The sequence below is a fragment of the Chiloscyllium plagiosum genome, unplaced genomic scaffold, assembly GCF_037043375.1.
Source record: "Chiloscyllium plagiosum isolate Xiang-an unplaced genomic scaffold, Cpla_swu_hap1 HiC_scaffold_53Y, whole genome shotgun sequence".
In the NCBI taxonomy this organism is placed as follows: domain Eukaryota; kingdom Metazoa; phylum Chordata; class Chondrichthyes; order Orectolobiformes; family Hemiscylliidae; genus Chiloscyllium; species Chiloscyllium plagiosum.
Genome location: NW_028270192.1, coordinates 3,446,084 through 4,022,799, shown reverse-complemented (window position 1 = coordinate 4,022,799; position 576,716 = coordinate 3,446,084).

The window sequence follows — 576,716 nt, the reverse complement described above, 5'->3', positions numbered from 1 at the left end:
CGCACACTGCACAAACTCCGCACACTGCACAAACTCTGCACTACGCACACTGCACACTGCACAAACTACGCACTACGCACACTTTGCACACTGCACCAACTCCGCACACTGCACAAACTCCGCAAACTGCACAAACTCAGCACACTGCACACTGCACAAACTCCGCACTACGCACACTGCACAAACTCTGCACACTGCTCACTGCACAAACTCTGCTCACTGCACAATGCACAAACTCTGCACACTGTACACTGCACAAACTCCGCACTATGCATTCTGCCCAATCTCTGCACACTGTAAACTGCACAAACTCTGCTCACTGCACACTGCACAAACTCCATACACTATACACTGCACAAATTCTGCACACTGCAAAACCTCGCACTACGCACAACGCACATTGCACCAAATCCGCACAATGCACACTGCAAAAACTCAGCACGCTGCACACTGCACAAACTCTGCACGCTGCACACTGCATGAACTCCGCACACTGCACAAACTCCGCACTAAGCACAACGCACACTGCACAAACTCCGCACACTGCACACTGCAATAACACCAACGCTGCACAAACTCCGCACAACGCACACTGCACAAACTCCGCACAATGCACACTGGACAAACTCCACACACTGCACAAACTCTGCACTTTGCACACTGCACATCTCCGCACTACGCACACTGCACACTGCACAAAATCCACACAACGCACACTGCATATTGCACCAACTCCGCACACTGCACACTGCACAATCTCCGCATTACGCACACTGCACAAAATCCACACTTCGCACACTGCAAAAACTCCGCACACAGCACACTGCACAAACTCCTCACTACGCACCATTCACACTGCACAATCACCGCACACTGCACAAACTCCGCACACTGCACACTGCAGAAAATCCTCACTACGCACCATGCACACTCCACAAATTCTTCACACTGCACAAACTCCGCACACTGCACACTGCACAATCTCCACACGCTGCACACTGCACAAACTCTGCGCAGTGCCCACTGCACAAACTACGCACATTGCACAAACTCCGGACTACGCACAACGCACACTGCACAAACTCCGCACACTGCACACTGCAAAAACACCACACGCTGCACGCTGCACAAACTCCTCACTACGCTCACTGCACAAACTCCGCACTATGCACACTGCACACTGCAGCAACTCCGCACACTGCACAAACTCCGCAAACTGCACAAACTCCGTACACTGCACAAACACCGCACTACGCACACTGCACAAACTCTGCACACTGCACACTGCACAAACTCCGCACACTACACACTGCACAAACTCAGCACAATGCACACTGGACAAACTCCACACACTGCACAAACTCTGCACTTTGCACACTGCACATCTCCGCACTACGCACACTGCACACTGCACAAAATCCACACAACGCACACTGCATATTGCACCAACTCTGCACACTGCACACTGCACAATCTCCGCATTACGCACACTGCACAAAATCCACACTTCGCACACTGCAAAAACTCCGCACACAGCACACTGCACAAACTCCTCACTACGCACCATTCACACTGCACAATCACCGCACACTGCACAAACTCCGCACACTGCACACTGCAGAAAATCCTCACTACGCACCATGCACACTCCACAAATTCTTCACACTGCACAAACTCCGCACACTGCACACTGCACAATCTCCACACGCTGCACACTGCACAAACTCTGCGCAGTGCCCACTGCACAAACTACGCACATTGCACAAACTCCGCACTACGCACAACGCACACTGCACAAACTCCGCACACTGCACACTGCAAAAACACCACACGCTGCACGCTGCACAAACTCCTCACTACGCTCACTGCACAAACTCCGCACTATGCACACTGCACACTGCACAAACTCCGCACACTGCACAAACTCCGCAAACTGCACAAACTCCATACACTGCACAAACACCGCACTACGCACACTGCACAAACTCTGCACACTGCACACTGCACAAACTCCGCACACTACACACTGCACAAACTCAGCACACTGCACAAACTTCACAATACACACAACGCATATTGCACAAACTCCGCTCAATGCTCACTGCACAAACACTGCATGCTGCACACTGCACAAACTCCGCACTACGCACCATGCACACTGCACAAACTCCTCACACTGCACAAACTCCGCACACTGCACACTGCACAAACTCTGCACACTACACACAGCACAAACTCTGCACACTGCACAAACTTTGCACTACGCACAATGGACATTTCACAAACTCCGCACAGTGCACACTGCACAAACACCGCACTACGCACCATGCACACTGCACAAACTCCTCACACTGCACAAACTCCGCACACTGCACACTACACAAACTCTGCACACTACACACTGCACAAACTCTGCACACTGCACAAACTTTGCACTACGCACAATGGACATTTCACAAACTCCGCACAATGCACACTGCACAAACTCCGCACACTGCACACTGCACAAACTCCGCACACTACACACTGCACAAACTCTGCACACTGCACATACTTCGCACTACGCACAATGCACATTGCACAAACTCCGCACAATGCACACTGCACTAACTCCGACAACGCACACTGGACAAACTCCGCACAATGCACACTGGACAATTTCTGCACAACCCACACTCCACAAACTCTGCACGCTGCACAAACTCTGCACACTGCACAAACTCTGCACACTGCACACTGCACAAACTCCGCAGACTGCACAAACTCCTCACACAGCACAAACTCTGCACACTGCACAAACTCAGCATGCTGCACACTTCACAAACTCTGCACGCTGCACACTGCATGAACTCCGCACACTGCACATTGCACAAACTCCGCACACTGCACAAACTCCGCACACTGCACAAACTCCACACTAAGCACAACGCACACTGCACAAACTCCGCACGCTGCACACTGCATGAACTTCGCACAATGCACACTGCACAAACTCCACACAATGCACACTGCACTAACTCTGACAACGCACACTGCACAAACTCCTCACACTGCACAAACTCGGCAAACTGCACAAACTCCGCACACTGCACACTGCTCAAACTCTGCACTACGCACACTGCCCGAAATCTGCACACTGCACACTGCACAAATTCCGCACACTACACACTGCACAAACTCTGCACACTGCACAAACTTTGCACTATGCACAACGCACATTGCACAAACTCCTCACAATGCACACTGCACATACTACACACATGGCACACTGCACAAACTCCGCACTACGCACACTGCACAAACTCTGCACACTGCACACTGCACAAACTCGGCACACTGTACACTGCACAAACTCTGCACTATGCACGCTGCCCAATCTCTGCACACTGTAAACTGCACAAACTCTGCTAACTGCACACTGCACAAACTCCGTACACTACACACTGCACAAATTCTGCACACTGCAAAACTTCGCACTAAGCACAACGCACCTTGCACAAAATCCGCACAATGCACACTGCACAAACTCAGCACGCTGCACACTGCACAAACTCTGCACGCTGCACACTGCACGAACTCCGCACACTGCACACTGCACAAACTCCGCACACTGCACAAACTCCGCACTAAGCACAACGCACACTGCACAAACTCCGCACACTGCACACTGCAATAACACCAACGCTGCACAAACTCCGCACAACGCACACTGCACAAACTCCGCACAATGCACACTGGACAAACTCCACACACTGCACAAATTCTGCACTTTTCACACTGCACAAACTCCACACTACACACTGCACACTGCACAAACACCACACAACGCACACTGCACCAACTCCGCACACTGCACACTGCACAATCTCCGCATTACGCACACTGCACAAACTCCACACTACGCACACTGCAAAAACTCCGCACACAGCACACTGCACAAACTCCTCACTACGCACCATGCACACTGCACAATCACCGCACACTGCACAAACTCCGCACACTGCACACTGCACACTGCACAAACTCCGCTCACTGCACACTGCTCTAACTCCGCACAAAGCACACTGATCTAACTCCGCACAACTCACACTGCAAACACTCCGCACACTGCACACTGCAAAAACACCACACTCTGCACGCTGCACAAACTCCTCACTACGCACACTGCACAAACTCTGCACACTGCACAAACTCTGCACTACGCACACTGCACAAACTCCGCACTACGCACACTGCACACTGCACAAACTTCGCACACCGCACAAACTCCGCAAACTGCACAAACTCCGCACACTGCACACTGCACAAACTCCGCACTAGGCACACTGCACCAGCTCTGCTGATTGCACACTGCACAATCTCCACACACTATACACTGCACAAACTCTGCACACTGCACAAACTCCGCGCTACGCACAATGCACAAACTCCGCACACTGCACAAACACTGCACTACGCACACTGCACAAAGCACAAACTACACACTATGCACACTGCACACTGCACCAACTCCGCACACTGCACAAACACCGCAAACTGCACAAACTCCGCACACTGCACACTGCACAAACTCCGCACTACGCACACTGCACAAACTCTGCACACTGCACACTGCACAATCTCTGCTCACTGCACACTGCACAAAGTCCGCACACTGTACACTGCACAAACTCCGCACTATGCATGCTGCCCAATCTCTGCACACTGTAAACTGCACAAACTCGGCTCACTGCACACTGCACAAACTCCGTACACTACACACTGCACAAATTCTGCACACTGCAAAACTTCGCACTACGCACAACGCACATTGCACAAAATCCGCACAATGCGCACTGCACACACTCCGCACGCTGCACACTGCACAAACTCTGCACGCTGCACACTGCACGAACTCCGCACACTGCACACTGCACAAACTCCGCACACTGAACAAACTCCGCACTAAGCACAACGCACACTGCACAAACTCCGCACACTGCACACTGCAATAACACCAACGCTGCACAAACTCTGCACAACGCACACTGCACAAACTCCTCACAATGCACACTGGACAAACTCCACACACTGCACAAACTCTGCACTTTGCACACTGCACAAACTCCACACTACGCACACTGCACACTGCACAAAATCCACACAACGCACACTGCATATTGCACCAACTCCGCACACTGCACAATCTCCGCATTACGCACACTGCACAAACTCCACACTACGCACACTGCAAAAACTCCGCACACAGCACACTGCACAAACTCCTCACTACGCACCATTCACACTGCACAATCACTTCACACTGCACAAACTCCGCACACTGCACACTGCAGAAAATCCTCACTACGCACCATGCACACTCCACAAATTCTTCCCACTGCACAAACTCCGCACATTGCACAAACTCCGCACTACGCACAACGCACACTGCACAAACTCCGCACACTGCACACTGCAAAAACACCACACGCTGCACGCTGCACAAACACCTCACTACGCTCACTGCACAAACTCTGCACTACGCGCACTGAACACTGCAGCAACTCCGCACACGGCACAAACTCCGCAAACTGCACAAACTCCGCACACTGCACAAACTCTGCACACTGCACACTGCACAAACTCCGCACACTACACACTGCACAAACTCTGCACACTGCACAAACTTCACAATACACACAACGCATATTGCACAAACTCCGCACAATGCTCACTGCACAAATACTGCATGCTGCACACTGCACAAACTCCGCACACTGCACGAATTCCGCACACTGCACACTGCAAAAACTCGGCACTACGCACCATTCACACTGCACAAACTCCTCACACTGCACAAACTCTGCACACTGCACACTGCAAAAAATCCGCACTACGCACCATGCACACTGCACAAACTCCTCACACTGCACAAACTCTGCACACTGCACACTGCACAAACTCTGCACACTACACACTGCACAAACTCTGCACACTGCACAAACTTTGCAGTACGCACAATGGACAATTCACAAACTCCGCACAATGCACACTGCACAAACTCCGCACACTGCACACTGCCCAAACTCCGCACACTACACACTGCACAAACTCTGCACACTGCACATACTTCGCACTACGCACAACGCACATTGCACAAACTCCGCACAATGCACACTGCACAAACTCCGCACAATGCACACTGCACTAACTCCGACAACGCACACTGGACAAACTCCGCACAATGCACACTGGACAATTTCTGCACAACCCACACTGCACAAACTCCGCACTACGCACCATACACACTGCACAATCTCCGCACACTGCACAAACTCCGCACACTACACACTGCACAAATTCTGCACATTGGACAAACGCCGCACAACGCACACTGGCCAAATGCTGCACAATGCTCACTGCACAATCTCTGCACAACCCACACTGCACAAACTCCGCACACTGCACAAACTCTGCACACTGCACAAACTCTGCACACTGCACACTGCACAAACTCCGGAGACTGCACAAACTCCTCACAAAGCACAAACTCTGCACACTGCACAAACTCAGCATGCTGCACACTGCACAAACTCTGCACGCTGCACACTGCATGAACTCCGCACACTGCACATTGCACAAACTCCGCATTACGCACACTGCACAAACTCCACACTACGCACACTGCAAAAACTCCGCACACAGCACACTGCACAAACTCCTCACTACGCACCATTCACACTGCACAATCACTGCACACTGCACAAACTCCGCACACTGCACACTGCAGAAAATCCTCACTACGCACCATGCACACTCCATAAATTCTTCCCACTGCACAAACTCCGCACATTGCACAAACTCCGCACTACGCATAACGCACACTGCACAAACTCCACACTACGCACACTGCACACTGCACAAAATCCACACAACCCACACTGCATATTGCACCAACTCCGCACACTGCACACTGCACAATCTCCGCATTACGCACACTGCACAAACTCCACACTACGCACACTGCACAAACTCTGCACACAGCACACTGCACAAACTCCTCACTACGCACCATTCACACTGCACAATCACTGCACACTGCACAAACTCCGCACACTGCACACTGCAGAAAATCCTCACTACGCACCATGCACACTCCACAAATTCTTCCCACTGCACAAACTCCGCACATTGCACAAACTCCGCACTACGCACAACGCACTCTGCACAAACTCCGCACACTGCACACTGCAAAAACACCACACGCTGCACGCTGCACAAACACCTCACTATGCTCACTGCACAAACTCTGCACTACGCGCACTGCACACTGCAGCAACTCCGCACACGGCACAAACTCCGCAAACTGCACAAACTCCGCACACTGCACAAACTCTGCACACTGCACACTGCACAAACTCCGCACACTACACACTGCACAAACTCTGCACACTGCACAAACTTCACAATACACACAACGCATATTGCACAAACTCCGCACAATGCTCACTGCACAAATACTGCATGCTGCACACTGCACAAACTCCGCACACTGCACGAATTCCGCACACTGCACACTGCAAAAACTCGGCACTACGCACCATGCACACTGCACAAACTCCTCACACTGCACAAACTCTGCACACTGCACACTGCACAAACTCTGCACACTACACACTGCACAAACTCTGCACACTGCACAAACTTTGCAGTACGCACAATGGACATTTCACAAACTCCGCACAATGCACACTGCACAAACTCCGCACACTGCACACTGCCCAAACTCCGCACACTACACACTGCACAAACTCTGCACACTGCACATACTTCGCACTACGCACAACGCACATTGCACAAACTCCGCACAATGCACACTGCACAAACTCCGCACAATGCACACTGCACTAACTCCGACAACGCACACTGGACAAACTCCGCACAATGCACACTGGACAATTTCTGCACAACCCACACTGCACAAACTCCGCACTACGCACCATACACACTGCACAATCTCCGCACACTGCACAAACTCCGCACACTACACACTGCACAAATTCTGCACATTGGACAAACGCCGCACAACGCACACTGGCCAAATGCTGCACAATGCTCACTGCACAATCTCTGCACAACCCACACTGCACAAACTCCGCACACTGCACAAACTCTGCACACTGCACAAACTCTGCACACTGCACACTGCACAAACTCCGGAGACTGCACAAACTCCTCACAAAGCACAAACTCTGCACACTGCACAAACTCAGCATGCTGCACACTGCACAAATTCTGCACGCTGCACACTGCATGAACTCCGCACACTGCACATTGCACAAACTCCGCACACTGCACAAACTCCGCACTCTGCACAAACTCCACACTAAGCACAACGCACACTGCACAAACTCCGCACGACGCACACTGCATGAACTCCGCACAATGCACACTGCACAAACTCCGCACAATGCACACTGCACTAACTCCGACAACGCACACTGCACAAACTCCGCACACTGCACATACTCGGCAAACTGCACAAACTCCGCACACTGCACACTGCTCAAACTCTGCACTACGCACACTGCACGAAGTCTGCACACTGCACACTGCACAAATTCCGCACACTACACACTGCACAAACTCTGCACACTGCACAAACTTTGCACTACGCACAACGCACATTGCACAAACTCCTCACAATGCACACTGCACAAACTACACACACGGCACACTGCACAAACTCCGCACTACGCACACTGCACAAACTCTGCACACTGCACAAACTCTGCTCACTGCACACTGCACAAACTCCGCACACTGTACACTGCACAAACTCTGCACTATGCATGCTGCCCAATCTCTGCCAGCTGTAAACTGCACAAACTCTGCTCACTGCACACTGCACAAACTCCGTACACTACACACTGCACAAATTCTGCACACTGCAAAACTTCGCACTACGCACAACGCACCTTGCACAAAATCCGCACAATGCACACTGCCCAAACTCAGCACGCTGCACACTGCACAAACTCTGCACGCTGCACACTGCACGAACTCCACACACTGCACACTGCACAAACTCCGCACACTGCACAAAATCCGCACTAAGCACAACGCACACTGCACAAACTCCGCACACTGCACACTGCAAAAACACCAACGCTGCACAAACTCCGCACAACGCACACTGCACAAACTCTGCACAATGCACACTGGACAAACTCCACACACTGCACAAATTCTGCACTTTGCACACTGCACAAACTCCGCACTACGCACACTGAACACTGCACAAACACCACACAGTGCACACTGCACACTGCACCAACTCTGCACACTGCACACTGCACAATCTCTGCAATATGCACACTGCACAAACTCCACACTACGCACACTGCAAAAACTCCGCACACAGCACACTGCACAAACTCCTCACTACGCACCATGCACACTGCACAATCACCGCACACTGCACAAACTCCGCACACTGCACACTGCACACCGCACAAACTCCGCTCACTGCACACTGCACTAACTCCGCACAACGCACACTGAACTAACTCCGCACAATGCACACTGCAAACACTCCGCACACTGCACACTGCAAAAACACCACACTCTGTACGCTGCACAAACTCCTCACTACGCACACTGCACAAACTCTGCACACTGCACAAACTCTGCACTACGCACACTGCACAAACTCCGCACTACGCACACTGCACACTGCACAAACTCCGCACACCGCACAAACTCCGCAAACTGCACAAACTCCGCACACTGCACACTGCACAAACTCCGCACTAGGCACACTGCACCAACTCTGCACACTGCACACTGCACAAACTCCACACACTACACACTGCACAAACTCTGCACACTGCACAAACTTCGGACCACGCATAACACACATTGCACAAACACCGCGCTACGCACAATGCACAAACTCCGCACACTGCACAAACTCTGCACTACGCACACTGCACACTGCACAAACAACGCACTACGCACACTGCACACTGCACCAACTCCGCACACTGCACAAACTCCGCAAACTGCACACTGCACAATCTCCACATGCTGCACACTGCACAAACTCCTCACACTGCACAAACTCGGCAAACTGCACAAACTCCGCACACTGCACACTGCTCAAACTCTGCACTACGCACACTGCCCGAAATCTGCACACTGCACACTGCACAAAGTCCGCACACTACACACTGCACAAACTCTGCACACTGCACAAACTTTGCACTACGCACAACGCACATTGCACAAACTCCTCACAATGCACACTGCACAAACTACACACATGGCACACTACACAAACTCCGCACTACGCACACTGCACAAACTCTGCACACTGCACACTGCACAAACTCGGCACACTGTACACTGCACAAACTCTGCACTATGCACGCTGCCCAATCTCTGCGCACTGTAAACTGCACAAACTCTGCTCACTGCACACTGCACAAACTCTGTACACTACACACTGCACAAATTCTGCACACTGCAAAACTTCGCACTAAGCACAACGCACCTTGCACAAAATCCACACAATGCACACTGCACAAACTCAGCACGCTGCACACTGCACAAACTCTGCATGCTGCACACTGCACGAACTCCGCACACTGCACACTGCACAAACTCCGCACACTGCACAAACTCCGCACTAAGCACAACGCACATTGCACAAACTCCGCACACTGCACACTGCAATAACACCAACGCTGCACAAACTCCGCACAACGCACACTGCACAAACTCCGCACAATGCACACTGGACAAACTCCACACACTGCACAAATTCTGCACTTTTCACACTGCACAAACTCCGCACTACACACACTGAACACTGCACAAACACCACACAACGCACACTGCACCAACTCCGCACACTGCACAGTGCACAATCTCCGCATTACGCACACTGCACAAACTCCACACTACGCACACTGCAAAAACTCCGCACACAGCACACTGCACAAACTCCTCACTACGCACCATGCACACTGCACAATCACCGCACACTGCACAAACTCCGCACACTGCACACTGCACACTGCACAAACTCCGCTCACTGCACACTGCTCTAACTCCGCACAACGCACACTGATCTAACTCCGCAAAACGCACACTGCAAACACTCCGCACACTGCACACTGCAAAAACACCACACTCTGCACGCTGCACAAACTTCTCACTACGCACACTGCACAAACTCTGCACACTGCACAAACTCTGCACTACGCACACTGCACAAACTCCGCACACCGCACAAACTCCGCAAACTGCACAAACTCCGCACACTGCACACTGCACAAACTCCGCACTAGGCACACTGCACCAGCTCTGCTGACTGCACACTGCACAATCTCCACACACTACACACTGCACAAACTCTGCACACTGCACAAACTCCGCGCTACGCACAATGCACAAACTCTGCACACTGCACAAACTCTGCACTACGCACACTGCACACTGCACAAACTACACACTATGCACACTGCACACTGCACCAACTCCGCAAACTGCACAAACACCGCAAACTGCACAAACTCCTCACAATGCACACTGCACAAACTACACACACGGCACACTGCACAAACTCCGCACTACGCACACTGCACAAACTCTGCACACTGCACACTGCACAAACTCTGCTCACTGCACACTGCACAAACTCCGCACACTGTACACTGCACAAACTCTGCACTATGCACGCTGCCCAATCTCTGCCCACTGTAAACTGCACAAACTCTGCTCACTGCACACTGCACAAACTCCGTACACTACACAGTGCACAAATTCTGCACACTGCAAAACTTCGCACTACGCACAACGCACCTTGCACAAAATCCGCACAATGCACACTGCACAAACTCAGCACGCTGCACACTGCACAAACTCTGCACGCTGCACACTGCACGAACTCCACACACTGCACACTGCACAAACTCCGCACACTACACAAACTCCGCACTAAGCACAACGCACACTGCACAAACTCCGCACACTGCACACTGCAAAAACACCAACGCTGCACAAACTCCGCACAACGCACACTGCACAAACTCTGCACAATGCACACTGGACAACTCCACACACTGCACAAATTCTGCACTTTGCACACTGCACAAACTCCGCACTACGCACACTGAACACTGCACAAACACCACACAGCGCACACTGAACACTGAACCAACTCTGCACACTGCACACTGCACAATCTCTGCAATATGCACACTGCACAAACTCCACACTACGCACACTGCAAAAACTCCGCACACAGCACACTGCACAAACTCCTCACTACGCACCATGCACACTGCACAATCACCGCACACTGCACAAACTCCGCACACTGCACACTGCACACCGCACAAACTCCGCTCACTGCACACTGCACTAACTCCGCACAACGCACACTGAACTAACTCCGCACAATGCACACTGCAAACACTCCGCACACTGCACACTGCAAAAACACCACACACTGTATGCTGCACAAACTCCTCACTACGCACACTGCACAAACTCTGCACACTGCACAAACTCTGCACTACGCACACTGCTAAAACTCCACACTACGCACACTGCACACTGCACAAACTCCGCACACTGCACACTGCACAAACTCCGCACTAGGCACACTGCACCAACTCTGCACACTGCACACTGCACAAACTCCACACACTACACACTGCACAAACTCTGCACACTGCACAAACTTCGGACCACGCATACCACACATTGCACAAACACCGCGCTACGCACAATGCACAAACTCCGCACACTGCACAAACTCTGCACTACGCACACTGCACACTGCACAAACAACGCACTACGCACACTGCACACTGCACCAACTCCACACACTGCACAAACTCCGCAAACTGCACTCTGCACAATCTCCACACGCTGCACACTGCACAAACTCGGCGCAGTGCCCACTGCACAAACTCTGCACATTGCACAAACTCCGCACTACGCACAACGCACACTGCACAAACTCCGCACACTGCACACTGCAAAAACACCACACGCTGCACGCTGCAAAAACTCCTCACTACGCTCACTGCACAAACTCCGCACTAGGTACACTGCACACTGCAGCAACTCCGCACACTGCACAAACTCCGCAAACTGCACAAACTCCGTACACTGCACAAACTCCGCACTATGCACACTGCACAAACTCTGCACACTGCACACTGCACAAACTCCGCACACTACACACTGCACAAACTCTGCACACTGCACAAACTTCACAATACACACAACGCATATTGCACAAACTCCGCACAATGCTCACTGCACAAACACTGCATGCTGCACACTGCACAAACTCCGCACACTGAACGAATTCCGCACTAAGCACAACGCACACTGCACAAACTCTGCACACTGCACACTGCAATAACACCAACGCTGCACAAACTCCGCACAACGCACACTGCACAAACTCCGCACAATGCACACTGGACAATCTCCATTCACTGCACAAATTCTGCACTTTGCACACTGCACAAACTCCGCACTACGCACACTGAACACTGCACAAACACTACACAACGCACACTGCACACTTCACCAACTCCGCACACTGCACACTGCACAATCTCCGCATTACGCACACTGCACAAACTCCACACTACGCACACTGCAAATACTCCGCACACAGCACACTGCACAAACTCCTCACTATGCACCATGCACACTGCACAATCACCGCACACTGCACAAACTCCGCACACTGCACACTGCAGAACATCCTCAATACGCACCATGCACACTGCACAAACTCCGCACTACGCACACTGCACAAACTCTGCACACTGCACACTGCACAAACTCTGCACACTACACACTGCACAAACTCTGCTCACTGCACAAATTTCACAATACACACAACGCACATTGCACAAACACTGCACAATGCTCACTGCACAAACACTGCATGCTGCACACGGCACAAACTCCGCACACTGCACGAATTCCGCACACTGCACACTGCAAAAACTCCCCACTACGCACCATGCACACTGCACAAACTCCTCACACTGCACAAACTCTGCACACTGCAAAAAATCCGCACTATGCACCGTGCACACTGCACAAACTCCTCACACTGCACAAACTCCACACTCTGTATGCTGCACAACCTCGCACACTACACACTGCACAAACTCCGCACACTGCACACTGCACAAACTCCGCACACTGCACAAACTCCGCACACTACACACTGCACAGACTCTGCACACTGCACATACTTCGCACTACGCACAAGGCACTTTGCACAAACTCCGCACACTGCACAAACTCTGCACACTGCACAAACTCTGCACACTGCACGAATTCCCACATTGCACAAACTCCTCACACAGCACAAACTCTGCACTCCGCACATTGCACAAACTCTGCACTCTGCACACTGCACAAACTCCGCACTATGCAAACTGCACACTGCACAAACTCCGCACTACGCACACTGCACACTGCACAAACTCCGCACACTGCACAAACTCCGCAAACTGCATAAACTCCACACACTGCACACTGCACAATCACCACACTATGCACACTGCACAAACTCTGCACAGTGCACACTGCACAAACTCCGCACACTACACAAACCCTGCGCACTGCACAAACTCTGCACACTGCACACTGCACAAACTCCACTCACTGCACACTGCACAAACTCCGCACACTGCACAAACTCTGCACACTGCACAAACTCTGCACCATGCACACTGCACAAACTCCGCACACTGCACAAACTCTACACACTGCACAAACTACACACACGGCACACTGCACAAACTCCGCACTACGCACACTGCACAAACTCTGCACACTGCACAAACTCTGCTCACTGCACACTGCACAAACTCCGCACACTGTACACTGCACAAACTCTGCACTATGCACGCTGCCCAATCTCTGCACACTGTAAACTGCACAAACTCTGCTCACTGCACACTGCACAAACTCCATACACTACACACTGCACAAATTCTGCACACTGCAAAACTTCGCACTACGCACAACGCACCTTGCACAAAATCCGCACAATGCACACTGCACAAACTCAGCACGCTGCACACTGCACAAACTCTGCACGCTGCACACTGCACGAACTCCACACACTGCACACTGCACAAACTCCGCACACTGCCCAAACTCCGCACTAAGCACAACGCACACTACACAAACTCCGCACACTGCACACTGCAAAAACACCAACGCTGCACAAACTCCGCACAACGCACACTGCACAAACTCTGCACAATGCACACTGGACAAACTCCACACACTGCACAAATTCTGCACTTTGCACACTGCACAAACTCCGCACTACGCACACTGAACACTGCACAAACACCACACAGCGCACACAGCACACTGCACCAACTCTGCACACTGCACACTGCACAATCTCTGCAATATGCACACTGCACAAACTCCACACTACGCACACTGCAAAAACTCCGCACACAGCACACTGCACAAACTCCTCACTACGCACCATGCACACTGCACAATCACCGCACACTGCACAAACTCCGCACACTGCACACTGCACATCGCACAAACTCCGCTCACTGCACACTGCACTAACTCCGCACAACGCACACTGAACTAACTCCGCACAATGCACACTGCAAACACTCCGCACACTGCACACTGCAAAAACACCACACTCTGTACGCTGCACAAACTCCTCACTACGCACACTGCACAAACTCTGCACACTGCACAAACTCTGCACTACGCACACTGCACAAACTCCGCACTACGCACACTGCACACTGCACAAACTCCGCACACCGCACAAACTCCGCAAACTGCACAAACCTCGCACACTGCACACTGCACAAACTCCGCACTAGGCACACTGCACCAACTCTGCACACTGCACACTGCACAAACTCCACACACTACACACTGCACAAACTCTGCACACTGCACAAACTTCGGACCACGCATAACACACATTGCACAAACACCGCGCTACGCACAATGCACAAACTCCGCACACTGCACAAACTCTGCACTACGCACACTGCACACTGCACAAACAACGCACTACGCACACTGCACACTGCACCAACTCCGCACACTGCACAAACTCCGCAAACTGCACACTGCACAATCTCCACACGCTGCACACTGCACAAACTCTGCGCAGTGCCCACTGCACAAACTCTGCACATTGCACAAACTCCGCACTATGCACAACGCACACTGCACAAACTCCGCACACTGCACACTGCAAAAACACCAGACGCTGCACGCTGCAAAAACTCCTCACTACGCTCACTGCACAAACTCCGCACCACGTACACTGCACACTGCAGCAACTCCGCACACTGCACAAACTCCGCAAACTGCACAAACTCGGCAAACTGCACAAACTCCGCACACTGCACACTGCTCAAACTCTGCACTACGCACACTGCACAAACTCTGCACACTGCACACTGCACAAATTCTGCACACTACACACTGCACAAACTCGCATACTGCACAAACTTTGCACTACGCACAACGCACATTGCACAAACTCCTCACAATGCACACTGCACAAACTACACACACGGCACACTGCACAAACTCCGCACTACGCACACTGCACAAACTCTGCACACTGCACAAACTCTGCTCACTGCACACTGCACAAACTCCGCACACTGAACACTGCATAAACTCTGCACTATGCACGCTGCCCAATCTCTGCCCACTGTAAACTGCACAAACTCTGCTCACTGCACACTGCACAAACTCTGTACACTACACACTGCACAAACTCTGCACACTGCAAAACTTCGCACTAAGCACAACGCACCTTGCACAAAATCCGCACAATGCACACTGCACAAACTCAGCACGCTGCACACTGCACAAACTCTGCACGCTGCACACTGCATGAACTCCACACACTGCACACTGCACAAACTCTGCACACTGCACAAACTCCGCACTAAGCACAACGCACACTGCACAAACTCTGCACACTGCACACTGCAATAACACCAACGCTGCACAAACTCCGCACAACGCACACTGCACAAACTCCGCACAATGCACACTGGACAATCTCCATTCACTGCACAAATTCTGCACTTTGCACACTGCACAAACTCCGCACTACGCACACTGAACACTGCACAAACACTACACAACGCACACTGCACACTTCATCAACTCCGCACACTGCACACTGCACAATCTCCGCATTACGCACACTGCACAAACTCCACACTACGCACACTGCAAATACTCCGCACACAGCACACTGCACAAACTCCTCACTATGCACCATGCACACTGCACAATCACCGCACACTGCACAAACTCCGCACACTGCACACTGCATAACATCCTCAATACGCACCATGCCCACTGCACAAACTCCGCACTACGCACACTGCACAAACTCTGCACACTGCACACTGCACAAACTCTGCACACTACACACTGCACAAACTCTGCTCACTGCACAAATTTCACAATACACACAACGCACATTGCACAAACACTGCACAATGCTCACTGCACAAACACTGCATGCTGCACACGGCACAAACTCCGCACACTGCACGAATTCCGCACACTGCACACTGCAAAAACTCCCCACTACGCACCATGCACACTGCACAAACTCCTCACACTGCACAAACTCCGCACACTGCACACTGCAAAAAATCCGCACTATGCACCGTGCACACTGCACAAACTCCTCACACTGCACAAACTCCACACTCTGTATGCTGCACAACCTCGCACACTACACACTGCACAAACTCCGCACACTGCACACTGCACAAACTCCGCACACTGCACAAACTCCGCACACTACACACTGCACAGACTCTGCACACTGCACATACTTCGCACTACGCACAAGGCACTTTGCACAAACTCCGCACACTGCACAAACTCTGCACACTGCACAAACTCTGCACACTGCACGTATTCCCACATTGCACAAACTCCTCACACAGCACAAACTCTGCACTCCGCACATTGCACAAACTCTGCACTCTGCACACTGCACAAACTCCGCACTATGCAAACTGCACACTGCACAAACTCCGCACTACGCACACTGCACACTGCACAAACTCCGCACACTGCACAAACTCCGCAAACTGCATAAACTACACACACTGCACACTGCACAATCTCCACACTATGCACACTGCACAAACTCTGCACAGTGCACACTGCACAAACTCCGCACACTGCACAAACTCTGCACACTGCACAAACTCTGCACACTGCACACTGCACAAACTCCGCTCACTGCACACTGCACAAACTCCGCACACTACACAATGCACAAACTCTGCACACTGCACAAACTTCACACTACACACAAAACACATTGGACAAATTCCGCACAATGCTCACTGCACAAACACTGCATGCTGCACACAGCACAAACTCTGCACGCGGCACACTGCACGAAGTCCGCACACTGCACACTGCACAATCTCCGCACATTGCACAAACTCCGCACTACGCCCACTGCACATTGCACAAACTCTGCACACTATACACTGTTCTAACTCCGCACAACGCACACTGAACTAACTCCGCACAACGCACACTGCAAACACTCCGCACACTGCACACTGCAAAAACACCACACTCTGCACGCTGCACAAACTCCTCACTACGCACACTGCGCAAACTCTGCACACTGCACATACTCTGCACTCCGCACACTGCACAAACTCCGCACACTGCACAAACTCTGCACTCCGCACCCTGCACAAACTCCGCACTACGCACACTGCACAAACTCCGCGCTACGCACACTGCACAAACTCCGCACACTGCACAAACTCTGAACTCCACACCCTGCACAAACTCCGCACTATGCACTCTGCAAACTGCACAAACTATGTACTACGCACACTGCACACTGCACCAACTCCGCACACTGCACAAACTCCGCAAACTGCACAAACTCCGCACACTGCACACTGCACAAACTCCGCACTACGCACACTGCACAAACTCTGCACACTGCTCACTGCACAAACTCTGCTCACTGCACACTGCACAAACTCCGCACACTGTACACTGCACAAACTCCGCACTATGCACGCTGCCCAATCTCTGCACACTGTAAACTGCACAAACTCTGCTCACTGCACACTGCACAAACTCCGTACACTACACACTGCACAAATTCTGCACACTGCAAAACTTCGCATTACGCACAACGCACATTGCACAAAATCCGCACAATGCACACTGCACAAACTCTGCACACTGCACACTGCACAAACTCCGCACACTGTACACTGCACAAACTCCGCACTATGCACGCTGCCCAATCTCTGCACACTGTAAACTGCACTATCTCTGCTCACTGCACACTGCACAAATTCCGTACACTACACACTGCACAAATTCTGCACACTGCAAAACTTCGCACTACGCACAACGCACATTGCACAAAATCCGCACAATGCACACTGCACAAACTCAACACGCTGCACACTGCACAAACTCTGCACGCTGCACACTGCACGAACCCCGCACACTGCATACTGCACAAACTCCGCACACTGCACAAACTCCGCACTAAGCACAACGCACACTGCACAAACTCCGCACACTGCAAACTGCAATAACACCAACGCTGCACAAACTCCGCACAACGCACACTGCACAAACTCCGCACAATGCACACTGGACAAACTCCATACACTGCACAAACCCTGCACTTTGCACACTGCACAAACTCCGCACTACACACACTGCACACTGCACAACACACACTGCATATTGCACCAACTCTGCACACTGCACACTGCACAATCTCCGCATTACGCACACTGCACAAACTCCACACTACGCACACTGCAAAAACTCCGCGCACAGCACACTGCACAAACTCCTCACTACGCACCATTCACACTGCACATCACCGCACACTGCACAAACTCCGCACACTGCACACTGCAGAAAATCCTCACTACGCACCATGCACACTCCACAAATTCTTCACACTGCACAAACTCCGCACACTGCACACTGCACAATCTCCACACGAGGCACACTGCACGAACTCTGCGCAGTGCCCAATGCACAAACTCCGCACATTGCACAAACTCCGCACTACGCACAACGCACACTGCACAAACTCCGCACACTGCACACTGCAAAAACACCACACGCTGCACGCTGCACAAACTCCTCACTACGCTCACTGCACAAACTCTGCACTACGCACACTGCACACTGCAGCAACTCCGCACACTGCACAAACTCCGCAAACTGCTCAAACTCCGCACACTGCACAAACTCCGCACTATGCACACTGCACAAACTCTGCACACTGCACACTGCACAAACTCCGCACATTACACACTGCACAAACTCTGCACACTGCACAAACTTCACAATACACACAATGCATATTGCACAAACTCCGCACAATGCTCACTGCACAAACACTGCATGCTGCACACTGCACAAACTCCGCACACTGCACGAATTCCGCACACTGCACACTGCAAAAACTCCGCACTACGCACCATGCACACTGCACAAACTCCTCACACTGCACAACCTCTGCACACTGCAAACTGCAAAAAATCCGCACTACGCACCATGCACACTGCACAAACTCCTCACACTGCACAAACTCCGCACACTGCACACTGCGCAAACTCCGCACACTACACACTGCACAAACTCTGCACACTGCACAAACTTTGCACTATGCACAATGCACATTTCACAAACTCCGCACAATGCGCACTGCACAAACTCCGCACACTGCACACTGCACAAACTTCGCACTATGCACAACACACATTGCACAAACTCCGCACTACGCACCATGCACACTGCACAATCACCGCACACTGCACAATGCAGAAAATCCTCAATACGCACCATGCACACTGCACAAACTCCTCACCCTGCACTAACTCCGCACACTGCACACTGCACAATCTCCACACGCTGCACACTGCATGAACTCTGCGCAGTTCCCACTACACAAACTCCGCACTATGCACAAACTCCGCACTACGCACAACGCACACTGCTCAAACTCCGCACACTGCACACTGAAAAAACCCCACATGCTGCACGCTGCACAAACTCCTCACTACGCACACTGCACAAACTCCGCACTACGCACACTGCACACTGCAGCAACTCCGCACACTGCACAAACTCCGCAAACTGCACAAACTCCGCACACTGCACACTGCACAAACTCCGCACTATGCACACTGCACAAACTCTGCGCACTGCACACTGCATGAACTCCGCACACTAATCTGCACAAACTCTGCACAAACTTCACAATACACACAACGCACATTTCACATGCTCCGCATAATACTCACTGCACAAACACTGCATGCTGCACACTGCACAAAATCTGCACGCGGCACACTGCACAAACTTCGCACACTACACACTGCACAAACTCTGCACACTGCACAAACTTCGCACTACGCACAACGCACATTGCACAAACTCTTCACTACGCACAATGCACAAACTCTGCACAATTCACACTGCACTAACTCCACACAACGCTCACTGCACTAACTCCGCACTAAGCACACTGGACAAACTCGGCACAACCCACACTGCACAAACTCCGCCCACTGCACAAACTCTGTACACTGGACAAACTCTGCACACAGCATCTGCACAAACTCTGCACTCCGCACACTGCACAAACTCCTCACTATGCAAACTGCACACTGCACAAACTCCGAACTACGCACACTGCACCAACTCCGCACACTGCACAAACTCCACAAACTGCACAAAGTCCGCACACTGCACACTGCACAAACTCTGCACTACGCACACTGCACAAACTCTGCACACTGCACACTGCACAAACCCTGCGCACTACACAGTGCACAAACTCTGCACACTTCACAAACTTTGCACTACGCAAAATGCACATTGCACAAACTCCGCACACTGAACACTGCACAAACTCTGCATGCTGCACACTGCACAAACTCTGCATGCTGCACACTGCACGAACCCCGCACACTGCACACTGCACAAACTCCGCACACTGCACAAACTCCGCACTACGCACACTGCACAAACTCAACACTGAGCACACTGCACACACTCCACACTATGCACACTGCACACTGCACAAACTCCGCACTATGCACGCTGCCCAATCTCTGCACACTGTAAACTGCACAAACTCTGCTCACTGCACACTGCACAAACTCCGTACACTATACACTGCACAAATTCTGCACACTGCAAAACTTCGCACTACGCACAACGCACATTGCACAAAATCCGCACCATGCACACTGCACAAACTCCGTACACTGCACAATCTCCGCACTACGCACACTGCACAAACTCTGCACACTGCACACTGCACAAACTCTGCACACTACACACTGCACAAACTCTGCACACTGCACAAACTTCACAATGCACACAATGCACATTTCTCAAGCTCCGCACAATGCTCACTGCACAAACACTACATGCTGAACACTGCACAAACTCTGCACTTGGCTCACTGCACAAACTTCGCACACTACACACTGCACAAACTCTGCACACTGCACAAACTTCGCACTACGCACAACGCTCACTGCACTAACTCCGCACTACGCACACTGGACAAACTCGGCACAACCCACACTGCACAAACTCCGCACACTGCACAAACTCTGTACACTGCACAAACTCTGCACACGGCACACTGCACAAACTCTGCACTCCGCACACTGCACAAACTCCTCACTATGCACACTGCACACTGCAGAAAATCCTCACTACGCACCATGCACACTCCACAAATTCTTCACATTGCAAAAACTCCGCAAACTGCACAAAATCCGCACACTGCACAATGCACAAACTCCGCACTACACACACTGCACAAACTCTGCACACTGCACACTGAACATACTCCGCGCACTACACAGTGCACAAACTCTGCACACTACACAAACTTTGCACTATGCACAATGCACATTGCACAAACTCCGCACACTGAACACTGTACAAACTCTGCATGCTGCACACTGCACAAACTCTGCATGCTGAACACTGCACGAACTCCGCACACTGCACACTGCACAATCACCGCACACTGCACAATGCAGAAAATCCTCAATACGCACCATGCACACTGCACAAACTCCTCACCCTGCACTAACTCCGCACACTGCACACTGCACAATCTCCACACGCTGCACACTGCATGAACTCTGCGCAGTTCCCACTACACAAACTCCGCACTATGCACAAACTCCGCACTACGCACAACGCACACTGCTCAAACTCCGCACACTGCACACTGAAAAAACCCCACATGCTGCACGCTGCACAAACTCCTCACTACGCACACTGCACAAACTCCGCACTACGCACACTGCACACTGCAGCAACTCCGCACACTGCACAAACTCCGCAAACTGCACAAACTCCGCACACTGCACACTGCACAAACTCCGCACTATGCACACTGCACAAACTCTGCGCACTGCACACTGCATGAACTCCGCACACTAATCTGCACAAACTCTGCACAAACTTCACAATACACACAACGCACATTTCACATGCTCCGCATAATACTCACTGCACAAACACTGCATGCTGCACACTGCACAAAATCTGCACGCGGCACACTGCACAAACTTCGCACACTACACACTGCACAAACTCTGCACACTGCACAAACTTCGCACTACGCACAACGCACATTGCACAAACTCTTCACTACGCACAATGCACAAACTCTGCACAATTCACACTGCACTAACTCCACACAACGCTCACTGCACTAACTCCGCACTAAGCACACTGGACAAACTCGGCACAACCCACACTGCACAAACTCCGCCCACTGCACAAACTCTGTACACTGGACAAACTCTGCACACAGCATCTGCACAAACTCTGCACTCCGCACACTGCACAAACTCCTCACTATGCAAACTGCACACTGCACAAACTCCGAACTACGCACACTGCACCAACTCCGCACACTGCACAAACTCCACAAACTGCACAAAGTCCGCACACTGCACACTGCACAAACTCTGCACTACGCACACTGCACAAACTCTGCACACTGCACACTGCACAAACCCTGCGCACTACACAGTGCACAAACTCTGCACACTTCACAAACTTTGCACTACGCAAAATGCACATTGCACAAACTCCGCACACTGAACACTGCACAAACTCTGCATGCTGCACACTGCACAAACTCTGCATGCTGCACACTGCACGAACCCCGCACACTGCACACTGCACAAACTCCGCACACTGCACAAACTCCGCACTACGCACACTGCACAAACTCAACACTGAGCACACTGCACACACTCCACACTATGCACACTGCACACTGCACAAACTCCGCACTATGCACGCTGCCCAATCTCTGCACACTGTAAACTGCACAAACTCTGCTCACTGCACACTGCACAAACTCCGTACACTATACACTGCACAAATTCTGCACACTGCAAAACTTCGCACTACGCACAACGCACATTGCACAAAATCCGCACCATGCACACTGCACAAACTCCGTACACTGCACAATCTCCGCACTACGCACACTGCACAAACTCTGCACACTGCACACTGCACAAACTCTGCACACTACACACTGCACAAACTCTGCACACTGCACAAACTTCACAATGCACACAATGCACATTTCTCAAGCTCCGCACAATGCTCACTGCACAAACACTACATGCTGAACACTGCACAAACTCTGCACTTGGCTCACTGCACAAACTTCGCACACTACACACTGCACAAACTCTGCACACTGCACAAACTTCGCACTACGCACAACGCTCACTGCACTAACTCCGCACTACGCACACTGCATGAACTCTGCGCAGTTCCCACTACACAAACTCCGCACTACGCACAAACTCCGCACTACGCACAACGCACACTGCTCAAACTCCGCACACTGCACACTGAAAAAACCCCACATGCTGCACGCTGCACAAACTCCTCACTACGCACACTGCACAAACTCCGCACTACGCACACTGCACACTGCAGCAACTCCGCACACTGCACAAACTCCGCAAACTGCACAAACTCCGCACACTGCACACTGCACAAACTCCGCACTATGCACACTGCACAAACTCTGCGCACTGCACACTGCATGAACTCCGCACACTAATCTGCACAAACTCTGCACAAACTTCACAATACACACAACGCACATTTCACATGCTCCGCATAATACTCACTGCACAAACACTGCATGCTGCACACTGCACAAAATCTGCACGCGGCACACTGCACAAACTTCGCACACTACACACTGCACAAACTCTGCACACTGCACAAACTTCGCACTACGCACAACGCACATTGCACAAACTCTTCACTACGCACAATGCACAAACTCTGCACAATTCACACTGCACTAACTCCACACAACGCTCACTGCACTAACTCCGCACTAAGCACACTGGACAAACTCGGCACAACCCACACTGCACAAACTCCGCCCACTGCACAAACTCTGTACACTGGACAAACTCTGCACACAGCATCTGCACAAACTCTGCACTCCGCACACTGCACAAACTCCTCACTATGCAAACTGCACACTGCACAAACTCCGAACTACGCACACTGCACCAACTCCGCACACTGCACAAACTCCACAAACTGCACAAAGTCCGCACACTGCACACTGCACAAACTCTGCACTACGCACACTGCACAAACTCTGCACACTGCACACTGCACAAACCCTGCGCACTACACAGTGCACAAACTCTGCACACTTCACAAACTTTGCACTACGCAAAATGCACATTGCACAAACTCCGCACACTGAACACTGCACAAACTCTGCATGCTGCACACTGCACAAACTCTGCATGCTGCACACTGCACGAACCCCGCACACTGCACACTGCACAAACTCCGCACACTGCACAAACTCCGCACTACGCACACTGCACAAACTCAACACTGAGCACACTGCACACACTCCACACTATGCACACTGCACACTGCACAAACTCCGCACTATGCACGCTGCCCAATCTCTGCACACTGTAAACTGCACAAACTCTGCTCACTGCACACTGCACAAACTCCGTACACTATACACTGCACAAATTCTGCACACTGCAAAACTTCGCACTACGCACAACGCACATTGCACAAAATCCGCACCATGCACACTGCACAAACTCCGTACACTGCACAATCTCCGCACTACGCACACTGCACAAACTCTGCACACTGCACACTGCACAAACTCTGCACACTACACACTGCACAAACTCTGCACACTGCACAAACTTCACAATGCACACAATGCACATTTCTCAAGCTCCGCACAATGCTCACTGCACAAACACTACATGCTGAACACTGCACAAACTCTGCACTTGGCTCACTGCACAAACTTCGCACACTACACACTGCACAAACTCTGCACACTGCACAAACTTCGCACTACGCACAACGCTCACTGCACTAACTCCGCACTACGCACACTGGACAAACTCGGCACAACCCACACTGCACAAACTCCGCACACTGCACAAACTCTGTACACTGCACAAACTCTGCACACGGCACACTGCACAAACTCTGCACTCCGCACACTGCACAAACTCCTCACTATGCACACTGCACACTGCAGAAAATCCTCACTACGCACCATGCACACTCCACAAATTCTTCACATTGCAAAAACTCCGCAAACTGCACAAAATCCGCACACTGCACAATGCACAAACTCCGCACTACACACACTGCACAAACTCTGCACACTGCACACTGAACATACTCCGCGCACTACACAGTGCACAAACTCTGCACACTACACAAACTTTGCACTATGCACAATGCACATTGCACAAACTCCGCACACTGAACACTGCACAAACTCTGCATGCTGCACACTGCACAAACTCTGCATGCTGAACACTGCACGAACTCCGCACACTGCACACTGCACAAACTCCGCACACTGCACAAACTCCGCACTACGCACACTGCACAAACTCCACACTGAGCACACTGCACACACTCCACACTATGCACACTGCACACTGCACAAACTCCGCACTATGCACGCTGCCCAATCTCTGCACACTGTAAACTGCACAAACTCTGCTCACTGCACACTGCACAAACTCCGTACACTATACACTGCACAAATTCTGCACACTGCAAAACTTCGCACTACGCACAACGCACATTGCACAAAATCCGCACCATGCACACTGCACAAACTCCGTACACTGCACAATCTCCGCACTACGCACACTGCACAAACTCTGCACACTGCACACTGCACAAACTCTGCACACTACACACTGCACAAACTCTGCACACTGCACAAACTTCACAATGCACACAATGCACATTTCTCAAGCTCCGCACACTGCACAAACTCTGCACTCCGCACACTGCACAAACTCCTCACTATGCACACTGCACACTGCAGAAAATCCTCACTACACACCATGCACACTCCACAAATTCTTCACTCTGCAAAAACTCCGCAAACTGCACAAAATCCGCACACTGCACAATGCACAAACTCCGCACTACACACACTGCACAAACTCTGCACACTGCACACTGCACATACTCCGCGCACTACACAGTGCACAAACTCTGCACACTACACAAACTTTGCACTATGCACAATGCACATTGCACAAACTCCGCACACTGAACACTGCACAAACTCTGCATGCTGCACACTGCACAAACTCTGCATGCTGCACACTGCACGAACTCCGCACACTGCACACTGCACAAACTCCGCACTACGCACACTGCACAAACTCCACACTGAGCACACGGCACACACTCCACACAATGCACACTGCACACTGCACACTGCACAAACTCTGCACTATGCACGCTGCCCAATCTCTGCACACTGTAAACTGCAAAAACTCTGCTCACTGCACACTGCACAAACTCCGTACACTACACACTGCACAAATTCTGCACACTGCAAAACTTCACACTACGCACAACGCACATTGCACAAAATCCGCACAATGCACACTGCACAAACTCAGCACAGTGCACACTGCACAAACTCTGCACGCTGCACACTGCACAAACTCTGCATGCTGCACACTGCACGAACTCCGCACACTGCACACTGCACCTTGCACAAACTCCGCACACTGCACAAACTCCGCACTACGCACACTGCACAAACTCCACACTGAGCACACTGCACACACTCCACACTATGCACACTGCACACTGCACAAACTCCGCACTATGCACGCTGCCCAATCTCTGCACACTGTAAACTGCACAAGCTCTGCTCACTTCACACTGCACAAACTCCGTACACTATACACTGCACAAATTCTGCACACTGCGAAACGTCGCACTACGCACAACGCACATTGCACAAAATCCGCACCATGCACACTGCACAAACTCCGTACACTGCACAATCTCCGCACTACGCACACTGCACAAACTCTGCACACTGCACACTGCACAAACTCTGCACACTACACACTGCACAAACTCTGCATTCTGCACAAACTTCACAATGCACACAATGCACATTTCTCAAGCTCCGCACAATGCTCACTGCACAAACACTACATGCTGAACACTGCACAAACTCTGCACTTGGCACACTGCACAAACTTCGCACACTACACACTGCACAAACTCTGCACACTGCACAAACTCTGCATGCTGCACACTGCACGAACTCCGCACACTGCACACTGCACAAACTCCGCACTACGCACACTGCACAAACTCCACACTGAGCACACGGCACACACTCCACACAATGCACACTGCACACTGCACACTGCACAAACTCTGCACTATGCACGCTGCCCAATCTCTGCACACTGTAAACTGCAAAAACTCTGCTCACTGCACACTGCACAAACTCCGTACACTACACACTGCACAAATTCTGCACACTGCAAAACTTCACACTACGCACAACGCACATTGCACAAAATCCGCACAATGCACACTGCACAAACTCAGCACAGTGCACACTGCACAAACTCTGCACGCTGCACACTGCACAAACTCTGCATGCTGCACACTGCACGAACTCCGCACACTGCACACTGCACCTTGCACAAACTCCGCACACTGCACAAACTCCGCACTACGCACACTGCACAAACTCCACACTGAGCACACTGCACACACTCCACACTATGCACACTGCACACTGCACAAACTCCGCACTATGCACGCTGCCCAATCTCTGCACACTGTAAACTGCACAAGCTCTGCTCACTTCACACTGCACAAACTCCGTACACTATACACTGCACAAATTCTGCACACTGCAAAACTTCGCACTACGCACAACGCACATTGCACAAAATCCGCACCATGCACACTGCACAAACTCCGTACACTGCACAATCTCCGCACTACGCACACTGCACAAACTCTGCACACTGCACACTGCACAAACTCTGCACACTACACACTGCACAAACTCTGCATTCTGCACAAACTTCACAATGCACACAATGCACATTTCTCAAGCTCCGCACAATGCTCACTGCACAAACACTACATGCTGAACACTGCACAAACTCTGCACTTGGCACACTGCACAAACTTCGCACACTACACACTGCACAAACTCTGCACACTGCACAAACTTCGCACTACGCACAACGCTCACTGCACTAACTCCGCACTACGCACACTGGACAAACTCGGCACAACCCACACTGCACAAACTCCGCACACTGCACAAACTCTGTACACTGCACAAACTCTGCACACGGCACACTGCACAAACTCTGCACTCCGCACACTGCACAAACTCCTCACTATGCACACTGCACACTGCAGAAAATCCTCACTACGCACCATGCACACTCCACAAATTCTTCACACTGCAAAAACTCCGCAAACTGCACAAAATCCGCACACTGCACAATGCACAAACTCCGCACTACACACACTGCACAAACTCTGCACACTGCACACTGCACATACTCCGCGCACTACACAGTGCACAAACTCTGCACACTACACAAACTTTGCACTATGCACAATGCACATTGCACAAACTCGGCACACTGAACACTGCACAAACTCTGCATGCTGCACACTGCACAAACTCTGCATGCTGCACACTGCACGAACTCCGCACACTGCACACTGCACAAACTCTGCATGCTGCACACTGCACAAACTCTGCATGCTGCACACTGCACGAACTCCGCACACTGCACACTGCACAAACTCTGCATGCTGCACACTGCACAAACTCTGCATGCTGCACACTGCACGAACTCCGCACACTGCACACTGCACAAACTCCGCACTCTGCACAAACTCCGCACTACGCACATTGCACAAACTCCACACTGAGCACACGGCACACACTCCACACAATGCACACTGCACACTGCACACTGCACAAACTCTGCACTATGCACGCTGCCCAATCTCTGCACACTGTAAACTGCAAAAACTCTGCTCACTGCACACTGCACAAACTCCGTACACTACACACTGCACAAATTCTGCACACTGCAAAACTTCGCACTACGCACAACGCACATTGCACAAAATCCGCACAATGCACACTGCACAAACTCAGCACAGTGCACACTGCACAAACTCTGCACGCTGCACACTGCACAAACTCTGCATGCTGCACACTGCACGAACTCCGCACACTGCACACTGCACAAACTCCGCACACTGCACAAACTCCGCACTAAGCACACTGCACAAACTCCACACTGAGCACACTGCACACACTCCACACTATGCACACTGCACACTGCACAAACTCCGCACTATGCACTCTGCCCAATCTCTGCACACTGTAAACTGCACAAACTCTGCTCACTTCACACTGCACAAACTCCGTACACTATACACTGCACAAATTCTGCACACTGCAAAACTTCGCACTACGCACAACGCACATTGCACAAAATCCGCACCATGCACACTGCACAAACTCCGTACACTGCACAATCTCCGCACTACGCACACTGCACAAACTCTGCACACTGCACACTGCACAAACTCTGCACACTACACACTGCACAAACTCTGCACACTGCACAAACTTCACAATGCACACAATGCACATTTCTCAAGCTCCGCACAATGCTCACTGCACAAACACTACATGCTGAACACTGCACAAACTCTGCACTTGGCACACTGCACAAACTTCGCACACTACACACTGCACAAACTCTGCACACTGCACAAACTTCGCACTACGCACAACGCTCACTGCACTAACTCCGCACTACGCACACTGGACAAACTCGGCACAACCCACACTGCACAAACTCCGCACACTGCACAAACTCTGTACACTGCACAAACTCTGCACACGGCACACTGCACAAACTCTGCACTCCGCACACTGCACAAACTCCTCACTATGCACACTGCACACTGCAGAAAATCCTCACTACACACCATGCACACTCCACAAATTCTTCACTCTGCAAAAACTCCGCAAACTGCACAAAATCCGCACACTGCACAATGCACAAACTCCGCACTACACACACTGCACAAACTCTGCACACTGCACACTGCACATACTCCGCGCACTACACAGTGCACAAACTCTGCACACTACACAAACTTTGCACTATGCACAATGCACATTGCACAAACTCCGCACACTGAACACTGCACAAACTCTGCATGCTGCACACTGCACAAACTCTGCATGCTGCACACTGCACGAACTCCGCACACTGCACACTGCACAAACTCCGCACACTGCACAAACTCCGCACTACGCACACTGCACAAACTCCACACTGAGCACACGGCACACACTCCACACAATGCACACTGCACACTGCACACTGCACAAACTCTGCACTATGCACGCTGCCCAATCTCTGCACACTGTAAACTGCAAAAACTCTGCTCACTGCACACTGCACAAACTCCGTACACTACACACTGCACAAATTCTGCACACTGCAAAACTTCGCACTACGCACAACGCACATTGCACAAAATCCGCACAATGCACACTGCACAAACTCAGCACAGTGCACACTGCACAAACTCTGCACGCTGCACACTGCACGAACTCCGCACACTGCACACTGCACAAACACCACACTCTGAATGTGGCACAAACACCACACTCTGCACACTGCACAAACTCCTCACTACGCACACTGCACAAATTCCGCACACTGCACACTGCACAAACACCACGCTCTGCACGCTGCACAAACACCACACTCTGCACGCTGCAAAAACTCCTCACTGCGCACACTGCACAAACTCGGCTCACTGCACACTGCACAAACTCCGCACACAACACACTGCACAAACTCTGCACACTGCACAAACTTCGGACCACGCACAACACACATTGCACAAACTCCGCACTACGCACACTACACAAACTCCGCACACTGCACAAACTCTGCACTCCGCACCCTGCACAAACTCCGCACTACGCACACTGCACACTGCACAAACTACGCACTACGCACACTGCACCAACTCCACACACTGCACAAACTCCACAAAGTGCACAAACTCCGCACACTGCACACTGCACAAACTCCGCTCTACGCACACTGCACAAACTCTGCACACTGCACACTGCACAAACTCTGCTCACTGCACACTGCACAAACTCCGCACACTGTACACTGCACAAACTCCCTGCTATGCACGCTGCCCAATCTCTGCACACTGTAAACTGCACAAACTCTGCTCACTGCACACTGCACAAACTCCGTACACTACACACTGCACAAAATCTGCACACTGCAAAACTTCGCACTACGCGCAACGCACATTGCACAAAATCCGCACAATGCACACTCCACAAACTCGGCACGCTGCACACAGCACAAACTCTGCACGCTGCACACTGCACGAACTCAGCTCACTGCACACTGCACAAACTCCGCACACTGCACAAACTCCGCACTAAGTACAACGCACACTGCACACTGCAATAACACCAACGCTGCACAAACTCCATACAACGCACACTGCACACTGCAATAACACCAACGCTGCACAAACTCCATACAACGCACACTGCACAACTGCACAAACTCCGCACAATGCACACTGGACAAACTCCACACACTGCACAAACCCTGCACTTTGCACACTGCACAAACTCCGCACTACGCACAATGCACACTGCACAAACTCCACAGAACGCACACTGCACACTGCACCAACTCCGCACACTGCACACTGCACAATCTCCGCATTACGCACACTGCACAAACTCCACACTATGCACACTGCACAAACTCCGCACACTGCACACTGCAGAAAATCCTCAATACGCACCATGCACACTGCACAAACTCCTCACACTGCACAAACTCCGCACACTGCTCACTGCACAATCTCCACACGCTGCACACTGCACGAACACTGCGCAGTGCCCAATGCACAAACTCCGCACATTGCACTAACTCCGCACTACGCACAACGCACACTGCACAAACTCCGCACACTACACACTGCAAAACCCCCACACGCTGCACGCTGCACAAACTCCTCACTACGCACACTGCACAAACTCCGCACTATGCACACTGCACACTGCTCCAACTCCACACACTGCACAAACTCCGCAAACTGCACAAACTCCGCACACTGCACACTGCTCCAACTCCACACACTGCACAAACTCCGCAAACTGCACAAACTCCGCACACTACACACTGCACAAACTCAGCACACTGCACAAACTTCACAATACACACAACGCTCATTACACAAACTCCACACAATGCTCACTGCACAAACACTGCATGCTGCACACTGCACAAACTCTGCACGCGGCACACTGCACAAACTTCGCACCACGTACAACACACATTGCACAAACTCCGCACTACGCACACTGCACAAACTCTGAACATTGCACAAACTCTGTACTCCGCACCCTGCACAAACTCTGCACTACGCACACTGTACACTGCACAAACTCCGCACTATGCACACTGCACACTGCACCAACTCGGCACACTGCACAAACTCGGCAAACTGCACAAACTCCGCACACTGCACACTGCACAAACTCTGGACTACGCACACTGCACAAAATCTGCACATTGCACACTGCACAAATTCCGCACACTACACACTGCACAAACTCTGCACAATGCACAAACTTTGCACTACACACAACGCACATTGCAAAACCTCCGCACAATGCACACTGCACAAACTCCACACACTGCACACTGCACATACTCCGCACAACGCACACTGCACGAACTCTGCACACTGCACACTGCAATTACTCTGCTCACTGCACACTGCACAATCTACGCACACTGCACACTGCACAAATGCCGCACATTACACAAACTATGCGCACTGCACAAACTTCGTACTCCGCACAACGCACATTGCACAAACTCGGCACAACAGACACTGCAAAAACTCCGCACAACGCACACTGCACTAACTCTGCACAATGCATACTGGACAAATGCCGCACAACGCACACTGGACAAATGCCGCACAATGCACACTGGACAAACTCTGCACAACCCACACTGCACAATCTCTGCACTACGTACACTGCACACTGTAAAAACTCCACACTACGCACACTACACAAACTCCGCACACTGCAATCATTCTGCACTACGCACACTGCACAAACTCCGCACTGAGCACACTGCACACACTCCACACTATGCGCACTGCACACTGCACAAACTCCGCACACTACACACTGCACAAATTCCGCACTACGCACCATGCACACAGCACAAACTCTGAACACTGCACAAACTCCGCACATGGCACACTGCAAAAAATCTGCACTACGCACCATGCACACTGCACAAACTCCTCACACTGCACAAACTCTGCACACTGCACACTGCACAAACTCCGAACACCGCACACTGCACAAACTCCGAACGCTGCACACTGCACGAACTCTGCACACTGTACAAACTCCGCACACTGCACACTGCAAAAACACTACAATCTGCACGCTGCACAAACTCCTCACTATGCAAACTGCACAAACTCCGAACACTGCACAAACTCAGCACTCCGCACACTGCACAAACTCCGCACTATGCACACTGCACACTACAAAATCTCCACACTACGCACACTGCGCACTGTACCAACTCTGCACACTGCACAAACTCCACAAACTGCACAAACTCCGCACATGGCACACTGCACAAACTCCACACTAGGCACACTGAACAAACTCTGCACACTGCACACTGCACAAACTCCGCTCACTGCACACTGTACAAACTCTGCACACTGCACAAACTTCGCACTACGCACAACGCACATTGCACAAACTCCGCACAACGCACACTGCACAAACTCCACACACTGCACACTGCACAAACTCTGCACTAGGCACACTGCACAAACTCTGCACACTGCACACTGCACAAACTGCGCTCACTGCCCACTGCACAAACTCCGCACACTACACACTGCACAAACTCTGCACACTGCACAAACTTCGCACTATGCACAAAGCACATTGCACAAACTCCGCACAACGCACACTGCATAATCTCCTCACTACGCACACTGCAAAAACTCCGCACAACGCAAATTCCACAAACTCCGCAAAACGCACACTGGACAAACGCCGCACAATGCACACTGGATTATCTCTGCACAACCCACACTGCACAAACTCCGCACTACGCACCATGCACACTGCACAAACTCCTCTCACTGCACAAGCTCCGCACATTGCACACTGCACAAACTCCGCACACTGCACACTGCACACACTCCGCACGCTGCACACTGCACGAATGACGCACACTGCATACTGCACAAACTCCGCACGCTGCACAACCTCCGCACTACGCACAACGCACACTGCACAAACTCTGCACACTGCACACTGCAAAAACAACAACTCCGCACACTGCACAAACTCCTCACTACACTCACTGCACACACTCCGCACACTGCACAAACTCCGCACTACGCATCATGCACACTGCACAAGCTCCGCAAACTGCACAAACTCCGCACACTGCACACTGCACAAACTCCACACATTGCCCAAACTCCGCACTATGCACAACGCACACTGCACAACTCTGCACACAGAACCCTGCAAAACACCACACTTTGCACGCTGCACAAACTCCTCACTACGCACACTGCACAAACTCTGCACACTGCACAAATTCTGCACTCCGCACACAGCACAAACTCCGCACTATGCACACTGCACACTGCACAAACTCCATGCCACGCACACTGCGCACTGCACCAACTCCGCACACTGCACATACTTCACAAACTGCACAAACTCCGCACATGGCACACTGCACAAACTCCGCACTAGGCACACTGTTCAAACTCTGCACACTGCACACTGCACAAACTCCGCTCACTGCACACTGCACAAACTCCGCACACTACACACTGCACAAACTCTGCACACTGCACAAACTTCACACTACGCACAATGCACATTGCACAAACTCCACACAACGCACACTGCACAATCTCCTCACTATGCACATTGCACAAACTCCGCACACTGCACAAACTCCGCACTACGCACACTGCACACTGCACAAACTCAACACTATGCACACTGCACGCTGCACAATATCCGCACACCGCACAAACTCATCAAACTGCACAAACTCCGCACAAACTCTGCACACTGCACAAACTCTGCACACTCCACACTGCACACACTCCGCACTGAGCACACTGCACACACTCCACACTATGCACACTGCACACTGCACAAACTCCGCACACAGCACACTGCAAAAAATCCGCATGACGCGCCATGCACACTGCACAAACTCCGCACACTGCACACTGCACAAACTCCGGATACCGCACACTGCACAAACTCCGCACACAGCACCGTGCACAAACTCCGCACTCTGCACACTGCATGAATTCTGCACACTGCACACTGCACAAACTCAACACTATGCACACTGCACGCTGCACAATATCCACACACCGCACAAACTCATCAAACTGCACAAACTCCGCACAAACTCTGCACACTGCACAAACTCTGCACACTCCACACTGCACACACTCCGCACTGAGCACACTGCACACACTCCACACTATGCACACTGCACACTGCACAAACTCCGCACACAGCACACTGCAAAAAATCCGCATGACGCGCCATGCACACTGCACAAACTCCGCACACTGCACACTGCACAAACTCCGGATACCGCACACTGCACAAACTCCGCACACAGCACCGTGCACAAACTCCGCACTCTGCACACTGCATGAATTCTGCACACTGCACTCTGCACAAACCCCGCACATTGCACAAACTCCACACTACGCAACTGCACGCTGCACAAACTCCTCACTATGCACACTGTACAAACTCTGCACACTGCACAAACTCCGCAAACTGCACAAACTCCGCACACCGCACACTGTACAAACTCCGCACACTGCACACTGCACGAACTCTGCACACTGCACACTACACAAACTCTGCTCACTGCACACTGCACAAATACCGCACACTACACACTGCACAAACTCTGCATACTGCACAAACTTCGCACTACGCACAACGCACATTGCACAAACTCAGCACACCGCACACTGCACAAACACCTCACTACGCACACTGCACAAACTCCACACACTGCACAAACTCCACACTACACACACTGCACACTGCACAAACTCCGCACTACGCACACTGCACAAACTCCGCTCACTGCACAAACTCAGCAAACTGCACAAACTCCGCACTACACACACTGCACAAACTCTGCACACTTCACACTGCACAAACTCCGCTCACTGCACACTACAAAACCTCCGCACACTACACACAGCACAAACTCTGCACACTGCACAAAGTTCACACTCCGCACAACGCACACTGCACAAACTCCTCACTACGCTCACTGCACAAACTCCACACACTGCACAAACTCCGCACTGCGCACACTGCACACTGCACATACTCCACACTACGCACAATGCACATTGCACAAACTCCACACAACGCACACTGCACAAACTTCTCGCTACGCACATTGCACAAACTCCGCACACTGCACAAACTCCGCACTACGCACACTGCACACTGCACAAACTCCACACTATGCACACTGCACACTGCACAATATCCGCACACCGCACAAACTCATCAAACTGCACAAACTCCGCACAAACTCTGCACACTGCACAAACTCCGCACTACGCACACTGCACACTGCACAAACTCCGCACACGGCACACTGCAAAAAATCCGCATGACGCGCCATGCACACTGCACAAACTCCGCACACTGCACACTGCACAAACTCCGGATACCACACACTGCACTAACTCCGCACACACCACCGTGCACAAACTCCGCACTCTGCACACTGCATGAATTCTGCACACTGCACACTACACAAACTCCGCACTTTGCACAAACTCCACACTATGCATCTGCACGCTGCACAAACTCCTCACTACGCACACTGTACAAACTCTGCACACTGCACAAACTCTGCACTCCGCACACTGCACAAACTCCGCACTACACACACTGCACAAACTCCACACCACGCACACTGCGCACTGCGCAAACTCTTCACACTGCACAAACTCCGCAAACTGCACAAACTCCACACACCGCCCACTGTACAAACTCCGCACACCGCACACTGCACAAACACTGCACACTGCACACTGCACAAACTCTGCTCACGGCACACTGCACAAATTCCGCACACTACACACTGCACAAATTCTGCATACTGCACAAACTTCGCACTACGCACAACGCACATTGCACAAACTCAGCACACCGCACACTGCACAAACTCCACACACTGCACAAACTCCACACTACACACACTGCACACTGCACAAACTCCGCACTACGCACACTGCACAAACTCCGCTCACTGCACAAACTCAGCAAACTGCACAAACTCCGCACTGCGCACACTGCACAAACTCTGCACACTGCACACTGCACAAACTCCGCTCACTGCACACTACAAAACCTCCGCACACTACACACAGCACAAACTCTGCACACTGCACAAACTTCGCACTGCGCACAACGCACATTGCACAAACTCCGCACAACGCACACTGCACAAACTCCTCACTACGCTCACTGCACAAACTCCACACTACGCACACTGCACACTACACAATCTCCGCACACTGCACAAACTCATCAAACTGCACAAACTCCGCACACTGCACACTGCACAATCTCTGCACACTGCACACTGCACAAACTCCGCTCACTGCACACTGCACAAACTCCGCACACTGCATACTGCACAAACTCCGCACACTGCACAAACTCTGCACTACGCACAACGCACATTGCACAAACTCTGCACACTGCACACTGCAAAAACAACAACTCCGCACACTGCACAAACTCCTCTCTACGCACACTGCACAATCTCTGCACACTGCACAAACTCTGCACTACGCATCATGCACACTGCACAAACTCCGGAAACTGCACAAACTCCGCACACTAAACACTGCACAAACTCCGCACTATTAACACTGCACAAACTCTATGCATTGCGCACTGCACAAACACCGCACTCTAAACAATGCACAAACTCTGCACACTGCATAAACTTCGCACTACGCACACTGCACTAACTCCGCACAACGCACACTGGACAAACTCCGTACAATGCACACTGGACAAACGCTGCCCAATGCACAACTGGACAATCTCTGCACAACCCACACTGCACAAATTCTGCACTACGCACACTGCACACTGTAAAAACTCCACAGTACGCACACTGCACACATTCTGCACTACGCACACTGCACAAACTCCGCACTGAGCACACTGCACACACTCCACACTAGGCACACTACACACTGCACAAACACCGCACACGGCACACTGCAAAAAATCCGCACGACGCACCATGCACACTGCACAAACTCCTCACACTGCACAAACTCCGCACACTGCACACAGCACAAACTCCGCACACCGCACACTGCACAAAGACTGCACACCGCACACTGCAAAAACTCTGCACACTGCACACTGCACAAACACCGCTCACTGCACACTGCACAAACTACGCACACTACACACTGCACAAACTCTGCACACTGCACAAACTTTGCACTACACACAACGCACATTGCACAAACTCCGCACAACGCACACTGCACAAACTCATCACTACGCACACTGCGCAGACTCCGCACACTGCACAAACTCCACACCACGCACACTGCGCACTGCACAAACTCTGCACACTGCACAAACTCCGCAAACTGCACAAACTCCGCACACCGCACACTGTACAAACTCCGCACACCACACACTGCACAAACTCTGCACACTGAACACTGCACAAACTCTGCTCACTGCACACTGCACAAATACCGCACACTACACACTGCACAAACTCTGCATACTGCACAAACTTCGCACTACGCACAACGCACATTGCACAAACTCCTCACAACGCACACTGCACAAACTCCACACACTGCACACTGTACAAACTCTGCACACTGCACACTGCACAAACACCGCTCACTGCACACTGCACAAACTCCGCACACTACACACTGCACAAACTCTGCACACTGCACAAACTTCGCACTACACACAACGCACATTGCACAACCTCCGCACAACGCACACTGCACAAACTCATCACTACGCACACTGCGCAGACTCCGCACACTGCACAAACTCAGCACTACGCACACTGCACAAACTCCGCACACTGCACAAACTCCGCAAACTGTACAAACTCCGCACACCGCACACTGCACAAACTGCGCTCACTGCACACTACACAAACTCTGCTCACTGCACACTGCACAAATACCGCACACTACACACTGCACAAACTCTGCATACTGCACAAACTTCGCACTACGCACAACGCACATTGCACAAACTCAGCACACCGCACACTGCACAAACACCTCACTACGCACACTGCACAAACTCCGCACACTGCACAAACTCCACACTACACACACTGCACACTGCACAAACTCCGCACTACGCACACTGCACAAACTCCGCTCACTGCACAAACTCAGCAAACTGCACAAACTCCGCACTACACACACTGCACAAACTCTGCACACTTCACACTGCACAAACTCCGCTCACTGCACACTACAAAACCTCCACACACTACACACAGCACAAACTCTGCACACTGCACAAAGTTCACACTCCGCACAACGCACACTGCACAAACTCCTCACTACGCTCACTGCACAAACTCCACACACTGCACAAACTCCGCACTGCGCACACTGCACACTGCACAAACTCCACACTACGCACAATGCACATTGCACAAACTCCACACAACGCACACTGCACAAACTTCTCACTACGCACATTGCACAAACTCCGCACACTGCACAAACTCCGCACTACGCACACTGCACACTGCACAAACTCCACACTATGCACACTGCACACTGCACAATATCCGCACACCGCACAAACTCATCAAACTGCACAAACTCCGCACAAACTCTGCACACTGCACAAACTCCGCACTACGCACACTGCACACTGCACAAACTCCGCACACGGCACACTGCAAAAAATCCGCATGACGCGCCATGCACACTGCACAAACTCCGCACACTGCACACTGCACAAACTCCGGATACCGCACACTGCACTAACTCCGCACACACCACCGTGCACAAACTCCGCACTCTGCACACTGCATGAATTCTGCACACTGCACACTACACAAACTCCGCACTTTGCACAAACTCCACACTATGCATCTGCACGCTGCACAAACTCCTCACTACGCACACTGTACAAACTCTGCACACTGCACAAACTCTGCACTCCGCACACTGCACAAACTCCGCACTACACACACTGCACAAACTCCACACCACGCACACTGCGCACTGCGCAAACTCTTCACACTGCACAAACTCCGCAAACTGCACAAACTCCACACACCGCCCACTGTACAAACTCCGCACACCGCACACTGCACAAACACTGCACACTGCACAAACTCTGCTCACGGCACACTGCACAAATTCCGCACACTACACACTGCACAAATTCTGCATACTGCACAAACTTCGCACTACGCACAATGCACATTGCACAAACTCAGCACACCGCACACTGCACAAACTCCGCACACTGCACAAACTCCACACTACGCACACTGCACACTGCACAAACTCCGCACTACGCACACTGCACAAACTCCGCTCACTGCACAAACTCAGCAAACTGCACAAACTCCGCACTGCGCACACTGCACAAACTCTGCACACTGCACACTGCACAAACTCCGCTCACTGCACACTACAAAACCTCCGCACACTACACACAGCACAAACTCTGCACACTGCACAAACTTCGCACTGCGCACAACGCACATTGCACAAACTCCGCACAACGCACACTGCACAAACTCCTCACTACGCTCACTGCACAAACTCCACACTACGCACACTGCACACTACACAATCTCCGCACACTGCACAAACTCATCAAACTGCACAAACTCCGCACACTGCACACTGCACAATCTCTGCACACTGCACACTGCACAAACTCCGCTCACTGCACACTGCACAAACTCCGCACACTGCATACTGCACAAACTCCGCACACTGCACAAACTCTGCACTACGCACAACGCACATTGCACAAACTCTGCACACTGCACACTGCAAAAACAACAACTCCGCACACTGCACAAACTCCTCTCTACGCACACTGCACAATCTCTGCACACTGCACAAACTCTGCACTACGCATCATGCACACTGCACAAACTCCGGAAACTGCACAAACTCCGCACACTAAACACTGCACAAACTCCGCACTATTAACACTGCACAAACTCTATGCATTGCGCACTGCACAAACACCGCACTCTAAACAATGCACAAACTCTGCACACTGCATAAACTTCGCACTACGCACACTGCACTAACTCCGCACAACGCACACTGGACAAACTCCGTACAATGCACACTGGACAAACGCTGCCCAATGCACAACTGGACAATCTCTGCACAACCCACACTGCACAAATTCTGCACTACGCACACTGCACACTGTAAAAACTCCACAGTACGCACACTGCACACATTCTGCACTACGCACACTGCACAAACTCCGCACTGAGCACACTGCACACACTCCACACTAGGCACACTACACACTGCACAAACTCCGCACACGGCACACTGCAAAAAATCCGCACAACGCACCATGCACACTGCACAAACTCCTCACACTGCACAAACTCCGCACACTGCACACAGCACAAACTCCGCACACCGCACACTGCACAAAGACTGCACACCGCACACTGCAAAAACTCTGCACACTGCACACTGCACAAACACCGCTCACTGCACACTGCACAAACTACGCACACTACACACTGCACAAACTCTGCACACTGCACAAACTTCGCACTACACACAACGCACATTGCACAAACTCCGCACAGCGCACACTGCACAAACTCATCACTACGCACACTGCGCAGACTCCGCACACTGCACAAACTCCACACCACGCACACTGCGCACTGCACAAACTCTGCACACTGCACAAACTCCGCAAACTGCACAAACTCCGCACACCGCACACTGTACAAACTCCGCACACCACACTGCACAAACTCTGCACACTGCACACTGCACAAACTCTGCTCACTGCACACTGCACAAATACCGCACACTACACACTGCACAAACTCTGCATACTGCACAAACTTCGCACTACGCACAACGCACATTGCACAAACTCCTCACAACGCACACTGCACAAACTCCACACACTGCACACTGTACAAACTCTGCACACTGCACACTGCACAAACACCGCTCACTGCACACTGCACAAACTCCGCACACTACACACTGCACAAACTCTGCACACTGCACAAACTTCGCACTACACACAACGCACATTGCACAACCTCCGCACAACGCACACTGCACAAACTCATCACTACGCACACTGCGCAGACTCCGCACACTGCACAAACTCTGCACTACGCACATTGCACACTGCACAAACTCCGCACTACGCACACTGCACAAACTCCGCACACTGCACAAACTCCGCAAACTGCACAAACACCGCTCAATGCACACTGCACAAACTCTGCACTAGGCACACTGCAAAAACTCTGCACACTGCACACTGCACAAAGTCCACACACTACACATTGCACAAACTCTGCATACTGCACAAACTTCGCACTACGCACAACGCATATTGCACAAACTCCGCACAACGCACACTGCACAAACTCCTCACTACGCACACTGCACAAACTCTGCACACTGCACAAACACCACACTACGCACACTGCACACTGCACAAACTCCGCACACTGCACAAACTCCGCAAACTGCACAAACTCCGCTCATTGCACACTGCACAATCTCTGCACTACGCACACTGCACAAACTCTGCACACTGCACACTGCACAAACTCCGCACACTACACACTGCACAATCTCTGCACACTGCACAAACCTCGCACTACGCACAACGCACATTGCACAAACTCCACACAACGCACACTGCACAAACTCCACACACTGCACACTGCACACTGCACAAACTCTGCATACCGCACACTGCACAAACGCTGCACACTGCACACTGCACAAACTGCGCTCACTGCACACTGCACAAACTCCGCACACTACACACTGCACAAACTCTGCACACTGCACAAACTTCGCACTACGCACAATGCACATTGCACAAACTCCGCAAAACGCGCACTGCACTAACTCCGCACAACGCACACTGGACAAACGCCGCACAATGCACACTGGACAATCTCTGCACAACCCACACTGCAGAAACTCCACACTATGCACCATGCACACTGCGCAAACTCCTCTCACTGCACAAGTTCCGCGCATTGCACACTGCACAAACTACGCACACTACACACTGCACAAACTCTGCACACTGCACAAACTTCGCACTACACACAACGCACATTGCACAAACTCCGCACAACGCACACTGCACAAACTCATCACTACGCACACTGCGCAGACTCCGCACACTGCACAAACCCCACACCACGCACACTGCGCACTGCACAAACTCTGCACACTGCACAAACTCCGCAAACTGCACAAACTCCGCACACCGCACACTGTACAAACTCCGCACACCACACTGCACAAACTCTGCACACTGCACACTGCACAAACTCTGCTCACTGCACACTGCACAAATACCGCACACTACACACTGCACAAACTCTGCATACTGCACAAACTTCGCACTACGCACAACGCACATTGCACAAACTCCTCACAACGCACACTGCACAAACTCCACACACTGCACACTGTACAAACTCTGCACACTGCACACTGCACAAACACCGCTCACTGCACACTGCACAAACTCCGCACACTACACACTGCACAAACTCTGCACACTGCACAAACTTCGCACTACACACAACGCACATTGCACAACCTCCGCACAACGCACACTGCACAAACTCATCACTACGCACACTGCGCAGACTCCGCACACTGCACAAACTCTGCACTAGGCACATTGCACACTGCACAAACTCCGCACTACGCACACTGCACAAACTCCGCACACTGCACAAACTCCGCAAACTGCACAAACACCGCTCAATGCACACTGCACAAACTCTGCACTAGGCACACTGCAAAAACTCTGCACACTGCACACTGCACAAAGTCCACACACTACACATTGCACAAACTCTGCATACTGCACAAACTTCGCACTACGCACAACGCATATTGCACAAACTCCGCACAACGCACACTGCACAAACTCCTCACTACGCACACTGCACAAACTCTGCACACTGCACAAACACCACACTACGCACACTGCACACTGCACAAACTCCGCACACTGCACAAACTCCGCAAACTGCACAAACTCCGCTCATTGCACACTGCACAATCTCTGCACTACGCACACTGCACAAACTCTGCACACTGCACACTGCACAAACTCCGCACACTACACACTGCACAATCTCTGCACACTGCACAAACCTCACACTACGCACAACGCACATTGCACAAACTCCACACAACGCACACTGCACAAACTCCACACACTGCACACTGCACACTGCACAAACTCTGCATACCGCACACTGCACAAACGCTGCACACTGCACACTGCACAAACTGCGCTCACTGCACACTGCACAAACTCCGCACACTACACACTGCACAAACTCTGCACACTGCACAAACTTCGCACTACGCACAATGCACATTGCACAAACTCCGCAAAACGCGCACTGCACTAACTCCGCACAACGCACACTGGACAAACGCCGCACAATGCACACTGGACAATCTCTGCACAACCCACACTGCAGAAACTCCACACTATGCACCATGCACACTGCACAAACTCCTCTCACTGCACAAGTTCCGCGCATTGCACACTGCACAAACTCCGCACACTACACACTGCACAAACTCTGCACACTGCACGAACTCTGAACTAGGCACACTGCACAAACTCGGCACACTGCACACTGCACAAATTCCGCACACTACACACTGCACAAACTCTGCACACTGCACAAACTCCACACACTAGACATTGCACAAACTCTGCACACTGCACAAACTTCGCACTACACACAACGCACATTGCACAAACTCCTCACAACGCACACTGCACAAACTCCACACACTGCACACTGTACAAACTCTGCACACTGCACACTGCACAAACTGCGCTCACTGCACACTGCACAAACTCCGCACACTACACACTGCACAAACTCTGCACACTGCACAAACTTCGCACTACGCACAACGCACATTGCACAAACTCCGCAAAACGCGCACTGCACTAACTCCGCACAACGCACACTGGACAAAAGCCGCAGAATGCACACTGGACAATCTCTGCACAACCCACACTGCGGAAACTCCGCACTACGCACCATGCACACTGCACAAACTCCTCTCACTGCACAAGCTCCGCGCATTGCACACTGCACAAACTCCGCACACCGCACCATGCACACTGCACAAACTCCTCACACTGCACAAACTCCGCACACGGCACACTGCAAAAAATCCGCATGACGCGCCATGCACACTGCACAAACTCCGCACACTGCACACTGCACAAACTCCGGATACCGCACACTGCACAAACTCCGCACACACCACCGTGCACAAACTCCGCACTCTGCACACTGCATGAATTCTGCACACTGCACACTACACAAACTCCGCACTTTGCACAAACTCCACACTATGCATCTGCACGCTGCACAAACTCCTCACTACGCACACTGTACAAACTCTGCACACTGCACAAACTCTGCACTCCGCACACTGCACAAACTCCGCACTACACACACTGCACAAACTCCACACCACGCACACTGCGCACTGCGCAAACTCTTCACACTGCACAAACTCCGCAAACTGCACAAACTCCACACACCGCCCACTGTACAAACTCCGCACACCGCACACTGCACAAACACTGCACACTGCACAAACTCTGCTCACGGCACACTGCACAAATTCCGCACACTACACACTGCACAAATTCTGCATACTGCACAAACTTCGCACTACGCACAACGCACATTGCACAAACTCAGCACACCGCACACTGCACAAACTCCGCACACTGCACAAACTCCACACTACGCACACTGCACACTGCACAAACTCCGCACTACGCACACTGCACAAACTCCGCTCACTGCACACTACAAAACCTCCGCACACTACACACAGCACAAACTCTGCACACTGCACAAACTTCGCACTGTGCACAACGCACATTGCACAAACTCCGCACAACGAACACTGCACAAACTCCTCACTACGCTCACTGCACAAACTCCACACTACGCACACTGCACACTACACAATCTCCGCACACTGCACAAACTCATCAAACTGCACAAACTCCGCACACTGCACACTGCACAATCTCTGCACACTGCACACTGCACAAACTCCGCTCACTGCACACTGCACAAACTCCGCACACTGCATACTGCACAAACTCCGCACACTGCACAAACTCTGCACTACGCACAACGCACATTGCACAAACTCTGCACACTGCACACTGCAAAAACAACAACTCCGCACACTGCACAAACTCCTCTCTACGCACACTGCACAATCTCTGCACACTGCACAAACTCTGCACTACGCATCATGCACACTGCACAAACTCCGGAAACTGCACAAACTCCGCACACTAAACACTGCACAAACTCCGCACTATTAACACTGCACAAACTCTATGCATTGCGCACTGCACAAACACCGCACTCTAAACAATGCACAAACTCTGCACACTGCATAAACTTCGCACTACGCACACTGCACTAACTCCGCACAACGCACACTGGACAAACTCCGTACAATGCACACTGGACAAACGCTGCCCAATGCACAACTGGACAATCTCTGCACAACCCACACTGCACAAATTCTGCACTACGCACACTGCACACTGTAAAAACTCCACAGTACGCACACTGCACACATTCTGCACTACGCACACTGCACAAACTCCGCACTGAGCACACTGCACACACTCCACACTAGGCACACTACACACTGCACAAACTCCGCACACGGCACACTGCAAAAAATCCGCACAACGCACCATGCACACTGCACAAACTCCTCACACTGCACAAACTCCGCACACTGCACACAGCACAAAGACTGCACACCGCACACTGCAAAATCTCTGCACACTGCACACTGCACAAACACCGCTCACTGCACACTGCACAAACTACGCACACTACACACTGCACAAACTCTGCACACTGCACAAACTTCGCACTACACACAACGCACATTGCACAAACTCCGCACAACGCACACTGCACAAACTCATCACTACGCACACTGCGCAGACTCCGCACACTGCACAAACTCCACACCACGCACACTGCGCACTGCACAAACTCTGCACACTGCACAAACTCCGCAAACTGCACAAACTCCGCACACCGCACACTGTACAAACTCCGCACACCACACACTGCACAAACTCTGCACACTGCACACTGCACAAACTCTGCGCACTGCACACTGCACAAATACCGCACACTACACACTGCACAAACTCTGCATACTGCACAAACTTCGCACTACGCACAACGCACATTGCACAAACTCCTCACAACGCACACTGCACAAACTCCACACACTGCACACTGTACAAACTCTGCACACTGCACACTGCACAAACACCGCTCACTGCACACTGCACAAACTCCGCACACTACACACTGCACAAACTCTGCACACTGCACAAACTTCGCACTACACACAACGCACATTGCACAACCTCCGCACAACGCACACTGCACAAACTCATCACTACGCACACTGCGCAGACTCCGCACACTGCACAAACTCTGCACTACGCACATTGCACACTGCACAAACTCCGCACTACGCACACTGCACAAACTCCGCACACTGCACAAACTCCGCAAACTGCACAAACACCGCTCAATGCACACTGCACAAACTCTGCACTAGGCACACTGCAAAAACTCTGCACACTGCACACTGCACAAAGTCCACACACTACACATTGCACAAACTCTGCATACTGCACAAACTTCGCACTACGCACAACGCATATTGCACAAACTCCGCACAACGCACACTGCACAAACTCCTCACTACGCACACTGCACAAACTCTGCACACTGCACAAACACCACACTACGCACACTGCACACTGCACAAACTCCGCACACTGCACAAACTCCGCAAACTGCACAAACTCCGCTCATTGCACACTGCACAATCTCTGCACTACGCACACTGCACAAACTCTGCACACTGCACACTGCACAAACTCCGCACACTACACACTGCACAATCTCTGCACACTGCACAAACCTCACACTACGCACAACGCACATTGCACAAACTCCACACAACGCACACTGCACAAACTCCACACACTGCACACTGCACACTGCACAAACTCTGCATACCGCACACTGCACAAACGCTGCACACTGCACACTGCACAAACTGCGCTCACTGCACACTGCACAAACTCCGCACACTACACACTGCACAAACTCTGCACACTGCACAAACTTCGCACTACGCACAATGCACATTGCACAAACTCCGCAAAACGCGCACTGCACTAACTCCGCACAACGCACACTGGACAAACGCCGCACAATGCACACTGGACAATCTCTGCACAACCCACACTGCAGAAACTCCACACTATGCACCATGCACACTGCACAAACTCCTCTCACTGCACAAGTTCCGCGCATTGCACACTGCACAAACTCCGCACACTACACACTGCACAAACTCTGCACACTGCACGAACTCTGAACTAGGCACACTGCACAAACTCGGCACACTGCACACTGCACAAATTCCGCACACTACACACTGCACAAACTCTGCACACTGCACAAACTCCACACACTAGACATTGCACAAACTCTGCACACTGCACAAACTTCGCACTACACACAACGCACATTGCACAAACTCCTCACAACGCACACTGCACAAACTCCACACACTGCACACTGTACAAACTCTGCACACTGCACACTGCACAAACTGCGCTCACTGCACACTGCACAAACTCCGCACACTACACACTGCACAAACTCTGCACACTGCACAAACTTCGCACTACGCACAACGCACATTGCACAAACTCCGCAAAACGCGCACTGCACTAACTCCGCACAACGCACACTGGACAAAAGCCGCAGAATGCACACTGGACAATCTCTGCACAACCCACACTGCGGAAACTCCGCACTACGCACCATGCACACTGCACAAACTCCTCTCACTGCACAAGCTCCGCGCATTGCACACAGCACAAACTCCGCACACTACACACTGCACAAACTCTGCACACTGCACAAACTCTGCACTAGGCACACTGCACAAACTCTGCACACTGCACACTGCACAAACTCCACACACTACACATTGCACAAACTCTGCACACTGCACAAACTTCGCACTACGCACAACGCACATTGCACAAACTCCGCACAACGCACACTGCATAAACTCCACACACTGCACACTGCACAAACTCTGCACTAGGCACACTGTACAAACTCTGCACTCTGCACACTGCACAAACTCCGCACACTACACACTGCACAAACTCCGCACACTGCACAAACTTCGCACTACGCACAACGCACACTGCACAAACTCCTCACTACGCACACTGCACAAACTCCGCACAATGCACAAACTCCGCACTACGCACACTGCACACTGCACAAACGCCGCACACTGCACAAACTCCGCAAACTGCACAAACTCCACTCACTGCACACTGCACAAACTCTGCACTACGCACACTGCACAAACTGCACTCACTGCACACTGCACAAACTCCGCACTCTACACACTGCACAAACTCCGCACACTACACACTGCACAAACTCTGCACACTGCACAAACTTCACACTACGCACAACACACATTGCACAAACTCCGCAAAACGCGCACTGCACTAACTCCGCACAACGCACACTGGACCATCGCCGCACAATGCACACTGGACAATCTCTGCACAACCCACACCGCAGAAACTTCGCACTACGCACCATGCACACTGCACAAACTCCTCTCACTGCACAAGCTCCGCGCATTGCACACTGCACAAACTCCGCACACTACACACTGCACAAACTCTGCACACTGCACGAATTCTGCACTAGGCACACTGCACAAACTCTGCACACTGCACACTGCACAAACCCAGCACACTACACACTGCACAAACTCTGAACACTGCACACTGCACAAACTCCACACACTAGACATTGCACAAACTCTGCACACTGCACAAACTTCGCACTACGCACAACGCACATTGCACAAACTCCACACAACGCACACTGCACAAATTCCACACACTGCACACTGCACAAACTCTGCACTAGGTACACTGCACAAACTCTGCACACTGCACACTGCACAAACTCCGCACACTACACACTGCACAAACTCTGCACACTGCACAAACTTCGCACTACGCACAACGCACATTGCACAAACTCCGCACAACGCACACTGCACAAACTCCACACACTGCACCATGCACAAACTCTGCACTAGGCACACTGCACAAACTCTGCACACTGCACACTGCACAAACTGCACTCACTGCACACTGCACAAACTCCGCACACTACACACTGCACTAACTCCGCACACTGCACAAACTTCGCACTACGCACAACGCACATTGCACAAACTCCACACAACGCACACTGCACTAACTCCGCACAACGCACACTGGACAAACGCCGCACACTGCACTACGCATCATGCACACTGCACAAACTCCGCAAACTGCAGAAAATCCGCAAACTACACACTGCACATACTCTGCACATGGCACACTGCACAAACTCCGCACAACGCACACTGCTCAAACTCTGCACACTGCACAAACTCTGCACACTGCACACTGCACAAACTCCGCTCACTGCACACTGCACAAACTCTGCACACTGCACACTGCACAAACTCCGCTCACTGCACACTGCACAAACTTCGCACTACACACAACGCACATTGCACAAACTCCGCACAACGCACACTGCGCAAACTCCACACACTGCACAAACTCCGCACTACGCACACTGCACACTGCACAATCTCCGCACACTGCACAAACTCCCCAAACTGCACAAACACCGCTCACTGCACACTGCACAAACTCTGCACTACGCACACTGCAAAAACTCTGCACACTGCACACTGCACACTGCACAAACTCCGCACACTACACATTGCACAAACTCTGCACACTGCGCAAACTTTGCACTACGCACAACGCACATTGCACAAACTCCGCACAACGCACACTGCACAAACTCCACACACTGCACACTGCACAAACTCTGCACTAGGCACACTGCACAAACTCTGCACACTGCACACTGCACAAACTCCGCACACTACACACTGCACAAACTCTGCACACTGCACAAACTTCGCACTACGCACAACGCACATTGCACAAACTCCACACAACGCACACTGGACAAACTCCTCACTACGCGCACTGCACAAACTCCGCACACTGCACAAACTCCGCACTATGCACACTGCACACTGCACAAACTCCGCACACTGCACAAACTCCGCAAACTTCACAAACTCCGCTCACTGGACACTGCACAAACTCTGCACTATGCACACTGCACAAACTCTGCACACTTCACACTGCACAAACTCTGCACACTGCACAAATTCCGCACTACGCACAATGCACATTGCACAAACTCCACACAATGCACACTGCACAAACTCCACACTATGCACACTGCACACTGCACAATATCCGCACACCGCACAAACTCATCAAACTGCACAAACTCCGCACAAACTCTGCACACTGCACAAACTCCGCACTACGCACACTGCACACTGCACAAACTCCGCACACGGCACACTGCAAAAAATCCGCATGACGCGCCATGCACACTGCACAAACTCCGCACACTGCACACTGCACAAACTCCGGATACCGCACACTGCACAAACTCCGCACACACCACCGTGCACAAACTCCGCACTCTGCACACTGCATGAATTCTGCACACTGCACACTACACAAACTCCGCACTTTGCACAAACTCCACACTATGCATCTGCACGCTGCACAAACTCCTCACTACGCACACTGTACAAACTCTGCACACTGCACAAACTCTGCACTCCGCACACTGCACAAACTCCGCACTACACACACTGCACAAACTCCACACCACGCACACTGCGCACTGCGCAAACTCTTCACACTGCACAAACTCCGCAAACTGCACAAACTCCACACACCGCCCACTGTACAAACTCCGCACACCGCACACTGCACAAACACTGCACACTGTACAAACTCTGCTCACGGCACACTGCACAAATTCCGCACACTACACACTGCACAAATTCTGCATACTGCACAAACGTCGCACTACGCACAACGCACATTGCACAAACTCAGCACACCGCACACTACACAAACTCCGCACACTGCACAAACTCCACACTACGCACACTGCACACTGCACAAACTCCGCACTACGCACACTGCACAAACTCCGCTCACTGCACAAACTCAGCAAACTGCACAAACTCCGCACTGCGCACACTGCACAAACTCTGCACACTGCACACTGCACAAACTCCGCTCACTGCACACTACAAAACCTCCGCACACTACACACAGCACAAACTCTGCACACTGCACAAACTTCGCACTGTGCATAACGCACATTGCACAAACTCCGCACAACGCACACTGCACAAACTCCTCACCATGCTCACTGCACAAACTCCACACTACGCACACTGCACACTACACAATCTCCGCACACTGCACAAACTCATCAAACTGCACAAACTCCGCACACTGCACACTGCACAATCTCTGCACACTGCACACTGCACAAACTCCGCTCACTGCACACTGCACAAACTCCGCACACTGCATACTGCACAAACTCCGCACTCTGCACAAACTCTGCACTACGCACAACGCACATTGCACAAACTCTGCACACTGCACACTGCAAAAACAACAACTCCGCACACTGCACAAACTCCTCTCTACGCACACTGCACAATCTCTGCACACTGCACAAACTCTGCACTACGCATCATGCACACTGCACAAACTCCGGAAACTGCACAAACTCCGCACACTAAACACTGCACAAACTCCGCACTATTAACACTGCACAAACTCTATGCATTGCGCACTGCACAAACACCGCACTCTAAACAATGCACAAACTCTGCACACTGCATAAACTTCGCACTACGCACACTGCACTAACTCCGCACAACGCACACTGGACAAACTCCGTACAATGCACACTGGACAAACGCTGCCCAATGCACAACTGGACAATCTCTGCACAACCCACACTGCACAAATTCTGCTCTACGCACACTGCACACTGTAAAAACTCCACAGTACGCACACTGCACACATTCTGCACTACGCACACTGCACAAACTCCGCACTGAGCACACTGCACACACTCCACACTAGGCACACTACACACTGCACAAACTCCGCACACGGCACACTGCAAAAAATCCGCACAACGCACCATGCACACTGCACAAACTCCTCACACTGCACAAACTCCGCACACTGCACACAGCACAAACTCCGCACACCGCACACTGCACAAAGACTGCACACCGCACACTGCAAAAACTCTGCACACTGCACACTGCACAAACACCGCTCACTGCACACTGCACAAACTACGCACACTACACACTGCACAAACTCTGCACACTGCACAAACTTCGCACTACACACAACGCACATTGCACAAACTCCGCACAACGCACACTGCACAAACTCATCACTACGCACACTGCGCAGACTCCGCACACTGCACAAACTCCACACCACGCACACTGCGCACTGCACAAACTCTGCACACTGCACAAACTCCGCAAACTGCACAAACTCCGCACACCGCACACTGTACAAACTCCGCACACCACACTGCACAAACTCTGCACACTGCACACTGCACAAACTCTGCTCACTGCACACTGCACAAATACCGCACACTACACACTGCACAAACTCTGCATACTGCACAAACTTCGCACTACGCACAACGCACATTGCACAAACTCCTCACAACGCACACTGCACAAACTCCACACACTGCACACTGTACAAACTCTGCACACTGCACACTGCACAAACACCGCTCACTGCACACTGCACAAACTCCGCACACTACACACTGCACAAACTCTGCACACTGCACAAACTTCGCACTACACACAACGCACATTGCACAACCTCCGCACAACGCACACTGCACAAACTCATCACTACGCACACTGCGCAGACTCCGCACACTGCACAAACTCTGCACTACGCACATTGCACACTGCACAAACTCCGCACTACGCACACTGCACAAACTCCGCACACTGCACAAACTCCGCAAACTGCACAAACACCGCTCAATGCACACTGCACAAACTCTGCACTAGGCACACTGCAAAAACTCTGCACACTGCACACTGCACAAAGTCCACACACTACACATTGCACAAACTCTGCATACTGCACAAACTTCGCACTACGCACAACGCACATTGCACAAACTCCGCACAACGCACACTGCACAAACTCCTCACTACGCACACTGCACAAACTCTGCACACTGCACAAACACCACACTACGCACACTGCACACTGCAAAAACTCCGCACACTGCACAAACTCCGCAAACTGCACAAACTCCGCTCATTGCACACTGCACAACGCACAACGCACATTGCACAAACTCCACACAACGCACACTGCACAAACTCCACACACTGCACACTGCACACTGCACAAACTCTGCATACCGCACACTGCACAAACGCTGCACACTGCACACTGCACAAACTGCGCTCACTGCACACTGCACAAACTCCGCACACTACACACTGCACAAACTCTGCACACTGCACAAACTTCGCACTATGCACAACGCACATTGCACAAACTCCACAAAACGCGCACTGCACTAACTCCGCACAACGCACACTGGACAAACGCCACACAATGCACACTGGACAATCTCTGCACAACCCACACTGCAGAAACTCCACACTATGCACCATGCACACTGCACAAACTCCTCTCACTGCACATGTTCCGCGCATTGCACACTGCACAAACTCCGCACACTACACACTGCACAAACTCTGCACACTGCACGAACTCTGAACTAGGCACACTGCACAAACTCGGCACACTGCACACTGCACAAATTCCGCACACTACACACTGCACAAACTCTGCACACTGCACAAACTCCACACACTAGACATTGCACAAACTCTGCACACTGCACAAACTTCGCACTACGCACAACGCACATTGCACAAACTCCTCACAACGCACACTGCACAAACTCCACACACTGCACACTGTACAAACTCTGCACACTGCACACTGCACAAACTGCGCTCACTGCACACTGCACAAACTCCGCACACTACACACTGCACAAACTCTGCACACTGCACAAACTTCGCACTACGCACAACGCACATTGCACAAACTCCGCAAAACGCGCACTGCACTAACTCCGCACAACGCACACTGGACAAAAGCCGCAGAATGCACACTGGACAATCTCTGCACAACCCACACTGCGGAAACTCCGCACTACGCACCATGCACACTGCACAAACTCCTCTCACTGCACAAGCTCCGCGCATTGCACACTGCACAAACTCCGCACACTACACACTGCACAAACTCTGCACACTGCACAAACTCTGCACTAGGCACACTGCACAAACTCTGCACACTGCACACTGCACAAACTCCACACACTACACATTGCACAAACTCTGCACACTGCACAAACTTCGCACTACGCACAACGCACATTGCACAAACTCCGCACAACGCACACTGCATAAACTCCACACACTGCACACTGCACAAACTCTGCACTAGGCACACTGTACAAACTCTGCACTCTGCACACTGCACAAACTCCGCACACTACACACTGCACAAACTCCGCACACTGCACAAACTTCGCACTACGCACAACGCACACTGCACAAACTCCTCACTACGCACACTGCACAAACTCCGCACAATGCACAAACTCCGCACTACGCACACTGCACACTGCACAAACGCCGCACACTGCACAAACTCCGCAAACTGCACAAACTCCACTCACTGCACACTGCACAAACTCTGCACTACGCACACTGCACAAACTGCACTCACTGCACACTGCACAAACTCCGCACTCTACACACTGCACAAACTCCGCACACTACACACTGCACAAACTCTGCACACTGCACAAACTTCACACTACGCACAACACACATTGCACAAACTCCGCAAAACGCGCACTGCACTAACTCCGCACAACGCACACTGGACCATCGCCGCACAATGCACACTGGACAATCTCTGCACAACCCACACTGCAGAAACTTCGCACTACGCACCATGCACACTGCACAAACTCCTCTCACTGCACAAGCTCCGCGCATTGCACACTGCACAAACTCCGCACACTACACACTGCACAAACTCTGCACACTGCACGAACTCTGCACTAGGCACACTGCACAAACTCTGCACACTGCACACTGCACAAACTCAGCACACTACACACTGCACAAACTCTGAACACTGCACACTGCACAAACTCCACACACTAGACATTGCACAAACTCTGCACACTGCACAAACTTCGCACTACGCACAACGCACATTGCACAAACTCCACACAACGCACACTGCACAAACTCCACACACTGCACACTGCACAAACTCTGCACTAGGTACACTGCACAAACTCTGCACACTGCACACTGCACACTGCACAAACTCCGCACACTACACACTGCACAAACTCTGCACACTGCACAAACTTCGCACTACGCACAACGCACATTGCACAAACTCCGCACAACGCACACTGCACAAACTCCACACACTGCACCATGCACAAACTCTGCACTAGGCACACTGCACAAACTCTGCACACTGCACACTGCACAAACTGCACTCACTGCACACTGCACAAACTCCGCACACTACACACTGCACTAACTCCGCACACTGCACAAACTTCGCACTACGCACAACGCACATTGCACAAACTCCACACAACGCACACTGCACTAACTCCGCACAACGCACACTGGACAAACGCCGCACACTGCACTACGCATCATGCACACTGCACAAACTCCGCAAACTGCAGAAAATCCGCAAACTACACACTGCACATACTCTGCACATGGCACACTGCACAAACTCCGCACAACGCACACTGCTCAAACTCTGCACACTGCACAAACTCTGCACACTGCACACTGCACAAACTCCGCTCACTGCACATTGCACAAACTCTGCACACTGCACACTGCACAAACTCCGCTCACTGCACACTGCACAAACTTCGCACTACACACAACGCACATTGCACAAACTCCGCACAACGCACACTGCGCAAACTCCACACACTGCACAAACTCCGCACTACGCACACTGCACACTGCACAATCTCCGCACACTGCACAAACTCCCCAAACTGCACAAACACCGCTCACTGCACACTGCACAAACTCTGCACTACGCACACTGCAAAAACTCTGCACACTGCACACTGCACACTGCACAAACTCCGCACACTACACATTGCACAAACTCTGCACACTGCGCAAACTTTGCACTACGCACAACGCACATTGCACAAACTCCGCACAACGCACACTGCACAAACTCCACACACTGCACACTGCACAAACTCTGCACTAGGCACACTGCACAAACTCTGCACACTGCACACTGCACAAACTCCGCACACTACACACTGCACAAACTCTGCACACTGCACAAACTTCGCACTACGCACAACGCACATTGCACAAACTCCACACAACGCACACTGGACAAACTCCTCACTACGCGCACTGCACAAACTCCGCACACTGCACAAACTCCGCACTACGCACACTGCACACTGCACAAACTCCGCACACTGCACAAACTCCGCAAACTTCACAAACTCCGCTCACTGGACACTGCACAAACTCTGCACTATGCACACTGCACAAACTCTGCACACTTCACACTGCACAAACTCTGCACACTGCACAAATTCCGCACTACGCACAATGCACATTGCACAAACTCCACACAATGCACACTGCACAAACTCCACACACTGCACACTGCACAAACTCTGCACACCGCACACTGCACAAACTCTGCACACTGCACACTGCACAAACTCCGCACACTACACACTGCACAAACTCTGCACACTGCACAAACTTCGCACTACACACAACGCACATTGCACAAACTCCGCACAACGCTCACTGCACAAACTCATCACTACGCACACTGCGCAGACTCCGCACACTGCACAAACTCTGCACTACGCACATTGCACACTGCACAAACTCTGCACTACGCACACTGCACACTGCACAAACTCCGCACACTGCACAAACTCTGCACTAGGCACACTGCACAAACTCTGCACACTGCACACTGCACAAACTCCACACACTACACATTGCACAAACTCTGCACACTGCACAAACTTCGCACTACGCACAACGCACATTGCACAAACTCCGCACAACGCACACTGCACAAACTCCACACACTGCACACTGCACAAACTCTGCACTAGGCACACTGCACAAACTCTGCACACTGCACACTGCACACTGCACAAACTCCGCACACTACACACTGCACAAACTCTGCACACTGCACAAACTTCGTACTACGCACAACGCACATTGCACAAACTCCGCACAACGCACACTGCACAAACTCCTCACTACGCACACTGCACAAACTCTGCACACTGCACAAACACTGCACTACGCACACTGCACACAGCACAAACTCCGCACACTGCACAAACTCCGCAAACTGGACAAACTCTGCTCACTGCACGCTGCACAAACTCTGCACACTACACACTGCACAAACTCCGCACGGTGGCACAGTGGTTAGCACTGCTGCCTCACAGCGCCAGAGACCCGGGTTCAATTCCCGCCTCAGGCGACTGACTGGGTGGAGTTTGCACGTTCTCCCCGTGTCTGCGTGGGTTTCCTCCGGGTGCTCCGGTTTCCTCCCACAGTCCAAAAATGTACAGGGGTCTGGTGAATTGGCCATGCTAAATTGCCCGTAGTGTTAGGTAAGGGGTAAATGTATTGGTGGGTTGCGCTTCGGCGGGGCGGTGTGGACTTGTTGGGCCGAAGGGCCTGTTTCCACACTGTAAGTAATCTAATCTAATCTAATCTAATCTAATCTACGCACACTGCACAAACTCTGCACACTGCACACTGCACAAACTCCGCACACTACACACTGCACAAACTCTGCACACTGCACAAACTTCGCACTATGCACAACGCACATTGCACAAACTCCACACAACGCACACTGCACAAACTCCACACTACGCACACTGCACAAACTCCGCACAATGCACAAACTCCGCACTACGCACACTGCACACTGCACAAACTCCGCACACCGCACAAACTCCACAAACTGCACAAACTCCGCTCATTGCACACTGCACAAACTCTGCACTACGCACACTGCACAAATCCGCACACTGCACACTGCACAAACTCCGCACCCTACACACTGCACAAACTCTGCACACTGCACAATCTTCGCACTACGCACAACGCACATTGCACAAACTCCGCACAACGCACACTGCACAAACTCCACACACTGCACCATGCACAACTCTGCACTAGGCACACTGCACAAACTCTGCACACTGCACACTGCACAAACTGCACTCACTGCACACTGCACAAACTCCGCACACTACACACTGCACTAACTCCGCACAACGCACACTGGACAAACGCCGCACACTGCACTACGCATCATGCACACTGCACAAACTCCGCAAACTGCAGAAAATCCGCAAACTACACACTGCACATACTCTGCACATGGCACACTGCACAAAATTCGCACAACGCACACTGCTCAAACTCTGCACACTGCACAAACTCTGCACACTGCACACTGCACAAACTCCGCTCACTGCACACTGCACAAACTCTGCACACTGCACACTGCACAAACTCCGCTCACTGCACACTGCACAAACTTCGCACTACACACAACACACATTGCACAAACTCCGCACAACGCACACTGCGCAAACTCCACACACTGCACAAACTCCGCACTACGCACACTGCACACTGCACAATCTCCGCACACTGCACAAACTCCGCAAACTGCACAAACACCGCTCACTGCACACTGCACAAACTCTGCACTATGCACACTGCAAAAACTCTGCACACTGCACATTGCACACTGCACAAACTCTTCACACTACACATTGCACAAACTCTGCACACTGCGCAAACTTCGCACTACGCACAACGCACATTGCACAAACTCCGCACAACGCACACTGCACAAACTCCACACACTGCACACTGCACACACTCTGCACTAGGCACACTGCACAAACTGCACTCACTGCACACTGCACAAACTCCGCACACTACACACTGCACAAACTCTGCACACTGCACAAACTTCGCACTACGCACAACGCACATTGCACAGACTCCACACAATGCACACTGGACAAACTCCTCACTACGCGCACTGCACAAACTCTGCACACTGCACAAACTCCGCACTACGCACACTGCACACTGCACAAACTCCGCACACTGCACAAACTCCGCAAACTTCATAAACTCCGCTCACTGGACACTGCACAAACTCCGCTCACTGCACACTGCACAAACTCTGCACACTGCACACTGCACAAACTCCGCTCACTGCACACTGCACAAACTTCGCACTACACACAACACACATTGCACAAACTCCGCACAACGCACACTGCGCAAACTCCACACACTGCACAAACTCCGCACTACGCACACTGCACACTGCACAATCTCCGCACACTGCACAAACTCCGCAAACTGCACAAACACCGCTCACTGCACACTGCACAAACTCTGCACTATGCACACTGCAAAAACTCTGCACACTGCACATTGCACACTGCACAAACTCTTCACACTACACATTGCACAAACTCTGCACACTGCGCAAACTTCGCACTACGCACAACGCACATTGCACAAACTCCGCACAACGCACACTGCACAAACTCCACACACTGCACACTGCACACACTCTGCACTAGGCACACTGCACAAACTGCACTCACTGCACACTGCACAAACTCCGCACACTACACACTGCACAAACTCTGCACACTGCACAAACTTCGCACTACGCACAACGCACATTGCACAGACTCCACACAATGCACACTGGACAAACTCCTCACTACGCGCACTGCACAAACTCCGCACACTGCACAAACTCCGCACTACGCACACTGCACACTGCACAAACTCCGCACACTGCACAAACTCCGCAAACTTCACAAACTCCGCTCACTGGACACTGCACAAACTCTGCACTATGCACACTGCACAAACTCTGCACACTTCACACTGCACAAACTCTGCACACTGCACAAATTCCGCACTACGCACAATGCACATTGCACAAACTCCGCACAACGCACACTGCACAAACTCCACACACTGCACACTGCACAAACTCTGCACTAGGCACACTGCACAAACTCTGCACACTGCACAAACTCCGCACACTACACACTGCACAAACTCTGCACACTGCACAAACTTCGCACTACACACAACGCACATTGCACAAACTCCGCACAACGCTCACTGCACAAACTCCACACTACGCACACTGCACAAACTCTGCACACTGCACAAACACTGCACTACGCACATTGCACACTGCACAAACTCCGCACTACGCACACTGCACACTGCACAAACTCCGCACACTGCACAAACTCTGCAAACTGCACAAACACCGCTCACTGCACACTGCACAAACTCTGCACTAGGCACACTGCAAAAACTATGCACACTGCACACTGCACAAAGTCCACACACTACACATTGCACAAACTCTGCACACTGCACAAACTTCGCACTACGCACAACGCACATTGCACAAACTCCTCACTACGCACACTGCACAAAATATGCACACTGCACAAACACCGCACTACGCACACTCCACACTGCACAAACTCCGCACACTGCACAAACTCCGCAAACTGCACAAACTCCGCTCACTGCACACTGCACACACTCTGCACTATGCACACTGCACAAACTCTGCACACTGCACACTGCACAAACTCCGCACACTACACACTGCACAATCTCTGCACACTGCACAAACTTCGCACTACGCACAATGCACATTGCACAAACTCCGCACAACGCACACTGCACAAACTCCACACACTGCACACTGCACAAACTCTGCACACCGCACACTGCACAAACTCTGCACACTGCACAAACTGCGCTCACTGCACACTGCACAAACTCCGCACACTACACACTGCACAAACTCTGCACACTGCACAAACTTCGCACTACGCACAACGCACATTGCACAAACTCCGAAAAACGCGCACTGCACTAACTCCGCACAACGCACACTGGACAAACGCCGCACAATGCACACTGGACAATCTCTGCACAACCCACACTGCAGAAACTCCGCACTACGCACCATGCACACTGCACAAACTCCTCTCACTGCACAAGTTCCGCGCATTGCACACTGCATAAACTCCGCACACTACACACTGCACAAACTCTGCACACTGCACGACCTCTGAACTAGGCACACTGCACAAACTCTGCACACTGCACACTGCACAAACACCGCATACTACACATTGCACAAACTCTGCACACTGCACACTGCACAAACTCCACACACTAGTATTGCACAAACTCTGCACACTGCACAAACTTCGCACTACGCACAACGCACATTGCACAAACTCCGAACAACGCACACTGCACAAACTCCACACACTGCACACTGTACAAACTCTGCACTAGGCACACTGTACAAACTCTGCACACTGCACACTGCACAAACTCGGCACACTACACACTGCACAAACTCTGCACACTGCACAAACTTCGCACTACGCACAACGCACATTGCACAAACTCCGCACAACGCACACTGCACAAACTCCTCACTACGCACACTGCACAAACTCTGCACACTGCACAAACACCACACTACGCACACTGCACAAACTCCGCACACTGCACAAACTCCGCAAACTGCACAAACACCACTCACTGCACACTGCAGAAACTCTGCACTACGCACACTGCACAAACTCTGCACACTGCACACTGCACATACTCTGCACACTACACACTGCACAAACTCTGCACACTGCACAAACGTCACACTACGCACAACGCACATTGCACAAACTCCGCACAATGCACACTGCACAAACTCTGCACAACGCACACTGCACAAACTCTGCACACCGCACACTGCACAAACCCTGCACACTGCACACTGCACAAACAACGCTCACTGCACACTGCACAAACTCCGCACAATGCACACTGGACAAACGCCGCACAATGCACACTGGACAATCTCTGTACAACCCACACTGCGGAAACTCCGCACTACGCACAATGCACACTGCATAAACTCCTCTCACTGCACAAGCTCCGCGCATTGCACACTGCACAAACTCCGCACACTACACACTGCACAAACGCTGCACACTGCACGTACTCTGCACTAGGCACACTGCACAAAATCTGCACACTGCACACTGCACAAACTCCACACACTACACATTGCACAAACTCTGCACACTGCACAAACTTCGCACTACGCACAACGCACATTGCACAAACTCCACACACTGCACACTGCACAAACTCTGCACTAGCCACACTGTACAAACTCTGCACACTGCACACTGCACAAACTCCGCACACTACACACTGCACAAACTCCGCACACTGCACAAACTTCGCACTACGCTCAACGCACTACGCACAAACACCGCACAATGCACACTGCACAAACTCCTCACTTCGCACACTGCACAAACTCCGCACAATGCACAAACTCCGCACTACGCACACTGCACACTGCACAAACGCTGCACACTGCACAAACTACGCAAACTGCACAAACTCCGCTCACTGCACACTGCACAAACTCTGCACTACGCACACTGCACAAACTGCACTCACTGCACACTGCACAAACTCTGCACACTACACACTGCACAAACTCCGCACACTACACACTGCACAAACTCTGCACACTGCACAAACTTCGCACTACGCACAACGCACATTGCACAAACTCCGCAAAACGCGCACTGCACTAACTCCGCACAACGCACATTGGACAAACGCCGCACAATGCACACTGGAAAATCTCTGCACAACCCACACTGCAGAAACTCCGCACTACGCACCATGCACACTGCACAAACTCCTCTCACTGCACAAGCTCCGCGCATTGCACACTGCACAAACTCCGCACACTACACACTGCACAAACTCTGCACACTGCACGAACTCTGCACTAGGCACACTGCACAAACTCTGCACACTGCACACTGCACAAACTCCACACACTACACACTGGACAAACTCTGAACACTGCACACTGCACAAACTCCACACACTAGACATTGCACAAACTCTGCACACTGCACAAACTTCGCACTACGCACAACGCACATTGCACAAACTCCGCACAACGCACACTGCACAAACTCCACACACTGCACACTGCACAAACTCTGCACTAGGCACACTGCACTAACTCTGCACACTGCACACTGCACACTGCACAAACTCCGCACACTACACACTGCACAAACTCTGCACACTGCACAAACTTCGCACTATGCACAACGCACATTGCACAAACTCCGCACAACGCACACTGCACAAACTCCACACTACGCACACTGCACAAACTCTGCACACTGCACAAACACTGCACTACGCACACTGCACACTGCACAAACTCCGCACACTGCACAAACTCCGCAAACTGGACAAACTCCGCTCACTGCACACTGCACAAACTCTGCACTACGCACACTGCACAAACTCTGCACACGGCACACTGCACAAACTCCGCACACTACACCCTGCACAAACTCTGCACACTGCACAAACTTCGCACTATGCAAAACGCACATTGCACAAACTCCACACAACGCACACTGCACAAACTCCTCACTACGCACACTGCACAAACTCCGCACAATGCACAAACTCCGCACTACGCACACTGCACACTGCACAAACTCCGCACACTGCACAAATTCCGCAACCTGCACAAACTCCGCTCACTGCACACTGCACAAACTCTGCACTACGCACACTGCACAAATCCGCACACTGCACACTGCACAAACTCCGCACACTACACACTGCACAAACTTTGCACACTGCACAAACTTCGCACTACACACAACGCACATTGCACAAACTCCGCACAACGCACACTGCGCAAACTCCGCACACTGCACAAACTCCGGACTACGCACACTGCACACTGCACATACTGCGCTCACTGCACACTACACAAACTCCGCACACTACACACTGCACTAACTCCGCACACTGCACAAACTCCACACTACGCACACTGCACAAACTCTGCACACTGCACAAACACTGCACTACGCACACTGCACACTGCACAAACTCCGCACACTGCACAATCTCCGCAAACTGGACAAACTCCGCTCACTGCACACTGCACAAACTCTGCACTACGCACACTGCACAAACTCTGCACACGGCACACTGCACAAACTCCGCACACTACACACTGCACAAACTCTGCACACTGCACAAACTTCGCACTATGCAAAACGCACATTGCACAAACTCCACACAACGCACACTGCACAAACTCCTCACGACGCACACTGCACAAACTCCGCACAATGCACAAACTCCGCACTACGCACACTGCACACTGCACAAACTCCGCACACTGCACAAACTCCGCAAACTGCACAAACTCCGCACTATGCACACTGCACAAACTCTGCACTACGCACACTGCACAAATCCGCACACTGCACACTGCACAAACTCCGCACACTACACACTGCACAAACTCTGCACACTGCACAAACTTCGCACTACACACAACGCACATTGCACAAACTCCGCACAACGCACACTGCGCAAACTCCGCACACTGCACAAACTCCGCACTACGCACACTGCACACTGCACAAACTCCGCACTACGCACACTGCACACTGCACATACTGCGCTCACTGCACACTACACAAACTCCGCACACTACACACTGCACTAACTCCGCACACTGCACAAACTTCGCACTACGCACAACGCACATTGCACAAACTCCGCACAATGCACACTGCACTAACTCCGCACAACGCACACTGGACAAACGCCGCACACTGCACTACGCATCATGCACTCTGCACAAACTCCGCAAACTGCAGAAAATCCGCAAACTGCACACTGCACAAACTCTGCACATGGCACACTGCACAAACTCCGCACTAGGCACACTGCTCAAACTCTGCACACTGCACAAACTCTGCACACTGCACACTGCACAAACTCCGCTCACTGCACACTGCACAAACTCCGCACACTACACACTGCACAAACTCTGCACACTGCACAAACTTCGCACTACACACAACGCACATTGCACAAACTCCGCACAACACACACTGAGCAAACTCCGCACACTGCACAAACTCCACACTACGCACACTGCACACTGCACAAACTCCGCACTATGCACACTGCACAATCTCCGCACACTGCACAAACTCCGCAAACTGCACAAACATCGCTCACTGCACACTGCACAAACTCTGCACTACGCACACTGCAAAAACTCTGCACACTGCACACTGCACACTGCACAAACTCTGCACACTACACATTGCACAAACTCTGCACACTGTGCAAACTTCACACTACGCACAATGCACATTGCACAAACTCCGCACAACGCACACTGCACAAACTCCACACACTGCACACTGCACAAACTCTGCACTAGGAAAAATGCACAAACTCTGCACACTGCACACTGCACAAACTCCGCACACTACACACTGCACAAACTCTGCACACTGCACAAACTTCGCACTACGCACAACACACATTGCACAAACTCCACACAACGCACACTGGACAAACTCCTCACTACGCGCACTACACAAACTCTGCACACTGCACAAACTTCGCACTACGCACAACGCACATTGCACAAACTCCGCACAACGCTCACTGCACAAACTCCGCACACTGCACACTGCACAAACTCTGCACTAGGCACACTGCACAAACCCTGCACACTGCACACTGTGCACTGCACAAACTCCGCACACTACACACTGCACAAACTCTGCACACTGCACAAACTTCGCACTATGCACAACGCACATTGCACAAACTCCGCACAACGCAAACTGCACAAACTCCACACTACGCACACTGCACAAACTCTGCACACTGCACAAACACTGCACTACGCACACTGCACACAGAACAAACTCCGCACACTGCACAAACTCCGCAAACTGGACAAACTCCGCTCACTGCACACTGCACAAACTCTGCACTACGCACACTGCACAAACTCTGCACACTGCACACTGCACAAACTCCGCACACTAGACACTGCACAAACTCTGCACACTGCACAAGCTTCGCACTATGAAAAACGCACATTGCACAATCTCCACACAACGTACACTGCACAAACTCCTCACTACGCACACTGCACAAACTCCGCACAATGCACAAACTCCGCACTACGCACACTGCACACTGCACAAACTCCGCACACTGCACAAACTCCGCAAACTGCACAAACTCCGCTCACTGCACACTGCACAAACTCTGCACTACGCACACTGCACAAATCCGCACACTGCACACTGCACAAACTCCGCACTCTACACACTGCACAAACTCTGCACACTGCACAAACTTCGCACTACACACAACGCACATTGCACAAACTCTGCACAACGCACACTGCGCAAACTCCGCACACTGCACAAACTCCGCACTACGCACACTGCACACTGCACAAACTCCGCACTACGCACACTACACAATCTCCGCACACTGCACAAACTCCGCAAACTGCACAAACATCGCTCACTGCACACTGCACAAACTCTGCACTACGCACACTGCAAAAACTCTGCACACTGCACACTGCACAAACTCCGCACACTACACATTGCACAAACTCTGCACACTGTGCAAACGTCACACTACGCACAACGCACATTGCACAAACTCCGCACAACGCACACTGCACAAACTCCACACACTGCACACTGCACAAACTCTGCACTAGGAAAAATGCACAAACTCTGCACACTGCACACTGCACAAACTCCGCACACTACACACTGCACAAACTCTGCACACTGCACAAACTTCGCACTACGCACAACACACATTGCACAAACTCCACACAACGCACACTGGACAAACTCCTCACTACGCACACTACACAAACTCTGCACACTGCACAAACTTCGCACTACGCACAACGCACATTGCACAAACTCCGCACAACGCACACTGCACAAACTCCACACACTGCAAACTGCACAAACTCTGCACTAGGCACACTGCACAAACTCTGCACACTGCACACTGCACACTGCACAAACTCCGCACACTACACACTGCACACATTCTGCACACTGCAAAAACTTCGCACTATGCACAACGCACATTGCACAAACACTGCACTACTCACACTGCACAAACTCCGCACACTGCACAATCTCCGCAAACTGGACAAACTCCGCTCACTGCACACTGCACAAACTCTGCACTACGCACACTGCACAAACTCTGCACACGGCACACTGCACAAACTCCGCACACTACACACTGCACAAACTCTGCACACTGCACAAACTTCGCACTATGCAAAACGCACATTGCACAAACTCCACACAACGCACACTGCACATACTCCTCACTACGCACACTGCACAAACTCCGCACAATGCACAAACTCCGCACTACGCACACTGCACACTGCACAAACTCCGCTCACTGCACACTGCACAAACTCCGCACTACGCACACTGCACAAATCCGCACACTGCACACTGCACAAACTCCGCACACTACACACTGCACAAACTTTGCACACTGCACAAACTTCGCACTACACACAATGCACATTGCACAAACTCCGCACAACGCACACTGCGCAAACTCCGCACACTGCACAAACTCCGGACTACGCACACTGCACACTGCACATACTGCGCTCACTGCACACTACACAAACTCCGCACACTACACACTGCACTAACTCCGCACACTGCACAAACTCCACACTACGCACACTGCACAAACTCTGCACACTGCACAAACACTGCACTACGCACACTGCACACTGCACAAACTCCGCACACTGCACAATCTCCGAAAACTGGACAAACTCCGCTCACTGCACACTGCACAAACTCTGCACTACGCACACTGCACAAACTCTGCACACGGCACACTGCACAAACTCCGCACACTGCACAAACTCCGGACTACGCACACTGCACACTGCACATACTGCGCTCACTGCACACTACACAAACTCCGCACACTACACACTGCACTAACTCCGCACACTGCACAAACTCCACACTACGCACACTGCACAAACTCTGCACACTGCACAAACACTGCACTACGCACACTGCACACTGCACAAACTCCGCACACTGCACAATCTCCGAAAACTGGACAAACTCCACACAACGCACACTGCACAAACTCCTCACTACGCACACTGCACAAACTCCGCACAATGCACAAACTCCGCACTACGCACACTGCACACTGCACAAACTCCGCACACTGCACAAACTCCGCAAACTGCACAAACTCCGCTCACTGCACACTGCACAAACTCAGCACTACGCACACTGCACAAATCCGCACACTGCACACTGCACAAACTCCGCACACTACACACTGCACAAACTCTGCACACTGCACAAACTTCGCACTACGCACAACACACATTGCACAAACTCCGCACAACGCACACTGCACAAACTCCACACACTGCAAACTGCACAAACTCTGCACTAGGCACACTGCACAAACTCTGCACACTGCACACTGCACACTGCACAAACTCCGCACACTACACACTGCACACACTCTGCACACTGCACAAACTTCGCACTATGCACAACGCACATTGCACAAACTCTGCACTACGCACACTGCACAAATCCGCACACTGCACACTGCACAAACTCCGCACACTACACACTGCACAAACTCTGCACACTGCACAAACTTCGCACTACACACAACGCACATTGCACAAACTCCGCACAACGCACACTGCGCAAACTCCGCACACTGCACAAACTCCGCACTACGCACACTGCACACTGCACAAACTCCGCACTACGCACACTGCACACTGCACATACTGCGCTCACTGCACACTACACAAACTCCGCACACTACACACTGCACTAATTCCGCACACTGCACAAACTTCGCACTACGCACAACGCACATTGCACAAACTCCGCACAATGCACACTGCACTAACTCCGCACAACGCACACTGGACAAACGCCGCACACTGCACTACGCATCATGCACTCTGCACAAACTCCGCAAACTGCAGAAAATCCGCAAACTGCACACTGCACAAACTCTGCACATGGCACACTGCACAAACTCCGCACTAGGCACACTGCTCAATATCTGCACACTGCACAAACTCTGCACACTGCACACTGCACAAACTCCGCTCACTGCACACTGCACAAACTCCGCACACTACACACTGCACAAACTCTGCACACTGCACAAACTTCGCACTACGCACAATGCACATTGCACAAACTCCGCACAACGCACACTGCACAAACTCCACACACTGCAAACTGCACAAACTCTGCACTAGGCACACTGCACAAACTCTGCACACTGCACACTGCACACTGCACAAACTCCGCACACTACACACTGCACACATTCTGCACACTGCACAAACTTCGCACTATGCACAACGCACATTGCACAAACACTGCACTACTCACACTGCACAAACTCCGCACACTGCACAATCTCCGCAAACTGGACAAACTCCGCTCACTGCACACTGCACAAACTCTGCACTACGCACACTGCACAAACTCTGCACACGGCACACTGCACAAACTCCGCACACTACACACTGCACAAACTCTGCACACTGCACAAACTTCGCACTATGCAAAACGCACATTGCACAAACTCCACACAACGCACACTGCACATACTCCTCACTACGCACACTGCACAAACTCCGCACAATGCACAAACTCCGCACAACGCACACTGCACACTGCACAAACTCCGCTCACTGCACACTGCACAAACTCCGCACTACGCACACTGCACAAATCCGCACACTGCACACTGCACAAACTCCGCACACTACACACTGCACAAACTTTGCACACTGCACAAACTTCGCACTACACACAATGCACATTGCACAAACTCCGCACAACGCACACTGCGCAAACTCCGCACACTGCACAAGCTCCGGACTACGCACACTGCACACTGCACATACTGCGCTCACTGCACACTACACAAACTCCGCACACTACACACGCACTAACTCCGCACACTGCACAAACTCCACACTACGCACACTGCACAAACTCTGCACACTGCACAAACACTGCACTACGCACACTGCACACTGCACAAACTCCGCACACTGCACAATCTCCGAAAACTGGACAAACTCCGCTCACTGCACACTGCACAAACTCTGCACTACGCACACTGCACAAACTCTGCACACGGCACACTGCACAAACTCCGCACACTACACACTGCACAAACTCTGCACACTGCACAAACTTCGCACTATGCAAAACGCACATTGCACAAACTCCACACAACGCACACTGCACAAACTCCTCACTACGCACACTGCACAAACTCCGCACAATGCACAAACTCCGCACTACGCACACTGCACACTGCACAAACTCCGCACACTGCACAAACTCCGCAAACTGCACAAACTCCGCTCACTGCACACTGCACAAACTCAGCACTACGCACACTGCACAAATCCGCACACTGCACACTGCACAAACTCCGCACACTACACACTGCACAAACTCTGCACACTGCACAACCTTCGCACTACGCACAACACACATTGCACAAACTCCGCACAACGCACACTGCACAAACTCCACACACTGCAAACTGCACAAACTCTGCACTAGGCACACTGCACAAACTCTGCACACTGCACACTGCACACTGCACAAACTCCGCACACTACACACTGCACACACTCTGCACACTGCACAAACTTCGCACTATGCACAACGCACATTGCACAAACTCTGCACTACGCACACTGCACAAATCCGCACACTGCACACTGCACAAACTCCGCACACTACACACTGCACAAACTCTGCACACTGCACAAACTTCGCACTACACACAACGCACATTGCACAAACTCCGCACAACGCACACTGCGCAAACTCCGCACACTGCACAAACTCCGCACTACGCACACTGCACACTGCACAAACTCCGCACTACGCACACTGCACACTGCACATACTGCGCTCACTGCACACTACACAAACTCCGCACACTACACACTGCACTAACTCCGCACACTGCACAAACTTCGCACTACGCACAACGCACATTGCACAAACTCCGCACAATGCACACTGCACTAACTCCGCACAACGCACACTGGACAAACGCCGCACACTGCACTACGCATCATGCACTCTGCACAAACTCCGCAAACTGCAGAAAATCCGCAAACTGCACACTGCACAAACTCTGCACATGGCACACTGCACAAACTCCGCACTAGGCACACTGCTCAAACTCTGCACACTGCACAAACTCTGCACACTGCACACTGCACAAACTCCGCTCACTGCACACTGCACAAACTCCGCACACTACACACTGCACAAACTCTGCACACTGCACAAACTTCGCACTACACAGAACGCACATTGCACAAACTCCGCACAACGCACACTGCGCAAACTCCGCACACTGCACAAACTCCGCACTACGCACACTGCACACTGCACAAACTCCGCACTACGCACACTGCACAATCTCCGCACACTGCACAAACTCCGCAAACTGCACAAACATCGCTCACTGCACACTGCACAAACTCTGCACTACGCACACTGCAAAAACTCTGCACACTGCACACTGCACACTGCACAAACTCCGCACACTACACATTGCACAAACTCTGCACACTGTGCAAACTTCACACTACGCACAATGCACATTGCACAAACTCCGCACAACGCACACTGCACAAACTCCACACACTGCACACTGCACAAACTCTGCACTAGGAAAAATGCACAAACTCTGCACACTGCACACTGCACAAACTCCGCACACTACACACTGCACAAACTCTGCACACTGCACAAACTTAGCACTACGCACAACACACATTGCACAAACTCCACACAACGCACACTGGGCAAACTCCTCACTACGCGCACTACACAAACTCTGCACACTGCACAAACTTCGCACTACGCACAACGCACATTGCACAAACTCCGCACAACGCTCACTGCACAAACTCCGCACACTGCACACTGCACAAACTCTGCACTAGGCACACTGCACAAACTCTGCACACTGCACACTGCGCACTGCACAAACTCCGCACAGTACACACTGCACACACTCTGCACACTGCACAAACTTCGCACTATGCACAACGCACATTGCACAAACTCCGCACAACGCAAACTGCACAAACTCCACACTACGCACACTGCACAAACTCTGCACACTGCACAAACACTGCACTACGCACACTGCACACAGCACAAACTCCGCACACTGCACAAACTCCGCAAACTGGACAAACTCCGCTCACTGCACACTGCACAAACTCTGCACCATGCACACTGCACAAACTCTGCACACTGCACACTGCACAAACTCCGCACACTAGACACTGCACAAACTCTGCACACTGCACAAGCTTCGCACTATGAAAAACGCACATTGCACAATCTCCACACAACGTACACTGCACAAACTCCTCACTACGCACACTGCACAAACTCCGCACAATGCACAAACTCCGCACTACGCACACTGCACAAACTCCGCACACTGCACAAACTCCGCAAACTGCACAAACTCCGCTCACTGCACACTGCACAAACTCTGCACTACGCACACTGCACAAATCCGCACACTGCACACTGCACAAACTCCGCACTCTACACACTGCACAAACTCTGCACACTGCACAAACTTCGCACTACACACAACGCACATTGCACAAACTCCGCACAACGCACACTGCGCAAACTCCGCACACTGCACAAACTCCGCACTACGCACACTGCACACTGCACAAACTCCGCACTACGCACACTGCACAATCTCCGCACACTGCACAAACTCCGCAAAATGCACAAACATCGCTCACTGCACACTGCACAAACTCTGCACTACGCACACTGCAAAAACTCTGCACACTGCACACTGCACACTGCATAAACTCCGCACACTACACATTGCACAAACTCTGCACACTGTGCAAATGTCACACTAGGCACAACGCACATTGCACAAACTCCGCACAACACACACTGCACAAGCTCCACACACTGCACACTGCACAAACTCTGCACTAGGAAAAATGCACAAACTCTGCACACTGCACACTGCACAAACTCCGCACTCTACACACTGCACAAACTCTGCACACTGCACAAACTTCGCACTACACACAACGCACATTGCACAAACTCCGCACAACGCACACTGCGCAAACTCCGCACACTGCACAAACTCCGCACTACGCACACTGCACACTGCACAAACTCCGCACTACGCACACTGCACAATCTCCGCACACTGCACAAACTCCGCAAAATGCACAAACATCGCTCACTGCACACTGCACAAACTCTGCACTACGCACACTGCAAAAACTCTGCACACTGCACACTGCACACTGCATAAACTCCGCACACTACACATTGCACAAACTCTGCACACTGTGCAAATGTCACACTAGGCACAACGCACATTGCACAAACTCCGCACAACGCACACTGCACAAACTCCACACACTGCACACTGCACAAACTCTGCACTAGGAAAAATGCACAAACTCTGCACACTGCACACTGCACAAACTCCGCACACTACACACTGCACAAACTCTGCACACTGCACAAACTTCGCACTACGCACAACACACATTGCACAAACTCCACACAACGCACACTGGACAAACTCCTCACTACGCACACTACACAAACTCTGCACACTGCACAAACTTCGCACTACGCACAACGCACATTGCACAAACTCCGCACAACGCACACTGCACAAACTCCACACACTGCAAACTGCACAAACTCTGCACTAGGCACACTGCACAAACTCTGCACACTGCACACTGCACAGTGCACAAACTCCGCACACTACACACTGCACACACTCTGCACACTGCACAAACTTCGCACTATGCACAACGCACATTGCACAAACTCTGCACAACGCAAACTGCACAAACTCCACACTACGCACACTGCACAAACTCTGCACACTGCACAAACACTGCACTACGCACACTGCACACTGCACAAACTCCGCACACTGCAAAAACTCCGCAAACTGGACAAACTCCTCTCACTGCACACTGCACAAACTCTGCACTACGCACACTGCACAAACTCTGCACACTGCACACTGCACAAACTCCGCACACTAGACACTGCACAAACTCTGCACACTGCACAAACTTCGCACTATGCAAAACGCACATTGCACAATCTCCACACAACGTACACTGCACAAACTCCTCACTACGCACACTGCAAAAACTCCGCACAATGCACAAACTCCGCACTACGCACACTGCACACTGCACAAACTCCGCACACTGCACAAACTCCGCAAACTGCACAAACTCCGCTCACTGCACACTGCACAAACTCTGCACTACGCACACTGCACAAATCCGCACACTGCACACTGCACAAACTCCGCACACTACACACTGCACAAACTCTGCACACTGCACAAACTTCGCACTACACACAACGCACATTGCACAAACTCCGCACAACGCACACTGCGCAAACTCCGCACACTGCACAAACTCCGCACTACGCACATTGCACACTGCACAAACTCTGCAATACGCACACTGCACACTGCACATACTGCGCTCACTGCACACTACACAAAGTCCGCACACTACACACTGCACTAACTCCGCACACTGCACAAACTTCGCACTACGCACAACGCACATTGCACAAACTCCGCACAATGCACACTGCACTAACTCCGCACAACGCACACTGGACAAACGCCGCACACTGCACTACGCATCATGCACACTGCACAAACTCCGCAAACTGCAGAAAATCCGCAAACTGCACACTGCACAAACTCTGCACATGGCACACTGCACAAACTCCGCACTAGGCACACTGCTCAAACTCTGCACACTGCACAAACTCTGCACACTGCACACTGCACAAACTCCGCTCACTGCACACTGCACAAACTCCGCACACTACACACTGCACAAACTCTGCACACTGCACAAACTTCGCACTACACACAACGCACATTGCACAAACTCCGCACAACGCACACTGCGCAAACTCCGCACACTGCACAAACTCCGCACTACGCACACTGCACACTGCACAAACTCTGCACTACGCACACTGCACAATCTCCGCACACTGCACAAACTCCGCAAACTGCACAAACATCGCTCACTGCACACTGCACAAACTCTGCACTACGCACACTGCAAAAACTCTGCACACTGCACACTGCACACTGCACAAACTCCGCACACTACACATTGCACAAACTCTGCACACTGTGCAAACGTCACACTACGCACAACGCACATTGCACAAACTCCGCACAACGCACACTGCACAAACTCCACACACTGCACACTGCACAAACTCTGCACTAGGAAAAATGCACAAACTCTGCACACTGCACACTGCACAAACTCCGCACACTACACACTGCACAAACTCTGCACACTGCACAAACTTCGCACTACGCACAACACACATTGCACAAACTCCACACAACGCACACTGGACAAACTCCTCACTACGCGCACTACACAAACTCTGCACACTGCACAAACTTCGCACTACGCACAACGCACATTGCACAAACTCCGCACAACGCACACTGCACAAACTCCACACACTGCAAACTGCACAAACTCTGCACTAGGCACACTGCACAAACTCTGCACACTGCACACTGCACACTGCACAAACTCCGCACACTACACACTGCACACACTCTGCACACTGCACAAACTTCGCACTATGCACAACGCACATTGCACAAACACTGCACTACGCACACTGCACACTGCACAAACTCCGCACACTGCACAATCTCCGCAAACTGGACAAACTCCGCTCACTGCACACTGCACAAACTCTGCACTACGCACACTGCACAAACTCCGCACACTACACACTGCACAAACTCCGCACAACGCACACTGCACAAACTCCACACACTGCAAACTGCACAAACTCTGCACTAGGCACACTGCACAAACTCTGCACACTGCACACTGCACAAACTCCGCACACTACACACTGCACAAACTCTGCACACTGCACAAACTTCGCACTATGCAAAACGCACATTGCACAAACTCCACACAACGCACACTGCACAAACTCCTCACTACGCACACTGCACAAACTCCGCACAATGCACAAACTCCGCACTACGCACACTGCACACTGCACAAACTCCGCACACTGCACAAACTCCGCAAACTGCACAAACTCCGCTCACTGCACACTGCACAAACTCAGCACTACGCACACTGCACAAATCCGCACACTGCACACTGCACAAACTCCGCACACTACACACTGCACAAACTCTGCACACTGCACAACCTTCGCACTACGCACAACACACATTGCACAAACTCCGCACAACGCACACTGCACAAACTCCACACACTGCAAACTGCACAAACTCTGCACTAGGCACACTGCACAAACTCTGCACACTGCACACTGCACACTGCACAAACTCCGCACACTACACACTGCACACACTCTGCACACTGCACAAACTTCGCACTATGCACAACGCACATTGCACAAACTCTGCACTACGCACACTGCACAAATCCGCACACTGCACACTGCACAAACTCCGCACACTACACACTGCACAAACTCTGCACACTGCACAAACTTCGCACTACACACAACGCACATTGCACAAACTCCGCACAACGCACACTGCGCAAACTCCGCACACTGCACAAACTCCGCACTACGCACACTGCACACTGCACAAACTCCGCACTACGCACACTGCACACTGCACATACTGCGCTCACTGCACACTACACAAACTCCGCACACTACACACTGCACTAACTCCGCACACTGCACAAACTTCGCACTACGCACAACGCACATTGCACAAACTCCGCACAATGCACACTGCACTAACTCCGCACAACGCACACTGGACAAACGCCGCACACTGCACTACGCATCATGCACTCTGCACAAACTCCGCAAACTGCAGAAAATCCGCAAACTGCACACTGCACAAACTCTGCACATGGCACACTGCACAAACTCCGCACTAGGCACACTGCTCAAACTCTGCACACTGCACAAACTCTGCACACTGCACACTGCACAAACTCCGCTCACTGCACACTGCACAAACTCCGCACACTACACACTGCACAAACTCTGCACACTGCACAAACTTCGCACTACACAGAACGCACATTGCACAAACTCCGCACAACGCACACTGCGCAAACTCCGCACACTGCACAAACTCCGCACTACGCACACTGCACACTGCACAAACTCCGCACTACGCACACTGCACAATCTCCGCACACTGCACAAACTCCGCAAACTGCACAAACATCGCTCACTGCACACTGCACAAACTCTGCACTACGCACACTGCAAAAACTCTGCACACTGCACACTGCACACTGCACAAACTCCGCACACTACACATTGCACAAACTCTGCACACTGTGCAAACTTCACACTACGCACAATGCACATTGCACAAACTCCGCACAACGCACACTGCACAAACTCCACACACTGCACACTGCACAAACTCTGCACTAGGAAAAATGCACAAACTCTGCACACTGCACACTGCACAAACTCCGCACACTACACACTGCACAAACTCTGCACACTGCACAAACTTAGCACTACGCACAACACACATTGCACAAACTCCACACAACGCACACTGGGCAAACTCCTCACTACGCGCACTACACAAACTCTGCACACTGCACAAACTTCGCACTACGCACAACGCACATTGCACAAACTCCGCACAACGCTCACTGCACAAACTCCGCACACTGCACACTGCACAAACTCTGCACTAGGCACACTGCACAAACTCTGCACACTGCACACTGCGCACTGCACAAACTCCGCACAGTACACACTGCACACACTCTGCACACTGCACAAACTTCGCACTATGCACAACGCACATTGCACAAACTCCGCACAACGCAAACTGCACAAACTCCACACTACGCACACTGCACAAACTCTGCACACTGCACAAACACTGCACTACGCACACTGCACACAGCACAAACTCCGCACACTGCACAAACTCCGCAAACTGGACAAACTCCGCTCACTGCACACTGCACAAACTCTGCACCATGCACACTGCACAAACTCTGCACACTGCACACTGCACAAACTCCGCACACTAGACACTGCACAAACTCTGCACACTGCACAAGCTTCGCACTATGAAAAACGCACATTGCACAATCTCCACACAACGTACACTGCACAAACTCCTCACTACGCACACTGCACAAACTCCGCACAATGCACAAACTCCGCACTACGCACACTGCACAAACTCCGCACACTGCACAAACTCCGCAAACTGCACAAACTCCGCTCACTGCACACTGCACAAACTCTGCACTACGCACACTGCACAAATCCGCACACTGCACACTGCACAAACTCCGCACTCTACACACTGCACAAACTCTGCACACTGCACAAACTTCGCACTACACACAACGCACATTGCACAAACTCCGCACAACGCACACTGCGCAAACTCCGCACACTGCACAAACTCCGCACTACGCACACTGCACACTGCACAAACTCCGCACTACGCACACTGCACAATCTCCGCACACTGCACAAACTCCGCAAAATGCACAAACATCGCTCACTGCACACTGCACAAACTCTGCACTACGCACACTGCAAAAACTCTGCACACTGCACACTGCACACTGCATAAACTCCGCACACTACACATTGCACAAACTCTGCACACTGTGCAAATGTCACACTAGGCACAACGCACATTGCACAAACTCCGCACAACGCACACTGCACAAACTCCACACACTGCACACTGCACAAACTCTGCACTAGGAAAAATGCACAAACTCTGCACACTGCACACTGCACAAACTCCGCACTCTACACACTGCACAAACTCTGCACACTGCACAAACTTCGCACTACACACAACGCACATTGCACAAACTCCGCACAACGCACACTGCGCAAACTCCGCACACTGCACAAACTCCGCACTACGCACACTGCACACTGCACAAACTCCGCACTACGCACACTGCACAATCTCCGCACACTGCACAAACTCCGCAAAATGCACAAACATCGCTCACTGCACACTGCACAAACTCTGCACTACGCACACTGCAAAAACTCTGCACACTGCACACTGCACACTGCATAAACTCCGCACACTACACATTGCACAAACTCTGCACACTGTGCAAATGTCACACTAGGCACAACGCACATTGCACAAACTCCGCACAACGCACACTGCACAAACTCCACACACTGCACACTGCACAAACTCTGCACTAGGAAAAATGCACAAACTCTGCACACTGCACACTGCACAAACTCCGCACACTACACACTGCACAAACTCTGCACACTGCACAAACTTCGCACTACGCACAACACACATTGCACAAACTCCACACAACGCACACTGGACAAACTCCTCACTACGCACACTACACAAACTCTGCACACTGCACAAACTTCGCACTACGCACAACGCACATTGCACAAACTCCGCACAACGCACACTGCACAAACTCCACACACTGCAAACTGCACAAACTCTGCACTAGGCACACTGCACAAACTCTGCACACTGCACACTGCACACTGCACAAACTCCGCACACTACACACTGCACACACTCTGCACACTGCACAAACTTCGCACTATGCACAACGCACATTGCACAAACTCTGCACAACGCAAACTGCACAAACTCCACACTACGCACACTGCACAAACTCTGCACACTGCACAAACACTGCACTACGCACACTGCACACTGCACAAACTCCGCACACTGCAAAAACTCCGCAAACTGGACAAACTCCTCTCACTGCACACTGCACAAACTCTGCACTACGCACACTGCACAAACTCTGCACACTGCACACTGCACAAACTCCGCACACTAGACACTGCACAAACTCTGCACACTGCACAAACTTCGCACTATGCAAAACGCACATTGCACAATCTCCACACAACGTACACTGCACAAACTCCTCACTACGCACACTGCAAAAACTCCGCACAATGCACAAACTCCGCACTACGCACACTGCACACTGCACAAACTCCGCACACTGCACAAACTCCGCAAACTGCACAAACTCCGCTCACTGCACACTGCACAAACTCTGCACTACGCACACTGCACAAATCCGCACACTGCACACTGCACAAACTCCGCACACTACACACTGCACAAACTCTGCACACTGCACAAACTTCGCACTACACACAACGCACATTGCACAAACTCCGCACAACGCACACTGCGCAAACTCCGCACACTGCACAAACTCCGCACTACGCACATTGCACACTGCACAAACTCTGCAATACGCACACTGCACACTGCACATACTGCGCTCACTGCACACTACACAAAGTCCGCACACTACACACTGCACTAACTCCGCACACTGCACAAACTTCGCACTACGCACAACGCACATTGCACAAACTCCGCACAATGCACACTGCACTAACTCCGCACAACGCACACTGGACAAACGCCGCACACTGCACTACGCATCATGCACACTGCACAAACTCCGCAAACTGCAGAAAATCCGCAAACTGCACACTGCACAAACTCTGCACATGGCACACTGCACAAACTCCGCACTAGGCACACTGCTCAAACTCTGCACACTGCACAAACTCTGCACACTGCACACTGCACAAACTCCGCTCACTGCACACTGCACAAACTCCGCACACTACACACTGCACAAACTCTGCACACTGCACAAACTTCGCACTACACACAACGCACATTGCACAAACTCCGCACAACGCACACTGCGCAAACTCCGCACACTGCACAAACTCCGCACTACGCACACTGCACACTGCACAAACTCTGCACTACGCACACTGCACAATCTCCGCACACTGCACAAACTCCGCAAACTGCACAAACATCGCTCACTGCACACTGCACAAACTCTGCACTACGCACACTGCAAAAACTCTGCACACTGCACACTGCACACTGCACAAACTCCGCACACTACACATTGCACAAACTCTGCACACTGTGCAAACGTCACACTACGCACAACGCACATTGCACAAACTCCGCACAACGCACACTGCACAAACTCCACACACTGCACACTGCACAAACTCTGCACTAGGAAAAATGCACAAACTCTGCACACTGCACACTGCACAAACTCCGCACACTACACACTGCACAAACTCTGCACACTGCACAAACTTCGCACTACGCACAACACACATTGCACAAACTCCACACAACGCACACTGGACAAACTCCTCACTACGCGCACTACACAAACTCTGCACACTGCACAAACTTCGCACTACGCACAACGCACATTGCACAAACTCCGCACAACGCACACTGCACAAACTCCACACACTGCAAACTGCACAAACTCTGCACTAGGCACACTGCACAAACTCTACACACTGCACACTGCACACTGCACAAACTCCGCACACTACACACTGCACACACTCTGCACACTGCAAAAACTTCGCACTATGCACAACGCACATTGCACAAACACTGCACTACGCACACTGCACACTGCACAAACTCCGCACACTGCACAATCTCCGCAAACTGGACAAACTCCGCTCACTGCACACTGCACAAACTCTGCACTACGCACACTGCACAAACTCCGCACACTACACACTGCACAAACTCCGCACAACGCACACTGCACAAACTCCACACACTGCAAACTGCACAAACTCTGCACTAGGCACACTGCACAAACTCTGCACACTGCACACTGCACAAACTCCGCACACTACACACTGCACACACTCTGCACACTGCACAAACTTCGCACTATGCACAACGCACATTGCACAAACTCTGCACAACGCAAACTGCACAAACTCCACACTACGCACACTGCACAAACTCTGCACACTGCACAAACACTGCACTACGCACACTGCACACTGCACAAACTCCGCACACTGCACAAACTCCGCAAACTGGACAAACTCCGCTCACTGCACACTGCACAAACTCTGCACTACGCACACTGCACAAACTCTGCACACTGCACACTGCACAAACTCCGCACACTAGACACTGCACAAACTCTGCACACTGCACAAACTTCGCACTATGCAAAACGCACATTGCACAATCTCCACACAACGTACACTGCACAAACTCCTCACTACGCACACTGCACAAACTCCGCACAATGCACAAACTCCGCACTACGCACACTGCACACTGCACAAACTCCGCACACTGCACAAACTCCGCAAACTGCACAAACTCCGCTCACTGCACACTGCACAAACTCTGCACTACGCACACTGCACAAATCCGCACACTGCACACTGCACAAACTCCGCACACTACACACTGCACAAACTCTGCACACTGCACAAACTTCGCACTACACACAACGCACATTGCACAAACTCCGCACAACGCACACTGCGCAAACTCCGCAGACTGCACAAACTCCGCACTACGCACATTGCACACTGCACAAACTCTGCAATACGCACACTGCACACTGCACATACTGCGCTCACTGCACACTACACAAAGTCCGCACACTGCATACTGCACAAACTCCGCACACTGCACAAACTCTGCACTACGCACAACGCACATTGCACAAACTCTGCACACTGCACACTGCAAAAACAACAACTCCGCACACTGCACAAACTCCTCTCTACGCACACTGCACAATCTCTGCACACTGCACAAACTCCGGAAACTGCACAAACTCCGCACACTAAACACTGCACAAACTCCGCACTATTAACACTGCACAAACTCTATGCATTGCGCACTGCACAAACACCGCACTCTAAACAATGCACAAACTCTGCACACTGCATAAACTTCGCACTACGCACACTGCACTAACTCCGCACAACGCACACTGGACAAACTCCGTACAATGCACACTGGACAAACGCTGCCCAATGCACAACTGGACAATCTCTGCACAACCCACACTGTACAAATTCTGCACTACGCACACTGCACACTGTAAAAACTCCACAGTACGCACACTGCACACATTCTGCACTACGCACACTGCACAAACTCCGCACTGAGCACACTGCACACACTCCACACTAGGCACACTACACACTGCACAAACTCCGCACACGGCACACTGCAAAAAATCCGCACGACGCACCATGCACACTGCACAAACTCCTCACACTGCACAAACTCCGCACACTGCACACAGCACAAACTCCGCACACCGCACACTGCACAAAGACTGCACACCGCACACTGCAAAAACTCTGCACACTGCACACTGCACAAACACCGCTCACTGCACACTGCACAAACTACGCACACTACACACTGCACAAACTCTGCACACTGCACAAACTTCTCACTACACACAACGCACATTGCACAAACTCCGCACAACGCACACTGCACAAACTCATCACTACGCACACTGCGCAGACTCCGCACACTGCACAAACTCCACACCACGCACACTGCGCACTGCACAAACTCTGCACACTGCACAAACTCCGCAAACTGCACAAACTCCGCACACCGCACACTGTACAAACTCCGCACACCACACACTGCACAAACTCTGCACACTGCACACTGCACAAACTCTGCTCACTGCACACTGCACAAATACCGCACACTACACACTGCACAAACTCTGCATACTGCACAAACTTCGCACTACGCACAACGCACATTGCACAAACTCCTCACAACGCACACTGCACAAACTCCACACACTGCACACTGTACAAACTCTGCACACTGCACACTGCACACTGCACAAACACCGCTCACTGCACACTGCACAAACTCCGCACACTACACACTGCACAAACTATGCACACTGCACAAACTTCGCACTACACACAACACACATTGCACAACCTCCGCACAACGCACACTGCACAAACTCATCACTACGCACACTGCGCAGACTCCGCACACTGCACAAACTCTGCACTACGCACATTGCACACTGCACAAACTCCGCACTACGCACACTGCACAAACTCCGCACACTGCACAAACTCCGCAAACTGCACAAACACCGCTCAATGCACACTGCACAAACTCTGCACTAGGCACACTGCAAAAACTCTGCACACTGCACACTGCACAAAGTCCACACACTACACATTGCACAAACTCTGCATACTGCACAAACTTCGCACTATGAACAACGCACATTGCACAAACTCCGCACAACGCACACTGCACAAACTCCTCACTACGCACACTGCACAAACTCTGCACACTGCACAAACACCACACTACGCACACTGCACACTGCACAAACTCCGCACACTGCACAAACTCCGCAAACTGCACAAACTCCGCTCATTGCACACTGCACAAACTCTGCACTACGCACACTGCACAAACTCTGCACACTGCACACTGCACAAACTCCGCACACTACACACTGCACAATCTCTGCACACCGCACAAACCTCGCACTACGCACAACGCACATTGCACAAACTCCACACACTGCACACTGCACACTGCACAAACTCTGCATACCGCACACTGCACAAACGCTGCACACTGCACACTGCACAAACTGCGCTCACTGCACACTGCACAAACTCCGCACACTACACACTGCACAAACTCTGCACACTGCACAAACTTCGCACTACGCACAATGCACATTGCACAAACTCCGCAAAACGCGCACTGCACTAACTCCGCACAACGCACACTGGACAAACGCCGCACAATGCACACTGGACAATCTCTGCACAACCCACACTGCAGAAACTCCACACTATGCACCATGCACACTGCACAAACTCCTCTCACTGCACAAGTTCCGCGCATTGCACACTGCACAAACTCCGCACACTACACACTGCACAAACTCTGCACACTGCACGAACTCTGAACTAGGCACACTGCACAAACTCGGCACACTGCACACTGCACAAATTCCGCACACTACACACTGCACAAACTCTGCACACTGCACAAACTCCACACACTAGACATTGCACAAACTCTGCACACTGCACAAACTTCGCACTACGCACAACGCACATTGCACAAACTCCTCACAACGCACACTGCACAAACTCCACACACTGCACACTGTACAAACTCTGCACACTGCACACTGCACAAACTGCGCTCACTGCACACTGCACAAACTCCGCACACTACACACTGCACAAACTCTGCACACTGCACAAACTTCGCACTACGCACAACGCACATTGCACAAACTCCACAAAACGCGCACTGCACTAACTCCGCACAACGCACACTGGACAAAAGCCGCAGAATGCACACTGGACAATCTCTGCACAACCCACACTGCGGAAACTCCGCACTACGCACCATGCACACTGCACAAACTCCTCTCACTGCACAAGCTCCGCGCATTGCACACTGCACAAACTCCGCACACTACACACTGCACAAACTCTGCACACTGCACAAACTCTGCACTAGGCACACTGCACAAACTCTGCACACTGCACACTGCACAAACTCCACACACTACACATTGCACAAACTCTGCACACTGCACAAACTTCGCACTACGCACAACGCACATTGCACAAACTCCGCACAACGCACACTGCATAAACTCCACACACTGCACACTGCACAAACTCTGCACTAGGCACACTGTACAAACTCTGCACTCTGCACACTGCACAAACTCCGCACACTACACACTGCACAAACTCCGCACACTGCACAAACTTCGCACTACGCACAACGCACACTGCACAAACTCCTCACTACGCACACTGCACAAACTCCGCACAATGCACAAACTCCGCACTACGCACACTGCACACTGCACAAACGCCGCACACTGCACAAACTCCGCAAACTGCACAAACTCCACTCACTGCACACTGCACAAACTCTGCACTACGCACACTGCACAAACTGCACTCACTGCACACTGCACAAACTCCGCACTCTACACACTGCACAAACTCCGCACACTACACACTGCACAAACTCTGCACACTGCACAAACTTCACACTACGCACAACACACATTGCACAAACTCCGCAAAACGCGCACTGCACTAACTCCGCACAACGCACACTGGACCATCGCCGCACAATGCACACTGGACAATCTCTGCACAACCCACACTGCAGAAACTTCGCACTACGCACCATGCACACTGCACAAACTCCTCTCACTGCACAAGCTCCGCGCATTGCACACTGCACAAACTCCGCACACTACACACTGCACAAACTCTGCACACTGCACGAACTCTGCACTAGGCACACTGCACAAACTCTGCACACTGCACACTGCACAAACTCAGCACACTACACACTGCACAAACTCTGAACACTGCACACTGCACAAACTCCACACACTAGACATTGCACAAACTCTGCACACTGCACAAACTTCGCACTACGCACAACGCACATTGCACAAACTCCACACAACGCACACTGCACAAACTCCACACACTGCACACTGCACAAACTCTGCACTAGGTACACTGCACAAACTCTGCACACTGCACACTGCACACTGCACAAACTCCGCACACTACACACTGCACAAACTTCACACTACGCACAACGCACATTGCACAAACTCCGCACAACGCACACTGCACAAACTCCACACACTGCACCATGCACAAACTCTGCACTAGGCACACTGCACAAACTCTGCACACTGCACACTGCACAAACTGCACTCACTGCACACTGCACAAACTCCGCACACTACACACTGCACTAACTCCGCACACTGCACAAACTTCGCACTACGCACAACGCACATTGCACAAACTCCACACAACGCACACTGCACTAACTCCGCACAACGCACACTGGACAAACGCCGCACACTGCACTACGCATCATGCACACTGCACAAACTCCGCAAACTGCAGAAAATCCGCAAACTACACACTGCACATACTCTGCACATGGCACACTGCACAAACTCCGCACAACGCACACTGCTCAAACTCTGCACACTGCACAAACTCTGCACACTGCACACTGCACAAACTCCGCTCACTGCACACTGCACAAACTCTGCACACTGCACACTGCACAAACACCGCTCACTGCACACTGCACAAACTTCGCACTACACACAACGCACATTGCACAAACTTCGCACAACGCACACTGCGCAAACTCCACACACTGCACAAACTCCGCACTACGCACACTGCACACTGCACAATCTCCGCACACTGCACAAACTCCCCAAACTGCACAAACACCGCTCACTGCACACTGCACAAACTCTGCACTACGCACACTGCAAAAACTCTGCACACTGCACACTGCACAAACTCTGCACACTACACATTGCACAAACTCTGCACACTGCGCAAACTTTGCACTACGCACAACGCACATTGCACAAACTCCGCACAACGCACACTGCACAAACTCCACACACTGCACACTGCACAAACTCTGCACTAGGCACACTGCACAAACTCTGCACACTGCACACTGCACAAACTCCGCACACTACACACTGCACAAACTCTGCACACTGCACAAACTTCGCACTACGCACAACGCACATTGCACAAACTCCACACAACGCACACTGCACAAACTCCTCACTACGCGCACTGCACAAACTCCGCACACTGCACAAACTCCGCACTACGCACACTGCACACTGCACAAACTCCGCACACTGCACAAACACCGCAAACTTCACAAACTCCGCTCACTGGACACTGCACAAACTCTGTACTATGCACACTGCACAAACTCTGCACACTTCACACTGCACAAACTCTGCACACTGCACAAATTCCGCACTACGCACAATGCACATTGCACAAACTCCACACAATGCACACTGCACAAACTCCACACACTGCACACTGCACAAACTCTGCACACCGCACACTGCACAAACTCTGCACACTGCACACTGCACAAACTCCGCACACTACACACTGCACAAACTCTGCACACTGCACAAACTTCGCACTACACACAACGCACATTGCACAAACTCCGCACAACGCTCACTGCACAAACTCATCACTACGCACACTGCGCAGACTCCGCACACTGCACAAACTCTGCACTACGCAGATTGCACACTGCACAAACTCCGCACTACGCACACTGCACACTGCACAAACTCCGCACACTGCACAAACTCTGCACTAGGCACACTGCACAAACTCTGCACACTGCACACTGCACAAACTCCACACACTACACATTGCACAAACTCTGCACACTGCACAAACTTCGCACTACGCACAACGCACATTGCACAAACTCCGCACAACGCACACTGCACAAACTCCACACACTGCACACTGCACAAACTCTGCACTAGGCACACTGCACAAACTCTGCACACTGCACACTGCACACTGCACAAACTCCGCACACTACACACTGCACAAACTCTGCACACTGCACAAACTTCGTACTACGCACAACGCACATTGCACAAACTCCGCACAACGCACACTGCACAAACTCCTCACTACGCACACTGCACAAACTCTGCACACTGCACAAACACTGCACTACGCACACTGCACACAGCACAAACTCCGCACACTGCACAAACTCCGCAAACTGGACAAACTCTGCTCACTGCACGCTGCACAAACTCTGCACACTACACACTGCACAAACTCCGCACGGTGGCACAGTGGTTAGCACTGCTGCCTCACAGCGCCAGAGACCCGGGTTCAATTCCCGCCTCAGGCGACTGACTGTGTGGAGTTTGCACGTTCTCCCCGTGTCTGCGTGGGTTTCCTCCGGGTGCTCCGGTTTCCTCCCACAGTCCAAAAATGTACAGGGGTCTGGTGAATTGGCCATGCTAAATTGCCCGTAGTGTTAGGTAAGGGGTAAATGTATGGGTGGGTTGCGCTTCGGTGGGGCGGTGTGGACTTGTTGGGCCGAAGGGCCTGTTTCCACACTGTAAGTAATCTAATCTAATCTAATCTAATCTAATCTAATCTAATCTACGCACACTGCACAAACTCTGCACACTGCACACTGCACAAACTCCGCACACTACACACTGCACAAACTCTGCACACTGCACAAACTTCGCACTATGCACAACGCACATTGCACAAACTCCACACAACGCACACTGCACAAACTCCACACTACGCACACTGCACAAACTCCGCACAATGCACAAACTCCGCACTACGCACACTGCACACTGCACAAACTCCGCACACCGCACAAACTCCACAAACTGCACAAACTCCGCTCATTGCACACTGCACAAACTCTGCACTACGCACACTGCACAAATCCGCACACTGCACACTGCACAAACTCCGCACCCTACACACTGCACAAACTCTGCACACTGCACAAACTTCGCACTACGCACAACGCACATTGCACAAACTCCGCACAACGCACACTGCACAAACTCCACACACTGCACCATGCACAACTCTGCACTAGGCACACTGCACAAACTCTGCACACTGCACACTGCACAAACTGCACTCACTGCACACTGCACAAACTCCGCACACTACACACTGCACTAACTCCGCACAACGCACACTGGACAAACGCCGCACACTGCACTACGCATCATGCGCACTGCACAAACTCCGCAAACTGCAGAAAATCCGCAAACTACACACTGCACATACTCTGCACATGGCACACTGCACAAAATCCGCACAACGCACACTGCTCAAACTCTGCACACTGCACAAACTCTGCACACTGCACACTGCACAAACTCCGCTCACTGCACACTGCACAAACTCTGCACACTGCACACTGCACAAACTCCGCTCACTGCACACTGCACAAACTTCGCACTACACACAACGCACATTGCACAAACTCCGCACAACGCACACTGCGCAAACTCCACACACTGCACAAACTCCGCACTACGCACACTGCACACTGCACAATCTCCGCACACTGCACAAACTCCGCAAACTGCACAAACACCGCTCACTGCACACTGCACAAACTCTGCACTATGCACACTGCAAAAAACTCTGCAGACTGCACATTGCACACTGCACAAACTCTGCACACTACACATTGCACAAACTCTGCACACTGCGCAAACTTCGCACTACGCACAACGCACATTGCACAAACTCCGCACAACGCACACTGCACAAACTCCACACACTGCACACTGCACACACTCTGCACTAGGCACACTGCACAAACTGCACTCACTGCACACTGCACAAACTCCGCACACTACACACTGCACAAACTCTGCACACTGCACAAACTTCGCACTACGCACAACGCACATTGCACAGACTCCACACAATGCACACTGGACAAACTCCTCACTACGCGCACTGCACAAACTCTGCACACTGCACAAACTCCGCACTACGCACACTGCACACTGCACAAACTCCGCACACTGCACAAACTCCGCAAACTTCACAAACTCCGCTCACTGGACACTGCACAAACTGTGCACTATGCACACTGCACAAACTCTGCACACTTCACACTGCACAAACTCTGCACACTGCACATATTCCGCACTACGCACAATGCACATTGCACAAACTCCACACAATGCACACTGCACAAACTCCACACACTGCACACTGCACAAACTCTGCACACCGCACACTGCACAAACTCTGCACACTGCACATTGCACAAACTCCGCACACTACACACTGCACAAACTCTGCACACTGCACAAACTTCGCACTACACACAACGCACATTGCACAAACTCCGCACTACGCACACTGCACACTGCACAAACTCCGCACACTGCACAAACTCCGCAAACTGCACAAACACCGCTCACTGCACACTGCACAAACTCTGCACTAGGCACACTGCAAAAACTATGCACACTGCACACTGCACAAAGTCCACACACTACACATTGCACAAACTCTGCACACTGCACAAACTTCGCACTACGCACAACGCACGTTGCACAAACTCCTCACTACGCACACTGCAAAAAATCTGCACACTGCACAAACACCGCACTACGCAATCTCCACACTGCACAAACTCCGCACACTGCACAAACTCCGCAAACTGCACAAACTCCGCTCACTGCACACTGCACACACTCTGCACTATGCACACTGCACAAACTCTGCACACTGCACACTGCACACTGCACAAACTCCGCACACTACACACTGCACAATGTCTGCACACTGCACAAACTTCGCACTACGCACAATGCACATTGCACAAACTCCGCACAACGCACACTGCACAAACTCCACACACTGCACACTGCACAAACCCTGCACACCGCACACTGCACAAACTCTGCACACTGCACAAACTGCGCTCACTGCACACTGCACAAACTCCACACACTACACACTGCACAAACTCTGCACACTGCACAAACTTCGCACTACGCACAACGCACATTGCACAAACTCCGCAAAACGTGCACTGCACTAACTCCGCACAACGCACACTGGACAAACGCCGCACAATGCACACTGGACAATCTCTGCACAACCCACACTGCAGAAACTCCGCACTACGCACCATGCACACTGCACAAACTCCTCTCACTGCACAAGTTCCGCGCATTGCACACTGCATAAACTCCGCACACTACACACTGCACAAACTCTGCACACTGCACGACCTCTGAACTAGGCACACTGCACAAACTCTGCACACTGCACACTGCACAAACTCCGCACACTACACATTGCACAAACTCTGCACACTGCACACTGCACAAACTCCACACACTAGTATTGCACAAACTCTGCACACTGCACAAACTCCGAACAACGCACACTGCACAAACTCCACACACTGCACACTGTACAAACTCTGCACTAGGCACACTGTACAAACTCTGCACACTGCACACTGCACAAACTCGGCACACTACACACTGCACAAACTCTGCACACTGCACAAACTTCGCACTACGCACAACGCACATTGCACAAACTCCGCACAACGCACACTGCACAAACTCCTCACTACGCACACTGCACAAACTCTGCACACTGCACAAACACCACACTACGCACACTGCACAAACTCCGCACACTGCACAAACTCCGCAAACTGCACAAACACCACTCACTGCACACTGCACAAACTCTGCACTACGCACACTGCACAAACTCTGCACACTGCACACTGCACATACTCTGCACACTACACACTGCACAAACTCTGCACACTGCACAAACGTCACACTACGCACAACGCACATTGCACAAACTCCGCACAACGCACACTACACAAACTCTGCACTACGCACACTGCACAAACTCTGCACACCGCACACTGCACAAACCCTGCACACTGCACACTGCACAAACAACGCTCACTGCACACTGCACAAACTCCGCACAATGCACACTGGACAAACGCCGCACAATGCACACTGGACAATCTCTGCACAACCCACACTGCGGAAACTCCGCACTACGCACCATGCACACTGCACAAACTCCTCTCACTGCACAAGCTCCGCGCATTGCACACAGCACAAACTCCGCACACTACACACTGCACAAACTCTGCACACTGCACGTACTCTGCACTAGGCACACTGCACAAACTCTGCACACTGCACACTGCACAAACTCCACACACTACACATTGCACAAACTCTGCACACTGCACAAACTTCGCACTACGCACAACGCACATTGCACAAACTCCACACACTGCACACTGCACAAACTCTGCACTAGCCACACTGTACAAACTCTGCACACTGCACACTGCACAAACTCCGCACACTACACACTGCACAAACTCCGCACACTGCACAAACTTCGCACTACGCACAACGCACTACGCACAAACTCCGCACAACGCACACTGCACAAACTCCTCACTTCGCACACTGCACAAACTCCGCACAATGCACAAACTCCGCACTACGCACACTGCACACTGCACAAACGCCGCACACTGCACAAACTACGCAAACTGCACAAACTCCGCTCACTGCACACTGCACAAACTCTGCACTACGCACACTGCACAAACTGCACTCACTGCACACTGCACAAACTCTGCACACTACACACTGCACAAACTCCGCACACTACACACTGCACAAACTCTGCACAATGCACAAACTTCGCACTACGCACAACGCACATTGCACAAACTCCGCAAAACGCGCACTGCACTAACTCCGCACAACGCACACTGGACAAACGCCGCACAATGCACACTGGAAAATCTCTGCACAACCCACACTGCAGAAACTCCGCACTACGCACCATGCACACTGCACAAACTCCTCTCACTGCACAAGCTCCGCGCATTGCACACTGCACAAACTCCGCACACTACACACTGCACAAACTCTGCACACTGCACGAACTCTGCACTAGGCACACTGCACAAACTCTGCACACTGCACACTGCACAAACTCCGCACACTACACACTGGACAAACTCTGAACACTGCACACTGCACAAACTCCACACAGTAGACATTGCACAAACTCTGCACACTGCACAAACTTCGCACTACGCACAACGCACATTGCACAAACTCCGCACAACGCACACTGCACAAACTCCACACACTGCACACTGCACAAACTCTGCACTAGGCACACTGCACAAACTCTGCACACTGCACACTGCACACTGCACAAACTCCGCACACTACACACTGCACAAACTCTGCACACTGCACAAACTTCGCACTATGCACAACGCACATTGCACAAACTCCGCACAACGCACACTGCACAAACTCCACACTACGCACACTGCACAAACTCTGCACACTGCACAAACACTGCACTACGCACACTGCACACTGCACAAACTCCGCACACTGCACAAACTCCGCAAACTGGACAAACTCCGCTCACTGCACACTGCACAAACTCTGCACTACGCACACTGCACAAACTCTGCACACGGCACACTGCACAAACTCCGCACACTACACACTGCACAAACTCTGCACACTGCACAAACTTCGCACTATGCAAAACGCACATTGCACAAACTCCACACAACGCACACTGCACAAACTCCTCACTACACACACTGCACAAACTCCGCACAATGCACAAACTCCGCACTACGCACACTGCCGACTGCACAAACTCCGCACACTGCACAATCTCCGCAAACTGGACAAACTCCGCTCACTGCACACTGCACAAACTCTGCACTACGCACACTGCACAAACTCTGCCCACGGCACACTGCACAAACTCCGCACACTACACACTGCACAAACTCTGCACACTGCACAAACTTCGCACTATGCAAAACGCACATTGCACAAACTCCACACAACGCACACTGCACAAACTCCTCACTACACACACTGCACAAACTCCGCACAATGCACAAACTCCGCACTACGCACACTGCCGACTGCACAAACTCCGCACACTGCACAAACTCCGCAACCTGCACAAACTCCGCTCACTGCACACTGCACAAACTCTGCACTACGCACACTGCACAAATCCGCACACTGCACACTGCACAAACACCGCGCACTACACACTGCACAAACTTTGCACACTGCACAAACTTCGCACTACACACAACGCACATTGCACAAACTCCGCACAACGCACACTGCGCAAACTCCGCACACTGCACAAACTCCGGACTACGCACACTGCACACTGCACATACTGCGCTCACTGCACACTACACAAACTCCGCACACTACACACTGCACTAACTCCGCACACTGCACAAACTCCACACTACGCACACTGCACAAACTCTGCACACTGCACAAACACTGCACTACGCACACTGCACATGCACAAACTCCGCACACTGCACAATCTCCGCAAACTGGACAAACTCCGCTCACTGCACACTGCACAAACTCTGCACTACGCACACTGCACAAACTCTGCACACGGCACACTGCACAAACTCCGCACACTACACACTGCACAAACTCTGCACACTGCACAAACTTCGCACTATGCAAAACGCACATTGCACAAACTCCACACAACGCACACTGCACAAACTCCTCACGACGCACACTGCACAAACTCCGCACAATGCACAAACTCCGCACTACGCACACTGCACACTGCACAAACTCCACACACTGCACAAACTCCGCAAACTGCACAAACTCCGCACTATGCACACTGCACAAACTCTGCACTACGCACACTGCACAAATCCGCACACTGCACACTGCACAAACTCCGCACACTACACACTGCACAAACTCTGCACACTGCACAAACTTCGCACTACACACAACGCACATTGCACAAACTCCGCACAACGCACACTGCGCAAACTCCGCACACTGCACAAACTCCGCACTACGCACACTGCACACTGCACAAACTCCGCACTACGCACACTGCACACTGCACATACTGCGCTCACTGCACACTACACAAACTCCGCACACTACACACTGCACTAACTCCGCACACTGCACAAACTTCGCACTACGCACAACGCACATTGCACAAACTCCGCACAATGCACACTGCACTAACTCCGCACAACGCACACTGGACAAACGCCGCACACTGCACTACGCATCATGCACTCTGCACAAACTCCGCAAACTGCAGAAAATCCGCAAACTGCACACTGCACTAACTCCGCACACTGCACAAACTCCACACTACGCACACTGCACAAACTCTGCACACTGCACAAACACTGCACTACGCACACTGCACATGCACAAACTCCGCACACTGCACAATCTCCGCAAACTGGACAAACTCCGCTCACTGCACACTGCACAAACTCTGCACTACGCACACTGCACAAACTCTGCACACGGCACACTGCACAAACTCCGCACACTACACACTGCACAAACTCTGCACACTGCACAAACTTCGCACTATGCAAAACGCACATTGCACAAACTCCACACAACGCACACTGCACAAACTCCTCACGACGCACACTGCACAAACTCCGCACAATGCACAAACTCCGCACTACGCACACTGCACACTGCACAAACTCCACACACTGCACAAACTCCGCAAACTGCACAAACTCCGCACTTTGCACACTGCACAAACTCTGCACTACGCACACTGCACAAATCCGCACACTGCACACTGCACAAACTCCGCACACTACACACTGCACAAACTCTGCACACTGCACAAACTTCGCACTACACACAACGCACATTGCACAAACTCCGCACAACGCACACTGCGCAAACTCCGCACACTGCACAAACTCCGCACTACGCACACTGCACACTGCACAAACTCCGCACTACGCACACTGCACACTGCACATACTGCGCTCACTGCACACTACACAAACTCCGCACACTACACACTGCACTAACTCCGCACACTGCACAAACTTCGCACTACGCACAACGCACATTGCACAAACTCCGCACAATGCACACTGCACTAACTCCGCACAACGCACACTGGACAAACGCCGCACACTGCACTACGCATCATGCACTCTGCACAAACTCCGCAAACTGCAGAAAATCCGCAAACTGCACACTGCACAAACTCTGCACATGGCACACTGCACAAACTCCGCACTAGGCACACTGCTCAAACTCTGCACACTGCACAAACTCTGCACACTGCACACTGCACAAACTCCGCTCACTGCACACTGCACAAACTCCGCACACTACACACTGCACAAACTCTGCACACTGCACAAACTTCGCACTACACAGAACGCACATTGCACAAACTCCGCACAACGCACACTGCGCAAACTCCGCACACTGCACAAACTCCACACTACGCACACTGCACACTGCACAAACTCCGCACTACGCACACTGCACAATCTCCGCACACTGCACAAACTCCGCAAACTGCACAAACATCGCTCACTGCACACTGCACAAACTCTGCACTACGCACACTGCAAAAACTCTGCACACTGCACACTGCACACTGCACAAACTCCGCACACTACACATTGCACAAACTCTGCACACTGTGCAAACTTCACACTACGCACAATGCACATTGCACAAACTCCGCACAACGCACACTGCACAAACTCCACACACTGCACACTGCACAAACTCTGCACTAGGAAAAATGCACAAACTCTGCACACTGCACACTGTACAAACTCCGCACACTACACACTGCACAAACTCTGCACACTGCACAAACTTCGCACTACGCACAACACACATTGCACAAACTCCACACAACGCACACTGGACAAACTCCTCACTACGCGCACTACACAAACTCTGCACACTGCACAAACTTCGCACTACGCACAACGCACATTGCACAAACTCCGCACAACGCTCACTGCACAAACTCCGCACACTGCACACTGCACAAACTCTGCACTAGGCACACTGCACAAACTCTGCACACTGCACACTGCGCACTGCACAAACTCCGCACACTACACACTGCACAAACTCTGCACACTGCACAAACTTCGCACTATGCACAACGCACATTGCACAAACTCCGCACAACGCAAACTGCACAAACTCCACACTACGCACACTGCACAAACTCTGCACACTGCACAAACACTGCACTACGCACACTGCACACAGCACAAACTCCGCACACTGCACAAACTCCGCAAACTGGACAAACTCCGCTCACTGCACACTGCACAAACTCTGCACTACGCACACTGCACAAACTCTGCACACTGCACACTGCACAAACTCCGCACACTAGACACTGCACAAACTCTGCACACTGCACAAGCTTCGCACTATGAAAAACGCACATTGCACAATCTCCACACAACGTACACTGCACAAACTCCTCACTACGCACACTGCACAAACTCCGCACAATGCACAAACTCCGCACTACGCACACTGCACACTGCACAAACTCCGCACACTGCACAAACTCCGCAAACTGCACAAACTCCGCTCACTGCACACTGCACAAACTCTGCACTACGCACACTGCACAAATCCGCACACTGCACACTGCACAAACTCCGCACTCTACACACTGCACAAACTCTGCCCACTGCACAAACTTCGCACTACACACAACGCACATTGCACAAACTCCGCACAACGCACACTGCGCAAACTCCGCACACTGCACAAACTCCGCACTACGCACACTGCACACTGCACAAACTCCGCACTACGCACACTGCACAATCTCCGCACACTGCACAAACTCCGCAAACTACACAAACATCGCTCACTGCACACTGCATAAACTCTGCACTACGCACACTGCAAAAACTCTGCACACTGCACACTGCACACTGCACAAACTCCGCACACTACACATTGCACAAACTCTGCACACTGTGCAAACGTCACACTACGCACAACGCACATTGCACAAACTCCGCACAACGCACACTGCACAAACTCTGCACTAGGAAAAATGCACAAACTCTGCACACTGCACACTGCACAAACTCCGCAAGCTACACACTGCACAAACTCTGCACACTGCACAAACTTCGCACTACGCACAACACACATTGCACAAACTCCACACAATGCACACTGGACAAACTCCTCACTACGCACACTACACAAACTCTGCACATTGCACAAACTTCGCACTACGCACAACGCACATTGCACAAACTCCGCACAACGCACATTGCACAAACTCCACACACTGCAAACTGCACAAACTCTGCACTAGGCACACTGCATAAACTCTGCACACTGCACACTGCACAAACTCCGCACACTACACACTGCACACACTCTGCACACTGCACAAACTTCGCACTATGCACAACGCACATTGCACAAACACTGCACTACGCACACTGCACAAACTCCGCACACTGCACAATCTCCGCAAACTGGACAAACTCCGCTCACTGCACACTGCACAAACTCTGCACTACGCACACTGCACAAACTCTGCACACGGCACACTGCAAAAACTCCGCACACTACACACTGCACAAACTCTGCACACTGCACAAACTTCGCACTATGCAAAACGCACATTGCACAAACTCCACACAACGCACACTGCACATACTCCTCACTACGCACACTGCACAAACTCCGCACAATGCACAAACTCCGCACTACGCACACTGCACACTGCACAAACTCCGCACACTGCACAAACTCGGCAACCTGCACAAACTCCGCTCACTGCACACTGCACAAACTCTGCACTACGCACACTGCACAAATCCGCACACTGCACACTGCACAAACTCCGCACACTACACACTGCACAAACTTTGCACACTGCACAAACTTCGCACTACACACAACGCACATTGCACAAACTCCGCACAACGCACACTGTACAAACTCCGCACACTGCACAAACTCCGGACTACGCACAACGCACACTGCACATACTGCGCTCACTGCACACTACACAAACTCCGCACACTACACACTGCACTAACTCCGCACACTGCACAAACTCCACACTACGCACACTGCACAAACTCTGCACACTGCACAAACACTGCACTACGCACACTGCACACTGCACAAACTCCGCACACTGCACAATCTCCGCAAACTGGACAAACTCCGCTCACTGCACACTGCACAAACTCTGCACTACGCACACTGCACAAACTCTGCACACGGCACACTGCACAAACTCCGCACACTACACACTGCACAAACTCTGCACACTGCACAAACTTCGCACTATGCAAAACGCACATTGCACAAACTCCACACAACGCACACTGCACAAACTCCTCACGACGCACACTGCACAAACTCCGCACAATGCACAAACTCCGCACTACGCACACTGCACACTGCACAAACTCCGCACACTGCACAAACTCCGCAAACTGCACAAACTCCGCTCACTGCACACTGCACAAACTCAGCACTACGCACACTGCACAAATCCGCACACTGCACACTGCACAAACTCCGCACACTACACACTGCACAAACTCTGCACACTGCACAAACTTCGCACTACGCACAACACACATTGCACAAACTCCACACAACGCACACTGGACAAACTCCTCACTACGCGCACTACACAAACTCTGCACACTGCACAAACTTCGCACTAAGCACAACGCACATTGCACAAACTCCGCACAACGCACACTGCACAAACTCCACACACTGCAAACTGCACAAACTCTGCACTAGGCACACTGCACAAACTCTGCACACTGCACACTGCACACTGCACAAACTCCGCACACTACACACTGCACACACTCTGCACACTGCACAAACTTCGCACTATGCACAACGCACATTGCACAAACTCTGCACTACGCACACTGCACAAATCCGCACACTGCACACTGCACAAACTCCGCACACTACACACTGCACAAACTCTGCACACTGCACAAACTTCGCACTACACACAACGCACATTGCACAAACTCCGCACAACGCACACTGCGCAAACTCCGCACACTGCACAAACTCCGCACTACGCACACTGCACACTGCACAAACTCCGCACTACGCACACCGCACACTGCACATACTGCGCTCACTGCACACTACACAAACTCCGCACACTACACACTGCACTAACTCCGCACACTGCACAAACTTCGCACTACGCACAACGCACATTGCACAAACTCCGCACAATGCACACTGCACTAACTCCGCACAACGCACACTGGACAAACGCCGCACACTGCACTACGCATCATGCACTCTGCACAAACTCCGCAAACTGCAGAAAATCCGCAAACTGCACACTGCACAAACTCTGCACATGGCACACTGCACAAACTCCGCACTAGGCACACTGCTCAAACTCTGCACACTGCAAAAACTCTGCACACTGCACACTGCACAAACTCCGCTCACTGCACACTGCACAAACTCCGCACACTACACACTGCACAAACTCTGCACACTGCACAAACTTCGCACTACACACAACGCACATTGCACAAACTCCGCACAACGCACACTGCGCAAACTCCGCACACTGCACAAACTCCGCACTACACACACTGCACACTGCACAAACTCTGCACTACGCACACTGCACAATCTCCGCACACTGCACAAACTCCGCAAACTGCACAAACATCGCTCACTGCACACTGCACAAACTCTGCACTACGCACACTGCAAAAACTCTGCACACTGCACACTGCACACTGCACAAACTCCGCACACTACACATTGCACAAACTCTGCACACTGTGCAAACTTCACACTACGCACAATGCACATTGCACAAACTCCGCACAACGCACACTGCACAAACTCCACACACTGCACACTGCACAAACTCTGCACTAGGAAAAATGCACAAACTCTGCACACTGCACACTGCACAAACTCCGCACACTACACACTGCACAAACTCTGCACACTGCACAAACTTCGCACTACGCACAACACACATTGCACAAACTCCACACAACGCACACTGGACAAACTCCTCACTACGCGCACTACACAAACTCTGCACACTGCACAAACTTCGCACTACGCACAACGCACATTGCACAAACTCCGCACAACGCTCACTGCACAAACTCCGCACACTGCACACTGCACAAACTCTGCACTAGGCACACTGCACAAACTCTGCACACTGCACACTGCACACTGCACAAACTCCGCACACTACACACTGCACACACTCTGCACACTGCACAAACTTCGCACTATGCACAACGCACATTGCACAAACTCCGCACAACGCAAACTGCACAAACTCCACACTACGCACACTGCACAAACTCTGCACACTGCACAAACACTGCACTACGCACACTGCACACAGCACAAACTCCGCACACTGCACAAACTCCGCAAACTGGACAAACTCCGCTCACTGCACACTGCACAAACTCTGCACTACGCACACTGCACAAACTCTGCACACTGCACACTGCACAAACTCCGCACACTAGACACTGCACAAACTCTGCACACTGCACAAGCTTCGCACTATGAAAAACGCACATTGCACAATCTCCACACAACGTACACTGCACAAACTCCTCACTACGCACACTGCACAAACTCCGCACAATGCACAAACTCCGCACTACGCACACTGCACACTGCACAAACTCCGCACACTGCACAAACTCCGCAAACTGCACATACTCCGCTCACTGCACACTGCACAAACTCTGCACTACGCACACTGCACAAATCCGCACACTGCACACTGCACAAACTCTGCACTCTACACACTGCACAAACTCTGCACACTGCACAAACTTCGCACTACACACAACGCACATTGCACAAACTCCGCACAACGCACACTGCGCAAACCCCGCACACTGCACAAACTCCGCACTACGCACACTGCACACTGCACAAACTCCGCACTACGCACACTGCACAATCTCCGCACACTGCACAAACTCCGCAAAATGCACAAACATCGCTCACTGCACACTGCACAAACTCTGCACTACGCACACTGCAAAAACTCTGCACACTGCACACTGCACAAACTCCGCACACTACACATTGCACAAACTCTGCACACTGTGCAAACGTCACACTACGCACAACGCACATTGCACAAACTCCGCACAATGCACACTGCACAAACTCCACACACTGCACACTGCACAAACTCTGCACTAGGAAAAATGCACAAACTCTGCACACTGCACACTGCACAAACTCCGCACACTACACACTGCACAAACTCTGCACACTGCACAAACTTCGCACTACGCACAACACACATTGCACAAACTCCACACAACGCACACTGGACAAACTCCTCACTACGCACACTACACAAACTCTGCACACTGCACAAACTTCGCACTACGCACAACGCACATTGCACAAACTCCGCACAACGCACACTGCACAAACTCCACACACTGCAAACTGCACAAACTCTGCACTAGGCACACTGCACAAACTCTGCACACTGCACACTGCACACTGCACAAACTCCGCACACTACACACTGCACACACTCTGCACACTGCACAAACTTCGCACTATGCACAACGCACATTGCACAAACTCTGCACAACGCAAACTGCACAAACTCCACACTACGCACACTGCACAAACTCTGCACACTGCACAAACACTGCACTACGCACACTGCACACTGCACAAACTCCGCACACTGCACAAACTCCGCAAACTGGACAAACTCCGCTCACTGCACACTGCACAAACTCTGCACTACGCACACTGCACAAACTCTGCACACTGCACACTGCACAAACTCCGCACACTAGACACTGCACAAACTCTGCACACTGCACAAACTTCGCACTATGCAAAACGCACATTGCACAATCTCCACACAACGTACACTGCACAAACTCCTCACTACGCACACTGCACAAACTCCGCACAATGCACAAACTCCGCACTACGCACACTGCACACTGCACAAACTCCGCACACTGCACAAACTCCGCAAACTGCACAAACTCCGCTCACTGCACACTGCACAAACTCTGCACTACGCACACTGCACAAACTCTGCACACTGCACACTGCACAAACTCCGCACACTAGACACTGCACAAACTCTGCACACTGCACAAGCTTCGCACTATGAAAAACGCACATTGCACAATCTCCACACAACGTACACTGCACAAACTCCTCACTACGCACACTGCACAAACTCCGCACAATGCACAAACTCCGCACTACGCACACTGCACACTGCACAAACTCCGCACACTGCACAAACTCCGCAAACTGCACAAACTCCGCTCACTGCACACTGCACAAACTCTGCACTACGCACACTGCACAAATCCGCACACTGCACACTGCACAAACTCCGCACTCTACACACTGCACAAACTCTGCACACTGCACAAACTTCGCACTACACACAACGCACATTGCACAAACTCCGCACAACGCACACTGCGCAAACTCCGCACACTGCACAAACTCCGCACTACGCACACTGCACACTGCACATACTGCGCTCACTGCACACTACACAAAGTCCGCACACTACACACTGCACTAACTCCGCACACTGCACAAACTTCGCACTACGCACAACGCACATTGCACAAACTCCGCACAATGCACACTGCACTAACTCCGCACAACGCACACTGGACAAACGCCGCACACTGCACTAAGCATCATGCACACTGCACAAACTCCGCAAACTGCAGAAAATCCGCAAACTGCACACTGCACAAACTCTGCACATGGCACACTGCACAAACTCCGCACTAGGCACACTGCTCAAACTCTGCACACTGCACAAACTCTGCACACTGCACACTGCACAAACTCCGCTCACTGCACACTGCACAAACTCCGCACACTACACACTGCACAAACTCTGCACACTGCACAAACTTCGCACTACACACAACGCACATTGCACAAACTCCGCACAACGCACACTGCGCAAACTCCGCACACTGCACAAACTCCGCACTACACACACTGCACACTGCACAAACTCTGCACTACGCACACTGCACAATCTCCGCACACTGCACAAACTCCGCAAACTGCACAAACATCGCTCACTGCACACTGCACAAACTCTGCACTACGCACACTGCAAAAACTCTGCACACTGCACACTGCACACTGCACAAACTCCGCACACTACACATTGCACAAACTCTGCACACTGTGCAAACGTCACACTACGCACAACGCACATTGCACAAACTCCGCACAACGCACACTGCACAAACTCCACACACTGCACACTGCACAAACTCTGCACTAGGAAAAATGCACAAACTCTGCACACTGCACACTGCACAAACTCCGCACACTACACACTGCACAAACTCTGCACACTGCACAAACTTCGCACTATGCACAACACACATTGCACAAACTCCACACAACGCACACTGGACAAACTCCTCACTACGCGCACTACACAAACTCTGCACACTGCACAAACTTCGCACTACGCACAACGCACATTGCACAAACTCCGCACAACGCACACTGCTCAAACTCCACACACTGCAAACTGCACAAACTCTGCACTAGGCACACTGCACAAACTCTGCACACTGCACACTGCACACTGCACAAACTCCGCACACTACACACTGCACACACTCTGCACACTGCACAAACTTCGCACTATGCACAACGCACATTGCACAAACACTGCACTACGCACACTGCACACTGCACAAACTCCGCACACTGCACAATCTCCGCAAACTGGACAAACTCCGCTCACTGCACACTGCACAAACTCTGCACTACGCACACTGCACAAACTCCGCACACTACACACTGCACAAACTCCGCACAACGCACACTGCACAAACTCCACACACTGCAAACTGCACAAACTCTGCACTAGGCACACTGCACAAACTCTGCACACTGCACACTGCACACTGCACAAACTCCGCACACTACACACTGCACACACTGTGCACACTGCACAAACTTCGCACTATGCACAACGCACATTGCACAAACTCTGCACAACGCAAACTGCACAAACTCCACACTACGCACACTGCACAAACTCTGCACACTGCACAAACACTGCACTACGCACACTGCACACTGCACAAACTCCGCACACTGCACAAACTCCGCAAACTGGACAAACTCCGCTCACTGCACACTGCACAAACTCTGCACTACGCACACTGCACAAACTCTGCACACTGCACACTGCACAAACTCCGCACACTAGACACTGCACAAACTCTGCACACTGCACAAACTTCGCACTATGCAAAACGCACATTGCACAATCTCCACACAACGTACACTGCACAAACTCCTCACTACGCACACTGCACAAACTCCGCACAATGCACAAACTCCGCACTACGCACACTGCACACTGCACAAACTCCGCACACTGCACAAACTCCGCAAACTGCACAAACTCCGCTCACTGCACACTGCACAAGCTCTGCACTATGCACACTGCACAAATCCGCACAATGCACACTGCACAAACTCCGCACACTACACACTGCACAAACTCTGCACACTGCACAAACTTCGCACTACACACAACGCACATTGCACAAACTCCGCACAACGCACACTGCGCAAACTCCGCACACTGCACAAACTCCGCACTACGCACATTGCACACTGCACAAACTCCGCAATACGCACACTGCACACTGCACATACTGCGCTCACTGCACACTACACAAAGTCCGCACACTACACACTGCACTAACTCCGCACACTGCACAAACTTCGCACTACGCACAACGCACATTGCACAAACTCCGCACAATGCACACTGCACTAACTCCGCACAACGCACACTGGACAAACGCCGCACACTGCACTACGCATCATGCACACTGCACAAACTCCGCAAACTGCAGAAAATCCGCAAACTGCACACTGCACAAACTCTGCACATGGCACACTGCACAAACTCCGCACTAGGCACACTGCTCAAACTCTGCACACTGCACAAACTCTGCACACTGCACACTGCACAAACTCCGCTCACTGCACACTGCACAAACTCCGCACACTACACACTGCACAAACTCTGCACACTGCACAAACTTCGCACTACACACAACGCACATTGCACAAACTCCGCACAACGCACACTGCGCAAACTCCGCACACTGCACAAACTCCGCACTACGCACACTGCACACTGCACAAACTCTGCACTACGCACACTGCACAATCTCCGCACACTGCACAAACTCCGCAAACTGCACAAACATCGCTCACTGCACACTGCACAAACTCTGCACTACGCACACTGCAAAAACTCTGCACACTGCACACTGCACACTGCACAAACTCCGCACACTACACATTGCACAAACTCTGCACACTGTGCAAACGTCACACTACGCACAACGCACATTGCACAAACTCCGCACAATGCACACTGCACAAACTCCACACACTGCACACTGCACAAACTCTGCACTAGGAAAAATGCACAAACTCTGCACACTGCACACTGCACAAACTCCGCACACTACACACTGCACAAACTCTGCACACTGCACAAACTTCGCACTACGCACAACACACATTGCACAAACTCCACACAACGCACACTGGACAAACTCCTCACTACGCGCACTACACAAACTCTGCACACTGCACAAACTTCGCACTACGCACAACGCACATTGCACAAACTCCGCACAACGCACACTGCACAAACTCCACACACTGCAAACTGCACAAACTCTGCACTAGGCACACTGCACAAACTCTGCACACTGCACACTGCACACTGCACAAACTCCGCACACTACACACTGCACACACTCTGCACACTGCACAAACTTCGCACTATGCACAACGCACATTGCACAAACACTGCACTACACACACTGCACACTGCACAAACTCCGCACACTGCACAATCTCCGCAAACTGGACAAACTCCGCTCACTGCACACTGCACAAACTCTGCACTACGCACACTGCACAAACTCTGCACACGGCACACTGCACAAACTCCGCACACTACACACTGCACAAACTCTGCACACTGCACAAACTTCGCACTATGCAAAACGCACATTGCACAAACTCCACGCAACGCACACTGCACAAACTCCTCACTACGCACACTGCACAAACTCCGCACAATGCACAAACTCCGCACTACGCACACTGCACACTGCACAAACTCCGCACACTGCACAACTCCGCAACCTGCACAAACTCCGCTCACTGCACACTGCACAAACTCTGCACTACGCACACTGCACAAATCCGCACACTGCACACTGCACAAACTCCGCACACTACACACTGCACAAACTTTGCACACTGCACAAACTTCGCACTACACACAACGCACATTGCACAAACTCCGCACAACGCACACTGCGCAAACTCCGCACACTGCACAAACTCCAGACTACGCACAACGCACACTGCACATACTGCGCTCACTGCACACTACACAAACTCCGCACACTACACACTGCACTAACTCCGCACACTGCACAAACTCCACACTACGCACACTGCACAAACTCTGCACACTGCACAAACACTGCACTACGCACACTGCACACTGCACAAACTCCGCACACTGCACAATCTCCGCAAACCGGACAAACTCCGCTCACTGCACACTGCACAAACTCTGCACTACGCACACTGCACAAACTCTGCACACGGCACACTGCACAAACTCCGCACACTACACACTGCACAAACTCTGCACACTGCACAAACTTCGCACTATGCAAAACGCACATTGCACAAACTCCGCACTACGCACACTGCACACTGCACAAACTCCGCACACTGCACAAACTCCGCAAACTGCACAAACTCCGCTCACTGCACACTGCACAAACTCTGCACAACGCACACTGCACAAATCCGCACACTGCACACTGCACAAACTCCGCACACTGCGCAAACTCCGCACACTGCACAAACTCCGCACTACGCACACTGCACACTGCACAAACTCCGCACTACGCACACTGCACACTGCACATACTGCGCTCACTGCACACTACACAAACTCCGCACACTACACACTGCACTAACTCCGCACACTGCACAAACTTCGCACTACGCACAACGCACATTGCACAAACTCCGCACAATGCACACTGCACTAACTCCGCACAACGCACACTGGACAAACGCCGCACACTGCACTATGCATCATGCACTCTGCACAAACTCCGCAAACTGCAGAAAATCCGCAAACTGCACACTGCACAAACTCTGCACATGGCACACTGCACAAACTCCGCACTAGGCACACTGCTCAAACTCTGCACACTGCACAAACTCTGCACACTGCACACTGCACAAACTCCGCTCACTGCACACTGCACAAACTCCGCACACTACACACTGCACAAACTCTGCACACTGCACAAACTTCGCACTACACAGAACGCACATTGCACAAACTCCGCACAACGCACACTGCGCAAACTCCGCACACTGCACAAACTCCGCACTACGCACACTGCACACTGCACAAACTCCGCACTACGCACACTGCACAATCTCCGCAAACTGCACAAACTCCGCAAAATGCACAAACATCGCTCACTGCACACTGCACAAACTCTGCACTACGCACACTGCAAAAACTCTGCACACTGCACACTGCACACTGCACAAACTCCGCACACTACACATTGCACAAACTCTGCACACTGTGCAAACTTCACACTACGCACAATGCACATTGCACAAACTCCGCACAACGCACACTGCACAAACTCCACACACTGCACACTGCACAAACTCTGCACTAGGAAAAATGCACAAACTCTGCACACTGCACACTGCACAAACTCCGCACACTACACACTGCACAAACTCTGCACACTGCACAAACTTCGCACTACGCACAACACACATTGCACAAACTCCACACAACGCACACTGGACAAACTCCTCACTACGCGCACTACACAAACTCTGCACACTGCACAAACTTCGCACTACGCACAACGCACATTGCACAAACTCCGCACAACGCTCACTGCACAAACTCCGCACACTGCACACTGCACAAACTCTGCACTAGGCACACTGCACAAACTCTGCACACTGCACACTGCGCACTGCACAAACTCCACACACTACACACTGCACAAACTCTGCACACTGCACAAACTCCGCACAACGCAAACTGCACAAACTCCACACTACGCACACTGCACAAACTCTGCACACTGCACAAACACTGCACTACGCACACTGCACACAGCACAAACTCCGCACACTGCACAAACTCCGCAAACTGGACAAACTCCGCTCACTGCACACTGCACAAACTCTGCACTACGCACACTGCACAAACTCTGCACACTGCACACTGCACAAACTCCGCACACTAGACACTGCACAAACTCTGCACACTGCACAAGCTTCGCACTATGAAAAACGCACATTGCACAATCTCCACACAACGTACACTGCACAAACTCCTCACTACGCACACTGCACAAACTCCGCACAATGCACAAACTCCGCACTACGCACACTGCACACCGCACAAACTCCGCACACTGCACAAACTCCGCAAACTGCACAAACTCCGCTCACTGCACACTGCACAAACTCTGCACTACGCACACTGCACAAATCCGCACACTGCACACTGCACAAACTCCGCACTCTACACACTGCACAAACTCTGCACACTGCACAAACTTCGCACTACACACAACGCACATTGCACAAACTCCGCACAACGCACACTGCACAAACTCCACACACTGCAAACTGCACAAACTCTGCACTACGCACACTGCAAAAACTCTGCACACTGCACACTGCACACTGCACAAACTCCGCACACTACACATTGCACAAACTCTGCACACTGTGCAAACTTCACACTACGCACAATGCACATTGCACAAACTCCGCACAACGCACACTGCACAAACTCCACACACTGCACACTGCACAAACTCTGCACTAGGAAAAATGCACAAACTCTGCACACTGCACACTGCACAAACTCCGCACACTACACACTGCACAAACTCTGCACACTGCACAAACTTCGCACTACGCACAACACACATTGCACAAACTCCACACAACGCACACTGGACAAACTCCTCACTACGCGCACTACACAAACTCTGCACACTGCACAAACTTCGCACTACGCACAACGCACATTGCACAAACTCCGCACAACGCTCACTGCACAAACTCCGCACACTGCACACTGCACAAACTCTGCACTAGGCACACTGCACAAACTCTGCACACTGCACACTGCGCACTGCACAAACTCCACACACTACACACTGCACAAACTCTGCACACTGCACAAACTCCGCACAACGCAAACTGCACAAACTCCACACTACGCACACTGCACAAACTCTGCACACTGCACAAACACTGCACTATGCACACTGCACACAGCACAAACTCCGCACACTGCACAAACTCCGCAAACTGGACAAACTCCGCTCACTGCACACTGCACAAACTCTGCACTACGCACACTGCACAAACTCTGCACACTGCACACTGCACAAACTCCGCACACTAGACACTGCACAAACTCTGCACACTGCACAAGCTTCGCACTATGAAAAACGCACATTGCACAATCTCCACACAACGTACACTGCACAAACTCCTCACTACGCACACTGCACAAACTCCGCACAATGCACAAACTCCGCACTACGCACACTGCACACCGCACAAACTCCGCACACTGCACAAACTCCGCAAACTGCACAAACTCCGCTCACTGCACACTGCACAAACTCTGCACTACGCACACTGCACAAATCCGCACACTGCACACTGCACAAACTCCGCACTCTACACACTGCACAAACTCTGCACACTGCACAAACTTCGCACTACACACAACGCACATTGCACAAACTCCGCACAACGCACACTGCGCAAACTCCGCACACTGCACAAATTCCGCACTACGCACACTGCACACTGCACAAACTCCGCACTACGCACACTGCACAATCTCCGCACACTGCACAAACTCCGCAAACTGCACAAACATCGCTCACTGCACACTGCACAAACTCTGCACTACGCACACTGCAAAAACTCTGCACACTGCACACTGCACACTGCACAAACTCCGCACACTACACATTGCACAAACTCTGCACACTGTGCAAACGTCACACTACGCACAACGCACATTGCACAAACTCCGCACAACGCACACTGCACAAACTCCACACACTGCACACTGCACAAACTCTGCACTAGGAAAAATGCACAAACTCTGCACACTGCACACTGCACAAACTCCGCACACTACACACTGCACAAACTCTGCACACTGCACAAACTTCGCACTACGCACAACACACATTGCACAAACTCCACACAACGCACACTGGACAAACTCCTCACTACGCACACTACACAAACTCTGCACACTGCACAAACTTCGCACTACGCACAACGCACATTGCACAAACTCCGCACAACGCACACTGCACAAACTCCACACACTGCAAACTGCACAAACTCTGCACTAGGAACACTGCACAAACTCTGCACACTGCACACTGCACACTGCACAAACTCCGCACACTACACACTGCACACACTCTGCACACTGCACAAACTTTGCACTATGCACAACGCACATTGCACAAACTCTGCACAACGCAAACTGCACAAACTCCACACTACGCACACTGCACAAACTCTGCACACTGCACAAACACTGCACTACGCACACTGCACACTGCACAAACTCCGCACACTGCACAAACTCCGCAAACTGGACAAACTCCGCTCACTGCACACTGCACAAACTCTGCACTACGCACACTGCACAAACTCTGCACACTGCACACTGCACAAACTCCGCACACTAGACACTGCACAAACTCTGCACACTGCACAAACTTCGCACTATGCAAAACGCACATTGCACAATCTCCACACAACGTACACTGCACAAACTCCTCACTACGCACACTGCACAAACTCCGCACAATGCACAAACTCCGCACTACGCACACTGCACACTGCACAAACTCCGCACACTGCACAAACTCCGCAAACTGCACAAACTCCGCTCACTGCACACTGCACAAACTCTGCACTACGCACACTGCACAAATCCGCACACTGCACACTGCACAAACTCCGCACACTACACACTGCACAAACTCTGCACACTGCACAAACTTCGCACTACACACAACGCACATTGCACAAACTCCGCACAACGCACACTGCGCAAACTCCGCACACTGCACAAACTCCGCACTACGCACATTGCACACTGCACAAACTCTGCAATACGCACACTGCACACTGCACATACTGCGCTCACTGCACACTACACAAAGTCCGCACAATACACACTGCACTAACTCCGCACACTGCACAAACTTCGCACTACGCACAACGCACATTGCACAAACTCCGCACAATGCACACTGCACTAACTCCGCACAACGCACACTGGACAAACGCCGCACACTGCACACTGCACAAACTCCGCTCACTAGACACTGCACAAACTCTGCACACTGCACAAACTTCGCACTATGCAAAACGCACATTGCACAATCTCCACACAACGTACACTGCACAAACTCCTCACTACGCACACTGCACAAACTCCGCACAATGCACAAACTCCGCACTACGCACACTGCACACTGCACAAACTCCGCACACTGCACAAACTCCGCAAACTGCACAAACTCCGCTCACTGCACACTGCACAAACTCTGCACTACGCACACTGCACAAATCCGCACACTGCACACTGCACAAACTCCGCACACTACACACTGCACAAACTCTGCACACTGCACAAACTTCGCACTACACACAACGCACATTGCACAAACTCCGCACAACGCACACTGCGCAAACTCCGCACACTGCACAAACTCCGCACTACGCACATTGCACACTGCACAAACTCTGCAATACGCACACTGCACACTGCACATACTGCGCTCACTGCACACTACACAAAGTCCGCACACTACACACTGCACTAACTCCGCACACTGCACAAACTTCGCACTACGCACAACGCACATTGCACAAACTCCGCACAATGCACACTGCACTAACTCCGCACAACGCACACTGGACAAACGCCGCACACTGCACTACGCATCATGCACACTGCACAAACTCCGCAAACTGCAGAAAATCCGCAAACTGCACACTGCACAAACTCTGCACATGGCACACTGCACAAACTCCGCACTAGGCACACTGCTCAAACTCTGCACACTGCACAAACTCTGCACACTGCACACTGCACAAACTCCGCTCACTGCACACTGCACAAACTCCGCACACTACACACTGCACAAACTCTGCACACTGCACAAACTTCGCACTACACACAACGCACATTGCACAAACTCCGCACAACGCACACTGCGCAAACTCCGCACACTGCACAAACTCCGCACTACGCACACTGCACACTGCACAGACTCTGCACTACGCACACTGCACAATCTCCGCACACTGCACAAACTCCGCAAACTGCACAAACATCGCTCACTGCACACTGCACAAACTCTGCACTACGCACACTGCAAAAACTCTGCACACTGCACAAACTCCGCACACTACACATTGCACAAACGCTGCACACTGTGCAAACTTCACACTACGCACAATGCACATTGCACAAACTCTGCACAACGCACACTGCACAAACTCCACACACTGCACACTGCACAAACTCTGCACTAGGCACACTGCACAAACTCTGCACACTGCACACTGCACAAACTTCGCACACTACACACTGCACAAACTCTGCACACTGCACAAACTTCGCACTACGCACAACACACATTGCACAAACTCCACACAACGCACACTGGACAAACTCCTCACTACGCGCACTACACAAACTCTGCACACTGCACAAACTTCGCACTACGCACAACACACATTGCACAAACTCCACACAACGCACACTGGACAAACTCCTCACTACGCGCACTACACAAACTCCGCACACTGCACAAACTCCGCACTACGCACACTGCACACTGCACAAATCTGCACACTGCACAAACTCCGCAAACAGCACAAACTCTGCTCACTGCACACTGCACAATCTCTGCACTATGCACACTGCACAAACTCTGCACACTTCACACTGCACAAACTCCATACACTACACACTGCACAAACTCTGCACACTGCACAAACTTCGCACTACGCACAATGCACATTGCACAAACTCCACACAACGCACACTGCACAAACTCCACACACTGCACACTGCACAAACTCTGCACACCGCACACTGCACAAACTCTGCACACTGCACACTGCACAAACTCCGCACACTACACACTGCACAAACTCTGCACACTGCACAAACTTCGCACTACGCACAACGCACACTGCACAAACTCCGCACAACGCACAGTGCACTAACTCCGCACAACGCACACTGGACAAACGCCGCAGACTGCACAAACTCCGCACTATGCATCATGCACACTGCACAAAATCCGCACACTGCACAAACTCCGCACACTGCACACTGCACAAACTCCGCACTGAGCACACTGCGCAAACTCCACACATTGCACAAACTCTGCACTATGCACAAGCACACTGCACAACTCTGCACACTGCACACTGCAAAAACACCACACTCTGCATGCTGCACAAACTCCTCACTACGCACACTGCACAAACTCCGCACACTGCACAAACGCTGCACTCCGCACACTGCACAAACTCCGCACTACGCACACAGGACACTGCACAAACTCCGCACTGAGCACACTGCGCAAACTCCACACATTGCACAAACTCTGCACTATGCACAAGCACACTGCACAACTCTGCACACTGCACACTGCAAAAACACCACACTCTGCATGCTGCACAAACTCCTCACTACGCACACTGCACAAACTCCGCACACTGCACAAACTCTGCACTCCGCACACTGCACAAACTCCGCACTACGCACACTGCACACTGCACAAACTCCACGCCATGCACACTGTGCACTGCACCAACTCCACACACTGCACAAACTCCACAAACTGCACAAACTCCGCACATGGCACACTGCACAAACTCCGCACTAGGCACACTGCTTAAACTTTGCACACTGCACAAACACCGCTTACTGCACACTGCACAAACTCCGCACACTACACACTGCACAAACTCTGCACACTGCACAAACTTCGCACTAAGCACAATGTACATTGCACAAACTCCACACAATGCACACTGCACAAACTCCTCACTACGCACACTGCACAAACACCGCACACTGCACAAACTCCGCACTACGCACACTGCACACTGCACAAACTCCACACTATGCACACTGCACACTGCCCAATATCCGCACACTGCACAAACTCATCAAACTGCATAACTCCGCACACTGCACACTGCACAAACTCCGCACACTGCACACTGCACAAACTCCGCTCACTGCACAAACTCCACACTATGCACACTGCACACTGCACAAACTCTGCACACGGCACACTGCAAAAAATCTGCATGACGCACCATGCAAACTGCACAAACTCCGCATACCGCACACTGCACAAACTCCACACTCTGCACACTGCACGAATTGTGCACACTGCACACCGCACAAACTCCACACATTGCACAAACTCCACACTACGCACACTGCACGCTGCTCAAACTCATCACTACGCACACTGTACAAACTCCGCACACTGCACAAACTCTGCACTCCGCACACTGCACACTGCACAAACTCCACGCGACGCACACTGCGCAATGTACAAACTCTGCACACTGCACAAACTCCGCAAACTGCATAAACTCTGCACACCGCACACTGCACAAACTCCGCACACCGCACACTGCACAAACTCTGCACACTGCACACTGCACAAACTCGACTCACTGCACACTGCACAAACTCCACACACTACACACTGCACAAACTCTGCACACTGCACAAACTTTGCACTACGCACAACGCACATTGCACAAACTCCGCACAATGCACACTGCACTAACTCCGCACAACGCTCACTGCACTAACTCCGCACTACGCACACTGGACAAACTCCTCACTACGCACACTCCACAAACTCCGCACACTGCAAAAACTCCGCACTACGCACACTGCACAAACTCCGCACTACGCACACTGCACACTGCACAAACTCCGCTCACTGCACAAACTCAGAAAACTACACAAACTCTGCACTAGGCACACTGCACAAACTCTGCACACTGCACACTGCACAAACTCCACTCACTGCACACTGCAAAATCTCTGCACACTACACACTGCACAAACTCTGCACACTTAACAAACTTCGCACTACGCATATTGCACAACCTCCACACAACGCACATTGCACCATCTCCTCACTACGCACACTGCACAAACTCCGCACACTGCACAAACTCCGCACTACGCACACTGCACACTGCAAAAGCTCCACACTACGCACACTGCACAAACTCATCAAACTGCACAAACTCCGAACACTGCACACTGCACAAACTATGCACACTGCACACTGCACAAACTCCGCTCACTGCACACTGCACAAACTCCGCACACTGCATACTGCACAAACTCCGCACACTGCACAAACTCTGCACTACGCACAATGCACACTGCACAATCTCCGCACACTGCACACTGCAAAAACAACAACTCCGCACACTACACAAACTCCTCATATGCACACTGCAAAAACTCCGCACTACGCACACTGCACACTGCACAAACTCCGCTCACTGCACAAACTCAGCAAACTACACAAACTCTGCACTAGGCACACTGCACAAAATCTGCACACTGCACACTGCACAAACTCCGCTCACTGCACAATGCAAAAACTCCGCACAATACACACTGCACAAACTCTGCACACAGCACGAACTTCGCACTACGCACAACGCACATTGCACAAACTCCACACAACGCACACTGCACAAACTCCTCACTACGCACACTGCACAAACTCCGCACACTGCACACTGCACAAACTCTGCACTACGTACACTGCACACTGCAAAACCTCCGCACAACGCACACTGCACAAACTCCACACACTGCACACTGCACAAACTCTGCACTAGGCACACTGCACAAACTCTGCACTCTGCACACTGCACAAACTGTGCTCACTGCACACTGCACAAACTCCGCACACTACACACTGCACAAACTCTGCACATTGCACAAACTCCGCACAACGCACACTGCAGTAACTCCGCACAACGCACACTGGACAAACGCCGCACACTGCACAAACTCTGCACTACGCATTTTGCACACTGCACAAACTCCGCAAACTGCACAAACTCCGCACACTGCACACTGCACAAACTCCGCACTGAGCACACTGCACAAACTCTGCACACTGCACACTGCGCACTGCACAAACTCCGCACACTACACACTGCACAAACTCTGCACACTGCACAAACTTCGCACAATGCACAACGCACATTGCACAAACTCCGCACAACGCAAACTGCACAAACTCCACACTACGCACACTGCACAAACTCTGCACACTGCACAAACACTGCACTACGCACACTGCACACAGCACAAACTCCGCACACTGCACAAACTCCGCAAACTGGACAAACTCCGCTCACTGCACACTGCACAAACTCTGCACTACGCACACTGCACAAACTCTGCACACTGCACACTGCACAAACTCCGCACACTAGACACTGCACAAACTCTGCACACTGCACAAGCTTCGCACTATGAAAAACGCACATTGCACAATCTCCACACAACGTACACTGCGCAAACTCCTCACTACGCACACTGCACAAACTCCGCACAATGCACAAACTCCGCACTACGCACACTGCACACTGCACAAACTCCGCACACTGCACAAACTCCGCAAACTGCACAAACTCCGCTCACTGCACACTGCACAAACTCTGCACTATGCACACTGCACAAATCCGCACACTGCACACTGCACAAACTCCGCACTCTACACACTGCACAATCTCTGCACACTGCACAAACTTCGCATACACACAACGCACATTGCACAAACTCTGCACAACGCACACTGCGCAAACTCCGCACACTGCACAAACTCCACACTACGCACACTGCACAATCTCCGCACACTGCACAAACTCCACAAACTGCACAAACATCGCTCACTGCACACTGCACAAACTCTGCACTACGCACACTGCAAAAACTCTGCACACTGCACACTGCACACTGCACAAACTCTGCACAATACACACTGCACAAACTCTGCACACTGTGCAAACTTCACACTACGCACAACGCACATTGCACAAACTCCGCACAACGCACACTGCACAAACTCCACACACTGCACACTGCACAAACTCTGCACTAGGAAAAATGCACAAACTCTGCACACTGCACACTGCACAAACTCCGCACACTACACACTGCACAAACTCTGCACACTGCACAAACTTCGCACTATGCACAACACACATTGCACAATCTCCACACAACGTACACTGCACAAACTCCTCACTACGCACACTGCACAAACTCCGCACAATGCACAAACTCCGCACTACGCACACTGCACACTGCACAAACTCCGCACACTGCACAAACTCTGCAAACTGCACAAACTCCGCTCACTGCACACTGCACAAACTCTGCACTACGCACACTGCACAAATCCGCACACTGCACACTGCACAAACTCCGCACACTACACACTGCACAAACTCTGCACACTGCACAAACTTCGCACTACACACAACGCACATTGCACAAACTCCGCACAACGCACACTGCGCAAACTCCGCACACTGCACAAACTCCGCACTACGCACATTGCACACTGCACAAACTCTGCAATACGCACACTGCACACTGCACATACTGCGCTCACTGCACACTACACAAAGACCGCACACTACACACTGCACTAGCTCCGCACACTGCACAAACTTCGCACTACGCACAACGCACATTGCACAAACTCCGCACAATGCACACTGCACTAACTCCGCACAACGCACATTGGACAAACGCCGCACACTCTACTACGCATCATGCACACTGCACAAACTCCGCAAACTGCAGAAAATCCGCAAACTGCACACTGCACAAACTCTGCACATGGCACACTGCACAAACTCCGCACTAGGCACACTGCTCAAAATCTGCACACTGCACAAACTCTGCACACTGCACACTGCACAAACTCCGCTCACTGCACACTGCACAAACTCCGCACACTACACACTGCACAAACTCTGCACACTGCACAAACTTCGCAATACACACAACGCACATTGCACAAACTCCGCAAAACGCACACTGCGCAAACTCCGCACACTGCACAAACTCCGCACTACGCACACTGCACACTGCACAGACTCTGCACTACGCACACTGCACAATCTCCGCACACTGCACAAACTCCGCAAACTGCACAAACATCGCTCACTGCACACTGCACAAACTCTGCACTACGCACACTGCAAAAACTCTGCACACTGCACACTGCACACTGCACAAACTCCGCACACTACACATTGCACAAACGCTGCACACTGTGCAAACTTCGCACTACGCACAATGCACATTGCACAAACTCTGCACAACGCACACTGCACAAACTCCACACACTGCACACTGCACAAACTCTGCACTAGGCACACTGCACAAACTCTGCACACTGCACACTGCACAAACTTCGCACACTACACACTGCACAAACTCTGCACACTGCACAAACTTCGCACTACGCACAACACACATTGCACAAACTCCACACAACGCACACTGGACAAACTCCTCACTACGCGCACTACACAAACTCCGCACACTGCACAAACTCCGCACTACGCACACTGCACACTGCACAAACTCCGCACACTGCACAAACTCCGCAAACAGCACAAACTCTGCTCACTGCACACTGCACAAACTCTGCACTATGCACACTGCACAAACTCTGCACACTTCACACTGCACAAACTCCATACACTACACACTGCACAAACTCTGCACACTGCACAAACTTCGCACTACGCACAACGCACATTGCACAAACTCCACACAACGCACACTGCACAAACTCCACACACTGCACACTGCACAAACTCTGCACACCGCACACTGCACAAACTCTGCACACTGCACACTGCACAAACTCCGCACACTACACACTGCACAAACTCTGCACACTGCACAAACTTCGCACTACGCACAACGCACACTGCACAAACTCCGCACAACGCACAGTGCCCTAACTCCGCACAACGCACACTGGACAAACGCCGCAGACTGCACAAACTCCGCACTATGCATCATGCACACTGCACAATATCCGCACACTGCACAAACTCCGCACACTGCACACTGCACAAACTCCGCACTGAGCACACTGCGCAAACTCCACACATTGCACAAACTCTGCACTATGCACAAGCACACTGCACAACTCTGCACACTGCACACTGCAAAAACACCACACTCTGCATGCTGCACAAACTCCTCACTACGCACACTGCACAAACTCCGCACACTGCACAAACTCTGCACTCCGCACACTGCACAAACTCCGCACTACGCACACTGGACACTGCACAAACTCCGCACTGAGCACACTGCGCAAACTCCACACATTGCACAAACTCTGCACTATGCACAAGCACACTGCACAACTCTGCACACTGCACACTGCAAAAACACCACACTCTGCATGCTGCACAAACTCCTCACTACGCACACTGCACAAACTCCGCACACTGCACAAACTCTGCACTCCGCACACTGCACAAACTCCGCACTACGCACACTGCACACTGCACAAACTCCACGCCATGCACACTGTGCACTGCACCAACTCCACACACTGCACAAACTCCACAAACTGCACAAACTCCGCACATGGCACACTGCACAAACTCCGCACTAGGCACACTGCTTAAACTCTGCACACTGCACAAACACCGCTCACTGCACACTGCACAAACTCCGCACACTACACACTGCACAAACTCTGCACACTGCACAAACTTCGCACTCCGCACAATGTACATTGCACAAACTCCACACAATGCACACTGCACAAACTCCTCACTACGCACACTGCACAAACACCGCACACTGCACAAACTCCGCACTACGCACACTGCACACTGCACAAACTCCACACTATGCACACTGCACACTGCCCAATATCCGCACACTGCACAAACTCATCAAACTGCACAACTCCGCACACTGCACACTGCACAAACTCCGCACACTGCACACTGCACAAACTCCGCTCACTGCACAAACTCCACACTATGCACACTGCACACTGCACAAACTCTGCACACGGCACACTGCAAAAAATCTGCATGACGCACCATGCAAACTGCACAAACTCCGCATACCGCACACTGCACAAACTCCGCACTCTGCACACTGCACGAATTGTGCACACTGCACACCGCACAAACTCCACACATTGCACAAACTCCACACTACGCACACTGCACGCTGCTCAAACTCCTCACTACGCACACTGTACAAACTCCGCACACTGCACAAACTCTGCACTCCGCACACTGCACAAACTCCGCACTATGCACACTGCACAAACTCCACGCGACGCACACTGCGCACTGTACAAACTCTGCACACTGCACAAACTCCGCAAACTGCATAAACTCTGCACACCGCACACTGCACAAACTCCGCACACCGCACACTGCACAAACTCTGCACACTGCACACTGCACAAACTCGACTCACTGCACACTGCACAAACTCCACACACTACACACTGCACAAACTCTGCACACTGCACAAACTTTGCACTACGCACAACGCACATTGCACAAACTCCGCACAACGCACACTGCACTAACTCCGCACAACGCTCACTGCACTAACTCCGCACTACGCACACTGGACAAACTCCTCACTACGCACACTCCACAAACTCCGCACACTGCAAAAACTCCGCACTACGCACACTGCACAAACTCCGCACTACGCACACTGCACACTGCACAAACTCCGCTCACTGCACAAACTCAGCAAACTACACAAACTCTGCACTAGGCACACTGCACAAACTCTGCACACTGCACACTGCACAAACTCCACTCACTGCACACTGCATTATCTCTGCACACTACACACTGCACAAACTCTGCACACTTAACAAACTTCGCACTACGCATATTGCACAAACTCCACACAACGCACATTGCACAAACTCCTCACTACGCACACTGCACAAACTCCGCACACTGCACAAACTCCGCACTACGCACACTGCACACTGCAAAAGCTCCACACTACGCACACTGCACAAACTCATCAAACTGCACAAACTCCGCACACTGCACACTGCACAAACTATGCACACTGCACACTGCACAAATCCGCTCACTGCACACTGCACAAACTCCGCACACTGCATACTGCACAAACTCCGCACACTGCACAAACTCTGCACTATGCACAATGCACACTGCACAATCTCCACACACTGCACACTGCAAAAACAACAACTCCGCACACTACACAAACTCCTCATATGCACAGTGCAAAAACTCCGCACTACGCACACTGAACACTGCACAAACTCCGCTCACTGCACAAACTCAGCAAACTACACAAACTCTGCACTAGGCACACTGCACAAAATCTGCACACTGCACACTGCACAAACTCCGCTCACTGCACAATGCAAAAACTCCGCACAATACACACTGCACAAACTCTGCACACTGCACGAACTTCGCACTACGCACAACGCACATTGCACAAACTCCACACAACGCACACTGCACAAACTCCTCACTACGCACACTGCACAAACTCCGCACACTGCACAAACTCTGCACTACGTACACTGCACGCTGCAAAAACTCCGCACAACGCACACTGCACAAACTCCACACACTGCACACTGCACAAACTCTGCACTAGGCACACTGCACAAACTCTGCACCCTGCACACTGCACAAACTGCGCTCACTGCACACTGCACAAACTCCGCACACTACACACTGCACAAACTCTGCACATTGCACAAACTCCGCACAACGCACACTGCAGTAACTCCGCACAACGCACACTGGACAAACGCCGCACACTGCACAAACTCTGCACTACGCATCTTGCACACTGCACAAACTCCGCAAACTGCACAAACTCCGCACACTGCACACTGCACAAACTCCGCACTGAGCACAATGCACAAACTCTGCACACTGCACACTGCGCACTGCACAAACTCCGCACACTACACACTGCACAAACACTGCACACTGCACAAACTTCGCACTATGCACAACGCACATTGCACAAACTCCGCACAACGCAAACTGCACAAACTCCACACTACGCACACTGCACAAACTCTGCACACTGCACAAACACTGCACTACGCACACTGCACACAGCACAAACTCCGCACACTACACACTGCACAAACTCTGCACACTGCACAAACTTCGCACTAAGTACAATGTACATTGCACAAACTCCACACAATGCACACTGCACAAACTCCTCACTACGCACACTGCACAAACACCGCACACTGCACAAACTCCGCACTACGCACACTGCACACTGCACAAACTCCACACTATGCACACTGCACACTGCTCAATATCCGCACACTGCACAAACTCATCAAACTGCACAACTCCGCACACTGCACACTGCACAAACTCCGCACACTGCACACTGCACAAACTCCGCTCACTGCACAAACTCCACACTATGCACACTGCACACTGCACAAACTCTGCACACGGCACACTGCATAAAATCTGCATGACGCACCATGCAAACTGCACAAACTCCGCATACCGCACACTGCACAAACTCCGCACTCTGCACACTGCACGAATTGTGCACACTGCACACCGCACAAACTCCACACATTGCACAAACTCCACACTACGCACACTGCACGCTGCTCAAACTCCTCACTACGCACACTGTACAAACTCCGCACACTGCACAAACTCTGCACTCCGCACACTGCACACTGCACAAACTCCACGCGACGCACACTGCGCACTGTACAAACTCTGCACACTGCACAAACTCCGCAAACTGCATAAACTCTGCACACCGCACACTGCACAAACTCCGCACACCGCACACTGCACAAACTCTGCACACTGCACACTGCACAAACTCGACTCACTGCACACTGCACAAACTCCACACACTACACACTGCACAAACTCTGCACACTGCACAAACTTTGCACTACGCACAACGCACATTGCACAAACTCCACACAATGCACACTGCACAAACTCCTCACTACGCACACTGCACAAACACCGCACACTGCACAAACTCCGCACTACGCACACTGCACACTGCACAAACTCCACACTATGCACACTGCACACTGCCCAATATCCGCACACTGCACAAACTCATCAAACTGCACAACTCCGCACACTGCACACTGCACAAACTCCGCACACTGCACACTGCACAAACTCCGCTCACTGCACAAACTCCACACTATGCACACTGCACACTGCACAAACTCTGCACACGGCACACTGCAAAAAATCTGCATGACGCACCATGCAAACTGCACAAACTCCGCATACCGCACACTGCACAAACTCCGCACTCTGCACACTGCACGAATTGTGCACACTGCACACCGCACAAACTCCACACATTGCACAAACTCCACACTACGCACACTGCACGCTGCTCAAACTCCTCACTACGCACACTGTACAAACTCCGCACACTGCACAAACTCTGCACTCCGCACACTGCACACTGCACAAACTCCACGCGACGCACACTGCGCACTGTACAAACTCTGCACACTGCACAAACTCCGCAAACTGCATAAACTCTGCACACCGCACACTGCACAAACTCCGCACACCGCACACTGCACAAACTCTGCACACTGCACACTGCACAAACTCGACACACTGCACACTGCACAAACTCCACACACTACACACTGCACAAACTCTGCACACTGCACAAACTTTGCACTACGCACAACGCACATTGCACAAACTCCGCACAACGCACACTGCACTAACTCCGCACAACGCTCACTGCACTAACTCCGCACTACGCACACTGGACAAACTCCTCACTACGCACACTCCACAAACTCCGCACACTGCAAAAACTCCGCACTACGCACACTGCACAAACTCCGCACTACGCACACTGCACACTGCACAAACTCCGCTCACTGCACAAACTCAGCAAACTACACAAACTCTGCACTAGGCACACTGCACAAACTCTGCACACTGCACACTGCACAAACTCCACTCACTGCACACTGCAAAATCTCTGCACACTACACACTGCACAAACTCTGCACACTTAACAAACTTCGCACTACGCATATTGCACAACCTCCACACAACGCACATTGCACAAACTCCTCACTACGCACACTGCACAAACTCCGCACACTGCACAAACTCCACACTACACACACTGCACACTGCAAAAGCTCCACACTACGCACACTGCACAAACTCATCAAACTGCACAAACTCCGAACACTGCACACTGCACAAACTATGCACACTGCACACTGCACAAACTCCGCTCACTGCACACTGCACAAACTCCGCACACTGCATACTGCACAAACTCCGCACACTGCACAAACTCTGCACTACGCACAATGCACACTGCACAATCTCCGCACACTGCACACTGCAAAAACAACAACTCCGCACACTACACAAACTCCTCATATGCACACTGCAAAAACTCTGCACTACGCACATTGCACACTGCACAAACTCCGCTCACTGCACAAACTCAGCAAACTACACAAACTCTGCACTAGGCACACTGCACAAAATCTGCACACTGCACACTGCACAAACTCCGCTCACTGCACAATGCAAAAACTCCGCACAATACACACTGCACAAACTCTGCACACTGCACGAACTTCGCACTACGCACAACGCACATTGCACAAACTCCACACAACGCACACTGCACAAACTCCTCACTACGCACACTGCACAAACTCCGCACACTGCACAAACTCTGCACTACGTACACTGCACACTGCAAAAACTCCGCACAACGCACACTGCACAAACTCCACACACTGCACACTGCACAAACTCTGCACTAGGCACACTGCACAAACTCTGCACTCTGCACACTGCACAAACTGCGCTCACTGCACACTGCACAAACTCCGCACACTACACACTGCACAAACTCTGCACATTGCACAAACTCCGCACAACGCACACTGCAGTAACTCCGCACAACGCACACTGGACAAACGCCGCACACTGCACAAACTCTGCACTACGCATTTTGCACACTGCACAAACTCCGCAAACTGCACAAACTCCGCACACTGCACACTGCACAAACTCCGCACTGAGCACACTGCACAAACTCTGCACACTGCACACTGCGCACTGCACAAACTCCGCACACTACACACTGCACAAACTCTGCACACTGCACAAACTTCGCACTATGCACAACGCACATTGCACAAACTCCGCACAACGCAAACTGCACAAACTCCACACTACGCACACTGCACAAACTCTGCACACTGCACAAACACTGCACTACGCACACTGCACACAGCACAAACTCCGCACACTGCACAAACTCCGCAAACTGGACAAACTCCGCTCACTGCACACTGCACAAACTCTGCACTACGCACACTGCACAAACTCTGCACACTGCACACTGCACAAACTCCGCACACTAGACACTGCACAAACTCTGCACACTGCACAAGCTTCGCACTATGAAAAACGCACATTGCACAATCTCCACACAACGTACACTGCGCAAACTCCTCACTACGCACACTGCACAAACTCCGCACAATGCACAAACTCCGCACTACGCACACTGCACACTGCACAAACTCCGCACACTGCACAAACTCCGCAAACTGCACAAACTCCGCTCACTGCACACTGCACAAACTCTGCACTATGCACACTGCACAAATCCGCACACTGCACACTGCACAAACTCCGCACTCTACACACTGCACAATCTCTGCACACTGCACAAACTTCGCATACACACAACGCACATTGCACAAACTCTGCACAACGCACACTGCGCAAACTCCGCACACTGCACAAACTCCACACTACGCACACTGCACAATCTCCGCACACTGCACAAACTCCACAAACTGCACAAACATCGCTCACTGCACACTGCACAAACTCTGCACTACGCACACTGCAAAAACTCTGCACACTGCACACTGCACACTGCACAAACTCTGCACACTACACACTGCACAAACTCTGCACACTGTGCAAACTTCACACTACGCACAACGCACATTGCACAAACTCCACACAACGCACACTGCACAAACTCCACACACTGCACACTGCACAAACTCTGCACTAGGAAAAATGCACAAACTCTGCACACTGCACACTGCACAAACTCCGCACACTACACACTGCACAAACTCTGCACACTGCACAAACTTCGCACTATGCACAACACACATTGCACAATCTCCACACAACGTACACTGCACAAACTCCTCACTACGCACACTGCACAAACTCCGCACAATGCACAAACTCTGCACTACGCACACTGCACACTGCACAAACTCCGCACACTGCACAAACTCTGCAAACTGCACAAACTCCGCTCACTGCACACTGCACAAACTCTGCACTACGCACACTGCACAAATCCGCACACTGCACACTGCACAAACTCCGCACACTACACACTGCACAAACTCTGCACACTGCACAAACTTCGCACTACACACAACGCACATTGCACAAACTCCGCACAACGCACACTGCGCAAACTCCGCACACTGCACAAACTCCGCACTACGCACATTGCACACTGCACAAACTCTGCAATACGCACACTGCACACTGCACATACTGCGCTCACTGCACACTACACAAAGTCCGCACACTACACACTGCACTAGCTCCGCACACTGCACAAACTTCGCACTACGCTCAACGCACATTGCACAAACTCCGCACAATGCACACTGCACTAACTCCGCACAACGCACATTGGACAAACGCCGCACACTCTACTACGCATCATGCACACTGCACAAACTCCGCAAACTGCAGAAAATCCGCAAACTGCACACTGCACAAACTCTGCACATGGCACACTGCACAAACTCCGCACTAGGCACACTGCTCAAACTCTGCACACTGCACAAACTCTGCACACTGCACACTGCACAAACTCCGCTCACTGCACACTGCACAAACTCCGCACACTACACACTGCACAAACTCTGCACACTGCACAAACTTCGCAATACACACAACGCACATTGCACAAACTCCGCACAACGCACACTGCGCAAACTCCGCACACTGCACAAACTCCGCACTACGCACACTGCACACTGCACAGACTCTGCACTACGCACACTGCACAATCTCCGCACACTGCACAAACTCCGCAAACTGCACAAACATCGCTCACTGCACACTGCACAAACTCTGCACTACGCACACTGCAAAAACTCTGCACACTGCACACTGCACACTGCACAAACTCCGCACACTACACATTGCACAAACGCTGCACACTGTGCAAACTTCGCACTACGCACAATGCACATTGCACAAACTCTGCACAACGCACACTGCACAAACTCCACACACTGCACACTGCACAAACTCTGCACTAGGCACACTGCACAAACTCTGCACACTGCACACTGCACAAACTTCGCACACTACACACTGCACAAACTCTGCACACTGCACAAACTTCGCACTACGCACAACACACATTGCACAAACTCCACACAACGCACACTGGACAAACTCCTCACTACGCGCACTACACAAACTCCGCACACTGCACAAACTCCGCACTACGCACACTGCACACTGCACAAACTCCGCACACTGCACAAACTCCGCAAACAGCACAAACTCTGCTCACTGCACACTGCACAAACTCTGCACTATGCACACTGCACAAACTCTGCACACTTCACACTGCACAAACTCCATACACTACACACTGCACAAACTCTGCACACTGCACAAACTTCGCACTACGCACAACGCACATTGCACAAACTCCACACAACGCACACTGCACAAACTCCACACACTGCACACTGCACAAACTCTGCACACCGCACACTGCACAAACTCTGCACACTGCACACTGCACAAACTCCGCACACTACACACTGCACAAACTCTGCACACTGCACAAACTTCGCACTACGCACAACGCACACTGCACAAACTCCGCACAACGCACAGTGCACTAACTCCGCACAACGCACACTGGACAAACGCCGCAGACTGCACAAACTCCGCACTATGCATCATGCACACTGCACAATATCCGCACACTGCACAAACTCCGCACAAGCACACTGCACAACTCTGCACACTGCACACTGCAAAAACACCACACTCTGCATGCTGCACAAACTCCTCACTACGCACACTGCACAAACTCCGTACACTGCACAAACTCTGCACTCCGCACACTGCACAAACTCCGCACTACGCACACTGGACACTGCACAAACTCCGCACTGAGCACACTGCGCAAACTCCACACATTGCACAAACTCTGCACTATGCACAAGCACACTGCACAACTCTGCACACTGCACACTGCAAAAACACCACACTCTGCATGCTGCACAAACTCCTCACTACGCACACTGCACAAACTCCGCACACTGCACAAACTCTGCACTCCGCACACTGCACAAACTCCGCACTACGCACACTGCACACTGCACAAACTCCACGCCATGCACACTGTGCACTGCACCAACTCCACACACTGCACAAACTCCACAAACTGCACAAACTCCGCACATGGCACACTGCACAAACTCCGCACTAGGGACACTGCTTAAACTCTGCACACTGCACAAACACCGCTCACTGCACACTGCACAAACTCCGCACACTACACACAGCACAAACTCTGCACACTGTGCAAACTTCACACTACGCACAACGCACATTGCACAAACTCCACACAACGCACACTGCACAAACTCCACACACTGCACACTGCACAAACTCTGAACTAGGAAAAATGCACAAACTCTGCACACTGCACACTGCACAAACTCCGCACACTACACACTGCACAAACTCTGCACACTGCACAAACTTCGCACTATGCACAACACACATTGCACAATCTCCACACAACGTACACTGCACAAACTCCTCACTACGCACACTGCACAAACTCCGCACAATGCACAAACTCTGCACTACGCACACTGCACACTGCACAAACTCCGCACACTGCACAAACTCTGCAAACTGCACAAACTCCGCTCACTGCACACTGCACAAACTCTGCACTACGCACACTGCACAAATCCGCACACTGCACACTGCACAAACTCCGCACACTACACACTGCACAAACTCTGCACACTGCACAAACTTCGCACTACACACAACGCACATTGCACAAACTCCGCACAACGCACACTGCGCAAACTCCGCACACTGCACAAACTCCGCACTACGCACATTGCACACTGCACAAACTCTGCAATACGCACACTGCACACTGCACATACTGCGCTCACTGCACACTACACAAAGTCCGCACACTACACACTGCACTAGCTCCGCACACTGCACAAACTTCGCACTACGCTCAACGCACATTGCACAAACTCCGCACAATGCACACTGCACTAACTCCGCACAACGCACATTGGACAAACGCCGCACACTCTACTACGCATCATGCACACTGCACAAACTCCGCAAACTGCAGAAAATCCGCAAACTGCACACTGCACAAACTCTGCACATGGCACACTGCACAAACTCCGCACTAGGCACACTGCTCAAACTCTGCACACTGCACAAACTCTGCACACTGCACACTGCACAAACTCCGCTCACTGCACACTGCACAAACTCCGCACACTACACACTGCACAAACTCTGCACACTGCACAAACTTCGCAATACACACAACGCACATTGCACAAACTCCGCACAACGCACACTGCGCAAACTCCGCACACTGCACAAACTCCGCACTACGCACACTGCACACTGCACAGACTCTGCACTACGCACACTGCACAATCTCCGCACACTGCACAAACTCCGCAAACTGCACAAACATCGCTCACTGCACACTGCACAAACTCTGCACTACGCACACTGCAAAAACTCTGCACACTGCACACTGCACACTGCACAAACTCCGCACACTACACATTGCACAAACGCTGCACACTGTGCAAACTTCGCACTACGCACAATGCACATTGCACAAACTCTGCACAACGCACACTGCACAAACTCCACACACTGCACACTGCACAAACTCTGCACTAGGCACACTGCACAAACTCTGCACACTGCACACTGCACAAACTTCGCACACTACACACTGCACAATCTCTGCACACTGCACAAACTTCGCACTACGCACAACACACATTGCACAAACTCCACACAACGCACACTGGACAAACTCCTCACTACGCGCACTACACAAACTCCGCACACTGCACAAACTCCGCACTACGCACACTGCACACTGCACAAACTCCGCACACTGCACAAACTCCGCAAACAGCACAAACTCTGCTCACTGCACACTGCACACACTCTGCACTATGCACACTGCACAAACTCTGCACACTTCACACTGCACAAACTCCATACACTACACACTGCACAAACTCTGCACACTGCACAAACTTCGCACTACGCACAACGCACATTGCACAAACTCCACACAACGCACACTGCACAAACTCCACACACTGCACACTGCACAAACTCTGAACACCGCACACTGCACAAACTCTGCACACTGCACACTGCACAAACTCCGCACACTACACACTGCACAAACTCTGCACACTGCACAAACTTCGCACTACGCACAACGCACACTGCACAAACTCCGCACAACGCACAGTGCACTAACTCCGCACAACGCACACTGGACAAACGCCGCAGACTGCACAAACTCCGCACTATGCATCATGCACACTGCACAATATCCGCACTCTGCACAAACTCCGCACAAGCACACTGCACAACTCTGCACACTGCACACTGCAAAAACACCACACTCTGCATGCTGCACAAACTCCTCACTACGCACACTGCACAAACTCCGTACACTGCACAAACTCTGCACTCCGCACACTGCACAAACTCCGCACTACGCACACTGGACACTGCACAAACTCCGCACTGAGCACACTGCGCAAACTCCACACATTGCACAAACTCTGCACTATGCACAAGCACACTGCACAACTCTGCACACTGCACACTGCAAAAACACCACACTCTGCATGCTGCACAAACTCCTCACTACGCACACTGCACAAACTCCGCACACTGCACAAACTCTGCACTCCGCACACTGCACAAACTCCGCACTACGCACACTGCACACTGCACAAACTCCACGCCATGCACACTGTGCACTGCACCAACTCCACACACTGCACAAACTCCACAAACTGCACAAACTCCGCACATGGCACACTGCACAAACTCCGCACTAGGCACACTGCTTAAACTCTGCACACTGCACAAACACCGCTCACTGCACACTGCACAAACTCCGCACACTACACACTGCACAAACTCTGCACACTGCACAAACTTCGCACTACGCACAATGTACATTGCACAAACTCCACACAATGCACACTGCACAAACTCCTCACTACGCACACTGCACAAACACCGCACACTGCACAAACTCCGCACTACGCACACTGCACACTGCACAAACTCCACACTATGCACACTGCACACTGCCCAATATCCGCACACTGCACAAACTCATCAAACTGCACAACTCCGCACACTGCACACTGCACAAACTCCGCACACTGCACACTGCACAAACTCCGCTCACTGCACAAACTCCACACTATGCACACTGCACACTGCACAAACTCTGCACACGGCACACTGCAAAAAATCTGCATGACGCACCATGCAAACTGCACAAACTCCGCATACCGCACACTGCCCAACTCCGCACTCTGCACACTGCACGAATTGTGCACACTGCACACCGCACAAACTCCACACATTGCACAAACTCCACACTACGCACACTGCACGCTGCTCAAACTCCTCACTACGCACACTGTACAAACTCCGCACACTGCACAAACTCTGCACTCCGCACACTGCACAAACTCCGCACTATGCACACTGCACAAACTCCACGCGACGCACACTGCGCACTGTACAAACTCTGCACACTGCACAAACTCCGCAAACTGCATAAACTCTGCACACCGCACACTGCACAAACTCCGCACACCGCACACTGCACAAACTCTGCACACTGCACACTGCACAAACTCGACTCACTGCACACTGCACAAACTCCACACACTACACACTGCACAAACTCTGCACACTGCACAAACTTTGCACTACGCACAACGCACATTGCACAAACTCCGCACAACGCACACTGCACTAACTCCGCATAACGCTCACTGCACTAACTCCGCACTACGCACACTGGACAAACTCCTCACTACGCACACTCCACAAACTCCGCACACTGCAAAAACTCCGCACTATGCACACTGCACACTGCACAAACTCCGCTCACTGCACAAACTCAGCAAACTACTCAAACTCTGCACTAGGCACACTGCACAAACTCTGCACACTGCACACTGCACAAACTCCACTCACTGCACACTGCAAAATCTCTGCACACTACACACTGCACAAACTCTGCACACTTAACAAACTTCGCACTACGCATATTGCACAAACTCCACACAACGCACATTGCACAAACTCCTCACTACGCACACTGCACAAACTCCGCACACTGCACAAACTCCGCACTACGCACACTGCACACTGCAAAAGCTCCACACTACGCACACTGCACAAACTCATCAAACTGCACAAACTCCGCACACTGCACACTGCACAAACTATGCACACTGCACACTGCACAAATCCGCTCACTGCACACTGCACAAACTCCGCACACTGCATACTGCACAAACTCCGCACACTGCACAAACTCTGCACTACGCACAATGCACACTGCACAATCTCCACACACTGCACACTGCAAAAACAACAACTCCGCACACTACACAAACTCCTCATATGCACAGTGCAAAAACTCCGCACTACGCACACTGCACACTGCACAAACTCCGCTCACTGCACAAACTCAGCAAACTACACAAACTCTGCACTAGGCACACTGCACAAAATCTGCACACTGCACACTGCACAAACTCCGTTCACTGCACAATGCAAAAACTCCGCACAATACACACTGCACAAACTCTGCACACTGCACGAACTTCGCACTACGCACAACGCACATTGCACAAACTCCACACAACGCACACTGCACAAACTCCTCACTACGCACACTGCACAAACTCCGCACACTGCACAAACTCTGCACTACGTACACTGCACGCTGCAAAAACTCCGCACAACGCACACTGCACAAACTCCACACACTGCACACTGCACAAACTCTGCACTAGGCACACTGCACAAACTCTGCACCCTGCACACTGCACAAACTGCGCTCACTGCACACTGCACAAACTCCGCACACTACACACTGCACAAACTCTGCACATTGCACAAACTCCGCACAACGCACACTGCAGTAACTCCGCACAACGCACACTGGACAAACGCCGCACACTGCACAAACTCTGCACTACGCATCTTGCACACTGCACAAACTCCGCAAACTGCACAAACTCCGCACACTGCACACTGCACAAACTCCGCACTGAGCACACTGCACAAACTCTGCACACTGCACACTGCGCACTGCACAAACTCCGCACACTACACACTGCACAAACTCTGCACACTGCACAAACTTCGCACTATGCACAACGCACATTGCACAAACTCCGCACAACGCAAACTGCACAAACTCCACACTACGCACACTGCACAAACTCTGCACACTGCACAAACACTGCACTACGCACACTGCACACAGCACAAACTCCGCACACTGCACAAACGCCACAAACTGGACAAACTCCGCTCACTGCACACTGCACAAACTCTGCACACTGCACACTGCACAAACTCTGCACACTGCACACTGCACAAACTCCGCACACTAGACACTGCACAAACTCTGCACACTGCACAAGCTTCGCACTATGAAAAACGCACATTGCACAATCTCCACACAACGTACACTGCACAAACTCCTCACTACGCACACTGCACAAACTCCGCACAATGCACAAACTCCGCACTACGCACACTGCACACTGCACAAACTCCGTACACTGCACAAACTCCGCAAACTGCACAAACTCCGCTCACTGCACACTGCACAAACTCTGCACTACGCACACTGCACAAATCCGCACACTGCACACTGCACAAACTCCGCACTCTACACACTGCACAATCTCTGCACACTGCACAAACTTCGCATACACACAACGCACATTGCACAAACTCTGCACAACGCACACTGCGCAAACTCCGCACACTGCACAAACTCCACACTACGCACACTGCACAATCTCCGCACACTGCACAAACTCCACAAACTGCACAAACATCGCTCACTGCACACTGCACAAACTCTGCACTACGCACACTGCAAAAACTCTGCACACTGCACACTGCACACTGCACAAACTCCGCACACTACACACAGCACAAACTCTGCACACTGTGCAAACGTCACACTACGCACAACGCACATTGCACAAACTCCGCACAACGCACACTGCACAAACTCCACACACTGCACACTGCACAAACTCTGCACTAGGAAAAATGCACAAACTCTGCACACTGCACACTGCACAAACTCCGCACACTACACACTGCACAAACTCTGCACACTGCACAAACTTCGCACTACGCACAACACACATTGCACAAACTCCACACAACGCACACTGGACAAAATCCTCACTACGCGCACTACACAAACTCTGCACACTGCACAAACTTCGCACTACGCACAACGCACATTGCACAAACTCCGCACAACGCACACTGCACAAACTCCACACACTGCACACTGCACAAACTCCGCACACTAGACACTGCACAAACTCTGCACTCTGCACAAACTTCGCACTATGCAAAACGCACATTGCACAATCTCCACACAACGTACACTGCACAAACTCCTCACTACGCACACTGCACAAACTCCGCACAATGCACAAACTCCGCACTACGCACACTGCACACTGCACAAACTCCGCACACTGCACAAACTCCGCAAACTGCACAAACTCCGCTCACTGCACACTGCACAAACTCTGCACTATGCGCACTGCACAAATCCGCACACTGCACACTGCACAAACTCCGCACACTACACACTGCACAAACTCTGCACACTGCACAAACTTCGCACTACACACAACGCACATTGCACAAACTCCGCACATTGCACACTGCACAAACTCCGCAATACGCACACTGCACACTGCACATACTGCGCTCACTGCACACTACACAAAGTCCGCACACTACACACTGCACTAACTCCGCACACTGCACAAACTTCGCACTACGCACAACGCACATTGCACAAACTCCGCACAATGCACACTGCACTAACTCCGCACAACGCACACTGGACAAACGCCGCACACTGCACTACGCATCATGCGCACTGCACAAACTCCGCAAACTGCAGAAAATCCGCAAACTGCACACTGCACAAACTCTGCACATGGCACACTGCACAAACTCCGCACTAGGCACACTGCTCAAACTCTGCACACTGCACAAACTCTGCACACTGCACACTGCACAAACTCCGCTCACTGCACACTGCACAAACTCCGCACACTAAACACTGCACAAACTCTGCACACTGCACAAACTTCGCACTACACACAACGCACATTGCACAAACTCCGCACAACGCACACTGCGCAAACTCCGCACACTGCACAAACTCCGCACTACGCACACTGCACACTGCACAAACTCTGCACTACGCACACTGCACAATCTCCGCACACTGCACAAACTCCGCAAACTGCACAAACATCGCTCACTGCACACTGCACAAACTCTGCACTACGCACACTGCAAAAACTCTGCACACTGCACACTGCACACTGCACAAACTCCGCACACTACACATTGCACAAACGCTGCACACTGTGCAAACTTCGCACTACGCACAATGCACATTGCACAAACTCTGCACAACGCACACTGCACAAACTCCACACACTGCACACTGCACAAACTCTGCACTAGGCACACTGCACAAACTCTGCACACTGCACACTGCACAAACTTCGCACACTACACATTGCACAAACTCTGCACACTGCACAAACTTCGCACTACGCACAACACACATTGCACAAACTCCACACAACGCACACTGGACAAACTCCTCACTACGCGCACTACACAAACTCCGCACACTGCACAAACTCCGCACTACGCACACTGCACACTGCACAAACTCCGCACACTGCACAAACTCCGCAAACAGCACAAACTCTGCTCACTGCACACTGCACAAACTCTGCACTATGCACACTGCACAAACTCTGCACACTTCACACTGCACAAACTCCATACACTACACACTGCACAAACTCTGCACACTGCACAAACATCGCACTACGCACAACGCACATTGCACAAACTCCACACAACGCACACTGCACAAACTCCACACACTGCACACTGCACAAACTCTGCACACCGCACACTGCACAAACTCTGCACACTGCACACTGCACAAACTCCGCACACTACACACTGCACAAACTCTGCACACTGCACAAACTTCGCACTACGCACAACGCACACTGCACAAACTCCGCACAACGCACACTGCACTAACTCCGCACAACGCACACTGGACAAACGCCGCAGACTGCACAAACTCCGCACTATGCATCATGCACACTGCACAAAATCCGCACACTGCACAAACTCCGCACACTGCACACTGCACAAACTCCGCACTGAGCACACTGCGCAAACTCCACACATTGCACAAACTCTGCACTATGCACAAGCACACTGCACAACTCTGCACACTGCACACTGCAAAAACACCACACTCTGCATGCTGCACAAACTCCTCACTACGCACACTGCACAAACTCCGCACACTGCACAAACTCTGCACTCCGCACACTGCACAAACTCCGCACTACGCACACTGCACACTGCACAAACTCCACGCCATGCACACTGTGCACTGCACCAACACCACACACTGCACAAACTCCACAAACTGCACAAACTCCGCACATGGCACACTGCACAAACTCCGCACTAGGCACACTGCTTAAACTCTGCACACTGCACAAACACCGCTCACTGCACACTGCACAAACTCCGCACACTACACACTGCACAAACTCTGCACACTGCACAAACTTCGCACTACGCACAATGTACATTGCACAAACTCCACACAATGCACACTGCACAAACTCCTCACTACGCACACTGCACAAACACCGCACACTGCACAAACTCCGCACTACGCACACTGCACACTGCACAAACTCCACACTATGCACACTGCACACTGCCCAATATCCGCACACTGCACAAACTCATCAAACTGCACAACTCCGCACACTGCACACTGCACAAACTCCGCACACTGCACACTGCACAAACTCCGCTCACTGCACAAACTCCACACTATGCACACTGCACACTGCACAAACTCTGCACACGGCACACTGCAAAAAATCTGCATGACGCACCATGCAAACTGCACAAACTCCGCATACCGCACACTGCACAAACTCCGCACTCTGCACACTGCACGAATTGTGCACACTGCACACTGCACAAACTCCACACATTGCACAAACTCCACACTACGCACACTGCACGCTGCTCAAACTCCTCACTACGCACACTGTACAAACTCCGCACACTGCACAAACTCTGCACTCCGCACACTGCACAAACTCCGCACTATGCACACTGCACAAACTCCACGCGACGCACACTGCGCACTGTACAAACTCTGCACACTGCACAAACTCCGCAAACTGCATAAACTCTGCACACCGCACACTGCACAAACTCCGCACACCGCACACTGCACAAACTCTGCACACTGCACACTGCACAAACTCGACTCACTGCACACTGCACAAACTCCACACACTACACACTGCACAAACTCTGCACACTGCACAAACTTTGCACTACGCACAACGCACATTGCACAAACTCCGCACAACGCACACTGCACTAACTCCGCACAACGCTCACTGCACTAACTCCGCACTACGCAAACTGGACAAACTCCTCACTACGCACACTCCACAAACTCCGCACACTGCAAAAACTCCGCACTACGCACACTGCACAAACTCCGCACTACGCACACTGCACACTGCACAAACTCCGCTCACTGCACAAACTCAGCAAACTACACAAACTCTGCACTAGGCACACTGCACAAACTCTGCACACTGCACACTGCACAAACTCCACTCACTGCACACTGCAAAATCTCTGCACACTACACACTGCACAAACTCTGCACACTTAACAAACTTCGCACTACGCATATTGCACAAACTCCACACAACGCACATTGCACAAACTCCTCACTACGCACACTGCACAAACTCCGCACACTGCACAAACTCCGCACTACGCACACTGCACACTGCAAAAACTCCACACTACGCACACTGCACAAACTCATCAAACTGCACAAACTCCGCACACTGCACACTGCACAAACTATGCACACTGCACACTGCACAAACTCCGCTCACTGCACACTGCACAAACTCCGCACACTGCATACTGCACAAACTCCGCACACTGCACAAACTCTGCACTACGCACAATGCACACTGCACAATCTCCGCACACTGCAAACTGCAAAAACAACAACTCCGCACACTACACAAACTCCTCATACGCACACTGCAAAAACTCCGCACTACGCACACTGCACACTGCACAAACTCCGCTCAATGCACAAACTCAGCAAACTACACAAACTCTGCACTAGGCACACTGCACAAACTCTGCACACTGCACACTGCACAAACTCCGCTCACTGCACACTGCACAAACTCCACACACTACACACTGCACAAACTCTGCACACTGCACAAACTTTGCACTACGCACAACGCACATTGCACAAACTCCGCACAACGCACACTGCACTAACTCCGCACAACGCTCACTGCACTAACTCCGCACTACGCACACTGGACAAACTCCTCACTACGCACACTCCACAAACTCCGCACACTGCAAAAACTCCGCACTACGCACACTGCACAAACTCCGCACTACGCACACTGCACACTGCACAAACTCAGCAAACTACACAAACTCTGCACTAGGCACACTGCACAAACTCTGCACACTGCACACTGCACAAACTCCACTCACTGCACACTGCAAAATCTCTGCACACTACACACTGCACAAACTCTGCACACTTAACAAACTTCGCACTACGCATATTGCACAAACTCCACACAACGCACATTGCACAAACTCCTCACTACGCACACTGCACAAACTCCGCACACTGCACAAACTCCGCACTACGCACACTGCACACTGCACAAACTCATCAAACTGCACAAACTCCGCACACTGCACACTGCACAAACTATGCACACTGCACACTGCACAAACTCCGCTCACTGCACACTGCACAAACTCCGCACACTGCATACTGCACAAACTCCGCACACTGCACAAACTCTGCACTACGCACAATGCACACTGCACAATCTCCGCACACTGCACACTGCAAAAACAACAACTCCGCACACTACACAAACTCCTCATACGCACACTGCAAAAACTCCGCACTACGCACACTGCACACTGCAAAAACTCCGCTCACTGCACAAACTCAGCAAACTACACAAACTCTGCACTAGGCACACTGCACAAACTCTGCACACTGCACACTGCACAAACTCCGCTCACTGCACAATGCAAAAACTCCGCACAATACACACTGCACAAACTCTGCACACTGCACGAACTTCGCACTACGCACAACGCACATTGCACAAACTCCACACAACGCACACTGCACAAACTCCTCACTATGCACACTGCACAAACTCCGCACACTGCACAAACTCTGCACTACGTTCACTGCACACTGCAAAAACTCCGCACAACGCACACTGCACAAACTCCACACACTGCACACTGCACAAACTCTGCACTAGGCACACTGCACAAACTCTGCACCCTGCACACTGCACAAACTGCGCTCACTGCACACTGCACAAACTCCGCACACTACACACTGCACAAACTCTGCACATTGTACAAACTCCGCACAACGCACACTGCAGTAACTCTGCACAACGCACACTGGACAAACGCCGCACACTGCACAAACTCTGCAATACGCATCTTGCACACTGCACAAACTCCGCAAACTGCACAAACTCCGCACACTGCACACTGCACAAACTCCGCACTGAGCACACTGCACAAACTCCGCACATTGCACAAACTCCACACTATGCACAACGCACACTGCACAACTCTGCACACTGCACACTGAAAAAACACCACACTCTGCACGCTGCACAAATTCCTCACTACGCACACTGCACAAACTCTGCACACTGCACAAACTCTGCACTCCGCACACTGCACAAACTCTGCACTACGCACACTGCACACTGCACAAACTCCACGCCACGCACACTGCGCACTGCACCTACTCTACACACTGCACAAACTCCACAAACTGCACAAACACCGCACATGGCACACTGCACAAACTCCGCACTAGGCACACTGCTCAAACTCTGCACACTGCATAACCTCCGCTCACTGCACCCTGCACAAACTCCGCACACTACACACTGCACAAACTCTGCACACTGCACAAACTTCGCACTACGCACAATGCACATTGCACAAACTCCACACAATGCACACTGCACAAACTCCTCACTATGCACACTGCACAAACTCCGCACACTGCACAAAGTCCGCACTACGCATCATGCACACTGCATAAACTCCACACTACGCACACTGCACACTGCACAAACTCCGCACACTGCACACTGCACAAACTCCGCTCACTGCACAAACTCCACACTATGCACACTGCACACTGCACAACCTCTGCACACGGCACACTGCAAAAAATCCGCATGACGCACCATGCAAACTGCACAAACTCCGCATTCCGCACACTGCACAAACTCCGCACCGCGCACACTGCACAAACTCCGCACTCTGCACACTGCACGAATTGTGCACACTGCACACTGTACAAACTCCGCACATTGCACAAACTCCACACTACGCACACTGCACGCTGCTCAAACTCCTCACTACGCACACTGTACAAACTCCGCACACTGCACTAACTCTGCACTCCGCACACTGCACAAACTCCGCACTACGCACACTGCACACTGCACAAACTCCACGCCACGCACACTGTGCACTGTACAAACTCTGCACACTGCACAAACTCCGCAAACTGCACAAACTCCGCACACAGCACACTGCACAAACTCTGCACACTGCACACTGCACAAACTCGGCTCACTGCACACTGCACAAACTCCGCACACTACACACTGCACAAACTCTGCACACTGCAGAAACTTCGCACTACGCACAACGCACATTGCACAAACTCCGCACAACGCACACTGCACTAACTCCACACAACGCTCACTGCACTAACTCCGCACTACGCACACTGGACAACCTCCTCACTACGCACACTGCACAAACTCCGCACACTGCACAAACTCCGCACTACGCACACTGCACACTGCACAAACTCCGCACTACGCACACTGCACACTGCACAAACTCTGCACACTGCACAAACTCCGCTCCCTGCACACTGCAAAAACTCCGCACACTACACACTGTGCAAACTCTGCACACTGCTCAAACTTCGCACTACGCACAAAGCAGACTGCAAAAACTCCGCACAACGCACACTGCTCAAACTCCACACACTGCAAACTGCACAAAATCTGCACTAGGCACACTGCACAAACTCTGCACACTGCACACTGCACAAACTGCGCTCACTGCACACGGCGAAACGCCGCACACTACACACTGCACAAACTCTGCACACTGCACAAACTTTGCACTATGCACAACGCACATTGCACAAACTCCGCACAACGCACACTGCACTAACTCCGCACAACGCACACTGCACAAACTCTGCACACTGCACACTGCACAAACTCGGCTCACTGCACACTGCACAAACTCCGCACACTACACACTGCACAAACTCTGCACACTGCAGAAACTTCGCACTACGCACAACGCACATTGCACAAACTCCACGCAACGCACACTGCACTAACTCCACACAACGCTCACTGCACTAACTCCGCACTACGCACACTGGACAACCTCCTCACTACGCACACTGCACAAACTTCGCACACTGCACAAACTCCGCACTACGCACACTGCACACTGCACAAACTCCGCACTACGCACACTGCACACTGCACAAACTCTGCACACTGCACAAACTCCGCTCCCTGCACACTGCAAAAACTCCGCACACTACACACTGCGCAAACTCTGCACACTGCTCAAACTTCGCACTACGCACAAAGCAGACTGCAAAAACTCCGCACAACGCACACTGCTCAAACTCCACACACTGCAAACTGCACAAAATCTGCACTAGGCACACTGCACAAACTCTGCACACTGCACACTGCACAAACTGCGCTCACTGCACACGGCGAAACGCCGCACACTACACACTGCACAAACTCTGCACACTGCACAAACTTTGCACTATGCACAACGCATATTGCACAAACTCCGCACAACGCACACTGCACTAACTCTGCACAACGCACACTGGACAATCGCCGCACACTGCACAAACTACGCACTATGCATCATGCACACTGCACAAACTCTGCAAACTGCACAAACTCCGCACACTGCACACTGCACAAACTCCGCACTGAGCACACTGCACAAACTCCGCACACTGCACTAACTCTGCACTCCGCACACTGCACAAACTCCGCACTACGCACACTGCACACTGCACAAACTCCACGCCACGCACACTGTGCACTGTACAAACTTTGCACACTGCACAAACTCCGCAAACTGCACAAACTCCGCACACCGCACACTGCACAAACTCTGCACACTGCACACTGCACAAACTCGGCTCACTGCACACTGCACAAACTCCGCACACTACACACTGCACAAACTCTGCACACTGCACAAACTTTGCACTACGCACAACGCACATTGCACAAACTCCGCACAACGCACACTGCACTAACTCCGCACAACGCTCACTGCACTAACTCCGCACTACGCACACTGGACAACCTCCTCACTACGCACACTGCACAAACTCCGCACACTGCACAAACCCCGCACTACGCACACTCCACACAGCATAAACTCCGCACTACGCACACTGCACACTGCACAAACTCTGCACACTGCACAAACTCCGCTCACTGCACACTGCAAAAACTCCGCACACTACACACTGCACAAACTCTGCACACTGCACAAACTTTGCACTACGCACTAAGCAAACTGCAAAAACTCCGCACAACGAACACTGCTCAAACTCCACACACTGCACACTGCACAAAATCTGCACTAGGCACACTGCACAAACTCTGCACACTGCACACTGCACAAACTGCGCTCACTGCACACTGCACAAACTCCGCACACTACACACTGCACAAACTCTGCACACTGCACAAACTTTGCACTATGCACAACGCACATTGCACAAACTCCGCACAACGCACACTGCACAAACTCCGCACTATGCATCATGCACACTGCACAAACTCCGCAAACTGCACAAACTCCGCACACTGCACACTACACAAACTCCGCACTGAGCACACTGCACAAACTCCGCACATTGCACAAACTCTGTACTATGCACAACGCACACTGCACAACTCTGCACACTGCACACTGCAAAAACACCACACTCTGCACGCTGCACAAACTCCTCACTACGCACACTGCACAAACTCCGCACACTGCACAAACTCTGCACTCCGCACACTGCACAAACTCCGCACTACGCACACTGCACACTGCACAAACACCACGCCATGCACACTGCGCACTGCACCAGCTCCACACACTGCACAAACTCCACAAACTGCACAAACTCCGCTCACTGCACCCTGCACAAACTCCGCACACTACATACTGCACAAACTCTGCACACTGCACAAACTTCGCACTACGCACAATGCACATTGCACAAACTCCACACAATGCACACTGCACAAACTCCTCACTACGCACACTGCACAAACTCCGCACACTGCACAAACTCCGCACTACGCACACTGCACACTGCACAAACTCCACACTATGCACGCTGCACACTGCACAATATCCGCACACTGCACAAACTCATCCAACTGCACAAACTCCGCACACTGCACACTGCACAAACTCCGCACACTGCACACTGCACAAACTCCGCTCACTGCACAAACTCCACACTATGCACACTGCACACTGCACAAACTCTGCACACGGCACACTGCAAAAAATCCGCATGACGCACCATGCAAACTGCTCAAACTCCGCATACCGCACACTGCACAAACTCCGCACACCGCACACTGCACAAACTCCGCACTCTGCACACTGCAAGAATTGTGCACACTGCACACTGCACAAACACCGCACATTGCACAAACTCCACAATACGCACACTGCACGCTGCTCAAACTCCTCACTATGCACACTGTACAAACTCCGCACACTGCACAAACTCTGCACTCCGCACACTGCACAAACTCCGCACTATGCACACTGCACACTGCACAAACTCCACGCCACGCACACTGCGCACTGTGCAAACTCTGCACACTGCACAAACTCCGTAAACTGCACAAACTCCGCACACCGCTCACTGCACAAACTCCGCACACCGCACACTGCACAAACTCTGCACACTGCACACTGCACAAACTCGACTCACTGCACACTGCAGAAACTCCGCACACTACACACTGCACAAACTCTGCACACTGCACAAACTTCGCACTACGCACAACGCACATTGCACAAACTCCGCACAACGCACACTGCACTAACTCCGCACAACGCTCACTGCACTAACTCCGCACTACGCACACTGGACACACTCCTCACTACGCACACTGCACAAACTCTGCACACTGCACAAACTCCGCACTACGCACACTGCACACTGCACAAACTCCGCACTACGCACACTGCACACTGCACAAACTCCGCTCACTGCACAAACTCAGCAAACTACACAAACTCTGCACTAGGCACACTGCACAAACTCTGCACACTGCACACTGCACAAACTCCACTCACTGCACACTGCAAAATCTCTGCACACTACTCACTGCACAAACTCTGTACACTTAACAAACTTCGCACTACGCATATTGCACAAACTCCACACAACGCACATTGCACAAACTCCTCACTACGCACACTGCACAAACTCCGCACACTGCACAAACTCCGCACTACGCACACTGCACACTGCAAAAACTCCACACTACGCACACTGCACAAACTCATCAAACTGCACAAACTCCGCACACTGCACACTGCACAAACTATGCACACTGCACACTGCACAAACTCCGCTCACTGCACACTGCACAAATTCCGCACACTGCATACTGCACAAACTCCGCACACTGCACAAACTCTGCACTACGCACAATGCACTCTGCACAATCTCCGCATACTGCACACTGCAAAAACAACAACTCCGCACTCTACACAAACTCCTCATACGCACACTGCAAAAACTCCGCACTACGCACACTGCACACTGCACAAACTCCGCTCACTGCACAAACTCAGCAAACTACACAAACTCTGCACTAGGCACACTGCACAAACTCTGCACACTGCACACTGCACAAACTCCGTTCACTGCACAATGCAAAAACTCCGCACAATACACACTGCACAAACTCTGCACACTGCACAAACTTCGCACTACGCACAACGCACATTGCACAAACTCCACACAGCGCACACTGCACAAACTCCTCACTACGCACACTGCACAAACTCCGCACACTGCACAAACTCCGCACTACGTACACTGCACACTGCAAAAACTCTGCACACTGCACAAACTCCACACACTGCACACTGCACAAACTCTGCACTAGGCACACTGTACAAACTCTGCACCCTGCACACTGCACAAACTGCGCTCACTGCACACTGCACAAACTCCGCACACTACACACTGCACAAACTCTGCACATTGCACAAACTCCGCACAAAGCACACTGCAGTAACTCCGCACAATGCACACTGGACAAACGCCGCACACTGCACAAACTCTGCACTACGCATCATGCACACTGCACAAACTCCGCAAACTGCACAAACTCCGCACACTGCACACTGCACAAACTCCGCACTGAGCACACTGCACAAACTCCGCACATTGCACAAACTCCGCACTATGCACAACGCACACTGCACAACTCTGCACACTGCACACTGAAAAAACACCACACTCTGCACGCTGCACAAATTCCTCACTACGCACACTGCACAAACTCTGCACACTGCACAAACTCTGCACTCCGCACACTGCACAAACTCCGCACTACGCACACTGCACACTGCACAAACTCCACGCCACGCCCACTGCGCACTGCACCTACTCCACACACTGCACAAACTCCACAAACTGCACAAACACCGCACATGGCACACTGCACAAACTCCGCACTAGGCACACTGCTCAAACTCTGCACACTGCACAACCTCCGCTCACTGCACCCTGCACAAACTCCGCACACTACACACTGCACAAACTCTGCACACTGCACAAACTTCGCACTACGCACAATGCACATTGCACAAACTCCACACAATGCACACTGCACAAACTCCTCACTACGCACACTGCACAAACTCCGCACACTGCACAAACCCCGCACTACGCATCATGCACACTGCATAAACTCCACACTACGCACACTGCACACTGCACAAACTCTGCACACGGCACACTGCAAAAAATCCGCATGACGCACCATGCACACTGCACAAACTCTGCATACCGCACACTGCACAAACTCCGCATACTGCACACTGCACAAACTCCACACTCTGCACACTGCACGAATTGTGCACACTGCACACTGTACAAACTCCGCACATTGCACAAACTCCACACTACGCACACTGCACGCTGCTCAAACTCCTCACTACGCACACTGTACAAACTCCGCACACTGCACTAACTCTGCACTCCGCACACTGCACAAACTCCGCACTACGCACACTGCACACTGCACAAACTCCACGCCACGCACACTGTGCACTGTACAAACTCTGCACACTGCACAAACTCCGCAAACTGCACAAACTCCGCACACCGCACACTGCACAAACTCTGCACACTGCACACTGCACAAACTCGGCTCACTGCACACTGCACAAACTCCGCACACTACACACTGCACAAACTCTGCACACTGCAGAAACTTCGCACTACGCACAACGCACATTGCACAAACTCCGCACAACGCACACTGCACTAACTCCACACAACGCTCACTGCACTAACTCCGCACTACGCACACTGGACAACCTCCTCACTACGCACACTGCACAATCTCCGCACACTGCACAAACTCCGCACTACGCACACTGCACACTGCACAAACTCCGCACTACGCACACTGCACACTGCACAAACTCTGCACACTGCACAAACTCCGCTCACTGCACACTGCAAAAACTCCGCACACTACACACTGCGCAAACTCTGCACACTGCTCAAACTTCGCACTACGCACAAAGCAGACTGCAAAAACTCCGCACAACGCACACTGCTCAAACTCCACACACTGCACACTGCACAAAATCTGCACTAGGCACACTGCACAAACTCTGCACACTGCACACTGCACAAACTGCGCTCACTGCACACTGCGAAACTCCGCACACTACACACTGCACAAACTCTGCACACTGCACAAACTTTGCACTATGCACAACGCACATTGCACAAACTCCGCACAACGCACACTGCACTAACTCCGCACAACGCACACTGGACAATCGCCGCGCACTGCACAAACTACGCACTATGCATCATGCACACTGCACAAACTCCGCAAACTGCACAAACTCCGCACACTGCACACTGCACAAACTCCGCACTGAGCACACTGCACAAACTCCGCACACTGCACTAACTCTGCACTCCGCACACTGCACAAACTCCGCACTACGCACACTGCACACTGCACAAACTCCACGCCACGCACACTGTGCACTGTTCAAACTTTGCACACTGCACAAACTCCGCAAACTGCACAAACTCCGCACACCGCACACTGCACAAACTCTGCACACTGCACAAACTCGGCTCACTGCACACTGCACAAACTCCGCACACTACACACTGCACAAACTCTGCACACTGCAGAAATTTCGCACTACGCACAACGCACATTGCACAAACTCCGCACAACGCACACTGCACTAACTCCGCACAACGCTCACTGCACTAACTCCGCACTACGCACACTGGACAACCTCCTCACTACGCACACTGCACAAACTCCGCACACTGCACAAACCCCGCACTACGCACACTCCACACAGCATAAACTCCGCACTACGCACACTGCACACTGCACAAACTCTGCACACTGCACAAACTCCGCTCACTGCACACTGCAAAAACTCTGCACACTGCACAAACTTCGCACTACGAACAACGCACACTGCAAAAACTCCACACTACGCACACTGCACAAACTCATCAAACTGCACAAACTCCGCACACTGCACACTGCACAAACTATGCACACTGCACACTGCACAAACTCCGCTCACTGCACACTGCACAAACTCCGCACACTGCATACTGCACAAACTCCGCACACTGCACAAACTCTGCACTACGCACAATGCACTCTGCACAATCTCCGCACACTGCACACTGCAAAAACAACATCTCCGCACTCTACACAAACTCCTCATACGCACACTGCAAAAACTCCGCACAACGCACACTGCACTAACTCCGCACAACGCTCACTGCACTAACTCCGCACTACGCACACTGGACACACTCCTCACTATGCACACTGCACAAACTCTGCACACTGCACAAACTCCGCACTACGCACACTGCACACTGCACAAACTCCGCACTACGCACACTGCACACTGCACAAACTCCGCTCACTGCACAAACTCAGCAAACTACACAAACTCTGCACTAGGCACACTGCACAAACTCTGCACAATGCACACTGCACAAACTCCACTCACTGCACACTGCAAAATCTCTGCACACTACTCACTGCACAAACTCTGCACACTTAACAAACTTCGCACTACGCATATTGCACAAACTCCACACAACGCACATTGCACAAACTCCTCACTACGCAAACTGCACAAACTCCGCACACTGCACAAACTCCGCACTACGCACACTGCACACTGCAAAAACTCCACACTACGCACACTGCACAAACTCATCAAACTGCACAAACTCCGCACACTGCACACTGCACAAACTATGCACACTGCACACTGCACAAACTCCGCTCACTGCACACTGCACAAACTCCGCACACTGCATACTGCACAAACTCCGCACACTGCACAAACTCTGCACTACGCACAATGCACTCTGCACAATCTCCGCACACTGCACACTGCAAAAACAACAACTCCGCACTCTACACAAACTCCTCATACGCACACTGCAAAAACTCCGCACTACGCACACTGCACACTGCACAAACTCCGCTCACTGCACAAACTCAGCAAACTACACAAACTCTGCACTAGGCACACTGCACAAACTCTGCACACTGCACACTGCACAAACTCCGCTCACTGCACAATGCAAAAACTCCGCACAATACACACTGCACAAACTCTGCACACTGCACAAACTTCGCACTACGCACAACACACATTGCACAAACTCCACACAGCGCACACTGCACAAACTCCTCACTACGCACACTGCACAAACTCCGCACACTGCACAAACTCCGCACTACGTACACAGCACACTGCAAAAACTCCGCACAACGCACACTGCACAAACTCCACACACTGCACACTGCACAAACTCTGCACTAGGCACACTGCACAAACTCTGCACCCTGCACACTGCACAAACTGCGCTCACTGCACACTGCACAAACTCCGCACACTACACACTGCACAAACTCTGCACATTGCACAAACTCCGCACAAAGCACACTGCAGTAACTCCGCACAACGCACACTGGACAAACTCTGCACACTGCACACTGCACAAACTCGGCTCACTGCACACTGCACAAACTCTGCACACTGCAGAAACTTCGCACTACGCACAACGCACATTGCACAAACTCCGCACAACGCACACTGCACTAACTCCGCACAACGCTCACTGCACTAACTCCGCACTACGCACACTGGACAACCTCCTCACTACGCACACTGCACAAACTCCGCACACTGCACAAACCCCGCACTACGCACACTCCACACAGCATAAACTCCGCACTACGCACACTGCACAAACTCTGCACACTGCACAAACTCCGCTCACTGCACACTGCAAAAACTCCGCACACTACACACTGCACAAACTCTGCACACTGCACAAACTTTACACTACGCACTAAGCAGACTGCAAAAACTCCGCACAACGCACACTGCTCAAACTCCACACACTGCACACTGCACAAAATCTGCACTAGGCACACTGCACAAACTCTGCACACTGCACACTGCACAAACTGCGCTCACTGCACACTGCACAAACTCCGCACACTACACACTGCACAAACTCTGCACACTGCACAAACTTTGCACTATGCACAACGCACATTGCACAAACTCCGCACAACGCACACTGCACTAACTCCGCACAACGCACACTGGACAAACTCTGCACACTGCACACTGCACAAACTCGGCTCACTGCACACTGCACAAACTCTGCACACTGCAGAAACTTCGCACTACGCACAACGCACATTGCACAAACTCCGCACAACGCACACTGCACTAACTCCGCACAACGCTCACTGCACTAACTCCGCACTACGCACACTGGACAACCTCCTCACTACGCACACTGCACAAACTCCGCACACTGCACAAACCCCGCACTACGCACACTGCACAAACTCTGCACACTGCACAAACTCCGCTCACTGCACACTGCAAAAACTCCGCACACTACACACTGCACAAACTCTGCACACTGCACAAACTTTACACTACGCACTAAGCAGACTGCAAAAACTCCGCACAACGCACACTGCTCAAACTCCACACACTGCACACTGCACAAAATCTGCACTAGGCACACTGCACAAACTCTGCACACTGCACACTGCACAAACTGCGCTCACTGCACACTGCACAAACTCCGCACACTACACACTGCACAAACTCTGCACACTGCACAAACTTTGCACTATGCACAACGCACATTGCACAAACTCCGCACAACGCACACTGCACTAACTCCGCACAACGCACACTGGACAAACGCCGCACACTGCACAAACTCCGCACTATGCATCATGCACACTGCACAAACTCCGCAAACTGCACAAACTCCGCACACTGCACACTGCACAAACTCCGCACTGAGCACACTGCACAAACTCCGCACATTGCACAAACTCTGTACTATGCACAACGCACACTGCACAACTCTGCACACTGCACACTGCAAAAACACCACACTCTGCACGCTGCACAAACTCCTCACTACGCACACTGCACAAACTCCGCACACTGCACAAACTCTGCACTCCGCACACTGCACAAACTCCGCACTACGCACACTGCACACTGCACAAACTCCACGCCATGCACACTGCGCACTGCACCAACTCCACACACTGCACAAACTCCACAAACTGCACAAACTCCGCTCACTGCACCCTGCACAAACTCCGCACACTACATACTGCACAAACTCTGCACACTGCACAAACTTCGCACTACGCACAATGCACATTGCACAAACTCCACACATTGCACACTGCACAAACTCCTCACTACGCACACTGCACAAACTCCGCACACTGCACAAACTCCGGACTACGCACACTGCACACTGCACAAACTCCGCACTATGCACACTGCACACTGCACAATATCCGCACACTGCACAAACTCATCCAACTGCACAAACACCGCACACTGCACACTGCACAAACTCCGCACACTGCACACTGCACAAACTCCGCTCACTGCACAAACTCCACACTATGCACACTGCACACTGCACAAACTCTGCACACGGCACACTGCAAAAAATCCGCATGACGCACCATGCAAACTGCTCAAACTCCGCATACCGCACACTGCACAAACTCCGCACACCGCACACTGCACAAACTCCGCACTCTGCACACTGCAAGAATTGTGCACACTGCACACTGCACAAACACCGCACATTGCACAAACTCCACAATACGCACACTGCACGCTGCTCAAACTCCTCACTATGCACACTGTACAAACTCCGCACACTGCACAAACTCTGCACTCCGCACACTGCACAAACTCCGCACTATGCACACTGCACACTGCACAAACTCCACGCCACGCACACTGCGCACTGTGCAAACTCTGCACACTGCACAAACTCCGTAAACTGCACAAACTCCGCACACCGCTCACTGCACAAACTCTGCACACCGCACACTGCACAAACTCTGCACACTGCACACTGCACAAACTCGACTCACTGCACACTGCAGAAACTCCGCACACTACACACTGCACAAACTCTGCACACTGCACAAACTTCGCACTACGCACAACGCACATTGCACAAACTCCGCACAACGCACACTGCACTAACTCCGCACAACGCTCACTGCACTAACTCCGCACTACGCACACTGGACACACTCCTCACTACGCACACTGCACAAACTCTGCACACTGCACAAACTCCGCACTACGCACACTGCACACTGCACAAACTCCGCACTACGCACACTGCACACTGCACAAACTCCGCTCACTTCACAAACTCAGCAAACTACACAAACTCTGCACTAGGCACACTGCACAAACTCTGCACACTGCACACTGCACAAACTCCACTCACTGCACACTGCAAAATCTCTGCACACTACTCACTGCACAAACTCTGCACACTTAACAAACTTCGCACTACGCATATTGCACAAACTCCACACAACGCACATTGCACAAACTCCTCACTACGCACACTGCACAAACTCCGCACACTGCACAAACTCCGCACTACGCACACTGCACACTGCAAAAACTCCACACTACGCACACTGCACAAACTCATCAAACTGCACAAACTCCGCACACTGCACACTGCACAAACTATGCACACTGCACACTGCACAAACTCCGCTCACTGCACACTGCACAAACTCCGCACACTGCATACTGCACAAACTCCGCACACTGCACAAACTCTGCACTACGCACAATACACTCTGCACAATCTCCGCACACTGCACACTGCAAAAACAACAACTCCGCACTTTACACAAACTCCTCATACGCACACTGCAAAAACTCCGCACTACGCACACTGCACACTGCACAAACTCCGCTCACTGCACAAACTCAGCAAACTACACAAACTCTGCACTAGGCACACTGCACAAACTCTGCACACTGCACACTGCACAAACTCCGCTCACTGCACAATGCAAAAACTCCGCACAATACACACTGCACAAACTCTGCACACTGCACAAACTTCGCACTACGCACAACACACATTGCACAAACTCCACACAGCGCACACTGCACAAACTCCTCACTACGCACACTGCACAAACTCCGCACACTGCACAAACTCCGCACTACGTACACAGCACACTGCAAAAACTCCGCACAACGCACACTGCACAAACTCCACACACTGCACACTGCACAAACTCTGCACTAGGCACACTGCACAAACTCTGCACCCTGCACACTGCACAAACTGCGCTCACTGCACACTGCACAAACTCCGCACACTACACACTGCACAAACTCTGCACATTGCACAAACTCCGCACAAAGCACACTGCAGTAACTCCGCACAACGCACACTGGACAAACGCCGCACACTGCACAAACTCTGCACTACGCACAATGCACATTGCACAAACTCCACACAATGCACACTGCACAAACTCCACACTACGCACACTGCACACTGCACAATTTCCGCACACTGCACAAACTCATCAAACTGCACAAACACCGCACACTGCACACTGCACAAACTCCGCACACTGCACAAACTCCACACTATGCACACTGCACACTGCACAAACTCTGCACACAGCGCACACTGCAAAAAATCCGCATGACGCACCATGCAAACTGCACAAACTCCGCATAACGCACACTGCACAAACTCCGCACTCTGCACACTGCACGAATTGTGCACACTGCACACTGTACAATCTCCGCACATTGCACAAACTCCACACTACGCACACTGCACGCTGCTCAAACTCCTCACTACGCACACTGTACAAACTCCGCACACTGCACTAACTCCGCACTACGCACACTGCACACTGCACAAACTCCACGCCACGCACACTGTGCACTGTACAAACTCTGCACACTGCACAAACTCCGCAAACTGCACAAACTCCGCACACCGCACACTGCACAAACTCTGCACACTGCACACTGCACAAACTCGGCTCACTGCACACTGCACAAACTCCGCACACTACATACTGCACAAACTCTGCACACTGCAGAAACTTCGCACTACGCACAACGCACATTGCACAAACTCCGCACAACGCACACTGCACTAACTCCGCACAACGCACACTGGACAAACGCCGCACACTGCACAAACTCCGCACACTACACACTGCACAAACTCTGCACACTGCTCAAACTTTGCACTACGCACAAAGCAGACTGCAAAAACTCCGCACAACGCACACTGCTCAAACTCCACACACTGCACACTGTACAAAATCTGCACTAGGCACACTGCACAAACTCTGCACATTGCACACTGCACAAACTGCGTTCACTGCACACTGCACTAACTCCGCTCACTACACACTGCACAAACTCTGCACACTGCACAAACTTTGCACTATGCACAACGCACATTGCACAAACTCCGCACAACGCACACTGCACTAACTCCGCACAACGCACACTGGACAAACGCCGCACACTGCACAAACTCCGCACTATGCATCATGCACACTGCACAAACTCCGCAAACTGCAGAAACTCCGCACACTGCACACTGCACAGACTCCGCACTGAGCACACTGCACAAACACCGCACACTGCACTAACTCTGCACTCCGCACACTGCACAAACTCCGCACTACGCACACTGCACACTGCACAAACTCCACGCCACGCACACTGTGCACTGTACAAACTTTGCACACTGCACAAACTCCGCAAATTGCACAAACTCCGCACACCGCACACTGCACAAACTCTGCACACTGCACACTGCACAAACTCGGCTCACTGCACACTGCACAAACTCCGCACACTACACACTGCACAAACTCTGCACACTGCAGAAACTTCGCACTACGCACAACGCACATTGCACAAACTCCGCACTACGCACACTGCACACTGCACAAACTCTGCACACTGCTCAAACTTCGCACAACGCACAAAGCAGACTGCAAAAACTCCGCACAACGCACACTGCTCAAACTCCACACACTGCACACTGTACAAAATCTGCACTAGGCACACTGCACAAACTCTGCACATTGCACACTGCACAAAGTGCGCTCACTGCACACTGCACAAACTCCGCACACTACACACTGTGCACATTGCACACTGAAAAAACACCACACTCTGCACGCTGCACAAATTCCTCACTACGCACACTGCACAAACTCTGCACACTGCACAAACTCTGCACTCCGCACACTGCACAAACTCCGCACTACGCACACTGCACACTGCACAAACACCACGCCACGCACACTGCGCACTGCACCAACTCCACACACTGCACAAACTCCACAAACTGCACAAACTCCGCACATGGCACACTGCACAAACTCTGCACACTGCACAACCTCCGCTCACTGCACCCTGCACAAACTCCGCACACTACACACTGCACAAACTCTGCACACTACACAAACTTCGCACTACGCACAATGCACATTGCACAAACTCCACACAATGCACACTGCACAAACTCCTCACTACGCACACTGCACAAACTCCGCACACTGCACAAACTCCGCACTTCGCATCATGCACACTGCACAAACTCCACACTACGCACACTGCACACTGCACAATATCCGCACACTGCACAAACTCATCAAACTGCACAAACACCGCACACTGCACACTGCACAAACTCCGCACACTGCACAAACTCCACACTATGCACACTGCACACTGCACAAACTCTGCACACGGCACACTGCAAAAAATCCGCATGACGCACCATGCAAACTGCACAAACTCCGCATACCGCACACTGCACAAACTCCGCATTCTGCACACTGCACGAATTGTGCACACTGCACACTGTACAAACACCGCACATTGCACAAACTCCACACTACGCACACTGCACGCTGCTCAAACTCCTCACTAACACGCTGTACAAATTCCGCACACTGCACTAACTCTGTACTCCGCACACTGCACAAACTCCGCACTACGCACACTGCACACTGCACAAACTCCACACCACGCACACTGTGCACTGTACAAACTCTGCACACTGCACAAACTCCGCAAACTGCACAAACTCCGCACACCGCACACTGCACAAACTCTGCACACTGCACACTGCACAAACTCGGCTCACTGCACACTGCACAAACTCCGCACACTACACACTGCACAAACTCTGCACACTGCAGAAACTTCGCACTACGCACAATGCACATTGCACAAACTCCACACAACGCACACTGCACTAACTCCGCACAACGCTCACTGCACTAACTCCGCACTACGCACACTGGACAACCTCCTCACTACGCACACTGCACAAACTCCGCACACTGCACAAACTCCGCACTACGCACACTGCACACAGCACAAACTCCGCACTACGCACACTGCACACTGCACAAACTCTGCACTCTGCACAAACTCCGCTCACTGCACACTGCAAAAACTCCGCACACTACACACTGCACAAACTTCGCACTACGCACAAAGCAGACTGCAAAAACTCCGCACAACGCACACTGCTCAAACTCCACACACTGCACACTGCACAAAATCTGCACTAGGCACACTGCACAAACTCTGCACACTGCACACTGCACAAACTGCGCTCACTGCACACTGCACAAACTCCGCACACTACACACTGCACAAACTCTGCACACTGCACAAACTTTGCACTATGCACAACGCACATTGCACAAACTCCGCACAACGCACACTGCACTAACTCCGCACAACGCACACTGGACAAACGCCGCACACTGCACAAACTCCGCATTATGCATCATGCACACTGCAAAAACTCCGCAAACTGCACAAACTCCGCACACTGCACACTGCACAAACTCCGCACTGAGCACACTGCACAAACTCCGCACATTGCACAAACTCTGCACTATGCACAATGCACAATGCACAACTCTGCACACTGCACACTGCAAAAACACCACATTCTGCACGCTGCACAAACTCCTCACTACGCACACTGCACAAACTCCGCACACTGCACAAACTCTGCACTCCGCACACTGCACAAACTCCGCACTACGCACACTGCACACTGCACAAACTCCACACCATGCACACTGCGCACTGCACCAACTCCACACACTGCACAAACTCCACAAACTGCACAAACTCCGCACATGGCACACTGCACAAACTCCACACTAGGCACACTGCTCAAACCCTGCACACTGCACAAACTCCGCTCACTGCACACTGCACAAACTCCGCACACTACACACTGCACAAACTCTGCACACTGCACAAACTTCGCACTACGCACAATGCACATTGCACAAACTCCACACAATGCACACTGCACAAACTCCTAACTACGCACACTGCACAAACTCCGCACACTGCACAAACTCCGCACTACGCACACTGCACACTGCACAAACTCCACACTATGCATCATGCACACTGTACAAACTCCGCACACTGCAGAAACTCATCACACTGCACAAACTCCGCACACTGCACACTGCACAAACTCCGCACACTGCACACTGCACAAACTCCGCTCACTGCACAAACTCCACACTATGCACACTGCACACTGCACAAACTCTGCACACGGCACACTGCAAAAAATCCGCATGACGCACCATGCAAACTGCACAAACTCCGCATACCGCACACTGCACAAACTCCGCACACCGCACACTGCACAAACTCCGCACTCTGCACACTGCAAGAATTGTGCACACTGCACACTGCACAAACACCGCACATCGCACAAACTCCACACTACGCACACTGCACGCTCCTCAAACACCTCACTACGCACGCTGCACAAACTCTGCACACTGCACAAACTCTGCACTCCGCACACTGCACAAACTCCGAACTACGCACACTGCACACTGCACAAACTCCACGCCACGCACACTGCGCACTGCACCAACTCCACACACTGCACAAACTCCACAAACTGCACAAACTCCGCACATGGCACACTGCACAAACTCCGCACTAGGCACACTGCACAAACTCTGCACTACGCACAACGCACACTGCACAATCTCCGCACACTGCACACTGCAAAAACAACAACTCCGCACACTACACAAACTCCTCATACGCACACTGCAAAAACTCCGAACTAGGCACACTGCACACTGCACAAACTCCGCTCACTGCACAAACTCAGCAAACTACACAAACTCTGCACTAGGCACACTGCACAAACTCTGCACACTGCACACTGCACAAACTCCGCTCACTGCACAATGCAAAAACTCCGCACAATACACACTGCACAAACTCTGCACACTGCACAAACTTCGCACTATGCACAACGCACATTGCACAAACTCCACACAACGCACACTGCACAAACTCCTCGCTACGCACACTGCACAAAATCCGCACACTGCACAAACTCCGCACTACGCACACTGCACACTGCAAAAACTCCGCACAACACACACTGCACAAACTCCACACACTGCACACTGCACAAACTCTGCACTAGGCACACTGCACAAACTCTGCACCCTGCACACTGCACAAACTGCGCTCACTGCACACTGCACAAACTCCGCACACTACACACCGCACAAACTCTGCACATTGCACAAACTCCGCACAACGCACACTGCAGTAACTCCGCACAACGCACACTGGACAAACGCCGCACACTGCACAAACTCTGCACTACGCATCATGCACACTGCACAAACTCCGCAAACTGCACAAACTCCGCACACTGCACACTGCACAAACTCCGCACTGAGCACACTGCACAAACTCCGCACATTGCACAAACTCCGCACTATGCACAACGCACACTGCACAACTCTGCACACTGCACACTGAAAAAACACCACACTCTGCACGCTGCACAAATTCCTCACTACGCACACTGCACAAACTCTGCACACTGCACAAACTCTGCACTCCGCACACTGCATAAACTCCGCACTACGCACCCTGCACACTGCACAAACACCACGCCACGCACACTGCACACTGCACCAACTCCACACACTGCACAAACTCCACAAACTGCACAAACTCCGCACATGGCACACTGCACAAACTCCGCACTAGGCACACTGCTCAAACTCTGCACACTGGACAACCTCCGCTCACTGCACCCTGCACAAACTCCGCACACTACACACTGCACAAACTCTGCACACTGCAGAAACTTCGCACTTCGCATCATGCACACTGCACAAACTCCACACTACGCACACTGCACACTGCACAATATCCGCACACTGCACAAACTCATCAAACTGCACAAACACCGCACACTGCACACTGCACTAACTCCGCACACTGCACAAACTCCACACTATGCACACTGCACACTGCACAAACTCTGCACACGGCACACTGCAAAAAATCCGCATGACGCACCATGCAAACTGCACAAACTCCGCATACCGCACACTGCACAAACTCCGCATTCTGCACACTGCACGAATTGTGCACACTGCACATTGTACAAACACCGCACATTGCAAAATCTCCACACTACGCACACTGCACGCTGCTCAAACTCCTCACTAACACACTGTACAAATTCCGCACACTGCACTAACTCTGCACTCCGCACACTGCAAAAACTCCGCACTACGCACACTGCACACTGCACAAACTCCACGCCACGCACACTGTGCACTGTAGAAACTCTGCACACTGCACAAACTCCGCAAACTGCACAAACTCCGCACACCGCACACTGCACAAACTCTGCACACTGCACACTGCACAAACTCGGCTCACTGCACACTGCACAAACTCCGCACACTACACACTGCACAAACTCTGCACACTGCAGAAACTTCGCACTACGCACAATGCACATTGCACAAACTCCACACAACGCACACTGCACTAACTCCGCACAACGCTCACTGCACTAACTCCGCACTACGCACACTGGACAAACTCCTCACTACGCACACTGCACAAAATCCGCACACTGCACAAACTCCGCACTACGCACACTGCACACTGCAAAAACTCCGCACAACACACACTGCACAAACTCCACACACTGCACTCTGCACAAACTCTGCACTAGGCACACTGCACAAACTCTGCACCCTGCACACTGCACAAACTGCGCTCACTGCACACTGCACAAACTCCGCACACTACACACTGCACAAACTCTGCACATTGCACAAACTCCGCACAACGCAAACTGCAGTAACTCCGCACAACGCACACTGGACAAACGCCGCACACTGCACAAACTCTGCACTACGCATCATGCACACTGCACAAACTCCGCAAACTGCACAAACTCCGCACACTGCACACTGCACAAACTCCGCACTGAGCACACTGCACAAACTCCGCACATTGCACAAACTCCGCACTATGCACAACGCACACTGCACAACTCTGCACACTGCACAATGAAAAAACACCACACTCTGCACGCTGCACAAATTCCTCACTACGCACACTGCACAAACTCTGCACACTGCACAAACTCTGCACTCCGCACACTGCATAAACTCCGCAGTACGCACCCTGCACACTGCACAAACTCCACGCCACGCACACTGCGCACTGCACCAACTCCACACACTGCACAAACTCCACAAACTGCACAAACTCCGCACATGGCACACTGCACAAACTCCGCACTAGGCACACTGCTCAAACTCTGCACACTGCACAACCTCCGCTCACTGCACCCTGCACAAACTCCGCACACTACACACTGCACAAACTCTGCACACTGCACAAACTTCGCACTACGCACAATGCACATTGCACAAACTCCACACAATGCACACTGCACAAACTCCTCACTACGCACACTGCACAAACTCCGCACACTGCACAAACTCCGCACTTCGCATCATGCACACTGCACAAACTCCACACTACGCACACTGCACACTGCACAATATCCGCACACTGCACAAACTCATCAAACTGCACAAACACCGCACACTGCACACTGCACAAACTCCGCACACTGCACAAACTCCACACTATGCACACTGCACACTGCACAAACTCTGCACACGGCACACTGCAAAAAATCCGCATGACGCACCATGCAAACTGCACAAACTCCGCATACCGCACACTGCACAAACTCCGCATTCTGCACACTGCACGAATTGTGCACACTGCGCACTGTACAAACACCGCACATTGCACAAACTCCACACTACGCACACTGCACACTGCTCAAACTCCGCACACTGCATAAACTCCACACTATGCACACTGCACACTGCACAAACTCTGCACACGGCACACTGCAAAAAATCCGCATGACGCACCATGCAAACTGCACAAACTCCGCATACTGCACACTGCACAAACTCCGCATTCTGCACACTGCACGAATTGTGCACACTGCACACTGTACAAACACCGCACATTGCACAAACTCCACACTACGCACACTGCACGCTGCTCAAACTCCTCACTAACACACTGTACAAATTCCGCACACTGCACTAACTCTGCAACCGCGCACACTGCACAAACTCCGCACTACGCACACTGCACACTGCACAAACTCCACACCACGCACACTGTGCACTGTACAAACTCTGCACACTGCACAAACTCCGCAAACTGCACAAACTCCGCACACCGCACACTGCACAAACTCTGCACACTGCACACTGCACAAACTCGGCTCACTGCACACTGCACAAACTCCGCACACTACACACTGCACAAACTCTGCACACTGCAGAAACTTCGCACTACGCACAATGCACATTGCACAAACTCCACACAACGCACACTGCACTAACTCCGCACAACGCTCACTGCACTAACTCCGCACTACGCACACTGGACAACCTCCTCACTACGCACACTGCACAAACTCCGCACACTGCACAAACTCCGCACTACGCACACTGCATACAGCACAAACTCCGCACTACGCACACTGCACACTGCACAAACTCTGCACTCTGCACAAACTCCGCTCACTGCACACTGCAAAAACTCCGCACACTACACACTGCACAAACTTCGCACTACGCACAAAGCAGACTGCAAAAACTCCACACAACGCACACTGCTCAAACTCCACACACTGCACACTGCACAAAATCTGCAATAGGCACACTGCACAAACTCTGCACACTGCACACTGCACAAACTGCGCTCACTCAACACTGCACAAACTCCGCACACTACACACTGCACAAACTCTGCACACTGCACAAACTTTGCACTATGCAGAACGCACATTGCACAAACTCCGCACAACGCACACTGCACTAACTCCGCACAACGCACACTGGACAAACGCCGCACACTGCACAAACTCCGCATTATGCATCATGCACACTGCAGAAACTCCGCAAACTGCAGAAACTCCGCACACTGCACACTGCACACTGCACAAACTCCGCACTGAGCACACTGCACAAACTCCGCACATTGCACAAACTCTGCACTATGCACAATGCACACTGCACAACTCTGCACACTGCACACTGCAAAAATACCACATTCTGCACGCTGCACAAACTCCTCACTACGTACACTGCACAAACTCCGCACACTGCACAAACTCTGCACTCCGCACACTGCACAAACTCCGCACTACGCACACTGCACACTGCACAAACTCCACACTATGCACACTGCACACTGCACAATATCCGCACACTGCAGAAACTCATCACACTGCACAAACTCCGCACACTGCACACTGCACAAACTCCGCACACTGCACACTGCACAAACTCCGCTCACTGCACAAACTCCACACTATGCACACTGCACACTGCACAAACTCTGCACACGGCACACTGCAAAAAATCCGCATGACGCACCATGCAAACTGCACAAACTCCGCATACCGCACACTGCACAAACTCCGCACACCGCACACTGCACAAACTCCGCACTCTGCACACTGCAAGAATTGTGCACACTGCACACTGCACAAACACCGCACATCGCACAAACTCCACACTACGCACACTGCACGCTCCTCAAACACCTCACTACGCACGCTGCACAAACTCTGCACACTGCACAAACTCTGCACTCCGCACACTGCACAAACTCCGAACTACGCACACTGCACACTGCACAAACTCCACGCCACGCACACTGCGCACTGCACCAACTCCACACACTGCACAAACTCCACAAACTGCACAAACTCCGCACATGGCACACTGCACAAACTCCGCACTAGGCACACTGCACAAACTCTGCACTACGCACAACGCACACTGCACAATCTCCGCACACTGCACACTGCAAAAACAACAACTCCGCACACTACACAAACTCCTCATACGCACACTGCAAAAACTCCGAACTAGGCACACTGCACACTGCACAAACTCCGCTCACTGCACAAACTCAGCAAACTACACAAACTCTGCACTAGGCACACTGCACAAACTCTGCACACTGCACACTGCACAAACTCCGCTCACTGCACAATGCAAAAACTCCGCACAATACACACTGCACAAACTCTGCACACTGCACAAACTTCGCACTACGCACAACGCACATTGCACAAACTCCACACAACGCACACTGCACAAACTCCTCACTACGCACACTGCACAAAATCCGCACACTGCACAAACTCCGCACTACGCACACTGCACACTGCAAAAACTCCGCACAACACACACTGCACAAACTCCACACACTGCACACTGCACAAACTCTGCACTAGGCACACTGCACAAACTCTGCACCCTGCACACTGCACAAACTGCGCTCACTGCACACTGCACAAACTCCGCACACTACACACTGCACAAACTCTGCACATTGCACAAACTCCGCACAACGCACACTGCAGTAACTCCGCACAACGCACACTGGACAAACGCCGCACACTGCACAAACTCTGCACTACGCATCATGCACACTGCACAAACTCCGCAAACTGCACAAACTCCGCACACTGCACACTGCACAAACTCCGCACTGAGCACACTGCACAAACTCCGCACATTGCACAAACTCCGCACTATGCACAACGCACACTGCACAACTCTGCACACTGCACACTGAAAAAACACCACACTCTGCACGCTGCACAAATTCCTCACTACGCACACTGCACAAACTCTGCACACTGCACAAACTCTGCACTCCGCACACTGCACAAACTCCGCACTTCGCATCATGCACACTGCACAAACTCCACACTACGCACACTGCACACTGCACAATATCCGCACACTGCACAAACTCATCAAACTGCACAAACACCGCACACTGCACACTGCACTAACTCCGCACACTGCACAAACTCCACACTATGCACACTGCACACTGCACAAACTCTGCACACGGCACACTGCAAAAAATCCGCATGACGCACCATGCAAACTGCACAAACTCCGCATTCTGCACACTGCACGAATTGTGCACACTGCACATTGTACAAACACCGCACATTGCACAAACTCCACACTACGCACACTGCACGCTGCTCAAACTCCTCACTAACACACTGTACAAATTCCGCACACTGCACTAACTCTGCACTCCGCACACTGCACAAACTCCGCACTACGCACACTGCACACTGCACAAACTCCACGCCACGCACACTGTGCACTGTAGAAACTCTGCACACTGCACAAACTCCGCAAACTGCACAAACTCCGCACACCGCACACTGCACAAACTCTGCACACTGCACACTGCACAAACTCGGCTCACTGCACACTGCACAAACTCCGCACACTACACACTGCACAAACTCTGCACACTGCAGAAACTTCGCACTACGCACAATGCACATTGCACAAACTCAACACAACGCACACTGCACTAACTCCGCACAACGCTCACTGCACTAACTCCGCACTACGCACACTGGACAAACTCCTCACTACGCACACTGCACAAAATCCGCACACTGCACAAACTCCACACTACGCACACTGCACACTGCAAAAACTCCGCACAACACACACAGCACAAACTCCACACACTGCACACTGCACAAACTCTGCACTAGGCACACTGCACAAACTCTGCACCCTGCACACTGCACAAACTGCGCTCACTGCACACTGCACAAACTCCGCACACTACACACTGCACAAACTCTGCACATTGCACAAACTCCGCACAACGCACACTGCAGTAACTCCGCACAACGCACACTGGACAAACGCCGCACACTGCACAAACTCTGCACTACGCATCATGCACACTGCACAAACTCCGCAAACTGCACAAACTCCGCACACTGCACACTGCACAAACTCCGCACTGAGCACACTGCACAAACTCCGCACATTGCACAAACTCCACACTATGCACAACGCACACTGCACAATTCTGCACACTGCACACTGAAAAAACACCACACTCTGCACGCTGCACAAATTCCTCACTACGCACACTGCACAAACTATGCACACTGCACAAACTCTGCACTCCGCACACTGCACAAACTCCGCAGTACGCACCCTGCACACTGCACAAACACCACGCCACGCACACTGCGCACTGCACCAACTCCACACACAGCACAAACTCCACAAACTGCACAAACTCCGCACTAGGCACACTGCTCAAACTCTGCACACTGCACAACCTCCACTCACTGCACCCTGCACAAACTCCGCACACTACACACTGCACAAACTCTGCACACTGCACAAACTTCGCACTACGCACAATGCACATTGCACAAACTCCACACAATGCACACTGCACAAACTCCTCACTACGCACACTGCACAAACTCCGCACACTGCACAAACTCCGCACTTCGCATCATGCACACTGCACAAACTCCACACTATGCACACTGCACACTGCACAATATCCGCACACTGCACAAACTCATCAAACTGCACAAACACCGCACACTGCACACTGCACAAACTCCGCACACTGCACAAACTCCACACTATGCACACTGCACACTGCACAAACTCTGCACACGGCACACTGCAAAAAATCCGCATGACGCACCATGCAAACTGCACAAACTCCGCATACCGCACACTGCACAAACTCCGCACACTGCACACTGCACAAACTCCGCATACCGCACACTGCACAAACTCCGCATTCTGCACACTGCACGAATTGTGCACACTGCACACTGTACAAACACCACACATTGCACAAACTCCACACTACGCACACTGCACGCTGCTCAAACTCCGCACACTGCACAAACTCCACACTATGCACACTGCACACTGCACAAACTCTGCACACGGCACACTGCAAAAAATCCGCATGACGCACCATGCAAACTGCACAAACTCCGCATACTGCACACTGCACAAACTCTGCATTCTGCACACTGCACGAATTGTGCACACTGCACACTGTACAAACACCGCACATTGCACAAACTCCACTCTACGCACACTGCACGCTGCTCAAACTCCTCACTAACACACTGTACAAATTCCGCACACTGCACTAACTCTGCACTCCGCACACTGCACAAACTCCGCACTACGCACACTGCACACTGCACAAACTCCACACCACGCACACTGTGCACTGTACAAACTCTGCACACTGCACAAACTCCGCAAACTGCACAAACTCCGCACACCGCACACTGCACAAACTCTGCACACTGCACACTGCACAAACTCGGCTCACTGCACACTGCACAAACTCCGCACACTACACACTGCACAAACTCTGCACACTGCAGAAACTTCGCACTACGCACAATGCACATTGCACAAACTCCACACAACGCACACTGCACTAACTCCGCACAACGCTCACTGCACTAACTCCGCACTACGCACACTGGACAACCTCCTCACTACGCACACTGCACAAACTCCGCACACTGCACAAACTCCGCACTACGCACACTGCACACAGCACAAACTCCGCACTACGCACACTGCACAAACTCTGCACTCTGCACAAACTCCACTCACTGCACACTGCAAAAACTCCGCACACTACACACTGCACAAACTTCGCACTACGCACAAAGCAGACTGCACAAAATCCGCACAACGCACACTGCTCAAACTCCACACACTGCACACTGCACAAAATCTGCACTAGGCACACTGCACAAACTCTGCACACTGCACACTGCACAAACTGCGCTCACTCAACACTGCACAAACTCCGCACACTACACACTGCACAAACTCTGCACACTGCACAAACTTTGCACTATGCACAACGCACATTGCACAAACTCCGCACAACGCACACTGCACTAACTCTGCACAACGCACACTGGACAAACGCCGCACACTGCACAAACTCCGCATTATGCATCATGCACACTGCAAAAACTCCGCAAACTGCACAAACTCCGCACACTGCACACTGCACAAACTCCGCACTGAGCACACTGCACAAACTCCGCACATTGCACAAACTCTGCACTATGCACAATGCACACTGCACAACTCTGCACACTGCACACTGCAAAAACACCACATTCTGCACGCTGCACAAACTCCTCACTACGCACACTGCACAAACTCCGCACACTGCACAAACTCTGCACTCCGCACACTGCACAAACTCCGCACTACGCACACTGCACACTGCACAAACTCCACACCATGCACACTGCGCACTGCACCAACTCCACACACTGCACAAACTCCACAAACTGCACAAACTCCGCACATGGCACACTGCACAAACTCCACACTAGGCACACTGCTCAAACTCTGCACACTGCACAAACTCCGCTCACTGCACACTGCACAAACTCCGCACACTACACACTGCACAAACTCTGCACACTGCACAAACTTCGCACTACGCACAATGCACATTGCACAAACTCCACACAATGCACACTGCACAAACTCCTAACTACGCACACTGCACAAACTCCGCACACTGCACAAACTCTGCACTTCGCATCATGCACACTGCACAAACTCCACACTATGCACACTGCACACTGCACAATATCCGCACACTGCAGAAACTCATCACACTGCACAAACTCCGCACACTGCACACTGCACAAACTCCGCACACTGCACAAACTCCGCTCACTGCACAAACTCCACACTATGCACACTGCAAACTGCACAAACTCTGCACACGGCACACTGCAAAAAATCCGCATGACGCACCATGCAAACTGCACAAACTCCGCACACTGCACACTGCACAAACTCCGCACTGAGCACACTGCACAAACTCCGCACATTGCACAAACTCTGCACTATGCACAATGCACACTGCACAACTCTGCACACTGCACACTGCAAAAACACCACATTCTGCACGCTGCACAAACTCCTCACTACGCACACTGCACAAACTCCGCACACTGCACAAACTCTGCTCTCCGCACACTGCACAAACTCCGCACTACGCACACTGCACACTGCACAAACTCCACACCATGCACACTGCGCACTGCACCAACTCCACACACTGCACAAACTCCACAAACTGCACAAACTCCGCACATGGCACACTGCACAAACTCCACACTAGGCACACTGCTCAAACTCTGCACACTGCACAAACTCCGCTCACTGCACACTGCACAAACTCCGCACACTACACACTGCACAAACTCTGCACACTGCACAAACTTCGCACTACGCACAATGCACATTGCACAAACTCCACACAATGCACACTGCACAAACTCCTAACTACGCACACTGCACAAACTCCGCACACTGCACAAACTCCGCACTTCGCATCATGCACACTGCACAAACTCCACACTATGCACACTGCACACTGCACAATATCCGCACACTGCAGAAACTCATCACACTGCACAAACTCCGCACACTGCACACTGCACAAACTCCGCACACTGCACAAACTCCGCTCACTGCACAAACTCCACACTATGCACACTGCAAACTGCACAAACTCTGCACACGGCACACTGCAAAAAATCCGCATGACGCACCATGCAAACTGCACAAACTCCGCATACCGCACACTGCACAAACTCCGCATTCTGCACACTGCACGAATTGTGCACTCTGCACACTGCAAGAATTGTGCACACTGCACACTGCACAAACACCGCACATCGCACAAACTCCACACTACGCACACTGCACGCTCCTCAAACACCTCACTACGCACGCTGCACAACCTCTGCACACTGCACAAACTCTGCACTCCGCACACTGCACAAACTCCGAACTACGCACACTGCACACTGCACAAACTCCACGCCACGCACACTGCGCACTGCACCAACTCCACACACTGCACAAACTCCACAAACTGCACAAACTCCGCACATGGCACACTGCACAAACTCCGCACTAGGCACACTGCACAAACTCTGCACTACGCACAACGCACACTGCACAATCTCCGCACACTGCACACTGCAAAAATAACAACTCCGCACACTACACAAACTCCTCATACGCACACTGCAAAAACTCCGAACTAGGCACACTGCGCACTGCACAAACTCCGCTCACTGCACAAACTAAGCAAACTACACAAACTCTGCACTAGGCACACTGCACAAACTCTGCACACTGCACCCTGCACAAACTCCACTCACTGCACAATGCAAAAACTCCGCACAATACACACTGCACAAACTCTGCACACTGCACAAACTTCGCACTACGCACAACGCACATTGCACAAACTCCACACAACGCACACTGCACAAACTCCTCACTACGCACACTGCACAAAATCCGCACACTGCACAAACTCCACACTACGCACACTGCACACTGCAAAAACTCCGCACAACACACACTGCACAAACTCCACACACTGCACACTGCACAAACTCTGCACTAGGCACACTGCACAAACTCTGCACCCTGCACAAACTGCGCTCACTGCACACTGCACAAACTCCGCACACTACACACTGCACAAACTCTGCACATTGCACAAACTCTGCACAACGCACACTGCAGTAACTCCGCTCAACGCACACTGGACAAACGCCGCACACTGCACAAACTCTGCACTACGCATCATGCACACTGCACAAACTCCGCAAACTGCACAAACTCCGCACACTGCACACTGCACAAACTCCGCACTGAGCACACTGCACAAACTCCGCACATTGCACAAACTCCGCACTATGCACAACGCACACTGCACAACTCTGCACACTGCACACTGAAAAAACACCACACTCTGCACGCTGCACAAATTCCTCACTACGCACACTACACAAACTCTGCACACTGCACAAACTCTGCACTCCGCACACTGCATAAACTCCGCACTACGCACACTGCACACTGCACAAACACCACGCCACGCACACTGCACACTGCACAAACTCCACAAACTGCACAAACTCCGCACATGGCACACTGCACAAACTCCGCACTAGGCACACTGCTCAAACTCTGCAAACTGCACAACCTCCGCTCACTGCACCCTGCACAAACTCCGCACACTACACACTGCACAAACTCTGCACACTGCACAAACTTCGCACTACGCACAATGCACATTGCACAAACTCCACACAATGCACACTGCACAAACTCCTCACTACGCACACTGCACAAACTCCGCACACTGCACAAACTCCGCACTTCGCATCATGCACACTGCACAAACTCCACACTACGCACACTGCACACTGCACAATATCCGCACACTGCATAAACTCATCAAACTGCACAAACACCGCACACTGCACACTGCACAAACTCCGCACACTGCACAAACTCCACACTATGCACACTGCACACTGCACAAACTCTGCACACGGCACTCTGCAAAAAATCCGCATGACGCACCATGCAAACTGCACAAACTCCGCATACCGCACACTGCACAAACTCCGCACACCGCACACTGCACAAACTCCGCATACCGCACACTGCACAAACTCCGCATTCTGCACACTGCACGAATTGTGCACATTGCACACTGTACAAACACCACACATTGCACAAACTCCACACTACGCACACTGCACGCTGCTCAAACTCCGCACACTGCACAAACTCCACACTATGCACACTGCACACTGCACAAACTCTGCACACGGCACACTGCAAAAAATCCGCATGACGCACCATGCAAACTGCACAAACTCCGCATACTGCACACTGCACAAACTCCGCATTCTGCACACTGCACGAATTGTGCACACTGCACACTGTACAAACACCGCACATTGCACAAACTCCACACTACGCACACTGCACGCTGCTCAAACTCCTCACTAACACACTGTACAAATTCCACACACTGCACTAACTCTGCACTCCGCACACTGCACAAACTCCGCACTACGCACACTGCACACTGCACAAACTCCACACCACGCACACTGTGCACTGTACAAACTCTGCACACTGCACAAACTCCGCAAACTGCACAAACTCCGCACACCGCATACTGCACAAACTCTGCACACTGCACACTGCACAAACTCGGCTCACTGCACACTGCACAAACTCCGCACACTACACACTGCACAAACTCTGCACACTGCAGAAACTTCGCACTACGCACAATGCACATTGCACAAACTCCACACAACGCACACTGCACTAACTCCGCACAACGCTCACTGCACTAACTCCGCACTACGCACACTGGACAACCTCCTCACTACGCACACTGCACAAACTCCGCACACTGCACAAACTCCGCACTACGCACACTGCACACAGCACAAACTCCGCACTACGCACACTGCACACTGCACAAACTCTGCACTCTGCACAAACTCCGCTCACTGCACACTGCAAAAACTCCGCACACTACACACTGCACAAACTTCGCACTACGCACAAAGCAGACTGCACAAAATCCGCACAACGCACACTGCTCAAACTCCACACACTGCACACTGCACAAAATCTGCACTAGGCACACTGCACAAACTCTGCACACTGCTCACTGCACAAATTGCGCTCACTCAACACTGCACAAACTCCGCACACTACACACTGCACAAACTCTGCACACTGCACAAACTTTGCACTATGCACAATGCACATTGCACAAACTCCGCACAACGCACACTGCACTAACTCCGCACAACGCACACTGGACAAACGCCGCACACTGCACAAACTCCGCACTATGCATCATGCACACTGCACAAACACCGCAAACTGCACAAACTCCGCACACTGCACACTGCACAAACTCCGCACTGAGCACACTGCACAAACTCCGCACATTGCACAAACTCTGCACTATGCACAATGCACACTGCACAACTCTGCACACTGCACACTGCAAAAACACCACACTCTGCACGCTGCACAAACTCCTCACTACGCACACTGCACAAACTCCGCACACTGCACAAACTCTGCACTCCACACACTGCACAAATTCTGCACTACGCATACTGCACACTGCACAAACTCCACGCCATGCACACTGCGCACTGCACCAACTCCACACACTGCACAAACTCCACAAACTGTAGAAACTCCGCACATGGCACACTGCACAAACTCCACACTAGGCACACTGCTCAAACTCTGCACACTGCACAAACTCCGCTCACTGCACACTGCACAAACACCGCACACTACACACTGCACAAACTCTGCACACTGCACAAACTTCGCACTACGCACAATGCACATTGCACAAACTCCACACAATGCACACTGCACAAACTCCTCACTACGCACACTGCACAAACTCCGCACACAGCACAAACTCCGCACTGCTCACACTGCACACTGCACAAACACCACACTATGCACACTGCACACTGCACAATATCCGCACACTGCACAAACTCATCAAACTGCACAAACTCCGCACACTGCACACTGCACAAACTCCGCACACTGCACACTGCACAAACTCCGCTCACTGCACAAACTCCACACTATGCATACTGCACACTGCACAAACTCTGCACATGGCACCCTGCAAAAAATCCGCATGACGCACCATGCAAACTGCACAAACTCCGCATACCGCACACTGGACAAACGCCGCACACTGCACAAACTCTGCACTACGCATCATGCACACTGCACAAACTCCGCAAACTGCACAAACTCCGCACACTGCACACTGCACAAACTCCGCACTGAGCACACTGCACAAACTCCGCACATTTGACAAACTCCGCACTATGCACATCGCACACTGCACAACTCTGCACACTGCACACTGAAAAAACACCACACTCTGCACGCTGCACAAATTCCTCACTACGCACACTGCACAAACTCTGCACACTGCACAAACTCTGCATTCCGCACACTGCACAAACTCCGCACTACGCACACTGCACACTGCACAAACTCCACACCACGCACACTGCGCACTGCACCAACTCCACACACTGCACAAACTCCACAAACTGCACCAACTCCGCACATGGCACACTGCACAAACTCCGCACTAGGCACACTGCTCAAACTCTGCACACTGCACAACCTCCGCTCACTGCACCCTGCACAAACTCCGCACACTACACACTGCACAAACTCTGCACACTGCACAAACTTCACACTACGCACAATGCACATTGCACAAACTCCACACAATGCACACTGCACAAACTCCTCACTACGCACACTGCACAGACTCCGCACTTCGCATCATGCACACTGCACAAACTCCACACTACGCACACTGCACACTGCACAATATCCGCACACTGCACAAACTCATCAAACTGCACAAACACCGCACACTGCACACTGCACAAACTCCGCACACTGCACAAACTCCACACTATGCACACTGCACACTGCACAAACTCTGCACACGGCACACTGCAAAAAATCCGCATGACGCACCATGCAAACTGCACAAACTCCGCATACCGCACACTGCACAAACTCCGCATTCTGCACACTGCACGAATTGTGCACACTGCACACTGTAAAAACACCGCACATTGCACAAACTCCACACTAAACATCATGCACACTGCACAAACTCCACACTACGCACACTGCACACTGCATAATATCCGCACACTGCACAAACTCATCAAACTGCACAAACACCGCACACTGCACACTGCACAAACTCCGCACACTGCACAAACTCCACACTATGCACACTGCACACTGCACAAACTCTGCACATGGCACACTGCAAAAAATCCGCATGACGCACCATGCAAACTGCACAAACTCCTCATACCACACACTGCACAAACTCCGCACACCGCACACTGCACAAACTCCGCACTCTGCACACTGCAAGAATTGTGCACACTGCACACTGCACAAACACCGCACATTGCACAAACTCCACACTACGCACACTGCACACTGCTCAAACTCCTCACTACGCACACTGTACAAACTCCGCACTTTGCACAAACTCTGCACTCCGCACACTGCACAAACTCCGCACTATGCACACTGCACACTGCACAAACTCCACGCCACGCACACGGCGCACTGTGCAAACTCTGCACACTGCACAAACTCCGCAAACTGCACAAACTCCGCACACCGCACACTGCACAACTCTGCACACTGCACAACCTGCGCTCACTGCACACTGCACAAACTCCGCACACTACACACTGCACAAACTCAGCACACTGCACAAACTTCGCACTACATACAATGCACATTGCACAAACTCCACACAATGAACACTGCACACACTCCTCACAACGCACATTGCACAAACTCCGCACACTGCACAAACTCCGCACTACGCATCATGCACACTGCACAAACTCCACACTACGCACACTGCACACTGCACAATATCCGCACACTGCACAAACTCATCAAACTGCACAAACACCGCACACTGCACATTGCACAAAGTCCGCACACTGCACACTGCACAAACTCCGCACACTGCACAAACTCCACACTATGCACACTGCACACTGCACAAACGCTGCACATGGCACACTGCAAAAAATCCGCATGACGCACCATGCAAACTGCACAAACTCCGCATACCGCACACTGCACAAACTCCGCACACCGCACACTGCACAAACTCCACACTCTGCACACTGCACGAATTGTGCACACTGCACACTGCACAAACTCCGCACATTGCACAAACTCCACACTACGCACACTGCACGCTGCTCAAACTCCTCACTACGCACACTGTACAAACTCCGCACACTGCTCTAACTCTGCTCTCCGCACACTGCAAAAACTCCGCACTACGCACACTGCAAACTGCACAAACTCCGCATACCGCACACTGCACACTGCACAATATCCGCACACTGCACAAACTCATCAAACTGCACAAACACCGCACACTGCACATTGGACAAACTCCGCACACTGCACACTGCACAAACTCCGCACACTGCACAAACTCCACACTATGCACACTGCACACTGCACAAACTCTGCACACGGCACACTGCAAAAAATCCGCATGACGCACCATGCAAACTGCACAAACTCCGCATACCGCACACTGCACAAACTCCGCACACCGCACACTGCACAAACTCCACACTCTGCACACTGCACGAATTGTGCACACTGCACACTGCACAAACTCCGCACATTGCACAAACTCCACACTACGCACACTGCACGCTGCTCAAACTCCTCACTACGCACACTGTACAAACTCCGCACACTGCTCTAACTCTGCTCTCCGCACACTGCAAAAACTCCGCACTACGCACACTGCACACTGCACAAACTCCACGCCACGCACACTGTGCACTGTACAAACTCTGCACACTGCACAAACTCCGCAAACTGCACAAACTCCGCACACCGCACACTGCACAAACTCTGCACACTGCACACTGCACAAACTCGGCTCCCTGCACACTGCACAAACTCCGCACACTACACACTGCACAAACTCTGCACACTGCACAAACTTTGCACTACGCACAACGCACATTGCACAAACTCGGCACAACGCACACTGCACTAACTCCGCACAACGCTCACTGCACTAATCCACACTACGCACACTGGACAACCTCCTCACTACGCACACTGCGCAAACTCCGCACACTGCATAAACTCCGCACTACGCACACTGCACACTGCACAAACTCCGCACTACGCACACTGCACACTGCACAAACTCATCAAACTGCACAAACTCCGCACACTGCACACTGCACAAACTATGCACACTGCACATTGCACAAACTCCGCTCACTGCACACTGCACAAACTCCACACACTGCATACTGCACTAACTCCGCACACTGCACAAACTCTACACTACGCACAACGCACACTGCACAATCTCCGCACACTGCACACTGCAAAAACAACAACTCCGCACACTACACAAACTCCTCATACGCACACTGCAAAAACTCCGCACTACGCACACTGCACACTGCACAAACTCCGCTCACTGCAAAAACTCAGCAAACTACACAAACTCTGCACTAGGCACACTGCACAAACTATGCACACTGCACACTGCACAAACTCCGCTCACTGCACAATGCAAAAACTCTGCACAATACACACTGCACAAACTCTGCACACTGCACAAATTTCGCACTACGCACAACGCACACTGCACAAACTCCTCACTACGCACACTGCACAAACTCTGCACCCTGCACACTGCACAAACTGCGCTCACTGCACACTGCACAAACTCCGCACACTACACACTGCACAAACTCTGCACATTGCACAAACTCCGCACAACGCACACTGCAGTAACTCCGCACAACGCACACTGGACAAACGCCGCACACTGCACAAACTCTGCACTACGCATCATGCACACTGCACAAACTCCGCAAACTGCACAAACTCCGCACACTGCACACTGCACAAACTCCGCACTGAGCACACTGCACAAACTCCGCACATTGCACAAACTCCGCACTATGCACAACGCACACTGCACAACTCTGCACACTGCACACTGAAAAAACACCACACTCTGCACGCTTCACAAATTCCTCACTACGCACACTGCACAAACTCTGCACACTGCACAATCTCTGCACTCCGCACACTGCACAAACTCCGCACTACGCACACTGCACACTGCACAAACTCCACGCCACGCACACTGCGCACTGCACCAACTCCACACACTGCACAAACTCCACAAACTGCACAAACTCCGCACATGGCACACTGCACAAACTCCGCACTAGGCACACTGCTCAAACTCTGCACACTGCACAACCTCCGCTCACTGCACCCTGCACAAATTCCGCACACTACACACTGCACAAACTCTGCACACTGCACAAACTCCTCACTACGCACACTGCACAAACTCCGCACACTGCACAAACTCCGCACTTCGCATCATGCACACTGCACAAACTCCACACTACGCACACTGCACACTGCACAATATCCGCACACTGCACAAACTCATCAAACTGCACAAACACCGCACACTGCACAAACTCCGCACACTGCACAAACTCCACACTATGCACACTGCACACTGCACAAACTCTGCACACGGCACACTGCAAAAAATCCGCATGACGCACCATGCAAACTGTACAAACTCCGCATACCGCACACTGCACAAACTCCGCATTCTGCACACTGCACGAATTGTGCACACTGCACACTGTACAAACACCGCACATTGCACAAACTCCACACTACGCACACTGCACGCTGCTCAAACTCCTCACTACGCACACTGTACAAATTCCGCACACTGCACTAACTCTGCACTCCGCACACTGCACAAACTCTGCACTACGCACACTGCACACTGCACAAACTCCACGCCACGCACACTGTGTACTTTACAAACTCTGCAAACTGCACAAACTCCGCACACCGCACACTGCACAAACTCTGCACACTGCACACTGCACAAACTCGGCTCACTGCACACTGCACAAACTCCGCACACTACACACTGCACAAACTCTGCACACTGCAGAAACTTCGCACTACGCACAACGCACATTGCACAAACTCCACACAACGCACACTGCACTAACTCCGCACAACGCTCACTGCACTAACTCCGCACTACGCACACTGGACACACTCCTCACTATGCACACTGCACAAACTCCGCACACTGCACAAACTCCGCACTACGCACACTGCACACAGCACAAACTCCGCACGACGCACACTGCACACTGCACAAACTCTGCACACTGCACAAACTCCGCTCACTGCACACTGCAAAAACTCCGCACACTACACACTGCACAAACTCTGCACACTGCACAAACTTTGCACTACGCACAAAGCAGACTGCAAAAACTCCGCACAACGCACACTGCTCAAACTCCACACACTGCACACTGCACAAAATCTGCACTAGGCACACTGCACAAACTCTGCACACTGCACACTGCACAAACTGCGCTCACTGCACACTGCGAAACTCCGCACACTACACACTGCACAAACTCTGCACACTGCACAAACTTTGCACTATGCACAACGCACATTGCACAAACTCCGCACAACGCACACTGCACTAACTCCGCACAACGCACACTGGACAAACGCTGCACACTGCACAAACTCCGCACTATGCATCATGCACACTGCACAAACTCCGCAAACTGCACAAACTCCGCACACTGCACACTGCACAAACTCCGCACTGAGCACACTGCAATAACTCCGCACATTGCACAAACTCTGCACTATGCACAACGCACACTGCACAACTCTGCACACTGCAAACTGCAAAAACACCACACTCTGCACGCTGCACAAACTCCTCACTACGCACACTGCACAAACTCCGCACACTGCACAAACTCTGCACTCTGCACACTGCACAAACTCCGCACTACGCACACTGCACACTGCACAAACTCCACGCCACGCACACTGCGCACTGCACCAACTCCACACACTGCACAAACTCCACAAATTGCACAAACTCCGCACATGGCACACTGCACAAACTCCACACTAGGCACACTGCTCAAACTCTGCACACTGCACAAACTCCGCTCACTGCACACTGCACAAACTCCGCACACTACACACTGCACAAACTCTGCACACTGCACAAACTTCACACTACGCACAATGCACATTGCACAAACTCCACACAATGCACACTGCACAAACTCCTGACTACGCACACTTCACAAACTCCGCACACTGCACAAACTCCGCACTACGCACACTGCACACTGCACAAACTCCACACTATGCACACTGCACAATGCACAATATCCGCACACTGCACAAACTCATCAAACTGCACAAACTCCGCACACTGCACACTGCACAAACTCCGCACACTGCATACTGCACAAACTCCGCTCACTGCACACTGCAAAAAATCCGCATGATGCACCATGCAAACTGCACAAACTCCGCATACCGCACACTGCACAAACTCCGCACACCGCACACTGCACAAACTCCGCACTCTGCACACTGCAAGAATTGTGCACACTGCACACTGCACAAACACCGCACATTGCACAAACTCCACACTACGCACACTGCACGCTGCTCAAACTCCTCACTACGCACACTGTACAAACTCCGCACACTGCACAAACTCTGCACTCCGCACACTGCACAAACAACGCACTATGCACACTGCACACTGCACAAACTCCACGCCACGCACACTGCGCACTGTGCAAACTCTGCACACTGCACAAACTCCGCAAACTGCACAAACCCCGCAAACCGCACACTGCACAAACTCCGCACACCGCACACTGCACAAACTCTGCACAATGCACACTGCACAAACTCGACTCACTGCACATTGCACAAACTCCGCACACTACACACTGCACAAACTCTGCACACTGCACAAACTTCGCACTACGCACAACGCACATTGCACAAACTCCACACAACGCACACTGCACTAACTCCGCACAACGCTCACTGCACTAACTCCGTACTACGCACACTGGACACACTCCTCACTACGCACACTGCACAAACTCTGCACACTGCACAAACTCCGCACTACGCACACTGCACACTGCACAAACTCCACACTACGCACACTGCACACTGCACAAGCTCCGCTCACTGCACAAACTCAGCAAACTACACAAACTCTGCACTAGGCACACTGCACAAACTCTGAACACTGCACACTGCACAAACTCCGCACACTGCACACTGCAAAAACTCCGCACACTACACACTGCACAAACTCTGCACACTGCACAAACTTCGCAGTACGCACAACGCACATTGCACGAACTCCACACAACGAACACTGCACAAACTCCTCACTACGCACACTGCACAAACTCCGCACACTGCACAAACTCCGCACTACGCACACTGCACACTGCAAAAACTACACACTACGCACACTGCACAATCTCCGCACACTGCACAAACTCATCAAACTGCACAAACTCCGCACACTGCACACTGCACAAACTCCGCTCACTGCACGCTGCAATAACTCCGCACACTACACACTGCACAAACTCTGCACACTGCACAAACTTCACACTACGCACAAAACACATTGCACAAACTCCACACAATGCACACTGCACTAACTCCTCACTACGCACACTGCACAAACTCCGCACACTGCACAAACTCTGCACTCTGCACACTGCACAAACTCCGCACTACGCACACTGCACACTGCACAAACTCCACGCCATTCACACTGCGCACTGCACCAACTCCACACACTGCACAAACTCCACAAATTGCACAAACTCCGCACATGGCACACTGCACAAACTCCACACTAAGCACACTGCTCAAACTCTGCACACTGCACAAACTCCGCTCACTGCACACTGCACAAACTCCGCACACTGCACAAACTTCACACTACGCACAATGCACATTGCACAAACTCCACACAATGCACACTGCACAAACTCCACACTACGCACACTTCACAAACTCCGCCCATTGCACAAACTCCGCACACTGCACACTGCACATTGCACAAACTCCACACTATGCACACTGCACACTGCACAATATCCGCACACTGCACAAACTCATCAAACTGCACAAACTCTGCACTAGGCACACTGCACAAACTCTGCACCTTGCACACTGCACAAACTCCGCTCACTGCACACTGCAAAAAATCCGCATGACGCACCATGCAAACTGCACAAACTCCGCCTACCGCACACTGCACAAACTACGCACACCGCACACTGCACAAACTCCGCACTCTGCACACTGCAAGAATTGTGCACACTGCACACTGCACAAACACCGCACATTGCACAAACTCCACACTACGCACACTGCACGCTGCTCAAACTCCTCACTACGCACACTGTACAAACTCCGCACACTGCACAAACTCTGCACTCCGCACACTGCACAAACAACGCACTATGCACACTGCACACTGCACAAACTCCACGCCACGCTCACTGCGCACTGTGCAAACTCTGCACACTGCACAAACTCCGCAAACTGCACAAACCCCGCACACCGCACACTGCACAAACTCCGCACACCGCACACTGCACAAACTCTGCACAATGCACACTGCACAAACTCGACTCACTGCACATTGCACAAACTCCGCACACTACACACTGCACAAACTCTGCACACTGCACAAACTTCGCACTACGCACAACGCACATTGCACAAACTCCACACAACGCACACTGCACTAACTCCGCACAACGCTCACTGCACTAACTCCGCACTACGCACACTGGACACACTCCTCACTACGCACACTGCACAAACTCTGCACACTGCACAAACTCCGCACTACGCACACTGCACACTGCACAAACTCCACACTACGCACACTGCACACTGCACAAGCTCCGCTCACTGCACAAACTCAGCAAACTACACAAACTCTGCACTAGGCACACTGCACAAACTCTGAACACTGCACACTGCACAAACTCCGCTCACTGCACACTGCAAAAACTCCGCACACTACACACTGAACAAACTCTGCACACTGCACAAACTTCGCAGTACGCACAACGCACATTGCACGAACTCCACACAACGAACACTGCACAAACTCCTCACTACGCACACTGCACAAACTCTGCACACTGCACAAACTCCGCACTACGCACACTGCACACTGCAAAAACTACACACTACGCACACTGCACAATCTCCGCACACTGCACAAACTCATCAAACTGCACAAACTCCTCACACTGCACACTGCACAAACTCCGCTCACTGCACGCTGCAATAACTCCGCACACTACACACTGCACAAACTCTGCACACTGCACAAACTTCACACTACGCACAAAGCACATTGCACAAACTCCACACAATGCACACTGCACTAACTCCTCACTACGCACACTGCACAAACTCCGCACACTGCACAAACTCTGCACTCCGCACACTGCACAAACTCCGCACTACGCACACTGCACACTGCACAAACTCCACGCCATTCACACTGCGCACTGCACCAACTCCACACACTGCACAAACTCCACAAATTGCACAAACTCCGCACATGGCACACTGCACAAACTCCACACTAGGCACACTGCTCAAACTCTGCACACTGCACAAACCCCGCTCACTGCACACTGCACAAACTCCGCACACTACACACTGCACAAACTCTGCACACTGCACAAACTTCACACTACACACAATGCACATTGCACAAACTCCACACAATGCACACTGCACAAACTCCACACTACGCACACTTCACAAACTCCGCACACTGCACAAACTCCGCACTACGCACACTGCACACTGCACAAACTCCACACTATGCACACTGCACACTGCACAATATCCGCACACTGCACAAACTCATCAAACTGCACAAACTCCGCACACTGCACACTGCACAAACTCCGCACACTGCACACTGCACAAACTCCGCTCACTGCACACTGCAAAAAATCCGCATGACGCACCATGCAAACTGCACAAACTCCGCACACCGCACACTGCACAAACTCCGCACTCTGCACACTGCAAGAATTGTGCACACTGCACACTGCACAAACACCGCACATTGCACAAACTCCACACTACGCACACTGCACGCTGCTCAAACTCCTCACTACGCACACTGTACAAACTCCGCACACTGCACAAACTCTGCACTCCGCACACTGCACAAACTCCGCACTATGCACACTGCACACTGCACAAACTCCACACCACGCACACTGCGCACTGTGCAAACTCTGCACACTGCACAAACTCCGCAAACTGCACAAACCCCACACACCGCACACTGCACAAACTCCGCACACCGCACACTGCACAAACTCTGCACAATGCACACTGCACAAACTCGACTCACTGCACACTGCACAAACTCCGCACACTACACACTGCACAAACTCTGCACACTGCACAAACTTCGCACTACGCACAACGCACATTGCACAAACTCCACACAACGCACACTGCACTAACTCCGCACAACGCTCACTGCACTAACTCCGCACTACGCACACTGGACACACTCCTCACTACGCACACTGCACAAACTCTGCACACTGCACAAACTCCGCACTACGCACACTGCACACTGCACAAACTCCACACTACGCACACTGCACACTGCACAAACTCCGCTCACTGCACAAACTCAGCAAACTACACAAACTCTGCACTAGGCACACTGCACAAACTCTGAACACTGCACACTGCACAAACTCCGCTCACTGCACACTGCAAAAACTCCGCACACTACACACTGCACAAACTCTGCACACTGCACAAACTTCGCAGTACGCACAACGCACATTGCACGAACTCCACACAACGCACACTGCACAAACTCCTCACTACGCACACTGCACAAACTCCGCACACTGCACAAACTCCGCACTACACACACTGCATACTGCAAAAACTACACACTACGCACACTGCACAATCTCCGCACATAGCACAAACTCATCAAACTGCACAAACTCCGCACACTGCACACTGCACAAACTCCGCTCACTGCACGCTGCAATAACTCCGCACACTACACACTGCACAAACTCTGCACATTGCACAAACTTCGCACTACGCACAAAGCACATTGCACAAACTCCACACAATGCACACTGCACTAACTCCTCACTACGCACACTGCACAAACTCCACACACAGCACAAACACCGCACTACGCACACTGCACACTGCAAAAACTCCGCACAACGCGCACTGCACAAACTCCACACACTGCACACTGCACAAACTCTGCACACTGCACACTGCACAAACTGTGCTCACTGCACACTGCACAAACTCTGCACACTGCACAAACTTCGCACTACGCACAACGCACATTGCACAAACTCCGCACAACGCACAGTGCACTAACTACGCACAACGCACACTGGACAAACGCCGCACACTGCACAAACTCTGCACTACGCATCATGCACACTGCACAAACTCCGCAAACTGCACAAACTCCGCACACTGCACACTGCACAAACTCCGCACATTGCACATACTCTGCACTATGCACAACGCACACTGCACAACTCTGCACACTGCACACTGCAAAAACACCACATTCTGCACAAACTCCTCACTACGCACACTGCACAAACTCCGCACACTGCACAAACTCTGCACTCCGCACACTGCACAAACTCTGCACTACGCACACTGCACACTGCACAAACTCCACGCCATGCACACTGCACACTGCACCAAATCCACACACTGCACAAACTCCACAAACTGCACAAACTCCGCACATGGCACACTGCACAAACACCGCACTAGGCACACTGCTCAAACTCTGCACACTGCTCAAACTCCGCTCACTGCACACTGCACAAACTCCGCACACTACACACTGCACAAACTCTGCACACTGCACAAACTTCGTACTACGCACAATGCACATTGCACAAACTCCACACAATGCACACTGCACAAACTCCTCACTACGCACACTGCACAAACTCCGCACACTGCACAAACTCCGCACTACGCAAACTGCACACTGCACAAACTCCACACTATGCACACTGCACACTGCACAATATCCGCACAGTGCACAAACTCACCAAACTGCACAAACACCACACACTGCACACTGCACAAACTCCGCACACTGCCCACTGCACAAACTCCGCTCACTGCACAAACTCCACACTATGCACAATGCACACTGCACAAACTCTGCACACGGCACACTACAAAAAATCCGCATGACGCACCATGCAAACTGCACAAACTCCGCATACTACACAGTGCACAAACTCCGCACACCGCACACTGCACAAACTCCACACTCTGCACACTGCACGAATTGTGCACACTGCACACTGCACAAACACCGCACATTGCACAAACTCCACACTACGCACACTGCACGCTGCTCAAACTCCTCACTACGCACACTGTACAAACTCCGCACACTGCACAAACTCTGCACTCCGCACACTGCACAAACTCCGCACTATGCACACTGCACACTGCACAAACTCCACGCCACGCACACTGCGCACTGTGCAAACTCTGCACACTGCACAAACTCCACAAACTGCACAAACCCCGCACACCAAACACTGCACAAACTCCGCACACCGCACACTGCACAAACTCTGCACACTGCACACTGCACAAACTCGACTCACTGCACACTGCACAAACTCCGCACACTACGCACTGCACAAACTCTGCACACTGCACAAACTTCGCACTACGCACAACGCACATTGCACAAACTCCGCACAACGCACACTGCACTAACTCCGCACAACGCTCACTGCACTAACTCCGCACTACGCACACTGCACTAACTCCGCATAACGCACATTGCACAAACTCTGCACACTGCACAAACTCCGCACTACGCACACTGCACACTGCACAAACTCCGCACTACGCACACTGCACACTGCACAAACTCCGCTCACTGCACAAACTCAGCAAACTACACAAACTCTGCACTAGGCACACTGCACAAACTCTGCACACTGCACACTGCACAAACTCCGCTCACTGCACACTGCAAAAACTCCGCACACTACACACTGCACAAACTCTGCACACTGCACAAACTTCGCACTACGCACAACGCACATTGCACGAACTCCACACAACGCACAATGCACAAACTCCTCACTACGCACACTGCACAAACTCCGCACACTGCACACTGCACAAACTCCGCACACTACACACTGCACAAATTCCGCACACTGCACAAACTCCGCACTACGCACACTGCACACTGCAAAATCTCCACACTACGCACACTGCACAATCTCCGCACACTGCACAAACTCATCAAACTGCACAAACTCCGCGCACTGCACACTGCACAATCTATGCACACTGCACACTGCACAAACTCCGCTCACTGCACACTGCACAAACTCCGCACACTGCATACTGCACAAACTCCGCACACTGCACAAACTCTGCACTACGCACAACGCACACTGCACAATCTCCGCACACTGCACACTGCAAAAACAACAACTCCGCACACTACACAAACTCCTCATACGCTCACTGCAAAAACTCCTCACTATGCACACTGCACAAACTCCGCACACTGCACAAAAACTGCACTACGCATCATGCGCACTGCACAGACTCCGCAAACTGCACAATCTCCGCACACTAAAAACTGCACAAACTCCGCACTATGCACACTGCACAAACTCTGCGCACTGCACACTGCACAAACACCGCATACTACACAATGCACAAACTCTGCACACTGCATAACATTCGCACTATGCACACTGCACTAACTCTCCACAACGCACACGGGACAAACTCCGCACAATGCACACTGGACAAATGCCGCCCAATGCACAACTGGAAATTCTCTGCACAACCCAAACTGCACAAACTCTGCACTACGCACACTGCACACTGTGAAAACTCCACAGTACGCACATTGCACAAACTCTGCACACTGCACACATTCTGCACTACGCACACTGCACAAACTCCGCACTGAGCACACTGCACAAACTCCACACAATGCACACTGCACACTGCACAAACTCCGCACACGGCACACTGCAAAAAATCCGCACGTCACACCATACACACTGCACAAACTCCTCACACTGCACAAACTCCGTACACTGCACTTTGCACAAACTCCGCACACCGCACACTGCACAAACTCCTCACTACGCACACTGTACAAACTCCGCACACTGCACAAACTCTGCACTCCGCACACTGCACAAACTCCGCACTACGCACACTGCACACTGCACAAACTCCTCACTACGCACACTGTACAAACTCTGCACACTGCACAAACTCTACACTCCGCACACTGCACAAACTCCGCACTACGCACACTGCACACTACACAAACTCCACGCCACGCACACTACACACTGCACAAACTCTGCACACTGCACAAACTCCGCAAACTGCACAAACTACGCACACCGCACACTGCACAAACTCCGCAAAGCGCACACTGCACAAACTCTGCACACTGCACACTGCACAAACTCGGCTCACTGCACACTGCACAAACTCTGCACACTACACACTTCACAAACTCCGCACACTGCACAAACTCCGCACTACGCACACTGCACACTGCACAAACTCCACACTATGCACACTGCACACTGCACAATATCCGCACACTGCACAAACTCACCAAACTGCACAAACTCCGCACACTGCACACTGCAAAAACTCCGCACACTGCACACTGCACAAACTCTGCACACTGCACAAACTTCGCACTACGCACAACGCACATTGCACAAACTCCACACAACGCACACTGCACAAACTCCTCACTACGCACACTGCACAAACTCCGCACACTGCACACTGCACAAACTCCGCACACTACACACTGCACAAATTCCGCACACTGCACAAACTCCGCACTACGCACACTGCACACTGCAAAATCTCCACACTACGCACACTGCACAATCTCCGCACACTGCACAAACTCATCAAACTGCACAAACTCCGCGCACTGCACACTGCACAATCTATGCACACTGCACACTGCACAAGCTCCGCTCACTGCACACTGCACAAACTCCGCACACTGCATACTGCACAAACTCCGCACACTGCACAAACTCTGCACTACGCACAACGCACACTGCACAATCTCCTCACACTGCACACTGCAAAAACAACAACTCCGCACACTACACAAACTCCTCATACGCTCACTGCAAAAACTCCTCACTATGCACACTGCACAAACTCCGCACACTGCACAAAAACTGCACTACGCATCATGCGCACTGCACAGACTCCGCAAACTGCACAATCTCCGCACACTAAAAACTGCACAAACTCCGCACTATGCACACTGCACAAACTCTGCGCACTGCACACTGCACAAACACCGCATACTACACAATGCACAAACTCTGCACACTGCATAACATTCGCACTACGCACACTGCACTAACTCTCCACAACGCACACGGGACAAACTCCGCACAATGCACACTGGACAAATGCCGCCCAATGCACAACTGGAAATTCTCTGCACAACCCAAACTGCACAAACTCTGCACTACGCACACTGCACACTGTGAAAACTCCACAGTACGCACATTGCACAAACTCTGCACACTGCACACATTCTGCACTACGCACACTGCACAAACTCCGCACTGAGCACACTGCACAAACTCCACACTATGCACACTGCACACTGCACAAACTCCGCACACGGCACCCTGCAAGAAATCCGCACGTCGCACCATGCACACTGCACAAACTCCTCACACTGCACAAACTCCGTACACTGCACACTGGACAAACTCAGCACAATGCACACTGGACAAACGCCGCCCAATGCACAACTGGAAATTCTCTGCACAACCCACACTGCACAAACTCTGCACTACGCACACTGCACACTGTACAAACTCCACAGTACGCACACTGCACAAACTCTGCACACTGCACACATTCTGCACTACGCACACTGCACAAACTCCGCACTGAGCACACTGCACAAACTCCACACAATGCACACTGCACACTGCACAAACTCCGCACACGGCACACTGCAAAAAATCCGCACGTCACACCATGCACACTGCACAAACTCCTCACACTGCACAAACTCCGTACACTGCACTTTGCACAAACTCCGCACACCGCACACTGCACAAACTCCTCACTACGCACACTGTACAAACTCCGCACACTGCACAAACTCTGCACTCCGCACACTGCACAAACTCCGCACTACGCACACTGCACACTGCACAAACACCGCACATTGCACAAACTCCACACTACGCACACTGCACGCTGCTCAAACTCCTCACTACGCACACTGTACAAACTCCGCACACTGCACAAACTCTGCACTCCGCACACTGCACAAACTCCGCACTATGCACACTGCACACTGCACAAACTCCACGCCACGCACACTGCGCACTGTGCAAACTCTGCACACTGCACAAACTCCGCAAACTGCACAAACCCCGCACACCGCACACTGCACAAACTCCGCACACCGCACACTGCACAAACTCTGCACAATGCACACTGCACAAACTCGACTCACTGCACACTGCACAAACTCCGCACACTACACACTGCACAAACGCTGCACACTGCACAAACTTCGCACTACGCACAACGCACATTGCACAAACTCCACACAACGCACACTGCACTAACTCCGCACAACGCTCACTGCACTAACTCCGCACTACGCACACTGGACACACTCCTCACTACGCACACTGCACAAACTCTGCACACTGCACAAACTCCGCACTACGCACACTGCACACTGCACAAACTCCACACTACGCACACTGCACACTGCACAAACTCCGCTCACTGCACAAACTCAGCAAACTACACAAACTCTGCACTAGGCACACTGCACAAACTCTGAACACTGCACACTGCACAAACTCCGCTCACTGCACACTGCAAAAACTCCGCACACTACACACTGCACAAACTCTGCACACTGCACAAACTTCGCAGTACGCACAACGCACATTGCACGAACTCCACACAACGCACACTGCACAAACTCCTCACTACGCACACTGCACAAACTCTGCACACTGCACAAACTCCGCACTACGCACACTGCACACTGCAAAAACTACACACTACGCACACTGCACAATCTCCGCACACTGCACAAACTCATCAAACTGCACAAACTCCGCACACTGCACACTGCACAAACTCCGCTCACTGCACGCTGCAATAACTCCGCACACTACACACTGCACAAACTCTGCACACTGCACAAACTTCACATTACGCATAACGCACACTGCACAATTTCCGCACACTGCACACTGCACAAACTCCACACAACGCACACTGCACAAATTCCTCACTACGCACACTGCACAAACTCCACACACAGCACAAACTCCGCACTACGCACACTGCACACTGCAAAAACTCCGCACAACGCGCACTGCACAAACTCCACACACTGCACACTGCACAATGCACAAACTGTGCTCACTGCACACTGCACAAACTCTGCACACTGCACAAACTTCGCACTACGCACAACGCACATTGCACAAACTCCGCACAACGCACAGTGCACTAACTACGCACAACGCACACTGGACAAACGCCGCACACTGCACAAACTCCGCACTAGGCATCATGCACACTGCACAAACTCCGCAAACTGCACAAACTCCGCACACTGCACACTGCACAAACTCCGCACATTGCACAAACTCTGCACTATGCACAACGCACACTGCACAACTCTGCACACTGCACACTGCAAAAACACCACACTCTGCACAAACTCCTCACTACGCACACTGCACAAACTCCGCACACTGCACAAACTCTGCAGTCCGCACACTGCACAAACTCTGCACTACGCACACTGCACACTGCACAAACTCCACGCCATGCACACTGCACACTGCACCAACTCCACACACTGCACAAACTCCACAAACTGCACAAACTCCGCACATGGCACACTGCACAAACTCCGCACTAGGCACACTGTCAAACTCTGCACACTGCTCAAACTCCGCTCACTGCACACTGCACAAACTCCGCACGCTACACACTGCACAAACTCTGCACACTGCACAAACTTCGTACTACGCACAATGCACATTGCACAAACTCCACACAATGCACACTGCACAAACTCCTCACTACGCACACTGCACAAACTCCGCACACTGCACAAACTCCGCACTACGCAAACTGCACACTGCACAAACTTCACACTTTGCACACTGCACACTGCACAATATCCGCACAGTGCACAAACTCACCAAACTGCACAAACTCCACACACTGCACACTGCACAAACTCCGCACACTGCCCACTGCACAAACTCCGCTCACTGCACAAACTCCACACTATGCACACTGCACACTGCACAAACTCTGCACACGGCACACTGCAAAAAATCCGCATGACGCACCATGCAAACTGCACAAACTCCGCATACTACACAGTGCACAAACTCCGCACACCGCACACTGCACAAACTCCACACTCTGCACACTGCACGAATTGTGCACACTGCACACTGCACAAACACCGCACATTGCACAAACTCCACACTACGCACACTGCACGCTGCTCAAACTCCTCACCACGCACACTGTACAAACTCCGCACACTGCACAAACTCTGCACTCCGCACACTGCACAAACTCCGCACTATGCACACTGCACACTGCACAAACTCCACGCCACGCACACTGCGCACTGTGCAAACTCTGCACACTGCACAAACTCCACAAACTGCACAAACCCCGCACACCAAACACTGCACAAACTCCGCACACCGCACACTGCACAAACTCTGCACACTGCACACTGCACAAACTCGACTCACTGCACACTGCACAAACTCCGCACACTACACACTGCACAAACTCTGCACACTGCACAAACTTCGCACTACGCACAACGCACATTGCACAAACTCCGCACAACGCACACTGCACTAACTCCGCACAACGCTCACTGCACTAACTCCGCACTACGCACACTGGGCAAACTCCTCACTACGCACACTGCACAAACTCCGCACACTGCACAAACTCCGCACTACGCACACTGCACACTGCACAAACTCCGCACTACGCACACTGCACACTGCACAAACTCCGCTCACTGCACAAACTCAGCAAACTACACAAACTCTGCACTAGGCACACTGCACAAACTCTGCACACTGCACACTGCACAAACTCCGCTCACTGCACACTGCAAAAACTCCGCACACTACACACTGCACAAACTCTGCACACTGCACAAACTCCGCACTACGCACACTGCACACTACACAAACTCCACGCCACGCACACTACACACTGCACAAACTCTGCACACTGCACAAACTCCGCAAACTGCACAAACTACGCACACCGCACACTGCACAAACTCCGCAAAGCGCACACTGCACAAACTCTGCACACTGCACACTGCACAAACTCGGCTCACTGCACACTGCACAAACTCTGCACACTACACACTTCACAAACTCCGCACACTGCACAAACTCCGCACTACGCACACTGCACACTGCACAAACTCCACACTATGCACACTGCACACTGCACAATATCCGCACACTGCACAAACTCATCAAACTGCACAAACTCCGCACACTGCACACTGCACAAACTCCGCACACTGCACACTGCACAAACTCCGCTCACTGCACACTGCAGAAAATCCGCATGACGCACCATGCAAACTGCACAAACTCCGCATACCGCACACTGCACAAACTCCGCACACTGCACACTGCACAAACTCCGCACTCTGCACACTGCAAGAATTGTGCACACTGCACACTGCACAAACACCGCACATTGCACAAACTCCACACTACGCACACTGCACGCTGCTCAAACTCCTCACTACGCACACTGTACAAACTCCGCACACTGCACAAACTCTGCACTCCGCACACTGCACAAACTCCGCACTATGCACACTGCACACTGCACAAACTCCACGCCACGCACACTGCGCACTGTGCAAACTCTGCACACTGCACAAACTCCGCAAACTGCACAAACCCCGCACACCGCACACTGCACAAACTCCGCACACCGCACACTGCACAAACTCTGCACAATGCACACTGCACAAACTCGACTCACTGCACACTGCACAAACTCCGCACACTACACACTGCACAAACTCTGCACACTGCACAAACTTCGCACTACGCACAACGCACATTGCACAAACTCCACACAACGCACACTGCACTAACTCCGCACAACGCTCACTGCACTAACTCCGCACTACGCACACTGGACACACTCCTCACTACGCACACTGCACAAACTCTGCACACTGCACAAACTCCGCACTACGCACACTGCACACTGCACAAACTCCACACTACGCACACTGCACACTGCACAAACTCCGCTCACTGCACAAACTCAGCAAACTACACAAACTCTGCACTAGGCACACTGCACAAACTCTGAACACTGCACACTGCACAAACTCCGCTCACTGCACACTGCAAAAACTCCGCACACTACACACTGCACAAACTCTGCACACTGCACAAACTTCGCAGTACGCACAACGCACATTGCACGAACTCCACACAACGCACACTGCACAAACTCCTCACTACGCACACTGCACAAACTCTGCACACTGCACAAACTCCGCACTACGCACACTGCACACTGCAAAAACTACACACTACGCACACTGCACAATCTCCGCACACTGCACAAACTCATCAAACTGCACAAACTCCGCACACTGCACACTGCACAAACTCCGCTCACTGCACGCTGCAATAACTCCGCACACTACACACTGCACAAACTCTGCACACTGCACAAACTTCACATTACGCATAACGCACACTGCACAATTTCCGCACACTGCACACTGCACAAACTCCACACAACGCACACTGCACAAATTCCTCACTACGCACACTGCACAAACTCCACACACAGCACAAACTCCGCACTACGCACATTGCACACTGCAAAAACTCCGCACAACGCGCACTGCACAAACTCCACACACTGCACACTGCACAATGCACAAACTGTGCTCACTGCACACTGCACAAACTCTGCACACTGCACAAACTTCGCACTACGCACAACGCACATTGCACAAACTCCGCACAACGCACAGTGCACTAACTACGCACAACGCACACTGGACAAACGCCGCACACTGCACAAACTCCGCACTAGGCATCATGCACACTGCACAAACTCCGCAAACTGCACAAACTCCGCACACTGCACACTGCACAAACTCCGCACATTGCACAAACTCTGCACTATGCACAACGCACACTGCACAACTCTGCACACTGCACACTGCAAAAACACCACACTCTGCACAAACTCCTCACTACGCACACTGCACAAACTCCGCACACTGCACAAACTCTGCAGTCCGCACACTGCACAAACTCTGCACTACGCACACTGCACACTGCACAAACTCCACGCCATGCACACTGCACACTGCACCAACTCCACACACTGCACAAACTCCACAAACTGCACAAACTCCGCACATGGCACACTGCACAAACTCCGCACTAGGCACACTGCACAAACTCTGCACACTGCTCAAACTCCGCTCACTGCACACTGCACAAACTCCGCACGCTACACACTGCACAAACTCTGCACACTGCACAAACTTCGTACTACGCACAATGCACATTGCACAAACTCCACACAATGCACACTGCACAAACTCCTCACTACGCACACTGCACAAACTCCGCACACTGCACAAACTCTGCACTACGCAAACTGCACACTGCACAAACTTCACACTTTGCACACTGCACACTGCACAATATCCGCACAGTGCACAAACTCACCAAACTGCACAAACTCCACACACTGCACACTGCACAAACTCCGCACACTGCCCACTGCACAAACTCCGCTCACTGCACAAACTCCACACTATGCACACTGCACACTGCACAAACTCTGCACACGGCACACTGCAAAAAATCCGCATGACGCACCATGCAAACTGCACAAACTCCGCATACTACACAGTGCACAAACTCCGCACACCGCACACTGCACAAACTCCACACTCTGCACACTGCACGAATTGTGCACACTGCACACTGCACAAACACTGCACATTGCACAAACTCCACACTACGCACACTGCACACTGCTCAAACTCCTCACTACGCACACTGTACAAACTCCGCACACTGCACAAACTCTGCACTCCGCACACTGCACAAACTCCGCACTATGCACACTGCACACTGCACAAACTCCACGCCACGCACACTGCGCACTGTGCAAACTCTGCACACTGCACAAACTCCACAAACTGCACAAACCCCGCACACCAAACACTGCACAAACTCCGCACACCGCACACTGCACAAACTCTGCACACTGCACACTGCACAAACTCGACTCACTGCACACTGCACAAACTCCGCACACTACACACTGCACAAACTCTGCACACTGCACAAACTTCGCACTACGCACAACGCACATTGCACAAACTCCGCACAACGCACACTGCACTAACTCCGCACAACGCTCACTGCACTAACTCCGCACTACGCACACTGGGCAAACTCCTCACTACGCACACTGCACAAACTCCGCACACTGCACAAACTCCGCACTACGCACACTGCACACTGCACAAACTCCGCACTACGCACACTGCACACTGCACAAACTCCGCTCACTGCACAAACTCAGCAAACTACACAAACTCTGCACTAGGCACACTGCACAAACTCTGCACACTGCACACTGCACAAACTCCGCTCACTGCACACTGCAAAAACTCCGCACACTACACACTGCACAAACTCTGCACACTGCACAAACTTCGCACTACGCACAACGCACATTGCACAAACTCCACACAACGCACACTGCACAAACTCCTCACTACGCACACTGCACAAACTCCGCACACTGCACACTGCACAAACTCCGCACACTGCACACTGCACAAATTCCGCACACTGCACAAACTCTGCACTACGCACACTGCACACTGCAAAATCTCCACACTACGCACACTGCACAATCTCCGCACACTGCACAAACTCATCAAACTGCACAAACTCCGCGCACTGCACACTGCACAATCTATGCACACTGCACACTGCACAAACTCCGCTCACTGCACACTGCACAAACTCCGCACACTGCATACTGCACAAACTCCGCACACTGCACAAACTCTGCACTACGCACAACGCACACTGCACAATCTCCGCACACTGCACACTGCAAAAACAACAACTCCGCACACTACACAAACTCCTCATACGCTCACTGCAAAAACTCCTCACTATGCACACTGCACAAACTCCGCACACTGCACAAACTCTGCACTACGCATCATGCGCACTGCACAAATTCCGCAAACTGCACAATCTCCGCACACTAAAAACTGCACAAACTCCGCACTATGCACACTGCACAAACTCTGCGCACTGCACACTGCACAAACACCGCATACTACACAATGCACAAACTCTGCACACTGCATAACATTCGCACTACGCACACTGCACTAACTCTCCACAACGCACACTGGACAAACTCCGCACAATGCACACTGGACAAACGCCGCCCAATGCACAACTGGAAATTCTCTGCACAACCCAAACTGCACAAACTCTGCACTACGCACACTGCACACTGTGAAAACTCCACAGTACGCACATTGCACAAACTCTGCACACTGCACACATTCTGCACTACGCACACTGCACAAACTCCGCACTGAGCACACTGCACAAACTCCACACTATGCACACTGCACACTGCACAAACTCCGCATACGGCACCCTGCAAGAAATCCGCACGTCGCACCATGCACACTGCACAAACTCCTCACACTGCACAAACTCCGTACACTGCACACTGGACAAACTCAGCACAATGCACACTGGACAAACGCCGCCCAATGCACAACTGGAAATTCTCTGCACAACCCACACTGCACAAACTCTGCACAACGCATACTGCACACTGTACAAACTCCACAGTACGCACACTGCACAAACTCTGCACACTGCACACATTCTGCACTACGCACACTGCACAAACTCCGCACTGAGCACACTGCACAAACTCCACACAATGCACACTGCACACTGCACAAACTCCGCACACGGCACACTGCAAAAAATCCGCACGTCACACCATGCACACTGCACAAACTCCTCACACTGCACAAACTCCGTACACTGCACTTTGCACAAACTCCGCACACCGCACACTGCACAAACTCCTCACTACGCACACTGTACAAACTCCGCACACTGCACAAACTCTGCACTCCGCACACTGCACAAACTCCGCACTACGCACACTGCACACTGTGCAAACTCCTCACTACGCACACTGTACAAACTCTGCACACTGCACAAACTCTACACTCCGAACACTGCACAAACTCCGCACTACGCACACTGCACACTACACAAACTCCACGCCACGCACACTACACACTGCACAAACTCTGCACACTGCACAAACTCCGCAAACTGCACAAACTACGCACACCGCACACTGCACAAACTCCGCAAACCGCACACTGCACAAACTCTGCACACTGCACACTGCACAAACACGGCTCACTGCACACTGCACAAACTCTGCACACTACACACTGCACAAACTCTGCACACTGCACAAACTTCGCACTACACACAACGCACATTGCACAAACTCCGCACAACGCACACTGCACTAACTCCGCACAACGCTCACTGCACTAACTCCGCACTACGCACACTGGACAAACTCCTCACTACACACACTGCACAAACTCCGCACACTGCACAAACTCCGCACTACGCACACTGCACACTGCACAAACTCCGCACTACGCACACTGCACACTGCACAAACTCCGCTCACTGCACAAACTCAGCAAACTACACAAACTCTGCAGTAGGCACACTGCACTAACTCTGCACACTGCACACCGCACAAACTCCGCTCAATGCACACTGCAAAAACTCCGCACACTACACACTGCACAAACTCTGTACACTGCACAAACTTCGCACTACGCATAACGCACACTGCACAATCTCCGCACACTGCACACTGCACAAACTCCACACAACGCACACTGCACAAACTCCTCACTACGCACACTGCACAAACTCCGCACACTGCACAAACTCTGCACTACGCACACTGCACACTGCACAAACTCCACACTACGCACACTGCACAATCTCCGCACACTGCACAAACTCATCAAACTGCACAAACTCTGCACACTGCACACGGCACAAACTCTGCACACTGCACACTGCACAAACTCCGCTCACTGCACACTGCACAAACTCCGCACACTGCGTACTGCACAAACTCTGCACTATGCACAACGCACACTGCACAATCTCCGCACACTGCACGCTGCAAAAACAACAACTCCGCACACTACACAAACTCCTCATACGCACACTGCACAAACTCCTCACTATGCACATTGCACAAACTCCGCACACTGCACAAACTCTGCACTCCGCACACTGCACAAACTCTGCACTACGCATCATGCACACTGCACCAACTCTGCAAACTGCACAATCTCCGCACACTACACACTGCACAAACTCCGCACTACGCACTCTGCACAAACTCTGCGCACTGCACATTGCACAAACACCGCATACTACACAATGCACAAACTCTGCACACTGCATAAACTTCGCACTACGCACACTGCACTAGCTCTCCACAACGCACACTGGACAAACTCCGCACAATGCACACTGGACAAAGGCCGCCCAATGCACAACTGTAAATTCTCTGCACAACCCACACTGCACAAACTCTGCACTACGCACACAGCACAAACTCCACACTATGCACACTGCACACTGCACAAACTCCGTACACTGCACACTGCACAAACTCCGCACACCGCACACTGCAAAAACTCCGCACACCGCACACTGCACAAACTCCGCACTCTGCACACTGCAGGAATTCTGCACACTGCACACTGCACAAACTCCACACATTGCAGAAACTCCGCACTACGCACACTGCACACTGCACAAACTCCACGCCACGCACACTGCGCATTGCACAATCTCTGCACACTGCACAAAATCCGCAAACTGCACAAACTCCGCACTCCGCACACTGCATAAAGTCCGCACACTGCACAAACTCCTCACACTACACACTGCACAAACTCTGCACACTGCACAAACTTAGCACTACACACAACGCACATTGCAAAAACTCCGCACAACGCACACTGCACTAACTCCACACAACGCTCACTGCACAAACTCCGCACTACGCACACTGGACAAACTCCTCGCTACGCACACTGCACAAAATCCGCACACTGCACAAACTCCGCACTACGCACACTGCACACTGCACAAACTCCGCACTATGCACACTGCACACTGCACACTGCACAAACTCGGCTCACTGCACAAACTCAGCAAACTACACAAACTCTGCACTAGGCACACTGCACAAACTCTGCACATTGTACACTGCACAAACTCCGCTCACTGCACACTGCAAAAACTCCGCACACTACACACTGCACAAACTCTGCACACTGCACAAACTTCGCACTACGCACAACGCACATTGCACAAACTCCACACAATGCACACTGCACAAACTCCTCACGACGCACACTGCACAAACTCCGCACACTGCACAAACTCCGCTCTACGCACAACGCAAACTGCACAAACTCCACACACTGCACACTGCACAAACTCTGCACTAGGCACACTGCACAATCTCTGCACACTGCACACTGCACAAACTGCGCTCACTGCACACTGCACAAACTCCGCACACTACACACTGCACAAACTCTGCACACTGCACAAACTCCGCACAACGCACAGTGCACTAACTCCGCACAACGCACACTGGACAAACGCCGCACACTGCACAAACTCCGCACTACGCATCATGCACACTGCACAAACTCCGCAAACTGCACAAACTCCGCACACTGCACACTGCACAAACTCCGCACTGAGCACACTGCACAAACTCCGCACATTGCACAAACTCTGCACTATGCACAACGCACACTGCACAACTCTGCACACTGCACACTGCAAAAACACCACACTCTGCACGCTGCACAAACTCCTCGCTACGCACACTGCACAAACTCCGCACACTGCACAAACTCTGCACTCCGCACACTGCACAAACTCCACACTACGCACACTGCACACTGCACAAACACCACGCCACGCACACTGCGCACTGCACCAACTCCACACACTGCACAAACTCCACAAACTCCGCACATGGCACACTGCACAAACTCCGCACTAGGCACACTGCTCAAACTCTGCACACTGCACAAACTCCGCACACTACACACTGCACAAACTCTGCACACTGCACAAACTTCACACTACGCACAATGCACATTGCACAAACTCCACACAATGCACACTGCACAAACTCCTCACTACGCACACTGCACAAACTCTGCAAACTGCACACATTCTGCACTACGCACACTGCACAAACTCCGCACTGAGCACACTGCACAAACTCCACACAATGCACACTGCACACTGCACAAACTCCACACACAGCACACTGCAAAAAATCCGCACGTCACACCATGCACACTGCACAAACTCCTCACACTGCACAAACTCCGTACACTGCACACTGCACAAACTCCGCACACCGCACACTGCACAAACTCCTCACTACGCACACTGTACAAACTCCGCACACTGCACAAACTCTGCACTCCGCACACTGCACAAACTCCGCACTACGCACACTGCACACTGCGCAAACTCCTCACTACGCACACTGTACAAACACTGCACACTGCACAAACCCTACACTCCGCACACTGCACAAACTCCGCACTACGCACACTGCACACTACACAAACTCCACGCCACGCACACTACACACTGCACACACTCTGCACACTGCACAAACTCCGCAAACTGCACAAACTACGCACACCGCACACTGCACAAACTCCGCAAACCGCACACTGCACAAACTATGCACACTGCACACTGCACAAACTCGGCTCACTGCACACTGCACAAACTCTGCATACTACACACTGCACAAACTCTGCACACTGCACAAACTTCGCACTACACACAACGCACATTGCACAAACTCCGCACAACGAACACTGCACTAACTCCGCACAACGCTCACTGCACTAACTCCGCACTACGCACACTGGACAAACTCCTCACTACACACACTGCACAAACTCCGCACACTGCACAAACTCCGCACTACGCACACTGCACACTGCACAAACTCCGCACTACGCACACTGCACACTGCACAAACTCCGCTCACTGCACAAACTCAGCAAACTACACAAACTCTGCAGTAGGCACACTGCACAAACTCTGCACACTGCACACCGCACAAACTCCGCTCACTGCACACTGCAAAAACTCCGCACACTACACACTGCACAAACTCTGTACACTGCACAAACTTCGCACTACGCATAACGCACACTGCACAATCTCCGCACACTGCACAAACTCCACACAACGCACAAACTCTGCACTACGCACACTGCACACTGCACAAACTCCACACTACGCACACTGCAAAATCTCCGCACACTGCACAAACTCATCAAACTGCACAAACTCCGCACACTGCACACGGCACAAACTCTGCACACTGCACACTGCACAAACTCCGCTCACTGCACACTGCACAAACTCCGCTCACTGCACAAACTCAGCAAACTACACAAACTCTGCACTAGGCACACTGCACAAACTCTGCACACTGTACACTGCACAAACTCCGCTCACTGCACACTGCCAAAACTCCGCACACTACACACTGCACAAACTCTGCACACTGCACAAACTTCGCACTACGCACAACGCACATTGCACAAACTCCACACAATGCACACTGCACAAACACCTCACTACGCACACTGCACAAACTCCGCACACTGCACAAACTCTGCTCTACGCACAACGCACACTGCACAAACTACACACACTGCACACTGCACAAACTCTGCACTAGGCACACTGCACAAACTCTGCACACTGCACACTGCACAAACTGCACTCACTGCACACTGCACAAACTCCGCACACTACACACTGCACAAACTCTGCACACTGCACAAACTCCGCACAACGCACAGTGCACTAACTCCGCACAACGCACACTGGACAAACGCCGCACACTGCACAAACTCCGCACTACGCATCATGCACACTGCACAAACTCCGCAAATTGCACAAACTCCGCACACTGCACACTGCACAAACTCCGCACTGAGTACACTGCACCAACTCCACACACTGCACAAACTCCACAAACTCCGCACATGGCACACTGCACAAACTCCGCACTAGGCACACTGCTCAAACTCTGCACACTGCACAAACTCCGCTCACTGCACACTGCACAAACTCCGCACACTACACACTGCACAAACTCTGCACACTGCACAAACTTTGCACTACGCACAATGCACATTGCACAAACTCCACACAATGCACACTGCACAAACTCCTCACTACGCACACTGCACAAACTCCGCACACTGCACAAACTCCGCTCTACGCACACTGCACACTGCACAAACTCCACACTACGCACACTGCACAATATCCGCACACTGCACAAACTCATCAAACTGCACAAACTCTGCACACTGCACACTGCACAAACTCCGCTCACTGCACAAACTCCACACTATGCTCACTGCACACAGCACAAACTCTGCACACAGCACACTGCAAAAAATCCGCATGACGCACCATGCAAACTGCACAAACTCCGCACACCGCACACTGCACAAACTCCGCACTCTGCACACTGCACGAATTGTGCACACTGCACACTGCACAAACGCCGCACATTGCACAAACTCCACACTACGCACACTGCACACTACTCAAACTCTGCACTCCGCACACTGCACAAACTCCGTACTACGCACATTGCACACTGCACAAACTCCACGCCACGCACACTGCGCACTGTACAATCTCTGCACACTGCACAAACTCCGCAAACTGCACAAACTCCGCACACCGCACACTGCACAAACTCCGCACACCGCACACTGCACAAACTCTGCAAACTGCACACTGCACAAACTCGGCACACTGCACACTGCACAAACTCCGCACACTAAACACTGCACAAACTCTGCACACTGCACAAAATTCGCACTACGCACAACGCACATTGCAGAAAATCCGCACAACGCACACTGCACTAACTCCACACAACGCTCACTGAACTAACTCCGCACTACACACACTGCACACTGCACACTGCACAAACTCCGCACTACGCACACTGCACACTGCACAAACTCCGCTCACTGCACAAACTCAGCAAACTACACAAACTCTGCACTAGGCACACTGCACAAACTCTGCACACTGCACACTGCACAAACTCCGCTCACTGCACACTGCAAAAACTCCGCACACTACGCACTGCACAAACTCTGCACACTGCACAAACTTCGCACTACGCACAACGCACATTGCACAAACTCCACACAATGCACACTGCACAAACTCCTCACTATGCACACTGCACAAACTCCACACACTGCACAAACTCTGCACTACGCACACTGCACACTGCACAAACTCCACACTACGCACACTGCACAATCTCCGCACACTGCACAAACTCCACTCACTGCACACTGCACAAACTCTGCACACTGCATACTGCTCAAACTCCGCAAACTGCACAAACTCTGCACTACGCACAAGGCACACTGCACAATCTCCGCACACTGCACACTGCAAAAACAACAACTCCGCACACTACACAAACTCCTAATACGCTCACTGCAAAAACTCCTCACTATGCACACTGCACAAACTCTGCACACTGCACAAACTCTGCACTACGCATCATACGCACTGCCCAAACTCCGCAAACTGCACAATCTCCGCACACTAAACAATGCACAAACTCCGCACTATGCACACTGCACAAACTCTGCGCACTGCACACTGCAAAACCTCTGCACACTGCACAAACTTCGCACTACGCATAACTCCGCACACTGCACAATCTCCGCACACTGCACACTGCACAAACTCCACACAACGCACACTGCACAAACTCCTCACTACGCACACTACACAAACTCCGCAAACTGCACAAACTCTGCACTACGCACAAGGCACACTGCACAATCTCCGCACACTGCACACTGCAAAAACAACAACTCCGCACACTACACAAACTCCTAACACGCTCACTGCAAAAACTCCTCACTATGCACACTGTACAAACTCTGCACACTGCACAAACTCTGCACTACGCATCATACGCAGTGGCCAAACTCCGCAAACTGCACAATCTCCGCACACTAAACAATGCACAAACTCCGCACTATGCACACTGCACAAACTCTGCGCACTGCACACTGCAAAAACTCTGCACACTGCAACAACTTCGCACTACGCATAACGCACACTGCACAATCTCCGCACACTGCACACTGCACAAACTCCACACAACGCACACTGCACTAACTCCTCACTACGCACACTGCACAAACTCCGCACACTGCACAAACTCTGCACTACGCACACTGCACACTGCACAAACTCCACACTACGCACACTGCACAATCTCCGCACACTGCACAAACTCATCAAACTGCACAAACTCCGCACACTGCACACGGCACAAACTCTGCACACTGCACACTGCACAAACTCCGCTCACTGCACACTGCACAAACTCCGCACACTGCATACTGCACAAACTCCGCACACTGCACAAACTCTGCACTACGCACAACGCACACTGCACAATCTCCGCACACTGCACGCTGCAAAAACAACAACTCCGCACACTACACAAACTCCTCATACGCACACTGCACAAACTCCTCACTATGCACACTGCACAAACTCCGCACACTGCACAAACTCTGCACTCCGCACACTGCACAAACTCTGCACTACGCATCATGCACACTGCACCAACTCCGCAAACTGCACAATCTCCGCACACTACACACTGCACAAACTCCGCACTACGCACTCTGCACAAACTCTGCGCACTGCACATTGCACAAACACCGCATACTACACAATGCACAAACTCTGCACACTGCATAAACTTCGCACTATGCACACTGCACTAGCTCTCCACAACACACACTGGACAAACTCCGCACAATGCACACTGGACAAAGGCCGCCCAATGCACAACTGTAAATTCTCTGCACAACCCACACTGCACAAACTCTGCACTACGCACACTGCACAAACTCCACACTATGCACACTGCACACTGCACAAACTCTGTACACTGCACACTGCACAAACTCCGCACATCGCACACTGCACAAACTCCGCACACCGCACACTGCACAAACTCCACACTCTGCACACTGCACACTGCACAAACTCCACACATTGCAGAAACTCCGCACTACGCACACTGCACAAACTCCACGCCACGCACACTGCGCATTGCACAATCTCTGCATACTGCACAAAATCCGCAAACTGCACAAACTCCGCACTCCGCACACTGCATAAACTCCGCACACTGCACAAACTCCACACACCGCATACTGCACAAACTCTGCATACTGCACACTGCACAAACTCGGCTCACTGCACACTGCACAAACTCCGCACACTACACACTGCACAAACTCTGCACACTGCACAAAATTCGCACCACGCACAACGCACATTGCAGAAAATCCGCACAACGCACACTGCACTAACTCCACACAACGCTCACTGAACTAACTCCGCACTACGCACAGTGCACACTGCACACTGCACAAACTCCGCACTACGCACACTGCACAAACTCCGCTCACTGCACAAACTCAGCAAACTACACAAACTCTGCACTAGGCACACTGCACAAACTCTGCACACTGCACACTGCACAAACTCCGCTCACTGCACACTGCAAAAACTCCGCACACTACACACTGCACAAACTCTGCACACTGCACAAACTTCGCACTACGCACAACGCACATTGCACAAACTCCACACAACGCACACTGCACAAACTCCTCACTACGCACACTGCACAAACTCCGCACACTGCACAAACTCTGCACTACGCACACTGCACACTGCACAAACTCCACACTACGCACACTGCACAATCTCCGCACGCTGCACAAACTATGCACAATACACACTGCACAAACTCCACTCACTGCACACTGCACAAACTCCGCACACTGCATACTGCACAAACTCCGCAAACTGCACAAACTCTGCACTACGCACAAGGCACACTGCACAATCTCCGCACACTGCACACTGCAAAAACAACAACTCCGCACACTACACAAACTCCTAACACGCTCACTGCAAAAACTCCTCAGTATGCACACTGCACAAACTCTGCACACTGCACAAACTCTGCACTACGCATCATACGCACTGCACAAACTCCGCAAACTGCACAATCTCCGCACACTAAACAATGCACAAACTCCGCACTATGCACACTGCACAAACTCTGCGCACTGCACACTGCAAAAACTCTGCACACTGCACAAACTTCGCACTACGCATAACGCACACTGCACAATCTCCGCACACTGCACACTGCACAAACTCCACACAACGCACACTGCACAAACTCCTCACTACGCACACTGCACAAACTCCGCACACTGCACAAACTCTGCACTACGCACACTGCACACTGCACAAACTCCACACTACGCACACTGCACAATCTCCGCACACTGCACAAACTCATCAAACTGCACAAACTCCGCACACTGCACACGGCACAAACTCTGCACACTGCACACTGCACAAACTCCGCTCACTACACACTGCACAAACTCCGCACACTGCATACTGCACAAACTCCGCACACTGCACAAACTCTGCACTACGCACAACGCACACTGCACAATCTCTGCACACTGCACACTGCAAAAACAACAACTCCGCACACTACACAAACTCCTCATACGCACACTGCACAAACTCCTCACTATGCACACTGCACAAACTCCGCACACTGCACAATCTCTGCACTACGCATCATGCACACTGCACCAACTCCACAAACTGCACAATCTCCGCACACTACACACTGCACAAACTCCGCACTACGCACTCTGCACAAACTCTGCGCACTGCACATTGCACAAACACCGCATACTACACAATGCACAAACTCTGCACACTGCATAAACTTCGCACTACGCACACTGCACTAGCTCTCCACAACGCACACTGGACAAACTCCGCACAATGCACACTGGACAAAGGCCGCCCAATGCACAACTGTAAATTCTCTGCACAACCCACACTGCACAAACTCTGCACTACGCACACTGCACAAACTCCACACTATGCACACTGCACACTGCACAAACTCCGTACACTGCACACTGCACAAACTCCGCACACCGCACACTGCACAAACTCCGCACACCGCACACTGCACAAACTCCACACTCTGCACACTGCAGGAATTCTGCACACTGCACACTGCACAAACTCCACACATTGCAGAAACTCCGCACTACGCACACTGCACACTGCACAAACTCCACGCCACGCACACTGCGCATTGCACAATCTCTGCATACTGCACAAAATCCGCAAACTGCACAAACTCCGCACTCCGCACACTGCATAAACTCCGCACACTGCACAAACTCTGCACACCGCATACTGCACAAACTCTGCATACTGCACACTGCACAAACTCGGCTCACTGCACACTGCACAAACTCCGCACACTACACACTGCACAAACTCTGCACACTGCACAAACTTCGCACTATGCACAACGCACATTGCACAAACTCCGCACAACGCACACTGCACTAACTCCACACAACGCTCACTGCACTAACTCCGCACTACGCACACTGGACAAACTCCTCACTACGCACACTGCACAAACTCCGCACATGCACAAACTCCGCACTACGCACACTGCACACTGCACAAACTCCGCACTACGCACACTGCACACTGCACACTGCACAAACTCCGCTCACTGCACAAACTCAGCAAACTACACAAACTCTGCACTAGGCACACTGCACAAACTCTGCACACTGTACACTGCACAAACTCCGCTCATTGCACACTGCAAAAACTCCCCACACTACACACTGCACAAACTCTGCACACTGCACAAACTTCGCACTACGCACAACGCACATTGCACAAACTCCACACAACGCACACTGCACAAACTCCTCACTACGCACACTGCACAAACTCCGCACACTGCACAAACTCCGCACTATGCACACTGCACACTGCAAAAACACCACACTCTGCACGCTGCACAAACTCCTCGCTACGCACACTGCACAAACTCCGCACACTGCACAAACTCTGCACTCCGCACACTGCACAAACTCCACACTACGCACACTGCACACTGCACAAACACCACGCCACGCACACTGCGCACTGCACCAACTCCACACACTGCACAAACTCCACAAACTCCGCACATGGTACACTGCACAAACTCCGCACTAGGCACACTGCTCAAACTCTGCACACTGCACAAACTCCGCTCACTGCACACTGCACAAACTCCGCACACTACACACTGCAAAAACTCTGCACACTGCACAAACTTCGCACTACGCACAATGCACATTGCACAAACTCCACACAATGCACACTGCACAAACTCCTCACTACGCACACTGCACAAACTCCGCACACTGCACAAACTCCGCACTACACACACTGCACACTGCACACACTATGCACACTGCACACTGCACAATATCTGCACACTGCACAAACTCATCAAACTGCACAAACTCTGCACACTGCCCACTGCACAAACTCCGCTCACTGCACAAACTCCACACTATGCTCACTGCACACAGCACAAACTCTGCACACGGCACACTGCAAAAAATCCGCATGACGCACCATGCAAACTGCACAAACAACGGATACCGCACACTGCACAAACTCCGCACACCCCACACTGCACAAACTCTGCACTCTGCACACTGCACGAATTGTGCACACTGCACACTGCACAAACTCCGCACATTGCACAAACTCCACACTACGCACACTGCACACTACTCAAACTCTGCACTCCGCACACTGCACAAACTCCGCACTACGCACATTGCACACTGCACAAACTCCACACCACGCACACAGCGCACTGTACAATCTCTGCACACTGCACAAACTCCGCAAACTGCACAAACTCCGCACACCGCACACTGCACAAACTCCGCACACCGCACACTGCACAAACTCTGCACTCTGCACACTGCACAAACTCGGCTCACTGCACTCTGCACAAACTCCGCACACTACACACTGCACAAACTCTGCACACTGCACAAACTTCGCACTACGCACAACGCACATTGCACAAAATCCGCACAACGCACACTGCACTAACTCCACACAATGCTCACTGCAATAACTCCGCACTCCGCACACTGCACAAACTCCGCACTACGCACACTGCACACTGCACAAACTCCGCACTACGCACACTGCACACTGCACAAACTCCGCTCACTGCACAAACTCAGCAAACTACACAAACTCTGCACTAGGCACACTGCACAAACTCTGCACACTGCACACTGCACAAACTCCGCTCACTGCACACTGCAAAAACTCCGCACACTACGCACTGCACAAACTCTGCACACTGCACAAACTTCGCACTACGCACAACGCACATTGCACAAACTCCACACAATGCACACTGCACAAACTCCTCACTACGCACACTGCACAAACTCCACACACTGCACAAACTCTGCACTACGCACACTGCACACTGCACAAACTCCACACTACGCACACTGCACAATCTCCGCACACTGCACAAACTCCACTCACTGCACACTGCACAAACTCTGCACACTGCATACTGCTCAAACTCCGCAAACTGCACAAACTCTGCACTACGCACAAGGCACACTGCACAATCTCCGCACACTGCACGCTGCAAAAACAACAACTCCGCACACTACACAAACTCCTCATACGCACACTGCACAAACTCCTCACTATGCACACTGCACAAACTCCGCACACTGCACAAACTCTGCACTCCGCACACTGCACAAACTCTGCACTACGCATCATGCACACTGCACCAACTCCGCAAACTGCACAATCTCCGCACACTACACACTGCACAAACTCCGCACTACGCACTCTGCACAAACTCTGCGCACTGCACATTGCACAAACACCGCATACTACACAATGCACAAACTCTGCACACTGCATAAACTTCGCACTATGCACACTGCACTAGCTCTCCACAACGCACACTGGACAAACTCCGCACAATGCACACTGGACAAAGGCCGCCCAATACACAACTGTAAATTCTCTGCACAACCCACACTGCACAAACTCTGCACTACGCACACTGCACAAACTCCACACTATGCACACTGCACACTGCACAAACTCTGTACACTGCACACTGCACAAACTCCGCACACCGCACACTGCACAAACTCCGCACACCGCACACTGCACAAACTCCACACTCTGCACACTGCAGGAATTCTGCACACTGCACACTGCACAAACTCCACACATTGCAGAAACTCCGCACTACGCACACTGCACAAACTCCACGCCACGCACACTGCGCACTGAACTAACTCCGCACTACGCACAGTGCACACTGCACACTGCACAAACTCCGCACTACGCACACTGCACAAACTCCGCTCACTGCACAAACTCAGCAAACTACACAAACTCTGCACTAGGCACACTGCACAAACTCTGCACACTGCACACTGCACAAACTCCGCTCACTGCACACTGCAAAAACTCCGCACACTACACACTGCACAAACTCTGCACACTGCACAAACTTCGCACTACGCACAACGCACATTGCACAAACTCCACACAACGCACACTGCACAAACTCCTCACTACGCACACTGCACAAACTCCGCACACTGCACAAACTCTGCACTACGCACACTGCACACTGCACAAACTCCACACTACGCACACTGCACAATCTCCGCACACTGCACAAACTATGCACAATACACACTGCACAAACTCCACTCACTGCACACTGCACAAACTCCTCACACTGCATACTGCACAAACTCCGCAAACTGCACAAACTCTGCACTACGCACAAGGCACACTGCACAATCTCCGCACACTGCACACTGCAAAAACAACAACTCCGCACACTACACAAACTCCTAACACGCTCACTGCAAAAACTCCTCAGTATGCACACTGCACAAACTCTGCACACTGCACAAACTCTGCACTACGCATCATACGCACTGCACAAACTCCGCAAACTGCACAATCTCCGCACACTAAACAATGCACAAACTCCGCACTATGCACACTGCACAATCTCTGCGCACTGCACACTGTAAAAACTCTGCACACTGCACAAACTTCGCACTACGCATAACGCACACTGCACAATCTCCGCACACTGCACACTGCACAAACTCCACACAACGCACACTGCACAAACTCCTCACTACGCACACTGCACAAACTCCACACACTGCACAAACTCTGCACTACGCACACTGCACACTGCACAAACTCCACACTACGCACACTGCACAATCTCCGCACACTGCACAAACTCATCAAACTGCACAAACTCCGCACACTGCACACGGCACAAACTCTGCACACTGCACACTGCACAAACTCCGCTCACTGCACACTGCACAAACTCCGCACACTGCATACTGCACAAACTCCACACACTGCACAAACTCTGCACTACGCACAACGCACACTGCACAATCTCCGCACACTGCACACTGCAAAAACAACAACTCCGCACACTACACAAACTCCTCATACGCACACTGCACAAACTCCTCACTATGCACACTGCACAAACTCTGCACACTGCACAAACTCTGCACTCCGCACACTGCACAATCTCTGCACTACGCATCATGCACACTGCACCAACTCCACAAACTGCACAATCTCCGCACACTACACACTGCACAAACTCCGCACTACGCACTCTGCACAAACTCTGCGCACTGCACATTGCACAAACACCGCATACTACACAATGCACAAACTCTGCACACTGCATAAACTTCGCACTACGCACACTGCACTAGCTCTCCACAACGCACACTGGACAAACTCCGCACAATGCACACTGGACAAAGGCCGCCCAATGCACAACTGTAAATTCTCTGCACAACCCACACTGCACAAACTCTGCACTATGCACACTGCACAAACTCCACACTATGCACACTGCACACTGCACAAACTCCGTACACTGCACACTGCACAAACTCCGCACACCGCACACTGCACAAACTCCGCACACCGCACACTGCACAAACTCCACACTCTGCACACTGCAGGAATTCTGCACACTGCACACTGCACAAACTCCACACATTGCAGAAACTCCGCACTACGCACACTGCACACTGCACAAACTCCACGCCACGCACACTGCGCATTGCACAATCTCTGCATACTGCACAAAATCCGCAAACTGCACAAACTCCGCACTCCGCACACTGCATAAACTCCGCACACTGCAGAAACTCCGCACACCGCATACTGCACAAACTCTGCATACTGCACACTGCACAAACTCGGCTCACTGCACACTGCACAAACTCCGCACACTACACACTGCACAAACTCTGCACACTGCACAAACTTCGCACTATGCACAACGCACATTGCACAAACTCCGCACAACGCACACTGCACTAACTCCACACAACGCTCACTGCACTAACTCCGCACTACGCACACTGGACAAACTCCTCACTACGCACACTGCACAAACTCCGCACTATGCACACTGCACACTGCACAAACTCCGTACACTGCACACTGCACAAACTCCGCACACCGCACACTGCACAAACTCCGCACACCGCACACTGCACAAACTCCACACTCTGCACACTGCAGGAATTCTGCACACTGCACACTGCACAAACTCCACACATTGCAGAAACTCCGCACTACGCACACTGCACACTGCACAAACTCCACGCCACGCACACTGCGCATTGCACAATCTCTGCATACTGCACAAAATCCGCAAACTGCACAAACTCCGCACTCCGCACACTGCATAAACTCCGCACACTGCAGAAACTCCGCACACCGCATACTGCACAAACTCTGCATACTGCACACTGCACAAACTCGGCTCACTGCACACTGCACAAACTCCGCACACTACACACTGCACAAACTCTGCACACTGCACAAACTTCGCACTATGCACAACGCACATTGCACAAACTCCGCACAACGCACACTGCACTAACTCCACATAACGCTCACTGCACTAACTCCGCACTACGCACACTGGACAAACTCCTCACTACGCACACTGCACAAACTCCGCACATGCACAAACTCCGCACTACGCACACTGCACACTGCACAAACTCCGCACTACGCACACTGCACACTGCACAAACTCCGCTCACTGCACAAACTCAGCAAACTACACAAACTCTGCACTAGGCACACTGCACAAACTCTGCACACTGTACACTGCACAAACTCTGCTCACTGCACACTTGAAAAACTCCCCACACTACACACTGCACAAACTCTGCACACTGCACAAACTTCGCACTACGCACAACGCACATTGCACAAACTCCACACAACGCACACTGCACAAACTCCTCACTACGCACACTGCACAAACTCCGCACACTGCACAAACTCCGCACTATGCACACTGCACACTGCAAAAACACCACACTCTGCACGCTGCACAAACTCCTCGCTACGCACACTGCACAAACTCCGCACACTGCACAAACTCTGCACTCCGCACACTGCACAAACTCCACACTACGCACACTACACACTGCACAAACTCCACAAACTCCGCACATGGTACACTGCACAAACTCCGCACTAGGCACACTGCTCAAACTCTGCACACTGCACAAACTCCGCTCACTGCACACTGCACAAACTCCGCACACTACACACTGCAAAAACTCAGCACACTGCACAAACTTCGCACTAAGCACAATGCACATTGCACAAACTCCACACAATGCACACTGCACAAACCCCTCACTACGCACACTGCACAAACTCCGCACACTGCACAAACTCCGCACTACACACACTGCACACTGCACAAACTCCACACTATGCACACTGCACACTGCACAATATCTGCACACTGCACAAACTCATCAAACTGCACAAACTCTGCACACTGCCCACTGCACAAACTCCGCTCACTGCACAAACTCCACACTATGCTCACTGCACACAGCACAAACTCTGCACACGGCACACTGCAAAAAATCCGCATGACGCACCATGCAAACTGCACAAACAACGGATACCGCACACTGCACAAACTCCGCACACCGCACACTGCACAAACTCCGCACTCTGCACACTGCACGAATTGTGCACACTGCACACTGCACAAACTCCGCACATTGCACAAACTCCACACTACGCACACTGCACACTACTCAATCTCTGCACTCCGCACACTGCACAAACTCCGCACTACGCACATTGCACACTGCACAAACTCCACGCCACGCACACAGCGCACTGTACAATCTCTGCACACTGCACAAACTCCGCAAACTGCACAAACTCCGCACACCGCACACTGCACAAACTCCGCACACCGCACACTGCACAAACTCTGCACTCTGCACACTGCACAAACTCGGCTCACTGCACACTGCACAAACTCCGCACACTACACACTGCACAAACTCTGCACACTGCACAAACTTCGCACTACGCACAACGCACATTGCACAAAATCCGCACAACGCACACTGCACTAACTCCACACAATGCTCACTGCAATAACTCCGCACTCCACACACTGCACAAACTCCGCACTACGCACACTGCACACTGCACAAACTCCGCACTACGCACACTGCACACTGCACAAACTCCGCTCACTGCACAAACTCAGCAAACTACACAAACTCTGCACTAGGCACACTGCACAAACTCTGCACACTGCACACTGCACAAACTCCGCTCACTGCACACTGCAAAAACTCCGCACACTACGCACTGCACAAACTCTGCACACTGCACAAACTTCGCACTACGCACAACGCACATTGCACAAACTCCACACAATGCACACTGCACAAACTCCTCACTACGCACACTGCACAAACTCCACACACTGCACAAACTCTGCACTACGCACACTGCACACTGCACAAACTCCACACTACGCACACTGCACAATCTCCGCACACTGCACAAACTCATCAAACTGCACAAACTCCGCGCACTGCACACTGCACAAACTATGCACACTGCACACTGCACAAACTCCGCTCACTGCACACTGCACAAACTCCGCACACTGCATACTGCACAAACTCCGCACACTGCACAAACTCTGCACTACGCACAACGCACACTGCACAATCTCCGCATACTGCACACTGCAAAAACAACAACTCCGCACACTACACAAACTCCTCATACGCACACTGCAAAAACTCCTCACTATGCACTCTGCACAAACTCTGCACACTGCACAAACTCTGCACTACGCATCATGCGCACTGCACAAACTCCGCAAACTGCACAATCTCCGCACACTAAACACTGCACAAACTCCGCACTATGCACACTGCACAAACTCTGCGCACTGCACACTGCACAAACACCGCATACTACACAATGCACAAACTCTGCACACTGCATAAACTTCGCACTACGCACACTGCACTAACTCTCCACAACGCACACTGGACAAACTCCGCACAATGCACACTGGACAAATGCCGCCCAATGCACAACTGGAAATTCTCTGCACAACCCAAACTGCACAAACTCTGCACTATGCACACTGCACACTGCAAAAACACCACACTCTGCACGCTGCACAAACTCCTCGCTACGCACACTGCACAAACTCCGCACACTGCACAACTCTGCACTCCGCACACTGCACAAACTCCACACTACGCACACTGCACAAACACCACGCCACGCACACTGCGCACTGCACCAACTCCACACACTGCACAAACTCCACAAACTCCGCACATGGTACACTGCACAAACTCCGCACTAGGCACACTGCTCAAACTCTGCACACTGCAAAAACTCCGCACACTACACACTGCAAAAACTCTGCACACTGCACAAACTTCGCACTACGCACAATGCACATTGCACAAACTCCACACAATGCACACTGCACAAACTCCTCACTACGCACACTGCACAAACTCCGCACACTGCACAAACTCCGCACTACACACACTGCACACTGCACAAACTCCACACTATGCACACTGCACACTGCACAATATCTGCACACTGCACAAACTCATCAAACTGCACAAACTCTGCACACTGCCCACTGCACAAACTCCGCTCACTGCACAAACTCCACACTATGCTCACTGCACACAGCACAAACTCTGCACACGGCACACTGCAAAAAATCCGCATGACGCACCATGCAAACTGCACAAACAACGGATACCGCACACTGCACAAACTCCGCACACCGCACACTGCACAAACTCCGCACTCTGCACACTGCACGAATTGTGCACACTGCACACTGCACAAACTCCGCACATTGCACAAACTCTGCACTACGCATCATGCGCACTGCACAAACCCCGCAAACTGCACAATCTCCGCACACTAAACACTGCACAAACTCCGCACTATGCACACTGCACAAACTCTGCGCACTGCACACTGCACAAACACCGCATACTACACAATGCACAAACTCTGCACACTGCATAAACTTCGCACTACGCACACTGCACTAACTCTCCACAACGCACACTGGACAAACTCCGCACAATGCACACTGGACAAATGCCGCCCAATGCACAACTGGAAATTCTCTGCACAACCCAAACTGCACAAACTCTGCACTATGCACACTGCACACTGCAAAAACACCACACTCTGCACGCTGCACAAACTCCTCGCTACGCACACTGCACAAACTCCGCACACTGCACAAACTCTGCACTCCGCACACTGCACAAACTCCACACTACGCACACTGCACACTGCACATACACCACGCCACGCACACTGCGCACTGCACCAACTCCACACACTGCACAAACTCCACAAACTCCGCACATGGTACACTGCACAAACTCCGCACTAGGCACACTGCTCAAACTCTGCACACTGCACAAACTCCGCTCACTGCACACTGCACAAACTCCGCACACTACACACTGCAAAAACTCTGCACACTGCACAAACTTCGCACTACGCACAATGCACATTGCACAAACTCCACACAATGCACACTGCACAAACTCCTCACTACGCACACTGCACAAACTCCGCACACTGCACAAACTCCGCACTACACACACTGCACACTGCACAAACTCCACACTATGCACACTGCACACTGCACAATATCTGCACACTGCACAAACTCATCAAACTGCACAAACTCTGCACACTGCCCACTGCACAAACTCCGCTCACTGCACAAACTCCACACTATGCTCACTGCACACAGCACAAACTCTGCACACGGCACACTGCAAAAAATCCGCATGACGCACCATGCAAACTGCACAAACAACGGATACCGCACACTGCACAAACTCCGCACACCGCACACTGCACAAACTCCACACTCTGCACACTGCACGAATTGTGCACACTGCACACTGCACAAACTCCGCACATTGCACAAACTCCACACTACGCACACTGCACACTACTCAAACTCTGCACTCCGCACACTGCACAAACTCCGCACTACGCACATTGCACACTGCACAAACTCCACGCCACGCACACAGCGCACTGTACAATCTCTGCACACTGCACAAACTCCGCAAACTGCACAAACTCCGCACACCGCACACTGCACAAACTCCGCACACCGCACACTGCACAAACTCTGCACTCTGCACACTGCACAAACTCGGCTCACTGCACACTGCACAAACTCCGCACACTACACACTGCACAAACTCTGCACACTGCACAAACTTCGCACTACGCACAACGCACATTGCACAAAATCCGCACAACGCACACTGCACTAACTCCACACAATGCTCACTGCACAAACTCCGCACTACGCACACTGCACACTGCACAAACTCCGCACTACGCACACTGCACACTGCACAAACTCCGCTCACTGCACAAACTCAGCAAACTACACAAACTCTGCACTAGGCACACTGCACAAACTCTGCACACTGCACACTGCACAAACTCCGCTCACTGCACACTGCAAAAACTCCGCACACTACGCACTGCACAAACTCTGCACACTGCACAAACTTCGCACTACGCACAACGCACATTGCACAAACTCCACACAATGCACACTGCACAAACTCCTCACTACGCACACTGCACAAACTCCACACACTGCACAAACTCTGCACTACGCACACTGCACACTGCACAAACTCCACACTACGCACACTGCACAATCTCCGCACACTGCACAAACTCATCAAACTGCACAAACTCCGCGCACTGCACACTGCACAAACTATGCACACTGCACACTGCACAAACTCCGCTCACTGCACACTGCACAAAATCCGCACACTGCATACTGCACAAACTCCGCACACTGCACAAACTCTGCACTACGCACAACGCACACTGCACAATCTCCGCACACTGCACACTGCAAAAACAACAACTCCGCACACTACACAAACTCCTCATACGCACACTGCAAAAACTCCTCACTATGCACTCTGCACAAACTCTGCACACTGCACAAACTCTGCACTACGCATCATGCGCACTGCACAAACTCCGCAAACTGCACAATCTCCGCACACTAAACACTGCACAAACTCCGCACTATGCACACTGCACAAACTCTGCGCACTGCACACTGCACAAACACCGCATACTACACAATGCACAAACTCTGCACACTGCATAAACTTCGCACTACGCACACTGCACTAACTCTCCACAACGCACACTGGACAAACTCCGCACAATGCACACTGGACAAATGCCGCCCAATGCACAACTGGAAATTCTCTGCACAACCCAAACTGCACAAACTCTGCACTATGCACACTGCACACTGTAAAAACTCCACAGTACGCACATTGCACAAACTCTGCACACTGCACACATTCTGCACTACGCACACTGCACAAACTCCGCACTGAGCACACTGCACAAACTCCACACTATGCACACTGCACACTGCACAAACTCCGCACATGGCACACTGCAAGAAATCCGCACGTCGCACCATGCGCACTGCACAAACTCCTCACACTGCACAAACTCCGTACACTGCACACTGGACAAACTCAGCACAATGCACACTGGACAAATGCCGCCCAATGCACAGCTGGAAATTCTCTGCGCAACCCACACTGCACAAACTCCGTACACTGCACACTGCACAAAATCCGCACACCGCACACTGGTCAAACTCCTCACTACGCACACTGTACAAACTCCGCACACTGCACAAACTCTGCACTCCGCACACTGCACAAACTCCGCACTACGCACACTGCACACTGCACAAACTCCTCACTACGCACACTGTACAAACTCCGCACACTGCACAAACTCTACACTCCACGCCACGCACACTACACACTGCACAAACTCTGCACACTGCACAAACTCCGCAAACTGCACAAACTACTCACACCGCACACTGCACAAACTCCGCACACCGCACACTGCACAAACTCTGAACACTGCACACTGCACAAACTCGGCTCACTGCACAAACTCCGCAAACTGCTCAAACTACGCACACCGCACACTGCACAAACTCCGCACAACGCACACTGCACTAACTCCGCACAACGCTCACTGCACTAAATCCGCACTACGCACAGTGGACAAACTCCTCACTACGCACACTGCACAAACTCCGCACACTGCACAAACTCTGCACTACGCACACTGCACACTGCACAAACTCCGCACTACGCACACTGCACACTGCACAAACTCCACTCACTGCACAAACTCAGCAAACTACACAAACTCTGCACTAGGCACACTGCACAAACTCCGCACACTGCACACCGCACAAACTCCGCTCACTGCACACTGCAAAATCTCCGCACACTACACACTGCACAAACTCTGCACACTGCACAAACTTCGCACTACGCATAACGCACACTGCACAATTTCCGCACACTGCACACTGCACAATCTCCGCACACTACACACTGCAGAAACTCCGCACTACGCACACTGCACAAACTCTGCGCACTGCACATTGCACAAACACCGCATACTACACAATGCACAAACTCTGCACACTGCACAAACTTCGCACTACGCACACTGCACTAGCTCTCCACAACACACACTGGACAAACTCCGCACAATGCACACTGGACAAAGGCCGCTCAATGCACAACTGTAAATTCTCTGCACAACCCACACTGCACAAACTCTGCACTACGCACACTGCACAAACTCCACACTAATCACACTGCACACTGCACAAACTCCGTACACTGCATACTGCACAAACTCCGCACACCGCACACTGCACAAACTCCGCACTCTGCACACTGCAGGAATTCTGCACACTGCACACTGCACAAACTCCACACATTGCAGAAACTCCGCACTACGCACACTGCACACTGCACAAACTCCACGCCACGCACACTGCGCATTGCACAATCTCTGCACACTGCACAAAATCCGCAAACTGCACAAACTCCGCACTCCGCACACTGCATAAACTCCGCACAACGCACAAACTCCGCACACCGCACACTGCACAAACTCTGCATACTGCACACTGCACAAACTCGGCTCACTGCACAAACTCCGCACACTACACACTGCACAAACTCTGCACACTGCACAAGCTTCGCACTACGCACAATACACATTGCACAAACTCCGCACAACGCACACTGCACTAACTCCACACAACGCTCACTGCACTAACTCCGCACTACGCACACTGGACAAACTCCTCACTACGCACACTGCACAAACTCCGCACACTGCACAAACTCCGCACTACGCACACTGCACAATCTCCGCACTACGCACACTGCACACTGCACACTGCACAAACTCCGCTCACTGCACAAACTCAGCAAACTACACAAACTCTGCACTAGGCACACTGCACAAACTCTGCACACTGTACACTGCACAAACTCCGCTCACTGCACACTGCAAAAACTCCGCACACTACACACTGCACAAACTCTGCACACTGCACAAACTTCGCACTACGCACAATGCACATTGCACAAACTCCACACAACGCACACTGCACAAACTCCTCACTACGCACACTGCACAATCTCCGCACACTGCACAAACTCCACACTGTGCACACTGCACACTGCAAAGACTCCGCACAACGCACACTGCACAAACTCCACACACTGCACACTGCACAAATTCTGCACTAGGCACACTGCACAAACTCTGCACTCTGCACACTGCCCAAACGGCACTCACTGCACACTGCACAAACTCCACACACTGCACACTGCACAAATTCTGCACTAGGCACACTGCACAAACTCTGCACACTGCACACTGCACAAACGGCGCTCACTGCACACTGCACAAACTCCGCACACTACACACTGCACAAACTCTGCACCACACCGACCCGCCAAAGTGCAATCCACCCATACCCCTACATTTACCCCTTACCTCACACTACAGGCAATTTAGCATGGCCAATTCACCTGACCTGCACATCTTTGGACTGTGAGAGAAAACCGGAGCACCCGGAGGAAACCCACACAGACACTAGGAGAACGTGCAAACTCCACACAGTCAGTCGCCTGAGTCAGGAATTGAACCCGGGTCTCAGGCGCTGTGAGGCAGCAGTGCCTGTTAAAGATGAAACCAGTGCCAGGGATCACGGAATATCCAGGGGCATCCGGGCGATGATGAGGACCTATAGCCACGATCGGTCTGAGAAGCAGCCTGACATTCAACAAAAAGGCACCGTGGCGTGCGGTAGGTGGTTAATCAGGTGTGTTCGATAAGATAGCACCAGGAAACTAATTCGGCCTTGTGCAGATGATACCTCTGTCTCTCTCAATGAAAATATCACTGAGCCAAATTATTGTGCGATTCACATCAATGTGGCGAACACCCTGCTGACACGATTCATAGTTACAAAGCTGCAGGTGCTTAGCCAATACTCTCCATCACAGAGAAGGAGCTAAACGTGAGCTATCCTTGGGAAATAAGGCAGGGCAGGTGACTGAGGTATCGCTGGGGAAGACATTTGCGGTTAGTAGTCATAATTTCATTACTTTTAAAACAGAGATGGAAAAGGATGAACTGGGTGTAAAAGTTAACGTTCTAATTTGTAGGAAGGCCAATTTTGATGTTATTAGGCAAGAACTTCCAAAGTGGATTAGGACAGATATTCGCAGATACAAGGCCAGCAAAAAATGAGATGTGAAGTAGACAGAGACACTACGTGAAGCGTAAGGCTGGTAGGTGTAAGGAATGCTGGAGGACTAGATAAAATGCGACCCTGGACACGGATAAGAGGGAAGCGTATGTCAGTGAAAGATAGCAGGAATCGAGATTTTTTTCAGTATTCATTCACGGGATGAGTGTATCACTGGTTGGACCTACATGTGTTGCTGATTGCTAATTGCCCAGAGGGTAGTTAAGTCACACACATTGCTGTTGGTCTGGAGTCACAACGACCCAGACCAGGTAGGTATGGCAGTTTGCTTCCATCAAGGACATCAGTGAATCCACCAATCAAAAATGGATTCATCATCGCCATCAGCCTTGTAATTCCAGATTTAAAGTGAATCTCTACAAGAGTCTAAAGCCAGTAGGGGTACACTTAAGAGGGAGATCAGGAGGCCATAAAGGGGACATGAAATAGATTTGGTAATTAGGGTTAAGGAGAATACAAAGGGACTCTACAAGTACATTAAAGACAAAAGAGTAACTCAGGAGATCTTCGGGCTAATTAATGATCAGCAAGTCTGCCGATATGCAGAACCACAGGAGATTGAGTCAGTACTAAACAAGCATTTTGCATTAGCATTTATGTGCAGAAGGATATGGAAGCTAGGGGACGTCGGAAATAAACAGTGACATCTTGAAATTGTCTGCATTACAGAGGAGGAGATTCTTGAGTTTGTAAAGCATGTAAAGATTGAAAAATGCCCCAGGTCCTGATCAGGTGTACTCAGGAACTATATGGGAGGCGACGGAAGTGATTGCTGGGCCTATTACTGAGGTATTTGCATCATGACTGCTGAAAGATAGGAGGTTGCTAACCTTTTCCATTATTTCAAAAATTAAAGAAGGATGGTAAAGAAAAGCCGGTGAGCCTGACGTCAGTGGTGGGAAAATTGGTAGAGGATTATGAGGCACAAAGTTTGCATACACTTTGAAACGCTAGGATTGATAAGGGATGGTTGACATCGCTTTAAGCATTTGAAATTGTGTCTCACTAAATTTACTGAGTCTTTTTTTGAAGAAGTGACCATGAGGATTCATTGAGGTAGAGAGGTGTATGTTGCCGATATGGACTTCAGTCAGGCATTTGACAACTTTCCGCGTGTTAGACAGGTTAACAAGATTAGTTCACATGGAATAATGGGAGAACTAGCCATGTGGATACAAAATTGGCTCGAATGTAGGAGACAGAGGGTGGTGGTGGAGGACTGCAGTTTGAACTGGAGGCCTTTAACCAGTGGTTGCTACAAGAATCGGTGCTGGGTCCACTGCTTTTCATTATTTATATAAAACATTTGGATGTGAACACAGCAGCAAGAGAACATAAAACAAAGACATAGAATATAGAACAGTACAGCACATAACAGGCCCTTCAGCTCACGATGTTGTGCCGACCATTGATCCTCGTGTAAGGTAAACCTAATGTAAAAACCCTCAAATTTCTGTGACCATATGCATAGTAGTTCCTTAAATATCCCCAATGACAACGCTTCCACAACTGTTGCTGGCAACGCATTCCATGCTGTCACAAGTCTCTGCAGAAAGAACCTGCCTCTGATATCCTCGCTATACTTTCTGCAAAAAAAATTAAAACTATGACCCCTCGTGTTAACAATTTCTGCCCTGTAAAAAAGTATCTGGCTATCAAATCTATCTATGCCTCACATTATCTTGCACGACTCAATTTATTCCCGTCTCTTCCTTCTTTTTTCCAAATGTCCGAGCTCAGTCAACCTCTCTTCGTAAGATAAGGCCTCCATTCCAGGCAGCATCCTGGTAAACATCCTCTGAACCCTCTCCAAAGCATCCACATCTTTTCTATAATAGGGCGACCAGAACTGGACACAGTATTCCAAGTGCTGTCTAACCAAAGTTTTATAGACCGGCAACAAGATCTCATGACTCTTAAACTCAATACCCCTATTAATGAAAGCCAAAACACCATATACTTTCTTAACAACCCTGTCAACTTGGGTGGCAATTTTAAGGGATCTGTGCACTTGCATACCAATATCCCGCTGTTACTCCAAACTACCAAGAATCCTGTCTTTAATCATATACTCAACTTTCAAGTTCGACCTTCCAAAATGCTTCACTTCGCATTTATCCAGGTTGAACTCCACCTGCCACCTCTCCACCCATCCCTGCATCCTGTCAATGTCACGCTGCAGCCTACAACAGTCCTCTATACTGTCAACGACACCTCTAACCCTTGTACCGTCTGCAAACTTGCTGACCCATCCTTCAATCTCCTCATCCATGTCATTAATAAAAATTAGTAAGACTTCCAGGCAGAATACTTTCCTTCCACTACCACTCGCTGTCTTCTGTCGACCAGCCAATTTTGTATCCAGACAGCTAAATCTCCCTTTATCCCATTCCTCCTGACTATCTGAAAGAGCCTACGATGGGGAAACTTATCAAACGCCATGTTAAAGGCCACATACTCAACATCCACCACTCGACCCTCATCAACTTGTAGTTGGTAAGTTTGCAAATGATACCAAAATTGATGGTGTAGTGGACAACAAGGAAGGTTTATGTCTCAGTACAATGGGATCATGATCAGATGGGCTGTTGGGCAGAGTAGTGGCAAATAGTGCTTAATCTAGAAATATGTGAGGTGCTGAATTTTGGAAATGCAAATCAGAGCACTTAATGGAAAGGTCCTGGGGAGTGTTGCAGAACAAAGAGACCTCGGATTGCAGGTTCATAGTTCCTTGAAAATTGAATTACAGTTAGACAGAATAGTGTAGAAGGCATTTGGTATGCTTGCCTTTGTTGGTCAGTGCTTTGGCTAAATGAATTGGAAGGTCATGTTGCTGCTGTACAGCACATTGATTCGCCACTTTTGGAGTACCGCATTCAATTCTGCTCTCCCATATATCGGAAAGATATTGTGAATCCTGAAGGGAGTCAGAAAAGTTTTATAAGGATGTTGCTAGGAGTTGAGCTACAGGGAGAGGGTGAGTAGGTTGGGTGATTTTACTTGGAACATGAGGGGCATATAAAGGGTGAATAACCAAAATCTTTTCACCAAAATGAGAGAGCATGAATTTCAGGTGAGAGGTGATAGATTTTTTTTAAAATAACCGCAGGAGCCGCTTTTTCACACAGAGGCGCGTGCCTATATGGAATGAACTGCCACAGGAGATTGTGAATGCTGTTTTAAATGCAACATTTAAAAGGCATTTGGATGGGTACATGAAGAGGAAGGGTTTGGAGCAATATGGGACAAATGCTGGCAAATGGGGCTAGTTTAATTGAGGCTATCTCATCGGCGTGGACGAGTTAGACAGAAGGATCTGTTTCCATGCTGTGCATGCCCGAGACTCTATGACTCGGTCTGACACACCAATATCCCATTAATTCATCAATCCCAGAAATACCAGCTTATGTTACTAGATACGATCGAAATGTCTTCATTTCAGCATTCTGAAACCTGCAATTACATCCTTCCATAACTCTGTCTCTGAGTCTCTCTCCCTCTGTCTTTTTCCCAAATCCCTCCCTTTTTTCGTATTTATACAGTATCCCCACCACCCAGTTTTAATTGTCCAGTTTTAATGTGAATAATTGTCCTAAATCTTTCCCTGGCATTGAATGTTGCTCATCCAAGAGCATCAGCTTCCGACATTAAGAAGTTTTGAAACAATGTTCAAAAGGCATAACTTGCGTTTTCTTTGACTTCCCGGTGTCATACCCTGTGCTCCATGTTCGATAGTGAGGTTTCAACAGTTTTGAAGCACATCTTTGTAATTTTTTCTGTGTCTATCCACGAATGCCTGTATTAGTCACTCTCTGCTGATTATGTGCTCAGTAACATGAGGAATCCCCACCACTGTTATAGATTATGACCAGGCTTCTCACTTCCATTTGAGTGATATTTGACTTAATTCTAGTTTTGGAACATTAGTGAAGGCTGCGTTTTAAGCTGCTGTGGACATTCATGAAAGCCAAAGGCTTTAGTGACCACCCAGGATGAGTCAAGTGGATTGTATTTACGGCATCTGAGTTTACGACATGACCAACAAATGAAGCAGAGGCTGCAGGAAGAAGAATCTCTATAAAATGAATGAAGAAGTCACAATCAGATCAGTGACGTTCTCAGAGAATGTTGGAGGAGGTTTGAATGGGTTATTCATGCAAATGTTTCAAATTTCTGTTAGTAACAAGCCAATTTCCCTTTTCTCGAGTGTCTCATAGTGGTAAGGAGTGAGTCACTTCCTCAAAAGGTTACAGGATCCAGGGGACTCACTAGCCTCCAGGTTTTCCTGTATCCCAGGCTCGAGCAGTTGAATGACTGCCTCCAGTTCCTGTGTCCCGCTCTCGGGCTCTGAGTGACTGCTTCCTCTTCCTGTGCCCACTCTCGAGCAGTTGAATGACTGCCTACTATCGCTGGGTGCAAATCTCGAGCAATTGAGTGACTTCCGAATGTCACTGGGTACCAGTCTCGAGCAGTTGAATAACACCCTCCTGCATCCGAGTCATGCTCATGAGTAACATCCCAGTCTCGAGCAGTAGAGTGACAGACTCCTGTTCCTTTGCCCAGGGTTTGCGAAAATAGATATCCTCCTCCAGCTCCTGATTAAAAAACTCCAATAACAGTGTGCTGCCCTTCTGCTCCTGAGTAACAGGCTCCAAGAGCTGTATCCTCTCTTCCACTGCCCCTGACTAACAGGGTCCAATAAATATGTGCTCTCCTTCTGCTGCCCTGAGTAACAGGCTCCAATAGCTGTATGCACTACTCCTGATTCCCCCTGATTAACAAGCTCCAATAGCTGTGAGCTCTCCTGCTGCTCATGAGTATCAGGTTCCCATAGCTGTGCTTTCTCCTCCTGTTTCCCAGCAGTAAAATGCTCCAATAGTGTGCTCTCCTCATGCTGCCCCTTAGTAACAGGCTCCAATATCTGTGTAATCTCCTCCTCCTGCTCCTGAGTAACAGGCTCCAATAGCTGTGTGATCTCCTACTGCTGCCCTGCGTACCAGGCTCCAATATCTGTGTACTTTCCTCCTGTAGTTCCCAAAAAATAGGCAAAATAGCTGTGTGCTATCCTGCTGCCGCTAAGTCACAGGCTCCAATACCTATACGCACTGCTCCTGCTGCCACTGAGTAGCAGGTTGCAATAGCTGTGTGCTCTCCTGCTGCTGCCGCTCAGTAACATGCACCAAGAGCTGAGTACTTTCCTCCTGCTGCCTCTGAGTAACAGGCTCCAATAGCTGTGTACTCTCCGCCTGCCCCTGAGTCGCAGGTTCCAATAGCTGTGTGTTCCCCTTCTCTTTTTCCTCACTAACAAGGCCCAACCGCTGTGTACTCAATGTCTGCTGCTCCTGAGTAATAGGTTCCAATAGCTGTATGATCTCCTCCTGTTGCTCGTGATTACCAGGCTCCAACAGCTGTGCACTTTCCTCCTGCTGGTCCTGTGACACAGGCTACAAAAGCTGTGTGCTCTCCTGCTGCGCCGAGTAAAAGGCTCCAATAGCTGTGTGCTCTCCAATATGCCACTGAGTAATAGGTTCCAATAGCTGTGTACTCTCCTCCTGCCCCTGAGTACTAGGCTCCAATACATGTGTACACTCCTACTGCTGCCCTTGAGTAGGAGGTTCTAATAGCTGTGTGCTGTCCTGCTGCCACTGAGTAACAGGGTCCAATAACTGTGTGATCTCACCCTGCTCCGGAGAAACAGGCTACTATACCCGTCCGTTCCAATAAGGGTGTGCTCTCCTGCTGTCCACGAGTAACAGGATCCAATAGCTGTGTGCTCACCTTCTGCTGCCCCTGAGTAACAGGCTCCAATACCTGGGTGCTCGCCGCCTCCTGCTCCTGAGGATCAGGCTGCAATAGCTGTGTGCTCTCCTCCTGCTGTTCCTGAGGAACAGCCTCCAATAAATGTAAGCTCTCGTCCTGTTGTCCCTGAGTAACAGGCTCCAATAATTGTGTGCTCTTCTGCTGCCCTTGAGTAACAGGCTCCAATAGCTGTGTTGTTTTAGCCTGCTCATGAGCAACAGACTCCCATAGCTGCATGCTCTTCTGCTGATCGTCAATACCAGGCTCCAACAGCAGTGTGCTGTCCTCCTTCATGCACGTGAGTAACAGGCTCCAGTAGCTGTGTGCTCTCCTGTTGCAGCCCCTGGGTAACAGGCTCCAATAGCTGCATGCTCTTTTGCTGCCTCTCTGTAACAGGCTCCATTAACCATGTGCTCTCCTAATGCTGCCTCTCAGTAACAGTCTCCCATAGCGGTATGCTCTCCTGTTGCTACTGAGCCAAAGGCTCCAACAGCTGTGTGTTGCCCCCAGAGGGCAGTGGGGGCCCAGTCTCTGGATTCATTTAAGAAAGAGTTGGATAGAGCTCTCAAGGATAGTGGAATCAAGGGTTATGGAGATAAGGCAGGAAGAGGATACTGATTAGGAATGATCAGCCATGATCATATTGAATGGCGGTGCAGGTTCGAAGGGCTGAATGGCCTATTCCTGCACCTATTGTCTATTGTCTGTCCTCGTCCTGCCATCCCTCAGAAAAAGTCTCCCATAGCGGTGTGCTCTCCTGCTGCTTCTGAGCAAAAGACTCCAACAGCTGTGTGCTGTTCTCCTCCTTCTGCTGAGTTACAGGCTCAAATACCTGTGGGCTCTCCTCCTCCTGCCCCTATGTACCATACTCCAATAGCTTTGTGCACTGTTGCTGCTGCCATGGAGTAACAATCTCCAACAGCCGTTTACATGACTCTTACTGCACCTGAGTAACAGGCTCCAACAGCTGTCTGCTCTCCTGCTGCCACTGAGTAACAGGCTCCAATAATTGTGTGCTCTTCTGCTGCCCTTGAGTAACAGGCTTCAATAGTTGTGTGCTCTCCTGCAGCCCTGATTAACATGCTACAATAGCTGTGTACTCTCCTCCTTCTGCTCCTGAGTAACAGGCTCCAATAGCTGTTTGCTTTATTCCTGTTGTCCCTCAGTACCAAGCTCCAATAGCTATGCACTCTACTCCTCCTGCCCCTATGTACCACTCTCCAATAGTTTTGTGCGCTGTTGCTGATGCCATGGAGTAACGATCTCAAACAGCCATATACATGACTCCTGCTGCCCCTGAATCACAGGCTCCGGTAGCTGTGTAATCTCCTCCTGCTGACCCTGAGTACCAGTCTCCTATGCCTGTGTGCTCTCCTGCTGCCCCTGTGTATCAGGCTCCTATGCCTGTGTGCTCTCCTGCTGCCCCTGAGTAATATGCTGCAATAGCTGTGTACTCTTCTCCTGCTGCCCCTGAGTAACAGATTCCAGTAGCTGCTTCCTTTACTCCTGTTGCCCCTCAGTGCCAGGCTCCAATAGCTATGCACTTTACTCCTGCTACCTCTATGTACCACGCTCCAATAGCTTTGTGCGCTGTTGCTGCTGTCACGGAGTAACAATCTCCAACAGCCATCTACATGAATCCTGCTGCCACTGAGTAACAGGCTCCAATTGTTGTGTGCTCTCTTGCTGCTGCTCTCGAGTCACAGGTTCCAATAGCTGTGTACTTTCTTACTGTTGTCCCTGAGTAACAGGCACTAATACCTGTGTACTCTCTTACTTCTGCCCCTGAGTAACAGGCTCTAATAGCTGTGCAGTCTCCTGCTGCTCCTGAGTAAGAATCAACAATAGTTGTGTGCACTCCTGCTGCTGCACCTAAGAAACAGGCTCCAATAGCTTAATGCACTCCTCCTGCTCCTGAGTATCAAACTCAAATAGCTGGTTTCACTCCTCCGGTTGTTGCTGAATAACAGGCTCCAATAGCTGTGTGGTCTTCTGCTGATTCTGAGTAGCATGGTCCAATAGCTCTGTGCATGCCTCCTGTTGCTCCTGATTAACAGGAAACAGTATCTGTGTCCTCAACTTCTGCTGCCAAGGAGTAACAATCTTAAATAACTGTGTGCCCTCCTGCTACCACCGAGTACCAGGCTTCAATATCTGTTTACTCTCTTACTGTTGTCCATGAGTAACAGGCTCTAATAGCTATGTGCTCTCCAACTGCTCCTGAGTACCAGGCACCAATAGGTGTGTGCTCTTCTCCTGCTGCCCCTGAGAGTAGTAGGCTCCAATAGCTGTGTGCTGTCCTGCTGCCTCTGAGTAACAGGCTCCAAAACCTGTGTACTCTCCTCCTGTTGTCCCTGAGTAACAGGCTCTAATAGCTGTGTGCTCTCCAGCTGTCCCTGAGTACCAGTCTCAAATGGCTGTGTGCTGTCCTGCTGCTGTCCCTGAGTAACAGGCTCCAATACCTGTGTGCTCTCCTGCTGCCTCTGAGTAAGAGGCTCATACAGCTATGTACTCTCCTCTTGTCCCTGAGTAATAAATGTGTACTCTCCAGCTGCTTCTGAGTAACAGATTCCAATAGCTGTGTACTTTACTCCTGCTGCTACTGTGTAACAAGTTCCAATATCTGCGTGCTCTCCAGCTGCTCCTGAATAACAGGCAACAATACATGTGTGCTCACGTCCTGTTGACCCTGGGTGTGTGCACCCCTGCTGTGCCTCAGTAACAGGCTCCAATAGCCATGTGTTCTTCTCCTGCTGCTCCTGAGTAAAAAATGCAATAGCTGTATATTCTCCTTCTGTTCTTGAGGAACAGTCTCTAATAGCTGTGTGCTGTCCGCCCGTTGCGCCTGAGTAACAGGCTCTAAAAGCTGCCTTCTCTCTTGCTGCCCCCGAGTAACAGGTTCCAATAGCTGTGTGCTCAACTTCAGCTGCCTCTGAGAAACATGCTCCAATATCTGGGTCCTCTCCTTCTGCTGCTCCTGAGTAGCATGGTCCAATAGCTCTGTGCATGCTCCTGCTGTTCCTGATTAACAGGAACCAATATCTGTCTCCTTTCCTCTGTTGCCCAGGAGTAGCATGCTTCAATAGCTCTGTGCCTTCCTGCTGCCACCGAGTACTAGGCTCCAATAGCTGAGTACTCTGCTCCATTTGTCCCTGAGTACCAGGCTCTAATAGCTGTGTGCTCTCCTACTGCTCCTGAGTACCAGGCACCAATTATTGTCTGCCACCTCCTGCTGCTCCTGAGAGTGACAGGCTCCAATAACGTGTGCTCTCCTTCTGCTCCTGAGTTCCAGGCTCCGATAGCTGTGTGCACTTCTGCTGCCCCTCAGTAACAGCCTCCAATAGCTTTGTGTTCTCCTCCTGCTGCTCCTGAGTAAAAGTCTCCAATGCCTGTGTACTCTCTTCCTGTTCCTGAGTAACAGGCTCCAATAGCTGTTTGGTGTCCTCTTGTTGCCCCTGAGTAACAGGCTCTAACAGCTGGCTGCTCTCTTGCTGCCCCAAAGTTACAGGTTCCAATAGCTGTGTGCTCACCTTCGGCTGCCCCTGCATAACATGCTCCAATAGCTGTGTTGTCTCCTCCTCCTGCCACTGAGTATCAGGCTCCAATATCTGTGTGTTCTCCTCCTGCCCCTGAATCACAGGCTCCAGTAGCTGCGTGCTCTCCTCCTGCTGACCCTGAGTACCAACTCCAATGCCTGTGTGCTCTCCTGCTGCCAATGAGGAAAAGGCTTCAATAGCTGTGTGCTCTCCTCCTCCTGCCACTGAATATCAAGCTCCGATAGCTGTGTGCTCTCCTGCACTGGAGTATCAGTCTCTACCTGTAGCCCCTGAGTAACAGGCTGTGTGCTATCCTCCTTTTGCCCCTGCGTACCAGGCTCCAAAAGATGTATGATCAGCTCCTGCTGCTCCTGAGAAACAGGTTGCAATGGCAGTGTGCGCTCCTGCTTCCACTGAGTAGATGCTCCTGTAGCTGAATGCTTTCCTACTGCTCCCGAGTAACAGGATCCAAGAGATGTTTGCTTTACTCCTGTTTCCCCTGAGTACCAAACTGCAATAACTGTGTGCTCTCCTGCTGCTGCCACTGAGTAACAATCTTCAACAGCCGTGTGCTCTCCTCCTGATGACCCTGAGTACCAAGTTCCAATGCCTGTGTGCTCTCCTGTTGCCACTGAGTAAAAGGCTTCAATAGCTGTGTACTCTCCTCCTGCTACCGCTGAGTACCAGGCTCCAATTGTTGTCTGCCTCCTCCTGCTGCTGGGTGACAGGCTCCAATAACTGTGTGCTTTCATGCTGCCTCTGAGTAAGAGGCTCCAATAGTGTGTACTCTCTCCATGTTGTCCCTGATTAACATGCTCCAATACCTTTGAACTCTCCTCCTTCTGATCCTGAGTAACATGCTCCAATAACTGTGTGCTCTCATACTGCTCCTGACAAAAAGGCGACAATACATGTTTAGTCTCCACATACTGCTCCTGAGTAACAGGCTCCAATAGCTGAGTGCTCTCCTCCTGTTGCCCCTGAGTACCGGGCTCCAATAGATTTATAATCAACTCCTGCTGCTCCTGAGTTGAAGGATCCAATAGCTGTGTGATCTCCTGCTGCCCCTTCATTACAGGCTTTAATAGCTGCGTGCACTCCTCCTGCTGCTCCTGACTAAAAGGCTACAATAGCTGTGTGTTCATTTCCTGCTCCTGAGTAACAGTCTCCAGTAGCTGTATGCTGTCCTTCTGTTGCCCCTGAGTAACAGGCTCCAACAGCTGTTTGCTCTGCTGCTGCGCCTGAATAACAGGATTCAATAGATATGTGCTCACCTTCTGTTGCCCCTGAGTAACAGGCTCCAACAGTTGTATGCTACCCTCATGTTGTCCCTGAGTAAAAGAATCAAATCGCTGTGCGCAGTCCTCCTGCTGCCCCTGAGTAATAGATTCCAATAGCTGTGTGCTCTCTTCTTGTTCCGAAGTAACAGGCTCAAATAAATAGGAACTCTCCTCCAGTTTTTCCTGAGAAAAAGGCTCTAATACCTGTGTGTTCCCCTCCTGCTTCTGAGTAATTGGCTCCAATAGCTGTGTGTTCTCCTCCAGGTTTCCCTGAGTAATAGGCTCCAATAGCTGTGGGCTCTCCTCCTTTTGCTGCTGAATAACAAGCTCCTATAGCCATGTGCTCTCCTCCTGCTCCTGTGTCACAGGAAACAATACCTGAGTTCTCTCCGAATCCTGCCCCTGAGTGACAGGCACCAATGACTGTGTGCTCTCTTGATTCCACTGAGTAGCAAACTACAATACCTGTGTGCTCTCCTCCTGCTCCTGCATAAAATGCTTCAAGAGCTGTGTGCTCTCCTCCTCCTGCTCCTGAGTAACGGGGTCCAATATCTGTGTACTCTCCTCCTCCAGCCCCTGTGTTACAGTCTCCAATAGCTCTTTGCTTAAGTTCTGTTGCCCCTCAGTACAAGGCTCCAATAGCTGTGCACTCTACTCCTGCTGCTCCTGAGTAACAGGCTGCAATAGCTGCATGCTCCCCTGCTGCATCTGAGTACCAGGCTCCAACAGGTGTGTACTATACTCCTGCTGCCCCTGAGTGAGAGGCTCCATTAGATGTGTGCTCCCCTCCTGTTTCCACGGAGTAACAAGCTCCAATAGCTCTGTGCTCTTCTGCTGCCGTTGAGTAACAGGCTACAATAGCTGTGCACTCTCTTCCTTTTGTCCCCGAGTAACCGGCTCCCATAGCTTTGTGCTCTCCTCCTGCAGCCCCTGAGTAAGACGCTACAATAGCTGGTTGCTCTCCTCCTGCGCCTCCTGACTAACAGGCTCAAATACCTATGTTCGCCTGCAGCCCCTGAGTGACAGGCTCCAATACCTGTGTTCTCTCTTGCTGCTCCAGACCAAAGGGCTCCAACAGCTGTGTGCTCTCCGGTTGCTTCTGAGTAACGGTCGACAATAGCTGTGTGCTCTCCTCCTGCACCGAATCACAGGCTACGATAGCTGTCAACACTCCTCCTCCAGTTCCTGAGTAACAGGCTCCATTCGCTGTTTGTTTTACTCCTGCTGCTACCAAGTCACAGCGTCTAATAGATGTGTGATTCCCCTCCTGCTGCACCTAAGTAATGAGCTCCAATACCGGAGTGCTCTCTGCCTGCTCCTGAGTGACAAGCTTCAATGACTGGTTACACTCTTTTTTGCAAGTTTTGTGAAGGTTTCTAGCTCAGGTTGAGGTTTAGGATGTAGGTTTGCTCGCTGAGCTGTAGGTTTGATATCTAGACGTTTCATTACCTGGCTAGGTAACATCATCAGTGGCAACCTCCAAGTGAAGCGAAGCTGATGTTTCCTGCTTTCTATTTATATCTTTATCCTGGATAGGGTTCTTGTGGTGACGTCATTTCCTGTTCCTTTTCTGAGGGGTTGATAGATGGCATCCAGATCTATGCATTTGTTTATGGCCTTGTGGTTGGAGTGCCAGGCGTGTAGGAATTCTCTGGCATGCCTTTGCTTAGCCACTCCCAGGATAGATGTGTTGTCCCAGTCGAAATGATGGTTTTATTCATCCATTTGTAGGGTTAAGAGGGAGAGAGGGTCGTGTCTTTTTGTGGATAGCTGGTGTTCGTGTGTCCTGGTGGCTAACTTTCTTCTTGTTTGTCCTACGTAGTGTTTGTGGCAGTCATTGCATGGAATTTTATGGATGACGTTGGTTTTGTCCATGGGTTGTACTGGGTCTTTTACGATTGTTAGTTTTTGTTTGAGAATGTTGGTCGGTTTGTGTGCTACTATGATCCCGAGTTTTCTTAGTACTGTGGCTGTCATTTCTGAAACTTCTGTCATTTCTGAAACAAACTCGCATCCCTGGACGTCAAAGTCAAAAGAAAGGACAACGAAGAACTACAAACCTGCGTATACAGAAAATCGACAAACACTGACCAAATACTTAACTACACCAGCAACCATCCCAACACACACAAACGAAGCTGTATCAGAACACTATTCCAACGAGCCACCACACACTGCAGCAGAGACGAATTTCGGAAAACAGAGGAGAACCACCTATACAACATATTCAAGAAGAACGGATACTCAAATAATACAGTGCGCAGATTCCTCAAGAACAAACCATGACAAGCAGACCAAACACAGCCAGAAATCCTAACCACCTTACCATACATCAAAGACGTTGGGAACTCTCGCCCGGTTGCTCTTGAGTAACAGGCTCAGAAAGCTGTGCGCTCTCCACCTGCTGCTACATTGTAATAGGTACCAATAGCTCTGTGCCCGCCTCATCCTGCCGTGGAGTACCTAGCTCCACTAGCTGTGTGCTCTCCTGCTGCCACTGAGTAGCAGCCTCCAATTGCTGTCCTCCTGTTGAATAAGAGGCTCTAAAACCTGTGTGCTGTCCTCCTGCTCCTGAGTATCAGGCACCAATGGCTGTGCAGTCTCGTCCTGCTGCCCCTGAGTACCAGGCTGTCATAGCTGCTTGTTCTCCTGCTGCTGCCGCTGAGTAAAAGGCTCCAACAGCTGCGTACTGTCCTCCTGTCGTCGCTGAATAAGAGGTTCTAATAACTGTGTGCTCTCCTGGTGCAGCCCATGGGTAATATGCTTCAATAACTGTGTCCCCTTCTCCTGCTGTTCCTGATTAACAGGATCCAATAGCTGTGTGATTTCCTCCTGCTCCTGAGTAGCAAACCCCAATAGCTGTGTGCTCTCCTCTGCTGGTCCTGAATAATGTGCTCTCCTCCTCCAGCTTCTGTGTTACAGTCTCCAATAGCTCTTTACTTTCTCCTGTTGCCCCTCAGTGCAAGGTCCCAATAGCTGCGTACTCTGTTCCTAATATCCCTGTGAAACAGGCTGCAATAGCTGTGTGCTCTTCTGCTATTGTCCCTGAATAACTGCCTCTAATAGCTGTGTTCTCTTCTGATGCTCCTGAGTAACAGGCTTCAATAGCTGCGTGCTAACCTGCTGCTTCTGCGTAACAGGGTCGAATACCTGTGTGCTCTCCTCCTACCCTTGATTAACAGCCTCCCATAGCGGTGTGCTCTCCTGCTGCTGCTGTAAAACAGGCTGCAATAGCTGTGTGCTCTATTCCTGCCGATGAGTTAGAGGATCCAATACCTATGTGCTCTCCTGCTGCCCCTGAGTAACAGACAGCAATATCTGTGTTGTCACCTTCTGCTCCTGAGTGGCTTTCATAGCTGCATTTTTTCTGCTGACCTTGAGCACTATGCTCCAATAGTTGTGTGCGGTCCTCCTGCTGCTGCTGAGTAACAGGCTCCAATAGTTGTGTGCTCTCCTGCTGCCCCTGCATATCAGTCAACAGTAGCTTTGTGCTCTCCTCCTGCTATTCCTGACTAACAGGCTCCAAAAACGTGTGCTCTTCTGCTGCTTCTGAGCAAAAGGCTCCAACAGCTCCTGAATAACAGGGTCCAATATCTGTGTACTCTCTTCCACCAGCTCCTGTGTTACAGTATTCAATAGCTCTTTGTATTATTCCTGTTGCCCCTCAGTACCAGGCACCAAAAGCTGTGCACTCTCCTCCTGCTGCACCTGGGTACCTGGCTCTGATCTCTGATTGGAGAAAGTGAGGTCTGCAGATGCTGGAGATCAGAGATGGAAATGTGTTGCTGGAAAAGCGCAGCAGGTCAGGCAGCATCCAGGGAACAGGAGAATCGACGTTTCGGGCATTAGCCCTTCTTCAGGAATGAGGAAAGTTTGTCCAGCAGGCTAAGATAAAAGGTAGGGAGGAGGGACTTGGGGGAGGGGCGTTGGAAATGTGATAGGTGGAAAGAGGTCAAGGTGAGGGTGATAGGTCAGACTGGGGTGGGGCGGAGAGGTCGGGAAGAAGATTGCAGGTTAGGAAGGCAGTGCTGAATTTGATGGATTTGACTGAGACAGGGTGGGGGGAGGGGAAATGAGGAAACTGGTGAAATCCGAGTTCATCCCTTGTGGTTGGAGGGTTCCTAGCCAGAAGATGAGGCGCTCTTCCTCCAACCGTCGTTTTGTTGTGGTCTGACGATGGAGGAGTCCAAAGACCTGCACGATCGTCATGAACACAATCGCCGGCAGATTCGCAACCTCCGCGGCTATGGGGAATAACTCTGTCTCTGCGGTTGCCGCAGCCACTTCCGCCCCCACTGACGTCACTAACCTACACGCCCCCAACGCCGCATGTGTCTCCATCCCCACGCCGATCTCCACGCCTAACCCCGCCCCCCCGGCGAGTTCCGTCACCACGCCTAACCCCGCCCCCCCGGCGAGTTCCGTCACCTCGCCTAACCCCGCCCCTTCGCCGATCTCCGACTTCATGCCTAACCCCGCCCCTACACCCATCTCCGTCACCACGTCTAACCCCGCCCCTTCGCCAAAAATATCGCCATCACCACGCCCGACCCCGCCCCCACGCCGATCCCCGTCCCCGCCCCCAGTCCTAACCCCGCCCCCACTCCCAGCTCCAGCCCCACACCAGGTCCTAGCTCACAGCCCTGCCGTGTTTTCACCATCCCTCCAGACCTACCCCTCTCTGAGGATGAAAGATCAGTCCTCAGCAGAGGCCTCACCTTCATTCCCCTACCCTTCGGATTAATGAATTCAACACGCGGCATGACATCGAACAATTCTTCCGCCGCCTTCGCCTCCGCGCCTACTTCTTTAACCAAGACTCCCGCCCACCCTCTGACGACCCCTTCTCCTGCCTCCAACACACCCCATCCACCTGGACACCCCGCGCTGGCCTCCTACCTGCCCTCGACCTCTGCATAGCCAACTGCCGCCGCGATATTAACCGCCACCTGAACTCCCCACCCCTCCCACCCACTCCAACCTCTCACCCTTGGAACGCGCAGCCCTCCACTCCCTCCGTTCCAACCCCAACCTCATTATCAAACCAGCAGACAAGGGAGGCGCGGTAGTAGTTTGGCGCACCGACCTCTACACCGCTGAGGCCAAACGCCAGCTCGCGGACATCTCCTCCTACTGCCCCCTTGACCATGACCCCACCCCCCACCACCAAACTATCATCTCCCAGACCGTCCATAACCTCATCACCTCGGGGGATCTCCCATCCACCGCCTCCAACCTCATAGTCCCACAACCCCGCACCTCCCGCTTCTACCTCCTGCCCAAAATCCACAAACCTGACTGCCCCGGACGACCCATTGTTTCCGCCTGCTCCTGCCCCACCGAACTCATCTCCGCATACCTTGACACCGTCCTGTCCCCCTTAGTCCAAGAACTTCCCACCTACGTTCGGGACAATACCCATGCCCTCCACCTGCTCCATGATTTTCGCTTCCCCGGTCCCCAACGCCTTATTTTCACCATGGACATCCAGTCCCTGTACACCTCCATCCCCCATCATGAAGGAATCAAAGCCCTCCGCTTCTTTCTTTCCCACCGTACCGACCAGTACCCTTCCACTGACACCCTCCTTCGACTGACTGAACTGGTCCTCACCCTGAACAACTTCTCTTTCCAATCCTCCCACTTCCTCCAAATGAAAGGAGTAGCCTTGGGCACCCGCATGGGCCCCAGCTATGCCTGCCTCTTCGTAGGATATGTGGAACAATTCATCTTCCGCAACTACACTGGCCCCACCCCCCACCTTTTCCTCCGCTACATCAATGACTGTATCGGCGCCGCCTCGTGCTCCCACGAGGAGGTTGAACAGTTCATCCACTTCACCAACACCTTCCACCCCGACCTCAAATTCACCTGGACAGTCTCAGATTCCTCCCTCCCCTTCCTCGACCTTTCTATTTCTATCTCAGGCGACCGAATCAACACGGACATCTACTACAAACCGACCGACTCCCACAGCTACCTGGACTACACCTCCTCCCATCCTGCCCCCTGTAAAAACGCCATCCCATTCTCCCAATTCCTTCGACTCCGCCGCATCTGCTCCCAGGAGGACCAGTTCCAAAAACGCACATCCCAGATGGCCTCCTTCTTCAAGGACCACAATTTCCACCCCGACGTGGTCGACGATGCCCTCCACCGCATCTCTTCCACTTCCCAATCCTCCGCCCTTGAGACCCGCCCCTCCAACCGCCACCAGGACAGAACCCCACTGGTCCTCACCTACCACCCCACTAACCTCCATGTACAGCGCATCATCCGCCGTCATTTCCGCCACCTCCAAACGGACCCCACCACCAAGGATATATTTCCCTCCCCTCCCCTATCAGCATTCCGTAAAGACCACTCCCTCCGTGACTCCCTCGTCAGATCCACACCCCCAACAAACCCAAGGTCTTTGGACTCCTCCATCATCAGACCACAGCGAAACGACGGTTGGAGGAAGAACGCCTCATCTTCCGGCTAGGAACCCTCCAACCACAAAGGTTGAACTCGGATTTCACCAGTTTCCTCATTTCCCCTCCCCCCAGCCTATCTCAGTCAAATCCATCAAATTCAGCACCGCCTTCCTAACCTGCAATCTTCTTCCCGACCTCTCCGCCCCCACCCCACTCTGACCTATCACCCTCACCTTGACCTCTTTCCACCTATCACATTTCCAACGCCCCTCCCCCAAGTCCCTCCTCCCTATCTTTTATCTTAGCCTGTTGGACCAACGTTCCTCATTCCTGAAGAAGGGCTAATGCCCGAAACGTCGATTCTCCTGTTCCCTGGATGCTGCCTGACCTGCTGCGCTTTTCCAGCAACACATTTCCATCTCTGATCTCTGATTTCTGTGTGCATTCCTGCTGCTGCTTCCGAGCCACTGGCATCAATAGTTCTGTGCTCCCATCCTGCTGCCCCTGAGTAATGTGCTCCAATAACTGTGCACTCCTGCTGCTGCTTCTGAGTAACTGCATCCAATAGTTGTGTGCACAGCTCCTGCTGCGCCTGAGTAACAGGCTCTAATATCTGTGTGCTCTCCTTCTACCTCTGAGTAACAGGTTCCAATAGCTGTGTACTCTGCTCCTATTGTCCCTGAGTAACAGGCTCCAACAGCTGAGTGCTGTTCTCTTACTGCTGCTGAGTAATAGGCTCCAATAGCTGTGCTCCCCTCCTCTTGCCATGTTCTAACAGGCTCCAATATCCGTGTTCTGTCCTGCTGCCTCTGAGTAACAGGCTCCAATCGCTGTGTTCTATCCAGTTGCTGCTCCTGAGTAACAGATTCCAATGGCTTTGCACTCTCCTACTGCTGCTGAATAACTTGGACCGATAGCTGTGTGCTCTCCTCCTGCCCTGAATCACAGGATACAATAGCTGTGTTCCCTCCTCCCCTGCCCCGACAGACAGGCTACAATATCTGTGTGCTCCCCTCCTGCTGCTGCTGAGTAACAGGCTCAGCACTCTCCTCTTGTTGTCCCTGGGTAACAAGCTTGAATATCTGTGTTCCCTCCTCCGGCTGCTCCTGAGTAACTGGCTCCAATATCTGAAAGCTCTCCTGCTGCCACTGTGCAAAAGGTTCCCAACGATGTGTGCTGTTCTGTTGTTTCTGAGTAACAGGCTCTAGCAGCTGTGTCCACTAATCCTGCTGTTCCTGACTAAAAGGATCCAACAGATGTGTACCTTCCTCCTGCTGTTCCTGAGTAACAGGATATAATAGCTGCGCGCGCTCCTCCTGTTGTCCCTGAGTAGCAGGTTTAAATAGCTGTGCGCTGTCCTTCTTGTCCTGAGTAATAGGTTCCAAAAGCGTTATGCTCTCCGCCTGCTGCGTCTGAGTAACAGGTCAAATAGTTTTGTGCTTTCCTCCTGCTGCTGAGCAACAGACTCCAATAGATATGTACTCTCCTCCAGTTTTCCCTAAGTAATAGGCTCCAATAGCTGTGTGCTCTCCTCCTGCTTCTCCTGAGTAACAGGCTCCAATAACTGCGTTCTCTCCTACTGTTGCTGAGTAACAAGGTCGAATAGCTGTGGGCTCTCCTCCTGCCCCAGAGTAATACTCTTACATAGCTTTGTGCTCTCCTCCTTCTGCTGTTGAAAAAACTGCTATAGCAGTGTGCTCTCCTCCTCCTCCTGAGTCACAGGATACAATACGTGTGTTCTCTCCGCGTCCTGCCCCTGAGTGACAGGCACCAATGACTGTGTATTCTCCTGCTTCCACTGAGTAACAAACTACAACACCTGTGTGCTCTCCTCCTGCTCCTGCGTAAAAGGCTCCCAGAGCTGTGTGCTTTCCTCCTCCAGCTCCTGAGTAACAGGGTCAATATCTGTGCATTCTCCTCCTCCAGCTTCTGTGTTACAGTCTCAAATAGCTCTTTGCTCTACACCTGATGCCCCTCAGTATAAGGCTCCAATAGCTGTGCACTCTACTACTGCTGCTCCTGAGTAACAGGCTCCAATAGCTGCATTCTCACCTCCTGCCTCTGGGAACCAGGCTCCAATAGCTGTGCACTGTCCTCCTGTTGGCACGAGTAACAATGTCCACTCTCTGTGTGCTCTCCTGCGGCCTTTGAGTAACAGTTTCCAATAGGTGTGCACTGTCTTCCTGTTGTCCCCGAATAACCGGCTCCAATTGGTGTATCCTGGCCTCCTGCTTCCCTTGAGTAACAGGCTCCAATAGATTTGAGCTCTCTTCCTGCAGCCCCTGAGTAAGACGCTACAGTAACTGTGTGCTCTCCTCCTGTGTCTCCTGAGTAACAGTTTCCAATAGCTGTATTCGCCTGCTGCCCCTGAGTGACAGGCTCCAAGAGCTGTGTGCTCTCCTCCACCTGCCGCTGAGTAACAGACTCCAACAGTTGTGTGTTCTCCTCCTGCCACTGAGTCATAGGCTCCGGTAGCTATGTACAGTCCTCCTCCAGCTCCTGAGTAACAGCTGTTTGCTTTACTCCTGCTGCCCCTGACAGCCAGGCTTCGCAGCTGTGTGCACTGCTGCAGCCACCACTGAGTAACAATCTTCAACAGCCGTGTACACTCCTCCATTTGTCCCTGATTAATGGGCTCCTGCTTCCACTGAGTAACAGGCTCCAAGAACTGTGCGCACTACAGCCTCTACTCCCAAGTAACACCCTCCAATAGTTGTGTGCTCTCCTCTTGCTGTCCCTGAGTGACCGGTTCCAATAGCTGTGTGCTCTCCTCCTGCAGCTCCGGAGTAACAGGCTCTGATAATGGTGTGCTCCCCTCCTGCTGCCCCTGAGTGACCGGCTCCAATAGCTGTGTGCTCTCCACCTGCTGCTCCTGTGTAACAGGCTCCAATAGCTGTGTGCCCTCTTACAGCTTAAAAATACCGGATAGACCATTTAGGACAGAGCTCAGGAGAAACTTCTTCACCCAGAGAGTGGTGGCTGTGTGGAATGCTCTGCCACAGGGGGCAGTGGAGGCCCACTCACTGGATTCATTTAAGAAGGAGTTGGATAGAGCTCTCAAAGATAGTGGAATCAAGGGTTATGGAGATAAGGCAGGAACAGGATACTGATTAGGAATGATCAGCCATGATTATATTGAATGGCGGTGCAGGCTCAAAGGGCTGAATGGCCTATTCCTGCATCTATTGTCTATTGTCTATTGCTGTTCCAGATTAACAGGATCCAATAGCTTTGTGGTCTCCTCCTCCTGTTCCAGAGTAACAATCGTCAATAACTGTGTGCAATCCTGCTGCCATTAAGGAACAGGCTCCAATATCTGTGTAATGCCCTCCTGGTGTCACTGAAGAAGAAGCTCTAATAGCTGTTTGCTCTCCTGGTGCAGCCCCTGAGTAACAGGCTCCAATTGCTGTGTGCTCTCCTCCTCCAGCTTCTGTGATACTGTCTCCAATAGCTCTTTGCTTTACTCCTGTTGCCCCTCAGTACAAGTCTCCAGTAGCTGTGTATTCTGCTCTTATTGTCCCTGAGTAACAGGATCCAATATCTTTGTGGTCCCCTCCTGCTGTCCCGGGGTAACAATCGTCAATAACTGTGTGCAATCCTGCTGCCATTAAGGAACAGGCTCCAATACCTGTGTGCTCTCCTCCTGCTGCTCCTGTGTAACAGGCTCCAATAGCTGTGTGCCCTCTTCCTGCTGTTCCAGATTAACAGGATCCAATAGCTTTGTGGTCTCCTCCTCCTGTTCCGGAGTAACAATCGTCAATAACTGTGTGCAATCCTGCTGCCATTAAGGAACAGGCTCCAATATCTGCGTAGTGCCCTCCTGGTGTCGCTGAAGAAGAAGCTCTAATAGCTGTTTGCTCTCCTGGTGCAGCCCCTGAGTAACAGGCTCCAATTGCTGTGTCCCCTCTTCCTGCTGTTTCTGATTAACAGAATCCAATACCTGTGTGCTTTCCTCCTGCTCCTGAGAAACAATTTCCAATAGCTGGGTATTCACCTCTGGTTGCTCCTGAGTTGCACTCACCAATAGCTGTGTGTTCTCCTCCTGCTGCTCCTGAGTAACAGGTTCCAATTGCTGTGTGCTCTCCTCCTCCAGCTTCTGTGATACTGTCTCCAATAGCTCTTTGCTTTACTCCTGTTGCCCCTCAGTACAAGTCTCCAATAGCTGTGTATTCTGCTCTTATTGTCCCTGAGTAACAGGCTCCAATAGCTGTGTGCTCTGTCCCTATTGTCCCTGAGTAACAGACTCTAATCGCTTTGTGAACTCCTGATGCTCCTGAGTAACTGGCTCCAATAACTATGTGCTATCCTGCTGCTTCTGAGTAACAGCGTCGAATCCCTGTGTGCTCTCCTCCTGCCCTTGATTAACAGTCTCCCATAGCTGCGTGTTCTCCTGCTGCTGCTGCTGCTGCTGCTGCTGCTGCTGTAAAACAGGCTGCAATAGCTGTGTGCTCTATTCCTGACGCTGAGGTACAGTTTTCAATAGCTGTGTGTTCTCCTTCTCCTTCCCCTGAGTTTCAGGTTTCAATACCTATGTGCTCCCCTGCTGCCCTTGAGTAACGGACACCAATATCTGCGTGGTCTCCTCTTACTCTGCAGGGACTCTCATTGATGCATGTTCTTCTGCTGACCGTCAGCACCAGGCTCCAATAGCTGTGCACTGTCCTCCTGCTGCCAATCAGTAACAGGCTTCAATAGATATGTGCTCTCCTCCTGTTGCTGCTGAGTAACAAGTTCCAATAGCTGCATTCTCTCCTTCTGTCCCAGTTTAACAAGCTGCAATAGCTATGTGCTCTCCTGCCGCCCCTGAATATCAGCCACTAATAGTTTTGTGCTCTCCTCCTGCTGCCCCAGGGTAACAATCGCCAATAACTGTGTGCAATCCTGCTGCTCCTGAGTAACAGGCTCCAATACCTGTGTGCCCTCTTCCTGCTGTTTCAGATTAACAGGATCCAATTGCTATGTGCTTTCCTCCTGCTCCTGAGTAACAACATCCAATAGCTGGGTCCTCTCCTCTGGTTGCTCCTGAGTAACAGGTTCCAATTTTTGTGTGCTCTCCACCTGCTGCTCCTGTCTAACAGGCTCCATTAGTTCTGTGCTCTCCTCCTGCTGCCCCGGGGTAACAATCACTAATAGCTGTGTGCTTTCCTGCTGCCACTGAGCAACAGGATCCAATAGCGGTGTGCTTTCCTCCTGCCCCTGAGTAACTGACTCCAATAGCTCTGTATACTCCAACTGCTGCTGTGAGTAACAGGATCCGAAAACTGCATGTTCTCTCCTGAAGCCCCTGAGTTCAAGTCTCCACTAGCTGTGTGCTCGCCTCCTGCTGCCCTGAGTAACAGTCTTTAAGAGCTGTGTGCTCACCTCCTGCCACTCCTGAGAAACAGACTCTAATCGCTGTCTGCTCTCCACGTGCTGGCTCTAAGTAAACGGCTCCAATAGCTGCATGGTCTCCTGCTGCCCATGAGTAAGAGGCTGCAATAGCTGCGTGCTCTCTTGCTGCCACTTTGTAACAGGCTACAATAGCTGAACATTCTCCTCCTGTTGGCGCTGAGTAACAGGCGGTAAAAACTGTGTGTTCCCCTGCTGCTCCTGAGTAACAGACTCCCATAGCTGCGTGCCCTTCTCCAGCTTATGCTGAGTAACAGGCTCCAATACCTGTGTACTCTCCTCCTTCCACCGAGTCACAGGCTCCAACAGATATGTGCTGCCCTCCTGATCCTGCGTAACAGGCTCCACTAGCCGTGTGCTCTTCTGCTGCTGCTCCTGAGTAACAGGATCGAATAGCTGTGCGCTGTCCTCCTGCTGCCCCTGAGTAACAGGCTCCAATAAGTGTGTGTTCTGCTACTGCTGCTCCTGAGTAACATTCTCCAATAGCTGCATGCTCTCCTCCTGCTAAACAAAGTAACGGGCCCCAATAACTGCATGCTCTCCTGTTGCCACGAGTACCAAGCTCGAACAGCTGTATGCTGTCCTCTGCTGCACTGAATAACAGGCTCCAAAAGCCATGTGATCTCCTCCTGCTGCCCCTGAGTAACAGATTCCAATAGATGAGTGCTCTACTTCTACTCCTGAACAACAGGTTTCAATTCCTGCATGTTCTCCTCCTCCTGCCTCTGAGCGACATGCTCCAATAACTTCTTGCTGCCCATGAGTAACAGGCTCCAATCGTTGTGTGCTCTCCTCCTGCTTCTCCTGAGTAACAGGCTCTAATAGCTGCATGCTCAACTCCTGATGCCTCTGAGTAACAGGCACTAAGAACTGCATGCTCTCCTGCTGCCCATGAGTAAGAGACTCCAATAGCTGTTACCCTCCTGCTGCCAGTTTGCAAGAGGCACCAATAGCAGTGTACTCTCCTCCTGCTGTCCGAATACCAGGATATGAGAGTTGTGTGCTCTCCTCCTGATCCTGAGTAACAGGCTCCCATTGCTGTGTGCTCTCCTCCAGCTGCTTCTGAATGACATGCTCCAATAGCTGCGTGCACTCTTCCTGCCGCTGACACACAGGCTCCAACAGGCATGTGCTCTACTCCTCCTGCTCCTGCGTAACAATCTCCAATAGCTCTTTGGTCTGCTACTGCTGCTCCTGAATAACAGGATGCAATAGCTGTGTGCTCTCCTCATCCTCCTGAGTAACAAGCTCCAATACCTCTGCACTCTCTTCCTGTTGCCCTGCAGTAACAAGCTCCAAACACTGTGTGCCTTCCCACTGCTGTTCCTGAGTAACAGGCTCCAATAGTTGTGTACTCACCTCCTGATGCTCCTTGGTAACAGGCTCCAACATCTGCATGATCTCCTCTTGCTAACCGTAGTAAAATACTCCATTAGCTGCATGCTCTATTTTTGTCCCTGAGCACCGGACTCCAATAGCAGTGTGCCGTTCCCCTGCTGCTCTGAGTAACAGGCTGTAATAGATGTGAGCTCTCCTGCTGCTTCTGAGCAACAAGCTCCAATATTTTTGTGTTCTCCTCCTCTTGCGGCTTCGTGACAGGCTCAGATAGCTGTGTGCTCCCCTCCTGCTTCTCTTGAGTAACAGAGTCCAAGAGCTGTGTGCTCTCCTCCTAGTGCCCCTGCGTAACAGCTGCCAATATTTGCATGCTCTCCTGCTGCCCATGAGTAAGAGGTTTCAATAGCTGTGTGCTCTCCTGCTGCCCATGAGTAACGGGCTCCAATATCTGTGTGCCCCCCTCCTGCTGCTCCTCAGCAACAGGTTCCAATAGCGGAGTGCTGTCCTCCTGCTCCTGAATAGCAGGGTGCAAAATCTGTGTGCTTTCCTGCTGCTGCTGCTAAGTAAAAAGTCCCAATAACTGAGTGTTCTCCTACTTCCCCAGAGTGTAGGCTCCCATGGATGTGTCCCCTCCTCCTGATGCTGCAGCTGAGTAACAGGCTCCAATGGTTGTGTGCTCTCTTCCTGCCCGAGTCATAGCCTCCAACAGACTTTTGCTCTCCTCCTCCTGCCCCTGAGTAACAGGCTCCAAAAGCTGTGTGCTCTCCTTCTGATGCCCCTGAGTAACAGGCACCAATAGCTGCATGCTCTCCTGCTGCCCATGTGTAAGATGCTCCAATAGCTGTGTGCTCTCCTGCTACCACTTTGTAACAAGCTCCAATGGTGATGTTCTCTTTTCATGTTGTTCTTGAGTAACTGGTTCTCATAGTTGTTTGCTCTCCTTCTGCTGCTCCCCAGTAACAGGCTCCAATAGCTGTGTACTCTTCTCCTGCTGCTGAGTCACAGGCTTAAACAGATGTGTGCTGTCCTCCTCCTCCTCCTCAGTAACAGGCTCCACTAGCAGTGTGCTGTCCTGCTGCTGCTCCTGAGTGACAGGATCCAAAAGCTTTGTGCCCTCCTGCTGCTGCCCCTGAGTAACAGGCTCCAATTTTTGTGTGCTCATCTCCTGCGGCTCCTGAGTAACAGGCTCCAATACTTGTGTGCTCTCCTCCTGTTGCCTCTGAGTAACATGCTAAAATAGCTGTGCGCTGTCCTCCTGTTGCCCCAGAGTAACAGTCTCCAATAGTTGTGTGCTCCCCTCCTGCTGCTGCTGAGTAACAGGCTCCAATAGCTATGTGTTCTTCTCCTGTTGCTCCTGATTAACAGGCTCCAATATATGGGTACCCTCCTCCTGTTATCCCTGAGTGACAGTCCCTAATAGTTGTGTGCTCACCCCCTGCTGCTCCTGATTAACAGGCTGCAATAGCTGTGTGCTCTCCTCCTGTGGCTCCATAGTAAAAGACTCCAATAGCTGTGTATTCTCCTGCTGCTGCTCCTGTGTAACTGGCTTCTATAGCTGTGTGCTTTCCTTCTGTTGCACCGGAGTAACAGGCTCCAATGGCTGTATGTTTTCTTACTGCCCCTGAGTAATAGGCTCCAATAGCTGTGTGCTCACCTCCTGCTGCTGCTGAGTAACAGGCTCCAATAGCTGCATGCTCTGCTGCTGCCCCTGAGTACCGAGCTTGAACTACTGTGTGCTGTCCTCCAGATGCTCTGAGTAACATGTTCCAATAGCTGTATGCTCTCCTCCTCCTGCCGCTGAGCATCAGGCTCAAATAATTGTATCCTCTTTTCCTGCTGTCCCTGAGTAACAGGCTCCAAAAGCTGTGCGCTCTCCTCCTGCTTCTCCTGAGTAACAGGCACCAATAGCTACATGCTCTCCTGCTCCCCATGAGTAACAGGCTGTGTTCTCTCCTGCTGCCAGTTTGTAACAGGCATCAATAGCAGTGTACTGTCCTTCTGTTGTCCCTGAGTAACAGGCTCTAAAAACTGTCTGCTCTCTTGCTGCTCCCGAGTGACATGTTCCATTACATGTGTACTCTCCTCCTGCTCGTCCTGAGTGAGAGGCTCCAATAGCTGTGTGTTGTCCTCCTTCCCCTGAGTAACATGCTCCCATAGCTGTGTGCTCTCCTCCTGCCGCTGAGTCACAGGCTCTAACAGAAGTGTGCTCGACTCCTCTTGCTCCTGCGTAACAGGCTCCAATTGCTGTGTGTCCTCCTCCTGTTGCCCTTGAGTAAAACGCTCCAATAAGTGTATGCTCTACTGCTGCTGCTCCTGACCAACAGTCTCCAATAGCTGCATGATCTCCTGCTGCCAACCGTAGTAAAAGGCTTCAATAGCGACATGCTCTGCTTTTGCCCGTGAGCACCAGACTCCAATAGCTGTGTGCTGTCCACCTGCTGCTTCTGAGTAACAGGCGCCTACAGCAGTGTGCTCTCTTCCTGCTGCCCTTGAGTAACAGGCTACAATAGATGTGTCCTCTTCTGCTGCTCCTGAGCAACAGGCTCCAATAGCTGTGTACTCTATTCCTGCAGCCCCTGAGTAACAAGTTCCAATAGCTGTGTGCTCTCCTCCCTCTGCCCCGAGTAACCCGGCGCCTATATCTGCATGCTGCCCTGCTGCCCATAACAGGTGCAAATAGCTGTGCGCTCTCCTGCTGTCCATGAGTAACAGACTCCAATAGCTGTGTGCTCTCCTGCAGCCACAGTGTTGCAGGCTGCAATATCTGTGTGTCCTCCACCGGCTGCTCCTCAGTAACAGGTACCAATAACTGTGGGCTCATCTGCTGCTCCTGAGTAACAGGCACCAATAGCTGTGTGCTCTCTTCCTGCTGCTCCTGATGAACAGGCTCCAATAGCTGTGTTCTCTCTTCCTGTTGTTCCTGAGTAACAGGCTCTAATACCTGTGTGCTCTCCTGCTGCTCCTGAGTAACAGGTTCCAAAAGCTGTTTGCTCTCCTCCTGCTGCTCATGAGTAACAGGCTCCAATAGCTGTGTGCTTTGCTGCTGCCAGTAAGTGAAAATGTCCAGTAACTGTGTGCCCTCCTTCTTCTCCTGAATAACAGGCTCCCATAGATCATGTCCTCCTCCAGCTGCTGATGAGTAACAGGCTCCAATAACTGTATGCTCTCCTCCTGCTGCTGAGTCACAGGCTTCAACAGATGTGTGCTGTCCTCCTCTTGCTCCTGAGAAAAATGCTCCACTAGCAGTGTACTGTCCTGCTGCTGCTCCTGAGTAACAGGATACAATAGCTGTGCTCTCTCCTCCTGTTGCTGCCGAGTAACAGGCTCCAATAACTGTGTGCCATCCTGCTGCTGCTCCTGAGTAACAGGCTCAAATTTTTGTGTGCTCACTTCCTGCGGCTCCTGGGTAACAGGCTCCAATACTTGTGTGCTCTCCTCCTGTTGTCCCTGAGTTACATGCTTAAATAGTTGCGTGCTGTCCTCCTGTTGCCTTGCAGTAACTGGCTCCAAAGCCGTGCACTGTCTTTCTGCCCATGAGTAGCAGGCTCCAATTGTTGTGTGCTCAACTCCTGCTGCTGCTGAGTAACAGGATCCAATGGCTGTGTTCCTTCCTCGTGTTGCCTCTGTGTAACAGGTTCCAATAGCTGTGTGTTGTCCTCCTGTTGCCCCGAGTAACAGGCGCCAATATGTGGGTACTCTCCTCCTGTTGTCATTGAGTGACCGTCTCCAATATATAAGTGCTCTCCTGCTGCTATTCCTGAGTAACAGGCTCTAGTGGTTATGCGTTCACCTCCTGCTGCTCCTGTTTAACAGGCTTAAATAGCTGTGTGCTCTCCTCCTGTTGCCTCATAAAAGGCTCCAATAGCTGTGTGCTCTCCTGCTGCTCCTCCTGAGCAATAGGTTCCTATAAATGTGTGCTCTCCTCCAGTTGCCCTGGAGTAACAAGCTCCAATGACTGTGTGCTCTTCTGCTGCCCCTGAGTAACAGGCTCCAATAGTTGTGTGCTCACTTGCTGCTGCTGCAGAGTAAAAGGCTCCAATACCTGTGTGCTCTCCTTCTTTTGCCCCTGAGTAGCAGGCTCCTAAAGCTGTGCTGCTCTCCTCCTGTGGCCCCGGAGAAGTAGGCTCCAACATCTGTGTGCACTTTTTTTGCTCCTGAACAACAGACACGAATATCTGTATGCTCTCTTCCTCTTGCCTCTGAGCGACAGGCTCGAATACCTGTTGCCCCTGTGTGTTCTCCTCCTGTTGCCCCTAAGTAACAGGCTCAAATATATGTGTACTCTCCTCCTGATGTCCGTGAGTGAGAGTCGCCAATAGATGTGTGCTCTCCTTCTGCTGTTCTTGACTAACAGGCTCTAATAGTTGTGTGTTCAACTCCTGCTGCCCCTGATTAACAGACTGCATTAGCTGTGTGCTCTCCTCCTGTTGCCCCATAGTAAAAATCTCCAATAGCTGTGTGCTCTCCTGCTGCTGCTCCTGCATAACTGGTTCCAATAGCTTTGCGTTCACCTCCTGCTCTTCCTGCGTAACAGTCTCCTATAGCTGTATGCTCTCATCCTGTTGCCCCATAGTAATAAGCTCCTATAGCTGTGTGCCCTCCTCCTGTTGCACCGGAGTAACCGGCTACAATGGTTGCGTGCCCTCTTCCTGCTCCTGAGTAACAGGCTCCAATAATTATATGCTCTCCTCCTGTTGCCCCGGAGTAACAGCCTCCAATATGTGTGTGCTCTATTTTTGCTCCTGAGCAACAGGCACAACTACCTGTTTGCTCTCCTCCTCCTGCCCCTGAGAAAAAAGGCTGCAATAACTGTGTGCTGTCTTCCTGCCCCTGAGTAGCAGGCTGGAATATATTTGTGCACTCCTGCTGCTGCTCTTCATATCAGTCTCAAATACCTATGTTATCTCCTCTTGCTACTGCTGAGTAACAGGCTCCAATTCCTGTGTGATCTCCTGCTGCTACTTCTGAGTAACAGGCTCTAACAGCTGTTTGATCTCCTCCTTCTGCTCCTGAGTAACAGCTACAATAGTTGCGTACTAACCTCCAGCTGCTCCTGAATAACTAGATCACATAGTTTGGTGTTCTCCTCTTGTTAGCCCTGAGAAACAGGCTTCAATACCTGAGTGCTGTCTTCCTGCCCCTGAGTAACCGGCTCCAATAGTTGTGTGCTCTCCTGCTGTCCCTGAGTAACAGGCTCCAATAGCTGTGTGCTCACCTCCTGCTGTCTCGGAGTAACAGGCTCCAATATCTGTGTACTCTCCTCCTGACTCGGAGTAACAGGCTCCAGTAGCTGTGTGTTCTCCTCTGGCTGTGCCTGAGTAACAAGCTCCAATTTCTGTGTGCTCTCCTGCTTCTGCCCTGGTGTAGCAGATTCCCGTAGTTGATTGCTGTCCTCCTATTACCCCAGAGGAACAGCCTCCAATATTTGTGTGCTCTATGTTTGCTCCTGAGCAACAGGCTCAAATACCTGTATGCTCTTCTCCTCCTGCCTCTGAATAACAGGCTCCAATGGCTATGTATTCTCCTCTTGTTGTCCCTGAGTGACAATCCCCAATAGATGTGTGCTCTCCTTCTGCTGTTCCTGAATAACAGGCTCCAATAAGTGTGTGCACAACCCGTGCTGCTCCTGATTAACAGGCTGCAGTAGCTGTGTGTTCTCCTCTTAGAGCCCCGTAGAAAAAGGCTCCAATAACTGTGTGCTCTCCTCCTGTTACCCTGGAGTAACAGGTTCCAATGGTTGTGTGCTCTCTTCCTGCCCCTGAGTAACAGGTTCCAATAATAGTGTGCTCACTTGTTGCTGCTACTGCTGCTGAGTAACAGGCTCCAATTGCTGTGTGTTCTCATCCTGCCCCTGAGTAACAGGCTCCAATAGTCATGAGCTCTCCTCCTGCTGCTCCTGAGTAAGAGGCTCCAATAGTTGTGTGCTCACTTCCAGCTTCTCCTGAATAACAAGATCCTATAGCTGAGTGCTCTCCTGCTGCCCCTCAGTAGCACACTCCAATAGATGTATGCTCTCCTCCTCCTGCCCCTGAGAAAAAGTCTCCAATAACTGTGTGCTGTCTTCCTGCCCCTGAGTAACCGGCTCGAATATATTTGTGCAATCCTGCTGCTGCTCCTCATAACAGTCTCCAACACCTATGTTATCTCCTCTTGCTACTGCTGAGTAGCAGGCTCCAAACCTGTGTGATCTCCTGCTTCTGCTTCTGAGTAACAGGCTCTAACAGCTGTTTGATCTCCTCTTTCTGCTCCTGAGTAACAGCTCCAATAGTTGCGTACTAACCTCCAGCCGCTCCTGAATAACAAGATCACATAGCTTGGTGTTCTCCTCTTGTTGACCCTGAGAAACAGGCTTCAATACCTGTGTGCTGTCTTCCTGCCCCTGAGTAACCGGCTCCAAAAGCTGTGTGCTCTCCTGCTGCCCCTGAGTAACAGGCTCCAATAGCTGTGTGCTCACCTCCTGCTGCTCACCTCCTGCTGCTCCTGAGTAAAAGGCTGCAATAGCTACGTGCTCTCCTCCTGCTGCCTCTCAGTAACAGACTCCAATATCTGTGTGCTCTCCTCCTCCTGACTCGGAGTCACAGGCTCCAGTAGCTGTGTGCTCTCCTCTTGCTGCTCCTGAGTAACATGCTCCAAATTCTGTCTCTCTCCTGCTTCTGCCCCTGAGTAGCAGACTCGCGTAGCTGATTGCTCTCCTTTTGCTGCCCCTGAGTAACAGGCTCCAAGAGCTGTGTTCTCTCTTTCTGCTGCTGCAGAGTAACTGTCTGCAATAGAAGTGTGCTCTCATCCTCGTGTTGCTGAGTAACAGGCTGCAATAACTGTGTGCGCTCCTCCTGCTGCCGCTGAGTAACAGGCTCCAATGGATGTGTGCTCTTCTCCTGCTTCTGCTGAGTACCAGGCTCCAATAGTTGTGTGCTCTCTTGCTGCTCCTGTGGAATGGATTTGAGGGACTGAATGGCCTCTTCACATTCGTTATAGCTTCTATTGACCGAAACCCTTTCAATGTTTCTGAAAAACATCATCAAAGTTGGAATGCTGCATTAATGTTTTAATTCTCAGTAATTTAGCAAACATGCTGACTGACTGTTTTTGTTGTACAGTGATGAGAACCTGAGCGAGTAACAGGTTTGACAGGCTGAATGGCCTCGCCCTGTCCCTCTGTAACAGAATTGAGTGACTGAATGGCCTCCCCTGTCACAGTGTGACTAACTCTAGAGGCTGAATGGCCTCCTCCTATACCTGTGTAACAGATTCGAGAGGATGAATGGCTTCCTCCTTTCCTTCTGTCACAAATCCGATAGGTTGAATGGCCTCCTTCTGTCACTCTGTAACAATCTCGAAAAGCTGAATGGCCTACGCTTTTCCCTCTGTAACAGGTTGGAGTGGCTGAATGACTTCCTCTTGTCGCTCTGTAACATGTTCTAGAGGCTGAATGGCCATCTCCTGTCCCTCTGTAACAGTCTCGAAAGGATGAACGGCCTCTTCCTGTTCCACTGTAACACACTCGAGAGGCTGAAAGGCCTCCTCCTGTCCCTCTGTCACAGTCTAGAGAGGCTTAATGGCTTCCTCCTGTCCCTGTGAAACAGACTCGAGAGGCTGAATGACCTCCTCCTATCCCTCTGTAATAAACCGTCGAGGCTTAATGGCCTCCTCCTGACCCTATCTAACAGGCCTGAAAATATGAATGACCTCTTCCTATTCCTCTGTAACAGACACATGGGGACAGAATTGTTTCTCCCTGTTGCTGACCAGTAATTTTAATGCTCCGAATGATGTCTCAAGATTATGAAAGAGTTTGATAACAGCACATTTAAAACAAAGAGCAACATTGCACAAAGATATCTAGAAAATTCCACACCAGACATTTTGTGCAGCTAGTCTGTTATTTTATCACTGTCTCCTTTTATAAATAGGGTGGAACACGTACAAATCTACAGTGTTCCAGCAATGCTCCTACGTACAAGAAAGAAAAATTAAACTGATTGAAAGATTTTTTATCTAACCCTCAGCAACCCTCATCCATTCCATCCAGACTTAGTAAATGTTCCCTTTTATTGGGATATGGAAAATGATGTAAGGAACTGGTTAACTGAACCTGTTTGTTTGGTGACTGTGATTAATGTCAGTCTCCATGGAATGCAATTATCCTAGTGGAGGGTTTCCATCTTTTAATGATAAATGGGCTCCATTCAATGTGTTATCCCATAGTATGAGCGGGAGCATCACCGACAGCACGAACAGAGATTGGCAGCGACAGAGAGAGAGGGGAAGGAGAGATCAAAATCTGAGAACATTAGACTGGTGTGTGCTAACAATGGATCCGAATCTGAGAACAATAGACTGGAATGTTACAATAATGGACCGGAGATTATCCGCATATGTTTGGATTCTTTCTGATTTATATTCGTGGCCATTAGCATGGCGGATCCAATATGCACTTTACATTATTCAATATTTTTATTATCCTATCCTGGATTTGTTGGTGTCCCTGGTAAGTTTCACTGTCCATTTATTATTTCTATTAACTATTTGTGACTGTATTACTATTATTTTCATTTACTCTACTCTCTAAATATTCGCTCTCCAAACCACTATGAATAACAACAGTGAACTTGTTCATTCTCTCTCTCTCTCTTTAGTTCTGGCACTGTGCCTTGTGGGCTGACCTACTCAGTTTCAGCTAGGAACCACAATTTATTGTATCACAACTCTTGCTATTTAAATATTTAAAGCTTGTAGGTCACTTCCTTCTGTCCAGGATACAAACTCCATTTCTTTCCTCTGACTTCATCCCATCCCTGGCCACTATCTGAGGCTGAAACAGACGAGTAACAGCTATGGTGATTCCTTTGGCCATGAGATGATTCCTAACACATAACTTGATCATTCCTAGTTGTGACCATTAAAATCTCCCGAATATGCTTCACTGGCTTATCCTATCTGATATTTGAACCTTGAGCTATGAGATGTAGTCTTAATGATCGCATTAATCCGCTGCCGACACTCCCAACTTCAAACCTGCAGAAGCAAATCTGATTCGATATTCCACGAAACGGATCTCACCTCACGCCAGAATCCCGTCATTCCTGTAAGGATCGATTCATGGTGTTGCTTGGTCTGGCAATGCCTTTACTTTAATATTCTCAAGTACATCGTTTCCTCCGTCTGTGTCACAAACCTCAGTGTCTCTATAGTAATTACACAAACCACTGCCAGTTGTACTCAATTAAACTGATTTCCTCCATGTGTGCTCTTTTTCAAACAAGTTGCATACTTACTACCATCAAAACACACAAATACGCGCTCATGCACACAAACATACACACAATCTATTGCCATATGCTGGTGCAGTGGAGATACAGAGCTGAAAATGTGTTGCTGGAAAAGCGCAGTAGGTCAGGCAGCATCCAAGGACCAATCCCCCCCCCTGTCTGATATAAACCAGTCCCACAGTCACGGACACAAATCTCCCCCTGTCAGACATAAACCAGCCTGACAACCCCTGGCTGATATAAACCTGTCCAACAGTTACTGACACCAATCCTCCCTGTGTGAGATAAACCAGCCCCACAGTCACTGACACCAATCTCCCCCATCAGAGATAAACCAGTCCCACAACCACTGATACCAATTTCCCCCTGTCTGATATAAACCAGCCCCACAATCACTCACTCCAATTTCCCCTGTCTGATATCGACCAACCCCACAGTCACTGACACCAATCTCCCCTGGTCTGATATAAATCAGTCCCACAGTCAGTAACACCAATCTTCCTCAGTCGGAGATGAAACAGCCCTACATATACTGACACCAATCTCTGCCTATCTGATATAAAGCAGCCCCACAATCACTCACTCCAATCTCCCCCTGTCTGACATAAACCAGCTCCGCAATCACTGACACCAATCTCCCCCTGTCTGATATAAACCAGCCCCACAGTCACGGACACCAAACTATCCCTGTCAGAGATAAACCAGTCCGACAAGCCCTGACTGATATAAACCAGCCCCACAGACACTGACACCATTTCCCCCTGTCTGATATAAACGAGCTCCATAATCACTGACACCAATGTCCCACTGTCTGAAGTAAACCAGCCTCACAGACACTGACACCAATCTCCCACTGTCTCATATACGCCATCTCCACAATCACTGACACCAATCTCCCCCGTCTGAAATAAAGCAGACCCACAGTCACTGACACAAATCACCCCCGGCTGATATAAACCAGTCCAACAGACACTGACACCAATCTCACCCTGTCTGATATAAAACCAGGAGAAAGTGAGGACCGCAGATGCTGGAGATCAGAGCTGAAAATGTGTTGCTGGAAAGGCGCAGCAGGTCAGGCAGCATCCAAGGAACAGGAGAATCGACATTTCGGGCATAAGCCCTTCTTCAGGAATGAGAAAAGAGTGCCAAGCAGGCTAAGATAAAAGGTAGGGAGGAGGGACTTGGGGGAGGGGCATTGGAAATGCGATAGGTGGAAGGAGGTTAAGGTGAGGGTGATAAGGTGATGGATATAAACCAGTCCCACAATCACTGCTACCAATCTTCCCCAGTCTGATATAAACCAATCCCACAGTCAGTAACACCAACCTCCCCCTGTCTGATATAAACCAGTCCCACAATCACTGATACCAATCGTCCCCAGTCTGAGATAAACCAGTCCCACAATCACTGATACCAATCGTCCCCAGTCTGAGATAAACCAGCCCCACAGACGCTGATACCAACCTCCCCCTGTCTGATATAAACCAGTCCCACAGTCAGTAACACCAATCTCCCCCTGTCTGATATAAACCAGTCCCACAGTCAGTAACACCAATCTCCCCCTGTCTGATATAAACCAATCCCACAGTCAGTAACACCAACCTCCCCCTGTCTGATATAAACCAATCCCACAGTCAGTAACACCAACCTCCCCCTGTCTGATATAAACCAATCCCACAGTCAGTAACACCAATCTCCCCCTGTCTGATATAAACCAGTCCCACAGTCAGTAACACCAATCTCCCCCTGTCTGAGATAAACCAACCCCACTGTCACGAACACAAATCTCCGCCTGTCAGAGATAAACCAGTCTCACAACCACTGAAGCCAATCTCCCCCTCTCTGATATAAACCAGCCCCACAATCAATCACTCCAATCTTCCCCTGTCTGATATAAACCAGCTTCGCAATCACGGACACCAAACTACCCCTGTCAGAGATAAACCAATCCGACAAGCCCTAACTGATATAAACCAGCCCCACAGACACTGACACCATTTCCCCCTGTCTGATATAAACGAGCTCCATAATCACTGACATCAATGTCCCCCTGTCTGAAGTAAACCAGCCTCACAGACACTGACACCAATCTCCCCCTGTCTCATATAAGCCATCTCCACAATCACTGACACCAATCTCCCACTGTCGGAGATAAACCCAGCCCCACAATCACTCACTCCAATCTCCACGTGTCTGATATAAACCAGTCCAACAGACACTGACACCAATCTCCCCCTGTCTGATATAAACCAGTCCCACAGACACTGAAACCAATCTCCCCCTGTCTGATATAAAACCAGCTCTGCAATCACTGACACAAATGACCCCTGTCTGATATAAACCAGTCCAACAGACACTGACACCAATCTCCCCCTGCCTGATATAAACCCGCTCGAAAATCACTGACAACAATCTCCGCCTGTCTGATATAAACCAGCTCCGCAATCACTGACACCAATCTCCCCTGTCTGATATAAAGCAGACCCACAGTCACTGACACAAATCTCCCCCTGTCTAATATAAACCAGTCCCACAGTCACTGATACCAATCTCCCCCTGTCTGATACAAACCAGACCCACAGTCATGGTCACCAATCTCCCCCTGTCGGATATAAACCAGCCCCACAGTCACTGACACCAATCTCCCCCGTCAGAGATAAACCAGCCCCACAGTCACTGACACCAATCTTCCCCAGTCGGAGATGAAAATGCCCCACAGTCACTGACACCAATCTCCCCCTGTCTGATATAAACCAGTCCCACAGACACTGATACCAATCTACCCCTGACAGATATAAACAGCTCCACAGTCTCTGACAGCAATCTCCCCCTGTCTGAGATAAACCACCCCCAGAGACACTGACACCCATCGCCCCTTGTCTGAGATAAGCCAGCCCCACAATCACTGACACCAATTGTAACTTGTCTGATATGAACCAAACCCACAATCACTGACACCCAGGACTCCCGCACCAATGAACCACTCCGCCCCATGGCCCAACATTTCAACTCCCCCTCCTACTCTGTCGACGACATGGAGGTCCTGGGCCTTTTCACGGCCGCTCCCTCACCACCAGACGCCTGGAGGAAGAACGCCTCATCTTCCGCCTCGGAACACTTCAACCCCAGGGCATCAATCTGGACTTCAACTGTTTCCTCATTTCCCCTTCCCCCACCTCACCCTAGTTCCAAACTTCCAGCTCAGCACTGTCCCCATAACTTGTACGGACTTGTCCTACCCGCCTATCTCCTTTTCCACCTATCCACTCCACCCTATCCTCCCTGACCTATCACCTTCTTCCCCTTCCCCACTCACCCATTGTATACTATGCTACTTTCTCCCCACCCCCCACCCTCCTCTAGCTTATCTCTCCACGCTCCAGGCTCACTGCCTTTATTCCTGATGAAGGGCTTTTGCCCGAAACGTCGATTTCGAAGCTGCTTGGATGCTGCCTGAACTGCTGTGCTCTTCCAGCACCACTAATCCAGAACCAATCTCCCCTGGTCTGATACAAACCAGTCCCACAATCACTGACACCAATCTTCCCCTGTCTGATATAAACCAGACCAACAGTTACTGACACCAATCTCCCCCGTCTGATATAAACCAGTCCCACAATCACTGACACTAATTTTCCCCTGTCTGATATAAACCAGTCCAACAGTTAATGACACCAATCTCCCCCGTCTGATATAAACCAGTTCCACAGTCTCTGACACCAATCTCCCACTGTCTCATATACACCATTTCCACAATCACTGACACCAATCTCCCCCTGTCGGAGATAAACTAGTCCCACAAACACTGACGCCAATCTCTCTCTGTCTGATATAAACCAGCCCCACAATCACTCACTCCAACTTCCCCTTGTCTGATATAAGCCAGCTCCGCAATCACTGACACAAATCACCCCCTGTCTGATATAAACCAGTCCAACAGACACTGACACCAATCCCCCCTGTCTGATATAAAGCTGCTCCAAAATCACTGACACCAATCTCCCCCTGTCGAATATAAACAACTCCCACAATCAATGTCGGAGGAAGTGAGGACTGCAGATGCTGGAGATCAGAGCTGAAAATGTGTTGCTAGAAAAGCGCAGCAGGTCAGGCAGCATCCAAGGAGCAGGAGAATCGACATTTCGGACATGAGCGCTTCTTCAGGAATGAGAAAAGTGTGCCAAGCAGGCTAAGATAAAAGGTAGGGAGGAGGGACTTGCGATAGACGGAAGGAGGTTAAGGTGAGGGTGATAAAGTGAAGGATATAAACCAGTCCCACAATCACTGATACCAATCTTCCCCAGTCTGAGATAAACCAGCCCCACAGACACTGACACCAAACTCCCCCTGTCTGATATAAACCAGTCCCACAATCAGTAACAACAATCTCCCCCTGACTGATATAAACCTGTCCAACAGTTACTGACACCAATCCCCCCCCCCCCCCCGTCTGAGATAAACCAGCCCCACAATCACTGACACCAATCTTCGCCTGTCAGAGATAAACCAGCTCCACAATCACTGACACCAATCTCCCCCTGTCTGATATAAACCAGTCCCACAATCACTGATACCAATCTTCCCCAGTCGGAGATAAACCAGCCCCACAGACACTGACACCAATCTCCCCTGCCTGATATTATCCAGCCCCACAGTCACTGACATCAACCTCCTCCTGTCTGAGATAAACCAGTCCCACAATCACTGACACCAATCTCCGCCTGTCTGATACAAACCAGTCCCACAATCGTTGACTCCAATTTCCCCATGTCAGATATAAACCAGTCCCATGGAGAATGACACAAATCTCCCCTGTCTGAGAGAAAGCAGCCCCACAATCACTCACACCAATCTTCCCCTGTCTGATATAAAGCAGTCCCACAATCACACAATCAATTTGTGGGCGGTACGGTGGCACAGTGGTTAGCACTGCTGCCTCGCAGCGCCAGAGACCCGGGTTCAATTCCCGACTCAGGCGACTGACTGTGTGGAGTTTGCACGTTCTCCCCGTGTCTGCGTGGGTTTCCTCCGGGTGCTCCGGTTTCCTCCCACAGTCCAAAGATGTGCAGGTCAGGTGAATTGGCCATGCTAAATTGCCCGTAGTGTTAGGTATAGGTATGGGTGGGTTGCGCTTCGGCGGGTCGGTGTAGACTTGTTGGGCCGAAGGGCCTGTTTCCATACTGTAATGTAATGTAATGTAATCTAATCTAATCTAATCTAATCACTCACACCAATCTCCCTATGTCTGATATAAACCAGCCCCACAGACACTGACATCAATGTCCCCCGGTCTGAGATAAATCAGCCCCACAATCAGTGACACCAATCTCCCCCTGTCTGATGTAAACCAGTCCCACAGACACTGACACCAATCTCCCCCTGGTCTGATATAAACCAGCTCCGCAATCACTGACACTAATCCCCCCTGTCTGATATAAACCAGACCCACAGTCACTGACACAAATCACCCACTGTCTGATATAAACCAGCCCCACAGTCACTGACACCAATCCCCTCCTTTCTGATATGAACCAGACCCAAAGTCACTGACACCAACCTCCTCCTGTCTGAGATAAACCAGTCCCACAATCACTGACACAAATCTCCCCCTGTCTGATATAAACCAGTCTCACATACAATGACACCAACCTCCCCCTGTCTGAGATAAACTAATCCCACAATCACTGACACCAATCTCCCCCTGTCTGAGATAAACTAATCCCACAGACACTGACACCAATCCCCACCTGTCTGATATAAACCAACCCCACAGTCACTGACACCAATCTCACCCTGTCTTCTCTTACCAGTAGCTCAATGCTGTCCTGCGTAATTAGCATCATTGACTAATTGAGAAAATCACGTGAAATTGCTTACAAAGTATAGACAATGATGTTGTCAGGGTTGTGAGGTTTGAACTGCAGGGTGAGAATGAATAGGCTGGGACACTTTTCCCTGCAGCATTAGTGGCTGAGGTATGAGCTTATCGAAGGTTTATAAAGTCATGAGGAAGATGGATGAGCTAAATATCCAAGGTTGTTTTTTATTCTCCAAAAGGTAGTGCGAGTTGAAAACTACAGAGGTTTAAGGTGAGAGGGCTAAAATTTAAAAGGGACCTGAGGCACATTTCCCATGCAGAAGATTATCCGTGAATGGAAAGAGCTCCCAAAGGAAGTGGCAGAGGCTAGTACACTCTGAAGATTTCAAAGGCACCTGGATAAGAAGGGTTTAGAGGGACAAGGCCAAATGCTGGTGAAATGGACTTGTTTAATTGAGGCTATGTGGTCAGCATGGACGAGATACACCGAACAGCCTGTTTCCAAGCTGTGTAACCCAATGACGTTATGTTGCTGACACCGGTTTAAATAGCTTCTTTCGAGCTGAGCTTCCCATCCGTCTCAGTGGCGTAATAGTTTGGTCTTTTCGGCTGTTCACCGGAAAGGTAGTTTTGTGAAACATTGGTGGGTGGCACGGTGGCACAGTGGTTAGCACTGCTGCCTCACTGCGCCAGAGACCCGCGTTCAATTTCCGCCTCAGGCGACTGACTGTGTGGAGTTTGCACGTTCTCCCTGTGTCTGCGTGGATTTGCTCCGGTTTCCTCCCACAGTCACAAAGATGTGCAGGTCAGGTGAATTGGGCATGCTAAATTGCCCGTAGTGTTAGGTAAGGGGTAAATGTAGGGGCATGGGTGGTTTGCGCTTCGGCGGGGCTGTGTGGACTTGTTGGGCCGAAGGGCCTGTTTCCACACTGTAGGTAATCTAATCTAATCTAATTGCAGAACCGAAGGATTTGCTTACTTTTGCCCCCACTGACCATGCTCTGTGAAATATTCCCAGATCCTCAATTGAGGATTTTTGCTGCTGCAAGTTACCTCCCAAACCATGTTACCTCGTAATTTATTGAGCGAATCACATAGCAGACAACACTTAACACAGAACACAAACTAAAGCGATCACAATTCTGTTATGTTTACTTTAGTGATAGAAAGGGTAGATGTATACCACTGGGCAAGAGTTACAGCTGGGGGAAAGGCAATTACGATACGATTAGGCAAGATTTAGGAAGCATAGGATGGGGAAGGAAACTGCAGGGGATGAGCACATTAGAAATGTGGAGCTTATTCAACGAAAAGCTACTGTGTGTCCTAGATAAGTATGTACCTGTCAGGCTGGGAGAAAGCTGTAGAGCGCGGGAGCCGTGGTTTACGAAGGAAGTGGAATCTCTGGTCAAGAGGAAGAAGAAGGCTTTTATTAGGATGAGATGTGAAGGCACAGTTAGGGCGTTTGAGGGTTAAAAGGTAGCCAGGAAAGACCTGAAGAGAGAGCTCAGAAGAGCCAGGAGGACTCATGAGAAGTTGTTGGCGGATAGGATCAGGGTAAACCCAAAGTCTTTTTTAGGAATTTTAGGAATTTTAGGAATAAAAGGTATTTTAGGAATAAAAGAATGACAAGAGTAAGATTAGGACCAATCAAGGATAGTAGTGGGAAGTTGTGTGTAGAGTCACGGGAGATAGGGGAAGCAATAACTGAATATTTCTCGACAGTATTCACTCTAGAAAATGACAGTGTTGTCAAGGAGAATACTGAAATACAAACTACTAAGCTTGGTGTGATTGAGATTCACAAGGAAGAGGTATTAGAAATCCTGCAGAATGTGAAAATAGATAAGTTCCCTGGGCCGGATGGGATCTATCCTCGGATCCTTTGGGAAGCCAGGGAGGAAATTGCTAATCCTTTGGCATTGATTTTTAAATCGTCATTGACTACAGGAATAGTGCCAGAAGACTGGAGGATAGCAAATGTGGTTTCCCTGTTCAAGAAGGGAGTAGGGGCAATCCAGGTAATTATATACCAGTGAGCCTTAATTCAGTTGTTGGTAAAGTTGGAAAAGGTTATAAAAGATAGGATGTATAATCATCTAGAAAAGAATAATTTGATTAGGGATAGTCAGCGCGGTTATGTGAAGAGTAGGTCGTGCCTCACAAACTTATTGAGTTCTTTGAGAAGGTGACCAAACAGGTAGATGAGAGTAAACAGGTTGATGTGGTATATATGGATTTCAGCAAGGCGTTCGATAAGGTTCCCCACAGTAGGCTATTGTACAAAATGCAGAGGAATGGGATTGTGGGTGATAATAGCAGTTTGGATCAGTAATTGGCTTACTGAAAGAAGAAAGAGGGTGGTGGTTGATGGGAAATGTTCATCCTGGAGTCCAGTTACCAGTGATGTACCGCGAGGGTTGGTGTTGGGGTCCACTGCTATTCGTCATTTTTATAAACGACCTGGATGAGGGCGTAGAAGGGTGGGTTAGTAAATTTGCAGCCGACGCTAAGGTTGGTGGAGTTGTGGATCGTGACGAAGGATGTTGTAGGTTACAGAGAGACATGGATAAGCTGCAGAGCTAGGCTGAGAGTTGGCAAATGGAGTTTAATGTGGACAAGTGTGAGGTGATTCACTTTGGTCGGAGTAACCGGAATGCTAAATACTGGGCTAATGGTAAGACTCTTGGTAGTGTCGATGAGCAGGGAGATCTCGGTGTCCAGGTACACAGATCCTTGAAAGTTGCCGCTCAGGTTGACAGGGTTGTTAAGAAGGCATACAGTGTTTTAGTTTTTATTAATAGAGGGATCAAGTTCTGGAACCATGAGGTTACACTGCAGCGGTACAGAATTCTGGTGCCACCGCACTTGGAGTATTGTGTACAGTTCTGGTCACCGCATTATAAGAAGGATGTGGAAGCTTTGGAAAGGGTGCAGAGGAGATTTACTAGGATGTTGCCTGGTATGGAGGGAAGGTCTTACAAGGAAAGGCTGAGTGCCTTGATGCTGTTTTCGTTAGAGAGAAGAAGGTTGAGAGGTGACTTAAAAGAGACATTTAAGATAATCAGAGGGTTATATAGGGTGGACAGGGAGAGCCTTTTTCCAAGTATGGTGACGGCGAGCACGAGGGGGCATAGCTTTAAATTGAAGGGTGATAGATATAGGACAGATGTCAGAGGTAGTTTCTTTACTCAGAGAGTAGTAAGGGTATGGAATGCTTTGCCTGCATCGGTAGTAGATTCGCCAACTTTAAGTACATTTAAGTCGTCATTGGACATACATGGAATAGTGTAGGTTAGATGGGCTTCAGATTGATATGACAGGTCGGTGCAACATCGAGGGCCGAAGGACCTGTACTGCCTTGTAATGTTCTATGTTCTATAGATGTCAGAGGTAGTTTCTTTACTCAGAGAGTAGTAAGGGTATGGAATGCTTTGCCTGCATCGGTAGTAGATTCGCCAACTTTAAGTACATTTAAGTCGTCATTGGACAAGCGTCTGGACGTACATGGAATAGTGTAGGTTAGATGGGCTTCAGATTGATATGACAGGTCGGTGCAACATCGAGGGCTGAAGGGCCTGTACTGCCTTGTAATGTTCTATGTTCTATAGAACAAGGCTGCAAGTGCAAATTGTATTCCCTCTGATGCAGTGAAGTTTGGAGATACTGAGCTCCCAGTGTAGTTGAATGAGCTTGTCTGCCTAATGTGGATGGAGGAAATGTATCCCAGGAGACCTCCCAATTGCTGAAGTCATTAGTATTTTTAAAAAAGGGAACATGTCAGACTTGGTAATTACGTGTCCTCCCAGACTCCCAGTGTGGCTTTCAGCCACAGAGCGACACATGAACATCATTTTCACTGCTAGATATGGCCTTCTTGGCCCTTACAAAGACCTTTGACATCATCAATCGGGAAGCATTTGTGGAGCGTTGTTCTCCGAATTTGTTGCACTATGGAGTTTGTCGCCATTCTTTGCCTCGTCCACAACAATGTGTAGGTTATCTTAACGGTAAATGGCTTCAACACCAATCCATTCCCTCTCTGAACTGGTGTCGAATAGGGCTATGTCATCACCTGAACATTGTTCTGAATCTACCTCGCTATAGGACCTCACCTCCGACAAGCTGCCCAATTTTGAGCCATGGGATCTTTTATTTTAGCCCTGCGCTGTCGCTGTTGGGGGTCACTGTGAGAGGTAGGTAATTGTGGTTGAATTGAGCAGATCTACGTCCTCTGGATTTTATACTACTGTTGTTCCTTTCCAGCAGTGCTCAATAGCGATAGAGCAGACAGATAGTTAAAATGAGCAAATGCTGGAGATCACAGTGCTTTATACAGCATCCATGAAGGAGAGCAAATTAAGATTTTGAGTCTAGTTCATTCCTCATCAAAGCTGTATTCATTTATTGATTGTTTTCTTTGATTTGCTTGAGTTTATTTTTATTTTGGCCCCCTGTGCTGCTGCCTAAAAGTGTTTGTTGGGAACGGAGTCCAGGGAGAGCCAATTTTTCATGGTTAATTAGTGGGGGAAGACAGAAAGAAATAATGTCTTTTGCGTTTTACAAATTGAGAACAGCTTTAATTTCTGTCCCAAGAGTGTATGTCCCAATACGGTGCCTGTTCTGCGAGTGTGTGATACATGCAGTGTGGGTTGTTTTTCCGAATGGAAACCTGTAATGAATGCAGGAATCGGTGCTGGGTGCAATGCCGTTTGTCCTTTGTCTAAAGGATTTGGATGAGTATATAGGATACGTAGTTTATGAGGAGTGACAGGTGGAGTTTAATTTTGATAAATGCAAAGTGTTGAATTTTGATAAGGGGAACTATGCAAGACTTACATAGTTAATGGTAGGGACTACTGAGTGTTGCCGAACAGAGAGTCCTCGGATTTGACAGAACTTGACAGTGAGGAGGCAGGCCATTTGGCTCAACAGGTTCACACGGCCAGTGTTGTTTCACTTGTGTGCAAAGGCAGAGGCACATATCAATAACCTGGAATGCGAAGCAACTATCATACCATTGTAGAATTGCTGTTTGAGCAGCACTGGCTGTTCTCATGATGGGTCATAGTGACTTTGTGAGACCTTACAGGAACGGTGAGGCAATCTTTGTAACCAGTTAAGAATCCTATTCATCGCATCGAGGACGTGTACACAAAACTGCAGGGGACCTGCCTTTAAACACAGCAATCTGAACGTGCCATTGCGAGTCAATGAGGAGTCCCATAAATATGCTGCAATTAATACCAATAAGGCGTGGAGTCAATTTCTTGACTGCCTTTCTTTTGATGTATCATCAGCCAGTGAACCTTCCCAGTGAACGATGGAGAACACTTTCCAAGATCTACCCCAGTTCAGTATTTATCTGAATGATGTGCTCATAACTGGGAAGATCAATAAAGAGCATTGTAGGTTTCTCCAAGGCCTTAGGAAGGAAACAAAAGTGTGTTCCAAGGCACACCAGGTGATCTCTTTGAGGTACAGAATGGACAAGACCGGATTACACAATTCGAAGATCAACTATGGGCAACCTCGGCTCCCACGTCTGTATCTGAGCTTCGGTGTTGCCTTGAGTGGGTGAATTATTACGGAATATTGTGAAATGACCCCACCTCCATGTTGGCAGCTTCAGTTTGTTTTTCAGAAAGAATCTGCTTTGCAAATAGTAGCTTTATCAAGAACTAGCTTGTTGGAAAGTGAAAATGCAACTAATGTGGTTTAAAGTCTTAGCACAGAATAATCCCCAGCTAGGTACCTGGGACTTGGATGTTGTGGCCATTTCGGAGACATGGATAGAGCAGGGTGAGAAATGGATGTTGCAGGTTCCAGGGTTTTGATCTTTCATTAAGAACAGCCAAGGCAGAAAAAGAGGGAGAGGCGTGGCCTTGTTAGTCAAGGATAGTATAACGGTGGCTGACAGAACTTTTGATGAGGACTCGTCTACTGAGGTAATGTGGGCTGAGGTTAGAAACAGGTGAGGAGAGGTCACACTGCTTGGAGTTTTTTTATAGGCCTCCGAAGAATTCCAGGGAGGTGGAAGAGTGGATTAGCAAAATTATTCTGGGTAGGAGTGAAAGGAACAGGGTGGTCATTATGGGGGACTTTAACTTCCCCAACATTGACTGGAAATGCTTTCACTCTAGTACGTCCAATATTCTCAGGAAAAGGAGAATACTGTAGAGGAGAAGAATGAGGTACGAGACATTAGACTCGAAAGAATCGAAGTTAGTTGCACACAGGTGTTATCAATTCTAGAAGGAGTGAAAGTAGACAAGTGCCCTGGGCCCGATTGGATTTATCCAAGGATTCTCTGGAAAGCTAGGGAGGAGATAGCAGAGCCTTTGGCTTTGATATTTGACTTGTCATTGTCTACAGATTTAGTACCAGAGTGTAGGATTGCAAATGTTGTGCCCTTGTTCAAGATGGGCAGCAGAGATGACCCAGGTAGATATAGACCAGTGAGACTTACTTCTGTTGAAGAAAAGCTTTTGGAAAGGAATATTAGAGATAGGATTTATAATCATCTAGCAAGCAACAATTTGATTTCAGATAGTCAACACTGTTTCATCAAGGGCAGATCGTGTCTCACAAACCTCATTGAGATTTTTGAGAAGGTGACCAAGCATGTAGATGAGGTAGGGCAGTTGACGTGATGTACATGGACCTCAGTAAAGCCTTTGATAAAGTTCCACATGGTAAGCTATTGGAGAAAATGCAGAGGCATGGGATTGAGGGTGATTTAGCAGTTTGGATTACAAGCTAGCTTTCTGAAAGAAGGCAGCGAGTGGTGGTTTATGGAAAATATTCAGCCTGGAGTCCGGTTACTAGTGGTGTGCCGCAAGGATCAGTTTTGGGACTACTACGGTTTGTCGTTTTTTAAATGACTTAAACACAGGCATAGGTGGATGGATTAGTAAATTTGCAGACGACACGAAAGTTGGTGGAGTACTGGACAGTTTGGAAGAATGTTATAGGTTGCAGGGGGACTTGGATAAACTGCAGAATTGGGCTGAGAAGTGGCAAATGGAGTTCAATGCAGCTAAATGTGAGGTGCTTCATTTTGGGAAGAATAACAGGAAGGCAGTGATCTTGGAGTCCATGTGCATAGATCCCTGAAAGTTGCCACCCAGGTGCATAGTGCTGTTAAGAAGGCATACGGTGTGTTAGGTTTCATTCATAGAGGGATTGAGTTCCGGAACCGCAATATCATGCTGCAACTATTCCAAATGCTGGTGCAGCCACACTTGGAATATTGTGTATAGTTCTGGTCCCCATATTTCAGGAAGGATGTGGGAAGCATTGGAAAAGGAACAGAGGAGATTTACCAGGATGTTGCTTGGTCTGGAGGGAGGGTCTTATGAGGAAAGGCTGAGAGACTTGGGTCTGTTCTCATTGGAAAGAAGGCAGCAAAGGGGGGATTTGATAGAGACATACAGGATGATCAGAGGATTAGATAGGGTAGACAGTGAAAGAATTTTTCCTAGGATGGTGAAGTCAGCTTGTATTAGGGGGCATAACTACAAATTGAGGGGTGATAGATTAAAGACAGGTGTCAGAGGCAAGTTCTTTATGCAGAGAGTGGTAAGGGCATGGAATGCCCTACCTGCTCAGGTAGTCAACTCAGCCACATTAGGGAGATTTAAACAATCCTTAGATAAGCGAATGGTTGATGTTGGGATAGTGTCAGGGAATGAGCTGAGAATAGTTCACAGGTCGGCGCAACATCGAGGGCCAAAGGGCCTGTTCTGCGTTTTATTGTTCTATGTTCTATGTTCTAGATGTGGCGCTAACACTTATGGGATCCGGTTACTTTTGGCTCACCGATGGCTCAACAGAGAGGACTGCCCAAAAGTATCTGCCTCCCTGGCTTGATGCCAAATGAAGATACATCCAGTTGGAGAAGGAATGTTTGGCAGTAATCATTTGTGTGAGAAAGTTCAAACAATGCATTTCTGCACACAACTTTGAAATAGTAATGGACCACAAAACGTTCCTAGGGCAAACTACAGAGGACTCCTGGTTTCCCACTTCTCGCTTCAGGTCGAATTTAACAGTTATTCTGAGTGTGTGTTCCATCCGGACGCTCAAGTGGTTAATGGCTGAAGCCAACTCCCAATGGTGGATACACCATGGTGGGTGATGCCACTGGAAGAGTGTGTTCTGGTTTTAAACTTTCTTGACACCATCCGGTCATCTCTGACAACATCAGACTGTGGATACTAAAAGCTCCTGTACTGGCAAAACAAAAACAACTGGTGGTGTTAGAAATGAATGAGTCATTGAAACCAGGCTGGAATCCTTTCTGGACTTGGCGAGACCAGATGCCCATTGAAGATGACATAGTAAAATGGAGAGCAAGCGTGTTTGTTGCAATCAAAGGTCACTGAAAGATAGTGGCTGAACTCTACGAGGGTCATCCTGTGATTTCCAAAATGAAGATGTTGACTAAACATTGTCTGGTGGCCAGGTACAGCCATGTTGGTGGGGCAGTACCCAGCACTATGCACACCCATTCAAACTGGTTGGATATGCATAAAGTTCAGTTGTGAAATGTGGAGCAGATGATTGAAAAGTTGTTACCATCTGGCGTCTGTACAAGTTCACGGGCAATTGGCATTCATTAGCCAGGTGGGAGTTTTGAGTGTTTCCGAAAGTCGAATGGCATTCAGCATGCAATGAGAGTTGCATCTGTTGTCTGATAGTCTGGGGAAACAATAGACCAAAATTGAAGGCAGGATCATTAAAATAGTCTCCAACCTCTTTCAATACCAAACTGCCTCAGTTTCTGTTTGATTTAGAAACAACACTCGCACAACTGCAGTGGTAGCTTCAGCAGAGTTGCTAATGCAGAGAAGACTCCACACCAGGTTAAATCTGATTTCTTGGACCTTGTGGGAAGGGTAAAATGGCATAGTTTACGTCAAGGGCAAAAGTATCTGCTGAAACCATGAGAATGGCCCTGCATTGGTAAGTGAGGACAGGTCACACCATCTCCAATGTTTGGGTCGGAGAGGCGGTCCTGAACAAATATGAGGGTCACATAATAGCTCTAACCATGCAAGTGGCCAGGAGAAAAACATATCCATCTCCGCATAATATCCGGCAAGTCTGTCCGAACCTGAGCGTTCTCCCCATCCTCGCAGTGTGGAAGAAACCTCTGAGAGTGAGATGGAATCGGCAGAATTTGCAGCCTTGATGCCACTACCATCTGTGGAAGAAAACAATGTTTTTCTGAGGTGCAAGAGGTGGATGAGAGTCCAGCACAGTATCGAAGCCAGAGTCCAAGGAAGTGGACCTAATGGGAAAATGCCTCAGGTGATGCTACATGAAAAGGAATGGGCCTATGTCCCAGGACTTCGACTGGGATGAGGGAAAATTTGGAATGCGGTCAGCCAGTTAAACTCATTGAATACAATTTCCCATGTTGGTGCTGTTCACCTGGTCCAATCTTGGAGTTCTGACTGGCAGGTGTGCCAGGGGTTCTGCTTCATTCGAGGAGCCATCTCCATGTGCATGTGTCAAGTTTTGAATTGCATCCCGCAGCAAATTGCACACAAGGAGCTCAGCAACACCATTCCTGGATGAAACAATGAAGGCTGTCCCTCACCTTCAGCTGCAGGTGCAAATGGTATTCTCCCCGAAGCATTGAAGTGTGGAGGCACTGACCTCCCGGTGCAGCTGCATGCCCTTGCCTGCCTTATCTGGAAGGAGAAGAGCATCCCAGGAGAGCTCCCAGATGCCAAAGATGTGAGCATTTTCAAAAAAAGGAAACATGTCAGACTGTAGTAACTGCAGGGGAATGTTCCTTCTGCCAACCATTGGAAAATTATTCAGCAAGGTTATTTACAACTGTCTCCTGACTGTGGCAGAGGAACCCTGGAGTCTCAGTGTGGCTTACGGCCACAGAGGGGCACAATGGGCATGGTTTTAACTGCTGTATATGACCTTCGTGGACTTTACAAAGGCCTTTGACACCATCAGTCGTGACACGTGTGGAGCATTCTTCTCCACTTCAGTTGCATCATGAAGTTTGCTATCATTCTTTGCGTGGTCCACAACAACACGTTTGTCATCGTAATGAAAATAAACTTCAACACCTACCCGTTGCCTCTTTGAACCAATGTCATCACCTCAACACTGTTTGGAATCTACCTCACTGCAGGAACTCACCAACAACAAGCTGCCCAATTTTGAGCCAAGGGGCATTCTATTTTAGTCCTGCGCTGTGGCTGCCCCAGACTCTCTTGTTTGGGATTGATGTGAGGGGTACGTTATTTTTAGTTGACACGAGCAGGTGTGCTTCCTCTGGATTTTAAGCCATTGTTGTTCCTTTTCTAGCGGTGTTCAATTGTGACAGAGCAGAGAGGATTTATTTATTTAGTTGAAAGCGGCAAATGCTGGAGATCACAGCATGTCAGGCAGCATCCTCGAGAGAGAGCAAGCTAAGATTTTGAGTCTAGATGATTCATCAGAGCTGTTCATTCATTTTCTGATTTATTTGATCTTCTTGTGTTTATTTTTAATTTGGCCCCCTGTGGCCACTGCCTAAAAGTGGTTGTTGTTCAAAGTCAAGTCCACATGACCAGTGCCACTTGATGTGTGGGCAAAAGTACAGGCAGAAACCATGAGGCCAGAAAATGAAGCAATCATCAAACCACTATAGTTTGCACTTTGTCAGCACTGGTCATACCTATCATGGATCGGTTTGCCTGTGAAGAGATTTTGATGGAACAGTGAGCCCTTTTTTGAAGGCGGATATATAACCGACCCATCGCATTGAGGATTGATATGTAAAACCTGCAGGGCTCTGTCCTTCAAGAAGGTGGAAATGAGTAATGTGATCCTGCAATTGTGAATCGATGAGGAGTCTAATAAGTATGCTATAATTAATACTCATAGGGGTTTATACCAATATACAAGACTGCCTTCTGCATTCAGGTATCGTCAGCCTCTGAAATTGTCCGGTGGACAATGTAGAACATTTTACAAGGTGTACCTCAGGACGTTGATAAGCACATAATTTGCATCGACACTGGGAAAAACATTTCGAGAGCTGGGTACATTGGTTTAAAGTTTCTCGAGGTCTGATGAAGGAAAAATGTGTATTCCAAGGCTCCCAAGTGACCTCCTTGAGCTGTAGCATTGACAAGGTTGAACAAGATTGAGGATGAAGTGAGGTCAATCAAGGCTCCCCTGCCTCCCACATCTGTACCAGAGCTTTGGTCTTTTCTTGAGTTAGTGAAATATTACAGAAAAATCTGTAATGACCTGGCCTCCATCTTGGTAGCTTGAATTTGCTGTACAGAAAGGATCAGTGTTGCAAATGGTCATGTCACCCAGAAGTAGCTTTTAGGGAAGTGAAAAGGCAGGTGTTGTTGATGGTGTTAGCACATGATGATCGCCAGTGAGATGTGGTGCTGACATGTGATGGGTTACTGTTGGTCCACTGGTGGCTTAGCAACGATACAATATGCTTATCAGACTTTGGCTGATGCTGAATGAAAATACATCCAGATACAGGAGGAAGGTTTGGCGTAATCTTTTGTGTGAGAAAGTTCCACCAATAATTTTACGGGCATCAATTTGAAATAGAAATGGCCCACACACCCTTGCTACCTGAAGATGACAGGGCCATCGCACTTCTAGCTTCATGTTGAGTTCAGCAGTGGGCTCTCATATTGAGTGCATTGCAACTCGGAACACTGTCCCAGAAATCAAGTCTTAAATGCAGATGCCTGAAGCCAACTCTCAATGGTGGAATGAGCATGGTGGGTGCCACCATTAAAAGAGTCTGTTATAGTTTTAAACTTTCTGGACAGCCTTCCGACAATATCAGATTGTGGATACAAAAAGATCCCATCCTGGTGAAACAAAGAGAGCTGGTATTGTTGGCAATGAAAGTGTTAGAAACAACCAGAATTGAATCCTTTCTGGACCTGGCGAGACCAGATGTCCATTGAGGACAGCATACTCATTTGGGGAGCAAGCGTGTTTGTCCCAAGCAAAGGTCACTGTCAGGTACTGGTTGAATTCAAAAAGTGTCATCCTGTGATTTTCAACATGAAGATGGTGATGAGAATGGCCGGGATTGGATGCCAACATGTTGGTGGTGCAGTGCCAATAAAGACAAAAATTGCCACCAGCAGCTGCACATGCCTGGGACTGGCCAAGTAATGCCTGGACTCAGTTACGTGTCGACTGTGCCTGTCCTTTTATGCTGTTCATGCTTTATATCATTGTGCAGGCCCAAGATGGTTGGATATGGATAAAGTTCAATTGTCAAATGTGTGGACGATATTTGTAAAGTTGTGAGCATCTTTTACAATGCATGGAAACTGCATGTTATGATTGCAGATAACAGGTAATCCTTTACCAGGAGGGAGTCTTTTATATTTCTTGAAGTGGAATGATATTCAGCATGTCAGGACAGCTGCTTCTGTTGTCTGATAGTCTGGTGGAAAGAGCAGTCCAAACATTGAAAGGACGTTTATAGATACAGTCGACAACTTTATCCAGTACACAACTGTCCCAATTATAGGACCAGCACTCATGCAAATACAGGAAGTGCACAGTTGCTAATGCGGAGAAGACTCCACACCAGGCTAAATCTGATATTGAGGGGTGAGTCAAACAGCTATTTCCGGCCAAATGACTTTTTTACGTGAGAGATGTAAGGGCTTAAAATTTTATGTCAGGGCTTAAAATTTGCTGTTCAAACCATGGGAATGCCCATGTATGAGTAAGAGCCATGGTCGAACTGAGGACAGCTCCCATGACGTTCACTGCTCAAGGCGGAGAGGTGGTCCTGAATCAGTATTTGTATCACCTGACAGCTGTAACCTCCGAGGTGGGGCAGGAGCAAAACATACCCAGCCACTCGGAATATCTGGCAAGGTTGCCAGAAACTATGGGTTCTCCCTGTCCTCCCCGTGTCTAAGAAACTTCTGAGGGCAAGATGGACATGGCAGATGTCACAGCCTTGATGCCATTACCACCAGCAGAAAAAGATGGATTCCTGCTGAGATGCTCCATGGGCAAGACGTCGGCCACAGTCCAGTACATGCCGGGGGTATCCGAGCCAGAATCTGTGGAACTGAATCTGATGTGAGTATGCCTCAGGAGAGGCAACAGGTAACAAAATGGGCCGCGTCTCAGGACAGCGATGAGGAGGAAGGTAGTTGTTGGAATGAGGTCAGCCAGCTGGATCCTACTGAATGGTTTCCCAGATTGGGGCTGTTAACCTGATTCAGTCAGGGAGTCCAGCCTGACAGATGTGTGAAGAGTTCTGCTCACTCAAGTTACCCCCTCGGTAAAGGCTTCATTAAGTGCCATTTACTGTGGACGTGTAAATTGTTGAATTGCATTGCCCAGCATATTACACGCAAAGAGCTCAGCAATACCCACGTCTTCAATGAATAGAGACGGCCATGAATCAGATGATGAAGAAGAAGACTACAGGTGCAAATGGTATTCCCTTTGAAGCAGTGACGTGCAGAAGCACTGAGATCCACGTGCAGCTGCATGCCCTTTTCTGCCTGGTCTGGAAGGAGGAGAGCTCCCAGTTGCCACAGTCATTAGTAATTTAAAAAAATAGAACGTTACACTGTGATAACTACAGTTATCAGATGATAACATCATCTCTGATGGCGAACATTGGAAAACTCAGTGCCAAAGTCCTTTTCAACTGTCTCCTCCCTGTGTCTGAGGAACTCCTCCCGGATTTTCAGTGTGGCTTTCAGCCACAGAGGGGCACAATGGGCATGATTTTCACCGCTGTGTGGCCTTCTTGGTCCTTACAAAGACTTTTGATACATTTGTATACCGTTCTTTGCTTCAGTTGCAGCATGCAGTTTGCCATCATCCTTCGCCTGGTCCACAATGAAGAAGGTCTGAAGAAGGGCTTATGCCCGAAACGTCGATTCTCCTGTTCCCTGGATGTTGCCTGACCTGCTGCGCTTTTCCAGCAACACATTTTCAGCTCTGATCTCCAGCATCTGCAGACCTCACTTTCTCCACAATGGCATGTCAGTCATTTTAATGACAAACAGTTTCAACACCTACCCATTCCCCCTTTGAATGGATGTCGAACAGGGCTGTGTCATCACCTCAACTCAGTTCTGAATCAACTTCGCTGCAGAACCTCACCACCGACCATACTTTGGAGCCAAGGCGGCTTTTATTTTAGTTCTACACTGTCATTGTCGCAAAAGCTTTTGATGGGAATGGTGAGATAGGCAAATTAGTTTTAGTTGAAATGTGCAGCTGTACATCCTCTTGATTTTAAACCATTGTTGTTTCTTTCCCAGGGGTGTTCAATAACTACAGAGCAGAGATTTATTTATTTGAAAATAATATTTAGTAATTTATTTGGTTGAAAAGAACAAATGCTGGAGATTACAGCGGGTCAGACAGCATCCAGGAGATGGATTGAGCTCAGATTTTGAGTTAAGATGACTCCTTGTCAGAGTTGTTCATATATTGTTTGATTTGCTTGAGATTATTTTTATTTTGGCCCCCTGTAGCCCTTGCTGAATGTGGTTGATGGGGACAGATTCCAGGGAGAGCCAATTTTGATTGTTAAGCAAAAAAGGCATTATTAATCTGGAGAAATAAATAAATAAATAAACCAAGTTAAAACAGTTTAATTTCTGTTTTGAAAGAGCAAAGCATTCCTCCCGACGCTGTGCCTGTTCGAGGAGTTTCTGTTGCAGTCTGTATCGGGTGATTTTGGTTTCTTCCATTTACACATCTGGTTTTAAAAGTGTGGAGGCTTGTTTTGCCTGCTGGAGGCCTGTGACAAATACAGGGATTGGTGCTGGGTTGGGGTTGTTTTGCCCCCGGCTGGAGACCTGTGACAAATACAGGGATTGGTGCTGGGTGCGGGTTGTATTGCAGACTGGAGGCCTGTGACAAATACAGGGATTGGTGCTGGCTGGGGGGTTGTATTGCCAGCTGGAGGCCTGTGATAAATACAGGGATTGGTGCTGGGTGGGGGGGTTGTTTTGCAGGCTGGAGGCCTGTGACAAATCCAGGGATTGGTGCTGGGTGGAGGGTGGTTTTGCAGGTGGAGGCCCGTGACAAATCCAGGGATTGGTGCTGGGTGGAGTGTTGTATTGCCAGCTGGAGGCCTGTGACAAATACAGGGATTGGTGCTGGCTGGGGGGTTGTATTGCCAGCTGGAGGCCTGTGACAAATACAGGGATTGGTGCTGGGTGGAGGGTTATATTGCCAGCTGGGGGCCTGTGACAAATACAGGGATTGCTGCTGGGTGGGGGTTGTTTTGCAGGGTGGGGGCCTGTGACAAATACAGGGATTGGTGCTGGGTGGAGGGTTGTTTTGCTAGCTGGAGGCCTGTGACAAATACAGGGATTGGTGCTGGGTTGGGGGTTGTTTTACAGGGTGGAGGGCTGTGACAAATACAGGGATTGGTGGTGGGTGGGCGGTTGTTTTGCCCCTGGTAGGAGGCCTGTGACAAATACATGGATTGGTGCTGGGTGGGGGGGTTGTTTTGCAGGCTGGAGGCCTATGACAAATACAGGGATTGGTGCTGGGTGGAGCGTTGTATTGCTAGCTGGAGGCCTGTGACAAATACAGGGATTGGTGCTGGGTTGGGGGTTGTTTTGCAGGGTGGAGGCCTGTGACAAATACAGGGATTGGTGGTGGGTGGGCGGTTGTTTTGCCCCTGGTAGGAGGCCTGTGACAAATACAGGGATTGGTGCTGGGTGGAGGGTTAATTTGCAGGGTGGAGGCCTGTGACAAATACAGGGATTGGTGCTGGGTTGGGGTTGTTTTGCCCCCCCTGGAGGCCTGTGACAAATACAGGGATCGGTGCTGGGTAGAGGGTTATATTGCCAGCTGGAGGCCTGTGACAAATACAGGGATTGCTGCTGGGTGGGGGGGTTGTTTTGCAGGGTGGGGGCCTGTGACAAATACAGGGATTGGTGCTGGGTGGAGGGTTGTTTTGCAGGGTGGAGGCCTGTGACAAATACAGGGATTGGTGCTAGGTGGGGGGGTTGTTTTGCAGGGTGGGGGCCTGTGACAAATACAGGGATTGGTGCTGGGTGGAGGGTTGTTTTGCAGGGTGGGGGCCTGTGACAAATACAGGGATTGGTGCTGGGTAGGGGGTTGTTTTGCAGGCTGGAGGCCTGTGACAAATTCAGGGATTGGTGCTGGGTCGAGGGTTATTTTGCAGGCTGGAGGCCTGTGACAAATACAGGGATCGGTGTTGGGTGGAGGGTTGTATTGCCAGCTGGAGGCCTGTGACAAATACAGGGATTGGTGATGGGTGGAGGGTGGTTTTGCAGGGTGGAGGCCCGTGACAAATCCAGCGATTGGTGCTGGGTGGAGGGTTGTATTGCCAGCTGGAGGCCTGTGACAAATACAGGGATTGGTGATGGGTGGAGGGTTGTATTGCCAGCTGGAGGCCTGTGACAAATACAGGGATTGGTGATGGGTGGAGGGTTGTATTGCCAGCTGCAGGCCTGTGACAAATACAGGGATTGGTGCTGGCTGGGGGGTTGTATTGCCAGCTGGAGGCCTGTGACAAATACAGGGATTGGTGCTGGGTGGAGGGTTATATTGCCAGCTGGAGGCCTGTGACAAATACAGGGATTGCTGCTGGGTGGGGGGTTGTTTTGCAGGCTGGAGGCCTGTGACAAATACAGGGATTGGTGCTGGGTGGTGCGTTGTATTGCTAGCTGGAGGCCTGTGACAAATACAGGGATTGGTGTTGGGTTGGGGGTTGTTTTGCAGGGTGGAGGCTTGTGACAAATACAGGGATTGGTGGTGGGTGGGGGTTTGTTTTGCCCTGGCTGGAGGCCTGTGACAAATAAAGGGAATGGTGCTGGGTGGACGGTTATTTTGCAGGCTGGAGGCCTGTGACAAATACAGGAATTGGTGCTGGGTGGAGGGGTGTTTTGCAGGCTGGAGGCCTGTGACAAATACAGGGATTGGCGCTGGAAGGTGGTTGTATTGCCAGCTGGAGGCCTGTGACAAATACAGGGATTTTTTCTGGGTGGGGGAGAATGTTTTGCAGGGTGGAGGCCTGTGACAAATACAGGGATTGGTGCTGGGTGGAGGGTTGTTTTGCCCCTGTCTGGAGGCCTGTGACAAATACAGGGATTGGTGCTGGGTGGGGGGTTTTTTTGCAGGGTGGAGGCCTGTGACAAATACAGGGATTGGCACTGGATGGTGGTTGTATTGCCAGCTGGAGGCCTGTGACAAATACAGCGATTGGTGCTGGGTGGGGGGGAGTGTTTTGCAGTGTGGAGGCCTGTGACAAATACAGCGATTAGTGCTGTGTGGAGGGTTGTTTTGCCCCTGGCTGGAGGCCTGTGACAAATACAGAGATTGGTGCTGGGTGGGGGTTTGTTTTACAGGCTGGAGGCCTGTAACAAATACAGTGATTGGTGCTGGGTGGGGGGTTGTGTTGCCAGTTGGAGGCCTGTGACAAATACAGGGATTGGTGCTGGGTGCAATACCATTTGTCATTTATGTAATGAATTGAAATGAGAGTACAGGACACCTGGTTTGTAAGGAGTGGCAGATGGAGTTCAATTTTCCTTAATGCAATGTGTTGCATTGTGGAAAGAGGAACAGGGCAAGACTTACACAGTTAATGGGAGGCCTGTGGAGTGTTGTCAAGCAGAGAGTCATAAGGGTTGACCGACTTCCAAACAAATCGTGTGGCTGGAAAATGAAGCAATCATCAAACCACGATACTTTGCCTGATGAGCAGGCCTTGTTGTAGCCCAGATGGGTCGATTCGCCTTTGTGGAGATTTTAAAGAAACAGTGAGCCAAATTTTGATGCCAGGTCAACAACTGATGCACCATATTGTGGAATTTTTCACAAATCTACAGGGGATCTGTCTGTCAGGCTGCTGGATATGATCCATGTGAATGTGCCATTGTGATTCAATGGGGAGCAAGTGTGTTTGGCCCAAACAATGGTAACTGTCAGATACTGGCTGAACTCCACCAGGTCATCCTGTGATTTCCAAAATGAAGATGTTGACGAGAAGTTACGTCTGGTGGCCAGGATTGAATTCCGACACAGACATGCTGTGAGTGAATGAGTCAGAGAGATATACAGCATGGAAACAGACCCTTCGATCCAATTTGTCCATGCTGACCAGATATCCAAAACTAATCAAGTCCCATTTGCCAACGCTTGGCCCATATCCCTCTTAACCCTTCTTATTTATTTACCCATCACAATGCCTTTTAAATATTGTAATTGAACCAGCCTCCACCACTTCCTTAATGCAATGTGTTGCATTGTGGAAAGAGCAGTCCATTCCATACACGCACCACCCTTTGGGTGAAAAGTTTGCATCTTAGGTCTCTTTTAAATCTTTCCCCTCTCATCCTAAACCTTGAGATCTGGACTCCCCCAGCCGAGGGAAATGACTGTCTCTATAAACCCCATCCAAGTCCCACATGTGTTTACAGACCTCTATAAGGTCCCCTGTCAGACTCTGAAGCTCCAGAGAAAACAGCTCCAGCCTATTCAGCCTCCCCCTATGGATCAAGGTGTATTTAACTTCATCTTTAAAAAGGTTCTCAACAAAGGCTCATATAAGAGATTGATGTGTAAAACTTAAGTGCTCGCAGTTAGAGGCAGTGTACTAATGTGAATAGTCAATTGTTTTCTGTCTGTGAGCCAAAGAATAAGAATGAACAGATCTTTTTTGAGTGGCATCAATGACTAGTGGAGGAGTACTACAGGGTATAGTGCTAGGACTGATGATTAGTATGAGGGAACTAAATGCAATATTTCCAAGATTGCTCCTTTGTAACTGTGACCAAACAGGTATGTGAGGGTAAAGGGACGTCCAAAATGAAGGTTTTGATGAGACGTTATATCTGATGGCCAGGATATGATGTCAACACAACCATGTTGGTGGGGCAGTACCAAGAATGCCAACAAGGACAGAAATTGATGCCAGCAGTACACCATATTCATGGATACTGGCCAGGCATTGCCTGGTCTCAGTTGTACGTCGAATGTGCCAGTCCATTCGTGGGATCCATACTTTTAATCATTGTGCAGGCCCATTCAAAGTGGTTGGATATGCATAACATTTGTTTGTAAAATGTGAGAATGATGATTGAAATGTTAGCGTCTGGACACGTTTGTCATAGATAACGGCATTCATTAAACAGCAGTTTGATTTTGAGTATTTCCTAAAGTCGAATGGCCTTTGGAATGTCATGAGAGCTGCATCCATTGTCCGATAGTCTGGCGGAAAGATCAGTCCAAACTTTGAAGGCAGGGTGAAAAAAATAGCACTCACGCAACTGCAGGGACATCTCACCAGAGTTGCGAATGCAGAGAAGACTCCACACCAGGTTAAATCTGATCATCTTGGGCCTTGTGGGGAAGGTGACAAAGCATCAGGAACATCAATGCGGCCACAAAACTCCTTATGGTGCGAGAGGCAGGTTTCTGCAAAGGACAAAATGTGCTGATAAATCATGAGAATGGCCCTGCATGTATAAAAGGTATGGTCGAAGTGAGGAGAGGTCCCATGATGTCGCAGAGGTGGCCCTGAACAAATGAGGGTCACATGACAGCTGTAACCTCACAAATGGTCAGGAGCAAAACATAACCAGCCTCTCAGAACATCTGGCAAGGCTGTCTGCACCTGTTGGTTCTCCCTGTCCTCCCAGTTTGGAAGAAACCTCTGAGGGCATTGTAGACATGGCAGATGTCGCAGCCTTCATGCCATTACCACCTGCAGAAGATAAATTTCTTCCGTGAAGCAAGAAGTGGCCACAGCTCAGCACAGGCCGGCAGTATCTAAGCAAGAGAACGAGGTAGTGAACCGAGTAGTAAACTCACTCAAGATGCGACAGGAAAGAGAAAGGGCTTTTGTCCCAGGAATTAGTTGTGGAGGGAGGTAATGATTGCGACGCGGTCAGTGAGTGAACTTCAATGAATATATTTTCCGCGGTTGGACCTGTTCACCTGGTCCAATCTAGGATTCCTGACTGACAGGTGTGCCAGGAGTTCTGCTCACTCAAGGAGTTGTCTCTGTGAAAGCCAGGTCAGTGTCATGTACTGTACATGTGGAAATTCTTGAATTGCATCACATGACATATTACACACAAGAAGCTCAGCAATAGCCAAGCCCTGGGCGAAACAGAAAAGGCTGTCCTCCATCTTAAGAACGAGTCTACAGGTGCACATGGTACTCCCCCTGAGGCATTGAAGTGCGAAGGCACTGAGCTCCCAGCGCAGCTGCATGCCCTTGTCTGCCTTAACTGAATGAAGAGAGCATCCCAGAAGAGCTCCCAGATAGCAAACCTGTGAGTATTTTCAAAACAGGGGACACGTCAGACTGAGGCATTACAGGGAATATCCCTGATGTCGACCATTGTAAAACCAATCACCAAGTTCCTTTTCAACTCTCTCCAGCTTGTGGTTGTGAGACTCCACCCGGAGACTCAGTGTGGGTTCTTGTCACAGACAAGCACAATGGGCATGCTTTTCAATGCTGTATATGATCCTCTTGGACCTTAGAAAGGTTTTTGACACTATCAATCGGGAAGCATTTGTGAAGCACTCTTCTCCGCTTTAGCTGCAGCATGAATTTTGACATCGTCCTTCGACTGATGCACAACAACATGTGAGTCATCGTAATGACAACATCTTCAAGGCTTCAACACCTACCCATTCCACCTTTGACAATAGACATTAGACAATAGGAGCAGAAGTAGGCCATTCTGCCCTTCAAGCCTGCACCACTATTCAATATGATCATGGCTGATCATCCTTAATCAGTATCCTGTTCCTGCCTTATCTCCTTAACCCTTGATTCCACTATCCTTGAGAGCTCTATCCAACTCTTTCTTAAATGAATCCAGAGACTGGGCCTCCACTGCCCTCTGGGGCAGAGCATTCCACACAGCCACCACTCTCTGAGTGAAGATGTTTCTCCTCAACTCTGTCCTAAATGGTCTACCCCGTATTTTTAAGTTGTGTCCTCTGGTTTGGCACTCACTCTTCAGCGGAAACATGTTTCCTACCTCCACTGCTCTCTTGGAAAGACATTTCTGATACCGTTCAGCCATGGACAAAAAGAAATTGAAGGGAATTCGTCCATTTCGCCCATCGAATCTACCCATCTTTTTGATCATGGCTAATATGTATGTCAATACAATTCTCCTGTCATTGCACTGTAAGTTCGATCAACTTATTAATTCAAAACTTACCTACATCTGTGTAAAAACACACCATTGTCTAAGTGCCTCTGAATGTGCGTCTGTGTGTGTGTCTTGTGTTTTTCCGCTTAATGGCATGAGACACGGTGGTCATGGTCCCAACGGTCGCTATTCGGAATGGAGACCTGTGAACAGCAATATTGGTCCCGAATCTGCTTTTATTTGTCATTTATATCAATGGTTCAGATGAAAATACAAATGACATGATTAGGTAATTTGCAGAAGACACCAAGGTTGGCTGCATAGTGGTCAGTGAAAAAGGTTATCCAAAATTACAAAGAGATCGTGATCAATCAGATCAAGATGTCACAGAACTATACAGAACTATACTATGAAAACAGACCTACGACTATATAATCCTTCAGTCCAACTCATACACGCAGACCATGTATCCTAAATTAACGTCGTCCCATTTACCAACATTTGGCCCATTTCTCTCAAAACCATTCCTATTCATATGAGCATCCAGATGCCTTTCAAAAGTCGTAATCATAAACAGCCTCTACCACTTCCTCTGGCAGTTCGTTCAATACATGCACCATCCCATGTAAAAAAAGTTGCAAATCAGGCCCCTTTCAAATCTTTCCCCTCTCACCGATGTCCTCTAGTTTTGATTACCCTTGCAAGACATTGTCTGTTCAACCTATCCATACGCCTTGTGATTTTATAAATTTGTACAAATTGCAATTTTGACTCGAATCAATACGAATTACTGTACTTTCCGTCATCTTGGGCCTACATTCTGTAACTCAATACTGTCATATCTTCCTTCTCGATCAAGTCATCATTCTAAAATCGTTCAGATTAATCATTTGAGACACTTCTATAGGGTTTAAACCTAAATGGGAGAAAGTGTGGACTACAGATGCTGGAGATCAGAGCTTAAAAATGTTTTGCTGGAAAAGCGCAGCAGGTCAGGCAGCATCAAAGGAGCAGGATAATCGACGATTATCCTGCTCCTTTGATGCTGCCTGACCTGCTGCGTTTTTCCAGCAACACATTTTTAAGTTTAAATCTAAATGTTTGTGTTCAGAGATAGGGACACTACTAATACACAGCAATGAACCCTGAAGGTGCAACATTATTCTCCTCTGTGTTTGTTCATCAACCTGTTCTGACATGGGCGCTACACACTACAAAAGAGTGAAACCATGATCATCTTTTGGGTGACGTTTTAACTGCAAGGTTTTGGCTCAGTATTGATTTTAAAAATCTCATTAACTTTACAGAAATATAACGGGAACTATTTTTAATTGTTAAACAGATCTGAGATATTTATCTCAACTGTAGAATGTTGATTAGGTTATCTACAGTGTGGAAATAGACGATTCGGCAAGACAAGACTACACTGATCCTCCAGAGAGTAACCTACCCAGACCCATTTGCCTCTGTCTAATGCACCTAACACGATGGGCAATTTTGCATAACTAACTGGGGGAGGAAACCGGAGCACTGAGAGGAAATCCAGTCAGACACATGGACACAAATTTATAAACTCCACACTGACAGTCACCCGAGGTGGTATGTGAATCCAGGTCCCTGGCACTGTGTTGCAGCAGTGCTAATCACTGAGCCACCATGCTACCCATGTTGAGTGTGTGTGTCCTGTCTTTGAGATATACTATTAACATTTATAATTGCTTGGCTATAATGTCCAACTCAAATGGCTATAATCTGTAGTTTGCCATATGAGGGAAATGAATCATGCAGACACACTCTGCGCTGTGAATCATCTCGAATAGATATTATTACTGGACACCAGAGACAATGAATAGAATATTTGCCAGCACCAAACACCAATCAATATTTCCTGCATCTAATGTATGACTGCCATCAGCCTAAAACTATTAAGTGATACAAAGCAACTGATTAATTTTCAACTTCTGCTCACTAGTACCTGAGTCGGCAGTGCAACCCTCCGCCCTCCCCCTGCCTGCACAAGGCTAAACAAACGCAGCTTTTTGTGAAAATCAAGGCCGGAAAGTGTGTATCTCCTGGAGAGCTTTACAAAACTGAAGGGGTCGTGCGTTTGGGGGCAGGATTTGGGGTGGAGAGAAGCAGTAATATCTCTGGAGTTTAATTTGCATAATGCAATGTATTGCAGTTTGGTTAAACAAACAAGAGGAGGATTAATACAATTAAATCTTAGGCCTTGATAGTGTTGTGGAACGGAAATCAAGCACCGGGGTATTGATGCTTGCATCACATACACATCGGTGGTTAAAAAGGTGTTTAACATGTTTGCCTTCATTGCTCAGACCATTGTGTACAGGGGTTGGAAAATTATGTTGATGTTGTACAGGACGTTGGCTTCTTGAATATCACCAATTCCTTTGCCTCCACCGCATCTGCTCCCAGGAGGACCAATTCCTCTTCAAAGACCACAATTTCCCCTCCGACCTGGTCAACGATGCTCTCCACCGCATCTCCTCCACTTCCCGCACCTCCGCCCTTGGGGATAACTGAGACATTGCTTCAAGTGGACAGGGCCTGGGAAATGAATATTCAAGGCTACACGTGCTATCGTAAGGACAGACTGACGGGCAGAGGGGGTGGGGTGGCCTTGCTGGTAAGGGATGATATTCAGTTCCTTGCACGGGGGGGACCTAGAATAAGGGGATGTAGAGTCAGTGTGGATAGAGCTGAGAAATTCTAAGGGTAAAAAGACCCTCTTGGGAGTTATCTACAGGCCCCCAAACAGTAGTCTGGATGTCGGATGTAAGTTGAAGCAGGAGCTGAAATTGGCCTGTCGCAAAGATGTTACTACAGTTGTTATGGGGGATTTCAACATGCAGGTAGACTGGGAGAATCAGGATGGTATTGGACCTCAAGAAAGAGACTTTGTGGAATGTCGCCGAGATGGATTCTTAGAACAGCTGGTGCTGGAGCCGACCAGGGAGAAGGCAATTCTGGATCTGGTATGGTGCAACGAACCACCCTCCAACATTAGCCATCCTCCAATCTGCAGGAACTGATCCCGAATCTATCGAACTCTGGAAAATAATCACCAATGCATCCACGATTTCTCGAGCCACCTCCTTCAGTCGGAGGGGAAATTGTGGTCTTTGAAGAGGAATTGGTCCTCCTGGGAGCAGATGCGGCGGAGGCAAAGGAATTGGCGATATTCAAGAAGCCAACGTCCTGTACAACATCAACATAATTTTCCAACCCCTGTACACAATGGTCTGAGCAATGAAGGCAAACATGTTAAACACCTTTTTAACCACCGATGTGTATGTGATGCAAGCATCAATACCCCGGTGCTTGATTTCCGTTCCACAACACTATCAAGGCCTAAGATTTAATTGTATTAATCCTCCTGGGAAGTAGACCATCAGGCCACGGGGACTTATCAACCTTCAGACCTAACAGTCTCTCCAACACCAGGGACCTCGAAGTGAAGGAGCCATCGGGAAGTACTGACCATAATACAATAAGCTTCAATCTGCAATTTGAGAGGGAGAGGTATAATCAGAAGTGACAATATTTCAGTTGAATAAAGGGAACTTTGGAGCTATGAGGGAGGATCTGGCCAAAGTTCAATGCTGCAATACCTTAGCAGGGATGACAGTGGAGGAACAATGGCAGGTATTTCTGGGTATAAGGCAGAAGATGCAGGATCAGTTCATTCCAAAAAGGAAGAAAGATCCTAGGAGGAAGCATGGGTGGCCGTGGCTGACGAGGGAAGTTAAGAAACATATAAAGTTAAAAGAGAAAAAGTATAACATAGCAAAGATAAGTGGGAAAACGGAGGACTGGGAAGCTTTTAAAGAACAACAGAGGATTACTAAGAAGGAAATACGCAGAGAAAAATGAGGTACGAAGGTAAACTGGCCAAAAATATAAAGGGGGATAATAAAAGCTTTTTTAGGTATGTGAAAGACAAAATAATGGTTAAGACTAAAATTGGGCCCTTGAAGACAGAAACAGGGAAATATATTATGGGGAACAAAGAAATGGCAGAAGAATTGAATTGGTACTTCAGATCTGTGTTCACTGGGGAAGACACATGCAATCTCCCTGAGGTAACAGTGGCTGAAGGACCTGAACTGAAGGGAATTTATATTTGCCAGGAATTGGTGTTGGAGAGACTGTTAGGTCTGAAGGTTGATAAGTCCCCGGGGCCTGATGGTCTACATCCCAGGGTACTGAAGGCGGTGGCTCGAGAAATCGTGGATGCATTGGTGATTATTTTCCAGAGTTTGATAGATTCGGGATCAGTTCCTGCAGATTGGAGGGTGGCTAATGTTATACCACTTTTTAAGAAAGGTGGGAGAGAGAAAGCAGCAAATTATAGACAAGTTAGTCTGACCTCAGTGGTGGGAAAGATGCTGGAGTCTATTATGAAGGATGAAATTACGACACATCTGGATAGTAGTAACAGGAAAGGTCAGAGTCAGCATGGATTTATGAAGGGGAAATCGTGCTTGACTAATCTTCTGGAATTTTTTGAGGATGTAACTTTGAAGCTTTGATAAAGGAGGAGGTTAGTGAGCAAAATTAAGGTGCATGGTATTGAGGACAAAGTACTAACTTGGATTGAAAGTTGGTTGGCTGACAGGAAACAAAGAGTAGTGATAAGCGGCTCCATTTCGGAATGGCAGGCAGTGACCAGTGGGGTACCGCAGGGATCAGTGCTGGCACTGCAGCTTTTTACAATATATATTAATGATATAGAAGATGGTATTAGTAATGACATTAGCAAATTTGCTGATGATACTAAGCTGGGTAGCAGGGCGAAATGTGAGGAGGATGTTAGGAGATTACAGGATGACCTGGACAGGTTAGGTGAGTGGTCGGATGCATGGCAGATGCAGTTTAATGTGGATAAACGTATGGTTATCCACTTTGGTGGCAAGAACAGGAAGGCAGATTACTACCTAAATAGAATAATTTCGGTAAAGGGGCAGTACAGAGAAATCTGGGTGTTCTTGTACACCAGTCAATGAAGGTAAGCATGCAGGTACAGCAGGTAGTGAAGAAGGCTAATAGCATGCTGGTCTTCATAACAAGAGGGATTGAGTATAGAATCAAAGAGGTTCTTCTGCAGCTGTACAGGGCCCTGGTGAGACCACATCTGGAGTATTGTGTGCAGTTCTGGTCTCCAAATTCGAGGAAAGGCATTCTGGCTATTGAGGGAGTGCAGCGTAGGTTCACGAGGTCAATTCCTGGAATGGCGGGACTACCTTACGCTGAAAGACTGGAGCGACTGGGCCTGTATACCCTTGAGTTTAGAAGACTGAGAGGGGATCTGATTGAGACATATAAGATTATTAAAGGATTAGACACTCTGGAGATAGGAAACATGTTTCCGCTGAAGAGTGAGTGCCAAACCAGAGGACACAGCTTAAAAATACGGGGTAGACCATTTAGGACAGAGTTGAGGAGAAACGTCTTCACTCAGAGAGTGGTGGCTGTGTGGAATGCTCTGCCCCAGAGGGCAGTGGAGGCCCAGTCTCTGGATTCATTTAAGAAAGAGTTGGATAGAGCTCTCAAGGATAGTGGAATCAAGGGTTAAGGAGATAAGGCAGGAACAGGATACTGATTAAGGATGATCAGCCATGATCATATTGAATAGTGGTGCAGGCTTGAAGGGCAGAATGGCCTACTCCTGCACCTATTGTCTATTGTCTATTGTCAAAGGTGGAATGGGTAGGTGTTGAAGCCTTGAAGATGTTGTCATTACGATGACTCACATGTTGTTGTGCATCAGTTGAAGGACGATGTCAAAATTCATGCTGCAACTAAAGCGGAGAAGAGTGCTTCACAAATGCTTCTCAATTGATAGTGTCAAAAACCTTTCTAGGATCCAAGAGGGTCATATACAGCATTGAAAAGCATGCCCATTGTGCCTGTCTGTGACAAGAACCCACACTGAGTCTCCGGGTAGTGTCTCTCAACCACAAGCTGGAGAGAATTGAAAAGGAACTTGGTGATTGATTTTACAATGGTCGACATCAGGGATATTCCCCTGTAATGCCTCAGTCCGACGTGTCCTCTGTTTTGAAAATACTTACAGGTTTGGTATCTGGGAGCTCTTCTGGGATGCTCTTTCATTCAGTTAAGGCAGACAAGGGCATGCAGCTGCGCTGGGAGCTCAGTGCCTTCGCACTTCAATGCCTCAGGGGGAGTACCATGTGCACCTGCAGCCTCGTTCTTAAGATGGAGGACAGCCTTTTCTGTTTCGCCCAGGGCTTGGCTATTGCTGAGCATCTTGTGTGTAATATGAAATGCAATGCAATTCAAGAATTTCCACGTGTATAGTACATGACACTGACCTGGCTTTCACAGAGACAACTCCTTGAATGAGCAGAACTCCTGGCACACCTGTCAGTCAGGAATCCCAGAATGGACCAGGTGAACAGGTCCAACCGCGGAAAATATATTCATTGAAGTTCACTCACTGACCGCGTCGCAATCATTACCTCCCTCCACAACTAATTCCTGGGACAAAAGCCCTTTCTCTTTCCTGTCGCATCTCGAGTGAGTTTACTACTCGGTTCACTAACTCGTTCCCTTGCTTGGATACTGCCGGCCTGTGCTGAGCTGTGGCCACCTCTAGCTTCACGAAAGAAATTTATCTTCTGCAGGTGGTAATGGCATGAAGGCTGCGACATCTGCCATGTCTACATCGCCCTCAGAGGTTTCTTCCAAACTGGGAGGACAGGGAGAACCAACAGGTGCAGACAGCCTTGCCAGATGTTCTGAGAGGCTGGTTATGTTTTGCTCCTGACCATTTGTGAGGTTACAGCTGTCATGTGATCCTCATTTGTTCAGGACCACCTCTGCGACATCATGGGACCTCTCCTCACTTCGACCATACCTTTTATACATGCAGGGCCATTCTCATGATTTATCAGCACATTTTGTCCTTTGCAGTAACCTGCCTCTCGCACCATAAGGAGTTTTGTGGCCGCATTGATGTTCCTGATGCTTTGTCACCTTCCTCACAAGGCCCAAGATGATCAGATTTAACCTGGTGTGGAGTCTTCTCTGCATTCGCAACTCTGGTGAGATGTCCCTGCAGTTGCGTGAATGCTTTTTTTTTACCCTGCCTTCAAAGTTTGGACTGATCTTTCCGCCAGACTATCGGGCAATGGATGCAGTTCTCATGACATTCCAAAGGCCATTCGACTTTAGGAAATACTCAAAATCAACCTGCTGGTTAATGAATGCCCGTTATCTATGACAAACATGTCCAGACGCTAACATTTCAATCATCATTCTCACATTTTACAAACAAATGTTATGCATATCCAACCACTTTGAATGGGCCTGCACAATGATTAAAAGTATGGATCCCACGAATGGACTGGCACATTCGACATACAACTGAGTCCAGGCAATGCCTGGCCAGTATCCATGAATATGGTGTACTGCTGGCATCAATTTCTGTCCTTGTTGGCATTCTGGGTACTGCCCCACCAACATGGTTGTGTTGACATCATATCCTGGCCATCAGACATAACATCTCATCAACACCTTCATTTTGGACGTCCCTTTACCCTCACATACCTGTTTGGTCACAGTTACAAAGGAGCAATCCTTGGAAATATTGCATTTAGTTCCCTTATACTAATCATCAGTATTTATTGTGAATAGCTGGAGTCCTAGCACTATACCCTGTAGTACTCCTCCACTAGTCATTGATGCCACTCAAAAAAAGATCTGTTCATTCTTATTCTTTGGCTCACAGACAGAAAACAATTGACTATTCACATTAGTACACTGCCTATAACTGCGAGCACTTAAGTTTTACACATCAATCTCTTATATGAGCCTTTGTTGAGAACCTTATGAAAGATGAAGTAAAATACATCTTGATCCATAGGGGGAGGCTGAATAGGCTGGAGCTGTTTTCTCTTGAGCTTCAGAGTCTGACAGGTGAACTTATAGAGGTCTATAAACACATGTGGGACTTGGATGGGGTGTATAGAGACAGTCATTTCCCTGGGTTGGGGGAGTCCAGATCTCAAGGTTTAGGATGAGAGTGGATAGATTTAAAAGAGACCTAAGATGCAACCTTTTCACCCAAAGGGTGGTGCGTGTATGGAAAGGACTGCTCTTTCCACAATGCAACACATTGATTAAGGAAGTGGTGGAGGCTGGTACAATTACAATATTTAAAAGGCATTGTGATGGGTAAATAAATAAGAAGGGTGAAGAGGGATATGGGCCAAGCGTTGGCAAATGGGACTTGATTAGTTTTGGATATCTGGTCAGCATGGACAAATTGGATCGAAGGGTCTGTTTCCATGCTGTATATCTCTCTGACTCATTCACTCACAGCATGTCTGTGTCGGAATTCAATCCTGGCCACCAGACGTAACTTCTCGTCAACATCTTCATTTTGGAAATCACAGGATGACCTGGTGGAGTTCAGCCAGTATCTGACAGTTACCATTGTTTGGGCCAAACACACTTGCTCCCCATTGAATCACAATGGCACATTCACATGGATCATATCCAGCAGCCTGACAGACAGATCCCCTGTAGATTTGTGAAAAATTCCACAATATGGTGGATCAGTTGTTGACCTGGCATCAAAATTTGGCTCACTGTTTCTTTAAAATCTCCACAAAGGCGAATCGACCCATCCGGGCTACAACAAGGCCTGCTCATCAGGCAAAGTATCGTGGTTTGATGATTGCTTCATTTTCCAGCCACACGATTTGTTAAGAAGTCGGTCAACCCTTATGACTCTCTGTTTGACAACACTCCACAGGCCTCCCATTAACTGTGTAAGTCTTGCCCTGTTCCTCTTTCCACAATGCAACACATTGCATTAAGGAAAATTGAACTCCATCTGCCACTCCTTACAAACCAGGTTTCCTGTACTCTCATTTCAATTCATTACATAAATGACAAATGGTATTGCACCCAGCACCAATCCCTGTATTTGTCACAGGCCTCCAGCTGGCAAAACAACCCCCCATCCAGCACCAATTCCTTTATTTGTCACACGCCTCGAGCGGGCAAAACATCCCCCCACCCAGCACCAATCCCTGCATTTGTCACAGGCCTCCACCCTGCAAAACAACCCCCCACCCAGAACCAATCCCTGCATTTGTCACAGGCCTCCAGCTGGCAAAACAACCCCCACCCAGCACCAATTCCTGTATTTGTTACAGGCCTCAAGCCCGCAAAACAAACCCCCACCCAGCACCAATCCCTGTATTTGTCACAGGCCTCCAGCCAGGGGCAAAACAACCCTCCACCCAGCACCAATTGCTGTATTTGTCACAGGCCTCCTGCTGGCAATACAGTGCTCCACCCAGCACCAATCCCTGGATTTGTCACAAGCCTCCAGCTGGCAATACAACCCCTACCCAGCACCAATCCCTGTATTTGTCACAGGCCTCCAGCTGGCAAAACAAGCCCTACCCAGCACCAATCCCTGTATTTGTCACAGGACTCCAGCAGGCAAAACAACTCTCCACACTTTTAAAACCAGATGTGTAAATGGAAGAAACCAAAATCACCCGATACAGACTGCATCAGAAACTCCTCGAACAGGCACAGCATCGGGAGGAATGCTTTGCTCTTTCAAAACAGAAATTAAACTGTTTTAACTTGGTTTATTTATTTATTTATTTCTCCAGATTAATAATGTCTTTTTTGCTCAACAATCAAAATTGGCTCTCCCTGGAATCTGTCCCCATCAACCACATTCAGCAAGGGCTACAGGGGGCCAAAATAAAAATAAACTCAAGCAAATCAAACAATAAATGAACAACTCTGACGAGGAGTCATCTTAACTCAAAATCTGAGCTCAATCCATCTCCTGGATGCTGTCTGACCCGCTGTGATCTCCAGCATTTGTTCTTTTCAACCAAATAAATTACTAAATATTATTTTCAAATAAATAAATCTCTGCTCTGTAGTTATTGAACACCCCTGGGAAAGAAACAACAATGGTTTAAAATCAAGAGGATGTACAGCTGCACATTTCAACTAAAACTAATTTGCCTATCTCACCATTCCCATCAAAAGCTTTTGCGACAATGACAGTGTAGAACTAAAATAAAAGCCGCCTTGGCTCCAAAGTATGGTCGTTGGTGAGGTTCTGCAGCGAAGTTGATTCAGAACTGAGTTGAGGTGATGACACAGCCCTGCTTGACATCCATTCAAAGGGGGAATGGGTAGGTGTTGAAGCTGTTTGTCATTAAAATGACTGACATGTTATTGTGGACCAGGCGAACGATGATGGCAAACTTCATGCTGCAACTGAAGCAAAGAACGGTATAGAAATGTATCAAAAGTTTTTGTAAGGACCAAGAAGGCCACACAGCGGTGAAAATCATGCCCATTGTGCCCCTCTGTGGCCGAAAGCCACACTGAAACTCCGGGAGGAGTTCCTCAGACACAGGGAGGAGACAGTTGAAAAGGACTTTGGCACTGAGTTTTCCAATGTTCGCCATCAGGGATATTCCCCTGTAGTTATCACAGTGTAACGTTCTATTATTTGAAAATACTAATGACTGTGGCAACTGGGAGCTCTCCTCCTTCCAGACCAGGCAGAAAAGGGCATGCAGCTGCACGTGGATCTCAGTGCTTCTGCACGTCACTGCTTCAAAGGGAATACCATTTGCACCTGTAGTCTTCTTCTTCATCATCTGGTTCATGGCCGTCTCTATTCATTGAAGACGTGGGTATTGCTGAGCTCTTTGCGTGTAATATGCTGGGCAATGCAATTCAACAATTTACACGTCCACAGTAAATGGCACTTAATGAAGCCTTTACCGAGGGCGTAACCTGAGTGAGCAGAACTCCTCACACATCTGTCAGGCTGGACTCCCTGACTGAATCAGGTTAACAGCCCCAATCTGGGAAACCATTCAGTGGGATCCAGCTGGCTGACCTCATTCCAACAACTACCTTCCTCCTCATCGCTGTCCTGAGACGCGGCCCATTTTGTTACCTGTTGCCTCTCCTGAGGCATACTCACATCAGATTCAGTTCCACAGATTCTGGCTCGGATACCCCCGGCATGTACTGGACTGTGGCCGACGTCTTGCCCATGGAGCATCTCAGCAGGAATCCATCTTTTTCTGCTGGTGGTAATGGCATCAAGGCTGTGACATCTGCCATGTCCATCTTGCCCTCAGACGTTTCTTAGACACGGGGAGGACAGGGAGAACCCATAGTTTCTGGCAACCTTGCCAGATATTCCGAGTGGCTGGGTATGTTTAGCTCCTGCCCCACCTTGGAGGTTACAGCTGTCAGGTGATACAAATACTGATTCAGGACCACCTCTCCGCCTTGAGCAGTGAACGTCATGGGAGCTGTCCTCAGTTCGACCATGGCTCTTACTCATACATAGGCATTCCCATGGTTTGAACAGCAAATTTTGAGCCCTGACATAAACTACATCTCTCACGTAGAAAAGTCATTTGGCCGGAAATAGCCGTTTGACTCACCCCTCAATATCAGATTTAGCCTGGTGTGGAGTCTTCTCCGCATTAGCAACTCTGCACTTCCTGTATTTGCATGAGTGCTGGTCCTATAATTGGGACAGTTGCATACTGGGTAAAGTTGTCGGCTGTATCTATAAACGTCCTTTCAATGGTTGGACTGCTCTTTCCACCAGACTATCGGACAACAGAAGCAGCTGTCCTGACATGCTGAATATCATTCCACTTCAAGAAATATAAAAGACTCCCTCCTGGTAAAGGATTACCTGTTATCTGCAATCATAACATGCAGTTTCCATGCATTGTAAAAGATGCTCACAACTTTACAAATATCGTCCACACATTTGACAATTGAACTTTATCCATATCCAACCATCTTGGGCCTGCACAATGATATAAAGCATGAACAGCATAAAAGGACAGGCACAGTCGACACGTAACTGAGTCCAGGCATTACTTGGCCAGTCCCAGGCATGTGCAGCTGCTGGTGGCAATTTTTGTCTTTATTGGCACTGCACCACCAACATGTTGGCATCCAATCCCGGCCATTCTCATCACCATCTTCATGTTGAAAATCACAGGATGACACTTTTTGAATTCAACCAGTACCTGACAGTGACCTTTGCTTGGGACAAACACGCTTGCTCCCCAAATGAGTATGCTGTCCTCAATGGACATCTGGTCTCGCCAGGTCCAGAAAGGATTCAATTCTGGTTGTTTCTAACACTTTCATTGCCAACAATACCAGCTCTCTTTGTTTCACCAGGATGGGATCTTTTTGTATCCACAATCTGATATTGTCGGAAGGCTGTCCAGAAAGTTTAAAACTATAACAGACTCTTTTAATGGTGGCACCCACCATGCTCATTCCACCATTGAGAGTTGGCTTCAGGCATCTGCATTTAAGACTTGATTTCTGGGACAGTGTTCCGAGTTGCAATGCACTCAATATGAGAGCCCACTGCTGAACTCAACATGAAGCTAGAAGTGCGATGGCCCTGTCATCTTCAGGTAGCAAGGGTGTGTGGGCCATTTCTATTTCAAATTGATGCCCGTAAAATTATTGGTGGAACTTTCTCACACAAAAGATTACGCCAAACCTTCCTCCTGTATCTGGATGTATTTTCATTCAGCATCAGCCAAAGTCTGATAAGCATATTGTATCGTTGCTAAGCCACCAGTGGACCAACAGTAACCCATCACATGTCAGCACCACATCTCACTGGCGATCATCATGTGCTAACACCATCAACAACACCTGCCTTTTCACTTCCCTAAAAGCTACTTCTGGGTGACATGACCATTTGCAACACTGATCCTTTCTGTACAGCAAATTCAAGCTACCAAGATGGAGGCCAGGTCATTACAGATTTTTCTGTAATATTTCACTAACTCAAGAAAAGACCAAAGCTCTGGTACAGATGTGGGAGGCAGGGGAGCCTTGATTGACCTCACTTCATCCTCAATCTTGTTCAACCTTGTCAATGCTACAGCTCAAGGAGGTCACTTGGGAGCCTTGGAATACACATTTTTCCTTCATCAGACCTCGAGAAACTTTAAACCAATGTACCCAGCTCTCGAAATGTTTTTCCCAGTGTCGATGCAAATTATGTGCTTATCAACGTCCTGAGGTACACCTTGTAAAATGTTCTACATTGTCCACCGGACAATTTCAGAGGCTGACGATACCTGAATGCAGAAGGCAGTCTTGTATATTGGTATAAACCCCTATGAGTATTAATTATAGCATACTTATTAGACTCCTCATCGATTCACAATTGCAGGATCACATTACTCATTTCCACCTTCTTGAAGGACAGAGCCCTGCAGGTTTTACATATCAATCCTCAATGCGATGGGTCGGTTATATATCCGCCTTCAAAAAAGGGCTCACTGTTCCATCAAAATCTCTTCACAGGCAAACCGATCCATGATAGGTATGACCAGTGCTGACAAAGTGCAAACTATAGTGGTTTGATGATTGCTTCATTTTCTGGCCTCATGGTTTCTGCCTGTACTTTTGCCCACACATCAAGTGGCACTGGTCATGTGGACTTGACTTTGAACAACAACCACTTTTAGGCAGTGGCCACAGGGGGCCAAATTAAAAATAAACACAAGAAGATCAAATAAATCAGAAAATGAATGAACAGCTCTGATGAATCATCTAGACTCAAAATCTTAGCTTGCTCTCTCTCGAGGATGCTGCCTGACATGCTGTGATCTCCAGCATTTGCCGCTTTCAACTAAATAAATAAATCCTCTCTGCTCTGTCACAATTGAACACCGCTAGAAAAGGAACAACAATGGCTTAAAATCCAGAGGAAGCACACCTGCTCGTGTCAACTAAAAATAACGTACCCCTCACATCAATCCCAAACAAGAGAGTCTGGGGCAGCCACAGCGCAGGACTAAAATAGAATGCCCCTTGGCTCAAAATTGGGCAGCTTGTTGTTGGTGAGTTCCTGCAGTGAGGTAGATTCCAAACAGTGTTGAGGTGATGACATTGGTTCAAAGAGGCAACGGGTAGGTGTTGAAGTTTATTTTCATTACGATGACAAACGTGTTGTTGTGGACCACGCAAAGAATGATAGCAAACTTCATGATGCAACTGAAGTGGAGAAGAATGCTCCACACGTGTCACGACTGATGGTGTCAAAGGCCTTTGTAAAGTCCACGAAGGTCATATACAGCAGTTAAAACCATGCCCATTGTGCCCCTCTGTGGCCGTAAGCCACACTGAGACTCCAGGGTTCCTCTGCCACAGTCAGGAGACAGTTGTAAATAACCTTGCTGAATAATTTTCCAATGGTTGGCAGAAGGAACATTCCCCTGCAGTTACTACAGTCTGACATGTTTCCTTTTTTTGAAAATGCTCACATCTTTGGCATCTGGGAGCTCTCCTGGGATGCTCTTCTCCTTCCAGATAAGGCAGGCAAGGGCATGCAGCTGCACCGGGAGGTCAGTGCCTCCACACTTCAATGCTTCGGGGAGAATACCATTTGCACCTGCAGCTGAAGGTGAGGGACAGCCTTCATTGTTTCATCCAGGAATGGTGTTGCTGAGCTCCTTGTGTGCAATTTGCTGCGGGATGCAATTCAAAACTTGACACATGCACATGGAGATGGCTCCTCGAATGAAGCAGAACCCCTGGCACACCTGCCAGTCAGAACTCCAAGATTGGACCAGGTGAACAGCACCAACATGGGAAATTGTATTCAATGAGTTTAAACTGGCTGACCGCATTCCAATTATTCCCTCATTCCAGTCGAAGTCCTGGGACATAGGCCCATTCCTTTTCATGTAGCATCACCTGAGGCATTTTCCCATTAGGTCCACTTCCTTGGACTCTGGCTTCAATACTGTGCTGGACTCTCATCCACCTCTTGCACCTCAGAAAAACATTGTTTTCTTCCACAGATGGTAGTGGCATCAAGGCTGCAAATTCTGCCGATTCCATCTCACTCTCAGAGGTTTCTTCCACACTGCGAGGATGGGGAGAACGCTCAGGTTCGGACAGACTTGCCGGATATTATGCGGAGATGGATATGTTTTTCTCCTGGCCACTTGCATGGTTAGAGCTATTATGTGACCCTCATATTTGTTCAGGACCGCCTCTCCGACCCAAACATTGGAGATGGTGTGACCTGTCCTCACTTACCAATGCAGGGCCATTCTCATGGTTTCAGCAGATACTTTTGCCCTTGACGTAAACTATGCCATTTTACCCTTCCCACAAGGTCCAAGAAATCAGATTTAACCTGGTGTGGAGTCTTCTCTGCATTAGCAACTCTGCTGAAGCTACCACTGCAGTTGTGCGAGTGTTGTTTCTAAATCAAACAGAAACTGAGGCAGTTTGGTATTGAAAGAGGTTGGAGACTATTTTAATGATCCTGCCTTCAATTTTGGTCTATTGTTTCCCCAGACTATCAGACAACAGATGCAACTCTCATTGCATGCTGAATGCCATTCGACTTTCGGAAACACTCAAAACTCCCACCTGGCTAATGAATGCCAATTGCCCGTGAACTTGTACAGACGCCAGATGGTAACAACTTTTCAATCATCTGCTCCACATTTCACAACTGAACTTTATGCATATCCAACCAGTTTGAATGGGTGTGCATAGTGCTGGGTACTGCCCCACCAACATGGCTGTACCTGGCCACCAGACAATGTTTAGTCAACATCTTCGTTTTGGAAATCACAGGATGACCCTCGTAGAGTTCAGCCACTATCTTTCAGTGACCTTTGATTGCAACAAACACGCTTGCTCTCCATTTTACTATGTCATCTTCAATGGGCATCTGGTCTCGCCAAGTCCAGAAAGGATTCCAGCCTGGTTTCGATGACTCATTCATTTCTAACACCACCAGTTGTTTTTGTTTTGCCAGTACAGGAGCTTTTAGTATCCACAGTCTGATGTTGTCAGAGATGACCGGATGGTGTCAAGAAAGTTTAAAACCAGAACACACTCTTCCAGTGGCATCACCCACCATGGTGTATCCACCATTGGGAGTTGGCTTCAGCCATTAACCACTTGAGCGTCCGGATGGAACACACACTCAGAATAACTGTTAAATTCGACCTGAAGCGAGAAGTGGGAAACCAGGAGTCCTCTGTAGTTTGCCCTAGGAACGTTTTGTGGTCCATTACTATTTCAAAGTTGTGTGCAGAAATGCATTGTTTGAACTTTCTCACACAAATGATTACTGCCAAACATTCCTTCTCCAACTGGATGTATCTTCATTTGGCATCAAGCCAGGGAGGCAGATACTTTTGGGCAGTCCTCTCTGTTGAGCCATCGGTGAGCCAAAAGTAACCGGATCCCATAAGTGTTAGCGCCACATCTAGAACATAGAACATAGAACAATAAAACGCAGAACAGGCCCTTCGGCCCTCGATGTTGCGCCGACCTGTGAACTATTCTCAGCTCATTCTCTGACACTATCCCAACATCAATCATTCGCTTATCTAAGGATTGTTTAGATCTCTCTAATGTGGATGAGTTGACTACCTGAGCAGGTAGGGCATTCCACGCCCTTACCACTCTCTGCATAAAGAACTTGCCTCTGACACCTGTCTTTAATCTATCACCCCTCAATTTGTAGTTATGCCCCCTAATACAAGCTGACTTCACCATCCTAGGAAAAATTCTTTCACTGTCTACCCTATCTAATCCTCTGGTCATCTTATATGTCTCTATCAAATCCCCCATAGCTGCCTTCTTTCCAATGAGAACAGACCCAAGTCTCTCAGCCTTTCCTCATAAGACCCTCCCTCCAGACCAAGCAACATCCTGGTAAATCTCCTCTGTTCCTTTTCCAATGCTTCCCACATCCTTCCTGAAATATGGGGACCAGAACTATACACAATATTCCAAGTGTGGCTGCACCAGCATTTGGAATAGTTGCAGCATGATATTGCGGTTCCGGAACTCAATCCCTCTATGAATGAAACCTAACACACCGTATGCCTTCTTAACAGCACTATCCACCTGGGTGGCAACTTTCAGGGATCTATGCACATGGACTCCAAGATCACTGCCTTCCTGTTATTCTTCCCAAAATGAAGCACCTCACATTTAGCTGCATTGAACTCCATTTGCCACTTCTCAGCCCAATTCTGCAGTTTATCCAAGTCCCCCTGCAACCTATAACATTCTTCCAAACTGTCCAGTACTCCACCAACTTTCGTGTCGTCTGCAAATTTACTAATCCATCCACCTATGCCTGTGTTTAAGTCATTTAAAAAATGACAAACCGTAGTAGTCCCAAAACTGATCCTTGCGGCACACCACTAGTAACCGGACTCCAGGCTGAATATTTTCCATAAACCACCACTCGCTGCCTTCTTTCAGAAAGCTAGCTTGTAATCCAAACTGCTAAATCACCCTCAATCCCATGCCTCTGCATTTTCTCCAATAGCTTACCATGTGGAACTTTATCAAAGGCTTTACTGAGGTCCATGTACATCACGTCAACTGCCCTACCTCATCTACATGCTTGGTCACCTTCTCAAAAATCTCAATGAGGTTTGTGAGACACGATCTGCCCTTGATGAAACAGTGTTGACTATCTGAAATCAAATTGTTGCTTGCTAGATGATTATAAATCCTATCTCTAATATTCCTTTCCAAAAGCTTTTCTTCAACAGAAGTAAGTCTCACTGGTCTATATCTACCTGGGTCATCTCTGCTGCCCATCTTGAACAAGGGCACAACATTTGCAATCCTCCACTCTGGTACTAAATCTGTAGACAATGACAAGTCAAATATCAAAGCCAAAGGCTCTGCTATCTCCTCCCTAGCTTTCCAGAGAATCCTTGGATAAATCCAATCGGGCCCAGGGCACTTGTCTACTTTCACTCCTTCTAGAATTGATAACACCTGTGTGCAACTAACTTCGATTCTTTCGAGTCTAATGTCTCGTACCTCATTCTTCTCCTCTACAGTATTCTCCTTTTCCTGAGAATATTGGACGTACTAGAGTGAAAGCATTTCCAGTCAATGTTGGGGAAGTTAAAGTCCCCCATAATGACCACCCTGTTCCTTTCACTCCTACCCAGAATAATTTTGCTAATCCACTCTTCCACCTCCCTGGAACTCTTCGGAGGCCTATAAAAAAACTCCAAGCAGTGTGACCTCTCCTCACCTGTTTCTAACCTCAGCCCACATTACCTCAGTAGACGAGTCCTCATCAAAAGTTCTGTCAGCCACCGTTATACTATCCTTGACTAACAAGGCCACGCCTCTCCCTCTTTTTCTGCCTTGGCTGTTCTTAATGAAAGATCAAAACCCTGGAACCTGCAACATCCATTTCTCACCCTGCTCTATCCATGTCTCCGAAATGGCCACAACATCCAAGTCCCAGGTACCTAGCTGGGGATTATTCTGTGCTAAGACTTTAAACCACATTAGTTGCATTTTCACTTTCCAACAAGCTAGTTCTTGATAAAGCTACTATTTGCAAAGCAGACTCTTTCTGAAAAACAAACTGAAGCTGCCAACATGGAGGTGGGGTCATTTCACAATATTCCGTAATAATTCACCCACTCAAGGCAACACCGAAGCTCAGATACAGACATGGGAGCCGAGGTTGCCCATAGTTGATCTTCGAATTGTGTAATCCGGTCTTGTCCATTCTGTACCTCAAAGAGATCACCTGGTGTGCCTTGGAACACACTTTTGTTTCCTTCCTAAGGCCTTGGAGAAACCTACAATGCTCTTTATTGATCTTCCCAGTTATGAGCACATCATTCAGATAAATACTGAACTGGGGTAGATCTTGGAAAGTGTTCTCCATCGTTCACTGGGAAGGTTCACTGGCTGATGATACATCAAAAGAAAGGCAGTCAAGAAATTGACTCCACGCCTTATTGGTATTAATTGCAGCATATTTATGGGACTCCTCATTGACTCGCAATGGCACGTTCAGATTGCTGTGTTTAAAGGCAGGTCCCCTGCAGTTTTGTGTACACGTCCTCGATGCGATGAATAGGATTCTTAACTGGTTACAAAGATTGCCTCACCGTTCCTGTAAGGTCTCACAAAGTCACTATGACCCATCATGAGAACAGCCAGTGCTGCTCAAACAGCAATTCTATAATGGTATGATAGTTGCTTCGCATTCCAGGTTATTGATATGTGCCTCTGCCTTTGCACACAAGTGAAACAACACTGGCCGTGTGAACCTGTTGAGCCAAATGGCCTGCCTCCTCACTGTCAAGTTCTGTCAAATCCGAGGACTCTCTGTTCGGCAACACTCAGTAGTCCCTACCATTAACTATGTAAGTCTTGCATAGTTCCCCTTATCAAAATTCAACACTTTGCATTTATCAAAATTAAACTCCACCTGTCACTCCTCATAAACTACGTATCCTATATACTCATCCAAATCCTTTAGACAAAGGACAAACGGCATTGCACCCAGCACCGATTCCTGCATTCATTACAGGTTTCCATTCGGAAAAACAACCCACACTGCATGTATCACACACTCGCAGAACAGGCACCGTATTGGGACATACACTCTTGGGACAGAAATTAAAGCTGTTCTCAATTTGTAAAACATAAAAGACATTATTTCTTTCTGTCTTCCCCCACTAATTAACAATGAAAAATTGGCTCTCCCTGGACTCCGTTCCCATCAAACACTTTTAGGCAGCAGCACAGGGGGCCAAAATAAAAATAAACTCAAGCAAATCAAAGAAAACAATCAATAAGTGAATACAGCTTTGATGAGGAATGAACTAGACTCAAAATCTTAATTTGCTCTCCTTCATGGATGCTGTATAAAGCACTGTGATCTCCAGCATTTGCTCATTTTAACTATCTGTCTGCTCTATCGCTATTGAGCACTGCTGGAAAGGAACAACAGTAGTATAAAATCCAGAGGACGTAGATCTGCTCAATTCAACCACAATTACCTACCTCTCACAGTGACCCCCAACAGCGACAGCGCAGGGCTAAAATAAAAGATCCCATGGCTCAAAATTGGGCAGCTTGTCGGAGGTGAGGTCCTATAGCGAGGTAGATTCAGAACAATGTTCAGGTGATGACATAGCCCTATTCGACACCAGTTCAGAGAGGGAATGGATTGGTGTTGAAGCCATTTACCGTTAAGATAACCTACACATTGTTGTGGACGAGGCAAAGAATGGCGACAAACTCCATAGTGCAACAAATTCGGAGAACAACGCTCCACAAATGCTTCCCGATTGATGATGTCAAAGGCCTTTGTAAGGGCCAAGAAGGCCATATCTAGCAGTGAAAATGATGTTCATGTGTCGCTCTGTGGCTGAAAGCCACACTGGGAGTCTGGGAGGAGTTCCAAAGTCATAGGGAAGAGTTAGTTGAAAAGACAATGAGTTTTCCAAGTGTCAACATCAGGGATATTCCACGTGGTTACCGTAGTCTGACATGTTCCCTTTTTAAAAAATACTAATGACTTCAGCAATTGGGAGATCTCCTGGGAAACTACCTCGTGGGCGGCACGGTGGCACAGTGGTTAGCACTGCTGCCTCACAGCGCCAGAGACCCGGGTTCAATTCCCGCCTCAGACGACTGACTGTGTGGAGTTTGCACGTTCTCCCCGTGTCTGCGTGGGTTTCCTCCGGGTGCTCCGGTTTCCTCCCACAGACCAAAAAAAAAAGATGTGCAGGTCAGGTCAATTGGCCATGCTAAATTGCCCGTAGTGTTAGGTAAGGCGTAAATGTAGGGGAATGGGTCTGGGTGGGTTGCGCTTCGGCGGGGCGGTGTGGACTTGTTGGGCCGAAGGTCCTGTTTCCATACTGTAAACAATCTAATCTAATCTAATGACATTTCCTCCATCCACATTAGGCAGACAAGCTCATTCAACTACACTGGGAGCTCAGTATCTCCAAACTTCACTGCATCAGAGGGAATACAATTTGCACTTGCAGCCTTGTTCTATAGAACATAGAACATTACAAGGCAGTACAGGCCCTTCAGCCCTCGATGTTGCACCGACCTGTCATATCAATCTGAAGCCCATCTAACCTACACTATTCCATGTACTTCCAGACGCTTGTCCAATGATGACTTAAATGTACTTAAAGTTGGCGAATCTACTACCGATGCAGGCAAAGCATTCCATACCCTTACTACTCTCTGAGTAAAGAAACTACCTCTGACATCTCTCCTATATCTATCACCCTTCAATTTAAAGTTATGCCCCCTTGTGCTCGCCATCACCATACTTGGAAAAAGGCTCTCCCTGTCCACCCTATATAAACCTCTGATTATCTTAAATGTCTCTATTAAGTCACCTCTCAACCTTCTCTCTAACGAAAACAGCCTCAAGGCCCTCAGCCTTTCCTTGTAAGACCTTCCCTCCATACCAGGCAACATCCTAGTAAATTTCCTCTGCACCCTTTCCAAAGCTTCCACATCCTTCTTATAATGCGGTGACCAGAACTGTACACAATACTCCAAGTGCGGTGGCACCAGAATTCTGTACCGCTGCAGTGTAACCTCATGGTTCCAGAACTTGATCCCTCTATTAATAAAAACTAAAACACTGTATGCCTTCTTAACAACCCTGTCAACCTGAGCGGCAACTTTCAAGGATCTGTGTACCTGGACACCGAGATCACCCTGCTCATCGACACTACCAAGAATCTTACCATTAGCCCAGTATTTAGCATTCCGGTTACTCCGACGAAAGTGAATCACCTCACACTTGTTCACATTAAACTCCATTTGCCAACTCTCAGCCCAGCTCTGCAGCTTATCCATGTCTCTCTGTAACCTACAACATCCTTCGTCACGATCCACAACTCCACCAACCTTAGCGTCTGCTACAAATTTACTAACCCACCCTTCTACGCCCTCATCCAGGTCGTTTATAAAAATGACGAATAGCAGTGGACCCGACACCAACCCTCGCGGTACATCACTGGTAACTGGACTCCAGGATGAACATTTCCCATCAACCACCACCCTCTGTCTTCTTTCAGTAAGCCAATTACTGATCCAAACTGCTATTATCTCCCACAATCCCATTCCTCTGCATTTTGTACAATAGCCTACTGTGGGGAACCTTATCGAACGCCTTGCTGAAATCCATATATACCACATCAACCTGTTTACTCTCATCTACCTGTTTGGTCACCTTCTCAAAGAACTCAATAAGTTTGTGAGGCACGACCTACTCTTCACATAACCGCGCTGACTATCCCTAATCAAATTATTCTTTTCTAGATGATTATACATCCTATCTCTTATAACCTTTTCCAACTTTACCAACAACTGAATTAAGGCTCACTGGTATATAATTACCAGGATTGCCCCTACTCCCTTCTTGAACAGGGAAACCACATTTGCTATCCTCCAGTCTTCTGGCACTATTCCTGTAGTCAATGACGATTTAAAAATCAATGCCAAAGGATTAGCAATTTCCTCCCTGGCTTCCCAAAGGATCCGAGGATAGATCCCATCCAGCCCAGGGGACTTATCTATTTTCACATTCTGCAGGATTTCTAATACCTCTTCCTTGTGAACCTCAATCACACCTAGCTTAGTAGCCTGTATTTCAGTATTCTCCTTGACAACACTGTCATTTTCTAGAGTGAATACTGTCGAAAAATATTCAGTTATTGCTTCCCCTATCTCCTGTGACTCTACACACAACTTCCCACTACTATCCTTGATTGGCCCTAATCTTACTCTTGTCATTCTTTTATTCCTAAAATACCTTTTATTCCTAAAAACGACTTTGGGTTTACCCTGATCCGATCCGCCAACAACTTCTCATGAGTCCTCCTGGCTCTTCTGAGCTCTCTCTTCAGGTCTTTCCTGGCTACCTTTTAACCCTCAAACGCCCTAACTGAGCCTTCACATCTCATCCTAATATAAGCCTTCTTCTTCCTCTTGACCAGAGATTCCACTTCCTTCGTAAACCAAGGCTCGCGCGCTCTACAGCTTCCTCCCTGCCTGACAGGTACATACTTATCTAGGACACACAGTAGCTTTTCCTTGAATTAGCTCCACATTTCTAATGTGCCCATCCCCTGCAGTTTCCTTCCCCATCCTATGCTTACTAAATCTTGCCTAATCGTATCATAATTGCCTTTCACCCAGCTGTAACCCTTGCCCAGTGGTATACATGTATCCCTTTCTATCACTAAAGTAAACATAACAGAATTGTGATCGCTTTAGTTTGTGTTCTGTGTTAAGTGTTGTCTGCTATGTGATTCGCTCAATAAATTACGAGGTAACATGGTTTGGGAGGTAACTTGCAGCAGCAAAAATCCTTAACTGAGGATCTGGGAATATTTCACAGAGCATGGTCAGTGGGGGCAAAAGTAAGCAAGTCCTTCGGTTCTGCAATTAGATTAGATTAGATTACCTACAGTGTGGAAACAGGCCCTTCGGCCCAACAAGTCCACACAGCCCCGCCGAAGCGCAAACCACCCATGCCCCTACATCTACCCCTTACCTAACACTACGGGCAATTTAGCATGCCCAATTCACCTGACCTGCACATCTTTGTGACTGTGGGAGGAAACCGGAGCAAATCTACGTAGACACAGGGAGAACGTGCAAACTCCACACAGTTAGTCGCCTGAGGCGGGAATTGAACGCGGGTCTCTGGCGCAGTGAGGCAGCAGTGCTAACCACTGTGCCACCGTGCCACCCACCAATGTTTCACAAAACTACCTTTCCGGTGAACAGCCGAAAAGACCAAACTATTACGCCACTGAGACGGATGGGAAGCTCAGTTCGAAAGAAGCTATTTAAACCGGTGTCAGCAACATAACGTTATTGGGTTACACAGCTTGGAAACAGGCTGTTCGGTGTATCTCGTCCATGCTGACCACATAGCCTCAATTAAACAAGTCCATTTCACCAGCATTTGGCCTTGTCCCTCTAAACCCTTCTTATCCAGGTGCCTTTGAAATCTTCAGAGTGTACTAGCCTCTGCCACTTCCTTTGGGAGCTCTTTCCATTCACGGATAATCTTCTACATGGGAAATGTGCCTCAGGTCCCTTTTAAATTTTAGCCCTCTCACCTTAAACCTCTGTAGTTTTCAACTCGCACTACCTTTTGGAGAATAAAAAACAACCTTGGATATTTAGCTCATCCATCTTCCTCATGACTTTATAAACCTTCGATAAGCTCATACCTCAGCCACTAATGCTGCAGGGAAAAGTGTCCCAGCCTATTCATTCTCACCCTGCAGTTCAAACCTCACAACCCTGACAACATCATTGTCTATATTTTGTAAGCAATTTCATGTGATTTTCTCAATTAGTCAATGATGCTAATTACGCAGGACAGCATTGAGCTACTGGTAAGAGAAGACAGGGTGAGATTGGTGTAGGTGACTGTGGGGTTGGTTTATATCAGACAGGTGGGGATTGGTGTCAGTGATTGTGGGATTAGTTTATCTCAGACAGGGGGAGATTGGTGTCAGTGACTGTGGGGCTGATTTATATCAGACAGGTGGGGATTGGTGTCAGTGTCTGTGGGGCTGGTTTATATCAGACAGGGGGAGATTGGTGTCAGTGACTGTGGGGTTGGTTTATATCAGACAGGGGGAGACTGGTGTCAGTGTCTGTGGGGCTGGTTTATATCAGACAGGTGGGGATTGGTGTCAGTGATTGTGGAGGTTGTTTTATCTCAGACAGGGGGAGATTGGTGTCATTGTATGTGAGACTGGTTTACATCATACAGGAGGGGATTGGTGTCAGTGACTGTGGGGCTGGTTTATATCAGACAGGGGGAGACTGGTGTCAGTGACTGTGGGACTGGTTTACATCAGATAGGCGCAGATTGGTGTCAGTGATTGTGGGACTGGTTTATCTCAGACAGGAGGAGGTTGGTGTCAGTGACTTTGGGTCTGGTTTATATCAGAAAGAAGGGGATTGGTGTCAGTGACTGTGGGGCTGGTTTATATCAGACAGCGGGTGATTTGTGTCAGTGACTGTGGGTCTGGTTTATATCAGACATGGGGGATTAGTGTCAATGATTGCGGAGCTGGTTTATATCAGACCGGGGGAGATTGGTGTCAGTGTCTGTGGGACTGGTTTACATCAGACAGGGGGAGATTGGTGTCACTGACTGTGGGGCTGGTTTATCTCAGACCGGGGGACATTGATGTCAGTGTCTGTGGGGCTGGTTTATATCAGACATAGGGAGATTGGTGTGAGTGATTGTGAGACTGCTTTATATCAGACAGGGGAAGATTTGTGTCATTCTCCATGGGACTGGTTTATATCTGACAGGGGGAGATTGGAGTCAGTGATTGTGGGACTGGTTTGTATCAGACAGGCGGAGATTGGTGTCAGTGATTGTGGGTTTGGTTCATATTAGACAGGTTACAATTGGTGTCAGTGATTGTGGGGCTGGCTTATCTCAGACAAGGGGCGATGGGTGTCAGTGTCTCTGGGGCTGGTTTATCTCAGACGGGGGAGGTTGGTGTCAGAAACTGTGGGACTGGTTTATATCAGACAGAAGTGGATTGGTGTCAGTGACTGTGGGACTGGTTTATACCAGACAGGGGGAGATTGTGTCAGTGATTGTGGGACTGATTTATCTCAGACAGGAGGAGGTTGGTGTCAGTGACTGTGGGGCTGGATTATATCAGACAGGGGAGATTGGAGTGAGTGACTGTGGGGCTGGATTATATCAGATAGGGGAAGATTGGTGTCAGTGTCTGTGGGGCTGGTTTATCTCCGACTGGGGAAGATTGGTATCAGTGATTGTGGGACTGTTTTATGTCAGACACGGGGAGATTGGAGTGAGTGATTGAGTGGCTGGTTTATATCAGACAGGGGGAGATTGGTGTCAGTAGTTGTGGGACTGGTTTATATCAGACAGGGTGGAATTGGTGTCAGTGATCGTGGAACTGGTTTATCTCTGACAGGCGAAGATTGGTGTCAGTGATTGTGGGGCTGGTTTATCTCAGACAGGGGGGAGATTGGTGTCAGTAACTGTTGGACAGGTTTATATTAGTCAGGGGGAGATTGTTGTTACTGATTGTGGGACTGGTTTATATCAGACAGGGGGAGATTGGTATCAGTGTCTGTGGGGCTGGTTTATCTCAGACTGGGGAAGATTGGTATCAGTGATTGTGGGACTGGTTTATATCCCTCAATTTATCACCCTCCCCTTAACCTCATTCCACCTATCGCATTTCCAATGCTTTCCCGCAAGTCCCTCCTCCCTATCTTTTATCTTAGCCTGCTTGGCACACTTTTCTCATTCCTGAAGAAGGGCTCATGTCCGAAACGTCGATTCTCCTGCTCCTGACCTGCTGCACTTTTCTAGCAGCACATTTTCAGCTCTGATCTCCAGCATCTGCAGTCCTCACTTCCTCCGACAGTGATTGTGGGACTGGTTTTATATCAAACTGGGTGAGATTGGTGTCAGTGATTGTGGGAGTTGTTTATATTCGACAGGGGGAGATTGGTGTCAGTGATTTTGGAGCGGCTTTATATCAGACAGGGGGGATTGGTGTCAGTGTCTTTTGGACTGGTTTATATCAGACAGGGGGTGATTTGTGTCAGTGATTGCGGAGCTGGCTTATATCAGACAAGGGGAAATTGGAGTGAGTGATTGTGGGGCTGGTTTATATCAGACAGGGAGAGATTGGTGTCAGTGTTTGTGGGACTGGTTTATCTCCGACAGGGGGAGATTGGTGTCAGTGATTGTGGAAATGGTGTATATGAGACAGTGGGAGATTGGTGTCAGAGACTGTGGAACTGGTTTATATCAGACGGGGGAGATTGGTGTCAGTAACTGTTGGACTGGTTTATATCAGACAGGGGAAGATTGGTGTCAGTGATTGTGGGACTGGTTTGTATCAGACCAGGGGAGATTGGTTCTGGATTAGTGGTGCTGGAAGAGCACAGCAGTTCAGGCAGCATCCAAGCAGCTTCGAAATCGACGTTTCGGGCAAAAGCCCTTCATCAGGAATAAAGGCAGTGAGCCTGGAGCGTGGAGAGATAAGCTAGAGGAGGGTGGGGGGTGGGGAGAAAGTAGTATAGTATACAATGGGTGAGTGGGGGAGGGGAAGAAGGTGATAGGTCAGGGAGGATAGGGTGGAGTGGATAGGTGGAAAAGGAGATAGGCGGGTAGGACAAGTCCGTACAAGTCATGGGGATCGTGCTGAGCTGGAAGTTTAGAACTAGGATGAGATGGGGGAAGGGGAAATGAGGAAACAGTTGAAGTCCAGATTGATGCCCTGGGGTTGAAGTGTTCCGAGGCGGAAGATGAGGCGTTCTTCCTCCAGGCGTCTGGTGGTGAGGGAGATGCCGTGAAAAGGCCCAGGACCTCCATGTCGTCGGCAGAGTGGGAGGGGGAGTTGAAATGTTGGGCCATGAGGCGGTGTGGTTCATTGATGCGGGAGTCCTGGGTGTCGGGTGTCAGTGATTGTGGGTTTGGTTCATATCAGACAGGTTACGATTGGTGTCAGTGATTGTAGGGCTGGCTTATATCAGACAGGGGGAGATTGGTGTCCGTGTCTGTGGGACTGGTTTTTATCAGACAGGGGGAGATTTGTGTCAGTGATTGCAGAGCTGGTTTATATCAGACAGGGGGAGATTGGAGTGAGTGACTGTGGGGCTGGATTATATTAGACGGGGGAGATTGGTGTCAGTGTCTGTTGGACTGGTTTATATCAGACAGGGGGAGATTGGAGTGAGTGATTGTGGGGCTGGGTTTATCTCTGACAGGGTGAGATTGGTGTCAGTGATTATGGAGCTCGTTTATATCAGACAGGGGGAAATGGTGTCAGTGTCTGTGGGGCTGGTTTATATCAGTTAGGGCTTGTCGGACTGGTTTATCTCTGACAGGGGTAGTTTGGTGTCCGTGATTGCGAAGCTGGTTTATATCAGACAGAGGAAGATTGGAGTGATTGATTATGGGGCTGGTTTATATCAGAGAGGGGGAGATTGGCTTCAGTGGTTGTGAGACTGGTTTATCTCTGACAGGCGGAGATTTGTGTTCGTGACTGTGGGGTTGGTTTATCTCAGACAGGGGGAGATTGGTGTTACTGACTGTGGGACTGGTTTATATCAGACAGGGGGAGGTTGGTGTTACTGACTGTGGGATTGGTTTATATCAGACAGGGGGAGATTGGTGTTACTGACTGTGGGACTGGTTTATATCAGACAGGGGGAGGTTGGTGTTACTGACTGTGGGATTGGTTTATATCAGACAGGGGGAGGTTGGTGTTACTGACTGTGGGATTGGTTTATATCAGACAGGGGGAGGTTGGTGTTACTGACTGTGGGATTGGTTTATATCAGACAGGGGGAGGTTGGTGTTACTGACTGTGGGATTGGTTTATCTCAGACAGGGGGAGATTGGTGTTACTGACTGTGGGACTGGTTTATATCAGACAGGGGGAGGTTGGTGTTACTGACTGTGGGATTGGTTTATATCAGACAGGGGGAGTTTGGTGTTACTGACTGTGGGACTGGTTTATCTCTGACAGGGGGAGATTGGTGTTACTGACTGTGGGATTGGTTTATCTCTGACAGGGGGAGATTGGTGTCAGTGACTGTGGGACTGGTTTATATCAGACAGGGGGAGGTTGGTGTTACTGACTGTGGGACTGGTTTATATCAGACATGGGGAGATTGGTGTTACTGACTGTGGGATTGGTTTATATCAGACAGGGGAAGATTGGTATCAGTGATTGTGGGACTGGTTTATATCCATCACCTTATCACCCTCACCTTAACCTCCTTCCACCTATCGCATTTCAAATGCCCCTCCTCCAAGAAACGTCTTCACTCAGAGAGTGGTGGCTGTGTGGAATGCTCTGCCCCAGAGGGCAGTGGAGGCCCAGTCTCTGGATTCATTTAAGAAAGAGTTGGATAGAGCTCTCAAGGATAGTGGAATCAAGGGTTAAGGAGATAAGGCAGGAACAGGATACTGATTAAGGATGATCAGCCATGATCATATTGAATGGTGGTGCAGGCTTAAAGGGCAGAATGGCCCACTCCTGCACCTATTGTCTATTGTCTATTATCAAAGGTGGAATGGGTAGGTGTTGAAGCGTTGAAGATGTTGTTGTGCACCGGCCAAAGACGATGTCAAAATTCATGCTGCAACTAAAGTGGAGAAGAACGCTTCACAAATGCTTCCCGATTGATAGTGTCAAAAACCTTTCTAAGGTCCAAGAGGGTCATATACAGCATTGAAAAGCATGCCCATTGTGCTTGTCTGTGACAAGAACCCACACTGAGTCTCCGGGTGGAGTCTCACAACCACAAGCTGGAGAGAGTTGAAAAGGAACTTGGTGATTGGTTTTACAATGGTCGACATCAGGGATATTCCCCTGTAATGCCTCAGTCTGACGTGTCCCCTGTTTTGAAAATACTCACAGGTTTGCTATCTGGGAGCTCTTCTGGGATGCTCTCTTCATTCAGTTAAGGCAGACAAGGGCATGCAGCTGCGCTGGGAGCTCAGTGCCTTCGCACTTCAATGCCTCAGGGGGAGTACCATGTGCACCTGCAGCCTCGTTCTTAAGATGGAGGACAGCCTTTTCTGTTTCGGCCAGGGCTTGGCTATTGCTGAGCTTCTTGTGTGTAATATGTCATGTGATGCAATTCAAGAATTTCCACGTGTATAGTACATGACACTGACCTGGCTTTCACAGAGACAACTCCTTGAGTGAGCAGAACCCCTGGCACACCTGTCAGTCAGGAATCTCTGATTGGACCAGGTGAACAGGTCCAACCGCGGAAAATATATTCATTGAAGTTCACTCACTGACCGCGTCGCAATCATTACCTCCCTCCACAACTAATTCCTGGGACAAAAGCCCTTTCTCTTTCCTGTCGCATCTTGAGTGAGTTTACTACTCGGTTCACTACCTCGTTCTCTTCCTTGGATACTGCCGGCATGTGCTGAGCTGTGGCCACCTCTTGCTTCACGAAAGAAATTTATCTTCTGCAGGTGGTAATGGCATGAAGGCTGCGACATCTGCCATGTCTACATCGCCCTCAGAGGTTTCTTCCAAACTGGGAGGACAGGGAGAACCAACAGGTGCAGACAGCCTTGCCAGATGTTCTGAGAGGCTGGTTATGTTTTGCTCCTGACCACTTGTGAGGTTACAGCTGTCATGTGACCCTCATTTGTTCAGGGCCACCTCTGCGACATCATGGGACCTCTCCTCACTTCGACCATACCTTTTATACATGCAGGGCCATTCTCATGATTTATCAGCACATTTTGTCCTTTGCAGTAACCTGCCTCTCGCACCATAAGGAGTTTTGTGGCTGCATTGATGTTCCTGATGCTTTGTCACCTTCCCCACAAGGCCCAAGATGATCAGATTTAACCCGGTGTGGAGTCTTCTCTGAATTCGCAACTCTGGTGAGATGTCCCTGCAGTTGCATGAATGCTTTTTATTTTACCCTGCCTTCAAAGTTTGGACTGATCTTTCCGCCAGACTATCGGGCAATGGATGCAGTTCTCATGACATTCCAAAGGTCATTCGACTTTAGGAAATACTCAAAATCAAACTGCTGGTTAATGAATGCCCGTTATCTATGACAAACATATCCACTCGCTAATATTTCAATCATCATTCTCACATTTTACAAACAAACGTTATGCATATCCAATCACTTTGAATGGGCCTGCACAATGATTAAAAGCATGGATCCCACGAATGGACTGGCACATTCGACGTACAACTGAGTCCAGGCAATGCCTGGCCAGTATCCATGAATATGGTGTACTGCTGGCATCAATTTCTGTCCTTGTTGGCATTCTTGGTACTGCCCCACCAACATGGTTGTGTTGACATCATATCCTGGCCATCACACATAACGTCTCATCAACACCTTCATTTTGGACGTCCCTTTACCCTCACATACCTGTTTGGTCACAGTTTCAAAGGTGCAATCTTGGAAATATTGCATTTAGTTCCCTTATACTAATCATCAGTATTTATTTTGAATAGCTGGAGTCCCAGCACTATACCCTGTAGTACTCCTCCACTAGTCATTGATGCCACTCAAAAAAGATCTGTTCATTCTTATTCTTTGGCTCACAGACAGAAAACAATTGACTATTCACATTAGTACACTGCCTCTAACTGCGAGCACTTAAGTTTTACACATCAATCTCTTATATGAGCCTTTGTTGAGAACCTTTTGAAAGATGAAGTAAAATACATCTTGATCCATAGGGGGAGGCTGAATAGACTGGAGCTGTTTTCTCTGGAGCTTCAGAGTCTGACAGGTGATCTTATAGAGGTCTATAAACACATGTGAGACTTGGATGGGGTGTATAGAGACAGTAATTTCCCTGGGCTGGGGGAGTCCAGATCTCAAGGTTTAGGATGAGAGTGGAAAGATTTAAAAGAGACCTAAGATGCAACCTTTTCACCCAAAGGGTGGTGCGTGTATGGAATGGACTGCTCTTTCCACAATGCAACACATTGATTAAGGAAGTGGTGGAGGCTGGTACAATTACAATATTTAAAAGGCATTGTGATGGGTAAATAAATAAGAAGGGTGAAGAGGGATATGGGCCAAGCGTTGGCAAATGGGACTTGATTAGTTTTGGATATCTGGTCAGCATGGACAAATTGGATCGAAGGGTCTGTTTCCATGCTGTATATCTCTCTGACTCATTCACTCACAGCATGTCTGTGTCGGAATTCAATCCTGGCCACCAGACGTAACTTCTCGTCAACATCTTCATTTTGGAAATCACAGGATGACCTGGTGGAGTTCAGCCAGTATCTGACAGTTACCATTGTTTGGGCCAAACACACTTGCTCCCCATTGAATCACAATGGCACATTCACATGGATCATATCCAGCAGCCTGACAGACAGATCCCCTGTAGATTTGTGAAAAATTCCACAATATGGTGGATCAGTTGTTGACCTGGCATCAAACTTTGGCTCACTGTTTCTTTAAAATCTCCACAAAGGCGAATCGACCCATCTGGGCTACAACAAGGCCTGCTCATCAGGCAAAGTATCGTGGTTTGATGATTGCTTCATTTTCCAGCCACACGATCTGTTAAGAAGTCGGTCAACCCTTATGACTCTCTGTTTGACAACACTCCACAGGCCTCCCATTAACTGTGTAAGTCTTGCCCTGTTCCTCTTTCCACAATGCAACACATTGCATTAAGGAAAATTGAACTCCATCTGCCACTCCTTACAAACCAGGTTTCCTGTACTCTCATTTCAATTCATTACATAAATGACAAATGGTATTGCACCCAGCACCAATCCCTGTATTTGTCACTGGCCTCCAGCTGGCAAAACAACCCCCCATCCAGCAGCAATCCCTGTAATTGTCACACGCCTCCAGCTGGCAAAACATTGCCCCATCCAGCACCAATTCCTGAATTTGTCACAGGCCACCAGCCTGCAAAACAAACCCCCACCCAGCACCAATCCCTGTATTTGTCACAGGCCTCCAGCCAGGGGCAAAACAACTCTCCACCCAGCACCAATCCCTGTATTTGTCACAGGCCTCCACCTGGCAATACAATCCGCCAGCCTGCACTAATTCCTGTGTTTGTCACAGGCCTCCAGCTGGCAATACAACCCTCCACCCAGCACTAATCCCTGTATTTGTCACAGGCCTCCAGCTGGCAATACATGCCCCCCACCCAGCACCAATCCCTGGATTTGTCACAGGCCTCCACCCTGCAAAACCACCCTCCACCCAGCACCAATCCCTGAATTTGTCACAGGCCTCCAGCCTGCAAAACAACCCCCCATCCAGCACCAATCCCTGAATTTGTCACAGGCCTCCAGCCTGCAATACAACCCCCACCCAGCACCAATCCCTGTATTTGTCACAGGCCTCCACCTGGCAATACAATCCGCCAGCCTGCACTAATTCCTGTATTTGTCACAGGCCTCCAGCTGGCAATACAACCCTCCACCCAGCACCAATCCCTGTATTTGTCACAGGCCTCCAGCTGGCAATACAACCCTCCACCCAGCACTAATCCCTGTATTTGTCACAGGCCTCCAGCTGGCAATACATGCCCCCCACCCAGCACCAATCCCTGGATTTGTCACAGGCCTCCACCCAGCAAAACCACCCTCCACCCAGCACCAATCCCTGAATTTGTCACAGGCCTCCAGCCTGCAAAACAACCCCCCATCCAGCACCAATCCCTGAATTTGTCACAGGCCTCCAGCCTGCAAAACAAACCCACACCCAGCACCAATCCCTGTATTTGTCACAGGACTCCAGCCTGCAATACAACCCCCACCCAGCACCAATCCCTGTATTTGTCACAGGCCTCCAGCCGGGGGCAAAACAACTCTCCACACTTTTAAAACCAGATGTGTAAATGGAAGAAACCAAAATCACCCGATACAGACTGCAACAGAAACTCCTTGAACAGGCACAGCATCGGGAGGAATGCTTTGCTCTTTCAAAACAGAAATTAAACTGTTTTAACTTGGTTTATTTATTTATTTATTCTCCAGATTAATAATGCCTTTTTTGCTCAACAATCAAAATTGGCTCTCCCTGGAATCTGTCCCCATCAACCACATTCAGCAAGGGCTACAGGGGGCCAAAACAAAAATAAACTCAAGCAAATCTAACAATATATGAACAACTCTGACGAGGAGTCATCTTAACTCAAAATCTGAGCTCAATCCATTTCCTGGATGCTGTCTGACCCGCTGTGATCTCCAGCATTTGTTCTTTTCAACCAAATAAATTACTAAATATTATTTTCAAATAAATAAATCTCTGCTCTGTAGTTATTGAACACCCCTGGGAAAGAAACAACAATGGTTTAAAATCAAGAGGATGTACAGCTGCACATTTCAACTAAAACTAATTTGCCTATCTCACCATTCCCATCAAAAGCTTTTGCGACAATGACAGTGTAGAACTAAAATAAAAGCCGCCTTGGCTCCAAAGTATGGTCGGTGGTGAGGTTCTGCAGCGAAGTTGATTCAGAACTGAGTTGAGGTGATGACACAGCCCTGCTCGACATCCATTCAAAGGGGGAATGGGTAGGTGTTGAAGCTGTTTGTCATTAAAATGACTGACATGTTATTGTGGACCAGGCGAAGGATGATGGCAAACTTCATGCTGCAACTGAAGCAAAGAACGGTATAGAAATGCATCAAAAGTCTTTGTAAGGACCAAGAAGGCCACACAGCGGTGAAAATCATGCCCATTGTGCCCCTCTGTGGCCGAAAGCCACACTGAAACTCCGGGAGGAGTTCCTCAGACACAGGGAGGAGACAGTTGAAAAGGACTTTGGCACTGAGTTTTCCAATGTTTGCCATCAGGGATATTCCCCTGTAGTTATCACAGTGTAACGTTCTATTTTTTGAAAATACTAATGACTGTGGCAACTGGGAGCTCTCCTCCTTCCAGACCAGGCAGAAAAGGGCATGCAGCTGCACGTGGATCTCAGTGCTTCTGCACGTCACTGCTTCAAAGGGAATACCATTTGCACCTGTAGTCTTCTTCTTCATCATCTGGTTCATGGCCGTCTCTATTCATTGAAGACGTGGGTATTGCTGAGCTCTTTGCGTGTAATATGCTGGGCAATGCAATTCAACAATTTACACGTCCACAGTAAATGGCACTTAATGAAGCCTTTACCGAGGGGGTAACCTGAGTGAGCAGAACTCCTCACACATCTGTCAGGCTGGACTCCCTGACTGAATCAGGTTAACAGCCCCAATCTGGGAAACCATTCAGTGGGATCCAGCTGGCTGACCTCATTCCAACAACTACCTTCCTCCTCATCGCTGTCCTGAGACGCGGCCCATTTTGTTACCTGTTGCCTCTCCTGAGGCATACTCACATCAGATTCAGTTCCACAGATTCTGGCTCGGATACCCCCGGCATGTACTGGACTGTGGCCGACGTCTTGCCCATGGAGCATCTCAGCAGGAATCCATCTTTTTCTGCTGGTGGTAATGGCATCAAGGCTGTGACATCTGCCATGTCCATCTTGCCCTCAGACGTTTCTTAGACACGGGGAGGACAGGGAGAACCCATAGTTTCTGGCAACCTTGCCAGAAGTTCCGAGTGGCTGGGTATGATTTGCTCCTGCCCCACTTCGGAGGTTACAGCTGTCAGGTGATACAAATACTGATTCAGGACCACCTTTCCGCCTTGAGCAGTGAACGTCATGGGAGCTGTCCTCAGTTCGACCATGGCTCTTACTCATACATGGGCATTCCCATGGTTTGAACAGCAAATTTTAAGCCCTGGCATAAACTACATCTCTCACGTAGAAAAGTCATCTGGCCGGAAATAGCCGTTTGACTCACCCCTCAATATCAGTTTTAGCATGGTGTGGAGTCTTCTCCGCATTAGCAACTGCCTGTATTTGCATGAGTGCTGGTCCTATAATCAAATAGAAATTGGGACAGTTGCGTACTGGGTAAAGTTGTCGGCTGTATCTACAAACGCCCTTTCAATGTTTGGAATACAGGAATTGGTGCTGGGTGGGGGGTTGTATTGCCAGCTGGAGGCCTGTGACAAATGCAGGGATTGGTGCTGGGTGGGGGGTTGTTTTGCCAGCTGGAGGCCTGTGACAAATACAGGGATTGGTGCTGGGTGGGGGATTGTATTGCCAGCTGGAGGCCTGTGACAAATACAGGGATTGGTGCTGGATGGGGGTGTAGCTTTGCCAGCTGGAGGCCTGTGACAAATACAGGAATTGGTGCTGGGTGCAATACCATTTGTCATTTATGTAATGAATTGAAATGAGAGTACAGGAAACCTAGTATGTAAGGAGTGGCAGATGGAGTTCAATTTTCCTTAATGCAATGTGTTGCATTGTGGAAAGCCATTCATCCTCTCGAGTCTGTTACACAGGTATAGGAGGAGGCCATTCAGCCTCTAGAGTTAGTCACACTGTGACAGGGGAGGCCATTCAGTCACTCAATTCTGTTACAGAGGGTCAGGGCGAGGCCATTCAGCCTGTCAAACCTGTTACTCGCTCAGGTTCTCATCACTGTACAACAAAAACAGTCAGTCAGCATGTTTGCTAAATTACTGAGAATTAAAACATTAATGCAGCATTCCGACTTTGATGATGTTTTTCAGAAACATTGAAAGGGTTTCGGTCAATAGAAGCTATAACGAATGTGAAGAGGCCATTCAGTCCCTCAAATCCATTCCACAGGAGCAGCAGGAGAGCACACAACTATTGGAGCCTGGTACTCAGCAGAAGCAGGAGAAGAGCACACATCCATTGGAGCCTGTTACTCAGCGGCAGCAGGAGGAGCGCACACAGTTATTGCAGCCTGTTACTCAGCAACACGAGGATGAGAGCACACTTCTATTGCAGACAGTTACTCTGCAACAGCAGAAAGAGAGAACACAGCTCTTGGAGCCTGTTACTCAGGGGCAGCAAAAGGAGAGCAATCAGCTACCCGAGTCTGCTACTCAGGGGCAGAAGCAGGAGAGAGACAGAATTTGGAGCATGTTACTCAGGAGCAGCAAGAGGAGAGCACACAGCTACTGGAGCCTGTGACTCCGAGTCAGGAGGAGGAGAGCACACAGATATTGGAGTCTGTTACTGAGAGGCAGCAGGAGGAGAGCACATAGCTATTGCAGTCTTTTACTCAGGAGCAGCAGGAGGTGAGCTGCAGGAGGTGAGCACACAGGGGCAGCAGGAGAGCACACAGCTTTTGGAGCTGGTTACTCAGGGGCAGGAAGACAGCACACAGGTATTGAAGCCTGTTTCTCAGGGTCAACAAGAGGAGAACACCAAGCTATGTGATCTAGTTATTCAGGAGCGGCTGGAGGTTAGTACGCAACTATTGGAGCTGTTACTCAGGAGCAGAAAGAGGAGATCAAACAGCTGTTATAGCCTGTTACTCAGCAGTAGCAAGAGGAGATAACATAGGTATTGGAGACTGTTATGAGGAGCAGCAGCAGGATTGCACAAATATATTCGAGCCTGTTACTCAGGGGCAGGAAGAGAGCACACAACCATTGGAACCTGTTACTCCGGGGTAACAGGAGGAGAGCACACAGTTATTGGAGCCTTTTTCTACGGGGCTCTAAGAGGAGGACACACAGCTACTGCAGCCTGTTAATCAGGAGCAGCAGGGGTTGTGCACACACTTATTGGAGCCTGTTATTCAGGAACAGCAGAAGGAGAGCACACATCTATTGGGGATTGTCACTCAGGGACAACAAGAGGAGAATACACAGCCATCGGAGCCTGTTATTCAGAGGCAGGAGGAGAAGAGCATACAGGTAGATGTGTCTGTTGCTCAGGAGCAAAAATAGAGCACACACATATTGGAGGCTGTTACTCCGGGGCAACAGGAGGAGAGCATATAATTATTGGAGCCTGTTACTCAGGAGCAGGAAGAGGGCACGCAACCATTTTAGCCGGTTACTCCGGTGCAACAGGAGGAGGGCACACAGCTATAGGAGCTTATTACTATGGGACAACAGGATGAGAGCATACAGCTATAGGAGACTGTTACGCAGGAAGAGCAGGAGTTGAACGCAAAGCTATTGTAGCCAGTTATGCAGGAGCAGCAGCAGGAGAGCACACAGCTATTGGAGATTTTTACTATGGGGCAACAGGAGGAGAGCACACAGCTAATGCAGTCTGTTAATTAGGGGCAGCAGGAGTTGAACACACAACTATTGGAGCCTGTTAGTCAAGAACAGCAGAAGGAGAGCACACATCTATTGGCGACTCTCACTCATGGACATCAGGAGGAGAGTACACATATATTTGAGCCTGTTACTTAGGGGCAACAGGAGGAGAACACACAGGTATTCGAGCCTGTCGCTCAGAGGCAAGAGGAAGAGAGCATACAGATATTCGTGTCTGTTGTTCAGGAGCTAAAAAAGTGCACACAGATGTTGGAGCCTACTTCTCCGGGGCCACAGGAGGAGAGCAGCACAGCTTTAGGAGCCTGCTACTCAGGGGCAAAAGGAGAGCACACAGGTATTGGAGCCTTTTACTCTGCAGCAGCAGCAAGTGAGCACACAACTATTGGAGCTTGTTACTCAGGAGCAGCAGAAGAGCACACAGTCATTGGAGCTTGTTACTCCAGGGCAACTGGAGGAGAGCACACATTTATAGGAACCTATTGCTCAGGAGGAGCAGCAGGAGAGCACACAGCTATTGGAGCCTTTTATGAGGCAACAGGAGGAGAGCACACAGCTATTTAAGCCTGTTAAACAGGAGCAGCAGGAGGTGAATGCATAACCACTAGAGCCTGTTACTCAGGAATAGCAGCAGGAGAGCACTTATATATTGGAGACGGTCACTCAATGACAACAGGAGGAGAGTACCCACATATTGGCGCCTGTTACTCAGGGCAACAGGAGGACAACATACAGCTATTGGAACCTGTTACACAGAGGCAACACGAGGAGAGAACACAGCCATTGGATCCTGTTACTCAGCAGCAGCAGGAGTTGAGCACACAACAATTGGAGCCTGCTACTCATGGGCAGAAAGACAGTGCACAGCTTTGGAGCCAGTTACTGCAAGGCAACAGGAGGACAGCACGCAACTATTTAAGCATGTAACTCAGGGACAACAGGAGGAGAGCACACAAGTATTGGAGCCTGTTACCCAGGAGCCGCAGGAAGTGAGCACACAAAAATTTGAGCCTGTTACTCAGGAGCAGCAGCAGGATGGCACACAGCTATTGGAGCCTGTTACTCGGCAGCAACAGGAGGAGAGAGCACAGCTATTGTATCCTGTTACTCAGGAGCAGCAGCAGGACAGTACACTGCTAGTGGAGCATTTTTCTCAGGAGCAAGAGGAGGACAGCACACATCTGTTGAAGCCTGTGACTCAGCAGCAGGAGGAGAGCATACAGTTATTGGAGCCTGTTACTCATCAGCAGCTGGAGGAGGACACGATCTATGGGAGCCTGTTATTCAGGAGAAGAAGGAGGGCACACAGTTACTGGACATTTTCACTTACTGGCAGCAGCAAAGCACACAGCTATTGGAGCCTGTTACTCATGAGCAGCAGGAGGAGAGCAAACAGCTTTTGGAACCTGTTACTCAGGAGCAGGAGGAGAGCACACAGGTATTAGAGCCTGTTATTCAGGAACAACAGGAAGAGAGAACACAGCTATTGGAGGCTGTTCATCAGGAGCAGCAGGAAGAGAGCACACAGCTATTGGTGCCTGTTACTCAGGAGCAGCAGATGAGCCCACAGTTATTGGGACCTGTTACTGAGGAGCAGCCGGTGGAGGACACACAGATATTGGAGCCTGTTACTCATGGACAGCAGGAGAGTGCACAGCTATTTGCACCTGTTACTCATGGGCAGCAGGGCAGCATGCAGATATAGGCACCGGATTACTCGGGGCAGAAGGAGGAGAGCACACAGCTATTGGAACTTGTTACTCAGGGGCTGCAGGAAGAGAGTATACAGCTATTGGAGCCTGTTGCTCGGGAGCAGCAGAAGAGGACACATCTATTGTAGCCTGTTACTCAAGAGCAGCAGGAGGAGAGCACACTGCTGTAGGCGCCTGTTACTCAGAAGCAGCAGGAGGACAGCACACAGCTATTGGAGTCCGGTGCTCACGGGCTTAAACAGAGCATGTCGCTATTGGAGCCTTTTACTACGGTTGGCAGCAGGAGATCATGCAGCTATTGGAGACTGTTGGTCAGGAGCAGCAACAGTAGAGCACACACTTATTGGAGCGTTTTACTCAAGGGCAACAGGAGGAGGACACACAGCAATTGGAGCCTGTTACGCAGGAGCAAGAGGAGTCGAGCACACGTCTGTTAGAGCCTGTGACTCAGCGGCAGGAGGAGAGCACGCAGCTATGGGAGCATGTTACTCAGGGGAAGGAGGACAACACACAGCTATTGGAGCCTCTCACTCAGGACGAGCAGGAGGAGAGTACACATGTAATGGAACATGTTACTCGGGAGCAGCAAGAGAGCAGACAGTTATTAGAGCCTGTTACTCAGGGACAACAGAAGGACAGTACACTGCTGTCTGTTACAAACTGGCAGCAGGAGAGAACACAGCCTGTTACTCATGGGGAGCAGGAGAGCATGTAGCTATTGGTACCTGTTACTCAGGAGAAGCAGGAGGAGAGCGCAAAGCTATTGGAGTCTGTTACTCAGGGACAGCAGGAAAAGAGGATACAATTATTTGAGACATCATTGCTCATCACCATCTTCATGTTGGAAATCGCAGGATGACACTTTTTGAATTCAACCAGTACCTGACAGTGACCTTTGCTTGGGACAAACACGCTTGCTCCCCAAATGAGTATGCTGTCCTCAATGGACATCTGGTCTCGCCAGGTCCAGAAAGGATTCAATTCTGGTTGTTTCTAACACTTTCATTGCCAACAATACCAGCTCTCTTTGTTTGACCAGGATGGGATTCTTTTGTATCCACAATCTGATATTGTCGGAAGGCTGTCCAGAAAGTTTAAAACTATAACAGACTCTTTTAATGGTGGCACCCACCATGCTCATTCCACCATTGAGAGTTGGCTTCAGGCATCTGCATTTAAGACTTGATTTCTGGGACAGTGTTCCGAGTTGCAATGCACTCATTATGAGAGCCCACTGCTGAACTCAACATGAAGCTAGAAGTGCGATGGCCCTGTCATCTTCAGGTAGCCCTAGCAAGGGTGTGTGGGCCATTTCTATTTCAAATTAATGCCCGTAAAGTTATTGGTGGAACTTTCTCACACAAAAAATTACGCCAAACCTTCCTCCTGTATCTGGATGTATTTTCATTTAGCATCAGCCAAAGTCTGATAAGCATATTGTATCGTTGCTAAGCCACCAGTGGACCAACAGTAACCCATCACATGTCAGCACCACATCTCACTGGCGATCATCATGTGCTAACACCATCAACAACACCTGCCTTTTCACTTCCCTAAAAGCTACTTCTGGGTGACATGACCATTTGCAACACTGATCCTTTCTGAATAGCAAATTCAAGCTACGAAGATGGAGGCCAGGTCATTACAGATTTTTCTGTAATATTTCACTAACTCAAGAAAAGACCAAAGCTCTGGTACAGATGTGGGAGGCAGGGGAGCCTTGATTGACCTCACTTCATCCTCAATCTTGTTCAACCTTGTCAATGCTACAGCTCAAGGAGGTCACTTGGGAGCCTTGGAATACATATTTTTCCTTCATCAGACCTTGAGAAACTTTAAACCAATGTACCCAGCTCTCGAAATGCTTTTCCCAGTGTCAATGCAAATTATGTGCTTATCAACGTCCTGGGGTACACCTTGTAAAATGTTCTACATTGTCCACCGGACAATTTCAGAGGCTGACGATACCTGAATGCAGAAGGCAGTCTTGTATATTGGTATAAACCCCTATGAGTATTAATTATAGCATACTTATGGGACTCCTCATCGATTCACAATTGCAGGATCACATTACTCATTTCCACCTTCTTGAAGGACAGAGCCCTGCAGGTTTTACATATCAATCCTCAATGCGATGGGTCGGTTATATATCCGCCTTCAAAAAAGGGCTCACTGTTCCATCAAAATCTCTTCACAGGCAAACCGATCCATGATAGGTATGAACAGTGCTGACAAAGTGCAAACTAGAGTGGTTTGATGATTGAACACTGCTAGAAAAGGAACAACAATGGCTTAAAATCCAGAGGAAGCACACCTGCTCGTGTCAACTAAAAATAACGTACCCCTCACATCAATCCCCATCAAGAGAGTCTGGGGCAGCAACATCGCAGGACTAAAATAGAATGCCCCTTGGCTCAAAATTGGGCAGCTTGTTGTTGGTGAGTTCCTGCAGCGAGGTAGATTCCAAACAGTGTTGAGGTGATGACATTGGTTCAAAGAGTCAATGGGTAGGTGTTGAAGTTTATTTGCATTACGATGACAAACGTGTTGTTGTGGACCAGGCAAAGAATGATGGCAAACTTCATGATGCAACTGAAGTGGAGAAGAATGCTCCACACGTGTCACGACTGATGGTGTCAAAGGCCTTTGTAAAGTCCACGAAGGTCATATACAGCAGTTAAAACCATGCCCATTGTGCCCCTCTGTGGCCGTAAGCCACACTGAGACTCCAGGAAGGGTTCCTCTGCCACAGTCAGGAGACAGTTGTAAATAACCTTGCTGAATAATTTTCCAATGGTTGACAGAAGGAACATTCCCCTGCAGTTACTACAGTCTGACATGTTTCCTTTTTTTGAAAATGCTCACATCTTTGGCATCTGGGAGCTCTCCTGGGATGCTCTTCTCCTTCCAGATAAGGCAGGCAAGGGCATGCAGCTGCACCGGGAGGTCAGTGCCTCCACACTTCAATGCTTCGGGGAGAATACCATTTGCACCTGCAGCTGAAGGTTGCAGCCTTCATTGTTTCATCCAGGAATGGTGTTGCTGAGCTCCTTGTGTGCAATTTGCTGCGGGATGCAATTCAAAACTTGACACATGCACATGGAGCTGGCTCCTCGAATGAAGCAGAACCCCTGGCACACCTGCCAGTCAGAACTCCAAGATTGGACCAGGTGAACAGCACCAACATGGGAAATTGTATTCAATGAGTTTAACTGGCTGACCGCATTCCAAATTTTCCCTCATCCCAGTCGAAGTCCTGGGACATAGGCCCATTCCTTTTCATGTAGCATCACCTGAGGCATTTTCCCATTAGGTCCACTTCCTTGGACTCTGGCTTCGATACTGTGCTGGACTCTCATCCACCTCTTGCACCTCAGAAAAACATTGTTTTCTTCCACAGATGGTAGTGGCATCAAGGCTGCAAATTCTGCCGATTCCATCTCACTTTCAGAGGTTTCTTCCACACTGCGAGGATGGGGAGAACGCTCAGGTTCGGACAGACTTGCCGGATATTATGCGGAGATGGATATGTTTTTCTCCTGGCCACTTGCATGGTTAGAGCTATTATGTGACCCTCATATTTGTTCAGGACCGCCTCTCCGACCCAAACATTGGAGATGGTGTGACCTGTCCTCACTTACCAATGCAGGGCCATTCTCATGGTTTCAGCAGATACTTTTGCCCTTGACGTAAACTATGCCATTTTACCCTTCCCACAAGGTCCAAGAAATCAGATTTAACCTGGTGTGGAGTCTTCTCTGCATTAGCAACTCTGCTGAAGCTACCACTGCAGTTGTGCGAGTGTTGTTTCTAAATCAAACAGAAACTGAGGCAGTTTGGTATTGAAAGAGGTTGGAGACTATTTTAATGATCCTGCCTTCAATTTTGGTCTATTGTTTCCCCAGACTATCAGACAACAGATGCAACTCTCATTGCATGCTGAATGCCATTCGACTTTCGGAAACACTCAAAACTCCCACCTGGCTAATGAATGCCAATTGCCCGTGAACTTGTACAGACGCCAGATGGTAACAACTTTTCAATCATCTGCTCCACATTTCACAACTGAACTTTATGCATATCCAACCAGTTTGAATGGGTGTGCATAGTGCTGGGTACTGCCCCACCAAAATGGCTGTACCTGGCCACCAGACAATGTTTAGTCAACATCTTCATTTTGGAAATCACAGGATGACCCTCGTAGAGTTCAGCCACTATCTTTCAGTGACCTTTGATTGCAACAAACACGCTTGCTCTCCATTTTACTATGTCATCTTCAATGGGCATCTGGTCTCGCCAAGTCCAGAAAGGATTCCAGCCTGGTTTCAATGACTCATTCATTTCTAACACCACCAGTTGTTTTTGTTTTGCCAGTACAGGAGCTTTTAGTATCCACAGTCTGATGTTGTCAGAGATGACCGGATGGTGTCAAGAAAGTTTAAAACCAGAACACACTCTTCCAGTGGCATCACCCACCATGGTGTATCCACCATTGGGAGTTGGCTTCAGCCATTAACCACTTGAGCGTCCGGATGGAACACACACTCAGAATAACTGTTAAATTCGACCTGAAGCGAGAAGTGGGAAACCAGGAGTCCTCTGTAGTTTGCCCTAGGAACGTTTTGTGGTCCATTACTATTTCAAAGTTGTGTGCAGAAATGCATTGTTTGAACTTTCTCACACAAATGATTACTGCCAAACATTCCTTCTCCAACTGGATGTATCTTCATTTGGCATCAAGCCAGGGAGGCAGATACTTTTGGGCAGTCCTCTCTGTTGAGCCATCGGTGAGCCAAAAGTAACCGGATCCCATAAGTGTTAGCGCCACATCTAGAACATAGAACATAGAACAATAAAACGCAGAACAGGCCCTTCGGCCCTCGATGTTGCGCCGACCTGTGAACTATTCTCAGCTCATTCCCTGACACTATCCCAACATCAACCATTCGCTTATCTAAGGATTGTTTAAATCTCCCTAATGTGGCTGAGTTGACTACCTGAGCAGGTAGGGCATTCCACGCCCATACCACTCTCTGCATAAAGAACTTGCCTCTGACACCTGTCTTTAATCTATCACCCCTCAATTTGTGGTTATGCCCCCTAATACAAGCTGACTTCACCATCCTAGGAAAAATTCTTTCACTGTCTATCCTATCTAATCCTCTGATCATCTTATATGTCTCTATCAAATTCCCCCCTTAGCTGCCTTCTTTCCAATGAGAAAAGACCCAAGTCTCTCAGCCTTTCCTCATAAGACCCTCCCTCCAGACCAGGCAACATCCTGGTAAATCTCCTCTGTTCCTTTTCCAATGCTTCCCACATCTTCCTGAAATATGGGGACCAGAACTAGACACAATATTCCAAGTGTAGCTGCACCAGCATTTTGTATAGTTGCAGCATGATATTGCAGTTCCGGAACTCAATCCCTCTATGAATGAAACCTAACACACCGTATGCCTTCTTAACAGCACTATCCACCTGGGTGGCAACTTTTAGGGATCTATGCACATGGACTCCAAGATCACTGCCTTCCTGTTATTCTTCCCAAAATGAAGCACCTCACATTTAGCTGCATTGAACTCCATTTGCCACCTCTCAGCCCAATTCTGCAGTTTATCCAAGTCCCCCTGCAACCTATAACATTCTTCCAAACTGTCCAGTACTCCACCAACTTTCGTATCGTCTGCAAATTTACTAATCCATCCACCTATGCCTGTGTCTAAATCATTTAAAAAACGACAAACCGTAGTAGTCCCAAAACCGATCCTTGCGGCACACCACTAGTAACTGGACTCCAGGCTGAATATTTTCCATAAACCACCACTCGCTGCCTTCTTTCAGAAAGCTAGCTTGTAATCCAAACTGCTAAATCACCCTCAATCCCATGCCTCTGCATTTTCTCCAATAGCCTACCATGTGGAACTTTATCAAAAGCTTTACTGAGGTTCATGTACATCACGTCAACTGCCCTACCCTCATCTACATTCTTGGTCACCTTCTCAAAAACCTCAATGAGGTTTGTGAGACACGATCTGCCCTTGATGAAACAGTGTTGACTATCTGAAATCAAATTGTTGCTTGCTAGATGATTATAAATCCTATCTCTAATATTCCTTTCCAAATGCTTTTCTTCAACAGAAGTAAGTCTCACTGGTCTATATCTACCTGGATCATCTCTGCTGCCCATCTTGAACAAGGGCACAACATTTGCAATCCTCCACTCTGGTACTAAATCTGTAGACAATGACAACTCAAATATCAAAACCAAAGGCTCTGCTATCTCCTCCCTAGCTTTCCAGAGAATCCTTGGATAAATCCAATCCGACCCAGGGCACTTGTCTACTTTCACTCCTTCTAGAATTGATAACACCTGTGTGCAACTAACTTCGATTCTTTCGAGTCTAATGTCTCGTACCTCATTCTTCTCCTCTACAATATTCTCTTTTTCCTGAGTGAAGACCGATGAGAGATATTCATTAACACCTCTCCAATCTCCACAGGGGCCACACTCAACTTCCCACTTCTGTCTTTGATTGGCCCTATTCCTACCCTAATCATCCTTTTATTCCTCACATACCTATAGAAAGCTTTAGGGTTCTCCTTCATGTGTTAAAGACTGCTCATGTCCTCTCTTTGCTCTTAACTCTCTCTTTAAATCCTTCCTAGCTGATCTGTAACTCTCCATCGCCTCATCTGAACCATCTTGCCTCATCAACACATAAGCCTCCTTCTTCTTTGTAACAAGAGATGCAATTTCTGTTGTAAACCATGGTTCCCTTACCTTATCACTTCCTGCCTGACAGGGACATACCTATCAAGGACACACAATAACTTTTCCTTAAACCAGCTCCACATTTCAATTGTTCCCATCCCCTGCATTTTGCTACCCTATTCTAGGCATCCTAAGTCTTGCCTAATTGCATTATAATTGCCCTTGCCCCATCCATAACTCTTGACCTGTGGCATGTTCCTATCCCTTTAAATTGCTATATGATACCTAACTGAATTATGGTCACTCTCTCCAAAGTGTTCACCTTCCACTAAATCAAACATCTGGTCTGGTTCATTACCAAGCACCAGATCCAGTGTGACCTCCCCTTTTGTAGGCGCTTTGACATACTGTATCAGAAAGCCCTCCTGCACACACTGGACAAAACTGATCCATATGACGTACTAGAGTGAAAGCATTTCCAGTCAATGTAGGGGAAGTTAAAGTCCCCCATAATGACCACCAAGTTCCTTTCACTCCTACCCAGAATAATTTTGCTAATCCTCTCTTCCACCTCCCTGGAACTCTGCGGAGGCCTATAAAAAAACTCCAAGCACTGTGACCTCTCCTCACCTGTTTCTAACTTCAGCCCACATTACCCCAGTAGACGAGTCCTCATCAAAAGTTCTGTCAGCCACCGTTATACTATCCTTGACTAACAAGGCCACGCCTCTCCCTCTTTTACTGCCTTGGCTGTTCTTAATGAAAGATCAAAACCCTGGAACCTGCAACATCCATTTCTCACCCTGCTCTATCCATGTCTCCGAAATGGCCACAACATCCAAGTCCCAGGTACCTAGCTGGGGATTATTCTGTGCTAAGACTTTAAACCACATTAGTTGCATTTTCACTTTCCAACAAGCTAGTTCTTGATAAAGCTACTATTTGCAAAGCAGACTCTTTCTGAAAAACAAACTGAAGCTGCCAACATGGAGGTGGGGTCATTTCACAATATTCCGTAATAATTCACCCACTCAAGGCAACACCGAAGCTCAGATACAGACGTGGGAGCCGAGGTTGCCCATAGTTGATCTTCGAATTGTGTAATCCGGTCTTGTCCATTCTGTACCTCAAAGAGATCACCTGGTGTGCCTTGGAACACACTTTTGTTTCCTTCCTAAGGCCTTGGAGAAACCTACAATGCTCTTTATTGATCTTCCCAGTTATGAGCACATCATTCAGATAAATACTGAACTGGGGTAGATCTTGGAAAGTGTTCTCCATCGTTCACTGGGAAGGTTCACTGGCTGATGATACATCAAAAGAAAGGCAGTCAAGAAATTGACTCCACGCCTTATTGGTATTAATTGCAGCATATTTATGGGACTCCTCATTGACTCGCAATGGCACGTTCAGATTGCTGTGTTTAAAGGCAGGTCCCCTGCAGTTTTGTGTACACGTCCTCGATGCGATGAATAGGATTCTTAACTGGTTACAAAGATTGCCTCACCGTTCCTGTAAGGTCTCACAAAGTCACTATGACCCATCATGAGAACAGCCAGTGCTGCTCAAACAGCAATTCTACAATGGTATGATAGTTGCTTCGCATTCCAGGTTATTGATATGTGCCTCTGCCTTTGCACACAAGTGAAACAACACTGGCCGTGTGAACCTGTTGAGCCAAATGGCCTGCCTCCTCACTGTCAAGTTCTGTCAAATCCGAGGACTCTCTGTTCGGCAACACTCAGTAGTCCCTACCATTAACTATGTAAGTCTTGCATAGTTCCCCTTATCAAAATTCAACACTTTGCATTTATCAAAATTAAACTCCACCTGTCACTCCTCATAAACTACGTATCCTATATACTCATCCAAATCCTTTAGACAAAGGACAAACGGCATTGCACCCAGCACCGATTCCTGCATTCATTACAGGTTTCCATTCGGAAAAACAACCCACACTGCATGTATCACACACTCGCAGAACAGGCACCGTATTGGGACATACACTCTTGGGACAGAAATTAAAGCTGTTCTCAATTTGTAAAACGCAAAAGACATTATTTCTTTCTGTCTTCCCCCACTAATTAACCATGAAAAATTGGCTCTCCCTGGACTCCGTTCCCAACAAACACTTTTAGGCAGCAGCACAGGGGGCCAAAATAAAAATAAATTCAAGCAAATCAAAGAAAACAATCAATAAATGAATACAGCTTTGATGAGGAATGAACTAGACTCAAAATCTTAATTTGCTCTCCTTCATGGATGCTGTATAAAGCACTGTGATCTCCAGCATTTGCTCATTTTAACTATCTGTCTGCTCTATCGCTATTGAGCACTGCTGGAAAGGAACAACAGTAGTATAAAATCCAGAGGACGTAGATCTGCTCAATTCAACCACAATTACCTACCTCTCACAGTGACCCCCAACAGCGACAGCGCAGGGCTAAAATAAAAGATCCCATGGCTCAAAATTGGGCAGCTTGTCGGAGGTGAGGTCCTATAGCGAGGTAGATTCAGAACAATGTTCAGGTGATGACATAGCCCTATTCGACACCAGTTCAGAGAGGGAATGGATTGGTGTTGAAGCCATTTACCGTTAAGATAACCTACACATTGTTGTGGACGAGGCAAAGAATGGCGACAAACTCCATAGTGCAACAAATTCGGAGAACAACGCTCCACAAATGCTTCCCGATTGATGATGTCAAAGGTCTTTGTAAGGGCCAAGAAGGCCATATCTAGCAGTGAAAATGATGTTCATGTGTCGCTCTGTGGCTGAAAGCCACACTGGGAGTCTGGGAGGACACGTAATTACCAAGTCTGACATGTTCCCTTTTTTAAAAATACTAATGACTTCAGCAATTGGGAGGTCTCCTGGGATACATTTCCTCCATCCACATTAGGCAGACAAGCTCATTCAACTACACTGGGAGCTCAGTATCTCCAAACTTCACTGCATCAGAGGGAATACAATTTGCACTTGCAGCCTTGTTCTATAGAACATAGAACATTACAAGGCAGTACAGGCCCTTCAGCCCTCGATGTTGCACCGACCTGTCATATCAATCTGAAGCCCATCTAACCTACACTATTCCATGTACGTCCAGACGCTTGTCCAATGACGACTTAAATGTACTTAAAGTTGGCGAATCTACTACCGATGCAGGCAAAGCATTCCATACCCTTACTACTCTCTGAGTAAAGAAACTACCTCTGACATCTGTCCTATATCTATCACCCTTCAATTTAAAGCTATGCCCCCTTGTGCTCGCCATCACCATACTTGGAAAAAGGCTCTCCTTGTCCACCCTATATAACCCTCTGATTATCTTAAATGTCTCTATTAAGTCACCTCGCAACCTTCTCTCTAACGAAAAAAGCTTCAAGGCACTCAGCCTTTCCTTGTAAGACCTTCCCTCCATACCAGGCAACATCCTAGTAAATTTCCTCTGCACCCTTTCCAAAGCTTCCACATCCTTCTTATAATGCGGTGACCAGAACTGTACACAATACTCCAAGTGCGGCGGCACCAGAATTCTGTACCGCTGCAGTGTAACCTCATGGTTCCAGAACTTGATCCCTCTATTAATAAAAACTAAAACACTGTATGCCTTCTTAACAACCCTGTCAACCTGAGCGGCAACTTTCAAGGATCTGTGTACCTGGACACCGAGATCTCCCTGCTCATCGACACTACCAAGAATCTTACCATTAGCCCAGTATTTAGCATTCCGGTTACTCCGACCAAAGTGAATCACCTCACACTTGTTCACATTAAACTCCATTTGCCAACTCTCAGCCCAGCTCTGCAGCTTATCCATGTCTCTCTGTAACCTACAACATCCTTCGTCATGATCCACAACTCCACCAACCTTAGCGTCTGCTGCAAATTTACTAACCCACCCTTCTACGCCCTCATCCAGGTCGTTTATAAAAATGACGAATAGCAGTGGACCCAACACCAACCCTCGTGGTACATCACTGGTAACTGGACTCCAGGATGAACATTTCCCATCAACCACCACCCTCTGTCTTCTTTCAGTAAGCCAATTACTGATCCAAACTGCTATATCTCCCACAATCCCATTCCTCTGCATTTTGTACATTAGCCTACTGTGGGGAACCTTATTGAACGCCTTGCTGAAATCCATATATACCACATCAACCTGTTTACTTTCATCTATCTGTTTGGTCACCTTCTCAAAGAACTTAATAAGTTTGTGAGGCACGACCTACTCTTCACATAACCGCGCTGACTATCCCTAATCAAATTATTCTTTTCTAGATGATTATACATCCTATCTCTTATAACCTTTTCCAACTTTACCAACAACTGAATTAAGGCTCACTGGTATATAATTACCAGGATTGCCCCTACTCCCTTCTTGAACAGGGAAACCACATTTGCTATCCTCCAGTCTTCTGGCACTATTCCTGTAGTCAATGACGATTTAAAAATCAATGCCAAAGGATTAGCAATTTCCTCCCTGGCTTCCCAGAGGATCCGAGGATGGATCCCATCCAGCCCAGGGGACTTATCTATTTTCACATTCTGCAGGATTTCTAATACCTCTTCCTTGTGAACCTCAATCACACCAAGCTTAGTAGTTTGTATTTCAGTATTCTCCTTGACAACACTGTCATTTTCTAGAGTGAATACTGTCGAAAAATATTCAGTTATTGCTTCCCCTATCTCCTGTGACTCTACACACAACTTCCCACTACTATCCTTGATTGGCCCTAATCTTACTCTTGTCATTCTTTTATTCCTAAAATACCTTTTATTCCTAAAAACGACTTTGGGTTTACCATGATCCTATCCACCAACAACTTCTCATGTCTCCTCCTGGCTCTTCTGAGCTCTCTCTTCAGGTCTTTCCTGGCTACCTTTTAATCCTCAAACGCCCTAACTGAGCCTTCACTACTCATCCTAATATAAGCCTTCTTCTTCCTCTTGACCAGAGATTCCACTTCCTTCATAAACCACGGCTCCCGCGCTCTACAGCTTCCTCCCTGCCTGACAGGTACATACTTATCTAGGACACACAGTAGCTTTTCCTTGAATTAGCTCCACATTTCTAATGTGCCCATCCCCTGCAGTTTCCTTCCCCATCCTATGCTTATTAAATCTTGCCTAATCGTATCGTAATTGCCTTTCCCCCAGCTGTAACCCTTGTCCAGTGTTATACATCTATCCCTTTCTATCACTAAAGTAAACATAACAGAATTGTGATCGCTTTAGTTTGTGTTCTGTGTTAAGTGTTGTCTGCTATGTGATTCGCTCAATAAATTACGAGGTAACATGGTTTGGGAGGTAACTTGCAGCAGCAAAAATCCTCAATTGAGGATCTGGGAATATTTCACAGAGCATGGTCAGTGGGGGCAAAAGTAAGCAAGTCCTTCGGTTCTGCAATTAGATTAGATTAGATTACCTACAGTGTGGAAACAGGCCCTTCGGCCCAACAAGTCCACACAGCCCCGCCGAAGCGCAAACCACCCATGCACCTACATTTACCCCTTACCTAACACTACGGGCAATTTAGCATGGCCAATTCACCTGACCTGCACATCTTTGTGACTGTGGGAGGAAACCGGAGCAAATCCACGCAGACACAGGGAGAACGTGCAAACTCCACACAGTCAGTCACCTGAGGCGGGAATTGAACGCGGGTCTCTGGCGCAGTGAGGCAGCAGTGCTAACCACTGTGCCACCGTGCCACCCACCAATGTTTCACAAAACTACCTTTCCGGTGAACAGCCGAGAAGATCAAACTATTACGCCACTGAGACGGATGGGAAGCTCAGTTCGAAAGAAACTATTTAAACCGGTGTCAGCAACATAACGTCATTGGGTTACACAGCTTGGAAACAGGCTGTTCGGTGTACCTCGTCCATGCTGACCACATAGCCTCAATTAAACAAGTCCATTTCACCAGCATTTGGCCTTGTCCCTCTAAACCCTTCTTATCCAGGTGCCTTTGAAATCTTCAGAGTGTACTAGCCTCTGCCACTTCCTTTGGGAGCTCTTTCCATTCACGGATAATCTTCTGCATGGGAAATGTGCCTCAGGTCCCTTTTAAATTTTAGCCCTCTCACCTTAAACCTCTGTAGTTTTCAACTCGCACTACCTTTTGGAGAATAAAAAACAACCTTGGATATTTAGCTCATCCATCTTCCTCATGACTTTATAAACCTTCGATAAGCTCATACCTCAGCCACTAATGCTGCAGGGAAAAGTGTCCCAGCCTATTCATTCTCACCCTGCAGTTCAAACCTCACAACCCTGACAACATCATTGTCTATATTTTGTAAGCAATTTCACGTGATTTTCTCAATTAGTCAATGATGCTAATTACGCAGGACAGCATTGAGCTACTGGTAAGAGAAGACAGGGTGAGATTGGTGTCAGTGACTGTGGGGTTGGTTTATATCAGACAGGTGGGGATTGGTGTCAGTGATTGTGGGATTAGTTTATCTCAGACAGGGGGAGATTGGTGTCAGTGACTGTGGGGCTGGTTTATATCAGACAGGTGGGGATTGGTGTCAGTGTCTGTGGGGCTGGTTTATATCAGACAGGGGGAGATTGGTGTCAGTGACTGTGGGGCTGGTTTATATCAGACAGGAGGAGACTGGTGTCAGTGACTGTGGGGTTGGTTTATATCAGACAGGTGGGGATTGGTGTCAGTGTCTGTGGGGCTGGTTTATATCAGACAGGGGGAGATTGGTGTCAATGACTGTGGGGTTGGTTTATATCAGACAGGTGGGGATTGGTGTCAGTGTCTGTGGGGTTGGTTTATATCAGACAGGTGGGGATTGGTGTCAGTGATTGTGGGGCTGGTTTATCTCAGACAGGGGGAGATTGGTGTCATTGTATGTGAGACTGGTTTATATCATACAGGAGGGAAATGGTGTCAGTGACTGTGGGGCTGGTTTATATCAGACAGGGGGAGACTGGTGTCAGTGATTGTGGGACTGGTTTACATCAGATAGGCGCAGATTGGTGTCAGTGATTGTGGGACTGGTTTATCTCAGACAGGAGGAGGTTGGTGTCAGTGACTTTGGGTCTGGTTTATATCAGAAATGAGGGGATTGGTGTCAGTGACTGTGGGGCTGGTTTATATCAGACATGGGGTGATTTGTGTCAGTGACTGTGGGTCTGGTTTATATCAGACAGGGGGGATTAGTGTCAGTGATTGCGGAGCTGGTTTATATCAGACCGGGGAAGATTGGTGTCAGTGTCTGTGGGGCTGGTTTATATCAGACATAGGGAGATTGGTGTGAGTGATTGTGAGACTGCTTTATATCAGACAGGGGAAGATTTGTGTCATTCTCCATGGGACTGGTTTATATCTGACAGGGGGAGATTGGGGTCAGTGATTGTGGGACTGGTTTGTATCAGACAGGCGGAGATTGGTGTCAGTGATTGTGGGTTTGGTTCATATCAGACAGGTTACAATTGGTGTCAGTGATTGTGGGGCTGGCTTATCTCAGACAAGGGGCGATGGGTGTCAGTGTCTCTGGGGGTGGTTTATCTCAGACGGGGGAGGTTGGTGTCAGAAACTGTGGGACTGGTTTATATCAGACAGAAGTGGATTGGTGTCAGTGACTGTGGGACTGGTTTATACCAGACAGGGGGAGATTGTGTCAGTGATTGTGGGACTGATTTATCTCAGACAGGAGGAGGTTGGTGTCAGTGACTGTGGGGCTGGATTATATCAGACAGGGGAGATTGGAGTGAGTGACTGTGGGGCTGGATTATATCAGATAGGGAAAGATTGGTGTCAGTGTCTGTGGGGCTGGTTTATCTCCGACTGGGGAAGATTGGTATCAGTGATTGTGGGACTGTTTTATGTCAGACAGGGGGAGATTGGAGTGAGTGATTGAGTGGCTGGTTTATATCAGACAGGGGGAGATTGGTGTCAGTAGTTGTGGGACTGGTTTATATCAGACAGGGTGGAATTGGTGTCAGTGATTGTGGAGCTGGTTTATCTCTGACAGGCGAAGATTGGTGTCAGTGATTGTGGGGCTGGTTTATCTCAGACGGGGGGGAGATTGGTGTCAGTAACTGTTGGACAGGTTTATATTAGTCAGGGGGAGATTGTTGTTACTGATTGTGGGACTGGTTTATATCAGACAGGGGAAGATTGGTATCAGTGTCTGTGGGGCTGGTTTATCTCAGACTGGGGAAGATTGGTATCAGTGATTGTGGGACTGGTTTATATCCCTCAATTTATCACCCTCCCCTTAACCTCCTTCCACCTATCGCATTTCCAATGCTTTCCCGCAAGTCCCTCCTCCCTATCTTTTATCTTAGCCTGCTTGGCACACTTTTCTCATTCCTGAAGAAGGGCTCATGTCCGAAACGTCGATTCTCCTGCTCCTTGGATGCTGCCTGACCTGCTGCACTTTTCTAGCAACACATTTTCAGCTCTGATCTCCAGCATCTGCAGTCCTCACTTCCTCCGACAGTGATTGTGGGACTGGTTTTATATCAAACTGGGTGAGATTGGTGTCAGTGATTGTGGGAGTTGTTTATATTCGACAGGGGGAGATTGGTGTCAGTGATTTTGGAGCGGCTTTATATCAGACAGGGGGGAATGGTGTCAGTGTCTTTTGGACTGGTTTATATCAGACAGGGGGTGATTTGTGTCAGTGATTGCGGAGCTGGCTTATATCAGACAGGGAGAGATTGGCGTCAGTGTTTGTGGGACTGGTTTATCTCCGACAGGGGGAGATTGGTGTCAGTGATTGTGGAAATGGTGTATATGAGACAGTGGGAGATTGGTGTCAGAGACTGTGGAACTGGTTTATATCAGACGGGGGAGATTGGTGTCAGAGACTGTGGAACTGGTTTATATCAGACGGGGGAGATTGGTGTCAGTAACTGTTGGACTGGTTTATATCAGACAGGGGAAGATTGGAGTGAGTGATTGTGGGGCTGGGTTTATCTCCGACAGGGTGAGATTGGTGTCAGTGACTGTGGGGCTGGTTTATATCAGACAGGGGGAGATTGGTGTCAGTAACTGTTGGACTGGTTTATATCAGACAGGGGAAGATTGGTGTCAGTGATTGTGGGACTGGTTTGTATCAGACCAGGGGAGATTGGTTCTGGATTAGTGGTGCTGGAAGAGCACAGCAGTTCAGGCAGCATCCAAGCAGCTTCGAAATCGACGTTTCGGGCAAAAGCCCTTCATCAGGAATAAAGGCAGTGAGCCTGGAGCGTGGAGAGATAAGCTAGAGGAGGGTGGGGGGTGGGGAGAAAGTAGCATAGTATACAATGGGTGAGTGGGGGAGGGGAAGAAGGTGATAGGTCAGGGAGGATAGGGTGGAGTGGATAGGTGGAAAAGGAGATAGGCGGGTAGGACAAGTCCATACAAGTCATGGGGACCGTGCTGAGCTGGAAGTTTAGAACTAGGGTGAGGTGGGGGAAGGGGAAATGAGGAAACAGTTGAAGTCCAGATTGATGCCCTGGGGTTGAAGTGTTCCGAGGCGGAAGATGAGGCGTTCTTCCTCCAGGCGTCTGGTGGTGAGGGAGCGGCCGTGAAAAGGCCCAGGACCTCCATGTCGTCGGCAGAGTGGGAGGAGGAGTTGAAATGTTGGGCCATGGGGCGGTGTGGTTCATTGGTGCGGGAGTCCTGGGTGTCAGTGATTGTGGGTTTGGTTCATATCAGACAGGTTACGATTGGTGTCAGTGATTGTGGGGCTGGCTTATCTCAGACAAGGGGCGATTGGTGTTAGTGTCTCTGGGGCTGGTTTATATCAGACAGGGGGAGATTGGTGTCAGTAGTTGTGGGACTGGTTTATCTCTGACGGGGGAGATTGGTGACCATGACTGTGGGTCTGGTTTGTATCAGACAGGGGGAGATTGGTATCAGTGACTGTGGGGCTGGTTTATATCAGACAGGGGGAGATTGGTGTCCGTGTCTGTGGGACTGGTTTTTATCAGACAGGGGGTGATTTGTGTCAGTGACTGTGGGTCTGGTTTATATCAGACAGGGGGGATTGGTGTCAACGATTGCGGAGCTGGTTTATATCAGACAGGGGGAGATTGGTTTCAGTGGTGGTGAGACTGGTTTGTCTCTGACAGGCGGAGATTTGTGTTCGTGTCTGTAGGGTTGGTTTATCTCAGACAGGGAAGGATTGGTGTCAGTAACTGTTGGACAGGTTTATATCAGTCAGGGGGAGATTGTTGTTACTGACTGTGGGACTGGTTTATATCAAACAGGGGGAGGTTGGTGTCAGTGTCTGTGTGGCTGGTTTATCTCAGACTGGGGACGATTGGTATCAGTGATTGTGGGACTGGTTTATATCAGACTGGGGAAGATTGGTAGCAGTGATTGTGGGACTGGTTTATATCCATCACCTTATCACCCTCACCTTAACCTCCTTCCACCTATCGCATTTCCAATGCCCCTCCCCCAAGTCCCTCCTCCCTACCTTTTATCTTAGCCTGCTTGGCACTCTTTTCTCATTCCTGAAGAAGGGCTTATGCCCGAAATGTCGATTCTCCTGTTCCTTGGATGCTGCCTGACCTGCTGCGCTTTTCCAGCAACACATTTTCAGCTCTGATCTCCAGCATCTGCAGTCCTCACTTTCTCCTGGTTTTTTATCAGACAGGGTGAGATTGGTGTCAGTGTCTGGGGACTGGTTTATATCAGCCGGGGGTGATTTGTGTCAGTGACTGTGGGTCTGCTTTATTTCAGACGGGGGAGATTGGTGTCAGTGATTGTGGAGCAGGTTTATATCAGACAGGGGGAGATTTGTGTCAGTGATTGCGCAGCAGGTTTATATCAGACAGGGGGAGATTGGAGTGAGTGACTGTGGGGCTGGATTATATCAGACGGGGGAGATTGGTGTCAGTGTCTGTTGGACTGGTTTATATCAGACAGGGGAAGATTGGAGTGAGTGATTGTGGGGCTGGGTTTATCTCCGACAGGGTGAGATTGGTGTCAGTGACTGTGGGGCTGGTTTATATCAGACAGGGGGAGATTGGTGTCAGTAACTGTTGGACTGGTTTATATCAGACAGGGGAAGATTGGTGTCAGTGATTGTAGGACTGGTTTGTATCAGACCAGGGGAGATTGGTTCTGGATTAGTGGTGCTGGAAGAGCACAGCAGTTCAGGCAGCATCCAAGCAGCTTCGAAATCGACGTTTCGGGCAAAAGCCCTTCATCAGGAATAAAGGCAGTGAGCCTGGAGCGTGGAGAGATAAGCTAGAGGAGGGTGGGGGGTGGGGAGAAAGTAGCATAGTATACAATGGGTGAGTGGGGGAGGGGAAGAAGGTGATAGGTCAGGGAGGATAGGGTGGAGTGGATAGGTGGAAAAGGAGATAGGCGGGTAGGACAAGTCCATACAAGTCATGGGGATCGTGCTGAGCTGGAAGTTTAGAACTAGGGTGAGGTGGGGGAAGGGGAAATGAGGAAACAGTTGAAGTCCAGATTGATGCCCTGGGGTTGAAGTGTTCCGAGGCGGAAGATGAGGCGTTCTTCCTCCAGGCGTCTGGTGGTGAGGGAGCGGCCGTGAAAAGGCCCAGGACCTCCATGTCGTCGGCAGAGTGGGAGGAGGAGTTGAAATGTTGGGCCATGGGGCGGTGTGGTTCATTGGTGCGGGAGTCCTGGGTGTCAGTGATTGTGGGTTTGGTTCATATCAGACAGGTTACGATTGGTGTCAGTGATTGTGGGGCTGGCTTATCTCAGACAAGGGGCGATTGGTGTTAGTGTCTCTGGGGCTGGTTTATATCAGACAGGGGGAGATTGGTGTCAGTAGTTGTGGGACTGGTTTATCTCTGACGGGGGAGATTGGTGACCATGACTGTGGGTCTGGTTTGTATCAGACAGGGGGAGATTGGTATCAGTGACTGTGGGGCTGGTTTATATCAGACAGGGGGAGATTGGTGTCCGTGTCTGTGGGACTGGTTTTTATCAGACAGGGGGTGATTTGTGTCAGTGACTGTGGGTCTGGTTTATATCAGACAGGGGGGATTGGTGTCAACGATTGCGGAGCTGGTTTATATCAGACAGGGGGAGATTGGTTTCAGTGGTGGTGAGACTGGTTTGTCTCTGACAGGCGGAGATTTGTGTTCGTGTCTGTAGGGTTGGTTTATCTCAGACAGGGAAGGATTGGTGTCAGTAACTGTTGGACAGGTTTATATCAGTCAGGGGGAGATTGTTGTTACTGACTGTGGGACTGGTTTATATCAAACAGGGGGAGGTTGGTGTCAGTGTCTGTGTGGCTGGTTTATCTCAGACTGGGGACGATTGGTATCAGTGATTGTGGGACTGGTTTATATCAGACTGGGGAAGATTGGTAGCAGTGATTGTGGGACTGGTTTATATCCATCACCTTATCACCCTCACCTTAACCTCCTTCCACCTATCGCATTTCCAATGCCCCTCCCCCAAGTCCCTCCTCCCTACCTTTTATCTTAGCCTGCTTGGCACTCTTTTCTCATTCCTGAAGAAGGGCTTATGCCCGAAATGTCGATTCTCCTGTTCCTTGGATGCTGCCTGACCTGCTGCGCTTTTCCAGCAACACATTTTCAGCTCTGATCTCCAGCATCTGCAGTCCTCACTTTCTCCTGGTTTTTTATCAGACAGGGTGAGATTGGTGTCAGTGTCTGGGGACTGGTTTATATCAGCCGGGGGTGATTTGTGTCAGTGACTGTGGGTCTGCTTTATTTCAGACGGGGGAGATTGGTGTCAGTGATTGTGGAGCAGGTTTATATCAGACAGGGGGAGATTTGTGTCAGTGATTGCGCAGCAGGTTTATATCAGACAGGGGGAGATTGGAGTGAGTGACTGTGGGGCTGGATTATATCAGACGGGGGAGATTGGTGTCAGTGTCTGTTGGACTGGTTTATATCAGACAGGGGGAGATTGGAGTGAGTGATTGTGGGGCTGGGTTTATCTCCGACAGGGTGAGATTGGTGTCAGTGACTGTGGGGCTGGTTTATATCAGACAGGGGGAGATTGGAGTGAGTGATTGTGGGGCTGGGTTTATCTCTGACAGGGTGAGATTGGTGTCAGTGACTGTGGGGCTGCTTTATATCAGACAGGGGGAAATGGTGTCAGTGTCGTGTGGGGCTGGTTTATATCAGTTAGGGCTTGTCGGACTGGTTTATCTCTGACAGGGGTAGTTTGGTGTCCGTGATTGCGAAGCTGGTTTATATCAGACAGGGGAAGATTGGAGTGATTGATTGTGGGGCTGGTTTATATCAGAGAGGGGGAGATTGCCTTCAGTGGTTGTGAGACTGGTTTATCTCTGACTGGCGGAGATTTGTGTTCGTGACTGTGGGGTTGGTTTATCTCAGACAGGGGGAGGTTGGTGTTACTGACTGTGGGACTGGTTTATATCAGACAGGGGGAGGTTGGTGTTCATGACTGTGGGACTGGTTTATATCAGACAGGGGGAGGTTGGTGTTACTGACTGTGGGATTGGTTTATATCAGACAGGGGGAGGTTGGTGTTACTGACTGTGGGACTGGTTTATATCAGACATGGGGAGGTTGGTGTTACTGACTGTGGGATTGGTTTATATCAGACTGGGGAAGATTGGTATCAGTGATTGTGGGACTGGTTTATATCCATCACCTTATCACCCTCACCTTAACCTCCTTCCACCTATCGCATTTCAAATGCCCCTCCTCCAAGAAACGTCTTCACTCAGAGAGTGGTGGCTGTGTGGAATGCTCTGCCCCAGAGGGCAGTGGAGGCCCAGTCTCTGGATTCATTTAAGAAAGAGTTGGATAGAGCTCTCAAGGATAGTGGAATCAAGGGTTAAGGAGATAAGGCAGGAACAGGATACTGATTAAGGATGATCAGCCATGATCATATTGAATGGTGGTGCAGGCTTAAAGGGCAGAATGGTCCACTCCTGCACCTATTGTCTATTGTCTATTATCAAAGGTGGAATGGGTAGGTGTTGAAGCCTTGAAGATGTTGTTGTGCATCAGTCGAAGGACGATGTCAAAATTCATGCTGCAACTAAAGTGGAGAAGAACGCTTCACAAATGCTTCCCGATTGATAGTGTCAAAAATCTTTCTAAGGTCCAAGAGGGTCATATACAGCATTGAAAAGCATGCCCATTGTGCTTGTCTGTGACAAGAACCCACACTGAGTCTCCGGGTGGAGTCTCACAACCACAAGCTGGAGAGAGTTGAAAAGGAACTTGGTGATTGGTTTTACAATGGTCGACATCAGGGATATTCCCCTGTAATGCCTCAGTCTGACGTGTCCCCTGTTTTGAAAATACTCACAGGTTTGCTATCTGGGAGCTCTTCTGGGATGCTCTCTTCATTCAGTTAAGGCAGACAAGGGCATGCAGCTGCGCTGGGAGCTCAGTGCCTTCGCACTTCAATGCCTCAGGGGGAGTACCATGTGCACCTGCAGCCTCGTTCTTAAGATGGAGGACAGCCTTTTCTGTTTCGTCCAGGGCTTGGCTATTGCTGAGCTTCTTGTGTGTAATATGTCATGTGATGCAATTCAAGAATTTCCACATGACACTGACCTGGCTTTCACAGAGACAACTCCTTGAGTGAGCAGAACTCCTGGCACACCTGTCAGTCAGGAATCCCTGATTGGACCAGGTGAACAGGTCCAACCGCGGAAAATACATTCATTGAAGTTCACTCACTGACCGCGTCGCAATCATTACCTCCCTCCACAACTAATTCCTGGGACAAAAGCCCTTTCTCTTTCCTGTCGCATCTTGAGTGAGTTTCCTACTCGGTTCACTAACTCTTTCTCTTGCTTAGATACTGCCGGCATGTGCTGAGCTGTGGCAACCTCTTGCTTCACGGAAGAAATTTATCTTCTGCAGGTGGTAATGGCATGAAGGCTGCGACATCTGCCATGTCTACATCGCCCTCAGAGGTTTCTTCCAAACATGGAAGACAGGGAGAACCAACAGGTGCAGACAGCCTTGCCAGATGTTCTGAGAGGCTGGTTATGTTTTGCTCCTGACCATTTGTGAGGTTACAGCTGTCCTGTGATCCTCATTTGTTCAGGGCCACCTCTGCGACATCATGGGACCTCTCCTCACTTCGACCATAACTTTTATACATGCAGGGCCATTCTCATGATTTATCAGCACATTTTGACCTTTGCAGTAACCTGCCTCTCGCACCATAAGGAGTTTTGTGGCTGCATTGATGTTCCTGATGCTTTGTCACCTTCCCCACAAGGCCCAAGATGATCAGATTTAACTTGGTGTGGAGTCTTCTCTGCATTCGCAACTCTGGTGAGATGTCCCTGCATTTGCGTGAATGCTATTTTTTACCCTGCCTTCAAAGTTTGGACTGATCTTTCCACCAGACTATCGGGCAATGGATGCAGTTCTCCTGACATTCCAAAGGCCATTCGACTTTAGGAAATACTCAAAATCAAACTGCTGGTTAATGAATGCCGTTATCTATGACAAACATGTCCAGACGCTAACATTTCTATCATCATTCTCACATTTTACAAACAAACGTTATGCATATCCAACCACTTTGAATGGGCCTGCACATTCGACGTACAACTGAGTCCAGGCAATGCCTGGCCAGTATCCATGAATATGGTATACTGCTGGCATCAATTTCTGTTCTTGTTGGCATTCTGGGTACTGCCCCACCAACATGGTTGTGTTGACATCATATCCTAGCCATCAGATATAACGTCTCATCAACACCTTCATTTTGGACGTCCCTTTACCCTCACATACCTGTTTGGTCACAGTTACAAAGGTGCAATCCTTGGAAATATTGCATTTAGTTCCCTTATACTAATCATCAGTATTTATTTTGAATAGCTGGAGTCCTAGCACTATCCCCTGTAGTACTCCTCCACTAGTCATTGATGTCACTCAAAAAAGATCTGTTCATTCTTATTCTTTGGCTCACAGACAGAAAACAATTGACTATTCAAATTAGTACACTGCCTCTAACTGCGAGCACTTAAGTTTTATACATCAATCTCTTATATGAGCCTTTGTTGAGAACCTTTTGAAAGATGAAGTAAAATACATCTTGATCCATAGGGGGAGGCTGAATAGGCTGGAGCTGTTTTCTCTGGAGCTTCAGAGTCTGACAGGTGATCTTATAAGAGGTCTATAAACACATGTGAGACTTGGATGGGGTGTATAGAGACAGTCATTTCCCTGGGCTGGGGGAGTCCAGATCTCAAGGTTTAGGATGAGAGTGGAAAGATTTAAAAGAGACCTAAGATGCAAACTTTTCACCCAAAGGGTGGTGCATGTATGGAATGGACTGCTCTTTCCACAATGCAACACATTGATTAAGGAAGTGGTGGAGGCTGGTACAATTACAATATTTAAAAGGCATTGTGATGGGTAAATAAATAAGAAGGGTGAAGAGGGATATGGGCCAAGCGTTGGCAAATGGGACTTGATTAGTTTTGGATATCTGGTCAGCATGGACAAATTGGATCGAAGGGTCTGTTTCCATGCTGTATATCTCTCTGACTCATTCACTCACAGCATGTCTGTGTCGGAATTCAATCCTGGCCACCAGACGTAACTTCTCGTCAACATCTTCATTTTGGAAATCACAGGATGACCTGGTGGAGTTCAGCCAGTATCTGACAGTTACCATTGTTTGGGCCAAACACACTTGCTCCCCATTGAATCACAATGGCACATTCACATGGATCATATCCAGCAGCCTGACAGACAGATCCCCTGTAGATTTGTGAAAAATTCCACAATATGGTGCATCAGTTGTTGACCTGGCATCAAACTTTGGCTCACTGTTTCTTTAAAATCTCCACAAAGGCGAATCGACCCATCTGGGCTACAACAAGGCCTGCTCATCAGGCAAAGTATCGTGGTTTGATGATTGCTTCATTTTCCAGCCACACGATCTGTTAAGAAGTCGGTCAACCCTTATGACTCTCTGTTTGACAACACTCCACAGGCCTCCCATTAACTGTGTAAGTCTTGCCCTGTTCCTCTTTCCACAATGCAACACATTGCATTAAGGAAAATTGAACTCCATCTGCCACTCCTTACAAACCAGGTTTCCTGTACTCTCATTTCAATTCATTACATAAATGACAAATGGTATTGCACCCAGCACCAATCCCTGTATTTGTCACTGGCCTCCAGATGGCAAAACAACCCCGCATCCAGCAGCAATCCCTGTAATTGTCACACGCCTCCAGCTGGCAAAACATTCCCCCCATCCAGCACCAATTCCTGAATTTGTCACAGGCCTCCAGCCTGCAAAACAAACCCCCACCCAGCACCAATCCCTGTATTTGTCACATGCCTCCAGCTGGCAAAACAACCCCCCAACCAGCACCAATCCCTATATTTGTCACAGGCCTCCAGCTCGCAATACAACACACACCCAGCACCAATCCCTGTATTTTCACAGGCCTCCAGCCAGGGGCAATACAAACCCACCCAGCACCAATTCTTTTTTTTTCACAGGCCTCCAGCTGGGAAAACAACCCTCCACCCAGCACCAATCCCTGGATTTGTCACAGGCCTCCACCCTGCAAAACACCCCCCCACCCAGCACCAATCCCTGTATTTGTCACAGGCCTCCAGCTGGCAAAACAACCCCCCATCCAGCAGCAATCCCTGTAATTGTCACACGCCTCCAGCTGGCAAAACATTCCCCCCATCCAGCACCAATTCCTGAATTTGTCACAGCCCTCCAGCCTGCAAAACAAACCCCCACCCAGCACCAATCCCTGTATTTGTCACAGGCCTCCAGCCAGGGGCAAAACAACCCCCCACCCACCACCAATCCCTGTATTTGTCACAGGCCTCCAGCCGGCAATACAACCCTCCACCCAACACCAATCCCTGTATTTGTCACAGGCCTCCAGCTGGCAATACAACTCCCCACCCAGCACCAATCCCTGTATTTGTCACAGGCCTACACTCTGCAAAACAACCCCCCACCCAACACCAATCCCTGTATTTGTCACAGGCCTCCAGCTGGCAAAACAACCCTCCACCCAGCACCAATCACTGTATTTGTCACTGGCCTCGATCCTGCAAAACAACCATCCACCCAGCAGCAACCCTGTATTTGTCACAGGCCTCCAGCTGGCAATACAACCCTCCACCCAGCACCAATCCCTGTATTTGTCACAGGCCTCCAACCAGGGGCAAAACAACCCCCTAGCCAGCACCAATCCCTGTATTTGTCACAGGCCTCCAGCTGGCAATACAAGCCCCCCACCCAGCACCAATCCCTGGATTTGTCACAGGCCACCACCCTGCAAAACCACCCTCCACTCAGCACCAATCCCTGAATTTGTCACAGGCCTCCAGCCTGCAAAACAACCCCCTACCCAGCACCAATCCCTGTATTTGTCACAGGACTCCAGCCTGCAATACAACCCTCCACCCAGCACCAATCCCTGAATTTGACACAGGCCTCCATCCTGCAAATCAACCCCCCACCCAGCACCAATCACTGTATTTGTCACAGGACTCCAGCCTGCAATACAACCCCCACCCAGCACCAATCCCTGTATTTGTCACAGGCCTCCAGCAGGCAAAACATCTCTCCACACTTTTAAAATCAGATGTGTAAATGGAAGAAACCAAAATCACCCGATACAGACTGCATCAGAAACTCCTCGAACAGGCACAGCATCGGGAGGAATGCTTTGCTCTTTCAAAACAGAAATTAAACTGTTTTAACTTGGTTTATTTATTTATTTATTTCTCCAGATTAATAATGCCTTTTTTGCTCAACAATCAAAATTGGCTCTCCCTGGAATCTGTCCCCATCAACCACATTCAGCAAGGGCTACAGGGGGCCAAAACAAAAATAGACTCAAGCAAATCAAACAATATATGAACAACTCTGACGAGGAGTCATCTTAACTCAAAATCTGAGCTCATTCCATCTCCTGGATGCTGTCTGACCCGCTGTGATCTCCAGCATTTGTTCTTTTCAACCAAATAAATTACTAAATATTATTTTCAAATAAATAAATCTCTGCTCTGTAGTTATTGAACACCCCTGGGAAAGAAACAACAATGGTTTAAAATCAAGAGGATGTACAGCTGCACATTTCAACTAAAACTAATTTGCCTATCTCACCATTCCCATCAAAAGCTTTTGCGACAATGACAGTGTAGAACTAAAATAAAAGCCGCCTTGGCTCCAAAGTATGGTCGGTGGTGAGGTTCTGCAGCGAAGTTGATTCAGAACTGAGTTGAGGTGATGACACAGCCCTGCTCGACATCCATTCAAAGGGGGAATGGGTAGGTGTTGAAACTGTTTGTCATTAAAATGACTGACATGTTATTGTGGACCAGGCGAAGGATGATGGCAAACTTCATGCTGCAACTGAAGCAAAGAACGGTATAGAAATGTATCAAAAGTCTTTGTAAGGACCAAGAAGGCCACACAGCGGTGAAAATCATGCCCATTGTGCCCCTCTGTGGCCGAAAACCACACTGAAACTCTGGGAGGAGTTCCTCAGACACAGGGAGGAGACAGTTGAAAAGGACTTTGGCACTGAGTTTTCCAATGTTCGCCATCAGGGATATTCCCCTGTAGTTATCACAGTGTAACGTTCTATTATTTGAAAATACTAATGACTGTGGCAACTGGGAGCTCTCCTCCTTCCAGACCAGGCAGAAAAGGGCATGCAGCTGCACGTGGATCTCAGTGCTTCTGCACGTCACTGCTTCAAAGGGAATACCATTTGCACCTGTAGTCTTCTTCTTCATCATCTGGTTCATGGCCGTCTCTATTCATTGAAGACGTGGGTATTGCTGAGCTCTTTGCGTGTAATATGCTGGGCAATGCAATTCAACAATTTACACGTCCACAGTAAATGGCACTTAATGAAGCCTTTACCGAGGGGGTAACCTGAGTGAGCAGAACTCCTCACACATCTGTCAGGCTGGACTCCCTGACTGAATCAGGTTAACAGCCCCAATCTGGGAAACCATTCAGTGGGATCCAGCTGGCTGACCTCATTCCAACAACTACCTTCCTCCTCATCGCTGTCCTGAGACGCGGCCCATTTTGTTACCTGTTGCCTCTCCTGAGGCATACTCACATCAGATTCAGTTCCACAGATTCTGGCTCAGATACCGCCGGCATGTACTGGACTGTGGCCGATGTCTTGCCCATGGAGCATCTCAGCAGGAATCCATCTTTTTCTGCTGGTGGTAATGGCATCAAGGCTGTGACATCTGCCATGTCCATCTTGCCCTCAGAGGTTTCTTAGACACGGGGAGGACAGGGAGAACCCATAGTTTCTGGCAGCCTTGCCAGAAGTTCCAAGTGGCTGGGTATGTTTTGCTCCTGCCCCACCTCGGAGGTTACAGCTGTCAGGTGATACAAATACTGATTCAGGACCACCTCTCCGCCTTGAGCAGTGAACGTCATGGGAGCTGTCCTCAGTTCGACCATGGCTCTTACTCATACATAGGCATTCCCATGGTTTGAACAGCAAATTTTAAGCCCTGACATAAACTACATCTCTCACGTAGAAAAGTCATCTGGCCGGAAATAGCCGTTTGACTCACCCCTCAATATCAGATTTAGCCAGGTGTGGGGTCTTCTCCGCATTAGCAACTGCCTGTATTTGCATGAGTGCTGGTCCTATAATCAAATAGAAATTGGGACAGTTGCGTACTGGGTAAAGTTGTTGGCTGTATCTATAAACGCCCTTTCAATGTTTGGAATACAGGAATTGGTGCTGGGTGGGGGGTTGTATTGCCAGCTGGAGGCCTGTGACAAATGCAGGGATTGGTGCTGGGTGGGGGGTTGTTTTGCAGGTTAGAGGCCTGTGACAAATACAGGGTTTGGTGCTGGGGGGGTGTTGTTTTGCCAGCTGGAGGCCTGTGACAAATACAGGAATTGGTGCTGGGTGCAATACCATTTGTCATTTATGTAATGAATTGAAATGAGAGTACAGGAAACCTGGTATGTAAGGAGTGGCAGATGGAGTTCAATTTTCCTTAATGCAATGTGTTGCATTGTGGAAAGCCATTCATCCTCTCGAGTCTGTTACACAGGTATAGGAGGAGGCCATTCAGCCTCTAGAGTTAGTCACACTGTGACAGGGGAGGCCATTCAGTCACTCAATTCTGTTACAGAGGGACAGGGCGAGGCCATTCAGCCTGTCAAACCTGTTACTCGCTCAGGTTCTCATCACTGTACAACAAAAACAGTCAGTCAGCATGTTTGCTAAATTACTGGGAATTAAAACATTAATGCAGCATTCCGACTTTGATGATGTTTTTCAGAAACATTGAAAGGGTTTCGGTCAATAGAAGCTATAACGAATGTGAAGAGGCCATTCAGTCCCTCAAATCCATTCCACAGGAGCAGCAAGAGAGCACACAACTATTGGAGCCTGGTACTCAGCAGAAGCAGGAGAAGAGCACACATCCATTGGAGCCTGTTACTCAGCGGCAGCAGGAGGAGCGCACACAGTTATTACAGCCTGCTCGTGGCATTGAATGAATGGCCGGAGCTGTTCTCTTTTAATTAAGACATACATTGAATGATTGGTTGCAGTTTGATTCACGAAGTATATGAGTTAGGTTTGTTTGATTGAATCCATTAATACTGTTTGATTCATTGAATCAATGATTGCAGTTGGTTTCATTGAATGAAAGTCCTAAGCTCGAGACATTAAATAATCAAGAAAAGCGGTTCTTATTCTCTTTCATTCAATGACTCGAGCTTAACTCTTTAATTCAATGAACCAACCTCCATTCATTCATTGATTCATATTTCAACCATTGATTCAAAGAAACAAATGTAATTCATTGATTACAGTTTCATTGAACCAATCATTAAAGTTTGATTCAATGAATGCAGTTTGTTTCATTAAATGAAGACGTGAGCTTGACACATTGAATGATTGAGAGAAGCTCTGCTCATTGAATTAAGACGGGCAGTGTGGTTCATGTAGTGAACGTTTGCAGTTTGATAGAGACAATGCGTGAAACTTGTGCAATTGAACGAATGAAAGTAGCTCTATTCTTTGACTTGTCAAGTGCAGCCTTTTGCATTGAATGAACGTCTGCAGTTTCATTCACTAAATAAGCGTGTTAAGTTTGTGTCATTGAAACATTGAATAACGTTTGATTCACTGAATCAATCATTAAAGTTTGATTCAATGAATCAAAGATACAGTTTCTTTCATTGAATGCAAGCGTCAAGCTTGACACATTGAATGAATGAGTGAAACTCTACTCATTGAATTCAGACTAGCAGTTTGGTTCATGTATTGAACGTGTGCAGTTTGATAGAGACAATGCGTGAAACTTGTGCCATTGATTGAATGGGAGTAGCTCTACTCATTGAATTGCAAGTGCAGCTCTTTCATTGAATGCAGTTTGTTTCACTAAAAAAGGGAGATAGGTTTGTTCCTTTGAAACAAGGAATAAGGTTTGATTCATTGAAACAATGATTGTCATTTGATTGAATGATTCAATGACTGCAGTTTGTTTCATTGAATGAAAGCTTTGAGCTTACCACATTGAATGAATGAGTGAAGCTCTACTCATTGAATTAAGACGGGCAGTTTGTTTCATGGAGTGAATGTGTGCAGTTTGATTGAGACAATGTGTGAAGCTTGTGACATTGAATGAATGAGTAGCTGTATTCATTGAATTGAAAAATGCTGTTTGCTTCATGAACTAAATGTGTGAAATTTGTTTGATTGAATCAATGCGTTCAGCTTGTGACATTGTCGAATTAGGGTACCTCCTCATTGTATTTTCATGTACAGTCTGTTTCATTGAATGAACGAGTGTAGTAGGAGTCACTAAATAAGTGAGATGGTTTGTTCGATTGAAACAAGGAATAAGGTTTGATTTATTGAATCAATGATTGTTGTTTGATTCAATTATTCAATGAACGCAGTTTGTTTCTTTAAATGAAAACGGTGAGCTTGACACATTGAATGATTGAGAGAAGCTCCACTCATTGAATTAAGACGGGCAGTTTGGTTCATGTAGTGAACGTGTGCAGTTTGATAGACACAATGCGTGAAACCTGTGCCATTGAATGAAGAAGTGTAGCTCTACTCATTGAATTGACAAGTGCAGCCTCTTTCATTGACTGAACGTGTGCCGTCTCTTTCAATAAATAAACGTGTTAAGTTTGTTTCATTGAAACATTGAATAACGTTTGATTCACTGAAACAATCATTAAAGTTAGATTGAATGAATCAAGAATGCAGTTTGTTTCATTGTATGAAAGCGTTAAGCTTGACACATTGAATAAATGAGAGAAGCTCTACTCATTGAATTAACACGTGCAGTTTGCTTCATGGAGTGAATGTGTGCAGTTTAATTGAGACAATGTGTGAAGCTTGTGATATTGAATGAATGAGTAGCAATATTCATTGAATTGACAAATGCAGTTTGCTTCATGAACTAAACGTGTGTGATTTGTTTGATTGAATCAATGCGTTCAGCTTGTGGCATTGAACGAATTAGGGTACCTCTACTCATTGAATTATCATGTGAAGCCTGTTTTATTGATTGACCGAGTGTAGTAGGATACTCTAAATAAGGGCGTTAGAATTTTTTTGATTGAAACAACAAATAAGGTTGGATTCATTGAATCAATGATTGTAGTTTGATTCAATGATTCAATGAATGCAGTTTGTTTAATTAAATGAAAATGGTGAGTTTGACACATTGAATGAATGAGAGTAGCTCTACAAATTGAATTGATAAGTTCAGCCTCTTTCATTGAATGAACGAATGCAGTTTGGTTCACTAAAAAAGGGAGATAGGTTTGATCCTTTGAAACAAGGAATAAGGTTTGATTCATTGAATCAATGATTGTAGTTTGATTTAATGATTCAATGAATGCAGTTTGTTTCCTTGAATGAAAGCGTTAAGCTTGACTCATTGACTGAATGAGAATCGCTCTACTCATTGAATTGACAAGTGCAGCCTCTTCCATTGAATGAACGTGTGCAGTTTCATTCACTAAGTAAGCGTGTTAAGTTTGTTTCATTGAAACACTGAATAACGTTTGTTTCACTGAATCAATCATTAAAGTTTGATTCAATGAAACAAGAATGCAGTTTGTTTCATTAATTGTAATCGGTGAGCTTGACACATTGAATGACTGAGAGAAGCTCTACTCATTGAATTAAGCCTGTATCATTGAACAAATGAGTGCAGTTTGCTCCATTGAATGAATGCGTTTTGCTCGTGGCATGAAATGAATGGCCGGAGCTCTACACTTTTAATTAAAACTTACAATGAATGGGTGCAATTTGATTCCCGAAGTAAATGAGTTAAGTTTGTTTGATTGAATCCATTAATACTGTTTGATTTATTGAATCAATTCTTGCAGTTTGATTCAATGATTGAATGAATGCAGTTGGTTTCATTGAATGAAAGTGCTAAGCTCGAGACATTGAATAAACGATATAAGCTGTACTTATTGAATTAATACGTGCAGTCTGTTTCATTTAATGAACGCATGCAGTTTGTATCATTGAATGAACGCGTGCAGTTTCTTTCATTGAATGAATGGAAAAAGCTAGATTCGTTGGAATAGGCCTTGCAGTGTTCCTCATCGAATGAATGTTTGCAGTTTTCTTCATTAATTGCATGAATGTAGTTAAATTCACTCCACAAATTAATGAAGTTTGTACAATTAAATCAATGAATTACATTTGTTTCTTTGAATCAATGATTGAAATATGAAAGCAGGTTGTTTCATTGAATTAAAGCGTTAAGCTGGAGGCATTTAATGAAAGAGAAAAGCTCTACTCATTGAATGAACACGTGCAGTTTGTTTCATGGACTAAATGTGTGCAGTTTGTTTGATTGAATCAATGCGTTAAGCTTGTGGCTTTGAACGGTTGAGAGAACCTCTACTCATTGAATTATCATGTGCAGCCTGTTTCATTGAATTAATGAGTGCAGGATGATTCACTAAATAAGCGAGTTACGTTTGTTCCATTGAAACAAGGAATAATCGTAGTTAGATTCTATGATTCAGTGAATGCAGTTTGTTTAATTGAATGGAAGCGTTGAGCTTGATACATTGAATGAATGAGAGAAGCTCTCTCATTGAATTAACACGTGCAGTTTGTTTCATGGACTAAAAGTATGCAGTTTGTTTGATTGAATCAATGTGTTAAGCTTGTGGTTTTGAACGGTTGAGAGAACCTCTACTCATTGAATTTTCATGTGCAGTCTGTTTCATTGAATTAATGAGTGCAGGATGATTCACTAAATAAGCGAGTTACGTTTGTTCCATTGAAACAAGGAATAATCGTAGTTAGATTCTATGATTCAGTGAATGCAATTTGTTTAATTGAATGGAAGCGTTGAGCTTGATACATTGAATGAATGAGAGAAGCTCTCTCATTGAATTAACACGTGCAGTTTGTTTCATGGACTAAAAGTATGCAGTTGTTTGATTGAATCAATGTGTTAAGCTTGTGGTTTTGAACGGTTGAGAGAACCACTACTCATTGAATATTCATGTGCAGTCTGCTTCATTGAATGAATGAGTGCAGGAGGATTCACTAAATAAGTGTGTTACGTTTGTTCCATTGAAACAAGGAATAATCGTAGTTAGATTCAATGATTCAATGAATGCAGTTTGTATAATTGAATGGAAGCATTGAGCTTGATACATTGAATGAATGATAGAAGCTCTCTCATTGCATTGAAACGTGCAGTTTGGTTCATAGAGTGAATGTGTGCAGTTTGAGACAATGTGTGAAGCTTGTGACATTGAGAGAATGAGAGCAGCTGTATTCATTGAATTGACAAATGCTGTTTGCTTCATGAACCAAATGTGTGCAATTTGATTGATTGCATCAATGCGTTAAGCTTGAAGCATTGAACGAAAGAGAGAACCTCTAACTCTTTGAATTGACAAGTGCAGCCTTTTTCATGGAATGAACGAGTGTAGTAGGATACACTAAATAAGTGAGTTAGGTTTGTTCGATTGAAGCAAGGAATAAGGTTTGATTCATTGAATCAATGATTGCAGTATGATGCAATCATTCAATGAACGTAGTTTGTTTAATTTAATGAAAGCGTTAAGCTTGACACATTGAATGAATGAGAGAAGCTCTTCTCATTGAATTAAGATGGGCAGTTTGATTCATGTCGTGAACGTGTGCTGTTTGATAGAGACAATGCGTGCAACTTGTGCCATTGAATGATTGAGAGTAGCTCTACTCATTGAATTGACAAGTGCAGCCTCTTTCTTTGAATGAACGTATGCAGTTTGTTTCACTAAATAAGGGTGATAGGTTTGTTCCATTGAAACAAGGAATAAGGTTTGATTCATTGCATCAATGATTGTAGTTTGATTGAATGAGTGCGTTTGTATCATTGAATGAAAGCGTTAAGCTTGGCACATTGAATGAGAGTCGCTGTACTCATTGAATTAACAAGTGCAGCCTGTTTCACTGAATGAACGTGTGCCGTCTCTTTCAATAAATAAGCGTGTTAAGTTTGTTTCATTGAAACATTGAATAACGTTTGATTCACTGAAACAATCATTAAAGTTAGATTGAATGAATCAAGAATGCAGTTTGTTTCATTGTATGAAAGCGTTAAGCTTGACCCATTGAATGAATGAGAGAAGCTCTACTCATTGAATTAACACGTGCAGTTTGGTTCATTGAATGAACGAGTATAGTAGGATACACTAAATAAGTGAGTTAGGTTTGTCCGATTGAAACAAGGAATAAGGTTTGATTCATTGAATCAATGATTGTAGTTTGATTCAATGATTCAATGAATGCAGTTTGTTTAATTAAATGAAAATGGTGAGTTTGACACATTGAATGAATGAAAGTAGCTCTACAAATTGAATTGACAAGTTCAGCCTCTTTCATTGAATGAACGAATGCAGTTTGGTTCACTAAAAAAGGGAGATAGGTTTGTTCCTTTGAAACAAGGAATAAGGTTTGATTCATTGAATCAATGATTGTAGTTTGATTCATTGATTCAATGAATGCAGTTTGTTTCCTTGTATGAAAGCGTTAAGCTTGACTCATTGAATGAGAATCGCTCTACTCATTGAATTGACAAGTGCAGCCTCTTCCATTGAATGAACGTGTGTAGTTTCATTCACTAAATAAGCGTGTTAAGTTTGTTTCATTGAAACACTGAATAACGTTTGTTTCACTGAATCAATCATTAAAGTTTGATTCAATGAATCAAGAATGCAGTTTGTTTCATTAATTGAAATCGGTGAGCTTGACACATTGAATGACTGAGAGAAGCTCTACTCATTGAATTAAGACGTGCAGTCTGTATCATTGAACAAATGAGTGCAGTTTGCTCCATTGAATGAATGCGTTTTGCTCGTGGCATGGAATGAATGGCCGGAGCTCTATTCTTTTAATTAAAACATACAATGAATGGGTGCAATTTGATTCCCGAAGTAAATGATTGAATCCATTAATACTGTTTGATTTATTGAATCAATTCTTGCAGTTTGATTCAATGATTGAATGAATGCAGTTGGTTTCATTGAATGAAAGTGCTAAGCTCGAGACATTGAATAAACAAGAAAAGTTGTACTTATTGAATTAATACGTGCAGTCTGTTTCATTTAATGAACGCATGCAGTTTGTATCATTGAATGAACGCGTGAAGCTTCTTTCCTTGAATGAATGGAAAAAGCTAGATTCATTGGAATAGGCCTTGCAGTGTTCCTCATCGAATGAATGTTTGCAGTTTTCTTCATTAATTGCATGAATGTAGTTAAATTCACGCTACAAATGAGTGAAGTTTGTACAATTAAATCAATGAATTACATTTGTTTCTTTGAATCAATGATTGAAATATGAAAGCAGGTTGTTTCATTGAATTAAAGCGTTAAGCTGGAGGCATTTAATGAAAGAGAAAAGCTCTACTCATTGAATGAACACGTGCAGTTTGTTTCATGGACTAAATGTGTGCAGTTTGATTGAATCAATGCGTTAAGCTTGTGGCTTTGAATGGTTGAGAGAACCTCTACTCATTGAATTATCATGTGCAGTCTGTTTCATTGAATGAATGAGTGCAGGAGGATTCACGAAATAAGTGTGTTACGTTTGTTCCATTGAAACAAGGAATAATCGTAGTTAGATTCAATGATTCAATGAATGCAGTTTGTATAATTGAATGGAAGCGTTGAGCTTAATACATTGAATGAATGATAGAAGCTCTCTCATTGCATTGAAACGTGCAGTTTGGTTCATAGAGTGAATGTGTGCAGTTTGAGACAATGTGTGAAGCTTGTGACATTGAGAGAATGAGAGCAGCTGTATTCATCGAATTGACAAATGTTGTTTGCTTCATGAACCAAATGTGTGCAATTTGATTGATTGCATCAATGCGTTAAGCTTGAAGCATTGAACGAAAGAGAGAACCTCTAACTCTTTGAATTGACAAGTGCGGCCTTTTTCATGGAATGAACGAGTGTAGTAGGATACACTAAATAAGTGAGTTAGGTTTGTTCGATTGAAGCAAGGAATAAGGTTTGATTCATTGAATCAATGATTGCAGTATGATGCAAACATTCAATGAACGTAGTTTGTTTAATTTAATGAATGCGTTAAGCTTGACACATTGAATGAATGAGAGAAGCTCTTCTCATTGAAAAAAGACGGTCAGTTTGGTTCATGTCGTGAACGTATGCTGTTTGATAGACATAATGCGTGCAACTTGTGCCATTGAATGATTGAGAGTAGCTCTACTCATTGAATTGACAAGTGCAGCCTCTTTCTTTGAATGAACGTATGCAGTTTGTTTCACTAAATAAGGGTGATAGGTTTGTTCCATTGAAACAAGGAATAAGGTTTGATTCATTGCATCAATGATTGTAGTTTGATTGAATGAGTGCAGTTTGTATCATTGAATGAAAGCGTTAAGCTTGGCACATTGAATGAGAGTCGTTCTACTCATTGAATTAACAAGTGCAGCCTCTTTCATTCACGAAATAAGTGTGTTAGGTTTATTTCATTGAAACATTGAATGACGTTTGAATCATTGAATCAATCATTAAAGTTTGATTCAATGAATCAATGAATGCAATTTGTTTCATTGAATGAAAGCGTAAAGCTTGAGGCATTGACTGAATGAGAGTTGCTCTACTCATTGGATTGGCAAGGGCATCCTCTTTCATTGAATGAACGTGTGCAGTTTCATTCTCTAAATAAGCGTGTTAAGTTTGCTTCATTGAAACACTGAATAACGTTTGATTCACTGAATCAGTAATTAAAGTTTGATTCAATGAATCAAGAATGCAGTTTGTTTCATTGAATGGAAGCGTTAAACTTGACACATTAAATGAATGAGAGAAGCTCTACTCATTGAATTAACACGTGCAGTTTGGTTCATGGAGTGAAAGTGTGAAGTTTGATTGAGACAATGTGTGAAGTTTGTGACATTGAATGAATGAGTAGCTGTATTCATTTTGAATTGACAAATGCAGTTTGATTCATGAACTAAATGTGTACAATTTGTTTGATTGAATCAATGCGTTAAGCTTGTGGCATTGAACTAATGAGAATACCTCTACTCATTGAATTATCATGTGCAGTCTGTTTCATTGAATGAAAGTTTTAAGCTTGATTCATACAGTGCATTTCATTGAATGAATGAATGCAGTTTGATTCACAAAGTAAATGAGTTATTTTTGTTGGATTGAATCGATTAATACTGATTCAATGATTGCAATTTGATTCAATGATTGAATGAATGCAATTGATTTCATTGAATGAAAGTTCTAAGCTCGAGACATTGAATAAACATGTAAAGCTGTACTTATTGAATTAACACATGCAGTTTGTTTCATGGACTAAATGTATGCAGTTTGTTTGATTGAATCAATGTTTTAAGCTTGCGGCTTTGAACGCAAAAATTGAGTTATGTTTGTTCCATTGAAACAAGGAATAAGATTTGATTCATTGAATCAATGATTGTTGTTTGTTTCAATAGATGCAGTTTGTTTCATTAAATGAAAATGGTGTGTTTGACACATTGAATGATTGAGAGAAGCTCCACTCATTGAATTAAGACGGGCGGTTTGTTTCATGTAGTGAACGTGTGCAGTTTGATAGAGACAATGCGTGAACCTTGTGCCATTGAATGAATAAGAGAAGCTCTACTCATTGAATTAACACGTGCAGTTTGGTTCATGGAGTAAATGTATGCAGTTTGATTGAGACAATGTGTGAAGCTTGTGACATTGAATGAATGAGTAGCTGCATTCATTGAATTGACAAATGCAGTTTGCTTCTTGAACTAAATGTGTGCAATTTGTTTGATTGAATCAATGCGTTCAGCTTGTGGCATTGAACGAATGAGAATACCTCTCCTCATTGAATTATCATGTGCCGTCTGTTTCATTGAATGACCGAATGTAGTAGGATTCACGAAATAAGTGAGATGGTTTGTTCGATTGAAACAAGGAATAAGGTTTGATTCATTGAATCAATTATTGTAGTTTGAATCAATGATTCAATGAATGCAGTTTGTTTCATTAAATGAAAACGGTGAGCTTGACACATTGAATGATTGAGAGAAACTCCACTCATTGAATTAAGACGGGCAGTTTGGTTCATGTTGATGCGCAGTTTGATAGACACAATGCGTGAAACATGTGCCATTGAATGAATAAGAGTAGCTCTACTCATTGAATTGACAAGTGCAGCCTCTTTCATTGAATGAACATGTGCAGTTTCATTCACTAAATAAGCGTGTTAAGTTTATTTCATTGAAACATTGATTTAATGTTTGATTCACTGAAACAATCATAAAAGTACGAATCAATGAATGCAGTTTGTTTCATTGAATCAAAGCTTCGGCTTGACACATTGACTGAATGAGAGTCGCTCTACTCATTGATTTGTCAAGTGCAGCCTCTTTCATTTTTTTTTAGATTAGATTAGATTAGATTAGATTACTTACAGTGTGGAAACAGGCCCTTCGGCCCAACAAGTCCACACTGCCCCGCCGAAGCGCAACCCACCCATACATTTACTTCTTACCTAACACTATGGGCAATTTAGCATGGCCAATTCACCTGACCTGTACATCTTTGGACTGTGGGAGGAAACCGGAGCACCCGGAGGAAACCCACGCCGACACGGGGAGAACGTGCAAACTCCACACAGTCAGTCGCCTGAGGCGGGTATTGAACCCGGGTCTCTGGCGCTGTGAGGCAGCAGTGCTAACCACTGTGCCACCGTGCCGCCCACAATTTAATGAACGTGTGCAGTTTCATTCACTAAAAAAAAACGCGTTAAGTTTGTTTCATTGAAACATTGAGTAACGTTTGATTCACTGAATCAATCATTAAAGTTTGATGCATTGACTCAATGATTGCAGTTTGATTCAATGTTTGAATGAATGCAGTTAAATTCACTCCATACATGAGTAAAGTCTGTATAATTAAATCAATGAATTACATTTGATTGTTTGAATCAATGATTGAAATATGAGTCAATGAAGGAATGAATGCAGGTTGTTTCATTGAAGAAAAGCGATGAGCATGGCACATTGAATGAATGAGAGAAGCACTACTCATTGAATTAAGACGTGCAGTCTAAGTCATTGAATGAATGCGTGCAGTTGGTTTCCTTGAATTAATACGTTTTTTTCGTAACAATTAAAGGAAGGCGCTCCACTCTTTGAATTAAGACGTGCCAGTCCATTTCATTGAATGAATGGGTGCAGCTTGATTCACGAGGCGTATAACTTAAGTTTGTTTGACTGAATGAAGCATTAAGCTTGACATATTGAATGAATTAGAGGAGCTCTATCATTGAATTAACACGTGCAGTTTGGTTCATGCAGTGAAGGGGTGCAGTTACTGAGACAATGTGTGAAGCTGGTGACATTGAATGAAAGAGAATAGCTGTATTCATTGAATTGACAAATGCAGTTTGCTTCATGAACTAAATTAGTGCAATTTGTTTGATTGAATCAATGCGTTAAGAGTACCTCTACTCATTGAACTATCATGTGCAGTCTGTTTTATTGAATAAATGAATGTAGTAGGGTTCACTAAATAAGTGAGTTAGGTTTGTTCGATTGAAACAAGGAATAAGATTTAATTCATTGAATCAATGATTGTAGTTTGATTCAATGATTCAATGAATGCAGTTTGTTTCATTGAATGAAAGTGTTAAACTTGACACATTGAATGAATAAGAGAAGCTCTACTCATTGAATTAACATGTGCAGTTTGCTTCATGTAGTGAATGTGTGCAGTTTGATAGAGACAATGCGTGAAACTTGTGCCATTGAATGAGTGAAAGTAGCTCTACTCATTGAATTGACAACTGCAGCCTTTTGCATTGAATGAACGCGTGCAGTTTCATTCACTAAAATAAGCGTGTTAAGTTTGTTTCATTAAAACATTGAATAACGTTTGACTCGATCAAACAATCATTAAAGTTAGATTCAATGAATCAAAAATGCAATTTGTTTCATTGAATGAAAGCATTAAGCTTGACACATTGAATGCAGTTTGGTTCATGGTGCAGTTTGATTGAGACAATGTGTGAAGCTTTTGACATTGAATGAATGAATAGCTGCATTCATTGAATTGACGAATGCAGTTTGCTTCTTGAACTAAATGTGTGCAATTTGTTTGATTGATTCAATGCGTTAACAGTACCTCTACTCATTGAACTATCATGTGCAGTCTGTTTCATTGAATGAATGAGTGCAGTAGGATTCACTAAGTGAGTGAGGTTTGTTCGATTGAAACAAGGAATAAGGTTTGATTCATTGAATTAATGATTGTAGTTTGATGCACGAAGTAAATGAGTTACGTTTGTTTGATTGAATCCATTAATACTGTTTGATTTATTGAATTATATTATTGCTGTTTGATTCAGTGATTGAATGAATGCAGTTGATTTTGTTGAATGAAAGTGCTAAGCTCGAGACATTAAATAAACAAGAAAAGCTGTTCTTATTCTCTTTCATTCAATGACTCGAGCTTAACGCTTTAATTCAATGAAACAACCTCCATTCATTCATTGATCCATATTTCAATCATTGATTCAAAGAAACAAATGTAATTCATTGATCACAGTTTCACTGAAACAGTCTTTAAGTTTGATTCAATGAATGAAGTTTGTGTCATTGAATGAAAGCGGTAAGCTTAACACTGAATGAGAGTCGCGCTACTCATTGAATTGACAAGTGCAGCCTTTTGCATTGAATGAACGTGTGCAGTTTCGTTCAGTAAAATAAGCTTGTTAAGTTTGTTTCATTGAAACATTGAATAACTTTTGTTTCACTGAATCAATCATTAAAGTTTGATTCAATGAATCGAGGATGCACTTTGTTTCATTGAATGAAAGCATTAAGCTTGACACATTAAATGAATAAGAGAAGCTCTACTCATTGAATTAACACGTGCAGTTTGGTGTTGTGTGCTGTTTGATTGAGACAATGTGTGAAGCTTGTGATATTGAATGAATAAGTAGCTGTATTCATTGAATTGACAAATGCAGTTTGCTTCATGAACTAAATGTGTGCAATTTGTTTGATTGAATCAATGCGTTCAGCTTGTGGCATTGAACGAATGAGAGTACATCGACTCATTGAACTATCATGTGCAGTCCGTTTCAATGAATGAATGAGTGTAGTAGGATACACTAAAATATGTGAGTTAGGTTTGTTCGATTTAAACAAGGAATAAGGTTAGATTCATTGAATCAATGATTGTAGTTTGATTCACTGATTCAATGAATGCAGTTTGTTTACTTAAATGAAAATGGTGAGCTTGACACATTGAATGAATGAGAGAAGCTCGACTCATTGAATTAAGGCGGGCAGATTGGTTCATGTATTCAACGTGTACAGTTTGATAGAGACAATGTGTGAAACTTGTACCATTGAATGAATGAGAGTAGCTCTACTCATTGAATTGACAAGTGCAGCCTCTTTCACTAAATAAGCGAGTTAAGTTTGTTTCATTGAAACATTGAATAATGCTTGATTCACTGAAACAATCATTAAAGTTAGATTCAATGAATCAAAAATGCAGTTGGTTTCATTGTATGAATTCGTTAAGCTTGACACATTGAATGAATGAGAGAAGCTCAACTCATTGAATTAAGACGGGCACTTTGGTTCATGGAGTAAATGTGTGCAGTTTGATTGAGACAATGTGTGAAGCTTGTGACATTGAATGAATGAGTAACTGTATGCATTTAATTGATAAATGCAGTTTGCTTCATGAACTAAATGTGTGCAGTTTGTTTGATTGAATCAATGCGTTCAGAGTACCTCTACTCATTGAACTGACAAGTGCAGTGTGTTTCATTGAATGAACGAGTGTAGTAGGAATCATTAAATAAGTGAGTTAGGTTAGTTCGATTGCAACAAGGAATAAGGTTTGATTCATTGAATCAATGATTGCAGTTTGATTCAATGATTGAATAAATGCCGTTGGTTTCATTGAATGAAAGTTCTAAGCTCGAGACATTGAATAAACATGTATTGCTGTACTTATTGAATTAACACATGCAGTCTGTTTCAGTAAATGAATGCATTCAGTTTGTATCATTAAATGAGCGCATGCAGTTTCTTTCATTGAATGAATGGCAAAAGCTAGATTCATTGGAATAAGACTTGCAGTCTTCCTCATCGAATGTATGTTTGCAGTTTGATTCATTAATTGCATGAATGCAGTTAAATTCACTCCACAAATTAGTGAGGTTTGGACAATTAAATCAATGAATTACATTTGTTTCTTTGAAGCAACGATTGAAATATGAATCAATGAATGAATGAATGCAGGTTGTTTCATTGAATTAAAGCGTTAAGCTCGAGGCATTGAATGAAAGAGAAAAGCTCTACTCATTGAATGAACACATGCAGTTTGTTTCATGGACTAAATGTATGCAGTTTGTTTGATTGAATCAATGCGTTAAGCTTGCGGCTTTGAACGGATGAGACAAACTCTACTCATTTAATTATCATATTCAGTCTGTTTCATTGAATGAATGAGTGCAGTAGGATTCACTAAATAAGTGAGTTATGTTTGTTCCATTGTAACAAGGAATATGGTTTGATTCAATGATTCAATAAACGCAGTTTGTTTCATTAAATGAAAATGGTGAACTTGACACATTGAATGAATGAGAGAAGCTCTACTCATTGAATTAACACGTGCAGTTTGGTTCATGGAGTGAATGTGTGCAGTTTGATTGAGACACTATGAGAAGCTTGTGACATTGAATGAATGAGTAGCTGTATTCATTGAATTGACAAATGCAGTTTGTTTCATGAACTAAATGAGTGCAATTTGTTTGATTGAATCAATGCATTTGTTTGATTGAATCAATACCTCTACTCATTGAATTATCATGTGCAGTCTGTTTCATTGAATAAACGACTGTAGTAGGGTTCACTAATAAATGAGTTAGGATTGTTCAATTGAAACAAGGAATAAGGTTTGATTCATTGAATCAATGATTGCAGTTTGATTCAATGATTCAATGATTGCAGTTTGTTTCATTGAATGAAAGTGTTAAACTTGGCACATTGAATGAATAAGAGAAGCTCTACTCATTGAATTAACACGTGCAGTTTGCTTCATGTAGTGAACGTGTGCAGTTTGATAGCGACAATGCGTGAAACTTGTGCCATTGAATGAATGAAAATAGCTCTACTCATTGAATTGACAAGTGCAGCCTTTTGCATTGAATGAACGTGTGCAGTTTCATTTACTAAATAAGCGTGTTAAGCTTGTGTTTATTGAAACACGGAATAACGTTTGATTCACTGAATCAATCATTAACATTTGATTCAAAGAACCAAGGATGCAGTTTGTTTCATTGTATAAAAGCGTTAAGCTTGACACTTTGAATAAATAAGAAAAGCTCTACTCATTGAATTAACACGTGCAGGTTGGTTCATGGAGTGAATGTGTGCAGTTTGATTGAGACAATGTGTGAAGCTTGTGATATTGAATGAATGAGTAGCTGTATTCATCAAATTGACAAATACAGTTTGCTTCATGAACTGAATGTGTGCAATTTGTTTGATTGAATCAATGCGTTAAACTTGTGGAATTGTACGAATGAGAGTACCTCTACTCATTGAATTATCATGTGCAGTCTGTCTCATTGAATAAACGAGTGTTTTTGGATACACTAAATTAGGTTTGTTCGATTGAAACAAGGAATAAGGTTTGATTCATTGAATCAATGATTGTAGTTTCATTTGTTTAAATAAATTAAAATGGTGAGCTTGATACATTGAATGAATGAGAGAAGCTCTACTAATTGAATTAAGATGGGCAGTTGGTTCATGTAGTAAATTTGTGCAGTTTGATAGAGACAATGCGTGAAACTTGTGCCATTGAATGAATGGGAGTAGCTCTACTCATTGAATTTACAAGTGCAGACCCTTTCATTGAATGAACGTATGCAGTTTGGTTCACTAAATAAGGGAGATAGGTTTGTTTCATTGAAACAAGATTTGATTCATTTAATCAATGATTGCAGTTTGATTCAATGATTCAATGGATGCAGTTTGCTCCATTGAATGAATTCGTTTTGCTCGTGGTATTGAATGAATGGCTGGAGCTCTACTCTTTAATTGAGGCATAAAGTGCATTTCATTGAATCAATAACTGCAGTTTGATTCAATGATTGAATGAATGCAATTGGTTTCATTGAATGAAAGCACTAAGCTTGAGACATTGAATAAACAAGAAAAGCTGTTCTAATTCTCTTTCATTCAATGCCTCGAGCTTAACGCTTTATTTCAATGAAACAACCTGCATTCATTCATTGATTCATATTTCAATGAACACGTGCAGTTTGCTTCATGGAGTGAATATATGCAGTTTGATTGAGACAATGTGTGATGCTTGTGACATTGAATGAATGAGGAGCTATATTCATTGAATTGACAAATGCAGTTTGTTTCATTAACTAAATGTATGCAATTGAATTATTCATTGAATTAAGACGGGCAGTTTGGTTCATGTATTGAACATGTGCAGTTTGATCGAGACAATACGTGAAAGTTGTGCCATTGAATGAATGAGAGTAGCTCTATTCATTGAATTGCAGCCTCTTTCATTGAATGAACGTGTGCAGTTTCTTTCACTAAATAAGCGAGTTAAGTTTGTTTCATTGAAACATTGAATAACGCTTGATTCACTGAAACAATCATTAAAGTTATATTCAATGAATCAAGAATGCAGTTTGTTTCGTGTATGAAAGCATTAAGCTTGACACATTGAATGAATGAGAGAAGCTCTACTCATTGAATTCAGACGGGCAGTTTGGTTCATGGAGTGAATGTGTGCAGTTTGACTGAGACAATGTGTGCACCTTGTGACATTGAATGGATGGACATTGAATGTATGCATTTGATTGTCAAATTCAGTTTGCTTCATGAACTAAATGTATGCAATTTGTTTGATTGAATCAATGCGTTAAGAGAACCTCTACTCATTGAATTATCATGTGCAGTGTGTTTCATTGAATAAACGAGTGTAGTAGGAATCATTAAATAAATGAGTTATGTTTGTTCCATTGAAACAAGGAATAAGGTTTGATTCATTGAATCAAGGATTGTTGTTTGATGCAATGTTTCAATGAATGCAGTTTGTTTCATGAAATGAAGACGGTGAGTTTAACACATTGAATGATTGAGAGAAGCTCCACTCAGTGAATGAAGAGGGGCAGTTTGCTTCATATAGTGAACGTGTGCAGTTTGATAGAGACAATGCGTGAAACTTGTGGCATTGAATGAACGAAAGTAGCTCTCCTCATTGAATTGACAAGTGCAACCTTTTGCATTGAATGAACGTGTGCAGTAAATAAGAGTGTTAAGCTTGTTTTATTGAAACACGGAATAACGTTTGATTCACTGAATCAATCATTGAAGTTTGATTCAATGAATCGAGGATGCCCTTTGTTTCATTGAATGAAAGCGTTAAGCTTGACATATTGAATGAATAGACCAGGCCAGTGTACTGCTCAGTACAGTCCAGCAATCTGTCCAGATTCATCCAATGTCCTGGTCAATACAATCCAGCAATCTGTCCATAGTGGAACACTGCACAGATCAGATCAGGGCATTGATCTATAAACTCAAACCATATATCTGCCTAGCGCAGTGAGCTGTGCAGACCACAGTAGGGCACTAATGTGTGAACATGAAACAAATATCCATCCAGCAGAAGGAGCTACACAAACCACATCATTGCATTATCTATAAAACTCAACCAGCACAGCGGCCTGTGCAGTGATCACCCGTGAATTAATCTGTTCACCAAGGAGCAGTTACCCTCCCAGCATGTAGGACTGTGTACCCCACCCCAGTGCATTAATCTGTAACCCAGGAGCAGTTACCCTCCCAGCATGTAGGAATGTGTACACCACCCCAGTGCATTGATCTGTAACCCAGGAGCAGTTACCCTCCCAGCATGTAGGACTGTGCACACCACCCCAGCACATTAATCTGTAACCCAGGAGCAGTTACCCTCCCAGCATGTAGGAATGTGTACACCACCCCAGTGCATTGATCTGTAACCCAGGAGCAGTTAACCTCCCAGCATGTAGGACTGTGTACACCACCCCAGTACATTGATCTGTAACCCAGGAGCAGTTACCCTCCCACCATGTAGGACTGTGCACACTACCGCAGTGTATTGATCTGTTCAGAAGGAGCAGTTACCCTCCCAGCATGTAGGACTGTGTACACCACCCCAGTGCATTGATCTGTAAACCAGGACCAGTTACCGTCCCAGCATGTAGAACTGTGTACACCACCCCAGCGCATTACTCAGTAACACTGTGTTAAATCACTGCCCAGTGTGGAGAAACTTGCAGCTCATGTTGGAATTGAAAGGATGTGCAGCTCCCATCCATTTACAGCTCCATCTCTCCATTGTACTATGACAAAGGGGTAGTGTGGGTATGTTAGCAATGGGGAAAAGTGTTGTTTTTGCAGATATAGAAAAAGCATACAGAAAAGGGGTACAGCAAGAGAACTATTAACTCTGCAGGTGTTTAGGGAAGGGCATCTCCACTTTTCAGTGCATAATTATGGATAATTAAGTACTAACTTTAATGTAGATTTATTAAAGGAAATCATTCCTTTTATCATAATGTTTAAAACAACAGTTTCAGCAAAAAGCTAAGATTACTGAAACATATAAGTGAAACACCAAAAAGATACGTTGTTAAGATGTATGTACAAGAATGGAATGTATCTATGGACAATGAAAGAAGTTACAAAGGAGAACATCGAGATATGAGTTTAGCCTTATGACAGCATGTGCAAGAGGGAAATTGCCAACTTGGAAAGAAAGGGGCAATGGGCGTGGAGCATAGATGGGTAGAGGCGAAATAGTAAGAAAGATTGGGTAATTAGTAGTCTGGAGAGATGACCTCACTCAGCACAAAGGGTATAACTGGACACTAATCTCAGTTCTCATTTGTTCATTTGCTTATGCAATTGAAGCCCTTACTTGCAAGTTCGTAATAAATTGTCTTATTTCTAGTTTTGGTGGTCTTGTCTAAATTTTATTGATTTTGTTTCTAACAGGTGAAAACATCACTGCCAGAGCGAGATGGCGGGGGAATCAGTTTAAATATCACCACATGGGAGGGGTTTGGGATATAGACAGCGAGGGGGAGTCTGAGAGACAGTGTTATAGAAGGATGTGTTCCCAGGTTTCAGAATGCTGAAATGTAGACACTTCGATAGCATCCTGTGACATGAGCCAGTCTTCCCAGGAAAGATGGGATAAAGGGATAATAGTGTGAAGTCAGACGAGCATTTGTTCTGCAACTTTGTAACTGGAATTATGTTTTAAAGAGTCTATAACTTATTGGGCAGATTCTAACAATAATTATCTTTTTGAATTTCATTGAGTAAGACAGAGGAACTGTCTGTACGAGACTGAGCTAGTTTCCTGGTGCTATCGTATCGAACTCACCTCATTAACTACCCACCCCACCCCATGGTGTCCCTCTCATTCAATGCCAGCCCAATTCTCCCACCCATCATGGCTGGAGGTACTTACCATCGCCCAGATGCCCCTGGATATTCTGTGATCCCTGGCAATGGTGCCATCTTTTACAAGCCAATGGGCACATGTTTGAGCTTTCTCCATTAGGAACTGCCCTGCACAATTTACCCCGGGCATGGCAGATAAGAGGCAATTACACCACAGTTTGTTGACAGGGGCACGGAGTCCTGGTGGATGGGCTAGTACAGAGGGGGGCCATTATCTTCTCGGGGGGGTGGGGGAAGTTCACACCCCCAGTCCCACCGAGCATGGTCCAGCTCACCACCCAGCTCAGTGCAGTATCTGCGGTCTGAAGAAATGTCCAGCAATACAGGTCAAGCATCAATTATCTCTGCTCCCTCACATTCACTGTATATCAGTTATCGCACAGCTTCCGAGCAAGCTCTCTTTCTCTCTTTCTCTCTCTTTCTCTTTCTCTCTCTCTTTTTTCTCTCTCTTTCTCTCTTTTTCACTTTTTCTCTCTTTTTCTCTCTCTTTATCTCTTTTATTCTCTCTTTCTCTCTCTTTTTCTCCCTTTTTCTCTCTCCCTCTTTCTCTCTCTCTCTTTCTCTCTCTCTTTTTCATCTCTATTTTTTTCTCTCTCTCCCTCTTTCTCCCATTCCAGGAGAAGCAGTTTGGAATAGGACAAAAAGGGCCACGCCGGGTGTTGGAGTGCCCAATGTCCGTTCCCTCACTCCCCATCCCCAACCCCTCAGGACGCCTCGTGTGGAGATTCTGAACCATCCACGTCCCACCGACCAAGTAAGGAGCAATGTTCAGTGAAGGGCAATTCTCACTTTAAACCCACCAGCAGCTTCGTATCCCCCCGGCACAATTTAGAAGCCGTGGCCCTGATGCCATCTCCCTTTTGTGTTGAGCTGGTACAAATGGAATCCCCACGGTCTCGGTGGGCAGGAGGGTGGGCTCACAACACATCGTCACCACCACCTCCCAGGAAGGAAGCACCAAGACTCCCTCCTACACTTCCTCCTGTAAACAGCTCAGATACTGAAACTAATCTGTGACAGTTACTGCTCTCCTCACTTGTCCTGACATCTTCAATAATCTGTGCTCATATACACCCAGCGCTCTCTGCTCCTGTACCCCCTTTATAATGGCACAGCCTGTTTTAAACTGCCTTTCATTGTCTTTCCTACAAAAGTGCATCACCTCACACTGATCTGCACTGATCCCCATCTGCCTTACACCTGAACACTATACCCTTTGTGTGATTGTACTGTTAGAGTTCCACATTGTCCTCCATAGACTTCAGAGTTCTTCCAGGTTCGGTGCCATCTACAAACATAAGATTGTTATAGCGTCACAGTCCCCATGAAATAACTGAAATCCTGACCCACACACACGAGTGTAAGCAAGTAAAATACTGTTATATTCCCATGGACAGAGTCGAATAGTGACGTGCTGTCAAGGGTGCAACAAAAATCCTGACACAAACGAGACGGAGTGGATGAAATATTGACAAACCACAGAGCAAGTGAAATCCGGATAGGTCCCATTTATCGATATTCATCAGGGTATAATGTGATGAAGTTGAAAGTGCGTACTGTACCTTTAAGAGAGAGTGAATGCTGGTCTGAACTGAGAGTTTACAAGCACCTGTGATACGAGAGGATGGCAGACCCAGAAACAGTATATTGCTATAGAGCTGGGGTCGGGGAATAAGCAGTTAAGAGAAAGGGGGTCCCAGAGTTGTGAATAGTTAATGTAAAATGTTCACTTTCAGAGTGAAAAAATAAATTGATGTTTTTATTTAAACAGTGGAATTTGGGAGTTCTCTGATCCTCATATTTTAACAGTTTACGAGGTGAATTGAGCATTTCCTTATGTTTCATTTAAGTTACCAGATGAGCTTCACGCAGTGCCCTAACCATTCCCGTGTGTGTATCTGTGTGTCTCTGTGTGGGGCAGGTCTGGCAGTCTCTGTGGTGCTTAAAATGATGCAATGCCACCCTCTGCTGGCCTCCTCACGCCACTGCACTGGCATTGTCAGAGGGTGAAAACCAACAGGGATTCATTCAGAGATGGGGAGGGAGAGGGCAGCTGCTCACATCACCATCCAAACTGATGTCTTATCCATGTACTGATCTAAATGTCCTTTAAACGTTGTAACTGTCCCTGCTTTCACCACTTCCTCTGGAAGTTCATTCCACACACAAGTCAGATTCTGTCTAAAATAATTACCTGTCATGACTTTAGTAAATCTATTTCCTCGCACCTTAAAATATCCCTCAGTTTTGAATCCCCACCTCGAGGGAAAAGACATCAGTCCTTCAGCTTATCTGTACCCCTCATTATTTTATAAATCTCTGTAAAGTTACTCCTTAATCTCATACTCTCCAGTGAAAAAAGATCCCAGTCTACCCAGCCTCTCCTTATAGCTCAATCCCTCCATTCCCAGCAACATCCAGGTTAATGTCTGCTCAATCCTCTCCAGCTAAATAATATCAGCGTCAGTAATATCAAAGTGAATAGTCAAAGTATTTTCTAAGGTTAGGGGAGGCCAAATCTAGAGGACATAGTTTTAAGGTGAGAGGGGAAACATTTAAAAGTGACCTAAGGGGCAGCTTTTTCACCCAGAGTGTGGTGTGGCTATGGAATGAGTGGGCAGGGTGACCAGACTGGACACAGTATTCCAGAAGAGGTCTCACTAATGTCCTGTACAACCACAATATGACATCCCAATTTCGATACTCAAAGGTCTGACCAATGAAGACATGTGTGTCAAAAACCTTCTTAACCACACTATTTATATCAGATGCAAATTTTAAAGAATTATACCTGACGGCCTTGGTCTCTGATCTACAACACTGCCAAAGGCTCTAATTTTAATTGTATAGATCCCGCTCTTGTTTGATTTACCAAATCCAATACCTCGCATTAATCCAAACTAATCTCCATCTGCCACCCCTCAGCCCAGTGAGTGATATTACTGCCTCCTCACCCTTCCCCTTCAATTTTAAAATAGCCTCACCCTCTACAGGAGGCCTGCACACTCAGGCCTTGGTTTTCACAAAGACCCTGAACTTGGTTTACTATGTGTGGTTAGGGGAAGGAGGGACAGATTGCAGACACAGTCAGTGGGGAGGAGAGGCTGGACAGTAATCACCGGCCTGGTATCATTTCATGGTTTTAGCAAGAGGGCAGTCACACGTTAGAGTTGGACAATATAGATTGGTGCTTTGGGACTGGAAATTAAGCTCTTCCTTCGTCTCTGGTGTTCAGTAATAATATCCATTTGCGACCCTTCATTGGGCAGAGTGTGTCTGCAGGATTTCTTTCCCTAATATTCCAGACTACAGATAATAGCAATAAAAGACGTTCATAGTTAATTTCGATGGCACAGGACGTGCACTCAACATCCTACAGTTGCGACAAATATCTTGCATTTGTTTAACAATACAAAGTGTTGTTCAGTAATGGGAACCTATTTATAATACATCCACACCGAGCTGAAAGGTGGCACTTAAAATATAACCCAAAATCTGGGTATGGTAGTGTAGTGGGTAATGTCCATGTCTCTGAGCCAGAAGTCTGGATTTGATTCCAATTCCTGAACTTGTGTGGTAGTGTTTCTAGCTCTGGACTAGAAGGCCTGGATTCAAGTCCTGCCTGTTACAGAGGTATGTTACAGCATGTCAGAACAGGCTGATGAGCAAACACACAGGAGAATAATGTTACAGCTTTATGGGTATTGCAGAGTGGTTCTAGTGTCCCTACCTCAGGGCACAGAGGTCTAGGTGTAAATCCCATAGAAGTGTTTCATGATACATCTGAACAAACAGATTAAAATGGATTTAGAATTGTGACTTGATGGAGAAGGAAGAGGTGTCAGTATTGAATTTCAGAATTTAGACCCAGGATGATTTAAAGCACAGCCATTCGTGTTGATTTGGAGTCACATTTCGCAGCAGTAGAGGTTTATAAAATCAGAATTGTCATGGATAGGATGAGTAGTCAGGGTTTTCCCCCGGTTAGGAGCGTTCAAAACTAGAGGGCATTGATGGAAAGTGAGACAGGAAAGATTTTGAAGAGGCCGAAAGGGCACCTTTTCACACAGAAGGTGATGTGTGTATGGAATGAGCTGCCAGAGGAAGTAGTGGAGGCTGGTGCAACTACAACATGTAAAAGGCATCTCGATGCTGATAGACCTGCCAAGCTTTTCCAGCCATTTCTGTATTTCTTTAAAAAATGCATTCATTTTAACACAGGTATTCAGAATGAATTAAGCATTTTATTTTTTTTAATGACGCAGGGACATGTAAACATATTTCAATCGACTGAGACCATTTCCTGCTAAGGGTATGGCTCTGTGTATGACAGCAACAATGATGCACCTACATGGAACAGGGAATGTGATGGAGACATAGTTTGGACAATGTACAAGGAGACCTCACATGGTCTAGTTTGGGAGAGGATGACATTATTGTGTGATTTAACTCAGAGAGAAAGAATTGTCATCTGCCTGAGAAGAAACGGCCTATTGCACTCTCTCTCCTTCATTTTTTCTCATCACAGCAATGTGCACGAGCTAAAACAAAACCTCTACTGTCATCATTACCATTCTTGTTTTTACAGATTCCCTGCAGTGTGGAAACAGGCCTTTTGGCCCAACAAGTCCATACCAAACTTACAAAGAGTAACCTTCCCAGGCCCGTTCCCTTACAGTTACCCCTGACTAGTGCACCTAAACTAGAAACCGCTGAAGACTATGGACAATTTGACCAATCCACCTGAACTACAAAGATTTGGATTATGGGAGGAAACTGGACCACCCATTAGAAGCTCACGCAGACAAGGCGTAAAGTCCACAGAGTCACCCACGGCTGGAATCAAACCCAAGTCCCTCAGTGCTGTGATGTGGCAGTGCTAACCACTGAGCCACTTTGCTAACCTTTAGGTGATCCCTGACCAGAATTCATTGGAACCTCCTCACTGCATAACGCAAAGGGAATTCAGCCTAATCCAGCTGTTCCAGGATGAAATCCCATTGCTAGCAGCTGTATGAGTAGATTATCTTCAGAAGCAGAATCACATTTTGGACAATGTCTCTTCTTTTCCTTTTGTCACGAGTTACACTAATATCTGGACCAGGTATTTTCAACTTGAAATTGCAGAGATTTTGTTTATTTTGTGTGTGTGTGTGTGTGTGTGTGTGTGTGTGTGTGTGTGTGTCAGTGTTTTTAGAAAGGGAAATATCGATTATTTATTTGCAATATCCAAACAATTTGCCATGCATTTTTCCACCACAATTGAGTAACATTGCTCTGGATCATGAACGTGCTATTTGAGCAGATTAAAGAAACTAGCCTGACTTGTTCCTAAAACTGACCCTGACCCAGTCTGAGACCAATATCATCGGCCATATCACCAACCTGGTTACATTTAACATTTGTTGTGAGCAGTGGAGCAGTAAGATTAGAAAAGGAAACAGTGACCCAAAAAGCCAGGGAACTATAGACTGGTGAGCCTGATGTCGGTGGTGGGTAAGTTGTTGGAGGGGATTCTGAGGGACAGGATTTATATAGATTTGGGAAGCCAAGGGATGAATGGGGTAGTCAACGTGGCTTTTTGCCTGGGAAATCATGTCTCATTAATTTGGTTGAGTTTTATGAAGAGGTGACAAAGAAGATTGATGAAGGCAGTTTGGTAGATATTGTCTATATGGATCTCAGCAAGGTGTTCATAACATTCCAATTGGTAGACAGATGAATAAGGTTCGGTCACATGGGGTACAGAGGAAGCTAGTCACAATTGGCTTGAAGGAAGAGGGGTATTTTTCAGACTGGAGGCTTCTGAGGAGCAGTGTGCTGTAGGAATCAGGACTTAGTTCACAACATTTCATCCCTTATGTAAAGGATTTAGATGTGAATATTGGGGCCATAGTTAGTAAGTTTACAGATTACATCAGAAACGTGGTGTAATAGATTATCTCAGAGTACAACAAAACCACAATTAGATGGGACAAAGGGGCAAGGAGTGACAGATGAGGTGTAATTTAGATAAAGACGAGGTTTTGCATTTTGGAAAGGCAAATCAGGGCAGAAATTATACACTTAATGGCAAGGTCCTGGGGAGGGACATGGGGCTGCAGGTACATAGTTCCTTGAATGTGGAGTCGCAGATAGACAGAGTGGGACAGGACACATTTGGCACATTTGCCTTAATCAGTCAGAGCATTGAGTATAGGAGTTGTGGTGTTATGTTGCATCTGTACAGAATGTTGGTGAGGCCACTTTAAGAATACTGCATACAACGCGATTGTCTGCAGAAAAGATTTACACGGCTGTTCCAGGACTGGAGGTTTGAGCTTCAGGGAAAGGTTGAGGTGTTTCCCCCTGGAGTGTCAGAGGCTGAAGGGTGACATTATAGAGGTTTATAAAATCATCAGGGGCATGGATATTCTGAACAGACACATTCTGCTCCCCAGGATAGGAGAGTCCAGAACAAGAGGGCATAGGTTGAAGGCGAGAGGGCGAATGATTTAGAAGGGACCTGAAGATAAATGTTTCACACAGAGAGTAGTGTGTGTACAGAAAGTGCTGTCAGAGGAAGTGGTGAAGGCGATTACAATCGCACATTTAAAAAGTGTCTGAAAGAGGAGGGATATTGGCCAAATGCTGGCAAATGGGACTGGATCAGATTTGATATCTGATCGGAGTGAAGAGATTGGACTAACGGGTCTGTTTCCGTTCTGCATGACCCTCTGATTCTATAAGAGGACCTTTCAAGTGGGAATTCTCTTCACTGGAAGTTTATCGTGCCTCTTTGTTCACATTGATTGAAAGCTGCATTAGCTAAATATTTGACAGGGAAATGAGTCACAGAAAATGGGATACAGAGAGGAAAGTGGAGCTGAGTCCACAACCTGATCAGCCAAAATCTTACTGCCTGGTCGAGAAGTCTCAAAGTACCTAATGACCCACTCCTGCTCCTCAGTCCCATGTTTCTGTGTTCCATTCAGCCCCTCATACCTGCTAGACAGGAACAGTTGGAGGCCACTTACTCCTATAACAGAGGAGACCATTCAGCCTCTCAAGATTGTCACACACATTTTGAAGTGATTTGGGAAAACCCAGGCACGGGAATGAAAGAGACCCCTCATCTCTCTTCACAGAGCTTCCACTACTGCAAGTTGTGCTTCATTTGTTGGTCATGTTGTAGACCCAGATTCACTGTGAATACAGCCCATATACCTCACCCAGCGATGGTTCACAAAATCCTCTGATCACCCTGACTACAATATTCAATAACAGAACATCCAGGAAAATAACACCCACTAACTTTCCAATAACAGAATGTGAGAACATCAGAAACAGGAACAGGTCGTTCACTCCCCAAGCCTGCCTTGCCTTCACTAAGATCTGGCTGATCTGCTCTCGGTCTGAAATCCTCTTTCATACCCAATTCTTCATAGCCCTCACCTCTCTGACAGGTCAATATCCATATACCTCCTCTTCAAATACTTTCAGTCATCTTGCTTCCCAACACTCTTGAGGGAGAAACCCTGACATTCAATCCCACTTGTTTGAAGAAAACACTTGCTGCTCCTATACCATGGCCTATTGATGCGAACAAAAGAGGTTGGCTCAAGGGTTCAGGTAAAAATGAATGGCCCTGATATCAAGACAGTGGTTGGCTTTTGTTAGCATCAAGGAGCTGAACAAAACTGGACTTAATGGGAATCAGACTAAACTATTCAGTATTTGGAGTCAAACATGGCACAAAGGAAGATGTTCATCATCTCAGTCCTGGGTCACCTCTGTGCAAGATCCTCAGGGTAGCTTCCTCTTCACAAACAGCTTCAGCAGCTTAATCAATGTCTCCCGTCCCCACCCTCCACAACATAAGATCAGAAGTGGGGATGGTCACTGAAGATTCTACAATGTTCAGAATATTTTATCCTCCGTCAACTCCTGAATTGGCTTGTATCCATGAGCAGTAAGACCAAGACTTCATTGAGGCTTGTGTTGTTAAAGTGCCCGTAACATTCATGTCACAGCACTGCCTGACACTGCACATTGCCACAGTAAAATAAAAGTTCATTCAGCACCTCACGCTGGTTTCACAGGAATATTAGGAAGTCATTCAGCCCATTGACATTATTGCAGAAGAATAGGGACAGCCCATTCAGTGCCTCCAGCCTATTACTCAGGAAGAGAAGGAGTCTAGTGTGATGGGCCACACCATAGCTCCTCGATAATATTTGAAGGCAGTAATCTAGACTCTTTTTTGTATTTTAAAGGAAATGTAAACTGTCTGTTCCAGATGCAATGTGACTGGTCAAACTACTTGGTTTGAAGCAAAACACCATTTATTTAAACACAAAAGATAAAATGAAACCAAAGAAGGAGGAATTTAGAATAACATAATTCTATTGGCCAAGTTAACAGAATAATAGATCTAGGAACTAATACGAATGAACTGTTCCAATACAAGAACATCCCATAAACACGGCCCCTTGGCAAAAAGGAACATTCAGATGAGATGTCACAAACATTTCTCCAATCCAGGAATTAAAACAGCATCAGAGAAAATTCAGAGAGAGTAGCAGGAGAGATTCACTGAAGCTTCCAACTCTGTGGGACCCCAATAGTTCCTGATGTTATTGAGAAACCAAAACCAAGAGGTTTTAATCAGTGAGAGCTGGCCACACCCATTCAGGCTGCATTAAAATATACCCAAGGCCTCCCTAGCTGTTTACTCAAGTGGTCTTAACTAGCCAGCTTGGTAACGATCATTCAATCTCTCCCTTAAAAGAAACCTGGACAAAATAACCTCTTAAAGCTGCAGCACCTTCACACTTGTCAGTACAATGAGCTGTCAAACAGGAGCCAGGGGTAACCCAGTCAGACCCTTGGCCCTGCCCAATCGGACGAGGAATAAGCCAATCACTCCCTTGAGTCACTTATACAGGAACAGTAGGAGGTCATTCCCTCCTCAATGCACTTAACGGGGGCAGAATGAGCTAATTGATGCTGATTCCTGATGAATGTCTTATGCCCAAAACGTCGATTCTCCTGCTTCAAGGATGCTGCCTGACCTGCTGTGCTTTTCCAGTAATTGATGCTCTACTCTGATCTCCAGCATCAGCAGTCTTAAGTGTCTCCTAATTAATGCTCTAACGGAAACGTGGATAGATGTGGGACAGGAATGGCTGTTGGAGGTTCCTGGTTACAGGTGTTTCAGTAAGATTAGGGAGGGTGGGAAAAAAGGAGGGGGGGTGGCATTGCTAATTAGAAATGGTATAACTGCTGCAGAAAGGAAGTTTGAGGGGGATCTGCCTCTGGAGGTAGTATGGGCTGAAGTCAGAAATAGGAAAGGTGCAGTCACCTTGTTGGGTGTTTACTATAGGCCCCCCAATAGCAGCAGAGATGTGGAGAAACAGATTGGGAAACAGATTTTGGAAAGGTGCAGAAGCCACAGGGTCGTAGTCATGGGCGACTTCAACTTCCCAAATATTGATTGGAAGCTCTTTAGATCAAGTAGATTGGATGGGGCGGTGTTTGTGCAGTGTGTCCAGGAAGCTTTTCTAACGCAGTATGTAGATTGTCCAACCAGAGGGGAGGCCATATTGGATTTGGTACTCGGTAATGAACCGGGACAAGTGGTGGGCTTGTTAGTGGGTGAACATTTTGGAGATGGTGACCACAATTCTGTGACTTTCACCTTGGTTATGGAGAGAGATAGGTGCGCACAACAAGGTAGATTTTATAATTGGGGGAAGGGAAATTACGATGCTGTAAGGCAGGATTTGAGGAGCATACGTTGGGAGCATAGGCTGTCAGGGAAGGATGTGGTGGAAATGTGGAACTTTTTCAAAGAGCAGATACGACGTGTCCATGATATGTATGTACCTATCAGGCAGGAAAGAAATGGTCGTGTGAAGGAGCCTTGGTTGACGAGAGAGGTTGAATGTCTGGTAAAGAGGAAGAAGGAGGCTTACATAAGGTTGAGGAAACAGGATTCAGACAGAGCAGTGGAGGGATACAGGATAGCCAGAAGGGACCTGAAGAAAGGGATTAGGAGAGCTAAGAGAGGGCATGAAAAATCGTTGGCGGATAGGATCAAGGATAACCCCAAGGCATTTTATGCGTATGTGAGAAACCAGAGAATGACGAGAGCGAGGGTAGGTCCGATCAAGGACAGTAGTGGGAGACTGTGTATTGAGTCGGAAGAGATAGGAGAGGTCTTAAACAAGTACTTCTCTTCAGTATTTACGAACGAGAGGGACCGTATTGTAGAAGGGGAGAGTGTGAAATGGATTGGTAAGCTAGAAGAGATACCTGTTAGAAAGGAAGATGTGTTGGACATTTTGAACAACTTGAGGATAGACAAGTCCCCCGGGCCTGACGGGATATATCCTAGGATTATGTGGGAAGCTAGAGAGGAAATTGCAGTACCGTTGGCAATGATCTTCTCGTCTTCACTGGCAAAGGGGGTGGTACCAGGGGACTGGAGAGTAGCGAATGTTGTGCCCCTGTTCAAAAAAGGGAATAGGGATAACCCCGGGAATTACAGGCCTGTTAGTCTTACTTCTGTGGTAGGCAAAGTAATGGAAAGGGTACTGAGGGATAGGATTTATGAGTATCTGGAAAGACACTGCTTGATTAGGGACAGCCAGCACGGATTTGTGAAGGGTAGGTCTTGCCTTACAAGTCTTATTGAATTCTTCGAGGAGGTGACCAAGCATGTGGATGAGGGTGGAGCAGTGGATGTAGTGTACATGGATTTTAGTAAGGCATTTGATAAGGTTCCCCATGGTAGGCTTATGCGGAAAGTCAGGAGGCATGGGATAGAGGGAAATTTGGCCAATTGGATAGAAAACTGGCTAACCGGTCGAAGGCAGAGAGTGGTGGTAGATGGTAAATACTCAGCCTGGAGCCCAGTTACAAGTGGAGTTCCGTAGGGATCAGTTCTGGGTCCTCTGCTGTTTGTAATTTTTATTAATGACTTAGATGAGGGAGTCGAAGGGTGGGTCAGTAAATTTGCAGATGATACGAAGATAGGTGGAGTTGTGGACAGTGAGGAGGGCTGTTGTCGGCTGCAGAGGGACTTAGATATGATGCAGAGCTGGGCTGAGGAGTGGCAGATGGAGTTCAACCCTGCCAAGTGTGAGGTTGTCCATTTTGGAAGAACAAATAAGAATGCGGAATACAGGGTTAATGGTAGGGTTCTTAGTCAGGTGGAGGAACAGAGGGATCTTGGGGTCTATGTACATAGATCTTTGAAGGTTGCCACTCAGGTGGATAGAGTTTGTAAGAAGGCCTATGGAGTATTATCGTTCATTAGCAGAGGGATTGAATTCAAGAGTCGTGAAGTGATGTTGCAGCTGTACAGGACTTTGGTTAGGCCACAGTTGGAGTACTGTGTGCAGTTCTGGTCGCCTCACTATAGGAAAGATGTGGAAGCTTTGGAGAGGGTGCAGAGAAGATTTACCAGGATGTTGCCTGGAATGGAGAGGAAGTCGTACGAGGATAGGTTGAGAGTTCTCGGCCTTTTCTCGTTGGAACGGCGAAGGATGAGGGGTGACTTGATAGAGGTTTATAAGATGATCAGAAGAATAGATAGAGTAGACAGTCAGAATCTTTTTCCCCAGGTACAACAGAGTGTTACAAGGGGACATAAATTTAAGGTGAAGGGTGGAAGGTATAGGGGAGATGTCAGGGGTGGGTTCTTTACCCAGAGAGTGGTGGGGGCATGGAATGCGCTGCCTGTGGGAGTGGTGGAGTCGGAATCATTGGCGACCTTTAAGCGGCATTTGGATAGGTACATGGATGGGTACTTAATCTAGGTTAGAAGTTCGGCACAACTTCGTGGGCCGAAGGGCCTGTTCTGTGCTGTATTGTCCTATGTTCTATGTTCTATGTTCTATGGAGCAGAAGCTGCACAGACAGACGTTGTTCCTCTTGGCTCTGTTGCTCATGATACACACGTGGGACTATAATGTGGTTTTCTAATGGTGAGGAGGGAAGCCATATGTCTTGTGTGAAGTCTCAAGAAGGCATCTTCCATCTCCGAGAAGCCAAACCTTTGTTCTCTGTGTAGGGCAGAAGGTGGTGGGAATGGCTACCTGTTTCAGACGGAAGGTATTGCGGCTGCTGTTGGGGATTGTGAGCAACCTGACATTTAGTACAGGGTTCACTCGCCGACTGCACAATAACGTGGGGAGAGTTAATTTAGGCATATAAACTATTAGGAAAGTCACGTTAGACTGATGAATGGCCTCTCTAAGTTCAAATAATATTGATCTTGTTCATGTTGACCTTGTCTAGTGCATGTCCTGTTCAGTGTAACCTGTATGCCTTACTCTGTCCAAGTCTATTTCCACCCTATGATCTGTCTGGCCATCCTTACTATGATCTGCCTCCACTGCTCATAAACAAAGTGTTTCCCTGTATTGAGATACACGTGACAATAAATCACACCAATCAATCCTGGGTAAAGTATGGAATTTCTCTCCCTATCAATGTCTGTTTTGGAAATAAGAGATCGCTGCCACTCCTCGTGTTTCAGCAACACCATTTCTTTGTCTCTCAAAGCTCTACAGATTAAACACTCAGCTTCTTCACTCTGTCCTCATGATACCATCATCAGTGTCTGTGGTAAGGAGATCATTCCTTACAAACGAGATCAAATCTGTACAGAGTGATCCAAATACTCTCTCAGGAAGGCTCTACAACAGCAGAAAGATGGCTTTACTTATGTACTCGAATCATCTTACATTGACTGCTCCCATTACTTACAGAGGTGTGATTCGGAGCAGTCAGCATAGACTTGTGAGTAGGAGATCATGTTTCCCAAATTTGTTAGAGTTCTTTGATGAAGTGACCAAGAAGGTTGATGAAGGCAGAGCGGTAGACCTAGTCTCTATGGATTTCAGTAAGGCCTTTCAGTAAGGTTCCACCTGGCAGGCTGCTCTGGAAGGTTCCATCACATGGAATGCTGAGGGAACTGGCCAATTGGATGCACAGTTGGCTTGATGGTAGGAACCAGAGGGTTTAGTGGAAGGATGCTTGTCAGACTGGAGGCTGGGTCCATTGCTGTTTGTTATCTATAATTCTGTTGAGAATGTACAAGGCATGATTAGCAAGTTTGCAGGTGACACTAAAATAAGTGAGAGCATGATCAGTGAGGAATTTTATCAGAAATTGCAGCAGGACCTTAATCAGGTGGGCAAGTAGGCAGAGAAATGGCAAATGGAATTTAATATAGATGTATGACGTCTTGCATTTTGGAAACTCAAATCAAGGTAGGAGTTTCATGGTGAATGGGAGGGTCTTAAGGCGTGTAGTGGGCAGAGAGACCTTGGTGTTCAGGTGCACGGTTCTCTGAGTGTGGAGTCATAGGTAGACAGGGCAGTGAAGAAGGCTTTCGGCTCACTGGCCTTCATCAGGCAGGATATTGAGTATAGAAGTTGGGAATTTATGTTGCAGTTGCACAGGACTTTGCTAAGGCCGCACTTGGAGTATTGTGTTCTGTTTTTGTCAACTTGTTTTAGGGAGGATGTTATGAAATTAGAAAGAGTGCAGAAGAAATTTATAAGGACATTGCCAGGATCCAATGGTCTGAGTTATAGGGAGAGGTTGGACAAGTTATTACTTTTTTTAAGAGTGTAGAAGACTGAGGAGGGACCTTATAGGGCTGTATAAGATCATGAGGGGTATGGATAGAGTGAATGCTCTCAGTCTTTCTCCAAGGTGTACAGAATCGAGGATTAGAGGGGATCAGTTTAAGATTAGAGGTGAAGGAATAAAGGGAACCTGAGGAACCACGTCTTTACACAGAGGGCTGGTACGTGGATGAGCTGCCAGCAGATGTGGTTGAGGGGGGGTGTGCATTAACAACATTTCAAAAGCATTTGGATAAATATGTGGATAGGAAAGGACTAGAAGGATATGGGCCAACTGCAGGGAAATGGAGTTAGTGTGAATTTACAAGGTGGAGTCGAACCCCTTTATTAATTAAAACCATACAGCCAGAAAAGCTTGACTCAGCTCATAATCTGTTAAAATATGAGCGACACAGATCTCCTAAATTCCACTATTTTAAACAAAAATTGACAAGTTAGTTTATTAACTTTAATAGTGAACACTAAACAACAACTATTCACAAATTCAAGCCCCTCTTTTCTTAACTACTTACTATCTGACTCCAACTCTGTTAAAATATGCTGTTCCAACAACACACATATGAAACATTATAATCTCAAGACCACACAGTCTCCATCCTCCCCGCTGTGTTCACTCTTCCAGCTGCGGATGTCCCGGGGTCATGTTTTTTTTAATGCAAGTAGGTTTCTCATGAACATATATCTTTGATAGAGAGTGTGTGAGATGGCCAGTTAGCATTCCTGCTCTACAGCAGTTACTCTGTTGTTGGATGGCAGTGGCTCTCCCTCTAATGTTCAAAATGCTGGGTTTACATACTCGACATAATACAACATTTCTCATAAATTGATTGCTTTCCAGGTGTGCAAACAATAATATTCAAATCCCGTTGGCTTCTGGTATCCTGAGCGTTATTTAAACTCTTTGGTTGTATTTCCATTTCCCAGCTAATAGTGACCTTTAGCTAGCATCTGTGGCTGTACTTTCTATTCAGCAAAACCCGTTCTGCCTTAAAGTGACCAGACAAGCTTTCGGCTTCGTAGCACCTCCCCCCTTCAGAAAAGAAAATGAACCATCAGAATGAAGAGATGGCTTCATTCCTTTTCCTCTAATTCTTAATCTCATTATTATGAAATACAAAAGTATTAATCCATTCATACTAATTCTGCACACCTATGTAACACTGGAATAAGTCAAACCTTATCTAAATGTTTTCCTTTAAATCCACGATAACACATCTGCTATCACATTTTAGGACCAACAGCATGTACATTTTGAAGTTTAAAGTGAGTAACATAATACTCCAATGAAATACTCTCTTATTATGGTCTTTAAATATTCCAAAAAATGCGAGAGGTTTGTCATTGTCCACAACCATCTCAAACAATTTGTTTTTCATACAAAAATTAAAATATTGTCAGGCCAAAAATGGAGATTTTGTATTTTGTTTTTCTGGGTGGATGTTGAGTTTTTTCGACAAGTAGCCAATTGGCCATTCAATTCCATCATCATCTTACTGTATCAATACAGCTCCGACCCCTGTATCCCTAGCATCTATCACAATTTTCAAAGGTTTTCAAAATATTTGGTGTATCTAAAACTGGTGCGGTGATTAATCCTGCTTTAAAATTCTCAAATGCCTCCTGGCATTGTTCTGTCCACCACAATTCTGTGTTCTTCTTTAATAAATCCATCAGTGGTGCCAGTACGCTGCTGAAGTTTGGAACAAACTTCCGATAGAATCCATTCAGTTCCAAAAATCAATGCACCTCTTTCCTCGAGGATGGTTGCGGAAATTCTTCAAAGCCCTTCATTTTTTTGTTCCAATGGGGTTAACCTCCCATGTCCAATGTAATGTCCCAAGAATTTTACCTCTTTTTTCTTTAAACTCCCCAGTTCCCTCATCTTCCTTTAACGTCTCCACCACAAGGGGTGCCTCTCCCACGTTGGATCCTGCTAAATCGTTCCCAAGAACAAACTGTATTCCTGGAACTGACATTCTCTCACTCACTCTCACTGTTACTTCCCCAATCCTGATTTGGCACTCCAACCTGATGTTACACAAGGGAATGCTTAATTTCTGTCCCATTCCACAAATTATCACTCTCTCGAGGAACATTTCAGAAAGAGTGAAAATACGTCCATCTCTTACAATTAAAGGCCGAGAGAAAGTGAGGGCTGTAGATGCTGGAGATCAGAGTTGAAAAGTGCGGGGCTGGAAAAGCACAGCAGGTCAGGCAGCATCCGAGGGGCAGGAGAGTTTACCTTTCAGGCACAAGTCCTTCATCAGGAAAGTGGGGGGTAAGGGAGGGGGAAGGGGGCAAAGAAATAAATAGGAGCTTGGTGGTGGAGCTGGGTGGAAGGGAGCTTGGAAGGCGATAGGTAGATGCAGGTGGGGTTAGGGTGATAGGTCGGAGAGGAGGGTGAAGTGGATAGGTAGTAGGACAGCTGAAACTGTCAAACTATGAAGCGTCAACATCGACTTTGCCAATTTTCAAATCTCCCCTCCCTTAACCTCATCCCAGATCCAACCATTTATCTTAGCCCTGGCCTTTTGAAGTGTCTTAATTGTCCATCTTCCTTCCCACCTATCGACTCCACCCTCCCCTCCGACATATCACTATCACTCCCACCTACATCTTCCTATCGCCTTCCCAGTGACCCTCCTGCCAGCCCAGCTCCACCCTCCTATTTATCTTTCAGCTTCCCCTGTACCCCCACCACATTCCTGACGATGGGTTTATGCCTGATATTCGATTGTCCTGCTCTTCGAATGCTGCTTGATCTGTTGTGCTTTTCCGGCCCCACATTTCTCAATTAGTAAACACTGAGCAGATCCAGTACCTTGCAAAATTATAATTTCTTGTCCTTCATCCCCTCCACTTTCTGAGTAAAGTTTATTCACAGAGGCGAATTATTTATATAGATCAGGCACTGACTCAATATCCAGCCCCTGCCTAGGCTGTGCACTCTCCTGCAGCTTCTCGGCTCTACTTGGGGTCTCCTTTACCAGGTTCACTCATGCCACTGGCTTAGTCTCTTCTACACATCTTTTCCCAAAGTGTCTTCCTTCAACGCCCAGTACTGCGTGTCCCAGCTCACTGCAGTGAAAACAACTTTTCCCCGTGCCCTTCTAAAACCATCAGCACTATCACTTTATGTGTTCCTCACCCTTATAGTGAGAACACCTGAGACCGTTCATCTCCTTTCAACCCCCTTGAGCTTCTTTTTTCACCTGTGGTAAAGTATTGCCACTGAGCTTTACTTTATGTTTTGCAGTGTAGTAGCTCCCCTTCTCCCAATTTCTATCCCTCACAGGATGAAAATCCTCCCAGAAACGTATGCATCTCATCTCATGCAACAATGCATATTTACCTGTCATTTCTGCCACGCTTCTCACTTGTTGAACTTTTGTTCATCATGTGAATTCTTACCATCTCTGGAAGCGAGTCTTTAAACTCCTCCAGCAGAATAATCTCCCTTCAGGCCTCACAGGTCTTATCCATTTTTAAGGCCTATACCCATCTTTCAAAATGACTGTGTTTAATTATTTCAAACTCAAAATAACTCTGACCTGGTTCCGTCTCTATATTTCTGAACCTATGTCTATATTCTTCTAGAACCAATGCATAACCACTCAAAATAGTCAGGTTAACATCTGCATAATCTCTTGATCCCTCATCTGACAGCGCTGCACATGCCAACTAGCTGTGCCTACCAGCTTAGTCTGAACTAACATTACCCACAAGTTCACTGGACATATCATCCGCTGAGTCAATTTTTCGAATGAAATATAAAAAGGTTTTGATATTTTTCTCACCGAAATATGGCAATATATTAACATAGTTATATACATCCCTACATTCTCCCTTAATCTTCATCCTGTTAATTTAACTTTCTTACCTAATTTCAAACTTCTGAATTTCAAATTCTCTCTCTCTTTCTTTTTCCTCTCTTTCTCTTTCTTCTCTTTCTGTTTCCGTCTCTTTCTTTATCTTCTAACTTTAGTTGCCATATTTGCAATTTATGTTTTTTCTAACTCTACTACACTTCTCTGATACATCAAAGTGCTTGACCGACTTCATTACAATTTCAGATTTCCTTTTGTCCCTGGTTAAACCCAATTCCAACCTATTTGTTAATTTTTAAAAAGGTCCTTCTTCTGTCTTTCTAAACTTCCTTGGCAAATTTGGGAACATCTTTAGTAATGTTAAAGCATCTCCCTCACTTTTAATTTAACCAACCAAAGTAAACAAAATTAAACGAATTTTCCCACCGGTTTTACTTGAAGATCTAGGTCACTAATTGCTCCATGTTGGAATCTGCTGGGCCCTTTTGTACCCCAAATCTGTTCAAATCTGTCCAAATCCCCATACGACAAGGCCCCAAACTGTTATGACATCAATTTTGAACCCCACTATTAATTAAAACCACACACCCAGAAAAGCTCATCTCACATCGCAATCTGTTAAAACATGAGTTACAGAGAACTCCTAAATTCTACTAATAAACAAAAAAATAACAATTTATATGTATGCAAGTTAGCTCGCTGTGCTTACCGGTGTGTTTACAGACATTTTGTCACTCTGACTAGGTGACATAATCAGTGAGAGTATCTGCTGAATCACTGGTGGTTTGACCCACCTCTCTATTTATAGGTCTTGGTTTCTTAAGCTGGGTGATGTCATTTCCAGTTTCTATGTTTTGCAAGATAAGGTAGATAGGATCTAAATTGATGTGTTTATTGATGGACTTCTGGTTAGAATGCCATTCCTCTAAGAATGTCCTTGCGTGCCTTAGTGTGTATGTGCGTGTGTTGTCCCAATCAAAGTGGTGCCCTTCTTTGTCTGTATATATGGACCATAGTGATAGTGGGTCCTGTCTTTGGGTGGCCAGCTGGTGTTCATGTATCCTTGTAGCACGACAACAGCACCATTACAATGATGGGAAAATGATTTTATATATACTGTTTATTCAATGTGTGTATGCAGATAAGTAACATCTTTCATATGTGCACAACACATTGTGAATGAACAATGGAGACACAGTTAGCGAAAAATGATGCATATGATATATAAAGTTTATAAAACATTATTTGATCCTCATCTAAAGTAATATGTTCCTTTTATCTCAACGTTCTCCCTTTTCTGGAAGTCTCTATTCTAATCTCTCATTCTTATCAGGATGTGTATTATAAATTCTTGATTCTCATGTCCAAATTATTTCAGTCAATCCCTTTCTACCAAGATTTAAATATATTAGCCTGTTGGGTACTTTCCAAAGCTCGTGCCTGTCATATTATTGGAGATAAAAATTCTGGCATCAGACCCAGAATTTGAACACATTGCTCTGTTGCACATGCACTGTACAAAGGACCACAGCGCACAGGCAATGCCAAAACATTGAGGCATGTACATCTAAATCTTTCAAAAATCAAGTTTTCTCATTTTTCACATTTCCTCATCTATATCCTCTCTCTCGTTCTCTCTTTGTATCTAGTTAAGAAATTTAACAATTATTCTTCACATCCATTCTCTCAAAACTCCTTCTTTTAGTTTATATCTATTGCTCTCTTCTTGATGTAATGTGATTATAATTGAGCAATGTAACTACAAAGACATGTAGTCACTGTAGACAGCTGGCCAGAGTTCATTGGTAGGGGAGCCGAGCAGGAAAGACCATGGAGAAGCAATGGGAGGAGTTTATGGGGATAATTCGGAGGATATCAGGAACTCATCCCAAAGGAGATGAAACATACTCATGGCAGGACAAGGCAGCTATGAGTGATAAGGCATCAAACCAAAAGAGGAAACATGCAATGTGGTGAAGATGACTGAGAATCCAGAGAATTCATTGGCTCTGAAACTACATAAGGCTGGCATCACTGACACTACAGAGTCCTTAATCATGGTCAGGGAGAGAAACAGAGGGAAAGACTTTCATTTTAAACACAGAAAATGGTATTATTCAAGGAAAAAAAAGGATTCAGATTACTTAAACAATTGAATTAAAATTAGTTAATTAGTTTTGCAGAATGTGCCAGATTGGAAGCATGATCTGGGGAGAGACCCTCAGCAGAATGAGAGTATGAAAATGGAAGTAGTTCCACATCAGAAACCAGAGTAGGTCACTGAGTACAGGGCTGATGGGTGAATGGGTCTTGATTTGAACTTAGGACAGACAGCAGAATTGCATTGCAGATATTGCAGCTCAAAAGGGGGGGGTAGATATAGGACTGATGTTAGGATTAAGGGGGGGTAGATATAGGACTGATGTTAGGGGTAGGTTCTTCACTCAGCGAGTCGTTAGTTCATGGAATGCCCTGCCAGTAACAGTGGTGGACTCTCCCTCTTTATGGGCATTTAAGAGGGCATTGGATAGGTATATGGAGGATAGTGGGTTAGTGTAGTTTAGGTGGGCTTGGATCGGCGCAACATCGAGGGCCCAAGGGCCTGTACTGCGCTGTATTCTTCTATGTTCTATGTTCTATGTTCTAAAACTGCGTATTTATGTAGTACTGTAGACTACAGCAGCACGAGAAATAGAACAGCATTAACCACAACCTGTAACATGTTTGCCCAGGGATAATCTCCCCAGTCTGTCATTACCATCAACACGACATATGATTCAGTAATGACTGTGGGTGAACATGTCAGGGTCAGAACCATGTGAACCTAAACCTGATGCTAAACCTAAACCAAATCTCTGCAGTCCTGCCACATTCAGTCATAAATAATGATGGATGATTAAACAAATGGCTGGAGGAAAGGATTCCATAAATATCACCATACTGCATAACAGAACTGCCTTGTACACCATTGTAAAACACAAGGATGTAGTAACTGCACCATTCTCAGCCAGACGTGTGGAGTTGATGATCCACCTCATTCATGCCATGATGCCCACAAAATCACAGATGAAAGTCTTCAACCAATTTGATTTTCTGCCCGTGACATGAAGGAACTGCTGAACACAGTAGGTACGACAAAGGCAATGGGCCCTGACCCCATTCCTGCAATAGGACTGAAGACTTGTGCTGCACAACAAGCCATGTCCCTGGGGAAGCTGTTTCATTCCAGCTCCAACTCTGACATCTCCCTGGCAATGTGGAAAATTACTCAGCTATGTCCAGTCCCCGAAGAGGAGAATAATTACAATCTGACCAATTACCACCCCCTCAGTCCAATCACAATCGTTACATTGATGGGAGTTCTTTTTTACAGAGCTGTCAAGCAGCACAGAAATATCCTGCTCAGTGTGGTTTCCGATGGGTCCCCATGTGGAGATGGTGCTGTTGTGGAAATGTCACTGGATTACTAATCCAGACCAGGATAATGCTCTGGCAGCTGGTGGAAGTTAAAAAACAATTGATAAAATATTAAGATGCAAAATCTGGCGTCTGTAACAGTGACCTTGAAATCAATGTCGATTGTAAACACCAATTTTCTTCCCCAATGTACTTTGAGGTAGTGAGTCTCCCGTGCTTTCCTGGTCTGGCCTGAATGTGAATCCAGAAGCACAGACATGTGATAAACTCTTCAATGGTTTATGAATCAGCCAATCAAGACACTCTATTGTATCAAACTGCTTCGAGGTCTTAAAGGATAAACCTGGACAGAACACCCAGCACCAGTCTTGGTATCGGAAAAAGGAACAGGAAACACAGTCCTGTTGATCCTGCAGGATCAGGGACCTCCTTCCTAACATCTGAGAGTTTGTGACAACATTTACAGAGCTTTCCCACAGACTGCACAAAAACATTGGGAGAGGACACATTGAGCCTTCCTCATTGTCGTACATTTTCAAACATCTCCACAATGCACTTATCCCAAACAATGAATATATCCATTAATATGATTAACTTTGGAAGCTATAATATAGGAAGTGTAGTAGTTCCTTTGTGCCATTGAGTTTGCTACTCAATTCAATATAATGATGGATGGCCCTTTATTTCTTCACCGTACTCCTGCTCTCCCACCATCCCTTTACTGTATCTAAATCCTGATTTATATTCAGTGTCTTGGTTTCCAGGTTCAAATGCATTCTCCAGGTTCACCAGTTTCTGAGTGCAGACATTTATTCTCATCTCAAAGCAGAATGACCTGCCTGTATCTAATACTGTGGCCCCTTGTTTTAGGCACCACAGCCTGGGGAATTATCATCCCTGCTTCCAATCTGTCTCGCCTTGTCTGAGCGTTACATATTTCACTGAGATCGCCACTCATTTTCCTAAAGCCCATGGAATACAAGCCCACTCGCTCCAAACTCTGCTCCCACAACAAGCCTATCATCCCAGAGATCATGATCTGGAGATGCTGGTATTGGACTGGGGTGTACAAAGTTAAAAATCGCACAACAATAGTGCTATCAACTGATGAAGGAGCGGCCCTCTGAAAGTTAGTGTGCTTCCAATTAAACCTGTTGGACGATAATCTGGTGTTGTGTGATTTTTAACTCTGCAAATCCCAGCGATTAATCTGGGCATCATTCACTGCTCTCCCTTAATGTCAGGTTTGCCCTTTGTTAGGTATGGAGACCAAAACTGCACATAATACTGCACAATGTTCGAGATGGGGTCTCACCAAGGGCCTGTACAGCTGCAGAAAGACACCCTTACTCTTTGATTCAGATCACCCTGAAATGAAGGTCAGCACATCATTGATATTCCTAACAGCCTTCTGTTCCTGCAATATCGCGTTCAGTGACTGGTCTACAGGGAGATCCAGATCCTTTTCAATGTTAAAGCTCCCCACGTGGTGGGTCTATATACACTGGTCAGTGTGTGAATGCCATTCCCAGTATTTACTTCTGGGTTCAGAACTCACTGTGCTGCAGGGATCTCGGAGGGCTGCGCAGAAGGAAACAACAAAAAGGAGCATACGTCCCTTTGCAGATCAACATGTTTCAAACAATCCCTTTCAAATGGTAGGCTGCGAATCTCTTGTTCCCGCCAAAGAGCACACCGTCACCTCTACCCACCTTGTTCTCCATCTGCCACGTATTTGCCCATTCACTCCACTTGTCTTAGTCAGCTTGAGGCTTTTTTGCAATCTCCTCACCTACTCACAATCCAACATCCTTTAGTTCTGTCGGCAGGTGGGGATATATTGTATTTGATTCCCACAACCAGATATTTAATGGGTATTGTGAACAGCTGGGGCCTGAGCACCGATCCCTGTGATACCTCAGCAACCTTCCTCTGTTAAAAAATGTTGTTTTTCAATTCATTTATGTCATTTATTGCCTGTCCCTGGTTGCCAATTTGAGAAGGTGATGGTGAGCTGCCTTGTTGAACTGCTGCAGTCCACTGTGGATTCAGTGATGGTACCATCATCGAATGCCATGGGGAAGTGGTTAGATTGTATTTTAGTGGTGATGGTCATGGTCTGGCATTTGTGTGGCATCAATATTACTTGCCACTTGTCAGCCTGGATACTCTCCAGATCTTGTCGTATTTGAACATGGGCTGCTTCAGTATCTGAGGAGCCACAAATGTTGCTGAACATTGTGCAATCATTGCCGAACATCCCTACTTCTGACCTTAAAATAGAGGGAAGGTCATTGCTGAAGCAGCCCTGAAGATGTTTAGGCCTAAGCCACTGCCCGAGGGACTCCTACAGACTTGTCCTGAAGGTGAGTTGACTCACTTTTATCAACCATAACCATCTTCCGACGTGTCAGGAATGATTCTAATTAGCGGTGAGTTTTTCCCTAGTGCCCACTGATTCCAGTTTTGCTAACACCCCTTGGTCGAAGGCAGTCTTGTTTTATAGAGCTGTCACTCTCATTCCACCTCTGGAATTTAGCTCTTTTGCTCATGTTTGTACCAAGGCAATGAGATCGGGAGCTGAGTGACAATAGTGGAGCCCAAACTGGGCGTCATTGACCAGGTTATTGCTGAGCAGTTGCTGCTTGAAAGCACTGACTCTTTCCATCACTTTACTGATGATCGAGAGTAGACTTATGTGTTAGTAATTGGCTGGATTGGATTTGTCCTTCTTATAGGAGATACTTGGGTAATTTTCCACTTAATCGGGGAAATATCATTGTTGTAACGATATTGGAACAACTTAGCTAGGGCAGGGACAAGTTCTACAGCACAAGATTTCAGGACTATTGCCAGAATGTTGTCAGCATGTGTCCCCTTTGAATTATCCAGTATCTCCATCCGTTTCTGGATATCGCGTGGAGTGAACTAAATTGGCTGATGGCTGGTAACTGAATTGCTGAGGACCACTAGAGGAGGCTGAGATGGATCATCCACTCAGCATTTCTGATTGAAGATTATTGCGAATGCATCAACCTTATCCTTTGCACTGAAGTGCTGGGCTCGTCCATCATTAAGGATGGGGATATTTGTGGAATCTCCTCCCCCAGTGACTTGGTTAATTGTCCATATCAATTCTCAACTAGAAGTGGAAGGACTGCAGAGCTTAGATCTGAACCGTTGCTTGTGGGATCACTTAGATCTGTCTATCACTTACTGCTTATGCCTATTGGCACGTGAGTAGACCTGGTTGGTGGCTTCACCAGGCTGACACCTCATTGTCAGATATGGCTGGTGCTGCTACTGCCCTCCTGCACTCTCTATTGATTCAAGGTTGATTCTCTGGCATGATGGTAATTGTTGTGAGGGTGTATGCCAGGCCATGAGGTTATGCGGGAGAACAACTCTGCTGCTATTGCTGATCCATAGCACCTTATGGAAACCTAGACTTGAGCTGCTAGATCTGTTTAAGTCTGTCTTATTTACAACAGTGATAGTGCCACTCAAAATGATGGAGGTAATTCCCAATGTGAAGGTGGGACATTGTCTCTACAATGACTCTGCAGTGGTCACTCTACCAATACTGTCATGGAAAGGTTCTTCTGCAACTGGCAGATTAGTAAGGATGTGGTCAGTATGTATTTTCCTCTTGTTGGTTTCTTCACCAACTGCCACAGACCCAGTCTCGCAGTTATATCCTTTAGGACCCAACTAGCCTGATTAGTAATGCTGCTGCTGAGTCACTCTTGTTGGTGGACATTGAAATCCCCCGTTCAGAGCACATTTTGCGCCCTTGCAACCCTCAGTGCTTCCTCCAAGTGTTGGTCAGCATGGAGGAGTACTGACTCATCAGTTGAGAGAGGCTGGTACATGGTAATCAGCAGGAGGTTTCCTTTCCCATGTGCAAACTAATGCCATGAGACTTCATGGGATAGGGAGTCACTGTTGAGGATTCCCAGAGCAATTCCCTTCCAACTGTATCTCACTGTGCCGCCACTTCCGCTGTGTTTGTCCTGCTGATGTGACAGGAGGTATCTGGGGAAGGTGATGGGGTGTCTTGGACATGGCCATACTCACAGAATCATACCTTACAGACATTGTCAGTCTGTTGCTTGATGAGTGTGTTTATTTCTATTCACTGTTCCCTGCCAGCTGTCCCATTCTCGAAGCATGGCCATATATTCGCCCTAATCCACTCAGATTTTATTTTGCAAACTGGGCTTGGAGCTTTACCAAAAATTTTTCGGAAAATCCATGTGTTTTACATCCATTGCTTCTCTTTCATTTGTTTCTCAGTCTGTTTCTCAAAAATAATTCCCATTTCATAAATCTGTGTTAGTGTTTTCTATGATAATTCCTTCAGCCCCAATAATTTCTCCTAAATCATTTACTTACTATGTTCTATGTTCCATGTATTATATCGTTTTCCATACCAGACTTGGTTTTCCTAGTATTGTTAGGCAGTTCTGTGAAGACAGAATTGAAGTCGTTGTTTCATAGTTCTGCCATTTCCCTGTTCCCCATTCTCTGGTTTCAGATTGTAAGGAAGCTGCACTTATTTTCTGATATTTCTCACATTGACATAATTTGACAAGTTATCACAGTTCACTCTTATAACCCTTGTGAATATACTCTTCAGAAAGCCATCAATTCCTGCCTTAGGCTGCTCAATGATTGACTTTGTACAACCATACACTCAGAGGAGTATATATTCTTTACTGTCAGAAATAAAGCATGATCTACAGTAGTTCCACTTTCCTGCTGGGAATGTTATGACACTTCCAAGTGCTCGTATACACACTTTTTAAATGGTTGTGAGGATACCCGTGATAACTCTCCTCTCAGGAAGTAAATTCCTGACCCCAACACCCTCTGGGTGAAAAGAAACAATCTTTAAATTCTCACTCAACTTCAAACCTTCACTTTAAAAGTGTGCTCCCTTGTTCTTGACCCTCTGACTAAAAAGAACAGCTACTGTCGATCCACCCTGCCCATGCCCCTCATAATGTTATCCTTCTGAATCACACTCCCGTCAGTCTTCTCTGCTAAACAACCTGAGCTTATCCAGCCTCTCTGCATAGCTGATAAGCTCCATCCCAGGGAACCTTCTGGTGAATCTCCTCTGTGCAACCTGCAGTACCATCATGTCCTTGCTGTAATGTGGTTCCCAGAATTATACACAGTATTTCATCTTGGCCTGACCGAAGCCCTGTATAGCTCTTATAATCTTCACCCCGACTAATAAATGTTACACCCAAGGTCCACTTCTTAACTAACCTATTACCCCATTCAGTCACATTCAGGGATGTGTGGAAAAGCACCCTCTGAGCTTCCTAGTGTGCTACCATTCATTGAGTCCTCCCCTTCTGGTTCCTTCTTCCAAACTGCATCGCCGCATATTTATCTGGTTTATATTCCATCTGCCATTTATCCAATCCATCTGTATCTGTCTGTAACATAAGACTTTCCTCCTCACTGCCAACCAACCGGGCAAACACAAACTGAGTTATCACAACCTCCACCCCATCTACCCAACATCCTACTCCCCCCCCCCCCCCCCATTCACATCTGCACCTTTTAGGAATACCACAAATAACAGGGATGCAGCACTGATCCCTGTGGTACACCAGGGGACACTGGTCTCCAGTCACACAAACAGCCTTCTCCACCACCCTCTGTCTCCTGCCACTAAGACAATGTTCGATGTAAATTTCCAAGTTATCCTTAATTCAATGAGACTTTACTTTATTGTTCACTTTCCCATGTGGACCTTTGTCAATGTCCTTGCTGCAAAGCTAATTAAGAGACCTCTTCAAACTAATTCAACTTCATTCGATGTGACTTCCCACTGCTGAAGTCATGATGATTATCCCTGACCAAGCCTTGCCACTCTGATTGGAGTTCAATTTTCTCCTTCCCTATTTTCTCCAGTAGTTTCCCTAACAGTGATCTAATACTTGCTTGTTTATCGTTCCCTGGTCTATCTCTACCATCCTAACTGTGAATTAGAATCGCATTAGCTGTTCTCCAGTCCTCTGGTACCTCCCCTATGGTCAGATTCAAATTCAAATTTTCATTCAGGGTCTTTCCTCCCTTGACTCCAACAGCAGCCTGCGATACAACTCATTCAGACCTGGCCATCAGTCCAATTTTCTACCAGACAAAGCCTCAAATTCCTGCTCGGATTTTACATCAATCTGTTCAAGATCTTCCCCATCCATCTTCTCGAATTTTGTAGCTCGCTCCTCCTTCTCCCAAGTAAAACAGATGTGAAGCTCTCATGTCACAATCTCTCAATGTTCTCCAGCTTCTCACACAGATTTCCCCCTTGGTTTCTGATGAACACTAACAGTTCACTGATTATTCTGTTCTACGTGTTGTCCGTGTAGAATATCATGGGATTCTCCCTAATCGCACCTGCTTGCAGTTTTCCATGTCCCTCTGTTATTCAGTCCACTCTATGTTTCTAAGTTTCTAAGATTCACGACGATCACCTCTCATTATTTGAAATTCGAGATCACAGGCTGAGTTTCCCAGTCAGACAATCTTGCCATTTTAGGGATTAATCTGGAGAATGCCTTTTGCAGTTCCTCTGTACTTAGTATATTCTTTTTTCAGATGGAGTCTCCACAGCAGTACACAATTACTCTCAGTTTTGTCTCAGCAACACGCTATGCAACGGGTGCACAACATCTTCTCTGTTCCAGTTACATTTACATGAATATAAACCTAATTTGTACTTTCCCATTTTCATATGTTCTGCCCAATGCCTTTCGCTTTAACTTTTCTTATGATATTAAAAATGCTCCTGAATATCGAACTATACATTGGTTCTGCATTGCTGATGTTGACAAGAATCATCTTCAAACTATTCCAAAAAATTGAAAACCACTTCTGGTTTTCCTTTCATCGATGCGTTATCACACTCCTCAGATTCCCCATTTCCTTCTATATATCTAGTAGCATGTACTTTGGAATTGAGTCCAACAGACACCCGAATGTGGATGACAAGTTAATTGGTCTGTAGATCACTCTCCATCTTCATCCTTTCTTAAACTGGCAGATAATTTTTATAGCCGTCCCTTATTCCGATTGGCTACCTGCCTTTCGGGAATGTGTCGAAAAATAATGTGAAAATGTGTAATGCAATCAATATGACTATTGTGGCTTCCACTGAAATTTTTGTATGAAGTAAATCTGGTCTGTCAGATTTATCAACACTCAATCCAGCTTTCTTTTCAAATGCTACCTCATCACTGATATGAATGATCATAGACTTTAGTTACACAAGTCCCATGGTCACTTGGTATTTCTGGGAGAATTTCTGGATATTCTTCCATGAAGATAGACACAGAGAAACTGTTTATTTTCCCTTTAATGTCTCTGTTCTCTACAATAAATTACCCTGTCCGCACACTCATTCTTCCACGTTTGATCTTGTTTTTATTTTTGTTTCATACATTGTTCGAAGCTCTATAGCAGTTTTTATGTTTTTTTTGTTTGCATGCTTTTTCTCTTTTTGATTTTTTTCTTAGTTTCTTGGTCCTCCTTTGGTGGGCCCAACATTTCTCTGAATCCACTGGCTTACTACAATACTTGGCATTTTTCTAAGCTGCTTCCTTTGATCTAATAGGTAGATGAGGTGTGTGTGTGTGTGTGTGTGTGTGTGAAAGTGATAGGTCGGAGAGGAGGGTGGAGTGAATAGGCGAGAAGGAAGATGGACACATAGGAACATTTAAAATGGCGGTGATGAGTTGGAAGGTTGGACTGGGATAAGGTGGGATTTTGGGAAATGGGGAAACTGGTGAAATCCATATTGATCCCCTGTGGTTGAAGGAACCCATGGGCACGATGAGGCTTTCTTCCTCCATTACTCAGGTGGTTAGGGTTTGGCGACAGAGGAGGCCCAGGTCCTGCATGTCCTTGGTGGAGTGGGAGGAGGAGTTAAAGTGTTTAGCCACAATATTGGCCAGTGTGGCTGTACCAGAGATGGTCTCTGAAACGATCCACAAGTTGACGTTGTGAATGTAGAGAAGACCAAATTGGGTTTAATGGATGCAGTAGATGAGGCTTTCTGTCTCCTTCATCACCTATCACTTTCAACCCCTCCTTCATCTACCTCTCACATTCCAGGCTTCCTCCCCCCGCCACACACCCCTTCCATTTATCTCTCACCCCCACCACTCCCCCCCACCCTTGGCCCACAAGCTTCATTCCTGATGAAGAGCTAATGCTTGAAACGTCGATTCTCATGACACTAATATGCTGCCTGACCAGCTGTGATTTTCCAGCAGCACATTCTTCGACTCTGACCTCCAACATCTGCAGTCCCACTTTCTGCTCACATCTTCATGGCTGGCATGACTCAGCTTCATAATAGTTACTTCAAATAAAACAAAAACTGTTGTGTACACAAACATCATAAAACCAATAGAGGCAGCACCGTTGTTCATTGTCGAGCAATGCAGCCTAACAACAACAGGGACCCCATTTGATTCCAGCCTCGCGCGACTGTCTGTGTGGAGTTTGTACATTCTCTCCGTGTCTGCATGGGTTTCCTCCGAGTGCTCCAGTTTCCTTCCACAGTCCATTGATGTGCAGGCCAGGTGAATTGGCCATATTAAACTGCCCATAGTGGTAGGTGCATTAATCAGTGGGAAATCGGTCTGGGTGGATTACTCTTTGGAGGGTTGATGTGGACTTGCTGGTCCGAAGGGCCTGTTTCCATACTGTAGGGAATCGAATCTCAAATAAAATGTTGCGGTCACTGTTCCCAAATGGTCCTTTACAGCAAAGTTTGCAATTAACTCTTCTGATCATCCAACACCAATTCGTAAATAACCTGATTTCGATCTCGGTGCTCGAAATAATGTTAATGCAAGCCATCTCACGCATGCTCATGAAATCCATTTTTCCCAGCATGAGCATTCAGTTGGGTTAACACATTTTAGATTTAATTTAAACAGTACATTACTACTGCAGTACCCACAAATGTATATATCCCATTTCCTGTTTTATAACACGCCCAACATTTGTATTGCAGCTTTCACTTTGATATATAACGCCCATCAATGTTTGCTTCTCATTGATGTTTCTGAGGTCCACCTTTCAGGATTCAGTGAAATCTCAGTGAAGTTGGTTCTGGGGAGACTAATGGTAGAAATTATCCCGCCACATCATTTACGATCTTCTCAAGTTTTATTCTGCGATTTTCTCCAGATCTCCCGTTATGCTGGTGGAGTAGAGAAGGACAATGATCTTTCAACAATGCTGTGTATTCCCCGCGACAGCTGAGCCTGCTGTAACCTGCTGTAACCTGGGTGGGAACCTTGTAGCAGGCTGGTGAGTGTTGGTGCTGCTGTACAGGATCTTACTGAGATCACATCTGGAGTAGTGTGTACAGATTTAATCATCTCACTGAAGAAAGGATATTGTTACATTGGAAGCAGTTCTGAGATGGTTCCCTTAACTGATTTGTGTAATGAAGCTGTTAGTTTATCAGGAAAGGATGGTCAGGTTGATCCAATACACATTGGACTTTACAAGAATGACAGATGATCTTATTTCAACATAGATGACCAGAAGGAGTCAGCAACAGAAGCCAATTGCACACATAATGGAGAAATCCATTTTATTCTCCAGCCTGTTACACAGGGACGACAGAAGGATATTCAGGCCTACCAGAACAGGACAAGGCTAGTCAGCCCCTGAGGCCTGATATGCAGTTACATGAGGAGGCCAATCAGCCCCTCGAGCCTATACCACTGGACGCAGAGTAGACGATAACGGACAAATATCCTATTACACAACAACAGGATCAATCCATTCAGCCCTGTCAAAGTCTGTTACACAGGAACTGGAAGAGGCCACACAGTGACGGGCGATGGTTACGCTGGGATAACAGGAGGCTATTCAGCTCCACTGAGCCTATTGCAAGTGAATTGGATAAGGTTACAAACTTTCTGAAACTTTTTTATGAGAAAGGTGGAGGTAATTCAGATACGTGTCTGTTGTAAGGGAACAGGAGAAGACCAATCACTCCCTCGGTCCCATCTCAAGGATGCATGAGGAGACCGTTCAGTTTCTCCAGCCTGGGTAGAGCTCTCAAGGATAATGGAATCAAGGGTTAGAACATAGAACATAGAACAATAGAACATAGAACATAGAACATAGAACAATACAGCACAGAACAGGCCCTTAGGCCTAAGATGTTGTGCCGAACATTTGTCCTAGCTTAAGCACCCATCCATGTACCTATCCAATTGCCGCTTCAAGGTCACCAAAGATTCTGACTCTGCCACTCCCACAGGCAGCGCATTCCATGCCCCCACCACTCTCTGGGTAAAGAACCTACCCCTGATACCCCCCCTATACCTTCCTCCCTTCACCTTAAATCTGTTGTACCCGGGGAAAAAGTCTCTGACTGTCTATTCTATCTATTCCCCTGATCATCTTATAAACCTCAAATGCTTCATTAAAATCCATGTGCACTACAGCCACTGCTCTATCCTCATCTACATGCTTGGTCACCTCCTCAAAGAACTCAATAAGACTTGTAAGGCAAGACCTACCCCTCACAAATCCGTGCTGGTTGTCCCTAATCAAGCAGTATCTTTCCAGATACTCATAAATCCTATCCCTCAGTACCCTATCCATTACCTTGCCTACCACCGAAGTAAGACTAACTGTCTGTAATTCCCGGGGTTATCCCTATTCCCTTTTTTGAACAGGGGCACAACATTCGTCACTCTCCAGTCCCCTGGTACCACCCCCGTTGACAGTGAAGATGAAAAGATCATTGCCAACGGCTCTGCAATTTCCTCTCTTGCTTCCCACATAATCCTAGGACATATCCCGTCAGGCCCGGGGGACTTGTCTATCCTCAAGTTTTTCAAAATGCCCAACACATCTTCCTTCCCAACAAATATCTCCTCTCGCTTACCAGTCCGTTTCATACTCTCCTCTTCAACAATACGGTCCCTCTCATTTGTAAATACTGAAGAAAAGTACTCATTCAAGACCTCTCCTATCTCTTCCGACTCAATACACAGTCTCCCACTACTGTCCTTGATCGGACCTACCCTCGTTCTCGTCATTCTCATGTTTCTCACATACGCATAAAAGGCCTTGGGGTTATCCTTGATCCTACCCGCCAAAGATTTTTCATGCCCTCTCTTAGCTCTCCAAATCCCTTTCTTCAGCTCCCTCCTGGCTATCCTGTATCCCTCCAACCCTCTGTCTGAACCTTGTTTCCTCAGCCTTATGTAAGCCTCCTTCTTCCTCTTTACTAGATATTCAACCTCCCTTGTCAACTAAGGTTCCCTCACACGACCATCTCTTTCCTGCCTGACAGGTACATACATATCAAGGACACGTCGTATCTGTTCCTTGAAAAAGTTCCACATTTCAATGACTTCCTTTCCTGACATCCTATGCTCCCAACTTATGCTCCTCAGATCCTGTCTTGCAGCATCGTATTTACCCTTCCCCCAGTTGTAAAACCTACCCTCTTGCATGCACCTATCTCTCTCCATAACCAAGGTGAAAGTCACAGAATTGTGGTCACCATCACCAAAATGCTTACCCACTAACAAGCCCATCACTAATCTTGGTTCGTTACCGAGTACCAAATCCAATATGGCCTCCCCTTTCATGGGACAATCTACTTACTGAGTTAGAAAAGCTTCCTGGACACCCTGCACAAACACCTCCCCGTCCAATCTACTTGATCTAAAGAGCTTCCAATCAATATTTGGGAAGTTTAAATCGCCTATGACTAATATTCTGTGGCTTCTGCACCTTCCCAAAATCTGTTTCCCAATCTGTTTCTCCACATCTCTGCTGCTATTGGGGGGCCTATAGTAAACACCCAACAAGGTGACTGCTCCTTTCCTATTTCTGACTTCAGCCCATACTACCTCCAAAGGCAGATCCCCCTCGAACTGCCTTTCTGCAGTCATTATACCATTTCTAATTAGCAACGCCATACCCCCTCCTTTTTTACCACCCTCCCTAATCTTACTGAAACATCTGTAACCAGGAACCTCCAACAACCATTCCTGTCCCTCTTCTATCCACGTTTCCGTGATGGCCACAACATCGTAGTCCCAAGTACTAATCCATGTCTTAAGTTCACCCACCTTATTTCCGATACTCCTTGCGTTGAAGTATATACACTTGAACCCATCTCTGTGTCTGCAAGTATTCCCTGTCAGTGCTACCTTCTCCACAGCCTCCCTACATTTTTGGACATCCTGAAAAACAGCTAACCTACTTGCTGGACTACAAATCCGGATCCCATCCCCCTGCCAAATTAGTTTAAACCCCCAGGAAGAGTGCTATGGAGATAAGGCAGGAACGGGATACAGATTAAGGATGATCAGCCATGATCATATTGAATGATGGTGCAGGCTCGAAGGGCAAAATTGACCTACTCCTGCACCTATTGTCTATTGTCTATTGTTATAGAGGAATATGACAAAACCCATCATCCCCTCGAGCTGTTACATGGCAACAGTAATATTCCATAATCCGCCAACCCTCTTACACATCAACTTGAGGAGGTCATTATGGCCTTGGAGACGACAACATGACGTCAGCCCATCGAGTTTGTACACCAGCAGGATGATGAGTCCAATCAGACACACATGGCTCTTACACAGCAATTGGAGCAGACCTCTTAAAGCTTTGTGCCTGTTAAACAAGAAGCCAGAGAAAACGTAAAGGTTTTCGAAAGGGAAGAACACATTAGAGTGTGAAGTTTAACATTAAACTATAGTAATTTAAGGCAAATTGTTAGAATCCATTGTTCAGGAAATTTGCAAAGTTAAACCACAATCTATCGGAATCAACATAGTTTTACAAAGGATAAATCATGATTTATGTGTTTGCTTGAGTTACTTAAAGATGTGACAAACAAGGTGAATGGTAGGATTCCTGGAGATGGAATGTATCTGGTCTTCGTGAATGCATTGGATGTGTCGCTTTTCCAAAGAGTAAGTGGTAAGATCAGACAACATGGGTTTAGGAGTATTTTATTAGCTTGGATGGAGATTGGTTAACCAACAAAATGCAGTCAGATGAATCAAATTTGTCATTTTCTTTTGGAAAACGCAATTTGTGGGGCGCCATAGATTTCACTTCTCATGCCTCAACTATTTGCGATCGATATTATTACTCATTGACGGGGTAGAAAATACTACAGCTACATTTTCAGACGGCAATAACATTGGTGGGAAATTACTTCGGAATGATTATGCAAGAGATTTAAAAACTATATGGCTAGTTTGGGTGAATGGGCCAACATTTGGCAATGAAAAATAAAGTGGATAAATATGGCCAGCGTAATAGAAAGGCAAATTATTATCGAAAAGGAGGGAAACTTCAAAGTGCTTAGGTGCAGAGGGATCTGGGTGTTTGCTTGCACATCACAGAGAACTTGCATGCAGGTATTGTAAGTATTGAGAAATGAAAGCATAACTTCAGTTTTTATTTCAAAAGGATAGAGTAGCAAGGTAGGTAGCTGTAGCTATGCAAGGCATTAGTGAGGCTGCAACTGGAGTACTGTTTGGGTGTCCTGCAGAATGAGGTATTTGCATTGGAGGCAATTGAGAAGAGGTTCATTAGATTGATTCCATATTTGAAGTATTTGTCTTATGAAGAGAAATTAAGCAGTTCAGGCTTTTACTCTCGAGTTTATAAGAATGAATGGAGATGTCATTGAAGTCTGTAAAATGCTAAACATAATTGAAAGTGTAGATGTGGAGTGGGTATTTTTTCATGTGGCGCAACCTACAACAAGCGACCAGAGTTTTAGGATGGAGAGATGGCAGGAATGTAGAACAGAGACCATGATGACATCAGCCATGGTTTTATTCAATGACAAAGCAGGTTCGAGGGGTTGGATTCCTGATTGGTGCTCCTCGTTCATATTCAGCCATTTGACTGTGTTGCACATGAATGGGGGAGGATTGTGTATCAAACAGGAAACAGGCACTCCGAATTAATCGGTCTTAATCAGTTTGACAGAACGTCACCAGTGGAGTCACATTGTGACCAGTGCTGGGTCCTCAACTATTTCCAATCGATATCAATGATCAGGAGATTGGAACAGATATACAGATGCTGAGTTTGGTGATGTCGCTATGATAAGCAAGAAGTTAAATTATCAAGAGAGGGTGGAGAGTCTGCAAGTAGATACAGAGAGGTAAAGGCAATGGATAATAATTTGGCATGTACAATATAACATGATATAACCTGTCATTTCATTTGCAGGAATAATGAAAGACAGTATGTTACTGAAATAGAGAGTGATTACAGGACTTAATAATACTGAGTACTGGGGGTTCACTCAGACCCGTTCAGACATGGGAGGTTTTGCTCCATCCCTGATCGTCTGCTCCCAGACACTCCAAGTGACCCCATTGCTCTCCATACACATGGAATATTTTGATGTGGTTGGTTGGTGGTTGAGATGGTGTTTTGAAACGTGTATCAAGGGCCTTTATCCAAGATACATTCACTCCTCTCTACATGGAAATCCGAAGACGATGGGAATGGCTGCCTGCTTGTGAATGAAGAGGCTATGTCTACTGTCAGGACAGGGGTATTCACCAACATGATGCACTGTGCATCAGCCTGCTACAACATTAATAGAGAGAGAGCTCCTTCAGTTCCTCTACCTCTCCCCATTGACATGGGGACTCTGCAGATGCCATGTACACCATCGGGAATCCCACTATACTGGATACACCCAGCAGCCCCCTGCTGTGAGAGAAACAATCTATTTACCTCATCCACCATATACATCTTCCGTCACCGTATGATGACACTGATGTTGAGATACTGGGATATGGTGGATATGTCACCCAGTCCTGCCTGGAAAGTTCTGGATCATAGAAGCTGAATGAAACAGTAACCCTAACAGCCACTGGCAGCACTTACCTCCTCCTGGTGTGAAGCTGCAGGTCATGTTGAAGGAGGTGACACCTTTCTGTGACCAGTTCCTTGTTCAGTCAGTGTCCCCTCACACTCTGATCCTAGGTTAGGTGGAGCTCGGGAAGCTGTTCCTGGAAAACCCGGGGTGGATCTAGCAGATCCCTGTCCCCACACACACTCACTGCGTAGTTTCAAAGCTTCCCCTCTCTGCAGCCTCTGCTCCATTTGTTGTTCATGTTACAGACCCACATGCTGTAACTACAGTCCACAGACTCAATCCAGAGTTGGGTCACCAAATCCTCAGGTTTCCCTGAATGTCTGAGACAGCTCACAGCACAAACTCCAGCAAACCATCGCCAGCCCCTTCACTAAATTTTCCATTACAGGCGTCAGTCACAAACCCATCGGCTACAAGTGTTGTGGACCAGACCAAATCCCCCCAAAAATGTTTTAAGAAGGCCGTTTAGACCCAAACCTTTCCTTATTTTGAATATAGATGGGAAGTGTGCCTTACAGATATATGTTGTGACTGGTCAAACCACGCGACATTAAGCAAAATATAATCTATTTAAATGCTTTAGTTAAAATACAATCAAAGAAAAGAACATTTTGGGATAGCTTATATGTTGGAACACTTACACAAACAATAGATACCGTACCTTCTTGGTTTACACCGTTTGGCACAAAGATATATTCAAATACAGATTCTTACATGCAATTTATTATCCAGGAGAAATCAACATCAACAGAGATCTCAGAGAGAAAAGCAGCTTTGGATCATGAATTGAAACTTCCAACCCTTCTGGGATGCCCAGCAGATTCTTAATGCTGCAGCTAAAAACAAAACGAGAAAACCTGGTCTGGGAGAGCTGGCCACAGCCCTTCGATTGTTACCACCGTTTCAATAAAACCTAAAGGTCTCCTCAGTTCTTTACTTAAACTGTTTTCAGAAAGCAGTTCTGTGCCTCTGACTTTATAACCTCTCTTCAAAAAAAAGCGAAAATAACCTCTTTACAGTGATAGTATCCTCACAACACTCCCTTTAATAAAATGATCCATCAATATACAAAGATAGATTCATTTTAGACATCCTAATCATCCTCTATTAGTCGACTGAAATGCATATATATTACATTGACTCAGAGCATACAAATGTTCACAACTTGAGTCGATTTCAGTCATTTTACTCCTGACACAGAATGCCTTTTGTCTTTCTTCATCCAAGTCTCCACAACGTGTCAAAACTTAAGTTATCTCGCCCATTCAACTGTAAACTTTCAAATTGAATGGCAGCAATAATAAGCTCAATCGAAACAGGTTGATATTCTTCTCCCTAAACTGCTCCAAAAACTTTAAGTGGTCACGATCAGTGATAAAGATTTGTCTCAGGTATGTTATTCGCAATTTAAATGCTGAAATATTGTAACGCCAACACCAAGCCCCTTCCCCATTGTGAATAAAGCACTTCTCATCTCTCCAATAGTCCCTCTGAATGACATACCTCTTCATGTCTCAACATAAAAGAATTACATGCTTCTGTACCTCTCAATGCTGTAAATCTTTACCTGCTACTCCTGCCTATTCTAATAAACTTTACTTTCACAGGTATATGTTTTAAGAAGATCTCGCATATTCTTCTCAATCTCTCACAGAAACCAAACTTTGATTTTTGAACTCAATCATTATCATCAGCCATTTCAGCTTCTAATCTTGCCATTGTAACTCTCTGCTCTTCCACACTAGTTCTCATGATTACCGGAAGTGAATTGTTGAACTTCTTCAAAGTAAGAATCTCTCTAAGAGTGTCATAGGGTTGCTGTTTTTAATACCCTTACCCACCTTTCAAAATTACTTTGTTTGATTCTTTCAAACTCAATGTGAGTTTAACCAGCAACGCTATTTTAGATTCCTGAAACACTGTCTGTAGACCTCTGGCACAAGCTCATATGAACTTCAGATGGCTTTCTACAACTCCTCATACTGGCCAGATACCTCATCGATAGGGGTGCAAATACTTACCAGTTTTGTTTGGATCAACTAAATCCACATGGTCACTGGCCACTGCATTTGTTTCGCCACTTTCTGAATTGAAATTAAAAAGGCTTCCCCATCCTTCTCATCAAATTTAGATAATGTCTGGGTGTATTGAAACAGAACCCCATCAGGCTTTTGGCTACTATATGGTTGCTATATATCCTCACTATCCTCCTCATCCAGCTGACCGTCTACCTTCATCTCCACCTTCTACATCAACTTTCCTCTCTAATTACTAACTTTTGAAGTTGAAACTCTCTATTGTTCTTCTCTCTTTCTTCTTCATTTCCTTTTCTTTTGTTTCTATTTTTCATCATAATTCAAACTGTTTCAATTCCTTCTCATGTTCAAGGTGCCTCATTTGAAATTGAATTCCAGCCATTTCCAAAGAGTCTGATGGCGGTTCCACCAAATGTAATTGTCGAGCTACAGCTGTAATTATCTCTCATTTTCTCACAGACAAACACAACCCCAACTCCACCTTGTCTGCCAATTCCTACAGCTTTGCCTTCATTACCTTTTGTAAAACCCCCAACTTCACTTCTTCCACACCCAGAGAACTCTTAGTGACTGAAAGAATCTTTATACACAAAACAGTGTTTAAACCAACCGAATTCAACATCCGGAACAAAAGACACTGACAATACCATACGCGACCTTTGAACCAAATAGTCTCCGGTGCATCCTCTCCAGTTCTGCATGCGCTTATTCTGGATTCTTTGGTTTCCTCCCACAATCCAACGATACGCATGTCAGGTAAATTGGTCATTCTAAATTGTTCATAGTTTTCAGGGATGTTTGGGCTAGGTGCCTTAGTCGGGGTAAATGTGGAATAATAGGGTAGAGGAATGGGTCTGGGTAGGTTATTCCTCGGCGGCTCGGTGTAGACTTGTTGGGTCGAATGGCCTGTTTGCACACTGTAGGGATTGTAATTCTAAACCCAATTTGGTATTATCGATTTAGAACCAGACAAGAGTCCCCAGTTTGCTATAGGTGAAACAGACTGCCTCAAACTATGTTAAGAAGTTAGCTTGGATGCCAACCTTTCCTTAATTTAAAGGTAGATGTGCGTTGGGTGTTCCAGATGTGATGCTGCTAGTCAAATCATTCACCTTTAAGCAAAACACAATATATTTAAACACTCTAATGAAAATCCATACAAAATGAAGTGAAACTTAGAATAACTGAACTATTGTGAAACCTTAACTGAATGATGGATACAGTACCTTCTACAAATGAACTGTTTCAATATACTAACATCACCTAAACACAGGGCGGCACCGTGGGCAGCATGGTGGCACAATGGTTAGCACTCCTGCCTCACAGTGCCAGAGACCTGGGTTCAATTCCTACCTCAGTCGACTGACTGTGTGGAGTTTGCACATTCTACCCGTATCCGCGTGGGTTTCCTCCGGGTGCTCCGGTTTCCTCCCACAGTTCAAAAATGTGCAGATTAGGTGAATTGGCCATGCTAAATTGCCCGTTGTATTAGGTGAAGGGGTAAATGTAGAGGAATGGGCCTGGGTGGGTTGCGCTTCGGCGGGTTGGTGTGGACTTGTTGGGCCGAAGGGCCTGTTTCTACACTGTAAGCAAGTTTGTGAGAAGATTTGTAGCTCGGGTGCTCGTTGCTGTGGTTCTGTTCGCTGAGCTGGAAGTTTTTGTTGCAAACGTTTCGTCCCCTATCTAGGTGACATCCTCAGTGCTTGGGAGCCTCCTGTGAAGCGCTTCTGTGATGTTTCCTCTGGCATTTATAGTGGCCTGTCCCTGCCGCTTCCGGTTGCCAGTTTCAGCTGTCTGCTGTAGTGGCCGGTATATTGGGTCCAGGTCTATGTGTTTGTTGATGGAGTTTGTGGATGAGTGCCATGCTTCTAGGAATTCCCTGGCTGTTCTTTGTTTGGCTTGCCCTATAATGGTAGTGTTGTCCCAGTCGAATTCATGTTGCTATCGTCTGCGTGTGTGGCTACTAAGGATAGCTGGTCATGTCGTTTCATGGCTAGTTGGTGTTCATGGATGCGGATCGTTAGCTGTCTTCCTGTTTGTCCTATATAGTGTTTTGTGCAGTCCTTGCATGGGATTTTGTACACTACATTAGTTTTGCTCATGCTGGATATCGGGTCCTTCGTTCTGGTGAGTTGTTGTCTGAGTGTGGCTGTTGGTTTGTGTGCCGTTATGAGTCCTAGGGGTTGCAGTAGTCTGGCTGTCAGTTCTGAGATGTTCTTGATGTAAGGTAGTGTGGCTAGTCCTTTGGGTTGCGGCATGTCCTCGTTCTGTTGTCTTTCCCTTAAGCATTTGTTGATGAAATTGCGAGGATATCCGTTTTTTGCGAATACCTTGTATAGGTGTTCCTCTTCCTCTTTTTGCAGTTCTGGTGTGCTGCAGTGTGTTGTGGCCCTTTTGAATAGTGTCTTGATGCAATTTACAGCAACTGTAAGTAATCTAATCTAATCTAAACACCCCTTGGCAAAAAGGAACATTCAGATATGTATTCTTGCATTTAGTTCTTCCACCCAGGAAGAAACAGCAACAAGTGAGGTTTCAGAGAGAATAGCATCGAGGGATAATTGACTAAATCTTCCAACCCTTCTGGGACACCATGCGAGCTGGCCATTGTTCCAACTATTTATTAAAAATCCTAAAAGCCTCATAAGTTATTACTTGAGCCGTTTTCAGTAGGCAGTTTGGTCTTTAAGACCTCTTACTAAAAAAAAAGGGGAAAATAAACTTTTTTTAAAAAAAGGTGACAGCATTGTCACACAATTTAGATGCCTGGTCCTTTACTCAAGGGGCTTCCTCGTGTTACTGACAGCAAGATCACCCGAGAGGGGCAAACACAGGCACAGACCAAGTTACAACTTCTGAAACATGCCTGTTCATGGACCATCACATGGACATACCGAAAGGTGAACAACAGCCTGACACACCCCATTTCATTATTTCTGAGCTACACAATGCCAGCACTCGATACACTAGGGATCCAACACCCAAGGCCAGGAAAAGATATAGAGGGACAGAGAGATTCACAGCAAAGACAGAAATAGACAGTTAATTAACTGAAAAGATATTGTGGAAACATGGGGAAAAAGACAGGGCAGTGGGACTTACTGGAAAAGTGAGATCTTCAAAAGTAAAATGACAAGAATGAGAACATCGAATAAAGGCATTGTCAGATCAGCTGGAATGGTTTGTTACATCAAATTCTCAATCTGCTTCATAGAACACCACAAACAACATAAACGGGGACAAGATGACAGCCCAGCATGGAGAGCTGTGCAGACCATGTTAGTGTTGCTCAGTAAACTGCACTATCTGCCCAGCATGGAGAGTATTGCAAACTTTACTGTCGTATGCTAACTATACTCGCATCAGGTTACTGCCTACAGTGGGAATGTTTGCTCTTTCTGCGTGTGTGTGTTCATCAGAGACTGAGAGAAATTGTCTGTGTGTGTGCGCGCTTGGCGTGGTTGAATGTGAATGTGTTGGAGAAGGAACGCACATGGAGGAAACTATTTTAAATACAAACAACTGGCAGGTTTTTATTAATCAAAGAGAGAGAGAACGAGAGAAGTTTCATGGACAGATACGGTGAAGTGTTTGAGAATGTTAAAATAAAGTCATTGCCAGACACAACAGCAATATACATCAGCATACACAAGAATGACAGATGGATGGGAGTTTGGTGTGAGTTCGAATCAGATTTGCTTGGGCAGGTTTGAAGCCGAGACCGTCAGCAGCAGATTATTGACTTCATTTCGACTGTATTTCATAACTCAAGATTCAAACAGCAGATGGAATAAACCAGTGCGATATATTCTGGAGTGGTTACCTATCCCCGACTATAATTTAACACTGGTTAATACCAGAAAAATCCAACAAAATTTTTTTAAGAGAGAAACATGACTATCTAAACATCCAGCTTACTTTAAAATGTCCACAAAGTTTTCGCTTTCTCTGGAAAGTCAGACGAGTTTATTGATCCATTCAAAGCAATACGGAGCACTGCTGGGAACCGTAAGGAATATTGAATCCCGAGTTCCCTTACTCTTCTCTTGATATCATGAAAATATTTTCTTTTCTGAATCACCGCTGCTGAAAAGTTCTGAAAGAACATAATCCTGGAGTTCTCGTAAACTAAAGCCATCGGAAACCACACTGAGCTTCCATCAGTCTTTGTTTATCCCTGTAACTGTGTAACTGCACAAGGACAGGGCTAAGGCATTGGTCTGAGTCTGACCTCCGCACCATAACCCGATGAACTGTCTTAGTCTTCACCGGTCCATCTTCAGCTTCGAAGTGAAGGAATCGCAGCAGTCAGATCTCCAAAAAACTCATCGGCTGACCACCTGCTGTCTGGTCCAGCAGACCGATGATGTGAACATTCTTCATCTGTTCTCGAGGTGGTCATCTTGTGCATCTGAGGTACGGACCTGTATTTCAAGGGCGAGGATGCTCTCCCGAGAGGAATCGATCACGGTCTCTGTCACTGCAGTTTGGCGCTTGACATTGTCTGTTCTGTTTCCAAGGCTGTCAAGTTGCTGCTCATGTTTTTGGAGCACAGCTGAGAGCGGCTCTAGCCACGGATGAACTTATCTTCAATCATGGCTTCAATCATTTCACATAACTTGATGAACTCAGTGACCAAGGCCTGGTGAGTAACTGGGTCCATTGAACGAGCAGAGGGGGTTGCAGCTACAGCCTCAGGCATGCTTGATGCTTCTGACGGGTGCAACGTGTGTTGGGACTGATTCGATCCTTTCCCGTGTTTTGTCATTTCCACTTGATAAAACGGGATTAGTAAAGATTCTATCGCTCTTTTAGTGTTGAATTTTACGTAAATGGCTGGGATGGGATGGTTTAGAGAACCACTTGGCCTGTGCTGTGATGCAGAGCCCAGTAAAGCAGACCTTCCGGATTGTCGCCATCTTGGATTCCCCCTTAACATTTTAGATATTATCATTTCGTTTTAAATTATATTCCTGGATGTTCTGGAGCCGTGTAATTTGGTACCACTGTCTACATTTTCCCCCACATCGCACATTTCTGCTAATCCCCAATAATCCTCGACACCGTTGTTATTTATGAACCTCTGTCTGTGCCTCAAAAATGTTCAATATCTCTGCCTCCAGTGCTCTGTGGGGAAGAGAGTTACAAAGATCCACAACACTGAGAAAACAAAAACAAAACTCAAGATCTGAGTGTGAAATTAATTTTTCTTTGTCTCCTTATCTGAGAAAGGATATAATTACATTGGAAACAGTTCGGAGATATTTCACTTCATGTATTCCAGGAATGAGTACCTCATATTATGAAGGCTTGAACAGGTCACTCTAGTAAAGAGAGGTGATCTTATTGAAACATACAAGACATGGAGGAGAGTGGATCAGATAACTACCCATTGGGTATAGTCCAAATTTCTTGTCATTTTCATAGAATCTCTACAGTGTGGAAGCAGGACATTCCATCCATCAAGTTCACACTGACCCTCCCAACAGCATCCCCCCGGACCTGCCCACATACCCTATCCATGTAACCCTGCATTTCCCACGACTAACCTACATAACTTACACATCCTTGGGCACTATGGGCAATTTAGCACGGCCAATCCACTCTATGCTGCGTATCTTTGGACTGTGAGAGGGAATTGGAGCATTGTGTAGAAACCCACACAGATACCTCCATAGAGAATGCTCAAACTCCACACAGAGCGTAGCCCGAGGTTTGTTTTGAACCCAGCTCCTTGGTGATGCAAGGTAGCAGTGCTAACCACAGATCCACCATGCACATCCGTTAGTTCTAGTAGTTACTAGTGGCTGACTAAGAAACCTGCCTGGAGAAAGTGAGGACTGCAGATGCTGGAGATCAGAGTTGAAAATGTGTTGCTGGAAAAGCGCAGCAGGTCAGGCAGCATCCAAGGAGCAGGAGAAGCTGAAAATTCCTGAAGAAGGGCTTATGCCCGAAACGTTGATAATTCCTGAAAAAGGGCTTATGCCCAAAACATCGACTCTCTTGCTCCTTGGGTGCTGCCTGACCTCCTGCACTTTTCCAGCAACACATTTTCAGCTAAGAAACCTGCCTGACTTGTTCCTGTCACTGAAACTGACCCAGTCTGAGACCTTTATGATCGGCCATATCACCAACCTGGTTACATTTAAAATTTGTTGGGGCAGTGGAGGAGTGGGACTAGAAAAGGAAACAGTGACATCCTCCAACCACAGTCACAGCACGAATTAGGAAAATTCACCTAGTGGGCATTCATTCCAGTGGGAATTCTTTTTCCCAGAAGTTTAGGAGTGCTGAATCTTTATATTATATCGAGGCTGGCTTCATCTGATTTTCCATAGACCAGGTGAATCAGGGATAATGGTGCATGGATAGCAAAGTGCAGCTGGGACCACAATGAGATGAGCCACGATCTTATTTACTGGTGGAGTAGAGGCTCACTCGTGTCCCTCAGCCCTGTGCTCTTATGTTCCATTCAGCCCTTCGGACGTGCTACGCAGGGGCAGATTGAGGCCTCTCCGATGGTTAGATGTAGTTTCGGAAATGTACTTGGAAGATCAAGGCTGGGTCAGGAACCGACCCCCATCCCCAAGCTCTCGTTCCAGGCTTTCCCTCTCTGTGACCTCTGCTCCAGATGTGGGTCATGTTACAGACTTAGATACACTAGGAATACAGCCCCCATACTCCACCTACGGTTAACCCACACAAATCATCTGTTGTGCCTGAATGCAACATTGTGCAACACGACTTCCAGAAAAATAATCATTTAGTTTCCAAAAGCATGACATGTGAAATTAATAAATAGGAACAGAAATTGGTCATTTGGTCCCTCAAGCTAACCCTGTCCTTTAATAAGAACATGGCTGATCTACTCCAGGGCTCAACTCCACTTTTTGCAGACTCCTGTATCTCTCCACATCTCTCCGGGTTAGGGAATTCCAGATATTCACTACCTTCTGAGAGAAGACATCACTTTGCATCTTAGATTGAAATCGACGTTCCTTATTCGGTATCTATATCCTCGAGTTCGATACTCTGCCCAGGAATGGAAACAACTTCTCAACATCTACCTCCTCAAGCCTGCTCTGTATCTTGTATGTTTCAGCAGTATCACTCTTCATTCATTTAAACCCCATTATAGAGATTCTGAATAACTCAACCCTTTCATCTCTGGAAGCCGGCGAATGAACCAACCTAGTTTCTTGCCGCATCAGCATTCTGACTTTATGTTTCATACTCAGGAAGACTCCAATCACTTTGTGCTCCTCCTTTTCTGGAAGTCCTCTCCATTAAATAACAGCCAGACTTTTGGTTCTCAGTGTCTTCCACAAACACTTTAGAGGCCCATATGCCTCTAAATGTTTCCCATTCATATGTTTGTCCAAATGAGTTTTAAATGTTGCAGCTGTACATGGATCTACCACTCTTCCTCTGGCAGCTCGTTCCATACCCACACCACACTTTGTGTAAAAAGGTTGCCCCTTTGTCCCTTTTAAATCTTCCCCCTTTCACCTCAAACCTATGCCTTCTATGGTTGAACTCTCCCGTCCTGTGGAAAAACCCTTGGCTATTCACCCTATCCATACCTCTCATGATTTTATAAACTTCGATAATGTCAGCCAGCAACCTCCTACACTCCATCTGGTACTAACTTCAAGAAGAAGCATTTAAAGATAAGTGCTGCAAATTTGAAACTATATTAAACATGACAGTAAAACAATACTCAGCCCAAACTTCATGTTTTTATTTGTTTTTCTCCTTATTATAATACTGAGGCAGCATGAAACGCTTACTTAGTGCCAATAACAAGTCATGCACCTGAATTTCTTTGTCTAAAGGGGATGATGATCTCGACAATGAAAACGTATCTATGGCCAGTTCTATATAATACCATATAGACAACATTCCCCCTCCTGCCCTCCCTAAGATATTGTGTGCTTGTGTCTTCCTTATCTTGCACTCAATAGAGAGAACCCGTTTCCCCCATTCACAGCTTAATTTAAACCTGTTTTACATAATCTTCTTTTATATTTTGCCCCAAGCTCTTTTCCCTGTTACCCATTCCCCATCTCTGGCAAGGGATTAAAAACCCATTTTCCAATTATTTTCAATACTGAAGAAGTGTCACACTAGACTTGAAACACTAATTCTGTTTCTCTGTCTCTGCAGATGCTGACAGAACTGCTGAGTTTCTCCAGAAATGAATAGGGCACAGAACAAATTTTCAATTAAACAAATAACAGTCGATACTGGAAATAAAAATACCAAAAATTACTGGAGAAACTGGGAGCTTTGTAGAAGGTTCACTGGACCTGAACGTTTAACTCTGCATGCACTCCAGAAAATGCTGCAACATCTTCAGCAATTTCTTCAGCAATTTCTGTTTATGAACAATTTCCAACGACGTATGTCAAAGATGCCCAAACATCCTGTCCATCATGGAGCGCCGTACACTGGGAACTGAACGATAATTCATGGTGATAAGTTCCTTGACTCTGAAACTGCATCAGACTGGCATCACTGATACTGCAGTGTTCTGAATCATGGACAGGGAGAAAAACAGAAGGAAACACATTCACTTCAAATGCAGAAGATGGCATTACTGAAAGGAAAAGATTCAGATTAGTACCTTAATTTGATTGAGTTAAAGTAACAAATTGGAGGAGTGACATCAAGGAAAGAATTTCAGCAGAATTAGAATATGAAAATGGAAGTGTTGCCGCAGCAGAAACCAGAATAGGTCACTGGATACAGGGCTGTTGGGTGAATGGGTCTCAGTATGAACTGGGGGACAGTCAGTGGAATTGAATTGTAGATATTGCAGCTTAAACTGGGCTATCATCTGATGCTGTAGATCACAGCAGCAACAGAAGCAGAATTGTATTCAATAACAATCTGTAACCTTTCCCTCAGGATAACCCCTCAGTCCACCATTACGATCAAGCCGATCTATGGTTCAGTGACAAGTGTGGGTGAATATGCCAGGGTCAGTACCATGTGTACCTTTACCTGATGACAACCCATTAAAGCTACCGCAATTGACTGGTTACATTCGAAACAGCAGAACTAACATCTGGTACAGAGGCAGAAATGATCCCATGACAAACAAATCAGATCTAAGCTCTGTCATCCTGCTAAATCCAAGCAGAACTGTCGATGGACCATTAAACAACTTACTAGATGAGAGGACTCCACAAATATCCCCATCCTAAGTAATGGAACAGTCCTGTACATAAGTGTAAAAGTCAAGTATGTGGTGTCTGCACTATCCTCAGCCAGACATGTTGAGTGGATGATCCACCTCACCCTATCATAATGCCCACAGAATCACAGATGAAAGTCTTCAACCAAGTCGATTCGCTGCAGGTGACATGAAGAAACAGCTGAACACAATAGATACGACAAAGGCAGTGGGCCCTGACCCCATTCTTGCAATAGGACTGAAGACTTGTGCTGCACAACAAGCCGTGTCCCTGGGGAAGCTGTTTCACTTCAGCTCCAACTCTGACATCTCCCTGGCAATGTGGAAAATTACTCAGCTATGTCCAGCTCCTAAGAGGGGAATAAATACAATCTGACCAATTACCACCCCAACAGTGCCATCACGACAGTCAAATTGGTGGGAGTTCTATTTGACAAAGCTGTTAAGTAGCACAGAAATAACCAGCTCTGTGTGGTTTCTGATAAGTTCCCATGTGGAAATGGTGCTGTTGTGGAATTTTCATTGGATTACTAATACAGACCAGGCTAATGCTTGGGCAGCTCGTGGAAGATAAAAGCAATTATTAACATATCGAGATCTAAAATCTGCTGTCAGTAACAGTGATCTTGTGTCCAATGTTAATTGTAAACATCAATCTCGTTCCCCAGTGTACTTTCAGGAAGTGAATCTCCGTGCTTACCTGGTCTGGCCTAAAAGTGACTCCAGACACACAGATATGTGATCAACTCTTCAATGGTCTCTGAAACGGCCAAGCAAGGCACTCAATTGTATCAACTGCTCCGACTCTTAAAGAATATACCCGGAGAGAACACCCAGCTCCAACCTTGGTGTCAGAAAAGGGAATGGGAAACACAGTCCTGTTGACCCGGCAGAGACCTCCTTCCTAACATCTGAGGGTTTGTGACAACATTTACTGAGCTTTCCCACAGACTGCACAGGAACATCGGGAAATAAGTACGTCACACAACACATTGAGCTTTCCCTGTGCCATTGAGTTAATGGCCGAACATCTCCTTAATGCAGTTTTACCCATACAATATTCATATCCCTTAATATGTTTAAACATTGTGAAATATAAAATGAGAACTGCTGTAGTCCCTTCAGCCCATCAATTTTGCTCCTCCATTCAATATACAGGCAGTTCTCAGACAACGCGAGTTGATTAAATACAATTTGGCTGCAATGTGATTCGTGAACCTTTTTCCTTAAAGTGAACTCTCATTTACTGTGACGCAATTCCTTGCCGGGAACCAGCTGAACAGCAAAACCCAGCCTCAGGATCCTCTGTCTGCAAAATGTACAATCAATCAATAAAACAGGAATGCAATCCGCTCTGGAAGCCTTGAAACTGAGCCTGAAATGGGGAATTGTAATATCCAATGGGAAAGAACTTTATTTCAAACTGTGGGGAGAATCTTGAGGAGAACTGGAATTTCCCCCTCGGCATCACTTGGTCAGTCAGCCCCATGCGCTTTCTGGTGAAGAGTGTGGTGAAAGGAACACTGCTGTAGTCAGTGACTGTAGTGTGAAAGTGTTACATTTACAGCACTGTTTTATTACAATATGTGATTTAAAGATTTATTTAGACTGTGCTAGTGCGTGTGTTAGACTAAATTGAATTTTTGGTTTTTACTGATATTTTTGGGGGTTCGCCCCTTACCCTCTTTTTGCCCATAAGCCCCATTATTAATATTGCACGATTTTCTACAACATGGTGTTGCACAGGAACACAGTTACTGCGTTACTGGAGAACAACCTGGACTGAAAGCTGATCTTCTATCTTCACACGATACTCCTGCTCTCCTCCTATCCCGATAATTTCCAGAAATCCTTATTATATTCAGCGTCTTGGTTTCCACAGCCCGAACTGGGAGAGAGTACCCCTGGTTCGCCAGTCTCTGAGTGCAGACATTTATTCTCATCTCAATGCAAAGTGGCCTGTCTGTACCTAATGCTGTGGCCCTATGTTTTAGACGTCCAAGCCAGCTTCCAATCTATCTCTCCCTGTCAGTGTTTCAAATATTTCATTAAGATCTCCACTCATTTTCCTAAAGCCCATGGAATGCAGGCCCTGTCGCCTCAAACACTCCTCCCGCAACAAGCCTATCATCCCAGAGATCAGTCTGGTCATCCTTCGCTGCTCTCCCTCAATGTCAGGTTTGTCCTTTATTGGGTATGGAGACCAAAACTGCACACAATTCTGTACAATGTTCAAGATGGGGTCTCACCAAGGCCCTGTACAGCTGCAGTAAGATACTCTTACTGCTGTACTCAATTCTTTTAAATCTGTCTACCTGCTCCTACAATATTGCTTTAGTGACTGGTGTACAATGTGATCCAGATTCTTTTTAATGTTACAGCTCCCCACTTGCTGGGTCTATGTACACTGGTCAGCGTGTCAATGCCATTCCCAGTATTGACTTCTGGCTTCAGATTCACTGTCCTGCATGTACTCAGAGGGCTGCGCAGAAGTAAACGAAAATGCAGCTTAAGTTCCTTTATAGAACAACATTTTTAACCATTCCCTTTTCAAATGAGAGGCTGCCATGCTACTGTTCCCATCAAAGTACACAACATCTCATCTCTCCCATTGCTCTCCATCTGCCATGTATTTTCCCAGTAATTTCACTTGTCTCAGTCACTTTGGAGCTTTTTTACATCCTCCTCACCGACTCACAAGCTGACATCGTTTAGTGCTGTCAGCAGACTTGGGAATATTGCATTTGAGCCCGTCAACCAAATATATGATGTGTATTGGGAATAGCTGGGGTCCAAGCCACGATCCTTGCTATATCCTCCTAGCCTTCCATTTAAAAAATGTTGTTTTATTCCTACTCAGTGTTTTCTGCCAGCTCTCCCATTCTAAAACCATGACCATTTGTTAGACCCAGTCCCAGAGGATTCGAATTTGCATAATAGGCTTGGGGCTTTATCAAAACTCTTTCTGAGATTCCACTCGTACTGCATTGATACCTCCTACATAATGTTGCTAAAAGCCACTTTCTCAAATATGATTCCCATTTCATAATTCTCTGTTGACTTTGTCTATGTCCATTAATTTCATTCCGATACTTTCTCTAAACTGTTTAGTTGCTAATTTCATTCTATTCCCTTTTACTCACCAGACTAAAGATCCCTAGTATTGCTAGGAAGTTTTCTTTTTTATTTTGTTTTCCTCTGTGAAGGCATAACTGAAACTTTTGTTCTATAGTTCTGCCATTTCCCCGTCCTCAATTATCTGACATCAAACTGGAAGAAAGCTGCACATTTCTTTCTCTTAATTTTGCCATTAACATATTGTCAGAAAATATCACAAGTTCTGTCTTATAAACTTTGTTAAGACATTCTTCAGAAACCTATCAATTCCTATTTTAAGGTACTCACTGATTGGCCTTCTACAACCATACAATCACAGAAGCAAAGACTCTGTACTATCAGAAATACAGCATGGTCCACATTAGGCCCATTTTCCCACACAATAACCCTAGCCATGAAACTTAAGACATTTCAAGTGCACAACCGTGTATTTTCTAATGGTTTTGAGTTTGCCATGACATCTCCCCTCTCAAGAAGTGCACTTCAGACCCTAACACACTCTGGGTGAAAAGCAATCCTCAAATCCTCACTAAACCGCAAACCCTTCACTTTAAAAGTGTGCCCCTTTGACTAAAAGAAACAGCTCCTGTCCATCCACCCTGTCCATGCTCCTCGTAATTCTATGCTTCTGAATACGTCTCCCTCAGCCTTCTCTCCTCCAAACTAAACAACTCAAGCTTATCCAGCCTCTCTCCATAGCTGATATGCGCCATCTCAGGGAACATCCTGGTAAATCTCCTTTGCACCCCCTCCAGTGCAGTCACATCCTTTCTGTAATGTGATTCTCAGAACTACACACAGTATTCCATCTTAGCCTCACCAAAGTTCCGCATAGCTCTTATAATCTGAGCCTCAACGAATCAAGGTTATGTTTACAGTCCCTTATGCTTTCCCAAATTGTGTATGAACCTGTTCACTCACATTCAGGGATGTGTGGAGAAGCACCCTCTGTCCTTCCTAGTGTGCTGCCATTCATTGAGTCCTCCCCTGTCTGGTTCCTTCTTCAAAAGTGTATCCCCTCATATTTATCAGCGTTATATTCCATCTGCCATTGATCTTCCCAGCTGATCATTCCATTTGTATCTTCCCATAATTTAAGGCCTTCCTCCTCACTGCCAGCCAACGGCCAATCTGCGTATCAAACACAAACTTACTTATCACACTCCCCACCCCTCGTCCATATTCACAGCTACATCATTTATGAGTACCACAAATATTAAAGTTGAAAATCACACAACATCAGGTTAGAGTCCAACAGGTTTATTCAGAGGCACTAGCTTTCGAAGCACTACCTCTTCATCAGGTGATTGTGCGCTTTGATGAAGAAGCAGCACTTCGAAAGGTAGTGCCACCGAATAAACCTGTTCCCTGGTTATTCTGTTCCGCTGGACACACTTGTAGAATATCTGGGAATTCTCCCTAATCTTGCCCTGCCAGCAGGTTTCCATGCCCCTGTGTTAGTTAGTCCCCTAAGTGTGCAGAATTTCTTCCTTATTGCAGTCTTAAATGGTCTGTTCTTTATCCTGCCATTATTTCCCTTGAATGTGGATTAGGCAGCCGGAGAGACATCCTGTTAATTTCCAACTTGTCACATGTTTTGTGAATTTTATACATTTCACAGTGACCCATCTCTCATTCTTTGAAACTCTAGAGAACACAGGCCGAGTTTTCTCATCACGCAATCTCGCCAACTGAGGGATTAATCTGGAGAATGTCCATTGAACTTTCTCTGTGGTCAGTATATTCTTTCTCAAATTTGGTGACCAAAACTGTACTCAATATTCCAGGTACAGTACTCACCAACACGCTGTTAAACTGCTTCAAAATGTTTTTACATCTATATTCTGACTCCCTTAAAGCAAGGCAATCCAAACTTTAACTTACCACTTGCATATATTTCTCCAAATACCCTCCACATTCATTGCACTTAGGAACTCATTGTGTGAGTTCTTATAAAAGCATTCTGATAATCTAAAATCTACCAATTGTAATGGTTCCCCATTATCTATGCTGTAAGAATCAACTTCAAACAATTCCAAAGCTTGTCAAGTATGATTTCCCTTTCAGAAATGCATACTGATTCTCTCCAATATTGCTGTTAATTTCTAAATAACGAATATCACATCCTATATGATAGATTCCAACAGTTTCCCCACAAATATCAAGTTAATTGGTCTGCAGTTCTCCACACTATCTCTTCTTCCCTTTGTAGATGCTTGGATCACTACCATACATCTATCGTGCTTGGATCACGTTTACTAATGTCCATTTATCTACAATCGCTTCCAGACTATGCAGAATGCACTGGGTAATAGAACACAGTCATCGACAGTGCAACTAATACTTCTATTAGTGATTTATTTCTGAAGATTTTGGTATGAAGTACATCTAGTTTGTAAAGGTTAGCAATGCTCAATCCAGCTGCATGTTCAAGTAGAGCCTTGTTACTGATATAAATTGACTTTATGTCTTTTGATCCACAAGTTCTATATAATGACGTAATTCTGGGTGATTTTCTGGATCTTCCTCCATGAAGACAGATGGAAAGTAACTGGTTATTTGCTAGGCCATTTCCCTGTTATCCATAATAAGCTCGTCTCTCCTGATTGCAGATTTCCACATTTGACTTTGCTTTTCTCTTTCCTTTGAAATATAGAACATAGATTTATGCAGTCTTTGTGTTCCTGTTTGTTTGCATGCGTGTTCGCTTTTTGATTTCCTTACCCGTTTCATGGCCCTCCTTCTCTGGATCGTAAATTTCTGAGAATTCTCAGGATTCCACAATGTCTGGAATTCTTCTGAAGTCACTTCCTGTAATTCATGTAATCTCTAATTTATTATGCTAATCATTGTTAACTCACTTTCTCACTCTTGGGTGTTTTACCTGAAATAAATAGACATATTTTTCAGACTTTGTAGTATTTCTATAAATCTCCTGGTCCTGACCATATATATTCAGGAACACTGCAAGAGGACAGGAAAGAAATAGCGGGGGCCTTGGTTGGTACTTTTGCATCATCAGGAGCCAATGGGTGAGGTCTTGGAGGACTGGAGGGTAGTGAATGCTGTGCCGTTATTCACGAAGGGCTACAAATAAAAATCGGGGAACTCTAGACCAGTAAACCTAAAATCTGTAGCAGGTAAGTTACTTGAGAAAATTCTGAGGGAGAAGATATACATGCATTTGGAAAGACAGGGCCTTGTGAATGGGGGATTATGGCTCTCACATTTGTTAGACTGCTTTGATGAAGTGACCAGTAACTTTGGCAATGGCATGGTTGTATATATAGTCTATATGGATTACAGTAAGGCCTTCAATAAGGTTCCACATGGTACTCTGCTCTGGAAGGTTAGATCATATGGAATTGAGGGGGAGCTGGCAAATTAGGTCCAAAATTGGCATGAAGATAGGAAGAAGAGGGTAACCGTGGAAGGATGGTTGACGGACTGGAGGCCTGTGATGAGTGGAATGCCTCAGGGGTCAGTGCTGGGACCATATATTCATATATTACACATATCTATGATTTAGATGAGAATGTACAGGCATGATTTGTAAGTTTCAAGGTGACACTAAAATAGGTGGTATTGTAGACATTAAGGAAGTGTTCAAAGTTTGTGCGAAGATTTGTAGCTCGGGTGCTCGTTGTTGTGGTTCTGTTCGCCGAGCTGGAAGTTTTTGTTGCAAACATTTCGTCCCCTGGCTAGGCGACATCATCAGTGCTTGGGAGCCTCCTGTGAAGCGCTTCTTTGATGTTTCCTCCGGTGTTCATAGTGATCTGTCCCTGCCGCTTCCAGTTGTCAGTTTCAGCTGTCCGCTGTAGTGGTTGGTATATTGGGTCCAGGTTGATGTGTTTGTTGATGGAGTTTGTGGATGAAAGCCATGCCTCTAGGAATTCCCTGGCTGTTCTCTGTCTGGCTTGCCCTATGATAGTAGTGTTGTCCCAGTCGAATTCATGTTGCTTGTTGTCTGCGTGTGTGGCTACTAAGGATAGCTGCTCGTGTCCTTTCGTGGCTAATTGAAGTTCATGTATGCGGATCGTTAGCTGTCTTCCTGTTTGTCCTATATAGTGTTTTGTGCAGTCCTTGCATGGTATTTTGTACACTACATTAGTTTTGCTCATGTTGGGTATCGGGTCCTTCGTTCTGGTGAGTTGTTGTCTGAGCGTGGCTGTTGGTTTGTGTGCCGTTATGAGTCCTAGGGGTCTCAGTAGTCTGGCTGTCAGTTCCGAGATGCTCCTGATGTATGGTAGTGATACCCAACATGAGCAAAACTAATGTAGTGTACAAAATACCATGCAAGACTGCACAAAACACTATACAGGACAAACAGGAAGACAGCTAACAATCCGCATACATGAACATCAACTAGCCACAAAACGACACGACCAGCTATCTTTAGTAGCCACACACACAGACAACAAGCAACATGAATTCGACTGGGACAACACTACTATCATAGGGCAAGCCAGACAGAGAACAGCCAGGGAATTCCTAGAGGCATGGCATTCATCCACAAACTCCATCAACAAACACATTGATCTGGACCCAATATACCAACCACTACAGCGGACAGCTGAAACTGACAACCGGAAGCGGCAGGGACAGACTACTATAAACACCGGAGGAAACATCAAAGAAGCACTTCGCAGGAGGCTCCCAAGCACTGATGATGTCGCCTAGCCAGGGGACGAAACGTTTGCAACAAAAACTTCCAGCTCGGCGAACAGAACCACAACAACATTGAGGAAGGTTATCAGAAATTTCAGAAATTACAGCTGTACCTTGATCAGGTGGGGGAGTGGGCAGAGAAATGGCAAATGGAATTTAATTCAGATAAGTGTAAGTTCTTGCATTTTAGAAAGTCAAATCAAGGCAGGAGTTTCATGGTGAATGGCAGGGCCTTAACGAGTGCAGTGGAACAGAGTGACGTTGGAATGCAGGTGCACGGTTTTCTGTAAGTGGAGTCCCAGGTAGACAAGGCACTGAAAATGGCATTTGATTCACTGGCCTTCATCAGTTAGAGCACTAAGTATCGAAATTAGGGAGTTATGTTGCAGTTATACAAGATGTTGGCGAGTCCATACTTGTAGCGTCATGTTCAGCTTTGTTCACTTTGCTCGAGGAAGGATGCTATTAAACTGGAAAGAGTGCAGAAGAAATTTACAAGGATGTTGCCAAGACTCAATGGTCTGAGTTATAGTGAGAGGTTGAACAAGCTAAGAGTTTTTACTTTAGAATGTATGAGGCTGAGGAGGATCTGATAGTAGTCAATAAGATCATGGGAGGCATGGCTAGAGTCAATGCACTCAATCATTTTCTCCCCAGGATTGGGCAATCACGGACTAGAGGGCATCAATTTAAGGTCAGAGGGGAAAGAGTAAAAGGGAACCTGAGGGGCAATTTCTTTTACACACAGGGTGGTATGCATATGGGATAAGCTGCCAGCAGAAGTGGTTGAGGCGGGTACGTTCACAAAATTTAAAATAGATTTGGACAAATACACAGGTAGGAAAGGATTAGAATGATACAGGGAAATGGCAGGGAAATGGGGTGAATGGACATTTTGTTCGGAATGGACCAGTCTGGGCTGAATGGCCTGTCTCCGTGCTGTAAGACTATATGGGTCTAACAACCATTGTTCTCCTACTGAATGTTATATTGTATTTTCCCAATTCACTGGAGCGAACTTGACACTCTAGCCTCTGGGCTTCCATGATGTTTGACCAGAATGTTCAAACATTGCACATTGAATGCAGACGCTGTGTAAAATACAACATATTAATGTCACCACTCCTCCAAAGCTGCTTCAGAGCAAGGTTAGTAATTAGTCCTTCCGACCACACAATAGACAATAGGTGCAGGAGTTGGCCATTGTGGCCTTCGGGCCTGCACCACTATTCAATATGATAATGGTTGATCATCCTTAATCAGTATCACACAACACGAAATCCGAAATAATCTGCTCTCTAGTTTGGTTCACAACATACTCTTCAATTTACCTGATATACACTTATGGAATTTATTTTTCACAACATTAGCAGTTACTTAGTTAACTCAGTTTCGATGCAACTTGACACCATCCATTATTACTGCAGAACCCACAAGTATTTGCTACTCATTCACAGAATGAGGGCTTAGCTGGATAACCAGCATTTACTGGCCATGCCAGACGGCAGCTAAGAGTCAACAGCGTTGCCCAGGATCTGGAGTGACATGTAGGCCAGACCAGATAAGAACAGCCGTTTCCTTCCCTAAAGGACATTAGTGAACCGGATGAGTTTTTCCAACAATCAGGAATGGATTCCCGATCACCATAAATCCTTGATTCCAGATACTTATTGAATTCAAATTCCACAATCTGCCATGGCAGGATTTGAAACTATGTCCCCAGAACATTACCTGGGTCTCTGGGTTAAGAGCCCAGCGTTAATATCTGTATGTCATAGCTTCCCTTTGCATAAAGTTGCATATATGATTTCCAGAGCATATGATGCAAAATATTTGCGTGATAGTTTTGGTTCAGATATATAACACAAGTTTGTTTCTCCTTGCTATTTGTAAGACCCACCCAAACTGATTCTGTGGAATCTGAGGGACAGAGCGTGTGTCAATATTAGTGATTGACTTGGATAAGACATTCGGGGAGGCTCACCTCGATGCTGAGATTATCTGAAGACATGTCAAACAATACAGGACAAGCATCAATATCCAACCCGCTCTGTCAGGATAAGTGTCACCGTATATTCTCACTGCTCCCTCACACTCACTGTATGTCTCTTATAGCACCTACCCTTGACCAAGGCTCACACTCTATCTCCAGATAAGGTTCAAGCACAACCACACTCACTGTTGAATTCAGCACCTTCCCTCCCCCACATTTTCTGTCCCTGGTGCAATAGCCCCGCACACTAATAGCACTACATGGATACAACACTATGGACAGACTCCCTCCGGCCACCTCACCATGTCACACCTTACCCAGCCCAGCACTAACAGCAGGGCCATCCACTCCCACCCTCACTCATTCCATCACTTTCTCCCATTCCAGGAGAAACAGCCTGGAATAGGACAGAAAGGGCCAAGCCGGGTGGTGGAGTGCCGGATATCCGTCCCCTCATCCCCCTACCCTGATATGTGAGGAGGATCCTGGAAAGAACCGGAAAGGACCAGGAGGCCTTGTGTGGAGATTCGGAAACATCCACGTCCCACCTACCGAATAAGAAGCAATGTTCAGTAAAGAGCAATTCTCAATTCAAACCTGCTGTCAGTTCCAGCTTCATCTCTCTCACTCGCAGAACAACAGATACCCCATTGCACAGAGATGCAGGCATTGAAATACACAGATGTATTGGTAAATACCCCAATATACTAACATACACAGTGCATACAAGGAGATAAGCATGCACACACGGAGAAGTACACAAAGAAATAAACAGTCACACACAAATAGACACAAACAGAGATAGAAACACACAGGCTGATACAAAGACAGACAGACATAGTCACACAAATACAAAAGTAACAAGTACATGGACACACACATAAATAAATGCACATTGAGACACAGACACGAGTGCCATTAGGATACAAATAAATAAGTTTTTGATTTATAAGGAGATCCAAGATTCCAGGGCAAGGTGTGAGAATGATGTTGAGGAACATATTAGAAATAACTGAATGGTATATCAGACTCGATAGGCCAAATGGTCTAATTCTGCTCCTTTTATTAACGCTCGTGTGGTGTAATGCTATCAGGTAGTCTCTTCCTGAGACAGTAGCAGCAACATATTTGATTGGAAACAGTCAGTGGTAATGTGGGAAAAGATTGGAGGGCAGACTGGTTAATATCTATTCCTAGTTATTGTACCACTTTATCCGAAAAGGGGCAGTGATTTGATAAGAGATTTTTTAAAAATTGTGTCCCACAATGAAAGAAGGTTGTCCCTTTCCCTTTACTGTTGAGCTATCTGTGGTGTCCTCATCCTCAGGGAGCAGTGAAGACTCGGTTAATTAAGGTATTTTAGCTTGAGATTGACTGATCTTTGCAGGACAGGTGAGTCAATGTTTATTGGGAACAGACAGGAGACGGATGGTCAGACACACTCGGATCAGCCATGAGCATTCTGAATGGTGCCACCAAATGGCTAACTGCTGCCCCTTTCCAATGTGTTGTTCCCTCAATGCACCCTCCCGGCCGTTACCAGAATATACTGTTGCCCCTACCCCATGTGTTGTTCCCTCAATCCACCCCTCGAGGTAGTTACAGAGATATACTGCTGACCATACCCCATGTGTTGTTCCCTCAATCCACCCCTCGAGGTAGTTACAGAGATATACTGCTGACCATACCCCATGTGTTGTTCCCTCAATCCACCCCTCGAGGTAGTTGCAGAGATATACTGCAGACCATACCCCATGTGTTGTTCCCTCAATCCACCCCTCGATGTAGTTACAGAGATATACTGCTGCCCCTACCCCATGTGTTGTTCCCTCAATCCACCCCTCGATGCTGTTACAGAGATATACTGCTGACCATACCCCATGTGTTGTTCCCTCAATACACCCCTCGAGGTAGTTACAGAGATATACTGCTGACCATACCCCATGTGTTGTTCCCTCAATCCACCCCTCGAGGTAGTTACAGAGATATACTGCTGCCCCTACCCCATGTGTTGTTCCCTCAATCCACCCTCAATGCTGTTACAGAGATATACTGCAGACCATACCCCATGTGTTGTTCCCTCAATCCACCCCTCGATGTAGTTACAGAGATATACTGCTGACCATACCCCTTGTGTTGTTCCCTCAATCCACCCCTCTATGCTGTTACAGAGATATACTGCTGACCATACCCCATGTGTTGTTCCCTCAATCCACCCCTCGAAGTAGTTACAGAGATATACTGCTGACCATACCCCATGTGTTGTTCCCTCAATCCACCCCTCGAGGTAGTTACAGAGATATACTGCTGACCATACCCCATGTGTTGTTCCCTCAATCCACCCCTCTATGCTGTTACAGAGATATACTGCTGCCCCTACCCCATGTGTTGTTCCCTCAATCCACCCCTCGATGTAGTTACAGAGATATACTGCTGACCATACCCCATGTGTTGTTCCCTCAATCCACCCCTCGATGTAGTTACAGAGATATACTGCTGACCATACCCCATGTGTTGTTCCCTCAATACACCCCTCGATGTAGTTACAGAGATATACTGCTGACCATACCCCATGTGTTGTTCCCTCAATCCACCCCTCGATGCTGTACAGAGATATACTGCTGCCCCTACCCCATGTGTTGTTCCCTCAATCCACCCCTCGAGGTAGTTACAGAGATAAACTGCTGACCATACCCCATGTGTTGTTCCCTCAATCCACCCCTCGAGGTAGTTACAGAGATATACTGCTGACCATACCCCATGTGTTGTTCCCTCAATCCACCCCTCGATGCTGTACAGAGATATACTGCTGCCCCTACCCCAGGTGTTGTTCCCTCAATCCACCCCTCGAGGTAGTTACAGAGATATACTGCTGCCCCTACCCCATGTGTTGTTCCCTCAATACACCCCTCGATGTAGTTACAGAGATATACTGCTGACCATACCCCATGTGTTGTTCCCTCAATCCACCCCTCTATGCTGTTACAGAGATATACTGCAGACCATACCCCATGTGTTGTTCCCTCAATACACCCCTCGAGGTAGTTACAGAGATATACTGCTGACCATACCCCATGTGTTGTTCCCTCAATCCACCCCTCGAGGTAGTTACAGAGATATACTGCTGCCCCTACCCCATGTGTTGTTCCCTCAATCCACCCTCAATGCTGTTACAGAGATATACTGCAGACCATACCCCATGTGTTGTTCCCTCAATCCACCCCTCGATGTAGTTACAGAGATATACTGCTGACCATACCCCTTGTGTTGTTCCCTCAATCCACCCCTCTATGCTGTTACAGAGATATACTGCTGACCATACCCCATGTGTTGTTCCCTCAATCCACCCCTCGAAGTAGTTACAGAGATATACTGCTGACCATACCCCATGTGTTGTTCCCTCAATCCACCCCTCGAGGTAGTTACAGAGATATACTGCTGACCATACCCCATGTGTTGTTCCCTCAATCCACCCCTCTATGCTGTTACAGAGATATACTGCTGCCCCTACCCCATGTGTTGTTCCCTCAATCCACCCCTCGATGTAGTTACAGAGATATACTGCTGACCATACCCCATGTGTTGTTCCCTCAATCCACCCCTCGATGTAGTTACAGAGATATACTGCTGACCATACCCCATGTGTTGTTCCCTCAATACACCCCTCGATGTAGTTACAGAGATATACTGCTGACCATACCCCATGTGTTGTTCCCTCAATCCACCCCTCGATGCTGTACAGAGATATACTGCTGCCCCTACCCCATGTGTTGTTCCCTCAATCCACCCCTCGAGGTAGTTACAGAGATAAACTGCTGACCATACCCCATGTGTTGTTCCCTCAATCCACCCCTCGAGGTAGCTACAGAGATATACTGCTGACCATACCCCATGTGTTGTTCCCTCAATCCACCCCTCGATGCTGTACAGAGATATACTGCTGCCCCTACCCCAGGTGTTGTTCCCTCAATCCACCCCTCGAGGTAGTTACAGAGATATACTGCTGCCCCTACCCCATGTGTTGTTCCCTCAATACACCCCTCGAAGTAGTTACAGAGAAATACTGCTGCCCCTACCCCATGTGTTGTTCCCTCAATCCACCCCTCGAGGTAGTTACAGAGATATACTGCTGCCCCTACCCCATGTGTTGTTCCCTCAATTCACCCCTCGATGCTGTTACAGAGATATACTGCTGACTATACCCCATGTGTTGTTCCCTCAATCCACCCCTCGAAGTAGTTACAGAGATATACTGCTGACCATACCCCATGTGTTGTTCCCTCAATCCACCCCTCAAAGTAGTTACAGAGATATACTGCTGACCATACCCCATGCGTTGTTCCCTCAATCCACCCCTCAGTGCGATTACCATCCCATTCAGCCAGACTGGATCGTTACAATGTAACGGGAGGAGACCATTCTACCCCTCCAAAGAATTACACAAGAATATAGGATGGAGTAATTCAGCTCGTTTTGTACATTACACAGCCCAGGACGAGGCCATTCAACCCGCCTGAACGGCTGCATAGGAACCGGGATGCTGTCACTAACAGGAAATAGACAGTAGTGATATATGACTTTTTAAACAAAACTGTAACTAGTTTTGACTCAGCGATCACTGTAGGGTCATCAATGATCAATAATCTATGTAAAGTATCTGGATGAAGGGACTGAATGGATCAAAGCTGAACTACCTTGTACACCAAAATGATCATTCAATAGATCTTCAAATGGAGGTAGCGAATCTGCATTATGATGTAGACAGGGAAGGTTAGTGAGTGTAACCTCAGCAGAAATAATATAATGTGAGTTGTCTATTGCAGTCGGGAACAATTTAAAAGCAGAGAGATTGCAGAACTCTGTGATGCAGATGTTTTTCATTTTCTTGGTACATGAATCATATGAAGTCTATCTGCAGATGCAACAAGTAATTCAGAAGATAAGTGGAATGATGCGGTTTGCAGCAACGGGCATTGGGTTTAATTAGGAATATTTCACAGTATCTGTACAGGGCATTGCTGAGACCACATCAGATACATTGGGTGCAGGTGTGATCCTCTAAACTAAAAACCGGATACAATTTCTTTCAAAGATGTTCAAAGATGCTTCCCTTTACTCATTCCTGAAATGAAGGCCTTTTGTTATCGGGGATTATCTGTTTAGATCTTAGATGAGAAATCTTACTGAACCACGATTTTCAGAGAAGTCCTTCAGCTGGAAACATTTTTTCTTGTTAAGAAAACTAAAGCTAGATAATATTTTTTTGAATGAGATGCATTGATATTAACACAAATATTACGAAGATATCAACCCATTTTTAAAAATTACGCAGATGCATATAAACATCTCATCAAATCATAAACGGGCACATTATTTTCTTTTGCTAATTAAAGGCACTGTGCACAACTACAGCAATGATGCTGCATACAGCATAGAGTCTATTATCACCCATTCCAGAGAATGTACATGGAGAGTGCACATGGTCCAGTTTGGTGTACAGTTGACATTATTGTATTTTTCCACACAGAGACGGAGAAAAATATTACCTGCCTCAGAAGCAGCAGCCAATTGGTCTCTCTCTCTCTTACTTTGTTCTGCCTGAAAACAAGGTGTGAGAGCAAAAAAGTCCTGAGTCATCTTTACCACTCGTGGAGGATTCCTGATGAGGATTCATAGGAATCTCTGTACTGCTCGAAGCAAAGGGAATTCAGCCAAATCCAACTGTTCTGGGAAGAAATCCTCAATCCCAGACATTTGTGTGAGCAGAATAAGTTCAAAGTCAGAAAAACATTTGGGACACTTTATCATTTTACCATTTGTTCACAGTTCAACTTTCTGTGTCTCAGATGTTTCTAGAAAATTGTCCAGTCCGATACCTATATCATTGAACACAGTACTCAACTGGTTACATTTAAAATTTGCTTTCACCAATAGAGGAGTGGGAGAAGACATCAGTGACCCTCCAACATTGGTCAGACCACAAACAAGAGATTCTCAAAGGGTTGTTAAGGTGAAAATTCCCTTCCACCGAAAATTGTGATGCCTGGATATTTCCATTTGTTCAAAATTATCAATGTAAGACATTTGAAAGACAAATGAATGTAGGGAAATGGTACACTGACAGAAAAGTGCTGCTGAGACCTTAATCAGATCATAGTGCATGGTAGAGCCGTGACAAAGTGTCTGATGACCCTCCACAGTCCCGTGTTACTATGGTGCCTTCAGGCTCTCACAACTCCTGTAAGGTGCAAATGGGGGCCACTTGCTCCAAATACCTGGTCCACAGTAACACAGGATCTCAAATAATCCCTCACAACTGTCACACACAGATTGGTATGGATTGGAAAATGTTATTTGGAAATCCAGGCTGGTTTTGAAAGACGCCTCTGGTCTGTTTACAGAGTGCCCCCTCACTGCAACTTGTGCTTCATTTGTTGGTCTTGGTCTAGACCAGGATTCATTATGAATAAAGCTCCATACCTCACTCAGAGATGACTCAAAAATGCTTTGCTCTCTCTGATTACAACATACAAGTACAGTACATCCAGGAAAATTACAGCCGTTTACTTTGAAATTACAGAAAATGAAAACATAAGGAACACGAATAAGTAATTCAGACGGTCAAGACATTGTATACGATCATGGCTGATCTACTGTTAGTATTAACTCCTCCTTAATGCCCAGTTCTTCACAGCCCTCAGCTTTCTGACAGGTCAAAGATTCATGTACCACCCCTTTAAATACTGTAGCTCCCCTAACTCTCTAGTCCAGATAATTCCTGACATTGATTACCCTCTGTGAGAGGAAAACACTTCCTACACATACACCGTCACCTATTGATATGAACAAGAGGTGAACACAGGGGCTCAGGGAAGGGTGAATGGCCTTGATATCAAGGCAGTAGTTGACTGAGGATGTCATCGGGATCATCTACTTATTTGAGCTTAATGAGAATCAGGTCTCACCTCCTCACTGTTTGGGGTCTTTCAGAGCACAAAGAAAGATGTTTGTGGTCGGTGGCCGACAATCCTGTCAGTCCGGGACATCTCTTCAGGAGATCCTCAGATTAACTTCCTCAGCACAAACATCTTCAGCTCCTTCGTCAACGTCTATGTGCCCCATGCCCGGCGCCCCCCCATCTATCCCAAGATCAGAAGCGGAGTGATCACTGAAGATCACACAATATTCAGAACATTTTTTCCCCACTCAGCTCCTGAAGTGGTCTGTGTCTATATTCAGCAAGACCCAAACAACATTCATGTTTGTGCTGTTTAAGTGTCGGTAACATTCATGTAACAGAACGGCCAGGCACTGCACATTTCCACAGTTAAAAGAGGAGCTCATTCAACACCTCAAGCTGGTTACACCCAGATATGTGGAAACTGTTCAGCCCATCAAAATGACTGAACAAGAAGAGGGACAGCCCATTCAATCCTCCTACCTGTTTCACAGGAAGAGGAGGCGTCTGGTCAGTACATTGAGCTGTTAAACAGGAACAGGCAGAGTCCAGTAAGACCCCTAAACATGTTCTATGGAACCAGGAGGAGACCATTCGCCCCTTGAGACACTTACACAGGAATAGGAGGGTGTCATTGATGCTCCAACCTGGAAAACGAATGGAGCAGATACTGCACTCACAATGTTCCTCGTGACTCCATTGCCTGTGGAACAAATGATACTTTAACATGTTTTGCTGGCAGTGAGGAAGGAAGCCAAATGTTTTGTGCCAAGCCTCAAGGAGGCATCTTCCATCTCCAAGAAGACAGACCCATGTTCACCGTGGGGCTCAGAAGCTGGTGGGGATAGTTAACTGTTTTACAATGAAGGTACTTTGGCTCCTGTCGCGATGGTGGATAACGTGAAGTTCAATGTATGATCACACACCAAATGCACTATATTAATGTTGGAAGAGTTTAGTTATGACTGTCTCTCTCTCTCTCAATCAAAATGGGGAGTGGCGTGGACTGAGAGGAACGTTCTCAGAGTCTTTTAAGCCACCGAGCATCATGTAAATCAATTAAAAAAAACATGGAATTTATCACCGTATTAGTCCTGTTTGGAATATAATGAGTGACTGTCCATCACCTTAAGTTTCAATGTAATCACCTCGTATTTCTTCAAAGCGCAACAGATTAATCCTCATACAGTCCAGATGGTACAATCATCCCAGCAATGAGTCTGGTGAAATTCCTTTATACTCTTTTTGCCAAGAGGATTATTCCTTATAAAGGAAAGAAAATCTGTGCACAATACTCCAAATACTATCTCAACAACACTCTAGGGTTGATCACAATAATTCTGTTCCCTCACTTAGCTGTCTCAGCTTCTTTCCTGTGGTATAAAAAGCCATTCCTTCTCTCTGCACTGCGAATGATGTGGAATTTTGAAGTCTCTTACATCTGTGTCAGTCATCACCAGAGGTGTCGATGGAGATGTATATCACGTTCAGGCAGCAGTGCTAACTGCAGTGCCACCATGCCTCCCACATGCCACCGTGCCACCCAAAATGCTGATCTTGAACTGAGTGGCTGATTCAGCTGTTGCACAGGATAATAAAGAGTGAACCACATTGCTGTGGGTTTGCAGTCACACAGAGACCTGAACATGAAAGGAAAACCCATTGCCTTCTCTAGAGGACATGAGGCAAATAGATATGCTTCTGTTGAAAACTAATGGTGATAATTTCATTTGCATTTCAGGAGACACCAAAAGAGTATTATTCTGTGCCGCTCGATTATGAGTAAATGACTTGACCACCATGCACTGTCTGTCCATTTGACAGATTCTATGGAGAGAACAAATTACCCATCTCAAGTGCAAATATTTTGTGACGTAAGCATAGTTTGAAGGGACTTGAAACGGTTATATCTGGATTTACCAAAGGCATAAACGATGAATTATTCAGCAGTTGCATTGAGGCTGAGAAGGTGACTGAAATATCCGGTATGTGGACTTGGGCAGGATTGGTGAGTGGGGAGAATATGTAGAAATGTAAATATGAATGAAGAAAAAAGAGAATGGAGATTAAGAACAGTGTGGTTTCTCCTCTTGTATTGTTGAGTAAGTTGTGAATAGTAATTTGCTAGTTATAATCAGTAATGAATAAAATTTTTGACTGGATCTGAAAATGATGACTTCCAAATTTTAAAATTTGAATATGAATAGCAATTCAGTTCAACTCAGCTTAATGGTCAGATGGAATGACTTACCAGGAACACCAACTATAGCGAGGATGGGATAGTAACCACCTTGAATAATCCAAAGGATATCTTCGATCCGTGATGCTAATGATATCCAAGGCTGAGAAAGGTAGTAAAGACCCGAGGATAAACTCCTGTCTGTTGGAACATTCCAGTCTAATGTCCTCAGATTCTGATCCATTAATAGAACATTCCAGTCTAATGTTCTCAGAGTCTGATCTCTCCTCCCCCTATCTCTCGAGCTGCTGATCCCTGTTAGTCCAATCATTGATGCTCCCACCCATACTGGGATAACACATTGAACTGAGTTCTTAATTAATAGAAGAGGCAAACCCTCCAGTGACACATCTCGGATCCACGGAGACTGACATCAATCACAATCACTGAACAAATTGCTCCAGCCAACGCCTTTCAATACAATATTGTTTTATTCAAATTCAAAACAATGATTCAAACTGTCATTTTCTGGATGGGCTATGTGAGGGTGACAGATGAAATAAATCTTGAGGCCGGTAGATCAATTGAGTGTAACCATTCAATCTGTCTTGGATGCAGGAATAATGCCATAGGTTTATCAGAACGTAAACATGCGTCTCTGATTATAAATGGAAACATGCATCCTGGAACTATTGATCAAGCATCAGAATTTAAATTAAACAATTTTTATAATTCATGATCTGAGGCGAATGTGTGTCTGAGAAGTGTAGGGTTGTAACAGTCAAATGGCATGGATAACAGAGAATTGTACGTGACAAATGCAATTCAGATTGTTATTCCAGGTTTAGAGAGAGGCAGATGAGGCCTGTACTATTGATGTTATCGATGTTAGTGAACTGTGATGAAGTGTCATTTACTGGACTTCAATTACAGTGTGAATATGGTATTGTGGAGGAGGCAGAAAACAGAGAGAATTCGGGGACATGGCAGTTCAGACTGGAGGGAGGGACAATAATATTTCCCAGTCATCAGTATTGGAATATTACTCTTTATAACTCATATGAAGAACAGATTCAAGGATACATCCAAAGTGAGGAATGAGGAGTAAAATTTGTTTATTGAACACAAAATACTGTGACAAAATGATTTTCTGTCTGTACTAAATTATGGGAAGTACAAAGAAATAAGGTACACTCATGATATTGAGCTCCATAAATTGAAATGTGTATTACAAAACCACGAATGTGGTGTGCAATCTTCCTCAATCATTATTTGGCCCACACTGAGATGCTGATTTCCCCTCTGTCAGTGATCCACCTCACTGAGATTCTCTGGCGCAGTATCTCAGTATTGAAGGGGTACTCAGTTCCTGCTGCTGTTCACCCAGTCTGTTTAAATTAAATCACCTTCTCGCTGTAGAGAAAAAAAAAATCACTTGGCCTTTTGGACTCTGTTTAACTGTCAGCAACTCAGCTCTGTGATATTATTGGCGATAAATGCTCTGGGACCACAGCGAGTATCCACACAGTGCTCAAACGGTGTGGCAATAGATAAAGACCTTGCCGTCCATGAGAATTTCTAAATAAAACTTCAATTTTCTGTCCGTTCCTGTCTATCTCCCCTCATGCTGTCTTCTGATCTATCCAACTCACCCTCGTTTAACATCCCTGATTCCAAATTGTGGAGTTGTACAGCTTGATGTTGTGGCCATTTTGGAGAAATAGATAGAGCAGGCACAGGACTGATTGATGTAGGGTCCGCGGTTTAGATGCTTCAATAAGAACAAGGAAGGTACTAAAAGTGGGGCGAGGTGGGGGTTGGGGTGGGGAGGGTGGGGTGGCATTGAAAATCAAAGACAGCATTACGTTGGTAGAAAGGATGCTTGATAAGGACTTGCCTACTGAGATAGTATGGGAAGAGATTGGAGACAAAAACGGAGAGGACATCCTGTTGAAAGTTCTCTATTGCCGTCTGAAAAGTAGAAGAAAGGATTACAAAGATGATGCTGGAAAGGAGCGAAAATAACAGAGTAGTTGTTATGGAATAATTTAACTTTCCAAATATTGACTGGAAATGCTACAGTTCAATTACTTTATATGGGTCAGTTTTTGTCCAATGCTTGCAGAGGCCAAATTGGATTTGGTACTGAGTAATGAACCAGACCAGGTGTTAGATTTGGAGGTAGGTGAACACTTTGCTGATAGTGACCACAATTCAGTTATGTTTACCTTAGCGATGAAAAGGGACAGGTATATACTGCAGGACAAGAGTTATAGCTGGGGGAAAGGCAATTATGATGCGATTAGGAAAGGTTTTAGGATGCATTGGATGGGGAAGGAAGCTGCAGAGGATGGGTACAATTTAAGTGCGGAGCGTTTTCAAACAACAGCTACTGTGTGTCCTTGATAAGTTTATACATGTCAGGAAAGGAGGAAGTGGTCGAGTGAGGCTGCTGTGGTTTACTGAAGAAGTTGAATCTCTTGTCAAGAGGAAGAAGGAGACTTACGTAAAGATGAAACGTGAAGGCTCAGTTCAGATGCTTGAGAGTTACAAGTTAGTCTGGAATGACTTAAAAAAAGAGCTAAGAATAGCCAGGAGAGAGCATGAGAATTCTTTGCCAAGTAGGATCGAGGAAAACCCTCAAGCTTTCTATCAGTATGTCATGAATAAAAGAATGACCAAATGAAGATTAATGGCATCCAAGGACAGTAGTGTTAAGTTGTGTGTGGAGTCTGAGGAGATAGGACAGACTGTAAATTAATATTTGAATCAGTATTCACAATGGAAAAAGAAAATGCTGTTAAGGCCAATACTGAGATACAAGCTATTAGACTAGATGGGATTGAAGTTCGTAACGTGGAGATGTTAGCAGTTCTGGAGAGTGTGAAAACAGATAAGTTCCCTGGGCCAGATGGGATTTACCATAGGATTCTCTGAGAAGCTAGAGAGGAGGTTATGCAACTATTTGTTCGGGTTTTTACATCTCCATTGTCTACAGGAACAATGCCAGAAAATTGGAGGACAGCAAACATTGTCCCCCTGCTCAAGAAATGGAGAAGAGACAACCCTGGTAATTATATACCTGTCTTACTTCGTTTGTGCGTAAAGTGTTGGAAAGGATTATAAGAGATAGGATTTACTATCATCTAGAAAGGAATCATTTGATTAGAAATAGTCAACAAGGTTTTGTGAAGGATATGTCATGCATCACAAATCTTACCGAGTTCATTGAGAAGGTAATCAAACAGGTGGATGAGGGTAAAGTGAGGTGTATGGATTTCAGTGAAGCATTTGATAAGGTCCCCCATGGTAGGCTATTGAAGAAAATATGGAGAGTGTGGTGTTGGAAAAGCAGAACAGATGAGGCAGCGTCCAAGATCCATGCAAGTGGATGTTTCTCTTGTAAGCCCTTCATCAGGAATCAGTTTTCTGGTCTGCAGCATCTGCAGTCTTCATTTTCTCCTCACTCCTTGGATGTTACCTGACCTGCTGTGCATTTCCAGCACCACATTCCCGACTCTGATCTCAAACATCTGCAGTCCTTACTTTCTCCCAGAAAATATGGAGACGTGGAATTGTGGGTGACTTAGCGTTTGGATCACAAATCGGCTCGCTGAAATCAGACAGAAGGTGGTAGTTGATGGGGAATGTTCACCCTGGAGTTTAGTTGCTCATGGTATACTGCAAGGATCTGCTTTGGAGTGACTGTTGTTTGTCCTTCTGAAAATGACCTTAATGAGGGTATAGAAGGATGGCAGAAAGTAAATGTACGGTTGGCAGAAAGGTTGGTGGATCTGTCGGCAGTGCTGAATAATGTTGTCGGTACTGAGCTGTAATGTTCTATGTGCATGGACCTACAATGGGCTAAATAGCTTCCTTCTGTGATGTAACGATTCTGAGGTACTCTGGCCCACAATAAAAGCTTTAGGTGCCTGGAGAGACAAGCTGGTCCAGTAAAGGATACACACTGCACAGTCATCCATCATCTCTTCCTGTTTTCTGATATACAGCGGCCTCAAAATATCAGTCCAAACAAAATAGATTGATTCAAATTCAAGCAGTCAGGAGGACGTTCACCCAAGGGGATTGCCGTCAGAGGATTCAATGAATAATAAGATTTCAGAATAACACAAAAAATAAAACAATATCACAGCAGCATAATAATTGGCAGCAGAGTAAAACTTACAGTTCCAGATATTTCCAGGTTCAGTATTGTGTACAGTTTTGGTCACCATGCTATAGGAAGGATGGTATTAAACTGGAATTTTACAAGGATGTTGCCAGGACTCAAGGGTCTGAGTCATAGGGAGAGATTGGATAAGCTGGGACATTTCTCTTTCGAGCGCAGGAGACTGAGGGGAGTTAAGTTCTTCGAGAAGCTAGTCATGGCCTACATCAGTTCCAGTCTCCCACCCTGCCTCGATCCCCTACAATTTTCCTACCAGTGGAAAGGATCCATAGCGAGTGCCATATCCCTGGAACATCTGGACAACAAGAACACCCACGTCAGATTCCTGCTCATTGATTATAGGTTCACCTTCAACACCATTATTCCCTTCAGACTGATCACCAAACTCCCTGACCTTAGTCTTGGCTCGGCCCTCTGAAGTTGGACCCTCAGCTTTCTGACATACAGTGCACAATCAGTGAAAATAGGTAAGTGTGTTTCTTCCACAATAACATTCAACACTGAAATCCCAAAGGATGTGTCCTCAGCTCCCTACTATACCCCTGTACACCCACGAGTGTATTGCCAAATTTTGAATGAATGCCATCTACATGTTCACTGATGACACCAGCATAGTAGGACAGGTATGTAATGAGGCAAGTCAAAATACAGAACGGAAATAGAGGACTTCGTGATGTGCTGCACTGAGACCATCCTCTCTTTCAACGTCAGCAGAACTAACCAACTGATCAATGACTTGAGAAAGAAATGAGGAGAACATGCCCCCATCTACATCAATGGAACTGAAGTTGAAAGAGTGGAAAGCATTAAGTTGCTTGGAGTGACGATAACTGACCTCCCATGTAGATGTGACAGCCGAGATGGCACAAGAACGCCCCTTCTTTCTCTGGCAGCTCAGGACATTTGACATGACCACAAGGACCCTCACCAATTTCTACAAATGCACCACTGACAGCAAAGTATCTGCATGCACAATGACCTGGTGTGGCCACAGCCCTGCCCAGGACAGTAAGAGAAATGACAGAAGGTTGTGTGCACAGCCCATGCCATCATGGAAACCAACGTCCTATCCATTGTCTCCATTTACACAGCTCACTGCCGCGGAAAGGCTGACAACATTATCAAAGACCCATCGCACCCTGGATCTCCTGCAATCTCTTCCATCATGCAGACAATACAGAAGCTTGAACACACAAACCAGGAGCTCATAAACAGCATCTTCCCAGCCATTATTAAACTGAGGAATGGAATCTCTAACTTCAAATAATGCTGATCTTGCTCACATTGATGTTGCCTATAGCATGCCCTTTCTGGTGTAGCTTGTATGCCTCAGACTAAGTTTTTTCCTTTACCCTATGATCTGTATGTCCTTGCTTATTGTAGGAGCGAGATTCCCCAGCTAGGGACAAAGACCCTGGAGGCAGACAGGGCACAGGCACGGAATGGACTTTAATTCAAGCAAAACCTGGTTAATGCTGGGAGAATACCAAAGGATCTTCCTCGAATCTGGCTTTGACATGAGAAGACAATCCTTTCCTTAATCTTTAGTTCAGATCAGAAGGTAAATCAATGACCCACTTCCATTTTACAGTAAAAAGACAGTATTTTTATACGTTCTGTGTTGCAATGATCGTACACAACCTTGTCAGTGTCCCCTCCACTCCCTTTCTGCAAAACCAATCTTGTACAACAACTGATCAATGATGGACACTCTCGTGGACAGCCCAAGCTTCTGATTTGTTTCGGATGTTTAACGATTGTTGTTGTCTCTAGGCCTTGGGATCTTTCTATAATGCATTCCAAAGTTAGTGGCTGTGCTCTTTTTAGTCATACCCCTCATTGTTTATCTTGAAGGATTGCATGAATTCTATTCTCCAGTGGGCAGGCTATCTCTTATCAAATTCCGTTATCACATTTTACATTAAAAAGTTGATTCTGTTACGAAATTCGTAATATTATTATTATTTCTACAGTTAACCTTTTTCTTAGCGAATTAGACAAGACATGCCAGGCATCTCTTTAAGGTTTTATAATTACTTTGAATTAATTAATTAATTTTAAATCTGTCTCCATGATTATTTATCAAATATTTAACTAGAACTTATTACTATTGTAAATAGTTTCAAAGGCACAGCTCGCTTCTGACAGATAACTTGAGTTGCTATTTTTGTGGATGAAAAGAATCCTTACTGAGATCAGAATAAGTTACCTTTTGTAGTGATTCTTCAAAGTTTTTGTGGTACAATTTCATTATTTCATCTGTGTTCTGTTACAAATCATCATTTTTTTAAAAAAAAAAAGAACCTTCTTTATCACAATGTTTGCATGTTTCAGAATCTTGCGAATCAGATTATCCTTTCTTTTGCCTTGGAATAATTCCCTTCTCAAAGGCTCTTTTTTCACTAATGCTACAGCAATCTATTTTAATTTCTGGCTATTTTGTGGCTCTTCAAAAACAGATAGCTGAAGTAGACTTTTAAATTTCGGCAGCTCCACGTCTCTAAAAAAAGGCAGCTCCAACTCTCACTATGATCTGCCAGAACTGTGTATAAACAAAGAGTTTCACTCTACTTACATACATGCGACAATGAATCCTATCAAATCAAATGAAACCAAATCGTATGATCGAGAGAGAGAAATTGTCACAAGGTCAATACACCCAGATGAAACCTCTGCAGCCTGCCACATCCAGCCAAAAATCGTGATAGACGATTAAACATCTAACTGGTGGAGAGAGTTTCACAATTATTCCCATGCTATCAATGGATCAGCTCTGCACATCAGTATAAAAAACAAGGAAATAGTATCTGTACCATCCTAGCCAGGGGTGTTGAGTCGATGATTCAACTCAGCGTCATCGTGATGCCCACAGGATCACAGATGCCAGTATTCAACCAGTTTGATTCGCTGTACGTGATATGAAGAAACAGCTGAACACATTAGATACGACACAGACAATGGGTCCTGACTCCATTCCTATAATAGGACTGAAGACTTGTGCTGCTCAACAAGCCGTGTCCCTGGGGAAGCTGTTTTATTCCAGCTCCAACTCTGATATCTCCCTGGCAATGTGGAAAATTACTCAGCTATGCCAGTTTGTAAACTGGGAATAATTACAATCTGACCAATTACAACCCCCTCAGTCTCATCACGATAGTCAAATTGGGAGTTCCTTTTGGTAGAGCTGTCAAGCAGCACAGAAATATCCTGCTCAGTGCGATTTCCGATAGGCCTCCATGTGAAGATGATGCTGTTTTGGAAAAGTCGCTGGATTAATAATCCAGACCAGGCTAATGCACTGGCAGCTGGTGGAAGTTAAAACAATTAATAAAACATTGAGATCTCAAATCTGGTGTCAGTAACAGTGACCTTGAAGTCAATGTCGATTGTAAACACCAATTTGCTTTTCCAATGTACTTTCAGGGAGTGAGTCTCCCGTGCTTTCCTGGTCTGGCCTAAAAGTGACTCTAGACACACAGGCATGTGATAAACTCTTCAATGGTCTCTGAAAAAGCCAAGCAAGACACTCTATTGTATCAAACTGCTCCGAGGTCTCAAAGGAAAAAAACCGGACAGAACACCCAGCCCCAGCCTCAGTATTGAAAAGGGAACGGGAAACACAGTCCTGTTGACCTGCAGAGACCTCTTTCCTAACATCTGCGAACTTATAGAACATAGAACATAGAAGAATACAGCGCAGTACAGGCCCTTTGGCCCTCGATGTTGCGCCGATCCAAGCCCACCTAACCTATACTAACCCACTATCCTCCATATACCTATCCAATGCCCGCTTAAATGCCCATAAAGAGGGAGAGTCCACCACTGCTACTGGCAGGGCATTCCATGAACTTACGACTCGCTGAGTGAAGAACCTACCCCTAACTTCAGTCCTATATCTACCCCCCCTTAATTTAAAGCTATGCCCCCTTGTAATACCCGACTCCATACGCGGGAAAAGGTTCACACTGTCAACCCTATCTAACCCCCTAATCATCTTGTACACCTCAATCAAGTCACCCCTAAACCTTCTTTTCTCTAATGAAAACAGCCCCAAGTGTCTCAGTCTTTCCTCATACGATCTTCCTTCCATACCAGGCAACATCCTGGTAAACCTCCTCTGCACCCGTTCCAGTGCCTCCACATCCTTCCTATAGTATGGCGACCAAAACTGCACACAATATTCCAGATGCGGCCGCACCAGAGTCTTATACAACTGCATCATGACCTCAGGACTCCGGAACTCAATTCCTCTACCAATAAAAGCCAGTACGCCATATGCCTTCCTCACCGCACTATTTACCTGGGTGGCAACTTTCAGAGATCTGTGTACATGGACACCAAGATCCCTCTGCTCATCCACACTACCAAGTATCCGACCATTAGCCCAGTACCCCACCTTTTTGTTATTCTTCCCAAAGTGAATCACCTCACACTTAGCTACATTGAATTCCATTTGCCACCTTTCTGCCCAGCTCTGCAGCTTCTCTATATCCTGCTGTAACCTGCCACATCCTTCCTCACTGTCAACAACTCCTCCGACTTTCGTATCATCCGCAAACTTGCTCACCCAACCTTCTAACCCCTCTTCCAGGTCATTTATAAAAGTGACAAACAGCAATGGTCCCAAAACAGATCCTTGCGGAACACCGCTAGTGACGGCACTCCATGAAGAAACTTTGCCATCAACTACTACCCTCTGTCTTCTTCCATCCAGCCAATTCCTAATCCAAACCTCCAACTCACCCTCAATGCCATGTGACAACATTTACAGAGCTTTCCCAGGGACCGCACAGAAACATCGGGAATGGAATAGGCCATACATGAGCCTGCCCCATTCTAGTTAATGTCTGAACATCTCCTCAATGCACTTTCCCCTCACACTGTACACATCCATTAATGTGATTAACCTTGTGAAGCTATAAAACAGGAACTGCGGTAGTCCCTTTTGTCTGTCGAGTTTGCTATCCAATTCAATATAGTGATGGCTGACCCTTTATTTCTACACCATACTCCTGCACTCTCCCCCATCCTTTCGGTGTCTAGACATCCTTATTAGTCTTTAGTGCCTTGTCTTCCAAATCCTTATGTGAGATAGAATTCCCAGGTTCACCAGTCTCTGAGTGCAGACATTTATTCTTACCTAAATGCAATGTGACCTGTCTATACCTAATACTGTGGCCCCTTGGTTTTGACGTCACAGCCAAGAGAATTATCATCACTGCTTCCAATCTATCTAACCCTGTCAGCGTTTTATATATCTCACTCAGATCGCCACTCCTTTTCCTAAACCCCATGGAATACAGGCACAGTCGCCCCAAACTCTGCTCCACAAAAGGTCTGTCATCCCAGAGATCAGTCTGGTCAGCCTTCGCTGCACTCCCTCAATGTCAGGTTTGTCCTTTATTAGGTACGGAGACCAAAACTGCACACAATATTGCACAATGTTCGAGTTGAGTTCTCACCAAGAGCCTGTTCAGCTGCACTGAGACACCCTTACTGCTGGACTCAAGCCCACCTGAAATGAGGGTCAACAACCCATTTATCTTCCTGACTGCTTTCTGCTCCTGCAATATTGCTTTCAGTGACTGGTGTACAGGGAGATACCAGATCCTTTTCAATGTTACAGCTCCCCACATGGTGGGTCTGTGTGCTAATGTATTCCCAGTATTGACTTCTGTCTTCAGAACTCACTGCCCTGGAACTCAGAGGGCTGTCTAGACAATAACAGAAGAAAAGTGCAGTTCCATCCATAGATCGACATTTCTCAACCATTCCCTTTTCCAATGGCTGGCTCGAATTTTACTGTTTCCCAACAAAGTCGACAACATCACATCTATCCACACTGCTCTTCATCTGCCACGTACTTACTCATTCACTTCATTTGTTTCAATCACCTTGAAGTTGTTTTCACATCCTCCGCACTTTCAAAATCCTAGTTCCGACAGCAGACTTGGAAACTTTGCATTTGATTCCCTCAACGAGATGTTTGAGATGTATTGTGAATATCTGGCGCCCCAGCACCAATCATTTCGATGCCTCATGAGCCTTCCAAACTGAAAACCTTCCATTTATTCCTACTCATTGTTTCCTGTCAACACTCCCATTTTAACACCATGTTCATATATTACCCCCTATCCCATGTGCTTTTACTTTGCACACTAGGCTTGGGACTCTATCTCTATTAAAATTCTTGCTGAAAATCCAAGTTCAGTGCCTCTATTGTTTTTTTTCTGTAATTAATCTACCAGTCAGTTTCTCATATATGTTTCCCATTTCATCAATCTATGTTGATTTTTTTCCTATGCCCATTATTTTCAGTTCCAATAATTTCTCCAAATTAGTTTATTTACTAGTTTCATTCCACATCATTTTCTCATCAGACTCAGGTTTTCTCCTATTGCTGGGAAGGCTTTGTTTATGTATTTTTCTGTGAAGGCTGAAGTGAAGTAGCTGTGTCATGTTTCTCTGTTCTCTAGTCTCCATTCCCTGGTTTCAGACTGTAACTTTGACTAAAAAGAACAGCTGTTGTCTATTCACCCTGTCCATGCCCCTTGTAATCTTAAACCTGAATTACTTATCCGCTCAACTTCCTCTGCTCCAAAATAAATAACTCGAGCTTACCAAGCCTCTCTCCACAGCTCATATGGTCCATCCCAGGGAGCATCCTGGTGAATCTCTTCTGCACCTCATCCAGTATAATCACATCCTTCCTGTAATGTGGCTCCCAGAACTGCACACAATATTTCATTTGGCCTTACTAAAGTGTTATATAAAACTCTGATAATATTTGGGTCAATGAATAAAGACTTTATCTACAGTCATGCTGAACTCATCAATTATCATATCCAGTCACATTCAGGGATGTGTGGAGAAGCACGCTCTGAGCTTCCTAGTGTGATGCCATTCTTTGAGTCCTCCTTGTCTGGTTCCTTCTTCCAAAGTGGATCACCTCATATTTATCAGGGTTACATTCCATCTGCCATTGACCTGACCATCTGACCATTCCATCTGTATCTTCCTGTAACATAAGACCTCCCTCCTCACTGCCAACCGCCCGGCCAATCTTTGTGTCAAACACAAACTGACTTATCACACTCCCCCTACCCACTTCACATTCACATCACTTATGAATACCACAAATAAGGGACACAGCACTGATCTCTGCGGTACACCAGGGGAAATTGGGCTCCAGTCACACAAACACCCTTCTACCATGAAGTTGAGTTGGGATGCAACTTGGCAAGTCACTAATAGGCCCTACATGTTCCCTGGTTGTTCTGTTTCACTTGATATATGTGAAGAATATCTGGGGATTCTCCTTAATCTTGCCCTGCCAACAGGCTTCCATGCCCATGTTAGGCAGTCCCCTCCAAGGGAAGAATTTCCTCCTTATTACGGTCTTAAATGGCATATCCCTTATTAGCCTTAAATATAGAGTAGACAGCTAGAGGAACATCCTATTTATTTCCATCTCATCACGTGTATCATGGATTGTTGAAACTTCACTGCGATCACCTCTCATGCTTTGAAACTGGAGAGGTCGCAAGACAAATCTCCCTATCAGAAAATCTTGTCATCTCAGGAATTAATCTGGAGAATGTCCATTGCACGTCCTCTGTGATCAGTGTAATCTTTCTTAGATTAGTCACCAACACTGCACTCAATACCTCAGGTACACTCTCACCAACACTCTATGCAACTGCTTCATGATGTCTTTACCTCTATATTCCGATTCCCTTAAATAAACTCCAACCTAACTTTAACTTTCCAATTACACGTATTCCTCCAAATACCATTCACACTAATTGCATTTACGAACTCATTGTGCGAGTTATAGAGGCATAGAGATGTACAGCATGGAAACAGACCCTTCAGTCCAATCCGTCAATGTCTCGCAGATATCCCAACCCAATCTAGTGTCACCTGCCCTCACCCGGCCCATATCCCTCCAAACCCTTCCTATTCATATAACCATCCAAATGCATTTTAAATGCTGCAATTGTACCAGCCTCCACCACATCCTCTGGCAGCTCATTCCATACACGTACCTCTGTCTGTGTGAAAAAGTTGCCCCTTAGATCTCTTTTATGTTTAGATTTTTTAAAGTGTGGAAAGAAGTCTACACTGACCCGGCAAAGCGCAACCCACCCAGACCCATCCCCTTACATTTATCCCTTAACCTAACACTATGGGCAATTTAGCATAGCCAATTCACCTAGCCTGCACATTTTTGAATTGTGGGGAAAACCCACGCAGACATAGGGAGTCCACACAAACTCCACACAGAGAGTCCACACAGCCTGAGGTGATAATTGAACCCGAGTCTTTGGCGTTGGGAGGCAGCATTGTTAACCACTGCGCCACCCAACATTTTTCTCCTCTCACCCTAAACCTATGCCCTTTAGTTCTGGACTCCCCGACGCCAGGGAAAAGACTTTATCCATTTATCCTCTCCATTCCCTTCACAATTTTTTACATCTCTAGAAGGTCACCCCTCAGCCTCCAACGCTCAAGGGAAAACAGCCCCAGCCTGTATAGCCTCTGCTTATACCTCAAATCCTCCAACCCTGTCAATATCCTTGTAAATTTTTCCTGAACCCTTTCAATTTTCACAACATATTTTTGAAAGGAAGGAGACCAGAATTCCACGCAATATTCCACCAGTGGCCTAACCAGTGTCCCGTACAACCGCAACATGACCTCCGAACTCCAATACTCAATACTCTAACCAATAAAGGAAAGCATACCAAACACTGCCTTAACTATCCTATCTACCTGCGAATCCACTTTCAAGGACCCATGAACCTGCACTCCAAGGTTTCTTTGTTCAGCAACACTCCCCAGGACCTTGCCATTAAGTGTATAAGTCCTGCTAAAATTTGCTTTCCCAAAATGCAGCGCCTCTCATTTATTTGAATTAAACTCCATTGCCGCTTCTCAGCCCATTGACCCATCTGGTCAAGATCTTGTTGTACTCTGAGGAAACCTTCTTCGCTGTCCACTACACCTCCAATTTTGTTGTCATCTGCAAACTTACTAACGCATCCAAATCATTTATGCAAATGATAAAAAATAGAGGAACCAGCACTGATCCTTGTGGTACTCCACTGGTCACAGGCCTTCAGTCTGAAAAACAACCCTCCACCTCCACCCTCTGTCTTCAACCTTTGAGCCAGTTCTGTATCCAAATGGCTAGTTCTCCCTGTATTCCATGAAATCTAAATTTGCTAACTAGTCTCCCATGGAGAATCTTGTCGAACACGTTACTGAAGTCCATATAGATCACATCTACCGCTCTGCCTTCTTCGTTACTTCTTCAAAAAACTCAATCAAGATCGTGAGATATGATTTCCCACGCACAAAGCCATGTTGACTATCCATAATTTCTTGTCTTTCTTGTCAAATCCTTGTCTTTCCAAATGCATGTACATCCTGTCCTTCAGGATTCCCTTCAACAACTTGTCCACCACAGACGAGAGGCTCACTGGCCGATAGTTCCATGGCTTGTCCGTACCACCCTTCTTAAACAGTGGCACCACGTTTGCCAAACTCCAGTCTTCTGGCACCTCTCCTGTTACTATCAACAGTACAAGTGTCTCAGCAAGAAGCCCAGCAATCACTTCTCTAGCTTCCCACAGAGTTCTATGGTACACCTGTTCGGGTCCTGGGGATTTAACCACCTTTACACGTTTCAAGACATCCAGCACTTCCTCCTCTGTAATATGGACATTTTTCAACGTGTAACCATCTATTTCCTGACATTCTATATCTTCCATATACATGTCCACAGTAAATACTGATGCAAAATACTCGTTTAGTATCTCCCCCACATCCTGCGGCTCCACACAAGGGCTGCCTTGCTGATCTTTGAGGGGCTCTATTGTTTCCCTAGTTATGATTTTGTCCTTAATGTATTTGTGAAAACTGTTTGGAGTCTCCTTAATTCTACTTCCTAAAGCTATCTCATGTCCCCTTTTTGCCCTCCTGATTTCCCTCTTAAGTATGCTCCTACTGCCTTTATACTCTTCTAATGATTCGCTCGATCTATCCTGTCTATACCTGACATATGCTTCCTTCTTTTTATTAATCAAACCCTTTAGTTAGTCAGCAATCCCTATACTACCAGCCTTTTTTTTCATCCTAACAGGAATATACTTTCTCTGGATTCTTGCTATCTCATTTCTGAAGGCTTCCCATTTTCCAGCCGTCCGTTTACCTGTGAACATCTACCTCCAATCAGGTTTTGAAAGTTCTTGCCAAATACTATCAAAATTGGCCTTTCTCCAATTTAGAACATCAACTTTTAGATCTGGTCTATCCTTTTCCATCATTATTTTAAAACGAATATAATTATGGTAGCTGGCCCCAAAGTGCACCTCCACTGACACCTCAGTCACCTGCCCTGTCTTATTTCCCCAGAGCGGGCCAAGTTTTGCACCTTCTCCAGAAGGTTCATCCACATACTGAATCAGAACATTTTCTTGTACACACTTAGTAACTTCCTCTCCATCTAGACTCTTAACGCTATGGCAGTCCCAGTCTATGTTTGGAAAGTTAAAATCTCCTACCATAATCACCCTACTTTCTTACAGATAGCTGAGATTTCCTTGCAAGTTTGTTTCTCAATTTCCCTCTGACTATTAGGAAGTCTATAATACAATCCCAATAAGGTGATCAGCCCTTTCTTATTTCTTAGTTCTACCCAAATAACTTCCCTGGATGTATTTCCAGGAATATCCTCCCTCAGTACAGCTGTAATGCTATCCCTAATCAAAAACTCCACTCCCCCTCCTGTCCTGCCTCCCTTTCTGTCCTTCCTGTAGCATTTGTATCCTGGAACATTTAGCTGCCAGTCCTGCCCATCCCTGAGCCATGTTTCTGTAATTGCTATGATATCCCAGTCCCATTTTCCTAACCATGTCCTGAGTTCATCTGCCTTCCCTGTTCGGCCCCTTTGTATTGAAATAAATGCAGTTTACTTTATTAGTCCTACCTTGTCCCTGCCTGCCCTGACTGTTCGACTCGTTTCTGTTCTCACTTGTACCAATCGCAGATTGATCTATTTACTCACTATCTCCCTGCCCCCAGCTCCCGCCCACCCCCACTCCCCCCGCTTTACTGGTTTAAATCCTCCCGAGCAGCTCTAGCAAATCTCCCTGCCAGTATATTCGTCCCCTTCCAATTTAGGTGCAATCCGTCCTTCTGGTACAGGTTCCTTCTACCTCAAAAGAGATTCCAGTGATCCAAAAATGTGAATCCTTCTCCCATACACAAGCTCCACAGCCATGCATTCATCTGCTCTATCCTCTATTCCTGCCCTCACTAGCTCGTAGCACCGGGAGTAATCCAGATATTACTACTCTCAAGAACCTCCTTTTTAAATTTCTGCCTATCACCCTGCAATCTCCGTCCATAATCTCAAACTTTTACCTTCCTATGTCGTTGGTTCCAATTTGGACATTGACCTCTTGCTGGCCTCTCTCAGCCGTGAGAACATTCTGCACCCTTTCTGAGACATCCTTGATCCTGGCACCAGGTACGCAACACACCAATCTGCTTGTTTCTCTGCTGTCCACAGAACCGTCTGTCTGTACCTCAGACTAGCGAGTCCCCTAACACAATTGACCTCGTGGAATCCGACATACCCCTTGTTGCATTAGAGCCAGTCTCCATACCAGAACCTTGCCTGTTTATGCTACGTTCCCTTGTGAATCCATCACCCGCTACATTTCCCAAAACAGCATATTTGTTTGAAATGGGGACAGTCCCAGAAAACTCCTGCAATAGCTACTTCATTATCTTGCCTTTCTTGGAGTTAACCCATCTATGTAACTGTATCTGAGACCTCCCCCCTTCCTATAACTGCCATCCATCACATATTGTTGCTGTTACCAATTCTTCATTATCTTAAACTGTCTCTCCAACCGGTCCATTCGATCTGATAGGATTCACAACCAGAAGCATTTATTGCAGATATAATCTGCAGTAACCCTCAAATCCTCTTTAAACTCCCACATCTGACAAAAAGCGCATATGATTCTACTAAGGCCATTTGTGCTCCTTCACAATCTACAGACCTAGAAAAAGAAAATTGTCTTATTCCTCTACAAAACACTGCCCAAGGTTATACTAATATTTATGGCTTATATTTTAAGATTAATCAAAAGACATATCTCAAAAATATATAATTAAGGACTAACCCACTCTACTTACTTCTGCAGACTTTCTGTAGGACACATTTAAAACAATCCACTATCTGGCTGGGAACTTTGCTCAAACAGTTCCTCCAAACCAGTTGTAAATTTCACTGATTGTTAATTTTCCTAGACGCACTCCGGTATCTAGCGATACATGAATTCAAATAGCAAAGGCAGTAACTGTACAGGTACGCCGTCCTGTCAGTTTCTTCCCCTCACCATGTGCTTCCTTTGTCCGTTCTTTCCCTCTTAAAACGGCTGTTTCTTTGATTTTTTTTTCCCAAAGTTCCAAAACAATGCAAGTGCATACAAAACAGTAATTGCTGCTTCTGGAATTCGAGGAAATCACCTCCAACACCTAAAATACCTAAAAAAAAGGAGCAGCTGTTACAGCCAGAAATTTTTCCTGCCCTTACTTCTGAAAATCCAAACACACTACTTCCACTGGTTGTCTGTGGTCTATGCTGCAAGAAATAACTTCAAATAATTCCGAAGTTTGTCAGGCATGATTTCTCTGTCAGAAATGCATTGTGATTCTCTGCAATTTTGCTGTTAATTTCTAAGTACCCAATATCACATCTTATATAATGGATTCCAACTCTTTCCATACATATGTCAAATTAATTGGTCTGCAGTCTTCCACATTATCTCTTCTTCCCTGTGTACATAGATTGATCATGTTTACTACCTTTCAGTTATCTACAATGGCTATGGCCTTTGATGGATCTGCAAGAAAATAAAACACAGTCATCGACAGTTCAATTAATATGCTGTTTTATTTCTGACAGTTTGATATGAAGTATATCTGGCCCATCAGACTTAGCAATGATCAATCGAGCTCCATTTTCAAGTACTACCTTGTAGCTGATATGAATGGATTTTATGTCTTTAGTTCCACAAGTCCCATGTCATCACTTGTCACAGAGATTGCCTGGCGCTTTCTCCATGAAGACAGATGCAAATTAGCTGGTTAGTTTCTGTGCCATTTCCTTGTTCCCAACAATAAATTCTCCTATACCTTACAAATTTCCACATTTGGCTTACTTTTGTTTTCTTTGGTATATGGATCGTAGATGTAAGCAGTCTTTGTGTTTCCTGTTTGTTTGTATCTTTGTTCTTTTTGATTTCCTTCACACTTTCTCCTTCTTTATTTTCAGAAAAGTAAATATTTCTGTATGTTCAGGTTTGCACAATATCTGGATTTCTTCTGAAGCTGCTTCCTTAGATTTAATGCAAGCATTAATTTCTTACATAAACCATTAATGAGTCACCTTCCCTTTCGTTGGTGTTTATAACTTAGTGATATGTACATATTTTTCAGACTTTACAGTATTTCTATCACTAACAGCCAATGTTTGTCTCACACTAAATGTCATATTGTATTTTTCCAATTCACTTGACCCTCTAGCCTTCGGGTTTCCATGATATTTGAGTGTAATGTTCAAAAATTCTATATTGCTTGCAGGCGCCATGTAAAATGCAACATATTAATGTCACGATTGCCCAATAACTGCCTCAGAGCACGGTAGGTAATCAGTCCTTCTGACAACACAACACCACGCCCGAAATAACCTGCTCTCTACTTTGGTTCACAACATACTCTTCAACCTACATCATATACACATGAAATTGATTTTTCACAGCATTAGCAATCATTTAGTTAACGCAGTTTAGATGCAAATTTAGATCATCCAGTATTACTGCAGCACCCACTATATTTGCACAATTTCCAGAGAATCGGATGCACAAAATTGCACAACAGTTTTGGTTTAGATATGTAAGGCACCAATGTGTGTTCCTCCTTATTGTTTGCAAGATCCATACAAACTGATTCTGAAGAAGCTGTGGGATGTGATCTGTGGTGTTATTAGTGATAGACGTGGACAAGTCATTGGGGAGGCTCACCCCGATGGTGAGATGATCTGAACAAATGCACATCGATACAAGACAAGCAACAATAACCTTCCCCACTCGGCCAGGACAAATGTCTCCCTATTCTCTATACTCCCTCACACTCTCTGTATATCTGTTACAGCACCTACTCCGAACAAGGCTCTTGCTCCACCACTCTCACTATTGCATGCAACACTCTCTTTCCTTCACTCTCTCTGTCACTGAAAGCAAATCGAGATTGAATTTATTGTTTTGCCAACATTGAACCAGTGAGACAATTTGATGCTGGGGACATGAAAATGCGAACATTTTGAAAATTAGGGCGAGAGCAGATATCATCAAGACGGAAGAAGCCTGGGGATCAACCATCTTACTCCGCAAGAAATTAGGAAATACTCATTAATCATATATATATTTTCATATGAAACATATTCACAGTAAACAGAAATACGACGAGCGAGGGAATTCAGCAGCCAGGAGAGTAACATCACAGAGGACGGCAGTGGCTGTGTGGTTTTGAAATTAAGTTGATGTAATCTTCATAAGTGTCTTATTGAAACAGCATATTGTTAGAGATTTGGGGGCAGTTGTGGGGGGTAGGTTGGTTAAAGTTGTAAATAGTTGTGGCGTAATGTTACATTTACAGTTAAACATAAATTGGCGTTATTTTCTTTAAATAGTGGAATTTGGGAGTTCCCTGTCACTCATATTCTAATAGATTACACGGTGAGGTGAGCTTTCCTGGGTGTTTGGTTTAATTAACAGAGGCGTTCACCCCCATGTCATTACACTTGCAAAGACCAACAGAGAGCAAAAAAAATAAGGAGTGAGAAAGTTAAATATGAGGTAAGCAAGCCAGTCATGTAAAGAAAGACTGTAAGAGCTTCTTTCGATACATAAAGGGCAAACGAGAGGCAAAAATGGGCATCTGATCGCTAGAAATTGACACAGGAGAGATAGTAATGTGGAACAAGGAAATGGCTGAGGAGCTGAAAAATTACTTCATGTCAGCCTTCACGGTTGAAAACACGAGTAATATCCCAAACATTGAAAAGACTTAGTGGACAGACCTGAGTAAGCTGGGCATCAACTAGGAAAAGGTGCTGGGAAAACTGAATGGCCTAAAGGTAAATGAATCACCTGGACCAGATGGACTCCACTCCAGGTTTCTAAGGCAGATAGCTGATGAGACAGTGGAGGGGTTGGTGATGATCTTTCAGGAATCTCGTGAATCAGGGAGATTCCCAGAGGACTGGAAAATCGCTAACATGATACCCCTGTTTAAAATTAAAGCAAAAAACGGAAAATTACAGACTGAATAATCTAAACTTGGCTGTACGTAAGATCCTGGAATCCATTGTGAACGATAAGATTTCTGAATACTTGGATGTGGACGGTAAAATAGGACAGAGTTACCATGGTTTCATCAAGGGAGGTCATGCCTGGAAAATCTGCTAGAAAACCTTGAGATGTAACAATCAGCTTAGAACAAGGAGAGCCAATGGATGTCATCCACCAGGACTTCCAGAAGATCTTTGACAATGTGCCGACAGGAGGCTACTGAATAAGACAGAGGTCCATAGTGTTAGAGGCAAGGTGCTAGCATGGATAGAAGTTTGTCTGTCTGGCAGGAAGCAAAGAATGTCGATAAACGTGTCCCTCTCAGGTTGACAGTCGGTGACAAGTGGTGTTCCATAAGGCTCAGTGTTGGGACCACAACTTTTCACTTTATACATTAACGATCCAGATGAAGGATCTGAAGACATTCTATCTACATTTGAAGATGAAACCAAAGTAGGTATGGGACAGGTAATGTCAAAGAGGTAGGGAGGCTCATGAAGGATTTGGATAGGTTAGGATATTGAGCAAAGAAATGGCAGATGGAGTCAAAATGGGAAATTGTGGGAACATGCACCTTGTTAGGAAGAATAAAAACATGGACTACAGAGAAAATTCAGATATCTGAAGTGCAAAGGGACTTGGGAGTTCTACTCCAGGATTCTCTCAATGTAAACTTGCAGGTTGAGTCAGTAGTTAGGAAGGTAAATGCAATGATAGCATTTATTTGGAAAGGATTTGAATATAATAGCAGGGATATACTTCTGAGGTTCTATAAGGCTCTTGTCAGACTATATTTGGAGTAGTGTGCGCTGTTCTGGGCCCCATATCTCAAGAAGGATGTGCTGACCTTGGAATGGGTTCACAGGAGGTACACGGGAATGGTCTCAGGAATGAAAAGCTTAACATATGAGAATGTTTGAAGACTCTGGGTCTGTTCTTGATGGAGTTCAGAGGGACGTGGGAGAATCTAATTGAAACATACAGAATACTAAATGGCCTGGACAGTACAGATGGTGAGAAGACTTCCATTGGTAGGAGACTCTAGTACCCAAGGATACAACCTTACAGTAAAGGGAGGTAAGGAGAAATGTCTTCAGCCAGAGAGTGGGGAATCTATGGAATTCGTTTTCACAGAAGGCAGTGTGTACATTTAAGATAGAGGTAGTTAGCTTCTTGAGTATCAAAGGGATCAAGGGTTACAGGGTGAATGCAGGAGAATGTTTTTGAGAAACTTGTCAGCCATAATTGAATAGTGGATCAGACTCGATGGGCTGAATGGCCTAATTTCTGTTCCTATATCCGATGATCTTATGGTCGTAAGCCACAGTCTATTGCCCCTGCTCTCTCACTTTGTCCCTTCTGACAGGAAAATGTGAGAGTAAAAAATCCCTGAGTCATCTTCACCAAACTTGGAACATTCCTGTTGAGGATTCATGGGAATCGCTTTACTGATTGAAGGAAAGTAAATTCTGCTAAATCCAACTGTTCCAGGAAGAAGTCCCATATCAGCAGCTTGTTTGAGTAGAATAACTCAGAGACAGAGTATCAGTTGGGACGCATTATCTCTTTTCCATTTGAAATGAGTTCAACTACTATGAAACCCTGGAAACCTTTTCCTATTCTTTTTCGTCTTCAGACATGTGCGATTGTATATATGTCGGTACATGTGTGACTCTGTGTCTCACATTTTTAGAGACACTGGGCTAGATTATACTTCAAACCTGTTGTAACCAGTGGAAAAGTGGGGCTGGAAAAGGACACAGCGACCCTCCAACATTTGTCGGAGCAGAAATGAGAAATTAACACGGGCTGTTCAAAAGGGAATTCTCTTCCCCAGAGGTTTCAGCTCAAGATGGCAGCTCAACACCACCACTCCCAGCGTAATTAGACATGGTCCATAAATGTTGGCCTGTCAACAACACCGACATTCCATGAACAAATCTAAAATGATAAACTGCAGCAGAATTAATTGGATGGGACAAGACTGATAGATAAATGCCTGTTGCCTTCCAGAATTGTGCTGCCTGTGTACTTTGGCTTTGAGCATTTCCCTAGTATTGTACCTGGGTGTTTGCATTTATTCAAAGTTGAGTTTATTCAACATTTGACAGACATGTGAATGGAGGGACATTGTGGACAGACGGAAAAGTGCTGCAGAGACCACACTCAGATCAGCCATGACCTTACTGTCTGGGCGAGCAATGACAATGTGTCTAATGACCCACTCCTGCTCCTCAGTCCTATGTTCCTATGTTCCATTCAGTCCTTACAGCCACTTGTATAGGAGCAGATAGAGACCACTTGCTCCAAATACCTGGTTCGCAGTATTACTGGATATCATTCAGTCCCTGAACACTGTGTGGTTTGCTGTGGGTTGGAAAATGTGATGGGAAATCCAAGCTGTGTATGAAAGTGGTCTCCCACCTCTTTAAAGAGTGTCTCCTCTCTGCAAGTGGTGTTTCATTTGTCGGTCCACTTGTTGTAGACCCAGATTCATGTGAATATCGGGCCCATACCTCTCCCAGAGATGGCTCACAAAATTCATTTCTCCCACTATCCTCAACATTCACTAATAACATTTCCAGGAAAATTAAAACCATGAACTTTCCAAAGAAAGAATATGAGAACATAAAAACGTGAGTAGTAATTTAGATGCTCTCACCATTGTATGCTATCATGGCTGACCTACTGTTGGCATTAACTCTTCTTTAATGCGCAATTCTTCACACCCCTCAGCTCTCTGACAGGTCAAAAATCCATCTACCTCCTCTTTAAATACTTGGAGTGATATCGCTCCCCTAACTTTCTAGACCTGAGAATCCCTGACATTCAATACTCTCTATGAGAAGGAAATACTCTCCACACAGACACCATCGCATATTAACATTAACAAAAGTGTTTAACTGACCTGCTTAGGTAAGAGGAATTGACCCTGATATCAAGGCAGGATTTGACTGAAGATTTTATCCTCAGAGGCACTTAAATATCCAGAATCATGCATTCCGAGTAAAAATAAAAATACAAGCCATGGAATTTATCACCTTCTCAGTGTCTGTGTAGAACATAACGGGTGATTGTCCATCACCATCAAGTTTCAATGCAGTGACCTCTTATTCTCTGGCAGTGCTACAGATTAACCTTCACTCAGTCCTCTTTTACCATCAGCCCAGGGAGTAGTCTCGTGATATTCCTTTACACAGCCTCTATTGCAATGAGATAATTCCTTTTAAAGGAGAAAGATCTGTCCATAATACCCCAAATACTGCCTCAACTACACTCTCAGTGATGATCACAATAATTCCTTTCCCTCACTTATTGGTCTCCGTATCTTTATTAAGACATAAAAGCCCATTCCTTCTCTATGTACTGCCACTGTTGTGGAATTTAGAAGTTCCTTACATCTGCATGTCAGCATCAGTAAAGCCAGCACCAGAGGTGCCCATGGAGATGAACATCAGTTTTGGAGAGAGACTCAGTCAGAAAGTTTGCACTTGAAATAGGGAATGGTCACCTACCTGAATGGAAATGAGGTGTAGAAATAAGGAAAACAGGCAGAGGAAGGGAGCTAACTTTCCTTTTGTTCTTCTCTCACGGGTTGTGTGCAGCCATGGTCAAGCCAGCATGTTATGTTGAGCTTGAACTGAGTGACTGATTCAGCTGTTCCACAGGACAATCAAGAGTAAAACACATTGCTGTGGGTTTGCCCAGACACGACTGGGGAAGGATAACGCATTGACTTCTCTGAAGGAGATGGAATAAGCAAATGGGCCTTTTCTCACAAATGATGATAGTTTCAGTTCAATTACATCAATTTCGTTCATGAGACATCAACAGATTATTATTCTGTGCCTCTACATTATGTGTCAATAATTTAAGCAGCATGCAGTGTGTGCCCGTCTGACAGAATCTGTGCAGTAAACAAGTTCAACATACTCAAGAGCAATTATTCTGTAATTGACATGTGGTTACAAGGGACTTGATAAATTATATCCAGATTTAACAAAGGCACAATTGATGGTTTATTCAGAAGATGCACTGAGGCAGAGGAGGAGTCAGGGATATCATGATGGTGGTATTGGACAGGATTAGTGAGTGGGAGGATATAGAAATGTAGATCTGTGCAGGGCTAGAAGGATTATGGAGTTTGAGAACAGTCCGGTTCTCCTCACAATTTGGTGAGCAATTTGTCATGAGTAATTTGCTCGATACAATTTGTGGGGAATGGAATATTTCATTGGAATTGAAAATGTTGACATCCACCTTTCTAAATTTTAAATAATTTGTGCAGCAATTCAGTCCAACCTGGCTTAATGAACAGCTAGAATGAATTACCAGGAACACCAACTTAGCGAGGATGGGATAGTAACCAACTTGAATAACCATCAGTACATCATAGATCCGGAAAAATAATGAGATCCAAGGCCGAGAGAGACTCCTGTCCATTGCTGGAACATTTCAGTCGAATATTCTCAGATTCTGATCCATTGTTGGAACATTCCAGTCTAATGTTCTCAGAGTCTGATCTCTAATCCCCCTCTGTCTGGGTCTGCTGATGCCTGTTAGTGCTGTCAGTGATGCTCCCGCTGAAACTATGGGATAACACATTGAACCGAGTCCCTAATTAATAGAAGAGGAAAGCCCTCCAGTGACACATTTAGGATGCACGGAGACTGACATCAATCACAGTCGCTGAACAAATACCTCCCGTTAACCCATTTCAATTCAAAACTTTTTATTAAAATTCAAAATTATGATTAAAATTTAAATATTCTGGATGGGATATGTGTGGGTGACTGAGGGAACAAATGTTGGGTCTGGTAGATCAATCATGTGTAACCATTCAATCTGCCTTGGATATGGGAGCAATTATCAGAATATAAGCATGCTTCTCGTTTATAAATTGAAACAAACGTTCTGTATCTACTGATCAGGCACTGCAATATCAGGAAGACATTGAGAGAACTTTTATCGTCCATGATCTGAGAAGAAAATATCCCTAAGACTAATGCGGTTATAACAGACTGCGACATGGCTATGTTACAAGAGAATTGTACCTAAGAGATAATGGGGACTGCAGATATTGGATAATTCAGTGTAGGTAAAGCATGGCGGTGGAAATGCACAGTAAGCTAGGCCACATCCGAGGAGCAAGAGAGTAACGTTTCAGGCAGGACCTTTCTTCAGGACTGGGGAGGGCGAAGTGGCTAAGAGAAAATGGGTGATGGGGTGATGCTGGGAGAAAGATCAGTGATAAGTGAGTGAAGATAGGAGGTGATAGTGATAGATCGGTGGAGAGTGTGGAGCAGATGATGGGAAGGAAGATGGACATTAGGTCTCCTCGACAGGGCAAATATGAGTCTGGAGAATGATGGTAGTGTCCCTATCACTGCACCAAAAATTTTAGTTCCAAATCCCACAGAGCTGTTCCATAATATGTCTGAACAAGTTGATTAAACTTTTTTTGGAATCGTGCCTTGATAGAGAAGGAAGAGTTCGAGTACTGAATTTGAGACTACAGACCCAGGATGACTGAAAGCACAGCCAACCGTCTTGATTGGAGTCACTTTTTAGAGGTTTATAAAATTATGAAGGGCATGGATAGGGTGAGTGGTCAAGGTTCCTTCCCCCCAAGATAGGGGAGTCTAAAACTAAAAGGCATAGGTTGAAGGTGGGAAGAGAGATATTTGAAAGGCAATGAAGAACAACCTTTTTTTCCTGCAGAGGGTGGTGCTTCTATGGAATAAACTGCCAGAGAAACTGGTGGAAGCTGGAACAACTACAGCATTTAAAGGGCAACTGGATGGATTTATGATTAGTGGGACATGGGCCAAATGCTGGCAAATGGGAGCGGATTAACTTAGAATAATCGGATGGGATGAACGAGTTGAAGGGTCTGTTTCTCTGTTGTACATCTCTATGAATCATTGGTTTAATTAATGAAGGTCTCTTTGTAATCTTCAGCTGTTCACCATTATACAAACACTGTCCACTGTACAACAAAACTTGATGTCATCCGCAAATTTGTGAAATATACCTTCTCTAACTCTCATCGAAATCATTTATATAAATGACAAACAAAAGTGGACCCAACAATTTTGCCTCTGGATCATCGCTGCCCAGAGGCTTCCAGTTCAAAACTCAACCATCCACCACCACCCTGTCTCCTACCAATAAAAAGGTATACACAGAAACACACCCGCAATCACACACACATACAGACATGCAACCATGTCTTTACAACAAAGGTTAGATTAAAACAGCGATCGAGAGTTACAGTAAGAAGGCGGGAAAGATGTGTTGAGAAACACACCAGACAGGATCAAATAGCAAAGCAGACTTGATGGGCCAAATGGCCTAATTCCAATTTCCTATGCTCTGTGGCCTTAAGGTGTCAGGATTATTTTCCAAGGGTGCAGTAGAAGCTGAGTTTGATAAATACTTGACTGAACAGTCAATGGGACTGTGGGATACTTTTGAGGGGCTGAATGATATATGTTTGTTCCTATTTGCGTGCCCTTGTTCTGAAAAGAGTAGGTGACTTGCCGCGAGGTTAACACGCTTTAATATAAAAGGGGTCTCCCATTTCCATTTGAGATAACGTTGCTCCTTTCTCCTTTGGATTATGCGATCTGTGGCGTTCTCACCCCCCAAGAACAGTGAAGTTTGGGTCATTGAGGATATTCAAGGTTGACCTTGACTAACCATTGATGGAAAGGGAGTCAATGTTTATTGGGAACAAACAAGAAAGGGGTATTCAGTTACAATCAGACCAGCCATGATGTTTCTAAACTGAGCAGCAAGTTGGAGGAGACGAATGGCCAACTGCTGCTCCTACCTCATCCGTTGTTCTGTCAATTCACCCCCAAGGCTGTTACAGAGGGAGAGAAAGATCCCATTCAGCCAGTCAGCATCATGATAATACAGCAAGATCATGCCATAATGCACCTCTATGGGGTTAGACAGGAATAGAATGAAGTATTCAAATCATTTCAGTAAATTACACAGCACAGGAGGACGCCATATAACCATCCCACGCTGTTACACAGGAGTAGGGGCGGCTTGGGCAGCATGAGGAAATACAGAGAAGAGAACATTACTCATTTTGTTTTTGGCAAGCTGTAACTAGTGGAATTCTTCAGGGATCTGTGTGAGGTCATCAACAAATTACAATCCATACCAATGAACTGGATGGATAGGATGGAGCTCAGTTTGCTCATACATCAAGATAGTCAATCAATAAGATGTCAAATGGAGACAGAGCGTCTCCAATGGGATACAGACAGGGGGAGGGCGGAACGTCTGCAATGGGATACAGACAGAGGGAGGGCAGAACGTCTGCAATGGGATACAGACAGAGGGAGGGCAGAACGTCTGCAATGGGATACAGACAGAGGGAGGGCAGAGCGTCTGCAATGGGATACAGACAGGGGGACGGCAGAGCGTCTGCAATGGGACACAGACAGGGGGAGGGCAGGGCGTCTGCAATGGGATACAGACAGAGGGAGGGCAGAACGTCTGCAATGGGATACAGACAGGGGGACGGCAGAGCGTCTGCAATGGGACACAGACAGGGGGAGGGCAGAGCGTCTGCAATGGGATAAGACAGGGGGAGGGCAGGGCGTCTGCAATGGGATACAGACGGGGGAAGGCATAGCGTCTAGAGTGGAATACAGACAGGGGGAGGGCAGACCGTCTACAATATGATACAGACAGGGGGAGGGCAGAGCGTCTGCGATGGGATACAGACGGGTGAGGGCAGAGCGTATGCAATGGGACACTAACAGGGGAGGAGCAGATCTTCTGCAAAGGGACATACGGGGGAGGGCAGAGCGTCTGCAATGGGATACAGACAGGGGGAGGGCAGAGAGTCTGCAATGGGATACAGACGGGGGAGGGCAGAGTGTCTACAGTGGAATACAGACAGGGGGAGGGCAGACTGTCTACAATATGATACAGACAGGGGGAGGGCAGAGCATATGCAATAGGACACTAACAGGGGAGGGGCAGCGCTTCTGCAATGAGATACAGACAGGGGAGGGCAGAGCATCTGCAATGGGATACAGACATGGGGAGGGCTGCGCATCTGCAATGGGATACAGACGGGGGAAGGCATAGCGGCTACAGTGGAATACAGACAGGGGAAGGGCAGACGGTCTACAATATGATACAGACAGGGAGAGGGCAGAGCGTATGCAATGGGACACTAGCAAGGGAGGGGCGGAGCTTCTGCAATGAGATACAGACAGGGGGAGGGCAGAGCGTCTGCAATGGGATACAGACAGGGGGAGGGCTGCGTGGCTGCAATGGGATACAGACAGGGGGAGGGCTGCGTGGCTGCAATGGGATAGAGACTGGGGAAGGCATAGCATCTACAGTGGAATACAGACGGGGAGGGCAGACCGCCTACAGTATGATACAGACAGGGGGAGGGCAGAGCGTCTGCAATGGGACACAGACATAGGACAGTTTTGAGCAAACCTTCAGCAGAAAAAAAGTACAACGTGTATGTGATGAGAATTTTCTGTTTTGGGGAAAAGACAAAACAGCAGAAAATTATTTAAATGCAAGGAGAATGCAGAACTGAGTGGTACAGAGGGATCTTGTGTGTCTTAGTACATGAACCACATCAAATTAACCTGGAGATGCAGCTGGTGATTTGGAAGTAAATGGAATTATTCTGTTTCGTGTAAGAGGTGTTGTGTTTGATCTTAGCGATGCTTTTTGCATCAGTACAGGGCATTGCTGAGATTACATCTGATGTATTATGTGTCGTTATAATTGCCTTAACTGATAAAAACAAAATTGCCTTCGAAACGTTTCAAAGATTTTTCTCTTTACTCATTCTTGGGATGAAGACATTACGACCTGAGAATCAGAGATATTTTATTGACCGTATAACATCTTGAGAGGAGTGTAGTTGGTAAATACCTGATGGATATTTTTTCTTATTTGGGAGAATAAAATTGGGGAAATAATTTAAGAATAAGTCAGGTTCAAAGGAAAGGTCATTGGACCAAAAAATTGAACTCTGATTTCCCTTCATATCTGAGCTTTTCCGGCAATTTCTGTATTTGTTTAAGAATAAAACATATTCATCTTAACACAGATATTGTGAAGTCATCAAAACGCTTATGTTTACATTATGCAGGCACATATTAACATATCTTCAAAACAAGTAGGGCCATTTATTGTTAATGAATTGATTCGGTGTATGACAACAGCAATAACACACTGACCTGGAGTCGAGAATGTGATGGAGTCATATAGTTCGGACAATATTCAAGGAGAGCTCACATAGTCCCGTTTAGGACCTGATAACGTTACTGATTTAACTTACAGATAGAAAAATGTAGTCTATCTGTGAAGGAACAGCCTATTGCTCCTTTTCTGTTTCGCTGCCGCTCAACACAGCACTGTGTGGGAGTGAAAAAAAGCCTCGTTGTCTTTTCCACTCATAGAACATAGAACATAGAACATAGAAGAATACAGCGCAGTACAGGCCCTTCGGCCCTCGATGTTGCGCCGATCCAAGCCCACCTAACTTACACTAGCCCACTATCCTCCATATGCCTATCCAATGCCCGTTTAAATGCCCATAATGAGGGAGAGTCCACCACTGCTACTGGCAGGGCATTCCACAACCCCAAGTACCTCAGCCTTTCCTCATACGATCTTCCTACCATACCAGGCAACATCCTGGTAAACCTCCTCTGCACCCGTTCCAGTGCCTCCACATCCTTCCTATAGTATGGCGACCAAAATTGCACACAATACTCCAGATGTGGCCGCACCAGAGTCTTATACAACTGCAACATGACCTCAGGTCTCCGGAACTCAATTCCTCTACCAATAAAAGCCAGTACGCCATATGCCTTTTTCACCGCACTATTTACCTGGGTGGCAACTTTCAAAGATCTGTGTACATGGACACTAAGATCCCTCAAGCAGTATGTAATAGATACACCCCATCTCAGTCCTTAATTCTATGTAATTCTCAGTCAATGTTAGGAAAATTAAAATCTCCGACTATGGCAATCCTATTGGACCTGCAAGCCTCCCCAATCTCTCTACATATTTTAATTATTCCAATTCCCCGTTTACTATTTGGGGGCCTATAGTGCAACCCAAATAATATCATCATTCACTTTTTATTTATTAGCTTCCCCCACAAATCCTCACTGGGTGATCCATCAGTTATTTTATCTCTGATTACTGCTGTGGTACTCGCCTTAATCAAAAATGAATGCCCCCACATCTCCTTCCACCATCTTTGTCTCGCATAAAGCACCTGTACCCTGGTACATTAAACTGCCAGTCCTGTCCCTCCCTTAGCCATGTTTCTGTAATGGCTATAATATCCCAGTCCCATGCACCTATCCACGCACTGAGTTCATCGGCCTTACCTGTCAGCCATCTTACATTTAGAGAGATGCAATTTAATCCAACAGGCATTCCTTGCTCCCTGTCGTGTTCCTGCCTAACCTATCTCTGCACTTTACTGTTTGTGATTACGGTATCTCCTTCCAGCCTCGCACTTGCCTCCCTGCTGTTGAGGATCCCACGCCTTCCCCCTCGCCAGCCAATCTAGTTGAAACCCTCCCTTGTAGCACTAGCAAATCTGCCTGCCAGGATATTAGTCCCCTTCCAATTCAGGTACAACCCGTCCTTCCTGAACACGTCACCTCTGCCCCACAAAAGCTCCCAGTGATCTAAAACTCTGAATCCCTACCTCCTGTACCAATTATTTAGCCACGCATTCCTCTGCCATGTCCGCCTGTTCTTACCCTCACTTGCACGGAACACTGGAAGTAAACTGGATATTACCACTGTCGTGGTCCTGTATTTTACCCTTTTTCCTCGCTCTCTACCATCGCTCTGCAGGACCTCATCACTACTTCTACCTGTGTCATTTTTACCAATGTGCACAATGACTTCTGGCTGCTCCCCCACCCCGGTGAGAACATTCTGCAGCCGCTCTGAGACATCCTGGACCCTGGCACATAGGAGGCTATACATCATCTTGGATTCCCATTTGCAGCCACAGAATCTCTTGTCTGATCCCCTCACATATCGAGTCTGAATAATTACTTCTGAAGTTATTTGTCTCGCATAATCTTCTGACAATGGGATTCCTTCCTGAAACAGTTGGATTTGGCTGAATTGCTCTGCTTCAGGCAGTGGGGAGATTCCAATGAATCATCATCAGGAATCCTCTGTCTTTACTGTGGAGAAATACAAGACGACTTGGGAGGTTAACAAAGGTCATGGTCATATCTTGGCGTTTGTCAATATCACAGGAGAGGACTTGTTGGATGCATTAGAATGTATGAAGGTGAATAAACCTCCTGGTCCTAAACAGATGCATCCAAGAACACTGCAAGTGGCTACAGAAGAAACTACGGGGACCTGGATGATATTTTTGCATCATCGGTAGCCGCAGGTTAAGTTCCAGAATATTGAAGTGTAGCAACGTTGTGCCATTATTCAAGAAGGGAAGCAAAGAAAAATCTGGGAACTATAGACCGGGAAGTCTAACAACTGTAGTAGGTAGGTTACTTGAGAAGATTCTGAGGGATAAGATATGCACACATTTGGAAAGACAGGGTTTGATTAGAAATAGTTTCTTTTTTTCATTTTCCTACAGTATGGAAAAAGGCCATTTGGCCCAACAAGGTCGCACCAACTGTCTGAATAGCAACCCCCCCAGTCCCATGCCCCTATCCTATATTTACCCCTGACTAATGCACATAACGCTGTGGCCAATTCACCTGACCTGTACATCTTTGGATTGTGTACAGAAAATGAAGCTCCCAGAGGAAACCCATGCAAACACAGGGATAATGTGCAAACTCCAAAAGAGAGTCACCCGAGGCAGAAATCAAACCCGGATCCGTGGCACTATGAGGCAGCAGTGCTAACCACTGAGCCACCATGCCACCCTTGTTTTTTTTCGATACAGTTCAATAACACAGGTACGAAATCTATTCTGCACTTCACCAAAGATCCACGTTCCAATACCACATACCATGGATAATTTATTCTCCATTGAAAATGTCATCTTATTATTATTTATTATTGTTTATTGTTATTTATTTTAATAATTATTATTAATAGTTGTTTTTAGGCTTGAACGATTGCATGACTTTGTGTGTGGGAGATTATGCCTCACAAATTTGCTTGAGTTCTTTGATGAAGCGACCAGGAATGTTGATGAGGGCAGAGCGGTAGAAGTAGTCTGTATGGTTTTCACTAAGGCCTTTGACAAGATTACTCTTGATAGGCTGGTCTGAAAGGTTAGAATCTCATGGAATCCAGAAGGAGCTGACAAATTGGATACACAATTGGCTTGATGGTAGTAAACAGAGGGTTACAGTGGAAGGATGCTGTCGTACTGGAGGCCTGTGACACATGAAATGCCTCAGGGGTCAGTGCTGGGCCCATTGTTGTTTATTATCTATTTCAGTGACATTCTTCAGAATTTACAAGGCATGATTAGTAAATTTAAAGGTGACACTAAAATTGGTGGCATCGTGGACAGTGAGGAAGGTTATCAGAAATTGCAGCAGGATCTTGATCAACGGAAGAAGTGGGCTGAGGAATATTTTTTGCAAACTTAGATCAATGTAGGAGTTTCATGGTGAATGGTACAGCCTTAAGCAGTGTCGTTGAGCAGAGGGACCATGAAGTTCAGGTCCACCGTTCTCTGAAAGTGGAGTCACACATAGACATGGGCAGTGAAGAAAGCTTTTGGCTCACTGGCAGTCAATGGTCAGGACATGGAGGAGAGAAGTTGGTAAGTTATGTTGCAGGTATACAGGATGTCGATGAGACTGCACTTGTAGTGTTGTGTTCAGTTTTGGTCACATTGTGATCAGAAGGATGTTTTTAAATTGAAATGTGTGCAGACGGAATTTACAAAGATGTTGCCAGGACTCAATAGTATGAATTATAGGAAGAGCTTGGACAAGCGAGAACTTTTTTTCTTTAGAGCTTAGGAGACTGAGGGGGATCTTATAGAAGTGTACAAGATTATGAGAGGCATGGATAGGGTGAATGGACTGAGCCTTTTTTTCCCAGTGTTGAGGAATTGAGGATGAGGGAGCATCAATTTCAGGTGAGATGGGAAAGAATAAAAGGGAAACTGATGGAAACTGTTTACACAGAAAATGGTATACAAAGGGCTGCCAGTGGAAGTGGTTGAAGCATTTATATTAACAATATTTAAACGGCATTTGGACAAGTACATCGGCAGGAAATGACGAGAAGTGACGTGCTGGAAAAAGAGGTTAATGTGGATGGATATTTGTGTCAGCATGGACCAGTTTGGGCCAAAGGGCCTTTCTCCATGCTGTAGGACTTGATGATTCTATAAGTAGAATAGCGTTTGGGTCAAACTCTCATTCTTCCTTTGGTCATGAGTTCGAATAATACTTGGACAAAGTTCTTTCAAGATAACTTTGCAGAGATTTTCCTTTTCAGTTTGATATCCAACGTACGTGTGTGTGTGCGTGTGTGTGTGTGTGCGTGTATGCGTGTGTATGCGTGTGTGTGTGTGTGTTCCGCAGTATTTTTCAAAGGGAAATATCAATGTACATATTTGCAATATCCACTCGTCATTCTTCTTTCCATCATAGTTTGAGTAACTTTGCTTTGGTCATATACATGTTATTTTAACAGATTAAAGAAATCTGTCTGACTTGTTCTTAACACTGACCCTGACACACTCTGAGAACTATAACATTGGCCATATCACCAACCTAGTTATATTTTTTTTTGTGTATGTGGCTAGTGGACGAGTGGGACTAGAAAAGGGAACAGCAATCCAAAACACTGTAAATTATCGACTCAGTCAGCCTAATGCCAGTGTAGAGGAGATTGTTGGAGGGGATTTTGAGGGATAGGATTTACATGCATTTAGAAAGATGAGGACTTTTTAGGAATAGTCAACATGGCTTTGTATGATGGAAATCATGTCTCATTAATGTGATTGGTATTTTGAAAAGGTGACAAAGAAGATTGAGGAAGGCACTGTGGGTATACATTATTTACACAGACTTCAGCAAGGCATTTAATAAAGTTCCTCATCGTAGACAGATTACCAAGGTTAGGTCATATGGAATTCAGGAAAGGCTAATCAATTGGATACAAAATTGGATTGAAGGTAACAGGTTGTTTTCCAGACTGGGGGCCTGTGGGCTGGGGTGTGCTGAAAGAATCAGTGCTGAGCTCAGTGCTTTTCATCATGTATACAAACAGCTTGTATGTGATTATCGGAGGATGGTTTGTAGGTTTACAGGTAACATAAATAAAATGGGGCAGTGGACAGTGATGATTATTTCAGAGTACAACGGCACCCTTGACAAACAAAGGGCCAAGGACTGGCAGATAGAATTTATCGCAGACATTTGTGAGGTTTTGCATTTTGGTAAGTTACAGCAGGGTAGTGCCCTGCGGAATGTTGCTGAACAAAGTGACCTACGGATGCAGGTTCATAGTTCCTTAAAAGTGGAGTAGCAGGTAGACAGAGTATTAATGTTCAGTCAGAACATTGAGTATAGGAGATGGGGTAGCATAGTATGCTTCTACAGGACGTTGGTGAGGCCACTTTAAGAATACTGCATACAATTCAGTTGGCATTGCTAAAGGATGGATGTCGCTAAGCATGAGAGGGTGCAGAAAAGATTTACAAGGATTTTCTGGAACCTGAGGAATTGAGCTGCAGGAGAGGATGAACAGGTTGAGGCTTTCCCCCCTGGACTGTTGGAGGCTGAATAGTGACATGGCAGAGGTTTATAAAATTCTGAGGGCCATTTATAGTCTCAATGGCCAACATCTTTTTTCCGAGTGAAGTTACTTCCAGAACTAAATGGCATAGGTTGCAGATGACAGGGGAAAGATTTAGACGGGAGCTGAGGGGAAACTTTTTCATGCAGAGGCTAGTGGGTGCATGGAACGTGCTGTCAGAGGAAGTGGTGAAAGCAGGTACAATTACATGTTTAAAATATATCTGGATCGATACATAAATAGGAATGGTTCAGAGGGATATGGGCCAAATGCTGGCCAGTGGGACGAGGTCAGGTTAGGATGCCTGATCAGCATGGATAATTTGGACAAAAGGATGTGTTTCCATGCTGTATGATTCTCCTATTCTATCACAGGGATGAGGAAAAATGCTAAAAGGGTTTTTGAATGGGAATTGTCTTCCCCAGAAGTTTGTGGTGCCTCTCTGATTGCAAATATTCACAGCTGAGTTAGTTAAAGATTTCACAGTCATGGATAATGGGATACAGACAAGAAAGTGGGGCTGAGACCAAACCTGATCAGCCACAATCTTAGTGCCTGGTGGAGAAGGCTCAAAGTATCTCATGAGCCACTCCTACTCCCCAGACCCCTGTTTCTGTGTTCCATTCAGACCCTCAAACCTGCTGTATAGGAGCAGGTGGAGGCCACTTACTGCTATCACCTGGTGCTCAGAAACAGAGGAGAACATTCACTCCCTCATGACTGTCACACACGGTTTGGGAGATTTGGAAAATGTAATTGGAAAACCCAGGCTGAATATGAAAGCGATTCCTCATTTCTCTTTACAGAGCTACCACTCTCTGCAACTTGTGCTCTATTATGTTGGCAGACGCAGATTTACTGTGAATACAGCCCCCATACCTCACCCAGAGATGGCTCACAAAGTCCTCTGGGCTCCTTGACTGCAACATTCCATAACAGACCTTCCAGGTATCTTCCTCTAAGTAATTTAATCTAATCTAATCTAATCTAATATAATCTAATGTAATCTAATCTAATCTAATGTAATCTAATCTAATCTAATGTAATCTAATCTAATCTAATCAAATTTTCCAATAATAGTATGTGAGAATATCAGAAATAAAGGTAGGTCGTTCACCTCCCAAGCCTGCCTTGCCTTTCCCTAAGATCAGGGCTTCATAGCCCTCACCTCTCTGATACATCAAATTCCCTCTCCAAACTCTCTGAGCACGTCCATAGAACACAGAACAAAGAACAGTAGAGCACAGTACAGGACCTTCGGCCCTCGATGTTGTACCACCCGTTTATCCTACTCTATGATCAGACTATCCTACATGCTTCCGTTCACGTTCTTCCATATGCCTATCCAAGATTCTCTTAAGTTTCCCTCACATAATTGACTCTACGTCCACTGCTGGCAGTGCATTCCACACACCCACCACTCTCTGTCTAAAGAACCTACCTCTGATATCTCCCCTAAACCTTCCTCCAATTACCTTAAAATTATCACCCCTTGTGATAGATATTTCTGCCCTTGGCAACAGTCACTAGCTATTCACTCTGTCTATGCCTCTCATCATCTTGCACACCTCTATCAAGTCACCTGTCATCTTTCTTTCCTCCAATGAGAAAAGCCCTTGCTCCTTCATGCTTTCTTCATAAAACTTGCCCTCTAGTCCAGGCAGCATCTTGGTAAATTTCCGGTCTAAAGCTTCCACATCCTTCCTATAATGGGGTGACCAGAAGTGAACACAATATCCTGGTCTATCCAGGGCTCGATACAGCTTCAGCATAACCTCACGGCTCTGAATCTCAATCGCCCTGCTAATGAAAGCCAACACACCATATGCCTTCTTAACCATCAACTTTTGGAGCATATTTGAGGGATCTGTGGACACGGACCTCAAGGTCGCTCTGTTCCTCCACACTGCCAAAAATCCTGTCCTAAACCATGTATTCTGCATTCACATTCGAGCTTGCAAAGGGATTCACTTCACACGTTTCCAGTTTGAATTCCATCTGCCACTTCTCAGCCCAGCTCTGCATCCTGTCAATGTCCTGTTGCAACCTACAAAAGCCCTCCACATTCTGTACCACTCCAACAACCTTTGTGTGATTGACAAACTTGCTAACCCACTATTCCACACCCACATCCAAATAATTTATAGAAATAACAAAGAGTACGGTCCGAGAGCCGCTCCCTGCAGAACATCACTGGTCACTTTCAGTGACTTAGCTCCCCTAACTCTGTGTAAGAGAATTCATGACATTCACTACCCTCTGTTTGAAGAAAACATTCTCTGCTTCTACATCATGACCTATTGATATGAGCAAAAGAGGAACACAGGGGCTCAGGTAAGAGAGACTGGCCCTGAACTCAAGGCAGTATTTGACTGAGGATGAGATCAAGGAGCCTGAGGAAAATCACACTTAATGAGAATTGATTGTGACCTCTCCACTGTTTGGAGCCATTCACTGCTCAAAGGAAGATGATTACCATTGGTGGGCATCAATCATCTCGGCCATGGGGCATCTCTACAGGAGACCCTCAAGATAGCTCCCTCAGCCCAGGCATCTTCTGTTTGTCTGCGGGTAATCCTGCAGTTTGGAAGGAGGCCTTTCAGCCCATTGAGTCAAAACTTAGCAGAAGTGGGGATATTCACTGAAGTTTACATAATGTTTAGAACAAGTTGTCCCTCTTCAGCTCTTGAAGCAGTCAGTGTCCATGTACAAGTAGACCTGGACAACATTCAAGATTGTGCTGTTAAAATCTGGGTAGCATTCATGTTACAGCATTGTACATTTCCACAGTAAAACGAGGAGGACATTGAGCACTTCACTCTGGTTTCACAAGAATATGAGGAAGCCATTCAGCCCATCAAAACTACTGATCAAAAAGACGGATAGCCCATCCAGTCCCTCCTGCCTATAAAACAGGAAGATAAGGGATCTGCTCACTCCCACACCCACTTACACAGGATCAGTAAGAGACAATTTCACTCCCGGTGTCATTAAAAAGGAACAGGAAGAGGTCATTCAGCTTTTCAAGCCACTAACACAGGAACAGGAAAGGGTCAGAGATGTTTTAACGCTGCAAACAAAAGGAGCAGGGGCAGCACAGATAGACTGCTCCACATTGATCCACGTGACTTAATTACTGATAGTACATAAGTATTACTTCAACATGGTTTTCTGGCATTCGAAATGAAGCCAACCTTTTTAAAGTATTTTCCAAATAATTGTTTTCAATCTCTAAGAAGGCAGACCCATGGTCTCCATGGAGGTCAGAAGCTGGTGGAGAATGAGTAACTCTTTCAAAATGAAGTTATCGTTGCTGCTGACAGGATTGTGCACAGTGACATTCAATGCAGTGTCAAACACTAACTGTGTATTCAAGTGTCCCGAGTTCATTCAGAGCCTGTAGCTCTCTGTCAATCGAAATGGAGGTTCTGCAGATGCATGTAAACTGTCGTGAATCAATCATCCAATGAAAAGTATGGAATTTTCACACTATTCTGCTGTTTGGGACATAGTGAATGTCCGTCCATAATCATCAAGTTTCAGCTTCTTATTTTCTCAGAGCCCTACACATTAAACACATAGTCACTGCACTCACTCCGCGGGGTACCATCATGCCAGGGTTTAGTCTGGTTAAATCCCTTTGTGCTGTCTCTGTGAAAAAGAGTTCATTATCTATAAAGCAAACCAAACAAATACTCTCTCAACAAAACACGACCAATGGGAAATAGGTTCTAACTCTGGTGCTTCAATCATTTTGCATGAAGAGCCACATATCACTTACTTCCTGCCCCATAAGAATTCTGTTTGCGAATTATGACCAAGGACATCCAGGTCCTTTTCAACAATAGCTCTTCCAATTTCTCACCATTTAATAAATATAAGTGTACACGATGATATTTGTTGTTCACATCTGAAACATTTTTTTATCTTGTGAACAGCTATTGCCAAAACACTGATCCTGCTGCCACCCATCAATCCTTCAGTCCAGAGAAAAAAAAAAATTCTTCTCGTATCTCCATTACCAATGTTTAACCCATATGGTATATATTCCACCCCTACATACCCATGGACTCTCACATTCCCCACTCACCTGTATTCAATCAGGTCAAGCGTCTTCTAAAAACTCAAATAGTCCACCCCCATTGGTTCTCAGTTGTCGAAGGCACAATGCACAATCTCCACAAAAAGGTTTATCAACGACCATTTCCCCTTCCTGAATCTAGGCCAATTCTACTAAATCATATCATTATTTTCCAAGTGTCTAGTTGTCACGTTCCTCATAAAAGGTTCCAATGATTTTTTTTCTCACAGCTGACATCAAGCTATTTAGTTTTATCTTTTCCCTCTTCGTCCTGTTTTAAATATTTACGTTTCCAATAGCTGCTTTTCAGTCTGCAGGATCCTTTCCAGAATCTAACCAGCTTTGAAGAATAATAAATATTTTTTTCACTAGCTCTGTTTTCATCTCCTCAATATTCTGGAATGTAACTTATCAGATGCAGCAACTTATGAAACTTCAGTTAATTAGATTTCCAAAAGGATAACCTGCATTAATTCTAAGTTCCTGCATTTCCTCATTTTCACCAGTCCCACTTCTCTCTAGTAGATCTGGAAGTTGGTTTCTGTTCCTTCTCCTGTGGAGATGGAATCAATGCATTCCTCTCAGCAGGCAGGTGGCTTCTGTCATCTCATTATACATCGGAGGACAACACTTCAGAGATGGTGAATACACACTCCTGCCTGGAAAGTTCCAGAATTAAAACAGGTAAAGTCATGGTGAAAGAAAACACAATCCTGTCCCTGGTGTGAGGCTACAGTTTATACTGAAGGAGGGACACAGCTCAATGAGCACCTCATTTTTGAAACAAGCTGGTTTCACACTTTACACCTGAATGGGTCCAGCTTAGACATATCTTCCTGGAAATCCCAGGAAGGAAAGTGCAGTGCTTTGCTCCTCCTTGTTTCCAGAGCTTCCCTTCTGTGTAGTCTTCGCTCCATTTGTTTACCATGGACCCAGACACGCTGTAAATGCAGTGTCCAGAGTGCGGTCACCAGACCCTCGGTTCTCCTTGAATGAACTCAGCAGCTGACAAAACAAACCTGAGAACACCATCCACAGAAACTCCACTGACTTTCTAATGACAGCAGCAAATCAATGCCCCACACACATGGTGCACCCATTCAGTGTTGAAAATGCCCCCCTCTCCTTAGTTTCTCTTTCTGGCTGAGAAAGCCGTTGCATCTCTGTAAAGCCCCACAGTAACAGTTCCTCTCTCCAAAGAAGCAGCTGACTCTGTAACATTTCCTTCTTCTGTATCTCAGCAACTGTAAGGGCAGCACCAGTATTGCCAATGGAATAGATCATCACACTCAAAGAGAGACAGAGGGAACATAACTCACTTTAATCAGGGACATACCTAAATGTACGTGATATTCGGGAATATGGGAAAGACAGGAATGTTAGAATAACTTGTCATTCTATTTTCCTTCCAGTCCATCATCAGCAATCCTTTTGTTTTCTTTTCCTTTCTCTCTCTCTCTCTCTATCTGGACACTGGAGAATTTTATTTCAGATCTCCATTATCCACAGTTCCTTGGTTCATTTCACCTTTAATGTTGTTGTTTCATGGTATGTCAGCATCACTGGCAAGGGCAGCATGTGTTGTCCATCCAAATTGCCCTTGACTGTGAGGCCATTTTGCAAGACAATATGGAGCCAACTATTTTATCGTGGAACTGAAGTCGCCCTTAGTCCAGACCGGGCAATTATGTTAAGTTTCTTTACCAAAGGCTATCAGTGAAATATTAAAAGAAATCCTGATTATTTATTTTTTCCATCAGTTCAATTTCATTCCAATTTTTGTCATTCGACTTTACGTTCAGTCATTGGCTGTGGTAGGATTTCAAACAAAGCCTTTAGAGTCATCACCTTTGCCTCTGAATTACACGTGCATTGACATTATGAATCTCATACAGAGTACCTGTTGTGAAGTACCTGTAGTGACGGCAACAAGTTTGTGGTCAAAATATTTGTCACTGGTAGAGAGGTCAGAATACAACGGGAGCTGTAAATTCTGAAGTTAACAAAGGGCTAGATGATATTTAATTCAGCAACAGCATTGAGGCAGACGTCGAGACTGGGGATATTGTCGAGATGGGTGTGGGCAGATTTGATGGCAGAAAAAATACTGAGACATAAAACAGTTCAAGGCAAAAGTCAGGTTGAGGATGTGAACAGTCATGTTTCTTCTGCGATGGTTATGAGCGAAGAGTCTGAAATTAATTTAAAGGAAGCGGAGTTTGTGACTGAAACTGAATAAAATACTCTACGTCTTTGCGAAATATAAATAATAGAATTAGCAATGATTTTCATCATAGTTTACAGAATTGACAGGGATAGACTTACCAGGAACACTAATAATAGCGAGGATGGGGTAGTAACCAACTTGAATAATCCTCAGCTGGCTTCAATCTGCAACTCTGATGGTCAATCCTGAGAAAGCCAGTAAAGACCCAAAGATAAACTCCTGTTTATTGTAGTAACATTCCAACCTAATATTCTCAAATTCGGATCCATTGTTGGAACATTTCAGTCTATTGTTCTGATTCACTTCCTCTCCCTCTCTCTGGAGCTGCTATCCCTATCGTGTTGAGAATCACGCTGCCCCTGATACTACGGGACAACAGGTTCAAAGAAGCCCCTTAATTATGGAAGAGGGAAACTCTCCAGTGACACAGTTAGGGTCCAAGGAGACTGATATCAATCATAGTCACTGAATAAACAGCTCCAGTTAACCCATTTCACTGCATCAAGTATAGATCACACTAATACTTAGTCTGGGAGGGGTATTGACATCGCAGATTGGGTGAATGGCACATCTCCAATTGTAAAGTTCGAGGTGACGGAGACAGATGATGCTTTCTCTTCACAAGCTCGATGATTCTACTGTGTTTTGGCAGGGTAGGAATTGCTGGGTTCCCCAGACCGTCTTTGACTGATTACCAGGCCTGCTGCATATTTTCGTTTTATTTATTTATGTTTAACTTTGACATTTATCTTACCATCATTTAATGGCTTCGGTGGGATTAGGCATTTTTGAGAGGCTCCTGCAGTGCCATAGACGGCGTAGATACACTCCATTCCTTGTGGTCTTTGAAGCTGCAGCCTGGTCCTGTGGAGTGATGGCCAAGCTCTCATAGAAGCAGGATTTTTAGTTTTACCTTTTGCCAGTTATTGCTGGGGTCTCAGTATGGTTGGAAGGCAGGAAATCTCTCCCGGCTGCTGCACTCTCTCTCTCTGAAATTTCTCTCAGAATTGTCTTTTGATGTTCATTCCTCCTGGATTGGAGAACTGCATGTGAGACAATCTGTTTCCTGAATTAGTTTTGTGAAAAGCGGGTGTTTATACGATGTTGCCATTTTGGAGTAGTTACTGTATAGTAGTTAAATAATCTATTATTCTGTTATGTTTTCCAATAGTATTAAGATATTCCAAGTTGCTCGTGTTTTTGTTGTATTTTATTGACGGTGTTTGAATATATTGTATTTTGCTGAATGTCGAATATTTTGACCAAGCGAATTGCATCTGAACCAGAGCACCTCATACTTACCTTTAAAATAAGAAAACTTTCGGGTTGAGATGACCTTCATCATATATTTTGAGGTACGTCAGCTCATGTGCATCGCAAGAAGGACAGGTATTCATGTTTTAATTAGATAATTACATAATGGACAACATGTTGCAGAAATACGGGGATTAACAGCGGACTGTGCCAAGCTGGAGGAGTGATAGTTCGATTAGGAATAATACCGGATACTCAATCCACTTCACAGATCCAGCCCAGACACGTATAAACCTAGATGAGATACCTGCCCAGCAATCTTTTCAGGGTGGAGCATTGTACAGACCAGGCTCAGGACAACCCAGCAATTTTCCAGGATGGAGCACTGTGCAGACAAGGCCCAGTACAACCCAGCAATCTCTCCAGGATGGAATACTACGTAAGTCTCACCAGGCCACTGACTATCTGTCCAATATGGGGACCAGCACAGACTCACTGGGGCATTGATTCAGTAACCCAGATGAAACGGTCTGTCCAGCATGGGGTGATATGCAGCCCACACCAGTGTCTTGCTTTATAAACAAGTTTCTGTTCAGTATGGGTAGCTGTACAGTGACAAGCAGTGAATTGCTCTGTAAACCGGGAGCTGTTACCCTCCCAACATGTAGAGCTGTGCACACCACCCTGGTGCATTGTTCAGTAACACTGTGTTAGATCACTGACCAGCGTGGGGAAACTTGCAGCCCATACTGGAAGTGACAGGATGTGCAGCTCCCATCTATTTACAGATCCATATCTGCATTGTGCCATGACAACGGGTGCTGTGGGTGTGAAAATCACTGCCAGAGAGAGATTGTGGGGAAATCAGTTTAAATAACAACAAACAAAAGAATTTTGGGAAAAAGAGAGAGGGAGATTGAGAGAATATTTCATTGACGATCACACGTTTCAGCATGCTGATATGAAGTTATTTCGACAGTACCCTGCAACATGAGCCAGTATTCCCAGGATTGATGGGTGAACCAGATGTTGGTGTGAGTTCAGATGATGAACAGTTTTGAATGAGTATTTGTTCTGCAGCTCTGTAACTGAAAGTGGGCACAGCAGAGTCATGACTCATTGGGCTGAATATAACAATAATTTATCTTTGTGTGATTTTCACTGAGTGTGACAGATGGGTTGTCTGCAAGAGGCTGAGCTAGTTTCCTGGTACTATCATATCGAACTCATCTCATTAACTACTCAGCCACCCCATGGTGTCCCTGTCATTCAATGCCAGCCTGATCCCACCCATCATGGCTGGAGTTACTCACGATCACCAGGATGCCCCGATATTCCGTGATCCCTGGCACCGGTGCCATCTTTAAAACATGATGGACACACGATTGAGCTCTCTTTGTTTGGAGCTGCCCTGCATAGTTTACTCTGAGCATGGCAGGTAAGAGTCAATTACACCGCGGTTTGTTGACAGGGGCATGGAGGTCTTGGTGGAAGAGCTAGTATAGAGGGGGACCATTTTCTTCCCAGAGGGAGCCACATCACAAGACCCACCAAGCATGGCCTGAGCTCACCATCCAGCTCAGTGCAGTATCTGCAGTCTGAAGAAATGTCCAGCAATACAGGACAAGCTTCAATAACCTTCCTCACTCTGTTAGGATAAGGGTCACCGTATTCTCCTTGCTCCCTCACACTCACTGTATAGCACTGTATATCTGTTATAGCACCGACACCCGAACACGATTCATGGTCCACTACTCTCACTATTGCATGCAAAGCCTTCTCTCTCTCTCTCTCACACACACACACAAACACTCTCGCCTTTGCAATACTCCCACATGTTGATAGAATATTCTGAAGAATGCTGATTTTGGAATGTTCAAGTTAGTGTTCCAAATAATTCCCATTTTCAGGAAAATGTCAATGCCCCCGCATGTAACACAGAAGGGGAAGGAACAAAGTTGTACAGTTTTCAAATCACATCCAATTCAAATCCATCATGCGGCCATTCAGCGCTTCAAACGCATTCTAGCATTTAAGAAGATTGTGGCTGATCTGATGCTTTTCTCAGTTCCATGTTACATGGATATTCAGTCATTCAACTCCCTGGGTTCCTGTCACTGAACAGACAACACTCAGGCACTTTTATCCCGGTTTTCTTCAGGCACATGCTCGAGGGCTTTTCCCATGGGGACGCACTCTCCCAACAATATATTCCATCAGCTTTCTCCGTATATGTAACGGCAAGCACATTTTACACAGAGCAATAAAAAATCTACATGTATTTTATGGTTATCGATATCCAGTCACACTTAGTAATTCTGGTTATTTCCTATGTCTCACCTTATCGTATTCAGCCAAAGACGGATTTGAAATACTTGTCTCATAAAACACAATTTCTAACAGAGAATATTTTTACCCTCAGTCGTTATTTTGATCGTTATCTGAATTGTACCTTTTTCCTTGTTATGAAAGTTTCTCTTGCCCTTTGCCTGCGACTGTTTCTGTCTGTAACAGTTACACCGTCTCCCATTCAGTTGGCTGGACGGCTGGTTTGCGATGCAGATGGAAGCCAACAGCGCCGGTTCAATTCACCCCACTGACATAGGTTACCACGATAGGGACGCTGTCTCACCCTTAACCCATCACTCGAGGCGTGGTGATCCTCAGCTTAAATGACCACAAGTGGTGTCTCTCTAATGATAGAGCAGCCCTATGGTCCTTTGGAACTCTGTTCTATCACTGTTAGCATTTTAAAATGTTTTCTAGATTATCATTTCGTTTTGCTGGATGTTCTGAAGCAGTGTCATTTTGTACCACTGTCAATATTTCCCCATGCTGCACATTCCTGCACATTCCCTGATAATCCTTAACTACATTGTTACTTATGAATCTTCTGTCTGTGCCTCAAAAGTATTCAATATCTCTGCCTCCAATGGTCTGTGGGGAAAAGAGTTCCAAAAACTCATAGCACTGAAAAACAAAAAAAAACCTCACCTGTGGTGTGAGGTTACTTTTTGTCTACTTCCCTGAGATTGGATATAATTACATTGGAAGCAGTTCAGAGATGTTTCACTTCATGTATTCCAGGGATGAAGGCCTTATATTATGGTTACTCATAGAAAGAGAGATGATCTTACTGAAACATACAAGACCTTCAGCAGAGTGTATCAGGTAGATACCCACTGGGTATTTGTATAGTCCAAACATCTTGCCTTTTTCTAAAACCTCAACCGTGTGGAGGCAGGGCATTCTGCCTATCAAATCCACACTGACCCACCGAACAGCATCCCCACCAGACCTGCCCCACATCCTATCCATGTAACCCTGCATTTCGCATGACTGACTCACTTAACATACACATCCCTGGGCACTATGGGCAAATTAGTATGGCCAATCAACTCTAAGCTGCACATTTTTGGACTGTGGAAGGAAACTGGAACACTGGGATGAAACCTACACAGACACAGGGAAAATGTTCAAACTCTACATACAGGACGCCCGAGGTTGGAATTGAACCCAGCTCCTTGGTGATGTGAGGCAGGAGTGTGAAACACAGATCCACCATGCTCCTCCGTTAGTTATATTAGTTACTTGTGTCTGACTAAAGAAATCTGTTTGACTTGTTCTTATCACTGAACCTGACCCTGTCTAAGACTTTTATCATCAGCCATATCACCAACCTAGTCACATTTAAAATGTGATGTGAGTAGTGAAGGAGTGGGACTAGTAAAGGAAACAGTGACACCCTCCAACCTCAGTCAGAACCGGAGTGAGGAGAAATTCACAAAGTGGGAATTTATTCACTTAGGAATTCTACTTCCCAGAAGTATGGGATGGCTGAAGCTTTATATTGTATCGAGGCTGGCTTCATCTGATTTTCCATGGACATGTGAATCAGGGATAATGCTGTATGGAAAGAAAAGTGCAGTTGGGACCACAATGAGATGAGCCACGACCTTATTAACTGGTGGAGTAGTGCCAAAGGGCCGAATGTCCCACTCGTGTCCGTCAGCCTTATGTTCTGATGTTCCATTCAGCCCTTCGGACCTGCTGCACAGGGGCAGATCGAGGCCACCCCGATGGTTCGGTGTAGTTTGGGATATGAAATTGGAAAATCCAGGCTGAGTCAGGAATTGACCCTCACCTCAATCCCTCTTTTCAGGCTTCCCGTCTCTGTAACTGTTGCTCCAAATGTGTTGGTCATGTTACAGACCGAGATTCGCTGTGAATACAGCCCTCTACCAGTGTTAGCTCAAAGAAGGCCTCTGTTCTCCCTGAATGCAACATTGTACAACACAATTTTCAGGAAAATAACCAATTACTTGCCAAAAGAATAACATAAGAACGTAAGAAATAGAAACACGAGCATACTATTCGGCCCCTCAAGCCAGCACTGTCATTTAATAAGGACATGGCTGATCTACTTCAGGGCTCAACTACATTTTCCTGCTAACCTTTTGTATCCCTCAAATCGTTAATCTGTCAAAACGCAATCCAGCCAGTCTGTAAATACATTCAGTGACCCAGTCTCCACAACCTCTGGGTTAGGGAATTCCAGACATTCACTACCTTCTGAAAGAAGACGTTTCTTTGCATCTCAGTTTGAAATCGATATCCCTTATTCTGTATCTTCAACCCTGAATTCAACTCTCTGCCCTGGAATGGATCCACATTCTCGAAATCTACCTTGTCAAGCCCCCTCTGCATCTTGTCCATTTCAGTAATATCATCCACATTCATTTCAACCACAACGAATAAACGCCTCACCATTTTAGATGTACTCAATAATTCAAGCCTTTCATTCCAGGAACCCGCCTAATGAACCAACCTAGTTACTTTCTGCATCAGCATGCTGACGTTATGCTTCAGACACAAAAACAATCCCATCTCTTTGTACTGTTCCTTTTGTGGGTGTCTCCATTAAGTAACAGCCTGCCTTTTAGTTCTCAGTGTCATCCTCAAACTCGGATAAATATATTGCACTTCAGCTCCGCCATCATGTTTTCAGTATAGATTGTAATTAAATCTTGCCATTTGACTAATATTTGTGATACTCCAGCAGGTACATTTCATCAGGAAGATTCATTAACCCTGACAGTCCGATTTCTATGTGTTAACCAACCGTCATCCCATGCTAATACATTATCTGTCAAATTATGAGCTCCTGTCTTGTGTAACAATGTTTGTTTCGGAAAACTTTATGAAAAATCTCTAGAAAGCCTCGTGTCTACCAGATCCCCTTTATGATGTCCGCGTGTTACATTCTCAGGAACCTCCGTAAAAAACATTTGCATGATTTTACAGGCAAAACATGATTTTACAGGCCTTTCACAAAACCATGTTGAATTTGCGTGAAGCTTTTCTAAATGCCCTGCAATGCCTTCCTTAATAACAGACTCCAGCAGATTCCCAACAATACTTTTGAGGCTAAATGGTTACTGCTTTCAGTCTCACTGTTTTCTTGAAAACAGGCACCACATTGTAGGGTTCCCAGTTTCACTAAAACATTCATGCAATCCATAGAGTTATGAAATATTTCTCACAGTAACACCAGTCACTCTGTAACCGCTGCTTTTAAAACAAACTGTGAATTACTGCTGACCTGCGTACCCTTACCCTTAATCTGTTTATTAAAAAAGCTGTGTTCCTTTTGTTAGAGGCAGTTCAAGAACTTCCCTCCTATTGCTATTTTGATTATATCATTGAAATACTTACAGTGCCTTCTAATGTGAGGAATGATATAAAATTCTGGTGTAAATTATCTGTCTGCTCCCTCTAGGCATACCCTCTAAACGTCCTCAATATATTTTCCTGACTTCATTTCTACCAAAGGGCATACATTCATCTCGAACTTTTTTATATACACATTAAAGCTTGCACTCCTTGCTTTTATATTTCTTGCCAGTTTGCCTACATCCTATCTTTTCTTCCTTTTGCCTCGCTTTCTAGATTCATACAGTTATATCGCGCACAAACAGACCCTTTGGTCCAACTTGTCCATGCTGACCAGGTTTTCCAAACTAAACTAGTCTCATCTGCTTGCATTTGGCCCATATGCTTCTGAACGTTTCCCATTTATATGTTTGTCCAAATGTCTTTGAAATGTTGTAGCTGTACTTGGATCTTCCTCTGGCAGCTCATTCCATAAGCAAATTATCCTCTGTGTGAAAACGATGCCCCTTTGTTCCTTTTAAATTTCCTCCTTTTAACCCTAAAGCTACGTCGTCTATGTTTGGACTCTCCTATCCTCTCAAAAAGACCTTGGCTATTCACTCTATCCATGCCTCCCATGATATTAAAACTTCTAGAATGTCACCCATGAACACTCCATCTGATTGTAGTGTCAAGAAGAATTTAAAGATAAGCACTGCAAATTTGTAACAGTATTAAAAATGACAGGAAAACAACACTCAGCCCAAACTTCATAGTGTGATTTGTTTTTTTCCATGTTACAATACTAAGGCAGCTTGCAACGCTTACTATGCGAACAAGACGTCAAGCAAACAAATTCCTTTGTTTAAAGGAGGTGATGATCTCGCCAGTGAAAACGTATCTCTGGCCAGTTCTATGTGAAAAAAAAAGGAATTCTTATACCATATGGTCAGCACGCACCTTTAGCAGAGTGAGATGAAGGCTGAGTGTACTTTTTGGATTTGGGATCAGAATGTGAATTCAGTGCAAAGGGGGAATGGTGTTTTCAATACGGTTTACTCCACGAATGAAACTTTCCGGAGTGAGATGTGAGTGGGAGGTCTAAAACAGCATGATGGAGAGGCCGAGCCACACTGAGACCTGAGGCAAGGTGGCAGCACAAAACGCAGCTTGATGCTAGTGCAGGGAAGGTAGACTTGGTCAAAGAGCTTCATGTGAAGTGGGGAGGGACCATAATTTGAGAGAATGTGCTCTGTAATTGGAGAGGGAGAACTAGAATCAGGAAGGTGAGAGGAGCAAGGAAGAGGATGGTGCAGCAATGGCAGGGGTTTCTGGGGTGAGTTCAGGAAGCATAGCTGAAAGTCATGCCCAGGATCTGCTTATGGTCCCTGAAATAAACATCCTAAATCTGGCCCTACACAAATGCTCATCATAGTAACCTTGTCAAACATGGGTGGTACATCTTCTGATCGAGTCCTTCTTTTTGAACAGAAACAATAATTTCCGAGCATTATTGGATATCTACTTGAATGTCTGCCCAGGTATACCCACTGACCTTCCTCTGGGTCTACTTCCACATCCCACTTCAGATCAGATGTGAGACAGAAAGCCTCAATTTAGATGTCTGGTTCTTTCAATCATTCGGGGGGACTTCTACATTTAGCTGTACACATGATCAGCGGAGGCTGACTCCATTCTCCCAGTTTCTCCGTCTCTGTTGTTTCTCTTTGATGACACCACATTCCAGTGAACGGCTTGTGACGTGACCTCCTTTTTCTTCAAATCAGAAATCCGCTAATTCCGGTGGACAGGGCCTTCAGCTGTGACTATCCCATCTCCCGCACTTCTGCCCTCACTCCGTTCCCTCCTTCCCAGAACAATGATAGATCTCCCCTTGTCCTCACTTCTACTGCACTAGAATCCACATTCATAGAATCATCTTCCGCCATTTCTACCATCTCCAATGGGACAGCACCATCAAACACATCTTCTCCTCGCGTCCACTGACAGCATTTCACAGGGACCATTTCTTCTGTGGCACCCTCCATCATTCCGAACACTTCCCAACTCCCCCATGACACCTTTCCATGCAATTACAGAAGCTGCAACACTTGCCCATTCACCTCTTCCCTCCTCACTGTCCAAGATCCCAAACACACCTTTCAGGTGAAGTAGCATTTCACTTTTGCTCTTTCGATCCCGTCTCCTGTCATTGCTGCTCACAATGCTGTCTCCTTTACACTGGGGAGACAAAATAGAGACTGGTTCGAGGACTACTTTCACTCTGTCTGTAGGAATACCCCTGACCCTCTCATTGCTTCCCATTTCAATAATCTACCTTGCTCCCATCCTAACATTTCGGTCCTGAGCTGCTGCAATGTTCGAATGAAACACTACCCAAGCTCGAGTAACACCTCACTTTACACTTTGATGTGTCACAACCCGCAGGAGTTAATACACAATTCCAAATTCACAGCCTGACTCCATTATGGCTGTTCTTCATTTTTTCATACATTCTACTTCCTGGCCTCCCAATGATCTTGTCTGTGTCTTGTTTGTCCTGTACTCAATAGAGACAACCCATTTCTGCCATCCACACTTTAATTTACACCAACTTTATATCTGTTTTGCTTTCACCACAATTAAAAGCTCATCCCTCTGTGCCATTGCACCTCCACATGCTCTGTTTCCCATCATCCCTCGTCCACTTTTGCCAAGGCAATAAGGACCCCTTTTCAGTTCTGAACAAGGGCCACACTGGACTTGAAACGCTATCTCTATTTCTCTGTCTCCACAGATGCTTACAGACCTGCTGAGTTTCTCCAGAAATTTCTGGCTTTGAACATGTTCAAAGATGTATGTCGAAGCTGCTCAAATGTCCTGACCCACTTGGATTGCTGTACACTGGGAAGTGTAAATAACAAAAGATGCACAAATATCTTGGTTTTGAAACTACATAAGACTGGAATCATTGACACTACAGAGTTCTTATTGGAAGTCATGGAGAGAAACAGAGTGAAGCACATTCAATTTAAACACCAAAAGTGGCACAACTGAGAAAACATTCAGATGAAAGTTAGAATTAGAATTGCTACAGTGTGGAAACAGGCCCTTCAGCCCAACAAGTCTACACCGATCGTCTGAAGAGTAAACCAAGCACACCCATTTTCTTATCCGATATTTACCCCTGCCTAATGCACATAATCTGCAAATTTTGGGTTTGTGAGAGGGAAGCAAAGCACTCAGAAGAATTCCATAGGGAGAATGCGCAAGCTCCACAAAGACGGTCGCTAGAGGATGGAATCGAACCTGGGTCCCTAGCGCTGTAAGTCAACAGCACTAACCACCGAGCCATGGTGCTATCTCACGGAATATGTTTTGGAGTTTTGAAAAACATGACAAGTAAGAGGTGTGACACAATAAACAAACGCTCAGAGGAATGAGAGTATAAAAATGGAAGTGCTACCACATCAGAAACCAGAGTAGCTCACGGGGTACGGGTCAATGGGTCTCGGTATGAATTGGGCGACAGACCTCAGAATTGCATTGCAGAAACTGCAGCTCAAACCCGGGAATTCATGTAATAGTGTAGATCACAGTTGGACAGAAGGAGAATTGTATTGAGTCACAATCTGTAACTTTTCGACCAGGATAATTCCTCAGTCCATTATTCCCATTAAGCTGAATGATGTTTCAGTCACGAGTGTAGGTGAACATACCAGGGTCAGAACCGTGTGTAACTAAAACTGATGACAACCCGTTTAAAGCTACCACACTTGACAACTCACTTACATTGCAAACAGCAAGACTAACATCTGATCGAGAGGACGAAATGATTAAAAAGCAAACAGATCAGATCGAAGCTCTACAGTCCTGCCACAGCCAATTAGAAATGGAGTTGAACTATGAAACAACTGACGAAAGAAGAGGACTCCACAAATATTATTTTTTCAAAAAAAATGTTCAATGGGATTAGTGTGTCGCTTGGTAGGTCATCATTTATTGCCCGGAGGGTAATTAAGAGTCAAACACATTGCTGTGGGTCTGGAGGTACAAGTAGGCCAGAGCAGGAATGAATGGCAGTTTCTTTCCCAAAAGGGCATCTGCGAAGAAGACGGGTTTCCCACACAATCAGCAACTGTTTCATGATCATCATTAGACTCTTAATTCCAAACATTTATTGGATTTGAATTTCACCATTTGCTGTGGCAGTATTCGAACTCAGGTTACATGAGCATTGCCTGGGTCGCTAGACTAACAGCTAAAATACCACTAGGTTATTACTTTGCCATTCCCCAAAAGAATGGAATTTGCTGCACATCAGTGTAAAAGACAGTATGCAATGACTGCATCATCCTCAGCCAGAAATATTCCTTAGATGATGCCCACAGAATCACAGATGCTAGTCTCCAACCAATTCGATTCTCTGCACCTGACATGAAGAAACAACTGAACACAGTAGATACGACAAAGGCAATGGGCCCTGACCCCATTCTTGCAATAGGATTGAAGACTTGTGCTGCATAACAAGCCGTGTCCCTGGGGAAACTGCTCCATTCCAGCTCCAACTCTGACATCTCCCTGGCAACGTGAAGAATTCTTCAACTATTTCCAGTCCCTTAAGAGAAGAATAATTACAATCTGACCATTTACCACCCCCTCAGTATCATCACGATAGACAAAATGGTGTGAGTTATTTTTGACAGACCTGTCAAGAAGCACAGAAATTATCTGCTCAGTGTGGTTTCCGATTGGTCCCCGTGTGGAGATGTGCTGTTGTGGAAATGTCACTGGATTACCAATCCCGACCAGGCTAATGCTCTGGCAGCTGGTGGAAGTTAACATCAACTAGTAAGATATTGAAATCTAAACTTTGCTATCAGTAACAGTGACATTGAAGCCAATGTCGATTGTAAACACCAATTGCCTTCCCATTGTATTTTCAGGTAGTGAATCTCCCCTGCTTTCCTGGTCTGGCCTAAAAGTGCCTCCAGACGACAGACATGTGGCAAACTCTTCAGCGGTCTCTAAAATGCCAAGCAAGACATTCTATTGCACCAAACTGTTCCGAACCCTTAATTGATAACATTAGACAGAACACCCAACACCAGTCTCAGTATCAGAAAAGGTAATGGGAAACACAGTCCTGTTGATCCAGCAGATGCCTCCTTCCTAACAGCTGAGAGCTTGTGACACGTTTGCAGAGTTTTCCCACAGACTACTTAGAAACATCGGGAAAGGAGTAGGTCATTCAACACATTGAGCCTCCCCCATTCTAGTTTTTGGTCTAACTTCTCTTCTTTTTTTTTCACAAACACTGCATACTGTATATCCTTTGAAGTGATTAATTATCGGAACAATATGAAGTAGGAACTTCAGTCCATCAATTTTGCTTTCCCATTCAATATAACGATGATTGATCCTTTCTCCCCACACCAAACTTCTGCTGCAACCTTATCCCTTTAGTGTCAAGAAATACTTAACGAAATTCAGTGCCTTGGCTTCCACAGGCTTGTGTAGCATAGAATGCCCAGATTCACCAGTCTGTGAGTTCAGACATTTATTCTCATCTCAATACAGAGTGCCCTGACTGTACCTAATACCGTGGCCGCTTGTTTTAGACGTTCCAGCCAGGTGAATTATCATCCCTGCTTCCAATATATCTGGCCTGTCAGAGTATTATATATCTCACTGAGATCTCCATTCATTTTCCTAAACCACAAGAAATACAGACTCAGTCGCCCCAAACTCTGTTCCCACAACAAGTTTGTCATCCTAGAGATCAGTCTGGTCATTCTTTGCTACTCTCCCTCAATGTCAGGTTTGTCCTTTATTAGGTAAGGAGACCAAAACTACACACAATACTGCACAATATTCGAGATGGGGTCTCACCAAGGTCATGCACAGCTGTAATAAGATACCCTTATTCCTGGACTCAAATTCCCCTGAAATTAAGGTCAACACATCACTTACCTTCCTAACTGCTTTCAGTTGCTCCACTAATGCTTTCAGTGACTGGTGTACAGGGAGATCAAGATCCTTTTCAATGTTACATATATCCACTTGGTGGGTCTATGTACACTGGGCAGCGTGCCAGTGCCCATCCCAGTATTGACGTCTGGCTTCAGAATTCACTGCTGTGAGTGGCCGTCAGAGTTCCGTGAAGAAGTCAACAAAAGTATGCACGTTAGTATGTTCACAGATCAACATTTTTACATCAATTCCTTTTGAAGTGCTAGCCTGATATTATATTTTTCCAACCACATTGCTGTTCATCTGCCACGTATTTGCCCATTCCCTCCACGTGTCTCAATTACCTTGAACTTCTTTACATCCACCTAACCCAATCAATTCTCAGTTTGGTGCGATCAGCAGATTTTGAAACATTACATTTAGTACCCTCGAGCAGATGTTTAATCTGCTTCCAAAATAGATGGGTGCCAAACATCAATTCCGGGATCATCCTGCTCGTAATTGCTTTCCACTCCAAAAAAAGGAACTGCTTATCCTGAATCACTTTTTCTTTCAGCTCTCTACCATTCTCAACCCATGCCAGTATATTAGACCTCACTGTTGCACACTGTTATGGGCCAGTACAAAACACCTCAAATCATTTCAAGGAAGTAGTGCAGACTCAAACTTTGCTTGTTGCCTTAAGCAGGTATAAGGCGGATATTCCAGGAGTGACGCAGCTGGTCAAGCCGCTTAGTTTTAAGTAAAACAGAATTTATTTTCAAGGTTACGGAATGAAACACAAACAGAAGAGAATAGCATGCAGAATAACAACCTATCCGAAAACCCAACAGATTATCCTAACCTAATGATGTTAGCAAATTAAATTCATAAGGAGTGGGTACATGGGAAGACCAAGAACTGACTTTCAATCCAGCCCACAAAAATGTAGGGCATTACTGTGTGACATGATTAGGGATGACAATACCAAGAGACAGCCAATTAGAAGCCATGTCCATGCTACCAGTTCCACAGTAAGTAGAACTAAAGTGACTATTCACAGCTTTTGTCATTTTAAAGTTTTATAAATACATATTAAAAAATATTAAAAGTTGGCTACTCAACTAATTTTCCATGTGAAGATTTCTGGTCTTCACTAGCACTCCATTTCTCAACTGAGAATCTGAAAATGGTTGAAAGCCATTGGTGGTATCATGGCACAGTGGTTAGCACTGCTGCCTCACAGCGCCAGAGGCCCTGGCTCAATTCCCACCTCAGACAACTGTCTGTGTGGAGTTTGCACATTCTCCCCGTGTCTGTGTGGGTTTCCTCCGGGTGCTCTGGTTTCCTCCCACAGTCTAAAAATGCACCGGTTAGCTGAATTGGCCATGCTAAATTGCGCGTAGTGGTTGGTGAAGGGGTAAATGTAGGCGAACGGATCTGGATGGGTTGCTCTTTGGAGGGTTGGTGTGGACTTGTTGGGCCAAAGGGCCTGTTTCCACACTGTAAGTAATCTGTATCTAAATAATCTAAGGTGTGGCTAGAAGTATTTGAACCAATCCCCATAAACGCCCCATGGAAAAATCAAACCCAGTTTTTTTCAGGAGAGATATCAGAGAGAGGGGGGATCAGCATGGACCTTCTTCTTTGGCCTGATAGCTTTACAACTGGCTGCCTGCTTTCAGTAAACCAGTCTGCGAGAAATCAGTCCAAACAAATCAAAGCAGAGGGTGTGCGCTGGGAGAACTAGCCACTCCCCTTTCATAAGAACAGGAAAACAGAAGGACTAGGAGCAGGGGTAGGCCATCTGGTCCTTCTAACCTGCTCAGCCATTCTGTAACATCAAGGCTGATCTACTTGTAGACTCATATCCACTTACCCGCGCTCTCACCATACCCGTAATTTACTTCATTGTTCAAAACATATCTGTCTCAGCTCGAAAAACATTTACTGAAGTAGCGTCAACTACTTCACTGGACAGAGAATTCCATAGAATTACAAGCCTCTGGGTGAAAAGGTTCTTTCTCAATTCAATCCTAAATCTGCTCCCTCTAATATTGAGGTTATTCCATTTTGTCCTAGCTTCACCTGCCAGTGGAACCATCCTCTCTACTTTTTTCTTAAATTTTCCCTTCATAACCTTTTCTATGTTTCTATAAGATCCTCCCCTCATTCTTCGAAATTCCAACGAATATAATGCTGATCTACTTAGTCTCTCCTCATAAGACAACCCCCTCAACTCCAGATTCACCAGAGTGAACCTTCTCTGCACCACCTCCACTGCCAGTACATCGCTTTGCAAGTAAGGAGGCCAGAACTGCTCACAATCCTCCAGGTATGACCTCAACAGCACCCTGTACAGCTGCGACATAACCTCCCTGCTTTTAACTTCAACCCCTTTCGCAATGAAGAACAAAATACCATTTACCTTCCTAATTACTTGATGTACCTGCAGATCAACCTTCGGTGATTCATGCACAAGGACACCCAGGTCCCTCTGCACAGCAGCATGCTGCATCTTTTTACAATTCAGGTAATAATCCCTTTTACTGGTACTCCTAACAAAATAGATTACTTCATATTTATTAACATTGTATTCCATCTGCCAGACCTTTACCCATTCATGCATTGTAACTATTTTCCTTTGCAAAGTTTCACAGTACACTGCACACTTTGCTCTGCTGCTCATCTTCGTGCCACCTGCAAACTTTGACAAACTACGCATGCTCCCAACTCCACATCATCTATATAAATTGTGAATCATTGCAACCCCAACACTGATCCCTGAGGCACACCACTCAGCCCTGATTGCCAGCCGGGATAGCACTCATTTATACCCACTCTTTGCTTCCCGTTAGTCAACAAATCTTTTATCCATGCTAATACTTCAGCCGTAACGCCATCCATTTTTATCTAATGCAGCAGCCTACTATGTGGCACCCTGTCAAAGCCTTTTTGAAACCTAGATACACCACATCCACTGCGGCCTCGTTGTTTATCTTGCTCGTAATGTCTTCGTAGATTTCCAAAAGTATGATCTGCCCTTCATGCATCCTTGCTGCATCTGTGCAATGGGCCGATTTATATCAAAATACCTTGCTATTTCTTCCTTGATAATACAGTCAAGGCATCTTCTCCACTACTCAGATTAAGCTAACTGGTTTATAATTCCCCACCTTTTATCTACCTGCCTTTTTAAACAATGGCGTCCCATTTGCTGTATTTCAATCTGCTGGGACTGCCCCAGAGTTCAAAGGAGAAAGTGAGGTCTGCAGATGCTGGAGATCAGAGCTGAAAATGTGTTGCTGGAAAAGCAGGTCAGGCAGCATCCAGGGAACAGGGGAATCGACATTTCGGGCATTCCTGAAGAAGGGCTTATGCCCGATACGTTGATTCTCCTGTTCCCTGCATGCTGCCTGACCTGCTGCGCTTTTCCAGCAACACATTTTCAGCTGCCCCAGAGTTCAGCACATTTTAGAAAATTACCACAAGTGCACTTGTTATTTCTCCTGCTATCTTTTTAGTACCCTGGGATACATTACATCAGGGCCAGGGGATTCGTCTACCCTTAGCTCCATTAGCTTGCCCAACGCTACCTCCTCTGTAATAATGATTGTTCACAAGTCCTCACCTATCCTCGTCTCTCTGGTAAAAACAAGGACTGCAGATGCTGGAAACCAGATTTGATAGTGGTGCTCGTAAAGCACCGCAGATCAGAGCATTCCTGATGAAAGGCTTTTGCTCGAAACGTCGATATTTCTGCTCCTCAGATGCTGCCTGAACTGCTGTGCTTTACCAACACCACTCTAATCTAGAATCTTTATCTATTCGTCGATCACTGGGATGTTATAAGTGTTGTTTACTATGAAAACTGATACAAAATACCTGTTCAATGCCTCAGCCATTTCATCATATCCTATAACTAAATGCTCCTTCTTGTCCTCTTAAGGACCAACATTTAAGTTTCATTTTATATATTTGTACGAGTTTTTTTTCTCGTGTTCTATCCTACTTTACTTTATAGCTCTTTTAGTGGCTTTCTGTGGACCTTTAATCTTTTCCCAGTCTTCAAGGTTCCTGCTGTTCTTGACCACTTTGCATTCCATCTCTTTCAATTTGATAACCTTGCGTATTTGCAAAGACACCCATGCCAGATTCCCCTTTTTAGATTAGATTACAGATTAGATTACATTACAGCGTGGAAACAGGCCCTTTGGCCCAACAAGTCCACACCGACCTGCCGAAGCGCAACCCACCCATACCCCCACATTCACCCCTTACCTAACACTACGGGCAATTTAGCATGGCCAATTCACCTGACCTGCACATCTTTGTGACTGTGGGAGGAAACCGGAGCACCCGGAGGAAACCCACGCAGACACAGGGAGAACGTGCAAACTCCACACAGTCAGTCGCCTGAGGCGGGAATTGAACCCGGGTCTCTGGCGCTGTGAGGCAGCAGTGCTAACCACTGTGCCACTGTGCCGCTTTTCTTAGAGTCTTTCCTTTTCACTGAATATACTTTTGCTAAGGAGTTTGAAAATTCCTTTGAAAATCCCCCACTGCTCGTCAACTCTCTCCATTTGTTTCCAGTCGATTTTTGCCAAGTCCTCCCTCCATTCTGTTGTAGTCTCCTTCGTTTAATTACAGGACCCTGGTATTGAACTTTATCTTCATTCTCCATCTGTGTTTTAAATTCAACCATACTATGATCATTCCTGCCAAGTTGATTCCTAACTATGAGGTCATTAATTATTCCTGTCTCATTACACAGGACCAGATCTAGCATAGCTCACTCCTCATTGTACGTGTTTTAATTTTAGACTTTAAAGCATTCCCAAGTAGTCAAACCCAGACTCTTCAGATTCGCTGCTTTAAAGACTGCTATGAAAGAAAAACAAGGACAGCATAACCTTGTTAAAGGAGTAGCATTACATCAACACTACACTTGGGACGTCATCAAAAATGTTTCTGAAAATTCAAATTCACTGCATATATTGCTTCGCCATAATTTAATTCGCAGTCAGATTCTTAAATATGATTCACCTTTAATAATTTAGTATTGATTTGATTCATGTTCATTACTTTCGGTTTAATTTAATTCTCAAAGTTCCCTGGCAAAGCATTCTTTCTAATAGATTCTTGTATTGTCCTGACTGCTTCTTTGGTGCTAAACAGACTGTAATTCCCTGCTGTCTCCCTGCCTCCTTTAGAAATATTGGGGTTACATTTGCTGCTCTCAAATCTGTCCATTCAATCATCAGGAATTTGGAAGATGGCAAGCAAAGTATCCATTATTCCCATGGCCACCTCCTTTAGGAATCATAGATAAAGATTATCAGACTGTGGGGATTTATCAGATTTCAGTTCAAATAATTTCTCCAAAACTGTTTGTTTACTGATTTGATTGTATTTCCAATCATTCTCAGTAGACCTCGAATTGTTTGGAAGCTTTTTTTATATTTTTTCATGAAGGCAGAACTGAAGTAGATGCTTCATAGTCTGCCATTTTCCTGTTCTCCATTCGTTGTTTTGGACTGTAAGGAAGCTACAATTATCTTCTCCAACATTTCACCTTGGTATATTGTACATTGAGAAGATTTTACATTTCACGCTTGTTAATGTACTCTTCCAAAACGCATTACTTCCTGTCTAAAGATGTTCAATGATTGACCTTCCACAGCCATACCATCACAGAATCATAGACTCTGTACCATCAAAGATACAGCACGATCTATATTATTCCAACTTTCCTACATTAGTCCCGTAGCCTTGAATGGTATGACACTTCAAGTGCTCTTCCAAATAATTTTTAATGGCTGTGAGGTGATCCATGATAACCGACCCCCTTCAGAAGAGCATTCCATCTTCCACGACCCTCTGGGAAAAAAAACAATCCCTGAATCATCTCTAATCCTCAAATCCTTCCCTTTAAAAGTGTGCTCCCCTGTTCTTGGCCCTTTGACCAAAAGGAACAGCTGCTGTCTATCACCCTGTCCATCTTATCCTTCTGAATCAGGTCCCCCTCAGCCTACTCTCATTCAATCTAAACGACCCTAGCTCTTCCAGCCTTTCTCCATAGCTGATATGCTCCATCATTGGAAACATCCATGTGAATCTCTATACCCCTCCAGAATACTTACATACTTCCTGTAATGTGGCTCCCAGAACTCCACACAGTATTCCATATTGGCCTCACCAAAGTGCTACATAGATCTTGTAATCTATGCCTCGGTGAGTAAAGGTTATGCCTATATTTTCCATTGGCTTCTTTTGTAATCTTTTATCCTTCCGTGTCACATTCAAGAATGTGTGGAGCAGCTCCCAATGAGCTTCTTTGTGTGCTGCAATTCATTGTGTATTCCCCATTTGGTTCCTTCTTCCAAAGTGCATCACCTCTTAGTAATCTGGGTTACATTCCATCTGCCATTGATTCACCCATCTGACATTCCATCTGTATCTTCTTGTAACATAAGACCTTCATCCTCACTGCCAACCATCTGGCCAATCTTTGTGTCAAACACAGACTTACTTATCACACTCACACTCCCACTCCCCTTCGACATTCACATCTGCACCATTTATGAATACCACAAAGGACACAGCACTGATCACTATGGTACACCTGGGGACACCAGTCTCCATTCACACAAACAGACTTCTACCACCACGTATTTTGTGCAAAAGTTTTTCTAACATTGATCTGAAACACACTGGTCTATAGTTCCCTGTTCTGTCTCTACCACCCTTCCTATAAGGGTGTTCTCCAGTCTTCGGGCACCTCACCTGTGACCAGATTCTATTTAAACATTTGCATCAGCGCCTTTCATCCCTTGTCTCCAACAGCCGCCTGAGATGTAACTGATCTGGACTTGTGGATTGATCCTATTTTATACCAGTCAATACCATCAATCCCTGCTCACATCTTACATCAATCTGTTCAAGAGCTTCCCAGTCCATCTTCTTGAATTCTGTACCTGCCTCCTCCTTTTCCCAAGTAAAACAGACTTGAAGTTCTCATATAACAATCAATCAGCGTCTCCAGTTTCACACACAGATTCCCGCCTTGATCCCAGACCAAGTCTCCTCAGCAGACCATTGTGCCACCTGAGGGATTAATCTGGAGAAAGCCCATTCAGTATATGTGATCAGTATATTTTACTTAGATCAAGACATCAAAATTGTACAGGTACAGTCCAGGTACAGTCTCCCCAACTCTCTGTGTTACTAGTGCAGAATGTCTTGACTTCTAGTAGGAGCAAATTACTGCAGAAGCAGAATCTGTACTGAAACCAACACATGCTAGAGATCACAGTGAGTCAGACAGCATCGTAAAGAGAGAGCAAGCTAACACTTTGAGTCTAGTTGATTCTTCATTGTCTGTATTGGGATTCACTTTAAATGAAGGCATTTAAAGGGGCACAGCACTGAAACCTGTGGCACACCAGCGTACACCGGTCTCAGTCACACAAACAGCCTTCTACAACCACCTAATTTCTCCAATAGTTTCTGTAATGCTTACCTTCCCCGTTTGTCTTTGTTCCTCCCAATACACTTTGCTGTAATGTTTTCCCCTATCTTACTGTGTGTGCTGGTTAAAACTTCTCCTGAATATCTGACTACACCACATTCACCGATTCGCCACTGCTTACATCTTCAAGAGGTATCTTAGAGAAACAAATTGTAAACTATAACTTCCCTTTCATAAATGCAGAACAACTCTTTTGAAATTTGCTATTACTTTCTGATTGTCCAATTATGTCTTTGTTACAATAGGTTGCAACAGATTCCCTACTGTGGATAACAACTAACTGGCCTGTAGTCCTCCACTCTCCCACTTCTTCCCTTCGTAATTCATTTGAATGCATTTATAACCTTCCAAAGTGAATACAGAGAAATACAGTGGTCCCTATTGCAATCAATATGTGTATTGCTGTTTTCTTTAAATTTCAGTTTGAATTACATTCCGTCTGTTAGATTTATCAATCCTCATCCCAGTTCTGTTTCCAAATGCTACCTCATAACTGTATATGATTGATTTTAGTCTTTAGTTACAAAGGTCCCATGGTGACTTGATATTTCTGGGATATCTTCTGGATCTTCCTCTTTGAAGACAGATGCAATGTAACTGGTTCGTCTCCTTGTCATTTTTCTGTTCTCTACAAAAAATTCTCGTATCCATACATTCGCTGTAACACATTTGATCTTGGTATCATTTTCCTTTCAAGTGTCAACTGACGCTTTTTGCTAGTATTTACAAATAACAAAGAAAATCACAGCAGAGGAACGGGCCTTCAGCCCTCCAAGCCTGTGTCGATCCAGATCCTCTATCTAAATCTGTCACCTATTTTCTAAGGATCTGTATCCCTCTGCTTCCTCATATTAAATGACACTATCGTCCCCGCCTCTACCACCTCCGCTGGCAACGCATTCCAGCCACTCATCACCCTCGTCATAAAGAACTTTTCGAGCCTATCTCCAATAAACCTTTCCCCTTACATCTTGAAATCTTGACCCCTAGTAACTGGGTCCCCCACTCTGGGAAGAAGCTTCTTGCTATCCACCCTGTTTACATCTCTCATGATTTTGTAGACCTCAATCAAGTCCTCCCTCAACTTCCGTCTTTCTAATGAAAATAATCCTAATCTACCAAACCTCTCTGTGTATGTCGTTCTCTCCATACTAGGCAACATTCTGGTGAAAATCCTCTGCCCTCTTTCCAAAGCATCCAGATCCCTTCAGTAATGTGGCAAACAGAATTGTCCGCAGTATACTGAATGTGGTCGAACCAAAGTCCTATACAACTGTAATATGGCCTGCCTACTCTTGTACGCAATAGATTCCAACAGATTCCCTCCTTTTGGTGACGAGTTAACTGGTCTGTGGTTCTCCACTTCTTAAATTGTTAGAATGTAGGAAGGAAAGTATGCTGTATGCCTGCTTGATCATTCTATCGACCTGCCACTTTCAGCGAACAATGGACCTGAACACCCAGATCTCTCTGAACATCAACGTTTCCCCAGGGCTTTTTCCAGTTACTGTATAATTCGCTCTTGAATTGGATCTTCCAAAATGCATCACCTCACACCTGTCATTTCTCCACCAACTCTGCAATCTATCTATATTCAGCTGTGTTCTCTGACAGTCCCCTCAACTTTCTGCTTCTCTAACAATCTAAGTGTCATCTGCAAACTTGCTAATCAGACCACGCATACCTTCCTTCAGACTATGTAAGCATATCACAAAAAGCAGTAGTCCCAGCTCGGATCCCTGTGAAACACCACACAGAACAGTTCTTCATTTTGAGAAACTCCCTTCCATTACTACTCTCTTTCTCCTGTTGCCCAACCACTCCTCTATCCATCAAGCTAGGACGCCCCGGATTCCTGCGACTTCATCTTCTCGATCAGTTTATCTCATCAAATGCCTTACTGATGTCCATAACTCCCACAGGACTACCTCACATTGATCAGAAGTAAACTCCATCTGCCACTACACTTCTCAGTTTATAGCTGATCGATGTCAGACTGTAGTTTGAGAACATCCGCTTCACTGTGGACTACACCCTCACCTTTCCTGTCATCTGCAAACCTACTAATGATAACTTATGCTTTCACATCCGAGTCATTAATATACATAATAAACAGCGATGGTTCCTGTACAGATTATTGTGGTGCCCCCGCTGGGCAAAGGCTTTCAATCACAAAACAAACCCTCTACCAATTATGGATCCAATTTCCTAACTTGCCTTGGAACCTGTGAACTCTTCCCTTTTAGACCAGCTTTCCATGTGGGACCTTGTCAAAAGGCCTTAATGAACTCCATGGAAGCCACATCATCTGCACTATTCTTTTAAATATTTTCAGACACCACTTCAAAAACTCAGCTGAATTCATCTGACAGGGTCTTCCTCTACCAAATCTATGCTGACTATCCGTAATCAATTATTGCATTTTGGCATGGTGATCCATCCTGTCCCACAGAATTGTGCAATAATTTCCCTCCCCCTGCTGTCAGACTACTTGCTCAGTAATTTCCTGGCCCAACCCTGCTGCCCTTCTTGAACAAAGGAACCACATGAGCGATCCTCCAGTCAGTCGGCACTTCACCTGTGACCAGCAAAGTATTAAATATATCCAACAGGGCCCCAACAATCTCCTCCCTTACCTCCCATCGCAGCCTGGCATACATTTCATTGGCACTGGGGATTTCTCCACCTTCATGCCTGTGAAAACATTTATTACCTCCTCCTTATTGATCTTAACATGTTCTAGTTCCTCAGTGTCCCAACTGAAATCCCCGGCTACAATGCCTTTCTCCTGTGTGAATATAGGTGGGAAGTGTTCATTGAAGACCTCACCTAATTCCTCTGGCTCCATGCACAGATTGTCCCTTTGGTTTCTAAGACGCCCACTGCTTAGTTGGGAATCCTCTTACTCTTACTATTGTCATAAAATCCCTTGTGGCTTTTCGAATTCTGTGAGAAGCTCGGGAAAAGATTGCAGGGCCCTTTGCAGAGTTATTTGTATCATCAACAGTCCCAGTGAAGTGCTAGAAGACTGGAGAGTGGCTAATGCTGTTCCATCAGTTAAAGGCTGCAAGAAAACGCCAGAAAACGACAGACCACTGAGACAGACATCAGTGGTGTGTGAATTGTTGGAATAGATTCGAAGAATTTCATGCAGATGGAAAAGCAATAGTAGATTAAGGATGATCAGCATGGGTTTCTGTGTGAGAAATGATACCCACAAACCTGATTGAGTTTTTGAGGAAGTGGAAAGGAGGAAGAGTGGGAGATGGTGTGTAAAAGGTTCTGCATAGTCGACTGGTTAATAAGTTGGGATCCAGGGAGAGCTGCACTAATGGATACAAATTTGGTTTGATGGTAGGAGACAGAGGGTAGTGGCATGGGTTTGTTGTTCTGAATGGACATTGTGACCATTAGTGTGTGGCAACGATTGGCGCTGGATCAGTGGGCGGCACGGTGGCACAGTGGTTAGCACTGCTGCCTCACAGCGCCAGAGACCCGGGTTCAATTCCCGACTCAGGCGACTGACTGTGTGGAGTTTGCACTTTCTCCCCGTGTCTGCGTGGGTTTCCTCCGGGTGCTCCGGTTTCCTCCCACAGTCCAAAGATGTGCAGGTCAGGTGGTCATTGGCCATGCTAAATTGCCCGTAGTGTTAGGTAAGGGGTAAATGTAGGGGTATGGGTGGGTTACGCTTCGTCGGGTCGGTGTGGACTTGTTGGGCCGAAGGGCCTGTTTCCACACTGTAATCTAATCTAATCTAGACTGTTTATCTTCATTTATACAAATGATTTAGAGGAGAACACAGGAGGCATAGTTAGAACATTTATGGGTGACACTAAAGTTGGCGTCAGAGTGGTCAGTGAAGAAGGTTGTCTCATGTTACCATGGGATGTTGATCAGGTGGGTCAGTGGGCTGAGGACAGCAGATGGAGTTTAATTTATTTTCATGCGAGGAGTTGTATTTTAGTCAGGGGAAACAGTGGGACAAAACAGTTAATGGTGCAGCTCTGAGTAGTATTATCAAAGAGAGAGAGATGGGTACTGGTACACAGTTGCTTGGAAGTGGTGTCACAGGTAGACAGGGTGGGGAAGAAGGCAGTTGGATCCATTTACCTTCATTAGTCAGAACTTGGGAGACTGAGTTGGGACACCATATTGTGGCTGCACAGGATATTGGTGACACCATTTGCAACCATTTAATGATGACCATAAAAGCATTGTTGATCATCAGGAAAATCTCATCTTGTCCACTTATACCCTGAAGAGAAGGACATCTGACATTCTAACTCGGTTTGGCTGAGATATGTTTCCAAACCCACAGCAACATGGCTAACTCTGAGCTGCCCTCTTGCAATTAGAAGTGGGTAATGAAAGCTGGTCCAGCCAGTGACACCCACATCCCATGAATGCATCAATAAAAGGGCATATTTCCCTTCCTACTTCACATCTGACACCAGCGTGGAGTTGATCTTTATCCTGCAGATTGTGAATGTTTGTGTGTGTGTGTGTGTGTGCTGGTATGAATGTTCAGTTCTGTGTGTATGCATTGGCACCTCTTCCTCAAGCAGAACAACCCTCGCTTATCGCTGTATCTTTCTCCAGTCCCTAAAGCATTCCTTATGTCTGTAACTGCCTTTCAGCCCAAATATGCTCCTGTTCCTCCAGTTTCTGTCATTATCGAATCTCCTTTATCCCCTCCTACCCTGTTAATGTCTGGTCAAAACCCAGTGACACTTTCTATCTCGATAAACTGGTTTGAGTCCCACAACTTGCTCTGTATTTTTAATCCTACCCTGTCCCATAATCCTCCATATCTCTTGAACCAACTCCAGCACATATTGCCCTCCCTCACTCTGTGAACCCCTTCTGCACAACAATCCATATCGGCTTTTTATTGTCGTTGAGGCCCTTATCACACTTCATGTATCTGTCAGCACATCCAGTACATTCAAGTCTCCCGTATCATCTCATTAAAGACCAGCAATGTTTCCGCTTCCTACAACACTCCTCTTACAGGGATAACCCTTGCTCTCCCTGCTTCAAAGTTTTGATCGCTCTTTTGTCAGTTTCTGAGACACTCTGCCTTTAGAATTGTTAGCTTTTATTGACAGTCTTCGAAGCCTGTTTTATTCTAATATGATCCTTAAAGACACGAGGCAGTCACTGATTGGTATTTCTTGCTGAAGTTTGGTCTGTGCCAAGGGAATGTCCTTTTGTTGAATATTTTCTTGCTGTTAATTTAGAGGCGTACATTTCAGTCTGTTTACCCTGTTAACCTTGCGCAGTTCTCCCCTCATACCCATGTAGTTTGCTTTGTTTAAATTTCAGACTGTCGGGTGTACTTGGAGTGGTCACTGAGGAACTTCATAATCCATTTGAATTCCACCTTATCACCCAAACCTCCCCCACCCCACCCCACCCCCCCCCCCCCCTACCCCCACCCCGGCCCCATCCCACTGTTGGCCAAGTACAGAGTGACTTTGAAACCATTAAACAACGCGGGGGAGCACTTCAGAGACTTCCTCAACCAGGGCTCTGACATCGATCAGAGCGTCCTTGACCATATCCCACAGAACGCTACACACCACGGGCTCAGCAATGCCCCAGCCCCACATGAAGTAGAGAAGGCTGTCCGCCAGCTCAAGAACAACAAGGCTGCTGAAGCAGACGGTCTCCCTGCTGAGATATTGAAATGCGGAGGCACAGAGCTCTTGCTCTGGGAGACACAGAAACGGTGACACTCTGAGGGAACAGAGTGCAGTGTGAACTGGTGGATTACACGTCCCTGGGAGGCACAGAGACAGTGACCCTGTGAGGGAGCAGAGTGGAGTGGGAGCTGGAGGATTACACGTCCCAGGGAGGCACAGAGACAGTGACCCTGTGAGGGAGCAGAGTGGAGTGGGAGCTGGAGGATTACACGTCCCAGGGAGGCACAGAGACAGTGACCCTGTGAGGGAGCAGAGTGGAGTGGGAGCTGGAGGATTACACGTCCCAGGGAGGCACAGAGACAGTGACCCTGTGAGGGAGCAGAGTGGAGTGGGAGCTGGAGGATTACACGTCCCAGGGAGGCACAGAGACAGTGACCCTGTGAGGGAGCAGAGTGGAGTGGGAGCTGATGGATTACACGTCCTTGGGAGGCACAGAGACAGTGACCCTGTGAGGGAGCAGAATGGAGTGGGAGCTGGAGGATTACACGTCCCAGGGAGGCACAGAGACAGTGACCCTGTGAGGGAGCAGAGTGGAGTGGGAGCTGGAGGATTACACGTCCCAGGGAGGCACAGAGACAGTGACCCTGTGAGGGAGCAGAGTGGAGTGGGAGCTGGAGGATTACACGTCCCAGGGATGGTGACCCTGTGAGCACTTCACAGAAGAAAATGAAAGTTCATTTCCTGATAATAAACCATTACTTGCTTTAACTTGCTGCAAAATGGCATTTTCTTTCATAGAATTAGGGCTGAAGGCTGAAATATCAGTAATAATTGAATGTCTGAATCAGTATAATAAAGAATCTCAGTCACCTACAGACCGATAAGAGAATGCATGTGAAACGTATGCCTCTGATGTTAACTTTATCCAACGTAATTCATTGAGTAAGACTAAATACGTTTCAGCTTATGTTCTGGTAGTGCAGGTTGGCCAAATGGGAAACGTTTTCTGTTACATTGGGAAGTCATAGCCCCTGCTGGTGTTCGAGATGAACACCGGGTCATGCAGCTCAGTTAATGACTGGAGATTATGCGAGAAATCCATGACGCTGAGAGTTAGGTGGATAACACTTAAAGGGAGGGGATCACACTGCTGTCATAACGGCCTGTAAGAAGGAAGGGAATGGCTGATCAGTCAAGAGAATACACGATTACCCTGAGGGGGAGGGGAGGTGAGACTCCCTCCCAATTCAGTTTCCCAGTTTGGAAGCTGATGAAGATGCGGACTGCTCAGGGGAATGCAGTCAGAGCCATATCTGTGGTACCACAAGCAGCCTGACGTGTTCAGGAGGAAAGGGAGAAGGAAGGAGGGGCAATAGTCACAGAGGAGTCAGGAAATTGAAGAAGGTTTCAGCGTTTCTGTGACTGTCAATGTAATTCCAGGATATGGGGTCAAGAATCTCACTGTGTTCATCAAGTCTGCTCCACCATTCACATTTGACTGATCGGTTTTTCAAGCCCGTTTTCCTTCTTTCCCCCTTTGATCTTATGGCAATCAAGAACTTTTCTATCTTTGTTTTAAATCTACTCAATGACTTTGCATCCACAGCCTTTGGTGGCAATGAGTTCCACAGATTCCCCACTCTCTGGGTGAAGACCTTTCCCCTTATCTCCGATCTAAAAGGTTTTCCCTTTACTCGAAGGTTGTGCCCTTGGTTACTCGTCTCTCCTGTCAATGGAAACATCTTCCCAACATCCACTCTGTCCAAGCCATTCAGTATTCTGTAAGTTTCAGTGAGATCTCCCCTTGTCCTTCTAAACTCCATCATGTATAGTCCCAGAGCCCTCAAACATTCCTCATCTGTTAAGCCTTTCATTCCTGGGATTTTTATTGTGAACTTCCTCTGGACCGGCTCCAGCTCCAATGCATCTTTCCTGATGTATGGAGCCCAAAGTATAAGATATTCAGATATAATATAAAGGAAAGCAAAGGATGAAGTGTAGAAGTATTGGTTCAGGATCGTGTTAGTTAATGAGTCTGAGATTAAGTTGATGCCTTCAAGTTCAGAATGAATTTGGCTGGAGCTTTAGTAAAAAAAAACTATAAGGTTACACTGTGAGGGACCATCTGTGGGCTGCCAACTAGTGAAAAGAATGCAGAGTTGGCAAATGATAGCGTTGAGAAACTTGCATTATCCAGATACAGGCTGGGATACTGACCGTGTCTGGGCAGTGATAGATTGCATGGAGGGGAGTTTACTGCAGGATTATGGTGCCCACCCCAAGGAACCATGTACTGTTGAACCTTGGAAAAGTGGTGGGGAAAGTGGATCCAGTATCAGGTGAGACCATTTTCAGGCACGATGATCATTTTATAAGGATGATGGTAGAGTTTGAGAAAAATCAATCGACTGAGAGCTGCCTTCAGTGGGGCAAGAATTAATCTGGGAAGGTATGACCAGAACACCAAGTTGGTCAGAAAAAGAAAAATTGAACAATGGGCTCCCTTCAATGACTTGGGTCTGTTCGAGGAATAGTTCCTCACACATGAAAGGCAGGGTAAACAAACCCAATGCTCCCTCGGTGACAGTGGAGCAAAAGGTTAAGGTGAAGAGGAAAATTGAATAGCTGTCAGATAGAGAACAATATTGTGAACCAGGAGAAATGCTGAAGGTTATGGTCGAGATGATACAGCGGAGGAATTTATGAGAAAACGGAAAGCCAACATAAAGTTGTCACACCTCTAAGGGAGCGTGCGAAAAGGTGGAGTAAGGCTGATTCAACATTTGAAAGTGGATTTATACTGCGAAGAAGGGGAATGGCTGAGTGTGAGATGAATACTTCATCTCTGTCTTTACCATAGTGGCCAAACCCACCCAGGCTATGGTGACAGAGGAGGAAACCCTGTCACTAGAAAGGTACAACATTGATGAGGAATATCTTTGTGGCACAGGCAACAAACATGTTTCACTGTTTTTCCCTCGATATATGTGTCATTAAATCATTCATTCATTCATTCTTGCATGGAATAAAAGGGACTGTATCAATTTGGACACAAAATTGACTGGAAATCGAGAGGAATGGTAGGAAATCGAGAGGAATGGTCACTAGATTTTTAATTCAGGCTGGACATAGATTTTCAGTGAAGTTCCGCAGGACTCAGTTTTGGGGACCTCATTCATTTTGATATGTATGAACGATGTACATCTGGTGTGCAGTGACCATTCAAAGTTTACAGTTGACACAGCACTTAAAGAAATTGTAAACTGTGAGGAAAACGTTGTCGAACTCTAAACATACATCGCCAACTTCTTAGAAACAGTAGAGAGGTTATTGATGAAGTTTGGCACATTGAAACATGAGACAATGCAAATTTCTAGCAAGAACATTAAAAGACAATATAAAATACGCAGGAATATAGAAATTGTAAACTGTGAGGAAAACGTTGTCGAACTCTAAACATACATCACCAACTTCTTAGAAACAGTAGAGAGGTTATTGATGAAGTTTGGCACATTGAAACATGAGACAATGCAAATTTCTAGCAAGAACATTAAAAGACAATATAAAATACGCAGGAATATAGGATGTGTAAAGATCATTGACGTTTGTAGGACATTAAACATAGGCAAAGCATACAGGGTTCCTGTCTTTATAAATACTGACAGTTCAAGAGTAAAGAGGTGATGTTGAACTTGCATCAAACACATTCGACTTCAACTGTGTCACATGATCAGATGGATATGAATACATCGGAAAGGATGAAGAACTGATCTAAAAGAGTATTTCCAGGAATGAGTAAGACCAGTTATGAAATCAGACTGTTGCAACTGTTCTCAATGAAGTGAAGGTGGCTAAGAGGAGATCAGATGAAGTTTTTCAAACTCACAGGCAGGCTGAATTGATTAGATTGGATAAAACTGTGCCCACTCACAAAACAAGAGGACACAGATTTCAGGTTATGTATAATAGGAGTAAGAACCTTTTCACTTGGCGAGTCGTTAGGATGTGTTGTAAATGGATGTTCAATGGAAATTTTCAAGAGGGGATTGGATGATTATTGCGACTAAAAGAAATGTGTAATTGTTGTGTTTCCGTTCGCCGAGATGGGAATTTGTGTTGCAGACATTTCGTCCCCTGTCTAGGTGACATCCTCAGTGCTTGGGAGCCTCCTGTGAGGCGTTTCTGTCATCTTTCCTCCGGCATTTATACAGGTTTGCATCTGCCGGTTGTCAGTTCCAGCTGTTCGGTGCAGTGGCCGGTATATTGGGTCCAAGTTGATGTGTTTGTTGATAGAATCTGTGGATAAGTGCTATGCCTCTAGGAATTCCCTGGCTGTTCTCTGTTCTAGGTTTGTCCTAGAATAGTAGTGTTGTCCCACAACAACGAGCACCCGAGCTACAAATTTACTCACAAACTTTGAGAAATGTGTAATGGTATGGAAGAAAGCAAGAGATCACTACTCTGTAATGAACTCAGATGAAAAGCTGGTGTAACCATCATGGGTCAAATGACACCCTCTTGCCTTACGATTTCTGTGTGGATTGGTGCGATTCTCACGAGTTCTCCAACTCTAATTATACTGTGTCTTCATAGCCTCATTTTACCTCTGAAACATCTATCAGTCAAAGCACCCCTCCTTATTACTGTAACTCATACAAGCCATTTTATAAACCTCCTTTCTCTGCAATCTCCTCTAAATACTCCCTCTCTATGTAATAATTCTCAAGGCCTGACAGCTTTGCCTGTAATTACTCCGATATATAGAAATCTCCCAATCTTTACAATTTCCTCCAGCTCACACAATCATCACCCAATCATCAGGGTCACTAACTCCCTCCCGCCCTGATAAATCTCATGATCTCCATAACCTCCTCCAGCCATTACACTGTTCATTATTCAATGCACCTTTCTCCGTCCCTTACAAATCTGCCCATCACTTAAACTTCCTCAAGTCCCTACAATGTTCCCTATTGTCTGACGTGCTCCAATGTGTAATCTGGGGTGTAAAATCTTCTAGGCCCTACAGCACTCCCTATTCTGTAACCACCTACACAGCTCCCTATCTCTGCAGCCTCCACATTCTAAATCCCACCCTATCTGTGGAAACACCTCCAGCTCTCCTTATTTCTGTAATCTCCACCAGATCAAAAGAACACTCTATGTATCTTGTATCTTCATTAGCCCTTTCAAATCTCCCTGTCTCTGAAATTCCTTCCACTACTGTAATACTCTCTATGAAATCTTCCATGAAAAGTCACATTCTTTTCAGATGAACCTCATCTTATTAATCTCCTGCAGTGCCAATACAAGGTTTTCTTTTGTCTTCTGCAAGCTCTCAATCTCAAACCCTTCGCCTATAACGTCCTTATTATCTCTAATCTCATTCACAAACTTGATCTGCCTGTGTGTCTGTGACCTTCTCCAGGATGAGGAATGGCTTTTCGGGAGTAGGGGCAGATTTTGTGTTTGGAGGATGTCATAAATGTATGACTGTTTGTAGAAAGTAGAGGATATACAGAGATAGGATAGATGACAGAACATGAGGGATGTCACAGAGACTGATATTTGTCGAGAAAATAATTTGTGGTTTGCCTGTTTAGCTATAGTTTGAAGAGGAAAACATGCTATTAAACTTCAAATGTATGGGCATATTATTGAGTTTGGGATCTGCCTGTTCTAACTGTGGGACTCCATACTGAAATAGGTGTGAGCAGCTGACCCTACGAAGGCTGGGCAGAGTCTGTAATCTTCCAAATCATATTTGGGAGATCAGTTCCAGGATAGGTGAGAGCAGCTGACAATATTCAGGCGAGTCAAGAAGCATGGGATTTCCCTGATCTGATTGTGGGACTCATTTCCAGAATGGATCCGAGTAGCTATAAATATCTAATGCACTGGGCTTGTTCAGATCTGAATGTACTTACCTATTCTCTGTCTATATCTGCATGTGACTCCGAACTGACATTGTTACAACAGAAGTGACTGCTTAAAAACAGCAATTCCTAGGTAGGAATACTTGACCAGGATCAACTCAACAAATCCCTCAGATAAGATTAAGTTCTCACTTCCTGAAATGTTACAATTGAAAGTATTTTATGAGAACAATACTTGTTTCATCTGTTGTGAATTCAGTCTGCACCATTGACCCGAATCTCTATGATAGGACAGATCAGTTCACCTTGTCACAGTGTGGGCTCTATCTGTAGGCCTTGTGTGCTTTAACCACTTCTCACAACACAACCTAGCCCTCCCACCATCTCCCACATCTGGTGGATTCTTTTTTCTGATACAGACAGACACAGGTATCATTTTCATCAGGTTTCGTGGAGAGTTCCTCTTTGTAAGTTTACAGTAGACAAAATATTGATCTGGCTGATCCAGCTCACTTTTCACTTCAACCAAAACCTAAATCTATCTTTGTCATTGTTATGTCCTTCAGCCCCTAGAACAATCCATATCCCACTGTCTTCGCACACCTTCCTGTCACTGTAAACCTTTCCCAAATTTACATTTGTCATGGTTTCTGGTACTTGATATCATCCCCAAATTCCTTCCTGCTTTTTCAACAAGGCCAGTGGAACAGTAGAACAAATAGAATGAAACAAGACAGATATGACTGCAGTATGACCAAGACTGAGAAACAAATAATCAAAGGCTTTCAGTACTTATATAAGAAGGAGAAAAAGACCACCACAGTGAAGTAGCATTGTGTATCAATGCAAGGATCAGTATTTTTGTGATGCTAATCAATTTACACTAGTCCTCTCTGTCCTTTCCCTGATCCCTTTACATTGATTCTCTCTATATTATCTAAATATTAGAAATTTCTTCAACACAGAGGAGATTACTCGCAAAATGGTCTGCACTTATTAAAAAGATGCCAGCCAGCTTCATCCTTTCAAAAAAAAAACATTGTTATAATTCCACAAAAACTGTAGGACTTCAGGTTTATATCTAGGCACATTTTTAAAATTTTCCAGAGTTTCTGCTTCTAGTCCGCTTCTATCATCATTCCCAGATCCCTTCTTACTCTGGGTGAAATAACAACTTTCCTCACCACTTCTCTAATATTTCATCCAATTACATTAAATATTTGCTGCAGGTAACTGAGCTCTCCAATAAGAACAAGACAGTCCCTCCCTCTCTATCCAGGCCCTTGACAATATGTGCAGGTTAATCAAATCTCCTCTCAGCATCCTCCACTTCAACCTTTCCTCATAACTGCATTTTCACTTTCCCACGATAACAAACCTCTTCTGTACTATCTCCAAGAGTGAAACATGCTGGAAATGTGAATTCTCCTGGCACTCTGATGCTACCAGACCTACTGTGCTTTTCCCACACCACACTCTTTGACTCTAATTTCCAGCATCTGCAATCCTCACATTCTTCTGTACACTCTCCATTCTAATTCCATCCTTCCATGTAGTGGGAAGGATATAGTGACCAGAATTACATGCAGCACACTGTGACTGAATGAATTACTTATACAGTTCTAGTATAAGTTTCCTGCTCTTACATTCTGCACTTGAAATGAGAGAGGAAATAGTGCCATCTGCTGCCTTATCTAGAGCATTGACGAGCCCGGCTACCTTCAGGGATATGTTCACACTGACAGTATGCTCATTTATTGTGCATTCTTTCTATTGTTTGCTATCCCTAAATAACTTGACTTGCATTTCTCCAGGTTGCTTGCTACATTCAGTGGGACCTCATAGCTTCCATTTTTAAGTAGACTGCTATGTGATCCTCATCAAATGCAAATAAGTCATATCAACTGTACGAGACTCTGCAGGAAAACAGCAGTGGTTAGCACTGCTGCCTCACAGCGCCAGAGACCCGGGTTCAATTCCCGCCTGTGTGGAGTTTCATGTTCTCCCCGTGTCTGCATGAGTTTGCTCCAGGTGCTCCGGTCTCCTCCCACAGTCCAAAGATGTGCAATTCATGCTAAATTGCCCGAAGTGTTAGGTAAGGGGTAAATGTAGGGCTATGGGTGGGTTACACTTCAGCGGGTCACGCTTCGGCGGGTCGGTGTGGACTTGTTGGCCCAAAGGGCCTGTTTCCACACTGTAATGTAATCTAAATCTAAAACTAAACAGCCATATTAATTACACGCAGCCTTTCCTGCTGACAGTCCTGGGATTTTCTAAGGGACCATTCTTCCTGCCTCGCAGAATTCTGGTCTGTTAGTATTCAGTTAGCCCCTTGCTTCAAACTAAACAAAGCTACAATTGCAGCAGGTCTCTGACACTTTGCCTCTACCTAGTGAGGAACGGATAATGATGGACAATGAGAAAACATGGCTGGTGATTTTACTCCCCAGCTTCTTTTAATAGTATGGGACAGTGTGTTCGTCACCCTCAAGGATGTGAATCTCTTTTATAGGTCCTCTCTAAGTTTATAACTGACAATATTTTGCACTACAAAATCTGCACAAGACAATGGCCTGAATTTTTTGTTTTGGCCAATCTCAGTTCTGTCAGTTTCATGGAGGGTTTATCTCCACAAGTTTCAGTGAATGTTCTCATGATAACATCCTCAATCCACTTCATTAACTACCTTCCCTGCCTCTATGTCCCTTCTTTCATCTGATCCAAGCCCAAAGATTATTTTGCGGTTTGTTATAGGCATGAAAACTGCCCACTGCCTGGATATCCCAGAATGCACCAGATTCCCTGTTACAGATGCCATTTTAAAAAAGTCATTACACTCTTGGATTGTCACTCCAATACTGCCCTGAACATGGTGGGGGTGTGGGTGAGGTTTAGAGGAAGGTGGTAAAATTAGGATTCCACGTTGTGGTTAAGCCCCCACAGATCAGGTGGATGGCATGTTGCAGGAGAGGGACATTATCTTTCTCCTGGACTAGCAGGGGAGGCCACAACACCAGACCCTGCAAGCTTGGTCCGAGGCTGACCCCTGGGTCAATGAGGTGCCAGCCTTTTGAGTGAATGCCCAGCAGTGTAGGAAGGAGGTCAGTGACCTTCCCCACTCCACCAGGGAAAGGACCACCATCTGCACTTTGTGACCTCACCCTCACTCTCTGTTACTGCACCCACCTCCCACTGATTCTCATGTTCTCCCACGTCCCACCAAGGCTCATGTTCTCCCACCCTCACTTAATGCAGCACCTTCTCTCAGTCTCTCCAACCTCACCTCTATCCCTCTGCCCAACTCTGCCTGGTGTCTGTGCTGCCTATTCACTCACTCACGACACCTCGCTAACTTTCCCCAAGCTGTACCAGCATTAATAGCTGCACCAACCCTTTCCATCTCCCTTAATCCCTCGTGCTAATTTTCACATCCCAGAAGGAACCATCCCACAATAGGGGAGAAAGAGCCAAGAGGCACAGGAGTTTCCCCAACATTCAGCTCCTCACCCCCTCACAGGGGAAGCATCCTGACCCTTACAACCATGAGAGGCTGACTGACTGTGCCCAAGCTCCCGTACTGGGATCTGAGACACCCTTGACGTACTGTGCTGGGCACCGTGACTGACCATGCCCAAGCTCCCGGACAGGGATCTGAGACTCCCCCTGACTCACAGTGCTGGGCACCGTGACTGACCATGCCCAGGCTCCCGGACTGGGATCTGAGATTCCCCCTGACTCACTGTGCTGGGCACCGTGACTGACCGTGTCCAAGCTCATGGACTGGGATCTGAGACTCCCCCGACTCACTGTGCTGGGCACCGTGACTGACCATGCCCAAGCTCCCGGACTGGGATCTGAGATTCCCCCTGACGTACTGTGCTGGGCACCGTGACTGACCATGCCCAGGCTCCCGGACTGGGATCTGAGACTCCCCCTGACTCACTGTGCTGGGCACCGTGACTGACCATGCCCAGGCTCCCGGACTGGGATCTGAGATTCCCCCTGACTCACTGTGCTGGGCACCGTGGCTGACTGTGTCCAAGCTCCTGGACTGGGATCTGAGACTCCCCCGACTCACTGTGCTGGGCACCGTGACTGACCATGCCCAAGCTCCCGGACTGGGATCTGAGATTCCCCCTGACTCACTGTGCTGGGCACCGTGACTGACTGTGTCCAAGCTCCTGGACTGGGATCTGAGACTCCCCCGACTCACTGTGCTGGGCACCGTGACTGACCATGCCCAGGCTCCCGGACTGGGATCTGAGATTCCCCCTGACTCACTGTGCTGGGCACCGTGACTGACTGTGTCCAAGCTCCTGGACTGGGATCTGAGACTCCCCCTGACTCACTGTGCTGGGCACCGTGACTGACCGTGTCTGAGCTCCCGGACGGGGATCTGAGACTCCCCCGACTCACTGTGCTGGGCACCGTGACTGACCATGTCCAAGCTCCTGGACTGGGATCTGAGACTCCCCCTGACTCACTGTGCTGGGCACCGTGACTGACCGTGTCTGAGCTCCCGGACGGGGATCTGAGACTCCCCCTGACTCACTGTGCTGGGCACCGTGACTGACCGTGTCTGAGCTCCCGGACGGGGATCTGAGACTCCCCCTGACTCACTGTGCTGGGCACGTGACTGACCATGTCCAAGCTCCCGGACTGGGATCTGAGACTCCCCCTGACTCACTGTGCTGGGCACCGTGACTGACTGTGAACAATGATATCAAGCTTCCTGGTTTTGTGTCTGTGCTAAACACCAAGACAATACAGCAGGTGGGTGAGCCTGGTAGCTCTGGCTGAGGAGTAACACTGCTGAGGGCAGGGTAAGGCAAGGCAATAATTCTGTGAGTATTCAAGTCAGCTCAAAGTGAGTGTGTACAAACACGGAGTGAGCAGCCCAGAGGGACAGTCCATGAGCTGGGTTTCTGTCCCTGAGTACAGTGTCCTTGCAGCAGCATTGCAATGCGAGTTGTCAGTGCACTCTGAGCTGCAGCATTGAAGTACAGAAGCATACTGTCAGTGGGTCGGAGATGTGCTGGGATGGCATGGTGAGGCTGGCATGTGACAGATGCCAGCATTGGTGGGTGTGGAGTACATGCAGCTTCTGTCAGTGCAGTGTCCCCCAAGACGTTAGTGTCCAAGATTGAAAGGCATAGGAGCGAGGGGCGAGATGGAATCACCAGTTACCAGCTCTAACTTTCATGTCAATTCTCCATATTGAGTTTCCCCGCAATGGGAGGGAGGATATGAAGCTGCAAGTTGATGAGGAGAGATCAGCAATAATGTGGCTGTTGATCATCAGTAATCATTCACTGAGCATCTCGCCACTGCTGCGCTCAAATCTTGACTTAAAGAACAGTCCAGCACAGGAACAGACTCTTCAGCAAAGCAAGCCCACACTGACACATGATACCCTTCTAAAGTTGAAACGAAAGTTTTTGCTTCTGCACATTCTATGTCATTCTATTCGTTGCTGTCTCTTCTCTGTGACAAGATGCCTCTTAACCTTTCTATATTAGCTTCTTCCCCTCTATCGGTGTATTCCAGGCACTTTCACATTCAGTCTGGAACAGCAAAAACAAACTTGCTTATCATATCTCCTGAACTTTCTCCCTTTTACCTAAAACCTACAGTCCTGAGTAATTGATATTTCTACTCTGGGAAAAAGCCTCTAACTGTCCTTCTATCTATGCTTCTGATAATTTTGTAAATATCTATCAGTTAGCCCCATAGCCAATGATGCCCAGCTGCACACAAACCATGTTTGTTCAATTTTTCATTCTGGCTAATACCCTCAAAACCAGGCAACATGCTGGGAAATCTTTCCACAACCTCTCCAACACTTCCACATCGTTCTGCTGGTGTGTGGCAACCAGTACTGTACACAATATTCTAAATGTGCTCGATCTAAGTTTCTCTACAGCTGCAATGTGACCTGCCAATTTTCATATTGTATGCTCTGATGGCTGTCTGCAAGTTTGCCATCAGTCTTCATCATCACCCTATCCACCCGTGTTGCCACTTTCCGGGAACTGTGGAGCTGTATACCTAGATCTCTTTGGATGTTGATGCAGCCAGTAGTTTTTCCATCCACTTTATACTTCTCTCCTGCATTAGACCTTCTAAACTGCATCACGTCACAATTGTCCAGATAAAGTTACATCTGTGTTTTCTCTGTCCAAGTCTGCAGCTGACCTACATCCTGCTGTATTCTCTGGCAATCATCCTCACAATCTGCAGCTCCGCCAATCTATTTACAGATCTCCCGTCACAAAAACACTGTTCCACCAATACTCTGTCTTCTATGACCAAGCAGTTCTCTATCCATCTTACTAAATGATCGCTGATCCCATTTCACTTCACCTTCTGTATGAGCCTGCCATAAAGAACAATATCAAAGGTCTTGCTAAAGTGCAAACGGCTAACAACCAACCCTAAGCCCTCATCAATGAATTTTGTCACTTCCTCAAAACATTCAATCAAGTTTGTGAGACAGGACCTTCGACACACAACGGAGTTGCCTGTCACTAGTAAGTCAATATTAGATACTGATGGAGCTCCATTCATTCAGACAAGTGATTATTCCATCATATTCCTGATTGGAATCTTGGAGAGTAAATTAGATTCCCTACAGTGTGGAAGCAGGCCCTTCGGCACAAACAGTCAACACCAACCCTCCGAAGAGTAACCCACCCAGACCCATTTCCCTCTGACTAAACCAACTAACATTATGAACAATTTAGTATGGACAATCCAACTGACCTGCACATCTTTGGACTGTGGGAGGAAGACACGGGGGAATGTGCAAACTTCAAACAGACAGTCACCCCAGGACTTTGGTGTTGTGAGGTAGCAGTGCAAACCACTGAACCACCATGCTGCTGTTGATGGTTACTGTAGTGTGGGAACTATGCTGGGCTGTGATAGTGACTGTACAGAGGAAGTTAGGTCGGGCCGTGACGGCTATTGTACAGTGGAGGGTATGTCAGGCCGTGACAGTTACTGTGCAGTGGGAGGTATGTCAGGAAGTGATGGTTACTGTACAGTGGGAGGTATGTCGGGAAGTGATGATTACTGTACAGTGCGAGGAATGTCGGGCCGTGATGGTTACTGTACAGAGGGAGGCATATCGGGCCGTGATGGTTACTGTACAGTGGGAGGTATGTCGTGCGGTGATGGTTAATGTACAGTGGGAGGTATGTCAGGCCGTGATGGTTACTGTACAGTGGGAGGTATGTTGGGCCGTGACAGTAACTGTAGAGTGGGAGGTATGTCAGGCCGTGATGGTTACTGTACAGTGGGAGGTATGTTGGGTCGTGACAGTTACTGTACAGTGGGAGGTATTTCGAGCCGTGATGGTTACTGTACACTGGGAGGTATGTCGGGCCGTGATGGTTACTGTACGGTGGGAGGTATGTCGAGCCGTGATGGTTACTGTACACTGGGAGGAAAGTCGGGCCGTGATGCATACTGCACAGTGGGAGGTATGTTGGGCCGTGATGGTTACTGTACAGTGGGGGGTAGGTCGGGCAGTGATGGTTAGTGATCAGTGGGAGGTATGTCGGGCGGTGATAGTTACTGTACAGTGGGAGGTATGTCTGGCCGTGAATGTTACTGTACAGTAGGAGGTATGTTGGGCCGTGATCGTTACTGTACAGTGGGAGGTATGTCTGGACGTGATGGTTACTGTACAGTGGGAGGTATGTCGGGGTGTGATGGGATCTGAACAGTGGGAGTTATGTTGGGACGTGATGGTTACTGGACAGTGGGAGGTATGTCGGGCATTGATGGTTACTGCACAGTGGGAGGTATATCGGACCGTGATGGTTACTGTACATTGGGAGGTATGTTGGGCTGTGACAATTACAGTACAGAGGGACGCATATGGGGCCATGATGGTTACTGTATAGTGGGAGGTATTTCGTGCAGTGATGGTTACTGTGCAGAGGGAGGTATATCGGGCCGTGATGGTTACTGTACAGTCGGAGGTATGTTGAGCCGTGACAGTTACTGTACAGTGGGAGGTATTTCGAGCCGTGATGGTTACTGTACAGTGGGAGGTATGTCGGGCCGCGAAGGTTACTGTACAGTGGGAGGTATGTCGGGCCGTGATGGTTACTGTACAGTGGGAGGTATGTCGGGCCGTGATCATTACTGTACAGTGGGAGGTATGTCGGGCCGTGATGGTTACTGTACAGTGGGAGGTATGTCGGGCCGTGATCATTACTGTACAGTGGGAGGTATGTTGGGCTGTGATGGTTACGGTACAATGGGAGGAAAGTCGTGCCGTGATGGTGCTGCACAGTGGGATGTAAGTCGGGCCGTGACGGTTTCTGTACAGTGGGAGGTAGGTTGGGCCGTGATGGTTATTGATCAGTGGGAGGTATGTCGGACGGTGACAGTTACTGTACAGTGGGAGGTATGTCAGGCCGTGACGGATACTGTACAATGGGAGGTATATCTGGACGTGATGGTTATTGTACAGTGGAAGGTATGTGGGGCCGTGATGGTTACTGTACAGTGGGAGGTATGTCGGTCCGTGATGGTTACTGGACAGTGGGAGGTTTGTTGGGCATTGATGGTTACTGTACAGTGGGAGGTATGTCGGTCCGTGATGGTTACTGGACAGTGGGAGGTTTGTTGGGCATTGATGGTTACTGTACAGTGGGAGTTATGTTGACCTGTGATGGTTACTGTACAGTGGGAAGTATGTCGGGCCGTGCTGGTTACTGTACAGTGGGAGGTATGTCGGGCCGTGATTGTTACTGTACAGAGGGAGTTATGTCGGGCTGTGTTCGTTACTGTACAGTGGGAGGTTTGTCGGGCCGTGATGGTTACTGTACAGTGGGAGGTATGTTGGGCCGTGATGGTTACTGTACAGTTGGAGGTAAGTCGGGCCGTGATGGTTACTGTACAGTGGGAGGTATGTCGGTCCGTGATGGTTACTGTACAGAGGGAGTTATGTCGGGCCGTGATGGTTACTGTACAGTGGGAGGTATGTCAGGCCGTGATGGTTACTGTACAGTGGGTGGTATGTCGGGGTGTGATGGTAACTGTACAGTGGGAGGTATGTCGGGACGTGATGGTTACTGTACAGTGGGAGGTTTGTCGGGCATTGATGGTTACTGTACAGTGGAAGGTATTTTGACCGGTGATGGTTACTCTAGAGTGGGAGGTGTGTCGGTGTGAGATGGTCACTGTACAGTTGGAGGTATGTTGGTCCGTGATGGTTACTGTACAGAGGGAGTTATGTCGGGCTGTGTTGGTTACTGTACAGTGGGAGGTATGTTGGTCCGTGATGGTTACTGTACAGAGGGAGTTATGTCGGGCTGTGTTGGTTATTGTACAGTGGGAGGTTTGTCGGGGTGTGATGGTAACTGTACAGTGGGAGGTATGTCGTGACGTGATGGTTACTGTACAGTGGGAGGTTTGTTGGGGTGTGACGTTACTGCACAGTGGGAGGTATGTCAGGCTGTGACAGTTACTGTACGATGGGAGGTATATCGGACCGTGTTGGTCACTGTACATTGGGAGGTATGTTGGGTTGTGACAATTACTGTAAAGTGGCAGGTATGTCAGGACGTGATGGTTACTGTACAGTGGGAGGTATGTCGGGCCGTGATGGTTACTGTACAGAGGGAGGCATATCGGGCCGTGATGGTTACTGTACAGTGGGAGGTATGTTGAGCCGTGACAGTTACTGTACAGTGGGAGGTATGTCAGGCCGTGATGATTACTGTACAGTGGGAGGTATGTCTGGCCGTGACGGTTACTGTACAGTGGGAGGTATGTCGGACCGTGATTATTCCTGTACAGTGGGAGGTGTGTCGGGCCGTGATGGTTACTGTACAGTGGGAGCTAGGTTGGGCCGTGATGGTTATTGATCAGTGGGAGGTATGTCGGGCGGTGACAGTTACTGTACATTGGGAGGTATGTCGGGCCGTGACGGGTACTGTACAATGGGAGGTATATCTGGACGTGATGGTTATTGTACAGTGGAAGGTATGTCGGTCAGTGATGGTTACTGTACAATGGGAGGTATTTCGGGCCGTGATGGTTACTGTATAGTGGGAGTTATGTTGACCGGTCATGGTTACTGTACAGTGGGAGGTATGTCGAGCTGTGATGGTTACTGTACAATGGGAGGAAAGTCGGGCCGTGATGGTTACTGCACAGTGGGAGGTAGGTTGGGCCGTGATGGTTATTGATCAGTGGAAGGTATGTCGGGCCGTGATGGTTACTGTATAGTGGGAGGCATGTCGGGCCATGATGGTTACTGTACAGTGGGAGTTATGTTGACCGGTGATGGTGACTGTACAGTGGAAGGAATGTCGGGCCGTGACGGTTACTGTACAGTGGGAGGTATGTCGGTCCGTGATGTTTACTGAACAGAGAGAGGTATGTCGGGCCGTGATGGTTACTGTGCAGTGGGAGTTATGTTGACTGGTGATGGTTACTCTACAGTGAGACGTATGTCGGGCCGTGATGGTCACTGTACAGTTGGAGGTAAGTCGGGCCGTGATGGTTACTGTACAGTGGGAGGTATGTCGGGCCGTGATGGTTACTGTACAGTGGGAGGTTTGTCGGCCCGTGATGGTTATTGTACAGTGGGAGGTTTGTCGGGCATTGATGGTTACTGTACGGTGGAAGGTATGTCGGGCCGTGATGGTTACTGTACAGTGGGAGGTTTGTCGGGCCGTGATGGTTACTGTACAGTGGGAGGTATGTCGGGCCGTGACAGTTACTGTACATTGGGTGGTATGTCGGACCGTGATGGTTACTGTACAGTGGGAGGTGTGTCGGGCGGTGATGGTTACTGTACAGTGGGAGGTATGTCAGTCCTTGATGGTTACTGTACAGTGGGAGGTATGTCTGGATGTGATGGTAACTGTACAGTGGGAGGTATGTTGGGCCGTGACAGTTACTGTACAGTGTGAGGTATGTCGGTCCGTGATGATTACGTTACAGAGGGAGGTATGTCAGGCTGTGATGATTACTGTACAGTGGGAGGTATGTCGGTCCGTGATGGTTACTTTACTGTGGGAGGTATGTAGGTCCGTGATCGTTAATGTACAGTGGGAGGTATGTCGGGCCGTGATGGTTACTGCACAGTGGGACGTATGTCTGGACGTGATGGTAACTGTACAGTGGGAGGTATGTAGGTCCGTGATCGTTACTGTACAGTGCGAGGTATGTCTGGACGTGATGGTTACTGTACAGTGGGAGGTATGTCGGACCGTGATGGTTAGTTGAAATTGGTAGCTATGTCTGGCCGTGACGGTTACTTACAGTGGGAGATATGTTGGGCCGTGATTGTTACTGTACACTGGGAGGTATGTCAGGCGGTGAACGCTTCACAAAATTGGGAAATATGTCTGGCCGAGATGGTTAATGTGCAGTGGGAGGTATGTCAAGACGTGATGGTTACTGTACAGTGGGAGGAATGTCGGGCCGTGATGGTTACTGTACAGTGGGAGGTATGTCGGGCCATGATGGTTACTGTACAGTGGGAGGTTTGTCGGGCATTGATGGTTACTGTACGGTGGAAGGTATGTAGGGCCGTGATGGTTACTGTACAGTGGGAGGTTTGTCGGGCCATGATGCTTACTGTACAGTGGGAGGTTTGTCGGGCATTGATGGTTACTGCACAGTGGGAGGTATGTCGGGGTGTGATGGTAATTGTACAGTGGGAGGTATGTCGAGACGTGATGGTTACTGTACAGTGGGAGGTTTGTCGGGCTATGATGGTTACTGTACAGTGTGAGGTATGTCGGGGTGTGACGTTACTGCACAGTGGGAGGTTTGTCGGGGTGTGACGTTACTGCACAGTGGGAGGTTTGTCGGGGTGTGACGTTACTGCACAGTGGGAGATATGTCGGGCCGTGATGGTTACTGTACAGTGGGAGGTATGTCGGACGGTGACAGTTATTGTACAGTGGGAGGTATGTCGGGCCGTGATGGTTACTGTACAGTTGGAGGTATATCTGGACGTGATGGTTATTGTACAGTGGAAGGTATGTCGGACCGTGATGGTTACTGTACAGTGGGAGGTATGTTGACCGGTGATGGTTACTGTACAGTGGGAGTTTTGTTGACCGGTGATGGTTACTGTACAGTGGGAGGTATGTTGGGCCGTGATGCTGACTGTACAGTGGAAGGGATGTCGGGCCGTGACGGTTACTGTACAGTGGGAAGTATGTCGGTCCGTGATGGTTACTGTACAGTGGGAGGTATGTCGGGTGTGATGGTTACTGTACAGTGGGAGTTATGTTGACCGGTGATGGTTACTGTACAGTGGGAAGTATGTCGGGCCGTGATGGTTACTGTACAGTGGGAGGTATGTCGGGCTGTGATGGTTACTGCACAGTGGGAGTTATGTTGACCGGTGATGGTTACTGTACAGTGGGAAGTATGTCGGGCCGTGATGGTTACTGTACAATGGGAGGTATGTCGGGCCGGGACGGTTACTGTACAGTTGGAGGTATGTCGGGCATTGATGGTTATTGTACAGAGGGAGGTATGTCGGGCTGTGTTGGTTACTGTACAGTGGGAGGTATGTCGGGACGTGATGGTTACTGTACAGTGGGAGGTATGTCGGGGTGTGATGGTTACTGGACAGTGGGAGGTATGTTGACCGGTGATGGTTACTCTACAGTGGGAGGTATGTCGGGCCGTGATGGTTACTGTACACTGGGAGGTATGTCTGGCCATGATGGTTACTGTACAGTGGGAGGTATGGCTGGCCATGATGGTTACTGTACAGTGGGAGGTATGTCTGGCCATGATGGTTACTGTACAGTGGGAGGGATGTCGGATCATAATGGTTACTGTACAGTGGGAGGTATGTTGGGACGTGATGGTTACTGGACTGTGGGAGGTATGTCTGGCCATGATGGTTACTGTACAGTGGGAGGTATGTCTGGCCATGATGGTTACTGTACAGTGGGAGGTATGTCTGGTCATGATGGTTACTGTACAGTGGGAGGGATGTCGGATCATAATGGTTACTGTACAGTGGGAGGTATGTTGGGACGTGATGGTTACTGGACTGTGGGAGGTATGTTGGACATTGATGGTTACTGTACAGTGGGAGGTATTTTGGTCTGTGACGTTACTGCACAGTGGGAGGTATAGATTAGATTAGATTTCTTACAGTGTGGAAACAGGCCCTTTGGCCCAACAAGTCCACACCGCCCCGCCGAAGCGCAACCCACTCATACCCCTACATTTACCCCTTACCTAACACTACGGGCAATTTAGCATGGCCAATTCACCTGACCTGCACATCTTTGGACAGTGGGAGGAAACCGGAGCACCCGGAGGAAACCCACGCAGACACGGGGAGAACGTGCAAACTCCACAAAGTCAGTCGCCTGAGTCGGGAATTGAACCTGGGTCTCTGGCGCTGTGAGGCAACAGTGCTAACCACTGTGCCACCGTGCCACCCAAAGTATGTCACAGTATGTCGGGCTGTGACGGATACTGTACAATGGGAGGTATATCGGGCCGTGATGGTTACTGTACATTGGGAGGTATGTTGGGCTGTGACAATTACAGTACAGGGGGAGGTATGTCGGGCCGCGATGGTTACTGTACAGAGGGAGGCATATCGGGCCGTGATGGTTACTGTATATTGGGAGGTATTTCGTGCAGTGATGGTTACTGTGCAGAGGGAGGTATATCGGGCCGTGATGGTTACTGTACAGTGGGAGGTATGTTGAGCAGTGACAGTTACTGTACAGTGGGAGGTATTTCGAGCCATGATGGTTACTGTACAGTGGGATGTATGTCGGGCCGTGATGGTTACTGTACAGTGGGAGGTATGTCGGGCCGTGAACATTACAGGGGGAGGTATGTTGGGCTGTGATGGTTACGGTACAATGGGATGAAAGTCGTGCCGTGATGTTACTGCACAGTGGGATGTAAGTCGGACCGTGACGGTTACAGTACAGTGGGAGGTATGTCGGGCCGCGATGGTTACTGTACAGTGGGATGTATGTCGGGCCGTGATGGTTACTGTACAGTGGGAGGCATGTCGGGCCGTGATCATTACAGGGGGAGGTATGTTGGGCTGTGATGGTTACGATACAACGGGATGAAAGTCGTGCCGTGATGTTACTGCACAGTGGGATGTAAGTCGGACCGTGACGGTTACAGTACAGTGGGAGGTATCTAGGGCCGTGATGGTTACTGTACAGTGGGAGGTAGGTAGGGCTGTGATGGTTATTGATCAGTGGGAGGTATGTCGGACGGTGACAGTTACTGTACAGTGGGAGGTATGTCGGGCCGTGACGGGTACTGTACAATGGGAGGTATCTCTGGACGTGATGGTTATTGTACAGTGGAAGGTATGTCGGGCCATGATGGTTACTGTACAGTGGGAGGTATGTTGGGCCGTGATGCTGACTGTACAGTGGAAGGGATGTCGGGCCGTGACGGTTACTGTACAGTGGAAGGTATGTCGGGCCGTGATGGTTACTGTACAGTGGAAGGGATGTCGGGCCGCGACGGTTACTGTACAGTGGGAGGTATGTCGGGACGTGATGGTTACTGTACAGTGGGAGGTATGTTGGGCCATGATGCTGACTGTACAGTGGAAGGGACTTTGGGCCGTGACGGTTACTGTACAGTGGGAGGTATGTCGGTCCATGATTGTTACTGTACAGAGGGAGGTATGTCGGGCTGTGTTGGTTACTGTACAGAGGGAGGTATGTCGGGGTGTGATGGTATCTGTACAGTGGGAGGTATGTCGGGCCGGGACGGTTACTGTACAGTGGGAGGTATGTCGGGTCGTGATAGTTACTGAACAGAGGGAGGTATGTCGGGCGGTGTTGGTTACTGTACAGTGGGATGTTTGTCGGCCATTGATGATTACTGTACAGTGGGAGTTATGTTGACCGGTGATGGTTACTGTACAGTGGGAGGTATGTCGGGCCGTGATGGTTATTGTAAAGTGGGAGGTGTGTCGGTGTGAGATGGTCACTGTACAGTTGGAGGTAAGTCGGGCCGTGATGGTTACTGTACAGTGGGAGGTATGTTGGACCATGATGGTTACTGTACAGAGGGAGTTATGTCGGGCCGTGATGGTTACTGTACAGTGGGAAGTTTATCGGGTATTGATGGTTACTGTACAGTGGAATGTATGTCGGGCCGTGATGGTTACTGTACAGTGGGAGGTTTGTCGGGCCGCGACGGTTACTGTACAGTGGGAGGTATGTCGGGACGTGATGGTTACTGTACAGTGGGAGGTATGTTGGGCCATGATGCTGACTGTACAGTGGAAGGGACTTTGGGCCGTGACGGTTACTGTACAGTGGGAGGTATGTCGGTCCATGATTGTTACTGTACAGAGGGAGGTATGTCGGGCTGTGTTGGTTACTGTACAGAGGGAGGTATGTCGGGGTGTGATGGTATCTGTACAGTGGGAGGTATGTCGGGCCGGGACGGTTACTGTACAGTGGGAGGTATGTCGGGTCGTGATAGTTACTGAACAGAGGGAGGTATGTCGGGCGGTGTTGGTTACTGTACAGTGGGATGTTTGTCGGCCATTGATGATTACTGTACAGTGGGAGTTATGTTGACCGGTGATGGTTACTGTACAGTGGGAGGTATGTCGGGCCGTGATGGTTATTGTAAAGTGGGAGGTGTGTCGGTGTGAGATGGTCACTGTACAGTTGGAGGTAAGTCGGGCCGTGATGGTTACTGTACAGTGGGAGGTATGTTGGACCATGATGGTTACTGTACAGAGGGAGTTATGTCGGGCCGTGATGGTTACTGTACAGTGGGAAGTTTATCGGGTATTGATGGTTACTGTACAGTGGAATGTATGTCGGGCCATGATGGTTACTGTACAGTGGGAGGTTTGTCGGGCCATGATGGTTACTGCACAGTGGGAGGTTTGTCGGTCTTTGATGGTTACTGTACAGTGGGTGGTATGTCGGGGTGTGATGGTTACTGTACAGTGGGTGGTATGTCGGGCCGTGATGGTTACTGTACAGTGGGAGGTGTGTCAGGCCGTGATAGTTACTGTACAGTGGGAGGTATGTCTGGACGTGATGGTTACTGTACAGAGGGAGTTATGTCAGGCCATGATGGTTACTGTACAGTGGGTGGTATGTTGGGACGTGATGGTTTCTGCACAGTGGGAGGTATGTCAGGCTGTGACAGTTACTGTACGATGGGAGGTATATCGGACCGTGTTGGTTACTGTATATTGGGAAGTATGTCGGGTTGTGACAATTACTGTACAGTGGGAGGTATGTCAGGACGTGATGGTTACTGTACAGAGGGAGGCATATCGGGCCGTGATGGTTACTGTACAGTGGGAGGTATGTTGAGCCGTGACAGTTACTGTACAGTGGGAGGTATGTCGGACCGTGATGGTTACTGTACAGTGGGTGGTATGTCGGATCGTGATTATTCCTGTACAGTGGGAGGTGTGTCGGGCCGTGATGGTTATTGATCAGTGGGAGGTATGTCGGACGGTGACAGTTACTGTACAATGGGAGGTATATCTGGACGTGATGGTTATTGTACAGTGGAAGGTATGTCGGTCAGTGATGGTTACTGTACAATGGGAGGTATTTCGGGCCGTGATGGTTACTGTACAGTGGGAGGTATGTCAGGCCATGATGGTTACTGTACAGTGGGAGTTATGTTGACCGGTGATGGTTACTGTACAGTGGGAGGTATGTTGGGTCGTGACAGTTACTGTACTGTGGGAGGTATGTCGGGCCGTGATGGTTACTGTACAGTGGGAGGTTTGTCGGGCCATGATGGTTACTGCACACTGGGAGGTTTGTCGGTCTTTGATGGTTACTGTATAGTGGGAGGTATGTCGGGGTGTGATGGTTACTGTACAGTGGGTGGTATGTCGGACCGTGATTATTCCTGTACAGTGGGAGGTGTGTCGGGCCGTGATGGTTACTGTACAGTGGGAGGTGTGTCAGGCCGTGATAGGTACTGTACAGTGGGAGGTATGTCTGGATGTGATGGTTACTGTACAGAGGGAGTTATGTCGGGCTGTGTTGGTTACTGTACAGTGGGAGGTTTGTCGGGCATTGATGGTTACTGTACAGTGGGAGGTATGTCAGGCCATGATGGTTACTGTACAGTGGGTGGTATGTCGGGACGTGATGGTTACTGTACAGTGGGCGGTTTGTTGGGGTGTGACATTACTGCACAGTGGGAGGTATGTCAGGCTGTGACAGTTACTGTACGATGGGAGGTATATCGGACCGTGTTGGTCACTGTACATTGGGAAGTATGTTGGATTGTGACAATTACTGTACAGTGGGAGGTATGTCAGGACGTGATGGTTACTGTACAGTTGGAGGCATATCGGGCCGTGATGGTTACTGTACAGAGGGAGGCATATCGGGCCGTGATGGTTACTGTACAGTGGGAGGTATGTTGAGCCGTGACAGTTACTGTACAGTGGGAGGTATGTCGGGCCGTGATGGTTACTGTACAGTGGGTGGTATGTCGGATCGTGATTATTCCTGTACAGTGGGAGGTGTGTCGGGCCGTGATGGTTATTGATCAGTGGGAGGTATGTCGGACGGTGACAGTTACTGTACATTGGGAGGTATGTCGGGCCGTGACGGGTACTGTACAATGGGAGGTATATCTGGACGTGATGGTTATTCTACAGTGGAAGGTATGTCGGTCAGTGATGGTTACTGTACAATGGGAGGTATTTCGGGCCGTGATGGTTACTGTATAGTGGGAGGTATGTCAGGCCATGATGGGTACTGTACAGTGGGAGTTATGTTGACCGGTGATGGTTACTGTACAGTGGGAGGTATGTTGGGCCGTGACAGTAACTGTAGAGTGGGTGGTATGTCAGGCCGTGATGGTTACTGTACAGTGGGAGGTATGTCAGGCCGTGATGGTTACTGTACAGTGGGAGGTATGTCAGACCGTGATGGTTACTGTACAGTGGGAGGTATGTTGGGTCGTGACAGTTACTGTACTGTGGGAGGTATGTCGAGCCGTGATGGTTACTGTACAATGGGAGGAAAGTCGGGCCGTGATGCATACTGCACAGTGGGAGGTATGTTGGGCTGTGATGGTTACGGTACAATGGGAGGAAAGTCGTGCCGTGATGGTACTGCACAGTGGGATGTAAGTCGGGCCGTGACGGTTACAGTAGAGTGGGAGGTAGGTTGGGCCGTGATGGTTATTGATCAGTGGGAGGTATGTCGGACGGTGACAGTTACTGTACAGTGGGAGGTATGTCGTGCCGTGACAGGTACTGTACAGTGGGAGGTATATCTGGACGTGATGGTTATTGTACAGTGGAAGGTATGTCGGGCCGTGATGGTTACTGTATAGTGGGAGGTATGTCGGGCCATGATGGTTACTGTACAGTGGGAGTTATGTTGACCGGTGATGGTTACTGTACAGTGGGAGGTATGTTGGGCCGTGATGCTGACTGTACAGTGGAAGGGATGTCGGGCCGTGACGGTTACTGTACTGTAGGAGGTATGTCGGTCCGTGATGGTTACTGTACCATGGGAGGTATGTCGGGTGTGATGGTTACTGTACAGTGGGAGTTATGTTGACCGGTGATGGTTACTGTACAGTGGGAAGTATGTCGGGCCGTGATGGTTACTGTACAGTGGGAGGTATGTCGGTCCGTGATGGTTACTGTACAGTGGGAGTTATGTTGACCGGTGATGGTTACTGTACAATGGGAAGTATGTCGGGCCGTGATGGTTACTGTACAATGGGAGGTATGTCGGGCCGTGATCATTACAGGGGGAGGTATGTTGGGCTGTGATGGTTACGGTACCATGGGATGAAAGTCGTGCCGTGATGTTACTGCACAGTGGGATGTAAGTCGGACCGTGACGGTTACAGTACAGTGGGAGGTATGTAGGGCCGTGATGGTTACTGTACAGTGGGAGGTAGGTAGGGCTGTGATGGTTATTGATCAGTGGGAGGTATGTCGGACGGTGACGGTTACTGTACAGTGGAAGGTATGTCGGGCCGTGATGGTTACTGTACAGTGGGAGGTATGTTGGGCCGTGATGCTGACTGTACAGTGGAAGGGATGTCGGGCCATGACGGTTACTGTACAGTGGGAGGTATGTCGGGACGTGATGGTTACTGTACAGTGGGAGGTATGTTGGGCCATGATGCTGACTGTACAGTGGAAGGGATTTTGGGCCGTGACGGTTACTGTACAGTGGGAGGTATGTCGGTCCATGATTGTTACTGTACAGAGGGAGGTATGTCGGGCTGTGTTGGTTACTGTACAGTGGGAAGTATGTCGGGCCGTGCTGGTTACTGTACAGTGGGAGGTATGTCGGGCCGGGACGGTTACTGTACAGTGGGAGGTATGTCGGGCCGTGATAGTTACTGAACAGAGGGAGGTATGTCGGGCGGTGTTGGTTACTGTATAGTGGGAGTTTTGTCGGGTCGTGATGTTTACTGTACAGTGGGATGTTTGTCAGCCGTTGATGATTACTGTACAGTGGGAGTTATGTTGACCGGTGATGGTTACTGTACAGTGGGAGGTATGTCGGGCCGTGATGGTTATTGTATAGTGGGAGGTGTGTCGGTGTGAGATGGTCACTGTACAGTTGGAGGTAAGTCGGGCCGTGATGGTTACTGTACAGTGGGAGGTATGTTGGACCATGATGGTTACTGTACAGTGGAAGGTATGTCGGGCCGTGATGGTTATTGTACAGTGGGAGGTTTGTCGGGCCGTGATGGTTACTTTACAGTGGGAGGTTTGTCGGGCCATGATGGTTACTGCACAGTGGGAGGTTTGTCGGTCTTTGATGGTTACTGTACAGTGGGAGGTATGTCGGGGTGTGATGGTTACTGTACAGTGGGTGGTATGTCGGACCGTGATTATTCCTGTACAGTGGGAGGTGTGTCGGGCCGTGATGGTTACTGTACAGTGGGAGGTATGTCGGGGTGTGATGGTTACTGTACAGTGGGTGGTATGTCGGACCGTGATTATTCCTGTACAGTGGGAGGTGTGTCGGGCCGTGATGGTTACTGTACAGTGGGAGGTGTGTCAGGCCGTGATGGTTACTGTACAGTGGGAGGTATGTCGGGCCATGATCGTTACTGTGCAGTGTGAGGTATGTCTGGACGTGATGGTTACTGTACAGTGGGAGGTATGTCAGTCCTTGATGGTTACTGTACAGTGGGAGGTATGTCGGGCCGTGATGTTTACTCTACAGTGGGTGGTATGTCTGGCTGTGAATGTTACTGTACAGTAGGAGGTATGTCGGGCCGTGATCATTACTGTACAGTGGGAGGTATATCTGGACGTGATGGTTATTGTACAGTGGAAGGGATGTCGGGCCGTAACGGTAACTGTACAGTGGGAGGTATGTCAGGGTGTGATGGTTACTGGACAGTGGGAGGTATGTCGGGGTGTGATGGTCACTGTACAGTTGGAGGTATGTCGGGCCGTGATGGTCACTGTACAGTTGGAGGTATGTCGGGCCGAGATGGTTACTGTACAGTGGGAGGTTTGTCGGGCCGTGATGGTTACTGTACAGTGGGAGGTATGTCGGGCCATGATGGTTACTGTACAGTGGGAGGTATGTCTGGATGTGATGGTAACTGTACAGTGGGAGGTATGTTGGGCCGTGACAGTTACTGTACAGTGTGAGGTATGTTGGTCCGTGATGGTTACTTTACAGTAGGAGGTATGTCAGGCTGCGATGATTACTTACAGTGGGAGGTATGTTGGGCCGTGATGGTTACTGCACAGTGTGAGGTATGTCGGTCCGTGATGGTTACTTTACTGTGGGAGGTATGTAGGTCAGTGACAGTTACTGTACAGTGGGAAGTATGTCGGCCATGATGATTACTGTACAGTGGGAGGTATGTTGGGCCGTGACAGTAGCTGCACAGTGGGAGGTATGTCGGCCGTGATGATTACTGTACAGTGGGAGGTATGTCGGTCCGTGATGGTTACTGTACAGTGGGAGGTATGTCGGGCTGTGATGGTTACTGTACAGTGGGAGATATGTCAGGCAGTGATGATTATTGTGCAGTGAGAGGTATGTCGGGCCATGATGGTTACTGTACAGTGGGAGTTATGTCGGGCCGTGATGGTTACTGTACAGTGGGAGGTGTGTCGAGCCGTGATGGTTACTGTACAGTGGGATGTATGTCGGTCCGTGATGGTTACTGTACAGTGGGAGGTGTGTCGGGCCGTGATGGTTACTGTACAGTGGGATGTATGTCGGGCCGTGATGGTTACTGTACAGTGGGACTTATGTCGGACCGTGATGGTTACTGTACGGTGTGAGGTGTGTCGGGCCATGATGGTTACTGCACAGTGGGAGGTTTGTCGGTCTTTGATGGTTACTGTACAGTGGGAGGTATGTCGGGCATTGATGGTTACTGTACAGTGGGAGGTATGTCGGGCCATGATGGTTACTGTACAGTGGGACTTATGTCGGACCGTGATGGTTACTGTACGGTGTGAGGTGTGTCGGGCCATGATGGTTACTGCACAGTGGGAGGTTTGTCGGTCTTTGATGGTTACTGTACAGTGGGAGGTATGTCGGGCATTGATGGTTACTGTACAGTGGAAGGTGTGTCGGGCCGTGATGGTTACTGTACAGTGGGAGGTTTGTCGGGCCATGATGGTTACTGCACAGTGGGAGGTTTGTCGGTCTTTGATGGTTACTGTACAGTGTGTGGTATGTCGGACCGTGATTATTCCTGTACAGTGGGAGGTGTGTCGGGCCGTGATGGTTACTGTACAGTGGGAGGTGTGTCGGGCCGTGATGGTTACTGTACAGTGGGAGGTGTGTCGGGCCATGATCGTTACTGTGCAGTGTGAGGTATGTCTGGACGTGATGGTTACTGTACAGTGGGAGGTATGTTGGGTCGTGACAGTTACTGTACAGTGGGAGGTATGTCGAGCTGTGATGGTTACTGTACAATGGGAGGAAAGTCGGGCCGTGATGCATACTGCACAGTGGGAGGTATGTTGGGCCGTGATGGTTACTGTACAGTGGGAGGTAGGTTGGGCCGTGATGGTTATTGATCAGTGGGAGGTATGTCGGACGGTGACAGTTACTGTACAGTGGGAGGTATGTCGTGCCGTGACGGGTACTGTACAGTGGGAGGTATATCTGGACGTGATGGTTATTGTACAGTGGAAGGTATGTCGGGCCGTGATGGTTACTGTATAGTGGGAGGTATGTCGGGCCATGATGGTTACTGTACAGTGGGAGTTTTGTTGACCGGTGATGGTTACTGTACAGTGGGAGGTATGTTGGGCCGTGATGCTGACTGTACAGTGGAAGGGATGTCGGGCCGTGACAGTTACTGTACAGTGGGAAGTATGTCGGGTGTGATGGTTACTGTACAGTGGTAGTTATGTTGACCGGTGATGGTTACTGTACAGTGGGAAGTATGTCGGGCCGTGATGGTTACTGTACAGTGGGAGTTATGTTGACCGGTGATGGTTACTGTACAGTGGGAAGTATGTCGGGCCGTGATGGTTACTGTACAGTGGGAGGTATGTCGGTCCGTGATGGTTACTGTACAGTGGGAGTTATGTTGACCGGTGATGGTTACTGTACAGTGGGAAGTATGTCGGGCCGGGACGGTTACTGTACAGTGGGAGGTATGTCGGGCATTGATGGTTATTGTACAGAGGGATGTATGTCCGGCTGTGTTGGTTACTGTACAGTGGGAGGTATGTCGGGACGTGATGGTTACTGTACAGTGGGAGGTATGTCGGGGTGTGATGGTTACTGGACAGTGGGAGGTATGTTGACCGGTGATGGTTACACTACAGTGGGAGGTATGTCGGGCCGTGATGGTTACTGTACAGTGGGAGGTATGTCTGGCCATGATGGTTACTGTACAGTGGGAGGGATGTCGGATCATAATGGTTACTGTACAGTGGGAGGTATGTTGGGACGTGATGGTTACTGGACTGTGGGAGGTATGTCTGGCCATGATGGTTACTGTACAGTGGGAGGTATGTCTGGCCATGATGGTTACTGTACAGTGGGAGGTATGTCTGGTCATGATGGTTACTGTACAGTGGGAGGGATGTCGGATCATAATGGTTACTGTACAGTGGGAGGTATGTTGGGACGTGATGGTTACTGGACTGTGGGAGGTATGTTGGACATTGATGGTTACTGCACAGTGGGAGGTATGTTGGGCCGTGATGGTTACTGTACAGTGGGAGGTAGGTTGGGCCGTGATGGTTATTGATCAGTGGGAGGTATGTCGGACGGTGACAGTTACTGTACAGTGGGAGGTATGTCGTGCCGTGACGGGTACTGTACAGTGGGAGGTATATCTGGACGTGATGGTTATTGTACAGTGGAAGGTATGTCGGGCCGTGATGGTTACTGTATAGTGGGAGGTATGTCGGGCCATGATGGTTACTGTACAGTGGGAGTTTTGTTGACCGGTGATGGTTACTGTACAGTGGGAGGTATGTTGGGCCGTGATGCTGACTGTACAGTGGAAGGGATGTCGGGCCGTGACAGTTACTGTACAGTGGGAAGTATGTCGGGTGTGATGGTTACTGTACAGTGGTAGTTATGTTGACCGGTGATGGTTACTGTACAGTGGGAAGTATGTCGGGCCGTGATGGTTACTGTACAGTGGGAGTTATGTTGACCGGTGATGGTTACTGTACAGTGGGAAGTATGTCGGGCCGTGATGGTTACTGTACAGTGGGAGGTATGTCGGTCCGTGATGGTTACTGTACAGTGGGAGTTATGTTGACCGGTGATGGTTACTGTACAGTGGGAAGTATGTCGGGCCGGGACGGTTACTGTACAGTGGGAGGTATGTCGGGCATTGATGGTTATTGTACAGAGGGATGTATGTCCGGCTGTGTTGGTTACTGTACAGTGGGAGGTATGTCGGGACGTGATGGTTACTGTACAGTGGGAGGTATGTCGGGGTGTGATGGTTACTGGACAGTGGGAGGTATGTTGACCGGTGATGGTTACACTACAGTGGGAGGTATGTCGGGCCGTGATGGTTACTGTACAGTGGGAGGTATGTCTGGCCATGATGGTTACTGTACAGTGGGAGGGATGTCGGATCATAATGGTTACTGTACAGTGGGAGGTATGTTGGGACGTGATGGTTACTGGACTGTGGGAGGTATGTCTGGCCATGATGGTTACTGTACAGTGGGAGGTATGTCTGGCCATGATGGTTACTGTACAGTGGGAGGTATGTCTGGTCATGATGGTTACTGTACAGTGGGAGGGATGTCGGATCATAATGGTTACTGTACAGTGGGAGGTATGTTGGGACGTGATGGTTACTGGACTGTGGGAGGTATGTTGGACATTGATGGTTACTGTACAGTGGGAGGTATTTTGGTCTGTGACGTTACTGCACAGTGGGAGGTATAGATTAGATTAGATTTCTTACAGTGTGGAAACAGGCCCTTTTGCCCAACAAGTCCACACCGCCCCGCCGAAGCGCAACCCACTCATACCCCTACATTTACCCCTTACCTAATACTACGGGCAATTTAGCATGGCCAATTCACCTGACCTGCACATCTTTGGACAGTGGGAGGAAACCGGAGCACCCGGAGGAAACCCACGCAGACACGGGGAGAACGTGCAAACTACACAAAGTCATTCGCCTGAGTCGGGAATTGAACCTGGGTCTCTGGCGCTGTGAAGCAGCAGTGCTAACCACTGTGCCACCATGCCGCCCAAAGTATGTCACAGTATGTCGGGCTGTGACGGATACTGTACAATGGGAGGTATATCGGGCCGTGATGGTTACTGTACATTGGGAGGTATGTTGGGCTGTGACAATTACAGTATAGGGGGAGGTATGTCGGGCCGCGATGGTTACTGTACAGAGGGAGGCATATCGGGCCGTGATGGTTACTGTATATTGGGAGGTATTTCGTGCAGTGATGGTTACTGTGCAGAGGGAGGTATATCGGGCCGTGATGGTTACTGTACAGTGGGAGGTATGTTGAGCCGTGACAGTTACTGTACAGTGGGAGGTATTTCGAGCCATGATGGTTACTGTACAGTGGGATGTATGTCGGGCCGTGATGGTTACTGTACAGTGGGAGGTATGTCGGGCCGTGAACATTACAGGGGGAGGTATGTTGGGCTGTGATGGTTACGGTACAATGGGATGAAAGTCGTGCCGTGATGTTACTGCACAGTGGGATGTAAGTCGGACCGTGACGGTTACAGTACAGTGGGAGGTATGTAGGGCCGTGATGGTTACTGTACAGTGGGAGGTATGTCGGGCAGCGATGGTTACTGTACAGTGGGATGTATGTCGGGCCGTGATGGTTACTGTACAGTGGGAGGTATGTCGGGCCGTGATCATTACAGGGGGAGGTATGTTGGGCTGTGATGGTTACGGTACAATGGGATGAAAGTCGTGCCGTGATGTTACTGCACAGTGGGATGTAAGTCGGACCGTGACGGTTACAGTACAGTGGGAGGTATGTAGGGCCGTGATGGTTATTGATCAGTGGGAGGTATGTCGGACGGTGACAGTTACTGTACAGTGGGAGGTATGTCGGGCCGTGACGGGTACTGTACAATGGGAGGTATCTCTGGACGTGATGGTTATTGTACAGTGGAAGGTATGTCGGGCCATGATGGTTACTGTACAGTGGGAGGTATGTTGGGCCGTGATGCTGACTGTACAGTGGAAGGGATGTCGGGCCGTGACGGTTACTGTACAGTGGAAGGTATGTCGGGCCGTGATGGTTACTGTACAGTGGGAGGTATGTCGGGCCGTGATGCTGACTGTACAGTGGAAGGGATGTCGGGCCGCGACGGTTACTGTACATTGGGAGGTATGTCGGGACGTGATGGTTACTGTACAGTGGGAGGTATGTTGGGCCATGATGCTGACTGTACAGTGGAAGGGACTTTGGGCCGTGACGGTTACTGTACAGTGGGAGGTATGTCTGTCCATGATTGTTACTGTACAGAGGGAGGTATGTCGGGCTGTGTTGGTTACTGTACAGAGGGAGGTATGTCGGGTCGTGATAGTTACTGAACAGAGGGAGGTATGTCGGGCGGTGTTGGTTACTGTATAGTGGGAGGTATGTCGGGACGTGATGGTTACTGGACAGTGGGAGGTTTGTCGGGCATTGATGGTTACTGTACAGTGGGAGTTATGTTGACCGGTGATGGTTACTGTACAGTGGGAAGTATGTCGGGCCGTGATCATTACTGTACAGTGGGAGGTATGTCGGGCCGGGATGGTTACTGTACAGTGGGAGGTATGTCGGGTCGTGATAGTTACTGAACAGAGGGAGGTATGTCGGGCGGTGTTGGTTACTGTATAGTGGGAGGTATGTCGGGACGTGATGTTTACTGAACAGTGGGATGTTTGTCGGCCATTGATGATTACTGTACAGTGGGAGTTATGTTGACCGGTGATGGTTACTGTACAGTGGGAGGTATGTCGGGCCGTGATGGTTATTGTACAGTGGGAGGTATGTCGGTGTGAGATGGTCACTGTACAGTTGGAGGTAAGTCGGGCCGTGATGGTTACTGTACAGTGGGAGGTATGTTGGACCATGATGGTTACTGTACAGAGGGAGTTATGTCGGGCTGTGTTGGTTACTGTACAGTGGGAAGTTTATCGGGTATTGATGGTTACTGTACAGTGGAATGTATGTCGGGCCGTGATGGTTACTGTACAGTGGGAGGTTTGTCGGGCCATGATGGTTACTGCACAGTGGGAGGTTTGTCGGCCTTTGATGGTTACTGTATAGTGGGAGGTATGTCGGGCCGTGATGGTTACTGTACAGTGGGTGGTATGTCGGGCCGTGATGGTTACTGTACAGTGGGAGGTGTGTCAGGCCGTGATAGTTACTGTACAGTGGGAGGTATGTCTGGACGTGATGGTTACTGTACAGAGGGAGTTATGTCGGGCTGTGTTGGTTACTGTACAGTGGGAGGTTTGTCGGGCATTGATGGTTACTGTACAGTGGGAGGTATGTCAGGCCATGATGGTTACTGTACAGTGGGTGGTATGTCGGGACGTGATGGTTACTGCACAGTGGGAGGTATGTCAGGCTGTGACAGTTACTGTACGATGGGAGGTATATCGGACCGTGTTGGTTACTGTATATTGGGAAGTATGTTGGGTTGTGAAAATTACTGTACAGTGGGAGGTATGTCAGGACGTGATGGTTACTGTACAGAGGGAGGCATATCGGGCCGTGATGGTTACTGTACAGTGGGAGGTATGTTGAGCCGTGACAGTTACTGTACAGTGGGAGGTATGTCAGGCCGTGATGGTTACTGTACAGTAGGTGGTATGTCGGATCGTGATTATTCCTGTACAGTGGGAGGTGTGTCGGACCGTGATGGTTATTGATCAGTGGGAGGTATGTCGGACGGTGACAGTTACTGTACATTGGGAGGTATGTCGGGCCGTGACGGGTACTGTACAATGGGAGGTATATCTGGACGTGATGGTTATTGTACAGTGGAAGGTATGTCGGTCAGTGATGGTTACTGTACAATGGGAGGTATTTCGGGCCGTGATGGTTACTGTATAGTGGGAGGTATGTCAGGCCATGATGGTTACTGTACAGTGGGAGTTATGTTGACCGGTGATGGTTACTGTACAGTGGGAGGTATGTTGGGTCGTGACAGTTACTGTACTGTGGGAGGTATGTCGGGCCGTGATGGTTACTGTACAGTGGGAGGTTTGTCGGGCCGTGATGGTTACTGCACAGTGGGAGGTTTGTCGGTCTTTGATGGTTACTGTATAGTGGGAGGTATGTCGGGGTGTGATGGTTACTGTACAGTGGGTGGTATGTCGGACCGTGATTATTCCTGTACAGTGGGAGGTGTGTCGGGCCGTGATGGTTACTGTACATTGGGAGGTATGTCGGGCCGTGATGGTTACTGTACAGAGGGAGTTATGTCGGGCTGTGTTGGTTACTGTACAGTGGGAGGTATGTCAGGCCATGATGGTTACTGTACAGTGGGTGGTATGTCGGGACGTGATGGTTACTGTACAGTGTGAGGTATGTTGGGCTGTGACATTACTGCACAGTGGGAGGTATGTCAGGCTGTGACAGTTACTGTACGATGGGAGGTATATCGGACCGTGTTGGTCACTGTACATTGGGAAGTATGTTGGGTTGTGACAATTACTGTACAGTGGGATGTATGTCAGGACGTGATGGTTACTGTACAGTTGGAGGCATATCGGGCCGTGATGGTTACTGTACAGAGGGAGGCATATCGGGCCGTGATGGTTACTGTACAGTGGGAGGTATGTTGAGCCGTGACAGTTACTGTACAGTGGGAGGTATGTCGGGCCGTGATGGTTACTGTACAGTGGGTGGTATGTCGGATCGTGATTATTCCTGTACAGTGGGAGGTGTGTCGGGCCGTGATGGTTATTGATCAGTGGGAGGTATGTCGGACGGTGACAGTTACTGTACATTGGGAGGTATGTCGGGCCGTGACGGGTACTGTACAATGGGAGGTATATCTGGACGTGATGGTTATTGTACAGTGGAAGGTATGTCGGTCAGTGATGGTTACTGTACAATGGGAGGTATTTCGGGCCGTGATGGTTACTGTATAGTGGGAGGTATGTCAGGCCATGATGGGTACTGTACAGTGGGAGTTATGTTGACCGGTGATGGTTACTGTACAGTGGGAGGTATGTTGGGCCGTGACAGTAACTGTAGAGTGGGAGGTATGTCAGGCCGTGATGGTTACTGTACAGTGGGAGGTATGTCAGGCCGTGATGGTTACTGTACAGTGGGAGGTATGTTGGGTCGTGACAGTTACTGTACTGTGGGAGGTATGTCGAGCCGTGATGGTTACTGTACAGTGGGAGGAATGTCGGGCTGTGACGGTTACAGTACAGGGGAGGTATGTTGGGCCATGACGGTTACTGTACAGTGGGAGGTAGGTTGGGCCGTGATGGTTATTGATCAGTGGGAGGTATGTCGGACGGTGACAGTTACTGTACAGTGGGAGGTATGTCGGATCGTGATTATTCCTGTACAGTGGGAGGTGTGTCGGGCCGTGATGGTTATTGATCAGTGGGAGGTATGTCGGACGGTGACAGTTACTGTACAGTGGGAGGTATGTCGTGCCGTGACAGGTACTGTACAGTGGGAGGTATATCTGGACGTGATGGTTATTGTACAGTGGAAGGTATGTCGGGCCGTGATGGTTACTGTATAGTGGGAGGTATGTCGGGCCATGATGGTTACTGTACAGTGGGAGTTATGTTGACCGGTGATGGTTACTGTACAGTGGGAGGTATGTTGGGCCGTGATGCTGACTGTACAGTGGAAGGGATGTCGGGCCGTGACGGTTACTGTACAGTAGGAGGTATGTCGGTCCGTGATGGTTACTGTACAGTGGGAGGTATGTCGGGACGTGATGGTTACTGTACAGTGGGAGGTATGTCGGGTGTGATGGTTACTGTACAGTGGGAGGTATGTTGGGACGTGATGGTTACTGGACTGTGGGAGGTATGTTGGACATTGATGGTTACTGTACAGTGGGAGGTATAGATTAGATTAGATTTCTTAAAGTGTGGAAACAGGCCCTTTGGCCCAACAAGTCCACACCGCCCCTCCGAAGCGCAACCCACCCATACCCCTACATTTACCCCTTACCTAACACTACGGGCAATTTAACATGGCCAATTCACCTGACCTGCACATCTTTGGACAGTGGGAGGAAACCGGAGCACCCGGAGGAAACCCACGCAGACACGGGGAGAACGTGCAAACTCCACAAAGTCAGTCGCCTGAGTCGGGAATTGAACCTGGGTCTCTGGCGCTGTGAGGCAGCAGTGCTAACCACTGTGCCACCGTGCCGCCCAAAGTATGTCACAGTATGTCGGGCTGTGACGGATACTGTACAATGGGAGGTATATCGGGCCGTGATGGTTACTGTACGTTGGGAGGTATGTTGGGCTGTGACAATTACAGTACAGGGGGAGGTATGTCGGGCCGTGATGGTTACTGTACACAGGGAGGCATATCGGGCCGTGATGGTTACTGTATAGTGGGAGGTATTTCGTGCAGTGATGGTTACTGTGCAGAGGGAGGTATATCGGGCCGTGATGGTTACTGTGCAGAGGGAGGTATATTGGGCTGTGATGGTTACTGTACAGTGGGAGGTATGTTGAGCCGTGACAGTTACTGTACAGTGGGAGGTATTTCGAGCCGTGATGGTTACTGTACAGTGGGAGGTATGTCGGGCAGCGATGGTTACTGTACAGTGGGATGTATGTCGGGCCGTGATGGTTACTGTACAGTGGGAGGTATGTCGGGCCGTGATCATTACAGGGGGAGGTATGTTGGGCTGTGATGGTTACGGTACCATGGGATGAAAGTAGTGCCGTGATGTTACTGCACAGTGAGATGTAAGTCGGACCGTGACGGTTACAGTACAGTGGGAGGTATGTAGGGCCGTGATGGTTACTGTACAGTGGGAGGTAGGTAGGGCTGTGATGGTTATTGATCAGTGGGAGGTATGTCGGATGGTGACGGTTACTGTACAGTGGAAGGTATGTCGGGCCGTGATGGTTACTGTACAGTGGGAGGTATGTTGGGCCGTGATGCTGACTGTACAGTGGAAGGGATGTCGGGCCATGACGGTTACTGTACAGTGGGAGGTATGTCGGGACGTGATGGTTACTGTACAGTGGGAGGTATGTTGGGCCATGATGCTGACTGTACAGTGGAAGGGATTTTGGGCCGTGACGGTTACTGTACAGTGGGAGGTATGTCGGTCCATGATTGTTACTGTACAGAGGGAGGTATGTCGGGCTGTGTTGGTTACTGTACAGAGGGAGGTATGTCGGGTCGTGATAGTTACTGAACAGAGGGAGGTATGTCGGGCTGTGTTGGTTACTGTACAGTGGGAAGTATGTCGGGCCGTGCTGGTTACTGTACAGTGGGAGGTATGTCGGGCCGGGACGGTTACTGTACAGTGGGAGGTATGTCGGGCCGTGATAGTTACTGAACAGAGGGAGGTATGTCGGGCGGTGTTGGTTATTGTATAGTGGGAGATTTGTCGGGTCGTGATGTTTACTGTACAGTGGGAGGTTTGTCGGCCGTTGATGATTACTGTACAGTGGGAGTTATGTTGACCGGTGATGGTTACTGTACAGTGGGAGGTATGTCGGGCCGTGATGGTTATTGTACAGTGGGAGGTGTGTCGGTGTGAGATGGTCACTGTACAGTTGGAGGTATGTTGGACCGTGATGGTTACTGAACAGAGGGAGTTATGTCGGGCCATGATGGTTACTGTACAGTGGGAAGTTTGTCGGGCATTGATGGTTACTGTACAGTGGAAGGTATGTCGGGCCGTGATGGTTACTGTACAGTGGGAGGTTTGTCGGGCCATGATGGTTACTGCACAGTGGGAGGTTTGTCGGTCTTTGATGGTTACTGTACAGTGGGAGGTATGTCGCGGTGTGATGGTTACTGTACAGTGGGTGGTATGTCGGACCGTGATTATTCCTGTACAGTGGGAGGTGTGTCGGGCCGTGATGGTTACTGTACAGTGGGAGGTGTGTCGGGCCATGATCGTTACTGTGCAGTGTGAGGTATGTCTGGACGTGATGGTTACTGTACAGTGGGAGGTATGTCAGTCCTTGATGGTTACTGTACAGTGGGAGGTATGTCGGGCCGTGATGTTTACTCTACAGTGGGTGGTATGTTGGGCGGTGATAGTTACAGTACAGTGGGAGGTATGTCTGGCCGTGAATGTTACTGTACAGTAGGAGGTATGTCGGGCCATGATCATTACTGTACAGTGGGAGGTATATCTGGACGTGATGGTTATTGTACAGTGGAAGGGATGTCGGGCGTAACGGTTACTGTACAGTGGGAGATATTTCGGTCCGTGATGGTTACTGTACAGAGGGAGGTATGTCGGGCTGTGTTGGTTACTGTACAGTGGGAGGTATGTCAGCGTGTGATGGTTACTGGACAGTGGGAGGTATGTCGGGCCGTGATGGTTACTGTACATTGGGACGTATGTCGGGCCGTGATGGTCACTGTACAGTTGGAGGTATGTCGGGCCGTGATGGTTACTGCACAGTGGGAGGTATGTCGGGCCGTGATGGTTACTGTACAGTTGGAGGTATGTCGGGCCGTGATGGTTACTGCACAGTGGGAGGTTGGTCGGGCCGTGATGGTTACTGTACAGTGGGAGGTTTGTCGGGCATTGATGGGTACTGTACAGTGGGAGGTATGTCGGGCCATGATGGTTACTGTACAGTGGGAGGTATGTTTGGATGTGATGGTAACTGTACAGTGGGTGGTATGTTGGGCCGTGACAGTTACTGTACAGTGTGAGGTATGTTGGTCCGTGATGGTTACTTTACAGTAGGAGGTATGTCAGGCTGCGATGATTACTTACAGTGGGAGGTATGCTGGGCCGTGATGGTTACTGCACAGTGTGAGGTATGTCGGTCCGTGATGGTTACTTTACTGTGGGAGGTATGTAGGTCCGTGATCGTTACTGTACAGTGGGAGGTATGTCGGGCCTTGATGGTTACTGCACAGTGGGAGGTATGTTGGGCCGTGACAGTTATTGTACAGTGGGAAGTATGTCGGCCATGATGATTACTGTACAGTGGGAGGTATGTTGGGCCGTGACAGTAGCTGCACAGTGGGAGGTATGTCGGCCGTGATGATTACTGTACAGTGGGAGGTATGTCGGTCCGTGATGGTTACTGTACAGTGGGAGGTATGGAGGTCCGTGATGGTTACTGTACAGTGGGAGATATGTCAGGCAGTGATGATTATTGTGCAGTGGGAGGTATGTCGGGCCGTGATGGTTACTGTACAGTGGGATGTATGTCGGGCCCGTGATGGTTACTGTACAGTGGGAGGAGTGTCGAGCCGTGATGGTTACTGTACAGTGGGATGTATGTCGGGCCGTGATGGTTACTGTACAGTGGGAGTTATGTCAGGCCGTGATGGTTTTGTACACTGGGAGGTATGTCAGGCCGTGACGGTTACTGTACAGTGGGACTTATGTCGGACCGTGATGGTTACTGTACGGTGTGAGGTGTGTCGGGTTGTGATGGTTACTGTACAGTGGGAGGTATGTCAGACCGTGATCATTACTGTACAGTGGGAGGTATGTCGGGCCATGATGGTTACTGTACAGTGGGAGGAATGTCGGACCGTGATGGTTACTGTACAGTGGGAGGTATGTCGTGCCGTGATGGTTACTGTACAGTGGGAGGAATGTCGGGCCGTGACAGTTACTGTACGGTGGGAGATATGTTGGGCCGTGATGGATACTGTACATTGGGAGGTATGTCCGGCCGTGAGGGTGACTGAACAGTGGGAGGTATGTCAGGCCCAGATGGTTCTTGTACAGTGGGTGGTATGTCGGGCTGTGACACTTACTGTACAGTGAGAAGTATGTCGGCCGTGATCATTACTGTTCAGTGGGAGGTATGTCAGCCGTGATGGTTACTGTACAGAGGGAGGTGTGTTGGGCCGTCATGGTTACTGTACAGTGGGAGGTATGTCGGACCGTGATCGTTATTGTACACTGCGAGGTATGTCGGGCCGTGATCATTATTGTACAGTCGGAGGTGTGTCGGGCTGTGATGGTTACTGTACAGTGGGAGGTATGTCGGACCGTGATTGGGGGAAGGGAAATTACGATGCTGTAAGGCAGGATTTGAGGAGCATACGTTGGGAGCATAGGCTGTCAGGGAAGGATGTGGTGGAAAGGTGGAACTTTTTCAAAGAGCAGATACGACGTGTCCATGATATGTATATACCTATCAGGCAGGAAAGAAATGGTCGTGTGAGGGAGCCTTGGTTGATGAGAGAGGTTGAATGTCTGGTAAAGAGGAAGAAGGAGGCTTACATAAGGTTGAGGAAACAGGATTCAGACAGAGCAGTGGAGGGATACAGGATAGCCAGAAGGGACCTGAAGAAAGGGATTAGGAGAGCTAAGAGAGGGCATGAAAAATCGTTGGCGGATAGGATCAAGGATAACCCCAAGGCATTTTATGCGTATGTGAGAAACCTGAGAATGACGAGAACGAGGGTAGGTCCGATCAAGGACAGTAGTGGGAGACTGTGTATTGAGTCGGAAGAGATAGGAGAGGTCTTGAACAAGTACTTCTCTTCAGTATTAACGAACGAGAGGGACGGTATTGTAGAAGAGGAGAGTGTGAAATGGATTGGTAAGCTAGAAGAGATACCTGTTAGGAAGGAAGATGTGTTGGACATTTTGAACAACTTGAGGATAGACAAGTCCCCCGGGCCTGACGGGATATATCCTAGGATTATGTGGGAAGCAAGAGAGGAAATTGCAGTACCGTTGGCAATGATCTTCTCGTCTTCACTGGCAACGGGGGTGGTACCAGGGGACTGGAGAGTAGCGAATGTTGTGCCCCTGTTCAAAAAAGGGAATAGGGATAACCCTGGGAATTACAGGCCTGTTAGTCTTACTTCTGTGGTAGGCAAAGTAATGGAAAGGGTACTGAGGGATAGGATTTATGAGTATCTGGAAAGACACTACTTGATTAGGGACAGCCAGCACGGATTTGTGAAGGGTAGGTCTTGCCTTACAAGTCTGATTGAATTCTTCGAGGAGGTGACCAAGCATGTGGATGAGGGTGGAGCAGTGGATGTAGTGTACATGGATTTTAGTAAGGCATTTGATAAGGTTCCCCATGGTAGGCTTATGCGGAAAGTCAGGAGGCATGGGATAGAGGGAAATTTGGCCAATTGGATAGAAAACTGGCTAACCGGTCGAAGGCAGAGAGTGGTGGTAGATGGTAAATATTCAGCCTGGAGCCCAGTTACAAGTGGAGTTCCGTAGGGATCAGTTCTGGGTCCTCTGCTGTTTGTAATTTTTATTAATGACTTAGATGAGGGAGTCGAAGGATGGTTCAGTAAATTTGCAGATGATACGAAGATAGGTGGAGTTGTGGACAGTGAGGAGGGCTGTTGTCGGCTGCAGAGAGACTTAGATATGATGCAGAGCTGGGCTGAGGAGTGGCAGATGGAGTTCAACCCTGCCAAGTGTGAGGTTGTCCATTTTGGAAGAACAAATAAGAATGCGGAATACAGGGTTAACGGTAGGGTTCTTAGTCAGGTGGAGGAACAGAGGGATCTTGGGGTCTATGTACATAGATCTTTGAAGGTTGCCACTCAGGTGGATAGAGTTTGTAAGAAGGCCTATGGAGTATTATTGTTCATGAGCAGAGGGATTGAATTCAAGAGTCGTGAAGTGATGTTGCAGCTGTACAGGACTTTGGTTAGGCCACAGTTGGAGTACTGTGTGCAGTTCTGGTCGCCTCACGTTAGGAAAGATGTGGAAGCTTTGGAGAGGGTGCAGAGAAGATTTACCAGGATGTTGTCTGGAATGGAGAGGAAGTCGTACGAGGAAAGGTTGAGAGTTCTCGGCCTTTTCTCGTTGGAACGGCGAAGGATGAGGGGCCCGACTTGATAGAGCTTTATAAGATGATCAGAGGAATAGATAGAGTAGACAGTCAGAAACTTTTTCCCCGGGTACAACAGAGTGTTACAAGGGGACATAAATTTAAGGTGAAGGGTGGAAGGTATAGGGGAGATGTCAGGGGTGGGTATTTTACCCAGAGAGTGATGGGGGCATGGAATGCGTTGCCCGTGGGAGTGGTAGAGTCGGAATCATTGGCGACCTTTAAGCGGCATTTGGATAGGTACATGGATGGGTACTTAATCTAGGTTAGAAGTTCGGCACAACATCGTGGGCCGAAGGGCCTGTTCTGTGCTGTATTGTCCTATGTTCTATGTTCTATGTTCTATGTGATCGTTACTGTACAGTTGGAGGTGTGTCGCGCTGTGATGGTTACTGTACATTGGGAGGTGTGTCGGGCCATGGTGGTTACTGTACAGTGGGAGGTATGTCTGGCCGTGATCGGTACTGTACAGTGGGAGGTGTGTCTGGCTGTGATAGTTACTGTACAGTGGGAGGTATGTCGGGCTGTAATGGTTACTGTACAGTTGAAGGTATGTCAGGCCGTGATGGTTACTGTACAGTGGGAGGTATGACGGACCGTGATCGTTACTGTACAGTGGGAGGTACGTCGGTCCGTGATGGTTACTGTACAGTGGGAGGTATGTTGGGCCGTGATGGTTACTGTACAGTGGGAGGTATGTCGGGCCGTGATGGTTACTGTACAGTGGGAGGTATGTCGGGCTGTTATTCTTTCTGTACAGTGGGAGGTATGTCGGGCCGTGATGGTGACTGTACAGTGGGAGGTATGTCAGGGTGTGATGGTTATTGTACACTGGGAGGTATGTCGGGCCGTGATCATTACTGTACAGTCGGAGGTGTGTCGGGCTGTAATGGTTACTGTACAGTGGGTGGTAGGTCGGACCATGATCGTTACTGTACAGTGGGAGGTATGTCGGGCCGTGATGGTGACTGTACAGTGGGAGGTATGTCGGGCATTGATGGTTACTGTACAGTGGGAGGTATTTCAGGCCGTGATGGTTACTGTACAGTGGGAGGTATGTCGGACATTGATGGTTACTGTACAGTGGGAGGTATGTCGGTCTGTGATAGTTACTGTAAAGTGGAGGATATGTCGGGTTGTGATGATTACTGGACAGTGGTAGGTATGTCGAGCCGTGATAGTTGCTGTACAATAGGAGGTATGTCGGGTCGCGATCGGTACTATACAGCGGGACCGTGATGGTTACTTGAAATTGGGAGCTATGTCTGGCCGCGACGGTTACTGTACAATGGGAGATATGTTGGGCCGTGATTGTTACTGTACAGTGAGAGGAATTTCGGGCCATGATAGTTACTGTACAGTGAGAGGTATGTCGGGCGGTGATGGTTACTGTACAGTGGGAGGTATGTCCGTCGGTTATGGTTACTGTACATTGGGAAGTATGTCCGGCCGTGATGGTTACTGTACAGTGGGAGCTATGTCTGGCCGTGACGGTTACTGTACAGAGGGACATATGTTGGACCATGGTGGTTACTGTACAGTGGTAGATACGATGGTTATTCTACTGTGGGAGGTACGTCTGGCCCTGATGATTACTGTACAGTGGGAGAGTTGTCGGGCCGTGATGGTTACTGTACATTGGGAGGGATGTCGGGGTGTGATGGTTACTGTACAGTGGGAGGTATGTCGGGCCGCGATGGCTATTGTACAGTGGGAGGTATGTCAGAACATGACGGTTACTGTACAGTGGGAGGTATGTCGGGCTGTGATGGTTACTCTACAGTGGGAGGTTTGTCTGGCCTTGATGGTTACTGTACAGTGGGAGGTATGTCAGAACATGACGGTTACTGTACAGTGGGAGGTATGTCGGGCTGTGATGGTTACTGCACAGTGGGAGGTATGTCGGGCCGTGATGGTTACTGTACAGTGGGAGGTATGTCGGGCCGTGATGGTTACTGTACAGTGGGAGGTATGTCAGGTCGTGATTGTTACTGTACAGTGGGAGGTATGTCGGGCCGTGATGGTTACTGTACAGTGGGAGGTATGTCAGGTCGTGATGGTTACTGTACAGTGGGAGGTATGTCAGGACGTGATGGTCACTGTACATGGGAGGTATGTCGGGCCGTGATGGTTACTGTACAGTGGGAGATATGTCAGGACGTGATGGTCACTGTACAGTGGGAGGTATGTCAGGCCGTGACGGTTACTGTATAGTGGGAGATATATCGGGCCGTGATTGTTACTGTACAGTGGGAGGCATTTCGGGCCGTGACGGTTACTGTACAGTGGGATGTATGTTGGACCGTGATGGTTGCTGTACAGTGGGAGGGATGTAGGGCCGTGATGTTTATTGTACCGTGGGAGGTATGTCGGGCGGTGATGGTTGCTGTACAGTGGGAGGCATGTAGGGCCGTGATGTTTATTGTACAGTGGGAGTTATGTCGGGCCACGATAGGTACTGTACAGTGGGATGTATGTCGGGCCGTGATGGTTACTGTACAGTGGGAGGTATGTCGGGCCGTGATGGTTATTGTACAATGGGAGGTATGTCGGGCGGTGATGGTTGCTGTACAGTGGGAGGTTTGTCGGGCCATGATGGTTACTATACAGTGGGAGGTTTGTCGGGCATTGATGGTTAGTGTACAGTGGGAGGTATGTCGGGGTGTGATGGTAATTGTACAGTGGGAGGTTAGTCGGGCTGTGACGGTTACTGTACGATGGGAGGTATATCGGACCGTGATGGTTACTGTACATTGGGAGGTATGTTGGGCTGTGACAATTACTGTACAGGGGGAGGTATGTCAGGACGTGATGGTTACTGTACAGTGGGAGGTATGTCGGGCCGTGATGGTTACTGTACAGTGGGAGGTATGTCGGGGTGTGATGCTATCTGTACAGTGGGAGGTATGTTGGGACGTGATGGTTACTGGACAGTGGGAGGTATGTTGGGCATTGATGGTTACTGTACAGTGGGAGGTATGTTGGGCTGTGACGTTACTGCACAGTGGGAGGTATGTCGGTCTGTGGTGGTTACTGTATGATGGGAGGTATATCGGGCCGTGATGGTTACTGTACATTGGGAGGTATGTTGGGCTGTGACAATTACAGTACAGGGGGAGGTATGTCGGGCCGTGATGGTTACTGTACAGAGGGAGGCATATCGGGCCATGATGGTTACTGTACAGTGGGAGGTATTTCGTGCAGTGATGGTTACTGTATAGTGGGAGGTATTTCGTGCAGTGATGGTTACTGTGTAGTGGGAGGTATGTTGAGCACTGACAGTTACTATACACTGGGAGGTATTTCGAGCCGCGATGGTTACTGTACAGTGGGAGGTATGTCGGGCCGCGATGGTTACTGTACAGTGGGAGGTATGTCGGGCCGTGACAGTTACTGTACAGTGGGAGGTATGTCGGGCCGTGATGGTTAGTTGAAATTGGGAGCTATGTCTGGCCGTGACGGTTACTTACATTGGGAGATATGTTGGGCCGTGATTGTTACTGTACACTGGGAGGTATGTCGTGCGGTGAACGCTTCACAACATTGGGAAATATGTCTGGCCGAGATGGTTAATGTGCAGTGGGAGGTATGTCGGGCCGTGATGGTTACTGTACATTGGGAGGTATGTCGGGCCGTGATGGTTACTGTACAGTGGGAGGTATGTCGGGCCATGATGGTTACTGTACAGTGGGAGGTTTGTCGGGTATTGATGGTTACTGTACGGTGGAAGGTATGTCGGGCCGTGATGGTTACTGTACATTGGGAGGTATGTCGGGCCGCGATGGCTATTGTACAGTGGGAGGTATGTCGGTCCGTGATGGTTACTGTACAGTGGGAGGTATGTCGGTCCGTGATGGTTACTGTACAGTGGGAGGTATGTCAGAACATGACGGTTACTGTACAGTGGGAGGTATGTCGGGCTGTGATGGTTACTGCACAGTGGGAGGTATGTCGGGCCGTGATGGTTACTGTACAGTGGGAGGTATGTCGGGCCGTGATGGTTACTGTACAGTGGGAGGTATGTCAGGTCGTGATTGTTACTGTACAGTGGGAGGTATGTCGGGCCGTGATGGTTACTGTACAGTGGGAGGTATGTCAGGACGTGATGGTCACTGTACATGGGAGGTATGTCGGGCCGTGATGGTTACTGTACAGTGGGAGATATGTCAGGACGTGATGGTCACTGTACAGTGGGAGGTATGTCAGGCCGTGACGGTTACTGTATAGTGGGAGATATATCGGGCCGTGATTGTTACTGTACAGTGGGAGGCATTTCGGGCCGTGACGGTTACTGTGCAGTGGGATGTATGTTGGACCGTGATGGTTGCTGTACAGTGGGAGGGATGTAGGGCCGTGATGTTTATTGTACCGTGGGAGGTATGTCGGGCGGTGATGGTTGCTGTACAGTGGGAGGCATGTAGGGCCGTGATGTTTATTGTACAGTGGGAGTTATGTCGGGCCACGATAGGTACTGTACAGTGGGATGTATGTCGGGCCGTGATGGTTACTGTACAGTGGGAGGTATGTCGGGCCGTGATGGTTATTGTACAATGGGAGGTATGTCGGGCGGTGATGGTTGCTGTACAGTGGGAGGTTTGTCGGGCCATGATGGTTACTATACAGTGGGAGGTTTGTCGGGCATTGATGGTTAGTGTACAGTGGGAGGTATGTCGGGGTGTGATGGTAATTGTACAGTGGGAGGTTAGTCGGGCTGTGACGGTTACTGTACGATGGGAGGTATATCGGACCGTGATGGTTACTGTACATTGGGAGGTATGTTGGGCTGTGACAATTACTGTACAGGGGGAGGTATGTCAGGACGTGATGGTTACTGTACAGTGGGAGGTATGTCGGGCCGTGATGGTTACTGTACAGTGGGAGGCATGTCTGGCCATGATGGTTACTGTACAGTGGGAGGTATGTCGGGGTGTGATGCTATCTGTACAGTGGGAGGTATGTTGGGACGTGATGGTTACTGTACAGTGGGAGGTATTTTGGGCTGTGACGTTACTGCACAGTGGGAGGTATGTCGGGCTGTGGTGGTTACTGTATGATGGGAGGTATATCGGGCCGTGATGGTTACTGTACATTGGGAGGTATGTTGGGCTGTGACAATTACAGTACAGGGGGAGGTATGTCGGGCCGTGAAGGTTACTGTACAGAGGGAGGCATATCGGGCCATGATGGTTACTGTACAGTGGGAGGTATTTCGTGCAGTGATGGTTACTGTATAGTGGGAGGTATTTCGTGCAGTGATGGTTACTGTGTAGTGGGAGGTATGTTGAGCACTGACAGTTACTATACACTGGGAGGTATTTCGAGCCGCGATGGTTACTGTACAGTGGGAGGTATGTCGGGCCGCGATGGTTACTGTACAGTGGGAGGTATGTCGGGCCGTGACAGTTACTGTACAGTGGGAGGTATGTCGGGCCGTGATGGTTAGTTGAAATTGGGAGCTATGTCTGGCCGTGACGGTTACTTACATTGGGAGATATGTTGGGCCGTGATTGTTACTGTACACTGGGAGGTATGTCGTGCGGTGAACGCTTCACAACATTGGGAAATATGTCTGGCCGAGATGGTTAATGTGCAGTGGGAGGTATGTCGGGCCGTGATGGTTACTGTACATTGGGAGGTATGTCGGGCCGTGATGGTTACTGTACAGTGGGAGGTATGTCGGGCCATGATGGTTACTGTACAGTGGGAGGTTTGTCGGGTATTGATGGTTACTGTACGGTGGAAGGTATGTCGGGCCGTGATGGTTACTGTACAGTGGGAGGAATGTCGTGCCGTGATGGTTACTGTACAGTGGGAGGTATGTCTGGCCATGATGGTTACTGTACAGTGGGAGGTATGTCGGGGTGTGATGCTATCTGTACAGTGGGAGGTATGTTGGGACGTGATGGTTACTGTGCAGTGGGAGGTATGTTGAGCTGTGACGTTACTGCACAGTGGGAGCTATGTCGGGCTGTGACGGTTACTGTACGATGGGAGGTATATCGGGCCGTGATGGTTACTGTACAGAGGGAGGTATGTCGGGCCGTGATGGTTACTGTACAGAGGGACGCATATCGGGACGTGATGGTTACTGTATATTGGGAGGTATTTCGTGCAGTGATGGTTACTGTGCAGAGGGAGGTATGTTGAGCCGTGACAGTAACTATACAGTGGGAGTTATTTCAAGAAGTGATGGATACTGTACAGTGGGAGGTATGTCGGGCCGCGATGGTTACTGTACTGTGGGAGGTATGTCGGGCCGTGATGGTTACTGTACAGTGGGAGGTAGGTTGGGCCGTGACGGTTACTGTACAGTGGGAGGTAGGTTGGGCCGTGACGGTTACTGTACAGTGGGAGGTAGGTTGGGCCATGATGGTTATTGATCAGTGGGAGGTATGTCGGACGGTGACAGTTACTGTACAGTGGGAGGTATGTCGGGCCGTGATGGTTACTGTACAGTGGGAGTTATGTTGACCGGTGATGGTGACTGTACAGTGGAAGGGATGTCGGGCCGTGACGGTTACTGTACAGTGGGAGGTATGTCGTCCGTGATGTTTACTGAACAGAGGGAGGTATGTCGGGCTATGTTGGTTACTGTACAGTGGGAGGTATGTCGGGCATTGATGGTTACTGTTCAGTGGGAGTTATGTTGACTGGTGATGGTTACTCTACAGTGGGAGGTATGTCGGGCCGTGATGGTCACTGTACAGTTGGAGGTAAGTCGGGCCGTGATGGTTACTGTACAGTGGGAGGTATGTCGGGCCGTGATGGTTACTGTACAGTGGGAGGTTTGTCGGGCCGTGATGGTTACTGTACAGTGGGAGGTTTGTCGGGAATTGATGGTTACTGTACGGTGGGAGGTTTGTCGGGCATTGATGGTTACTGTACAGTGGGAGGTATGTCGGGGTGTGATGATAACTGTACAGTGGGAGGTATGTCGAGACGTGATGGTTACTGTACAGTGGGAGGTATGTCGGGGTGTGACGTTACTGCACAGTGGGAGGTATGTCGGAAAGTGATGGTTACTATACATTGGGAGGTATGTTGGGCTGTGACAATTACAGTACAGGGGGAGGTATGTCGGGCCGTGATGGTTACTGTACAGAGGGAGGTATGTCGTGCAGTGATGGTACTGTACAGTGGGAGGTATTTCGTGCAGTGATGGTTACTGTGCAGTGGGAGGTATGTCGGGCCGTGATGGTTACTGTGCAGTGGGAGGTATGTTAAGCCGTGACAGTTACTGTACAGTGGGAGGTATTTCGAGCCGTGATGATTACTGTACAGTGGGAGGTATGTCGGGCCGCGATGGTTACTGTACAGTGGGAGGTATGTCGGGCCATGATCATTACTGTACAGGGGGAGGTATGTTGGGCTGTGATGGATACGGTACAATGGGAGGAAAGTTGTGCCGTGATGGTACTGAACAGTGGGATGTAAGTGGGGCCGTGACGGTTACAGTACAGTGGGAGGTATGTCGGGCCATGATCATTACTGTACAGGGGGAGGTATGTTGGGCTGTGATGGATAGGGTACAATGGGAGGAAAGTTGTGCCGTGATGGTACTGAACAGTGGGATGTAAGTGGGGCCGTGATGGTTACTGTACAGTGGGAGGTATGTTGGGCCGTGACGGTTACTGTACAGTGGAAGGGATGTCGGGCCGTGACGGTTACTATACAGTGGGAGGTATGTCGGTCCGTGATGTTTACTGTACAGAGGGAGGTATGTCGGGCTGTGTTGGTTACTGTACAGTGGGAGATATGTCGGGCATTGATGGTTACTGTAAAGTGGGAGTTATGTTGACTGGTGATGGTTACTCTACAGTGGGACGTATGTCGGGCCGTGATGGTCACTGTACAGTTGGAGGTAAGTCGGGCCGTGATGGTTACTGTACAGTGGGAGGTATGTCGGGCCGTGATGGTTACTGTACAGTGGGAGGTTTGTCGGGCATTGATGGTTACTGTACAGTGGGAGGTATGTCGGGCCGTGATGGTTACTGTACAGTGGGAGGTTTGTCGGGCATTGATGGTTACTGTACAGTGGGAGGTATGTCGGGGTTTGACGTTACTGCACAGTGGGATGTATGTCGGGCTGTGACGGTTACTGTACGATGGGAGGTATAACGGAACATGATGGTTACTGTATATTGGGAGGTATGTTGGGCTGTGACAATTACTGTATAGGGGGAGGTATGTCAGGACGTGATTGTTACTGTACAGTGGGAAGTATGTCAGGACGTGATTGTTACTGTACAGTGGGAGATATGTCAGACCGTGATGGTTACTGTACAGTGGGATGTATGTCGGACCGTGATTATTCCTGTACAGTGGGAGGTGTGTCGGGGCGTGACGGTTACTCTACAGTGGGAGGTATGTCGGGCTGTGACGGTTACTGTACAGTGGGAGGTATGTCGGGCTGTGACGGTTACTGTACAGTGGGATGTATGTCGGGCCATGATCATTACTGTACAGGGGGAGGTATGTTGGGCTGTGATGGATACGGTACAATGGGAGGAAAGTTGTGCCGTGATGGTACTGAACAGTGGGATGTAAGTGGGGCCGTGACGGTTACAGTACAGTGGGAGGTATGTCGGGCCATGATCATTACTGTACAGGGGGAGGTATGTTGGGCTGTGATGGATAGGGTACAATGGGAGGAAAGTTGTGCCGTGATGGTACTGAACAGTGGGATGTAAGTGGGGCCGTGATGGTTACTGTACAGTGGGAGGTATGTTGGGCCGTGACGGTTACTGTACAGTGGAAGGGATGTCGGGCCGTGACGGTTACTATACAGTGGGAGGTATGTCGGTCCGTGATGTTTACTGTACAGAGGGAGGTATGTCGGGCTGTGTTGGTTACTGTACAGTGGGAGATATGTCGGGCATTGATGGTTACTGTAAAGTGGGAGTTATGTTGACTGGTGATGGTTACTCTACAGTGGGACGTATGTCGGGCCGTGATGGTCACTGTACAGTTGGAGGTAAGTCGGGCCGTGATGGTTACTGTACAGTGGGAGGTATGTCGGGCCGTGATGGTTACTGTACAGTGGGAGGTTTGTCGGGCATTGATGGTTACTGTACAGTGGGAGGTATGTCGGGCCGTGATGGTTACTGTACAGTGGGAGGTTTGTCGGGCATTGATGGTTACTGTACAGTGGGAGGTATGTCGGGGTTTGACGTTACTGCACAGTGGGATGTATGTCGGGCTGTGACGGTTACTGTACGATGGGAGGTATAACGGAACATGATGGTTACTGTATATTGGGAGGTATGTTGGGCTGTGACAATTACTGTATAGGGGGAGGTATGTCAGGACGTGATTGTTACTGTACAGTGGGAAGTATGTCAGGACGTGATTGTTACTGTACAGTGGGAGATATGTCAGACCGTGATGGTTACTGTACAGTGGGATGTATGTCGGACCGTGATTATTCCTGTACAGTGGGAGGTGTGTCGGGGCGTGACGGTTACTCTACAGTGGGAGGTATGTCGGGCTGTGACGGTTACTGTACAGTGGGAGGTATGTCGGGCTGTGACGGTTACTGTACAGTGGGATGTATGTCGGGCCGTGATGGTTATTGTATAATGGGAGGTATGTCGGTCCGTGATGGTTACTGTACAGTGGGAGGTATGCTGGGCCGTGACAGTTACTGTACAGTGGGAAGTATGTCGGCCGTGATGATTACAATTCAGTGGGAGGTATGTCGGGCCGTGATGGTTACTGTACAGTGGGAGGTATGTCGGGCCGTGATGGTTACTGTACAGTGGGAGGTATGCTGGGCCGTGACAGTTACTGTACAGTGGGAAGTATGTCGGCCGTGATGATTACAATTCAGTGGGAGGTATGTCGGGCCGTGATGGTTACTGTACAGTGGGAGGTATGTCGGGCCGTGATGGTTACTGTACAGAGGGAGGCATATCGCGCCGTGATGGTTACTGTACAGTGGGAGGTATGTCGGGCCGTGATGGTTACTGTACAGTGGAAGGTATGTCAGGCCATGATGGTTACTGCACAGTTGGAGGTATGTCTAGACTTGATGGTTACTGTACAGTGGGAGGTATGTTGGGACGTGGCAGTTACTGTACAGTGGGAGGTATGTCGGGCCGTGATGGTTACTGTACAGTGGGAGGTATGTTGGGCCGTGACAGTTAATGTACAGTGGGTGGTATGTCGGACCGTGATTATTCCTGTACAGTGGGAGGTGTGTCGGGCCGTGATGGTTACTGCACAGTGGGAGGTATGTCTGGACGTGATGGTTACTGTACAGTGGGAGGTATGTCGGGCCGCGATGATTACTGTACAGTGGGAGGTAGGTCGGGCCGTGATGGTAATTGTACAGTGGGAGGTTTGTCGGACCATGATGGTTACTGTACAGTGGGAGGTATGTCTGGACGTGATGGTTACTGTACAATGGGAGGTATGTCGGGCCGTGATGGTTACTGTACAGTGGGAGGTATGTTGGGCCGTGACAGTTACTGTACAGGGGGAGGTATGTCAGGACGTGATGGTTACTGTACAGTGGGAGGTATGTCGGGCCGTGATGGTCACTGTACAGTGGGTGGTATGTCGGACCGTGATGTTTACTGTACAGTGGGAGGTGTGTCGGGCCATGATGGTTACTGTACAGTGGAAGGTATGTCGGGCCGTGATGGTTACTGTACAGTGGGAGGTGTGTCTGGACGTGATGGTTACTGTACAGTGGGAGGTGTGTCGGGCCGTGATGGTTACTGTACAGTGAAAGGTATGTCGGGCGGTGAATGCTTCACAAAATTGGGAAATACGTCTGGCCGTGATGTGCAGTGGGAGGTATGTCGGGCCATGATGGTTACTGTACAGTTGGAGGTTTGTCGGGCCATGATGGTTACTATACAGTGGGAGGTTTGTCGAGCATTGATGGTTATTGTACAGTGGGAGGTATGTCGAGACGTGATGGTTACTGTACAGTGGGAGGTTAGTCGGGCTGTGACGGTTACTGTACGATGGGAGGTATATCGGAGCGTGATGGTTACTGTGCATTGGGAGGTATGTTGGGCTGTGACAATTACTGTACAGGGGGAGGTATGTCAGGACGTGATGGTTACTGTACAGTGGGAGGTATGTCGGGCCGTGATGGTTACTGTACAGTGGGAGGTATGTCTGGCCATGATGGTTACTGTACAGTGGGAGGTATGTTGGGACGTGATGGTTACTGTACAGTGGGAGGTATGTTGGGCTGTGACGTTACTGCACAGTGGGAGGTATGTCGGGCTGTGGTGGTTACTGTACGATGGGAGGTATATCGGGCCGTGATGGTTACTGTACATTGGGAGGTATGTTGGGCTGTGACAATTACAGTACAGAGGGAGGTATGTCGGGCCGTGATGGTTACTGTAGAGAGGGAGGTATGTTGAGCCGTGACAGTTACTATACAGTGGGAGGTATTTCGAGCCGTGATGGTTACTGTACAGTGGGAGGTATGTCGGGCCGTGATGGTTACTGCACAGTGGGAGATATGTCGGGCCGTGGTCATTACTGTACGGGGGAGGTATGTTGGGCTGTGATGGTTATGGTACAATGGGAGGAAAGTTGTGCCGTGATGGTACTGCACAGTGGGATGTAAGTGGGGCCGTGACGGTTACAGTACAGTGGGAGGTATGTCGGGCCGTGATGGTTACTGTACAGTGGGAGGTAGGTTGGGCCGTGATGGTTATTGATCAGTGGGAGGTATGTCGGATGGTGACAGTTACTGTACAGTGGGAGGTATGTCGGGCCGTGACGGGTAGTGTACAGTGGGAGGTATATCTGGACGTGATGGTTATTATACAGTGGAAGGTATGTCGGGCCGTGACAGTTACTGTACAGTGGGAGGTATGTCGGGCCGTGATGGTTAGTTGAAATTGGGAGCTATGTCTGGCCGTGACGGTTACTTACATTGGGAGATATGTTGGGCTGTGATTGTTACTGTACACTGGGAGGTATGTCGTGCGGTGAACGCTTCACAACATTGGGAAATATGTCTGGCCGAGATGGTTAATGTGCAGTGGGAGGTATGTCGGGCCGTGATGGTTACTGTACATTGGGAGGTATGTTGGGCATTGATGGATACTGGACAGTGGGAGGTATGTTGGGCATTGATGGTTACTGTCCAGTGGGAGGTATGTTGGGCTGTGACGGTTACTGTACGATGGGAGGTATATCGGGCCGTGATGGTTACTGTACATTGGGAGGTATGTTGGGCTGTGACAATTACAGTACAGGGGGAGGTATGTCGAGCCGTGATGGTTACTGTACAGAGGGACGCATATCGAGACGTGATGGTTACTGTATATTGGGAGGTATTTCGTGCAGTGATGGTTACTGTGCAGTGGGAGGTATGTTGAGCCGTGACAGTAACTATACAGTGGGAGGTATTTCAAGCAGTGATGGTTACTGTACAGTGGGAGGTATGTCGGGCCGCGATGGTTACTGTACAGTGGGAGGTATGTCGGGCCGTGATGGTTACTGTACAGTGGGAGGTATGTCGGGCCGTGATCATTACTGTACAGGGGGAGGTATGTTGGGCTGTGATGATTACGGTACAATGGGAGGAAAGTCGTGCCATGATGGTACTGCACAGTGGGATGTAAGTCGGGCCGTGACGTTAACAGTACAGTGGGAGGTATGTCGGGCCGTGACGGTTACTGTACAGTGGGAGGTAGGTTGGGCCGTGATGGTTATTGATCAGTGGGAGGTATGTCGGACGGTGACAGTTACTGTACAGTGGAAGGTATGTCGGGCCGTGACGGGTACTGTACAGTGGGAGGTATATCAGGACGTGATGGTTATTGTACAGTGGAAGGTATGTCGGGCCGTGATGATTACTGTATAGTGGGAGGCATGTCGGGCCGTGATGGTTATTGTACAGTGGGAGTTATGTTGACCGGTGATGGTGACTGTACAGTGGAAGGGATGTCGGGCCGTGACGGTTACTGTACAGTGAGAGGTATGTCGGTCCGTGATGTTTACTGAACAGAGGGAGGTATGTCAGGCTATGTTGGTTACTGTACAGTGGGAGGTATGTCGGGCATTGATGGTTACTGTACAGTGGGAGTTATGTTGACTGGTGATGGTTACTCTACAGTGGGACGTATGTCGGGCCGTGATGGTCACTGTACAGTTGGAGGTAAGTCGGGCCGTGATGGTTACTGTACAGTGGGAGGTATGTCGGGCCGTGATGGTTACTGTACAGTGGGAGGTTTGTCGGGCCGTGATGGTTACTGTACAGTGGGAGGTTTGTCGGGCATTGATGGTTACTGTACGGTGGAAGGTATGTCGGTCCGTGATGGTTACTGTACAGTGGGAGGTTTGTCGGGCCATGATGGTTACTATACAGTGGGAGGTTTGTCGGGCATTGATGGTTACTGTACAGTGGGAGTTATGTCGGGGTGTGATGATAATTGTACAGTGGGAGGTATGTCGAGACGTGATGGTTACTGTACAGTGGGAGTTATGTCGGGGTGTGATGATAATTGTACAGTGGGAGGTATGTCGAGACGTGATGGTTACTGTACAGTGGGAGGTTAGTCGGGACATTGATGGTTACTGTACAGTGTGAGTTATGTCGGGGTGTGACGTTACTGCACAGTGGGAGGCATGTCGGAACGTGATGGTTACTGCACAGTGGGAGGTATGTCGGAACGTGATGGTTACTGTACAGTGGGAGGTATGTTGGGCTGTGATGGTTACTGTACAGAGGGAGGCATATCGGGCCGTGATGGTTACTGTACAGTGGGAGGTATGTCGGGCCGTGATGGTTACTGTACAGTGGGAGGTATGTTGGGCTGTGATGGTTACGGTACAATGGGAGGAAAGTTGTGCCGTGATGGTACTGAACAGTGGGATGTAAGTGGGGCCGTGACGGTTACAGTACAGTGGGAGGTATGTTGGACCGTGACGGTTACTGTACAGTGGGAGGTAGGTTGGGCCGTGATGGTTATTGATCAGTGGGAGGTATGTCGGAGGGTGACAGTTACTGTACAGTGGGAGGTATGTCGGGCCGTGACGGGTACTGTACAGAGGGAGGTATACCTGGACGTGATGGTTATTGTACAGTGGAAGGTATGTCAGGCCGTGATGATTACTGTATAGTGGGAGGTATGTTGACCGGTGATGGTGACTGTACAGTGGAAGGGATGTCGGGCCGTGACGGTTACTATACAGTGGGAGATATGTCGGTCCGTGATGTTTACTGTACAGAGGGTGGTATGTCGGGCTGTGTTGGTTACTGTACAGTGGGAGATATGTTGGGCAATAATGGTTACTGTACAGTGGGAGTTATGTTGACTGGTGATGGTTACTCTACAGTGGGACGTATGTCGGGCCGTGATGGTTACTGTACAGTGGGAGGTATGTCGGGCCGTGATGGTTACTGTACAGTGGGAGGTTTGTCGGGCATTGATGGTTACTGTACGGTGGAAGGTATGTCGGGCCGTGATGGTTACTGTACAGTGGGAGGTTTGTCGGGCCATGATGGTTACTGTACAGTGGGAGGTTTGTCGGGCATTGATGGTTACTGTACAGTGTGAGGTATGTCGGGGTGTAACGTTACTGCACAGTGGGATGTATGTCGGGCTGTGACGGTTACTGTACGATGGGAGGTATAACGGAACATGATGGTTACTGTATATTGGGAGGTATGTTGGGCTGTGACAAATACAGTACGGAGGGAGGTATGTCAGGACGTGATGGTTACTGTACAGTGGGATATATGTCGGACAGTGATTATTCCTGTACAGTGGGAGGTGTGTCGGGGCGTGACGGCTACTCTACAGTGGGAGGTATGTCGGGCAGTGACGGTTACTGTACAGTGGGAGGTATGTCGGGCCGTGATGGTTATTGTATAATGGGAGGTATGTCGGTCCGTGATGGTTACTGTACAATGGGAGGTATGTGGGGCCGTAATGGTTACTGTACAATGTGAGGTATGTCGGGCCGTGATGGTTACTGTACAGTGGGAGGTATGCTGGGCCGTGACAGTTACTGTACAGTGGGAAGTATGTCGGCCGTGATGATTACAATTCAGTGGGAGGTATGTCTGGACGTGATGGTTACTGTACAGTGGGAGGTATGTCGGGCCGTGATGGTTACTGTACAGAGGGAGGTATGTCTGGACGTGATGGTTACTGTACAATGGGAGGTATGTCGGGCCGTGATGGTTACTGTACAGTGGGAGGTATGTTGGGCCGTGACAGTTACTGTACAGTGGGTGGTATGTCGGACCGTGATGGTTACTGTACAGTGGGAGGTGTGTCGGGCCATGATGGTTACTGTACAGTGGGAGGTATGTTGGGCCGTGACAGTTACTGTACAGTGGGTGGTATGTTGGGCCGTGACAGTTACTGTACAGTGGGTGGTATGTCGGACCATGATGGTTACTGTACAGTGGGAGGTATGTCGGGCCGTGATGGTTACTGTACAGTGGGAGGTATGTTGGGCCGTGACAGTTACTGTACAGTGGGTGGTATGTCGGACCGTGATGGTTACTGTACAGTGGGAGGTATTTCGGGCCGTGATGGTTACTGTACAGTGGGAGGTATGTCTGGACGTGATGGTTACTGTACAGTGGGAGGTGTGTCGGGCCGTGATGGTTACTGTACAGTGGGAGGTATGTCAGTCCTTGATGGTTACTGTACAGTGGGAGGTATGTCTGGATGTGATGGTAACTGTACAGTGGGAGGTATGTTGGGCCGTGACAGTTACTGTACAGTGGGAGCTATGTCTGGACGTGATGGTAACTGTACAGTGGGAGGTATGTAGGTCCGTGATCGTTACTGTACAGTGCGAGGTATGTCGGGACGTGATGATTACTGTACAGTGGGAGGTATGTCGGACTCTGACAATTATTGTACAGTGGGAGGTATGTCGGACCGTGATGGTTACTGTACAGTGGGAGGTTTGTCGGGCATTGATGGTTACTGTACAGTGTGAGGTATGTCGGGGTGTAACGTTACTGCACAGTGGGATGTATGTCGGGCTGTGACGGTTACTGTACGATGGGAGGTATAACGGAACATGATGGTTACTGTATATTGGGAGGTATGTTGGGCTGTGACAAATACAGTACAGAGGGAGGTATGTCAGGACGTGATGGTTACTGTACAGTGGGATATATGTCGGACAGTGATTATTCCTGTACAGTGGGAGGTGTGTCGGGGCGTGACGGTTACTCTACAGTGGGAGGTATGTCGGGCAGTGACGGTTACTGTACAGTGGGAGGTATGTCGGGCCGTGATGGTTATTGTATAATGGGAGGTATGTCGGTCCGTGATGGTTACTGTACAATGGGAGGTATGTCGGGCCGTAATGGTTACTGTACAATGTGAGGTATGTCGGGCCGTGATGGTTACTGTACAGTGGGAGGTATGCTGGGCCGTGACAGTTACTGTACAGTGGGAAGTATGTCGGCCGTGATGATTACAATTCAGTGGGAGGTATGTCTGGACGTGATGGTTACTGTACAGTGGGAGGTATGTCGGGCCGTGATGGTTACTGTACAGAGGGAGGTATGTCTGGACGTGATGGTTACTGTACAATGGGAGGTTTGTCGGGCCGTGATGGTTACTGTACAGTGGGAGGTATGTTGGGCCGTGACAGTTACTGTACAGTGGGTGGTATGTCGGACCGTGATGGTTACTGTACAGTGGGAGGTGTGTCGGGCCATGATGGTTACTGTACAGTGGGAGGTATGTTGGGCCGTGACAGTTACTGTACAGTGGGTGGTATGTTGGGCCGTGACAGTTACTGTACAGTGGGTGGTATGTCGGACCATGATGGTTACTGTACAGTGGGAGGTATGTCGGGCCGTGATGGTTACTGTACAGTGGGAGGTATGTTGGGCCGTGACAGTTACTGTACAGTGGGTGGTATGTCGGACCGTGATGGTTACTGTACAGTGGGAGGTATTTCGGGCCGTGATGGTTACTGTACAGTGGGAGGTATGTCTGGACGTGATGGTTACTGTACAGTGGGAGGTGTGTCGGGCCGTGATGGTTACTGTACAGTGGGAGGTATGTCAGTCCTTGATGGTTACTGTACAGTGGGAGGTATGTCTGGATGTGATGGTAACTGTACAGTGGGAGGTATGTTGGGCCGTGACAGTTACTGTACAGTGGGAGCTATGTCTGGACGTGATGGTAACTGTACAGTGGGAGGTATGTAGGTCCGTGATCGTTACTGTACAGTGCGAGGTATGTCGGGACGTGATGATTACTGTACAGTGGGAGGTATGTCGGACTCTGACAATTATTGTACAGTGGGAGGTATGTCGGACCGTGATGGTTACTGTACAGTGGGAGGTATGTCGGACTCTGACAATTACTGTACAGTGGGAGGTAGGTCGGACCGTGATGGTAACTGTACAGTGGGAGGTATGTCGGACTCAGACAATTACTGTACAGTGGGAGGTATGTCGGACCGTGTTGGTAACTGTACAGTGGGAGGTATGTCGGGGCGTGATGGTTACTGTACAGTGGGAGGTATATCATGCCGTGATGGTTACTGTACAGTGGGAGGTATGTTGAACTCTGACAATTACTGTACAGTGGGAGGTATGTCGGACCGTGATGGTAACTGTACAGAGGGACATATGTTGGGCCATTGTGGTTACTGTACAGTGGGAGATATGATGGTTATTCTACTGTGGGAGGAACGTTAGGCCCTGATGGTTACTGTACAGTGGGAGAGTTGTCGGGCCGTGATGGTTACTGTAAATTGGGAGGGATGTCGGGCCGCGATGGCTACTGTACAGTGGGAGGTATGTCGGGCTCTGACAGTTATTGTACAGTGGGAGGGATGTCGGGCCGTGATGGCTACTGTGCAGTGGGAGGCATGTCGGGCTCTGACAGTTACTCTACATTGGGAGGTATGTCTGGCCGTGATGGTTACTGTACAGTGGGAGGTATGTCGGTCCGTGATGGTTACTGTACAGTGGGAGGTATGTCAGAACATGACGGTTACTGTACAGTGGGAGGTATGTCGGGCTGTGATGGTTACTGCACAGTGGGAGGTATGTCGGGCCGTGATGGTTACTGTACAGTGGGAGCTATCTCTGGCCGTGATGGTTACTTACAGTGGGAGATATGTTGGGCCGTGATTGTTACTGTACACTGGGAGGTATGTCAGGCGGTGAACGCTTCACAAAATTGGGAAATATGTCTGGCCGAGATGGTTAATGCGCAGTGGGAGGTATGTCAAGACGTGATGGTTACTGTACAGTGGGGGGTATGTCGGGCTGTGATGGTTACTGAAACAGTGGGAGGTATGTCGGGCCATGATGGTTACTGTACAGTGGGAGGTTTGTCGGGCATTGATGGTTACTGTACGGTGGGAGGTATGTCGGGGTGTGATGGTTGCTGTACAGTGGGAGGTTTGTCGGGCATTGATGGTTACTGTACAGTGGGAGGTATGTCGGGGTGTGATGGTAATTGTACAGTGGGAGGAATGTCGAGACGTGATGGTTACTGTACAGTGGGAGGTTTGTCGGGCCATGATGGTTGCTGTACAGTGGGAGGTTTGTCGGGCATTGATGGTTACTGTACAGTGGGAGGTATGTCGGGGTGTGATGGTAATTGTACAGTGGGAGGAATGTCGAGACGTGATGGTTACTGTACAGTGGGAGGTTTGTCGGGCTATGATGGTTACTGTACAGTGGGAGGTATGTCGGGGTGTGACGTTACTGCACAGTGGGAGGTTTGTCGGGCATTGATGGTTACTGTACGATGGGAGGTATATCGGAACGTGATGGTTACTGTACATTGGAGGTATGTTGGGCTGTGACAATTACTGTACAGGGGGAGGTATGTCAGGACGTGATGGTTAATGTGCAGTGGGAGGTATGTCGGACCGTGATGGTTACTGTACAGTGGGAGGTATGTTGGGCTGTGACAATTACTGTACAGGGGGAGGTATGTCAGGACGTGATGGTTACTGTACAGTGGGAGGTATGTCGGAACGTGATGGTTACTGTACAGTGGGAGGTATGTCTGGCCATGATGGTTACTGTACAGTGGGAGCTATGTCGGAGTGTGATGCTATCTGTACAGTGGGAGGTATGTTGGGACGTGATGGTTAATGGACAGTGGGAGGTATGTTGGGCATTGATGGTTACTGTACAGTGGGAGTTATGTTGGGCTGTGACATTACTGCACAGTGGGAGGTATGTCGGGCTGTGACGGTTACTGTACGATGGGAGGTATATCGGGCCGTGATGGTTACTGTACATTGGGAGATATGTTGGGCTGTGACAATTACAGTACAGGGGGAGGTATGTCGGGCCGTGATGGTTACTGCACTGAGGGAGGCATATCGGGCCGTGACGGTTACTGTATAGTGGGAGGTATTTCGTGCAGTGATGGTTACTGTGCAGTGGGAGGTATGTTGAGCCGTGACAGTTACTATACAGTGGGAGGTATTTCGAGCCGTGATGGTTACTGTACAGTGGGAGGTATGTCGGGCCGTGATGGTTACTGTACAGTGGGAGGTATGTCGGGCCGTGATGGTTACTGTACAGTGGGAGGTATGTCGGGCCGTGATCATTATTGTACAGGGGGAGGTATGTTGGGCTGTGATGGTTACAGTACAATGGGAGGAAAGTCGTGCCGTGATGGTACTGCACAGTGGGAAGTAAGTCGGGCCGTGACGGTTACAGTAGAGTTGGAGGTATGTTGGGCCGTGACGGTTACTGTACAGTGGGAGGTAGGTTGGGCCGTGATGGTTATTGATCAGTGGGAGGTATGTCGGACGATGACAGTTACTGTACAGTGGGAGGTATGTCGGGCCGTGACGGGTACTGTACAGTGGGAGGTATATCTGGACGTGATGGTTATTGTACAGTGGAAGGTATGTCGGGCCGTGATGGTTACTGTATAGTGGGAGGCATGTCGGGCCATGATGGTTACTGTACAATGGGAGTTATGTTGACCGGTGATGGTGACTGTACAGTGGAAGGGATGTCGGGCCGTGACGGTTACTGTACAGTGGGAGGTATGTCGGTCCGTGATGTTTACTGTACAGAGGGAGGTATGTCGGGCTGTGTTGGTTACTGTACAGTGGGAGGTATGTCGGGCATTGATGGTTACTGTACAGTGGGAGTTATGTTGACTGGTGATGGTTACTCTACAGTGGGACGTATGTCGGGCCGTGATGGTCACTGTACAGTTGGAGGTAAGTCGGGCCGTGATGGTTACTGTACAGTGGGAGGTATGTCGGGCCGTGATGGTCACTGTACAGTGGGAGGTTTGTCGGCCCGTGATGGTTACTGTACAGTGGGAGGTTTGTCGGGCATTGATGGTTACTGTACGGTGGAAGGTATGTCGGGCCGTGATGGTTACTGTACATTGGGAGGTTTGTCGGGCCATGATGGTTACTGTACAGTGGGAGGTATGCTGGGCCGTGACAGTTACTGTTCAGTGGGAGGTATGTTTGGACGTGATGATTACTATTCAGTGGGAGGTATGTCTGGACGTGATGGTTACTGTACAGTGGGAGGTATGTCGGGCCGTGATGGTTACTGTACTGAGGGAGGCATATTGCGCCGTGATGGTTACTGTACAGTGGAAGGTATGTCAGGCCATGATGGTTACTGCATAGTGGGAGGTATGTCTGGACGTGATGGTTACTGTACAATGAGAGGTATGTCGGGCCGTTATGGTTACTGTACAGTGGGAGGCATGTTGGGCCGTGATGGTTACTGTACAGTGGGAGGTATGTCGTGCCGTGATGGTTACTGTACAGTGGGAGGCATGTTGGGCCATGACAGTTACAGTACAGTGGGTGGTATGTCGGACCGTGATTATTCCTGTACAGTGGGAGGTGTGTCGGGCCATGATGGTTACTGTACAGTGGGTGGTATGTCGGGGTGTGATGGTAACTGTACAGTGGGAGGTATGTCGGGCCGTGATGGTTACTGCACAGTGGGAGGTATGTCTGGATGTGATGGTAACTGTACAGAGGGACATATGTTGGACCATGGTGGTTACTGTACAGTGGGAGATACGATGGTTATTCTACTGTGGGAGGAACGTTAGGCCCTGATGGTTACTGTACAGTGGGAGGTGTGTCGGTCCGTGATGGTTACTGTACAGTGGGAGGTATGTCGTGCCGTGATGATTACTGTACAGTGGGAGGTGTGTCGGACTCTGACAATTACTGTACAGTGGGAGGTATGTCGTACCATGGTGGTAACTTTATAGTGGGAGGTATGTCGGACTCTGACAATTACTGTACAGTGGGAGGTATGTCGTACCATGGTGGTAACTTTATAGTGGGAGGTATGTCGGACTCTGACAATTACTGTACAGTGGGAGGTATGTCGGACCATGATGGTAACTGTACAGTGGGAGGTATGTCGTGCCGTGATGGTTACTGTACAGTGTGAGGTATGTCGGACCGTGATGGTAACTGTACAGAGGGACATATGTTGGGCCTTGGTGGTTACTGTACAGTGGGAGATACGATGGTTATTCTACTGTGGGAGGAACGTTAGGCCCTGATGGTTACTGTACAGTGGGAGAGTTGTCGGGCCGTGATGGTTACTGTACATTGGGAGGGATGTCGAGCCGCGATGGCTACTGTACAGTGGGAGGTATGTCGGGCTCTGACAGTTATTGTACAGTGGGAGGGATGTCGGGCCGTGATGGCTACTGTACAGTGGGAGGCATGTCGGGCTCTGACAGTTACTCTACAGTGGGAGGTATGTCGGGCCGTGATGGTTACTGTACGATGGGAGGTATGTCGGTCCGTGATGGTTACTGTACAGTGGGAGGTATGTCAGAACATGACGGTTACTGTACAGTGGGAGGTATGTCGGGCTGTGATGGTTACTGTACAGTGGGAGGGTATGTCGGGCCGTGATCGTTACTGTACAGTGGGAGGTATGTCGGGCCGTGATGGTTAAGGTACAGTGGGAGGTATGTCGGGCCGTGATGGTTACTGTACAGTGGGAGGTATGTCGGGCCGTGATCGTTACTGTACAGTGGGTGGTATGTCGGGCCGTGATGGTTACGGTACAGTGGGAGGTATGTCGGGCCGTGATGGTTACTGTACAGTGGGAGGTATGTCGGGCTGTGATGGTTACTGTACAGTGGGAGGTATGTCGGGCCGTGATGGTTATTGTACAGTGGGAGGTATGTCGGGCGGTGATGGTTGCTGTACATTGTGAGGTATATCGGGTGGTTATGGTTACTGTACAATTGGAAGTATGCCGGGCCGTGATGGTTACTGGTTAGTAGGAGGTATGTCAGGTCGTGACAGTTACTGTAAAGTGGGATGTATGTCTGGCCGTGACGGTTACTGTACAGAGGGACATATGTTGGACCATGGTGGTTACTGTACAGTGGGAGATACGATGGTTATTCTACTGTGGGAGGTACGTCTGGCCCTGACGGTTACTGTACAGTGGGAGAATTGTCGGGCCGTGATGGTTACTGTACATTGGGAGGGATGTCGGGCCGTGATGGCTACTGTACAGTGGGAGGTATGTCTGGCCGTGACGGTTACTGTACAGAGGGACATATGTTGGGCCATGGTGGTTACTGTACAGTGGGAGATACGATGGTTATTCTACTGTGGGAGGTACGTCTGGCCCAGATGGTTACTGTACAGTGGGAGAGTTGTCGGGCCGTGATGGTTACTGTACAGTGGGAGGTATGTCGGGCGGTGATGGTTGCTGTACAGTGGGAGGCATATTGGGCTCTGACAGTTACTCTACAGTGGCAGGTATGTCTGGCCGTGATGGTTACTGTACAGTGGGAGGTATGTCGGGGTGTGATGTTATCTGTACAGTGGGAGGTATGTTGGGACGTGATGGTTACTGTACAGTGGGAGGTATGTTGGGCTGTGACGTTACTGCACAGTGGGAGGTATGTCGGGCTGTGACGGTTACTGTACGACGGGAGGTATATCGGGCCGTGATGGTTACTATACATTGGGAGGTATGTTGGGCTGTGACAATTACAGTACAGGGGGAGGTATGTCGGGCCGTGATGGTTACTGTACAGAGGGAGGCATATCGGGCCGTGATGGTTACTATATAGTGGGAGGTATTTCGTGCAGTGATGGATACTGTGCAGTGGGAGGTGTGTTGAGACGTGGCAGTTACTATACAGTGGGAGGTATTTCAAGCCGTGATGGTTACTGTACAGTGGGAGGTATGTTGGGCCGTGACAGTTACTGTACAGTGGGTGGTATGTCGGACCATGATGGTTACTGTACAGTGGGAGGTGTGTTGGGCCATGATGGTTACTGTACAGTGGGAGGTATGTCTGGACGTGATGGTTACTGTACAGTTGGAGGTATGTCAGTCCTTGATGGTTACTGTACAGTGGGAGGTATGTCTGGATGTGATGGTAACTGTACAGTGGGAGGTATGTTGGGCCGTGACAGTTACTGTACAGTGTGAGGTATGTCGGTCCGTGATGGTTACTTTACTGTGGGAGGTATGTAGGTCCGTGATCGTTAATGTACAGTGGGAGGTATGTCGGGCCGTGAAGTTTACAGCACAGTGGGAGGTATGTCTGGACGTGATGGTAACTGTACAGTGGGAGGTATGTAGGTCCGTGATCGTTACTGTACAGTGCGAGGTATGTCTGGACGGGATGGTTACTGTACAGTGGGAGGTATGTCGGACCGTGATGGATACTGTACAGTGGGAGGTATGTCGGGCAGTGATGGTAACTGTACAGAGGGACATATGTTGGGCCATGGTGGTTACTGTACAGTGGGAGATACGATGGTTATTCTACTGTGGGAGGAACGTTAGGCCCTGATGGTTACTGTAGAGTGGGAGAGTTGTCGGGCCGTGATGGTTACTGTACATTGGGAGGGATGTCGAGCCGCGATGGCTACTGTACAGTGGGAGGTATGTCGGGCTCTGACAGTTATTGTACAGTGGGAGGGATGTCGAGCCGCGATGGCTACTGTACAGTGGGAGGTATGTCGGGCTCTGACAGTTCTTGTACAGTGGGAGGTATGTCGGGCCGTGATGGCTACTGTACAGTGGGAGGCATGTCGGGCTCTGACAGTTACTCTACAGTGGGAGGTATGTCGGGCCGTGATGGTTACTGTACAGTGGGAGGTATGTCGGTCCGTGATGGTTACTGTACAGTGGGAGGTATGTCAGAACATGACGGTTACTGTACAGTGGGAGGTATGTCGGGCTGTGATGGTTACTGTATAGTGGGAGGGTATGTCGGGCCATGATCGTTACTGTACAGTGGGAGGTATGTCGGGCCGTGATGGTTACGGTACAGTGGGAGGTATGTCGGACCGTGATGGTTACGGTACAGTGGGAGGTATGTCGGGCCGTGATGGTTACTGTACAGTGGGAGGTATGTCGGGCTGTGATGGTTACGGTACAGTGGGAGGTATGTCGGGCTGTGTTGGTTACTGTACAGTGGGAGTATGTCGGGCCGTGATGGTTATTGTACAGTGGGAGGTATGTCGGACCGTGATGGTTACTGTACAGGGGGAGGTATGTCGGACCGTGATGGTTGCTGTACATTGGGAGGCATGTAGGGCCGTGATGTTTATTGTACAGTTGAAGTTATGTCGGGCCACGATAGGTACTGTACAGTGGGATGTATGTCGGGCCGAGATGGTTACTGTACAGTGGGAGGTATGTCGGGCCGTGATGGTTATTGTACAGTGGGAGGTATGTCGGGCCGTCATGGTTACTGTATAGTGGGAGGTATGTCGGGCGGTGATGGTTGCTGTACATTGTGAGGTATGTCGGGTGGTTATGGTTACTGTACAATTGGAAGTATGCCAGGCCGTGATGGTTACTGTAAAGTGGGAGGTATGTCAGGTCGTGACAGTTACTGTAAAGTGGGAGGTATGTCGGACCGTGACGGTTACTGTATAGAGGGACATACGTTGGACCATGGTGGTTACTGTACAGTGGGAGATACGATGGTTATTCTACTGTGGGAGGTACGTCTGGCCCTGATGGTTACTGTACAGTGGGAGAGTTGTCGGGCCGTGATGGTTACTGTACATTGGGAGGGATGTCGGGCCGCGATGGCTACTGTACAGTGGGAGGTATGTCGGGCTCTGACAGTTATTGTACAGTGGGAGGGATGTCGGGCCGTGATGGTTACTGTACAGTGGGAGGTATGTCGGGGTGTGATGTTAATTGTACACTGGGAGGTATGTAGAGACGTGATGGTTACTGTACAGTGGGAGGTATGTAGAGACGTGATGGTTACTGTACAGTGGGAGGTATGTCTGGCCATGATGGTTACTGTACAGTGGGAGGTATGTCGGGGTGTGATGCTATCTGTACAGTGGGAGGTATGTTGGGACGTGATGGTTACTGTACAGTGGGAGGTATGTTGGGCTGTGACGTTACTGCACAGTGGGAGGTATGTCGGGCTGTGACGGTTACTGTACGATGGGAGGTATATCGGGCCGTGATGGTTACTATACATTGGGAGGTATGTTGGGCTGTGACAATTACAGTACAGGGGGAGGTATGTCGGGCCGTGATGGTTACTGTACAGAGGGAGGCATATCGGGCCGTGATGGTTACTATATAGTGGGAGGTATTACGTGCAGTGATGGTTACTGTGCAGTGGGAGGTGTGTTGAGCCGTGACAGTTACTATACAGTGGGAGGTATTTCGAGCCGTGATGGTTACTGTACAGTGGGAGGTATGTTGGGCCGTGACAGTTACTGTACAGTGGGTGGTATGTCGGACCGTGATGGTTACTGTACAGTGGGAGGTGTGTCGGGCCATGATGGTTACTGTACAGTGGGAGGTATGTCTGGACGTGATGGTTACTGTACAGTGGGAGGTATGTCTGGACGTGATGGTTACTGTACAGTGGGAGGTGTGTCGGGCCATGATGGTTACTGTACAGTGGGAGGTATGTCTGGACGTGATGGTTACTGTACAGTGGGAGGTATGTCAGTCCTTGATGGTTACTGTACAGTGGGAGGTATGTCTGGATGTGATGGTAACTGTACAGTGGGAGGTATGTTGGGCCGTGACAGTTACTGTACAGTGTGAGGTATGTCGGTCCGTGATGATTACTTTACAGAGGGAGGTATGTCAGGCTGTGATGATTACTGTACAGTGGGAGGTATGTCGGTCCGTGATGGTTACTTTACTGTGGGAGGTATGTAGGTCCGTGATCGTTAATGTACAGTGGGAGGTATGTCGGGCCGTGATGGTTACTGCACAGTGGGACGTATGTCTGGACGTGATGGTAACTGTACAGTGGGAGGTATGTAGGTCCATGATCGTTACTGTACAGTGCGAGGTATGTCTGGACGTGATGGTTACTGTACAGTGGGAGATATGTCGGACCGTGATGGTTACTGTACAGTGGGAGGTATGTCGGACTCTGACAATTACTGTACAGTGGGAGGTATGTCGGACCGTGATGGTAACTGTACAGTGGGAGGTATGTCGGACTCTGACAATTACTGTACAGTGGGAGGTATGTCGGACCGTGATGGTAACTGTACAGTGGGAGGTATGTCGGACTCTGACAATTACTGTACAGTGGGAGGTATGTCGGACCGTGATGGTAACTGTACAGTGTGAGGTATGTCGGACTCTGACAATTACTGTACAGTGGGAGGTATGTCGGACCATGATGGTAACTGTACAGTGGGAGGTATGTCGTGCCGTGATGGTTACTGTACAGTGGGAGGTATGTCGGACCGTGATGGTAACTGTACAGAGGGACATATGTTGGGCCATGGTGGTTACTGTACAGTGGGAGATACGATGGTTATTCTAGAGTTGTCGGGCCGTGATGGTTACTGTACATTGGGAGGGATGTCGGGCTCTGACAGTTATTGTACAGTGGGAGGGATGTCGGGCCGTGATGGCTACTGTGCAGTGGGAGGCATGTCGGGCTCTGACAGTTACTCTACAGTGGGAGGTATGTCTGGCCGTGATGGTTACTCTACAGTGGGAGGTATGTCGGTCCGTGATGGTTACTGTACAGTGGGAGGTATGTCAGAACATGACGGTTACTGTACAGTGGGAGGTATGTCGGGCTGTGATGGTTACTGCACAGTGGGAGGTATGTCGGGCCGTGATGGTTACTGTACAGTGGGAGGTATGTCGGGCCGTGATGGTTACTGTACAGTGGGAGGTATGTCGGGCCGTGACGGTTACTGTACAGTGGGTGGTATGTCGGGCCGTGATGGTTACTGTACAGTGGGAGGTATGTCGGGCCGTGATGGTTACTGTACAGTGGGAGTTATGTCGTGCCGTGACCATTACTGTACAGGGGGAGGTATGTTGGGCTGTGATGGTTACGATACAATGGGAGGAAAGTCGTGCCGTGATGGTACTGCACAGTGGGATGTAAGTCGGGCCGTGACGGTTACAGTACAGTGGGAGGTATGTTGGGCCGTGACGGTTTCTGTACATTGGGAGTTAGGTTGGGCCGTGATGGTTATTGATCAGTGGGAGGTATGTCGGACGGTGACAGTTACTGTACAGTGGGAGGTATTTCGGGCCGTGACGGGTACTGTACAGTGGGAGGTATATCTGGACGTGATGGTTATTGTACAATGGAAGGTATGTCGGGCCGTGACAGTTACTGTACAGTGGGAGGTATGTCGGGCCGTGATGGTTAGTTGAAATTGGGAGCTATGTCTGGCCGTGACGGTTACTTACAGTGGGAGATATGTTGGGCCGTGATTGTTACTGTACACTGGGAGGTATGTCAGGCGGTGAACGCTTCACAAAATTGGGAAATATGTCTGGCCGAGATGGTTAATGTGCAGTGGGAGGTATGTCAGGACGTGATGGTTACTGTACAGTGGGAGGAATGTCGGGCCGTGATGGTTACTGTACAGTGGGAGGTATGTCGGGCCATGATGGTTACTGTACAGTGGGAGGTTTGTTGGGCATTGATGGTTACTGTACGGTGGAAGGTATGTAGGGCCGTGATGGTTACTGTACAGTGGGAGGTTTGTCGGGCCATGATGGTTACTGTACAGTGGGAGGTATGTCGGGGTGTGATGGTAATTGTACAGTGGGAGGTATGTCGAGACGTGATGGTTACTGTACAGTGGGAGGTTTGTCGGGCTATGATGGTTACTGTACAATGTGAGGTTTGTCGGGGTGTGACGTTACTGTACATTGGGAGGTTTGTCGGGGTGTGACGTTAATGCACAGTGGGAGGTATGTCGGAACGTGATGGTTACTGTACATTGGGAGGTATGTCGGACCGTGATGGTTACTGTACAGTGGGAGGTATGTCGGGCCGTGATGGTTACTGTACAGTGGGAGGTATGTCTGGCCATGATGGTTACTGTACAGTGGGAGGTATGTTGGGCTGTGACAATTACTGTACAGAGGGAGGCATATCGGGCCGTGACGGTTACTGTATAGTGGGAGGTATTTCGTGCAGTGATGGTGACTGTGCAGTGGGAGGTATGTTGAGCCGTGACAGTTACTATACAGTGGGAGGTATTTCGAGCCGTGATGGTTACTGTACAGTGGGAGGTATGTCGGGCCGCGATGGTTACTGTACAGTGGGAGGTATGTCGGGCCGTGATCATTATTGTACAGGGGGAGGTATGTTGGGCTGTGATGGTTACGGTACAATGGGAGGAAAGTCGTGCCGTGATGTTACTGCACAGTGGGATGTAAGTCGGGCCGTGACGGTTACAGTAGAGTGGGAGGTATGTTGGGCCGTGACGGTTACTGTACAGTGGGAGGTAGGTTGGGCCGTGATGGTTATTGATCAGAGGGAGGTATGTCGGACGATGACAGTTACTGTACAGTGGGAGGTATGTCGGGCCGTGACAGGTACTGTACAATGGGAGGTATATCTGGTCGTGATGGTTATTGTACAGTGGAAGGTATGTCGGGCCGTGATGGTTACTGTATAGTGGGAGGCATGTCGGGCCATGATGGTTACTGTACAGTGGGAGTTATGTTGACCGGTGATGGTGACTGTACAGTGGAAGGGATGTCGGGCCGTGACGGTTACTGTACAGTGGGAGGTATGTCGGTCCGTGATGTTTACTGTACAGAGGGAGGTATGTCGGGCCGTGATGGTTACTGT